The sequence below is a fragment of the Condylostylus longicornis genome, unplaced genomic scaffold (genome assembly GCF_029603195.1).
Source record: "Condylostylus longicornis isolate FDR11 unplaced genomic scaffold, ASM2960319v2 ptg000137l, whole genome shotgun sequence".
Taxonomy (NCBI): Eukaryota; Metazoa; Arthropoda; class Insecta; order Diptera; family Dolichopodidae; genus Condylostylus; species Condylostylus longicornis.
Window position 1 is genome coordinate 703,405 of NW_026578105.1, and position 576,716 is coordinate 1,280,120.

Genomic DNA, 576,716 nt, shown 5'->3' on the forward strand with positions numbered 1-576,716 from the left:
AAAAAAACAAAAGAAACAATATTGCGTTTGTTACTCTGCGCGGATTGATGTGAAAAAAAGAAAAAAATATTAAAAAATAACAAAAAAAAAAAAGAAGAAAACTATTCAAACATAAAATGTAAATATGAGCACATCATTTCTTATACTCATATCTGTTTATATATTTAGATCTATGAATAAGTGTGTACTTTATGAATGTAAACCTGTGAAAACAGCTTGAGGTATGGAAACAAAATTTCGAAATCATTATTTTTTTTTTTTTTCAAGAAAATCAGTCCAAATTAAAGAAAAAAAAATTTAAAGCTTTGAATAGGCTATTAAAAAAAAAAAATTTCCTATTTAAAATTTCATTTACCTCGCGATCAACAAGCTAGGCTAGATATAGGAACGACCTATCGAAATTCCAATTTTTTTTTCCTTTAATTTTTTTTTTTTATCTTACTTTTTTTTTCATTTTGTACAATTGGAATAAAACTATTTTGATTTTGTTTTTTTTTTTCATATTCTCATTCTTTTATCTTGTATAACGATATAAATCAAAATTGAAAAAATTAACAAAATAGAAAAATAAAAGAAAATCTAAAGTACACCAATTCCAATGTACAATAACAAAAAAAGAACAAAAAAAAAAATAACCAAGCCGTGCGCATATTTATTCGAGTATTGTTGAGCCAATTAAACAAAAATAATGAATGATTTTCGTTCACATTAAAAATTTAACTCAAGTATAATTTTTTTTTTTTTTTTTTGAAAAAAAAAGGAATCCATCCACCATAAATCAGAGCGATCACGATCAATTTTAGAATTGATATTTCTTACGGCGAAATTTTTTGATTTTTTTTTTTTTTTACATTTATTGTTATTTTTAATATATGGGATATTTTGCTAGTTTAGAAAACAAAAAACAAGATATTGGGTATATTGTGATATAGATAAGAGTTTGAGAACATTATTGTTTTATTATATTTTTTATTAATTTTATTAAAATCATACATTAATATATATAACAATAAAGGTATGTGTATATAAATTTTATTTATTTATATTCTACGACTATAATATAAAAATTCTTGTGAATTCTTTTAAAATTAAAAACTTCTTATAAAATTCCAATTATATTCATATATAACATACTTTTGCACTTTTCAAATTAAAATTTATATTTTCTAAATAAATTTTTTTCTTTGTACCATATGCGATTTAAGAAATAAATTTTTGTTGTTGATTTTAAAACATTTTTCAAATAATTTTTCTTGGTACATACACACTCACTTACGCTGTTATATGTAATTTACTTGTTATACACTTAAAATAATTTAAAATAAAAAATAAAGTTGGATCAAACCAATGGTTTGTATTGTAGCACTTTTCCCTTCAACAAGTGAAAATTCTGCTTTTAAATACAGTCTATGTATACCTATCACACTATTAAAATTATTTTCATTCATATACAAAACTATTCCAAGGATTGCATATATTTAGGATGATGCATATATGCAGTCTTTGAAATAAAGCAAAAATTAATATAAAAAGGGGTTAACATAATGCTCGATTTTAAGGGTTAATTGTGTGATTTAAGAAAAATAATTATATTTTTTAATGTCATGGAATTTACCGTTAGCTTTTTGCGTTTATAGAAATTTGAAAAAACGTACGATTTCGGAAATATAAGGTGTCAAAAATTCAAATTTTACAAATTTCAAGGGGCGATAACTTGAGAGGGGGTGGAGATGGAAAAAAATTTTCTTCTAACGAAATGAACTATTTGTTAATGTCTAAAAGTCTCTAAAATTTCAAGCTTCTACAGGCTGGGATCTAGAAGAAAAACGACATCAAAAATTTGGAAAAAAAGGACTTTAGATAACGGTAAATTTGAGCAGCCATTTTGTTTTTCTAAAGTTTAACTGCAGTATACCGCGCTAGGGAAAGCAAGCCGCTGCCTTTCTGCGTTTGCAAAATTTCAAAAATGCTTATGGTTTCATTGCAACAAATAGTTAAAAAAGGCCATTTTTAAGGTTTTGGGGGGGTATAACTTCTAGAGGGGGGGAGATAGGTAAAAATTTTGTTCTACGGAAGTAAGTTTCTAGTAAAGATCTATGTACATATAAAATTACAGCTTTCTATCTTCAAGGGTGTAAAAGTTTTGTAAACAAAAAAAGTGTCCACGGACGGACGGACGGACGGACGGACGGACGGACGGACGGACGGACGGACGGACGGACGGACGGACGGACAGAGTGAAACTAATAAGCACTTTTTTCAAAAAATTTTTTGGAAAAGTGCTAAAAATCAAGTATTTATTAGCTTTGTTTAATATATTGCCTTACTTATATGCATTGCATACTTATAGGCGAATAACAAGAAAAAATTTTAATTTTACAAAATGTAATAAAAGCTTATTAATCCCCCCCAGAAATATTATGATATTATAGTCGTAAAATTAAAATTTCGTATGTAATGTATAAACTGGGAGTGAAAAATATTAGTTGTTTGTATGTGTATATTATATGGGAAAATTCATATATTTATGCGTTGCTGTTTGTTCGAAAAAACTACACTGAAAATTTTTAAAATGTCAAATGAAAATTTCTTATATTTTGTACATATATTTCTTTCGAAATCTTAATATACGCTTTATATACCTTTTTATTTGTCTATATGGCATAAAAAATTACTTTGAAACTTAAATAATGTAATTAATTTTGCCAAATAAATTGTTTTTAAAGTTTTTGTTTTTAAAAAAACTAAAATAAAAAATCTTAAATTCAAAAATGAGTACAAAATGAAATAATCTCTAGAATACTCGTTGTATTTTCACTTGGTTTCTATAAAATTTTTAATTCTTTCTCCTGAAAGATTTTAACACTAGCTTCGATATTACCTTTATATGATTTTAAGAATAACTTCAAAACTTGCGAAGATCTTCTCATATGACGTAAGTCAGTAAGAAAAATTGCAGCACCTCATTTAATTTTTTGTTTCCCCCCTTGTTTTTTGAATTTTTAGATAATTTTTTAATTTCATTCTTTGTGGTTTTTAATTTTATTATTTTTTTCTTTTCTTTTCTACTTCAGTTCACGTTTTATTACTGTTTTTAAATTTTTTTCTTATATTTACTGTATTTTTTTTATACATTTAATTTGGATTTAATGGTTTATCGTAGTCGTAAGTTAAAAACGATGAGTGTCGGTCAATTGAATGCGGTAACAGCGTGCTTTCTTCACTTAATGACATGAAATTTTCAATTTAATTCTTTATTTTATGTTTTTTCTTTGATTTTATTGTTTCGGTTCTTTAATGTGTGAGAAATTAGTAGCATTTAGTGGTTTTTTTTTTATATATTTTTTTTTTCTCTTTTGTTTTTTTGTTTTACCTTTTTTTAAAAATTAGTTTTTGAGTGGATTTTTTTTTTGCTTTTTTAGTTTATTGCATTCGGAAGTGATCATCACGTACATAACAAACTATTGTTAAAATGAAAATGCGTCTTAGGTCAGAAACAGGCTTTGTGCACGAGAAAATCAAAAGAAATTCAACATTTACTTTTCAAAATCTAATCATCACTCTTTGTAATTTCATTTCGTGATAAGTATGCATGTATGTAGGAGAGTGCACCCCCACATTTAAAACTTATATACTTTATTATTGTCTATATATATATAAATTGTATACACATACAAACAATTGAAATTTTTGAAAAAAAAGTAATTTTACATTAACAAATTTTTACAAAATGAAAGTAAAAAGGCGGAATGAATAAAAAATAATCAAGGTTTAAGATAATAAAATGTAAGTTGTTGTAAAAACAGCATTACCTAAATTAAAAGCTATTTGTAAGAATGAAAATGCAGAATTCAATTAAAAAACTTAATTATATCATATTATTTAAAATTAAAAGCTATTTTATAATACATGTAACCACTGTTCTTATATATAGTAAGTGTTTTAGAGTAGAAGACTTCAAATTCGATTATTTTTACAATAAAAAGAGTAAGAGATTTGAGTCCATTAACATTACGGCCATCAATTACAATACATATTAAGAATTAAAAGAGAAAAAGAGAAAGAAGATGGAAGATCATTGACCTCTTTTTTTTCCTCTATTTAATTTAACTTATTTCCATTTACCCTCATTTTAAATTTAACTATTATATTTTTATGTAACTATCTATACGATGTAGTCATTCACAGGAATAAGTACATACGCTTTGAATTAAGAGTTAGGAAAAACTATTTCTAGGTATATAAGCAGTATAGGAAAAATTATATCTTAATATAAGATCTCATAAGATATGGAAAAAATAAAACCAATAATATAAGATAAAATTTTATATTTATAGTTTCTGTTTTCCTTTGTTTTTCTCTTGATTGCCAAGGAAATCTTTTGAACTGTATATAAGAAAATCCATCTATGGATAAGTACAATATTAATTTAAAAATATATTTGTATAGATATTTGAACATATGAATATAGATATATGTTTAATACATTAATGAATGCTTCTTGTACAATAATTTATTTCATACACAATAATGGCAAAAATGTTATATACAATCATTGTCCTGGTTTTGTTAGTACATCTCAAATGAAATTAGAAAAAAATATGCTTATTATTAGTTTCACTCCATTTGTACGTGCGTAAGTTTATTTGCAAAACTTCTAAAATCTACATCCTTTAGCAGTAAACTGAAATTTTATATACCAATGGATCTTGTTGAGGAAATTATTTCTATAGAAGGAAATTTTTTTCTTATATCATTCTGCTTAGGTGTTATACTCTCTCAAAACATATAAAAAACCACAACAATTAAATAGTAAATTTTATATAATTTTTTTTATCAATTAATTAAAATTCTTGTCAGAAAATAATTTAAAATGACACAATTAACTATGTATAAAATTTCATTAACTGTTATAGGTTTTCTTTTATCCTAAATATATGCAATAATCATCACATAAGAATTGTATGATATTAAGGGAACAATGTACTCATTGAAACATTTTTTTTTCATATAAAAGTATAGTATTCTCAATTGGAAATGTGCTTATTTTCGTTTTTTTCTTAAGCTATCAATTGCATTTAAGTCCAATTGTCATAGATTATTAGATTGAATTTATGTATATATATATATATGTATATATATATATGTATGTTACAAAAATTAATTGTACTACGTTAATGTCAAAGAAAATACTATAGTAAATCTTTTTTCGAGAACTATTATGTTAGAATTAAATTGAATGGACTTGAACTTATTTTTGCACTGGTAAGTAATTTGTCATGACTAATTGACACAATTAGTTAGATATTTGTTTTATTTCAATATGGAGGAGAAAATTTATTGTACCAGGAATTATAATTTGTTTTAATTTTTTTTTTATTTTACATTTAAAATTAATTTTATTTACTATAAGTTGGAACAGACTTAGAATAAGTATGTAAACAAATAAAAGTAGCTAGAATTTCTCTTATTATATTTAATTATAGTTCTTGTGCTCTTTTTAATTGTTAATAAAATAATCGTAGATTCTCAAACTCTAACAAGAAACCGAACTATTATTAAATTTAATTGTGAAAGAAAGTTAAAAAAAATTTAAAAAATCAGATGAAAGAGGAAAAAGAGATTAATGGTAACCCTATAATATTTTAAATATGCAAGTATAGTGTTGTTGAATTGTAAGATTTTTAATCCATTTGTTGGTATTTTTATTTTTGTAGCACATAAAATTGTAAACAACAATATATTTCTATAGCTCATAATTGATTTACGTGCTTGATAAAGTAAGGAGAGTTGAAATTATTTTGAGAAAAAATTACTTGAAATACTGCAATTTAGTACATATTTTTGATATTACATAAAATATGAAAATTATTCTGTAAAATATTTTAATTTTTGGTTGTTTTAAAGTTAAAATAAGCATTTAAGCAGCAAACAAAAGAAACAAATTGAAATTCTTCATACAGCTGGAAGAACAAATAACCGTCATAGCCAAACGAATGAGTCAAGGTAGAAAATTTAAAAAATATTTCTCATCGAATTGTATTCGTAGCAGTGATTTATTACAGCTTTTTATTCGTTAACGATTTTTAGGTAAATAGCACTCCTACATATACATATGTATAAGTAATATTTGAAAAATATTATAAGGTTGTACTGTTCACATTTATTTTAATATTAAACGTTTTTTATCCCTTAAACATTCAAAATTTCAATTTGAGATTATTCAGCTGCAATTACACATCAATGAACACTAATAATAACTGCAAATAACCTATTTTTTCGGATTTTTTGTTCCTAATGTGTTTTTTTTTTTGTTGTGCGACTTATTAGGACTTATTTTTCAATTTTTCTCAATTTGTTTTTATATTCTTAACCTAAAAAGTACAAATTCTTCATCATTTTTTTCCAGTGATTTATTTCAAAGTTCTCATCATTTGTTTTTCTTATATTAGCAATTTCTATATTATCATTTCCTTCTCTAACCAATTTTTTTTCTATTGAAACTGTCATTTAGGAAAACTTTGAAGAAATAAGATAAAATGCTGATGATATTAACAAAAAAAAAAAATGCCATATAAGAGTAACGACTTCATTCTTTTTTAAGAATTTACATTTTTGATTCCCAAATTAAAATTAAACAAAAAAAAAAGAAGACTTAAAAATTAATTTCCGAGATATTATTTTGGACTTCTTGAGAATATTTTGGCATTATTGATCTCTAATATCTTCATCAGGTATCCGTAACCTAAATAGTTTTTCCTTTATTTTTTTTGGTTTCTATATATTTCAAAAAAAATAGTACTTCTTACACTTCTAAAGATAGAAATCTGCAAAAAAAAAAAAAAAAATTGTAACCTAAATTTTTTTTTGTGTGAATTTTATAAGAATTGTGCCATAAGAATCACAAAATTCGTGTCGTGTATTAAGCCAATTTACAATTGTGCAAAATATATGAAATTATAGAATAAAATCAAGGTCAAATATTGATCTAAAAAGGAAGATAATCCTATTATTAAAAATAGGAATATAGAAAAATAGAACAGGCAAAAATACTTTCAACATAACAAAACATATTTTTTTTTTTGTTGTTGTTTTGCGAATAAAATTTTAAGAGCCAATTTATGGAATGTAAAAAACAAAAATTTTAAATAAGCTAGAAAATCTACTAAAAATATTAAAGGAGAAGAAAACAAACAAATTAAAAAAAAATTCATAAACGTGAAGTAAATTTGAAGGTTTTTTCATATTAATTTTGAAATCAAAAATAATTTGAAAATAATTGGAATACACAATTTAAAGCATTAAATTCCGTTACGGGACGTAATTTTAGCCAAACACTATTATTTGGAAAAAATAATTGTAAATTTTATTACCGTGTATTTTTTAATTGTCAATTTGATTATTTAATTCTCTCATTTTTAATAATCAAATGAGAGAATTAGACAATCAAATAACAGCCTTTTTTAAATTTGTTATCAATATTTACTTTTTCCACACCATAAATTGGCTGATGCAGATGGGCCCTAATCTCGTTTGTCACTGGGCTGCTGTGTGTGGACTAACTGTCAACCCCCTGTTAGCTGGCTGTGGATTAGCAGAGCTAGTTATATTCAGCTGAAGATATAAGATGCCAAGCATAACTCCACCGAAAGTCAACAGAATTTGCCTAATTTTTACCAGGGTTAAGTTCCTGGGCATGATTCTTGATTCAAAGCTGAATTGGAAGTCTTATATTATGAAAAGAATAAAGAATCCAACTATTGCGCTTTACTCGTGCAAGAAAATCATCGGAAGAAGATGAGGCATGAAACCAAACATGCTTTATTAGCTATATACCGCGGTGATACGACTGGTCCTGATGTATGGTGTTCTAGGGCGGTGGTTAGGCTCTCCGTACACCTTCGACGTTTGCACATCAAATGATAAGCGAAATCTAAAGAATGGCGTTGGTATGTATTGCGGGGTGTTGCGCTTCTACCCAACTTAGGCTTTTGAGATTCTCTTGCATTTGCTGCCATTAGATATATTGGGCCGGCAGATGGCGGGCGATTGGAATCCGCATTACAGTATTTGTGTGATTTTGTTTCTCGCTTGCTTTCATTCGTGAAGAATTTTGCGATTTCGAACCTGCCGAGACAAATAGAATTGATAGAAAGGTAAATGGGAAGTTTACTCTGAGCAATTGAATGTCGTGCTCTCTTTGTCTTTTGCCGAATCATTGCAATGCCTTTCATTTGCAATTCGATAGTGTAATATGTATATCAATGGACAGTGTTAGCATTTTCACAGATAGCTGGGCCTCAATAATTTACCTCCAGAATATCCTCGATTGTGGGGCGTCTCTTAACGAAATGGCGGGCAGTTCGAATTAAGTACCGGACACAGTAAGGTGGTTGAGCTTGCAAGACATGAAAAAACTCTTGGAGTTCTACCTTGAATCGAGAACCTGGACACGACTCAAGGCACTCAAAACAAGCTGCTCCGCAACGCAGCAATGGAGTGTATCAACATCAGGTAGGCGAATGGAACAACGTGTAAAGGCATAAGTAAGTTGTGGTCAAGAGACGAGACGGAAGATACCGACAATATCTGAAAATATGCTATTGACGGCATAAGAGCAATAACGACAGTCGGTAACAGTCGCCGCCATAATTAATACATATGACTATATGCATGCCGCACAGCCCACTGTGACAATAGTCTTAATTATTCGTTAACTGATTAATTATGGATCTTTTAATTGAACTCCGAGATCATGCGCGATTTAAAGCCCCCTACATTATTTTCTTTAAACGTGTGCGAAATTCTTAGCATTGACTGTAAGTTTGAAAAATAATATTAAAGGGAAGACCGAAAAATACGAAAAATTGACCTAATATTTAGACACTTCAAAACTAGAGAGTTTTGGAACATACCATGCAGCTGGTTAGGTAGATATGAGAAATATGAAAATATTATGTTTATGATTTACATATAACTTCATATGTATACATATATTTAAAACTAAATTTTACATTAAATTCGTGTTCCTTTCGTGTTTTTTGATGCTCCTCCATATTGATGTCAAAGTCATGCAATTTTGATGACATCTTTTAATCAAAATTTACTTATTGTGAAATAATTTTTTTATTTGCATAAAATTCTCATTTTATTTTGTCTAATGAAAAAAAAAATCTAGATTTAAAAAAAAATTTACCTTAGAAATTACTTATTTAAAAAATAAAATAAGGAAAACAAAAAAAAAAGAAAGAAAGAAAAAATAATGTATAAATAACAGCAACAAATTATAAATTTAACTGTTATTTTTATTTGTATCTGTATACTTAAATACGTATTTACATTCATTTCTTTATTCTTATCCTACAGGAATATTTTGCATTTGAGTAACGAATGTAATTTGTTATTCACCGACAAACATCTCTTGAAAAATTAATAAAATGAAACAAAAAATAATCCCATTTTTTTTGTCTTATTGTTTATTTTCATGTTTTGCGAGGGTTTAAGTCTCTTTTTTTTCCAAATTTTTCTATTTATTTTGTTTTTAATTCATTCAGATATAGAATAAAATTTTATATAATATCGACCCGAAAGGCAATTTCAGTAAATGAACATTAGGAATGTATGTGTATGCATGTTTGTGTGTCATACATAGTACGTAAATTCGTACACAAAACTCATGCCATGCAAATAAAGTACAACAAACGAAGATCATCTAAGCCATTTTTGTTTTTTTTTTGTAATGTTACCTTTGACTTTTCAAATCACACATTAAATAAAAAAAAAAAATCACATATTGTAAATACATATGTGTGCATGTGTGTTGTGTGTAATGTATCTGTCAAAACCTATTACACATTATCATTTCATGTATTTCAAACTCACTGACTTCAAAAATTAAAAAAAAAAAGAGGAAAAAACATACAAAAACTCTAGGGAAATATCGAAAACAAAACAAAAAAAAAATAACCAAAAAAAATTAAATAACTTTGAGAAAGAAGTTAGCAACGGTTCTTCTTAATTATATGTACAATTGATATGCGAAGTTCATAAAGACAGTTCTGGAGGGCTGCACTTTAAGTTTTCATTTTTGATCTCCTTGGTTTTTTGTTTTCTTTTTTGAATTCATAGTTAAGTTTAAGGTTTCATGCATGCATGATGAAAACAAAAATAAAAAGTAGAAAAATAATGCGCGCTACTCCCTACAATTACCTTAGGGAATTTGCTTGTTTTTTGTGATTCTAAATATCACAGTTGTGTTGTGTTTTCTTCCTTTTTTTTTCTATTTTGCTTTTGTGGTTTCATTAAAATTTTGCCGTCCTATATGCAATCTATAATAGTCATAAAAGAATAAAAACACAGAGCAAACAAAAGAAAACTGTAAAACAAAATGCAGTCATGTGGCAGCTTTTATTATGGCATGAAATTTTAAAGTTTGGAATATCTTAAAATCTATAATATATAAGTAACAATATGAGCAAAATAGTAGAATTGTTGCGGAATTTAAAACATTTTTTTTATTATTTTCTTCAATTGCTTGTAAAAATTCTTTTTTTTTTTTTAACTGAAATTCTTTTTTTAGTTTCTTTTTTTTTTTTTAAGATTAAAAAAAAAATCTCCAGATTCAACTCTTAACCTAAAAAATACAAAAGACAAATAGAAAATTTTAAGAGTGGAAAAAAATTAAAAGAATTTGTCGTAAGTAGAGAATTTTCTTCTAATGTTCTGCACAAGCTTATGGTGCATAGTATCTTTTTCGTATGCTTTCGCATGTGCAAAGGTACATTTTAATAGAACATATGAAAAAATATATAAGAACAATAATATTATTGTTGACTTAAATTTTTGCATTGTTATATAAGTGTCTTTTTCATGACATTAAAACATGAAAAAATCAGTTAGAATTTTGATGACAATAATTTAAATTTGTATACATATGTGAATTATTTAGCATACATATGTAATTTTTATATTATCATTAAGGAGGGCTGCCGTTTACAATATTGATTATATACATTAAAAATACATTTTTTTTCTATCTTCAATTTGGGAGGATTATGGACTTTCTATACTTGTCTTTCCAGAATTAAACTTTAGTTTCACAAATAATTTTTTCCGAATATTAAATATTAAAGGTAATTAATATTTATTGCTTTTTTTTGTTGGTATTTAATATCGAATATTACGGATATATGTATATAGATAATTATAATTTTAATATTATAACATTTTATTTTATGTATATTGTATATTAAGAACAGGATTTTGTATATTAAATCTCGGCCATTCAGCTAGAGGACCGATGCCGCTATAAATAAGTCCATCTGATGAAAAAATTTTTCTTATCCCCGCAAATTTCACGTAAATTTCTTGGAGTATTTGCCGTATAGGTATATCGATACAAAAATCTATACTTCAATGTATACAATATCCAATGGCGATTTCAAACCGAAAACGCTCTTCGCGTTACATACTTCAATTGTGTTTGTGCCATTTTATTTAATTCTATATATATAAAAAAATTGTGCTAAATTACTTCTGTATCTCCTGATTCGGTTATAAATTTTTCTGCGTCCAAAATATTTTTTGTCAAATTCAATTCACTCTCGTTTTTTAGAATTAATCATCGTCAATATCTGCTATTAGTCTGCTTAAAGGATTGAAAACTGTTTGCCAATTTATTTCTTTTGATTATTGAATGTAAATTTATTCCTATAAACACTTTGTCTTCATTCGAATTCGTGAGCATTTTGAGATCACGGCTGCAAACTCTAATTCATAATCATCAATTCACCTTCTATTCTTTATATCACGTGGTTTAAGCCTTAAATCTTGTAAATTTACATAGCTACTCCTTTTAACTAGTCATTTGGAAGACTAATTAACTTCATTTTCATTTAGATCCTAACTATCTTAAACAATAATGTGATACAAAAATTTTTCAAAATTTCATATTTATAAACAAACTCTACCTATAGGTACAATTCATTGTTTTCGTTACTCCCTCGATAACATATAAAAAAGTTTATTTGAAAACAAAAAAATAAAAACATTTCTTTCGCATTTTCAGTTAAATTATCGATTTTTGTTTTGGTTTTTTTTTTAAGTTTCTTTTCTTATATAATTATATTCCCTCTTTTTTCTAAAGAACTCGATAGTATCGTCCGGTAACATCGTCATCAATATCATCATTATCACTAACCTTAATAACCAACATCATCATCATCACGACGAATACCCATCATATTTATTATTATCAATAGTTGCCGTTTGAATTTTTATAAACCAAGTATAAAATATGCATGCAAAAACCATAATATATGTATATAAATAAACAAAAACAAAAAAAGATTGAGTCGAGACTCGAGATTCTATAAAAATAGAATTTAATAACAAGAATGTTATAAAAGGATGATCACACAAATAAAAATAAGAAAATATTTGCAATGCAGATGTTTTATATTAAACTGAATTCGAAGATAGTACGAGTATGTTAATCAAAAAAGAGAGAAATAAATATGTGCATTTTTAAATAATAGCAAAGTTACAAAATCATTCATATGTATAAAATCGACCTTAAAAGACCTTTAAAGTTCATAAACATGTATGGTTGCTGACACATGTCGATCTTAATGATTTAAATCTAAATTCAAGTTGTGTATTTATTCGTTTGTTATTTTCGTATTTGAATTATTGTTGAACCTTTTAAATTTATAGAAGAGATTTAACTTTTAAGAATTTTAATATAAACTTAATCTGTAGAAAAGTAATATTCACTACATTATATAACTAATTTTTCTCTCTATATATACCCAAAGCATTTGATAGCGAGGCATACTATATGCGATGAAATTTAGAAATCTTCGGAAGAATCGAAAACAGTTTCAAGGGACTGGAGCTCAAGGAACACAGCTAACAAATTTTAGATATAAAAATTAAAATTCCTCTAGCTTAAAGAAACAATAAATGAAATAAAAGAAATCAATTTTAACTCAATTTCAATGCATTAATTTTCATTAGCAATTACATTACATATGATTTGATTTACGCATTATAATAGGTCTTTAAATACTATAAATTTATTAATCTCTTCAATATTTATGAACAATTTTTCATATTTCTCAATTCACATTTTCTTTAGTCATCTTATACTTTGCTCTACAAAATGTAATTCTATTTCAATTTATAAATGGAAAATTAACCACATTCATACACCCCCATCTTTTTTCTTTATTTTTTTCATCAGATGCTCTTCACTGCTTTTACATGTATGACTTCAAATATATAGAAACATAATTAACACTCATCGATGATGTCTAAGTCTCTCCTCAAGAATCAGGAAAGAAAACTTTTAATTTTTTGCTTTTTAGATTAATTGGTAGTTTTCTGATAAATAGTTTTTAATTTATTTTATTTTAACTACATAATAAGTAAAAATAAGCACAAAAAAAAACACCAACAAATCAAGAACAAGGTAAAAAACAATATTGTTTTTTATTATGATAACAATTTTTTTTATAAACTTTGTTAGTAATTTTGTTCATCGGTTCAGCCTTTAAAGCAAATATTATTGTAATTAGTTTATAATAAAGAATATGGAATAGAGTCTTTAACTATACATATCTTGAAATTCAATCACCTTTCATTTAAGGAGAAAAAAAAACTTTCATCATCATGATAAAACTTAGTTTTCTATTAAAGCACAAATATGTCTAAAATTGTGTATTGTAGTTGTACGTGAGTTGAAGAATTATAAAAAAAAGTAGTAATCGTTGTTAGAGAGGGAGGACCTCGCACTACCATTCACACGAAGCCTTGTCCAGCAAAATTGTGATCACTAGACCAGCGGCAACACTCAAATTAAAGTTCGATAGTACTTCATGTTATAAAAACTCCCTCAGGCCATCGTAAAAAAAAAGCTCTCAGGATGCGCTTCGTTTTCAACATCAGAGATGAACAGTCACAAAGAACATGTTACGTCTTCCGTATCCGCAACATCCAGACATACCCGACAAATATCCGTTGTAGTCATCTTCCCCAAGAGGCAGTGCTTTTTCTACCGCATCTCAACAATGTTTTCTTCCTTGTCATCGTTCTGGCCACCTCGCACAAGCGGGTTACCCCACACAAGATCTCGTCCCTCCTTTTGTGTTTCCTTATTTATTATTTTAATGAATTCCCTCAACGGCAGACGCATCGATGTATCAACTAGGACTCTTTTTGGTGAACAAAGCAAGGAACAGAAAAGAAATTTGTTCTTCGAAAAACTTTATTTTAATATTCTTTTTCTTCTTTTCCAAATATAATTAATTGAACATCAATCAATTAAACAAAGAAATTGAATAACCTCAAATATTTTTACTATTCTTTTTTTTCACTTAATTTATTGCGTGTAATTTTGCGTTTGCGTAATTTTTCAACGATAATGCCATTTGGCTCCTATACAAGAATTATATTAATATTTATATTTTGTTCCATTATTCCTAATTTTAGACAAAATGTCGTAGATTCCAAAATATCAAAATCAGTTTTTATAAAATTTATCGGCTAACACCTATCAATTCGAACATTCCCAATTTTTTCCACGAGCCTGTATTTAATATATGATACTATTACTTACTATAATGAACAATTATGATACTATTACTGTCTTAAATTTTAATTAACCGAAAGAAATAAGAGTTTGAATGAGAGAACTTTCAAATAATCGAAGTCGAAAAGTCAAAAGTTTTGTCTTTAAATTAAATTGAACGCGATCAATAAAACTTGCGATATAGACTTGTGAGTTAAGTTTCTGGGTTTTATGATCTACCACCACTTGAAAAAAAAAATATAAAATATTAATAGGATGAAAAACTTATTTATCAATTTCATAATTTAATTTTAAAGATTAAATCTTATAATAATGATGATCGTTATGATTATCTATAGATATAAACTTTTTCTACTAATATATGTAGTACCTTTAATCTCTAATTAAAATAACTATTGTGTTTATAAATCCTGAAGAGAAGTTCATGGTCACGGAATATAATTCAACTGAATCACTTTATAGAAATTTCTAAACAAATATAAAAATGTCAGGTTTCTTCTATTTTTTGAAATATATCTTAATAAGAAATCGAATGCAGCAATTTATAACTAAAATTCATAACTAAAATTAAATAATTTATTTAATTTTATTATTTAGATTTATATTGAGACAATTCTGAACGGTCACGTTATTCAATGCAGTGGATACAGCATAGAAGGGGCGAAAACGCACCACTCTGCGAATGCAGTTTTAAAACAAAGATAGCTGATTGTATTTTTATCACCATTAAATATATCATCACCTGTTTAGGATACATATGTAATTTTGATTATTGCGTTAATTATTTCTGATATTAGCTTTATACTAATAGACCCTAATAAAATAGTGATTATATTTTTTAGAAATTAAGCTATGCCTGCTATCTAATATTTTAATGACCTGTACTAAGGCCACCTACTATACGTATTTTTTTAAAGAATTGTTGATTATTTTTTTAATTTAAAATCTTAAAAGTTACTTTTTCTTAATAATACCCATACACACTGCATATGTACAGCACATACACACAAATAATTGACTATTATTATAAAATATCTTTTTCATGAAAAATACGACTTCTTAACTTTATTCGAAATTGAAAATTAAATAAAAATTTTTCTAATAAAATCCTGAAAATCTCAAGCAAAAAAAATTAATTTACAAAATTTACAATAAAAACAAATCAAAAACAGCAGTGTGTAATAGAGAAAAAGTTAAAATCAAAACTTTTAAACCCTTCTTTTATAACACCTCTTAATATAGAAGAGGCGATGATAATATTTTAGCTGCTATACAATTACCACCCATATTTTATCTTAAATATACATTGAAAATTTTGAAGTGCAAAAAGGCAACTCACTTGTTTTCCTCTTTTAAATATTATAGACACCTTGTTATCTTGGAGAGGAAATATGTATACTGTACGTAAAATGTATGTATAATATGAACATCAATGAGGCAAAAGGGGTACTATTAGAATTTATCCATTTACTTTACATTAAATGACATAATGAATGCGCTATACAAAAATAAAAAAAATCGAAAGAAGGAAAGTAACATCCTTCGAAAAGCAGTTATGTAATATGAAAGTTGTTTAAAGCTATGATTTTCTTTTAATTTAATATTTTTTTTATACTTTCTTATATTTCTATATAATAATATCATAGCCATTTAACATTTTCGCGGAAGAATATTAAAGTTATTTAATAACAAATAAATGGATAGAGAAAACGACGTGGATTGTTGGAACTAAGTTGTGATGTGAAATATAACTATAATAAAGACAAGTATCTCAATACACTTTAATATAAAATAAAAAATGTTCAGTTCCATAATACAAGAGTATACAAATGTGTGCATAACACAGATTATATACCTACTCATTGATACTCAGGATATAAAATGAAATAGAAATGATTTTGTATGAAAGTGAGAAAAAAAAAAACAAAACCTGGAAAAAAAATTGTCTACCTTACTACTCTAAGGTTTATATTACATTCTAATAAAATTACAAAAATTTAACGACGATATGAAACTATATCGTCAAATATAAACTTTAAAATATAAATATCATACACTCGCAAATGCAGAGGATGAATTCGTTATTGTCGGCTTAATGTTAATATGTAAGTGAGGTGCTGGCCGGGCACTGTTACTAGAAAAGGATGCCCAACAATTACAGAATCAAGACTACGGACGTCTAATGGGGATGTCAGGATATTTTGGTGATGGGGATGTAGAACATGCTCTCTGTTCCTGTCCATCCCTGATGTGGAAGAGGAGATCCTTCTTAGGGATTTGTTTCAACGACAATTTGAGGAAACTATCAGTAGCAATAGTTTGCGGATTTTTATTTTTCCCTGGAATGGTTGATCGACATAGGAGTTATAAAATGTTTAATTAGTTGGCCTTCCTATTGGCCTAGCGTATAGTATCGCATGAGTGATAACGCAAAACATAGACTATGGCATACTGTTATGAAATTGAAGTCTTATTTTATATTCACCATTTTTTAATTAAAAAAAATATTAATAATTACAATAAAAATAAAAATCATATTTTCCTTGTTGTTGCCGTTTTCGTCGTTGTCGGCACGCATTCTAATGGTCAAGTCAAGTGTTTATTTAGAAATTTATTTAGGAACATTTAAAAGTGAAAAACAGAAAACATACAAACTTACAATGGGTGATTTTTTAACTACATATTTAGTTTCTAAATTTAAAATAAAAAAAAAAAACCGTTTTTATAGTCTCATATACATATGTGCATTTCCATTACAACTATGTTTAATCTGGTTGAAATGACCCGGCCTTCCTTAATAAGTTTGTACTCATTTCCTTTTTTTTATTCCTTTTAATGGCATACATTGCTCATTGAGCCAAATATGACAAGTGTACTCATTAGCAAACTCATTTAATCAGTAATAAAATTCGCCGTCAAAAACAATTTTCGAAATTTCATCAATCTCTTCTATCGATTTTGAAGTCGATTCTTCAAAAATTTTACAGTTTTCCGATTTCAATTCCTTCACGAAATTTACACCATTAGCTCCTAATATAGTGTAATATCATCCACGTAGTACAGTTACATAGCTCAAATTGAAGTGAATAGCAAATGGTGATGGACGGGTAAATGGTAATCTTCTTAAACACTGATAGTTATGACATCGATAATTTCCTCTGAAAACAATCCACGCATGTCCGTCCTCAATCTACTACAACTTGAAACTGATGTTAACGTGAACTGAAATCTTGTAATTTGATTGAACTGAAACATGAACTAAAATCCAGGCTTGAAAAGTTTATTTAATTTTTCGATTATTTTCACAATATTTTTGTGATGAAGAATTAAGAATTTGCATTTTATGTACGTAAAAATTAAAGACATAAAAAAACCAAACAGTAAAAAAAATCACCCATTATGGAATAAAATAACAGATCTAACATAATTTTAGCCTTCAAATTTTGTATGTATAGTGTCTATATTTTTTTCTATATTTATCAGAATATTATGATTTTATTTATAAGAATGTTATTTTTGTTTTATGTTTTTTTTACTGTTGTTTAAGATTATAATGTTTGTTGTAGGCGGCATTATGCGGTATCAAATGTACACATTAAGGTTGTTAAAAGAATATACTATATAAACTTCTTATGAATTCCTATATATTACAAACATTTGTACAAAAATTATTATTATACATGTATGAATGTGAATGTTTATATACGAGTATGTTTTGCGTACATGTAATTTTTAAAGGATATTTTTTCTACATTAAGCACACTATTACATAAAGACATACAAATGTGCAGAACAAAAAAAATAAAGAAATGTATTTTGTGAAAATTTACAATCAAATAAGCAACCATTTAAAAAATAAATAACCTCACTCTTTTAATATTGCATATATCTATATACATACATATATGTATATGCATTTATATATACAATATAAAGATTCTAAATGAGAAGAAAAGTCGACTTCTTCAATAAGATAATGATCATTTATCTTCCCACGATTTTTTAATGTAAATTTTCATTTTCTAAAACGAACGAGTAATTTTAAAAAGTAATAAGAATTTTTAGCTTAGCAAATAATAAAAATAAAAAACACGAAGGGACAAACAGAATTGCACACGAAAATTTTTTAAAAATTTGTAAAAATCTTAAATTTATATACAAGAAAATAGTTTATATTTGTTTGTAAGTACCTTTATAAAAGGCATAAGTACACCAAGTTTGTTACAACAAGCCAAAACAAAAATATAGAAAACGCAAACAAATCAACATGATGATAATAAATGATGATATATTTCCGCATTTTGCGTTATTATTTTCTATCATATTTTTAGTAATATTGAAGTTACAAGTACTTGTATAGTTGAGAATTTTATATTTAATTGAAAAAAAAAATAAAATAAAATAACGAAAAAAAGAGCATTATTAGAAAAAAAAAAAAAGAAAAATTAATTCGAAAAATGTTCCCCCTTTTTCTTCAAAAAAAATTAATTTTCAACGAAAAAGAAGAAAAAATTAAAAATTTGAGTGCTTTGAACTTTTGAACAAATATAGGAAGTCAAACCACAACTTTAAATTGGATAAAATTATATTTAATGTAATTTTTCAGAACATCTGTTACTATAGAGCATAGTGCAGCATAATTCAAGCTTGTGACTACATGATTCTTAAATCAGGAAGATTGGCACTTCAGCAGAAAGATTCACAATAAACATCTTCCAAAAATTCAGAATTGACGTTTTCTCATTTTATAGCACATGGTTTCTAGAAAAGTGCCTTCCTTTCTTTGTATTTTACAATTGTATTTTACAACACGCTTATGTTACGTTCTTTTATGATTACTTTCATTTTTACTGCTCATTTCTAGATGTTCTTGCACCTTCAGTTTTCCCTATTTTTTCAAATCAATCACATTTATTTTTACTCATTTTGATCACTATTTAGCTTTTTGAATAGTTCCACTTTGTTTTAAACACCTATTTAAAGTCACCCACTATAAAACTCTTTTAATATTCTTCTTATTTTCAAATTGAGCTAAAAATTAAAATTAAAAGAAATTACAAATGTAAAATGTTAAGAAAAAATAAGAAAAAAAAATGTACATAAAATAATTTCTTAAACGCATTAATCAAAAGATACGAATTTGAAAGAAAAAAAAATCATTTTTAATATTAATTAACCAGTTCATTCCGGATGACTCCGGAAAGAATTCAATAATTCTATATTTGAACTTTCTCACGGTAGATTAATACCTTTAAGTTTTTACCACCTTACAGATTTTTAATGTCGTATTAAGTAAGTAAAGGAACATAGAATCTGTTCATTTCATTTACTTCCGCTTTACTATGTTGTGAATTTTTATCATAAATATTAAACACATTATTACACAATATAATGAAAGAGCTAAAAATTTTTAAATTCTTTAATAGTAATACGCAATCTTAGATTTATTTAAATATGAAAGTTTTTCCCGGTTCACAATATTTTAAATACGGATATCCTCTTTATAAAACAGATGCAATATTGCGCATTTTGCTAACCAACAGCAATCATATTATGTGTATAGGCGTTTTAAATAATTATGTATTTACAAACTAAAGAAAACTTTATGATTGGTCTTACCGTTTAAAATGAAAAATTTCTTACTCGTATGCCTATCTACTGTATAGGTAAAGGCTGTTAAGTTCAAATTAATTATTTTTGTTATTTTTTCCCAACATATTTTCTTATAAATATTGCATTTGGCTTTTCGCTACAAGAGATTTTCGTCAACTAAACATGAATAATGTGTGAAATCAATCTAAACATGATTTCAAGAATTGTGAAAAATATGATTTTATAATTCCTACATTAACCAATTTAATACTAACATTAATTTTTTAATTCAATATATATGTACTGGCTTTTTCTTACTAAAATAAACATTGTATCTCTTTATTTTTAAATAATTTGAAGCATTTTTACTATGTACTTTCAATTATTCTTCAAATAACAAAATGCAACGAAAACAAAATTTAAAAAAAAAAATACGAATATGTAAAAAAATTCTTTTTTTCCACCTCTTCTCAGAAGGAGAAAAATATTTTGAATAATTTTGCAACCCTTTAAACTTCATTATAAATTTCCTTTAATTCAACTTATTTCATATCGATTTGAAATTTTAATGAAATTCTTCAACAAAATTCCTTCATTTCAACAAATTCAGTTCAGTTCAGTTGTTTATCAAAACATATACATACATATATGTAATTCAAACATGAATTTCTTCCCGTATATATAATGTTTTTAGTTTGGAGCTTCTTTAGACCTATTCTATATTGTCTATTATATCAAAAACTTTATATTCTTTCTTTCCTTTTTATTCCAGAATGTAAAAAACCGAATATATAAAATTGAATCTTGATTAGTTTGCCCCATTACAAAATATATATATAAATATATATATATATATATATAATATATATATATATATATATATATATATATATTTATATATATTTATATATATATATATATATATGTATATATATATATATATTTGCGTGTAAATATAGATATACGACACATAGATAGAACAGGATATATCAAGTTGGTATGCATAAGTCTTGCTTATTTTGAAAAGTACAATTCAAATAGCTACATTTAAAAATCTACTTAATATAAAGGAACATGACGCCTATACGTACATATGTACTGCATATTATGGATCTTATTGTTAAATAACATACCCATTACATAGTAAAAATGTAACAAATATCCTCGCTGTTAATAAAATACTTTTTTTTTTATAAAAATATGCGAATTCTTTGTCTACTTATATAATATTATTATTTAAAAATTATAGCACCATTGCTCATTCCAAAAATTCTGTTGCAAAAATTCATCTCATCCTTTTCACTTCCATCCACTATAAATTCTCTCGGTTCAGTTGTTGTTCTCTCTACTCTCATTTTTTTTATTTCGTTTTTCCTTTTTTATTTAATAATTTTTCTTTAAACTTTGTTCGTAATTAAATTAGTACTTTTATTTCTTCTTTCAACTTCTTCACCGTCATAACAGTTGCTTGCAAAATACAAATTCTTTTTTCTTTCACATCACATTGAATTTAAAATTCGAGCTTTGTTTGTCTTGTTTCTACTTAAATAATTATCTTTATTGTTATCAATAATATTATCAGTGTTATTATCATTGACAGCGTCATTATTATCACTTTTTAATTTAAAATTCGACCATCTTAATCAACAGTAGCGTTTTTATCACTATATTATAATGATTATCAATTTGATTATATGTATTAAAAATAAATTATAAAAATATTTTTACAAACAAAATTAAAACTTAAATTATAAATATTTCCAAACAACAATTAAATATTAAGAAATTAAAAAGTAAAAAACATATTAAAGTAATAAAAAATAAATATAAAAAGAAAACTCATACTTAAAAATATTTTTATTAAAGAACTAGACATAAGTTAGGACAAAGTTACTAAGATATTACAATTAAATGCATTGCGGAAAGTGTTATCGTGTGCTACTGCATTTAAAACTTCTAAAAAAATTTATTTACATTTTTAGAGTTTTGTCTAAGAAACATTGAATTGATGTGAATAGAATAAAATATAAGTTAAATCTAACGTCCAATGTGGTTTTTGTCGATTGCCATAAAATAGAACAGAAGAAATTATTTTAATTTTTAACATTGAGTAATTGGTGAAATTTTTCGGAGTAATTGGTAGTAGATTACAAAGTGAAACTATTATTTTGTATGAATCTCTTTCCTAAAATAAAAAAAAAAATATATTAATTGTATTTAGGACTTTATATCTTCTTACCCTTATTAGGTTTACCTTTATGTCTTTTTCAAAAGACCTAAATATAAACCTAAAACTTTTGTTAATTCTAGATTTATTTTAAATTTATTATATAAAATCATATATATTTGATCAATTCTACTAGGATACCAAAAACATTTTTACTTTATTCTTTTTAAATTAAGAATTTTTTTAATTTTTAGGCCATCAATGTTTAGAACGTTTTTTCTTCTATTTTTTTTTTCAAATTTTGTTTATTGTATAACCGATGATACTCTGCTTATATTTTTAGTAGTTTACGTTTTCACTGTATTCTTATTATTGGTTTCCCTTTAACTCAGAGTTCTTTTTCTCAATATTTTCCATGGGTCTCTAACATTAGAGTTGTCGTTCTGAAATTAATTCTTAATTCTTTTCTTCGTCTTTCTTTTTACAATTTTTTTTTTTGGTGTTTTGTTTTTTATTCATATTTTAAAGGTGGTGGGGGAATTTCCTTTTAAGCTAAACTCAAGAATTCTTCTTAAGCATTTTTGTTCGTGAACTTGACTTTTAAGCATTTCGAAAAGAAAAAAAATATTCTTGCAATTTAAAAAAAAAATTAAGACATAACAGAACAATATAAATAAAATTAAAAAAATAAGAACAAGAAAATAAAAAAGAGAATAAGAATCAAAAATAAGAAAATCAAATAAAAATAAAAAGTTTTTCTTTTTAAATTTTCATTTTAAGTTCTCAGTTGTAAGGAATCTTTTGTGATAAACAGAACCTTTTCACGAATCAACAAAAAAAAAGAAACAAAAAAAAATTGAAATATAAAATATTCATATAATATAAAAAATTGAAATTTTAAAACTTTTAAAAACATTATTCTTAGTTCAGTTTCAGTAACAGCTAAGAGAAGACGATTAAAGTGATTAGATTCGAACTATTTTGTACCACATAAAAAAGTTGAAAATAAAAAGAAGCTGATTTTAGTTTTTCGTTAAGAAAATAAAATAAAAGAAGAAATTTTATATTTTATATTTTTGAAAATCGAATACAAAAGTGAACGAGAACCCAGTGAAGTGAAATTGTTTCTAAAAAGTGAAGTGAATTAAAGAAAAAAAAAAAAATTTTTTTTCTTTATTTTTAAATTCGAGTTTTGCTTTTGTTTAAAATTATTTTGTATTTGTTAGAAAAAATTATAAAATAAATATAAAATGGCAAAAATCGTACTATTTTGCTTATTGAGCATTGTGGCGTGCATATCAGGTTTGTAACATTTAATTAATTTTATATATGCAAATATTTTTTATTAAATAATTTGAAATTTAGTTTAACTTTAATAAAGAAAGACTTAAAATCGTATTTATTAATTTACAAACTGATAACCTAAAGCATAGGATTTTCGAATTTTTTTTTCAAAATCAAATGTCTTGCTATTCTTACGGCCTGATCTACTATCTCGCTATTTTACTCGGAAGTGAGTAACTATCTTATATTTGTATAATGTAATTTTCGAATGACAAGAATTATTCGATATTGCGTATCTCCTTTTTTCTATAATGCATACAAAATTTATTCACATTTTTTTTTAAAGTGAGACGTTTAGTGATAATTTGAGAAAAAATACAAAAATCAGTCAGTACAATTTTAAAAAACAGAACTTATTTCTTGCAATATCCAATTTTTTTTTGAATTAATGATTTATAAGTAAGCATTATCAAATATAAATCCCACCTTACAAAGAACTATAAAAATTTTTACATATATGTGAGTTAATTTATACAAAGAAACGTAGATGATAGCTAGAGGTGATGCTTACTTGAACAAAAGATATAAGCGAAAAACTTTAAAATAAAAAATATTCAATTTAAAATAATAAAGATTATTCTGAACTTATACTATATTCAAAACTTATTTGAGATTCTTTCAAAAAAAATTAAATTTAAAGTATATATTTCAAAAATCTTACAAATAATTTGGCTTCGACACCTTATTATGTAAATAGAGTAGGTTGGAATTATTAAAGTGACAAAGCAGAATTTATAAAAACTATGCTATTCAATATTCTTTTTAATAAATAAATTTTGAAATTGTTTAAAATTACAAAAAAATATTTAATATAGAATTAAAACTACATATATTTTTTAAAAATTTAAATTTTTTAAAAATCTAAATGAATTGTTGAATTTTAAAGAATTAAAATCATTTCTTAATTTTTTTTTTAAATATCCTACTTCTGACCAAATTCACTTTATGAGTAATAAATGCTAAATTGTGTGGCAATAAAATCTTGTTGGAATTTTCAAGTCGCGGATAATTTAAAATTTTTTTTTTTAATTTTACAAATATGTAATATTCATTCGTCGTTTTAGTTTAACTCACTAAAGTAATAATAAAATTTCACTGATGAAATTTTTGCACTTTGTAATTTATTCTTTCTTTTAAAATATAAAAATTTTTATTGACATCAAGAAAAGTATAAAAAATTCTTAATAATTATCCTAGACATTTAAAAGATGAAAAAAAAACCCATTAAGATGAGTAGATAAGATTGAAGAAAAAATGAAAATTTACAACTTTACTTATTAAAGAACGCTTTGCTTTTGAAAGGGGAAAAAAAGGAACTTATTACAAAAGAAATATTTTATAAACAAACAAAGATGAGAAAAATCACAACATAAATATTTATATAATTATGCAAATATTTAATATATATTTTGTATATATTAATGTTTCTTTGTAAACGAATTAAATGATCAATTTATATTCAATGTTATTTTAAAAATATGCATAAAAACAAAGAGTATTGAGAAGAGATTTGATTTTGTTCTTAAAGCATTTTATAAATAATGCGAAACTTTTTTTTTCATTATTTTAATTGCATGCCAATTGCTTGCTTTAAGAATTTGCTTTTTGTACTTTTACATTTTGTATTTTTTACCTTCTCTTTATTTAACCATCACAATACAATATTATCACTTTTTTTCATTAAATCACCTTTTTCTGCTATTTAAGTTGATTGACCGTAGACGTGAAATTTATTGTTTACCATAATTATTGTGATGTCCCAAGTATAACATTTACAATAAAATAACAAGGAAGTTTTAAAATAAAAAAAAAAAAATAACGATTATGATGGGAACTATAGAAAATCTAGTGTTAATAATTAAATTGCATATATATATATATATATATATATATATATATATATATATATATATATATATTCTTATAAAATTAAATTTTAAACAAAAAATTATTTTACATTAACCCTTAAGTATTGTATATTTAAATTCTTTACAATACATGTGCGAGTATTATATGCTTATCATTATAAATTCAGTGCGGGTTTTAAATGATATGCGCTCGTTATTATATGTATATTTACGTTAAATATATATTAATATACATACAAATACACAATGTATTTCTTTATAAGCTCTTTTAATATACTTCACATATTATATTATTCTTTCTTTATTATTTTCTCACCTGATGTGAATGTTCAAAATAATAAATACATAGTTATAATTTATTAAGGTTAAAAAGAATACAAAAAAAGGAACCACAGCTAAGATTATTTTTACTGTTTTTGTAATATTATTACACCATTAGTTTTCTAAATTTTATATTTGGGTACAAATAATGTGTGTTTTTTTTTTCAATTCCACTTCTAAAAGAAGACCTAACTTGTAAAATTTCAAATTTAAAAAAAGAATACTAAGTATGTAAAACAAGAAAAGATATTTTCACTAATAACAACTGTATAGAAAATGAACCGTAATTAAAACATTATATTTTTATATTTAAGATGCATCTAAAATTAATTTAACAAAACTCTTTTATTACCTCAATAATAATTCATTCTTATCAGCTGTTTTAACTACCGGTATTTTTGACTCCTGTATGCATGAATTTTAATATGTATGGGTAAAGGTTCAGAAAACTGAAAAATTAAACAAAGTATAAAACACCTGACTGCCTAAGATATATTCAAAAGAAATGTATAAGCATGTGCACAGATGGATGTATGTACATACATACATGTCTAAAAATATGTTAGAATTAAGAAATTTAAAAAATCGTTAATATTTATCATATATGAAAATTAAGAAATTATTGATATAAGGATTCCGGTTAATAAAATGTAAAACTAAAAAAAAAAATAGTAAGTGTATTGTATTTAAATGTAAATATATAATACAGAATTTAATTACATACCATATGGATGAATATATGCACCAAGTCAGGACTGGTTTTCAAATATTGTAGAAACTGGAACAGTATATATGTATTTACCACAAAATAAAACAGCCATATTATGCATGACAAAATAATTCCAAACCTAAAATGCAAAAACAGATTAATCTTGAAATTGTCGAGTTTTACCAGGTGAAATTACCTCTTAACATGTCGAAGGACCATTTTCGAAGATTTCCACAGATATTTTTAAGTAAAAGCTCGCAGGATTAAATTCGAAAATATTTTTAAAAAACTTTTATAGAGCACATCATAATCCTTCTCCGGTTTTTCATGTTAGAGAATATGTAATAATTGGTAACTTATTAAACCCAATTATTTACCGTTTGAACTGTTTAAATAAGGAAGAGAACTTTAGGATTTTTCTAATCCCTACTTTTCAGAGAATTTTTTTCTAATTACAATTATATTCAGCACAAATTTTTCCTTGCCTGCGCTCACCAATTAAATCTTGAAATTAATTATTTTTTATGCCATATACATAATATGTATAAACGATTTTGTGCAATTTTATCGGTTTTCGTTACCTTCTAGCTGGCTCTCGTCACTACCACCTTAATTTTTGTCATAATTACTGCTTTAATGATTCTCACCGCCAATTATCTTAAAAAAATTTTTGATTTAAGTTATTTGTTAGACCGTACTGCACCGTATCGGCTAAATTAAAATCCATATATGCATGTAAATACATATATAACTATCATATCACTGTACTTAATATATAACAAACTGGTTTAAATACTAATATCATTTTCTGTTGATTACAATAGAACAAAAAAAATTCTTTTATATCTCTGAAAAGAATCTACTCGTTCAAACAAGCAGCTACTTTTTTAACTGTAAAAACAAAAGAAAATTTTTATTATTAATATGATTATATACATAAATAAAAGATTTTTAAAGCCACATTGAAATACATATGTACAGGAATGTTAAGATGAATAAGTTAAAATTAGTAGTTTCTAGTAAATGAGGTATAAAATCTTGAAACAAATTTTGAATTGCTTAAATTCTTAAATATAAACCTGGCGAGCATTTGTTCTAGAGATATTTTTTTAATTTTCGAGATTTGAATAAATTTCACTAACCATCTAAACACAAAATTGAAATGAAGTCGGCTACGTATTCACCGGGAAAAAAAATTAGTATATCTACAACATTGCAGGTTTTATTCTTATTGAATTCTAAACTCTTTTTCTCAACTATTCGTAAAGAGAACTAAAGTACTTAATTTAAAAGTTACACTAATTTAAATTTTTGTATTTATTGCGAGTATATAACATAGCAAGAGAATGTCTTTATACCAAATTGTTCATATAAGTTTAAATATGTAACACAACAATGTATGACTACACAATTTCAATTGTGTTCTTAAAAAAATTAAGTTCATTAACATTTTCATTCACACAAAACTCTTATTTTATATGAAATGGTTTTTTTTATCGAATTTAAAATTATAAAATAAGAACCGAAAAATTGAAATCTAATATGAGGTAATTCAGATAAAAATTATGTATGATGGTAGAATGCTGCTAAATTTTTCTCAAATTAGTTTTTTTCATCCCAAAAATTTAATTGCAATGAAAATAACCACCTGCCTGCCACCTTCATTTATCTTTTTAAAAAAAAGTATTTTTTGATTAAAATCATTTGTATGCTAATTTTTACAGCATATAAGAATTTTTTACTTTCCTGAGAAATGTAATGAACTACAGTTTCAAGAATTTAATTTGAAATTTATATTTGTTTTTTACTTTGTTATCGAAGCACTCGGCATAATAGCACTTAATTTACATAAAAATTTAATTTAAATTATATAAAAGCAAATAAATATTTTTTGAAATTAATGACTCTGTGGATATCATATCAAATTGAATCAAGTTCGTTTTAAATTGAAATTTATGGTTTAAAGTTTTCTTCTTTAACTCAAAAAGTAAATTACTGCATTTTTCTTCTTTCCTTATAAAAATAAATTTCTTTGTTCACATATACATACATATTTTTAGTTTAGAATTTTGACAAAATTATTTTAAATATACGAAAGCTCATTGTCTTAAGCTCATTTTGATAAAAGTTATACATTTTTAACAAAGTTATATTATAAAATTTTACTTACATTTATGTACATATACATATATTTTAAGCATATTTATAAATATTCTAGCCCATTAGATCAGATTTTGTATTATACATACAGTCAGCAAAGTCACAGTTAAAGTCATAGTGAAAATTAAAATCGGATTCAAAGACAGAATAAAAGTCAGAATCACAGACAAAATCAAAATTTTTTTCCATTACTCTACTAAAGGTTGGCAAATGAAAAAAAAATTAAAATTGTAGTTGATTCGAGTTGGAGTCATAAACTTTAAAGCAAGTTTTTGCAAATTGCATCAAATAAACACCAGTAAATTCTATTTTAACAATTATGCTATAACAAAATACTTATTTTCTTTTGCTTAAAAAAAATAAAATCGTAAAATGATTTCTTCCTCTTCATTAATCCTTTGCAATTAACATTTAATTCTTAAAAGTTTTTTATTGATTTGAATCTAGATAGAGTAGACAAATTTTCACACTATTTTATAAACGATAAAAAAAACACTAGATAAGGAAAATTTTTAACAATATTTTTTTTTACACTTCCATACTAAAATTTCAAAATATAAGTTTTATTGCATTTCATTCGATTTTTTTTTTTATAATTTTTACATTATAAATAGAATTTAAAAAGAAATAAATGTAAAATATTATTTTTATTTGTAAAATATATTTCGGTTTTTTAATTTTAATGAATAATTATCAATGTTTATGAATATAACTTTAAAACGATTTAAGACACGCAAGGGCGTAAATTAATAAAATATCACCTTAAATTAAAAAAAGCCGATGCCGCAATATTATAACCACGTTTTATGAAACTATTCATTATTTAATCGAAGGAAACTCCATCCTTTCTTCAATCAATCTATTTATCATTATTATTTCAAATAATCTTTTCCATATTATATGATATGTATGTAGAATTGACTACATAATCAATATATGATTACCATTATCATTATGATCTTTGTATATCGAGGCAACACCTTCTTAATTTTCCTTCTATGATTTTCCATTTTTAAATTATTTTTATTTAATTTACGATGTAAATGTAGTATAGACAAATTGATATCTATAATTTTTCATTGGAAAGCAGAAAATTCTAAAAAAAAAAAGCAATGTTAAATAAAGGGATACACATAGTTTACATATAATAATAACTTTCTATAGGGAGAAAAACTCATTAAATTTAATTACACTGTCATTAATTTTATACAAAGACTATAAGTACTTACATACACTATAGAAATAGAAATTTATGCAAAAAATCTATAAATTTTATTAAATGATGTGAGTTCATTTGCAAAACTTTGTTGTTGTGTATTAGCAAAGGAAAATATATGATTGCGTGGAAAAAATGATGAAGCTTAATTGATCAATTCCACACGTACATAGAATAAAATTTAATTAAAATAACTGTAAATAATTTTAATTGGGTTCTCTAGATAATATTTTTTCTATATGTACATTGGTAGGTACATAATATTAGTTATTATTTTAATAAAAAATACACACGATTTTTCATACATAAAAGGAAATGTAAACTTTATCTTGACATACAAATTAGGTGCCTACATGCCTACATCCATAGTTTTCCTATAGAAATACTTATGTTTTATAAATAAATTTAAACATTTCACTTCTATTTTATATTATTAAATCCTTAAACATATAATTAAAATGATTCTATATTAATTGCATACTGATCAAATGAACATCTGCGTTATAAAAAAATTGGCCAAAAATTCAAATAAGAATTGAATAAAAAGTAAAATAGAAATTTTTCTACAATAAAAATGAAATTTCGTGATTTTTCCTAAGAAATAACACCTCCAAATTATTGAAACGAACCCTAGATTATGAGAAATTTCAAGATTTGTTCTTTAAACTACTTAAAAACGTTAGTTTCTATATCAAATACAAATAGTTTTTTCAATTACAGCAAATAATTCAGAAATAAAATATGTACCTGAATATGTATATCACTATTTTTATCACAGCAAAATCATGTAAAAATACCAATTCCGTATAGCACAAAGTTTATCTTCATTCAAAAACGGTAATATCATTGAAAACCGAATTGACTGCAATATCGTATTTAGGCTCAATTCATTTACTGATCTCTCTTTACAAATTAGTGCTGATTGCTTTGCCAAAATTAAGATGAATTTTTAATGCAAGTATTTATGTAAGTATATACATACATATGTATGTAAATTTAGTTGGACAAGAGTTTAGTCCTTTGTAATATAAAAAATATCAATGTTATATTATTAAAATGTGTAAATAAATTGATTCTGACACAAAATTTCTTTATCATTAATATTTTAAATAAAATTAAAATTAAAACTAATTCTAATAACAATAATTGTACAACTGACTTTTTTTCAAACATCTAACAAAGCGGTTAAATATATTTTCATTCTTTTGACATTTTTAAATAACAAATGTCATGTTGATTTTTAAAAACGTCAAAAATAAGAACAACAATTACTCTATGGTATTCACAATGCATAATTTTTTTTTAAATGTTAATTTTGCGTGAACTTACAATAGTATTCATGAAGAATTCTTACAATTTTTAAAATTTGTATATGAATTTGGATTCTATAGGATTCTTTTATGTTTAGCACATTATTCAATTAAAAAATTTTAAATTTAGAATTTATTTAGAAAGAAACTACTCCTTTAGGTATATGTATCTATACTATGTAGGAAAATAAAGAAACGAAGCAGCAGTCAAAACGATTAAATGGATTAAGGAACCTGAATGACAGCTTTCATTTTTTATCATTAACAGATCTGCGTAAATCCAACTCCCTTGGATTCCTTGTTTTTTTTTAATCTTTCTCTTCAGATTAACGTATACAAAACATTTTACCTTAAATTTATGTTCTCTAATTAGCTATAATACACATGAAAGCACATGACATTTGCAAAAGAACTTTAAAGATTTTCTTTTTTTGTTTTTAGTTTTTGTTACTTTTTTTCCACGTAAAGGTTTTAATTATCTTCAAACAAATTAAATGATATTTATATGTATGTATGTTTGTAATATAAAAATATTACCATTATTTTTATTTTATTTTTTTATCAAAGATCTTCGTCTATAAAATTTTCTAACTATTTTTACGTAAATGCATGTACATAAATAAATACGTACTCACATTTCGTTTGCATAAGAAAAGAACTAAAGTTTTTTTTAACTTTAATATAACAGAGAATTAAAAGTACAATAACATAAAAAGAAAAAAAAAAGGCGCAATCATGAGAAAACCTGAATCTTCACTAATTGCTCTTCGAGCGCTTAAGATCCAATTCATTTAAGTTAAAAATGAAAAAACAACAACTATTTTTTTTCCTTATTTTTTTATACTCATTTTTTAAACTATACACATAGTACATATCCAGCTTAATCTTGCAATTTGTATTATAACTCCTCTTTTCTGAATCTTAATATAAAGGCGCAACGCATACCTATACTTATATACTTACGCGAATGTATACTTAAGCACCATATAATAGCATTTGCATCCATGTATACATTGGTATAAACATATGTACATATATATGATTACAGACATTTTGAATTTAAAGATATTTAAGAGACGTGTAAGATCAAGATCAGGCAAAGATGAAATTTTTTTTAATCGCGATCAATGCCTCAAAACAAATCCATATAGATATATGTATGTGCTTATATAAAATAAGTGAAACTTTATAGAGAAAAAAATAAAAACCTAAAAAAAAACGACATGAAAAATAAATCGTATAATAAAAGTATTTTGCATAAATTTTATACTAAATTTAAAAGCAAAAAAAAAAAAATAAGAAAAAAGAAACTCGCGCTCCAGGATAGAAGATGAATTGAACTTTAGAAAATTGAGTAAGGAAAAATGTTTCAGATGCATTAGAATTTGAACTTCTATATCAAAAGTCGCAGTATTAAAAGAATTCTTGTATACGAATACTGTTGTTAAACACGGTCATTAAAATAAAAATGAAATTGCTTGAACCAATTTCTCTAATAATATGGTAATTGCTTTACAAAAAAATATTATGTCTTAAAACATTAGCATGTGACATTCAATTTTTACCGCTAACCGTATAGTAACTTATGTACATATAAGTTTTTTATCTTCCAATTATTTTAATTTTTTATATTTTTTTAATATCAACTACTTTTATAACTATTAATAATTATACTATAATAATGAGGCAAAAAAAATATGAGGTTATATAAATTATAATTAATAGAAATAATATCATACCAAACTTGTTAAAATTTAAATATTAGATCTAATTGAAAATATATTGTAATTTAAAACTGCATACTTAGTAATTATGATAGATGATTTACTAGGTAATCACTCCGAAATAAGAACAAACTAATTTCTAATTGAAAAATAAATTAGAAAAATTATTTGAATAATTGTAATTCTGAATAGGTGACTTTCACATAATATCAAACTCTAGGATTAAATCTACGATAAGTTAAACAGATGTTTACATATAAGATTTGAATAATCTGATGTAACTACGACTTGGCGTCAAAATTTAACAAATTTGCTATAAAATTTATAACTAAAATAAAAAATCAGCTGATCGCTGTTTAAAGCTCAAATAAAAGTTTAATTATTGCCATATTATTTTTAAAAAATCTGACTCAGACTCTGACAGTCAATCCGATGACATTAGAATAATTTCTAGTATTTTCCGTCACAAAATGTGTTTACACTTTACATACGTATACAACTTTCATCAAACTTAGATTGCATCTTAATTTACGTATATGTAAACATTATCATGTACTATAAAGGTAGTACCACAGAGTCTCTGATAGTGGGCTGTGAGCATTATACTCATTCAATAAAATAAAATACTTTTTTTAATAACTATTTTCAACATATTCGATTTATTCTACCAGAGGGGAAGCAAAACTGGAAAATATGTATATAAGGGGATTCAACCGTAATTTGTGGTGAATTTTATGGTATAAAAATATATTCTTATATACTCTTAATTAGGGTGCGTTCAACTGATTCAACTAATGACTAATACAAAAATTTAAAATATAAATTTGTATAAATACAAAAAAAATCAGTTTTATAATAATTTGAGTTAAAAGTGACAAAAGTATGTATACATACATATGTATGTAGTTATAGTAAGTAAATTCAGCAACTTATGACACATGTCAAATTGAATTATAACTTGAATAGATTTCCATAAACAAAAATATTAAAAAGAAAAAAAATTTTTAAGCATATTTTATTTAAATTGAATTTTAATGAATTTCTTTCCGAGAGTTTCAAATTTTTTTTTATATATTATGTACACTAAATTAAGTATCAAATTACCTACTTGTTAAAATACTATTTTTTCTTTCTTGTTTTTTTTTTTTTATTTGAACTTAAAGTGTTCAACAACGAAATTCCTCTTTCAGAGTTACCAACATAATAATTTTAAATGCAATCCAAAAAATGTAAAATATTTTCATTTCTATTTATAGAATTGAATTTTTTTTTATTTGATTAATTTTTGTTTTTAGTTTTATTTTGCTTTTTGCAAGTAATTGCGTCGTTTTGGTTTTTCTCTTTTCTTTCTTCTATTTTTAAAATCGTTAAAGTTCAGTGGCAGTAAAATATATTTTGTTGGTAGTTATGTGTGTAGATAGGGGTATGGGTGCATAAATTGTATACATACATACATTCAATATTCTTTTTCTATCTTTCTACTACTAGTCAACTAAAACTAAACATTATTGAATTTTATTTTTGATTTTATTATTGTTATTCGTTTTTCTTTTCTTTTGCACATAAATGAATACATGCACAATACTTAAACGAATTTTTATATAGGTAGGTACATATAGAATTAAACGATAAATTGCGCGCGCGTTTACTCAATTTGGACGGAGTTATAGTTAAAATAAAACTCAAAAAAAAAAAAACGAAAATGGTTAAAGAATACCATCACCTCAGTTATATTTTAAGTTATACATATAGAATGGAACAAAAAAAAAGAAATTCAAAAGTATATTTTTTTTTGGCTCTAAATAAAATCAATTATGGGTTTATTGGTAGCCCATCAGAAGCTAAATAAAGTAAGTCTGTTTAAAGAAGAGTTCATTGAAGATATTTTGTATAAAATATTTAATGTATATACAAGTACATTATATACATATACATTATGTACTTACTTACAAAATCAAGAAGACAAGTCGAGAATTTTTTTGTTTTTTTTTTGTTTTTTTTTTTTTTATTCTGTTCCTGTTCAAAATATATGGGAATCGAAAAGTTAAATATAGAATTTTTGTTTTTTGTTTTTTTTTTTTTCTTGATTACTCTCTATGTTATTGTTATGTTTATTTTTTATTTAGTTAGTTATTTATTTGTATTATTATAACAGTCATCATTACAATTTTGTTTTTCCTGCCTTTCGTAAATTTTTTTTTATTATTTTGCTACTTTTATATATTTAAAAAAAACAATTTGAATTCGATTAGATTTATTCTGCAAATGAGTTGAATTTGTAATTTTTTTTAGTATAATAATCATGAAGGAGCATAAAAATCAAGTCATACTTATATTTTATTAAATTTATAAACGAACAAAAAAAAAAAAAATTGTAAACCGGAAAAAGACTTGTTTTCATTTCCTTTATACCCATATTTTATTAATATTCATTTGAAAAAAAATTACCAGAAGAAAATTTTGCATACATATTTGTAATAATGATTATAGAAAAATTCATACTATATGACAGAAAGAGTGGGATTTGTTAACAATGAAATGAAGAATATGTATATGAAAAATTTTAATGGAATGCATATTCATTTATTATATATAATTGCAATAACATAGATCTTTAAGTAATAGTAACAATTAACTATTTATTAATAAATCAAATACTGTGAATGAATCTAATATTGTGAATGATTATTAATTACTTATATATTTCTCATATTAGAATTTCCAGAATACATTCTTAACATACACACTTGAATGAATAAATATTTCATTTGGGAAAAGTGAGGCAATATTTTTTTCAATTAAAATAAAAATCTATTTTTTCTTTTAATGTATATTAATTAATGTATATTATTTAAATAACCATTGAGTAATAATTATAGAATTATTAATGCACATTTTATAATTTTAAAAATTATTGATATTAATTTCTCTCATTAACATTGCAACGTTGCAACATTGCAAGCCTTAAATTTTAAATATTTCTTTTAAAAAACATGACTGACTTTCAATATTAGCACTTTAATTATCTTTATTAATGTGATATTTAAGAATTTAATGTTACATTTTATTTTGTATTCATACATAGGTACATATAGAATTACATAATTGATTTAAAAATGTATATAATGTTTATATTTATGGCATATCTATTATTTGGTTTATGAAAAAAAAAAAAAATTAAAAAAATTTATAATAAATTCTTACATAATGAAACAAAGTATATGCCCACACCTAATTTTGTTTTACCCTACACACTTTTATTCTATGTACGATTTTGAAAGTTTTTTCAATTCTTTTTGCACCTATACCCGTTACATTATACATTCTTGTGAAGGATATCAACATTTTTTTAATATTTACGGCAAAGTTTATATTTAAATTTTTAGGAAAATAACATGCTATCTTTATATTTTCGCATTAATAATAACATTCAACACTATTTCTTACCATCAATTCAACGAAATTCAACAACATTTTCTCAAATTCAGCCGAATCACTCTTGAGTTTGCAGACAAATGCACTCTGGAGTTTAATTTTAGTCAAACATAGCATAAACGCGTTTTCCTCAAGTATTTGTATATGTATAAAATGTTATTTTTAAATTTTCATAATTTTTACCTAGTTTGTATTATATTAAAAATATAATGTTATAAATTCTTGCATTTTGTAAATATGTACATTATAAATTGCTTCTTGGTAAGGAATGCGTAAATTATGTAAAAAAATTTTGTAAAAACAAAACAAGAAACGTTGCATGAAATTTTTTAATTTTATTATTATTTCACATGCAAAATTTGGATTTGTTCTGTCACGGGAAGCAGATGATATTAAATATATATATATGTATACGTGTACGTAATTAAAGATTACGTATATATTTTTCCTTTAAATTACTAATAAATTCGTTGTACCGAAATTTATTTATTACAAAAAGGAACACTAATTTATATTTTATTAATCAATTTATAAGTGTACCATATTTAATGTCACTACTGTCAAAGAATTATAGTAAAATTGCTTTCACCGGGATTTTTGAAACAAAAATCTAAAAAACGAAGTTTCTCGTTTTAATCTTTTGTCAAACTCATCTGTTATACATTGTAAAAAATAGTATCTGTTATACCAATTTTTTTTTCATTTTTATATTTTACAATGAGCCTAACCTATTTGACTCTATATATCTCAATGTTGAATGTAACAGAAAAATTTATAAATCAAATTCCTTATTTACTTTAATGACCCTTAAAGTTATTTAAAAAAAAAACGTGCTTGCAAATTTTTAGTAAAACAAAGGAGAAGAGAAAAAAATCAATTGAAATAATAAAAGCTCACGGTTCTATTGACACCAATTCTCGCCAAAATAATGATTCTCATTTTTCTCATAGATGGTCAAAATTATCTAACGTATGTAGATATACATATAAGTGGAACAGTTTAATTTTTTTCTTCTTATTCTTAAATTTTCTCAGAGCACGAATCCTTATTATTGCTAACAGAATCAATGAATCGTTAAATAGAAATTTATGTTAAATTCGTGTTACTCATTTAATGAAAACAAAAAGGAAATTTATGCTCTTAAGTTTTGTTCTCTTCTTAATTCACACAATTTATATTTTTTATTAGACATTTCCTCACTTATAATGTAATCTTAAATAATTTCTAAAACATGACAGATCTTAAGTTTAATGGTCTTTTCGTTACAAGAAAAATTTTTTTTTTTTTGCGTTTTTATTTTTAATTTTAAAATTCCAAATGCTATTCAAAAGTATACATGTATTATGTACCGTATTTATTTATAATTTTTTCTCTCGTTTTGTTTATACCGTGGTTTCTCTCCTTTAAATAAAGGGCAAATTTAAGCTGTCATTTATATTTTTCGAAAAATAAGAATTTCACGCAAACTTCATAAAAATCTCAAAATTTATTTTTTTATTTATTTTGCACACTCAATATAATTTCTTAAATTTCGTGCTTAAAAATCAAACACTTATGTGTTCGTTTGTTTCTACATACATTTTTATGTATTCTAAATTAGTTAATGAATGCTTTTTTTTGCTAAACATTGCAATCGTGCAAATGAAAAAATTAACAGAGAAAAAGTAGTTATTTTTTAAGCCTATTTTAGATATGTTAAGACGCTGAGAGTAATTAAAATGTCAAATTTGATAACAATTTTTGTATATAATATTGTAAGAATCCTTTTTTTATAAGATATTCCATTAGAATAAAAACAAAATAGTGAGTGCTCTTCAAAAAATTTACTTATTTTTTTACTTTAGTTTTTTTTTTTTTGGAAAATTACAATAATGTAACACGATGCTCTGTAAAATAATATGTCACGGAAATGAAATTAAGAACATGATTTATATAAATATATAAAAATAAAAATGTATAACAGTTAAATTTTTTTTTTACTTAATTTTTAATTTTAATCAGCAATTTACATACGCCTCTGTAGTAGTTTTTCAATTTCATGTGGTCAATTAAAGAGTAAATAAATTTTTCTCTCAAATTTTCCTTTATTTCATGTCATAATAAAGTTCTACCATTTGTTTTTCATATACAAATATGTTAGTGTTAGTTTTCTGGACATATTAATTGTTGGTATAACAATTTAAATGTTGGTATTAATATAAAAGATCGTCTTAACTATTAATAACTTTAGTTCGGAAGATTGTTTCTCCATTATCATTACATTAGTAGAGTAAAATATAAAATTAATACTCTCAATCAATTAAAGGAAGATTAAATTTAAAATTAAATTCAAATTAATTTTGATATTTGATAGAATATAATAGTTTCAGAATTAATTAATATTATATAATGTATTATTATCAAAGTGGAAACTGTATAAATCAAAACACATATATAATTATATATATAAATTAATATTTTATTAAATTAAAATATTTATTAAGGCGTAAAATTTGTAATTACTGCGTAATGCCGGAAAAAAAATTCTTCATTTAAAATTGAATGCTGCGGCAAATTAAATAAAAATAAAAATAATAAAATAATAGTGTTAATAATAATAGGGGAAAAAAATTGAAATTATATTAAATTATAGAAGATGTTCTGATAAAAAATTTGTATCATGAGAGAGAAAAAAACAAAACAGAAGAGAAAAAATATTCTAACTTTACATCTATAATTTTTCATAGAAAAGATAATTTTCTATTCTTCGAAATTTAGGTTGTGGAAAATAATGTGAAAATTATTAAATTTTATATGTACATGTGTATATGTATACATTTATGTATGTAATATATACTGTACATATAAAGCCTGACTACAATTAAATTTTTATTGAGTTCTTTAATTATAATTTTTTGTTATTCATTTTAATTTTTATATTTTTTTCTTTCTATCTTTCTTTTCTATATCATATTATATATATCTATATGAATATATATAAATGTAATATATTTTTATTCTAAAATTCTATTGACCCACAATTTTGGAAATCTCATCGTTTGTTGTATATTGCAATCATTGTACTTCATCATATTTATAATTCTATATAATTAATTTTTTCTTATTATGATTTTCTGTTTATTATTTCCTATTGATAATACAATGTTTACGTAGAATTTTAAATTCCAAGAATTAATATTATATATATGTATATACATAATATAGTTCTATTCCTTCTATTTGTTCTACTTTTTTAGGATAAAAATTATAAATACATACATATATATTTATAGCTATAAGATATTTATGACCTATTCCCATAAGCATAAGCACAAAATTTATGATTTGATTCAATCTCTTATTATTTTGTTGTTTATTTCAAATTTTCATTTCTTATATTTTCTACCCTGTTAACCCACAAAAATAACTATAAAAACAATCGATATATACACGTATAATAGTTTATTTTTTTGAATTGATTTTTCTATTCAAAAATTTTGATTTATTTTAATCGCACCAATATTCTATCAATTTCTATTATTATCAATTTATGACCTTAAAAATGGAAATATATATAGACATACATTATAACATTATATTTATAAAAATACAAGTTTTATTATATACAAAATATATATACGAATATTTGTATATATCTTAATATATAGGATCAGTTGAAGAAGATTTTAAAAATATATTCGTATATATATAGTTTGTGCATGAAACATGAGTAGGGTCATGATCTTTTGGTTTATTTGCAAAATAATTATATAATAAAAGAAAATATTCAATAAAGGCTATATATATGGGATATAGGTACATAGATATTCAATGTATTACGAATACAAAATATTATATAGAAAGAAAATTTATTTCTACCACAGTCTGTGTGGTTACTTTTATATAACACAAAAATTTTGTATCACTTTTACTTGATCTCAAATATTAAAAGTATGAAAGTTAACGAACAGTAGCTGAAATACATTTATCATAAAATACATACAATGTTTCTCTTCTTTACATAAAAAAGAATTATTGTTTTCTTTTTCTTCTTATTTTTCAAATTGTATACTTTATAATATTTGAGGTGTATTAGAAGTTTGTTGCTCATATTATAAAATTGAGAAATTAATAAAGGTATATTACTAATGCTACATAAACTACATAAACACAAAAAGCGTGAAGCGGTTGTCAAAATTTATATTGGAATATTTTATACGAAACCTAACCAAAATTTGACGAGGTGGCTACATGCTTAAATTCGGATTTTAATTTGATATTGTGCGCTGATTGAAGTAAAAATTTGTTGCATGTCACTTTAATTTATTTACAGCATTTTCAGCTTTTATTATACAACTTGTATATAAAGAGAATTATAAACTTTTACGAGAATTTTTAATTGAAAACTATTTCACTTCAAAGAGAGTTTTCATAATCAATGACTCTTATATTTTAGTCTCTTAAATTAAAATAAGAGCATTGTTTTTTTTTAATTTGAAAAATTCTGTGGAACCTTCAATTAATTAGAATGAGTCTTTAAACCTTCAAAAGATTTAAATATTATAATAAATGTTTTAGTAAAACATAAAAGTATCCTATTATTGACAAAATTATTTTGAAATTTGTATTTTATAAAAAAAAAAATAAGGTTTATTACTTTTCTCTTAAACTATATGTAAAGCCGCAATTTATTGGTTTACAATTTTTTATTTTCTTAAACAATTGCTATTATTATGAGCAGAGTGAGACTAGAATTCAAAAAACAAAATAAAAAAATAAAATAACAGTAGATTTGTTTTTTTTCATTACCATTAAAAGGGCATTGACAGAATAAATTATTAATGTTTTTAAGTTGCCCTTTTGAATTCCGAATATGGTGTTAATTTTGTGATTAGAATTTCTTTTTGTTTTTCTTGTAATTCAATTTCTTTACCATTGAATTGAAGTTCCAATAAAGTCTATAAGACAAAAGAACAAAAAAAAAAAAACAAAAATTTAGCACAAATTTTACAACAATTGATTTATTTTATGCATTCAAATGGAAAAATAATAAAAATTTTGAATATATAGAAAATTTCTCTAAACGATTGTTACAAGTTTTGCAATAATTTTGTTTTTTTTTTTTTTGATATTTTTTCTATATTTTTCTTTTAAACAATAATATTAAAAATTTTCTTATTTGTCTGTTTTGTTAAAGATTTTTTATTTTGAATAATTTTTGTCCTATATATTTGAATAGTTTGTCCTCATTTTAAATTTTTATATAAGAAATAAAATAATATCGGCACAAATTGGTGATGATAATGATAAGCTAATCTCTAATCATTTTGTATTTTCTTTATAATGTTCGTTTAATACAGTAACAATGGAATTTTGTTTAGAATTTAAAGACGGAGAGCTTATCATTAAAATATTTGTTTTAAAATATTTGATTCAGGTTTAGTAATTTATTATAACACTCATAACCCATATTTAATAATTTATAAATTTGAATACAGATATAAGATTACATTAAACAATATTTCAATTCAGAAAACTATTCTAAAAGCAAAAATATTCTAAAATAATTTTGACTCTAAAAACCTATTAAAAATAAATTAGCAAGAAGAGGATTAATGTTAAGAGAATGCTGTTTAAAATTAACATTATATTTCTGTTAAATGTGTATGTAAAAGTCATTAAATGCTGTTTTGAAAAAAAAAAAATTATTAAGAAGGTTTTTCAATACAAAACTTGAATTAATTCTATGTATAGTAGTAAAATTTGGATTGTAATATTTATTTCTGCTTGTGTTTCCAAAATAAACTCTCTAAACTCTTTCAATTAAACTCTCTCTCTGAAAACGTTTGAACTGAAATCGATTAAATTTTATGGAAATAATTTTAATAACAATGTCAGTGCCATTTATTTCAGTGAACATATTTTTTTTTAAATTTTTCGTAAATCTATGTAAACTATTCATGAAATTTCTTTTAAATCTAAAAAAATTATTGTTTGCTAAATATTTCATTTTCATTTCTCATTTCTATAACATAGATAAGCATAAATATAATCAAATATTTTCAAAAAAAAATATCAACTTCAAAATAATTTTAACTAAAAGTAAATTTAAATTTGGAATTGAATTTGAAAACTCAAAAAACCTTAACAAATATTTATAAAACAAATAAAATAATATATATATATATATATATATATATATATATATATGATATATATATAAAACAGGCAAAAATTAATATTAAAAAAAAACCAAAAAAAAGGAAACAGCACCTACAAAATCATCTAAATTAAATATGAATAAAAGATACCTTCTTCAAAAATTTATAGAAAAACCGACAATATAATGTCAACATAAATATCTTTTATATTGTATACCAGTCATATATGTATATACTATTTTAATATGCTTCATCCTTTATCCCGCCGGATGATAACTTTTGAAATCACAAAGAATTTTAAGTTGTATAAAAAGAAAAAAATCAAAAGTGAATTTTTTTTTTCTTTTTCTTCATTTTTAATAACAAGTCATCGTTCCAACTCCAATGTTTTCAAATTCAATTTCAGTTTCTTTTTCACAATAATATTAATAAGTATAAATTCGTCTCATCTCCTCTTGTTTCTTCTACATTACTATCTCTTTCTTTTCCCTGTTTCTAATTCTGCCTACATTTCTCTCTGAATTAAAATGTATAATTGTATTTCATACAATCATACATATATTGTATGGGAGATGTATTATACAATGAATCCGTGCATATTTTAATATATATATATATATATTTTTTATTTTCTTCCTAAACTTTTTTGTCATATAAATAAATCGCATGAACATGAGATGAATTACAAAAAAAAAAAAAATATTTTTAACTTTTTTTTGACATACAAATATGTACATATACACATATCTATATAGATTGGTGTACTTCTTGATTTCATTCTTCTCATTATTCCTAATAATATAGTTTTGTAGTTGTAGTCACGTAACACTTTTATTGCATACAACTTTTACAAAGAGAACCCTTAAAAAAAAAAATGAGCATCTCATGCTCATATCCATAAAAAATAATAAGAGTTACCTTTGCGTTTTTCAAACTAATATAGCAAAAAAAAATTTTTTTTTCTTTAATGATAGATTTGTGTCTTAAATGAACTGAAGAGTTGTAATAATAACACTTTTAATGAAACTTGACAGTTTTTCCGCTCTATACTCCTATATAGAATAAACCGATTGTATGTAATTTAGAAACGAATACAAAAAGAAAGACATTAATACTTTAGTTATTTTGTTTTCCTTCAAAAGACTTGTATTTTTGCATGAAGAAGATTTAAAAAAAATATGTGCCTACATAAACATGTAAATATGTACATGTATTTATGTTATATATCAGTGATTCTCAAAATAGGAGATCGCGACCACGAGTATGATCGGAGACAGTATATAAAAATGGTTGCGTTACAATGAAAAATTAAAAGATTAAGAGTAGGTAAATTGATTAAGGAGCATGAATAACTTTAAATCCGATAAGACTTAAAATCTATATATAAAATGTAAATATATATAATTAGTATATTGTATGTATTGCAATAAAATCAATTTGAACTAAATATTTTAGTTTTAAATCTTAATTAATGTATCTAGTACTTGAATAACTTTTTGTTTTTAATAGTTTATATATATATGAATATATATATATGTATATATATATATATATATATATTATATTATATATATATATATATATTATATATATATTAATATATATATATATATATATATATTATTATGATATATTAATATAATTATTAATATAATAATATACATACGAGTATATGTATATATATTTATTTATATATATGTATATATATATATATAATATATAAACTATATATATATACATATATATATATATATATATATATATATATATATATATATAATATATATATATATATATATTATTATGATATATTAATATAATTATTAATATAATAATATACATACGAGTATATGTATATATATTTATTTATATATATGTATATATATATATATATATATATATATATATATATATATATATATATATATATATATATAAAACACTTTTAATAGTACTAAATAATAACGTAAAAATTTGAAAGCGGACATTTCACAAGATCATTGCCCTTAACTTTTAATGGTCGCCTTGTCAATGATTTTAAGAAACACTGCTATATATAATGCTCTCTTATAATTTATAATACAAGTTCAAATTGAAATTCATCTTTGAGTGGAAATTATTTTTTGAATTATTATGCACACTTTTCTGATTTTTCATAAAAACTTGAACAATGAGAATGAATATAGGAATGCACAAATTTATTACATATGTATACATACATACATTTATATTATAGATATGCAAATGTAAAGGAAACAAAATTTGCGAAGGTTCACATGTTACTTTAATTAAAATACCATATTGAAAATCTTATCTTATCACTATTAAATTGTTGCACCAAAGTTGTATAGACATATATATATATATATATATATATATATTTATGTGCATAGCATATTTATAGTATTATAGAAATTTTTAAATATCTTAAAAATTAAAAAATATTGGTCAGTGGTATTTGTCTGTTCATCATGGGACAATTTAGGTTACCAATAAAATTTAAAAAAAATTTTCATTAATAAAATTTTATAACAAATTTAATGTTAAAATTACTTACCATACAATGCATTCCAAATTGATTTTACAAATAAATATACAAACATGTATATTCATATATAACATTCTGATAAATCGTTGAAATTTTATGTTGAAATTTTATATAACATTTAAAATGTTCTTATATATTTTAAAATTCAATTGTTCGAAATTTCAAATTAATCACATGATTTAACTGTATACATTGATTTTAAACTGAATATTTTATTTTACATAGGCATGTAAATGTGGTTACTTAAATATAAATGTTGTGTGTTAAAAATCAAAGAGACGTGCAATAATTCTCAAATATGGTGAATTGAATATTAATTATTTATATTCCCTTCTCTGATGTTCGAATCTATTGTATGAATGCATAAAAACAAGTATAAGGTTGGAAATTAAATATTTTTGTTAAAATAATCAATAATTTTGTTTCGTTTATGAAAAATAATAGAAAAAATTATAAAGTAAAAATTTTTAATTATAAATGATTATGTAGAGTTCTCCACTTGAATCTTTTGTAAAGTAATACGTATATGAAATATTTAGATTTAATTTCTGAAAACAATTTTGAAATAATTTGACAAAACATATAGATTGGTAAACACTAAGTAATTAGAAAAAAAAATTCAATAAATCAATGATTTTAAGTTTTGCAAGAGTTTTTAAACAATTTTATTAATCAAAAATGTTTTTACTTTATAGCCATTAATTTACTCTAGTTCAATCTAGGTTTCTATCTTTAACCCCATACTTGTCAGTCAGATTTGAATTGAAACTTATTGAGCAATAATTTCAATTTATATTTTAAAAATTTGTTTGAATTTTTATTATTCATATCTTGGCTTATTAGCCAATTAAATTAAAAATAATTATAAATGATTTTTTTTTTTAATTTTTACAGCGCAACGTATAACAACAATACAGTTAGATGGTGTTCAATATTTTATCAGTCGAATGAATCCATATTCACCGGAATTAAATTATTTCTTAGCATATCAATATTGTCGATCATTGGGATTACAATTGGCATCATTTGAAACAAAAGAAAAAGTTGAATCAATGACACAATATTTACAAAATGCTGGCTATAGTAAATATGATTTTTGGACATCTGGTAATCGTTTAGGTACCGGTATGTTCTTATGGATGAGCACTGGTTTACCATTTAATGCAACATTCGATTATTTTGAAAATTCATCTGATGCAATACAAGCTGGTCTTTTAGATCCAATTGATCATAATAGTAATACAGCACCACAAAGAACAGCAAGAGATAGGTCAGTTAGGTATAATTTTATTTTTTTTTGTTTTATTATATTTTTTTTTAATTAATTATATATAATATATTTAAAATTATTTAATATATTTAATTTATTAAATTACAATATATTTTTTGTTTTTGTTTTTTTTACATATACATTTTAAAAATTTACAGTAGCAGCGGTATGGAAAAAGGTTGTGTTATACTTAAAGCACCAAGTTTAAAATGGATGCCAGAAGATTGTTCAATTGTTAAAGATTTCATTTGTGAACAAACTAGATGTTATTATTATAACTATGGCAGTATTCCAGTATCATCAGCGCAGGGGTAAAACATTAAAGAACAATAAAAACACATGAAACAAAATAATAAGAAATTTATATAAAAATAAAAATAAAAATCCTACTTTAATAATTAAAATTATAATAACAAAAGAAAATTAATAAGAAAACTGTTAAATACGATTTCAAAAGCAATACAAATTAAATTCAAAATAATAATTTAAAAAAAAAAAAATAACAAGACATTAATTATAAATAATTAAATAAAAAAAAAAAAATAATTATTAAGTCACACACACACATTAAATTTTTTTACGATTAAAAATTAAATCTCGAAAAGAAAATTCTAAACACGTATCCTATATGTAGCCAAAATAAGACTTAAAGAATAAAAAAGAAATTTAGGTGAGCAAACCCCAAATTCAACAAAACAAAAAAAAATTATCCACCATTTTTTTTTTCTTAGCAAATAAATTGTATATTAAATTTTATTTTTATTTCAAAAAAAAAAATTAACATTAAATTATTTTAATTTTTTTTTTTTTTATTTTATGGGACTGATTATTGTAAACTAACATTAATTATTTAATGATAATGAGATTTCAATTAAGTGTAGCTGGTATTTTAAGCATCTGACATTGAAAAAAAACTTAAAAAATTCACAAAATATTTACATTAAATTGTTCTATCAAGAATTACTCGAATATTTAATTATGAATTATTGATTTTTTAGGCCTCGAAAGTGATTAATCTTGAATTTAATAATTACAACAAAAATTTCTTCAATGACATTTAAATGTGTCAATAATTTACGAAAAACAATTTTTTTTCGTATACTAATGTTAGAGAAACTTAAATAAATAATGGCATTTTATCAAAATTTTATTATATTAAATAGTTTTTCAAAAAAAGATCCAACAATTGTTAATTGTTAAGAAAAATTAATATAATAATGTTGTATTAAGTCAATACATAAACACGAGTCTATGGTAATTAAAATATTTGAACAAAAAATTTAATAAAATATTGCCACATTAATTATAGAATTTCTATATGAAAATATTTATTTATATTAACATTAATTCCAATTAATTATTTCACTCCTTTTAAATATTCCACTTAATTAATGTTAATTCTTATTAACATTAATTATTTATTTGTATTAATATTAAATTTAAAATTAATTCCATATCTAATTTTATTCGTAACCTTAAATTGAAATTTACTTTCAAATAAAGAATGTCAAACAATAAAAACGATTAAAGAAAATATATTCATCTGGCAATACTAAATTTATTTAAATGTCATTTTAATTTCAACTCATTGTTATTATTTTACAATCCATATTTATTATTTCAATATAACAGTTTTAATAGTTTTTTTTCTAAAAATTAAACAATTAATTAAATATTTCAACATGATTTAAGTCAGATCGATTACTAATAACTTAAGAGCTACTAAAATTTTTCTAGCTGAAATATTTTACTCACATTATGTTAATCTTTAAAATAAACATATACATACAAACATACATAAATCTCTTTTTTTTATATCTCTTTGGTGAATTGAAATAATTTTTGTTCTCCTTATTATTTACTGTCACTATGTGTCGTGCTAACTCCTAGACCTCAAATTACATACATATAATTATACGCATGCCAATGGGAATAATAATAATTATTTTAGAATATTAATTAAATATTTTGATTTAAATGAATACAAAAAAAAAAAAAAACAAAAAGAAAAATTTTAAAATATCTTGCAACACCATTTATTTTATAAAATTTTCATGTAATTGGTGGTTTGGGGTTAGCTTTTTTCTAATATTCTTTTTTATTATATTTGTTTAATCTATGTTGGTTTTTTTTTTTAGTTTTACTTATTGCTTGAATATTTTACATATATATATATACATGCATACATATGTATATAATTTATATAAAACAAGTTTAAGTTAATAAAAATTAAAATGTATTGATGAAATTATCATTAATCTTGTCATTTTAATGTCAAGTTGAAAAATCGTTAATGTCATATAAATTTTACACTGTATACATACATAAATATTAGTTTGCAACAGAAGAAGCATCTAATTAAATATTTTCTTATCTTTTTTTTTTCAATTTTATTACATGCCATTATTTAGACGTCCAATTACATCAACAACAACTAGTAACCCATCAATGTTTACATTTACAACAACAACCCCGTTACCACAATTAATGACATCTACTTATGCAAATTTAGCAAAAGCCCAATATAGAATGCAACAACAATCTTTAAATGAACCATCAAAAGTTGATATTTCTGAACCATCATTGGCAAGCCTTAAAATGGATCATGAACATGATTTAGACATTAATGATGATAGTGATGATATTGATGATGTTGATACAAGTGATGTTGGAAGTCATATTTATGATGAATCAAAACATAATAAACAATCATCATCAACATCAGTTATTCATCATCATGGTGTACCAGAAACAAGAGAATTACCAGTACATAATGATGTTGATGAACATAATAATGAAGAATCTGAACATGATATAATGCATATTCCAGATAATGAAGAAGAAACAGAAGAAGAAGAAATGGAAGAAGGTGGTGGTGGTGAAGAAGATGATGCACGTCATTTACATAATAATCCAGCTGAAAATGAAAATATAAATGATGAAAAACAACAACATTTAGATACAGTTCAAACTTCACATTCTGATGATAAACAACAACAGCAACAACAACAACAACAACAACAAGTATCAAGTACAGATTCAGAATTACCATCAGTTGAACAACGTTTAAAACAAATTTCACAAGAAATTGAAAAATTAGGTAGCAGTGAAGTTAATAATGATAGCGATTTAGGACGTCAAAGTTTTCTATCACTTTCTGATTTATTGAGAACATTACGTCCAAATGATAAAAAAATACCACAAATCGATTCAGATTATTCGAATACAATGAGAGTTTTAGGTGAAAGTTCATCGTTAGTTCGAAAACAAAATTCAAAAAAATAAATGAGAAAAATTTTTGAAAAGTTTTTTTTTTTTTTTAATTATTAGTTTTTAAAAAATATAAAAAAGAAAAAAGAAAAACGTTCGAATATACGAACGTATGCGATGATCGTAATAAAAATATTATACGATTTTTTGTAGATGCTACAAAATTTATTTACACAAATTACAAAATAATATAAGATTTTTTTTATAATAATGAACACATTTTAAATAAAACTCACAAAAGGTTTAACGTAACAGTTTGCATAATTCTTAATTACACATTCATTACAAAATTTTAATACAAAACAAAGAAAGAAAATTATTAAATTCACTCATCTTCAAAATACACTCATTCAATTCATTTACACTTCAAAAAACAAAATGGAAAGAGAATTTAGTTCATTAGTGGGAATGATTTAAAAAAAAATATACATAAATAGTTTACTAAATTAATTAAATGAGTCAATTGAATGCATAAATTTCTCGAATTGATTAAAATATTTAATTATACATTTTTTGTACTCGAAATATTTTGAGTAATTATTTTTAATATAAATTACTCTTTTTGAATCGAAAATGTTTTTTTCTTTTCAATATGCAAGTACTTTAATATTTTAAACAATTCAATTCATTTTAAAATTATAATTCATTCATTTGATTCATTTGATGAACACAAATTTTTATTAATATTCATTATGAATTCACTTAAAAATACTCTCTCAATATTGTATCGAATTCATAATGAATACAAAATAAATTAATCACTTCTCTTTTGAACTTTTTTTCTCTTTTTTTTTTTTTTGTTGTTGTTCATTTCATTCACATTTCATAAAATAAATAAAAAATAATAAAACGAATGAACTTTTATCTACCCACCAAAATATTTTTATGCAATTCACTCATATTTATACTTTTTAAATATAGAACAAGAAAAAAAAAAACTCAAAGAAAGGTGATTGGGTTATTTTATGGGCTTTTAAAATTTATACACACAAACAAACAAAAATTTTGGAAATTTTTGTTATTTTTCAATTTTTGAAAAATTTTATTGAAAATTTTTCCAATATGATTTTTATTTTTATATGAAAATTAAAGAGTATTGAAAATAATTAAATTTCTTTTCTATTTTTAAAAAATAAATTAATAAATAACAAAAAATACACATACATAACTATATATATATATATATATACAAATGTAGTAAGTTTTATAAAATAAATTGTTTGTAATTTTAAATAAATAATAATAAAAATTTATAAATTTAGTATATTTACCTCTGAACAAGGTAATTATAATTACCTATACATATAAAATATATAATATTAAAAATTAATTAATTTTGTAATTGAGAAATTTTATATTTAAAAATTAAAATGAAAGAAAAAAAAAATTAATTTTTATAAGGATATTTTTTCACTTTAAAAATATTTAAAAAAAAAAAACAAAAAACCAGGCAACATTTGTCGTATATAAGGATCTACAATAATATAATTTAGAAACAAGAACAAAATAAAATAAAAATTTAATTGTAATAAAATTGAGAAAAACAAAAAAAAAATAAAAAGTAAATTTGATTTAAAAATTTTATATTTCTTTTATTTAGCAATTTCAAATAGCAATAAGGTGACCATATTTAATTTACTATAGTTGAAAATTGCCCCTCCTTCAATATAACAGTGAGTTATGTAATTAATTCATCAGTTTTGGTAATCTCAAAATCCGAAAGAAATTAATTTCGAATTTTTGATTCTAGATTGATAACTGTTAAATCTCAACAGGATTTTAAGAAATCCTTACGTTTAGAACATCTTAAGCTTTCAAGCAAAAATACATATATACGCAAGACCGATTATAATATAAACACCTACTAAATACTCTAAATAAATTTCGAGTATTTAAATACAAATTTTTAAAATTTATTGAGAAAACTTTCAGAGACATCTGTACGTCAAATTTAATAATCTAATAATTTATTATTAAACATTTCACATAAACAAAATACAAATTTTTAAAATTTATTGAGAAAACTTTCAGAGACATCTATACGTCAAATTTAATAATCTAATAATTTATTATTAAACATTTCGCAAATATTAGAAAACAGATGTCACTAAATAAGTTAAATTTAATTTAAAATTTTAAACTCAAATATCTTACAACTATCTTTTTTTTTTTCTTTATATCCGCCGAAATATATGCAATTATTTTCATACTTTATCTAGACTTTATATAAATTTTTTATGATTTACGGTCAGTTCCTATAAAAATGCTTGTATTAAAATTTAATAGGAAGAATGATATTTTTGTGTGAAGTGACCAAATCTCTCCTGTATTATGTAAATGAATACAAATGGAATGACTACGAATGAAATTTTTAGTTATGAATTTTTAATAAAAATGATAACCTAATAAAAAAAAAAAACAAACATAATTTTAGGCGAAACACAAATTAATTTTCTTTTTTCTTTCTAAATTTTTTATTCATATTTTTTTTTTTTTTTATACTAAAACAACTTGTCTATGATCAGTTCTATAATTTATTGGGCTCATATCTTGTATATATTCAATTGCAGCTAAATAATCTGTCCAATTAGACATAATTTCAGCTTCTTCAAGTGGATTTGAATTACTATTCCATATATATTGATCACCACCAGTAAACAAAAATTTCGTAAACATAACTTTATAATTTTTATCTAATCTTATTGGATGATAAGTTTCTCCATAACATTCAGAGCAACGAACTTTTACATTAAGAAGTCGTCTTCCAACTGGTAAACTCATATTATATGTTACACGAATACCAGAAAATTGTAAATAACCACCATCTTCTTCAGCATCATAAAATGAAGCAGAATGTTGAAGTGCATTGACAAGTGTTTGTCCGGTAATCGTTGCAATTACAAGTGTATTATTAAATGGTATTGCAGTTAAAATATCAAGTTTAGAAACATTACCCCTTGGAATGGAAGCTTTAATTCCTAAAAATTCAAAAAAAAAAATGTAATTATTTTGAAAATAAGATACATTAGCAAAAAAAAGCGAATATTGAAATTAAAATTAACCTCCTGCTTGTATTATAGAAATGAAAACATCTGAACGTCGATATTTTTCCTTCAATTCTTTTTCACGTACATATAACATTGCTTCACAAATTAAATCTCCAAAATTACATTCATTTCTACGACATGCTGCTTTAGTTCCATTTAAATTATTCATAGTTTGTCCAATACTTTCAGTAAGAACAAGTAAACCTGGTCTATATTCTTCTAATAAATCTAAAACATCATTATCTTGTGGTACAGAATAATCTAACAATATTGGATTTCCATTCCATTCAATTAAATTTCCATTTTTATCAAACTATTAAAAAACAAAAATTATTAAACCTACATCGACATCATATATTACCAAAAAGAAAAAAAAAAAAATTTACAGTAACTTCAAGATGTCCTAAATATTTTGTGTATGCATAAGCTTGTACAACTGGAACTCTTTTTCCGGTTCCATGTTGTTTAACAACAATCGGATATGTATCAAATGGACGATCTGAATCTGGTTGATTTCCTTTATATAAAAATGTATGTGTATGTGCCCCAACAACAATATCTACTTCGGGGCAATGCTTTGCTATTTGTTTATCCACTTGAATACCAGAATGTCCTAAAGCTATTATAATATTTACACCTTCATTTCTCAAATTTTCAGCTTCTTTACTAAAAAAAAAGAAGAAAAATAATTTATCTTATATTTTTAATAATTTATTTTTATTTTTTTAAATTTGTATATATACTTAATTGCATCAATTTCCGGTAATATTTTAACTTTACCAACAGATGCCTGAAACATTGTCTCTGGTGTAACATAACCAATTATACCAATTCGATGTGATGCCAATTCAAGTATAATTGAATTATGTAAATTTTTAATATTTTGCATTTTTGGTTCATTCGATAAATCTAAATTGCTAACAACAACTGGAGTATTCAGTGATTTTATATATTTTGCAAGATTTTTTACACCCAAATCAAATTCATGATTACCAAGTGTCTACATAAAAAGAATACTATTAAAAATTTAATTCTACATATTTCATATTTATTAAAATTTATACTTACAACAGCATCTGGTTCCAAAAGATTTAAAAATTTACTTGAGATTTCATGTTTGTATATGGCAAACCATGGTGTTCCCGTAAAAGTATCACCAGCATTTAAATATAAAATTGGTTTTCCATGAGGATTTTTTGCTTTTTCACGATATTCTCGTATCCTATATAGTTTGTATAACAAAATAAAATTATAAATATTAAAAATTCTACTAAATTTTATTAAATAATTTATTAAATATATACGATAAGATTATTCATATCATATACGACATATATTTTGTCATATATACGACAAAATTATTATGTTTCGGAAATAAAAATATCCCCGGATTTAATATTAATGATTGAGTATTAATCAGTAAGTAAACAAATCTTTAATACTTATTTCAATTTAAAATACTATATTATCAAGAGTGTAAGTTCGAGGTCATAATAAGGTAATAAAAATAATACACTGTGTCTATACCTACATATACGTTATACATATTTATAACAAAAATTTTATAATTTATACTTTTACTTTCAAACACAATTTAGAATTTATTAAATAAAAACTATTCGAAATATAAGGGAAGACATTGATCTTTCTAAAATCCTATGCTTAATAATAATATCTAAACATTTATTAAATCTACCCCGAATGTACGAGTATGAACCAGATGAAAATAAAATTCAATAGTTACACAATTGAATCACTTCTTTAACATGACAACAAATTTAAACGTTCTCAGGTCATTATTTCTTTATTCTTTCTTAATGAGATAAATTGAAATTAATTTTAAGACTTAACAGGGTGGTACAATTGTAAATGCTACAAAATTAATTAAATTTTGATTTTGAAAAAAATTTTTGCCTATTTATGGAAGATTTTAAGGGGGAAACCCTTTAAAATTTTTAAGAATTTTTTTTTTTTAGATTCCACCAACCCTTCATTTTACGATAAAGCATAATCAAATGATGCATTTTTATTTTTCTTGAAATATAACGGTAAATTATCGAAACTCAGAAGGATATTAAAAAATTACTCATATCTTTAAAAGAAAATTTATCTTCATCTTTTCTCAACCGCATGCGTCAATGAAAGTATTTCCAAATTAATGAAATTTTAATTTTTGGCAACTCGTTTTTCTGAAAGCTTATTTAAATAACGGTATATAGGGCTTATCTAATTTAAAGGTAAGACTAAGGCTAAGTAACGGTCAATTTTTCTGTTATCAAATTAACCGTAAATAAATATTTTTTTTTCTAATTTTATTCTTATCCTTGTAAGGTATGCTGTTATAATGGTATACTAGCATGGCATTAAAAATCAATTTTTTGACTTGTGAATTTTCTAATTTTCAAACTAGTTAATTGACCCTTAAATTTTTTAATTAATTTATATATTAAATACAAAATCTCCTTACATCTTCTTCTCTATTCAATCTTTTATTCTAGAGAATTAAATACCTTAGATCTTGCTAAATTTTTTTCTGGCTAAATTTCTTTTATTTAGTTTTTTTATATTTTTTTTTTTTTGAGAAAGGTCGCTAAAATTATTATAAAAATTAATAATTTTAGACTGTCATATTATAATAAACATATGTTTGTGTATATATATTTATGTATATTGTATACGAATTTATTCTTATTATGATTAAATTTATATAGAATAAAAATAAAATAAAAAAAAATAAAAAAATTACTCAGCTGGACTCTTTGCACATACAAGTACATCATTATAATTGTAAAGATGAAACATTATATTTATTTTATATACGAGTATGTACAGTGTTTGCTAACATATAAGCTTAGTTATATATTTTATGAAATATTTATATTTTGAAAATTATTGATAAAATTTTAATATTTTCATTATATTGTATAAATATTTCAAGATCCTAACAAAATATATATGTATATATATATATATATATATTCTGTATAGAAGGCTGCATTACTATGTAGATTAAAATATATATACTTATATATAATAACAATATTTTTTTTTATATAGAAACTGACCTCAAGATTTTATAGACTGAGATAAAATTACGCATATACCTACTTATACAATAAAATATTATTGAATTATTTAAATAATATAGAGAAAGATTTTTTATTTTAGAAAAATATTTTCTAATAAAAATATGATATACAAAATAATAAATGTGATTTTATAAAAAAAAAAAACAAAATTTGTATTTTGGTCTTATCGGACCTTATGCTGTATATTGAATAGAGTAAGACATTATCCTATTATTAATATCCTAAATTACATATGATTTTCTATATAGGACAGCAATTAATGAAACTTATTAAGGTATGTAATTAGCTTTTATTTTAATTTTAATGATTATTGTGGCATTTTTAAATTTTATAGCGTACGCAACAACGAAATGTTAAAATGACCAGAATGATGAATAATAATGAAGGTGTATAACGGTTTGTTCCAACAATATCAACCCAAAATGATACTGAATTATTAAAACAACGTGTAGTTGTTTAATTAATAAGTATCGTGCCCATTTAAAAACAAATAGTATACGAGAAATGCGATTTTAAGAAAAAAGAGGCCGTCCCAAATTAAGATGAATAGACGGTATATAAAAAGACGCAGAAATTATCGATGTACGAAACTGGAAAATCTTATCGAAGGATAGATCGGCATGCAAGAAAAAGTTGCTGTAGGCGAAAACCCAAATAGGGTTGTTGATATGATGATCATTCCTATTGCACTAGTAATATTAACTCAATGGAAATTTCTTTATACAACTGCAGAACAGATGAATAACATAATCAAAGAAATGAGTTAAAAGGCAGAAAAAATTAAAAAAATTTTTCTCCTCGAACTGGACTCGAATCAGTGACCTACCGCTTTCTATAGACAGACGATCTAATATTTTCGTAATTCGCTCACAATATTGTATAGATAACCATGAACACCAGCTTCTTATGTTATTGAGTTTACTGAGTAGGTGATTGAGTTTACTGGGTAGCCTACCGTAGTTTTTATATTAAATATTTAAAGTTATTGATATTTATTATTTTATTTTGCTGATCATTTTAATATTGGATATTATTGAAATATGGCAATTAGTTAATATTAATTTGTTTTATTTTTATATGTAATGTTTAAATATATGTAGCTATATAATATTGAATATAATTTTTTTATATTGAACCGGAGGGACTAGATCAGACTGACCGGATCATCTACCAAAATGAATTTCTTAAATACAAATTAAAAATTCTTCCGTTATATACACACATTATGTACAAATACTCCGAATATTATATTTCAACATACACATATACATACATACATACATCTTTTTTTTTTTTAATTTCAAAAATGTAAATTCAATTTAATTATTAATTAATTTTAACACATACTTAATATTAAGTAATTAAAATTTAATTATTAAATTTATCTTACACATGAACTTGTCTAGCAAAACCACCAAAACATTGATTTGATTCTTTAAGATCTGGTGTACATGATTTTGTCATATTATAAATTTCTTCAAATCTTGCATGCATATCATTATTATGTAATAAAATAAATGAGAATTCATCATCATCATTATTTTTATGATTGTTGTTCTGTTGTTGATCTTCTGATATTAGAGTTTCATCCAATGGTGCTGATAATACTTGATTTTTATTAAAAATTGTAATTAAAACTATTAATAATATTGTAAATTTTATATTTGTAAACATTTCAAAATGATTAATTGAATTTTCTTTTTTAATTTTTAATATTGAAATTTTAATAATAAATTTTATTTCATTCACATTTGAATTATTTTAAATTTTTTTTTTTTTTTGGAATGTTCAATGTAAAAATAATGACAATATAAAAATAAAAAACTGAATAATTTTTTTTTGCTGTTTATTAAACCGATTACGAAAATAAAAAACAAAAAAAAAAAATTTTTTTTGTTATATAAAACCGCAATATTGACCGTATTTTTTAAACGACTTTCATCACTATCAAACTTATACTGAAACTGAATAAAATTCAACATATTGTATGATAAGCAAACAAAAAAAAAAAACAAATTTTAAATGTCACAATTCTCCACAATTGCAAAAAAAAATTCCCAACAGTGGCAGGCAAAAAGTAACGAAAATTAATTGCGAGAGTTTTTTATTGCGTGAAAGTTTTGAATTTTTTTCTCTTTTTTTTTTTCGTTGTTTTCTACTTTCCTCAAATATTGGTTTTTTTTGTTTGTTTTCCTTTCTTTCGATTTGAAGCCAGAATTGTAGTATCTGGCATTATATGAGTTTATGGAGAATTTAATTTTTAATAATTAAAACATTAAAAATATAAAATTTTTGCGAGATAAAATTATCTCTCAAAAATTGTATGTACAATAACACAAACGATCAGAAATGTCACTTTGTATACATGACTAATTCGTATTTGTATAAATAAATACGAACTTAAATTATGGAATTTTGAAGGGTTTTTTTTTTAAATTCTTCTTTCCATTAATTTTCGGCACAGATCAACTTACTTTTTTAGAACAAGCGTCACTCAAAAATAAGTTATTGTTTTATGTATTTTTATCTCAACTTATTTCAAAAGTATCAATAAGCGAAATGATGAAAAATTTTTTGAAATATATGACATGTTTACTTTACGTCACAAAAGAACTACAATATTTTTTCCGACTTTATTTTAATAATTAAATTTTTTTACTATTTTCGCGCTGCTTATAAATTTTACTACTTTTTTTTTTGTTCTTAAGGTAACCCTGTTTACGATTGATTTATATTAAAAGAGTAACTTTGATAACACATTCTTTATTTTAACAACTTTTTAAGATAATAATAAATAATAATTGTTTTACTTTGTATTTACGCTCATCAGCACTTGATATATGTATGTACGTATTAATTATTAATTAGCTCAATGTTTGTACGATTATAATGAAGAGAATTGTATTAATTTTAAGAGAATCAAGAATATTTAGAAAATTTATGTAAAATAATTTCTTAACTAATGGAGTTTGAATCCAAGTTACTAACTTTAAGAGTTGTTAAGCATTTCTACATATATACCTATATGTATATTTAACGTAATTATTTAAAATGGAACATATTTAAGTGATTAAGTAATAAAAATGTTTTTAAAAATTAATTATATAGTGCTTAAATTAAAGATTTCAAATACTTTTTCATTTTATTCTCTTAAGCATACAGGGGTGTTTCACATAAGGTGCCAAATAGTTTCAGTGATAATTCTTTAATCAATTTCCAGTAGAAAATTGTATATACTCGTGTATATACAGCTCGTGTATTTATACTCGTTTTCGAGCTATAGTCTGTTAAAAAAAAAGATACCAAATTCTTTCTGCATATCAATAAATGCTTATAACTTCGGAACCATGCGACATAGAATAACCATCAGGAGCTTGTTTTACATTCGATTGGTTCCTCTTCAATTTTGCTCTCTTATAATTAATTTGATATGAGCAATAGCTTTCGGGATAAAGATTATTATAGTCAAAATTTTTTTTTTAAAAACTCGAAATTTTTCGAAAATTGTTTACCCATATAACATATTTTCCTCTATTTCTGACAGTTTTACCAGTAAATGTTTTAAATGTGTTTTAAAAACATTCGAAAAATGCATATAGCTCACACACATTTCATACAAATTTCTTGTTATACAATCTAAACTAAAAAAATATTAAGTGTATGTTATATTTGTATAATAATAATAATTAACGGAAGTACATATGTATATACTATATTATTACATATGTATTACATTAAGTACATATGTATGTACTATATTCAAAAATATACTTAACTTTTACATCATTCATCAAAATGGTATTCAATGCGGTAAGTATAAGAATGAGCTTGTGAGTAATGTCAAATTTAAAGCGAAATAGTATCATACGTTCACCCAAAAAATTGAAATATGTGGGTACAATAATAATCCTTACATATATACATATATAAGTTTGGTATTTAAAATTAAAAACCATAAGAGCACACAAAAATTTTCATTGTTTTATAAAAAAAAAATAATTTAAAGCTTTTTTTTGCTAGCATTTGACCAAAAAACTAATCATATTGTTAAAATTATTCTCATTGTCGATTATTATTATCAAATCATTAATATAGGTTCTAGTTAAAAAATTGAAATTATTATTTTTATCAAAATTATTTTCGTTTTTGTTTTCATTACTAATTTAATTATACACATCAATTTTTTTTTTTGTGTAATTTAAATCAACAAATTAGTAAACTAAGTGATGTCTAACTAAAAAATTTTAGTAATTTTGCAATTTTTTAATTCAGAACAATTTTTAATAATTTAATTAACATTTTAGCAAAATTAATTAAGCGTTTCAATGAATTTTAAAAATTGTATTTTTTTTTTATTTTTCATTTATGTCCTAGGTTTTTATAATTATATTTAAAATTGTTTGGTAACTATAATCGTAAAAAGATCTGTACCATTTTATTAAGAAGAGTTAAGATATCAAATATATGCTTGTTATGAATTTTTTCGAATGGGAATTAAATGATTTTCTATTTTCTCCAAGAAATTCCATGAATTAATATCACATTAGTTAATTATCACAATTTTTATTCTCAGTCACAAGATAACCATAGAATGTTTCATATTTAAAAAAAAAATTTCATAAATACATATAGTATATACACAAGAATAATTAAATAATATTCATAAAAAAAAAACATTTTCATAATTTAAGATCATTTTGTTCTAATATTATCAAGAAGGCTCAGAAATGTTAAAAAAAATGTCTGATGTGGTCAGTACACAATCGATTACATATACCATTATATCAGTATAGATAGGAATCTGATTATATCATTATACGGTTCGGAATCCAAAAAATCGATTTAATACCAAAGTGATAAATTATCTAAAGTAAGTTTAAATTTAAATTTTCATTAAAATATGGTTCAGTCAAAACTGAGAAACACATAGTGCACAGACAGAAATTTTTCTAATAATTTTTCATTCTTGTTTCTTTAGCATATTGAAATACATATATTTCTCTTGAAAATTCAATATATAAAATTTGATGCCATCTGAAGACCTCTCTTTTTATTTTTAAGGTGCACCGCCGATACAAAAAATGTATAAACAACTACTAAATAGCAAGAATTAAAATTATGTACATATGTCGTTCAAATTATGCTCAAGTAGGTTAAATTGATGTAATAATGTGAATGTTAAATGAATTCATTAGTGAGAATAAAAAAAAATGATAAACAGAGCTAAAAAAGTATTTAACGAAACAACTAAATAACTATATAGAAAAATTAAAATTAACCATGCAAAAAATATTAAAAAGCTTAAGAAATCATGTTGTCATCTTTTTAAATTATAAAATTTTCATATTGTATGAATGATGTTTTTATACTTACTTGCAAAATATTTTGCAAAAATTTGTGACACAATTATTGTGCATCAAATAAAAAGAAAAATCCAATTTTTTTCAATGTTTTATTATGAATTATAATTATATACTTTTAGTGATTCCTTTTTAATCTTTAAATTGGAATCAAAGAATATTTATTTTGAACTCACTAAACAACATTTTTAAAAACATTGATAAACATTTAACAATTAATTAAAATATTAAAATATGAAAGCATCAAATATTATTTTAGTTTTCCTAAAACCAAATGTCTTCTCATGAAATCTTCCATGATAGGAATTTGTTTATTTCTAAAATTATGCATAATAAATATTAAAATTTAATTAAAATACAAATTATTTTATTTACCCTGTTGCCCTCCGAACAGAATCAATTGTTCTTTGCATAATTTGTTGCACTGAATATGAATCCCCATATTCTCTTATATAATGACAAAATGTATCAGTAAAAATACTACCGTGAGCTACACCCATTTCGGAAGTTGCATAACAGATCAATAAACGTTTTGGTATTACATTTCTATCAAATGGTGTTGACGCAGAAATACGTTCTGCATAAAATCCCGATTTACATGTATCGACAATAAATAGCTTTGGTATTTCACTTAAATACCTGTTACCTATAAATGGTAACATAACATGATCATACATACTTATATCTTTACCATCGGAAGTAACTATTGAACCACCTCGACCTCCATGACTACTAATGGCAAGAACGAAATACGAATATTTTCGAAAATCCCTTTTATTCACTTTAAAAATCAATTCATATGAAAAAAAATATATTTAAGAACTCATAACATAATTCATATATAATAACCATTATACTTACACTCATGTAGAATTTCGAATAGTTGATTCCTACTCAAATCTCTGTAATAATCTCTAACGCTAGCATTAAAACGATGAAAAGTACTTTGTAGAGTATGAATTTCATTTACCGATTCCGGTAAATTATTACAACCACCCGCAAAAGTGGAAAAATTGAATATAATTAACTTTCCTCGTCCCATTTAAAAATCTTCCGCGATGAAGTTTACTTTTAAAAATTTAATTTTACACTATTTTAATTCTGTATATTAGTTGTAAATATATAAGTATTTTAAATATATTAGTTTTTTAATAGATTTTAAAAATATCTGTGGAAAATATATTTACAGATAAGATAATCATAATATACTTTCTACAGTATTACCGTAATCATACATAGAACAATATGTCAGCGTACCAAAATTAATATGACTAAACACAAAGAATATTTATTGAATTAAGGAAAATAATAAGAAATTCCTTGTTTCTTTTCAAGCAATAATAATACAACATTTGTGTGCAGAAATTTGGTCTCATGTTAGTATTGGACAAATATTGATATTGCTTTACTTCTTAGCAATAACTGGTCTAACAAACTTTATGTTGTCTTATGTTACTGTTTTGTTAAAAAAACGATAATGCTACTTGTCAACCCGACCATCAAAATTGCTCTACTGCAATTGTATTAATACATATAATTCAGTTTATAAATTTTAATTGTTGCATCATTGCAACTCAAGCGTTTGCAATTGTTTTATTAATATTGTTCCCTTTTTTTCCTTTCAATTTTTTTATAATAAAGTTATTTACATTAAATTGAATTTGTTACTTTTATTATTTAATATTAATAACCTTGTACCGCCTATACAGGATTATAAGATTAAAAAATAATTTTTTATTAAAACACAATTAAACAAAATTAAATTGTTTTCTTAATGTTGTTCACCTGTTTATCTTGCATGGGGGGAGTAGATCGATATTTTTTTTAGATTATGTACGTATGTGCGTATAATAAAAATTACTAACATTGAAAGTTGTAATATACAATCATTTCTATTAATAGCAAAACAAAAAGATATTTTTGAGTGTTAATTCCATGAAAAAACTGTTCCATTTAGACATTTGTTTTATTACACAAAAGTTTAAAATCTATTATTTGGAATTTTGGAGTTTTCTTAAGAAATAAAGTAGCAAAAAAATAATTTATTGCTTAAAAAATCCACTTAAAAATAGCGTTATAAAACTCAATTTTAGCACATTTCCTGAGACATTGGAAGCGTCATTACTTTTATTTTGTATGTCAGTCTGTTCCGTTGTTTAAAAAACTTTTATATCCTCAAAATACAAAAATTAACTTTTATACATACTTTTTTTTTTCAAAAAAATTTTTTTTTTGCAAAAAAAATTTTTTTTTGTATTTCACTTTCTTTCAAGTTGCTTATTAATTCTATTAAATTAAATAAAGAACTAAAAGCAAATGTCAGGTTTTCGAATTAATCGTTTAAATTAACTGCTATATCAAATCGATTTTTCGGCAATTTTTGGAACAATTTTCTCTTTATAACAAATCGGATTCGTCTTAAATTCTTACGTTTTTATACGTATACATAAGTTTTTCTTTTTCTAGAGCGAAGTTTTTTATAACTCGAGCAAATATACTCTCCAAAATTTACAAAGTGTTAATTTTCGAACCCTATTTCTTCGACCCTGTGATCTGTATTTGACTATATTTGTATATTTGTACAAATTATTATTCTAAAACTTCTCTAGTTCATTAATTTATGCAAAATTACTTAATGGCAATAAGAGAATTTTTTCAATAGATCGTTTTTATTGCTTAAAACGGATTCTTTATATAGATAAAAATAACGTGGTTGAAATCTATAAAATAAAAAAATTTATGTTTATAAATCATGAATTTAAACCAAATAATTAAAAAAATAATATTTATTATAAACAAAAATTGTATTATACAAATAAATTAAAATATGTACATATAATTTTTGAATTTAATTAAAAAATAGCAAGTAGTAGATTTAAAGTGTTCATTTTAAGGAAGTTTTATCTTTTTATAAATTTGAAATCTATTATTCATACGAATCTTTAGATATTTTTTCATAACCTTCCCAATATAACATCGTGATACATAGTAGTACACAAATTAGGGATTTGAGAATCGCTGCAAATTATAAATAAAATATTATAGGAATTGAACTTATTAAAAACTTAATAATTTTGTTTGAAAAGATACATACCTGGTCAATTTCATTACTTTTTTTTTCGTTTCGGTCATAATATGTTGTAAAGACTTGCTATGACCCTCATGGTATAAATAATAGCAAAAAACTTCAGAAAAAATCGACTTATATATTTTCCCACCTTCATGAGTTGCATAAAATCGCATTGTATTCGTAAAATTAATATTATTTTCACTCGAACTAGTTCCAGAAATAGCAAATGAATTACCAAAACTTCCACGGTTCATGTTAATTATAAATAATTTCGGTTTATTTCTCAAAGTAACATTTTTTTGTAATTTTAATACTATACTAGTATTTAAATTGACGTATTTTCCATCACTAGTTTCAATATTATCGCCGCGATCACCTTTACTTGAAATTGTAACTACTACATATGAATAGTTTGAAAAATCTCTATTTTGATCTAAAACACCAAATACAATATAAAAATTATAAATTATTATTGTACACATTTATAATTATTTCAAAAGACACTTACATTCTTTCATTTTATTCTTTAGTTCATCCCTTGTAAGATCAAGGTATACTGATGAAACACTGGCACCAAATTTTTGAAAAGTATCATGATATCTTTTAACATCATCATTAAAATGGCTACCAAATTTTGGCATAGCAAAAATAATAACTTTTCCTCGACCCATTTTATTAGTAAAACAAAAAATATTTGCAGTTTAAAAAGTTTATTGATATTTTCAAAATGGGCAAAACTTTTGTACTAAAAATAGTTTATTTGCTTTGTCTAGTTTTATAATAGTATTTTTACAATAATCGGTATTTTCGTAATTGTGTGATAAGATTAAAACTTATATACCATAGATTTGCAGGAAAGAAATGATATTTTGAGAAACGAAAGCTTTATCGTGAGACTCCCAATAAACATGTATATCAGAAGAAGGTAGATACATACATAGATATCCAATCCAATCCAAATTAATCTATATAATATTAATATTGCATTAATAAAAGGGAAATTTTATTAAATGGACGTGGAAATGTGACATAAGGGAAAACTATGTTCGAATATAGTATAATGAAACAAATAAAATAAAAAAAAAAACAGTATGATTTTTAATATAATTTTTTTATTTTTAATTTATTTATTTTGTTATCCTTTTACTTTTGTGAATTATATAATAATCTTTTATTTAATTTAAATTATTATTACACTAATATTATGACAAAATTAACATGTTCTTATTTATAATTTGCTTTATTTGATTTAAGAAAATACGAAGGTTCTACAAATTTTATTACAATTTATATTTATTTAATATTATTAGTATATTTTTTTTTTCTTTTTTCATTATCATACTTTATAATAATTATATTCATTTACTAAATTAGTATATTTAATACGAGTAGTCAATGTAAAACAAAATAGCTTTACGAAAAACGCTGGCTAGAAGAAAATCAAAAAGAAGGATAACTAAGTTAATTTAATTACTTTTCTATCTACATACTAATAATAAAATGTTTTGAAAAACGGTTATTAAATTTTATAATTCAACTTTTTTTTTTAAACTAATAAAAATTATTAGTTATAAGTTTTAGAAATTGATATTTTTTTCCATAAATAAGAACCAACAACAGCCAAGTAATAATTTTATATATTTCATGTAACTATTTAAAATTAATTAATTAAAACAGCATTATTGAAATTCGAAAAATGGTATTCCACAAAAAATATGCAAGGTTTTTAAAATAAAAGTTAGGTATTTAAAAATAATTTAAAATTCAATTTCATAAAATGTACTTACTCTTTACCATAATATATTGTACATGTAGCCATTATTATAAAAACAAAATTAACATTTACATTTTAAGATTTTAGAGCTAATTTACAGTCAAAATTACATTAAAATTTGAAATGTAGTGTAAAAACATTAATTTACATTAAAAAAAGTCAAATTATTTTTTATAGTTTTTCATTTTTAAATATTTTTTTTTCTTCGTCAAATAAAAGTTAGCATGAAAAAATACATTCGGATTTGTGTTTTGAAAATTTTATGTGTACACCTTTTAAAATCAACTCTAATATAAAATCGTAATTTCATTTATCGTTTACAATTCAATTTTTAAGATTGATATATCACTTAGATTGCTGGAAATTGAAAAAAAAAAATGGGCACAAAATTTTATTTCAATTTTAAAATAATTTTGCGTGTTTACAACCCATAGTAAAGCAAGAACAAAACCATTTTTCATCAACACAATAAGGATGAAGCTTTTATTCAATTTTCAAAATCTGAAGAACCTTTTATAATAAAATAATTTTTTAAAATTTATATATGAATTTATGGCATTCTTATCTGTTTTAAAAAAGAGCACGCTTATGCGTTTTGTAAAAATTAAAATAATCTATTACTTTAATCAATTTCAAACTTCAATTTAAGGGCTAATATGTTTTGGTTTATACTTAAGTCTAAATTATCCATAAAAGGTTGAAAACTGTAATATGTGAAAAATCTATTGACTTGAATCTTTTGAATAAATAAAATCAAAGTTTTTATGAAATACAATACGATTTTATAAGAGAATTTTCAATAATTGTCTATGTACTTATGTTTTCCATTTAAGATTTTAATTTCCATTTTAACTTCTCCTGAATTCAAACTCTATATCTTTTTATAAGGTTGTTGGTACGGCGCATGTAATATAAATTATAATTTTTGAATAAAAACGAAAATTTTTCGGAAAAAAAAAGTGAAAATATGTTAATATAATTATTAAATAATAACGTATTTTCACTTCAATAACAAACTGATTAGTAACTTTAACAAGATTTCAATAGAAAATGAATTGAATAATATGTAGTCATAAATAGGTTTAATAACTCAAATAAAAAACTATTAACAAAATTATTGAAATACCGAAAAAAAATTCATACGTAATTTTAAAAAAAAATATTCAGCAGTTAAAAAAATAATTTCTTTACTATTAAGTTCATTTTGAACACATCATATTTTAATTTCTTCCTTCGTTTAAATATAAATATTAATTATTGTTTAAAAAAATGTATTTTGTTATCCTAAAATTTCATTTTTTCATAATAAATTTAATTTTAATTTTTTTTATTAATTTAATCGAATATCTTAAGGGATAATAATAAAAATGATATTATCATATAACAAAAACATTAAATATTATTAAACAAAACTTTGTTTTTACAAAAAAATTTCAAATATTTTAGTTAATTTTTTTTTCTTCTTTATTTCAATACGTTTACGTACTTATTCCTTTCGCATATAATTATTTTCCCGATAAATTTAATTCATGCTTTTTAAATTTATTTTTGCCATAAGTTTAACGCCTTTAAATAAATAAATCAAATATTTTTCTAATTTTGTAAATTACACAGATTAAGAGTAAAGAAAACTAGGTATTAAAAGTGAGGGAAATCAAACTTGCAGTTTTTTTTATAAAATATTAAAATTTAATTAGACCAAGTATCAGTAAGGCTCTTTCAAGAGCTTAATGACTAAAACTCTTCTTTGTGAAAAATTACCTATAATAAAAATTTTTCAGTATTAAAAATTGATGATTTTTTGTATGTAACATCATTACATGACCTGAATATTTTTATATTTTTAAGAACTAATTAACTAAAAAATTTGTTTAAAATTAAAAATGATTTGTGGAATCAATGCAATCATACTTAAAAATATTAATTTAACTTTTTATCTTCATACGTAAACGTTTGTAATGAATTAAAAAATATTTTGCTTTTATTTTTTTGTGATTTTCTTTATTACAATCTCTTATTATATGATGTATAATTACCTTAATTATAATTAATAATTATAACATAATTTATTATTTCTTTACATAATAATAAAAAAAAAAAAATAAACAAAAACTTGGATAGTAAATTTTGCTTATACTCTAAAAACTTTTTCCGTACTATTGTGTCGGGCTCAAACTAAAATGTTTGAACATAATCAGTTCTCTCAAATTTTGTGATTTTTTTTTATTTTCTTCTAATTTTCTAATTTATTTTAATTTAAATTTTTGTGTTTTTAGTTCAAATTTTATTATTTCTTTTCTATACCTATTTAACAGGTTTCTTTATTTAATTATTTTTTTTAATAATTATTAAATTAACGTTATTTTCATGAAGCGTACATTCTATTAATATCATGTTGATATCTTTCTTGAATATCTTTCCGTTTCAATTTAAATGCAGCTGTAACTAATCCCATATCTGGTGACCATACTTCTTTACATAATGTAATAGCAGCCGGGATTTCAAATTTATGTAGTTTGCCTAAAAGTAATAATTGAAATTTGTAAAAACAATAATCTTAAAATTTTTTATTTAATATAGCTATGTACGTATTCATAAAAATATTTAACGCTATCATGCAATATGAAATCACTTAACCGTATTTAGGTCTTTAAAATTGAGCTAATTTTAATAAAAAATTTAACAAGTAAAATTACAAAAGCAACTTCATGATTTTATAATTAAAGAAATCTGAACTAATAAATTCTGAATTAGTAAATTTTTTTGCTTCAGTAATAAAGCTTAAATAATTTACATACATTTTTTAGCATGTTCGGCAATCTCTTTGATAACTGCTTTCTCCATAATAGGTAATGAACATAAATCTTCAAATTTAGTAAATGTTATACCATTTCTTGTGGCAATTTCCTCTAAATGTTTTTGATTTGGTACAACTAAAGCGACACAAAATTGTTTTGTTGAATCACCATACACACAAATATTTTCAACCACTGGGCATGTTTTTAACTCAGCTTCAACTTTACCAAGTGAAATATATTCACCTGCTTGTAATTTAACTAAATCCTTTTTACGATCTTTAAAAATAGTTAAATTTAGGTTAAGTTAAAAAGAATAACATTTTTATGTATTTTCAAATTTTTACCAATGATTTTAAGTACTCCGTCAGGGTGAATTTCTCCAATATCTCCCGTTCTAAACCATTGTCTTCCATCTTCTTGGAAGAAATCATCTTTGGTTTTTTCTGGAAGCTTGTAATAACCTTGCGAAACACAATCCCCACCAATAACAACTTCACCCTATCAAAAAATATCAATTAGTTTTAATAATAATTAAAATTCAAGCAACTGAAAATACCTGTGGATATGGTTTATTTGTAACCCTGTAATTTCCTTCTTCCCAATTCACAAGTCTGATATCAGCAATAGTCAATGGTGCCCCTACTCTTCCAAATCCTAAATCTTGTTCTATATTTATAAAAAGCAAGGGGTGCATTATTTTCAGGAAAATTTTTGTTTAAAAAGAAATATTTACCCTCAGTTACAGTGGCAGCTGAAGTAGTTTCCGTTAATCCATAACCTTGAACAACATCAACGCATAAACAAATTTTAATTTGCTCATGTGTATCTGGAGATAATGGAGCACCGCCAGACATAAGCACACGAACACGTCCCCCCATCAATTTTGCTACCTTTTTAAATACTAGTCTAAAATTTGTTAAAATATTTTTTCTAATTAATTAAACAAAAGAGAAAAGCTTTAATTATCAAAATACCTATCAATTACTGGTGTTGTATAGCCTCGTGATAACCATTTTGCTTTATATTGATATAAAAATTGGAATAAAGCTTTACTAAATGGCGATTGCGCATTTACTTTATCATTAATTCCTTTTGAAATTCTGTCCAAAATTAACTAAACAAATAAAAGTTTTAAAATTAAATTGTTAATTTTTTTAACTTAGACAATAACTTACTGGTACTGTTGTCATACAAGTTGGCTTCAAGAGAGTAGCATCACCTTTGCATCCTTTCATAATTTTACTGCTGGTATCAATTAAAGTCAATGGAGTTGAGTAGCCAATAGCAACACCAGTTAGTAAACAAACACTTTCAGCAAGTAATTCAAACACATGTGCAAGTGGCAAGAATCTATAATAATAAAATAATAATAATAACAACAAAATCAAAATCGCAAAATTTTGCAACTTACCCAATCAGAAGATCGTCTGGTTCAATACGAACATTATCGCAAAATCCTTTCACAGTAGTAATACAATTTTTATGTGACAACAAAACCCCTTTTGGCGTACCAGTTGAACCAGATGTGTACATAATGATTGCAACGTCCTCAGATTTTGGAGACACACCCTCTACAATTTATTAATATTTATATGCATAAAATTTGTAAGTTAAATGAGCAAGAATTATTTACCGATTTTGCTTTCCGCTCCATTTTTAACAACATCAGAAAATGAAACAATTTTTACTCCTTCCTTAAATCCTGTTGTATCAGTTTTCTTCAATTGATCTTCCATATAAATAATTGTATTAACTTTTGTTACTTTATCCAATAAATGTTTAAATTTTGGTAACAAGTCATGTGTTGTAATAACACAATCTACTTCAGTTTCATTTATACAATGTGCAACACCATCATCACCTAATGTTGCATAAACAGTAACTATTGGAAGATTTTGTTTAAAACAACCATGTGCAGCAATCATCCATTCAGCGCGTGTTTCAGCAAATATAACAACATTTTTTCCAGGTTTTTGTCCAAGTTCACGTAATCCACGACCAAAATTTGTTGCCATTTTACCAGTTTCCATAAATGTTTTCCATTTATATTCACCCATTTTATATTTTTTGAATACACGTCCATTAGGTTGAAGTTCATCTTCTTCACTTAAAATTTGTCTAGTGCCCAAACATCGTTTATTTGAATGTAATTTTACACAATAATTAAACATTTTTTCAAGTGTATCAATGTTTGCCTGCAACATTTGAACATGAACAGAACGCGGTGGATCCGTTGAACGATATGTAATTTGAGTATCGTCTTGACTGGAAGCTTTTGCCTATTATGAAATTGAACAAATAACATTAATTTTTTATTTTTTTTTTTTGGTAAAACATTAATTAAAAATAAAAATTATGCACACCAAGAAAACCTGTGTTAGATAGGGGAAATTAAAGCATAATCTAATTCCTTTTATTATATTTAAACACTAATAGAAACTGTGGAGTTTATTGTGGTAAATTAAAAAATAATAATAAAGACGATTAAAGGTGCTTCTACACAGTCCAAAAAAAAAGAATTTATATCCCTGTTCATATAGAAAAAAGGACCTTTGGAAATTATATCAAGCCCTGTCAGTAAATCAAGAACACACATATAAGAACAAAGAAAGCTATACATATAAAACTTTACATTAGTAGTATTCAAGAATGAATTCCGCAACAAAAATTCCTGTACATTTGAGGTTAGTTTACAGTCATTAATAAAATTAAGTGACTTAAGAACAAAAATTCCTGTACATTTGAGGTTAGTTTACAGTCATTAATAAAATTAAGTGACTTTCCCTTATATTACAAAAAAAAATTAATATTAAAGATCAATTTTTTCTTTGAATAGCTTCGAATTTTGAGAATTCAATAGCTTCGAGTTTTAAGAGTTAATTTTAATACATTTTACCAATTATTCATTTAAAATATATTATTTAGTCTTAAAAAAATTAATATTTAGTTTTAAGTAGTTTTCGTATAATTTTAAAAAATCCAATTCGAAATAAATAAATTTTCTTAATTGAAATTTGAAAATTCTTAGGCCAATATTTTAGTAATTCAGATTGTCATTATCATGTAATTAATAAAAATAATAGTTTTAAAACGATTTAAATTATTCGAAATAAAAATTTTTCCCGAACTTATTTAAAAAAAATTTCTTAAACACAACATTGTATCAACTTATTTAAGAAGCTTTGATTGAAAAAGAAAACCAAACTAAAAATTAAAGAAAAAATAAACAAATTTAAACTGAAAAATTAAAATAGATTTTAAAAAATTATATTGAGTATGCAATTTGAAAAGGTACGAATAATCACCATGTCCATTTAATTTGTAATAATAAAAAATAATAATAACTAATATAAAAAAAAAAAAAAAATATAATCCAAAGCCCATAATGAAATTAAAATTAAATTATTTGCAAAATTTTATTTGTTTTTGCATTTGTGATCATATTTGGCTACATTTATTTCAACATTGTATTAAAATTTAAGTAAATATTAGTTTTTTACTAAATTAACCTAAAGGAATTAATTAATTTCTTAATTCTATGATTAAAAGATTACTTTTATATAAAAATTACATTTTAGAAAAACTTATTTTCCAAATACGGAAATATTTCCAATAACTTTTTTTTCCAAAGCCTATAAAACTATTAAAAATTTTGGACAATAAATTATGGGAACTTTTCAGTTTTAACAAAAATTAATATCATTGCTTCGAATTAAAAATTGAGGTAAAATACAAAGAAAAGAAAAAAGCTAATTGACATTATTTTCTAACTCTTAAAAGAAAAATACGCGGATTCACTTTGGAATTTTTCGATAATGTCAGACACGCACTGACATTTCGAAATTAAATTCTTAAAAGTCTTTTCACATATACTTACAAATCTTCAGATTTGTAACACATTCGCGTAATCTTTCAATATTCAAAATTTTTCTTTTATGCTGTTCTTCTAAATTATAATATTTTTGCAATAGTTATAAAAAAAACTTAAAATTTTTAACTATGGAACTTTAAGTACAACTGTTATTTTCGAACATACTGTTACTGGAGATTTTGCAATTTGGATTTATCAAAGATTCTTTATATTAAGACCAATGTTACAACTGAATTATGAAAAATCCACTTTCTTACAAAAATTAGCAAAACTTTTTTATAAAAATCATTTTTTATGTGATAGCAAAAATAGCATCTATGAACGTCAATAAATTATTCTAAATTTTCGAAAATAAAAAATTTAATTGCGATAATGTTAAAAAGAGAGGATAATCTATATACATACATATATAGCTGTCTTCAAGAAAATTTACATTTTCTGTTCATATTTTATAGTTGAAACTTTTATTCGATTCATTTTATTCGATTCTTTTATATTAAATTCGATCATTAATTAGTTTTTAAATTTAATCATAAAATGATTAATAAAATAAGGAGTTCTACCAAAATAATATTTTATATCCCGTAAAATTTATAGTATATACTTAAATTTTAATACTAAATCCCACAATAACCAAAATAAAATACAAGAAATAAGATTTTAAAAACAATTTCCAAAAATTAATAAAATTATCCATATACACATTACTTATGTACAATTATAAATTTGAACGTGTTATAAAAATATAAGTACAAAGAAATTTCTGTGTTCATTTTTGCATTTGGTTTTTCTAGAAAATTGCGTTTTTAAAGAAAAAAAAAAAATATTGTATTTTAACCTCTGGATCATTTGGATCATATTTGTATTTTTCTGCTGATTTATCTTTCACAGGTGCAGCCTGAATAAAAATAAAAAAAAAATATAAAAAATAATGTACAAAATCTAAAAATATTCAATTGATTTGATAAAACTTGTGTTTAATCTGATTCAATATTAATTAATTTTAAATTTTAATTAATAATTATTATTTAGACATTAATTTACGATTATCAGATTAAGAATCTATTCAAGGTATTGAAATAGAGTTATGAAAATAAATTCAAATTCTAGTAGATGATAGATGGCAGTCTGAAACGAGTAGGGAATACATTATCAGATGTGTGCCCGACTTAACTTTTGATTTAATTTTATAAATTGTCTTTAAAATTTACAATTTAGTCTCTTGATTTATTCAGATTTAAAACATCTGCGTCATATTATTACACCAGAATATTATAATCCTATTTAATATTAAACATTACCAGAATTAACTCAATACTCAAAATAAATTCTCAAACATTTTGAAAAAATTTCCTTTTTTTTTTTTGCGCTATTAGACTATAAAACCTACAATAGGTCGATACATAATGTTTAAGAACTATTATATTATAATTAAGCAAATTAGGAAAAAACAACAAAAAAAAAATTATTAAGGAAATTAAAAAAATATCAAATATATAAAAAAAACAATTCTTAAATAACAATTTAAAGCAAACAAAATAAAAACCTCTACATCATCTGCCTTATATTTATTTTCATCTGGTTTATCACGAAGACGTAAACCCTGTCATAAATGTAAAAAAAATACAAATAAACAAAACTGTATACAATTTTTTTTTTTTGTAAGAAAAACATATTAAAAAAAAATTTAACAATAATAATTGTTATTAGGGCACTCATACCTATTTAATATACGCTTTATAAAATGAAAAAAGCCATTGTTAAAATATCACTCAAAAAAATAGTAACTTTGAACTTTCAAATCTCAAGAAAATTATTCGGAACTTATAATAGGCAAATTTCGGAAAAATTATTTGGAAATTTAAGCAATCATACAAAAAAAAATAAAACAAATTTCCCCCAATTTTAGGGAAATTTTGAATTTTTTTTTGGTTTTCTGTTAATAATATTAAATTTTCAATGAAATTCTAAAATAAAAAAACAATTTGCATTCAAAATTAATAAATGTTACGGTTATAAAGCAAATAAGTGTAATAAATTTCCTATAATCACTAAGTTCTATAAATTCAATCCTTCCAGCATTAAAATCTATAATTTTTCTTTATATAAATGTGTAATAAATATTATATTTAGTACACCTAGTTAATTATAAACGCAAAAAAAAAATAAAAACGTGGTGGATTATAAAATTTTAAATGATACCGCGCCTTATCTTAAACTTAAAATTTCCTATGTCTTTTTTAATTCTATAAAGTTTTTTTTTATTAATACTAAAATCTTTTATCTTAAATTCAAAAATTAATTAAAAGCAAAAAAAAAATAATATAAGTACTTAGTAACTGTATTTATGTATACACATACCAGCAGGGGTACTAATAATAAAACTAAAAAAAAAACAAAATAGTTTGTTACTAGTTAAAATTCTCAATGAAAGGTATCAACCTTTGCCTATTAATTGAATTGGGTCTATAAATAATTTTTGATTAAAGTATTAAAGTATAATATTGTAAAGTAAATGATTAAAATTTGCAAAATATTAAATAAATAAATTTTGAAAATATTTCTAATAACACTTGTTAAATTATTAATTTTCACATTAATTATAAAATAAAAATTCTTCTTTTAAATCAAAAATGCAATTTCTTATATAAGTATATTAAGAATTTATAATTTCGATTACATAAAACTTTTTGTAATCCGCTTTAGCATTTAATTGATTTTTAAAATTTTTATCATGCTCGCAGTACAATTTTACAAGTACCTATTGAAATTATCATGATTCTCGTTATTAAAATGACATAGATGTACATATAATTACATAAGTCATAAAATTTAATTAAAAAACTACATTGACTATTCATATTTTAGAGAACTACTTAAAATTTCTAACTAAAGAACTGAAAAAATTTAAATTGAAAATACTTAATATCGTTGTAAAATTGAATACAATCTAAAAAGAAATAGGTAAATCTAGTTTAAAAATAAAATTTCTGATATTTGAGTTTAATCATATGGTATTACCGTCTCGAGGACCTTAAAGATAATTATATTTATAAAGAAGGAGAAAAAAAAACAAAAAATAAGTAAGCGTGCTAAAACAAATATTAGTTCACGAGTTAAGAAAATGAAAAATTAAATAAATATTTTTAAGTAAATATTTATATAAGTAAGTATAAAATTAATATCTAGTTCGTTTCTTATAGGATTAGTGACAAAAAAGAACAAAAAATATTATGAATAAGCATGATTAAAATAAATTTAATTTTTTCGAATAAATTTTAGAAGACACAACATTAAAATTAAATATTTATCGGATATTTATCGGATAGTCAAAATTTAATTTAAATAAAAAAAAAATTTTTAATAAATTCTTTTTTTCAAGTTTCTAGTGCAACTAAAAAAGAATTTTAACAAAATATTTTTGTCTTCTCTAATTTTACAATTATTTTAGTTACATATTGTTCTCAACATAAAACTTCCTTAAATTATACACTTATATTAGGAAGTTAAATTAAAATAAATAATAATAAAAAGGAAAATCAAGTAACTTAACAGGAATAGAATACAATTAATATACCTTAATTCTTCTTGATGCTTGTCTCCGTTTCCATGGTCTTTGTAATACCAAATATACAGGTAATGTTATTATATCGCATACAAATGCGAATACCTTAATTGCTCCGATTGCAGTTTGCACCCAAAAACTCTCCATCCTAAAATATAAAATAATAATAATAAAACTATTAAATTCAATTTTTTTTTTTTTTTTTTTGGAAAATAAAAAAAAATAATTAATAACAATTTTTTAACATTAAAATTGCAATAAAGAAATATAAAATTATTGTGTGAAATTATTAATTAAAATGCAACAATAATAATAATTATTGAGTATAAAAATTTTAAATTTAAAGTGAAATATAAAATATGTATTTAAAATATTTGAATTTATGAATAAGCAAAATAATTTTGAATAAAAGTGCTGATAAATTTAAAAAAAAAAAGCAAAACAAAGCAAAATCAAATAAAAATGTTATGATTCATTAAACAAAAAAAAAAAAAAATATTAAAATAAAATGCATTAAAATTATTAGATTTAATATGAAAGCTGAACCACAATTCAAAAAAAAAAAATATTGTAAGTAATAAATTATGATCATAAAAAATTGTTAAATAGTGTTTTACATAAGCCAACCATAGACAAAGAAACAAGCAATTTTACACTCTTTTTAAACTAATAATTACTTTATTTTTTATTTACTTATAATTTTTAATTATGCGGAAATAACGTGATTTAATTGTTTTAGTTAAATTAAATAAATAAAATTCCAAATATTTTCAATAATTTTTGAGTATTTGCATACAAAAATTAAAAGTTAAAACTTAAAAATTATTAATTGATTTGTACTATAATCAGAATTTTTACTTCTTCTTTATGAAAGAGTCAAATCAATACTGTGTACTTTAATTATTATTTCAATTAAATTTTAATAACATTTTGATGAAAATTATCAATAAAGTTTTATAATATAGATTATAATTATTGATTAAAATTTAAAAAGTGGATTTTAATCAGTATTTAAGAAAAGAAAACAAAAAAAAAATAGTAATATAATAATAATAAAGATTATCATTTGCAAAAGGTGCATACTTGTAAATTTTATGATTAAAATTTTCAATGTTACCATATTATACGAAACGAATTGCAAAAATCATAATATTTCAAATATTAAAATAATTAGGTATTGCCACATATATGATTTTAATTTTTGATGGAATTAATGTGCAGATAAAAATATAAGTATACTTATATATATATGGAGTAAATATGCGTTTACACAATAAAATTAGAAAGAGCTAGTCAAAATAAGAAATTTGAGAATATTGTAAATATGTTGTGATAGTTATCAATATTTCATATATGTATACTCGTATTATGTACTTATACGTCCATGAATATGAAGCTGATTTAAGATTTTTTTCAAATCACATACTTAAGTCAATATATTATTTATGTAAGTAATTGCTTCGATTACAAAAAAAAAATTAAAAATAGAACTATTTGAGCTTTTAAACTAAGAGTAAGTTAAAACATTTTAATACAAATACTCGTAATTTCATATAAGTATTTTGAAGAAATCAAAAGATTATTGAAGGTTGGTTTAACGGTAAATTAAAAAAAAATAAATAATTTGGTAAAATAATAGAGGAAAAGAGATAAATATATTGAAAGAGAAATAACTAAATATTATATAATATCGAAGATGAAGAAAAATTAATTCGAAGACCTTGAAATTTAAAGATTGGCTGCATAATTACCATTCCAAAATATTTTGGAAAATATAATGGAAATCATTCAACAAATTTTTTTTTTCTTTTTTTTTTGCTAAATGGTTAATATACCAATATTTCGTACAGGGTAAACTTTTAAGTAATTAATCATGTTTATATTTTGTTTATATTGATATATAACAATAAATACTAATTATTTATTTTTAAATAAATACTTAAATGAAAAAGTGAATGAAAAAATAATAATTAAGGAATAAAATTCATACTATTTTAAATGAAATTACGAGTACACATAAAATTTTACAAATATTTATTTTTATATATAAGTATATTTTATGTTCAGTAGTTACATAAATAAGTATTACTGAAGTACATTCTTATTTAAGCAAAAACATTGGATAAATATCTGGAAAAAAAATTGGAATAAAGATGACATCATCCCAATTATCGATAACTTAAAAGTTTATAATTTAAAATTTTGTTAAAAGTGCAAAAGAATTGATAATTCAATTTATAATTGAATAATTTCATTAGCAATACCTGTTGAATTCGCGAAATTAAAAGAATATCATTAAAAATTATTGTTGTAATAAATTAATTTTTCTAAAATTCTTAATTTTACAAAGCAATGTAAAATAAATTTAAAATGTGATTATAATTGCAAAAAGGTGTTTAAAATGGTAGAAAAATTAATATTGAAAATGTTATCTATATAAAAATTTTAAAATTCTGGTTTAAATAAGCTATATAAGAAGAAAAATTCTTTGTTATACATAACATTCTTATACATAACAATCACGTTACGTATCTTAAAAATATTGTACATTTTATATGACGTTTTAGCATTTAAAGTACTAGCTAAAGACTTTGAAAGCATTTGCTATATTACTTTGTTCAAGAAGACTTCAAAAATTTGTTAAATAAAATTCTAACTCTAACAGATTTAAATCGCAATCGAAAAAGCCCAAATTTAATAATTTCCATGTCCTGCTCATAATTAAAAATTTTATATATACAAATACATACGTATACATATTTTATTTAACAAGTTTTAACTATGAAATACAATAAAATTATTAGTTTTTGTTTTTTCTAAATAAAAAACATAATTACCATGTCTATAACACTGTCTCACACTTTTATTGCGACCATAATCAATTTAATCAAATGATACAAACTTTTCAATACTTATATACTTAATATGTATAATAATATTATGTACATTATATATGCACTTGTATTTAAAATACATATCTAATCTATATATAAAATTGATAATTGAGATTTCGAACAGGGCACAATCCAAACTCCAAAGTCACTAAACTTTAATACGGTCTCAATGAATTTGAATTAAAAAAAAAAGGCTGTTATCTATCAAGCTTTACATGTGTACGCAATTTTCGTTTTTTATGTAACATTTAAAGAGAATAAAGTTTAGTTTTTAAGACTAAGCAATACTTAAGTATATTTGCGATAAAGTGAATAAATGAAAGCAAAAAATTCATTTTTACCGGCAAAAAAAAAAAAAAAATTCATACTTTAATTGAATGCCACTGTTTAGTAACAATAAGGAAATCAAAAACAAGAAAACAAATTGAATATTGAAACTAAAAAGTTTTTTCTATATTAGAAAAAACTTTGACCCGTATGGTCTGACAAGCGACTAAACTTTTTTCATATTTTCTTTTTGAGTACTAAAACTTATTATCGTTGCAAAAAAAAAATTTTTTTTTTCATATAATACATGTTGTATAACACTTCTATAATATATGAGTACAAGTAGATATGTATGTATATATGGTGTTTAGGGTTATTTTACTAGGCGTTTGGTTTTGAAATGAAAAACTCAGAAAAATTAGAAATTTACATGCTATTTTTATCTAAATCATCAAATCTACCATTGGAATTTGATTTTTGAATAAAATTTCATATACATATATATTATATGAATGCTACGAGTATATTATGTACGTTGTAGATAATCAATTCGAATGAACCAAATTTTATGTCACTAACTACTTCACCTACATTTTTTTTTTTTTTGGAATATCGTAAAATATTATATTTGAAAATAATTAAATATTTCATTATTACTACAGTCGAAATTAGACGGTTCAATTAACAAATGTAAAATGTAAAATTATTTGCTACCCGAACGTATTTCCAATTATTGTTTATTCAATTTTTTGATATTTGGATGCATTTTTTGAGTGACATTTTCTCTATGACAATTCACTTCCCAAATATAAATATATGAAGAAAAAAAAAAACGGTATCGAAACAAAATAATCACCCGTTATATTATAAATGAAAGAAAATTTCAATTGCCTGAATTAAAAATTAGAAAAGCTTATAATATAATTCTCATGTAAACAATAATAATAATAATAATAATGACAATAGAACGAATCATATTATTATATAAGAATTAAATGACAATTATTGTAACAAAACGATGACAACTAAAAACGTAAGTAAATTTTCAAGTACCTAATCTAGTTCTTTTGTATTTTTTTTTAAATGATATCAAAACAAAGTCGATTTTTTAAACAAAGTCGGATTCATAAGTGCATACACGTACGTAAACATAGAATATACACGTGATAATACAATAAAAACAATGTAAGTTATATTTTTATTATATATATATATTGTGAATGGACTTTGAACTATAAATTGTTTTAATAATTTTGAAAACCGACACAATCTATTTGACAGTAAAAAGGTTGTGATTTAATATATATACATATATATATTTAAAGTAGATATTGAATATAAAATTATAAGGAAATGTAATTTAATCTCATATCTTGTGTATAAAAGAAATCATTAAATTCTAAATAAATAAAGTGAATAATTTTTGTTTTTAAATAAATAATTATGTGTAATATGCTTATATATAAAAACCGATGACATAAAGAAAATTTTAAAGGGTTGCAAGAGTACAAAAATAAAGTTTTTTTTTTCGAACTATTAAAAAGGAATTGAAACAAAGAAAATTGCATTAGCATTTGAATTTAGCATTTGAATGAACTATTTTTGTGATAATTAATTGAAATGTGATTAAAACTTAATGTTTATTAGCCTTAACTGCAAATATTTGAGAGAAATATTTATGATTGTTGTTATTTATATAAGTATGTAATTTAAAATATAGAACAATTTTAGAAGACATAATTATACCCCAAAATTATTTTCATGTAATGGGAAACCTATCAAAATCATAATTATAAAAAATATTCAATTATTATTCAAATATTAAAATTATTCTATATAAAATATTTTCAAAATACGTTTAGTCAGTGAAAAATATTTAAAGTTTAATGTATTCATTCAACAGAATTTCAAAGCGGAAATAAAATTTTGTAATTACGGCAATGATCAAAGATTTCGTGACATGACTATTGTGAAAATTGTGATATTATCAAAAAAAATTAACTTGTGAATTCTTGTACTTTTCAAATATAATACTTATCTTAAATAAGAAAAAAAAAGTAATTATGTATAAAAAGTACTCTGAATATACCATATACACAAATAAATATAAGTATGCAAAACCAAAGGTGTATTAATTAACAATATTAAACGTTAAACATAAAAAACAAAATTAAAAAACCAATCAAAATATGTAAACAATTTGATTATAATTAAAATTGATGATAATTTCATTAATACGTGCTATACAAATGTAATTAAAATCTGAGAACGTAAAATAATTGTATACAGGGTGTGTCGTATCTAAGTACACTGTTATATACTAGTGTACGGACCCTTATGGGTAAACAAAATTTTTATATGGAGACAATATTCACAGCTTAACTGGTTCCGATTTACAGATACTTAAATTCACTCTTGACCGTTTAGTAATGATATATAGCATTTATTAATGGTATATTAAATATAATTTGGAAACCACAGAACAAGGACTTTAATTATAATCTGTTCACATCACATGACCTTAAAATTCGAGCAATTTTGAATTTTTAATTTCGTATTTTTAAAAAATGTTAATTTTTTAGGTGACGTAACATTTCCACTCTTTCTACTATATATTTAATTTATGGTAGTATCAAATAACTGTTTCAGTTCTCAAATAAAGATTTATGTAGAAATGTTGAATCAATAATATTTATAAATTAAATTAAATTGAAATAAAAAAATATTGAATGATTCTCATTTGCAATTTTGAAAATAATACCAGATGCCAAAGAAAGTTCGAACCTAGATCCAATTGATAAAGTAAGCTCAATAATATGCATATCTCAATATTAAGTAAGACAATATAATCAATTAATCAATATTAGCATGAATTAATTTAAAATAAGGGTCAATACGATATTTACATTGAGTATACATTATATTTAGGGAATTTATATAAATAGTCCAAAAAGATAGCGCTACCTATGTAAGTACGCCTTTTTAAAGGAATTATTGTCACTTACATTTATTCTAGTTGATGTCTTTTGATAAGAGATATGATTTTCTTGAATTTGAATTAAAAAAATTTAACTCGAAATTTTTTTTGAGAGTATTTTAGAGGAAAACACCCTAAATTGTCATTTGTCACAAATTTTATTAATCTTTATCATCTTTCAATATATATAAAAAATAATCGAAACACAAAATAATTATTAAGCAAAACAAAAAATATTAAATGAAGTGCGTGATTATATGTAGTTTTTTTTTAATAATAAATTTTTTAAACACTCACAAAAGTATTAAAAACTCGAACATATTTAATTTTTTCACACATAAAAATTATTTTATCAATTATTATTAGATACACAATAATATACTAAAGAATTTAAATGTGAAGAAATAATTAAGCGATTATAAATTTGTTAAGGTAATTTTTTTTAATTTATAAAATACACTTTAAATTCTATTTAATTAATAAAATACAAATATTAAATGTCGTGTAAAATCATGCAAATTTAATATTTAAGAACTCATTATTATTACGATCATAACAATTATCGCCATGCAAATTTTAATTTTAAAAAAGGTATAACAAACTAATTATTGTCTTCAACATGCAAATTAAATACTTTTTTTTTTAAATATTAATTAAATTTCATATTGTTTTTTTTTTTTTTAGATTAATCAAATTTTAATTTAAAAAATAATTTTGATTTTGTTATTTCGATAATATGCTTATGTTTTTTTCTATTTTTTAATTTATATGACTTTGGTTTTTTTTTTTTTGATTTTTACTTACTGGGCATCATCTTCGATAAACATTTTGATGATTTGTTATTTATTACAGAACAACAACAACAACGTCTTGGAAAACCCAACAGTTAAAATAAAAACGAACAAAACTTGTATACAAAGTAGTAGTAAATAAGGTAATGAATAAATTGGTAAGTAGTAGTAGGTTAATTTAAAATAGAAATATTATTCTTTCTCTTTTTTTTTTTTATGTAACAATGTTAATTTATTTCTCCAATTAATGTATATAGAGAATTAAAATTTTTTTTCAATCACCAAACACAGTTTTTTTTTTCTTAATTATTTTTTTAATTTTTTTCTTATCTTTTTTTGTCAAATTTGTTTTTATTTTTTGTTTTAGTTTTTCAGTTAAAAATATATAAAAAAAAAATCTCCAAACTCTCCAATTATTTTTTCTCCAAAACTCTCCAATTTAAATTTCTTTATTTTTATAAATTTTGTAATATTTTTAATGTAAGAATGAATAATTAGCTTTTATATACCGAATTGGTATTTTCAATAAAATTATGCCCCAACAAAAAATAAAATACAAAAAGCTTAAATACACATTTGTATGTATAAATATGTATTTCTATATTAATGCGAAATATCTATGTATGTATATGTTTTATGTATATGATGAAAAAATATCCTTAGAAGACGTATATAAATTTTACACCTTTCTCCTTTCAATAATTTATTTAAAAAATATTATTTTATGTATGATTCAAAAAAAAAAAAAAAATATTACAAAAATAATTACAAATTTTTATTTGAAAATATGAAAATTTAATTTTTTTTTTTTTTTTCAGAAAATTAATATGAAAATAAATATTAAAATGATGATTTAAACACGCACTATTACAATAAGGAACGATGAATTAAACTTCTAATATTTTAAGAAGAAAAAAAAAAATAAGATTTAATTATTCTTGTTAATTAATTATGGTTTTTGAATATCTTCAATATACTTTGGATGATCCTGAAATGAGAAAAAAGAAAATAAAAAAAATTAAATAATTTTAATAAAATAATTTGTTTAGTTTTTTTAATTATAAATACATAAATGGTTATTAAATATCAAAATTAATTTTAAAGAACGAAAATTTAAATTATAATTGCAATCAGCCCAAATTATTCAATTCTAAGACTACGCCGAAATATAGAATCAAAACCCGTGTCAGTGGAAATTGCAGTTGCTCTTCGACGCACGTACATATATGCGAAATGTACTTTGCCTTACATGTTGGTTAAATTAAGAAATTTAGTAAAAACTAAAACTAAAATCTATGACAATTTCAAAAACAACACAGAGAAATGAGTTTTTTTCTAGATAACTAAATTACACGTATATGAAAAGAGAGATGAATCTAACATGCATACATATATTGAGCTAACAATTTAAGAATTATTGAATTTTAATTGGATATTTTCTTCCTTTATTAATTAATTGCAAGAAAATTAAAAAAAAGCATTAATTCTGTTAATTTTATCATTAACAAAATAATCAAAATTTTAATTTTCTGAATATTAAAAAATACAAATTAGAACAGTAATACAAAAAATATAAAAATTTTAATGAACAAAATTTAATAAAAAAATATTTCTTCTTCCATACCGGTAAAAAAATATTCATTCATCAGTTTTACATACACATATTTATACACATTCATAATAAGAATTGGAAAAATACATAATCAGAAAAACTTAACATAATAAGAATTTTTAAATTGGAATATTAAGAAAATTATTCCTCTCACATACTTAGTATTTGAAATAAGATATTCAACTTAATTACTGAGAATGTTTAAAAAAAAGGAAATTTTAAGGTTCATTACACCCCTACTTTACATTTTTTACTTAATATAAATTTTAAACTAAATCATATGAAAATTAGAACACACTAAATTGATTTTAATGGATGGTATATTGTACAATCTAATTTCAGTATATATATACAAAAATAGATACTGTTTCTCCCCTTACATAATTATACATAGTTCAGTAGATTTTGTTAAAATATATTTCCTCTATAGTTCCTCATTTTTTTTTTTGCTATTTTCAACATTCATAAAAATAACTTAAATATATTTAAGAAAAAAAAATGACAATAGAAATACAAAATTCTAAAAATAATTCTTATTCTTTCACCTTTTTTCAAAAAAAAAAAAAAAAAAAAACAATACTTAAAAATATATTTTTTAATATTCATTTAGTCAAATATATAAATAAAAAATCCCACGTTTTAGAATATGGAGGGCATAAATTTTCAGACTTTGCTCTTTCTCTCTCTCATTAAAAACATCAAAAACAAGAAAACCTTCGTTTGCTACCAAAGTAAAAAGTTCATTATAGAAAAATTTTGTTATTTTCTCTTTCAAATTTACGATATCATCATTATTTAAAATTTATATATTTTGATAATTATCCGTTTATATGTATATATGCATGTTCATAAATATGTAGGATATTTTCAAAAAAAAAAAAAAATTTATTATTTTTAAGATTTGGTTCTTTCATTTGTTTTCAATGGTTTCTTTAATAATATTAACCTTGAAAAATTTTTTAAAAATAATTTTTTCCTATACAAATATTTTTATATAAAATTTGCCTCTTTTTCTGCGTCACAAATTATTTTTTTTTTTTGTATGTATGTATTTTTTAATATAATATTTAATAAAAAATGAAAAAATAAAATCAATAATATTTAATAAAAACATTTAATTCAATTTACGATAAGATAATATGTTGGATCAATTCACAATACATACGATATAATAATACATAGGTAATTAGTTCAATTCAAATTTTTATACAATTCTAAATTAAACAAAACAAAAAGTGTATAACAATTAAAATTAGATTCATTAACTCTTGTGAATTGACGCAATATTTTGTACTAATTTACGATCAATAACACACCAGAATTGTCTAGAAATTTTCTTTGTTTGACAGATCAAATAAGCAAAGACAAAAAAAAAATATGGTTAAAAAAAAAAAAACAAATAAAAATGTGCAATAAAGAATGAAAATGAATTTTTTGAAATTATAATTAGGAATTTTTAATAGGACATTTTTTTTTTTAAAAGATCATTAAACTTCAATTAAACTTGAGGCAAAAATAAAAATGATATTTCAAATATAGGAACAAAGAAATGTTTGATCAAACTTGATTGAAACTAAATCAAAATTTCTTTGTTGTAAAATTGTAAACTTAAATGAAAATTACTTACATAATAAAATTTAGCAATCTATTAAAAAAAAATATTTTTTTTGGGATCAACACAAAAATTTTTTTCACCAAGATGTTCTCAAACAATTTCGATTCAATTTTTTTTACCTTCTACTCAATGATGAATGAAAAGTTTTTTTTTAAAGATTTTAATTTGAAGGGAAATTTTTGAACTTTAAAAAAAGTCAATAACAAAATCTCAATTAATTTAATAGTGACATTAAGTACATTATGTATATATACATATTGGTATATATATAGTATGTATGTATATTGTTTAAAAATAATCGTTCATGGAATCGTCATTGGACAAGAACATTAAGAATTTAAACCGAAAAAAAATAAATAAATAAATAAATAAACAAAATTATTGCTTTTATAGAACGCAAATATCATCTGCTGATGACGGCAACATATTTGAAAATTTTATTTTTCTCTTGGAAAATTTCACAATTGGAATTTAAGTGAAAATTTATTTTTTTTTTTTTTAATTTATGAACCTAAAATCTTTTCTTTTGTTTATTGTGACGTAATGTTAGAGTATTGTATAATAATTTAAATCTTACCACAAATTAAACATGACAATTGAATGTAACTTTGACCATGGACTTGATTTTGATTTTAAATTTTTGATAAAATAAATTTATGTATGTATGTATGTAGTTATTAAATTATTATTAAGATTTAATAATGAATTTGAATTGCTTTCTAATTAGAAATTTTTATATTAACTAATTAAATTTTTATAATATATTGAGGGAAATGTAAATTTAGCGAATGATTGATGGAAAATAATTTAAAACTTATGTTAACAGTGTAAAATATTATAAAGAATTATTGTTATATAATTGTTATTATAATGAAATAATATATCTAAGAATGTAAAGTAGGATCTTCGAAGAAGTTTTGAAAAGCTAATGCACAAGAAAAGGACAAGAGCACAAAAGGAAAAGACATAACAAAAAAATAGGGACTAAAAAGTGATTTATTTGCGTTCTGCCTAGATAAATTTTGAAATGTATTTTAATTAAAAAATTGAATAGGTATGTGAAATTTTATACTAAATTTACGCAATGTAGTCGGTAAAAATTAAAATTCTATATTCTTGCCCCTTAAAATTTTATATGTTCGCTTTTCGCTCTTATTTGCATTCCCATTTTTCAAAACACAAGGATAGCAGCACTTTCTTATAGAATAATTACTGAAAATGCTACAATACTAAAATTTTTTTTGTAAAATTTGAGTGCTACTAATATATAAATATATATATAAATATTGACTTATCTTAAATGAAATTTTCGCATTATAATATTTTGAATTACGTCAAAATGTGTTGAAATAACACACATTTTATCGTAAACTTAAAAATAAAACGCAAAATTTTTGTAAATTTTACTTTCATCTTTACGTTTTTATCTTTACTATCACATATATATATATATATATATATATATACGTATACATATATAAATTTCTACATTTAAAATGATTTCCCTTATTTTTCATTGAATCATTTCATTTACAATTAAAAATCTTACGTTTTTATACAAAAGCATCACGAAATTTCAAAAATAAATAATTTTTGGCAAAGAAATAAACTCAATATCAACCTAAATTTACAATTTTTTTTTTTTTGCTTTTAAAACAAAATTATAAGAATGTGTGTTGATGTATAGAAATAATATAGCATTTAAATACACCATACACTAGAAAAAAAATTTAAAATGTGTAAGACAAAAAAAAGAGTATAAAAATTGGACAAAATGTAACAATAAAAAACGGAAATTTCTATTTTTAAAAATCAAAATCTTTGAAAAGTATGAAAACAAAGATCTCATTTTAAAAATTTTTTTTTCTCTTCAATTTTTTTTTTCTTATACGATTAATCTGTGATACCGTATAGCATTATTTGTAGTGGATAAACCACATACTTATATATACCGCCTATAATACATGACAATCAAAGAAAAATACAACAAATTTTATATAACTTGTATAAAACTATGTGCAATTTCAACATTAATTTATAAATAACTATTTAATGCATTACATTTTTAAATATACATAGGAAATTGAGTGTGAAATAGCAGTGGCATTTTTGACTACTTTTTAATATTTTATAATTTTCATTTTATACAAGATTTATAATTAAATCCAAGTTTTAAATTTAGAGCACGGAAATAAAATATGCATTAAATCTTGATCTTGATAAAGTAAAATTACTACTTATAATAAAATTGATTGCATGATGGTATATCGGTATAAATATAATTATTATATTATGTTTGAAAATCAAAATTCATTAATGTCAATGTAATATATTTATTCGTCAATTCTTCATTTTTTTAAAAAAATATGAATATAAAGTATGAAATATTTTTTGACTAATTGCCAGGAATGTTGTATTTTTTTTCTCTTAACATTATATTAGAACATTAATCATTTTTGGTAAATTATTGATGACATGCCATTTGAAATAAGCACCATTTAAGTATATTAATTTGATTATTAAAATTACTCTGTCATTATTATAAAGTAAAATAAATTTTATTTACTAAGTAATGACAAAATTACATTAATATGAAATCTTATAATCACCTCTTTCAAATATAATTTTTACCGTAAATCATTTTACATTTCAAATTTGTGCAAAAAAAAAAATTTTCGTTATACGATATTTAGGCCATACTAGTTATAATAGTTTGAAAACGACTACACTCAAAAAATACAACAATTAAATTAAAAGATCACAATAACTTTAAATAGCATTAGACAACGTGTATTTATAAAAGCTAATTATAAAAGAACGAAATAAAATAAAAAAAAAATTAGCAAATTTGAATGTGTAATGTTTTACATGTGAAATAAAAGCGTAACTATATACTGCAATATAATGTACGAGTATGTTTGTATATTTTGCTAAATTCGAAAAATTATTTTTAGATTTCATTGCATATGTATGGGGAAATCAGAAAATCGCGTGATTTAATTAAAAATTCAATGCAAAAAAAGAGAGTACATGAAAAAAACAAAAAATATTTTAATGGTTTGTAAATCAAAATAAAATTTTTTTTAAATTTATTCATTAATAAAAAAGAATATTTTTTATCCTTCTTTTGTAAACAATATTATTTTCCTTCAAATTTTGCAAAAGAAAATTTACGATATCATTGCAAAATTGTTACACTGTTTCTTAAAACGGAAGTGTAACGTCTATATTTAAACTAAGTGAGGTAAACAAATGCCATATTTTGTTTAAAAAAAATATTTTTAAGAAAAAATCGAGAAAATATACTATTCATCCATACAATCTTCAATTTTTTCTTGACTTCAAAATTCCAGTAATACGGTATTAATATACAATTCAACTTACATTCATCAAATTATATTTTAACACAGTGTTACTAAACTTTTACACTTTATAAAAATTATAAATTATATAAATTTATTTCCATCAATATGAGATGATCGACAGCATCATCAATAAATACCAACACAAATACACCATGTGTAGAAAAATAAGTAGAATCCCATATGTATACAAAAATATATTATGCGAATTAAGAATTCCGAATTCAAAAAATATCAAAACAAATAAATAAGTATATAGGTATAAATGAGTTCAAAAATCTAATAAAATAAACACACCATTTAATCGATTTGTATTGTTGTTTAAATATTTGAATTCGCAAAATACCCCAAATACATTCACAAATTTTGAAGCTTAAACATAACTATTCAAAGAAAAGAGTAATATATTGGCTATAAGTGAGAATTTGTAATTCGCATATTTTCATATTAATAATCAATGGCAAAACACAAATGATAAAAAAAAAACTTGTTTTAAATTCGAAGTTAATAGCACGTCCGATTAAACAAAAGGGACACAAGCACACAAAAATATTAAATATAAAATAAACAAAATTTGAATTTTCATAATACCATCGTTTAGTTTTAGGTAAATAAATAATTACGTTTTAAAATTCCGCGCTTAAAATCATTTAATTTTAAAGCTTTTCTTTTATAAACGTGATTTTTTTTTTCAATAAAAATACAATTTTGTTTTTACAAAAAAATTTCAATTATTCCAGTTCAAACAAAAATAAACTAATTTTTAAAAACATTCACACACTTATTCAATTTTTATTTTTTTTCATGTTATAACGACCCAACTGCATACAATTAGGGGAGGGTATTGTTTTCGCATCGAGTATTGCTAGTTTATTTTTGCATTCTTTTGCGTACACGTATTTCATATATTTGGCTAAGCTGATTTGCAAAAAAAATTAATGTTCAAAATTAATTAATGAATGTGACCAATTAAAAAATCCTTACCTACAGGAACTGTTTTATATTTATTTACAACTATGTTTCAGAAAATAACAGATTTTCTTGAATTTTTTTTGACATTATTATTGATCGATTATTAATTAAGTGAACTTCCGAAGTAATTAACTCTGCTACCGTTTGTAAAGTTTTACATTTTTTATCATATTATATAAAGTAATTTTTGCTAACATTCAAAATTTCAAATAACAATAAATTTATTGAAGTTGGCTAATATTCAGAGAACACACAATTTTATCGAATATGTGCTGAACTTACATAGAGCTTTGTTTTGCCATATTATAATTAGATACATTGTATGTGATAATTAAAAGCTTTTTGGCAATTAATCTAAGACTTATATACAAAATCTGTTATATCAAAGTAAAATAAATTTAGTGTTATAAATAGTACATTCAACTAGCTATTATAATATGAAAATATTTTTTTTTTTTAGTTTTTGTAAATGGGTTATATGAATAAAAAAAGTGTTGAAGGTTTCTATTATAACTTTTGAACTTTATAATTTTCTCTATTCAATTTTTAATTTAACGAAATTAAAATTTGAATTAAGATTTACGTAAGTATTATAAGATATACGTAACTATTCTACAATAATAGTGTACTCAAATTTTTTATTTGGATTTGAATTTGAAAATTAATGACGAATAATTTCAATGAAATGGAATTTTTTTAACAGATAACTTTTGAATGATTCAAAATATAAATTTTATTTGAGATTGTTTAATTCAATTTACTTATACGAAATTTTACTATATCGTAAAAACCAATGAATCAAAATGCAATTATGTACATCGTTTAAGAACGAAAATAAAAATAAAAATCAATTAAAATACGCTTCCTATATATTTTCCCTTTACAAATATTATATAACACAATATCGTTTTGGCCGGTCAATTTACTTTTTTTTTTTTATTATATTGTTATCATTATTGTTATATTATGTTGTGCTATACAAACACATAAATATAAAAAACATGGTCAAGGTTACTTTTTACAAAAAAAATCGCAACTTTTTTTCATTGCATCGCTGTTAAACACTTTAAAAAAAAAATTATGATATATAAAAATAATGAATATTGTGATAATGATGATTTGTGATTGATTTAAGTGTCCTCTGTGTTAAGTAACTTTATATTATGTATATTTCTATCATTTATATACATACTTCTATGATTAGTATTAATATAATAATATATAACATGGATTTTATTCATAATAAACTTAATTGAATAAATATATACGAATATTTGTACATATAAATTGAAATTATGTTATAATAGTAATTGTCTACAAGTTTACTTGTACTAAACACAAATAGTTAGGTACGTATGTATAACAATTTAATTCTTAATTTAATTTTCATGAGAAGAATATTATACATATTTATAACATTTATATGTATGTATGTATGTGCACATAAAATACTTTGCATAACAATAAATAGAAAACAAGGATAAATATAGATTTAATTCGCTCAACTCTAAGATACTCCCATGTATTTTAAAATTTGGAAATTATTAAAATATTTTTCGAACACTAAGTACAGTCACTAAAATAAATTCAGAAATTTTATGGACCAATCCTTATTCCATAAAACTAATCATTGTCATCAATATTAGGCATTTTCTCGAGAAATACTGGCCGAATATCTAATATTGATTGCATTAATTTCAGAACTATGTTAATATGTGGTACTATAATTATAATAATTGTTATACCATAAAAGTATTATTAAGTAAAATTAAAAATTATGATATCGTAAAAATACTATATCGTAAAAAAAAAAATGTCGTAAAATTTGAATCTCTTAAAAACAATGCAAGTACAGTACTTATTGGAAATTTAATAATTATAAATGTGTAAATAAATACGTAATAAATAGTTAGATATATTAAGCGGAATTTTTAAGTGTAGTAAATTAAATCAAAATAATTTTCATGAGAATTTAATCAAGCTACAAGAATTGTTTCTTCCACCTTAAAGCAAACTAGAATCTAAATCAGAATGCCATGATTATATTTCAGAAATTTTATATTTTAAACATTACAAACAAAGTTGACAAGTTCTGAAGTTTATACATTCTGAAAATAATTTACACATAGTTATAGCTAGTATAGATATGTATGTGTGTAGCAACATATAAAAGAAAATAATTTTATTATACGAGTACACTAACACATAAAATACACAATTTTTTTGTTGCACTTTTTATTTTCTATTATTGGGGTTATTTCTATAATATTATACTTTTGAATTCCATAATTGAGATTGATGATTGCCTTGAATTGAACTTGAAATATATGGAAAAAAAAAAAATGGAAAAAAATCATTAAAAATGAACATACTACATAAAATGTAGTAAATATGTATGTACATAAAAATTTCTAAGCTACATATTTACAAAAAAAAAAATTCAAAAGAGAAGACTGAAATTCAAATGGAATTTTTATTATTGAAATATTATTCATTTATTTATTAAACACAAATGCAAATTTTAATAAAAAAAAAACATTTTACTCAATTTTAACGGTTTAATTACTAAGATCAACGTTTAAATTACTCAACACTACCGTATATACTTTGGACGTGTGTTTTTTCAATGAATTTTATTTATAGTTTTAATTTTATAATTATACTAAATGTGATCATTCGTAGTAATCACACAATCGGTATTAAAATGATTAATAAACAATTTAAAAATAAAAGTTATGAAACATAAAAATTATTTAAACATATTTATGTATACATAATTATTGAATGTTTTAAATATTAAATTTAAATGTAGAATTTATTTTGCACGCGAAATTACTCAAACACTTTAATACGATTTTACTGATGTACTCTGTATGAAAATTTATTGCAATTTCGGAAATTATATGCAATACACACATACATACATGTACATCAATTTAGATACCAAAGATTTTTCATTTACTTGAAACCCTTAAAAAATGAATTTTACAGACTTGCAAAAAATTATCATCATGCCATAAGCTTTGTATAAGTAATAATTTAGCAACAATAAATTTGTAATCATGATATAATTTTATTATTCAACAATATTATAATTTATCAATTATATCAATTAAATTTTTCTAAAAATATACAAATGATGTGACATGCATTTAAATAACAAATTTAACTGAACACTTACCAAACGGTAAGCTTTTTAATTATTTGCAAGCAAAAAAAAACGAACACATTTACTGACACATAAATTAAATTAGGTGTTTTGTTGTTGACCCATTTACTTGTATTACATAAGAGAGGGTAAGGTGGTGAAGTAATCAAACATTTGCATAAGTTTAGATTTTAATAACAAGTTTACTTTTTGCAATTTATTTATTTATAAATTTATTTAAATCTAAACTTAAGGAATCTTAAAGATTACAAATAGTTATTATACACAGGACTCTACTAGTTTCAATATAAATTAAATAATATTAAATTATAATTTTAGTTTTAATTAAGCACATTCAATGAGTTTCTATTGCTTGCACTATATACAAAAATCAATAAAATTTCGATTTACAAATTGCAAGAAAGAAATCATAATTATTACGATCTGAATTTTTTTAATTTTCAAATTATAAATATGGAAATTTATGTATATATGTATGTGTATATATGTATGTACTTTCACATATCCTAAATTCTTTACATTATAAGTAATAAGGTGATTTCCTAATTAAGTATTTATTAAGAATTAAATATTAAAATATTAAATTTTTAATCACGACATTAAGATGATTTTTCTCTTAGTTTCGATGAAATCACGATAAATTTTATTAAATTTTCTGATAAAAATGATAAATTACACGAACAATAATTTACTATTACAGTAATTTGTTTTTATCTACATACGTATGTATAACAACATGTACTAAAAATTTCTTATAACACGATTATTCATTAATAATATAATGATCGTATATCTATAAAAAAACTTTTTTAATTGCAAATATTTTAATATTTCAGTTTATAATCAATCACTTACTTTCATAGGATACATAGAAATATTTTCTTTTAATATCAAAAATGTAAGAACCCTTACAGGTGTTTATCTACTAAACACTTTTCTTTATGTTATAAATTACAAAATATATTTGAAATACTTGAATGAAATCATACATATTAGGTAAAAAATAATTTTCAAATGAAATTCTTAACAACTTTTTTCAAAATAATTTGTATTTTACTTAATTTTTTAATTTCACTTTGTTAATTTTAAAATTCATATTTATTTTTTTATTCTTAAAATATGTATAATTTCCTTTTAAAACAATTTATTATTAATTTTTTTCATTCAAACTTTAATCATTAATTTTCAATAAAATATTTTGTTTATAAACAGGAGAAATAATTAATAAACTTCTTCTTCCGACAACACTGTAAATATTAATAATAAATAAAATTTTGTAAACAATAATAATATCTAATATTCTGATGTTTATATGAATGCAGAGGACTTGAATCATCAGAGCAGAATTTCCCATTATAAAAACACATACACACATACATAATAATATTCTTGAACACATGTTTTTAGATCATATAATATGACGTATATAAATAATTATGACGAAATAGTTAGACAATCATTATAAGTAAACAGTATAAAATTAAATCATTCAAAATCTTTTGGATTATTCACCAATTCATTTGAAACTATTCAAAATAACCCTCCCCCCAACCACCTCATTTATTTAATTTAATAATAATAATTTTTGTTATACGCAATATTTTCAACAATAATATGTTTGTATGTAATAATATGTGACATTCACTAAAAAAGCTTTACTTAATGATTTTGTTCAGCAAGTTTGTTTTAAGTTCAAATCTTACCACTTTTAATGGATTCTAAAATCATTTCAATCAAAAAACAAATTAGTTTTTACCACGTCAACATTATTATTGTAGAATGGAACCACCAATTTCTTAATATGTGAAAGCAAAATAAATACAATGTATACAAAACAAAAGCACAAAATGAAAAATGTTAAATGATTCAGCATAAGAGGATACCACCAATAAAAGTGACATCATAAAATTGTGGCCTGATCTAAAAACAAGCACAAGAGAAATCAAAAAAAAAAAAAGAACAAAATTACAAAACTTTAATTAAATAAATATGAAAAAATATATAGAAGGGAGAGGAAGATAGAAAGAGAGAGAGAGAGAGACAGAACAAAAAAAAAATATCAAAAATGTAAGAATTTTTTCAATATGCACTACAAATAAGGCACAAACAACATTACACATTCTTACTACTAAACGTGTTAAAATTATTCATTTCTAGATAGTTTTCATCAATTTGTAATATATGAATGTAATGATATAAATATGTATGTAAATGTTTGAAATATTTTACAACAGAATATATTATAATTATAATTAATATAACATATGTTCATTTGTGTAGAACATGTAGAGTGATCATGCATACAAAATTATTTATCAAAAATTTTTTTTTCAAAATTTGCGTTATGTTGTTTTTAATAACAAAAATGTACAAAAAAAATTAATTATGTATTATGGAATGTATTTACCCCCTTTAAAAAAAAACTACAAAAGCCATAAAAACAATTCATCATAAAAAGCAAGTGTTATTTCATCAATTAAGTTGAAATTTCAACAAAATAGGAAATTAGACATGTTTTTTTTTTTTAAATTCCAAAGCTATAACTAATATTTGAAAAGTAATGCCATAATTTTTGATGAACTATACTAACATCGCAGAGGTGAAGAGTCGTGACAATATCATTAAAATAAATTTTAAATTTTATTATAAAACCAATTACATATTTTAATTTTGCAAATATTTTAAAATGCTTCTCCAACCCCTATTTAGGGAATTCCCATTTTAATATTCAATCATCAATTACATATACATACATATTTTTAGTTATCACCATCAATCATTTTTATTTTAAATATGACTTTAATTAAAAAATCGTACGATAATTTTTCCACATAGAAAACCTTAAAAAAAAAAAAATTTAGTTTTGACATTAATAATAACACAGCATAGTAAAAAAATATTCAAAATATACAGTAGTGGCAAAAAATAATGAAGCAAATAAATAATTTATGGAACGGCATTATAGCTACTGTTCATTTAAAACAAACGATATAAGTGAAGCACAGTTATAAAAGTATTTCTGTTCTCATTTACCAATCTAGTTTTGCATCATATTGCATAAAACGCAAATACGCAAATAATTTTGGTCACTTTATGACTTTAATTAAAAAATTATTCGATAATTTTCCAGAATTTGGAATTGATATTTTAATATATCGTTTCCAAATTCCTTAAAACAAGAACTTGAGATTTTGTTTAACGGTAATTTGAAATTTTTGTTAAAAAAATCATTTTCACCAATTAGTTTCATACATGTTGTGTTCAATAAAAATGTTTGATTCAATTTATCATTACAACTGTAATGAACAAAAAACTGTGCTTATTTAATTAATTAAAAATTTGTAACATTTTTATTATTTAATACAGTGGCGGTATTTTTCTACCATCACTGTATTTTAAAATGCATTTAAATTTTTTAATTTTTACTAACTTGTAAAAGTTTTTTTTAACTCCATTTTTTTCTATCTCTCTCTATAAAACCATAAAATCAATTTTTAATTAGCAATTTCAAAATGAACACATTCAAACAAATGTACAATGGGTAATATACAGTTAAACATGATCAAATATATTTACAATATATATGAATGTATGTATATATATTTATTATACCAATTTAAGTTCAAATTTTAAAAAAATGTATTAAAAAATTATAACAGTAGGTTAGGTACAATTATATACTCGTATCATTACGTACACCTGCACTTGAATGATATTAATAAGTAAATAACAAAAATATATATGTATATGTATACATATAAAACTATTCATTTCAATGTTATATCTTTTCACATATCATGCAAAATCAAACTTGAACTTTTGGTATACATGCAAATATGTATATAATATCTATGTATACATTTACTGATAATAATAGAAAACTGCATATGCAGAGCGCAAAATATTATTAGATTTTGATATTAGAAAAATATAATTTTTCAAAATTTTTAATTAAATATTTAAAAAAAAAAAACTATAATTGAACATTTTTATATTATTAAACCACAGAATAAACAAATATTTATTTACAATTTAAGAAAAGACGTAGGAATACTAAAAAAAATACAATTTAAAAATAAATGAAAATTAAAAAAAAACATCAGAAGAATCGTTAAAAATAAAAAGAAAAACAAAGAGAATGCATTTTCAAAACTAGGTCAAAAACAATTTAATTGTATGATTGCGGATTGGGTATTTTTTTTCTTCTTATTTCTTCTTACTATTGATTGGACTTTAATTTAAAACCTAAGTGAAATTTTATACATAGCGAATTTTATTCTGTTTCTTATTTTTTATCTTTTCTCTTTTTTTTTTTTTTGTTATTGAATAAAACTAGTGCATGCATAAAAATTTAAATTTTCAATGATAACAAATTTTCATAATATGTTCGCGATATTTCAATGCAATTTAGTTTAAAAGAATCAATATAATTAAGTTATTTCAACTCTTTTATATCTGTTTTTGGTGTCTAGGGTCATATTGTAATAGATATAATTTATTATGTATGTACATATATGATTTTTGTAATTCTAGTTAATTATGAAAATTATCACTTTAATTTAAATATAGCAATAGATTGTATAATTAAAATCATCAATTTATTTTTTCTATTTTTGTATTCAACAATAAAAAATATAGAGAATTATTATTTACTGCAATAGTAAATCGATTATAGGAACAATAAATTTCATGTAATAAGACTTAAGATGAAAAAATTTATGTTTTAGCAAAGAAAACTATATATCGTTTGTTTGTTGCAACAGTGACATAAATCAAAAAGTATTAGTTTTAGTTTTTTGGAAATACACAAACATACAAGTATTTAAAGAAGAAAAAACTTCAATTCTCTAGCTTGAAAATTCTCGATTGCCAATGTGATAACAAACGAGCGATATTTATTCACATTCTCAATTTCAAAATTAACAATTTGATTTAAAATAACAATCATTTTATTTTCCTCTGTTCTAATAATATTCAAATTTTTAGGCTATTTTCCTCTGTGTATAGGCGCAGATAATTATCGAACAAAGCTTTTAAAAAGAATTCCAAATATAGTTATTAAATGCAACTTAAAATTATATGTCAATCTTATTTAGACTACAATAAAAAAAAATTATAACAGTAAAAATTAAAATAAGTATTGTTAAGCTAAAAATAGAAATTTTTTTAATAAATTTCGTGAATTATACCTATCTGGCAATATTTTTTTCATTAAATATAGGAAACCTATAGAGGACACAATATCAAAAGGTATTCAAAATAAATAGTAAAATATAAAATATATTGAAGTGTTAGAGCAATGACCCAAATTATAACACAATTTTATCATATATACTGACACATAAAATGTATTTATAAATTAATTTTAGAACAAAAAATTTAAATTTACTATTTAAATTTTAGCATAAAAATCGGCAAGATTGAATATTAAATAATTGATCAAATTAACATAACACGTAATACAAATGTATGTTGATTTGATTTTAGAATCTTAAATGTATACAGAAATAAATATATCTTAGTTTAGAGCATTAACAATGAATAAAATTTTTGTTCAGAACCAAGTGTCAAATCTCAACGGTTCACTAATTTTTTTTGTTTATAAATTCCCTTGCTATGCGACATTACCGGGTTAAAGAAAACTAAAAACAAGATTAAATAATATTTTTTTCTTCAAACCTTTTACTAGACCTTTCAGAAACTGGTTGTTTGAAGCTTCTTTTTTTTTTTTTCGGAAGTTTATAGAAAAAAACGGAAACCGTTTAGATTCAACACTGATTCAATGATTGCTGAATAACTCTGTATTTGTTAAAAAACGAACAAATAGGTACACATTATTAAGCGAAATGTTGAAAGTTTTGTTAAAATAAAAATATTGTTAAAAACAGAATTAATGATGCAAAATTTTTTTTTTTTATTTTATAAAACGCAAATGAAACTGGTTAAGAAGTTTGCGGTCATTTCATATTCAAAGAAAGAAAATTAACTTTTTCTTTATCGTAATTTTTGTATTCGTATATGAAAGTATATACATACATACATATAATATGTACTCGTATGTACATATGTATATAAGGCAAACAACTAAAGAAGAAATAAAATATTTTAACCATATTTAAAGTCAAAATGCATGACATTAAACCAAAATCTAGCAAAATGTGAGAATACCTAGGTTATTTTTTTCTAGATTTTTGTTATATTTTTCTGCTATAATAAAATAGTATTTTTACAAAAAAAAAACTCTTGTATTGTACATAAAATGCATAACTTTTCTCCGTAATATAAAGTGAAAAGTTTAAAAGAAAATCTCAAATATAAGAAAATCATAAAAACAATTTTATGGTTAAAAAAAAGAAACAAGAAATAAATTTGCAATGTCTCTGTCGGTTTTCTTTCTCTTTTTTCCTCATTCGAGGTGCAATTTTTTCTTTTTTTTATATTTTCTCTTTGTTTTTTTCTAATACCGTTGCTTTTTCTATTTCTCTTTTTGAAAATCGCATGATCTTTATGTAAACGTGTACCTACTACATAAACGCATACAAATGTAATAAATAAATATGTAATTATGTACAAATATTAATAGTAAAAAGTAAAAACAAAAATATAAAAAAATCGGTAATGGTATAATATTACTACGAATCTATGAATGAGAATAGTAAAGAAAAAAAAACAAAATGAAAATAAAAAAAAAAATTTACAAAAATGACATAAATAGAAAACAAATGATAGAAAAAGACAGAAATATACCTATTTTAAAGAAAGAGTAATTGACTTTCTATTGATTTGTATATTTAGAAAATAATAGGTAATGGTAAGTAAAGTAATTTCAGTTAGGTAGGACATTGACCTGAATGTAAAAACAAAACAAAAAAAAAAAGCAATAAAAGTTGATTTGTTGTTTGTGTTGTCAGTTTTTAATAGTGTTAATTTTGTGTTAAACAATAATATTTGCAAAAAATTCATAATGCCAAGAAAAATAACTTTAGTTTATTTTTATTTTGGTTATCATATCCGACTCATTTAGCTAACACGTACACAGAATGTACTATTTTACATAAATTCTTATGTAAATTTTTAAATTAATTTGTAACAAATTGTTTACATTGTTTAATATGTAAATTATTTAAAAATGTAAACAATATTTATTTTATGTATAATCGTATGATCATAATTGCAAATTACAAATTTGAACAGTAGTTATTAGTTAGTTATGCAAAATAGGTAAATTTAATATTATAATGAAGGCGTAATTAGAATTAAATAATTATGATACATTCTTTAATGTTGTATTAATTATATATAAAACATACATAATAATAATGTGAAATAAGTACCTATAGTGTATGAACATGTATGTTCATGATTACAACTATAAAGAATGTAAAGTACCTTCAATGCCATATTGCAAAAAAATCGCTTTTTAATTTAATTCAGCTAACATTTATTAAGCTTTAAATTGTGTTAAAATATAAAAGCCCAATGATTAAATTTTTAAATATTTGTATATACTTGTAAATGTATGTGTATAGGTATACACATGTGTACTGATATTGGTACTTAAGAAAGCGGGGTTCAGTAAACTTTTTATTTTTAATAAAAATTCTAATTTCCGGTTTTATTAATTTTTGCACTGGCGTCTGTTTTATTCTACATACATACATACCTATATATACTTACATTTAAATGTATGATTGTACAATAAACGCTATTATTATTATATACTCCATGTGTTTTTTATTTTCTTAATCAGACTTTCACTTAAAAGATCAAGGTTATTCAGTTCAATATTTCATTAAGTAAAATTTTTCGAAGTGTGTTTCTTCCTTTTTTTTGTAACATTTCAAAGTATTAAAATTATTAATTTTCATTAATTAAATTTAAAAACTTTATAACAAATTTTGCATACTTTTTAAAAGAAATGCGAAATTTATGTAGCAGCATGTAAAGCTAACTAGTTTACAATATTTTTTCGGTGAGTCTTGATTACTTTTTCAATAACATACTGTCCTTGAACTTGTGTGGAAGTTTGAGTTATCATGATTCGACTAATAAATACATTCAACCACTTTTAATCAATTAAGCTACCATAGTTATATAAAGGATTTTAACACATTATTTAAAACGTCTTGTTTTATACAATCGAAATAGTCACGCAATTAATATGTGTATGTACATATTACAAATATTTAATTTGTACAATTTACACCATTAAAATATTCATTCGAATTAATGTTAAATTTCTTCAATATTATTATACTTTCCATATTACAGTACAAATTTAAAAGAACGGCTGGCTTAATATCGAAAAATGCTGAATTGTAATATTCTAAAATTGTGTAATTTGTAAAGAAAAAAAAAATTGTTTACAAAAATATTTTAATACAAAGTACAATAAAAATGAAACGTAAAAAAAAATTTTAAGTAATGACCTTGATTTTTTTTTTTCTTTTCATTATTAAATAGAGAAAAAAAATTAAACCAAGAATTAGGTACACATTCCGGACTAAGTAGTAAGAAGAGTAAAAAAGAAAAATGAAACATAAAAACATACTTGACAATTTTTTGTCAACACATCATAAAATTAACACAATTATAATGATTACATAATGAAAAAAAGAGAAAGAAAATTATATTATGATAAATATTAAAAAAAAAAACTTCCCCAAATATTTTATATTAAAATTATGTTCTAAATTTAATAAAATTGATTTTAATATTAAAATTTTGACAAAGGTAAAAGGTTTTCACTATGATCGGAAGAAATGAGAATGAGTGTTCATTTATCAGAATTTATCAGTAATTTTACCAATCAAATGAAAATTATTTTTAAATAATTTTTCAATTTTTAATAATTCTTACCTATTTTTCATTTACAAAAAGGTAACAAATTAAAAAATATGTAGATGTAAAATTTCAATATAAATTTCCTCTTCATCAAGGAAAACCCTACATACTACGTGAAAAATAATTTATATATTTAATGATTTATAATGTTATACGAGTATATGTAGCTTTCTACACATATTTACTATCTACACATTTCACTTATTGTATAAAAATCTTTTCAAAACAAATCAAAGAATTCGGTCATTGAAATTTAATGTTTAATTTAAAAGACTTAAAAATATCATGAAAATACAAAAAAAAAAGTTATTTTAATTAATAAAAACAATTAATTTTTTTTATATTTTATGACATTCTTTACTTGTTACTTTGACTTAAATATTATCTAGTATACGCGTTCAAACATATACTTGTCCTTAAATATGTTAATGTCTTTGACACATAAATATGAATGTTTGTATATATGTATATGTATATACATATATGCAAAATAAATTATTATATTTAACTATTCATTTAACAGTACTTATTCATATTCTATTAAAATGTATAAAAATAAATTATTTAATTATAGGATTTTCTTTTTATTATGTACGAACAATTAAAATAATTCTTAGTCGTTTTTGAGATTATACTTATTAATTATATTGGGTATGTTTGCATGTATATTCAACAATAATAAATGTGTGATTTATTTAACGCTATTTTTTGTATGCATTTTATAAATGATTGCAATAAAATTTCAAAAAAAAAAAAATTTATGAGGGTAATACCATTGCGTCTGTTAACAAAAAAAAAAAATTAAATACTAAATTTTACTAAAACTTTCTTCTCTTTCAATTATTGGGAGAATCCCTTATAAAAAAAATTTTATTTCTAAATTTTTTTAATTTTCACACCAATACTATTTCTACATCACTATGAACATACATATGTATAAGTATACGATATTATAAATTATGCTGGTTAAAATCTCAAGATAGTTTATGTCATCATCATCATCATATAAGATTAAATTTAAAAGTCACATAAGTATTTCCTCAATGAAAAAATAAAATAAAAAAATATTCAACTAACTATATATATATTTATTTATTTTATTCTTGTAATCACTGTATTTTAAGTGATTTAGAATTTGAACTTTGAGAAAATACAAAAAAAAAAATTATTTCTATTAGAAAGGAGAATATTATAATGAACCCACTTAAATTAAGATACATATATATATATATATATATATATATATATGTAATTATATATATATATAAGATATATATATATATATGTAATTTAAATTCTACTTTGTATCGTATATGAACAATTGAAAAAAAAAATAACAATAATAATGTGTGATTGTACACAATTTAAAAATGACATTTAATTCTTTAAATGAAAACATCCTGTCACGCAAAATTTAATTAAAAAATTATAAAAATTCAATGTATATACATAAGTATGTATGTATGATTTTTTTCCTTTTGTTGTGAATTTTTATGTTACGTATATTTATGTATATACCAGTGGGATCGTGTAAAATCACATTGGTTATGGCAGCCGTCGGCAAATTTTTGTGGGATACGGGTTAATATGTACTATGTGAGTATATAAGAAACTCATGTAACATTGATAATAACCAGATTCTACTTCGCACATGTATACCTATATCATTCTATATTAAAATATACAATATTTAAATAAAAATTTTAATTAAAATTTATAAGTATTAGAATATTTTTTGCAAGTACACACTAGTGATATAATCGCATATACACAACTGGACATTAATCAGGGGATTAATATAACACTTTCAATAATATTCACGAAAATTATTAACGTATATAGCTACGTACAAGAAGATAAAGTTAATTTCCAAATAAAATTTCCTAAAATTGAATTTATACTTAAATGATTGAATTTAGTTTCATAGCTAATAAATTATAATTTTTTAAATTTATTTTTATTTCGTTTCGGTTTACATAATTTTGGCAAATTCATTAAAATTAAATAAATTTTTTAAATTTTTCCATTGAATTATAGGAGTATCTTAAATTCTACTTTTTATACTTATGCAAATTTTAAATATTTAAAAAGAAAATTCCAAATTTCCAAGTTGTCAATATTACAAGTCAAGTCATAATTTTTTTATGATTAGTTTCTCAATTAATTTCTAGCACAAATCATAATTTAAGCTTGATTTATTTTTGAAATGTGAAAAATATGAGAATTTAGCTTAAAAAAAAGCTTAATATGTATATATATACATTTATGCAACCAAACTAATATAATTTTATAGTAATTGCCGTAAACTTATAAAAAAAATTAAAATTTTTACTACCTTAAGTTTTAAAAATAATTCATTAACTATTTTCAAATGCATACTTAAAAGAATATGATATAAAAATAATGAATTATTATTTAATAACAATTTATTGTTTAAAATTTCAATTTAAATTTAATATTTCATTTTTTTTTTTAATTTCAAATAATTTTATAGTGAAAAATTAATAAGCATAACATGAAAGCGTCACCGTTTTATATAACATGAACATTGAACAAAAAAGTTAATAAATTAAAATATTAATTTTGTTGGTGACAAGCATTTCTAAATGAAAACTCAAATCGATTTAAATTTATATTAACTTTTAGTTTTTTTTTTTTTCAGTGTAACTAGTACTAACTACACAAAACTGAATATAAATGGTGTACATGTAACTTAAATGATTTGCAATAAAGTCGCCAATTTATTTCAGTACCTATGTATATATTTTTTTTTAAATTTTTATAATTATTTATTTGTAGTCTGCATAAAATTAGAATACGTTAGGCAACTATCTAAATAGAACTGCAATATATGTATAAACTTGTACACATATGTAGGTCTTTTTAAATTTATTTTGAAAAACTAAAAAATTATTTAATTTTTGGTAGATATTTTAAGTTTTATAGAATGTAGAAAATGTTTACATTTGCATTAGTATTTCTCATACGTTATTCACATCAAAATTAATTTATTCTTAAAATATTTAGAACATAACAGCAACTACTGTATAACATATAACTACAGTAACTGTTATATAACAGTAATTATATAAAAATTACATTTAATTTAATATACTAATATAAAAGTATTAAAAATCTGTACGCAATATGAATATCAAAAATTCATTTAAATTTGAATATTTTTGCAATAATCTATAGAAAGGGCACAACGAATTGTGCCCTTTTCATAACACGCATATACAAAACAAACACATACATTTGTATTATGTAGATATGTAGGTATTTAAAAATTTTGACAAGCCTCTTTTTTTATCGCAACTTCCCGTTTTACCTTAAACTTTTTTTTTTACATTTCTCTTCTTTAAACTCTTTTTCAAATTTCTGTATTGTTTTGTTTCTCTTTTTATTAAATTTATAAAAAAATATTTAGATTTTTCTGATTTTTTTTTGTATGTATGCACATTTCAAGTATAAAACTATTATCATTTTACAGTTATTATACAATAACTGTACATACATACATATATACATAAATATAAGCAATTTAATTCCTTCCTCTTTCATCTGACGTCTTTTTTCTTCTTTACACAATCATGGCAAATCATCAACAAAAAAAAATATTTTAAAACTTGTGTAGCACTAGTGAGTGCTCATATAAAATAAAAATCATTCGACAAAATCAAAGTCCACGTTTTCTGTTATTTTTTTTTTGTATTTTATTTTTTATTATTTTTTTTTTTTTTGTTATATTCTTGTTTAGCGTGTTTTGTTTTTTTTTTTTATATATTTTGCTTCTTTTTATTAAAATTTTCTCTTGTCATGTGCTAGCAAAAAATATTTATGAAAATATAATAATTGCTTGCTTATGAAAACATACGTTCACACATCACTTTGTTGTGTTATCATATCACACAAGTTTTCAAATGTAATAAACAGAATGTTTATATTTGTATTACAGTGTGCAGCCCTATAGCAGATTTCAAACACGTGGGATGATGGTTTTTTATACCCTGCACTTCGTGAAGGGTATATTAACTTTGGTATGGAGTTTGTAACTACTTGAAGGAGTCATCTGGGGTATGGACATATATATATATTCTTGCTCAGCGTAAAATTCTGCGTTGATTTAGACATGTCCGTCCGTCCGTCCGTCCGTCCGTCCGTCCGTCCGTCCGTCCGATCGCACGATAACTCAAAAACGAATAATGCAATCGACACCAAACTTTCACAAGTTGCTTCTTTTGTGCCAAGGACGAACCCTATTGTTATTTGACCAATTCGGACAACGGGTTCGGGTAGCTGCCATACAACTCAAAGAGTTTATTTTAATTATTTAAAAAACTAATAAAGGTACAAATATAAAATTTTGTATACATGTGTCCAATTATATTCTACATATGCTCTAAAAATTTTAATGAGATAGCTGCACCGGTTCGGGTGGCTGCCATACAACTCCAAAAGCAAATTTTTTATATTCGGCAAAATAATAAAGTCAGATTCATGAAACTTGGCAGTCGTGTGTCCAATTATAGGTCAAATATATTTCTGAAGTTTTGATGGAATTGCTTGACAGGTTCGGGTACCTGCCATACAACTCCAGAAGCTAATTTTAAATATTCGGCAAAATAATAAAATCAGATTCATGAAACTTGGCAGTCGTGTGTCCAATTATAGGTCAAATATATTTCTGAAGTTTTGATGGAATTGCTTGACAGGTTCGAGTAGCTCCCATACAAGTCTAAAAGCTTATTTTAAATATTTGGAAGAATAATAAAGTCAGATTAATGAAACTTGGCAGTTGTGTGTCCAATTATAGGTCAAAGATATTTCTGAAGTTTTGGTGGAATTGTTTGACAGGTTCGAGTGGCTCCCATACAAGTCCAAAAGCTTATTTTAAATATTTGGAAAAGTAATAAAGACAGATTCATGAAACTTGGCAGTTGTGTGTCCAATTATAGGTCAAAAATATTTCTGAAGTTTTGGTGGAATTGCTTGACAGGTTCGAGTGGCTCCCATACAAATCCAAAAGCTTATTTTAAATATTTGGAAAAGTAATAAAGACAGATTCATGAAACTTGGCAGTTGTGTGTCCAATTATAGGTCAAAGATATTTCTGAAGTTTTGGTGGAATTGCTTGACAGGTTCGAGTGGCTCCCATACAAGTCCAAAAGCTTATTTTAAATATTTGGAAAAGTAATAAAGTTAGATTCATGAAACTTGGCAGTTGTGTGTCCAATTATAGATCAGATATATTAGCGAAGTTTTAGTGGAATTGCTTGGCAGGTTCGGGTACCTGCCGTACAACTCCAAAAGCTAATTTTAAATATTTGGAAAAATAATAAAGTCAGATTCACGAAACTTGGTAGTTGTGTGTTCAGTTATAGATCAGACATATCCGTGAAGTTTCTATAGAATAGTTTCACAGGTTTGAGTAATTGCTATACAACAATGAAAGGTGCAGGGTATAATTCAATCGGTTCATACCGACTGAAACGTTTTTACTTGTTTTTCATTATGTTTGGTAAAGCTACTGCCGATTTTCTGTTATCGCTGTAAATTCGTTTGTAAATTTCAATATGTGTACATATGTATGGGTGTACGATAGTATATTTTAAAAATTTTTTAAAAAAGTGGGTAGGCAGGTACGTACTTACAGTAAATATAAAAAAAATTTTGAATGGAATGAAGAATTTTTCATATTTTGAATGAGAAAAGTTTGTTTTACTAAAAATTATGTGTAATATTTATAATAAATAAAAATAAAGGAAATTTTTAATAAAATTAAAATATGAATGTATTTGAGAATTTACTTTTAATTTTAAAATTAGAAAATATTGTCTACGTATTTATTTTTTTTTTTTTTTGAGTTTTATTTTGGTTAAACAAATATTTCTGTTTTCATTTTTTTATGCGAATTTTTAAATAAAATTTTCTAATACTTATACCTATAAAAAAATAAATTTTTACTAGTTAATGAGTGGGAGGGTTTGTTGTCATTTTATACTTAAGTATATTTCATACAATATTATGTAATATATACAATAATATGTATAGGATGTATGTACCTATGTATGTATGTATTCTTTTCCAATGTACTAAGGTATATTTCTAAACAAATTGCAGAAAACAATAACCATTTCAATTATCTCTTGAATTAATTTCGTTCTATATAATCGAAAATTCTTTGTTAATATTGATACAGTGGACAACTAAAATAACCTAAAAAGGTTGTTTGGATTAAAATAGTGTTATGGCATCCAAACATCAGTCATTTTATTAACACGTTTGAATAAAATATAGAAAATCATTTTATATGTACATATTATAATGAAATTAAGTTATAAAAATTTTTACATAAAATTCATGACATATGGTTGACTAATTTTTGATAACATTTTAAGTATAATTTTAAATTATTCATTTCGGTCTTAAATTAACGAAACGCCGGCAAAATTTTAAGTTTTAACAAAGCTATAATCAACATACTTATAAATATCGAACATACTTAATATAAACCTTTTGTAAATAAAAACATTACGTGAGTAATTACACAGGTGAACCTTAAATAACAAGTGTATTTATTCCATTATTTATAATAATTTTAAATATACATGCATATGTACTTACAAAAGTATTGTTTTACCTACACTACATCAATAGTAGGATACGGATATTGTAAAAACTTATCTGCATGTAAATATGTTAAATAAGAACACACGGCTAATAAATCAATTATAAATTTGTTTTTATTTTATCTTACCAAAAAGGCGATAAAGCATTAAGTTTAATCATTTCACGTAAATGACATATTTATTACTTATTCTAATATCAAAAAATTATAAGTAACAAAAACTCATACAAAGATAAAACTGTTATATAACACGAACAAATAAATCATTAATTGATAATTAATTTTAGTAATAAAATTATAATTATGTAATTATTCAATCATAATAAAGTTCTATAAATTTCGGTCTTTATGTTGTTTATCTTAATAAATTTTGTAATATAAGAGATAAAAAATATTCAAGTTTAGTTGCGATTTAAATATTTCAATACAGTGCTTGTTTGAATTAAATTCTCACAATAGGTACTATTTGTTCGTTATTTGAGATTGTCAACTTTAAACAAAAATTTTCTAATATATATTTTATGTTTTAGTTAAATTAAAATTTTATTTATGAAATTATGTTGTGAAATTCGATCTACCCTTCGATATATAAGAGAGTTATACTCATATGCCAGTGTATAACGCAAAGTTTCAAATCACACTTGCGACTTGACATGATTAGCAACATCGTTCATAGCAATTACTAGCTTTCTCTTAGTAATCTTTTTATCCTTACAAGAAATGAAACAAACACGTCATTGTTTGTTTGCTTTGTCTTATTCTCAAATTGCCAAATATACTGAATATCGAAATACAATCCAAATTCTCGGAATATAATCGAAACATCCGCTATATATTAGTATATTATATTTAGATGATATTTTTTCAACAAGTACTTAAAATATAATCTTATAATATTTCTATTATACATACATTTATTATAAATTCAAACATAAAATCAATTAATGATTGACTAAGAATATTTTGATTACTCAAGAGAAAAATGTTATTAGATAACCATTCTTTATATAACTTCGATTTCTTCTTGATTTCTATTATATATAAATATTGTATGTATCCGTACATATATGTACAATTTATATTCTCAATAATATACACATGTATTATTTGTTACGGTAAAAGTATATATTTGAATAATGAAAAAAGTTTAAAATTTTAGTTTTAAAAATATACTCTTATCTTTAAATCTGATAGTTTTCGAAAAAGTAATGTAAAAATCATTTAATGAGCAAGCAAATGTAAGCTACATTTGCTGCGACGACTGGTAAAATAATGATCGGATTTTAGCAATAACTAAACTTCTTGCAAATTTCAATAATGTTGCTAAATTAAATGCATTTATCAAGTTAGTATGCTTAAATTTACATTAGACAGAATAAATATAAAAGAGATAAGTGCAAATACATTTTAATATACTAAATGTTATACAAAAAAATTATTACAATAAAATATAACAGTAACATTAATACCGTAACATATGCATAAAAACTTCTCATTTTTTTGGTTTGTTTTTCTTTTCGAATAAAATTGAATTTAAATAAAATTTAATTGAAAGACACTTTACATACGACGTTTAGATATAAGTTAATGATATGCGTTAAGAGTGATTCGAAACGAAATAAAAATTTTGTTTGCACTTTTTAAAAGTGTAAAAATTTTTGTAAATTTTGCTCTCAATATTTTGATATTATTTATCTTTACATTTTTTATTCTTATACTTTATTCTACACTTTATATATACAGTACAGCAATACGTAGATATACATTTTACATTTTAATATAAAGAAGACGTAAATATATCACCTGATAGACAAGTCAATTATGTATGTATGTACATATTTAAGTACATTCGTATATTAAAAGAGAAATGTACATAATTTTTGAAGGTCTTGCCTCGTTATTGTTCTCCCCTTTTTGTATCCAATATGATAAATAAATTATGTGTAAAATTTATACATACATACATAGTACACAACACATCCCTACAATATAGTGTTATATACGTATGTATGTACATGTATGAATTAGTTGATGTTATAATAATTTTTTATTTTTTAAATATTTTTGCGCATGCTTTTTCATTATAATCATATCTATTTCAATTTCAATACACAAAAAAAAAAAAAAAAAAGAAAAAAAAATTTAAATTATAAAAAAGTAGACTCAAATTTTATACAATGATATCTTGTATAACAAAAAAAAAAAAAACAAATATAATTGGATAGCCAGTTAATTCATTTTTTTATTATTATTATTTATTTTTATTTTAAAGCAGCTGACGTTCTTTAATTGTGTTCCACAGTATATTATTCAAAAAGATATTTTATGTGTTTTTAGAAAATGTGAAAATATGAAAATTTAAAATAAAAAAAAAATTTTGTTGTTTTTTTTTTCTTCTAAAATACAAAGTAATCAACGAACGGTGCAAAGTACAAAGTTTATTATTTGCGACAATTTAGTAAAGAAAATTAGTATACATGCATAAATATATCAATAACATAATAACATACTTTATTATATGAACACAAAATAGTCAATTTTATAAAATATGAAAAAAAAATTTAATAAACGTAAATATCTAAAAAAAAACATGTTGCATTGCTACTTCTGTTTTTTAAGTACATATGTACATACACTTCTAAAATATAAAAATAAAGTAATGTCATCTATATATATTTCTATATATATATACTAAGTAGGATATACACATATAAGTGAATATAAGTATGTGTGAATCGTAAATTGTATTTAAATAGAAAATTGACTGTTCTTAGTTTTAGATATTATGTCGCACATATAAAAATTATACAATTAAGTAGGTTAAAAATATACAATTATAGATTTTATACATAGGTATACTTTTATTTTATGCATTATAAATTATATTTTGCATAAAATATATTGCATTCTTCTATAGGGTTAAATAAATCAGAATGATATAATATTTTAGTTTATTTAATATTTTTTTAATAAAAATTTATTTATAAGTACCTACTTGTTATTATACTGAAAATAATATTACAGATAAATATTAATATTACAGTAGAATTAATACGAAAGATAGCCGAAACTTAATAAATTTTATTCTTAATGCAAAGATTTCGTTATTATATAAAGTTTTCATAAAAAAAGCCGAAATTCTACTACCTAAGAAGTTGTTATCAAGTGCAGTTGTTCAATTGATTGTCCATTATATTGAAATTTCATTGTATTTTTAATAAATTGCATTCTTATCGGAATGTTATATGCATCTTATTCAGAATTAAAAATTAATGTATTTTCTTTACTAATAAATTTTGCAAATCATACTTTTATTTCAATTATTAAATCTTCTAAGTTTCATCATACCCATTTTCTATTTTAAAATGGAAAAATTTTACAAAAATCATTTTAATTTCTTCTAATTTCCTTTAATTTTTTAATAACCTAAATCTTTGTTATTACAATGAATTTGAAAACAATTTAATTGGAACACTCTATACTTACTGCTATCATTATACTTAATAATTTTAATTGAAAATTTGAACACGCGGTGGAATGACGTAGAAACCTACATTTTATTTTAATTACATTTCATTTGACACAATTTTTTTTTTTTAAAGTTATCTCCGAATTTAACCTAAAAATCTTAAACGCATATAAGTATATAAAAATTAATAAAAAAAAAAATACAAAATTATAATACTAAATAAAAAAAAAATTAATAATAATATAAAAATGTAATTATTGTAGTATCATGGATCCTTTTATTTAATCAGTAGTATTTATGTATGACAACATTGTGTGTACATACACATGATCTTTGTACACATATACACATAATTAATTTACTTAAAATCAATATGAAAAGCCACAGAATAGAAAAAAAAAAAAGATGAATGACCTGATCTAATTCTAAAGTTGCTAACATTGTTTTGCGGTTTTCTTTTTCAATATTGATAGTTGGTTATTTTTTTTAATAAAAAAAATTTTATATTAATATTTTTAATATTTCTCACCTTTGTATAACATATATATATTATATACAAAACATGCACTTATCACACTCTTATACTCGTATTATTCTTAATTGTTTTATACGTTTTCTGCTCATATAAGTATGTAAGTATATAATTATTTATATATTTCGCAAAAGTATCGTATGACATTAAAATAAACAGACAATATAAAAATTAAAGGTATATAATTATAAGTATTAAACAAATATACTTTGATACTATTTAAATATATGTAAATAATTATAACAGATAATAAAATAACGACCGACCAAAAGAGTATATTGTTTCACAAACATATTTATAATGAAAGAATAAGTAAAAGAAATAAAGATTGTATGCGATTTTATGTAGTTAAAAATTATATTTATAAGAAGATATATTATGTATTATTAAACTTATTTATAAATGTTGTTGGCAGGTTTATGAATAGTCTAATTTTTCTTTTATATTTGCCACAATCATTTAACTATAATCAATATTTTTACGAGTACATATTGAAATTTTTGCAAAAAATAAATTTTAATTAAAAGAAAGAAGATTTTTAATCAATTTAATTTTAAAAATATGTACATAACTGTTATATTTACACCCGTTATGTTATAATTACTATGTTAAATCAACTGTTTTAATAAAAAAAATTTTTAAAAAATTGTTTTTGGATTCTGAAAATTTTGTAACCCTCTAATTTTTAATAAAATTTTTTTAAAACAAAATCTTGACCTTTAAATTTAAAATCGATGCTGTTAATTTTATTACAATTAGAGAATAACAATTTTAATTTTACTTTATTATTCATATAATAATTAAAAATCAATAAATGGGAATTAAAAGACTTGGGTCGTTTTAATCGATCTCTTAAGTCTCCGGTTCCAGTATCTATTCCTTTGTTATTAACAAATTATATACTCGTAATTATTTCAGTGATAATTTTTTTCTATTCTGAAAAAAAAAAACAAACTTCGAACGCAAACTACATATAAAATCTTTTATATCTTGAAAACCACGTTAGCTATTCCAAATAAATCCAAATTAGTATAAGTATATAATGTATCATACATGCATATATGTATGTGCTCATTAATAAAAATGCACTCTGGTGCATAATATAAAAACCGGTAGTGAACTCTATCGAATGTCTTTTTTAATTAAACAGAAATGAAATAAAAAAAAAAAAATAAGACAAAACAATAAAAATAATCACAAATAAGTACAAGAATCTAAAATTAATAATAAATCCGTCTGAATTCCTTTTTCCATATACATCAACTCTCTGACCATTCTTTTTTTTTTGTCTTTAAATTCTTTGATTTTTTTTGTCTCTTTTTTATTGTTTGACATAACTAAGTATGCTTTTCCAATACAATATAAATATATGTACATACTTCATAATATAATCTTAGATTTTATATACTTATGTACATATTTTCTTTTTTATTTCTGATAATAAAAATGTATCTATTCAAGACCGACATATAAAGTACATATATGTGCATTCCTATAGGATAGCAATAGATACTTACATAAATTATACAATATTAAGTATATATATCTTACCAACTTACAATTTTACACGCTCGAAATAATCGTATGACATTGAGGGGAAAAATATTTTCCATTTAAAAATATTTTTTTTTTTTTACAAAATAAGAATAATAAAGTGAAAAGTCAAATGAATATATTTCAATTATGAATTGGTATTAGTGAGTGAGCTGGTACACTCTTATACACGTAATATTGTTATAATATAATAGTTATTGCATAGTGATAGTATTATAATATAACATAACCAAAGAAAATAATTTCTCCATTGTATACTACTTACAAAATGTATAAATGTTAAGTATTTAAATATAATTTTATTTAGGTAGGAAGAAAACTTTTCTATAAAAAAGTCTTTTATTTTAATAAGTTACCATAGATAATATAACAATAAGTATATTGTGTAGGTATTAATCTGTTTACTAGACTTTAAAGCATAAATATCTTATGTATTTATAAAATATGATATACATACTAAAATACATATATTTAATATAAAAACTTATATGTTGTAGTGATGTCACACCACGTGGCTGCACGTGCGCATAAAATGGTTTCCCAAATTCCCTCATACCAAAAACATAAAAAAAAATATTGAAATTAATTTTTGTTTTGTGCAATATTATATATGTATGTATATATAATTTTATCTACATAATAAGTATGTATTTTTTTTTGCATTTCCTATTTAATATTCCCCTTATATGCATGTACCTATTCATTTATGTATATTATTATCTATTTTTTCTATATATCGAAAAATTTTCTCCAGAATATCAGACCATACGAAAATCAAAACAAACAGAAGATAACATAAAACTGAAAAAAAAGCAAAATTAAAAAAAAAAAACAACCATAGGGTACTTTATTGTAAAATATAACATTCACACGTTTGTAAATTGGAATTTTTGATTTCCTATAATAATATATGTAAGTATAGATTAGGTAGGATCATAGACTAGGCTTTAGGTATCAACTTTTATTTAAAATAAATTGATAAGAAAAATTTAATAGGTAAAATAATTAATTTAAATTAACGATTTAATGAATTACCTAGATGACACGAAGGATCTAGTTACTAGAACTTTTTATATAATTATTCATACATATATAAGTATATGTATTTGGCGTAATTTATTTTGCTAAACATTAAAATTAAAAGAAATGGAAAATTTTCACAAAGAAACGAAAGTAATTAAGTATTACGCACCCACACAGTTTTTTATTGAAATAACATAAAACCAATATACATACCTATATTCATATATGTATATACATTTACACAAATTTAATTCTTATAAGTAAGAATTTTTAATTCAGAAGTTTTTAGAGCAACAACAAACATGTTGTATGTAGCAAAAAACAATTATTTTATTACTTAAATTTGCTTATTATTAAATTTATTAGAATCATTAAATATTTTATATTTACGTTCTAACAATAGACAAATAATCATTTTACGCTTTTAAGAAATGGATGCTGTAATGAGATCTCTTATAAGATTCTTTGAATTGATTCTGATTGGAAACAATTATGTTATTTACTTAAAAATTTTTAGCGTTACATTTTAAAATGTTATGAGTAGGTACACCTGCCTGCCTATGAAACAATTATTCTTTTTTCTAGCATAAATGTAAAATGTTTTAAAATAACATCCAATTAAAAAAATTTTTTAATTTTAGGCATAAAAGAAAAGAATATTATGCGATTATGTGTACAGGATACATACTACAGTTAAAATTATGGAGAATATAGTCTTAAGATCCTTATATTAAATATACATATATTCATATATTACCTTATTAAACACTTATTTCGATTACCAGATGCAAACGATTATCGTAATTATTGATTGTGTGCACAATATTTATAAACCGCGATTACATGTTATATTAATAATGTTGCCTTAAAATTTTTTAGTATATTTTAGTAAATTTTTTAGTATATTGACGTTTAAAATACATACATTACTTGTTAAATAAAATATTTACCTTAATTTCTTCTTCTTTAAATTAAGACAAATTTATAAGACTGAAATATTAAAAAGGATATCAATATTGCGGATAAGTAGAAAATAAAATTTTCATAAGATTACTATTTTCATTAATAAAATATAATTAAATGATTATTGGTGGACATTTACCCTACCTAATGGTATTTATTTTAATTATTTTGATATTTTTTAAACTTAAAGTATTTCAGGGCAGTACATAGGTAGGTACTTATTGTATGTAGTCAACACGATTTTATTTTCATGTCAAAATTTATGGCATAATATTGTTGTTAAAAATTATTTGAATGGGCTTAAGGGGTATAATCAGCTCAATTTGGGTAAATATTTAATTATTAATAAAATTATGTTTATTCATAAATAGGCACACAATAATGATTATTAATATAAATTCTGATATATATATATATACATATATAAATATGATTTAGGTAGGTAGGTAAATAGGTACCTACATATATGCAGTACATTCAATTAGGAATTTTTTTTTAAATATGCAAACAAAAATTTTATATGCCTATTTACAAGATACATTGTACATAAGTTCATATGTAAAAAATTTTAGTTATATAAATATGTAAAATTAACCTCAATCAAATAAATAAAATCATATATGTGATATATGTAGGTACATACATACACATTGAAATATTTTACAATTTTATATACAACAAATAAATTGATATTATGTTAAAGATTTTTTTGAATATGCAAGATTCTCTTAAGTATTACATTAAAAGTATACCTAGAGATTATATTTTGCTATGATTGATAAATGATGAGATGAGGAATTTATGACACACATAAATAATGTGTGAATTATTTTTCCAAAAAAAACTTAAAAAAAAAAATAAAAACAAAAAAGTAGAAAATTTTTTACGTACCTTATTTTTTTTTTTTTGCCTTTTTTTTTTTATTTTTTTTTTATTCAATTTGAATTACATGTGTGTGAATGTATATATATATATGTATATTATTTAATATTTTCCATTAAATGTAGATATTTTTTATTTTAATCAGCACTTAATTATTTTGTTTTATAAATTGTAAAACATAATTATTATAAAAAAAGACACATACATATACATATGTAAATATTAGGAAGGTTGGTATTTAAAAAATTTTTTTAGCAAAACTTATTTTCTTTTAATAAACAAAAATATAAAAAAAAAATCAAAACACGCAATTATTGAAGTTTCGTATTAGAAAAAAAATTTTCACCTTTTCTTTTTCTTGTTTAATAATTTTTGTATTTACGTAGATTACGTATGTGTGTAAGTATGTATGTAATCTTATGAGTTGTTATACTAGCAAAGCACAACAGTTTAAATTTTTCTTTTTTGTATTTTTTTATTTTTGTTGCCTTCAAATTTTTCACAATTTATTGATTTTGGTTGGAAAATTTTTTTTTGTTTTCTCTTTATTTAAAAAAAAAATTTCTCCAGAAAATTCTATATTAAAATTTTATTATTTTGCAATAAGATCTTCTTAAATATTGATTTTAAATATAGATATTAAATTTACACTTTAGTAAAAAAAAAAATTTTTTTTTTTTTTATTCAATAAAATTGCGATTTGCGAAGCGCGAACTTTTCTATATGAAATTTCAATAGGAAATGATACAATACGGTGAAAATATTTTTAAAACATTTAATTCAACGTTTTCGAAAGTGTTTTTTTTTTTTATTTTAATAAATTTTACTTATGTGTTAGTTAGGCACTTTTTCTTTTTTTTTTTTTGTTTTTATAATGTGAGATTTGTGTAAATAAAATAAGTTAAAAAGAGAAAAATATAGTTTATTGCCGGTATAACTATCTTTGTTTTATGCGTTAGATAAAATGTCAAAAAAGTGGCGTGATAACTGTCAAATATAAAAGAATCGTCCTTCTCTCTTCAGAAACGTAAAAAAAAAAATCATTATATTAATTAGTGTGGTCACTATGTTTAGAATGTAGTTAATGAACATTATAGGCCATTTCATGATTAAAAATTTCTTGTATACATATGTGTATGTATACATACATATATACTTATAAAGATTTAACTTTTTCTAAAAAAATTCAGTTTATTGATTTAAATTAAATGATTTTAGTACTATTAGATTATATATTACTTAACAAATTTGATCGAAATCTATTCTTAAAAATTACCAGTTCACCACTCATTTCTTTTAACGCTAAGATTTAAATGACCAGACTATCTCATTCATATGATGTGCTACATTTTTTTTATTACCTTCATTCGACTATTTTCTAACTTATCAACATATGTACATACTTATGTATTTCGTCAATATTAATAGTACCTTTCCAAATTTCCTTAGAGAAAAACCATAAATTAAACGATTAAACAATGTGGAGATACTTGCATATGTAGGTAATTCATATTTTATAATGATTTATAACCTTAACCATAGCCAAGGTACATGTTAGAACCTACTGGATGAGTTTTTACACGGCTAAGTTTAAAAGAAACAATAAAACATTATTATTTAAGTGTGGGCTACATTTTATATTTATTTTCCAACTAAAAATAATTTCGTATTTTGAAATTTTCAATAAATCAAAAACATTTCTTCACAACTATTTTTAATATTTTATTTATTTTCTCATTATAATAAAACCATTTATGAGATAAAGAAAATAATAACCTTTAAAGTTCAGAAAATCTATACTCGTCTTTAACAATTCAATTTTAAAAAATTAAAACTTAAGATATAAACAGATTAATTTTTCTTTTAAATAACAAATTTTTAAAAGAATTTTTCTAAAATTAAATTTTAAAAATTATATGTTAAATTAAATTAATTTTATTCCTTTAATTTTTGTTTTTGTATTACATTTTTTTTTAAATACATTAATGTAAGTATGAATAATACAGTTAAGATGTATGTTAATTGATAAACTCAGTTCTTAAGAAATTAAATACGAACAACTTTTATTTTTAATTCTAAAAACCCAAATTACGTAAAATAATGTAATTTCACCAATTCTATGTTATTTCGTCAGGTGTTTCCTCTTTAATTTGGTCCATTAGAATATTTTCCAAATCTGGTAAAATTTCTTCAGGCTCCTTCCGTATGGATGTTATTAAATCAGATTGAAGTGTTGAACTAGTTGTATTTGTTAATTGTATTTGTTTTTCTAAAGTTCTTGGAATTTTTGGTGGTGGCCCCATATTTACTGGAGGTGCTTGAGACGTGGTCGCAATTCGTTTTGTAGATTTATGTTTAGGTGTTTGTTCAATTTTTTGATCAGTCAAACTGTTATTTGATTCAGAATTAGGTTGCTTTTGTAAGAGAATTTTTTTGAATGAAAAACATTTATCTGTATCTGGTTCAGAATTTGTTAATTTCTGTTGGTTTGAAGAAATGGTGGTTGCTATAAGTGGTGACTCAGTTGAAGTTGATACTAGATTGAATGTAGGCGCTAAGGTTTTTTGTTGTATAGGTAAAGGTTTCAAAAATGTATCTTGTGCAGGAGTAACATTAAAAAAATAATTTTGTAAAAATATTAAAACCTGAAGCGCGTTTTCACTGCTCAGCCTCATTTTATTCACGTTATTTAAACGTTGAATTCTTCTACGAAATTCTTCAGGTTCACTTACATTTATCTGACTCTCGTTTTTTACCTGATTTTCTAGTAAATCAGATATTTTGAGAAGAATGCTATCAACATCACGATTATTATTTACATTTATTAAACTGGTTCTGCTTTTTGTAACCATTGACGTACCTAGTGCTGGAGTTTCTACAATATTTGGAGTGATTTTTGATAATTCTTTCGTTTTTAACTGTGTTGTTAAGGTCGAGGGTGGAGTAGGTGTGATAATCTTTCTTAAATTTTTACGATCATATTCATCTCTTGTCATAAAAACTGTTTCAACCACGATATGGGCTGGGAGCCATCTTACTTGACCATTTTTTTGGAGTGATGATTTAGTTGTAGGTTGTATTACCTTTTTTATTTGATTGGTATTATTTAAAGAATCTTGTGAAATGGAAACAGCTTTTGAAGGTTTTAGTTGATTCAACGGAACAATCGTGGAAACCTGCAAAAAATATTTTAAATTGAAATTAGTGGATAAAATTTTTACGCATAAGTTAGCTGGAAACATTTACTTACAAAAGTCGAATCCGCCTTCGCACTAGACGAAGGCAAAATCTTTTTAAGAGAATTTTCTTGTTGCAATTCGATTTCATTTTCAATTAAAATATTTTCAGTTGTAGAGATCCAACTATCTTCTAAAAGGTCTGTGCTAACACTGCTTTGAGATGATGGTTCAGTAATCTTTTTGTTTTCTCTTTTAGAATTTTTTGATGTAGAATTCTTTAAATTTATATCATTAGCTTTTGAAACAACATTCACATCATCTATTTTTTTTTGTTCTACGGTTTCAATACTTTGAACGGTTTGATTTAAGCTTTTAGTGATTGATGTTTTCCTTGCAACTTTTTCTGTATTATTCGGGATATCTACGATATTCTGATTATCATGTGAAGGCGTAGGTGTTCTACTTTTACTTTTTAAATTACGAAATTTTTCTAGGGCTTCAAGCGTCTCATTTTTGTCGCTAAAACTTGATAGCGTCCGAGAATTACTTGAAGCTCGAGAAGAATTTGTTTCTTCATCTTCGGAATTATTTATGCTTCGGGGCATAGATCTCGCACGAGTCATTCTTTTCGAATTATTTTCTCTTTTTGTGTTGCGTTTGCTTACTCTATCATTAAGAGGCAGCGTTGTAACAAGTCGTTTTTTTGGCTTTTCATTATTTAATATTTGATTTTCTTTTGATTTGCTTTTGTCATCAACTTCTTTTGTCATAGATTGCGAATTACTGTCAAAGCTATTTTCAGATTCAGTTAAATTATCTTTACTTTTTGATTTTTGTATTTCTTTTAAACTTGTTCCAAGCGTATAAACCTGTTCAAGGAACGACTTTACTTTGTCGACAATTTCATTCCCAGAAATTTTTTGAGCTGAATCCTTTTGCTCATATGCACTCTTTTTTAATTCAGCAGCTTCAGTTGGTTCAGTTACTTTTTCCTTTTCAGAGCTTTGCAATTGCTTTAATTTTTGTATTTTTGTTTTAGATAATCTTTTTACTTTTACCTTCAACAGCTTTACAATACCAAATTTTTTCAACAAATTTTTATTCTAAAATATTAAAATTATGTTAAGAAATGTATTGTTAAAAAGAGAATATTTTTCACTTACATTTAATTGTTTTTCTCTATCCCTTTTTCTTAAATTTTCCCGAACAACCTTTTCATATTCTTTCCTGGTTATTTGAATTAGGTTAGATTGCCGGCGACGAATTATTCTTGCACTTCTGATTATAGGTTTTATTTCTTTTGCAGTTTTTGCGTTGTTTTGAACAGATTTTGTCGTGGATATTGATCTACTTCCTTCCCGCCGTTTTTCTGATTTTGGTATCAACATAGATTCATTCAAGGCAGATGCCAACATTTTAACATCATATTCTTTACTTGTTCGTGTTCGTTTACGTGTTAATGTTTGAGAATTATCTGAATTTGACGGAGCTTTCGGTTGCACAAATATAGGATCTGATGTTTTTTTTTCAGTTTCGTAATTGGGTTTTTTCTTATTTACAGTGTAATCTTGAACTGATGGTTTCTTAAAAATATTGCTACTGGATTCTTTAGTAGTTTTGATATTTTCATCGCTTGGACTTTGAAGCGGCTCAGTGTCCTTCAAAGTTTTATTTTCAGGCACACTTTTATCCGTTGCAATACTAATGCTATTGGCAATATTTTGATGAGATTTAACTTCCGCATTTTCATTTTCTGTATTTTTTTTCTCCCCAGTTTTTCGAGATTTCTTTTTTTTTGAAAAGAATGCTGATTTTCTCATTTTGGATCTCTTTTTCTTCGGTTTCGTTGATTCAATAATTGATATTTCCGTTATATTTTTAACTACTTCTTCATTATTTGGTGTATTGATTTTATTTTTTACTTCATTTTCGAGAATTTCATCGAACTTTTCATGTATACTTTTTTTAAATTGATCTGTTTCTTCTGTCGTAGTGACATCAGGGTCTGCAAAAACTTCTTTGTGGTTGTCAGGTTTATTGCTGCTATCTAATTGTTCAAGCTGTTTAACATTACTTAGTTCTTCTTCTTCATTTTTTTGGTCCTCATTAATTTCCGGAAGAAAGCTCTTGTTAGATTCATTGTCATTAGTATAGATTTTAAGATTCTTATCTTCTTCATTAACATCTTGAGGAACGCAACTTTTACCCAAATCACTATTTTGCGAACTTTTTCTCTTTTCTAATCTTATTAGTTTGTCTGAAGTGTCAGTTGAAGATGTTTTTATGCGGTTTGATTCTTTTACGTCATGTGAACTGGGTGGAACAATTTCTTTTTCTTTAGAACTTTCTTTCTCGCTTTGTGTGTTTATAACAATTTTGTCATCTGGCCTCTGAGAACCCATACCGATGGTTTCAAAAGATTTCCTATTAATCTTTGACAATCTCTTTAAATTATTAGACTCATTATTGCTTGTTTTTTGATTTTCTAATTCTTTTTGATTTTGTAACACCTTTTTATCAACGCCGATATCCGACATAATATTTTCAGGCGAATCTTTCTTATTCGTTGTTCCTTTCAAGTTTTTATCTTGTTCATTTATAGTTTCATTGTTATAAAGTTTAATATTACTTGTACTTTCTGAAACTTCATGGGACTTTTTTTCTTTTTCTAAAGTTTTTGATTTATTAAGCTCTTCGTCTGATGATATTTGTCGCGTTTTTTTGATAGAGCAGTCATTTGTTGATCTGCTATGTAGCGTCGTTTTCAAACCCTTATCTTCTTCAATAATTAGTTTATTAATGATATTTTGAGTGAAATGGCTATTTTCCGAGTTTCTCCTAGTTTTGCTTTCTGTTTCATATTTGCTTCCTAATTTTTTATCGGTTAACTCAATACTTGGAATAAGTTTTTCATCTACAGATTTAGCTCTTCTGCTCGTTCCTTTTTCAGTGCTATTTATTTTTGAATTTTTATCTTGGTTATTAAGAGGCGATATAAAAGGAGTTATATCGCCACAAGAATCAACATTTTTATCTTTTGATGTAACGTTTAGAACTTCCTTTTGATTATTTGCAGATTTTCGGTCATCTTGTTCAGTAAGACAAGGTTTTACTTCTCGGCTATTCCTAGTATTATGCAAATTTTTATCTTCTTCTGCGATTTTTGGGATACCAATATTTTCACTGGAAACGGTATTTTCTGGACAGTATTTATCCTTAATAGTTTTTTCTAATCCTATTGAATCATCACGGTTTTCTTCATTGGATAATGCAATTTTATTATCTAACTCTTTTTTATTAACAGCAATTTCTTCTTTCTTTTTACTGAGTTTATGTTTTTCGACACTTTCATCTTTTACTTTCAAATTTTTTTTATGACTTGAACTATCAAATTCATTATCGAGCATTTTCTCGCAGTGTAAAGTTTCTGAGGCACCTGCTTTGTGTACGCTATCATTTAATTTTGTTTCTTCACTCTTAGTGGTTTTTAAAATATCGCCTTTTTTATTAACAACTCCGCAAATATCCTTTTCAGGACAACCAGATGTTCTTTTACTTCTAATTTTAATTCTTAAACTTCTTGATTCGTTAAGCTCATCGTCAAGAGTTTTATCAAATTCTACTTCCTTTTCGTTTTCACTAACCACGTTTTCATTTCCATGTGTGCTCCTGTTTTTTGCATTTATAGAATCTTTGTCTTTTTCATTCTTTGTTTGAAAACTACTAATTTTAGTACGACCACTTTTTCCAGATGTTGTTTTCATAACATCTCGTAAATTTTCTGCCTTTTGGTTTTTATCAATTGTTTTTATATCTTCTATATTATGTTTATCAAGATTATTTTTTGTCTTATCATCACTTTGTTCTGATTTATTTTTATTTATTTCAGTGCTAATTTTAATATCTTTTTCTTGTTGTTTTTGATTTTCACTCGCTGTTGCTGATTTCTGTAGTTTTTTCAATTCACTGCTAGATTTTCTCTTATGTTCTAATGCTCCGAAGGTTTTATCGACTGATCCACCGTTTATCAATTTTCCGCATATTTTTTCGGGACTCTCAATATTTCCAAAATTTTCATTTTTTATGTTATCAATTTCGGAAACAGATTCCTTGATTGAACTAATATTTTCGCCAGTTTTCTTATGTTCATCCGATTTTTCTAATTTTTCTAAGTTAGAAACATCAACAGAAAGTTTTTTTATTTGATTAACATTTGCTTCATTATTAGTAACATTTGTATCTGCAGAATTTTGTTTAGTTAATTGTTGACTTTTTTCTGTATTCTTGTTATTCTTCGAATTTTTATCTTCGTTAAGAATTACTTGCGAAGAATTGTTTTTGCTAGAAATCGTTTCTTCAGTATTTTTTATATTTGAATGTTCTCTTTCCGAATGCTCTTTTCTATTTGCTTTTTTCTCTCCTGTTGATATGTTTTCTAATTCTGATGACTTTATTTTGAAGTCTGAAGTTTTTTTGCCTGAAGCAATCTTTTGATTGCCCTTATTGGTTTCTATACTGCTGATGTTATTTTGTAAGTTTTCATGTTGTTTCCCTTCACTTTGAATATCTTGTACTTTTTTCTCAACACTTTTTCGGCCCCTAATTAATTTTTCGGAAATACCGTATAAATTCCCTTTCACGTCGCATACTTCAATTGCTTGATTTTCATTAATATCGGCGCATTTACTTTTTCTAGTGCTTTTAGAGTCAGTATTCTTCTTATTTGATGAACGTGAAGTTTGTGCAAAATAAGACAATTTATTTTGAAAATATAATTCAATATCAGTTTTGGCAGCTTCTGAATCCTTCTTTTTGTTGTCATATTTTGGTTTACTATCTAATTTAATATTTCGATTTATCTTTCTACGTTTTGAATTTGCCTCTAATGGTGGCGACCCTATTGTGGAATTGTCGCTCTCGAAAATCTTATCACTATTACCGGATTCAGAATTCGAGCTAAATAAAATTCGCTTTCGTCCAAAACGAGTTTCTTTTATGTTTACTGATGATGGAATACTCATAATATGCTCTACTTCCTTATCAGTTTGCACATCAATTTTTTTTTCGCGCCCTTCGAGTTTTACTACGTTTTCATCAGTTTTCTTTGACATAACTTGTGGATCTTTGTCTTTAGAAAGATTTTCTTGTTTTGTCGCGTCGATTTTCTTATTTGATCTTGTTCTTATCAAAGTTTTTGTATGATTTTTTGTATTGTCATCTGAATTATCACTTAGAACTGATTTTTCCTTTTTCTTGTCCTCATTATTTAGTACAGATTGATTAATTACATCAGTTTTTTCGCAAGATTTCGACTTATCGACTTCAGAAATATTACTCTCATTATAAAATATACTCTCTAGCTCGTCCAAAAATCCACTTCTAGAATTCTTCCTTTTTTCACAATTCTCGTTTGTACTTACTCTCTTGCCTTTTTCAATACTAGTTCGTTCTTTCGAGTGCTTTCGACTTCTTGAAGTCGTATGCTCAACGTTAATTTTTTCTTTGAACTCTAAACTATTAAGTTTAGCATCAGAATCGGTATTTTCAGTAGAATTTTTTTTAATGAAAAAAATTTTATCGCTTTTACATAAAACTACTTTTGCAGGCTTTATAATGCCTTTCCAATTGGTTTTTGTAGAATCATTTTTAGAAAGCTCTTCCAAACTTTTATTATTTTTTGGTGATTTTTTGTGTGATGTAATACTTTTTAAATCTTCTGTATTATCAACACTTTCAATATTTCCTTTTTCTGTTTCAGATTGAAGATCATTTTTTATATTTAAATCTTTAACAATTTCTTTAGGCTTTAAATCGGCTTTTTTTATTTTTGAAACTTCTTTTGTAGAAAGAGAAATTTCTGTTTGTTTTGTTAATTCACTTTGCGCAAATACTTTAACAGCTCTATCTTCTTCTTTTTTTTCAGGAGAGCATGAAAGTGTATCAATACCGTCATCACTTTTTTTTATATTTTCTACAGATTTTTTACGGGGTGTTTTTGGCATTTCCATTGGCTTATCTTTATCTGAATGTATACTTTCCATTACACTATCAATCTCTGCAAGAATATTGTCGATTTCATCAACTTCATCAAGATTATTTTTTTGATCGTCATTAATCGGATTCTCATCATTTTTATCATTGAATAGAAGTAATGATTGTGTCGGTGAGTTGAGTTTCTCATTGTTAGGTTTACTGTTTTGATCAGAGTCACATTCTGCAATGTCGGAGCTCTTTGAATATTTCTCTTCAGGTGATGTTTCAATATTGATTTCAATATTATTGTTTTCTCCATCATTTTTTTCATTTTTTGTATTGATATCATGTTCACTAGCGATGCTTGATTCAATATTAGTCACGGGTTTCACAGAAATTATCAAATCTGAGTTTTGGCAAGTTTCATTTTTCTTTACATTTTCATCCACAAATGGTATTACTTCACTTTCAATTATCGCTTCCGTCGATATTGCATTATCAGGGAACTGTTTACTTTTATCGGAAGCGCAATCGTTAGTTAAAACCTCTTTATTGGAGTCGGTGTTGTTATTAAATGCATTTTCTATAATTTTTTCATTAACAACTACTTCTCTTTTTTCATTATCATCCAAATCAAAATTACCTTCTGATTGATTTGGTTTTTCAAAGTCTAAATGAACGGGTGACTTTGCTGACGAGCTTTTAACTATATCATCTTTAACAGTTTTGTTATTTTTTTCTTCCTTTGGTAAACTATTTTCAGAAAGTTGATCTAAAATGAGGGAAAAGAATGAATGAGAATAAGAGCAATACATTTAATTGATTGATGCTTACTTTTTTGAATTCCGGCTAAATCACAGTTATCATTTATTTTATTTTTTTCTTCTTTTTTATTATCCGATTCAGTTTTGGTCACATTTTGTTTAATTTTTTCTAAATTCGTTTTCTGTTTAGGAGTATTGGCAGATTTTTCTGCACTGCTTGATTTTTCATCGTGATTAGAAATAGAAGATTTTGTCGATTTAATTTCGTCCGATTTCACGACGGAATTTTCATTGACATCTTCTTCCAAGTGTTCCAGAGTTTGGGCTTTCAAAATGTCATTTTTCTTTTTTGAGGTCAGACATTTTTCATTTTTGTTACTGGACGATGTGCATGCATCAACTTCATAACTACTCTCAACCTTTTCACCTTTTTGCTTTTTTTTCAGCGCAGTCGATTCTGAAATAACAAAAAGTAAAAATTTTATCAAATAATACAAAGTTCAAATAGCTTTAATTTACTTTTTTCTAATTTGTCATCCAAATGGGAATATTTCTTCGCTTTATTTTCCTCGTCATGTTTTTCTTGGTAACTGGGAGCCTTACTTCGTTCTTGACTTTTTTGACTCGTGGATGCTTTTGCATTAGTTGTTTCGTTTATATGCAGATAGTGCATACCTTCATTAATAATATTGGGCTGAATATCAAGCTTAATTGTTTGCGAAACCGTAGGACTTGAATCACATTTATCTTTATATGGTGATTCTTGTTCTTCATTATTAGATTCATCCTCGATGTACTCATTTAATGTTTCGACTAAACCATCAAAACTATCTTTATCACTATCATCAACTTCATTTGATTCATTAGTTTTTACTATTTCTTCCCCGGCAACTTGACTGTCATCTATTTCATCTTCAACTGCCAAAAGTTCTTTCTCTAGAGATTCATTAGATCTCGTTAAAGGTGACATTGATTTATTGGCGTATCGAGAAAATTTTTTTACATTTAAATTCGGCTTAAACATTGGACCATTACCTTCCTTGAAACTATATGATGGATTATTTTTGTTAGTGAAAAACGATTTTGATACTTGTCTGGCGGTTATTTTCGGTATCGATTTGTATGTTTCGGTTTTTTTTATTGGAAAAAGTTCAGGATTTTCTTTTTTGTATTTAATTATTTTTTCATTGAAATTGCCAAATATATTTACAGATCCCCGCAAGGTGGGCAATTTTAAATTTCCAACAAAATTACTATTTGATTTTTTAATTGCCACAATCTTATTCAAAGATGAATCAATAGATTTATTCAAATTTAATTTTGTATATGAACCAAATAAATTTCTTGAAACGCTTTGTTTCGAATATTTTGTAGTTTTTGTAGCTTGAATTAAATTAGGCTTACGTGTAGCATGAATTGATGTAGTTTTTGGAGCAGTACTGAATGGAAAACTTCTGTCTCTTATTGCTGACGTATCTATTGTTTTACAACTTATTACTTTTGCTACAATATCCGATCGCTTTGAATTAATGGAATTGTGTGTATAATTGTATTTAGAAGACCCTTTATTAGATTCTTTATGAGCGAAGCCGTCTACTATTTCTATTTAAGGAAAATTAAAAATATTTTTCAGAAATCTTCAAATTTATTAAAGTAAATATCACATAAAAACAAAATATAATCCTTACAGGAATACCTTTTTGAGCGTTATATGTTGTCATTTCATTAACTTTCTTCACATTAAGATTTCTTTGGAAATCATTCCGATATCTGCTTACTAATGGATCTTCTTCTATAAATTCATCAAAACTAGTATTTACCGGGAGCAAGTCAAATCTATCGTCTTCATTAACTGGTAAAAATTCTTCGATTTCCGTGTTATTCAAAATTTCTAAAAAGAACAGAAGTTTTAAACTTTGCATCTTTTCAGAAGGTGTATGTAAGTACACATAAGGTACATTAAAATTATAAGGGAAATACTTTTTTAAGGAACATGATTTACATAAGTTTTTAATTCTGATATGCACTCTAGTTTTTAAAATTAGAAAAATTAAATGCGTCCAAAAACATTCGAGTATTCCTACCAAAATATTTCGCAATATATTTTAAATAACTTTAAATCAATGCAAACACACTAAAAGGATAAATCCACAATTTTTCATTGCTTTATTCTAAACTTACGAGGAATTGCATTTGGATATTCTTCAACGTATTCTTCCAAATACTCAACTTCTTCCATAATAGCTTAATAATATTATTTGCTTGAATTAAACAATCAATTCCGCAACTTCCATATTACATATTGATTTTCAACTTTTTTTTACAAAACTTCTGATAAATTTTAATGCGATTATTACTTGAAAGTTAAAAAAAAAATGGTCGAAATTTACTTCAATATCTTTTCCTTTTTTAAATTACGCAAATAAACCAATTCAACTATTTTTAATCTAAATAATTATTCTAGTTTATTAAAATTATTTTTTCATTTATTTAAAACAATTAAATGTCAATATTACTTATAGAATTAAATTGAAAAAATAATAATAATTTTCTTTTGCTATAAAAATATTCACCACTTCGCTAAAACAATATGAAACCGTGGGGGGAAAAATCGTTTGTCAGGGGTGTAATAGTTAATATAATAATTAATCAATTTACCCAAATGTTTCTACGTCAAAAATTATTTTTAGGCATGTATCTGCGCTTGCGGCGTTTAGCAATACGTTCTTTCAGCCAAGAAAGTAAAGCCACTGAACAGTTTGCAACACTTAATTTTTGCTTTAAAATATGACATTTGATATGAATCAAGGCTGTACGTTTTACGTTTTTTATTTTCAAATTTTTAAAAAGATAAACAGAATGGAGAATAATGGTAAGTAATAAAAAGTTCTTATGTTTAATAATAATAAAAATTATAATTTAAATAAACTGTATTTGTAAAATGTTAACTATATTTTTAATCTTATAATTTACATAAATATATATGACATACAAATGTCAAAGTGAAACCGCTGCATAATGAAGCATACTTTTGTTTCACTTCAAAATTTTTAAATCGTTCAGCGTTGAGCAGAAAATTGGTTGAAGCACTATAATAATTTTAAAACGCTTAGGATGACTGAACGTACTCCACATTAACACCTAAGAATTAAGGCTTTATATATCAAAATAAATCTTTTATAAATCTACTCTTTTGTTGTCACAAGTGAATAGTAAATTACTAATCGGTGGTTATTCTATACACAGATCAAACTTCATATTATAGGAAAACCAAGCGTAATAATTATAAAGCTTAATAATAATTTTTTTACAATTGATACTATCCAATTAATTTATACAATTAATTTCGCTTTTGCAAAACTTGAGTTGATCTTAATATAATTTTTGAATTTAATGATAAAGTTATTAAAAATCAACTTGATATATTAGTTTAAAATAAATTTATTACAAATTTAAATTATTGCAATTATTAAATATTGAATTTATTGCAATTCGGGACACTAAAATCTTGTGCTGTAAAACCAAAACTCTCTGTGATATAATATACTGCTACAGGAGACACATTTATCGTTTACTTTGTGAAGCTTTACTTTTTAATTGGGCTTTTTTTGCCAGCTTTAGCAGCAGCTTCCGCTTCTTCTAATTTAGCTGTCTCCTCCATTTCAATAGCACGAATTTTTCTTCTACCCAAAGGGGTCTTGGACCACCAGGACTCAAATGCTTCCTCTTCTTCTCGATAAACTGGTTCTTTGGTACTGTATTAATAGGTTACAATGTTAAAATCAAATTTATAAGCAGTTTTTCAAATTGTTGATACACACACATGCATCCATATATGTATATGTATGCATGCAAACGTGTGGATGAGTGAATTTAAATGTGTACCTTAATGCATTTATTAGCTCAACATGAGTAAGAGGTTGCGATCTTAACTGAAGTTTTCTTTTACATGTCATTACCTCGTCAAGGCAGGCAGCAATAGCACCAATTGTCTAAAATTGTTTTTTTTGTATTGTTTAATAAATTGGAAAAAAAAATTGTAGAAGATAAGATCGTACAAAACCATCGGATATTTTTCCCATTACACTATAATCAAAGCTACCAAGGCCGGGAGTCACATATTCCCTGTAAATAAAAAGTGATTCGGTTTAGTGTTTGTTTAATTAAGAGTTTATGGGTTCGGGTGTTTGAAAAAAGCAGACTTTAATTAAATTTTGCATTAATTCAACAACTGTTTCAAACAACTGTTCAAATCCAAAAAAATTTTAATATCAAGAAGAAATATTCTTCATTTTAAAAATTTTTTTGGAGAGTTCAGATTCCAAAAAATTGTTGATTCATTTTGTAAAAATTGTTGATTCTTTTTAATTAACTACTTTGTAAGCTCTTTCCAAGCAAATGAAAGTGCTCCATAATCTGGTCTTGGTAAGTATATAAAACGATTATATGTTTGCTGGAGTAATTTTTGATCAGCTTCCCATGGTAAATTAGATGTGCCTATAAATATAACTCGATCTTCGACATTTATATTTCTTATTATTTTTGGAAGATCTTTTTTTAAACGTTTTGGATCCGTGCGATCGGTTTTTGGAACTTTCTTCATAAAGGGGCGTTCCGCATCACCCATAAATATAACTGAAGGTTGCAGTAATCGAGAAACTTTTGATATTAGATGAAGTAACATTATAAGACCTGATTTTCCAGGATATTTTCCAACAATATTTGCCGGTGTTATATCGAAAAGTACAGCTCCAACTTCTGTACAGATCGCATGAAGAAGAGCCTTCTTTCCGACTCCTTTAGATCCAGTCAGTAATATGGAACGAATCGTTGGACAATAATTACGTATAGTATCTGAACCCAGTGGCAATATACAGTATTCAATCAGTAATTGCCTTATATCACCAGGTGTAGGATTTGTACCACTACGTTCTGCATATGCTTTATCACCCAAATAACTACTCAATGGAGTTTCAGGATATTTTTTTATTATCCCATTTGTTACCAACTCCTCGAAAAGAGATTCGGTGGTACGGTCTGGTGTAAGATCTTTTTCTTTTTTCTTTTTACTTTTTTTACCAGATCTCCTTGCTTTTTTTGTACTTTTTTTTGCTTTTTTACCACGGGCTGCACGGTCTCTATCTAAAGCAGCCTGTAGTTGCTCAAGTTCTTGACGCATTAAATCATCAACTATTTTTCTTAATTCTCTCTCAACTTCATTATATTTTTCTGTATATATCATGTCATCATAATGCGTTTGCTTTGTGTTTTCGCTTTCATCTTTATTTTTCCAAACTTCTACAAACCTGGAAAGAATACATTTAATATTGATTATTGCATTAAAGGCTCTATAAGAGAAATTCAAATGAAAAGTACTCTTCCGCCCCGGTTTTAAGATCTGGCAAAAACACGGACGGTGTTGGATGAAAGCCCTCTTCCAAATTATCTTCAGCAATATTCAAATCGCCACTGCGAGCGGGACTCTTAGATTTGTCTTTAGTTTTTCTTGATTCTTTTGATGAAGATTTTGCTGAAGATCTACTCATCTCACTTTCAGTCCCTTTATTCAGAGGGTTTAAATAACAGAATTAAATTCTAATTAAGAAAGTTGAATTTTTTGGCATTATCATATTGAATATATTACCCTGTCTACTACTAAAAATATGTCTAGATCCTCCACTATCTTCTGAAGGAAAATCTGGAAATTTTCCTGTTTTCTCGTAACTATCTTTAATCCAAGCTCTAATATCATCAGCCATATCTTCCATTAAAACAGCACCCTGCTTATTTTTAATTTCTTCTTTTACATTTTTTAAAGCCACTTCAAATTTTTCTCTATATTCTTCTTGGGTTTTATACCGTTCCGCAATTATCTAAAATTTTAAAAATTATACATACATATGTATATGTATACGTATTGTAACCATATTAAAATATTGGAACATAAAAAAAAATTTCCTACGTCGTTCATTTTTTCGATAGCTTCAGACTTTTTCTTACTTGCTGGTGGTATCATTCCAATCAAAATCATTTCTTCCATTTTGCGTCGTCTCGTTTTTTTGCGAGCTGCATAGCCTCTCCAAGCTTTTTGAATTTTCATAGCTGCTATCAACCCCGATTCAGCTTGATTTCTTAGTTCGGACTTACCCTTTTCTTTTAAAATTCGAATTTCTTTCATAAAATGAGCTCTAATAGTAAAAATTTCTTATTTAAATATCATATTGTAAACACGTTTAATTAAGAGAATTTGAAGGCTAATCTAGTTTGCATTGTTACCTGAGCCGACCTTGCCGAGCTCTTTCGTGAACCTGAATAATTTTAATTGCTTGTAGTTCATTTAAACGTTCTTTAGCTGAGCTATCATCAAGCCAGCCAAGCTTATTTAAAATTTCATTCATGGTTTTCTTACGTTCTTGAATTTCTTTTTCCCTTTCCCTTTTAAAGTATCTTGGAACTCTTAACTCTACGTCCATTGGAGTTAATTTAAGTTTCTCCATTACTTTGTCGTTGTAACTAAATTCCATCATGTCAAGATTAACAAGATCATGCTTTATTTCTATAATTCTTCCTAAGCAAGCATCTAAAAGTTTCCGTATAAGTAAACGTTTCTGTGGTTGAACCATTTTATCATAAGCCTCTTCCAAATTGTTGGTGATCCTAATATACCTTATAGAGTTTAAATAAAAACATAATAATTTAAGTATAGAAGTATAATAATTTAAGTAATAGTTACTATATTATAGCTAATATAGTAACTATATTAGCATATAGTTTAATTTTACCGAACATATAATTCAAAAGTTGTTGTTTGAGCCTGTGACTTATCAGCAAATGGATCAACAGTTTGATTTTCGGAATCAAATGAAGCTAATATCTCTAAATCTTTTTGTGATTCATGCCAAATATTATTGTAGAATTGATTAGACATGATTGAATGTTTACTTATTCAAAATTAATTTATAAAGTAGCGAATCACTATAAGGATAATTGAAGATTGATATTGAAATTTTTATAGCTACAAAATTTTTCTTGCCTTACTTAGTTCCTTGTATGGTTTCTATGCTACACTGTATTTTTTACCTAATAATATAGTTTTCCATAGTAACATAGCAAAACGAGAAAAATTACGTATAGTTTTCTTTGGGTTATTAACGGTTCTGTGTATGAAGCGCTATTTTCTTTATAAAATGGCGTGAATAATAAATAATTTAAAACAGTAGGGATTTAAATAAATTTTTACAAAATTTCAATGAAGAACTTTTTACAAAATTACAAATGAAGAACTTGACCGACTTGTTAGTATCAGGAGATCAGAGGTTCGGTGCAGTGAGCATGAAATTCCCTAATATTTCTTGCAAGTGTTAATTATATTTTGTTTATTTTATAAAAAAAAAAATTACTGAACACATTTTTGTATTCATAGTCATAAAAATTTACAGGAAATTCTCATATTTTGATAATGCGAAATTTGTGTGTGTAAATTGAAAAAGTTCAAATCTTATCTAATTTTATTATGTTGTAACTGAGAAGCTTTTGATAGCCTTGTAAACACTAAATTAGAAATAAAAATACTATAAGTATACTTTATCAATTTTTAAATATCTATTAATAAAAGAAGAAAAGCAACAAAACTTAAGATAAGTGCATATAATAATATTGTTAAAAAAGCTCTATGAATAATGTTGTAGGTTATCGTCGAAACGCGCCCCCAAAGAAATGTTAAATGTAAAAAATGCTATGAGATAAACAACAAAATACATAAGTAAATATGTGTATATTCACAAACACATAATCATCTTTATTCACAATTTATTTTATTCTAACATTTTTTGTGCTCAGTTTAGAATATTTTCGAATACACTTTCAAAATTTAATTGTCCGTTTTGAACATTAAAATTTATTATTGTTTAAGATTACATTTGTAATCTTAATACGTATGTGAATATTTTCTACTTCTCTATTTTAAATAAATTTAAACTTTTCTGTAAAAGAATATTATGAATTTTTATGAGCATTATTTTCTAATTGAGAAAACTTTTTCAGAAAATTTGAAATATGTAATATCAAATTAAATTTAATCAAATAAATAATTCAATATTATTGATTAAAAAGAGGGGGTTGGGGTGATTACCATCTGCAACGAATGAATTTCATAAAAGTACTGTAATCCTGAATAAAAAGCATTGCAGATTAATTTGCGTTTATGTAAAAGACAAGATTTTTTTCACATAATTACTTTCAGACATATTAAATGTAGATTTAATTGCAACAATACTTGTAAAACAATATACATACAAATGTACAATGTTAATTATTGACGAATAAAGTGAATTGCAGATTAATTTTACATTTGTATAGATTGGTAAACATCTAAAATTTACATTGAAAAGAGATTTGTTTCACGATAATAATATGTGTATAAAAGAGAGAACTAACATCTAATATGCAAAGATTTAAAACAACAATTTTTATTTATCGTATTTTAGTATCACCGTAACATATGCATTTTGATTGATAAAATTATCAAATCTAATATGTATACATCACAAACAGATTATTTTTATTTTAAATATAATGAATTATTTGGTTATTTATAATTATAACATATTTAGAATTTCTAAATTAAGTTTATGAGAAAACCTGTATTGGTTACTTTACATGTTATCTATTACTATATACTTACTTTGCAAGTTTATGTAACATATACATGTACACATATACAATATCTATTTGGAAATTATGTTATGGTTATTGAACTAAATTACAAATTATTGTACTATTTATTTATTTGTTCTTTTTTTTTTAAATAACTTTTAAAAAGAGTAACTTGTTTTTTATTTATAGATTTAATTTTTTATTTATGAATATTACATGTATTAGCATAAACAAAATATTTTGTAATTTTAATTCATATAATTATGCGACCTTCTGTACAGATTGTAATTTCTAAAGTACATAATATTAATAGTAATTTTCTTTAATAAATTATAAATTAAGTATCATTTGAAAAATATTAATTTATGCATAATAATACTGCAATTTAATACGAAATCAAAAATTCAGTTTGCAGAATTAATATAAAAATATTGCAGAATTAATATAAAATATACATATACACATGTTTATGATTTTATTGTCTTAAGACACAGAATCGTCATCGAAATTGTATTAAAGTAGTAATTTTAAAATTACTACATACTTAATTCACTTAATAAGTAACACTTCCTAAATTGTTCAGTAAAAATGTATAATTCGAATTAAGAGTTTTTTAATCTGGCTCAATTCATATTTTATTTTTAATATAGCTTAAGCAATTACGAAACAAATTTTAATTCAATTTTGAACTTATAGTATTCAACTGCAATAACTTTGCAAATGTTATCAATGATTTCAAAATTGTAGTAATAATGTATTCAGCAATTCAGCAATTATAACTCATAAACTGATTTATATCTAGATTTCGTATTAATACAATTTTGAAGTTGTAGTATTTAGTTTAAAAAAAAAATGATACCCTAAGATTGTACCGTTCAATTGAATAGCAACAAGTTTTTAAAAAATACACTGTTCTCTCGAATGTTTTTCGATTTGCTTCTTTTGTTGTAAAGTTCATAATGATGATAAGAATCGTATACAAAATTTATGGGTTTACGATTGCAAGCTTTAATATAGCAAAATGAATGAAGTTAAATAAAAGAAGAATAAAAAATAAACAAAAACATTTAATTCTTCTTACGTGTAATATTTTTGCTTCATTTTGTTTGTCTCTTTTTTTTTTTTCTAAAAAATTCAACTCGATACACGTTCTTTTATTTTTGTTATTGGGGTTTTTTTTCATACATACTTATTTTTTGTTTTTCTTAATTGTTTAGTATTAAATTAATAATCGTTCATATTAGATGGTTTTAATTGTGCTGCGGTAACTAAAAAAGCTTAATAAAAAAGAAAAAAGAAGATAAATATAAAAAATAGCGTTTATTTTATTTATTCACGTGTTTTGTTTTTTTAAAATCTCTTTTAAAATACAATATACCTTATTTCTAAGAGAAAGTTTTTGAATAAAATTTTTAATGAGATTCTGTATTGTGTTTTTTTTTTAAAGTAAATAAATAACTTAAATAAAATGCAAATTTGATAAAATTTGAAACTATAATTTGTTTTGATTTTTTTATTCGGCAATTTTTTTTTCCTCAACTGGTTATTATACCTGAAATAAAAAAGTGTTAAATAAAAGAAATAAAATAAATAGAAATATTCAAATTATTATTGAAATTCGCGGAATTTTATCTTAAAGAGTGGGAATTAAAAATTTTAGGTGAGTGAATCGAAATAAGATGAAATTAAAACGTTTTAACGAATAATTTATGAATTTCAATAAAAAATTACAATTTCTAACTTGAAAAAAATGAATTCAAATAAAAATTAGAAATTGCTGATAATCTAAACTTGCTAATGAATTCCAAAATAATGCAGGTATACTAGTTTTAGGATGATAACAATAAGCGTGTTTAATAGTAAAAAATTAATGTTATATACGAGCTTAAACACAAATCTAACGCGACTTTTATTAATTGAAAATATTAATGTATATGTATATGCCTGAATTAGTTAAGTTGATGTTAAATTTACATTTGGACATATTAAGAAACAATGATACTAAGTAAAACGATCAATTAGTTGAACTCAATGTAAAATTATTTAAAATTCCTATAAGTAATTAGTAATTACCTATGTAAGTAATTAGTAATTATTTAAAATATAATTAATTACCTATAGGTATTAAAGTATTAGAAAATTTCAATTACTTTAATTATTGTGAATAATACTCATATATGAACCAGTTACGTTAACCATCCGTTTAAACCGTTATATATATACAAAATGTATATATAGGTATAATATACATACTTTTATCCATACTGATATACTTAAATATTTTTAAGTATTATTGAAATGATGTGCAAAAATCAAATTATAATTTTATCAAAATACATAATATATTTACATGCGATAAGCATTTACAGGTGTAGGAGTATAAAGTAATAAAATACGTGACAAAGTAATAAAGTGATTAAATTTTAATATAAATGTACATACATACATATTATACATTTAGTAATCTTTATATGGGTTTTTTCCCTAAATATTTTGGCAAAAAAATTATATGAAAAATTTTCATAAATATTATGCAATATGTATGGATATGTATGTATAGTTGTATAGCAAATTGCGATTTATTATCAATTCACTCAAAATATTCAATTTTATCATACCAATGTATATTGTAATTTAGATAACATATGTATGAAAAGTATCCATAAAAAATTTACAGAAGATTAACCAAAAAAATTTTATTATTGCAAAATTAAAGAAATTTATTTACCTCTTGTATATATACATACCTCTCGTACATATGTGTGTACATAGTATTCAATTGTAAAATTTTATTTCAAATATTTTTATATGCAATTTTTATTTACATATTTTCTTATACTTAGTGCAAATATTTACATATACATATTTTATATATTTATGTATTCCTTATAATCTCATTATCCGTCTTAGGTGAAGGTTAAAACAAATTTCCTTTTAATTATTACCATATTATATGAATTTTTTTTTATAAAATAATAAAATAAAAAAATAAGCTACCTACCCACTGATATTTTCAAGTGCACCTACATACATACACATGTATAATTAAAATTAAAAATTTTCTTAAAAAAATAATTTTTTTACTTATTTTATTATTTAATTTAATGTGTTATACATTATACTTATGTACATACATAAGTAGATATAACTTGTGACAATATCGTTTAACGTTAATAAATTATAATTATATATTATTGAGAACCGTAAACGTTATTCTTTGCATCTGCTCTATAATTGTTTCAATGTGCCTTGTGTGATATCATTTATGTACTTACGTATGTAGGTACATATGTATATTGTGAATTTAATTTTGGTCAAACAGGTGTCATATAATTTTTTTTTCTTCATTATTATTGTTATTGTTGAGTTTGTTGTTTTGGATGACATTATTTTAAATCGAATGTTTTTGGTTATTTTTGATTTTATACATACATATATCTACTGTCAATTTAAATATATACATACATTTATATACTTGTCTGACAGCAAATATTATATTTTCTATTTTCAAAGAAAAATTTTATGTTAAAAATAGTCAGAGTAACTGAAATAGAATTTGCAATAAATAATATAAAATCAAAAATACAAAATAGTTATAAAAAGAAAAAAAAAATTCATTGAAGGAAAATTTTATTGTTCGGACAATTTGGCAACAATTAAAAACACGTGATTACTTTAATATTGACATTTTACAAAAAAAAATTTATGATTAGAGGTTTTCCTTTAAAGTTTTTTTTACTGATAAATGTGTGTGTATGTATTTGTACGAGTATGTTTATTTTCTTGATTTGAAAGAAATATGTTACATCAATTAACTTTATAAGGGATCATTGTACTTTTACTTTTTAAAGAAAGCTTCGATAAAATACAGAATATTTTTTTCAATATAATATTTTTCTTATTTTACGTTTATGCTAAAGTAATTTGCATTACATTTAAAAATGCAATTTAGTCATTTATACTGCCCTCTATGAATTAACGTATATTTTGACAAGTGTATTATAATACGTTTTACGTTACTTTTTTAATATATGTATAAGCATACCTATAAATAATAATATAATATGTATCCGTTTAAGCTTACTCTAAAACGGATACATATTATATTCAACCTTATATACAAAAATTCAAGGTCGGAATAAATGATAGAGAAAAGATTGCGGAAATTGAAGCGCGTATAATATATAAATACAAGCGGTAATGTGAATTTTATATTTCTTGACTTTTCAAAATTTATTTTTTTTGTAGTCAAAGTGAATTCTACTGAGTTCGGCCAACTATTTTCTCGTCAAAATTATTTTTACGTTATGTATATGTACATTTTTAAATAAATGTTAGGTACACTTAATAAATAATATTGTTTGTTTATACATATGTACATATGTACGTATGTAAATCGTTTGTGTTTGAATCCTTTTTGTTTTCAATAATATGAGTTAGTAATATAAAAATTTAATTTTACTGCAACTCATAGTGTGAATGATTTGTTGAACGTTTTTGTCGAATTGAAATATAAAGTAAATAAAATCGTAATAACTAATATATATTGAAGATTAAAATAGAATTTATTACAATAAACATTTTATAATTTAATATTTACTTATGAGGATTATTGTGTTTTTGTAACCTTGAATTTCTATCGCAAATATAGATCATGATAACTTCAAGTATTTTATTACTTTACATGCAATTTACAATGCAATTTACTTAATATTATGAGTATATTTAAGCTTATATAATCTTACAGTTTTCAATAAAAATGTAATAAAAATTAGAGAATTGTGTATTTGTTTTTTTTTTCATAATTGTTACTTATATTAAAAAAATTCTTATTAAAATTATAATTTATTTGTTTTTAATAAAACTGGGCTTGTAATGAAGACTTGCATTTCTAAAAACAAATAAAATTAAATAATTAAACCTTTTAAATTATTCAAATATTCCATTTAATTATACTTTGCAATGTTTGCCTTATATAATATATGTATGTAAGTATACTTATTTAAATATCATAATTAGGGCCTAATACTTAAAAGTTTTTTGTTTTAATTTTTATTTAATTGCATATTTAAAAGAAAGTAATAAAATGACACAACATTCTCTAATTTGATTATTAACTTTTAGAAATTATAAACTTAACTTTGACAGACAAGTAGATCTATTGAGTTAAATAAAATAAAAACTATAATTAAATATTTTCAATTGTTATGTAAAATTTTACTACATTTAATATACTCGTATGTATGAGTACATATTGTAATCTTCATTTTGAATTTCATGTTTGCTTATATTTAAAACTTAATATACATACCTTAATTCTTATAATTAATCTTGAAATTTCCTTAAAAGAAATTTCCCGATTCATTTACTAGTTTATAAAAATAAGGATTATTTACTTTATTTTCAAAAAACTTTTAGATATGTTTAAACAAATTAGTTTATTTTTTTATAACGATCTCACCATTTATTTATGGATAAATGAACTTACGTATATTATCATATAATAATATAAAATTTACATAATAAATTTTGAAACACAACACAAGAAAAAATAAAATAAAATTTATTTTAAAAGCTTCGAAAATTTTTTATTTTTATTTCATTCATTACCATTTTGAATTTCAATTGTGCAATGATGACGATTTGCCGCTTTTTATCATTTTATACCCTTGCTCTTGAAAATATTTTATAAAAAGCGTCTACCGTTTGCAATATTTTATTTTAGTTTTTTTTTTTTCTTCTTTTTTCGGCATTTTTTTTAAAATAAATTAATTATAAATTTATCTAGAAAATTTCTTGTTGTATTTACTTGAACTTTGACTACTTTAAAATTTTTTTTTTGTTAAGCGCGCTTTTGAAATAAAAAAAAAAACATATTTTCCGAAAACGTCAAAGCCTTTCCCTTCTTTATGTATAAAGTTATGAGCCCTGCAAATTTTCTTTTATAATTTGGAAAATATTTTGGAATTGTAACAAAATGTAGATAACAAAAACATTCAGAATAAATACAATTTTTTATTTTAATTTTTCCAAATTTCAAAATATGTTCCAAGATTAATTTAAATATCCTTAAAATGGCAATTTGATATATTATTTTATTTGAACATTTATTTATACACAATGGTTATGTAAATATCATTCATTGCTTATAAATAAAATTATACCTAGTATAAGTATTATGATTTGATTACCTTCCATATTGTTGTTATTTAAGTTGTTTTTAAAGATAAAAAAGGAGTGAAGCAAAGTTACAACTGTAATTTTTCTGTAAAAGTTTGTTTTAACCGAATATTTCAACAATTTAGTTGAAAAATAAGGGAGTGTGTGTATGCAAGTCGATTTTAATTAGCACAAGTGTGGACAACTGCTCCACAAACAAACTATTGTATAACAATCTGTCGTAATAAATGTCGTAACACATAATTCAAATTTCATTTCTGGTAATTTTTTTTCGGAGTATGTATTTTGAAAAAAAAAAATATATGTATGTATATGTATATATATATTATAATTTTTTAATTAATACCTCATACAAAAGCTATTTGACCTTCCAAACTATTTTAAAATAAAATTAGTATTATTTGTATGTAAAGGATTTTATATAGTTGTACATACATATATTTATATATATATATAAATTATAATATCATATGAATTTATACATATATACATACATATACTTTAGACGTTACGTAGGAAAAAAGAAAATAACGTAAAATAAATCAAATTTTTTAAATATTTTGTAAAATTTCCAATATTTTATTTGCCAAAAAAAAAAAATAATAATATGTACATATGTATGTGGAAATTAATAATTTAAATATTTTTATTTAGTAAAAATTAGTAGAAAAATTTAAAATTAGTATTAATTTGACATTTTTTTAACCTCTCCGTTTTTTTATAGCGAATATGGCTATGAAATTATAATTAATAAGAAGTGGCGTATTGTTTGTACATACATTTATATGCATATTGATTGCTGTCAAGTCTTTAGTTCAATAGGTTAAAAGGCGCTAATTAATAAATTGATGTTATTATCGTAAAATCCATGCAAGTATTTTTAGTTTCAGAAATATATTTTACTGAAATGCAAGTTAAGTGTAGTCATAATTTATATTTCAATTTTACTAACATCTGCATAAATATTTAAGTAATTGACTAATCAAAAAATTCAATATCTAAAGTTTAGCATTTACTTAATAATTTAGCTATAATACGAGATTGATAACATTCGGGTATACCTATTTACAAGCATATTTTACCAATTTTTGAAAACTTTTATAGGTATATTTTTATATTTGCAAACATCCGTAATCATTTACATATGCACATAAGGAAAAAACGAATAAACATGCATAATGAAAATACTAAAGCTTTATTAATGTTTAGTATTTGTTTTAAAAAAAGAGGGAATTCTTAAAATTCTATTACAATGCTTACTTATCTCTCCTTATAAATGATCGTAAGTTATTAATAATTATATATTCAAATCAACTCCTACATAAAAAAGATGTGTCAAAAGTATATTGGAATCATTTTATCGACCAACATCATAATTTGTTCTTTATGCAGAAAAAACTTGATAAATTGCACATGAGGCAAACTGTTTTCTCTTTCCGTGTCTTGCAATTATAAAAAATAAGAAGAAAAATACATACTCGTACTAATAAAAATATTTTTTGAATGCGGCAAGCTCTATTAAATTTTTGTCTTGGTCGTCTTAACCTAGCAGATATCAATACGTTAATATTGCGCATTGTGATAAGTATGTAAAATATTTCGGTTGCTTTTGATAATAAAATTTTTTAAAAATAAAAATATTATTAATTAAAATTTATTTGACATTAATTTTTTTAAGTTAATTTTAATATAAAAAATTTTTCATCATTTTGTACTAAACGTACATAACATATCTAGTACTTTTTACTGACCGATATTCCACTGATGTTTTTGACTGGAGATTTGACATTTTAACATTTTTTTTTAACTTTGTTGAATTTGAAATGTTTTCGTGGTGAATAACAAAATCCAAATCCAAAGTGTTTATATTTTTTTGATAATAAATAAAACTGAGTGTAAATAATTTTTTTTTTAAATTCTTATCAATACTTAGAGTAGTAGAATGATTGATTAAATCAATTGGTCAAGATTTGATCATAGTCAGTATTTTCTGTTTAATTGACCGCTTATGTTATTGTACTTTGCAACGTGCTATAAGTTTTTATACTGGAGAATTGTTATATCACCAACATAAAAAAAACAAAAAGAGAAGAAAAAAATACATATTTAAAGTTGCTTATTTTGCGATAAAACCGAATAATTAAATTTTCGATAAATTCAAGAAAGCAATTCGAGAAAAATAAATCCTGTTTAGAAAATTTGATTTGTTTAAAAAAAAATAAGGAAATAAAATGTCTGAAGCACCAGTAACACCTCGCAAAAGACTACCGTCTCAAAGTATGATACAAGCGTGGGAACTATTAGAATCATCAGAAAAGGTTCAAAGTATAAATTTTTATAAGTTAACAATAAAAAAAGTTCAAATTCTAATTATAATTTTATCTTCGAAATACCTGTCATGTTTTATATCAATGTTATCAGAAGTTCAGAATATTTCGTTTCTTAGATAACAATTTTATTGATAAACTATTGAAAGCTTTAACTTTTTCTTATAATGTTATATTTTCTTTTTTATATTAATTTTCAGGCTATTTCCATGTCTGCCGGTAACCAAACGGATTTAATTGGTGTAATAAATGCAGGAACTAACCATGTATCATTTTCGGTAAGTTGAAAATATAATATGTAATGTTACATAACATAAAGTTTTAAATAATTAAATAAAAATCAATTTTAAAAATTTTGTTAAGGTTTATACAACGCCAGATTTTAAAGAATTGATCTCTGACAAAGTAGAACTAAAAGTTCTAATACCACAAGATGGTTGGTTTGAAATTAATCCAATTGATATTATTGAAGCTATTCATACTTGTACGGAGAAGGTTTGTAAAAGACTTACTGATTTAGACCGTCATGTAAGCGAAATAGTTACAATAGGTATAACAAATCAACGAGAAACAACAATAGTTTGGGATAAAATAACTGGTCAACCATTACACAATGCAATTTCTTGGAATGACATCAGAACTAATGTTACGGTAGATAGAATTTTAGCTAGAATTCCAGAACAAGATAAAAATCATTTCAAAAATATTTGTGGTAGGTAATAAAATGAATTTTATATTGAACATGATAATCAAAAGCTAAAATTATTATTCTAGGTTTGCCTATAGTTCCTTATTTCTCGGCTCTTAAAATTCGATGGCTAAAAGATAATATTCCAGCAGTTAAAAAAGCTTGCCGGGAGGGAAGGTGTTTAGCAGGCACTGTAGATTCTTGGATTGTTTGGGTAAGTATAATTTTTATTTTTCATTAAAAAACGCAATACTTATCTTCCTAAAGTATCGTAGTTAATATTTTTTCTTCATATTGCCCATATTTAGAACTTAACTGGTGGGGTAAATGGCGGACTTCATGTAACTGATGTTACAAATGCGTCTAGAACGTTATTAATGAATATTGAGACTCTGCATTGGGATCCAGTAAAATATTTATTATTCTTAAAATTCATTTTTATTACAGCATACTTTCGCTGGTTTTAGATTTTAACAAAAACATTTTCAATTCATACCAAAATGTTGCCAGAAATAAGAAGTTCTTCAGAAATATATGGTCAAGTTAAAGATAATAGCGCTATTCATGGAATTAATATAAGTGGAGTAAGAAAATTTAATTAAAATATTGAATTATAAGTGGAAGTAAAAAATTATCTTTTACTAGATTTTAGGTAACCAACAAGCAAATTTATTAGGCCAAATGTGCTTTAAACCAGGACAAGCTAAGTCAACTTATAGGTCAGGGTGTTTTCTTTTGTGCAATACTGGGGAAAAGGTAAAAGCAATTTGTATTTTCTTTTTTTTTACGAATTTTATAACTTTTGCTTTTAGCTTATTTTTTCAGAGCATGGTCTTTTAACAACTATTGCATATAAATTGGGAAAAGAAAGTCCTTGTACTTATGCTTTGGAAGGTGCTGTTGCAGTTGCTGGGGCTGCATTAAAATGGTTGCAAAATAATTTAGAAATTTTAGGAAATGTTGAGGATGCTGAAAAATGTGCTAATTTAGTTAATTCTACAGCAGATGTTTATTTTGTGCCAGCTTTTACTGGTTTATATAGTCCTTATTGGAGAAAAGATGCAAGGGGGTAATTTTTATTTTGATTGGAAGATGAAAAAATTTGCTCAAATATAATTTTTGTAGAACAATATGTGGCTTAACTCATCAAACAACTAAAAATCACATTATCAGAGCTGCCTTAGAATCTATTTGTTTTCAAAACCGTGACATCATTGAATGTATTACAAAAGACTGTGGTATTGTTTTAAACAAATTGTACGCTGATGGGCCACTAAGTGAAAATGCATTACTAATGCAACTGCAAGCAGACATTTTGGGTATTCCAGTTTGTAAGTATATTATTCTTTTAAGATTAGGAGTGAATTTAAAACTGATGAATGTTCTTAAATTGTATAGGTCGGTCGCAGTTAGGTGATACTACAACATTTGGTGCAGCAATGTGTGCGGCACAAGCTGATGGTATTAATGCTGTGAAACTAGATTTAGGAAAAAGGTAAATGATCATTTAAATAAACTTAGATTTAAATAAACTTTAAATAAAATGAATAAATTTATTTTAGGCACTATGAAAATAACTATTATGACACATTTTTACCAACAACAACTGATGACGAGCGTGACCATCGTTATACAAAATGGAAGAAAGCTATTCATCGTAGTTTAGGTTGGGTGAAACAAAAATCTAGAAGAGCTATGACTGAAGAAAGATATAAATTATTAGCTTCAATACCAGCTGGTATTTTCATTATAACATCGTTTATGATGTTAGTGCATGCCAAATCTAGATAAATTATCAATTTTCAAGACAAACGTAGAATATTTACAAAACAAGTAGATTTTGGTAATTTAAGTAATTATTTAGAATATTAAATTTATTCAATATTCTTGTCAAAAATGCTATGTACATATATAAGATTTCAAGTACGATTACATAAATTTTACAAAATTTTTAGAGCAGAGATGATAAAATTATATCATGACATTTAATCAGTTTACAACGTATTCAGTTTTCGATCTAGTGCTTTATAAGTTTTAAATTTTTTTTAATTTATATAAAAAAAGCACAAAATCCTTTTTAATATTAGAAATTAAAGAAATACATAGTTAAATTAAATAAATATTAGTTACTTAAAGGAACATTATGTTGAGAATTTTATATTTTGCAAAGACTTAAAAATTTGTTTTTTTTTTTATATGTTATTGAAAATCAAAAGACAAAATTGAAATTTACTAGTTCAAATACTTACATACATAATTTATATTCATTCCTTCGATAATGAAAATAAATTTCTCTCTAGAATTTTTCAAAACTTAAGGCCTTTTGTTGACAATTTAGCATTTCATGTATGTACTTAAGAATGTTATTTTTTGATTAATTGTAAAGTCATATTGTAAAAAAATTTGTAATTGGTTGTTTTTTTTATATACAATTTAATGAATTTAAGTTTTAATATACATAATATATTTTAGTTTATTTTTTCACAAAGTTTTTTATTGAGTTTGATTCCATATATTATTGCAAATATACAGAAGTGTTTTTCATAATTTACTGACTATAGGAAATAGCTGAAATTATAGAAAGGTACAGATGAAAAGAACCATAAAAAAATATGTTTCAAATTAAGGCAGAAATTCATCAATTTTTGCAAGTACTTTAATACATATACATATATATTTGCAATTTTATTCCTAGCCTAGAGCCGAATCATAAAGAACAAAGTGTATAAGAACTTGTAACTGATATGTTTGGGTCTATATTTCCACAAAAATATTTTTTCACATTCGAAACTGTGTCTAATCAAAACACGCAACAACGATATAATAACAGTTAAAGAAATAACGATAAAGATGTAAAGAATTTTCTTAATTTCATGGTACCTCTTGAAATAACTTGTGACAAGAGGTAATCTATTATCATCTCATTTTGTGGAAGTATTCAACTAAATTTAGAGTGAAGTCAGCTTTAATTTCAAAATTTACAATTTATTTAATGGTAATAGTATGATAAGGTAAGGTGAATCACTTAAGTTATTAATCGGTAAGAAATGTAAATTGAAATATTATTTTTTAATAATACAATTTTGAATTGTATATGCAACGAAAATTACTGTTTTATGGTTTATTACTTTTTTTTTATTTAATTTATATTTTTTATAATATGTATATATATATAAACATTTTTCTAACATGTATGTAAATATTTATTCTGTTTTATATTAATTTATAGCTAACAATTATTTTATAAATTTATTGAATAATTTTCTATGTTTTTATTCTACCAAAGTTTTTTGTATTCTAAAATTTTTACTACTATTTTTTTATTTTCTTATTTAATATGTTTATTTACAATGATATTTTTTATAAAACGTGTTTTTTTGGTAAGTAAAACTATTATGTATTTATTTGTAGTTTTATTATGTTTTTATTTTAAGTTGGTATAACTTAAATACTTTGTACTTAAAAATAAAATACCTACATTATGTATGTTAAATACCAATTCAACTCTTATATTAAAATTTTTTGGTTTATTTTAAAATATACATATTTATAAAAATAAGGTAAAAAAGAAGTTTCGATAAAAACAAGGTACTAGCACAATATAAAATATTTTTAATTTTAAAATATTTTTTAAATTTAAATATTATAACAATGTACTTTATATCATCAAATGTGTTGTATAAAAATTTTTTAGATATAGACTTTTTTAATAAATTATTAATAGCTTAAAGTTTAAAGACTTTAATGTCTGGTAGATAAAGGTCTTTAAATGATTGAAGGTCTAGAATGAATTTTTTAAACTGTTAAAGTTTAAACAGTCATACCTGCTTTGCTAGAAAATATTTCTTTATCGCGCACTTTTTAGAAAAGAAACTGTGTATAATGGAAATAACATTTTTTAAATTTAATGCAGTTGCACTTTTGACGATATCTAATAAATAATTATAATTTCAAAGGTTACATTCATATATAAAATGTAATAAATTTTATATTAATTTTAAAAAAATTTGTAATTACTTTAGAACTTACTTATTTGATTACAACAAATTGTTAATTTTTATATTTTTAAAATATCATAAAGGTAATTTTTAAATGTAATTATATATATAATGTATGTAAATATGTAAATTGTGTATTAATATTTTATCTACGCATGTTATTATGTATTATCATTATGTATTATGTATATAAATGCAATATTTTATTTTATAATCATTTCTAGTTAAATCTAAAATTTTTAATAATGAGTATTTTTTATTTCCCATTTTAACTGCTTATCGTACTAATTGAATCTAAATTAATTGATATATCACCTAATGAATCACCCCAATTCACTGTTAAATTATTTATTTGTTCGTTCATGCTATCCTCGATAATATTCGATATTTTGGGATTTTGCAATTTTGAATTTGGTGTACATAATAATGGTATCGTATCAGTTCCTTGAACATGTTGTTGTGATTCCTCATTTGTATCATTAACAGGAAATTTTTCTTTTTGATTTTGATCTTGAATAATTGGACAAATATATGGTGATCTTATCAAAAGATACCAATTCTAAAAATAAATTAAATAAAAAAAAAAATTATAATTATATTTTACTGCATATATATATATAGTATGATAGTGTAAAATATTATATTATTTTATACATACCATAATATTACATGATATTATAAAAATAATTGGCATAATATACGTTTGACGATTTTCCATTGCAATTGTACCAAAAAACCAGCATAATGCGAATGCTGGTTGAAAAAATAACCAGAATTTAATTGATCTTTTAAAATCTGTAAAATCTTGGGTGTCAGCTGAACTTTGTAATGATAAATCAACAATTGATAAAACACCTAAATCAAATTTTGAATCATAGAAGTCATTTTTTTTGCAAGGTTCAGTTGCCTAATTAAAAAAAAAAAGAAGTTAAATAAATTATATTTGTAATAAATTGAAAACAAAATTATTTATGCATATTGTATTAGTAATAATTAAATAAGTATTAGTAATAATTGAATTTACTCTGAATAAGTATTAATAATAATTAAATTTACCCTTTCTTCTATTTCACAACATTTATCTGTTTCAATAACAGTTGCAGCATTATTTATTTCATGACATTTTGCAGCATTCTAAAAATATTTTTAATATTAATAATTTGTAGAATCTTAAATGTATACGCTTAATGTTTATATGTAAGATTGCATTAATTTTAATTTACCTCAAGAATATTTTCAATACTTTCAGCTATTACTTCACGTTGTTTTGTTGCGATTTCTCTTAAACATAGGGTTCCAAGTACAGTTGATGTTAATATAATACCTGATATTGGTATCATAAAGTTGACAATCATTCCACGATGTACTGACATCCAACAGAATTCAACAGTCTCATAACTTGAACTTGATATTGCACAAGAAAACTGTATATAAAATATGATAAATATAATTTTTTTTTATTATATTGTAAGCATATATGTAGGTATTTTTGTTAAAATATTATTTTTGTATAATATGCAAGTTGTATTTAATTAAAATTAGAATAAAACTCCTGTTTTTAGGATTAAGAATTTGATGTAGAACAAGAAAGTTTCTTAAATTTTTCCTAAAACTTTTTGTTTAATTTAGAATATTTAAAATATAAAATTTTTTAAAGAAGTTTACCAAGGAAGTTCATTTAAAAGTAAAAAAAAATCTACATACGCCTAAAAGTTATTCTATGTGTAAAAATCCTAATGCTTATTTTTGTAACAGAAAGAAAATTTTAACATTAATAAATGTAGAACATAAAATTATTTTTATTGTTTTATCACTTTAAAAAACCTATGACCGTATGGTAACTTCTTTTTATTATAAGGATACTAAAAATAAAATATTTTTATAATGAATTGAAATTTTTAATATATTTTTCCATAAAAATAGAAAAATACAATGATATATGCATTTAAAATAAAATTATATTTTTTTTTTTTTTTTTTTTCTTTTATTTTCCACAATTATTTGTTTCAATTTACCTTTACTGAACTAAAAATAATTAACTTAAAGAATTTTTTAAATCTATATTTTACTTATATTATACATATCCATATTATACTTATAATATCAAACTAGACTATTTAACAAATTATCTACCTCAAAATGCTCAAAATTTAAAAGCCATTTTTTTACATTTTTAACAAAATGGTTTAAATTCCTAATAGCACGTATATGTTCAGGAAGTTTATTAAACAAGCGAACAGAAGTTATGTCAAAAAAGTTTCGATAATTTGTAGTTCTAAAAACTGGAACATTAACTAGAAATCTCTGATTAATACGTAAACCATAACGATTTGAAGCTCTACTGTTTAAATAACCCCCTCTTAAGTAAAAAACCTTTAAAACCCTGTAATAGTAAAGTTGTCTAACTGGAAGAATTTTTAGATTTTTAAATAAATCCATACTGTGAAATAAACGATGCCTGTTGCAAATTTTTCTAATAACATATTTTTGCAAAATCAATAGTGGATATATTTTATTTTTATAAGTACCACCCCAACAACTTATTCCATATTGTAACTTAGAATGAAAAATGCCATAATAAAGCATCAGTAGAATTTTTTGCGAACACATTTTACTCAAACGATAAAAATTACGCAAAGTAGACCGCAAATAAGATTTTAGAGCGTTTGTGTGCACAGACCAATTCAACATACTATCAATAAATACACCTAAATATTTGAATTGATTGACTACTTCTACTGAGAAACACTCGGAGTTACAATAGGCAGAATGTGTATTTCCATCATTATGATCAGTACAGCTATTCATAAAAACATTTTTGCAACTAGATGAATGAAAAACAAGATTGATATCAACAAGTTCCTTCTGTGTAAGATTAAAAAACATCAATTTAGTTTTATCACTTACAATAAGCCTATGTCGAAAGAACCAATATCTTAATAAACTAAGATCCTTGTTGATTGCACAAGTTAAATTAAGTGGACTATTGACAGAATAAGAAATAGCAAGATCGTCAGCAAAAGCTGTTAAATTACCCTCAAATTCCAAATCAAACAGTGAATTTATATATATAAGAAATAGTATAGGCCCCATAACTGATCCTTGTGGAACTCCCAACCTAATATACTGAATACTACTTAGTTTGCTACCAATTTTGACTCTTTGTGTTCTACATTCCAAGTAAGACTTAAACCAATCAAACATAAAACCACGAAAACCTAGCGCAAATAATTTATTTAAAAGAATTTCATGATTCACCATGTCAAAAGCCTTAGTAACATCAACAAACAGACCCGCACAATTTCGCTTGTTATCTAGGCCTTCATTTATAAACGAGCAAAAATTTAATAACGCATCTTCAGTTGATACACCTTTTTTAAAGCCAAACTGTTTCGAACTAAAAAAGTTCAATTCATTTAAGTATTTTAAAGTTCTAACTTTTATGGCTTTTTCAAAAATTTTAGAAATTGTAGGAAGTAAGGAAATAGGCCTGTAATTATTTGTGACAGATTTATCGCCTTTTTTAAAGAGTGGAATTACAACCGCAGATTTTAACTGGTCAGGAAAAACGCCCGAAAGAACACTAAAATTGAAAATATAAGCTAGAACATCTATAATATTAAAAGCAATTTCCTTTAACAATTTATTGGAAATATTATCAATCCCTACAGAGTTTGAATTACTTAGAGACCGGATAATTTGGAGAAGCTCAAGAGCCGAAAAGCTATCAAAAACGAAGCTGTTACGCATACTATTTACTTCCATTGTACTGTAATCATTATTAGAACCCAGACCAGAAGACAATTTTACAGCAACTGAAGAAAAATGATTATTGAACTCATTAGCAATTAGAAACTCATCTGTTAACAATAGTCCATTATTCATCAATTCCAATTTCTTATTATTACTCGAGTTCTTGTTGAGCAAGTTATTAACTAGCCTCCACTCGTTCTTTATGTCACCATTACATCTGATAAATTCATTATGATAAAATCTATCTCGGCATTCCGCAATATCTTTCTTAATTACCTTACACAGCTTATTATAGCGCTTTTTCAATTTCACATTAGAATGGTGCTTATATAACTTAACTCTTAATTTGTTTTTCAATTTTACTTTTCTCAACAAGACATCATTCATCCAAGGTTTTAACTTTTTATTTTTCACACTTGGTCTAACGCTAAATGTACATTGGGAAATATAGCTGCTTAAAATTTCAATGAATTTATTGTATGCCGAACTAGCATTTGATTCATTGTAAACAGCATCCCAAAATTCAAACAGAAGCATGTTATTTAGTCTATTATAATCTATTTTTGTAATGGAAGCAGTAATAGGAGTGTTATTTGCTTTATCAACCTTTAAAGACTTAACAAGTAGTCCAGTCATGCAGTGATCTGTAATTTCAAAATTAAACACACCCTTTTCACACGACTCCAAAGGAATAACACCAAAACGAGCATGAATATGATCTAAACAAGACCCAGAACTAATTCTAGTAGGTTCATTAACAAAAGAAAACAGTCCGTTATCGGCTAAAATTGAAAGATAATAATCAACATTTTCTGTATTGCTTAAAGAGTCTAAATTGAAGTCACCAACAATTATCAAATTAGAAGAATTTATATTTAAAAGCAAATTATTGAATTCATTAAGAAATACATTAACTGAAGAACTGTGTAGCCTGTATACACACATAAAAGAAAGAGAGATATCATTAATTTTACAATCAATTTTTAAAATATCAGCAGATTCAAGACTATAATTTGTAATATTTGAATACGAATAAGTATTTTTTACGAATACACCCACCCCACCATTGATATTTTTGATCATTGATTGAATATTTGAATGATTGAACATTACGCTTTTATAAGCTCATAAATATTTAATAAAAATAAAAAAATTATTCATTGAATCTTACATAATATTTTTGTATTCCTCTTACGAAACCAATATTAAAATTATTGTATGCGTATTTATATTTTTCGCATTCATTTACATTTTAAACATAAAATGATGTGCATAATTTAATAGAAATATTTTATGAATCATGAATATAATTATAAAAATATTTTAATAAGTTCATTCACATATCCTGTTAAATTTTGCAATATTTTAAATTTTTTTCCTTACTTTCATAATATTGAAATTTGAATTATGAAAAATTTAATAAATATTTAAATTTTAATAGATGTATCCACATTTTATTAAAAAAGGATTATTTAAGAATATATTTTACAAATCTGTAGATTGAAATTTAAAAGTAACGACCTATATTTTATTAAAATTATTAAATAAGACTAATTTATTTTCTACTTAAAACTAAGTTAAAAAATTACAACTTTTTTCTATAATATGAGGCTCAAAAATTCTCATGTTTAATTGGAAAATAGTATTTTTTTTTTTGAGTTGCTACAGTTTTATAGTAGAAATGGATTAATACAAATATTTGTAGTTTAATTAAAAAATTCATAATATTTTTATTATATGTTATAATTTTAAAACTTACCAATACGTATATAGCTGGTGCACCATATGCCATAAAATAATTATATTTTAAATTAATACCACAATCATTAACTATATAATCATATATAATATATATATATATTAGACCCCATATTGTTGTACTTAAATGAAAATAATGTAATAAAATTGCAATAACACCACAACGAAATTCACTACGTGTTGCTTGTACACCTAATACAAATATTAAATTTGCAATTAATAGCGTAAATACAAAATTGAAAAATATTGAAAATAATGCATTCTGACGTCTCAAACGTCTATTACGTAATATCATTAATATTAAACATAAGATTTGTGCAGCTAATGCCAATACTGATCCACCAATAACAATTGAACTACCAATACCATTACGAATTGATTTTTGTGATCCATAATATATATACATAATATTATCGATAAGATCATGTCCTTTAAAATCATTATCACGAATACTATAATCCACTATATTATTATTATTATAATTATTATTATTATTGTTGCTGTTTGATGATAACGATGATGATGATGACGATGATATTGGTATTTCATCAATAATATTTTCACCTCCTGATGGTGATATATTTTCAAAACTTGATGATGTTGATCTATGTGGAATATGATTTCTGAAAATATAATAAGTAATAAATTTAAAATGTTTTAGAAATATATAAGATTTAAAGGAAAAACTGCTTATACGTTGAAATAATCTGTTACGAATCAAGTAAATTTATTCAAAGTTTGCATTTAATTTTAAATTGAAATTTTAATTTTCGAAAAATTTTCAAATAATAAACAATTTACTACATGAATATTATATGATAAAAAATAATATTATTTAAAATAAGAAATTTGATAAAATTGTTTTCTTAAAATTAAAATTTACTTTGAAAATTTCTTAGAAGAATATAATTAAAATCGTCATAAAGTCAAGGATAATAATATTTTGTTACATGATAAAACCTTGTAAGTGATTTAACCTTCATTTTCTCTAATATATGTATATATGTATATTTTATAAATTCTAATTAATTGGATTTTTATGATATTTGATTTTTTGATATATTAAGATATAATCATCATATTGCAGAAATATTGTAAAATAATATGTACATACATATACTGTAATTTTATCTTCGTTAAAAAAAAATATATATAATATATATACACAAATATGTATACCTATAAATATGTTATTATCTATGATAATATGTTGAATTCCTGTACATAAAGAATGAAATAACCCTAGTATGTATTTAACATTTGTATATAAAACAACCCTAGTATGTATTTAAAATTCTGTGATAATATGAATTACTACTATTTGAGTATATTTGAGTATCAATTGCTGAATACAATATTTATTTAAGTAAAAAACATACAATATAAATATATTAATACAATGTTAGTAAAATTTTAATATCACAGTAAATTAAATTTATAGAAATATGAAAATGATTATTTGAATTTAATTTTAATATATTTATGACATCTAATTTAAATTAATGGGGCTATCATCAAAATATGCAAGTTTCAGAATTACAACAACTTGAATTATTTAATAAATTGAATTTTCAATATAGCGAATTTAAGTCTATACGTTTATTACAATGTATATTTTTTAAGACAATTTTTTTCATTTGTTTATAACTAAAAAATTCAGGTTATTAAGTGGTATTTGTTGAATTGTATAATAATAAAGTTATACAACAATATGGACATTAGGGATTCAGTACAATAGATTGTAAATTTGTACAACCGGGATAAGAATGCATTGCGATCGCGTATAAGCATTTATCTATTGTGCTTCCTTCTGAAAGCGGGACATCATACTCTCCCAAGAGGTGGACTGATGCCTTCTCATATTCTCCTCATCATTCAAGTACACTAGGAATATTATTTTAATTCAAGAATATCTAAAATGACATTATAAAAGGTGAAGCATTATATATAAAAGAAATATATTTATATTATATATTTTAGTTAAATACGAAATATTTAATTTAATATTTTATTGCTATTTATAATAAATTTACGAAATTTAATTTTTCTTATGTAAAAAAGTTCTTTTATAAGCCTCACAAAGAGTTTCTTTATAAGCTTCATAAAAAAATTGTTGTTATATAGCACGTTTACCGAGTATAAGTGCCTATATTTCACCTTTAAGTACTATAAAAATTAAATTCATTTTTGTGGCTGTCGCTACAATATTTTATTACGAAATAAAAGCATAAAAGCATTTTATAAAATTTTGTGAGAAAAAAAAATTTTTTGTTTTTATATACAAAAGGGTTTCAATTAAATTAAATTTTCACTTGAATTATAAAAAATAATTTTTTTTTTTTTTGTTTGAAAGTGGTTAATTTATGACACTTTTGTGAATTTAATAATTCTAAGAAAATGTAATTTTTTTTTTTTTTGTGTTTTAAATATAATTTTCTTGGCAAACTATCAAAAAGGTAAAAATATAACTTTTTAGTTCAAAATTTATTTCCACAAATCCGATTAAAGGAATTTGTAAAAAAAAAAAAAGTGAAGAATTAAAAAAAAAAGGTGGTATATGTGTCACATTAAAAATAAATGAATTGTCATATATGTACATATATATATATATATGCCTAACGTAACAATATAATACAAGAAGGATATGTAACCATTATGTTTCCAAGATATTTGCAAAATGATATGACATTTAAAGTAAAATAATAATAGAGAATTTTTGTATCAATGTGTTAGAGAAAGATATTTATTGATACCGTTAATGGAAACTTTATTGAATTTTTAATTGAATTCAGCCCAGATTTTTATATGATTTGAAGTATACTGCAACATGTATTCTGAAAGACATCTGAAATGCAATATATAGAACTTCGATTAATATAGAATTTAGTTTTGTTTGTTTGATTGACGATTTCAATATAAGAAGTATGAATGTATGAATGTGTGCACATAAATGCTACTGTAATTAAATTAATGATGTCTATAAATTTTTTTAAAAATTACTAAATTACTATTAAATTAATTCAAGGTATATGTTTTTTTTTATTATTAGATGAATTACTTCATCACTTATTTAAAAGCATCACCTATCATGCAAACTAACATTGCACGAAAGAGCAAGACAATAATTATTTAGACGCAGTCAGAGCGTCAAGCAATATTAAATTTCCATCATTTATGATAAGGATGAAAAAAAAAAATTGTTGCAAAGTTAATATGGATCAGAATTTATTAGTATCGGAATAATTTAAAATAAAATTTAATGGTAATTGAACATTTCTGCCTTTAGAATGTTATGTTGATAAAACCATTAAAAGAAAATCCTCCAGGAGCTTAAAGTTTAGATTAAGTTTTTAAAAAATTTGTAATATTCTACTTTAAAATTTCTTTTAATGGTAAATTAAAAATATAGAGTATGTATTAGCTAAATTTTTCCAGAATATAAATTTGTTTATAGAAAATTTGGAATTGGCATTTTTGAACTAAGTATCAAATCGAATTTAAGCAGTTTTTTTTTGCCATCGATTTAATTTTAGGAATATTAATAATATAAAGAGTGACAATGGAATCTAAAATTTTAATTTCAACATGACAAGAGTTCGAAATTGCAGTCATATACAGTTGACTTATAAGTTGAATTGTGTATTAGTAGAATATCAATGTAATTTTGAAGTCAGTGGTTAGTAAAATATTGTTATGGTATCTTAGTATGAAATGGTAATTCTTAATTTTTATTTAAATGCAAATATTTTTTGAACATTTTATAACATTTTATAACACTAACCATATATTATAATACTATATATTTTCGTGTGTATATCAGTTAATTAAAAAATTCATTCTCGCCTTTTTTTTAAAGAACCAATCTTTTAACTTATTTTTAACTTTTAACACATTATTTTGTATAACATTTTATACTTTTTTTTTCTCATAAAATTAATATGCTTCACTTTTCGAAAGATTTAAATGTAATTTGACCTTTTAACACAATATTATTATGTGTTATACATATACATATACGAAATGTATATATGGAAGAGTGTCAATTCTTGACATTAATTGGCTTCCTTTCGTATATTATATTTTCTAAATTGTTTAGAGTATAACATGAATTCTTCACTTTTAATTGGTTTCCTTTCGTTTTTCACAAGAAAATTCATGTATAATAATAATAATAATAATAATAATTTTTTTGGTATACCCGATGATAAGAAAATGAACATGAACATATTATGTACATACATATGTGAAATGATAAGAATAATTAAATAAATGTGATAGTCCCTAATATAAATATAGAATATAATATGTAGTATAAAAATGAAATTCTATTCCTATTAAACGGGAAGAGAAAGAACAAGAGGAAAAAGCAAAAATAATAAATGAATCCTATTTCTTTTGTACCTTTTTATTCACTTAGTTTCATTTTTTCTATACATATATACAAATATAATATGTACCTGTGCAATATATGTATACGTACATATATATGCATACTTATTAATGTAAGCATTTAATATGTACGTAATACGCAAGAGGTTCATTTTTATGATACTTTAGTGGGCCGATAAAATTCTATTTTTCCTCTTTATATCCTTTTTTTTTCATTTTTAATTTTTCTGTTTTTTTTTTTTTCTCGTTTTTCTTCGGTACTTATGCTCTTTGAGAATTTTAATTGGAACTCACAATTCCATTAATGCCAAAACCAGATTTTCTGGGCACATTGTATAATATTAAAGTGGATACTCCAACTCATAAATCCACTTCAACATTTTTATAATAAATATATAAATATAAAAATATGTCTGTATGTATAAAGTACAGGTATGTGTGGCAAAATCTCTTACATATGTGTACATTATTATGCTTATAATTCTATATATACATACATATATAAAAATGATAATATCTTATATTTGTGTACATACGAGTATAAATGCTAGAAATATACATAATAATAATAATATAAAAATATAATATATAGTATTTCGAGGTAACAAGGCCTACCAAAGAAAAGCTGTTTAACAAAAAATGGTAGTACTGCAGATGTGAATAATGAACTTTATATGTTTTAATATTTATATAGGAATTATTCGTTGGATGACCTGACTAATGACCTGACCAATGGTGCAGTGCACTGGTCTTTTAACTGAATTTAACTGAAACAGTGCAATTATTGCACTGGTCCTTTAAGTGAAAGGAGTCGAATTAAAAGCCCAGTCTGGTCACTAATGTGTATTGTATATAAAAATAAAAAAAAAAATTAATATTAACTAATGACCTTATTTCAATAATAAAATTTCATGTACCAAGTTTTGATCATTTGAAATTCTTATTGTTGAGTTAGAAATTCTTATTGTTTTTGATTAACAATTAATTATATGGACTCATTATATATCATATAAAATACCATATAATGTAGCGTTTGTATATCCGTCAGCACATTCGCTCTTTAATCGATCTCTTCAAGTGATAAATCGAAAATTCTATGAAAACTATTTACAAATTTGGCAATTCGTGTAGTTGCAACACTGTGTTCCTCAATTTGAAATCCAAATTTTAAATTCAAAATTTTACTATGTACTCTTTTTTAAATATTGACAAAAATTAAAAAAACAAATTCATAAAACAATTTTGGTGCAATTTTGAATACAAATTTTTTTTTATAAAATAGGTTTAATTAACAAATAGGACTCATTACACTAAAGTACTATAATATTCACACATAATATTATGTAGAACATAAAGGTGCTTTTACACATTTCTTTTTTTCTGCTTTTCTAAAGAGTTATTCTAGATTACTAGATTTTTATGGTTTAAAAATTAAAATTCCTTAATATACACAATATATCATGCAACATACATATATGTATGCATATATTTATACTACGTATATATATGTACTTATACGATGTGTATATTCATGTACAACCGCTCTTACTAATATTGAAATATGTATTTATCTTTTTTAGAAAAAGATTTAAAGGAAGGAATATCCTTAGTATATAATTTAAAAAAAAATATAATATTTTATTGATAGAAATTATAAATATATAAAATCATGATATATTATGTATATACGATATATGAATAAATGTATATTATATTTTGTGTTATGAGAAAATTTGTTAAGTCGAAAAATCGTGTTTTGAGTAAATATAGTTTAAAATTTTGTTTGAATTCTTTAAAAGAATTGAAATTTCATTCTTATATTTCGTTCCGTAACAATGGAACTAAGCAAATTAATATTAATCAAATTTGATAGAATGATAAAACTTATTGAGAGAATTTTGATTTTTTACATAAACTCAAGACACAAACTTTACTTGTAACCACAGATATGTACAAATAATATTTATTAATATATGAAGTTATTTTAAAAATTTTTTGAATTTTTCAACATAATATTATGGTATATAATATAAAGTTGGGTCAAACCAATGGTTTGTATTGCAGCACTTTTCCCTTCAACAAGTGAAAATTCTGCTTTTAAAAACAGTCTATGTATATCCACCACACTATTAAAATTATTTTCATTCATATACAAAACTATTTCTAGGATTGCATATATTTAGGATGATGCATACATGCAGTCTTTGAAATAAAGCAAAAATTAATATAAAGTGGGGTTAACATAATGCTCGATTTTAAGGGTTAATTGTGTGAGTTAAGAAAAATAATTATATTTTTTAATGTCATGGAATTTACCTTTAGCTTCTTGTGTTTATAGAAATTTGAAAATGCTTGCGGTTTCGGAAATATAAGGTGTCAAAAACTCAAATTTTACAAATTTCAAGAGGCCATAACTTGAGAGGGGGTGGAGATGGAAAAAAATTTTATTCTAACGAAATGAACTACTTGTTAATGTCTAAAAGCCCCTAAAATTTCAAGCTTCTACAGGCTGGGGTCTAGAAGAAAAGCGACATCAAAAATTTGGAAAAAAAGGACTTTAGATAACGGTAAATTTGAACGGCCATTTTGTTTTTCTAAAATTTAACTATAGTATACCGCGGTAGTGGAAGCAAGCCACTGCCTTTCTGCGTTTGAAAAATTTCAAAAATGCTTATGGTTTCATTGCAACAAATAGTTAAAATAGGCCATTTTTAGTGCTTTGGGGGGGTATAACTTCTAGAGGGGGGGAGATAGGTAAAAATTTTGTTCTACGAAAATAAGTTTCTAGTAAAGATCTATGTACGTATTAAATTTCAGCTTTCTATCTTTAAGAATGTAGAAGTTTTGTAAACAGACACACGGACAGACGGACGGACGGACGGACGGACGGACGGACGGACGGACGGACGGACGGACGGACGGACGGACGGACGGACGGACGGACGGACGGACGGACGGACGGTCGGACGGACGGACGGACGGACAGAGTGAAACTAATAAGCACTTTTTTTCAAAATTTTTTTGGAAAAGTGCTAATAATTGTATATAAGTATGTGTATAATTAATAATGTATTTAATTTTACAAGCCGATTTAAAAATTATATACCTCATTATTTTGTACACATATTTTATAAAGATACAGATAATGTACTCGTATGCTGCTCATAATATGTAAACTTTTTTTAATTTTGGGGAACTAATTTAGGAAATTTAGTATAAAATTCTTCTATAACTATGTGTATGCGTATAAGAGTTCATATATCAGCACTTTACTTTTCATAATAATAAAATCTAAAATATTAAAGAGAAAATTTTATAAGTAATAAAAAATACCTTAAAAAATTTTATAAGTAAAATTTTTTTAGGTTAAAATAAGAATGAGGGAATAAAAATTTTTTTAAATATAAAATAAAAATATTTCTAACATCTATATTATTACAGTATGATTATATTTGTGAAAATGAAACCTTATATATAGTAATACATTTTAGACTAAGATTAGAATTTTTTTTTAATGAAGTGATGATCGTAAATTTTAATAAATTTTTATATTTATTAAAGGTGGAAAATGCGACAAAAATTTTTTTTTTTTGTAAGTTGAAATTCTAGTAAATTTATGTAAAGTTATGGTCATCATACATATGTGACTTATATATGTGAACTATGTATGATTATTTTGTGTATGGGCTTATGTAATTTATACATTATAAATTACGTACTATTTCTTTTCCTAAAGTTTAATTTATGAATTTTCCAAGAATTTTCTTATGATATTACAAATGATACTCATTTGAATATTATTTTAGTTAATATGTATGTGTTCCCCTTCTTGGAAACTTTAAAGTCGAATTGTCAAACGATTATTTGAGGCAACATTGCAAAAATTCAAAGAAAATTTTTCAGAGTCTCATGGAAATGTTTTTTAAATTTTCAATAAAAAAATGCTATTGAATAATTTTGGCCTAATTCGGATTAGTTTCTATACTAACACGTTTTTCGTTCTCTTTTTTTTTGTAAACCCCTGCTTGGTTTAAAAGTATAATTGAATAATAAGTGTACATTCTCAATTTAGTTTAATTGCCTAATGTATTTAATTTCCTGGTGCTACTTCGAGCTAATTCGACCTAATATTTCTTTTTTATAAACCTAGTATAAACGTAATATATTCGTAATTTTAGTACTATCAAATGTATAATGTAGCCAAGCGTAAAGTCGATAAACACGTATATATATTTAGTTTTATATTAAGTTTAGTAAGAGATGTAAAAACTTCTAAATTCCAACTCGAATAAACAATAATAGCAACATTTCTAAAGTTTTTTATTCTGGATTTGTGTTTATTAATCATATTCAAATATATTTTTGGATATACTTTTACTATTATAAAATGTTCATAGAAATTAAGAGTATAGGTTGGGAAATTTTAAGAGAAAATGGAAATTTTAAATGGGTATAACAACAAAAAAAAAATTTCTTTTATAATTAATTTGTAACATATTTTCCATTCTTTACAAAATTTTTAATTAAAACAAAAAAAAAGTTCAACTTTTAAAATTTTCTTTTTAAAAATTTAATTTTGTATAAATTTTGTATATTGTCGCATGTGTGTGTAAAAAACTTAGAACAGAGTTTATAAATACATAAGTAAACAATGTAAAAACAATAAGTTTTCTATTTATTTTTCTTATTTTTGTTTTTTGTCGATAATTAGTGAAAATTGCAATTTATATTTACCAAGAATGTTAATTATAGACTTTAGAAATCTTTTTTCCCCAAAAAAAACAAAACTTTGTCAGTCTATTGCTGTTCTAATTTACAAGAGAAATATTTCTCGTATAATTTTTGTATTTAAAACCTTTTAATTAAATTAATGAAAAATTTTAAAAAGTATAAAAAAAAACAATAAATATTTTATTGTTGAGAATGGTAAAAATAAAAATATTTTATAACAAAATTATTAAACTATATAAACTTTCAATTAATTATCATAATTAATTAAAATTTTGTGTAAATTAACAAAAATTTATGCGAATTCATTATATAAAATTAATTTGTTGTAAAAAGAGAGGCGGGGGAGGATGATAATTAATTAACATTTTTGAGAATACTTATATTTTCATTCGTATGCTAGTATCCGTGGGTATAATTTCTCGTGCGGGTAATTTATTACAACGGAAATTCCGAAATTTTGTTAACCCGATAAATGAACCTGATTGGGAAATTTCATATTCAAATATTATATAAGTTAATTATGCCTTTTCTTATTACTTTATTATATCCCTTCTATATTACAGGAATTTAATTCAATGTGAATTGAATACATTAGCTAAAGAGAAGCTACTATGAATGATTGTCAGTCATATTTTTAATAATGAAACTTGTTCCATCAATACTGATTAAAAATTATTCTTTTGATTTTATAAAATTTTTAATTTGACAATAATATTTCAGATGTCAGAAATTAGAAAATTTTTGATTATAATGGAAACAATTGTAATTAACATCAATTTTCAAATGAATATACATAACATAGGTAGAAAAATTACTCTCATATTCATTTATAATAAATTTCATTTTTCAAGGTATTAAATTTCGTATTAAAATTTCATTGTTCCATATTATATAGAATCAGCCACAATGAATATGGTTCTACTGGTGCTATACATTTATTTCATTAAACAGAACGCAAATTAAGAAAGATAAAAATCCAATTTGCGTATATTTTGAAATCAAAGGATTAATTTTACATTTTCATTTAAAAACATACGCGAGTTAACAATTTAATTAAAATTATTTTTTAAACAGATTTTACCTTTTATTGCTTAAATAAAAAAAAAAGGAAAAAATTCAAATGTCTTAATGAATTATGTGGGTTGGCTATATGAATTTGTTCTATGAGAGCTTTCTAAATTCCTTAATTCAAAGCACATATACGTACATACAGATATAGTTAAAGAGTTATCAAAAATCTTTTGTATTTGAAAAACATTTCTTCCTAATGTATGTTTGACTCTTTTTGTTGTTGTTGTTTTCATTATATTAAATTAAAATTTTAAAATCTAATTTTTTTGAAAGTATGAAAATTTAAAAATAGTTTTCCTTTTCAATGTTATGATTTGTTTAGACTAAAATATTAAATACAGAATTTGCCTGTAGCATATTTAAAAAAAAAGTTCTTCCAGAATAAAGATTGAACTACATTACTCTAATTTATTTAATTAAATATTAAAGAAAACTTCGGTAAGTTATAACAGAATAGAAGTCTGACATTTTACAAAATTTGAATTTATTGCTATCACCTTCTCAGGAATAAAATATTTGTAGATAATTGAAAAATGAGACTCCTTCAAGCTGCCACGTGTAAGAGAGAAAAGTTTTCAAAAATGATAGAAAAACTGGTTTGAGATATGTATATAATTAGAAGAGCGCAACATCGAGACGTATAGAAAAATTTTAGCACCTATATTTTAAGATTTTAACATTTCTCCTTTTGAACTTTACAGATATAGGAAGACAATATAAAATTGATGAGCACATATTTTTTTTTGAAATTTCATTCGAAAATAGTAACAAGTAGTTAAAAATTGTTATATCACCTGTAGATTCACTATAATCATTAACATTTTTAAATAAATAAATGAAATAATTTAATTGAATCTACTTTCTTGTTTACATTAAACAAATAATTTAGAGTAAATAGGTATGCTTATTTGAAAAGCAAATGATTATCCATTTTAAATTTAATATATAGTTTAATTACAGTAAACAATTATAAATATCATTACACGTATATTATACATTTTCCTACATTACTCGATAGTGGTTTGGATTTTATTATACATACATGTGTATTTGTTTTTCTTATATAATAATTGTAGTCTTCTTATCAATAGAAATTTTTCCATTATTTTTGTAATTTATATCGAACTCTTATCATATAAAATTTATTTTTTCATTATATTGGCGATTAAATCAATATTATTTACAGCTACATATTATGTAAGAGAGTTGTTTTCAAATTCATGTTATCGATTTGACGCCTAACAAAGTTTGCAATGCTCTTCAAGTGTGCGATACTAGTTCTATTATTCACGAGTATGTTTTATTTGCTTATGTTAAAAAATCTATGTCATTATATTATTATTTACTATATTTTGAAAGGTCGCTGCAAAAGATTATAAACCATATTTTCCAGAACAAGTGTTATTTATCACGCCTACATAATGTCGATATTAGCAAAATATAATATCACTAAGAAATTATTGGACGAGAAGGTAGGAATGAAAATAAAAAATTGCTTATTCTACTATATTTTAGAACTTGTTTTATACATACTTAAATTGAAATCTATTTTAGTTTTAAAGATCACAGAATTTTTATGGTAATTTTTTGACGTCAATTTTTGTAATCACTCATACTTTATCACTTATTTCTATGTACATATACTATTGAATTATTGGTACATTAAGAAAATATACTGTTAAAGGGCAACATTACAGATATGCATATACATATTATGTATATTATTTTTATTCCCCTTAGTTAACAAAAATCATTCGTCCTTTCTAATTTTCTTGAAAAGGAGATCAATATGTCAATGAAAAATGAATGATTTTTGTTTTTTTTTTTCGGTATATTTTATATGTATATTAAAAATTATGAAAGTAAATCAATATTCCCCTAAAAACCCCTACTATGTATGCGGACTTATGTTTTTTATGTTGATTTTCATAAAATATAACTTAAGATTCTAATATACATATGTATATACATATGTATATGTAAGTATATATGGATATGCTAAAATTGATTGAATACCACTCAAATTTTATTTTACATCATCCCTTCAAAAGTTCTTGTGTTTAAAACGAAAAAAAAAATTACATATATGGGTAAAGTTTCCCAATTCTTTTATTTTACAATTTTTTTTGGAAAATTGAACCTTTTTAATTTAGTGTACATATATAGGTATGTAATATTAAAATAGTATAAAAGCATGTGTAAATTTTCGATTTCATTCACTTTATATACCTATACCAAAATTAGTATGAAGTGTGTCAATATTATAGAAATTATGCGAAAAAGGATGCAACGTAATTTAGCATTAGACAAAAAAATATTTAATGCGTACAGGGGTTACATATTCGTTTTATCAAGCGTTATGTTAGATTTCGCATAGTTATAAAATAATTCGCTGAGGAATGAAATAATCTGAAGCTCTAGTCACTGCTTAACAAGATAAGAATGAAGTACTTTACAACATCGAAGTATTAAAACAATAAGATGAAGACTTTCCTTACATTTCCGTTACATGCTGGTGGTAGCAATGTAGAGAGAGCTAAAAACTTTGAAAACGAAAACAAACATTTTTAATGAGTTTAAAACGCTTTTTAAATTGGTAAAATATGAAAAATATGCAATAAAATCCAATTTATTTGAAAAGCTATGGACTTAATTATTATTTTGTGTATAGAATCCCTATCCAATAACCTTATTTATGTGCGTTTTGCCAAATTAAATTCCACGCTTTTTACATTATGTTTTATGGATTTTGATATACAAAATGGATATATATATATATATACATGAAATAAAATACTTACATATTTAATACTTTAATTTTTCGATTGACTTCTTCTGGATCCGGATATATATCAGGTGGTGGTGTTGGTGGTTGTGTTGTTAATATTATTGTTGTTTTTTGTGTTATATTTTCTAATAATGATGATGTCTTTTCTATTTGTGATGATAATGATATTGATGATACCGATGATGTTGATAATGATGATGGTATTGATGAAGATACTATTGATGTTGGTACTTCCTCTATTTTTGTGGTTATTGTATTTACTGATGGTATTAACGTTGTTATTGTAATTGATTGTGATGATGCTGTTATTTTACCCACATCATATACTGATTGAAATGTTGATGTTGGTATATCATCATCTAATTCATAATATTCAATCAATTCTGGTGGATTATTTGATATGTTAAGTAAATTTTTTAATAATGTGCTATCCAAATCGATTAATGATTGTTGCTGCTGCTGTTGTTGTTGTTGATTATTAAATATTGTATACGTTGATGATGCCGATGATATTGATGATAACGATGGAACTGATGGCAATGATGTTGGTAATGATGAAGATAATGATGACGACGACGATAACGATACTGATGAAGATGATGACGGACTTGTTGTGTAATTCTCCGGAAAAACTGTTAGCGATAAAAGAAACAAAAAAAGAAAACAATATAGTCTATTTGTTTTTATCATTAAATCGAAAATAAAATTTAATAACGAAAAATATTTTTAATATTAAATTTGGCGAAAAGTAGAAAATTGCATAAGAAATGGAGCAAACATCTAAATATTAGTTTACCTTTTCAATAATTTCAGTAAATTGGGGTTTGTCCATGATCAAATCGACTTTTGAACTATTTATATTTGGAGTATTCCTAATCCTAAATGTGTATGTAGTTTGCAAATGGAAGACTTGTTTTTTTTGTATTAATGAACTCTTTGGTATAAAAATTCTGTTAAGTTTATATTGAAGACAACGCTTAACCTACAAATTTAAATTTTGAAGATTTGACGTTTACTTTTTATAATAATGTGAAGCCATCTACCGAATGAAATGTGCATATCCTAATTCTCTGGAATACTTATTTGTATGATACTATTTATAATACGAAAAATTAAATTTACGACAAAGTCTGGTGTCAAATCACAATTTAACAGTTTGCTTCGAATCAATCAGTTCTTGAATCACCTGATCGTTTTTCAAAATTTTTGCTAAAAATGAATTTCCTCCAAATTACATTTAAAAAATCTGACAGTAAATATGATGAGAAAATGTTAAATTCTAATATTTGTCACCAGGCTACGTTGATGTCAGAATTTTGAAAACTTTTACCACAAAAATTCGATTTCTTAATAAAAATAAGTGTTTGAAATAAAGTTAATAAGCACATTAATTACTACTTCTTTCGTTTCAAAATATTCTTGCTTTTAATAAAACAATTCAATTAATTTTCTTTTTAAATATTATAATATTGATTATTGATTATTTCCAAAAAATTGTGTATTTTCCACTTAATTTAACAATATAATTTACATAATTTAATGCGGTGTAGTGGTTTTATTTTTGTAAATATTTTACGCTTCAAATTGAAGATATTAAAATAATAAACAAAATTAAGAAATGAAATTGGTGGCAATTTAATTAAGATAAAAACTTTTGACAAAATTTCAGTTAATTTAATATTCAATAATTTTTAATACTTGTATAATACATAATTTGTGGAATACAATAGAATAACAAAGTTCAATTTATTAATTTCAAAAAACAAAATTATCTAAGTGGTTTCATGTCTTTAAATAATTTGAAATAAAAATATTACTGCAGAAGAACTATTTATTAGTTTATTACAATTTTATGAAAGATTTGCATTTAAAGTAAAACCAGAGTGAACAAAAGAAAAGTTTCAAAGCAGTTAAGAATTCATAGACAGTTTGTAAGAAATAGTTTAGGTGGAAGCCAAAAGTGATTATTACATGGCTTTTATCTGATACATTTGTTAGTGGTCACTTTAATTAAAGACATACATAAGTGAGCCTTAATTGATGTGTAGAAATTCGCATTATGTACCTATACGATTTTAATTTTGATTACAATTTTCAAATATGCAAATTAATAAAATTTCTCTAAAACATGCTAAGATCAAAATATTGAAATTTCCTTATATTTCTTTTTCCAAGAAAAACTTTCTTTTTGTATTTTGCGCCTTATTACAACTCTTTAATAAAAAATCGTATTAAAAATGTTGTTAGAGATCGCTGTATTCTTTATATAACACTTATTTTTTATATTTTTTACAACCACTTATAAGAAAAGTATATGTACATATTAATATTTACTCTTATATTATTATCTATGGTTTTTTATACGTATATGAATTGTGAAGTACATACTTATATACAAAAAGGTTATTAAAATTCATTAAGATTTTGGGTATAAAATTTTTCCTCTCTATACGTTTTTATATGTATTATTATACCGTTTGATTGCTTTATAACGATACTTAAAATCTTTTTGAATCTCTTTTTAATTTATATGATTGACATAATTTTTTATAATACAAGTAGGTTATTCATTCATATGTGTATGTATGTATATACTGATTATCTAGTAACAGGTGTTATCCTCAGAATAGATAATATATTAAAAAAATATATGTATACGTATATGAGAAATCATGAAAAACTTCCAAAAAATTTTTACTTCAAAAAGTATTTTCTATGTTTATCTATTTTTTTACATACGTATACATATATTCATATATTCAATATTATGTAACACATTAGAGGTTGTTCACACACTATACGTAATAAAAATTTTATACATCTCCTTTCCCCAATTTGTATCAAATTTTTCATAAAATATGAAATTTATTTCCATACCTAAAATACAGATAGTGACAAATTGATCTTCTCTCCCCTAGAGTAAACTCATCCTACACTTTTATAAGTTTCATGTAATGTATGAACAAACCGTTATATGAATGTAAATTATTGTATATTTATTTTGTATAAAATATTTAACATATTGTAGAATCATTAATATGATAATCAGTAATAAAATCCTTGTGTGCACTTACTCTGTATATATTAACCCAAAAGATAAGAGTACCAATTTTATAATAGATACTGCGTATAAAAGGTATATAATATGTGGATGTAATCATAATTTTTCATTAGTGCACGCATATACAGTTATTCTTATAAATATTTGTGCAGATTAACAGTTTTCATGAAAAAAAAAAATCTATTATTGCATTAAAAAATTTTGAAAGTCTGCCTTTAGCTTTTATATCTTATTTCTAATATAAGATTCCTATTTTATATTCTAATATAAGATTGTTATCTATTATCTACTTCTCCAGTTATTCCTACTTTTCCTACAGTTTTATGATAAATATTTACCGTTATTTTGTTTTAGGTCCGTTAGTTTGTTTTTCTCGCTTTCACAAACCGCTGGCTTTCATATTTTTTCGAGTGCAACACAGGAGAGCGGAAGAGGAATCGAGAGAATTAACGAGTCAACATGTATTAAGAATGTGGAATTACTGTTGTATAATGTTAGAGGATAAGAATAAATTGAATGCAGTAATGAAATACAAAGGAAAATGCTTAAATAAATATGATAAAATTTACGATATTCATGATACAGAAGAAGCCCAAATAGAAAACAAAAGAAAAATATAAGAGGAAGGCGCATTTTGGTGAAATAGAGAGTATGAGCTAACTTCAAAAAATGACACTAGAAGTCCCAAGGTTGAATTCAATATGTGATGATTATTTGAGGTGCCAGAAACGAGGAGTTTACTGAAGTGATGAATTGGCGGATCCACCTCAATTCCCATGAAGAACTCCAATAAAAGAAAGTACATATATGACTACTTCCTAAAATTAAACACGGTAAAGAGAGAAATTCATTCTCTATTTGTCCGTGAAAGTAATACTCGCCTAAATTGAGTTTGGCATAGCATTTATTTGATTTTAACATTTTCATTGTGTTTGGTAGCTTTCAGTTTGAAGTTTGATTTTGCACTGTATATTATGTACATGGTCGCGTAATGATGTTGTCAGCTAAAAATGGCAAAAAAAAAAAACTGAATATTTTTAATGTCATTCATGGATCAGTTAGAAAAATTTTAAATATTTTATAAAGTGTGATGAATGTACTTTATATTTGTATGCTTACACTCTTGTTAATTTTAAAAGTATACTAATTACTTAGTATACTTAGAAAATACTTGGGAATAGATAAAATTTTTGGTATTTAAAACAAAAGATATTTCATGGTGTCATAGGCACATAAAATTATGTCAATAACATAAGAACCGGATAGAAGTTTATTTTTTATTAAAAAGTACTATAGCTAGTAGCTATAGTACCATTTATTTTAAATTATATTTTATGAGTACCATAAATAACTGATTATAAATTTATTGCATATTTTTAGTATAAACTCATGAATAAATTTATGTAATTAGTTGTAATTTAATTTTTTAAGTTAAAATAATTTTATAAGAAAGTTATTTTCATTCACTATTTATAGCATTTAAGAAGATAATCTTGCACTTTAGCTTTGATAACAAATGAGTATGTAGCGGACAAAATATATGTTCGAAATAAAAACAAGTTTTCAATTAATACAATAAAAGTTATACGAGATTTGTGAGTTTTTTTCGACAAATATTTTAGGTTTTATTGTATAATTGAACCTAGATTAATAACACGGAAATATTTGGCAATAAAAGTTTTAGCGTTCTTTTAAATTTTTTCAACAATATCGCAATATCGGATTACTTGACCAGAAATAGATTTGATATACTAATTCGTATAAATATAATTCGAATATGAGCCAATAACAGAATTTTCTTCAAAAAAATCTTCTTTTCATCGGCTAATTTTGAATGTTTTTTTATATATCTTCAAGCATCCGTTTATAATATGATGGTTATAGCTCAGAGCGAAAAAATTAAATCAGTAGGAAATTTCGCTAGCAAAATTGTACAAATAAAATTTTATTATATAGTATATATGTATGTAAATTAAATTATATTTAAAAATATATGTATATACCAACATTTATTTAATTATAATTAACTTGAAAGATATTTTTGGATTTTAAAGATAACAAATACCTTTGAACTTATTGTTTGAAATATTTTGTAGAAAAAGGTTTCTTAAGAATGCTACGGTTTTAAATAGTTATACAAAAGCTGTAGATTGCCTGTATATATATAAAGTATTTTTTTTTTTTACTTTAAAAATTTAAATTAATTTAAATATTATTTTTCTTTAAAATATTTTTCATAAAAAGAATTTTCAATCAAAACATTTAACATTTAAGAAAACTATTTTTTATTATAAAATTTATTTTATATTTCTATAATAAAATTTTTCAATTTTTACAATTAAGTTGTACTTCTTGAATCCTTTGAACAAAATTTAAAAGTTTGATTTTTTGATTAATTTACCTCAAAATTAGATATTTGACTACAATCATACAATTTTTTTATTAAATTATTTCTGCATAATTTCCTCTTATACTTACGTATTAAATCAACCTTTAAAAAAATTTTCATTTTTAAATACCTTAAATCTTAAAATTTTGCTATTTTTTTTTTTTCAAGAATATTTATGAAAGAATATTTTAAAAAGGACAAATTTCATAAAAGGAAAATTTTTGAATTTTTTAAATTTTCAATTGCAATTCAAATTTTTTGCTTTTTTTTTGGAAATCTTAACAAAAATCAGAAAAAAAATGGTGAAACAAGAAAATTTCGGAATTCAAAACAAAAAAAAAAAATGGAAAAATAAAATAAATCACAATTTTATAAAATATCATATTAACTTGATTAAGAAGAGGCAAAATGAAGAAAAATGAAGAAAGAATCATAAAAGAAATTATTTTACCAGAAAAAAAAAGGATAATATTCCGAATTCTTGTAAGGTTGACCGCACAAAATAAGGATTGATATTAAATTATGAGATTGTTTTTTTTTTCTTTTCTCATTATTTCTCTTTTTAAAGAAAAAAATTTCAATTTAATCAAGAGTTGGTTGAAATTTTCAAGATGCAAATTACATTAGAGTTCTTATAAATTACAAAAATTTTTTTTTTTAAATTTAAAAATTTTAATTTCATTTTAGAATTGAGAAAAAATTTGAACAAACATTTCATTTTAAGGAATTGGTTGATAATTTCTCACATACGAAAAATGTAAATTCGGCCCTTTGATGAATGTTCAGTTCACGGAATCTAAAATATCAAAAAAGCTGATAAATGCGTTTTATCAAAATTGGTTTAACTGAAATTGAGACACATACGAGTGAACACATATATGTACATTTCACTAAAAATAGTTTATTTACGTATCTCCGCGATGAAGAAATGCGCCTCCATTAAGAATTTTGGTGTTAACATAAAACCTTCATTATTGGACAGAATGCAATCGAAATAAAATTTAGCAAATATTTGTGCTTATATAGAAAAAAATTCGGAATGAATAAGCTTTTCCAATTTAATTGGTGAATTATCATTGAGGTCTTCAAAATTTTTGTAATTTTTCATATTATCTCACTTACTCTTTAGTGTGTTTTAATGTGTAGTAAATGGAAAATTTCAATTTTTATATTAATTTTTAAAAACTAACTTAATTCCACGCTTAAAAATATTTTTCTATTATTGTCCTAATGAGTTCTTGAGACAGTAAATTAACATTTCTTTAAAAAATAAATTCATGGTAGCAGTAACTAACCAACTTCTATTTCTTATTAGGAAGAAAATAGAAAAAAAAAATTATCCTTAGTTTTCTTTTGTTTTTTTTTTCTTTTAGTATTCTCGTTTATTCATTAAAAACTCTTAAGAAATTGAATTGAATCCTTCATGTATAGTATAATTTGAGTGTACTTTCAATTTATTATATAGGATTTTTGTTTTTGTTCATTTTTCTAAACAAATACTTTGTAAGAAAAAGTAATAAGAAAATAACAACAATATGAACAAGAATTAAGAAGAAGAAAAAAAAAAACGGAATCCATTTTTGTTTTTTTTTATAACAAAATTAAGGATTTTTGTATTTTTTTCTTGCATTACTCCTTATGATATTGCTGTTATCCTTTTTGTGAACGTATAATTCTTTTTTTTTTTGTATTTAAGTTGTTATGGTATTATAATGTATAGTTTTGAAGTGGTATATGATTATTATATGAGAATAAGAAAGAGAATAGAATAAGAAAAAGCGAAAAAGAGAAAAAAGAAAGAAAAATGGAATGTTAGGTTTCATTTTGCATAATTATAGGATACTTTTCATAAGCAATTCAATTTAAATTACTAAAAAAAAAAAAATGTATAGTGTTTTATAACATAAACCGTAAAATTAAAAATAGCTTAAAGGGACTAAATGAATTTTAAATTAAATTTTTTTTTTTACTAATTTTTTGAAAGTACATTAATTTTCATGACTTTGTTTTAATTCAATAATTATGTATATTTAAAGATGTATGAATTTGATTAAAACTTTTAAAGTTTATTAAAATAAATTTTGCAAATAGATTAATTATGTCAATGTTATAACAATTGTTCATTTATTTGTCAAAACTTTCTTGAGATTATTGATTATGGTTGTTGGTTATAATTTGAAAATTAATATTATTTTTCTCTTTTAATAATTAGAAAACAGATTTGCAGATTTTTTAGAAAATCGATTAACATGGTGTTATCATCGGGATTTTTGAAGCGAGATTATGTACATGTAAACATTATCCAATTCATGTTATGTTCGATATATGTATATCAAACATATATATAGAATGTGTTTTATAATTGAAATTTTTATTGTTGTGTAGTTTGTATAGAATTTCTTTTAATAAAAGCATTGTACTATAAATGCTCAATCGATTTGAATTATTGGTTTGGTATTAATTTTAAAATTTATACTTAAAATTCAAAAATTTATTATAATTATAAAATGTATTCATATTACAAGCATCTCATTCATATTATGCTTAAAATATAATATATTAACAAATTATATTCATACCGCTAGAGGCTACAATAAATTCCAATGATTAATTATTTGTATATTTATGTATGTATATATGAAATATAATAAATATAATTGAAATATTATATTAGTCATTCAAGTGTAATAAAATTTCAATTTACATTTAATTTCAATAAAAACATAAAATAAAATTTATTTTGATGAAAATATTTTATTAAAATTATTTAATACTTATTAAAGTTTTAATGATCAAAAAAGTTTAATTTTTTTTTTCTTTTCGTTTCATTTTTATTCGAAAATATTAGAAAATTAGAAAAGTTTTATTTTTTTTTTTTATGTTTTCAAGTTAAAATGATTTTCAATAAAATTAATAAAATATTTATTTATCAATAATACATATACACATTCTCTCATACACACAAAAATATTTATATACAAACAAAATTTTATGTTAATAAAAACAATATTCTGTTATAATAGCAATGTTTTATCGTAAAACTGATTTAATTTATATTTTGTTGGAAATTCTTTTTTATTTATTATGTGTTATTTTAAGAGAACGTTCTAGAGATAATACGAGTATAAAAATGAAATGGAATGAATTAAACACATATGTTTGTATATGTTTGCATATAAAATTCATAGCAAACGTGACTCAGAGAAAATTTTTAGTATAATTACGAATATAGAAAATTTTCGATGAATAATAAAAAAATTCACCAAATATTTGTTGTTGTATTTAATAACATTATAAATTTTAATGTAATTTTAAAAAAAATAATTTTCTCATTGTATATTGTAGATTGTAAGGAAGGGGTAAAAATGCACCGCGACCAACGTAAAAAGATCTATTGTGCTTCCTAACTAGATGTGAGATAAGCCCGTACAACATCCCCTTGAAAATCACCCTCCTGATGAATTCGGGCAACTTGAAAGATCCGGCAGGTTATGCAGTTTCTTTTCAGAGTTAGTACGGATTTCTTCAGTATTTCACTTCCCCAGCAGGTGAAGGCCCTGCAATCTCCCAGAAGTTGCACCGGACCCTCCTCGTATTCTAAACTTGCAATATTCCGTTAAGATAAGAATTCTTATCTGATTCTAGACCAACCCTATGATTTTATAAAAGCTCCCCTGATTGTAATCTCCCAGAAGTTCTACAGCCTGTTGAACCCTAGGAAGGTCTCTCCAACAACCCAAATGCCATCTTATTTCTCCACGAAATTTTCTTATTAAATACACTAATATTTTAATGGCAAGTATATTACGTCTTATTTTTTTAAATTGTAAAAAATATGCTTAGTATCTGACTTAAATATTTAAATCATTTATATTTCAAATATGAGAAAATATAATAGTCAAATTAAATCAATTTTAAGTGCTCAACAAAATTACACCAATTCAAACCAAGACTCTCTTAATTTCTTTTTATCACTATATCGTTTGTGATTGCTTTGTGTACCAGTTTCACAACTTAATCGAAATAATCTTTAAATTTTTTTGTTTTTGTTTTTTATTTAAAAATAAAAAATTTTATTTTTATGCAATTTTTAAAAATTAGGATAATAGATAAAAATAATTTCTTCTTTAATCTAGTGTGCTTTTATGTTTTAAAAAGAAAAACGAAAAAAAAAAAATTAAATTATCTTCTGGGCGAAAAAAATAAAAAATTAATTTAGTTTTAAATTGCATATAATCGGGTGATTAAAAGAAAAATGAGATAAGTTTAATTAAGATTGAAATTTTTTTTTTTTTTTGTTTTGTTTTCAAAATAGAATTTTCATTAAAAATTAAGCAATAATAATTATATAAAACAAAGACCAATATTGTTGAGGATTACAATTTGAGTAAAAAATGCAAGTATTATTGGAGAACATTTCCATTTGGAAGAATAAAATTAATATGAATATTTTAGATAATTCTAGATAAGGACGAAACAGTCGAATCCATATCAAAAAAATTTTATAAATTTATTCAAAAATTTTTATATTTTAAGTTGAATTTGTAGTTCCAAAATTTAAATTAATATATGCATGCCTTGTATTGCTATTATGAATAATTTTGTATTTTCTTTAAGAAATAAAAGTGACACAATATGCTTAATTTCCAAAAATTTCATTTTGAGCCCTATAAGCTTTCCTATTTTCTTTTATTGTAGATAATTGTAAAGTTACATATACGTATAATAAATTTAAAATCATATAATATTGAATAAGTTTTTAATAATATACTATATATTGTTGAAAATTTTGTAATTCCAATGTTGTAATGGTTATATTACTTCCGGTGGTAAATCCACTAAAATTATTCTGTAGTATGTACAATGTGGTTAAATATCATGCAGATTATAGCTATGTATGTATTATATTACATTAAAAATTTCATGGAATTTTTTTTTAAATTTTCTTTTAGCATAGTATTACAATATACTTACATACATATATGGTTATGGTTTTCAAAATATTTTTATTTTGGTTAATAAACTAATGAGTTGAATGATTACAAAAAAAAAATGAAAAATAAAAGTTTTCTATATATCGGGTATGTTAAAATTTAATTTAATTTTAATAATTTTAAAGAGTTTTATAATATCAAAAAAAAAAAATACAGACGATTCTCTATAAATACATTCGTATTGTAAGTTAAGAAGTTAGTGGTTAAAATTTAATGTATTTTTGAACATACTGGAAAATAAACTCATGAATGCTCAAAATTGAGTGTAATTTTTAATTTTTAATTTAGTTTGAATTTTCAAAAAAAATCTAGACAAAGATTGCTTTAAATTTTCATTCATAAATAAAAAACAAAAATACTAGAATAACTGCAATAAACAGCAGAAAAATAGAATCTAATTTTTATTCAATCAAATGGGTTTATTCTTTCTAAATCTTTCCTAAATGCATGTATTGATGAAATAACAATTTTATATTAATAATATGACCTACTCTATTAAAAACATTACATATATAATAAAAATAATGCAATAACAAAAAAAAAAAATTATAGAGGAAATATTTAAAAATATATTTGGCTTTTTTTTTTGCTATAAGATAAGTAGCTATTTTCATCTCAAATATTTATTTTCATAAATTATTAAAAATTGCATATTTTTAGGGTATTTTTTTTTTTTTTAAAGCTATTTACAAAATATAAAAAAGAAATGAAAAATTAATAAAAGAACAATTTTTAAGCCTATATTTAAATAGAAATTTTGTTTTTTCTAAATTTCTTTTTTTGCTTAATAATAAATATATATAGATATATATATATATATATACATATATGTACATATATGACTGAACGCATTCTATTTTAGTGGAAAAAATGAAAACTATTATATTTTTTTCTCAGGATAACTTAAATAATATGAAAGGAACTGTATTTTGTATATATATATATTATAAATTGAGGTTATGCATACAAATGAATCAAACGTTGTTTTTTTTTTTATTTTTGAATATATATTTGCTATATAGATAGGCTAATATTATAAAGAGGGGCTGTCGATTTTGTTTTTTCATAATAAATTATATAACAAATATTCGCATATATTATATATTTTGTATTCATTATGTGTATATACATTTACCATATACATTATAATATTTTATATGTTATATATTTGTAATACTATATATGGATTGCAATATTATTGAAATTTTATTTCCCTATATTAATAAATCTAAAATTTTGTTTTTGAAAGAGAAACGAGGCTAATAGAATATTTTCTTTTTATAGAATTTTATATATGAATGTATATGAGTATGTGCATATATTTTATATAATAACAAAATAATATTTAAAAAATAGAAAAAATGAAAGTGGAACGTATGCATATGTATGTCTTTATTATTTTTTGAAATAAAATACCAAATAATATTATATTATACGAGTATATAAAATATATGTATACAAACAAAAAACTGATTTCTATGTTACGTATATATATTTATGCTAAATTTATATACTTATATATAGTGTATATATATATATATATATATTTGTGTGATATACTATTTAGTTTCAATGAAATATGGATAATATAAACATTAATTAAATTTATTTTGCCTATTTAAGATGTACGTGATCTCAAATATTAAAAAAAAAATTTTTTTTTTCTTTTTGTTTGATTGCAGAAGAGAATAAAACTTTTATTTATATGAATTGTATAGATTACAAAATAAATAAAAAAAAAAATGTCATATATCAGAAAAGAATTTAGTTTAATTTCATTCTAGATATTTTATATAATATTAAATTGATATTGATGACATCAAATGAATATGGGTATATACAGAGGGATTCAGTAGCGTGGTCTCTTATCTCGCGGGAAAAATAGTTTAACAATTTAATGAAAAACATCTTTGCTTGGGGGGTGGGGGGGAGGAATATTTTTAAATCGTAATTTTAATAATGATGGAAGTTACAGCCCTTTAAGTCCATTCATCTGATCCTGAAACCAAAAATTTTCAACTGGGATTTTGAGGAACAAATATTTATTTACGGTCTCCGCCCCTCCACCTACCCCGCCGGGAACTATTTTTCTATAAAATTATTCCACCTTTCTGCTCCAGAGAGATTATATCACGTTACAGGTTCACCCTAAAGCGTAGTATGCCCTACAATGACATATAATATATAATGTCATTGTGTTTATAATATTTTTGTTTCTTATTTTAAAATTTTATTTTATATTGTTATCAAAATAAAAACAAAAAAAAATTTAATAGATTTTCAACAATAACAATTAAATTTTTTTTTAATATTAAAATTTTTGATAGATGGAGGCGTTAATTTAAATCAATAAATTTAAATTAACGCCTCCATCTAAAATTAATTTAAATAAATTGATTCAAAATCAATAAATTTTTTATTCTTAAATAAGAAATGGTAATAAATACTCAGTGTAATATATATAACACAAAATATAAGTAAACAGTATAGGTATAACTATACTTTTGATATATATCACAATATTGCAATGATACAATATAATATAAATAGACAAATAATCGTACGAATAGGCAACTGAATCTAGTTAGCAAGTTATTTAAATTTTCTATATTCTTAAAATATTGATGTCCCTATAAATATGCAATATTTCTCCAAAAATTTATATTTATGTTTATTTTTAGCTACATATAAGCTAGCTAATTCTCCTTTTCTATAAAAAGAAAAAATTCAGCCGCACTACTTTTTGAATTTATATAAAATTTTTATATAATGAATTCTTGGAAAAGTAAAACTTTAATGTTTAAACATTCAGTTATAAATGGGAATAAAATGAAATTTTAAAAAGTTTTAAAAAATAAAGCGGATTATAAAATACAGTGTTTAAAGTACATGAAATTTTAAAAAATTTATTTTTAAATTTTGAATGTTAATTTACTTTTATTTTATAACATATTTTTAGTAATGCATTTTATTACTGTACGAAGTTTTCAATAGTAAAAAGTATGGATATAATATTGAAAAATAATCCTTCCGGCCTTCCCCAAAGTTTGTATAAAATTTTTTTAAATAGATAGTTGGCGTTGTCGGTGCAGTAGCGGTCCCTCGTAAATCATTTAGCACAAATGTGCCATTTTGTTAATACTACCCCGATTGAGCGTACGATTATAAGTGGTGTGCCTAAATCACCTGGTTCTCTTGAGGAACCTATTTAAATCCCCGATTCAATATCTCGACCAGTCCTGTCACAGTTGGTCTGCCTAACGTGACTAATCTAGCGCCACCCGGAAACTTGAAGAAATAATGATAAATAGTCTCGCTCTTGCCCATTCCCCGGTAGATGTCGTTCCTCGGTGTCACATCTGCCTGCCAAGGGCAATCCTAGCTTATCCGTATGATCTCTTAACTGCCAGTGTCGTGCGTACAGTCAGACAGGTAATGTCTCCCCGATTGCATCCAATTTCCTAAAGTCGTATTTTGGCATTTTTTTTATCCTCCCGCATGTGTACAGGGCTACCGTCCTCAGTGGGCGCACAATAGATAATGTTTATATAAATTTATTTTTACTATGTTCATAGGAACAAAAATCCGTTCCACTATATCCGTGGCTTTGTTTTTCCCAGTAAAAGGAATGGAAGCATCATAAATAAGGTTGAAACATTCATATTGTATCAGAAGTTGAAAAATTTCTAAATTTTCTCATAGAATTTAGTGCTCATTTTAGACTTCAAAGTTAACAATTATTGTTAATTCAATTACTTAAAATTATCAAATTAATTCAATAAAAAATGAAATTTAATAATGAAACTTACCTCCAGATTCGGATCGATCAATAAAATTAACACATATAGTGCATGAGTATAAAAAATAAATAATATTTTTCTGTGACATTTTGAAAAACACTTCCCGCTATTCTACCTTTTTTTACAATTGCATTAAATTATTTCTCTCAATCACTTTCTCTCCTTTTCTTTTTGTACGTTTCTCATATAATTTGACTTCCTTGAGTGAAGTGTTACCGTAGTAATATAATTTAAATTTTGTTTTTATTTCACCATTTTGTTATTTTGCTATTTTCTATTAACATTTTTTATTTTCTATTATTTAGAATTTTTTATTTTTTAATAAAATTTTATTAAATTTTTATTTTTATCATAATGTTTCTTCTTCTAATTTTCAATAAGAAGGAAAAATTTTTTTTTTATCTAATATATTCTTTAATTTTAACACGTATTCATATGACTTTTATAATTTACATTTTTATATTAAACAAATTTCCTAAATTATTCTAATTTTATTTTTCATTTTTTTTTTTTGTCTTTAAAGGTAAGTAGATAGATGCATGTATTTCAATTTTTCCACTAAAAAATTTTGTACATTTATAATGTAATGTTTTTTTCTTATCTTTTTTTTTATTTTGATGATTTTGATGTTTTTTTTTCAGTATTTTATTTTTCTGTTCTTTATAGCCCAATTGTGAGATGTTATTTATGATCTAAATTCGAATATAAAACTTAAAACGTGAAAATATTTAATAAAATGTGAAATTGTATTATACGGTATAAAGCTACTTTTATTATTTTTATGGTATATGTACTTATAATTGTATGTTTTCAATAAGGGTTGCCATCTATTGATAATAGTAAGAATTAAGGAGATAAAATAAAATTAAAGTAATATTTATGATAATTTTTTGATTGATTGGAATTCATTGTATAAATTAATAACCATGTTTTTTAAGGCAATCGTACTCATCTCTCTGTCAAGTCAACAACAAGTAACTAGTGTTATACAACGAATTATTTGTCATTTTTTCAGTTAATAAAAGATCTTTCTAATTTGTATGAATATTTTAAAATATTTCATAATAATTTAATAATAATATTTATGTTTTCTGAAAAAGAATTGTGATTAAATTAAAATTTATAAATAATTTTTTTAATTTAAATTCAATGAATACTTAGTATAACAATTTTAATGAAAATAAGGTGAAAATTGTATAAATTCCGAAATGGCTACAATCAAAATTTGTAACTGAAAATTAATCGTATTATTTTTCCTAAAATTTGTTCTACAAACTTCCCGATATATATATATATTTAAGATGAAAATATTTTCAGAATGAAGAGTTAAAGCTACACCACATGCGTAATCAGCAACATTTAATAGAATTGCACTCGCTACCGAAACTATTCCAGCGAGTTCTCTTCAGCTCATTAAGTGTTCTAGTGTAGAAGTTTGTTCAGTTGGTATATACGTAAGCTAGGCCCATCCACCGAAATTTTAATTCAGTTTATCATGTCAAAAATATATATATATATCCGTAGCACTTTTCTTGTAATTTCTATAAAGATAAAGATGTTTTCAGGATGCAAACTATGATAAAAACCATTTATGTTGCCATCAAAAACCTTCTAAACGAGCGTTTTCCTGTACGTCGCTAGGTTATCTGTGAGCACATTTATTAGAAGTTAAAAAATTTTGACGGTAAAAAAAGAAAAACAACATCAACAAGATTGAGGTGAAAGGATTCGGTTATTAACAACAATATTCTTTTATAGGCGTATGAAGCTAATCAAAAGAAATGGTAATCTTTTTGTAACATGTACACGCATTAGGAACTTATAAACTTTAAGAAAAATATAACAAATTTGTCTCTTTTTGCAAAAATTCTGAATAAAGAAAAATGAAAACGAAAATGTCGAAAAAAGAACAAAATTATTTTTTTCTATTTTTCACCTTGAGTTATCGTTTTTATTTTGTCAAATTCTGAAATTGATGCCTAAATTTTCTTAAGAAAAAAAAAATGTATATCAAAAAGGCAACCAAAAATTTATAATTTTTGTTTCATTTATATTTGTTTTTTTTTTTTTTTTTTTTTATAAAAGAAATGTGCTTCTTTTATTCTGTAGGCAACCGTCCTTTTGTTTTTTTTTTTTTTAATACGAGCAGTGAACGTGAAAGGATTTTCTTACTAGAGTTGATATATTATGAATTCTTCACGAACTTCGTAGACTTTATGTTTTTTTTTCGTTTTTGTTAATTTTGTTTCTTTTCTGTTATATTATATATAACAGTGCTTGTATGTATGTACATATGCTATCGAAAATTAAAGTTGGTGCGGAAAATTTTGAAAAGAATTTTTCAGATTCTTCTCAAATATTTTGTTTTGTTACATGCGAGCATACCCTAACGGCTGATTGTGCCTTTACAAGAACAAAAAAAAAATAATAATAATAAACCCAAAAGAAGAAAAATAATAAAAACAAAACGAAAATAAATGAGAATTTTTGTGATATTTTGCTTCTTTTTTTTTTTTGTTATACTTTTTGTTACATTTTTATCGTTGTCTCTTACTGTTGCTAATTATATTTACGCATTCATGTGACATATATTTGTATCTTGTGTATATATTGAGTTTATACGTGCTTCACATTTAATTTGTAATGTAAATTTCAAACAAATACGTATATATATATATATATATATATATGTATACTTGTGCTACTATACATATTTTATATTTTTTACTATATTTTAGTTTAAAATCCACAAAATTTCATATACGTATACGTATACAGTTATATAGTAAATGTATATTTGAAAATGAAAGAAAAGAGAAATTATAATATTATAACAGTGATACTTATTATGACGAGAACAAGGATCGTTATATTTGAAAGAAATGGGGAAATAAAAGTGGTAAAAAACAAAAACCTAAAATTTTCAAAAAAAAAAAAATAAGAAAATAAAATAAAAAATAAATTAACTTAAAGCAAAAGAAAATGTTGAAGGTCTTTTAAAAAACTTATTTTGAAATCTTGATATACAAAAGTTCTAAGTTCATTTGACACTAAGTAAAATCGGAAACTCAGTGTTATTCTGCTACTGTAGTTACTGTATTCAGTCTATCACATAATTATATTGTATTATACAATTACGAGTGTATAAATTTAATACTTCAATATGATGGCAATATTAACCGAGCGCTCAATGCCTTGCCTAGAGTACCTTCCTGAGACTCACATTTTTCATGAACCTCCAAAGGTGTCCCTTCTCTTATGAATCAACGCTCAAGACTAATTGAGAAGGTACATCGGAATTATCTTTCCCTTCCCCAAAGAACCTGCAAAATCCTCAGTCTCTAATCCCTTAACCCTTGTTTTGGATGTGACGTATCGGAACTTGTTTTAGGTGCGGTTCTGCAACAATATAGTGGAAATATCTGGTAACCTCTTTAATTTTTCTCTAAAAAACTATGCGAAATATTCTGGCTGTTTATACAGTTATTTAACAGATTTTTCACTAAATCGATTTTCCTTACGAATTTACGTTTTTCACGGAGCATAAACCCTTGATTCATAGTCTAATTTCCAAAATTTAATACGACGAAGCAGTGAATCTTGTTTAAATCTTAGATAAAATTCTTAAAATAATCTTAAATTCGAATTAATAATGCAATGAATAAGAAATAGATAAAACTAAGTTAAAATATTTTTAGAGATTACAACTCTTAACTCCTTAAATGCCGTAAAGTAAGAAACAACAAAAAACTAAAAGTGTAAGGAAGAACAAGAAAACAAAATTTAATTATTTAACACAAGAAAATGATAAAAAAAAAGAGAAAAGATAAGAAAAAATAACAGATAAAATTTAGTTGAAGAAACAAAAGCTTTAGAATATCAAGGATATTTCTCTTTCTCCCCTGTATTTTTTTGCTTTCAAATTTTTTAACATCCAAATTGTAAAAATATCATTGTCAAATGGAAATTTTTTGTGACGGTGATAGTGACGATAGCACGCTCCTGGTAATGATACCTATATTATGGTGGTATGTGATGCGATAAGGTAAAATAGAATGCAATATTATTTTGTTTTTGTTGGTGTTTTTTTTTGTTTTTTAATATTTTATTTTTCTGTTTGTTTTGCTGTTTTAGAGATCTGTAAAATTAAGATTCGTTGTAATTTGTGAGCTCATCTTTTGTCGTTTTCGTTCATTATTTGTTTTGATTATTACTTTTTTTTTTAATGTATATTTTTGCTGTTGTTTTTTTTTTTTTGTGTTTGGCACTTTATTTTTTTACAGTTAGTTGTGTTTTCTTTTGTTATCCTTGATATTTTTATGGTTTTATGAACGTTTATTTTTTTTTTTTTTGGATTCTTCTTTCTTATGGTTTAGTTTCTTGTTCTTTGTTTTTCTTTTTATTCTTTTTTACTCATTCATGAATGGGGTATGTTTATTGTATATCTTATGTTTTCGGCACATCACAATCTTTTATATTTCTATATTTTCTTGTTTAATATTTTCTAGTGCTTGTTTTCCCTTATTTGTTGTTATTGTTTTTTTTTGTATATTTTGCTCCTTTTAGTACATATTATTATTTATATTTTTATATATAATATACATAAACATAATGAATATGTAGTGACAATAATGGAATATATTTGTGTATATTATATATGTATATATAAACATAATAAAATTTTTGGAAAAGAAAAAAGGGAAAAATAAAAAAACAGTTTGGAAAATGTGTTATTTTTTTTTTTTATGTAACTTGTATAAAATAACAATGAACTAGAAAATCAACCAGGGGCGTTACTTAACTGACACACTACTCTGCTAACTGAATGATATTTTTTTTTTCAAAAAGTTTTATCATTTAAAATAAAAAAAGGATGTACCTTAAAAAAGATTTAATTTTTGGTTAAACAATTTTTAAATTGAAAGATTTATTTATAGTAATATTGTGTAATGATTTTGCTTATAAGGCATGCATTGAGAAATAAATAAAGGCTGTAAGCCTGATATAAATGCTGGCAAATATAGATAATAAAATTTTGTGTCAGACAGATTTTTTTTAATTTTATAAATGTGGGGGTTCAAATGGATATTATAGATGAAGGGACTTGTTTTTTTAAATTATTAAATTCCAGTTAGATGAAAGTTTACACTGTTGAACTAAAGCAATTCAACATTAAAAGATAATTAGAATACAATTTACAATATTTTAATACTCGTCTTATATCCTACATTTTACTTTAAATTTACGAAATACATAGTAATATTCACAATAATAATTATTATAATAATTTGCATTCTACATAGTATATAAAAATTGGAGAACCTTTAATATTGAAACACTAAGTTTGACAAAAATAAATACTAACAGTTAATCTGTTTCAATTCTAATTTGCTCTTTGAATAATTTATTTAATATTGCAATTTCAATTGTCTCTTATACATATTTCGCTCATTTACAATGAAGAGAGTCACCATAATATTATTTAAATTTATGTTATTTAGTAAAACATTTTCGAAAGCTTGAAACAAAACGTGTTTGCATATTATGCAGAGTGTGAAGTAAAACAAGCAACTCTTATCGTATGACAAAATAAGACAAAAATATTTCGGAAGAATGTGCGAGTACAAACTCATTTGGAACCTGTAGTGTAATGCTTTTACTGTAAAAAAAAAAAATGCTCAATTTTTACTGTAAACTCAATTTTGAGTTGAGGGCTTTTATTTTTACTGTTATATTTTTTAATGTATATATATATACAAAATTATTGCACTAGGTTATAATTTCTTTTTATATTATTTTTACAATAATGGCATAACACATAAAAATATTTATGTTTCTGCAATTGTCATATCATATATATATATATATATATATATATATATATATTAAAAATTCTATAACATATTTACAGTTCTACATTCTTGTTATATTGTAAGAGAAGAAGGGGTGAGGGACGATGAATGTGGGTGTAATATAAATATTTTTAAGTTTATGATTTTTAAGGAAAAAAAAAATAACAATAAAAAAAATATAAAATTATATAATAATAATTTGTAATGTGCAATATTAATGATAAATTGTAGATGTCGCTCTAATTCTTTAATTCATATTTTTTTTTTGTTAAATATACTTATAAGTATATATTAATGTGTTTGTATATATTGCTTTTTTCATATTGTTTATATTACTGCATAAAAAATTTTTTTTCCTTTTCTTTGAACATTATTATTGTTATAATAATGATTGTTATGTTATACATAGTATATATAACAAATTATTGTTATTATTATATAAAAATAAAGCAATTGTTAATGCTAGTAATGCCACTTATGTTGTTATTTATTATTTTGAAAAAAATTCTTGAAATGAAGTTTTTATTGTTTTTTTTTTTTTACTTGTTCATATAATAAAATATAGGAATAAGAAAATTATATACATACATATAGTCGATTTAAGAAGAGATACTTAAAAATAATGAAATGAGAATTTTGTGGTTCTTCAGTGTTTTTTATTTGTTAGTTATATACGAGTATATCATAATCTATATATATAGAGAATTAAATTGTTATAATTTTAAAAATTTAATTTTCAAAAAACAAAAAGGATGAATGGCATTTGAATAGATATTATTCTTGTATATATATTTGTATAACAAAATTTATTGTTTTAATATTCCAACATTAAAATAATAATAAATATTATTTTTAAAAGAATTTCAATTAAATTCTCTCTGTCTCCTCTCCCAAATATTGTATAAATGTTATATTGCTCTATATTTTTATTATTATTATTTTCATTTTGTTAATGACGTTTGTGATGTGTTTATTTATAATAGACTTAAGTGGAAATACATACATATACATACATATAATATTTTTTTAAAAGTATGTATATAGTTATGCAAATCTCTGTATTTAGGTAAAGTATTTTTACTGTAAATATTTATGTATAGGTATTAAAGAATTTTTGATGTTCTAAATACCTGATAATGATTTCTTTTGTTTTTTGATTTTTGAAATGAAATTTTATTTTATAATAATAACAATTAAAATAGAATGTTATTTATATGTTCTCTATTTCATTGTACAATTATAATAATATTATGTCAGTTGATTATATGTCAAATATGTATGTATATTTATTTGTTATATACAGGACTGTACATACTCGTATATGCATATACAGGAGTAAGATCATATACAAAGTAAAATGTATATGAAACGAATTGTGTATATTTGAATTTAATGTTAAAAAATATTATTAAAGAATTTTGTGATAGTGTTATGACGGTAAACATATGATATTGATATAGTGATAATGATATCATATAGTGATATGATAGTATTATAATATTAATAGCAAAAGTGTATGCTAAAGAATTCATAGAATTGTGTGTTAAATAAAACAAGCAAAAAACAGAACAGAAATAAAGTACTTAAACTATATTATATAAGAAGAAAATAAGGAAATATGAAAATAGTTTCCTTCTCTGTTTCAGAAGAGTTTATACAATATAGGCATATTTAGTTTTAGGCAATTTCCATACATACATGTGTGTACTCATAAAATATGTAATGTGAAATGGGATTTTTTTGATTCTTTGTTTTTCTATTTATTTATTTATTTTTGTTTTCACTAAAAAATATATACAAAAGTTTGTTTTGCTATTTTTATTATTATCATTTTGTTGTTTTTGTGCCATTTCCTTTTTCTTATATGTTTGAAATCCCTCTGTTTATTATTACTTGTGAGAAGAAGGAAAAAAAAAAAATTTTAGTATAATAATAAAAAACAGGAGAAAAAAAAAACGAATAAAGTAACAATTCGTTTTATTTTGTTTGTTTTTTTTTTTTCTTTCTGTTTTTTTTTTTCAATTTTCATTCACAATATTCTCCTATATTTTACAATAAATTTCAACTCACTTAATAATAAAATGTACACATATATATATACATATATAATATTTTCATTGTTGTTACTCTATTGAATATTTTGAAATAGAATTGCGCCTAAATATATGTATTTTTATTTTTTATATAAAATTTTAAAATAAAAATTTATAGCTATGTTATTACTATGATTTTATAATATTATTACTTTTGTGTACATACATATATACAAAACAATTTTGAACATATCCATAAATATTTTTATATGTACATACGTATATTTTTATATAATATATAAATAGCGGGTACATATACATATGATTTTGATATTCAATTGAAATTTTACTTTGGTAAATTGAGTTTTATGTGAATTTTTTTTTTAAAAGTGTATACCTTATATATTCGAATATTGTATAACATATCATATATACATGTACATAATATACATATTTATGGAATTGATTTAAAAAAAAAATACATTTTTTTCATATTTTTTGGGATTTTTTCTAATCGTTTCATATATTGTTAAAGGGACATACATATTTTGTTTTCATATAAATTTGTATGTATATTGTATTTTATATTATATAATAATAGAGACATCTATTGAGAAAATGATGATGTGTAAAATATTTATGATTTTAATAATATATTCTGGAAAAAAGGCAACAATATATTTGAAAAAAAAAAAAAAAATTAAAATATACAATAATAATAGAGTATAATTTATAAAATATTTATTGAAAAATTTTCAAAGAATATTATTTTCATATTTAGCCCTAGCTATAGCTATATATATGTAGATATATATTATTTTTTTTTCGGTTATTTACATTTAATATTTAATTCCATTAATCTATTTAATGTTTATATAATACAAATAATAATATAATAGATTATACAATTATACGGGAAATCTGTTTTGAAGCTGAATTAGTATTTTGTGCCTGGATGTTTTCAATAAATGTGAAATTTCATATAGAAAATATTATTTATTATTTAAATTTGTTATTAACAATAAATAATTATTCATGTATTTTTTGTTGTAATTTTTCGTTACACATGAATAATTGGAGATTGAAAAATGTAAATTAATTTATTGATTATAGCGAAAAAATGTGTGGGTTTAAGTGTGGGTATGAATTTTGTGTTGGTGTTTCTGTTTTTTTTTGAATAACACAAACAGCACGTAAATTTATTTAAAAATACTAAAGTTACTAATATTCATATTACATAAGAATTGTTATATAATACTATTTTTTTTATCCTACTTCGGTCATGAAGAGCATAAGGCTGGTACATGATTATTGTAAATAACCACGAACCAGTTTCTGACATCATTGAGTTTACTAGGTAGGTGACGAACCTACTAGGGTAGGTTAAGACCATAATACTATGGTCTTATATAATTTACTATTATTCAAATATTTCATATAGAATAAAATATTTTATTTGAATATTTTAAATTTTAATTATTTTTTTCGAAAATAATCGAAATAGCTTTTATTTTTTCAAGTACCAAAAGAATAAAAATGTAATGATTTAATTATGACAATAATTTTCACAAAATTTTCAATTCCAATGAAAAATTATCAATTGAAAAGCAATGCAACAAAAGAAAAAAAAAGATTTCATTAGAAAATTATTCAGTATAATTGAAACATGTATAATTATAGTAAAATACCTATTTCGTATTTAATAATACAAACAATATTGAGAATAAATTATTTTCAATTTAAAATTGAAAATTAACTAGAATAAAGTATAAAAATAAAGTAAGAAAAATAAAGTCAATTTATTTTAAAAAAAATCACTGAATACATTAAAAACTTTATTGTGTTTACAATTTAATTTCATAGAAATTTTATAAAAATTAAAATTTTTAAGAAATATCAGGGTGACTGGTTGAAATATGGCTTCAATATTCAATAATAAAATTTAATTCAATAAAATAAAGGAAAACAAAAAAAAAAAAAAATGGTTGATTACATATATCTATAGAACAGCTTTTTTTGTTTATAAAATCATTCACAAAATACAAATAAATTAGTGAAAAGGCTCAGTATATGGAATAAATTGAATTGAAGCCTATATAGAATTGGCAAATACACAATTTCATATGGTATTTAAAAACTAATATTTAATTTATGGAAATTTTTTTTTTTGTGTGTTTTTATTCTTTTTCTTTACGGTAGACAATAATTTCTAAATCGAGCATAAATTTAGTTTTTATCGCTCCCAGATTTCAAACGAAAATTTCTAAATTTTTCCTCATATAAGCTTTTTCCTTTTTTCACAAAAAATTTTTTTTTTATCCGGTTGAATTAGCACGCATATTTTCTTGTAACTTTTTTTGTTTTTGTTTTATTATTAGATTTTCCGGATAATATTTTTCATATATCTTCTGTTTTTCGTTTTCTTTTCATGTTCTTTTCTTGTTCTTGTTTCACGTTATTAAAATGATCCTTGAATAAATTAGGTTGATTATTTTTTTTTGGGTATGGTTTATGTCCTATAATAATAATATATAATACCATTTTACATACATTTTTCTTAATATATATTTAACATGCTATATAACATATATTATATAAAATATATGTATAAATTATAGTATATAAGATGTTCCGTTCTGCGGTTGACCATTTGACCTTGAATAATGTGAAAGAATTATTGAAAAATTATAAATAACACTATATATTATATGGAAATTGGCTATAATGTGTAAATAAAATCAATTATAAGGTGATTAATTAAGTGAATTTTTCTATATGATTATAAAAATTTTGTTAGTTTTCAAAATATTCTTTGCGTATTTCAAATATTAAAAATAGAAAGTTAAAATGTGTTGCCGATAAATGTGAAAGTCACTGAGTCAATAAAGCTTAGATTTTATATTGTGTACTCTATGGTACATAAATGATTCAGAAAAAATTAAATAGAGTTCTAAACTTAATAAAGAGTTATTGAGCATAAGGTGTACGAAATATCTTAAAAAAAATTTTTATAGAACATTTATTAAGAGGCTATGTAGTGCTTCTTTTGCGAACATTATAACAGAGGTTCTTGGTATAATAATATATAGAAACATGTTTTGTATCCGCTTCAGCATTTAATTTTTTACTTTAAATTTTTTTTTGAATTATATAGATTCTATTTGAGTATAGTTGAAAATGTTAATTAAATTAAATTAAGATTAATTTCAGCACACTTTTTGAATTAATTTTATTAAAATTGCAATTAATTTTAATTTAATTTTTCTATTAATCTTCTACTTTATAAACCTTTTTCATTTTAATAATTTAAAAATATTGAAATTTTTGAATAATGAAATTAATTTTCATATTATATACATAAAATCACTCTATAGTTATGTTGCTAACAATTTAGTATCCAAATTTTGCAATTGTAAATTACAACGATTTTCTATATGTAAAATAAATAATAGATTCCTTCCAAAAAAACCAAAAAAATTTTAACAAAATGAAAGATTAAAACTCTATTTAATCTTTTTAATCTTTTTAAGAAAATTTAAGAAAATGAAAGAAGACAAATTAATTAGTTTGAATTAATTCGCTTAATTACCTGAAGTGGTACCCGAACGTTTTTTGAACAAAATAAAAATTGCCAAATTCTCATAAAAGTAGTTTTTGGTTAATAATCATTTAAAAATAAAAGATTTTAAGGATTAGATAAGTGATGAACCTTAAACTGTAGAATTTAAATATAAAATAAATTTATTGCATACTTTTAGGGAACGTTAAAATTTTTTTAGTATAGTCGATTTTGAAAAATTGAAATTATACACATAGCAGTATTATATATTTTAAGTATAAATTACTTAAAATATATAAAGTATATTGTATATATATATATATATGTATTTATATACGTATATTGTTAATTTACTTGAATTTCAATTCCAAAAAATAAATTTAAAAAATTTCCTTAAATTTTAGAAATAAAATAATTTTTGTATGAAATTTTCAGCAACTTTATATTAATTTCGGTATACAATTTAAATGTATTTAGAAAAAAATTTTATACAGGACACCTTAAGATTATAGAATTAACAAAAAAAAAGCAAGAAAAGAAAAACAACAATAATAATAATAAAACATAATAAGAAAAATTTAAAGCAAAGAAACAAAAAGAAAAGACAAAAATTGCGTAGGTGATTGTTGTTTTTGGGATAAATTAAGATGACTTTTCTTTTCAGTAACATATTTCTAGACACACATATGTATATACATACATAATATATTTTATACATAAAATTACTTCAAATAATAGGTAGGAGTTTATAACGAGTATATTACATAGAGAAGTCATATAGCTATACATAAATTTATATATTATATACATATAATAATAAAAAATAATAGCAAAATAAATAAGAATTTAATTTAAAATATTTTTAAAAACAAAATTAAAAAAATAATAATAAAAAAAGAAACAAATATTATTACAAATTTATAAAAGAAATGAGAATAATTTTTAATTAAACAATTTCAGAATGAAAAAAAAGTAAAAACAAAATAAAATAAAAAATATCCCTTTTAACAATATTACGTGTTACCGGCCGCTATAAACAAATACTGAATCTGAACGTTAAAATTATTAAAGAATGCAAAAAAAATAAAGGATGAACAAAAGACAAAATTCACTTCTATTATCTTTATGTTTGCATGTAAACAATAATAGTATAAATAAGAATAAAAAAATTATGTCCCATTTTAATTGTGTAGCATCTAAGATTTCTAAATTATGAGCTACTTTTCTTAAAATTTAAATGATAAAAAATTTACAAGAATTTTAAAGCTGCTATATAGAAAGCAAAATTGAATAAATTATTTTTAAAATATAACCAGGAATTCAAAAGCATATTTCCTTCATTTCACTTTATATTATGGGTAAGCTATTTTTCAATATTTAAAAAACAAAGAAAAAAAACAAGAAAAAGGATAATTTATTCAAATTGAAAATTTCCTTATCTTGTTTCGATTTTTTGTTACTGTTATCATTTTTTATATATTGTTATTATTATTCAAAAATTTTATTAAAGAAAAATAAGAAAAAAAAAAAATTATAATTAATTTATTATTTAAATTTATAATTTTAATATTTAAAAAAAAATATTATAAAAATTTATTGAATAGAAAAGAAAAAAACATTTCTGAATTTAGCTAGTAATTAAAAATCATTTGGCTAGTAATTGAATGAAAAAAATATTGCCTACATTTAGGAGCACTGTTTATTTACTTGTATTCTTATTATTTTATTTATGTATTTTGAAGAGCAATACCCACTAATATAGTGCAAATAATTAATATTGTAATCTTATTAAAAGATCCTTAACCTTTTGACTTGTTATTGCCAATTTAGAAAAAAATTTTCACAAAAATTCTTTAATAATTTTATGATAAATTGCTCACGTAAAAAAAAATTTTTAAATTTTTATGTTTTGTGAAAATTTGTTTTTTTTTTTGGGTTTTTTAAATTAATTTTGAATGATTAATTATTTATTTGGACATTATTTATATTTACTTTTATTATTTGGTTTTGCTTTTTATTGTATACAATGTTTTATTTTTGTTTTTGTATTTCTTTTTTTTTTTTTGATTTTGTCCAGGACAACTAGCTATTTTAGATTGTAGAGGTGTTTATAATATTATTTTGTTTGTTGAATGTTTATTTTGTTTTTTCTTATCTTATTATTTTTTTGATTAATTTTCGTATTATCTTTAAATTTTCAATTTTTATTCTATTATTTTAAATTAAAATTTAAATTCTTTATTTTTTCGTTTTTTTGTTTCTTTTTGTAATTTGTAAGAATTTTACGCTTTATTTTATTAACCAAATTTTGTTTTATTTTTTTTTTTGTGATACTGAAATTATTTATTCTGTTTTTTTTTTATTTTTCTTCGAAAATGCTACTGTAACTACGCCCGATTTTTCTTATTTTTCCTTCTTTTTTTTTTGTGTTTATTTATTCACTTTTTTTTTGTTCTTTTTTTTCGCTTCTTTTTATTATTATTTGAGTTTAATTTTCAAATAAAATTTTATTTATTAAATTTTTTCATATAAAAGAATATGATTTTCCCGAGGGTTCAACTTTTGAACAATTTCACCGACTAACGACAACTAGAACAACTCTGATAATAAATATAAGAATAACAAAATTTATATTTTTGTTTGTTTTTTTTTTTTTTTGTTTTGTATATTTCTTTTGTTTTTGAATATTCTTGAATATAAAATATTTCGTAGGGGGCGCAACAAAAATAATAATAACAAAATTAAAAATTTTCCCTTTTTGTAATAGAAAATTTACCATATTGTATGTATTGTATTTATATGTAGTAGAGAGAGAAAAAAAAGGAGAATTTCCCTTTGGAAATTTTCTTCCATTATATTACTCGTATATGATTTTTGAAATATATAGGTATATATGTTTGTTTTGCACATTATAATATCTATAAATACATGTGAATATACATGAATGTAGTGTATACAAGACGTATACATATAAATATAGTTATTTATTAAAAATAATAGGATATCTTTTATTATTCTATATAAATGCAAAGATTTATGATATAAAAATAACCATTCTTTCTTGAATGTATAATGTATGTATATAAGAGAGAGAAGTCATGTGCCATGTGCACTAGAGAATACAAAAAATATAATAATACACCTTAATGTTCAAAACAATAACAAAATAAACAAACAAAAATAAAAAAAAAAAAATAAATAAATATAAAAATAATTGAGTGTAGAAAGCCGCCTAATAATATGCTATATAGTAAATATATTGCTAGTGAATTCATTTTAATATACAAATGCATATAGGTATATACATATAAGTGTCATTATATTTTATTGTAGGCACAAACATTACACGTACACACGCATAGTTATTATAGGACAATATATATTAGTGTGTATAGACTCTTTGAACTCTTTATATATATGTTAAAATAAACTTGATAGTAATAAAACCAAATTAACTTTGTTTTTGATTTTTATTTTATTTTTGTTCTTTTGATTTTTTCACAGGAAATCTGAGGTGGAAAACAAAAAATTTATTCTATTTGTCATTTTGTTTTATGTATTTTTTTTTATTTTTTTATGAGTTTTTATTTTTTTGTGTGGAAAAGGAATATTACAAATTAAGAGAATAGAACAGAAATTGAAAAATTGAGTTAAATTAAAATACTGGCATATAACAATTTGTAAATTGTGTGTATATAGAAAGTGTTGTATGAAATTCACTTCGAAATAATGTTTTTTTTTTTTGTAAGAAATATGCACCTTTTTTTATATTGTAGTTAGTAATTACTAAAGTACAATTCATTATTTAACGCAAATATATGAGATAGTCTTTATGGCTGTTTCATAAAGATAGTTGATATAGAAATGAATTAAAAGAAAATTTCCAATTAAAATGGTAGCCTAATATGCTTTATAAAGTGAAAAAATTAATAAATCCATTTAAATTACTTTTTAATTTTTATTCATAAGAAATCATGGTGGGTTTTTTGTGAATTAAAATTTGACAATTATTTTAATAATTAATTGAAATAATTAATTGAAATAATTAATTGAAATAATTAATTGAAATAATTGCTTGGGTCTATTTATTTGCAGCAACAGGTTGAATGTAATTTGGACAAAAAAATGAATCAGAATTGTTAAAAAAATAATTTTTAATCTATTATCTATGAATATTGTATGGTAAGGTGACGAACGGTTGTTTGAAGTTTTTTCTCTATATATTTTGATAGAGAATAGAAGAAGAGATAAAAACTTTTACATCTCTGCCATATTGAGATGGGCTTAACCAGTTTGACAAGTATATTGTGATTTATATTTGCATATTTTCAGGCACAATCACATTGTAATGTCTGTATATTTTGTTAACTTTTTTAAATATTTTTTTTCAAGTATTCAATAATAAAAATAATTAATCAAATTACATATTTTATCTATACTGGCGTATTAATTTTTACAAATTAGTTTTCTTTGGCAACAAGTATAATAATACCATTATAATTTTAACATTAAGTAATAATTGATATTATAAACTTAATAAATGAATTTAGAAGTCAATATATATAATTAGAGCTACTATGTAGAAACAACAACTCAATAAAGAATCTCAAAAAAAAAAAATTATAAAAAATATCAAACGAGATGAGATACCGACATACTGATAAATTTACTTTGTGTCTCTCTGTGACGCGTTGTTATTTTTCAATAGAGAATATCATTTTGCTACGCAGGATATTTTTTTATTTTCATATCATCATTTGTATATAACTTACTATATTGTAGATGTACATATGAACAAGAGTTTTTTTATTATATTTGTATATAAAAAAAATAGCAAAAAATAAAATGTATTTTATTGTTTTTGCTTCAAATAAAATTTTAATCGTGCCCCAATTGCCACCATATCTATTTTTGAAAAAGGGAAATTTAATTATGCGTTATATATTGACTAGATATTTCGTCTCCTGTTTTATACATATGTAAGATATATGTATGTCTGGATGTATACATGTGAGAATATTTTCTTTATTTCTCTTTTTTTGTTACCTTACCTTTATTTTACGTTTTTTACCGTTTTTATTATTTAAAGGTATTGGAGTTTTTCTCAAAGAATTATATTCTTAAATAGAGAGAGAAAGAGAAAAAAATCAATAATTAAGGAAATTTTCTTTGTATTATACTTTGAAATAGAGAAAATCAAATAGAGAGTAACTAAATAATGTATAGATAATTTTCATAAAAACAAAGTGAAATAAAATCTGAAAAGATTTTTTTAATAATGACTAAGTTCAGATTCAGAGTTCTAAAAATCGGTCCATAACCATAAATATGAATTCTTATAAATCGTATGTATATAGTTAGGTATGTATGTATATACATACACATGTATATTATATATTTGTGGTAAATAATATTAAATTTAAAAAATATTTGTTATCTTTCTTTAAGTCTTCATTATTAACAATTTCTAAATGTTTATCAGTTGCTATATTATTCATTTACTTATTTATTTAGTTTAGATAACAAATTGACAAAAAGCAGCTAGAAATAAAATCCCCTTGGCAATTCATTAATATTTTTTTTTAATAACAATGTTACCCTTTTAATTATTAATTCTGAGCAAATAATTGCAAACGCAAAGTTAATCCTAAAGTACATACATAATTAATAATACGAGTACATGTGTAATTTGAAAATAAGCAAAATTATAATTTTGTTAGCTATGCTTAATTTTTCTGTTATTAAAAATTTTATATTTTATTGTCTAAATTTCAAATTTATTTATTGAAAAATTTTATAAAAAATATTTGAATAATGAAATTGTGAGTTTAAAGATTTTTTAAAATTAAAAGTGGATTTGAAATGAAAGTGTGGTCTTAAATATTTCAAGCACTTGATTTTCTTAAAATAAATTAAATGTTTTAAAAAAATAAGTAGATAGATTATATTGTATGTAAATACATATGTAATTTTTGAAAAATTTTATAATTTTGTATGGCAAATAATTTTAGAAAATTTTCTCAATTTTTAAATGATAAAGGATATAATATAAAATAGTATAATATGTATGTATGTACATAATGCATGCTATTCATTCTGTTAACGATTTATAATTTTTGAATTTCTTAATAATTATACCTAAGATTTATTTTTATTTTATTTAAATTTTCATTTAAGAAGTAGCTATTAATATTTCTGTCATATAAACATAATATATATGTACATTCATACATAAAAAAATATTTCTCAATATTGAAAATTTCAATCAAATTTCAAATAAAATTCAAATAAACTTTCATTTAGAAAAAATGATTTTGGTGTAAAAAATTTTATCCTTTACAAAATATTACCATTTGCTTTTACATCGAATTTCGCTTGCATTGTAAGTTAAGAGATTTCTAACAAATTTTATATGATGGAATAAAGATGGTGGATTCTACATACATATACATATATGATGCGACGACCCACACCCTTACTATTTTAAACTCTTATATAAAGTAATCAAAATAAAAAGAAAAAATTGTTTCAGGATTTTGTGAGATTTAAGAAAATCAGGTAATTATTAATCAAATAATGAAACAATTATACAAAGCATATTTGTTTAAATCGATATGAGAACAATTTTATTTCATGAAGTGTCTCAATAAATATTGAAATAACTGGTTAACAGCACTTAAAAATTTTTACCTTATTTGAGAAAAAATTTGATTGAAACTAAAAGATTCCTATTACTGAATGTAACGTAAAATTTCCAATTCCAAAAGGTTTAATAAACTTTTTTGGACTGCGCCTAATTTTTGTTAAAACACTGATGAAATAAAAATATTTTTTCGCAAGTAGCACCAATGAATTCTTTATATTTCAAAAGCTGCAATCCTGAAATAAAATTTTGAATCAAAAATAAGTTCAGTATAAAGTAAAATACTTTTATTCAATATGTATTAATCAGATACTTAAATTTTTATTACAAAAATAATTCAAATTTCTAAAGAAAATCTAAAAAACAAAATTAAATTTCTATCAACTACATACATACATACAAATACTTGATCGATGTTTGACTAATATTTTTTTGATAATATTGGATTCATCGATCCAATATAGTTATGCCATTTTTGCAATTGATATAACTTTGAAGGCAGTAAAATTATATGAACCGCTATACGATATTATTTTACAATAACATCATAATCGAGCTCATAATATACAAATTTTCAATAGTAGGGTTTTAAAATATACATATCTTATGTACGTACATTTATAAGGAAAATTCTATGTCGCATACAATACAATATTCATACAACAAAAGTTGATTAAAATATCGTTGCCAATATACATATAATGGTACAAATTTCAAATGTGCTTTTTAGGTATATTTCTCCTCAATAATAAATATATATTCATATCCACAAACTGAACTGCGTTAGATAAAATAAACGTTTGTCTATGAAAAAGAAAATGAAAGAGCAGTTACCACATCATAAATTGAAGATTTTCTGTTGAGTCCACCCAACAAAACAATTACAACTAAAAAAAAAATGTTATAATATTAATGAAGAATACTTAATATCAGATACATTGAATATAATCCAAATTTTTATAGAAATTAATAATTTATCTTCATCTAATACTTAGTATTCTCTGTAATAACAAAATAATTATTTTAAATCCTTGAAAAATACAATTTTATAGCAATTGGGTGGAAATTTTTAATATTTATTAAAGGAATATTTACTTGATTACATAATAAGTATAAAATCCAATCCATATTCATTACTAATAATCAAAATTGAAATCGGAAAAAAGTAAAAATTTTTGATACTGTGATTCATTTAAAAAAAAAAATTTATTCAAAATAAATTTAAGCTTTGCCATTCTTAATACACATTTTAATTTTAATGCTGGTTTGTACTAGTTTAGCTTAGTTTCGACTTTTTTCTTGCTATTGCATCTTCTACAGCTCTTAGTTGTTTTAATAGTTCTTCTCTTCTAGTGATTTTTTTTGTAGAATTTGCCATTGAAGATGAATTCGAATTTGAATTATCACGGTCCATAGCAGCAGATAAACTTGATGCACCCAAATTTGAAGTTTTCTTTAATTCGATGGATATTGGTGAACGTTTTTTGGACATTTCACTTTTTTTTGTTAGTTTTTTCTCTGCCACAATTTTTTCCGAAACTCTACCTGAAGATTTTTTAATTGGGGTTTTTCCACGCGATGAGCTTGAAGAACTTGATGAATAAGAGGAATCACTTTCCGAACCACTTGAATCAGATGAACTTGATGATCGGCGGCGTTTTAAAGATGGGCTAGGTGTTCTTATTTTAGTTTTAATATGCCTTCCTGGAGATTTGTAAGAATTATGTTTACTACTATCATAACGTCGACGACGAGTATTAACAGATAATGATCTACTTGTATCAGAAGAAGAAGCAGATCTTGAGCTACTGGAACTAGAGTAGGACGAATTGCTGCTATAACTTCTTTCACGACGAAGTGATGATCTTTTATCTCTATCACGTCCACCAAGTGTCTTAGATCGCATCCATGGATCACTCCATTCATTTCCCCGTCCCGATGGTTCTATTCTTTCAACTATAACTTCTCTTGTTGGTCGTACACGCCGTTCATCTTTATACTGTGGCATTCTATGTTGTGGCAATTCTCTATATCTACTTGAACGGCCATATGAGTCTACTTCTTCAAAAGTATTTGCACCCGGTATACGTAAAGGAATTCTATGCGGTGGGCTGTAAACTCCTGCATCATATCCATATACAGCCGGGGATGTACGGGATGTGTAAAGCGAATTGGGTTCTGGGGAAGCTCTGTCCCTCATATAAAAATTTTCCTTTTCTAATTCATCCGATGATACAGTAAGATTCATTTTTTTATCTTCGAAATCCATGTACTGTTCTTTACGCTTGTCTGCCTTCCTCATCATTTCTTTTGCTGTACGTAGACCTCGTTCCCAAGCACTTTCAACTGCAGGTATATTTTCAATGCTTGGATTAGCTCCCGGGGGTGCTGATCCCATCATTCTATGTTCTGTATGAAGGTTACTAAAGTTTGGATGATGCATATGTGGCGGTCTGTGTAAAAGTGTTGATCGTTCTTGATACTCAATGTAAGGTGGATAGTTATTGGAGTGAACTGAGTTTGAAGCGATTGGAACTGGGCGTATCATATCAAACATTGTATAGTTACCTTTATCAGTTACACCTGGGTGTAAAAATCTACAACTCATACCCCAAGTACAAGCTCCCCTGGTGTAAAACCGACATACCGGTTTCGGTTCGCTTTCTTCTGGTCTTTTTTCGTCTTCATCGCTTACTTCACCTTCTTCTAATTCTTCACCATCCTCTTTTTCTTTCCGTAAGTTTATTTTGGCATTATTTTGATCAGTTTTGGCATCGACCTCATTATTATCTTTGCTAATTTCTTGACACTCACCCTCTTCAGCTTCAAAATCTAAAGCATCTTCGTCATGTTTCTTTGCCAAATCGTCAATATTTTCTGCAGTTTTGTTTTTCATCTTAAAATCATCAATTTTACATATATTCTCGCTTGATTCTAAACAAACTTCCGAATTCTTTATTACATTTTTCTTTGCATCCAACTTTTGTCTTAAATCAACCATATTCGTTTCTTTGCGATTAGATTCTTTACAGATTGTTTCCTTCTCTTTATTATATGCCTCTTGCTCTACAGAGCTATTATTAGAAATCTCGCAATTCTGTAAATTTATCTGAATAGGCATGTCAGATTCTTCCTTCTTATCATTTTCTGTTTCACTAACATTGCTTAATTCTTCATGGTTTATGTTAATCGACCCATCTTCTTTTTCTTCATAACTTTTTTCAAAATCACCGCATTCTTTCATTTCTGATTCAATTTCGCGTGATTCGTGACTTAAGTTACTGGAACATCGCGAATTATCGGGTGACGCCGAATACTCCCTTACACCAGAAACATCCCCATCCCCACTCAGTACATTTGAAGCAGCACTGTTAACGCTTTGAGAGCGCTGGTGATCAAATTTGGGTTCTTCATCCATTTGATCATCACCATTTTCACTTGATGATAAAGGTGTTGAAGAACGCGATCTTTGCGAATTGGAACGGGTATCGTCATGTTCTGTGTTTGGAGTAGAATTTGGTGAATTTTTCGCCGATTCTGATTGTTGTTTTGCATCATTATTTGAATCAAATACAAATCTATTTGGTGTTCCCGAAGAGTTCCGGTAATCTTCACAGTCATTTGATGAATCTGATGCAGAACCAGATATGCCAGGCGTCGATTCTTCCGATTCCATTATTTACGTAATAAAACCGAATATATAATTTTAAAACATACCCAGATAATTAATTTATGAAAATAATTACTTTTTGATGAAAGACTTTCCCCGAAAATTTTAATAGATATTTATATTTTCCGAATTATAAACAAGAAGTAAGTAAATGGCGAATGGCGAATGTCAGTAATTTGTTAAATGTCAACCCCATCGTCAGCGTTGAACGTCAAATTTGAATGTCAATGCCGACAATTATTAATTCGATTTCTCTAAAAGAGCTGCCATAAGGAGATAAACTTTAGAAGTCTAAAATATCTGGTCATAAAGGAATACAAACATTTCTGGAAAATAAACATTGCTTACCAAACTCCGTCTGTAGGACTAAGTGAATAAATTTGATTTAAATTTTCAGGTAGAATAACATTTTATCAAAAATGGAAAGAAAATTATAATAACTCCGAGAACAATTATTTATATTCTTTTTACTAATAATATTATTTATATTCCTGTTATTATAAATTTGTTATTAATATTCCGAGAACAAAACTGATAAAATGAATGTAGCAGAAATGTAATTAGTAAATTTAAATATTAATTGGAGATATGTATGTAAACGAAAATAAATTTTTTTAATGGTAGGTTTTTAAACTTTTTTATTGTTTTCTATTCTTTAGACATTATTAGAAAAAAACTCGTTCATGTTTCGCGAATGAAAACAAGAGCTAAACCTTCTGTAAGCGTAATTGTCATTTTTTTCACCACTTACATAAAAAATAAATTCACCATACAAATATAAACAATAACAACCAATTTTTTGACGTTACAAACGAGTGAATACGTGTTGTCGAATTAACAGATTAATAAGCTGGAATAGAGTAAGAAGTGTTATAAAGTTATAGAGAAATTTTTGTTTCAGAATTAAAATGCAAACACAAGACGAAAGAAAAAATGCTTTGCAAAAAAAATTGGGCAAGCTATTGGAAACTCGTTTGGACACAGACAAAGTCAAATTTTCATTCTTTTCCATTTACATATTTTAAAGAACCTTAATTTTAGGAGACTTTAGAAGCTTTAAAAGATCTTTCAACTTATTTGCCGGAAGATATGGTTATTACGGATTTAAATTTACGCTATGAAATTGAAAAACATGGAATCGAAATAAACAAAAAATTTTTGGAAGCTTTCCGGGCTGTAAAAGACGCTATTGAAGAAGTTTGTGATGAGATTGATGATATAGCAGATTCTGTCAGCAATATGAAAGCAAATCTTCAAAGTTCTCAAGTATTAACAAAGGATCTAATATTACAAACAAATGATTTACAAAATGAAGGAAGAAAAGTTCAATTACAACAACAGGTTGCAAAAAAATTTATAGCACATTTTCAACTTAGTGTAGAGGAGCATAAAATTTTGTATGGTGCAAATCGGGATGATGCCATCACAATGAAATTTTTTGACGTTCTAGATCGTGTGCAAGTAATACACAATGATTGCCGAGTCTTAATACAAAATAATTTTCAAACATTGGCTCTGGACATAATGGAAGAGATGACATTGCATCAAGAAGCAGCTTTGGAAAGATTATATAGATGGACACAAAATCACTGCAGAAACATAGATAACAATGAAATAGGGAATTTAGTTATTATAGCCATGAGTAGACTCCAAGATAGGCCAGTTTTGTTTAAGTATGTCAATTTAAAAATTAATAGTATTTCTCAAATTTTATTGCCTTAATATTATTTATATTTCATATTGCAGATATGTAATTGATGAATATTCAACAGCTAGACGGTCAGTATTAGTTCGAATGTTTATTGATGCTTTAACAATTGGTGGGCATGGTGGACATTCTAAGCCAATAGAAAGTCTAGCACACGATCCTAAGAGATATATTGGAGATATGTTTGCTTGGCTTCATCAAGCTATCCCAACTGAGAAAGAAAATTTAATGTTGTTAGTCAAAAAGTGCGAGCAGAATGGTAAAAAAATAATAAAATATTTTGCATAACGTTTTTCTGGCTTTATACATTTATTTTAGATTTAACTGACCAAATCCAAATTGCTCTTTCACATATTGTTGACGGTATATGTCATCCATTAAAGGTCCGAGTTGAAACAATTTTGAATTCAGAAAGAGATACCATTATTTTATACGCACTTTCTAATTTATTACGATTTTATCAAAACATAATAAATCAGGTGAGAAGCATAATTTTTATCTTTATAAATTGAAAGAACAAATTTATTAGCAGCAAAATTTTTAGGTTGTTAGGGGTGGAAATTTAGAACAATGTTTGATAGATTTACAAAAATACAGTGAGCAAGTGTATTTGAATTCATTAGCAACACAGGTTAAAACTATATTACAAGGATCTTCTCCTCAGGGAAGAGGTTTGGATCCACCTCAGCGTGATTTAGTTCCACCACAAAGTGTTGGAAAACTTTTGAATATATTGAAAGAGATTTTATCAGTGGCAAGTATGGTTGAAGGACGTCAAAGTGATATTGTAAAAATTGTTTCATGTGTTATTGATCCATTATTACAATCTGTGCAAGAATCAGCATCTCATTTACCAACTGTTGATATGGCTGTTTATTTATTAAATTGCTTGTATCATATGCAAAGTGCTTTAGCTGTTTATGAGTATATGGATGAAAGGGTAGAGCGTTTACAAGCTCAATCTGATGCACAAATCGATACATTAACTTCAGAACAAGCTTCTTCTTTGGTAGCAAACTTAAATTTAGGTCCAATTTATACGATTTTACAAAATAATAATTCCAAAATTGAAGTTAATTTATTAAAAATATTTATGGATAAGTTTTTAGCATTTCTAGAAATGCCTGAAATTCTTCTTTTACCTCAAATTAGTTTACTTTTAAGCTCTAATCATAGACAACTTGTACAGAAGAGGTCTTTTAATGTAATCATTGCAATTTATAAGCAAATGTATGAGAGAATACAAGAATCAGCATACCATACAGATGTTGCATCAGTGAAGTTAAAAACGCCAGAAGAAATTTCTAAAATTTTATTAGGATCATAAAATGAAATAAACATTTTGCAATATTAAATAACAAAAGTTAAATACAATATAATTTTTGACGGCATTCACACCAGTTTATTGAACTACTATCGCATACATAAAAATAGTATTTTTAAACTTTAAGAATATTCTATATGTAAAAATATACGAAAACAATTTCTTAAATTATTGTAAAAAAAACAAAAGGCAAATCAACAAAAAAAATGCTGCTTTAAGCAAATATTATTCATTAATAATATGTTTCATTGTTGAAAATTTAATTTTCATCTGGAAAATTAGACACTGGTAAATCCATGTCGAAGCATTTACAAGAGCAACCTGTTACCGGGCATTCTGTATTCTTTTGAAACCACTCCATTAAGTGTTCGGTATGACCACCATGCCTGCAAGTTTGACACCATGAAAACCACTTTGAAAAAGGTTTTGATTGCCAACCTAAGCTCTCGTGTTCAGGAGAATTTTGCGATGAAATTGCTGTTGTAGTACCCATGTGTAACAAGCATAATGAACATCTTGGTAATGGTTTGCGACAACTTGGACATGATGATAATTTATTGACATGTGAAGAAACATTTCGTAATCTAGCATCATCAGTTAAAACTGATGAAACAGATTTTCCGCAAAAACTGCATAGTAAAAAAACTGATCGGGATGTTTTTCCAGGTGATTGGTTTTTATTCATTTTAATTTCCAATTCAGCACGCTTTTCCCATAACCCCCATATGTCTAAAAGTTCCAAATAACTAGATATCCAAAAATGAATTCTATAATCAGTAATTTCATCTACGTGGAAATATTCTATAGCAAGTAACGACACTGTTTGTACATCTTCCGATCTATCAACGTACGCTTGCATTAAATTTATTGTTTCAGGGCATTCTCCGCCAGTTAAAAGTAAACCATTTAGATCACCATCATGAATACATTTTTGGATGGAACTTTTGATAAATTCAATTAACTTATTATCATTTAAATATTTACATGCAAAAGCAACACGATCTGCTAATGATATTCCCTTTTCATTTAAAATAACATCAAAGTTTTCATTTTCTATTGTAAGAAAAGCAAATATTGTTCTTAAATGTGGATCACGAATTTGAGAACTCGCAGCCGCTTGTTGTTGTCGCCATGTATTGTTGGAAAGATCCGAATCAAAACTAGATAATGCTATTGCAGCCATTCTTAACATACTTGGATCACCCGTTGCTAGATCTGTGGCTTTTAACAATATATCACAGGCATAAGATATTTTCAAAAAAAAAACTGCTATCATTGCAGCTTTTGTGTGCTCTTTTTTTGCACAAAGTTCGGGAAGGAATTTGTTTAGTAATGTAGCATCACTATCAAAATCCCAGCCGCACAAATATTGTGCCTGAGTTCTAGCTTCATTACGGTATGTAGTGAGAATGTTGGTTGATTTCTTTATAAGTTCAGGCCATGAAAGTGTTAATGTTTCGCTGCGATTCGTAAAAAGGCTTTCACCTATTTGATTGGAATCGATACCTGAAGAAAAAATTCTTATTTTTAATAAATAAAATATTTTACTATTCACCTACCTAAAATATTTTTAAGACCGGTCGGATTATCTTCTATTGTTATTTTTTCTAAAGTACGCCAAACTGCTTTTAGTGTTGGGTTATTAGTTGTTTCTCCATTTTTACCTCGATCTGGTAGAAGTCCATAACGTTTTATAGCTCGATTTCTCATGATTTTTGATATATCATCTACTGAACTCTTGTCGTTATTTAAATCTTTAACTTCGAATTTTAAATTCGTGTTATTTCTCGGATATGAATCCCACAAATTATTTCGGGGATCAATTGACATTGCTGTTCGATGTGGTATACTAAAATCTTCGATTGTACTATCTTCAAGAAGAATTAAAGCGTGATCTATATAGCCTGGCATCCAAGAAAACCCAACTAAAGTTTTCGCTTTGCTATATTGCGCACTGTAGACACCGCTTGTATTATTTCTTAAATTCCCGGGTAAAAAGTTTTTTCTTGTATAATATAATTCATTTCCATTTTCGATATCAACTGGATATATATCAAAAACTTGTAAATAAGGTGCTCCTCTTGACATAGCAGATAAAACATTTGATCTTGTAGAGCACCAAGAAATTTGTGATATGTTTTTTATTGAGGTTTGTATTTGAGTTAAATTTTTATCCAAATTTCTTAAGTCCCATATACCAATTAAAGAGTCAACATAACTAGCCAAATAATCACCACTTTGGGATAAAGTTAGACCATTTACAAATCTAGTATTAATGGTTGATGACGCATTTTGAAAACTTGATGAGCGTAAATCATAAATTCTAATAGTTTTTTGACTTATACCAGCAATAAGTGCTCGATTTGTTTTATCCCAGCACATACTATGTGCAGTATCAGAGAGTCCAATACCATTTAAACCATTATTTACATCTTTTGTTGATTGAGGTCGATTTATATCGAATATTGTAATACAGTAATCTGAGCGGTTTTTGTCGTGTCCAATTGCAAGGATATTTTTATCAGCTTCATTCCATGCTAAACATAAACATGTTCTTTGTTGTCTTGGTATAAATTCTTCTGCAGTATTACCTACTTTATCAATTTCAAAATCACAAATTCCTACTTTACCGCTAGAAAGACCAACAGCAATTAAGGGCTTGTCAAAGTACGATGGCTTTATGCAGCGAATATATTGATACCGATCCTCACGTGTTAATAGACTTGCTGATACAGTTGTTATATTATCATAACGAGTTTGCGATGATCGATTTTGTAAATTTAAGTTTTTTAACTGATCTGTTGTTTGTATAATTGTAGGTGATGATGGGGTTGCTGAACTTTTAAATTCATACAGATTTATTTCAGAGCCCCATGAAATGAATTTGTTCGATATATTTGGAAAACAACAAATGCCATGAACAGTCCCGTTCATGGTGAAAACGGGATAAACACTTACAGAGTAAAAAGAAAAAAAACAGCTTTGCAATTATGAAAACAACTGATTTTCCTACAATGTTTTTATCACGATGATGATAATATTTCAAACATTGGAAAAAAAAAACAAAAATGCAATCAAAATATAAAAAATGTCAAAAATACAAAATAAAGTGGACATGTTTCGAAATTAAAAATGTTTAATATAACTTGCAGCGCTATCTATGGGCAAGTATTTAATTTTTGACGGGAATAACTTAAATACTGATAACAGTGATGTTCACATTTTATTTGATAAATAAGAATTTGACTAACTGTTAGCTAAAATCCTATGTATTGTTCCTAATTTTATTCTTTTTAAACTAAGTGAGAAACTTATATCATTTCCGAATTATTCTAAAGAAGAAAAAAATTCGTGTATTTTTTTAATGTTAACTAATATCAATTGATAAATCTAAATTTATCAATTTATCTTAATAAAATGTTTAAAGTAAAAGACACTAAATTTTAATATTTCGATTGCATAAAACTAGGCAACAAAATAAATGATTGTATTCAATGGTCAGACTTTATAATAATAATTACGGTAACAGCTAAAACTTTTTGAAAATGTTCAGATTTAGAAGGAAATAAATAATAATTTCTTAAATATTTTCTTAAAATATTTTATTAATATTTAATTAATAATAAATAAATTCCACAAGTAGAACTGAGGTTTCAATACCTATCTTCTCAATTAAATACATTACGCTATTAATAATCCTTATACCTTACTACACATTACCTTATTTGAGTGCCTGTATGTATGTATGAGTATGGAACATAAACTAAAACTTAATTACTATTCAGAATACTATTTAACATAAATAGTATTCCGAGTACATGTATGTATGTATACAAATATAATTTTTCGATATTTAGTCTCTCTATTAAAATTATAATGAGGAGCAATAAATGCATTTAGAAATACCTACATAATATAGATTTTATTAGAAAAATACTAAAAACATAATACTTAGAAAATTATATTAATATACTTACCCTTATATACATACTTTCATACTCCATTCAATACTACGAACGTAGTATTTTTTTTTTTGAACATTGACTATTATGTATATTTGCGAAATTTTTACATACTCACTATTATGCGGTTTATTTGAACTGTGCGGGAGGTAATTTGGTTTCTCTCTTTTACGATATGTGTAAAAATTTTAGAACTCGCAAATAATTGAAAAAATAAAAAACCGGTGTGTTTTATTTATGTATAATATTAAAAATTTATATATACATATAAATAGCATATATAATGTACATAACAGAAAGTAAATAGATACATATCCCTAATATGTAGGTATTTATATATGTATACGTATTTAGATTGGAAAATATAAAAAAGCTTTAACTTTCTAAGTTTTTCATTTTTCTCCTCTTTTTCATATATGTAAATGTAAATGTATTCATTTTAAAGTATAAATAATGTAAATATGTATATTTTGCATATAAATTATTTGTTTAGAGCATATACATATGTACTTAAATATATATATATGTATATACAAATTTTGTAATTATATTTATACAGTGATGGTGTAGTAAATTCGGTTTAATCCGAACAAAATCAAACTGCCGTTAGGTCTGACATAAAGGATTCTTAAAATCGGAAGTGAATGTTTAATTGCATATTTAAATGTTAGTTTATCTTAATATTTGCAGTTTTGGCAGTAAAAAATTTGATTCTCGAGATAAGTTCTATAAACATTTCGAAAAGCCTGACGTTCAGTTTTCGTAAATTTCTAAATTATGTGCAAATAAATAACGTGGAAAATAATGTGGAAATTAGCCAAAACCCGATATTAGGAAATTTGTAAAAACCCGATAGGATAAATATTAGCTCTTGCAACTTCGTAAAATTGATTAGTTAGGTTTATCTGGTTATGGTTTCAACAACTTTTGAAATTTTCATTTTTTAAATTAGCTTATGGTATTCTTGTAGAGTAAAGATTAACTCTTTAGCATTTAATTTTTATCACTAACTGCGAAATTAGCTAAAAAATGGATTATCGGGTTTTGACAAATTTTCGAAATAATTTTATAATTATTATAATATTGTTTAATACTAGTGATGATACCGGGGAAGAGTAAAATAAAATTTAAAAATTCTGTACATTTGTATATTCAATACCAAATAAAACTTTGCAGTTCGTTCTCTTAAAAAAGCACAATTTTTCGAAAATATCATTTTTTATTTTTATTTTCCATGCTTATTATTTGCGAACCGTTTCGAATACCATATATAGTTTAACCCCTGTAAATGGATCTGTTCTTTATTATTATTTTTTTTTTTTGTTATGCTAAATATTTCTATTGATATTGTTTTCGAACCGCGTTTTGAATGCTCTTAATGGTTGTTTTTGCTATTTAATTATTTTTTTTTGTGTATTTATATTGGGATTTTTGCTTACTTTGTTCTTTTTTTTCCTTCTTTGCTTATGTTGTTGTTTTTATTTTTTATCACAAAAAATTTTGTGTTTTTTTTTTTTTTTGTTTTTAATTTCGAAAACAAAATAAAAAACTTTTTTTTTCATTAATTTTTCAGTTCAATATCACGGTTTGTCTTGTAAGGGACACATCCAGATTCAAATAGAGAGAAAATAAATAAAAATTAATATTATAATAATCGTATATTTTTTAAATAATAATAAATGTATGTATGTATTGTATTGTATTTTACGGAAATTCGTACGATAATGTTACGGTAATACACACGGATACGGAATATATATAATATAAAGGAAAACATAAGAAAATAAGAAGTAAGAAGAGAATTAGAGAAAATATGAGAACATAAAATGAGTGAAATAATTTAATAAACAAAGTGGATTGGTGTTTATACTCGTAGTAATATTATAGTTTTTTTTTCAGCAATATATTTAATGAAGGTGAAAGAAAGCAATACGAAATTACGGGAAAAAATTTAAATATAATATTTTTTTTAGTTTGCATATTTTTAATTGCTTAAAAAGAAATTAGTTTTTACTACTTAAAAAAGCAAAAAGGAAGAAAAAAGAGAAAAACAAACAGTCGATTTTTTTTTGTGTGTATTTGTGAATTGTAAATTTTTCTTATTTTTCTTTTATAATTCAAAAAAAAAAAAAGATTAAAACAAATAAAAAATAATAAGTACTCAATTCCTTGTTTATAATTTTTTCTTTTCTACTGTCATGTAAAATTTTTGAGTGATTTTCATATTTTCACTTGAAAAATCTTAGTTACTATAAAAAAAAAAGAAATTTTGAGTACTACTTATTATTTTTTTCTGTTTTATTCTGTTATATTATTTTAAATTACAAATTATTCATATACATACATATGCATCTATATGATATATGTACATATGTACTCGCATATATAGGCATACTTACATATTGAATTTGTTTGTAAATTTTTAATGAGTGCTTTTTTCTATTGCTAATTTTATCTTATAAATTTCAAAATGTTATGGTCATAAATTCTTTATTTTGAAAAACTTTTGTTTATTATTGATGCTTTAAATTAAATATAGTATTTTTCTATTATATGTATGTATGTATGTATATGTTAGTTGTAATATGCATTCAATTGAATTTAATTTTGGAGTTTTGTTTTTTTGTTAATATTATTGTTATAAAATTACATTAAATATTTTATGTGCAAACACGATTTCTATATTAGGAATTAGTTAATTTCAAAAAAAAAAAAATTGATTATTTTATTTAATTTTATAGTTTTGCTATTTTTTTTTTTCTATAAATCTTAAAATTATAACAGTTTTATAAGTAATAAAGTAGAGAGCTAAAGAAAAATTGTAATATTATAAGTTAATAAATTAAATTAAATAATAAGTAAATATATAATAATAAAAATCAACAACTAAAATTAATTTATTTGCTTCCAAATATATAAATATATATATATAAATTAAATAAATAAACTAAATTATATCAAATTAAATTAAATGTTAAATAGATTGAATGGAATTGAATTAATTGAAAATATGAAAACGGGACTGAAAATAAATAAAAGCAAATAGCAAAAAAAAAAGCATGAAATAAACGAATATTATTAATAAAAAATTGAAAAAAAAAAAATAAACAACAAAAAATAATAAAATTTTTGTGTAGTTTTTTTTTTAAGGCGCCTTTTTCACCATACTTATTTTGTATTAAGTTTGTTTGTTTATATACAGTACAATATGTACCAATGAAGTGAACAACAAAAAATAAATAAAAAAAAAAAGGAGAAAAATTAAAAAATAATAAAAAAATTCGAAGCAAAGTTTAAAATTTTAATAAAATTTTATAAATTAACTTGGAAAAAAATACAAGAAAAAAAAACTAGTGCAATAACAAAAGCAGAAAACTTGTATGTACATTTTTAATATAAAGTATAAAGTAAGTACTCGTATATAAGCCACTTGTTTTTTTTTGTACATAAGTAGATTTATAGTATATAAATATAATTTAACTATATACCGTAAATAATTAATTCATATTATCGTACATTTGTGAGGTTAATGTTACAATTAGATAACTCGCAATTATTGGTTTAGAGATATTGTTATACAAAATTTAACAATAACAAATAATTTATCATGAAGATGTGCAGTTTTGGTATTATAATTTTCAGATATTTACGAACACTTTTAAGCTTAGATATTGATCGCAGATTAAAGAGCTTTCAATTTTATGACGTCTAGGTTAATTATCTAAAAATATAAAATTTTCGAGTTATCTAATTATAGCATTAACCACACGATATATATTATTACATACATTTTTATCTATATTTATACATAATATGTGAATTTATGTATTATTGTGAAATAATATAAAAAATTTTTTTTCGGAATATTATTATGAGAGTTGGGTAATATTGAGTTTTGAGAGTATTATGAGAGTTATAAACACAACACTGTAAAACAATAACTGCAAATATAACATATTATATTTCATTATATACTATGTTTATGAATGGATCTAATGTCTGTATACCGAATTAAAATTTATTCTTAACTCATATATTTTAAAATGGTTTGGAGATACGCACCATTTTCAACAAAACAAAAAAAAATTGTTTTTTTTTTAAAAAACTTTATTTATCATTTGAAAATTATCTTACTGTTCTAAAGTAATTTTTTCGTTTGGTTGGTGGTTGTATTTATAACTTTTTGAGACATACATCGTATACATGAGATACATTCGTATACGCATGTATACGACGTATACGTAAGGTTCAGATTTTGAAATCCAATTGGCTTCTCTTACATTAAATAAAAATTATTTTGTTAATTAAAATTTTCTTTAAAAAATTTAATACTCTTTAAAGCCAATGTATGAGTTTTTCTCCATTCAATTAATGCACTAAGTTCTACTATGCATTTTTAATACCAAACAAAAATTCATAATAATTAAGTAATATACTAGGTAATGGTCGAATATATTACATTTTATTTTTTATGATATGTGTGACATTGTAGCGTGTGCTTAAAGTACTCTAAAAACAAAAAAAATTTTTTTTAAATATTAAGTATTTTTTTTGATTTAAAAATTTTTAAGCGTATATATATATATATACAAGTATATGTATATTATAGAAACAGGTTTAATAAACTAATTCGATAAAAAAAATTATATTTAATTAACGAAATTTAATTGTATTGAAAGCTTATAAATTTGAAAAAAAATTTTCAAGATTTTTAATAAAAAAAAAGGTGAATATTTTTAAAATTATTTATTGTATTGAAAGTTAATTGATTTATTGGTTTATAAATATATATATGTATAATATAGATATATATACATACTTAGTTTGTTAATTTCAATTACTATTCTTAACTAATAAATGAAAAAAAAAATGTTTATATAAAATTTCTTTTAATAGGCATTTTTATTTATTTTTGTTGGTTTTTAGCAGTTTTCCAAAAAAAAATTTTGAAAAATGTGTTTATTAGTTTCACTCTGTCAGCCCGTCCGTCCGTGGACATGTTTACAAAATTTCTACACTCTTAAAGATAGGAAAGTCGAAATTTCATATATACATGGATCCCTACTAGAGACTTATTTTCGTAGAAGAAAATTTTTACCAATCTCTCCCCTCTTGCCTCTAAAAGTTATAACCCCTCAAAGACCTAAAAATTAAAATTTTTTATGTAATTATTGTAGCCAAACAAAAAATATTTTTTAAATTTCTGTAAACGTAGAAAAATACTGGCTGGTTTCTTCTACCACAGCATACTATATTTGAACTTTAAAAATACAAAATGGTCTTTAAAATTTACCGTTATATAAAATCCTTTTTTTTTTCAAACTTAACGGTAAATGTAATGTCAAAAAAAAATATAAATAGTTTTCTTTACTCACGCAATTAACCCTTAAATTCGGTTATTATGTTAACGCCTCTTTAATTTTTTTTTTGTTACATTGCTCATCCTAAATATATGCAATTTTTGATTTTTTTTCTTATATGAATGATATGTTTGTTTTTAATAGCGGTAGTCTCACTTGTTGAAGGGAAAAGTGCTATTTTTTCAAACCATTGGTTGCAAATTGTATTCTGCAATAAGTATACGGAGAAAATATAAGAAAATAATAATAAGCAGAAAAATACTACAATATATTTTTAAAGAATGAATTTTCAAATTTATTATACAAAATTTGATTGATTAAATTTAGTAATTTTTTCATTTATATAAATTTTACTTAAATCAGTTTAAAGATATTTAAATTTTATTTAAATATTTTTGTTTTAACGGGATATTATATTAAGGTATATATAAAAAATAAACTAAAAAATTAATGCAATTTAAATATAATTTGGTTTATTGACCAAACCAGAAATACTGATGATTATTAAAATATAAATATGAACACTCTTCGATCTAAAATATATGAACACTCTTATAATAATAATCTAATATAAGCAATTAAGTAATGTACATGTAAAGACTTCAGTATTTGTTTATACAAGCAACTGTACAAGTTTCTGTATATGAATACATTCATCTACTGTTTAATACATATACAGTTTAATTTAACAGCATACATATACTGTTTAATTGAAATTATAGAAAACACTTTTTCTGCTTTTATAAAACAATAAAATTGCAATTATAATTTAATTTTTTTTTTTTTTAAATAATGTGAGAATACACAAACGTATGGATGAAAAATTTTATATAAGGAAAAGAAATGAAATATTAGATAAAAAGCTTTGAATGCTATATAATTATATTGGTACAAATACAAACTATAATAATTTAACATATATATATATATGAAGATTATGAATAATAAATAAGCATATCTTGCAAAATTTACTATACACATAATATATAATAATTTTTAAATACAAAATATGTATACATATTTTATTTTTCGTATTATTCACACAAGTATATCATGTAGATTATGTGAATATATATATATAGGTATTATATAAACAAATGTATATAATATATTTGAATTTTCAATTATGTATGTAAATCCATATACAAGGCTTCTATAATTTTAATTGATAATTTACGGTAGTCTGCTAGTGATTGATTGCATGAAAATTATATATGACGTACTTAAGTATTCGTATATGTACATACATGTATTTTCGAATGAGATAAACACAAGTATATTATTAGAATAATGTACTTATATATTCGTATATGTATCTAAAATTAACATAATATTAAATAATAATACCATTTCTTATTTTATTTCTAAAAACGTTTTTATACTTGCTTAGGGGTAGAAATTTTAAAAAGAAGATTATTATTTCTTAACATGTCGCACTCGTATTAAATTTTTATTTTTCAGCAAGATATTTAAGAAATTCATTCAATATTCCGAGAAAATACGGGAATTTTCAAAAGTTTGAGAAAGAACAATAAAATTATTTTACTTGAAAAAGTTTCCAAAACACATTCTAAAATATATGGAGAAATAACCCATTTTGTTCATGTAAATTAATTAATGTGTATGAATTGTTAATTGTAAACTTAATGGGCTAGGTATATATGTATAATGAATTGGTAAAATTTCTCACATCCAAATATATTATTAAGGCTCTTCTGTATAACAAAAATAGTTTAAATTGCATGATTCTCATTATTGTGGGTGCCATACAATTTTCAATAAACGAATTCAACGGCAATATAATCATTATTTTCTGTAAAAATCTTTGAGGTTGTATGAATTAGAGCGTCAGATATGTTTAAAATAATTCTAAGCATATAAAAAATAAAATCCTGTAAGAATTGTGTGGCAATTATCATGCAACTCTCAAATCATTCATTCGTAGGAGTATCATGTATAGAGTTGAAAAATTCTCTTAAGGAATGAGTTAAAATATTTGAAGTTTTCGTTTTCCAAAATGAGTTTAAGACATATGCGTTTAATTGTTGTTAATTAAATTTCTAACATGATTTTAACATGTATGTACATTTTTTTATTTTGGACTACATACATAATTATATATTTATTTTTTTCATAAATTATTGATTAATAAAATTAAGAATGATTTTCTAATAGAGTTTTCAGTGTATAAAAGTTATGCAGCTCTTGTTATATGAAATGAACATTGAATACAAAAATTTTATTTTATAACTTGTTTTTTTTTCTTGTATTATTATTATAAAAAATGTTTTTAATCCATATTTTGTAATAAAAAATATTTGTTAAACACAATTTACACAAATTTTTCAATAAATCCAAGTATAAAAGAATCGAAGAACACGTATTCAGCTTTATTAGTTTGATAAAAATATGTGATTGTAAGAATTTTATATAGTAATATAACAGTTTTCCTAATACGTATGTATAATAATATAAAGATTACTTGTAATGTGAAACTATAAAACTGACATGTAATTTGAGGGATTTAAAATTTGTTATAAAATTAAGTTGTGTTTTATTTCAGAAAAAATTTAATTTTACTTTTAATATACATTTATTAAGAATACGGGTTTCCAATAGGATTATTTCAATTTGTTTTCAATCTTACAGGTCTCGAGTATTCTAACAATCGATTTTTTAATTACTTGACAATTAATCACCTATTTAGTTTTGTTTGTCTGATTGCATGGCATGCCGCTTCCGCCCTGACTTTTTCTGTGACCATGGCATTTAGGTAATCATCGAATTCCAGAAAAAGAAAGGATCTTACCATACCGTGTATCACACATTTGTGGATCTATAAATTATTTGTAATTCAATATGAGACGACTTTTTTTTCACTTATTATTTATTAATATTTACAGAGAAGAAACCCCACATAAATTCTCAAAATTTCTCTATTATCAACCTGTTATTTTCAGAAAATAATTTAATAATGTATAAATGTTATTGAGGACTTTACCATTACGGACACGAATTTCTCGATTATATCAGGGCCGCGTTTACATCTACAAATGATTTATTACTTCTAGTTCGCACTTAATAGCTTGAAATTGGAATGCTCCTATTGAAAAACCCTGTGTGTGTATATTGAATATGTGAGTTGCAAATTCGTTAGAAATATATGTTTAAAAGTTTGTTCATTTATAATTATTATGAATACTTAGTTTGGTTTTATGTACAGACAAATACGACATACATATAGGCACATGCATTTATATGGTGAATTAATAATTCAATATGTTGATTGTGGTTTTGTATAATTTTTAATTTTTGTTTTTGGTATAATAATAATAATTATAAAATATTAAAATTTTTGTTAATATCGAAAAACAATACTACAAATTTTAAAATTGAAATTTTTGTGGTTTGGTTTTTAATTTTTGTTATTTGCATTAGTTTTGTTGTTGCTATAAAATATCGATCATATTTGAATTTTCATATTGAAATAAATTATTAAGTTCAAGTAAAAATTTTAATTGAATTATTTTATTTTGCATGCTATTCATTATGTTAGCAGGCACATATATGTTACTTATATAATACATGCATCTTTATGTAAATATAAAAAATTTGGAAAATTTTAAATATTCGTGTAGTTAAAAAATATAAAATAATTTAAAATTTAAAATGTTAAACGAAATATAATTAATTATAATTTTATTATATACAACAAGGTGTTCACTTCAATTAATTAAAAATTAATATGAATAACTTTATTATGTTAATAGAATTTGAAATTTCTATGAGAGTTTCTACAAGAATTTGGAATTTTTCGTTTAGAAACTTTTAATGTATTATATTGTATGAGAGTTTGTCTACCTTAATAAAAGTTTATTCAGCAATACGTTTTTTGTACCTCAGGTAGTAAAATTGGCGCTGATGGGATTTATGGTTTGGCATTAAGTCGTACTTAATTTATGATAAAAAAAATTTGCAAATGACAAATGTAGTAACGAGTAAATAATACAGAAATCAATTAAAAAGCCATCTGTTAATGAAGCTATCGATTATATGTTATAAGTTATTCCATGTACAAATCCGGGTTTTTAATTGAATTTTGATATTCTATAATTTTATAAGTGTTTGAAGTTGTCTTTTCCAATAATATCCAAAATATTTTGAAAATTAAAAAATAAAAATTTGTATTTTTTCATGTAACCTATTCATATTATGAAAATAATTTTATTATGCAGGTTTTTCGCCATCATTTAATTTTTCCTCATACTGCGGCATTATACATATTTCATGTCCTATCGCAATTTCATTGTCTATTTCAATTATTGTTCTGTTTTCTTTAATTCATTTGTACATAATATTATTATTTGTATTCTTAATTTGATTTCCTTTTTTTTTTAATATTAAAATTCCAAAGTTATTGGACTTGTTTTTAAAAAGGGGCATATTTATAAGGGCATATTTGATGTGTCCCCTATATATTTTATAAATTATTAAATATTATTTTTAATTAAATACAAAATTGTGAATTCAAGGGTTAATAAAAAAATTTTCTTCTACTTTTAATTTAATGGAATAAACCAGTCATATTAAATTTATATATGTGTATCGTATGTACATATATATTTACATGAATAAATTATTTTATTAAATTATGAATTTGAAATAAAAAAAATTTGAATTATTTTTAGAAAATTTAAGAAGATAGAAGAAAAACATATTTAACAATTTTTTTTAAAAGGGAAGAAAAAATCATTGCAAAGAAAATCAAAATCAAAACAGAGAAAATATTGAGAAAATATTGTAACAGGAGTAAAGTAATTGTAAATAATAAAGAGAAAAAATGAGCTTTAATTTTTCGAGATGGCGCACAAAATTTCTTTGTTTTCAGCACCAGGTTATAAGATGAACTTTTACTATTCTATTTTGTTCACTTTTTAATTCTTTTATACTTACAGAGTATAAAGTTCCCCTTATTATTTTGTTTGCTTTTCCCGATTTTTATCATTATTTCCGTTATTTTCTTTTTTTTTATTTTCGTTTGATTTTGTGTTTTTTTTTTGCTTTCATATTAATTCTACTCTGTTTACATACAAAATATTACAAAAATGTTATTTTTCTTATTTTTTTTTTTCTTACTTTTTATGTATTATTTTTGTTTTTATATAATATTTTTAAATTACAAGACTTGAAGTTTTTTTTATAATATGGTATGCAAAAGAAAAAAGAATAAAGAAAAATCAGGAATAGAAATAATTAAAATGGCGATACGGAATTTGAGGTGAAAGGTGTTCAAATATCTGAATACCCATATAAAATTTTGTATTATATGTGGGTACATATATATATATATATATATTGTATATTTTCTATATATTATTTTTTATTTTACCCACAATGAATTTATATTTTTATATACATATAATTTAAGTGTCAGTGTTTGGCGGTAGTAATAAAAATAATAATTATGTGTGCAGTATGTACATACATATATACATTTTTTCGTCATAACGTACCTTCTTATAAACGTAAATATATAAATATACTATATTAATATTACAATAGGTGTATATGAAATAGAATACAGATAAATATTATATACTGGAATATTATTGTCGAAAAAATTCTTAAAATTAGATGATAATTATAATAGGAAAATAAAGGAAAATGAATTTTTTTTTATTGTATAAGCAATTTTTATAATTTTTAATATACAAAAATGACTTTTAAAAATTGGTGTACTTTAATAAAAATCATTGCATACTATAAATAAATAATCTATAAATTAAATATTACAGGATGTCACGGATTTTTATATAGAATATTAAATATAAATTTTATTCAATTTATTACCGGTAATGAAATATAGAACCATAGACAATAAAGTCGACCCAAACAGTAGGTTGTAGAATAGTATATTTTTCGTAAAGCAGTGAAATATATTTTGTTTTCAAACCACTCACCTCCCATTTACATTATTCTTCTAATATCACATTAATATTCTCTCTTTGCATAATTTTAGGGTGCAGACAAAAATCAAATCTAATATTAACTTTCGATTGGTAAGATCAGTTAAGTAATTACATTATAGTTATTTCTGACAACAGCACATATACATTAACTTCATTGCTTTCACAGAAATTTGACGAAGCTCTTAGTTTGAAAAGAAATTAGCTCACGAAATGCGATTTTGAAAGGCAATAGCTTTGGAGAGATAAGAAATATCAGCAATATTTTCTTCATTGAAATAATTACTATTTATTATTGTCAATAATTCACATATTTATATACACTTGTTTGATATATTTATGTATATTATACTCTCCTGTATATTTTACGATAACTATAATATGTATATATGTATATATATCTAATTAAATAATATTATTTGCTATTAAATTAAACAAATATAGCTTAAAAATTTTTTAAAGTATATTTAAATTTGTAACATGTAATTCTTTTATAAAATTATACATGTTGTATATATATATATATAGCTGTTATCTATATTTTATAGAAACCATAAGATCTGTTTTATTTTTTAACAATACTAATTATTAATAATTAAATTATTTTGTTTTACGTATAATAATGTTAACAACACCTGATCATCACTTTATAATATATGGGTGTTTTATATTTCCCGATCGATATTTTGTGGTAGAACAAAAATTTTTTATAGTATTGAATTTTTTATTAAATATATAATTCTCGAATTTAACAATATTATTTTTTTGTAATTTGGTTATTAAAATTGAAGAAGGTCTAAGTAAAATTTTGTAATTTCGTAATTTTATTTCAAATTCTGTTCAGCTTAATTCTGTTCATCCATTATTATTTATTTACTTCAATTATTTCCGAATAAAAGCTGTAAATAAAATTAAAAAAAAATTTTTGTCGAAAAATTTAACTTAAACCGGATTTTTTTTTTTATCAAATTACACGATTTAAATTTATATGCTATGTGTGGTCAAAATAAATTATAGAAATCTGTAGTTTAATTAATCTGTTGCTATCTGTCCACGGGTTATAATAAAAGAGAGTAGAAATTTTTACTCAAAAATTTTGAATTTAATTTATTCGAAACCAGATTTGTTGGTTTCATGTGAGTAACAATTCACGTTAAGCCTATAATTTTTTTAAAAAAATATAAAATTTTTTCATAGTTTAGCTATTCCTTTATAATATTAAATCTGCAAAAAAATATTAAATTAGAAAAATCGGGAAAAATTACATAATATTGTCAATATCTCTATTTTGCTTTTCTACTATTGATACTAATTAGTATTTACATTCTGTTATACTTTTAAGAAAAAAGAAAAAAATACGTTCCACAATATGTTTGTAATGTACATTTGTATGTACATATACAACAGAACATTCTCAAAATAACTTAAAAAAAAAAAACAAACAAATAACAGCAAAATAAAAGAAACACACAATTGTACTGGCAAATTCAGTTATAAAGAAAAAAGTAAATATTTGATTTTTTATTTTTAATTTTTTTTTCTATTCTGCTTTCCAATAAAAAAGATGAAAAAAAAAATTTTTATAAAACAGGCTTTTTAGGTTTTTTTTTTCTTAATTTTTTTTTTTTTAATTCTATTTTTATATTTTCATACCTGTTGTAGATTATGCAAGCTATACGATGCAGGTGGTATTTTTGTTGATGGCAATATTTCATTAAAAGCACAAAAAGTAATGACGTAAAATATTGAGAAAAAAAATTAGAAGCAAAAAAAATAGCTACTACTTAACTGCAAATTAAAAGTTTTAAATTTTAAAGGTCAATATTAATGGCGTAATAGAAAAATATTGAAATTTCATGATCAATAGAAAAAAAAAAACAAATATTCTAAGATCACCTCGAATTAAATTTTTATACTATATTTAATTTAGAGAATATTTTTAATTTATTTTTCCGTTTGTAATATATTTGTAATTAGGTTATTGTATTAATAGTTTGTTAACTAACATTTCGGTTGATATTGCAGTAGATGATATATCTGCAGACGACATATGTGTAATATCTTGCAATCAAGAAAATGCGCAGTCCAAATTGAACCATCTGCAGCTAGCATCCCAAAATATTGACCTAGAAATTAATACCAACAAAACCAAAGCAATGTAACATGCACCTTGTATATGACAATCCAATCAAGCTAGACAGCCAAGCCATTGAATGCACAACTAACTTCTGTTATTTAAAGATTTGCGGCAATTAACAAATGAAGAGCCTATAGTGAAACAAATCACCCGAAGAAAATGGAAGTGAATTCGTCATACATTAAGAAAAGAAGAATGCATAACAAGAACAGCGCTGACTTGTTTTACTTAGGCAAAGTATAGTTAATCATAGAAATAATAAAATGGCGGTTATTTAAAACCACACCTTATTTTTCCGAAAGTGAAAAAATTCTCCTACTTAACCGTCTAATTTGACTATAATATTAACACTTTTTTTAATTTATTTTTTTTTGCTCATCCTAAATGTATGCAATAATTTGATATACATACGAGTATTTAGGTATATTTATAAAATTAATTTCAATAATCTATAGTAGATTTTAGATTTTAAAAAACAGTATTTTCACTTGTTTAAGAGAAAACTGCTGCTTTGCAAACCATTGCTTTATCCCACCTTTATTTAATACTAAAGCTGTTAATTATTTAATTATAGCTTCACGATAATATTAAAGCGCTGTCCATTTAATAATAGTTTATGAAAAATATTAGTTTATATATTTTTTTTTCTTTTTGATTAAAATATTTTTGCTAAATAACAAGTTTCATTGAAATTTGTAAAGTAGTTTGATAAAAAAAAATAACAAGTTTGCATGCGATTAATAATAAGAAAATATGATTATAGTTAAAATTTTAATTAATAAGCCTACAAAATACTATAAGAATTTTCAAATCAAATTATTGCAATAATTCCAAATTACTTTAATAATAAATTCAAATAAAATTCATCTAGAAATCAAAGTTTAAGGTTTAGTTAAAAAAAAAATTTTTTTTTCTTATTAAAAGAAATTTTCTAAATCAAAGGCTTAAAAAATATTCGCTATACTTGCATTATTTCCTTATTTTTTTCTCTTTATTGTATTTGAAAAATTTTTATATAGATTCCGACTCATGCATATTATACAAACTATTTCAAAAATGGATTAAATTGTAATTTTATAAAGTTACACATGTAACATGCATACGTTCTAAACCGCAATATTGTATTTTATATTTCACACCTATATAACGTATATTTAGAATTTCGATAAAGAATTTAATTGAAAAGGCTTCATTATAGTTGAATATTTTTATATAATAAAGAAGAATTCCGACTAATTTAATAATTGAAATATGTAATATGTGCTATGTATTATTGATTAATTGAAATATTACTTTTCGATTGGTTAAATGGTCATGAGGCACTAGCTTATGTATCATTATTGGATTTATCGATATTTTGGATACTAAAAGTCCCAATTTGGCATAATTTCAGTAGTATACCAAATTTTTTGACTTTTATTCTTCCTTTCTTTCATTTAGAATTAATTTTTTTTTTGTATCAATTTAAGACATTAAATTTTTCTACTTCTCATTTCTTGGACCTTAACTATAATTAATATGTATATACCAACCTATTTGTAAAAATATATACAAAACCTGTAATTGTTATTGCGTATAATGACGCGTAACTAAACTTCAACTGATTTTTAAATTATTACTGAAAAAAAAAATATATATTTTTTTTTATTTCTGTCATAAAATTACAATAAATGTATATTGACGGTAATATAAGATGTTTAAAAATGTTAAATATAATGACGATTTTATGATTATTTACAAAAATTTAAATTTATTTTGGTGGAAAAATGGGTTTGTTCTGTTTATGAACTTAAGTTAACAATAAACATAATAAAGATAAAAAATTTTTGATAAAGATAAAAATAATTATATCAATATATATTAAACAATAAATTATATAATTATTATATAAAAAATAAATTGGGGAAATAAAATATTCTTTCATGTTTAAATAAATTTATTGTCTCAATTTGATTGATTCTGTTTTTGATGGGGGTTTTGGTTTTATAGAATATATATATATATATTTTTTTTGTGAGTTACATTATAAATTTATTATTCTGGTAATAATATCGAAATTGTGTGGGATCTGATATTTAATTTATTATTTCTAAATATATTATTCTCTTATAATTTTTATATTATTGCGGTGGATTATAATTCAAATAATAACATTGTTCATTTTGCAATATGTTTCAATATAAATTTGTAATATACTCTTAATAGTTTTAGAATAAATATGAGCACTTCTTAATGTTAAGTAATATTTTTGTTATATTTCGTGTCTTATATAAACAGTCTTAGGTACATAGTATTCTGATTAAACAATTTCGGTGGGAACAACAACTAGTATTAGAAATAAATAGTATTTTAAGAATAATAATGATAAAATAAAAAATTTTATCATTATTGTTCTTAGAAATAATAAATTTTTTTTCATTCTAATAACTTAAACAAAAAATATTTTTTTTTTAAATTAATATTCATTGCATATTTATAGGGACTAACATTGAATATTTTTAGGCGCAAATAATTATTTAAATCTACTTTCATTAATTTTACTTATTTTAATTAATTAAACCATAATTTGTATACTTTGTATAATTATTATTATCTTATCTTTTAATAACTTATATTATAGTTTATTGTCAATATTTATTAAACATATTATAATCCACCATAATATTATAAAATACCACATTGTAAACTTTATATGTGAAATCAAATAAATAATATAAATTTAGCAAAATATATATAGAAAAAAAAAATTTTATGTTTATATTATATTCTTTAGAGATTAACTTATAATTTAATAAATTATTTTGTATTATATTGTAAAATATTAATTATATTTATTTTGTTTATACAATTTTGAGGGAGATCAGATATCAGATATAATTACAATTAAATAAACGAAATAGTCCTGTTGAAATAAACTTATTAACATATTATATTTTTTATATACAATATTGTCATAATTTTTGTAATTTCCCATCATACATTGTATTTAAAAATGGAATAGGTTTCATTTTAGTTTATTATTTTTTTGCCCTATTCAAAATTTTTATTATTTCTTTTTATCAATTTCCTAAAAATATAAATTTTAATTTTTGATTTATTTGACTATATTATTATAGTATGTATGGATTTAATTTTAAAATTTAATCTTAATTTTGATTTGTCTCTTAAAATTTTCTCTTTTTTCATGTAAGCACACCATTAATTAAATTCAATAAGATAATTCTTGAATACAATTCTCTTAAATAACAATATTGTGTGTATATTTATTTTAATATATCATGAAATTTGTGTTTATAAAAAATATTTTATTAAATAATTATATAAAAAAATATACTTAATATATCAACGATAATATTATATAAGTATGTATTTAAAAATTAATATTACTTATATAAAAATGCATACATAGAAATATTTCTCTGTTATTCTATTTTATTTCTCTCTTTATTTCAATAGTATATAACAAACATAAAATATTTTCTCTTAAAATTGTTAAACTTGGCTAAATTAATTTGTGTGTGTGTGTATGTTATATCAAAACATATATACACGGTATTTTTTTGCTATGCTTTCCCCTATACTAAAAATGTCATATATTTTGTTTTTGCTCTTCTAAATCTTAAGGGACTCTATATCATCAGTATTATTATTTTTTAAAGGGTTTGTATATAAAAATATAGGTACATTATTTTGAATACACACAATTTTATTATGTATATATGTATATATATAAATATTATGTATAATTGTATATATTTTATATTTATTTATACGCACATGTGTTTTGTACATATATAAATAACAATAACGAACAAATTTTTACACATTCGCATATAAGATTCGTTCTCTTTTTCATTTTATTTTTTTGTTATAATTTTTTTTTTTTTTTGTTGTTTCTTTTACTGTCAATATTATTCTTCTCTCCTAATCATTGTACTGTGTATAATAAATTATATGGTGGCCTACATATTTTACGATAGGAATAAGCAAAAAAAAATAAAAAAAAAGAAAATTTAACAAAAAAATAAATAAAAGCAAAATATGAAAAAATTAAAAAAAAAAAAACAAACGGCAACACATTCAACAGTAGAGCTATAGAAATTGAAAATTTTTATAACGGAATTTTTGTCACTTCGTTTTGTTGGTTCAACAGTAACGGTCGTTGTCGGTTAAATAACAAAAAAAAAAATTGAAAAAAAAATAAGTATATAAAAATATATTTAATTATATTATAATATTATTAAATATATTAATATATTTTACGTTTCGGAATTATTTTAGAAAAAAAAAAATAATAATAAAAACAGAAAAAGAAAACGGAAAAATTTATAGTGTATAATAGTTAAAATATATAACGGTAATAAAATACGTGAATAACATCAAACTTATTTTATGAGAAAATTTAATAGTATAACGGTATATATTTAATAATATTTTTTTTTTATTAAAATATTTTAATAATTTTAAAATTTGTGCATTTATTTATAAAAAAAAAATATATATATAATTTATGTGAATAATTTTAGAATATCCTTAATTAACTTCTTGGATCTTGGAATACCACGAATATTCATTTTTAAATATTTTTTAATTCTGATTCGCTTAACTGTTAATATTGCCAGAAGGTTATCCATAATCTTGCAAAATACAATTAACTGTTGTTTTTTTTTCTTTGGGGTTTTTTTCTTGTTTTTTATTATAGAAAATGCAACAATTATTATATAGAATTTCTTTAAGGCAATCCTATATTTATCCTTGTTTAATTTTTCTGATTTTTCTCATATGTTGAAAACTTTTTTCAAAAACATTCTTTTATACAATATTTTTAAAATTTTTTATATTTTGAAAATTTATTTATAATTAAAATTAAATAATAAATATATAGATATAATTAAATTAATGGCAGGTATATAAGGTATAAAAAAATTATTTTAATTTTTATGTACCCATTTACATGTATAATTTTATATACGCGATTCAAAATTAGAAAAAAAAAATTATAAATAAAATGTAAGTTCGCGTAGTACTCATATAACATTATTTATATATATTTATTTAATGTACAATATATGTAATGTATAAAAATATAAAAATTCATATTTGTTTTATTAAAAAAATATTATACTGTTATAATGTTCTAATAGAGCTACTGTAATGTGTATTATAAGTTATAATATTATGTACAAGCCTTGTATCATATTAATTTGGCTAAATGAATATTTTCTTTTAATAAAAAAAAAAAATTAAAATAAAAACACTTAAATACATAAAATTTGTAAGTGATTAGATTTTATGAAAATTGGATTTTATTAAATTAGAATTAAAGTTGAAATTTAATTTTGATTTTATTCCAATAGAGGATGTTCCGCCATTTCAACTGACTGGAATTTGTTTTTAAGACTTACAAGTTAAAAATATCTTAAAGAATCCGAATAAAATTTATACAAATATCAAATTATGCATAAAACAAATTTTATGGAATATTAAATGTGAATTTTAAAGTTTTAAATTGAAAAACAATAACCAAAAAGAGAGTGAAACGGGAACTCTGTTTGAATTAATTATTGTCGAATTTAAATTATAATTTAATTTTTTTATTAAAAATTATATTTCAATTAAGTTTTATTTTTGGGTTTTCGTATTTCTTTAAAATAAAAATATTTAATTTTCTTGTTTTTTTGAATAAAAATATTTTCCTGAAGGCCAAATAATTATAGCACAGGACTTGTATATATATAACAATTTATTATTTATATATGTATATGAATATACAAATATTTTTGTATATTACAAATGTACATATATATGTTTATATGTATTTTACTCCCCAATCTATATTATATTATTATCAGTTGTATTTTTATTTTTTTTTATATTTTTATTGTTATCCTTGTTAGTTATGTTACGAGCATTATTTTATAATACTTTTTTATCGTACATACGTATATATGTTTACATATATATAAAATGTATATAGTAAAAATATATTATATTATATATATATATATATCATATTATATATTATATATAAGTATGCATATAGTAAAAATTTAACGGCAACTTGTTGTTTGTTATAATGGATTCAGGATATCGATATGTACTTCGTATATATATACATACATATATATAAAAACAAAAAGGATAATGGTTATATTTTTGTGTTATTTATTTTTTTAATTTTTTTTTTTTTAAATTATTTTGTTATATTTTGTTTTTTGTTTTTTTTATTCATGTATTGTTATTTTATGAATATTATTTTTGTTGTTAAAAAATACAATTTTCTTTTGTTATAATGTGAATTTTTTTCTATTTTTTTAATTTTTATTTTAAATTTTTTTTTTGTTTATTATTCCGGTTATTTTTTGAAGATAGTTTTATTTTTTTAACTGTCATAATATTTGAATTGAAAAAAAAAAAATTTTTTTTTCTGTTGTTGTTAATTGTTGTCAAATACATTTTTATTTTGGATTGATAAAATATATAAGAGTGTAATAGTGAAATATAATTTTATGAGAATAAATATAATTATATAAAAAATTATTGAGAAAATATATGGTATGGTGTATTGTAACAATGAAGGGGAAACGAGTATAATCTAAAATATTTCAATAAGAAATAATGTTAATTATGATTTTTTTTTTTTAAATTTATTTTAAATTTGTAAATTATTTAATTATTTTCTCATTATATGTATATGACATATACTCAAATTTATATTTTTACTACCCGAATGTAGTATAAACATAATTAAAATGGAATTGAGAATTAATTGAGTATTGATTTGCGTTAAGAAATGCATAAAATTTAAAAAATATAAATTATACATAGTTAATTGTTATACATTATTGTTCTGTACTACTCGTATTTTGTTAAATTTAAATTTTAATTGCATGTTATTGGAAGTTTTGTGTATATCACGTCCGTTTTTTTCATATTTTTCAATATTTTAATTTATATTTTAATTTTAGTAAATGTAGATTTTTAATATTATTTTAAGTATTTAAAATATTAAGTACGATTTGGTTAAAATAATTCATTTATATTTACTTAATTATAAATTTTCTTATTTTTAATAATTTATTATAACTCTTTAATTTTGAAAATTTCATATACTCCTGTGCTAGTACTTAATTATCAAATAGGTTATTTTGGTGGCTCTATTATGCCACTCAAAATTGTTTAATTAAAGAAAAGCGAAGTCAATAATTTAAGCATAATTAAATGAAATTGATTTGTAAAAAAGAAAAATTATAAATTTATAAAGCAAAATAAATCAAACAAATAAAGTGTTAAAGATTTTTGAAAAACGCCCCAATTAGGTTCTTATAATCAAAAACAGACTAAGTTGAAATTTAATCGTTGTTAATTTTCTTTTTTATATTAGTAAACATTTTTTTCAAAAATTAAATTTTAACTTCTTATTTAAATTTTTATGTTGAGTTTAAAAATTTTATTAAAAAATTACATGAAATTGTTGTTTTTTATAATTTCATTTTTGTTATTTCAGCAACCAACATATTTTGCTTTAAGATTCTGTTAAATCTTGAAAGCTACAATTGTTTTTATTATTTAATATTAACTTTGTATTTGACTTATTAAAAACATATTTTTTTTTGTTCATTAAGGAACTATATAGTACGGTTTCTACATAGTGTTGGGCATATTGTAATTTGAGTACAAAATAATTACAATATTTATTAAATTTACCAAAAATTATAATTAAATTATGACTGAATTAAAAGTATAAATTAATTCAAGTCATATAACACCTGCAAGGATATTATATTTTAGAGAAATTTAATTTCTATATTTGACTATTCTTATAATTATTAACCAGTCTATTTCTATTCCAAAATATTGCATTTCACTTAAATTTAATAAATTCTGACATAAAATGATTTCTAAAGACCAATGTCTTGGATTGTCTCCTGTTGTTTTTTGGCATAAACAAAATCAACAACGAATTTTTCCTACTTATATTTTTAACCAATTCTATATTGAATATATTATATGAATAAATGACTTTGTAAAATTCATAATAATTGCATGAAACCCATATAAAATTTCAGTAAATAAAATTATTAAATATAGTTTAAACAGTTTTTCCGTTTAAATTTCTATACTAGGACAAACTTTTATTTTTAATATTTTAAAAGAATTAAAGGTAGATATACAATATTTTCCATTATCTTCAAAAAATTTATTTATTTTTAACATTATAGAAATTTATTGAAAAACCAATAATTGGAAGAAGATAAAAGACAGTAAAAATAAACAAAAGAAAAAAAATTTCAAAATTAAATCAAATATAGAAAAAAATTAAAAAACAAAAAAAAAAAAACTTTAAAAATACCTTAAAAAATATTGATTGAAAATTTTATAATAAAAAACAAACAAAAAAAAAAAAGAATTTATAAACAAAGTAACTGGAAAAAGAAAAAGAGAGAATAAAACAAATATTCAATTCTTGCAAAATTAAGTGTCCTGGAAAATTCTATTAATATTTCTTTTAATAGAGAAATAATAACAAAAACAAAAGTGTTAAACAAAGACAAGAAGAAAAAAAAAATTATTGAAAAAGTAAAAAAACAAAGTGACAAAATTATTCCTGAAATTTTAAAACTAAAATTTATTTTAATAATTCCACCTTAGAATTTCGTATTTAAAATTAAATATTTCAAAAAACAAAGAGTTGTTAACCATTAAGTTATTTAACCTTTATTTCCAAGGTAAGTTCAATTGCAAAGTTGTTTGTTCTTGAAACGCAGACGATTTCATTAAATGGGTTGTAATTCGGCGATTGCAATTGCATTAGTTTGTCTACTATATAATAATGCCCTTTTAAATATTAAAAATACTTAATACCATAATTCAGGCGCTCAGCGAATTAATGGTCTATCTAACATTTTTGCAAAAATGAGTTATTATATTCAATAGAGCTGTAATGGCTTAAAAAATTGTTCTATATTTTCAAAATACTTAATTTGTTCCTTTTTTCATTACATTTTTACATAAGTTTGTTATTGTCTTTTAAAAATTTTCTTATAAATTAAATATTTAACATTTTTGCAAGAGGAGCTACTAATATGCTGAGCGCCGCAATTCTAAATATACATTAAATTTTTTTCCACAATGTTAGATTAATTTTTACTTGCAAATTATTGCAGAAATAAATTAGTTGGCACAAATAGGAAGTAATCGCCTACAAAATCTTATTTTACATAGATTTAATCTTTTTATATGCAGCAAATAAAATTTTTTTTGGTACTTTTCAAAAAAATCAGCCGTTTTTTCATTTTAAAAATTCTCTTATACAAATATAAGGTTTTATGATGTGAAAATTAAGATAAAGCATACATTCATTTACACTCCGATTATGAGTATGCGTACTAAGTTAAAACTTTTTTTTATTAAATTTTTAAAAATCTAATTTCTTTTAAATTAAAATTTAACTCTTTTAATATTTTCCATAAATACGGAATTCAAGAGCAGAAAAATTTGATTAAAACTTTTATTTATACACACTTTCTAAAGGAAATGAAAAACGTGACACAAATTTTGACAGAATATGACAGATAAATTATTTAAAATAAAAAAGATAGAAAAAAAAATTTTTTTCTACACTAATTTTAAATTTTTATCTTCAATTTAAACTTGTTAAAAACGAAAAAAACTTTTTAATTTTTTAAAAGGAAACCATGAAATAAAAAGAAAAGGATGAAATTTTTTTTTTTTAACTTTTTAAGTATGATTTGATCTCTATCACCTTTTTTTTTGTCTTTAAATTGTTTAAGAAGATGACAAGTTTTAAACGAACCTTTATTATTTTTTTCTTCTAAAATTTTTTTAGAAGAACTTTAGCTTATGTTTTTTGTAGTAGTAGTATTGGTACAAGTCACAAGTTAATAAAGTATATGACAGTTTATTGTGCAACGAATTCAAAAACAGTGGAACTGATGTGGTCAGCATGTATTGATTTCAAATTGTAAGGGCGCTAGTAAGCTTTTAGTTACCATATCTAGAAAAATGTAAAATTGGCATTTAGTAGAGTTTCATTTTATGCCATCCGAATTTTCAAAAAATAGTTTATTCACGCTTAAATACTCTGGTGAAGTGCGTTCCCACTAAAAAACTCTAATGACAATTTTAAATTATTTTTTTTGTAAAATTCTTAAATTATTGTTAACTTTATTGTTATTATATAAATGCGAAAATTAAAAGGGTTCGTTGAATTTTCTAAGGTTTCAACATATTATATTTTTTAAGTACATAGAACAAAATGTAAAATAATTTAGAACCTAAACGACTTTTATATAGGCTGGTGTACTTTAGTGTTAATAAACATCGTTTGAAATAGTACTAGAATGAAATGCCAATATCCCCCTAGTTTTCCGGTTTATTTCTACAGATGTAGAAATCTTCGAAAACTGAAAAATAGTTAATTTTAGAAAATTATAATTAGGAAAGAAAGCACAGATGAATATGAGATTTCTTCCAAAATTATTGTTTTTTAATTTAACAAAGAAAAGTTTAACTATGTAATAACACACATTTAAATATTTATGAATGAAAATTAAAAATTGAATTATAACTAATAATGAAAAACTAATTAATTAGACCAAGAGATTAGATTTGTGAAATTTACTAAATTTAAGTATACTAAAGAGAAAGTATACAAAGTCATTCACTATATTATTGATACGAAAGAGAAGTGTATTCTATGAGTATAACAGTATTTTAATTTTAAGTTTCTTTACACACATTCATACATTGTATGTAAATTTTTTATAACATATTCGTAAATAAAATTTCTATTTTGTATACACATTTATCTCAAACGCAACATATTAATATGACGTATATACAGATGACATGAAAACTCAGAAAAAATTTACTGTCATAAAAATGAAAAACAGAAAAAAAAAAAGGAAAGTAACGAAAAAACATAAAAAATTTCTTTTCTATTTTTAATTTTTTATAAATTTAAAAAAAAAAACTTGTTTTTTTTTTCTTGTAGGTCCTTTTTTTTTTTTTTGAGGATTCAATTTCCCAACAAAAATGAGAAAAAAAAAGTGTAGAATGAAATTTTTTTTCTATTTAACAGAGCAATAAAATTTTCTTTTATATTCTTTTTAGTTTTTTTTTACTCTATAGTTTCCATTTAATGTTTCTCTTCTTCCCATATTTTTTTTTTGTATGTGTCTTCATTTGTTTTATGGCTGGAAAAAATTATCGATTGAAATTTTCTATTCAATTTTTATTTTTGTTAAAAGTTTGTAGTTCAAACATTTTAAGTAAAAATTGTGTGTTGAGAAAAAAAATTTTTCAAAGGCTTTAATGTTCCTTAAAATATAAAGAAAAGACTAAGAAAATAAAAAATGATTACTCTCTTTTTTTTTTGTATTCTCGATTAGAAACGTAAAATTTAATCATTGGACCAAAAGTGTTTATAGTTTTTGGTTTTTTTTTTTCAGGGGGTCTAAAAGTTAATTGAGTTCAAATATTTTTCACAAAAATATATCAAAGGATTGATTCCATTTATTGCTGTCTGCCCATAAATGCATTTATAGTTGAACTTATTAATCGTAAAATTCAAATAGTAAATAATGTGAAAGAAATTTTGTCATTAAGTTTGAATATTTGAATTTTTTTGACATTTTTGAATCTTACACTATTAATTTTTACAGTAACAATATCAAATATTATAACAGATTAAAGTAATCAATATAAAAAATCAATTGATTACTTTCTCACTTTTGAAATTTAAAAATTCAATAATAAGTTAAGTTATTTTCTTAGAAATCCAAAATATTTTTTTATTAAAAAATTTTCCAAAAATAATACAACAGATTCCACCACTTTTATATAAGAAAGAATATACGAAACTTATAATGTTATATAATTAATAAAATTTTGTGATAGCTGAAATTGTAAACAAGCTTGTTACTACAATTTAACAAATAGTTATGCCAAGTAAATAACGTAAGTTCTTGATAAATAAGAAAATGTAATAAATTTTTGAATTGTATAACAGTTATTATAAATTGTATAAAAGTTATTATGAATTGTATAACAGTTTATATAAATTGTATAACAGTTAATCAAATATTTAATTGGTATTTTTTAGTCTATTCATAATTTTAATATAAAATTGGTATTATTATAGAACCCCAAAAAGTAGGCAATAAAATTTTTACTAATCAAGAAAGTATAAATATTTGATTATTTAACTTTTATACTATCCTCGTTTTAATTTTCTATTGAAATTTTGACGAGAGAGAAAAATAAATCCAAAAATTTTGTTTTTTCCATTCAAAATTATAAAATGTATGTATACATATATATATATATATATATATATATATATATATATAAAGGTTAAGAATAGAGGAGGTATGCCTTGAATTTTAATCCTTCCTTTTTTTTGTAAAGGATTTTCCCAATTTTTTTTAAAAGCTATGGTGTTTTTTAATAAAGAAGTTTTGTTTTGTGTATAAATAGTTGTATGAAGAAAAAGGGATAAAAAAAAACAAAAAGGCAAAAAAAAAACGAATTAAAATGGGGAATAAAATTTAATGTTGAAAATTTTTTTTTTTGAAATTTTGTTTTTGTCTAAGTCAATTTTCTTGTTAAAAGTTAGTTTCCCCCCCCCCCCCATTTTTTTGTTATTTCATTTTTTTTAAAAATCTCAATATTCTTATGAAATAACTTGTTAAAAATAGAAATTAAAAATATTTTTGAAAATTATTTTTTGTGTTTGTATGAGCACGTTTTGTATACAAAAAAAAAAAATCTGATGTGGTCAGCACATAACCGACCGCATTGTGTATTGTCTAGTTAAATGAAAGTGTTACAGAATATAAAAATGTCTGTTAAATACTTCTTTCCAATTTTTAGGACATTAGTAAGCTTATAGTTAACATACTTAGAAAAATGTAAATTTGGCTCTTAGTAGAGTTTCGCTTTGTGCTACCCGAATTCCCTGAAATGCTCGCCAGTTAGTTTCGGTAACAACCAGAACTCAAATATCAAATTTCAAGAAATTCCATCAATTTGTTCTGTAGATATGGTGAAAAATGTAAAATCGGCCCGCAAATCAGTTCTCGAGCCCTGATCTTTCCAAAAAAGTTATATGTTCATTGTTTTAATACGGGGAATTCATATATTAAATTTCAATGAAATCGGTTGATTATTTCTCTTTATATACACAAAAGTGTATGTTTGGCCCGTAGTAAACATCTAGTTGCCGATGCCTGATCTTTCCAAAAAATTTACATGTTCATTGTTTTAATATGAGGAATTCAAATATTAAATTTCAATGAAATCGGTTGATTATTTCTCTTTATATACACAAAAGTGTATGTTTGGCCCGTAGTAAACGTCTAGTTGCCGATGCCTGATCTTTCCAAAAAATTTACATGTTCATTGTTTTAATACGGGGAATTTATATATTAAATTTCAATGAAATCGGTTGATTATTTCTCTTTATATACACAAAAATGTATATTTGGCCCGTAGTAATCGTCTAGTTGCCGATGCCTGATTTCTTCCAAAACATACGAATTTTTGCGAGTGGTCGAGCTGAGCTTATATATAAAATTTCAAGTAAATCGGTTGAATACTTTCTTCAAAATGTTCAAAAATGTAAAACAGGCCCGCTAAAAAGTGCAGTTCCCGAGGCCTGATATATACCAAAAGTTGATCGATCCGTGCCATGGTGGAAACAAACTTACATATAAAATTTCATCAAAATCGGTTCAGCCGAACTTGAGATACACGCGTGCACACACAGACCGACAGACGGACAGACCGACAGACCGACAGACCGACAGACCGACAGACCGACAGACCGACAGACCGACAGGTTGCTAAAAATAGTTTATTTACACTTCCCTACTATGGAGAAGTACGTTCCCACCGAAAACTCGATATGCAAAATTTGTTGCCATCACATAACCTACCTATTGTTTACACAATACGGTCGGTAAAAATAAGGATATTCAACAGGTTTTTGTTTTTTTTTTGTAGGCTTTTTAGATTTTTTACTTTTGTTGCTATCTTTAATTAACAAAATGTGTTTTAAAATATTTATTCAAAAGAAAAGAGATTTAATATAAGGGTCTTTGAACAATATGAAAATTTCCTGTGTTACTATAGGGAAAGATATTTATTAAGGATTTATTGTATTATACTTAAAATTTTTCGAATGTTTTCTTAAGTATTTTAATGTTTATTTAATTTTATTTAATTTTAATTGTTAAGGATTTGTTAATAATAATGTTATTTTTAATATTTATTGGTATTGTATAAGAATTTTGAGTTAGTATACGATGGCCAGATTTTGTATATAATTATCAATAAAATTCAAAATAGGAAATTTATATGACGAAAATATTTAACAAATAAGGGGGAAAATTTTGTTGAGGAAACATGTAATTTAGACTGATATTTTTTCGAAAAATGGTATTTAAATTAAATTGTATTGGTTATAGTTAATTTTAAATTTTAAAAATTTTATTAGTATTTAATTCTAATTAGTTAATCATTTATAATTAATATTTTGCATATTTTGATCGTAAATTGCAAATCATAAAATTTTTTAGCTCAAACCTTAGAAAAATAGATGAAAATTTTTAAAAATAATTAAGGCAATTCTGAATTTCTGAATTTCATATTTACTAATAATTTGGAAAATTGTGGCAATATTTTAAACGAAATTTTTTTCATTAAATATATTTATTTTGGAAAACTACGATATTTTGAAACCTTGTCAATTTTTCATAAAATCTTGTTAATTAAAACTAATAATAAATTTTTGAACTCTAGAGTTAGGTACTTCATAATAATTTATAGTTTATATAAACCCGTTTATTATAAACTAAACACAAAATTTTTTTTTATTAAATTCGTAAATTTCTAGGAATACATGTTGTTTATTTTCTAATTTTATTAATTTTATTACAATTTCTTGAAAAACTGTCATAAGTTTTAATATGAATGACAATGAAATATTTTTGATATTTAATAAAATTTACAATACAATAAAATTTTCCCATTTTAAATTAATCTTTTATTTGAGTTTGAGTAATTTTGTGGTTTTAATTTTTGAAAAGTAAAAGTTTTCTAAATGGTACGTTTAATAAAATAAATTTTTTAATAATATTTGTTGGAATTTTATTTATAAATGTGTGTAAATTAAATTTCGATATTATTTTAATTGAATTTATAAGAATATTAAATAGCAAGAATAAGTTATATATGAAAAATACTTATACAAATTTATGTATGTGTTTGTAATTCAATATTTATTATAAATTATATTAAAATTCCTTTTTTTTTATTGTACTTCTAGTCTTCTTATCATTCTTAATTAAAATATAATTAGAATTGAAAATGAGCCTTGGTTGTGTTACAAAATTTATCGATCATTTTTTTTTTACTTTTTTTATTTTTGTTATATAGTGTTTCAATATGGGAGGTATTGTTTTATTATCAAGATTTCAAAAGTTTAAATACTATATATTTATTTAGGCTTCTATAAAATACTAATTTCTTTTTGGAAATTTTCTTAATTACGATTTTTCCATTTAGCACATTTCGAACAAAACGCTTGAGTTTTAAATGAAATAAAAATGATAATATAAAATTAGGTTTAAGTCAACAGAATTTATTACGAGTATACGAAATATTTAAAAATTTTAATTTTCAAAATATTTTGTTGTTTATTAAATAATATTTCCATTTTTTTTACAAAAAATTTATCTAGATTTTATTAGAATATGTGATTTCAAAAATTTTCTATATAATTTATTATTAAAATTAATGATTTTTCAAGGTTTCTCTCTTGAACTTATAATTAATTGAACTACCTTAAACAATAAAAATTGAAAAAAAGTACAAAGTTTCTGTTTTTTATTTATATCAAATTTGCTCTTTGTTCATGTATCAGTGGCCACAAACATAAACCGCCTAACTTGAATTCAGACAAAAAAAAAGTTATACATACCAGCAATTTCTCCATTTTGCGTTTTATATGCTTACAGATTTTGGTTGTAGAACTACAGCTGCAGCCGGAGGTATTATCAAATACACACATCGTCTAACTTAAAATGGTAACTAGGTACACTTGCAAAAATCGCCTAAATCAAGTTAAGATCCGAAAACATCTTATTTATGTTTTTTGAAGAACCACTTATTTCAAAATAGGTTCTTATTGAAAAATCAAAATTAGTGACAATTTTTTTAATATGTACATATATGAATTTTTATAGTGGGTTATGTTGTTATTTCCTGTAATATTTTTAAAAATTTACCGTATATTTTTGATATATCGTAAAAAATTTAGAGTATATGCAATAGCACATTTACTAAAATTTTCAATTCATTGCTATGTTATAGAGTTGAAAATTTATTTTTTATATAGAAAAAATAAATTTATTTTGATACAATGAAAATCTATACTAAAATAGTATTCAAATAATATAGGCAGCTTTGTGCAAGTAAAATTTGTAAGATATTTTTTTTTGCTTTTCAAATTTATTTACATACACACAACATTATATAAATCCTGTAAGTGGCTTCATTTAATGATTATTTATACTGATAAGATGTCAAAATGAATAAAAATAAATTTTTAATAAAGAAATAGAATGTTAAAAAACAAGAAAGATAAATCTATTTGTTTACGCAATAAACGCAAATTCTGTTTTAATATTTTTATTCATATACACATGTATATTTTTGTAATAATGTTCGTATGTGTTACATATACTTAACATATTTTATAAATATATGAAAATTTTCATTCATAAAATATTGATTTTTCTTTTTCTTGTATATAGAATATACAAGTTGTCTAGATTTTAAGAGTATACTGAAAATAATTCTAAAATATGAAAAAAAATAAGAAAATGGTGAAGTTTTTGTATTTTTGATCGAGGGCAAGAGAATTTACAAAATTTTTTGTTTTAAATCGATTCCAATGTGTCTCTTGTTGTTTTATCACATATTTTGTTCGAATATAATTTTCAGAAATTATTCCTATTTTCTTGGGTTTGAAATCCACTAGTGAAATGTATTCATATAGTGTAATTTCTAATGAAAGAAAAATTACTCATTTAATTTTCAATTTTTCAAAATTTTATTGAAAATTATTATTAAATTTTGGAATATTATTCTACAAAATAATTTTGTATACTTAAAATACTTAACTAATTCTGTCTAAATATATTTATATAGACTTTAAATAAATTTTCATTTTGTGGTAGAAAATTCTATACAGCATTATTATAAAAGTTCTTATTTATCTTGAATACAAGGAAAAATTAAAAGGTTTCAAAAAATAAATTGAATATAAAAATATTTTTATATAAAAATAAAAGAAAAATAAAAGAGAAAATTTTTTTTTTTTAATTCAATTGAAATTTTCTAATTAATTTCATTCGATTAAGTGTAAATTTGAAGCATCATGGGAATTTTATGAAAAACAAAACAAATGAACAAAAATTTTTCTTTTCTTTTATTTTTAGTTTTATAAATATTTTAGTGATTTTTTTGAAAGAGTTTAAAATATAAGAAAAAAATATTATCATATTGGGAGGAGTTTAAACAGAATTTTCTTAATTAAATTTCTCAGTAAAATTTTTATTGTTATTTTATTATTTATAAAAAATTTAAGAATTTTTTTTAAATTATTAAAAAAATTTTAAATTTTAAAATTTTATTGAAATTTTTTTAAATTTTAATGAAAATTTTTAAATTTTATTAAAAATTTTTTTTTGATAAAGCGTTTTTCTTTTAGACGCGTCATATTTTTTTTGTCACTTTGCACATTTTTTTGGTATTCTATTAGACACGAAATGTGATGTAACAGAAGAAGCGAAACTCAAAATTTTTTGATGTTAAAATATTAGAAAATTATTTTTATAGTAAACTGGCGACAGAAAATGGTATAAAAAAATAAATAGTCAATTAGAGAAAGGAAGATGTTTTAGATTTTTTTTTTTGATTTTTGGGTAAAAACAGAGGCAGTAGGGACGAAAAAAATTAATATATAAAAATGAAATTTCCATCTACTAGAATTTTAAATGAGAGCCAAATATCTTGCTTATATCGAGTCTCCAAAACTTTCAAATCTCCAAAATTTTCAAATAATTTTTAAACGTTTCAATAATGCTCGAATATGCTCGCCTTTATTCAGAAATATAAAAAATAAATTATTTTCTCAAGCATAATATTGTAAGCTTATAAAAATGATCCGGCTGGTAATTTTTAATAAACAGAATTTTTTATAAACTAATATAAAATATTGTTATCTTATTTTTAACTAAAGAGCTATATAATTTAATTTACATCTTCTTTACATACACATATTATATATAAAATGCAAATAAAATCGAATCATTACAATTCACACGTTTTCTATAAATAAGTAATAAGAAAAAAGAAAACTATAAATTAATTACATTACACGTTCATTCTAATTGTCTAAACTAACTAAAGCGAATATACTAAATTCTTTATATATGTCTGTATATACATTTCCGTATATATGTATTTATAAATGAATATAGATTTATTAGTTATATTGTTCAATGTATTTTGAGATAAAAATGTTAGAAAATAGAAAAAAGAAAATAGATGTTTTTAACAAGTTATTCATAGTATTTTTTAACACTTTTATTATACTATATTTTATTTCAATTTATATATATATATACATATATATATACATGTAAATCATCTGTTTGATATGTTTAATACTCTTATATGTTTATATATCATGTTATATTGTTATAAATTTTCTTTATATTGAAAATTGATTTAAGCATTTATAACAATAATAATGTTATTATATTATATAATAGATTTATATAAATAAAACAAATGTAAGAATTAAGTAACTATATATGTATAATAAGATTTAAGTAAATTTTAGAGTACATTTAATTTTAAAAGAAAATGTTATACAATTGTTATCAATTTGTATACTAAATTTTGAAAATTTTATTTGAAAATTGCGCCCATTCTATTGTTCTAATTTGTCTGTTTTCAAATATTTTATTTTGCTAGAATAACATTTTTTTGGCCTTATTTTAAAAATTTAAGTCTAATTCAATTTTAAATTTCGTTTTAATTTGTATACGTGTAAAATTTTAAAATTCATCCTAAAAATATGCAAAGTTCTACATATTGTGCTAATTTAATAAAGGAAAATGGGCTCAATTAACTACATTTTCCAAAGTTATATTTTACCTTGGTTCAACTTGCGATAATAAAATATATATACAAACATATATCCGAATACTTAGAATTCAAAAAACAATTGGTTTTTGAAAAACAATTAAGTCTTATTTTACTCTTGTAAAAAATTCAACATTTTTCTGTTATGGAAAATAAAATTTTAAGTAGATTATTATTAATATTTTCCTTTTTGCCCCTGTATTCAAAAAATTGCTTTGTATATTTCCTCTCTCTTTTTTACTCATAAAAATATTTTGTTTTGTTGATGTTATTTCGATGATACAGCGTATAGGCAATCTTTATGAAAAATAATACAATTCATGCGTTAACAATTTCTTCCGGTTTATGAAAAAGAAAAAAAAAATGTAAGATTATTAAAAAAAAAAATAAAATAAAAAATCTTTGAATTTCATTTTAATTACTAAATAACGATATTAGGAATGAGAAAAAAAAACTTATTTCAGCAAAAATTTTTTGTTTGGGTGTTTGATGAAAATTTGAATTTTCTAAGATATTCTCTTTGTACATATACTTATGTACGTAAAGTGTGGTATATTTTATACAATTTCATTCAAAACTTGTTTACGTTAATGAAATTTTTATCGATACTTTGTAATTAAACTTAAATGAACGCAAAATATTAATTAAAGAAAAAGAAAAACATAATAAGAGAAAAAAAAATAAGAATTATTTTAAGCTTTTCATTAGACAGGCATAATAGAAGTTCACATAAATTTTCATTAATATTTTTCTTTAAAAGAAAAATCAAAATAAAAAATTAATGTTGTATTTCAAGTTTTCAAATAAAAAATACTTTTTATTGGAATTTCTATTATAAATAACATATAATATACATACATATATAGATATAATTGAAGTGGTATACCTTGATTTGAGAATTTAATTAAGAAATTTTAAAAAATTATTTTGGTGTTTCCGAAGCTTATTTTTAATAAATTGAGTGAATAAGATGAGAGTCCAATTGAAATTTAGTTTTATAGATTTGAATATTATGCTTTGTAATTTTGATTTATGCTTTGGGAAATCGATGTTATTTATGTAAATTTAAGAGTAATAGTAGAAAGGATTCGAAATTGTTTTTTTTTTTATTTTTCAAATTTTTTAACATTAGAGTGTTTGTATACCTTATTAATCTGTAATATCTTGAGAATATGAGAATAAAATATTTACTTTTGCCTATATTTTTACCTATGTGCTCTATTGGAGACTCTACTGGAAATAATATAAAGGGTTGAACATAATTAAAAACTAAACGGAACGATTCCGTATAGAATATCCGATTGGCACGGCAAAAAAATTAGATTTATAGAGAATCTCTTTAGAATGGGTTTCGGATTTTGCTGTTTTACTATTTTTTTTTGTATATTCAAAAAATTTAATGCAGTCAAATTTGAAATATTTAAAATATTTCATATTTAAATAGTTTAATAAAGATTCTTTTAGAAAATATTAAAAACCATAGACCATCAAAAAGTTAAAAGAATTTTTGTAAATTGTTGATTTTTGATAAAATTGTCCTTAACCTTTTTTTTTTTTTTCCAAAACAGTTTTTTATTTTTCATATAGGTTTTTTTCAAGTTTTAAATAAAACTATGCATGTATATGGGAAAATGAAAGGAAGAGTTTAGAATTTGCTTTCGGATTAACTTTTGGATTTCTAGAATTTTTTATTTTTTGTGTGTTTTATATAAAAAGTTTACATATTTATAAATATTTTTCCTTTAAATTTTATGAAATTTGTTTATATATTTACAAGTTTTTCTAAGAATTAGATATTTTACATTATTTTAGACCCAAAATCTAAAAAGTTTATTTTCAAATAAAGTTGATTATTTACGTTTTTTTTTTACAGAGTAGTATGCTGTACAAACCCAACTTTTTTTTGTAAATATTTCAAGAGTATAGGTTAAATAATTGCTTTTATTAAACTAAGAAGATTAAATTATTAAAATTTTATGCTATGTTAAACATAACCATACACATACATACTATAATAAATAAAAATTTTATTAAATAATTTTTAATTTAATTGAAATGAAAAATAATATTGAGCATGCAAGATGAAAAAGTTCTTAATTAACAATTTAAAGAATCTCAATTTCATGATGTATGAATGTAAATAGTCGAGGCATACCAACAAAAAAATAATTGAGTTAAAATCTAAATTTAGACGATAGGTTTTAATCTGATACTTTTTAATGTTATTGCTTTCGTAACATTGTACACAAACCTGGTTTTAATGATTCTCTTCTTGCAATGAACGATATTTAATATTAAAACTGCAATATAGAATTTTTTTTTAATAAATGTATTGTTTTGAAAAATGGGTCTAAAAGTGACTGTGTAATCGACACCAAGAAATGTTGCATTCCAAGGAATTTATGGCCCTCTCCTCTTTTAAGGGAGCAGGAAAGAGATCTGATCTCATTGAGTCGACCAGGCTTAAGGCTGGTGTTTGGGGTTCTCACTGAATATTATCGCACCATGGCTTATCTGAAAAGAATTGGTAAAATGAGGAGTAAGCTTTGTCGTCTGTGTTTGAACACGGTAGAGCATCTGCTATGAGAGTTAAGTGCTTTGAGTGAGACTTTATCACCCCTTCCAAGGCTCCAAGGACGTATTTCTGAGATTTTTCAGGAGTCTAGGAATAGTGGTCATGTAACTGGATCGCGAATTACAAAGTGTCATATATGGGCCGAGTTGAGAAGGGTCATAAGGGTCCCCCCTTTGAAAAAAAATTGTTTTGTAAATCTTTTAATTTTAAAACTAAAACAAAGTTTTGAATTTAAAATCATATTAAATTTTCATATTAAATTAGATAACTAACTCAAAAACATTTTATGCAATTTTTCGCAATATTTTTGTATAATTCTTGCCTGGATTTATTTAAGAATCTTATACGATTTTTTTTTTTCTTTTAACTAAATTATATGATTTACGTCCTGGTTGGAAAGTCTTGACATAAAAATGAAATTAAAGGATAATATGCATTTATTAATAATAATCTTAAACAAATATGTATACATACATAGACACATACAGCAGTATATATTTGATTTCATATCAGTTGACCCAGAAATATGAAGAAAATTTTGTAAAGAAACTAAATGGGGAAAAAAAAAAAATTGTTGAAGAAAGTAAAATTTTATGTAAGAATTTTACGCTTAACCAACCGAGAATTTATGTAGTAGTAAATTTTCATGGCCTTGAAAAAAAAAAGAATTCTTCTTCATCCCATAAAATATTCGTTTTCTCTTAAAGTATATATTTATGACTACTATATGTGTATTCATATATTCAAAAGGAACTGTAAAAAATAAGATATAGCTAGAAATATGGCTAGAAATTTTATAAAATAAAGTAAACTTTCTAAAAATGCCTTTTGTCTAAATCACATAGTATCTATATATACATGCGGGTTTACAGATTACAGAAGTTGTGGTATGAATTGTGGAAAAAAATTATTTTGCAAACAAAATATACATGGTATATATGTACATATGTTGAGTTTTATGAATAAAGTTAAGAGTTGAATAAAGAGAGTATATACCACAGTGTCCGTTTATTTATAAAAAAATAATATCAATAAATGTAGATAAAACCGAAAAAAAGGCTTTCATCTAATAATATTTGAATAATATGTAAATATATGTATATACATATTTACATACCATAAATATATAGAAAATTATATAGAATAAATAATTTATCGTTTGGCCTACGTATATTATACAATATATAATTTAAATGTATATAAGAAACTATTCACGTCTCGACTCCGTTTTGCTACTTTCTATATTATTTTATTCAATATTTTCATTGTGTACATAGAATAAATATTTAAGTATAAACTGTTTACTCAACCATATATATCATATATAACATGATTCAATAAAATATTTATACATATGTAGAGGGTGATTTCGAAAATATTTTCATCTTTGTTTAGCTTGAATTAAAGTTGAAGTAATTCGAAAAAGTTCTGTAGAAACAATATTGAAATTTTGAAAAATTTGGTGCATATATTCTTTCAAAATTCTACATATAGTGTTTACCATTTTGAAAATATTTTAGATAAAAAACTAGATATATAATTTGTAGAAGAAATAACTTTCTTTTCTTTAATTTACGAGATCTTGGGTATTTTTAAATTGCTATTCAATCGATATTAAAAATTCTGTATACTTAATTTTTAAATCACTCTCTATCATATTATATACGATGTGTTTCATATAGTAAATAAAACATCATATATTACTAAATATTGTATCCTTTTCAAGAGGATATTATAAAATTAATATATGTATACATACATATTTACTTATAAAAATGTAATTATGATAAAATTCATTAATTGATCGATAATTCGTATAAAGATATAATAGAATTTGTGTCATACATGCATACATTAGTAAGTATGTATATAATATGAGTTGAGTCTTCAACAAAAAAAAAAAAAAAAAATTTAATTTAACACTTAAATGAATATTTAATTAGCAACATAGGCATACGATTTATAAATTAATGTGTAAGTTCGTATGAATAAAAATAAATTATATTCTATAGAGATTATATACTGCAATATTACACTTACATATGTATAATATAAAATACGAAATATTGTCAAAATGAATGAAAAGGCTAATTATAGTTTACAAAGATGAAAATGAAAGCAAAAACTTTTGATATTCTTAATTTATTTTTACAATCATTGTCAATTAATCGATTCAATTATCAAAACACAAATCAAATTTATTAAGAGGATTTGAAGGATTTTGAATATTAAAAATGAAAATTTGGGGGGCAGTTTCGTATTTCGTATTATGGAATTTTTAACATCGACTCTCCTGCAGCAAATTCCTATAATAATGAGTTGAGAAAACTATATGTAAATGAATTAAACAGCTAGAAATAGGCGATTTATAATTTTCTTATCCATTTAGAAAAAATTATGCTTTAAGAAAAACTTAAATAATATCGCTCAGATTACAATAAATCAAATAAATATTTTAGTATGTTAATTTATAATTTTAGACAGACAGACACATATATGATTTTTATGATAAATTTTAAATTAATTGTCGTAGCAGAAAAAGTAAAAAACATGCTAAAATTAGTATTGTATTTGTTTGTTTGTTTGTTTTTTTTTTCTATTTTGACTTGTAATTCATTATTATTCGGCTTAAGTTATTAATTTACAAGGATAAAATAATATTAAATAAAAAAGTTATTTACGCTATTAATCAGTTAATTAAATTCTAATCCTGTTAAATACGATGGGCATTAAAATTAATAGTATTAAAGTTGAATAACTAATTTTTATTTTGTATTTTCAAATCAAATATTTATTGGTTTTATTGATAATATTTTATTATATTTAATTCTATTTCAATATTATGAGATAATTTTGTTAAAATTGGATTTTATTTTTCAAAGAAAATGATAATTTTATCTTGGAAAATTATTTTAAGTTCTTAACATATTATTTAATTTAATTGAAGAAAAGTAAACTTACAGTTTATACTCCGAAGACAGGTTATTGTTGTTTTTTTAAAGTATGCGTTATATGAGAACTCAATTTGAGTAACATAAATTGGAATGATATCCTATATTTAAAGATTTAAACACTATTTTATTATAAAAGTTATTAGAATTTTTGATATATGTATTAGTATGCTATTAGATACTATATAAGCTAGAACATATAACATATTCCAGTAGTTGTGGTTTGTTTTTGGTTGCTACATTTCAATTTGGTTGCTATAAACATTTGTCTTTTGGATTATGGATTTTTGAAATGAATCCCTTTTTAAACATTTTCCAAATATTCATACTTTTTGTTTACCGTGTTTCAATTGCCAAGTATAACACCGACAACAAGAAATACAAAAGCGTAATAAAAATTAATATATTTTGATCCTCTTAAAAGCTATTCAGCATATACTTGTTATAAAAATGGGAAAAAAAATGGCAAAAAGACAACATTTCTCGTTTTGCTCTTTTTTTTTTTTTCAAAAAAACAAAGCTAATAAAAATGTAAAACAGAAAAAAAAAACGGAAAAAATTATTTCAAAGTGAAAGTTGTCTTTTTACTTTTCTTTTTTCTAACATAATCTAAAGAATTAAAAAAAATGGTTTTGCTCATGATTTTTTAAGTAGCACATAGAGTAGTTACAAAATATAACTAAAACATTTTTTTTTATCTTTCATTTACAGCGTCATACTTACCATTTCAACTTTTTCTACTTAAAATCCAGCAACGTTAAATGAAAAACATCTAGAAGACAAAACAAAAGGAACCCAAAAACAGAAAAAAAAAATTTTTTTTTTTAAATCTTCTTTTTGTACCTACTACATTCCTACATATTCTGTTTTTGTCGCCCCTAAACGATAGGCAAAGTTAAGTAACAAACAAAAAACAAAATATCAACCTTAAACATCCAACTTTAGAAATTTATAACAAAAAAAAGATTAAAAAACCAAATCGTAATACCAATATCGGAATCATAATTAAATTCTACGTCGAAGAGTGCGGAGAAAAACTGACAATTGAAAAGTAAGAGAATATTAAAGTGAAGGACAGGAAAGAAATAATTACAATATTTTATATACAAAAAAAAAAAAAGACAAAAAAGAAAGAAAACCTGTGCGAAAAATTATTGAATTACAGTTGTAAAGTCCACTTTTGTGTGAGTCATTCGTGTATAATAATAAAGATAAAAATACAACAATAGGAAAATAAATAAATAAAAGAAAAAGTAAAAGAACAAACAAAGAGACCAAGAAACCAAGAAAAGAAAAAATAAAAAAAAATGGCTGATGAAAAAAAAGAAAATAAAGAGAATGCGGCGCCTGCTGCCGCCGCCGAAGAAGATGGCTTAGGTGCTGATGAAAAAGCTGAAAATAAAATGAAAAATCGTTTAAGAAAAGGTGCTCTCAAAAAGAAGAATGTGTTCAATGTTAAAGGTCATCTTTTTATACCAAGATTTTTCAAACAACCAACATTTTGTTCACATTGCAAGGATTTCATATGGTAAGTAATTTTTTTTTTTTTTTGGTTTTCCTTTTTGTTGTTCTGGTATTTTTATTCTATATTTTATATTATGTATAAATTTTTATGTGTATTTTATTTTTAAATATTGTTGCCAAAGTTATGCAACGATTTAAAAATGAAATGTACGTAAAGTGCTATTTTTTTGATACATGAAGAGATTATGAGTTTTGTAATAATGAAAATTTAAGATTTTAAACAGAATTTTTAGAAGAATTAAATTGAATGTAATGAGTTTTGGCAACTTTAAGTAAAACGTGGTCAAACTACGAAAGTAGATAGACGAGACCATTGTAAGATACTTTTTGGTCAGATAAATCCGTTGTGATACCGCTGGATTTCTATATTATCATCCTTTCATGAATCAGTTCACGCTTTTTATAGACCGGTTTAGATTCCTGGCATTTGAATTCGCCAGATATGTAACTGACAAAACAAATCCAATTCAAAGAACCTCTACATTTTGCATGTCAATTAAAAATGATTATTTATCGACTGTGAGCACTAACTATCCCGTCCTATTCTTCAGTATCTCAGATATTGAAATTAATCTAAAATTTTGAAACTAAAACAAGCATTTGGAATGTATTCATACCAATGCCAGACTTAAATTTTATGAATTGTAATAGTTTTAGTAATGTTTTTTGAATACTTGATATTACAAATTTATTAAAATAATATTATCGGGCAGTGTGTACTTAATTTTTATATTGTATATATTTTAATAGTAAGAATTTACGTACTACCTGCTACTTTGTGTTGGGATGGGAAACATAATTAAAATACTATAGTTCAGAATTAAACTAGTACAATTATTATAGCATTCTATAAATATGCTATTACTAAAGCACGTGCACATTACCTGATACGTTATATCCTTATTTCGAAATTAAATAGATTTCATTTTAATAAAAAAAAAATATAATTAATTTTCTATTATAGTGATAGATATTTTAAGTGACCTTAAAAGTAAATTTTGGTCTAGACATTTAATGAGTTATTGTCGATATTTGTTGATCCAATAAAATAAAGTCATATAAAATCTAATAAAATATTTAAATTAATTTTTGTATATGATTGCTCTTTAATTTTACATAATTTCATATGATTTTAGAAAATCATAATGATTATTTCAATTGTAATCGTTACCCTTACTATTAATAACTTTAATATCTCTCACTCATGTAAATGGAAAAGATTTCAAAGTGACAGATTTTTAGATGAGCCCTTAAAGGCTTAAAAGATGTCAAGTTAGGTACAAATTTTCGACCCATTATTGTAAGGCCTGTTGATATGCGAACTGGCACCGGGTAGCTTATTCATTCCCCAATTCAGATATTTACCTAACATCGAGGTGAATATCTTTTTTTGAGGCGTTATAGATATATTTTATCATTGAACCTCGTGAAAATCGAAACGTTATTGGAAGGTGGTTTTAAAAACTCTAATTACTGAAATATATATATATATTTGTTGTATAGAAATTTATTTTAAGCCGGAACAGCATAAATTTCTTTTTTAGGATGCTTATTTTAATTTTAACTGCTTTTAATATCTATAAAAAAAAAATTTATCCCTGCAGTGAAGGTTCTTTAGATAAAATTGATATCATCGCGATATCATCGTAATTTTATTTTTTTTTTCATTTTAAAAGTTTTACAACCTTATTCTATATACGCTTTCGTATAAATTTTATATTTTTTTTAGTTTTATTTATTTTTTCTTTTTTTATTTTTAATATATTCTGATGGATGATTTTGAATTATTTATTTGTAATAAAAATAAAAAACAACAAAAGAGAAACACAAAATAGAAATGAAAAATGAAATATTCACTGCTTTTACAATAACGTGATTGCATAGATATCCTGTGAATAATGTGAATACAAGAAGAATTTTAATAAAAGGATGAAAGATAATGTTTCCTTTTAAATTAAAGTTCTTGTTATCCCTAATTTTAATTTTAGATGAAATTCTAAGAAATTGAAAAGATGAACTTCAAATTGAGATTTACTTAAGAAAATTTTATTGGGAATGGTTAGATGGTGGAGTAAAAAAAATGATTGTATACCGTGATTGTATTCGTTATTGTGTCCGTAACGATAGAAAGTAAATACTCCAATATTGGTTATTAGATATTATATACTATTCTTCTTATTTAACAATATAAACTGTAAACAGACGAACTAATTTAGAAAACAATCATATTATAAATTAGATTTATTGGAAATTACTTAAGAAAACTAAGAAATAAAAATTTTTATTTTTACATTTGAATGTAAATTTTATGATGATTGAATTTTTTTTTTTTCTGGAGAAAAATATACATAATACATATATTTTCTAATGTAGTTTAAGGAGCAAAAAATTCAAGTAAGACAGATAAATAAATTGAATAATTCCTTGTTTTTCTTTTATCTATAAGTATGTCCAATTGGTAATGCAATTTCTTGGGTAAATATGGATCCTGTTTATTTTAATCGTAGAGAGAAACTAATATATTCAATTTTTAAGTTTTTGTTTTGTTATTTTGTTGTTGTATATTGTTAAAGGAGTCCTGGTACCTACGGAAAATATTAAAATTAATAATACGATTGCAGAATTAATTTTTCGTCGATAATTTATGCTCTACTATTGCTAAACAATTGAGCGTAATTAAACATGATCCTTCCTATTATTTATTTAAATAGTTTTTTTGCTTTTTAAGCTTTAAACTATAAAATAAATTTTTATATTTTATAAATTGCCAGTTTCGGTTTAGCTTAATGATTTATAATATTGAGTATTTTTTGTTTTACTTCGTTTTTGGATTCATTTAAGCACAAATTAATTAAAATTAATTGTTGCTAAAGAAACTTTATCTGACCATTGGTGCAGTGGTTATGGCACCGGCCCTTTAAACGAAGGGTCTCGGGTTCAAACCCCGGTCAGGTCACTATGAAAATTATATTCAATATTATATAACTTAATATGCAAATACTAATAAAATATTATACAAGTAATTTTCAAATGTTCATAATATTCGATACTAAAGACTAAGAAAAATAAACAGTAAATATTAATAAACTGAAATATTTAATATAAATAAAAACTACGGTAGACTAGTCACCTACCTAGCTAACTCTCTATGACTATAGAAGCTAAAGCATCATAGATATCATGCACTAGCCCTATACTCCTCCTAGGAGTGAAGAAAAAAAAAAAAAAAAAGAAACATTAAGATATTGTATATTAGTTCTCGAACTAAGTATATTACGATTAAGGAAATATAAAATTTAAGCATACTATCATTCGAATGCCACGAATTTCACGATATCAGGTTATTTTCAAATATAATTGATTAAATATCTAATTGAGCCAGTAGTAGACTTCTTTTTGCAGGCTGTTCTACTTTCATTTCATGCTTACCTAATAAACTTTTAATTATGTTTTAAATTTTATTAATATTAAATATTTAGTGATAAATTAAATTTAATTTTGTGTTAAATATTTCAATGATCTATACATATTTATGCACATATCCACATATTTTATAATCGTTGATGGATTATGTGTAACATACAATACGAGTAACATACAATCATGCATAAATTCGAAAAGTTATAAAATTTATAATAAATACTAAAACGATTTCGAGGAGAGAAATTTTTTTGTTAATATTTTATTGGTAATATACGTAATATGACACGAAAAGTTAAGAAAGAAAAAGAGTGAATAAGAGTATGAAGAAAAGTCTAAATAAAATTCGAATAATTTTCAGATGTAATAAATTGAATAAATATCGAAAATTAATGATCTGTAACTGTCAATGTTAGACATATTTTATAGCTAAATCATTTCTCTTAATCTCACATATAAAATGTGTATGTGCGTCTGCATATTAATCTAGTATAAAATTTTCTAATGTGTTTATGTGTATTGTATGTACATACATATGTATATACATGAAAAGTAAATTGTATAATAATTTTCTTTTACAATCATTTATTATTTTTCGGAAAAAAATTTGTTTGATGAAAAATATTCCTTTTGTTTTAATTTTTCTAAGAAATTTATGATTGAAAACGTTAACGACATAATTCTTTTTTTGTTCTTACCAATAAATTTAGATTTAATCCCAACTTTTAAGCTACTTTTCTTTAATAAATTTTAATTTTTTTTTAAATTTTACTATATTTAGTTAGTTAGAGAGGAGAGGTGACACCCCCATCGCTGCCGCCCAAAACCAGGCCAGTAGAAGGCATATTGGCATCCCTCCACAACACCCCTCCTTGTTACATCCATTGAAGTTCTTTGAAAAAGTTTAGCAGATTACCCGCAAGCAACTCCTTCAGCTCCTCCGATCCGTCGTATTCCGGGAAAATATTTGATAAGGAAACAACTAGCCTCCTAGTCATCTTTTCCAATAAGCAATATCCTGTCAAAATGCCAAGTGCAATGCTAAGATCTGCCTTGTCTTAATGTAATATCCTCACAGAATACTCTTGTACCAATATTCCTGGATATCTTAGAACTTTCCCATCGCAGAATCTCTGGTTGAAGTCGCAGTGCCTTGGGTACTTCATCTCATGCCAACCTTTACACCCTTTCGAACTTTTTGAGCTCCCGGATTAGCACACCGTAGGCCACCACACCAATATCCCATACGTGAGAATCGGTAATCCCACATCATTCAAACACGACAGCCGGAAAACCATCCCATCCCCATTAGCTGTCCTACGTTCGGTTCTGTGTTGGGAAGATGCACGTCAACCAGCACTCTGAGCCTCTTTTGGCCAAACGTGGTCCAAGCCGCATCAGGTCCATCGGCTCCTTATCAAAATCTTCTTTATTCTGGCCATATCGTTTATACCCCCTTGCGATTCGCAATAAGTCTTTCATGATTTGCTCTGTGCTTTCCTAATAGCACATTTAAGAGCCCTTAATATATCGTCGTAAGCATTCTACTTGGATGAACTGCTGCTCCTTTTTGCGGCATTTTGCAGCTGTCTCGCGTTTATCTACATTCAGCAATTTCACTAGACCACCACGAAAGTCTTTAACATTTTTTCAGACCGCTAACGGGACAATTTGCGTCAAAAGCGCCACACATAGCTACTCTTACGTACTTAATCATATAGTCATCGACACTACTCAGTATCAAGCGATTTAAAGTGATCAATACGAGAGGGAAGACTCCTCTGAGGCACACCAGTTAGAAATAGTTAGGGTCTATAATCTATCGTATTTTTTAATACGAAAGTATAATCCCAACCTCTAGCCAAATATGAATTTTAGTAACACTTAGATAATATAAAAGAGACACATATCATTCGTTCATATCGGTACTGCGCAACACGGTATGATGCACCGTTTGGTGCTAATGGCTTAATTTTTCCGGCGGCGGCGGCAGGTACTCGCTGTCATACATTTCTTCGTAGGAGGATACCAAAAGAGGCCGATAATTTTTCTTTCTTTCTTACCTCACAGCAGTCGTATCATCGTCACTGAAATCATTTAAAAAAAATAATTTTACATCTTTTTTTGCCAAAATGCGCTACCTTATTTTACTTACGGCAAGTTTGCATTAAAAATTAATCATTTTTGTAAAAGCGATCAATTTTCCAAGATTGTTGTGTAGACAACAAACTTCCTGTAGCATTAGACAACATATTAAATATTATTTTATTTTAATGAAATACAGTCGAAACTTTGATACAGAAATGAATTTATGAACAGATCGATGCACAAACAGTCTTCGAGCTATATATATATATCAACTGCAGTTAAATAATATTAGAGTAGTTTCAAATATTACTGGAACTAAATAGTTTATTCAAAATTATTAGCATTTTCTTAAATTAAGGAGTCTAGCTGGTAATTTTCCCTGATTTATAGAAATTGGAATTTTCAATTAAAAAAAAAATTTTGTTCGCATTTTTATAAAATTTTAAATTATTTATATTTTTGTTTTTCATTTTAAATATTTCAATTGTTATAAAAACAAATTGTAATTGTAATTTACGTATATAGAGTGGTAAAGGCTTCACATATTATATTTTCTTTCTATTAAAATATTTTTGGGGGATAATTGGAGTCGTGCTGTGAAATTCAATTTGAATATATTTAATTTTACAAATTGCATGATTTTTGGCGCATGGGTATAATTGAATCTTTATAGTGTATATGTATATATATGTATGTATATTGTGCTTTGATTTCTAAATACATAACGATATTATTAATTCAATAGTGTTTATTAATAATTTTAAGTTTTTTGTTACCTTGTTGGATAATAAAAACGTGATTATTTTCATGAAAATTGTAATTTTTTTTTTTTTTTTTTATTTATTTTTATTTTTCGGTTGCAAAATTATTATGCGATATAATTTTATTATATTTCTTATACTCTTTATTTGTTTTTTTTTTTTTTTTTTTTTGGTTTTTCATAAAAAAAATGAGAAGAAAAATGTGTTGAATAGGTGTAAAAATCGTATTTGATTACTTTAACTTGATGCTGAATGCTGTTAAAAACAAAAAGTCATTCACTTGTTGGTATTTATGTATAGGTATAGGGTGTGTATGTATGACACTAAATTATAAATATATATAACACAAATTTTACGAAAAAATTAGATGTGTGAGTAATTTAAAGATTTCGAATATTATTATTGTATGCATATAAAGTTGTATGGAAGTTGGGGTAGTGAAAACATTTCTCGATCATAAATTATGGTGTATAGGGGTTAATAAAAATAATAAAAATTTGTACGTGGATAACAATTTTTTATGTTTAAAAAAGAAGAAAATAAAAAAGAAAAGTTTGTGTTTGTATTGTTCGTTGCTTGTGTGCTATTATTATGAAAATTTTAGTGTTATATTTTTATATGCATAAAATTTTGTTATATTACAATATGAAATTTTCCGTGATATCTATATTATGTATTATGTAGAGGGGAATGAAAAATGAGGTGTAGATATTATATTTTATAATATTATAGTAGATTTTTACATATAAATTTTTTACGATTGTATGTATATAAATTTACATATATGTTGAATACTTATGAATATGAATTTACTTTTATAAAAAAAAAAAAAATATTACTTTTGTATTAAAATAAGGTGATAATGACCTTGTGAAACATTTGATTTTGAATAATATATAAAGTTGGAAAAGGTATATAAATTTTAAATTTGTAAATATACAATTTAAAATTTACAAGTAAGAATATTTTTCAAAAAAAAAAAAAAAACTTCAAGTAATAATTAATATAGCTATACGAAATTTTCGTAAAATATTCAATGTATTTTAAGAAATGTATTTTATAAACTACGTAAATAATTTTGTGGCAAAATTTCGTAAATGCAGTCACATGTAATAGGGTGAACGAAGTTTACGCATGCTACCGCGTCCTCGCAAGTTAATAAAATTTTGAAACCATTGAATTTCATTATTTGTCCGCCTACACATACTGATTCGACTACCTCCAATATTTAGTTCTTGTCATTTAAAATGTGTTGTTGTCTTCTTCTTATTCTTATAACTATATTAACATTCTATATTAGCTATATTCTCGGTGTATAGGGATAAATTATGGTATATATACCAAATCACTCAAAAGGCTCTATATATACCAAATCACCCCAAAATAGCTGAATTGGATAGCTGAATAGCTGAATCAAAAATTTGGCATGTTATTGATATTATTTCTTTGCAAATAATTCGCAAATAGATTATAGAATCTAATTGAAGCATAGTATATAAAACAGTTTAAGTATAGCTTCTTAATTGATAATCGATTTTCGTTTTTTTATTTTGTTTATTATTTAAACTTATTTTAAATAGGTTATCATGCTCAAGTATGGGTCCAAGATGGTTTTATCACAATTAAAACTAAATTTAACAGAACAGTTACAATTTTACTCAGTATAATAAGTAATCCAATAATTGACCTCTGACATAACATAATGTTATATTTTTAGTGAAAAATTTTCTTATAAATATGGTTTCGTGTTGTTTCTTTATATTTCCGTTTATTTTAATAATTCTTACAAAATACATGCTGTAAATTGTTTTTAAATATATTAAGTATTTCAGTTTTCAGTCAATAAATGTAAGTCTTCTTTTAATAAAAAATGTGCAAATCTCTAACTTTCTTAAAAACTAAATAAAAAAGAGGAAGTAACCCGATGAATATCTAAATGAAAATCAGTTGATTAATGATATAAATTTTAGATATAACCGTTAAAAATCTAGACTAAGTACCTTTATCGTCTTACTAAAAAGAAAATTTATTTTTTATACGTATATTAAGATTTAAGTAGAATTGCGGGTATATGCTTTTTGACTTGTGGTTTTTTATTTTTATTCAAGAACTAAATAACAGTTTTTAGACCGTTTTTGTTATTGTTATCAAAATAATCTTTTTGCAAAAAAAAATCCATTAAAGAAGAAAAAAAAAATAAAAGAAATTATATTTTTAATTTGACGTAATTTGAAATTCCCTTTTTAAATACAAAAATAAGTTATAATGCTGTCGATAACTTAAAGTATATAATATAAAAGAATAATATAGGCAGGATTAAGTTAGCTGCCTAGTTATTAGTTAACTCAATGATTTATGAAACGGAAGAATTTTGGCTTCAAAAATTCAAATAGAAGGCCATCTTCCGTATTTGGAATAGGTTAGGTTAGGTTGCCGTGGCTCCCCGAAGAGCACACATGGGGCAACTAGACCTGTTGTGGTCCCGCTGGATCTCTTCCCTCCCACTCCTCATCTGAACCAGCCCGAACCCTTTAAAAATAAGGAACATTTGGATTTTTCGCATTTGGAATAAGGAACAAAAAAATGTGTGCAAATTAATCTTATAATTTAAGATAGAATCGTTAATGGATATGAAACTGATAGCAACTTAATCAATTCTTTGGAACAAAACTTAATTATTTTCACATCAAATTTTTTTTTAACCTACAAGAATATAAAAAATTATGTGAGCTTTATATTCAGTTACCGTTAGCAATTTCATAAGGTAACATTATTATAAGTAAGGTAACATTATGAAATTTTATTAAATTGCTAACTGTAATGAACAGACAAAAAATTAATAATCAACAGTTTTATTGAAGAAAAAGACTCTTTTATTATTATTGAAATTAAAATTAAATTCTATTTTGTTCTTTCTTTTTTCACAAAAAAAATTTCAATTAAAAATGAAAAAAAAAACTGACCGAAATAAAAAAATAAGGACATAAATTAATGACTTGTAATTTATATGAAACTCAAAAATGGACTTAAGTATAGTAAAGGATAATTACTTACAATTTCCATTTCTTTTTCTCATTTTCCTCTACTATAAAATTGTTCTTTGTGTGTATATGCGACGTACAATTAAAAGCAAATTTTATACTTTTTAACACTTATGCAAATTAAATTTTTTTTTGACCCATAAAATATTGAATTTTCCATTCATAATACCAAAAGCTGTTCTGGTAAATTGTGAGGAATTATGAATTATCATTAAATATAAATAAATCAAGTTGTTATCTACTTGTCTAGTGGATAACTAAAAATAAATTTTTTTTTTTTTTTAAATGTTTTAATTTGCTTAGTGCTTACAATTAATAGCGCCCTTATTGGGAAATGTAGCAAAAACCGGAGCCGGTTATACTTGAATTACATGTGATTTGATTAATTTTTTCTAATTAAAGGTCCCCTATGATTATTGCTAATTGAAATTTTGATTATTTTTGCTTCGATAAGAATTTTTCAAGTTATACAAATTTATTTGTGCATTTGTTTGCATTAAATGTAGCTGTAAAACTTGTAGTGTTTCCAACTTTTAGATTTAGACAATTACATAAGAAAAGAATAACGTAATGGTAGATCGAATTTCAATTTGAGTTACCTACTAATTCTCAGATTTGCACTTAAATAAATTGAGTCGTATGCAGAATTTTAATAAATATCCGGCAGTCGATTTAATCAACTAAAAATGTGGTACATTTTTTTTTTCGTGCTTAACTTATAAATTGTTATTTATTTTAATATTGTTTTTTTTTTTTATTTTCCTACAATTGTAACTATACGATAAAAGACAAAGTCCTTCATAATTTCCTTTTGCTGCTTTTCCATTCTTATTTTGTTAACTTTTTATTTGTAGCATAAAAATAATTTTTTATTGCATTGTCCTTTTTAATTTTATTATTCTTATGCAGTAATACCTACAAAATTATAAAGTTAGTACATAAAATATTTTTTTCCTTTTTAAGTATTTTAGTAAATAAAGTGGTGGTAAAAGAAATTTAAAAAAAAATGTATATTTATATTTTGTTGTTCTACCACTTTAATTTCAATATAAAAGTAAAATAAAATGTTGCGTCACATATTGCATAAATAATATTCTCATATTTATACACACATATACATACGTACATACAATATTTTCTATACGCATTTATTTTTCCAAATAAAATATTCGAATATACTGAAATAACTGAATTATTCTTGAGAAAAATAAAAAAAAAATTAAACCGGTTATAATTTTACTATAATAACTGAAAAATTACCGAAGATTACCGAAGATTGACGATTCATCTTTATTTGGTTTTTCGTTTCTATTTTCACCTTCTTTCTTTTAAGTTTTTTCTTCTTCATGTATAATTTTTGTTGACTTTAATAGAGTATAAAAGGTAACAGATGTTAAGTTTTGTTTTGTGTAGGGTCATAGAATAAAAAATAAGAACACGATAACCTTTTCCTTATTTTTGTTCCTTTTTTATATTATTATAAAAGCGTTAGAGAACATTGTTAAATATGCATATTGTATAGTTTTAGAAAATGAAAGAAAAAGGTAAATAACATTAAGGAAGAATAAAATATAGACATTACATACACACATACATATATGAAATAGTATAAAAGTGTGGATTTTTTTTTTAAGTTTACAGAACTGTATGGACTTGAAGTAAAGTGACTGAGAGGATTGTTTCTTATTAAGAAATAATATATATGAATTTTTTTATTTTTGCCCCATTTTTTTTTTTGTTTCTAAGAAAATTTCATTTTTCTTCGAGCACGCATACTCTAATTAATATTCCCATATCTTTTATGGTGATAATTATATGAATAAGGATTTTCTAAACAGGCTTAGTATAATAACTTACGGGTTAATGTACTACTTAACTAAATTTCAAAAGGGTAGGAAAATTATCAGATTTTAAATTTTTGAATTTAAAAAAAAAATATTTGTAAATGGTATGTTGAGGACTAAGAAAATTCGAAAATATTTGCTGATATGAAAAATTAAGTTTCTTAATTTTGTTTAGATTTATTTGTAGTTGCAAATAAATCGACATTATTTTAAAATAAAGTGTTAATTGAATTTTTAACTAATTATTATAATTAAAACGTTGTTCTCATATAATAATCAATAATGGTTTCTAAAAGTATAGATTCACATATATAAATATACAATAAAATTATTTATTTTTTTGTTATTGTATACCTAAGTAATTTCGATGTCTGCCATTTATGTTTTTGAATACACACTCAAAGGTATTCATACATGTAAGTTTTATGTAAATTTCTCATAGGTTAACAAAATTTATGTTGCGTATAAAAGTAAATATTTCAGTATATATTTATTTTTATCTTAACTGTACAATTTATTTATACATATTTCTGTTCTGTCATCTATATGCATACATGTATGTATAAGTTTTACATTGTAATGTCATTATAAAACTGGTATAACATACTCAATCTATATAAATAAAAAATGTGTAAAAAATATTATGGGGTACATGATTTTATAATAGGGTTGGTTTCAAGCATATTTATTTTCTGGTTTAAGAATTTTTATTTTACACCTGTATTTTGAATATATAAAAATATATAAGTATGTATGTATGTACTAATGTGCATAAGCGAATAAAATATTTTTTTTTTTTTTGAGAATTTTCAAATGCTAAATTTAGTAAAATGTTTTATTTATAAATTATTAAAATAAAAACAGACAGAATCAAAGCACTTGAGAAATTTTTTTTTTGTGAATTTCAATGAAAATTTGTTGGTGTCTTAGGTTTTTAAAAGTAACATGTTCTTTTGTTGTTTGTTTAATCGTCATACTGCATTAGAAATCGATATTCTTGTTTATATGATGAATACGGGCTTAATTGTTCAAAAAGATGCTTGATAATGATTAGCTTTTAACAGGTTTAATATGACGAACAGTTGCAATCTTAAAATTTCCGGCATTTTAAAGGTGAATATTTGACCAATTCAGCTAAGAGATAGATGAGAGCTAAAAAATTCGAAAAAAACCTAGCTTATTTTCTTTTGGCTATGTTATATTTTTTGTAATGTTTGCAAATTTTTCTTGTTGTTTATAGTTTGATTAAGGAGCTCGTACAATATGCAATACTAATTCAATAAGAGTTGAATTTTGGTCTGTACTTTAAAATATTTTGTACGTGAAATTTTAAAATTAACTTAAAAAATATTTCATGAAAAATTTCAATAATTTTTTTTTTAATAAAATACATTCAAAAATGTTAATAAAACGCGATGAGATTTGAAAATAATGGTAAAATTCACAAAAATTTCTCATTCCATTTTTGATTTAACTTTTTTATTTTTGTGTTATTACACTTAAATTATGAGAATTTTAAAAACACGCCATTTTGATTTAGATTTTAATTTCCTTTTATTTGAAAATTTAATGTTATTCCGAGTAAGTAAGTTTATTACTTTGGTTTTGTTTTTTATTTTTATTATTTTTTTTTTATATTTTGATTATAATAGCGTTTAATAATGTATAATAGCCTGCAGGTTCTTTTTTGTTGTATGGTTTTAAATTTTTTTTCTAATTTTTTATTTATTATATTCCTTTAATAAAGTTATTGCTTGTTTGGTGGTTTTGTTTAAATTTTAAAAATTAATATTCTCATAAGCTAAAAGTAAGTTAATGCGGTTTTACAAAAAGATTTTATTGTTAAATTTTTTTTAATTAAAATTGTTATTTTGTAAGGTAAAAGAGTTAAATAGATCTATGATTAATATTGTGGTGGATGTCAGGGTGAAACAGTACAGAAGGAAATGAGGGAGCAGCTATGACTATATTTACAGTGTTTTCCAGACTTGTTTCACGGTGGAAAAAAACGATGTTTATTATGTGTTCCTTGGATTGTAAATTCAAATGAGTTCATTAGAGACAAAGAACGCAAGCCATATTTGCTTAATTTTATAGATTCATAATACGGATACTCAATGGTAGATAAAATTATCTCTCCCGTGATTGACATTTTTTGGACTAAATTGGAAAATCGTATTGAACTACATTCCTAATGTATGAAAAAAATCGGAATAGCACATGAAAACAATCGGAACAAATTTATCAACTGAATTTCTTCTCCGAATTTTTTGTTAGTGTTTTGGCTGTTTTACTTTTGTAGATCGCAAAGTCAATTAACCCGTGCGCTGTAAGTTTTTTTATTGCCATTGATTTATGGCAACTTTTAAGAGTTTTGTTGTTTTGATATTTTACTTGTACCTTTTTACTTTTTTATACCCGTACGAACGTATGATCGAAGGGTATATATTAAATTTCCCTTACCGTTTGTAACACTAAGAAATAACGGACTGAGATATAGAGTCCAGTGTATGTTTTTGATCAACGTCGAATTCTGAGTCGACTTAGCTTTGTCTGTCCGTCCCAGCGATAACTTAAAAACTAATTGAGTTAAGTTCACCAAATGTTCACAAATGATTTATTGTAGTAAGTGCCAGAACCATATTTAAATTGGACATGATCCAGGTACTGGTTCCGGTAACTGCCAAACAACTTCAAAATTTATTTGTTTATATCTAAGAAACTATGAAAGTTGTGCTAATTTCACACAAGCAAATATATTAGTAGGGCCGATGTCGTTGATAAAAGTCGTTGAAATTTTTTGGCTCTTTCTGGTAGCTGCCATAAAACATCAATACCAGTTTGGCCATTCTTTATTCAAAAATATTGAAAACAGAGTACTGAAATTTTGCATATGGTAATATGGCTAGTTAAAATGATAGTTTGTTCCATAGTCAAGTATATGAATTTGCACATTTATTCGCATATAGGATAACAAATTCGTACGGGTATCACAGAGTTGACAAAGTCAACTCTATTTCTTCTCGTTTTTAACTGGAAATAAATGCTTGATGTCTATTGTTAATTTTGGCGAGAACAACTCTTAAGTAAAAACCGATGCGCAAATAACTTGGTTTATCTCTTTCTTTATGTAGGTTGTTTAACCTCTTGTCTGTCTAACATCAGTTTAATAAATTTTATTCAACTTGCAAAAATTGCTTTTAAAGCAAGAATTTTGCGTCCCCCTTAGTCTAAAAAAAAATATTTCCTTTTTCTTAAAACAATTTTCACATTCCCTATTTTCAATTTTTTTATTTCTTTTTTCTATTTTGTTGTTTGGTGGTTGGAAAATCTTTAGTTGGTTGGTTGGTTGATTCCTTAACAGTCATTTACCTTCTATATTTCTTAATTTTTTTCTTTCTTTTATTAAATTTCTTTTTCTTTCTATTTTTTTTTTCTTCTTTTTGACGTCCTTTTAAAAGTTCAAAGTGAAGGAAAAAGTGACTGAGACGTTCAATTATTTCTTTTTAGCATGATTTTCTTTGTATACGTTCATCAAAGAGAAGAAGAAAAGTGGGGATAAGTAAAGGTAAATGAAAAGAAGAAAAGACTAAGTGTAAGAAAAGAAAATAGAGAGGTTATAATTGAAAGAGTATGATAAAGGGACAGAAAATATTAAAAAATGAAATTATGGAAAGATAAGAGAAGAAATAAAATTCATGTAGGTTGTATCGGTGTAAGAAGGTTTCGAATTACATAAGCTACTGAAGAGTCTGTCAGAAATCGGTAATTTTTTTTTCTCAAAGGAACAAGGGAATGTCCTATTGATAAAACGATAGATTTTCGTTTCTGCGTTTGGTGTATAGACAAAAAGTGAGAGCAAAAGGAAAAGATAAGATATATGTTTTTAAAACCAGTACATTTTAAATTCATAATGAAATACCGTGTATCTTTAGTGGAAGATTTTTACTCTTTAGCTCTTATTTATTTTTCCGTGCTCGTCTACTCCCTGATTTTTTGTCGAATCTGTTTAATTTAAGAAGCCAAACATTAGACAAACATCTACGTACCATACATTCATAATACGGCAAACTTCTTCAATATTTGGCAGAATTATACTCACAGCACACATTTGTCTTCATTAATAGAATCTAAAATCCATCTTCTAACACCAACTGGTTATTACAATAGCTATTAGGGACCGTTATAATTATGTCCTTAAAGAAGTATGTAATTCGTAGAAAAATGGACGAACGAAAGTTAAAGCGAAATTTTATCTATTAAAGGAAAAGAAGATTTTAAAGAAAACGTAGACAAAAAGTGGCAATCATTTTACATTTTTTTCTATTATTATTAACCTTTATATGTAAATTGGAATTGAAATGCTCTAAAATGTAAAAGTAGAAGAAAGAATACATGAAAAAATTTACAAATCTAATTTAAGTTTTTTTCTTCTTCAAGTGTTATCTCTTGATGATTCACTTTATAACACGTGTGCCATAAAGGTTTGAAATAAAGTCCAAAGAAATAAAGCTGTATCAATAAATTTTACGGTATCTGTTTAAAATTTGTAAACATTTATTCGACAAAATTAAGTTTTTTCAAGAAAATTCTTCCAGTTGTGAAAATCATAACAACCTCAAGAGACCATGGACTTTCTTAGGTTCTTATGGACGGAATCAAGTTGCATATTGGCGGTAGGCTCGTGCCTTCTGTATCTTGTATATGAAATAAATGAGTTAATATGAGTTTTCGGTTTTACTTCATACTTGTAAGCGTTGAAATAAAGAAACTCGTTTACAGACAAAATTGAACGATTAAATGAAGATTGAAATCGGTTGAATAAAAATTTCAAGTAAGAAAATTGGTAAATAAACGTGTTTAAGATATATAGCATTATTGTTCGAAAATGAGCTTTCTGATTCGCTCTCTGAGTAGCGTGACGTTTTTTTGTGAATTGAAATAAATTGTAAGTAAATTCACTTGAGCCTTTAAAATTCTGTACTTGATCTGAGACGATATTGCGTAACAAAATTAATCCTAAACTCGTTGCGTAACATGAAGTCCAGGAATGAAATTGAAAAATTTCATCTCGAAACTAAGCATAAGGAAAGATTAGAGGAGAGAGTCTCTTAGGTACCCAATGGGATTATACACCATTTAGTGATATATAGAGGATTTCGTTGGGTTCATGAAATTCCTAAGTGGAAATTGTCGGTTTAAGGGAAACCTTCGAACTTTGAGCCTAGAAAGCGTAGCACCTGTAGATTCTGTGGGGAAGACCTCGATGCTCCTTCCTCTGGAGTTTCGAGTTGTGGCTCACAGAAAAAGCGAGTTTCTAGGTGGCTGTTTGGTCGTGAGACACAATAGATCTAATTTTTTATTATTCGTCGTAGAAAGTAATTGGCCGCTCCTCTTGAAATATATGAATTAAAATATTTAAATTGAAAATTGTATTTAGATTAAATCAAATTTTACAAAAAAAAAACTTCCAGTTTGAAATTTTTATTTAATAAGATTGTGTGTTCAGTGTTACAGATTTTGTCATAAAGGTATATTGAGAAATAAACAAGCTCACTACTTTAGTGTGTTCCATACTTTTACTAAACCAGCATTGTAATTTTCGATGACAAAATTTAATTATTTCATATTAAGGGAAAAATATACTCGTAATAGCAACGGAATCTCTTTGGAACTATTGAAATTATTATTTGTCTTTGATATGAGACCGTCAATATAATTAAAAACTTTCTGTCCACAGCTTTAATTAAATAAAGTTGTAAAAATTTTCGTTTATTGTTTGTTTTTACAAAAAAATTTCCTTTATTTTTTTTTTTTGTTTTGTATAACAAAAAAGAGAAATACAAAATGCCTAGAGCTTTGAACTATAATAATAAAATGATGATTATTTTTGTAAAACAGGACAAATGGATGTACTTTAATTTATATTTGATGGGCGGGTGTACAGGGAGAATATTTTATAAGGCAAAAGAAACTTTAATTTTTTTTTACAATGAAAAAAAAAACCACTAATAAGTGGTTTTCCATGTTATTGCATACTTTTAGGTAGTTAATTAATTTTTTATTATATTTTGAACAATTTCAGGAACTTTTTTGTTGTTTCTTTTTTTATTTTTGTGGAATTTCTTTTGTTATAATTGTAAAGTGTAGAAAAAAAAATGTAGTTGGAAAATTATTTTACAAAACATTTAAAAAGTGTTCTTTTGGAATTTTATTCAATAATTTATGTTCGGTTCTTAAATAAATGAAATATTCAATTGAAATGCTCTAAAATTTTATGTTCAAATTTTATATTTCATTGCTGTACGCAGCTATGTGTTCAAAAAAAAGGTCAAGTATTGATGCTTTATAAATTTGATTGATTCAGAATTGGAACGTTTAAATAAATTGAAAATTTTAAGTATTGAAAGTATGAAGAAATTTTATATATAATTTACAGTTGTAGATGGAATAATATTGTAAGCAAAAATCAATATTTTGAAATATGTTTGAAACTGAAAATATTTTTGAGTTTTGTATTGAAAATTTTTTTGAAAATTAAAACTGTGGGATTGAATAACCCAAGGAGAGAAGTACGTTATACAGGGCAAATTTTTCAATTTGCAAAATTGTAATATTGTATTTTTGCGTTAATTTTATATGCGCTTTATGCAACCCCATATTCAAATGGATATTGTGGCTAAAGAATTAGTAAAAAAAACTTTGTTTGTTTCATTTTCCCGTACTCAGCATAAAAAAAGGGGAGAAAACTCTACTAATGGCATATTTCAAAGCATGGTTCAAGTATCTGTCTGTGGATTAGATAGATTTACTTTCATTTCGCACAAGGTTTCAACTAAATAGACTAGATACTATTGTAACAAAAGAAACGTATTGGACACAACTAACTCATTATATACAGAACTCACACATTTTAAGTTATATTAAATTTTAAGAAAAATAATTTTTTTTAAAAAAATTTAATTGTAGGAGAATTAAATCGTGTCTTCCGCAACAATCTTTTGTTTTTTTTATATTTCAATAAAAAATTTTGGAAAATTTCATTTAAAATTTAAATTTTTAAATCTCCTATTCCAGTTTAAATGAAAAATTTGAAAAGCTATTCCTTTTTATATAATGCCAGAATATCATTAATAAGAAAAATAAATTATAAGGATAATTTTTTAATTAAGAAATTATTGTTTTTTTTTTTTTATTCAATTTTTAAATTGAAAAGAAATTAAAATATTTTATAATGAGACAAAAGCAGAATTAAATTAATTTTTTTTTTTGATTCATGGCTCCTTCCTGTCTTATTTTTTAATATTATTCTTGAATAATTTTTGAATAATTTCCAAAGAAAATCTTTACATTCAGGGACTGACTTAATAAAAAAGTTTGTTTCTCGTTTTCAACCATTTTTATTTTACACCCGTTTCAAAATTCTCTTTATTTCTTAAAAATCTAATCTTTTTTTTTTTTGGAATTAAAAAATATTTTTAACATAAAGTAGATTGACATAAAATGAATGTTAACTTATTTGTAAGAAAAATTATGACAATATACGAGTAACTGTTTGTACTCATTGTCTTTCATTTGTTCCAATGGTTATGCACAAAACATAATAATAACGTCATATAATGAGCATAATAAAAAAGTTCACATAGACATATACATATTTGAAATAGAATAAAGTGAAAGGATGTGTGCATATAAATTCCAAAAAATGAAAAAAAAAAATTAACAGAAATCAGAGAAATCAGAAAAAAATAATTTATTTATGAGAAATACTCGTAATACTGAAAAATGTAAAAGAATGAAAGAAAAAGAAAACAAAAAAAAAAAAGTATTAAACGAAAAGCAAGGATAATAAAAAAAAATATCTGTACATTCTCAGAAGGATAATAAAATCGAATTTCGTTGAGAAAAGTAAATGAAATTGTTTTCGGTTGTTGTTGTTGTTGTTCGTACATCAGTATTATCTTAAAATATATGAGATTTTCTTTTGTTTTATTTGTATGTGTTTCTTATTTAAAAATAATGTTACATAGCCATTTTTTTTTTTCATATGTTTTATGGTTATATTAGAGTTACCAACGCTATACAGAAATATTTTATAACTTTTGTATAATAAATGAATATAATTTAAGAGAAAATTTGTTGAAAAATTTTATTAGATGTGGTACAAATACAAAGTATTGTATTTGTAAGGCATGAATGAAATCGAGAAATTATATTTTAATCTGAAGAATCAAATTTTCTTCGAGTACAATTATTTCGTTAAACTTTTCTTATATGTACTTAAAATTTTGTAAAATATTTGTACATATAGCAAAGATAGCAACAATATAGGATTAAAATACGGAATAAAAAAAGTATTTAACAAAAAATAATTCGATATTCGGCAAAATTCTAGATTTACAGGAATAAGTATTAGAAAAACAGATGAGAACAGAACATTTTTTTTTTAAATACAAATAAACAAATTTGAGTCAAATTAATGACCATTGAAACATCACACATTACTCTTAAATATGTTTATGAAAATTTAATAACTTTCACTTTCATTGTATTTTACTGTTGCATATCTCTGGGGGTTAAAAACTACTAGTGTTAATAAAACATGTAAAAACTACAAAATTATGTTCTTCAAAACAAACAAAACCTCAAGTTTTTCTAACATTTCAAATAAAATCATCAAAATTTTTAAGTAAATAATTAAAGTAGGTAATCCTTATAAATCCTTCTTTTATTTTCCTTTACATTTTTATTGTATATTACAGTAATAAGTAAATTTTCTTTATTTTTTTTTTTATAATAATAATAATAATGATAACTAAGCTTATTGTTTTTGTTACTTTTACTCTTTTGTTAAGAAATTTATTTTGAATGTGTTACACCATTGTTATTTACTTTAATCAATTCTCTCAGACTTAAAATACATATATTCTTTTTGTATAATTTGTGTATTGTGTGTACAAAATATGATTCGTTTAGCAAAATATATACCTTAATGATTTTCGTATAAAAATTAATAATTTTTCAAGTATAAAAATGTGAACATATTATTATTATATTGTGTTGTTCAAATATTGATAAGAGCTATAAAAATATAAAATTAGCTTGAGGCAATTTTAATACAGAAAAACAATATTGTAAGGGGGGAAATAAAAAAAAAATATTAATTAAAAAATTTATATGTAAGCTATATTATTTCGAAAAAAATAAAATGTCTACCGGAATAGTAATGAAGAAAATTTTACGATTATACGATATTTTGTTATTAAAATTTATAATTAAAAATCTCATATTAAATGAAAGAATAATACTGTAATAGTATTGTTTATATAAAAACTTAATAGGAAATATGTCTAAGGTTTTTTAGTTGTAATGCGTGGCTAGAACATTATTATTAAAAGTTAGATTTGTTTCAAACAAATAATGGAATATCTCTGATGCAAAAGATATTTGAAAATATTTTAAGAAAATTATATAGCAAATATAATTGTCGGCAAAAAATTCATGTTCTGTATGTTATCGATTGTTGTACCGCTCTAAGATATTGCTGAATTTGAATTAAATATTCCTATCATGTAATTAATATTTGACTTAAAAAAAACTTGTTGTACTAAAGAATGCAGCGAGAAAATAAAATTTATTTTATCATTGGTATTTCTACTTTATAATATGTGTTTATCTTAGCATATATTGTTAAAATTATATATAGAACTTTTGCATGGATAAAAATTATATCCTTGGATTTCTTTTTTTTTTCTATTTTCTTTTTTCTTTTTCTATTTAACATTCTCAAAATAAATACCATTTAACATGCTCTCATATAAATAACATGAAACGATTAATATCCATGACGGCAGATGCTGTTCATCTTTTTCTGCAAGGATATAAATTATATATAATTTATCAGATAAGAAGGATATTAATATTATGTTTATATTATTTACTTACTTTTTCTATTTGTTTGTTTTTTTGTTTTTCTTATTTCTCTCATTTTTTGTTTTTTTTTTTTTGGTGCCTTTTATTGCTTACTTTTATGATAATAATCGCATATGTTTATACTGAGTGTTAAATAGAAATTTCCTTTTAATATATCAAAGGTTATACATTTTATAAATTTTGTTTCATTTTTCTATGAATCCTTTTATGTAATAGTAATGGTAATTATAATAAAACAAGAAAGACCGAAGGATTTCAGTATATTTCGATTACAATTTGAATTAATAATTATAATTTAAAGTATTATATTTATTTTCTAAAAAATTATTTTAAAATTTTTTAGTAATTGATAGGATAAGAATTGGTAAAATTATGCATTTGGCTCATTTCTTAAAATTAGTTTTTAAAATAGGTTTCTAATTTAAGTTTTTTTTTGATTCCTACTTTTATAATTAGCATTTTTTTGCTCTTTTATGATATTTACTGCAGACAGGGAGCTTTAAATGCAACTAAAATTTATATCTGTTATACAAAAAAAATTATAATAATTCAAAATTTTTAAGTGGCTTTTGATATCGTAATAAATATTAAAATAACAACATAATAAAAGCTTCAACAGCTTCTTCAATAAATTTTTGTATAATTATATGGCAATATGTTTATGTATATTTTTTATTAACTGAAGATGACCCAGAATTATTGGTATACTAAAATAATTTATTACACGCAACAAAACAAAAAATTTAATGGAACTGTTTTTAATAATAATAAAACTATAATAGTAGCCATGTCTCTTAAGCTGTATTATTTTAAGAATTATTGACCTTTACATAGCTATAAAAAAGTTTGAGATTAAAAAAAAAAATTCTGAGAAATTAAAATTTTTTTTTATATTACTGCTATCACTATTGAAACTTCTTGGTATTACCCTCATTTATTATTATTTTTGAATATTTAAGGACTAATTATGAAGGCTATTATTAACCTTGAAGAAAGAAATGCCTTTTCTTTGATATACATTAATATAAAATTTTTCTATTTAGAATAAAAAAAATTTCCATTTTTAATGGAGAAAATAAATAATCATAATTTATTCTAGCCCTATATTTTTTATTTAGAAATCCGAAATTTCTTTTCTTCGGCCTTTTTGCAATATTTTCTTTAAAATGAATGTTAATTTTTTTTTTTTGAATTTTCAATTACTATATAAGCTTCTGTTTTATACATAGTCGTTTCATATATGAAAAGGAATTTGGGATTCTCTATAATCAAGTGTATGTATAAAATATTAAATGTATATGAGTTCAAAAAACTAAAAGAACAAACAATTTCCTTTTAGTTATTAACATTTACATAATTTATGTGCATATAAATATGAAAAAAAAAAATGTTTTTTTTTTTTGTATAAATTTGTTATACTTAAGGTTAGGATAATTTTCCAAGGTATTTCTTACTTTGTTTTTATTCTTTATTGAAAATATAATAGTGTAATGTAAAACAAATAATAAAGATTCACAAATGTATGCGCATTCTAAAGTGTGTAACTATTTACTTTAATTTATTTATATACATAATACTTATCTATAATACTGTCTATTTGTATACTATACAATATATGAGTAATATGTCTAATAATGGATTTAAAAATGTATTTTAGATAAGCTTATTCTAAATATTTTTTTTATATAATTTTATGTTCACTATGTTTATTGTTTTATATTTGGAAAACGGAAAGAGAAACAACAAAAAATTTACATATTTTCAGAGTTATAACAAAAATTATTTATACGTAAGTAAATGTATAATACCATAGAAAAATAGGTAAATGGATTACTTATTTCTCTATGATAATACTCAGTTATAATAAATAAAATGTGTGCTGATCAGCACATAATCAACTGCACCTTGTATTGTCTAATTTAGTGAAGTTGTTTCGTTGTGAAAATGTCTTTTGAAAACTTCTTTTAAAAATTCGTCAGTTGATTTTGGGCAGCTAACGACACTCAAATAACTGCTGACACCTGATTTAAGAAAAAAAATGAGGTGGTTTGTTTAATGTGAAGACGAAAACTAAATGTAAAATTTTAAGTTAATCTGTTCAATATTTTTTTCGAAAATTATTTAAAATAGGGTTTTAGAAAAAATCGATCCAGTTCCCGAGGCCTCTCATGTTCAAAGAGTTGATCAATCCGTTATATAGTCACAGTAAATTCAGATATAAATTTTTATTAAAATCGGTTTAAATTAAAGTGAGATATACACGTATGTAGACATCACAACGGAAAAATGGCAAAAATCTTGCTAAAAAATCGATTATTTACGCTTCCTTCGATTATTTGCGTTTCCATCGAAAATTTGACACTCGAAATTTTGTGTCATCATATAACCTCCATTATTGTATGCAAAGTGAAAATCTTTGAAAACTATGTATGTCTATTTTAAATTTTTTCTCTATTTCATATTTTGTGTAGGAATTTTGAAGGTTAGAATCAATGTCTTAAAAATCAATATTCTTTTACTAATGTTTAACATCCCTGTTGGAAGAAAATTTCTCTTTCAATAACAAAATTCGATTTAAAGGCAAGTAAAAATTTTTAAAATACAAAAACAAACAAGAATGATAACAATACTGTGAAATGAAATTTTTAATATAGACAAAGGAATTATGTATCTCTTGGTAAAGATTATTTAAATAATCACACGTGTGCTTTCAAATTTGTTCGTTGAATAAGGAGAAAAAATAAGAAAATAATGTTTTTCGCAGAATAATTTTTAAAATAAAAAAAAAAATCCATTGGTGAAACTTGAATTATGTTGGAATAAAGGGCAAAGGCGCGCGAATCTTCTTTCCAAGTTGGATGTTAAATCTAATTTCTTAAAGGTTTGAGACTTTCGGTGTTCTATGAATACGCTTCAGAAACTGCTACCTGAAAATGCTGCACAAGTGATTAGGGCAAACATTTTGGAATTAACCTATCCAAATTGCTTTTTCACTATTTCAACGGATAACGGTAAAATTTTTGCAACTGTTACTATAGTCACTAATTTGTTTACTGGTTACTGCATATCAAAATTACCACAGGCACAAGTTACAACCACGTAAGGTCCATTTGTTCAGATTCTGCCATGAGGAAGAATTTGTTTTTATCTCTAAATTTGACTTAGAATTTTTTTTTTTTTATTTTTGTGCACATTTAACTTTTAAAACGGTTCCAAATAAAACAAATTGGATTTACTCCCAAATATATGCAAAATTTTAATGAGATAACGAAAAATATAATTTTAAAATGAAAAAGGAATCTTCCTTAATCTCTTAACACAAAATTGCCTTCAAATTTTATTTAATATTTTTATACAATTATAATCGAAACACAAAATTCCTAATCAACCATAATTGCCTCTCTGTTTTTCAAGTATAGAAATCAACGTCAAGTTTACATCTTTCTCTCTTTTTCTTAAAACTCATTTTATTTTGTATTTTATAAATATTTGTTTTAAAATTACTTTCTATTAAAATCATACGAAATATAATTATAAAATCATTATATACTCGTATAATTTCATTTAAATTTTTGATTTTCTAATTACCTATGCATAATAAAAATATGTCTGTGTATGTTTGTGTATATATATGGTAAAAATTATTACAGTAATTAGAAATCCCTTCAAGTTATAACTGTAAAAATACAAAAAAAAAAACAAAAAAATTAAATAAGAAAAATAAAAACAAAAAAAACAAAACAGTATAATAACAAATTAAAAATTTACAACTTCTCGTAACCCAAAAGTATTCTGATTGTTTTTGTTTTTTTTTTTTGAAATTTTGTTAACCTTGTACGAGTATAATCCAAACATAAAAAGAGCATTATAATAAAATTATGGAAAACATTGTAATTTAACTTGAAAATTTTTGTTTTATTTTCCTAGAATTATAAATAACCCAGCCAGCTAAAATAAACCAATCCCAAACGCAATAACCTCCTTCATCAAGGAATTTTACGTTATTTGCTGTTCTTTGTAAAAAAAAAGAAGTGAAATGAAAAAACTTGCTGTCTATACCTTATCACTGATTCTCAATTTTTCATGTTGTTTTTTTCTGTGCTTTTACCGACCGTATTACATATGATAAGGAAGGTATTGTGATCACGCTAAATATTTAGCAGGACACTAAGTCAGTCTACGAGTATGTGCGTCAATATCTCAAATTCGGTGAAATTGGTTTGGAATAAATTTATTAATGTCAAATGGCTAAAAATTTCCGCCAATTGGACCTACTGCAAACGGATTTCACCTTTCAATTCCTTTCTAAAAATTTATAATAAATAGTGTCAAATTATATTTTTATTACGAAACTAATTTTGTTCACATGAAAAACGATGACACAACGTCTGCAACCTGTACGAGGCCGGAAATCAAATAAATTTTAATTAGTATAAATACTGTTACATTTTAAGAAAAGTTTAGTTGAAATTTCGGTGTTAATATTAGTAACATTATTTAAACTGTTTAACTGAAAGGTAAAATTTACCTTTCAATAAAAATCTGTAATATTGTGTGAAATAAATTTATTATTCTGCATAGAAGTTAAAAACAGTTTAACAACTTATAAGGTCTTTCTAACAACAGATCTAACAAGCAGGAATTTTGGGAAAAAGCAGGGAGAGAAATCCACAGATCTGGGTCCCATTGCACTAATCACCAACAATTTTGTCTCTACTTTCTATTGATCGAAGGAATGATTAACATAATTTTCAGAGAATCCTATTCTAGAAGTAGAACTTTTGCTAAGAATAAAACTTACAATTTTTAGGTGTAATATTAAGTTTAATTATAATGTAATATTAAATAAGGTGAGGACGTAAGCATATCAAGCGTCCTCGGACGTTGCCCATCGATATTTCAGACTGAGACATTGCCATAGAGTTGTGTGCTCTGGAATGTATCAGGAGGAACATGAGAAGGAGCAGGATTTTTATTATGTCGGACAGTAGGACTGTTCTTGGGGCCCTCTTTCCTAATGTAGTGGGAACCAGGCTTGATGTGGGTGCCGGGACACTACGAAATGGACGAGAACGAGAGAGCTGATGGTCTTGCAAGGGATGGAATGGCGGCTCCCTTCATTGGGCCGGAGCCATGCTTTGGGGTGCCCAAGACAACGGTCTTGCGTGCCCTCAGTGAATAGAATGAGCGGGCCAGAGTTGAACACTGGAATAGCAGCCTGGGCCTATCGCACTCTAGGAAATTTGTGCGTCCCCTGGGACAGGGGGACAAGATCTGACCATGCTCAGTCGTCCAAATTTGAGGACATTAGCGGGGGCTCTCACTGGACACTGCCTCTCGAGGGTCCACCTGAAAAGGGTGGGCAGGGTGGCGGATGAGGTCTGCCGTTTATGCCTGGAGGAGGACGAAACCATGGAGCACTTACTGTGTGAGTGCGAGGCGGTTGCTCACCTGCGACTGAGATGCTTCGGGGGGAGTTTTTGTGACCTCGGGGAGGATCTCGCAACTTGATGTAGCTGCCATACTGCGGTTTGTCAGTAGCTTATTAATAGAGCTAATGTAGGGGGGATGGGAATCACAAAAGATTTTATGGGTCGACGTGAGGGGGGCCTAAGGGCCTCGGTCCCCGTGGAGAGAACAAAAAATAAATAAATAAGCGAATAATAGATTTTGTCACGATGTTGTGTAACTATTCCTTTTCCCTAAAAACGATTTGAAAATATTATTTTGGCAAATACAAAATGCGGTCGGTTATGTGTTGATCACATTCAATTTCATTTAGAATATTTTATTTAATAAATATATTGAAAGTTGTACGCTTTGTAAAAGTTCTTAATATAAATTATGTGGGTAGCAATGAGAAGATAAGTATGAGTTAAGTGTTAAGCATTAAAAAAAAATCCAATGTAGGTGCAATTTATAATGTCCGTTGAACTTAAACCTTTCTTTTTTTTTTATTATTTTTTGGTAAGTACCTATATGAGAATGTATGAGGTGTGATGTTGTAATGTGAAACGAAAAAAGGATCTAAAATTTATTTTATTTTACACAATTTTTCTTTTTGACTGATTTTGTTTTGGGGAAAACAATAAGTCGCTTATATATTTATTTATTTCACATTTTCAATATTAATTATCGCAGTCCGTTGTCAAAAGTTTAATTCTCAAAATGCTGTTCCAAATTCTACTTGTTTTATACATAAATCTATACACGCAGTTGGTCACTACATAAACACTAAAAATTTTATTTAATATAATGTTAATAACATAACTTTTAAAAGGTAAATCCGATATAACATTTTATTAGAATTTTATTTATTTGACCAGAAAATTTATTTTTTATACAAAAAAAAAAGCTAAATACAAAAATTTTTAATAAAGGTGTGGATTTTACTCAATATCACGTGGAGCTTTAATATGTAAAGTATGTGTATAATTTGTGAAGATGAAATTTATTATTGCATTGTTTACAAAAATAAAATTTTCAATTTTTACTTTATAAAAAATTCAAGAGAATGACGTAGTTTTGTGTACACGTTTTTGCTCATATTATTTGCAAAAACAAAAAGCAAAATAGTGGAACTTTATTCAGATTTTAGGAAACAAAATATTTTAGGGGCCACACATTTATTTCAGTTATTTGTTTCAATTACTTTAGAAATATATAAAAGGCTTGTATTAAAGCAAGTCTAAAGTAATGAAAAAGGAAATATACAATGAGTTTGAAAATATGGACTGGTTTCATTTTATTTTAAAAGTGTAAAAGTATTAAAAATAATCCTATTGTGCTCAATATATTTTATAATACTACTGTAATTCATTAATTTGAAATTTTGCTATCACAATCCCGTGATAACCAGGCTGTCGTTGAGCGTATGATTACACATGGCCTATCTAAGTCACCCGGTTCTCTTGTGGAATCTATCTAAATCTCCAAATCTATTTAAGTACCACACTTGGTCTGCTTATTTTTTCTGCCCATAGCCGGACAGTCGCAGAAATATTCTACGTTCCACTGTTATATTAAAAAATAGTTTGCTAAACCTGAACTATAAAGAAAATAAGATTTTTATCGTGTTGGGGGGAACTTGGAAATAAAAAAAAGTAAAAAAAGAAAAAACCATAAGTGCTGTAGCTATCGTTATTTTTAAGCTTATTTCAACATAATATTTAATATTTTTTTTTTATTTTCCTTTTCATTTTTTTTTATTGCTCATAGAATTGCTAGTTTCCTATTATATAAAATAATATTGGAATGCCGCCATTTTATACAGTTTATTCTCTTTTGTACTGTTATTTTTGTATAATTTTGTTACGGTTAATTTAATTTTTTCTTTTCTGTTTTTTACATTTTCTATGTAACTACTCTATAGAGAGATTTCAACTTACCTGTTTACAATTATCTTATATATATACGATGTATAACAGTGGTATACTTATTATCCTTCTTTCTGTTTATTTTTTTACTTTTTGTCCCACATTTAAAATTATAATAAAGTTAGATTTTCATTACCATTAAAATATAACAATAGAATAATATGCTTACTGTTCATTTTATTTTCTATTTGCTTTTTTTTTCGTTTTTGCTTTTGAAAGAATGTGATCGAAAATGGTTTGCTGGTATTTAACCTAAAAAAAAAAACAATATGTACTCGTATGTAGAATTTAATTTTTTAAATGTCTCTTGAAATTTTGAAATATTTTTGTATAAAGAAAATAATGTAAAAAACAAAAATTAAATAAAATTGTGGTGGTCAGCAAAATTTTGTTTTAATTTAAAAAGTTAATTTTACAGAAGTTTTATTGTAAATATTTAAGTTGTGGTTGTTTGAAGGTACCAAATAACTGTAGGTTACTATTAAATAAAATTTTATTTTGTTTAACGATTCCGTTTGTGAAATTTTGCTATGAAATAATGAAAAATAAGGCTATACTCAGCAGATTTAATCGCGCCTGTAGTCATTTTTGAAAAATGGGAAAGTTGAAGTGGAATAGGAAAAAGTGATTGTGCCAGTTTCAACTAGAAAAGGGCAGGAGTGCCAATTTTTTTTTATTAAAAACAGTACTGAGTGAGTGGGAGCTTTTATACCTAAAATTGTTTGTTTGTTTATCAACCTGTATGTTCCAATATATTAGAAACCGGGTAGTACAACAACACCTTATAGTTAGTTGGAAAATTTTTTGTATTTTTTTTCAATATGTATAGTTAAAAATGTTTTTAATGTGTGTTTACAATCATGTGTCCCATTATATACGTATGTACATGTATAATAATCTATTATTATTAAATGACATAAAGAAAAGTAGCCATAAATAACGTTACCATTCTTATACAAATACCTACTTAATTAAATTTGTTTGACACACTCATACATTCATACAATAATGTATTGGATATACAATAATATTTTCATATATGTATATAATATGTATGTATATATTTTATAAATATAATATTTATGACATAAGTACATTTTGTATAATTATAATTATGACAAAATAAAATTAGTGTATAACGTTTGTATGATGGAATGTTAACTAAATCAATATTGAGGAATAGAACTTATTCATTATAAGATTGGAATAGAAGTTTATGTTTTTTTGTATTTGCTTCGAACTACATAATATTTTATTAATAAAGGATGACATAATTTATTTTTTTATTTACATGTACTAGTCTGTACATTCACAATTCACATACATGTTCGTGTTATTATGTATTTATATTTAGTAAAAAAAATTTTTTAATAAAATGATTTAAGAAAATAAGATAAAGAAAAAAAATGTATTTTATTAAAATTATTTACTTATTTTATTATTGAAAATTTTTAATTTAAATAATATATAATTTTTGTTTAATTAATTTTATTTCCGGTAACTAGATGTAAATTGTAATTATTATAATTAAATATAATACTTAATCTGGTAATATTAAAAAATACAAAATTAATATCAAAAATTATAAAATATTTAAGCTGATACGAGTAATAAAGTAAGCTATCAAAAAATTCACCATAACAATAGTTCAAGATCGGACACTTCCAAAATTATATTTTTCGGAAAAAATTTATATATCAAAAATTTAAGACTGGTCAGTCGAATAATAAAAATTCAATGGTGGACGAATTTAAAACTTAATTTTGTGAGACCATGACGCAACCCTGTAATTCTAATGGACTATATTATCCAATAAGAGAGGAAAACAAAAATAATACTTCTTTTTCATTTCGTCTTCCATCTTTTTATTACCCTACTGGGAAAGCAAAAATTATGTCAATAAAATTTATGCTTTCCTAAAAAATTTGTTATTAGTTCAATAAAACTAAAGTATACCGCAATATTTACAGACTATATAATAAGTGTACTCTAAAAATATAATAAATTTAATGCATTTTGATTTCTAATATTTTAAGTGTTATCACCATTTTAATAACAAACTCCCAATATGTTATTCATTTTGTATATATGTTATACGTCTTTTGTATTTTTGAATTATACCAAATTTTAGTTAAATAACAATATAAACAACATGTCAAATATGTGTTGAAAATGTTGGAATATTTACCTTGTTAAGTTTAAAATCTTTATGAAAAGTATAAAATCATTTCCATGTCGGAATACATGTGTTTATGTGTGTACGTTCATATTTCGACTAGTAAATAAATTTATCCATATATAGATATTTTTGTGTTCTGAATTGTTTGCCTATATGTTTCATAATATGAGCTACTTGTTGAACAACAATTTGTGGAATTTAAAATCAAATTTTTCTTCCTGAATTTTAATTGGTATTTAAATTAATATATGGAAATTAGTTTTTGAAAATTCTCATGTTAATTAATGAAAAAATTTTTTCACAATAACGAGAATCAACTCATGGTTAAGGGTAATCTAATTATATTTTTGGTAGTGCATTTATACTTTGTATAATATATATGAAATATGTGTGTTTAGTAAGCAATTTTAAATGGATGCTAGTGTTAAATTGGATTTTATTCAACTATATTATATGGGATATTTGTATATAAAATGTTTACATTAAAAGAATTTTGTTTGTTATTTGGAACTTCCTATTTGAGTATTTTATAAGTTTTTTGTGTGTTTTTGTGTATTTTTGTGTATTTTTTCAAGTTCAATATTTTAAAAAAAGACTTTCTAACGGGATTAATGCATATGAAATTAATCCACACACTGTTCGTTGGAAATAAATTTAAAACACAAAGAGTAGTGGTGGGTGGAGAAGTTTTAAGTGATTTTGGTAACAAATGAGGTCCTGGGAGTTTAGAACGGCAAGCGGTTTAAGAAGATAATTAGGTTGGCTACGAATCAGTTGAGAATTCCACCGGAGTCTTGTCGAATAATTCGAATAACAGACTCAGGCGAAACTTCAGTGAGCTGAACCTAGAAAGCGAAGGTAGTTTCAGACTCTGTGAGCAATAGAATGAAAACTCGTTAAACTTTGTGGAAGGGTTGCTATGCGCTAGTTCGTGCGAGAAGAGAAATACTAGGGTGCTTCATTTGTACATCGGTGGAGTTGCAGTTTTCAGAGAATTGCAAGGTACTTGAGTTAGTCAGGAAATCGTATCTCAAGCAAGTAATGTAGGGGCGTGCCACGCATTTAGTGGAATCCACAATATATCTTTATGCGCGGCCGTATCTCGTTTGAATAAATCTACATCTAAAATGTGGAATTGCACGACCGTCGGGAATGCTTCTGACGTTGAAGGTGACCTGATACAAATCTAGGTCCAAATCAATTAAATTAAAATTAATTAACGAATTTGAATGTTTCAAATAAGTTTTAAGTACATCATGTAGTGTTTTGGGTGTTTTGTATTTGTAACAATTCAAATTAAATTTTTTACTAAATCATTACAATTGTTTGAATTACATGAATCTAAGTACATAATTTATTAAATATTTTACCCACATTTATGTTTATGTAATTTTGATAAATTTTATATAGTATATAAGTACATGTATAAGCTCCTCATATCACATTTGTAGCGAAAATGTGTTTTACATTCATTGCACTCATTCTTTTCCCGCTTAAATTAGAGCTTCTGTTACTTTCTTGCTATTATTAAATTTTCATTATATTATATTTGGAGCTTACCTGTTATTCACACTTAGTTATTCGGAATTGAAAAAATCTAATCATATTTGATTTCGTTTTTATTATTTTTATGTTCATTTAGCTTTGACTTTATATGTATATGGAAACGTGAAAACCTTTTAAAGGATTTTTGTGATTTTCTTTATAATATTTTGATTGTTTTCAAATAAAGAAGAAGGTAAAATACTTTACATTACGGTTATTAATTTGGATTAACTTTGTATTAACTATTTTATTATTCTTGCAAATAATTGTTATGTATATGTTCTTTACGTTTTTGGGGACATTTAATGTTCCCAATTACTCTCAACTACATTCTTCTGCGTAAAGGAATAATTGAGACAAGTGGTTGTAAATTTATTTCAGTAGATAAATTTGACATTTATTTTTGATTTAAAAAAAATTAATGTCAAAATCTTGATGTTTTTTTAGCAGCACTTTCGTGCAGATAATCCGGTCCACTTACGATGAATATATTTTTATAACTGGAACGTTAATAATATGTTTATGGTAATTTTAATCACCAAACATGTGTGTGCCGAGTGCCCATAAATTATTAGGCATAAAATACATACGCACCAAACAGACTTATTATTTTTTGTAAAAAGTTGAATATATTTTCGTTTCAAAATTTTTAGATACACAATAAATACGTTAAATTAAAGAAGGAACTAGTATTGGTAATAGTGGCCATCAGTATCCACTCCATAACACATTACATTTTACTGAAAGCACTCGAGCTTTTTAACGACGTCCAACCGGCCTGCCTCCCAAACATCCGACACTAAATCTAAATTTGTATATTGAATGAGTTTTTAACTTTTGATTCAAATTTAAGAGAATTTCATTTATAAATACGTGAAGTAAAAAATTATAGAAGAAAGGTTTTTGATATTACCAAATCACTCTAATGTAATCCTTTACTTAAGATGAAGAATAATATAAAAGAAAGAATAACTTAGCTTCATAATTATTATTGTTAATAATTGCTTTAAAAGAAAAACAAAACAAGAAGAAAAACAAATTTAAATAATAGCTTTAGAAAGAAAACTTACTTTCTTTTTTTTTTCCCAGTAAAACTTTCTAAAAACAACAACTGTGAAAGTGCTTTAAAGTTAAGATTCTTATTACAATTATATAAAAGTCACCTGGTTGTTTAATTACTTTTGGAAAAAAAAAAAACTTTATTCAAGTTTTATATATGTATGTATATGCACTTATTCTACTTTTATTATATAAGGTACTAATACAAGGACTACATATATAAAAGAAATGAAACAAATGTTGAGAAAATTTTTGTAGAAAAATTTTCTAATTACATTTAAGAAATGTATTTGAAGTTTCTATTTTTTTTTTATAAAAGTTTCATTTTAAAGTGTGTTTTTGCTCAAAATTATTGTTCTTTTCATGCACTTTTAAATAATTTTCTTAGTATACAAAGCATTTTGTTTTCTTTGAAATTCATTTACAGTTATAAAATCAAGATGGATGAATGACTGAAACCATATACTACGAGTATAGGAGTTAATTAAATATACCTTCTTTGATAACAAAATTACATATTAGTTTTTCTATATATACCATGACCTAATAAGAAGCTATTAAAATTATAGTTTTGTTCATTAAATTTCCAATTTTTTTAGTTACTGAATAATTTCATTTTATTAAATTTTCTCATTTTAAATATTATCTTTTATTTCATAGTTAAATGTCGACAATGTTAGTCAATTTCTTAAATTATTAAATTTGATATCGATCATCGGCCAATAAAACTTTATTAATTGGCCAGTAAACCTATGAATTGAATTTTAACTGTAATTTTTGGACTGTTACTGTTAATTTACTGTATGCCTTCACAGTTTGAAAAAAAAAACTGTTACTCTAACTGTAAATATAAATTTTTTTTTCCTATTCTACATTCTTTCATTCTTTCATTCAAATTGATTCTGCCACAGATTGTGTTTTTTAGCAGAACAAAAATATCGGACTATGTTTATAGCTCTAAATTATGTAGATCAATGTTTCTCTATGGAGGCCGTATAGTCCTTCCAGTGGGACAAAGAGCGTTTTAAAGCAGGGTAAAAAGGAAATTTAAAACTGGGGGCCGGCGAATTTTTTTAGTTAATATTTGTATATTAAAACTTATATCATAGGCGCAAAAGAAAACACAGTCAAGTATTTCCATCTAATCAAACTGCTGTATGTTATCAATTCGTTTCAAAGCTCTCAAAAATTTTACTTTTTAATATGGAGTCAGATATTATAAGAAAATTGGCTTATTTACATCAGAAAAAATCTCATTAAATAAAACTTCTCAACAAGATTATTGATTTTTTTGAGGGGTCATGAGTAAAGAATGGTTGAGAGTCACTGTTATAGATTGTAGAAGGAAAAGTTTGTTTCTTTCACTTATTTATAATCTCACTATAAGTATAATTTGATTAGAAAAAAAAAAATTAAAAAAAATTAAAATATTTTTTTTTATATTTACCAAACAAAAAACAAACAAAATTTTTTAATAATAAAAAATTTTTAATTTTTTCTTTCCAGGTGAGCGAAATTAAAATTTTCATTTTTTCATTTTTATTAGAAAACGATTTTTAAATATCGAAATTAAGCAAATTGAAAAAAAAAAACAAGGTAATTGTTTTTTAATTAAAAAAGTTTTCATAATTTTTTTCCAAATTATTGAAATTTCTAAAAAGTGTTTTAGAGAACACAATAATTATTAAAATCCAAACAGGATAATCGAAATTGAGAGAGACAAGATTTTTAGTACTAAATTAATTGAGCAAAATCAGTTTTCTTATGGGGAAAATTTCACGTCTAGTGTAAATTGTTTTCATTATAAAGATTTTTCAAGTTTCCATTAAAATAGTTTCTAAATTTCGGTATTAAAAGTAGTACCGTTACTTACAGTTATTATTATTGTACCTAAATTAGTAAAAACTAGAAGAAATTATGAAATATAATAATCAATAAAAATTCCTTTCATCCCTTTTTTTCTATCAAAAATTTTCTTCATTTTATAATTCATTTTTGTCATAAATTTGACTTCAATTTTTTTAAAATTTAATATGAAAATATAGATATGTGTACCCTTTAGTTGACAGTGAATGCCACATATGTACATTAAATATCCGAAGAATTCGAAAAGTTCTGTTAATGAGTTTCTCCGAATATAATTAAATATACGAATGAGACCATAAAATTTAAGAGAGAACGAAATTTTATATCGAGGCAATAATCGGGAGTAATTTAATAGAAAATTATATATGAGTATAAGGGATCATTATTTTCTTCAGAAATAAATCACAATGTTTCTTAACTAGAAAATTTCATATTTTCTCATAAGGTTTTTAATATTCAAATAGATTAAGCTACAAACCATTTGTTTTATCTTTGCTCTTATTTCCCTGTATATGGTTGTTGTTTTAAACCAACCTAAATAAATTACTTATACGAGTACCACACTATATATGAATATAAAGAATTTATAAAATCATTTTGTGCACCTTGTATGTTACAAAACAAAAAATACATTTTTAATCTTTGTTTTTTTTGTTTTGCGCTCCAAGTACTCGTATAATAATAAAATGTTAAAAGGAAAATTCTATGTTTTTGTTGTATGTATTTTACAAAAAAAAAAAATTTTTTTTTTTTGAAAACTTTTTGATGAATCTACTTATTTTTGGAAAATATATTGTAAAATTTTCCGAAAACAAATGGAAAAAAAATTACAAGGTAATAATTAAATTAAGGTTTTTATGTAAGTACATTTTCTTAAGATTTTTCATGTATAGATAAGTGGATTTAAAAATATGTCAGCGTTTAATTATTATAAATTCGAAATGAGAAATTAATTTCGAAATTAAAAATATTTTGAATAAGAAGAATTTGGGAGGAGTTTTGAATTTTTAATGAATGGCTTAAGGAGCAATTTATTATAATTTAATATTAATCAAAAAATTTTTTCATATATATTTCACATAATCTTTCTCAATTGTCGAGGGGGACACTGGGAAAAGGCGTCAATAATTTTGGCTTGTGATTTATAGAGGTCGATTTTGTAGCCACTGGCCTTTGTTCGAACACATTGATTTTTTTTTTTGTTATCGTAGTTGTCTTAAAATGAGAATAAAAAAATTTAAATATTTAAAATGTCAAATAATTTTGTGTGTGTAGGAAAACTCTGTTATTAATAAAACAAACGATTGAGTTCACAATAGAAGCTTCAAAAATGCATTCAATCGTAAAGAGTAAGAATGGCTACTCGTGCCTTCTAGTGTTGAGTAGCAAAATTATAAAAAAATTTTAAATAAGCATATTTTTGTTAGAAATTTTTTCTTTTTTTTGGTTTTTCGGTAAATTGAACTAAACATGAGATCTGCTTTTTTTTTTTTTTTGAATATTTTCTTTTTTATATTATTAAAATTTTATGTTTTTATAATAAAGTTATACAAAGTTGAAAAAAAAAAAATAAAATAAACATTCTTTTCTATCTGATTTTCAGTTAGCTGGGAAAGTAGAATTATAAAATATTGTACTTTTTTTTTATACAAGGATGTGGAACCTTGTTAAGAGTTGATATAAAATTTTTGATGCAAATATTATTATCCTTTCAGTTTTCAGATTTTTTTTTCGCCTCAACTCAATGTACAAAAAATCATGTTTGGTTTTTTTTTTACTTTTCTAACTACTCTTATAGTATATATAGAATTTCATAGTTTTTCTTTATGTGCGTGCAAATGTACGAAAGTTTTAGGTAAAAGTTAGGTAAGAGTTTGACAACCTTATTTGCATCTTGTAAGAGAAAAAAATATTATGAATATTATTTAAGTTTTTTTTTTTAATATTATGTAATTTACATAAATTATTTATTTATGTATATATTTTCTCTAATATGCACAGAAAAGAAATTATTACGAAAATTCGAAAATGTCATAAAAATGATAAAGATCAGTTTTATTTTGTATACTGACAAAATCTTTATGAAAAGAATGATATTTAATTAAATTAAAATTTTTATATAATCTTGAAATGTCCAGGGAGTGGAATATGTAAAGTTCAAATTAGGTTTGTGGAATTTATTAAAATCCCGTAAATTTCCTAAATAGTGAAAATAGAAGTTTAGACATGTAATCATCGAATAACTCAATTCTGAAATTCAATTGCAATCCAATTGTAACTTGAAATTAATTTGCGGTATATAGAATTTAATATTTGTGTTTAAACTGTAATTTCTTTAAAATAGAGATTTTTTGTTTGACATACCTAGTTTAGACTTTTATTGCTTTTTCTTCAAGTTATATTGAAATTTTGATATAATTATATTTTGCTTTTATTCTTATTATGTAACGTTGTCATGAGCTTCGCCAACGCCAAAATGTTAAAATTTATAGAATAATAAATTTTTTAAAATTATGTGGTTTGATTTGGTTAATTGTGTCTATACACAATTTCTAAATATTTACTTAGTATTAAAATTTACAAAAAAAAAAAGAAATATTGGTTGTGGTTTAAAAATAAACAGGTTTTTATTGATACAGGATAAAAAATTTAAAAGGAAAATAAATTTTAATAATGTTGGCCAAATAGAGCCATAAGAATTTCTTGGAATAACAAGGAGATATCATTTATTTTTCGGTATTTTTAGGGTCTCTTCATGTATGGTTTCTAAAATAAAATAATATTTTGTTACAATTCGAAAATGTTATCTTATAAAGGTCATAACTCTATACCATGATATTTTATAAGTTTATAAAAATATTTTTTAAATAGAAATTTCTTTCTCATTTTTATTTTGCTCTTTTTACTCTATCTACTGCCATATTTAGGTTAAATTTATTTTATTACTTATATAAAATATGTTATATTTTGTTTTCTTTCTTTCTGAATAAACAATATTAAAAAAAAAACAAGTGTGTTTTCATGGAAGACATTTGTATAGAAATCGCAGACCCTAATAAATAATTTCTTATTTATTTTTTTCTTTTGCAAATAATATAATTGTTTTCATATTTATTAAATGAACTATTCATTTACCCTTATGTATTATATTAGATTTTACATTTCTATTTATTACGTATTTTGAGCCTATTTGTCGCCAAAAACCTATATATGTATATATAAATTAATAGACAAGTTATAATATACCACGTACGTTTCTATAATAAAAATCAATAAATTTTTTTAAGAATTGGAAAAAATTGAAAATTAATCAAGGACAAAAATATTTTTTTGTCCTTGGCATATTAACAATTACCGGTAGGTGTTCTCATTAAAGTAATTGAAAATAATGAATATTAAAGATTGTATAGGCATAGAGGGTACTTTTGAGATAAAAAATAATAATGGAGGAGAGAAAATTTACCACAATCAGTTGGAACCTGTAGCCATAAAGGTGATTACTGTTAAAGTTAATCGTTCGTCTTTATTTGTTCGAATATTTTGGTTGAAAAAATCACAGCGGGTATAAAAGAAAAAAAAAAAATTGGTGTTAACAACAATTTTTGTCATTTTTATTAATTTATTAAATAAAATGTCAGTCATTCAGTTCATATTGTTCTTACACGATTTCGAATTATTAATACTGACAACCAAATCATACAATCCATAAAATCAAATATGTATAAAATAAATATGTGATATTTGAAAAAATTTTATTTTCGATAGGAAAAATCAAATGAAGCTCTTTATATCACTTATAAGGAGACATCATAATAAAATTGCGTCTTATGTTGACTGAGTGGAACTCAAGCCCAATTACATATTTTTCTTAAAATGAGAATACTATTATGAAATGTTAATAAAATGGGAATAAGAGAGTTTTTATATTGTATAAAGCACATCGGTGGTATATATATATAAATCTATTTACAGCTGCATATTCTTATTCACAGGTTGCCATGTCTTCCTGACCCCTAAAATGTTGTAATAGTTTGCAAAGAAAATATAAAATATTACTGTAAATTTTTGTGAATTTCAGAAAATAAATTAAAAATATTGAAAATTTTAATACAACAAACACATCCAAATATTTTACAACTGAAAATCAATAAAAATAAGGTTCAATTCATAGTGTAGTTCAAGTCGTAGGAAATTTTAACCGTAAAATATAAAATATACTAACATAATTCTACTTAATTAAAGTTTTGCAATATTTTTATACATAAAAATATAAAAAATCTAATTTTAGCTTATTAAAGACGACCATTTTTGTAGTGAGTTTATTTTTATTTTATTAAATGAATACAACCATTCAATTTATAGATGTTTGTTATACTTATATATAGTGAGATTTTATTTATTATCCAAAAGAAAAATCACATAATTTACTATTTTACAATAGACTTATACATTTTATATTATGCCAAAAGTTATATTAGTTTATAACTTTAATAAAATAAACAATTTATAACAATGGTGTGTGAAAATAATTCAATGATGATGTTTGTAAAATTCATTGTATGGCGTATGTGACGCTTTACTTTATCATCAACAATATTTCAATAATCAACAATTTTTATAATTTTTTACATTTTGTATACAACTTATACAAGTATATTTAAGAATTTGATATTCATTTGCAATAGGCAATTTCTTTGAATTCATGTTATGCTAAATGGAACTATAAACTGTAAAAGGAGCAATATATTTTAATTTTTAAAATTTTTTAATTATGGAAGTATAATCTATTATACAATTCTATTCCTGAATATACAATTTTGTTTTTTTGCAATTAAGCAATATTTACATTACAGATAATAATGTTAACTTTAATGTAATAATTTAAAAATTTTTATGTGTAGCTAGTTCGAAATGGCTAATTATTAAAAATGTGTTCAATATTTAATTCTTCACATGTACATAATATCTCATAATATAGAAATCTAATAAAATAATTTTGATTCGCTTCTTATTATGGAGACAATTTTCTCTTTTTAATTTATTGTGTAGGAAATTTTTTTTTTTGTACGTTTCAATTAACACAGTAAATTCAATTCTGTTTGCTTTGTTAAAATTTCTCTTATCATTATTGTAAATAATAAACTTGTGAAAAGAAAAAATATAGAAAAAAAAAACTTGTGACTATTGTGATTTAAGAGCGTTAATTTAATTTAAAAGTTGAAAATGATTTTAAAAAAAAATATTCACTTCACATTAAAAAATGATGGAAAAAAATATTTTACAGCAAAATTGTTATGAACTTTTGAACAGAAAAGAATAATTCCGGACTATTTATGCCATTTCGATTTAATTTTAAAAAGAAGCAGGGGTTTTAAATTTTTTTTTTGTCTTTTATACAAATTATAAAGGTCATACATACAATATACATTAATTTATTTTTAACATTTTGTAAAAAAAATTTAAAAGTACTTATTAGTTTTAAATTTTTCGCCAGTTTATCTGTTTGTCTCTCCATAAAGTGACAAATTTGACTCTTATACCGTAAAAGAGTATTGCTAAAAGTAAGAGTCATATACGGTAAATGTCAACGGTAATCTAAGGCGAAATTTACCGTTAAAATCACTTAACTAATTTTGGAATTCTATCATTATGTCAACATTTTTTATTTAATTTCTATTTTACCCCCAAAAGTATGCAATTTTTTTTATTGCATAAAATTTTTTTGCTGAAGGGAAAAGTGTTACTTTTCGAAGCATTGACCCGAATTAATGTCAAAATTCGTAACATAATATATAATTTATAAATTCAAAATCGTTTTGTAAAAGTTAAAACCTCGATAAGACTTGTTTTCAACAAAAATTTTTGATATTTTTGACAATATTTCGAGAATATTATAATTTGAATTTGAAAACTTTAAAGATCGCTTTATTTAAACTACAAAAATAACTTTATTATAATTTGTTATCTTAACCTTATTTATAATTTCTGATTGCTATTTTAAAAAGTCCCATGTGTGACCATAAAATCTTATTTACCGCAAAAAGATTTCATTTTTTAAAATGGTAAACGTTTTTCTAGTTATGTAACACCAAATTGAAAGTTGTGACCGAAAAAATTCTATATATCATTTTCTTCTTCCTCATTCTTTATAATATGTAGATATTTTTTTCGATAATGTTCAAATATTTATTATCAAAGCTGCCTTTCATTTCATAATTTGGACATTTTTATCTAAAGTAAAACGAAAGGATATAAAAGGAAATTGCAATAAAAAACAACAAGAGCAGAAATAATTAAAGAAAAAGAAGAGAAAATTGATTTTTTTTTCCCTTTTATGTATGTATTGTACATGAAAATGAAAAATAAGGATGAAAATAACAACTAAATTAACCTTATTTTTTTGTAAAGGTCTTCATTACAATTTATATAAAAGTAAAAAATATTGTATAAATACTTATAGGAAGAAAGTAAATTTTACAGTGGAATTAAAAATTCCAAAAAAATAAAATAAAAAGGTAGACAGGATGTATGTTTTAAGATGAAGAATAATATTTAAAATTAGTATTTTATAGGGATATCCTTAACTTTATAGATCTATGTAAAGTAATAATTTAAAGGTTTTCCTTAAAATTTATTTTATTTATTTGTATTATAGTGATAAAATTTCAAATTAAAATTCAAAAGCGAATCATCATGGTTTCTGTAACATTATTTTAGTAAAATATTAAAAAAACGAGAGAAAAGTAGTTTGGTCTCTTGAATAATTGAATTTTCTATTATAATGAATTTTTTACACTTAGATATTGGATTTGAATTACATTTTATTATTTTAAAAAAATATTTAACGAAAATATTATACCTATAAGTATGCTTTATAAACTACCGCGAAAAACGTAAAATTTGGTCACAATAAAATTTACCATCTACTGAAATCTACTGGAAAATAATTATGTACATACTTACATAACCGAATGGCGGACATTAAAAAAAAAATATCAAAAATTTCTTCTCTTCTAACATTATTTTTTATTTTCTGTTTTCCTCAATCTAAATTTATTTTCTTTTTATTTGATATTTTCTTCCTTTCGAACTTTGAGGCTGGGATACTTTATATAATAATAATAAGTAATAAATACCTACATAGCGTCCTGTTTAATCTTAATGTATACTTGTGTACTTTCTAGAATTTGTTACACATCACACATATAGAAATTTTCATTTCTATGGAAAATTATTTTATATAATAGGATTTTTAAATAATTTTTTTTTTACTATTCAAGTGTTATGATATTTATTGGAAATTAATGAAGTAAATTAAGTTAAATTAAATTAATAGATCTATAAAATTTTTGGGAATTATTACATAACTTGTTTAAAAATATTAATTTTAAAAAGGCTTCGAAAAATTGTTGTTAATATTAAAATTTCTGAGATCATTATTATATAAAAATCTGGTGAGACTTTAATTTAAAAACTTTTCATTAAAAGATCATAATAAAAAAAAACTGTTATACATATTCAAGATTATAATACACGTTTACCAGTTGTCATATGAATAGTTGAAAAATTTAAATTTTACCTATATCACTTTTTAAAGAAATATTAAGGTTATTTTATTAATACTAAACTTAATCTAAAACTTATTTTGGAAAAACTATATTCAATTGACTCAGCTTTCAGTTTAAATGATATAATTAAATTAAATAACTGAATTATGATTGTTTATTTGAAGGACAAAAATTTTTCCTTTTAATATCAAAATTATTTTATGGGAAAAAAAAATATCCTTTTATTTTCTCTCACTTGCTCTTACTGTGATATTCAATTTAAATTAAATTACGGTTTACGAAATTTAAAAATAATTTTATGTGTTATACATGAAGGAATTGAAAAAAAAAATAAAAAATAGAAGAATAAATAAGAATAATAAAGGTAACGACATTACTTTGGAGATTAAATAACAAAAGTGCATAGCAAGAAATTTAAAAAAAAAGAGAGAGAAAAAAAAAACCGATACAAAAATAGAAAAGGATTCAAGAGACAGAAATTACGAATCAATTTTTTTTTTCTAAAATATTTACAGAAAACAAAAACATCTTTTTTAAATGTTTAATGAGGTTGGCGACGTTACAGTTAAGTGGCTAACAATTTAAAAGAATTTCTGCCAAAAATTCACTTAACTGATATTCACTTTATGTATAGTGGCAATGAAAATGTCCTTTTTTATAAAATAGATAAAATGTAATTATATTGGTTTTTAATTTTTATTATAACAGACTGTTTGAACAATTTCATCTCGAAATGCTTCGAAATGACTAATTTAAAAGAAATTTGAAGTTGCGACTCAATCTAGTGTAGAACTCCACTTTAATTTTTAAAGCGCATTGTGTTAACCCAAAGATTTTATATACCTACTATTGTAATTTAGTCAAAATACAATACTATTCAGAGAAAAATGGCTGATTTCAATTGCTTCGAGATTACGAGCGGTGTTTAATACTTTTACATTATGTTATTGTGAATATTGTAAATTAAAAAAATCGCTTTCGGAAGTGGCATATTAATAAGTACTTTATTTTACTTAGCGCAAATCTCTAAAATTAGGATGGAGTTATGGCCCGTCGAGCCACGTCCTATATATTCCGAGAGCCTCAGTTTTGTAGCCCTGGCCGCCGCAAGGCCAACAGCATGCAAATGCTAGAGAACAAGTCTTCTCAAGCGCTGCCGTCGGCGGGGTCCTCAGGGCACGAGTTTGGGTCCCCGCTTGCCGCCTCTTGTACCACCATACAAAACATTACTATTGGCCGTACCACAGCCTTGTACAGCCAAACCACCAGTTGTGGACTCAAGCCCCAGGTTCGCCCAAATAAGGACTTGCAGGCAAAGAAGGCCTTGATAGCCTTGGTTTCCACGTACTTGACGTGCGGGATCCACGTTAGATGCTATATCTCTATAATAATGTTGTTCAAGATAGCCGCAGTTCTCTAAAATTATGTCGTTCATTAACACAAGAATTTATGACAAATTTATTGAAAATTCAAATTGAAATTAATTTAAAAACAAAAAAATTGTTGTATACAAGCATACTTTGAATTTATTTTTAAGGTCAATTTCATCGTACTTATTGAATAAATTTTATATAAATCTATACAAATTTTATATTATATTCATATTATTTGTATATGACAAAATACTATAAAGTAATTGCCTATATTGGTTTTAATTAAATATATTTATTATAATTATTGTCTATATTATTATTAAATAACACCTGTGATTCAATTACAAAGTAATCCTATAATTTATGATTAATGATTGCTTTTTTTTGTGAAAGAATTTTTCTTAAATTGAGCAACTTTGGTTGAAAAAGTATAATAAAAATTTAATTTTATTGGTTTATTTTATTTTTTAAATGATTTTTTTATTTAAATTATTTCTTTGTTTAAAATTGAAGGCTCAGATGTAAAAAAAAATTTGCAAAAGTAGAGGATTTTTGCTGTAAAATAAATAGGAAAGTGTGTTTATGTACATATGTAGACTTTTTTATATAATTATGTATTCCATTAAAATTGAATGACCATGTTGAAAACTATTTGTGAGAATTATGAAAATAAGACAAGAAGGTTTTCAAAAATTAATTAAATTAACATTAAATAACTATTAAATGAAAATCTTAAAGTAGCTCCTTAAATAAATAAATAAATTTTAATCAAATTTTCTTAATTGAAGTAAAGTAGGTGTAATCGTGTACGAAAGAGGTGAGGAAGAGTTAGCTTGAGATAACGATTGCATTCTTAACACCAAAAGAAACTCAAAGAAGAAAAAAACCAAAAGTTCTGCAGACATGTAACCGCCACTAGAAATGAATAGTACTAAAGCAGGCAAATCTCCACTAAAGAAAAATTTTGTAAAACATAAACCTCCACCAGTAATAGCGAGTAAAATTATTAAATATTCGCCGTTAACGTTATTTCCTAAAAGAGGAAATTGGAATGGCATAATAAATTGACGAAACCAATCAAAGTAATAGTTAGAAAACTGCGTCCATAATGTGAGCCACAGGTTATTAAGTGTTAACTTATGCAAAGAAGATTCAAATGCACGAATGCAATAAACAAAATTAAAAAAAAAAAAAAAGAAACAAACGTAAAATCTATAAAAATGTTACCCTTTTTCATGATTATAGTGAAGACATAAATCAAATATATAAAATAGAATATCTTGAGCACATAACAGTAAAAATTGAGCCTCTTAGAAGTGATGGGTCCATTCCTCGCATATACACAAAGATTTTGCCAAAAAGGGGCTAAAGATTTTAAATGTGTTGATAGTCATATGATGGCGTAAGAAGAAAGATTTTTTTTTTGACCAGTTGCGCAAACTGCAGTAAGATACACCCTGCTAATTACCGAGGCTGTTTAGAAGCTGTAGAATTACAAGAAGAGAGAATGAAAAAGAATCGGCTCGAATCGGCCCTCTCGACTTATAGGAGAGAGAGACAAATGAGATTTTTCGATTTAGCGTCAAGTGCTGAGACAGCACATCTGTGCCTTCAAAAAACACAAAAACACGATAAAAAACACTTAATGGTCAATTTGACTAGTTTTAGGACTTTGTGAATTTATTTGAATTTTAGGTTCGGTTAAAGTCCCTGACAGGTCTGACGATAGTTAAAGTACGCTTATATTTTCCTTTCGATAATTTTTCAACACCTGCATTCAAAAAAAAAAATGTTCTGAATTAAAACCTAAAATTCGAATAATTTTAACTTGCATATGGATAGAAGAACTTTTAAAACCAATTTTAATTTTTCACTTTTATCCTCATTTGTTCCTTATATATAATAATTTAAATTAAATACAATAATTTATTAGGACTATTAATCATTTTGCTTGTATATGAAATTTAAATTTTCCTATTTGATTCTTATATAATTCTGTATAATGAAACCCCAAAACAATAATAAGTAATTCCTTTAATAAACGAAATTAAATAGAAAATACAACATAAACCAAAAAAAAAAAAAACAAATAGATTCATTTAGAATGAATCCTTTCATTTTTTTTTGTTTATTTTCTTCATATCTAAAATCGGAATATTATCCTTTGTGTGTATATTCATAGTAATCAACATGTTTTGAATTATAATCATGACGTAAATAAATCTGAAAATAAAATAAAATAAAAATTCAAGTTAAAATGTTGAATGAAATGAAGAAGAATAATATAAAATTATTTTACTATAGATTTACTATATATTTGGAAAAACATTCAAATTATATTTTAGGATAAGAGAAACAAAAAAAAATTATATTATTGAAAATGAAAATAGATTTAGTCCGAGGAATCTTTGAATCCTTTATTTGATTATCTTATTGTTTTTTCTTATGTTTTTTCTTTCTATTTGCTTTTTGTTTTCTTCTGTGCAATATTATTGTATTACATTATTAATCTTACTAATTTATCTCTAAATCGAAAATATATATACATAGATATATTTGTACGTTTATGAATAATAGGAACAAAATTATGTCATAATTCGAATAGCAAAAATTTCTAAACGGAAGGTTTTTTCAGACAAAACAACAACGTAATACATAAGTGGGCTGCAGTATTTGAATTACATGAAAGGACTGAAATTTCAAATTGCTGATAATTGCAGAGCAACTGCAGTTACAAATAATTTACATGCAAACAATGAAGGGTATTGTTGTAACCATGAACATACAAGAAACTTGAAATCAAAATAAAGAATTATGCTATTATTAAAGCAGTGACTGAATAAAATTAAATTAATTTTGTTTGAACTCTCTCTCTGTTTTAGCATATTTAATATACATATATGTGAACATGTATAGACAGGGACGGCTCTATTTTGTTCGGCGCCCTACGCGGTTTTCAAAAAGTGCCCCCTTTAGCTTTCAAAGTAATGAGCAACATATACAGAGAACATTGCACATAATAATTTCGCTCCCTGTTTTTCGGTGCTCATGATTACTTTGCATATATGGTAGATCCAACGCTGTGTATAGATTGTATATTATTGTACATTATTATATATCATATAGGAGATATGATATATTAGAAATGAATTATTTTAATACATGGTTGATTGTATAAAAATAAATTAATCCCTTTAGGCAGAATCAGAAAACAATTTTATCAAAATATACGAGTATTTATAATACATACGTACACATGTATGTGCACACAATTATGTGTGTTTATATAAAAAAAATAAATTTTGAATAGATTATTTTTAAAGATGTAACTGTACACTACAGTAAATCTAATACACATACTTGAAATAAGAGATCTATAAAGAAAATCTAATGAGAAGATTGCGTTTTCCTGACAAAATTTTACTTGTAGGTATACATAATATGTATTATATAGAAAATTAGAAATACAAATCTAATTTATACAAATGTCCTCTATATAATAAGAGCAATTGCGACTTAATACTTTCAGAACGATTACAAAATATAATAAAGAAAAATAATATTGACTTTAGAGAATGAGAATGGAAGAGAGTAGGACTAAAAAAAAAAACATTTTTTTCTTTTCCTGCCTAAAATAGTATTTCTATATAGCATATAAATATGAAAGGAGTAATAAGGATAACAATAAAAGGATTTTCTCTTATTATTTTTCAATTCAATAAAAATGTAATCTTATTAAATTAAGGGTTTTGTAGTAGGATGTATATGTAGTTGTAAATATTCTATTATTTATTAGGTTGTGTTTATATTAAATAAAAATATTTCTGTTAAATAAATTAACTAATTGCAACATGACAGACTTAGAATGTTTAAAAAAAACCAAAACAAATCTCATTTTACTTTCAGTTTATTAAGGGTGGCCCACTACTTTTTTTAATCTACAATTTAAGTTATGAAAATCTTATTGCGTGTATTATGAATTAAAATTCTTACAAAATGGTTGATAAATTGCACATTCAGTTAAAATACAGTATGGATACAATCAACAAGAGTCAACTACATTTCATTTCGTGAGAAAAGAAAAATCTCTTAAAATTCTGTTTCTAACAAATTTAAATTTGAAAATTTCAATAACAAAAAATTTTTTAATTTATTTTCAAAGCTGAGTGAATTAAAAAAAAAATCACCTAATTTTTTCTTTTTCAAATACACGAGTTTATTAAAGATTTTATAGTTATTTTATGATTTTATTCAAAACTTTAATCAAAAACTCTGTAAATATGATTCATGTAGCAAAAAATTCAAAAATACATGAATTTAGTTCATTAACAACAACTTAACTATTCTCAATGTAAATTCATGCAGCGTAGATATCAAATATTTATTCTTCATATGAAGTACTAAAAAATTAATAATGTAATTGATTAAATTGCAAAAGAATTATTGGAACATAAAATTAAATTCATTCCTTTATTTGATTTAATTTATTTTATGTATATACAGATTTATGAAAACCTTACGTAAAATAGAAAAGGTACTGAATGATGATGGCAAATATTGTAAAATTGACGATTGTAAATAATTGCAAGTATTTTAAAATTTATTAATTTTAATTTTATAATATTATTTCTACTTTTCTCAAAATTTTGCGTTTAGATTTGAATTCAACGATTCTGGTAGAAATCATCTACTCTAGTCATATTTAATTTGGGAATTGTTATTTTAAAAAACCTCTATTAAAAATGTTAAACTCTTATATTAAAAAAAAATCATTATTCTAAGCGAAAAAAAATCTTTTTATAACAAAATGTGATGCATTGAATATTCAAAAAAATTTTCATAAAAACTGAACTCTTTGAAATATATAGATATTTGAGAGAATATCTGCTCGTGAGAGATAACAAAAATTTTTGCAATTTTCTCGCGAATTTCTTTGTATATTATTATATTGTGCACGTTGTATGAATTGTTTCGAATACATGTATAGCTTTATATATAAAGTCAAAGTATATATAGAAATAAAAAAAAAAAGTAATAATAAAAAGCCAAATGAGTTTATATTATTGCCAATAATAACATGTACATGTGATCCGAAAACATCTGGGTTTTTCTCTTTTGTGTTTTTGCTTTCTTTTGTTATTATTTTATTAAAACTTTTTCTCTTAAGGCAAAATTTATTTTGTTTATTTTCTAGTATGACTTTAGGGAAAAATTTTAAGACAAATATTTTCATTTTCATAATATAGATATTTTTAAATAGCATAGCAATATAAGCTTGGTATAGCAATAAATACAAGCTTGGCATACCAATATGTAAAGTTTACATACATTACTAAATATATATATGAATATATATATTTATATAATAATAATATATAAATGTATGTGGGTATGAACGCAGAGTACATGTGTTTCGATTGCATTTCAGAATAAGTTGATAAGGCAGAAAATAAGAAAAGAGGAAAAAAAAAGGTTAGTTATTATAGCTGATCTAGTACAAGGTATTCTCTTGCATATATAGAAAAAAAAATCGATTTTCTTAATAAGGACATGACTAGAATTTTTTAATTATTTTTTATTTTTCATTTTTTTTTTTTGAGTTTGTATAAGCAATATAACAGTTTTAATATTTCTATATGTTAGTTTCTAAATAGTTTTCTTCTGTCCTGTGTCTTTTGTTTAGTTTTTCTATTTAGTTTTAGTATTCTATTTTATATTTAGTAAAAAGCACGAGATTTTTTTTCGTATTTTTTATTTCTATTTTAGATTTTTACCAAATTTTTTTTTAATATAAATATAAATATTTTTGTGATTAGAATTATTATTGTAGGTGTTATTTGAAGGTATAAATATTTAGTAAAAAATTATATATATAAATTTAAGGCTTACATATTTGTAAAATACAACACTTTATTATTTATAAATATATAAAACTTATATAATGTAACTTGTTGCTAATATCAATAATAGAGGCTTGACTTGAGGCGATTGCTATGTCGTTTATATTGTGTTTGTAAAATTGAATCTTTCGCTTAGGGCTTTTATACTTACAACTAGAAAAATATAAAACAATTTAAATTCGTGTAATTGACTAGAAGTATGAAACTACCAGTTCAAATTACAATAAATATTGGAATAAATTTTTCATTAAAAGTCTGAACTGCAACATTGTCATTGAATATTAATACAAGTAATTAAATATTTGGAAATTTCTGACGTTTTATTTTTCTTTCAATATTTCAGCTCATTAATCAACATTTCGCAGTTATATTATAAATTGAATACTTTTAAGCGCACTCTCAGTAAATAATTCATTTAGAGGGTAAACATAAAGAAAATTTCTCATTTGTGTTTTTTTTACGACAAAATTATTACGATAAAATAATTTAGTCCTCACTAGAAAAAAATAACATTTTTTTTTTTAATTTATTCAACCTGTTGATAAAAAATTCCAAAAACTGAATATAACAAATATAAATTATTGGATGTTCTAGCGTGATATAAGGAAATTCAAAAATTGTAAGGAAATAATAACAAAAGATAAAGAAAAAATAATTTTAAATCCTATGTAAGGTTGCATGCAACAATCAACAGGAATTTAATATTATATCATAACATAGGATCTTATATTAAAACCCATGTACATACATATAAAAACATAAGATGTGTGTTTATAGTATTCTTAACATTAATAAAATATTTATATAGCAAAAAAAAAAAATTATTCTTTTTACGTATTAAGTAGACTTCTTTTCATGGTAGATTAAAGGTGTCTTTAATTTTATTTGTCTTTTAAAACCATGCAAAAAACAAAAAAAAAACAGATATAACAAATTAGATAATAAATAACAAGAGGCACTCAAAATATTATTATTAAAAGAAAAAGAAAATCTTGTCGGCCTTTTAATTGAAAATGAAAATATTCGTGACAACATGACATAAAAGTTAGAAAATTGGTATAGAATATTTATCATATTAAATCTACATACACAATATTATTTATGTTATCTATGTATATACATAAATAAGTAAAGAGATTTAACATAAAAGAGAATTATACGAGTGTATATAGCGTGCCGTTTAATAAATATTCGAAAATTTCCTTAAAATCACAACATAAAACTTAATAGAATAGCAATGAAATGAGCATATAAAAATTCTTCAACAAACTTAACATAATATTTTATGATATATTTACTTGATATAGTACAGGGTGATTTGAGGGGATTTTCTCTGGATGTTTCATGTTTTTTTTTTAGGATATTAATTTTTCCCCTTGATAATCATCTGAAAGTATATGAAAAGTAATTAAATTCATGTGAAATAAATTTTTTATCTCTTCCAAATTTTAGACCAATAAGACTCATAGCTTAGTACAGTAAAATACAGTAAAACGTTAATAATGAAATCTGTGGCTAGTTTTTTTTCGAAAATTAGCGCTATTATTTGAAATTTATGTTTGACTTGTTGATTTTCAAGACTAGTTCTTTGATCCAGATTTAAGAATTATTCCTTTTTATCGTTAATTTAAGATTTATATTAAAATTATTCTTCAAAGTCAAAAATTTATTTTCCAAAGTTAAATATTTAGTCCTTAGAAATTTGCTTATCTAAAGACGCCTTGTATATTATAATACTCTTGATGTAATAATATGTTCTATCCTATATTCTTTGATCATGTCTACATTTTGGCGAGAAATACCATTTTATGGTCATAAATTATTTTTATTCACACAATAAAATGCCATAAGAAATTTATTTTCATTGGTAAATTTATATAATTTTGTTGAAGTTGGAATTTCCTTTCCCATTTTTAGTTTTTCTTTGCTATTATAATATAGGAAAGGATTTAATTGTTTATCCTCTTAAATTGCATTTTATATGTAAAAAAAAAAAACAAATGATAAATAACTTTTCTTTTAAATGAAATTTTATTTTCGAGGGAAAAATTTTAGATTTATATTTTCTGTATAATTTTCATAGAACATAACTATATACATAATAATTAAATTATGAGTATTTTAAGAAAAAATGAGAAATAAATAGAAAAATCAAAAAATAAAAATGATTTATTTTCAAAGTCAAGAAGGGTAAGCTTGTAAATTATAGGAAATTAAATTGAAAATAATTAAGAAATTCTATAACTTTTTCTATAAATCATATGAACAAGTTAATTTTGAATTAGGTTGAGGATGTGCAGAATATTATATATGATTGATTCAAGAGATAGATTTGAACTCTCGTATTACTGAAATTCCAGGGTATGAATAGTCAACAATTAAATTCTATATTTAGAGATATTTTGTTTGGAGTTTTTTAAAAATAACCAGGTTTTATTGTGGCTTTTGAAGGCAACATCTGATAATTTATTAAAAAAAAATTAGGATCACAAATGATTTCTAATCGAAAAAAAAGTTGAAAATTTTAATACAAATGCTTCAATTACGATAATCGTATACGTTATAGTATTTTTAATATTAAAACTGTCTATTCCTCAAAACAAACGCAGATTATAAACGTGTATTTATGATTTCCTCTCATTTTTTCTGTAATCCTTACACAAAGATGTTTTTTTGATTTACTAAATAGAGAATAAACTGGTGTTTAGAAAATTTAAAAGAATTGAAAAATATTAAATAAAGGACTTAATCAAAATTTTATTTCCAAATTCAAGAGAAATTCGAGAAATCAATTGGAAGATAAAATGAAATGCGTGAGTATGTATTAGAAAACAAAAACAAAACAAAAAGGATTGAATTTTATTCATCCTTTTTCTTTTTTTTGAAAAAGAAAACTTAATTTTCTATTATTATTTTTTTTACATTATGTAAGAATGAATGTTACAAAATGATTTTATTTCAATGTTACATACATTCTTTTTCTTTCTCTTTTTAAAGCCTCTGTAGCATTCAAACCTATTGTTACAATAAAATATCCTTTTTAACTTCGAAAAGTATATGTGTACTCTTGCTGCTATTTTATTTTCTTTTCTGTATACAAACATACATGTTATTCTTTTGTTGTTTTATTCCAATTGAAATTTTTGTTTATTTTTCCTGGAGGACCTCAATCTGTAAAAATATTTGTTTGAATTTCTGATTTTTCTCTTCATTGTGTATAACAAGTCCGATATTTTGTTTTTGATTATTTTTTTTTTTAATTTTCTTTTTTGAATGTCCTAAAGCAAATTATGTATATTTTTCTTTGGAGTTTGAGCAATACTTATTAAACTAAGAAAAATAGTGCTGCACTAGCATTTCGAACTTTTGCAAATTGCAAGTAGATTTTCGTAGAGGAACCACAGAATAATGCATTTTTGGTTTAAGAAATTGCCGGTTTAACAAATTGCCGTACTTTTTTTACTTTTGACATATTGTAAATCAAAGCGTACTAATAAAATCTGTACGAGATTTTAAGCTCTTTTGAGGTGGTGGTTTAATAAATAAAAATAAATTAAAATACTTGAAACTTTATTTGGAGGATACCTTATTAGCAACTTTGGAGAATTGTGTATAAGTAGGTTTAAAATAAGCTACTTGGGAGAATTGTATATATATGAGTTTCTTTCATCTAAATTATGTTAATTTCTGTTCTTTTATACTTTGTTATTTGGGAAGGGGGAATGAATTGAGTATGTTATTATTTCAATTTGTCAATAAAGGTTGAGATATGAAAACACAGTACATTTTGGGTTAAAGGTTGTAAATATTTTATTGCCGACGGCATTGCACATAATAGTGGAGGTTATGTAATGGAACCAAATTTCGGATGCCGAGTGGGTAGTGGGAAATTACTTTTATATAGTATAGGGAAGCTCAAATAAACTATTTTTGGTTCGTCAGTCTGTCGATATGTGGGTCTGTTGATCTTTCAGTCAGTAGATCTGTCGGTCTGTTGGTAAAATTCCATTTGAATCTCATTTGCGCTCTTAGTTGAAAATTAAGTTTATACTTAACTCTTAATATAGTCAAGTATATTTTACGCAAAAAGGAATTTCAAAAACTTTTTTTGACATAATCATTTTGCAAATTTTTTTTTCTTTTTGAGCGAAATTTAAATACGAATTTTCAGTTTAAATAGTTAAAAAAATTTTATCTTTTGTAGCAGATTTTATTGAATATTTTCTGCGAAAATGCATTTAATCATAATAACATTGAATTTCATATAATCCAGAAATTTTATATCATATGTCATAGGGAATTAAAAGACAAAAGGATATCACCATAACGAAAAGCAAATTATTTCATCAGTTTTCATTCACGTTGTTCAAATTTTCAATAATTGATATAACCAAAAGGATTTCAAAGGAATCGAGGAAAGAGAGAATAAAAAGAGAAATTAAATATTGAAATGAAAAATAAATACAAAAAAAATTGTTTTTTTTTTTTTTTTTTCAATTCCGAATGAAAATAGGAGCATATTTAAAAAAAAAATTAAAATTTCATTTATATGATAGTGTCGTTGTGTTTTTCGAATGAGCAGAATTGTTGCAAAATAAATTTATGAGCACGAATCGAGCTACTAAAAAATTTGATTTTTTATGCTTGCACAACCATTTCTAATCTGTGGTAAGTATAGATAATATAACAAGTAAAAACGTTTCAGTCGGTATAAACCGATTGAATTATACCCTACACCTTTCGTTATTGTGTAGCAATTACTCGAACCTGTGAAGTCATTCTATAGAACCTTCACGGATATGTCTGACCTATAATTGGACATCCGACTGCCAAGTTTCATGAATCTGACTTTATTATTTCTCCAAATATTTAAAATTAGCTTCTGGAGTTGTATGGCAGGTACCCGAACCTGCCAAGCAATTCCTCTAAAACTTCAGAAGTATATTTGACCTATAATTGGACACATGACTGCCAAGTTTCATGAATCTGACTTTATTATTTTGCCGAATATAAAAAATTTGCTGTTGGAGTTGTATGGCAGCCACCCGAACCGGTGCAGCTATCCCATTATAATTTCTAGAGCATGTGTAGAATATAATTGGACACATGTATACAAAATTCTATATTTATAGCTTTATTAGTTTTTGAAATATTTAAAATTAACTCTTTGAGTTGAGTCGGACAACGAACCCGTTGTCCGAATTAGTCCAATAACAATAGGGCTTGTCCTTGGCACAAAAGAAAAAACTTGTGAAAGTTTGGTGTAGATTGCATTATTCGTTTTTGAGTTATCGTGTGATCGGACGGACGGACGGACGGACGGACAGACGGACATGTCTAAATCAACGCAGAATTTTACGCTGAGCAAGAATATATATATATGTCCATACCGCAGATGACTCCTTCAAGTAGTTACAAACTCCATACCAAAGTTAATATACCCTTCACGAAGTGCAGGGTATAAAAATGGATGAAAAAGCATTTACCTGAATAAAAATTAAATTTTAATTAAATGAATCCATTCTTTTTTTGTTTTCCATCTAACTCTGAGGTAGATTAGTCGTTTTACGTTCATAAATGTTTGTTGCATCTTAAGCGAACATCCTTTATATTCCGCCAAATCAAGTGTGTAAGACTTTTATTTCAAGTAATAACATTTTCGTGATGGTATAGGCTTCCAGTCCGTAATGTCAATGGTTTTGTTGTAATGTATGGCTTTGGTTTCTTGTAATGTAATTAAATTATAAATTTAAAGAATTTGAATTTTTTCTCATGATGTTCAAAAATTAATGTAATTTTAGGGGAAATAATTTTATATAAATAGTTGCTGTCAGTGCGGTTACTATCATTTTCTCTCTCTATTGAATACTCTCCCTTGCATTGAATACATTAATAATGTGTGCACCAATAGCTTCCTCTTTACTAATAGTACATTACTTTTATATTCATATGTGCTTTATTAACACAAACAAGCTTAATTTTAATTTAATAGTTCAGGGGTATTTTATAACTTCTAACTTCCCACTGAATTAAATACAGTTGATTAAATGGAAATTTTACTAGTATTGTAATTGGATTAAACCATTTTATTAGGTTAATTATATATTTGATGTTATATACCATAAAGATAAATACATAAAGTGTGGATTATTTTTGTGCAAAACACAAAAAAAAAAATCAAAAATTATTATTAAATCAACCATTTTTTTCTAACAGCATTAAATGTAAAATTTAAATGTATTTAAAAACAAGAAAAAAAAATATTGAAAATATCGATCGAAATTTTTATATCACGCGTTCTTGACCATGATTACATACATTTGTGGGCTTCAATATTTACAGTAATTTGACACTCTAACAATAATAATTGTTATCAACCACTTTCAATGACGTTTCGCAAAATTCCTTTGTGTTACCTATATATTTATTTATAATGTTAAATCGTTACGGTAAAAATGAAAAATCAAAACATTTGAATTAAATTAAAATTAAAATTAATAAGCTTATTTTAAAATATAAAAATTGCAATTTGGTAATAATTCAGGTTTTCGAGTTCTTATCGCAGTGACGTCTTCCCTGAAGTTATACTCGTACTGTTTACGGCCGTTGATGCCTTTGAAACTTATTGTGTGCTAATGTTACTATAGGGTACTGTAATACTTATATTTTGAGTTGTTATTTTTCTCCAAGTTTGGATGTCTGCAAAGGGTTTGAAGTTCGAGTCATTGTTGAGTCAGATTTACTCTATTTTTGATTTGCATTCATCATATCATTACTTAGTTGGATAATTTTCTTATTTTGGGCGATTTTAATATTTCTACTGTCGCTTGGTCGCCGTCGGATTCTGATAAATTTTTTGACAGCCTCTGGCTCTGCTCATGTTTATATGAGACTCTTTTTCTTGGCGTTCATTATTGAAATTTGCAGCAAATCAGTGGCATTAGGGAATGTATGGTTTTTTTTTCTGATTCTTTTGATTGTGGGGTGATATGCCTGATGGGGAGTCGAATTTTAACATGCGTAGGATTGATTTCGACTTGCTGAATCAACTGATTACAGAATATAAGTAAAAATTAAGAAAAAATATTAAAATAAATCTAAAATACTTGAATTTAAGTGCTACATTTGCCGTAACATTTACATATTTAAAAAAATACAATTCCAATATCTTTTGTACACCTTTTGCTATATAGCTATTTTTTCATATAATCCAATATTGTTTATTAAGCTTTTTTCACTTTCAAAATATTGATTGAAACTTATATTTTATAACCTTGCACATACATATAAGGGTTACGGTATGACGGAGGGTGTATTTTAACAGAATTTCAAACACTTATAGTTTATTTTTAAAAAATAAAATGAATTTAAAAGGTTTCTACCTTTTTTTTTAAATTATATTTGATTTTTCAACCTCGTGAGTTTTTGATTCAAGAGGTTAATTAAAAAAAAAAAGAATATTATTACTTTGTAATTCAAAACTTTTTTAAGGTTAAATTTTTTTTTTAATTTTGGAATTTTATTGGGAAGTTTTAATTGTTTTTGGATGATTTATAATTGTTTTAATAAATCAAAGTTATTACCAATATAAAAATCAGTGGAGGGTAAATAATTCTCCAAAATAATTTCTGCTCAACACTTTTATATTTACTGATGCATTATTTCAAGAAGAAGAAGTCAATATTGAATTTATTTTCCGCTTATTATTACAATATTTTTTAAACATTTATTTTTAATTTTATTTTTTGTGTTTGATAATTCTTTTGTCAACCGACGTCTTTACTCTGTGCCTCATATAATTTGCTAACAGTGATATACTTACGAAGAATTCCAAAGCACTTCGAGTTCTTTCCGATTATATACATATATGATAACATTTGCTCTTTATAGAACTTTTTCGAAATCCTATACTCCACAATGACTAATATAATATTAGAAATCCTATAGCAAAATGACTAATTATAATATTATTGTTTGAAGGCTTGGAATAACTATAGTTGGGACAATAAAGACACCGAAATTTGAAATTTTTTCTATCAATTTCAACTATATCTGAAGCATTTTTCTTCAGTTTGAAAAGTAGCTGAAAAGCCTATATTTATTTCTTTAACCATATCATAATCAGAGGAAGCAGAAGAAGAGGGGAAGAGGGGATTCAGAGAATTGGCGAAGAGGGGGCTAACACACCTCTTCTAGGGCCGCAGCCCTTCTGCGGCATCGGACTTAATACTATTCGTTGGGAACTAAGAAAGGAATCGGAGTGGAGGCGATTGAAGCTCTGGAGATATCTTCCGTTGCTGCAGTAGGCAAATGATCTCTGGGAATTTATGACTAAAAGCATTTTAAGAAAATTTTTGGAATGGAAAAGCACCACATGAGAATCCTAACCGGGCTCTTGTCGGGTCACTGTAGACTTAGGGGCCACCTCGGCAGACTGTGCCTGGAAAGAGAGGATTCTTGCAAGATCTGTGAGGAAGATAAGGAGACTTCGGTACACATTCTGGGGGAATGTGTTCCTCTCGCTCGAACGAGAAGGGAAATACTGGGGCACTTTGCCCTAACAAAGGCCTCCGCATCTCACAAGTTGCTCGAGTACATCAGCGCGGTAAGTCTCGAGCGGATGCTGTAGAGCCACGCCTGGCACCGAGGGGGGGGGGGGCACAATAGATCCTTTATGTGTTAACCCGTGTTTACAATCTACAAGCTATTAACCATATCATAAAACTATTGTTAAATATAGTGCATAATTTTTATAATTGACTTTTAAAAATAAGCCTGATGGATTAATTTTTCTTTTTGTACTCATTCACCTACATCCATCTCATATTCTTATGCTTTTCAGAAAATATTGTCCTATAATGTTCGGAGTAGATATTCTATACAACGTTACAATAGTTTTAAATGATTTTCCAAATATTTAATAATCTTCTATATGTTAATAAATTTCTTTTCTATTCATCGCGTATATAATACGAGAGTAAACATTATATAATTGTTCATTTAAATTTCTCTTCCTCTTAATACTACAAGCATATTAGAAAAAATTAAAAAATTATCTGTAAGTATTTAAATTTAACAATGTCATATTATTTGCTGAGAAAAATAGGAAACTATTTGAAAATGTTCTATAAATTCGATAGGAATAAATATATATGTATATTGCTTTAATGAGAATGCATTTTATTCAGATACATGACGTGAACGTTAACATTGTATTTATGGATTAAGGAATATTGGTTTACAAATAAATTTATTTTGCAATTTCCTCTTTAAATAATAATGTTTAGATTATTTTGAAATTGAAATTTTCTAATCCTTTACATATGTTATAATATGCATATGTACATGTATGTAGCCTGAATTCAAGAATTTTTCAATCTATTTTCAAATTTTCATTTTATTTTGAAATTTAATTTCGTTTTTTTTTCATTTAATGGTAATGTAACGAAAAGGCAAAACTGTTGCATTTCGAATGTTAGTTTTGTTGATCTATGATGAGAGCATGTTATGATCAATTGGAAAAGTTTTTAATATCAAAATATATATGGTACATTTTCATGGTTATTTCGTTCTTTATCAAATAATAAAAGTTTATTTCTGTAATGAAAGTTTTTTTTTTTCTTTTCCATTTCATAAACTTGAAATGAGAATTTTTTTCTTATAATGTGTATGTGTGTTTGTTTACTTTTTACATTTTTTCACATTATTTACTCTTAGTTTAAATGTTTGTGCATTTGTCTATTGTATGCACCGATTTCATTTTCACTCGTTGTTACTCTTGTTATTTTAACTGATGTGTAAATTTTTGTTATAATTTTTCTTTTTTCATTTACACAATTTTATTTATATGTAATAATGTATAGATATGTGTATTGTATATATATGTGGTGTATTCATATACTGAATTCTCCCACTCCAAACTTTATTTTTTTATAATTTTTTTTCTAAAACTAAAATAAAGTTTTTTTTTGTATATTAACCCATCGTTGATTGAATATTGGAAAAAGTTTTCATTCTTCAAATTTTTCCTTGAAATTTTTATAATATTTCAGAATTTTTGAAAATTTGGTATAACTATGGGAGATTTTGACAAGAATTTTCTGCTTAATTAGAAAATACTAAGAATAATTTAGTTTCTGATATAAAATGTGATTTAAAAAATCGCTCGGCATTGTCTTAGTAGAGAAGACTTTGAATTTCAACTAAATACTTAATTAGATCGAATATAATTTCCAAATTTGGGCGAATCACGATTAATTTCGATTTTGCAGATGCACTAGTTTTCCTTTTGAGTAATAAATATTTTTTTTTTGTAAAACCATTGGTTGATAAAGTAGTAAAATTACCATCATCTTATGTATGTACCTATGTATAAAAAATAAGCGAAAAATAAAATGTTTCTAAAATAGAATTAAATTTTTTTTTCTATTTTCTATTCAACAGTCGAGTTACTTTTCTGAACAATAATTTATATTTCCTTTATTTAAACTACTACGAGTAGTATAACAGAATGTGTGTACAACAATTTCATTTGTATGGACATTCATTGTGCTCACAAAAACATACAACATTTTTACAGTTATTTGTTCCAATATATCTTCCATTCTATATACTCTTTAAGTTTTTTTATGTAATAAATTTGTAAGTAGATATTTATGTATGTACATTTTGTTGTATTGTATCTTCATGTACATAATTGTGTGTTATTTTCCTTAGTTGCATGATTGTATTTTTTTCTTTTTTTTTTGATAATATCCTGAAGGGAAAACATATTATATGTGTCATGTATGTATATTATATTATTGAAAAATCTATATATACTAAATAATTATACATATTATGTATATGGGTATTTTAAGTATATATATATGTATATGTACATACGATATATAGCTAAGAAAAAGTAAAGAAAAAACAAGTTAGCATTTTTTATAGTGAACAGTAAGAATTTTTTATAGTGGTTAATAAGGACGGTAAACTGTAGGATAAAAATTTTTAAAAATGAGAAAATATGGTGTTGACCATGTCAACTCTGTAATACCCGTACCAATAATATATATATGTATATATACATATCTAATTTTAATAGGGTTCTGGCGTTTACTATATTAAATTATTTGTGTTTACTATAATAAATTATCGTTGGGACGGATGTACGGGAGGACAGAGCTAATTCGACTCAGAAGCATATACTGGAGTCTATATCTCAGACCATTATTTCTTAGCGTTATAAACGGTAAGTCAAATTTAGTTTAAACAGTACGTGTAAATTAAAAACAGCGAGCTTTTGTTATGAATTTAAAATTAATTTCATTATACTTTATAAGAATTTTTATATACGGATATCCGGCTAAAAATGTAACAAAAAAAAAAATGGACAATATGCACTTTTTTCACAACAAATTTAGAAACGTATGCACTTTTTATAGTACGTAAATGGTTGGTCATTCATTGTAAAAATGAAAAGAAAATAAAATTGGTTAAAAGCTATTTTCCATCCATTCATTCTTAAATGTACATAAAAGTAATCTTATATTATTACTTAATGCATGTGTACTTGGATTATCACACAAAAATTAAAATTTGGGTGAATGAAAAGGATTTTTCTTTTTAAATAAAAACGCTTTTAAATTGACAATTTATTTTCTTAAACGAGATTTTAAAAAAATTAAAAAATCTTTATTTTTTTGTTTGAACTTGTAGTTTTGTAAGTTTTTCTTTTCCAACATTATTGGAGGGTCGAATTAAATAAGTTCGTTGAAAATGGTACGGTATTCTGTTAAAATTTAGTTAATAATGAAATAGAATAGAAGAATATTAAATAATATAAAATTTTTCTCAAATTTTGATAATTTAGGAGTCTTAAACTATATTAAGAAGCTTAAAATTTACTGTATTTGTTTTAAAATTCTAATCATGAGCTTTGGGTGAGATTCTCATGATATAGAAGTTCTATAGTGAATGTTCAAAAAATCGGAGCGAATTCTAATATCTTTAATATTTTTCCAATCAGTTAAGAGTTTTTGCAAATTATTTTTTCGACAAAAGCTTAATTGAAATTAACTGAACTAGCCGTAATAGGAGGATCAATAATTTTGCTTAAATTTTTTACTATTAATGGCAAACCTGGGATAATTTTTCAATTGCACAAAATAATTGTGCAGTTTTGTACTAATTTTAATAGGTGAATGAGAAGTTAAAACATTTACTGTATATGCATGTTGGGATATCTTCATTAAAATCTTTGTGTTGGAAATTTGATAATGACGTAATACTGGAATAAGTTAAAAAGTTAAATTTAACGCCCATGTAAATGGAGATAAATATGGATTATAAAAGAGCCTATAAAAGGTGAAGAATTAATGTTACGAGTTTCAGTTTTTTCGGAGAAAAAGCAAAATGCTAAAATAGTTAGCATAGAGTGATTTCCATTATTTTTTTCGGAAATTTATCTGCTGACACAACACCCTTTAAAATACGTGTAATTCTGCTTCATAGAACGTTTTTGTTTTAATAAAAAAAATTGGTTGACTTAATTCGTTTCGCCCATTAAACAAACAATAAACGCCTCCAAATAATAAACAATGAAATTTTTTTTTTTTTTTCGAACAAAAATAATGAAAGAATAAATTAAAAATATTGTGGTTATTTTCTCACATATTTGAGGTAATAGGCATTTAAGAATTTTCAACGATACCATTTTTATCTTATATCTAACAATAATTATTATAGTGGGAAGGGTCAGGCAAAATATTCCTTTTAATATCCTTTTTTATTTGTGTTTGTTTATGTTTGCGTCGTTTGTCTTATATATTATCATATTTAGAATCTAATTTCAATAAATTATTGAAAAATATGTGTAAGTCTAGGTTTAAAATAACAAAATATTTTTTTTTATTGAAATTTTATTTTTCTGTTTTGTAAAACGATGTGCTTTGTGTTTCATTTATTTAATATTAGGAATTGAAATTATAAGAAAAAAAAAAATACATTCTAGCACGTATATTATAATAGCGAGTAATTTATATTCGGAACGTGACTTTAATATTATCTTTTGCAATGGTATTCACTGAGTTCCACTGATATTCCAAAATAAACTTTTTAAAATTTATTTTACATATTTTTCGAAATTTTTTTTTTTTTTTCAAAATATTTTTATGGTGATTTCATGTAAAAAGTCCGGAAATATCAACAATTGGATATACTTATATATCAAATACAAAATATTATGAGGCTGAGTTTTTTTTTTCTCTTTGAAATTTAATTTAAAAAAATAGAATATTTTAAAACGACCTTTTATAATGAAATGAATAAAAATTTAACAAAAAAAAAATTAAAATAAAACAAAATGTGTGAAAAAGGAAAAAAATAGAGAAACGAAAGCAAACTTTTAAGCAAAGAAGCACGTTTTAGTAATTTAACAAAGCGATTTTGATAGCATTTTCTAAAAGGTCTTTTCATTATACAATGGATACTCTAATTTTAATATCTAACTCTCATATTAAAATTATAGTGAAAAAATAAAAAAAAATAATTGAGGATAATAAAAAGAAAATTATATTCATAGGCATTTTTGTAAGGATAAAAACAATTGACATTAATTGACCCCTAATTAAAAAGAAGAAAGAAAATTAAAATAATTAAGAGAAAAGCAAAAAAATTTAACATTTCTATAGTAAAGAGAAAAGTAGAGAGAATTTGTAAAGAAAATTTTTAAATTTCATTAAACTTTCGGAAATATAAAGGGATTGAAATGCAATGATTTAGTTTTTTTGAAACTTGTTATCGGTATTAGAAACAGTATTAGTGACAGTTAGCAGTTGACAGGTGATAGTTGACAGATGGAAGTTGACAGGTGACAGATGACAAGTGATAGTTGACATGTGGCAGATAACATTTGACAGGTCATAATTGACAGATGGCAGTTAAAAAGATGACAATTGACAGTTTGACAGGTGTTAGGTGAAAGTTGACAGGTGACGGATGACAAATGACGGGTTAAAGCGACAATGACAATTGGGACATGAATCGGCGGGACCTATTATGTTTAGACGTTTATTACTTTATGTCTATTTATCATACAAGAACAAGCAATAATTTCATCTGGAACTCATTAATAATTTCAAAATTGGTGTATGCAGATAAATTTTTTATCACCTTTATTTAAAAAAAAAATTTTTTTTATTTTTCAATCATTTTTAAGAAATTATTCTAAAAATAGTTTTAATTTTAATTTGACTTTTTAACTCGGTCGGAAAGAAACTATTCTTCTGGACCATTAAACATTATAAGCTCTTTGATGTTGATTTCAAAGTATTGTAATTGGAAATATTTTAAATTTAATTTTCTGTTATTTATTTTTATCAATAAAATATTGTCAACAATTTTCAATTTAAAAATTAAAATTTCTTTTGAAAGTACACAAGCTTTAAAAATAAAATAAGAATTGCTGAAATTTTAAAGTTTTTTTTTTTTAAATTCTAAAAATATTGTGAAAATTCAAAAGATTTAATTGAAATGAATGAAAGGCTTCTTAGGCCTATATAATAATAATTCTTGGTGGTATCAAAAGTATATACAGTGGAGCAATAAATACAACAAATACTTAACATTAACTCGATTATGTCCGCAATACAGATATTCCGTAGTGATGAGGGTTTTTCAACTGTTAAAAGTTTGCAACTTTTTTTTGTGTTAATTTTGTAGAACTTAACTTAAGTACAAACTTAATTTTGTAGACTGCAGGAGTAATAAAGAAATAATCAAAATTATTTTTACTATCAATTATAACAAGCTCTATTATTATAATGAGTTCTGTACAATAAACAAAATAATTTGAAACCCATATTATAAAAGATCCTTAAATAAGTTAAGATGCACTTGAAACTAATATTCCTTATGAATTTTTAGTAATAAATAAAGTTAATATTGTTATATTAAATACATAAATATTTTGTTGAAGATAAGTGCCATAACTGTGCATTTATAATAAAACTCTAAGAAAGAAGGACACTTTTTCTGTATTGAAAAAATTTGTCCTTTTTTTTTTACTTTTCTTGTTACTAATTCTTTATTTGAGTACCTTGGGAATAAAGGGAATCGGTTTTCTTTTTTCTAAAAATATGGGAGTGGTTTTTCTTTAATATTTTCTTTTCTCTTCATTTTTTTTGTACTTTTACCTTTGAAATTTTGTTTGAAGCCTAAGAAAAAGAAAAAATCGAATTTGTTTTTTTTTCTTTCTATTTCTGAAAAGGGGGAGTTGAAAGGAAATAACAGAAAAATCTTTCCTTTTCCTTTTCAAAATTTGAAGGATGTCTTATTATGGATGAAAGTTTATTTAGGTAATTTTGATTTTTTTATTTCTTCTGATTGTTAAACAATTATTATATTCATTCCTTTGGTTGGACGAATCATTGAGAAGTATTTTATTCATGAATTGTTACATTAAATTTTAAAGATTTACAAAAAAAAAATGTTATTATACGTATATGTATATATATGTATATAAGTAAATATATATAAAAAGTTTTTAAAAATAACAATTTTTTCAATTCTTTCAATTTTAGGTGAGTTTACATTTAAGTGTTACTGAAAGATTTAACGTTTCATCATTGCTATAGATGTGAGTGATGGTAAAAATTTTAAAGTTACATAGAATTACGTAGAGCTACTGGATTTTTAAATTAATATTTTTGATTGATATTTTGTAATTTTGATGAAAATTGATTTATTAATAATTTTTTAAATAATTTCAATATATTTGGATCTATTTTTTTTTAACATGTAAATATTTGAATGAGTCCAAACATGTTATTTGACTACAATGAACCCCATATGGGAGAATAGTTGGAGAAATGTTTTGAGAAAAAATTGCAACGTATTATCACACTAAAATGAGCATGGTATTCATTTCGATTTTGTGCTATAAAAGCTATAGCTAGTAGAGGAGTAAGAATAAATAAGATCTAAGAAAAAAAATGTCCCATCTTTAACGTCTAACATGTTACAGTTGTATTTTTAAAAGCTGTCAAATTTTAAAATTTTGCGAAATGTAAATATAGTTTTAAATACAAATTAGTTATTTTGTTAAAAATTTTGAAATTTTGAACATTTTTCAATCAAAAATATTGTAAATTATCCTTTTGTTTATTATATTTAATTTTAAAGGGAATATTCTTCCACTAATATAATCAACTCCTTGGGTTTTTCGAAATTGCAAAATTACATTTGCCTTCAATCATATTAGTTAAATTGACAAAATTTAATATTCTTAGTGTGTTTAATACTCAAATTTATTATTATCATGTGTATTTACTTAAATAACTTGTCATTATATAAAAAAAAAAAGAAAAAATGAAAGAAACAAAAACAAAATATTAAAACTAATTACAAAATTCTCTGTTTATGAAGATTCATCAAGGATTCGTTTATTTTTTTTTTGCAAAATTATTTCTAATAAAAAATTCATAAATTTAGAAAGAACTTAACAAAAAATTTCGTTTAAGGTGGAAAATAACAAAAACAAAAATAAAACACAAAAAAGAAATGTTAAAAGCTTTGTTATTTGCGCTTTTGTATGTAAATAACTGTAAATTGTAAATTTCAGCGGTTTTAATGATTGGTATAATTAAAGACACCCACAAAAAAAAAAAAATTTCACATCTGAAAATGAAGTAAAAAAATGATTTTGTTTTTTACTCGTTCTTATAAAAATTTCAACATGAATGTATACAAAAATGTGTAAGTGTTAGAATATATCCTTTTTTTTTTGATGTTGTAGTAATAAACACACGTGAGATATTACAAAAAATGTGGATTAAAATTTCAAGCTAAATTTAACCACAAAAATTTTACAAACTTTATGAAATGTGTGACAAAAAGTAATAAAAATGAATGACATTTAAATGAAAAAAATTACATAAGGAATTTTAAAAGTTCAACAGAAAGAGAAAAAAAAAATCAATTGTTGACATGAAAAAAAAATTTTTTTGTTTTTGTGTGTGTTTTTGTGTGTGGGCTCTTTAAATACTCAAAGTATGAGTGTTATGAAATTTCGTATTATTTTGCAAACTCAAAGACGAAATTTTTTCAAAAATTTTAGGATTTATGTTGCGTTTCATAATCATTGTTATGATCGCCTTTTGAATAATCGGGTAAAATTTTCAAAAAAAGAAAAAACAATTTGAAAAAAGTATTATATACCATCTGTTACGAAACTTTTACAATAATCAAGATAACTCGTTGAAATTTTTTCTTGTTGAATAGTGAGGAAATAATCATATTTGTGAGGAAATTATTCCTTTGACATAAAACTTTCGTTGATAATAATTTATAAATTCAACAATAGCAGAAAAGAGTGGATTCGATTTTTTTTTGCGCAATATTTGAAGGTTTTTTTTTTTTTAAATATTCTTGTAGTATATGAAAATTTACTTTTTCTTTAAAAATCTAATTTTAATTAGCATATTTTCTAAATCAATTATCCTTAGTTTTGATTCTTCATAAACGCCGACTCGGAAAATTCTTAAATTTTTGTAGTTTACAAATAATAATATGTAATATTATAGAACAATATTTTTCGGCTTATTGAGCTTCAAATTTTGAAAAATGAAAGCGTTTTATCAACCGTTCCATATTCTTTAATTTATTGTAAAAAAAAATTTCGTTAAACAATTTTGTGCTTTCTTGAAATAAATTTGTTGATGATATAGCAATATTTTGTCGAAAATCGAATAATTTCCCCCAGCATTAAAACCGGCTTTGCGGAATACTCTTTTTAAGAATCAAATAATTTTATAATTGTTGGAAATTGAACGGTTTATTGATCATCAATAATTAATAAATTTGATCATTGAGAAACTAATGAACAGCTTTCGACGATCAAATTTTGCCAAAAAATTAAATTATTTTTTTTTGGTTGTGAATTTTTTTCGAAAAGAATTTATATACTCCTTAAAGTCCACTATTCTTATATTTGTATTTATTAAATCACAATAATTATAAAATTCAAATCAAATACCATAAGAAAAGCTATAAAAAATATTTATTTTTTCATTTTTATATTTTTATTGTGCGATACTAAAATAAATTTATTTCCATAATATAATATTTTCCAAGAATAATATCTTTATATAATTTCTGACCGATTATACTCTTGGGATACTTCTACCCTTGTTCAATGTTCAATATTAGATTCATGAAATATTTAGTAATTTTTTTTTTAAAGGAAAGGTGATTATTTTTAATACATATTATTCTCAAGAGATTTTTTTTATAATACTTTGAAAGAAAAATTTATTTGATTAGAAATTTTGAATCTAAATTAATTACCTTTATTTTAAGTAGTCATTTCTGCCTAAATATAAATTTTATTGATGATTGTTTTTTTATCCAGTTCGTAAATTTGTAATTAATTAATTAATTATTTGAATCTGTAAAATATTTGAAATGATATGGTGAAATTTTGTTTTTGTATATATCTACATATATGACTTAGATTTCAAGAAAGCTTTTGACACAATTAAGTGCGCTACGATATGGAAAACACTTAAGGACAGGAGAACCACCGACAAAATAATCCGCGTAATCTAAGCGCTGTATGAAGAAGCCGAGCTCGCAGTACTATATATAGAGGAAAAAATTAGCGAACCTTTCACAACCCAGTCAGGAGCCCAACTGTCACTGATGCTCTTCATCTATCGTACTAGACATTGTCCTACAAGTCGTTTGCTCACAGAGAGGAGGTATAATCTAGAATCTCCCTCAACACCTTGAAGATCTAGATTATGCGGATGACATCTGCTTTCTCTTCCACAAGATCAGTGATATGCAGAGTAAATTAAAACACCTTGAAAAACTTACTAGCTATGTGGGTTTAGATATAAACATGGACTAAACCAAAGCGATAAAGATAAATACCACTAGCACAATCGGGCAAGGCAGCCATCACCGATATGGAAAGGCAGCCAGATATCCAGAACAACTAAGCTCAGATTATTCCGGGCCTATATTGGCATAGATTTGCAGATTTGTACAACGGGAGCAACAGTGCACCGCGACCCCGTATAAGGATCTATTATGCGCCCAGGAGCTCCTTGGTTTGCTGCAGCCCCGGAAGACTTCTCCAGTGCTCCGACCGCCTTCTTTCTGATTCCTTCCTTAATTCCCAACAAATAGTATGTGGTCCGATTCCGCAGAAGGGCTCCAGCCCAAGAAGAGGTGTGTTTGCCTCCTTCCTTGCAAGTGCATCGGCGGCCTCATTTCCTGCCACGCCCACATGGCCCGGAACCCAACACAGTGTGACCCGGTTGCATGTGCCTAACTCATTGAGCTTTTCAAGACAGCCCCATACTGCCGCGGAGGATACTGAAAACGAGTTCAGCTCTCCGATCGCAGCCCGCCTATCAGACATAATCATTATCTCCTGTCCCGGATGCCCTCTTTCCAGATTGAACCGCACGCACATTTCAATGGCGTGCAACTCAGCCCGAAACACACTCGGAAAAGTTCCCATAGGTTCGGAGAATTTAGTTCTAGGCCCTAATACCCTTGCACCCGCCCCAATACTGGTCTTTGACCCATCTGCGTACCATCTAATAACGTGTGTTCAAACTGGGCGACCTGAAAAGTCACGCTTCCAGTTCCTTCTGTTACTCAACAACGAGGTAAATTTTTTCTCGAAGATGTACCTCCTTATATAAAAGAACTTTAAAAATCAAATAAACATCATTCAAAAATGCATTGAACCATTAGCAGTAGTTTTGATAATTTCTTTATTAAATTCATAGTTTCTAAGTGAACACATCAAAATATTTATTATTCTACCTACACACAAATATATTTTGATTCATTTCAATTTATACATGCATTTATACATGTACATATATAATATAATTTCAATTGGATTTGTCATTAAAATATTATAAAATTTGTTCAAAAATTTATTAAATTATGTGCACTTATTGTTATCTTAGGGAATTGTTATCCATTATACACTGAATTCCTTCATATATTGTCAATTATTAAAACATTATAACGTTTGAAATTCCAGTCAGGCAACAAGAATAAAAGATGAACAAAATAATTTTCGAAAAAATAAAACATAAGAAATAATTTTCCAATATTTTTGATATCCATACGAGTAATATTATAAAATAATTGTTATGTTCTTTTAACAGTAATCTTAAAAATATTTATTTCATTTCTTTAGAATTCGGAAATTATACAAACTGCCAGATACTCGTAATATAAAATTTGAACATCTACTCATTTTTATCATTAATTTATGACGCAAGAATATTTTATATAATTTCTAACATTTTTGATTCAACAGAATCACGTATTTGCTTTAAATTTAATATACAGTTTTGTATATGAAGTAGATACACGAGTACATGTATAAAATTTTATTGTGAACCTAAAGTCATACTGTACGAACTCGTTTTTAAAATCTCTTTCAATTTTTAATTTAATAATTTGATGCAAAAGAATAATTTAACACAAATCATACATTTAATCCCTTGTTGTTTTGCACTGTGCTTGAAACACTATAAAAACACTTACCTTACAATAATTTTTAAAACGCATACATCTAGGTATTAAATAACTTTTATGCCGTAAAAATGGGGACATTGTATATTAAGTAAAAACTTTTGTTTTAACTTATACTGTCATCGTACACAATGAATGGAACTAAATAATACATGTATGTCCTCTATAAGTTCCAGCACACAAATACGACAAAGAAAAAATTTATTTATTTTTTTTTTGTTTAAATTTATACATTGACTCCTTTTAATGTTTTGTAATTTTTTTTTATAATAAATGGAAGAGTAGCAGCTAAAGTAGCAATATGATATAATAATAATGAATAAAATACAATACTGTTATCGTATACAAGTATGGAAAATGGAATATTTATGTATGCGTATAATATTATACAAGTGAAATAGTACAGAGTATGTTCTGTAGCAAAGGGATTTGTTCTAAAAAATTAAGGAATGTAAGTCTTCTCCTATTTTAAAAATTTAATTTTATTGCTGTATGAACTGATATCAGTAATAACTTGAAAAGAACTGTCAGAATTTAACGCAATTGAAGAAGGCAGAAAACCAATTAGAATTATAAAACTGTGAATAATTTAACAGGTAATTCGAACTGTAGTATCGCAAACCCTATATTTGGTATTAATCAACTGTAACCTCAAAAATTTTTGAATCCAACTTTTGAGCCTATCTCTCAAATTCAAACGAGATTTTCATGATCGTGCTTTCACTCACCTTCCTATTTAAAATCAATCATAATTTTACAATCTTGTATCTTTGAATAACACGCTTTTTAACAAAATTTTTTCTTACTCAGTCTGCCAAATGCTTTTGAGCCACTCTGCAGTGTGTACTCTAAAAAATTATTTATAAAAATAAGTGTATAACGTTTATGTTAACATACTCTTTGATTGTGTTAACATACTCATATTTAGATTGTGCTGGCAAATATAGTGCTAATATTAACTATCAAAATACGGGTAATGCTTATAGTTGTAAAATTTTTATGAAACTAAGATTGTCAAGGAAAAAAAGAATGATGGCAGTTAGTGAATTTTTATAGAATGGTCTTAATATTTGAAATGATGTTTGATTATTTTATTTTTGATTGTCATACTAACATACACAATCTATTCGAAAAATTTGTAAATCAAAAGTATTTACACGTTAATTTTGATTTTATTGAAATCAAATAACATTTTTATCCGCAGTTTCATATCTGTGTTACCTTTATACATTGATGTTTCGTGTTAGATTCGGGCAAACATTCAGAATTGTGTTAATTAAATTAATGTTAATTATATGAATTCTCGAACACTACCTTATAGCTATATTTTTATTTCCAATTATATGTTTTGAATTTTGAATAGTACTCGAACAGAAACCACAGGACAATCATACTGAATACTCGTATTGTATAGGTACATCTAAATATAAGAAATATAAAAGCGTTTTAAAATGTTACAATTTAATGAAAGGACACTAATAGCTTTTCATATGTACAATAAATTATTTTATATGTATATTTGTGTATAAGTAGTATATAATATGTACGATGTATACTTTTGTATGTGCCTACACATTTAGTGGTTTTTAATGTTTTATTTTAGAGTAAAACATTTTTACTCTTTCATTCATTCATTTATAAAAGAACATTATGACAATGACTAAGAATAATGAATTGAATGACTTATTTATGTTTTTGGTTAGAGTTGTAGTCATTTACAATTTTGCTGTTTTTTGTTATTCAATTATTAATTTGATATCATTTTTACTTTAACATTGAATAAAACTCTACTTTGCAGTTTTTTCATTTTAATTCTACAATATTGAACACAAATAATAGAAGATTAATATAGGTGTAGCCTCATATCTTTAATGTATCAATTCTTTTAATAAAATTCTAAATTCTTGAATTCTTGAATATTCTTGAATAGTTAAAATTTAAATTACTGTTTACAAGTTTAATAACAGACTGGTTTGTGGAAGTAAAAGTGTGAATACAGCTACTATATATAGTTTAAAGTTATTTGATGTAGAAAAGTGAAAAAGATGAATAATTCAAGAGAATAATAATAAGAAATATTTAAAATTTTTTAACAGAGATGAAATAAAATTATTCTCTTTTATGTGATTAATTACAGTTTTTGTTTACTATACAAAAGGGTAAAAATAAAATTTTCAATTTCATTTGAAAAGAAAATTTCTATTTTAAAAAATCTCTTAACTTTTTTACTCTTTATGGGTAACTATAAAAATTTATTATGTATTTACGAATATAATAAAGAATAGCTTAATCATATTCCGAATAAGGAAGAATAATGGTGTTGTTTTTATTATTCAAACGTAAAATATAAAATGAGGTCAACAGGTTTATATGCATGTGCATGTGTTTTATTTGTAGTTTATTTAAAGAAATAACTAACTATAATAAAGAATATGGAATGCATTAAAACCTAAAAAGTGTTAAATATATAAAATGCTTTATGCATAGTACAAATTTTTTATAAAACTTTTTTTTGAAGAATATTTTCTTAGAAATTAAATAGCTAACTAAATAAATCTTGCATAGCAATTATTATGTTTTTTCTCTTTAAATTTTGATAAATTTTTTTCTCAGATTTATATGTTCCTTTGAGAATTTGTCTTAAATTTGTTATTTTTTTGGTTCTCTATCTTTAGATTATGGATTCTATTTCTTTTATTCTCCATGCTACATGAAATTTTAAGTTTACGAACATTTTCAAAATAATAAAAAAAAAATGTAAATTTTCAATAAAAAGTGGATTTTTATCTAATTTTAACCTACTAGATTTAGAAATTTCAAAATATAAATAATTTATTTCAAATTTTTAATGTAAAATGGTTGGAAACTCGGTTAAAACAAAAAAAAAAAACTTAATATGTAAGCGAAAAATCAAATAAATTACTTGAATTGGAAAAAATTGCATATAATTAGGCGAATTTTTTAATTAATTATTTTTAACAAAATTGTAATTTGCGTTTTGAAATTGATACATATAAGCTGGGCTATAAATGAGTGATTATAACACTATGTGATTTTTTTTACAACACTTTTATTAATAATAAATAATTTTATTTAAATTCAATTATTAGATTTAATTATAATTTTTATATTACAAATTTATTTGAATTTCATTATTTTATTAGAATTACTATACAGAGTGGCACTTCACATTACACTCATGCACTATAATTAATGAGAAATAGGAAAACGAAACAGTTTTGCTTTTATAAGTAAAAAATTAGCATGGTATTTGTACGAGGACTGCTATACGAGACCTTGCGCTTACGATATTATTTTAGTTGTAATAATAACTGCTATATAGCTATACAATTTAAATTTATTATAATTTTTTAAATTATAATCAATTCTAATGTCATATTTATATCAAAATTTATTTATTAATTTTATTTAAAAAAATTCCGATCCTATTATTAACAATACAACCATAATGACTAAATAATTATTATTTTTAAAGTCATTGGTCTTTCATATAAAAGTTAGTAAGTCTCTTATGTAAAATATCTTGATCTCTTTCAATTCTTTCTTCATTTTCGTGAGAATTTAAATTTCTTTGAGAATTATTTTGTGACATAGTCTTATGTTTGAATTCTTACTTATAATCTCCGAATGTTATAAAAATAAAATTTAATATATTTAATTTTAAACTGAAATTTTTTTAGAAATATATTCCAAAAAATATTGGGGGAAAATTTTCAAGTAGTTATTAAGTTAAAATAATAATAAACTGTCGTCAACATATTTTTTTAGAACGTAGTATTTATCAAATATTTCCTGAAATTTAAATTCTAAGTAAAATATTTAAAATAAAAAATTTTTAAAACTTTTATAAAATCCATTGAAATTTTTCTTATGCTGAAAATTTTAATTTCCATACATAATTATTTTTTTTCAATGTAATCTTATGATGAGTACCAAATTTGTTTAATGAAAATTAAAGATATTGTGTCTCACAACAAATCTACACGTTTACACAACATTTAGAAATTTAGTTGTAATAAGGTAGGTATACGAAATATAAGACCTTTTTCTAATCAGTGCGTTTCAAGTGCATGGAATGCGAAGCGATTAGTCAATTTTTTTCACCTCAACCAGTCTGTATAGAATAGTCTTTAATTTTTTCTTATATAGCATGAAAATATTGTAGTACCATGCTCCGCTATAAAACTTGTTATAAGGCGTATCTTTTTCCCATCTGTGGGTACACCTAAACTTAAAGAAAGAATTTTATAAAATGGAGTCTTGTATATTATTTTATAATAATAGGTTCATTACATTTTTATAATTCATAAATATGGTAATTCTTGAAGCTAAAATGTCGAGGGTAGTAATTTCCCTTTTTGTAATATTTAATAGAAATTTTGACCTTTGATAAAAATAAAATATTGGAAATTTTTCGTATTATTTTCGATTTTTAAATGATAAACTTTTAAAAATACAATTATGTTTATTTTTTGAAAATTTTTCTAAACTTAGTTTATAAAGTTCTTAAAGCTGCCTACTTTTATTCAATTTACATAAACATTCTTTATAAGAGATTTTATAGTAAGAAAGCAATAAGTTGAACTGCTTTTGTTTAGGTGTTATTGAAAAATATTTTTTTTTTTTATTTTTCGAAAACTTTGTAAATTCTTTGAACCGTTCATTATATTCAAAAATATTACGAATGAATATGTTTTTTCTTCTTTGTGTTTTGTGCTTTTTTTCTTATTATCTTATTAATAAGGTATTATCATTGGGCACGCGAACTATACGGTTATATGCCATTGTATTCAAAAATGGTCATTCCAAGGAAAATTTCAATATAAAAGAAATGCGAATATCGTAGAAAATTTTTTTTTTCTTTTCATTTGTAATTTTTGTTTCACTTTTTATAACATTTGTGTGTTTGTGTATACCTTTCCAGTTATAATGGAAATAAAATTTTTTTTCGAAAATCCAATTTTCTGACCTTTATATTTTTTTAAATGTAAAAATTGGATTTAAGAAGCCATTGAAATTTTGTCCTTTATATTTAAATAAAAAATTTCTTTTTTTAAGAAGTACATTGCATATTTCATATAATTCTACTTACGTACATGTGTTTGTAATAAAAGTGATGATTTTTCATTCAAATGTCACGTAAATTTTTTTTTTATTTTATTATTTGATACGGTTTTTAATTTTTATTTTTCAAGAATTTAAAAAAAAAAAAAACTTTTTTTAATTAAATTTGCGGTAAAATTTTTATTATATTTTTTGTATACTTAGTTTTACAATTCAATATTACTTACACAACAGTTTAATACTTTTGTAGGTGAAAATTTTGAAATTGGACAAATTACAGCATCAAATTCAATAGTAATAAAGACTTAGTTTTATTCCTTTTATAATAGGTTAATTAAAAATTAATTATTTTAAATTTAATTTCTATAAAAATTGTATATTTAGTATAATATGTTTAATTAATGCGAATCAAAAGGGATTTTATTTGTATTCGTATTACGTTTTACTAAAATAAATGTTCAAATAAAGGATTAACATTTCATATAACATTCAATATTTTAATATAGGCAAGTAAAGTCATCAAATAGAATATTAATACTGTAATAAACTGTTAATATTCCGTATTACATCAATTTTAATTAACGTTAAATTACTTACTGATGTGAATATAAAATTGATTTATAATTGGCTTATTTATAGTGTAATATTAGAAGAATTATAAAAGAGACTCTGGCATAATTTGAATTAAATTCAAAATTAATTAAAAATGATTTATATTAAATTAACATTTGAAATTAAAAATTTTAATGCTATTTATTGAATAACTTACATAATATCTATGACGTACGAGTATCTATATGGTATTTAATTTTCCATTGACTATTTTCTATCATTTTTTAATTATAAATAATGTAGATTTGTACAACGGGGGTAAGAGTACACCGCGACCACATTATAAGGATCTATTGTAAGCCACTCTTCTAGTGCGTGGCATTCCCTACAACATAACCTCGAGACCCATGCTCCTGATGAGCTCAAACAACTTGTGAGGTTCGGAAGCCCGCAATTTATAAATAATGTAGAAACTGATGTTGATTAAATAAATTCATTGTTGTCCAAATTATTAAAATAAGGGAACAAATCCGTCTGAATGTGAGGATGAAAACTGATTTGTAAATGTCAAAACCAGTATTTATTATAATGACAGATGAGTGTAACATTGTTAGGCCAATAAATCAAAGGAATTACCAAAGTTGATTAACAAAAAATATTGAAAATAATTTGATTAGTAATAACATTGAAGATGAAAATGTAAAATAGAAATATAAATTATACAGTTACCGTTTCATTACTGCCAGCAATCTTGTACCACTTTTTTATTGTGTTTGTATTAAAAGCATCTGTAGTATTTTTATTAAAACTCAATTAAAAATTTGGCAAAATATTTACTCTAAATCATTAAAATCTATGTGTATGTATGGACTCTTGTGAGTTGAACTGCAATCGAGTTTGATATTATATTCATATACATAAATATAATATAATTTCAACAAATCTGTGCTTTTATCAAAATATATTCATATATGTACGAGTATATATATATATGTACAATGCATACTTATAAATTTTAAATTGTGCATTTATTTTAACCTCTTCCATTATTTACAATTCACTTTACTTTACTAACGAACCATTCTTTTAAATATTTACTTTATATACTTTTAATATATTTTGCATATATAGTAATATTTACTTTCATACATACATACATAATATCGCAAAATACGACAAAATTTAAAAACCGGAACTACTTTTCTTGTCAAGTATTCATTTTAAATAATAAAAAACAAAAAAAAAAAAGAGGAATGAAAAAAACAAAAAAAAAAAACCTTTTTAAAAAGTGAGAAAAAATAAAATTTTTTTTTTATGTTTTTCACTTTTGACATTGACACTATATTTTTGTTTTTTTTTTCTTTTCACAATTTTTGACATTTTTTTTATTTCAAAAATGGGAACGAAGGTGGTCTTTTTGAAATAAATGACAGAGAAGAAAGCGTCAAAATGTAAAAATTTTGTGAGAAAAAGTTTTTCAATTCTTTTGATAGCGTATAGCTCTACAATTACATACATATACGTATATACAATTATTATTTTATTTTTACTTTTGAATTTCTAGGCTCCCTTATTATTATAGTTTGTTAAGTATTATGTACTATAAAAGTGTTGAAAAAACTGTATTATTTAAAATGTTTTCTCAATGAGAATTGTAAGAAAATAAGGTTGGGTCAAACCAGCGATTTGTAATGTAGCACTTTTCTCTTCAATAAGTGAAAATACTTCTTTTAAAAACAATTTAGCTATGTACTCAATTAGTAAAGCTGCTTTCCTTCACAGGGGAATATATTTAAAAAATTGCATACATTTAGGATGAACATTATATTCTTTGAAATTTAAGCTCGAATTTAAGAGTTAGTTGCGAGAGTTAAGAAAAATAATTTGATTTTTTACCGTTAGCTTTCTGTATTTATAGAAATTTGAAAAAGCTTGCAGTTTCGGAAATATAAGGTGCCAAAAATTCGAATTTTAGAAATTTCGTGAGGCGATAACTTGAGAGGGAGTGGAGGTGGAAAAAAATTTTGTTCTAATGAAATGAACTAATTATTAGTATTTAAAAGATACTAGTTATCAAAAATGTTGCAACGAACGGATTCTAGATAACGTTAAATTTTAACAGCCATTTTGTATTTGTAAAGTTCAAATCTAGTATGCCGCGGTGAATAGTATAATTTTAAAAATATTTTTAAAAAAAATATTTTAGGTTTTGCTAGAATCATTACTTAAATAATGCCATTTTTAGGGGGTTATAACTTTTATTGGGGGCAGATAGGTAAAAATTTTCTTCTACGGAAATAAGTTTCTAGTAAAGATCTATGTACGTATGAAATTCTAGTTTTCTATCTTCAAGGGTGCAGAAGTTTTGTTAACGGAAGGACGAACAGAGTGAAACTAATAAGCACTTTTTTTCATTTTTTTTTTGGAAAAGTGCTAAAAAATGAATATTTCAATATATATATGTATATATATAGCAATTTAAGATTTCAATTTTAATATTTTAAAATTTTCAATAGTTTTAAGTACATATGTGAATACTATATTATAATGTATTAGTGCTTGTACATGAATAATATTTTTAAGATTTTAAAGGCCTTACACTTAAAAATATTGCAAAATCATTTGAATTTTTTCTCACATTTACGATTTCCAAAAATTTTAAATTTTCTTTTTTTATATCTTAAATCTAATGTATTATAAATTTATTTGCATAATTATAGGGGATATAAAATAAATTACAATATTTTTTATAGATAACCAAAAGTGCCAAAAATTTATGTTTACTTAATAAATTTGTTAAATAAACATAAGATTAAGATTATGGGAAATTTTTAAATTGTAGGGGCTTTTATTATTTAAGAAAACAATGAAAAATTATATAATTTCCAAGAACATTGTTAGAAGGTTAGAATAGCTTATTACCAAAACGGTTCTTGTATTATTTATTATGTATTTGGTGTTACAATTATGTATGACCTTCATTATTAAAATTATGAAGTGGAGGGTATACACTATCTTAATAAATAATTTATAAAGTAAAATTAATGTAAAGAATGGCTTTTGGAATATAAAAAAAAATTTTCAATTTTCATTATAGAAAAAAAATTTACGATAACATTTGATTTCATTTTACTGAAAATTCTGATTAAGATTCTTTAACAAATCAATAATGGTTAACGTGATTTATTTGTGAATTTTTAACGGTAACAAATAGGTATTCTTAATGCATAACGTACAATATAAAATTTAATTGAAAATTTTGAAACAAAATATTACTCTTGTAGATATGAGTAGTTTATGAAACTTAACATATTTAACTACTATCAAATGACACACTCAATATCGTAAAAAAATTCTTTTGGGATTCGATGCAGGCTTGAATATAATGCCTTATCTATTCACAAAACTATATTAAAATTGAAATTTTCTATTTTTATTTCATAATAGTGTTCATATATGTTTCCTTAAACTATATTATTGTTATATAGACCTAACATTAATTTCCTATTGTTTCATGATGCAAAATATAATTAGAAACAGTTTTGTTTTATCCTTGTTTCCTATATTTCATTACATTTATACATATATTCATGACATTATTGAAATTTAAGGAAATGTTAAAAAGAAATATCGTTAATTTCTCTCTCTCTCTCTCTCTCTCTCTATATATATATATATATATATATATATATATATATATATATATATAGCAAATATATTAAGGATATTAGCAACAGAATGACACAGCAATTGTAATTAAAAAAGAAATTGTATAAAATCATTAGAAAATTACAAAAAAAAAAAAACAAGAACACACGACAGAACAGATTATTAATTTCCCGTTACATAAACATAAAGTCATATAAAATTAAATGAGATTGTTCAAAATTGTCAGGATCTATCCGTAATATATTGTTATTGAAAATATTAATATTCTTATAAAAATTATATATATATATACGACTATAAATATTTAATTGAAAAATTATTTGTGAAAAATCGGAAAAATCAATTCTTCCTACATAAGGGAATTGAAATCTTAAATAATCTAAAAAAAAAAACTCAACAGCATTGCAGAAAAAAAAATTATTTTCAGAAATGAAAACTTACAATAGCCTGCAGGACATTTTGTATTTTTGCTACATCTTTATACTTATAGCATTTGCCCTTATGAGTTTCGGAAAAATAAAAATAGAAATTTTAATAAAATATAAATGTATATTAATGACATTAATTTCACAAAAGTTTTAAATTAGCCCCAAAATATTACATGTACTATTCAACTATTTATATGAGCCGATTGCTATTAAAATGAAATTCTTGTTTTAAAGTATTGATACTTTATAGAGTTTAATATATAGAATTAATTGGCAGTACAATATTTCAGTTCTTGAGTACTTTTTTATAACTCAATTTCTGCTGACAAGAATTACCGATTTACAGGAGCATAACAATCAGCAAAGTAACAATTCAGTAATTTTTAAATGGTAACTTCAATATTATTTAATTACTCGTAATTTTAGTATTTAAAATAAATTTAAAGAAAAACTTTAATCACTTTATTGAACTCTTTCGCTGGAGGCTAGACCAAACAAACTGTAAATATTTTAAATATTAATTTAAAAGAAATAGAAAATACGATCAGACATAGTATTGCTCACATCAAATCTATTTTATGTTGCTTAAATTAAATGACTATTTAATTGATTCTTGTATTTTTGTTATTCTTTAATATTAAATATCTAAACAAAATTAAAAATTTAAGTGTAAAAATATTAAATTCAATTTAATATATAAAATAAAGTTAATTAAAAACAAAATTAAAGAAAAGAGAAAATATAAAAGATGAAAAATATCCTCAAGGATATTTTAATAATTAAAATTTTTGTTTTAATTTTAAAAATTCTTTAAATTGTTTGTTTGTAGATATATATGCATATATATATATATATATATTATTAAAATTTAATTACGAAAATGTTAGTTTACTAGAAAAATACTTTTTAACACCCTTTCCTTAAAAAGTTTTATTTTTGTTTTAGTTTTGTTTTGTGGTTCTTTTCTTTTTAAAATCAAATCACTTCACGTGTTTACCTTTTTAGGTGAGCTAGATTCATAAATATTTTCAAAAGTAAGGAATTTTTTTGTTTTTTAAATAATTTTACAAGAAAAATATTTAATATTTATAAAATAAATTTTAATTAAGATTCTTGAGTACAAGACTGTTCAGAAATCAATGTTTTTCTTTTTAACATACAAAATTAAAATTTTATTAAAATACTTAATTATAGTGTCTGATTAATTTTAATAATTTTTTTAGAAATTCTTGAATTTTTTATTTGTGTTATGAAATCTTGAGCATTGTAAATGGTATAAAAACGTGCTATTATAAGTAGAAATTGAAAAATTAAGTAGATCCATCTCATATATCGCAATCATCATTTGACCTATAAAGTTGTACAAATCTAAGTAGGTTCGAAATCCACAATTTTATATTGGTAATTAATTAAGATTTAATAATATTTTATGGTAGTCTGATCTTAAATCTTTATCAATATTTTAGATTTCGAATTGGAAATCGAGTTGTTTTTTTAATTATACAATTAAAATTCATAATACCATTAAAAAACGTATAGCATTCGTTTCAAGCCAAATCTTGAAATTGAATAATTTTTTTCTAATGATTTTGATTAATTCAACACATTGTAGCAAAATAATCTTCTTATAACCTACACGATACTATTTTTCAATTTTTCTGGCTCCGTTTATGGTTTTAATGGAATAATTTAATATGCTTTATGATTTTGACATCAGGCATTATAAATATTTTAAATTAACTTTGACAATAAAATTAAAATATTGACAACAAAAAAATTTTTGTTTTTTTTTTGTTTTGAATTTCAATGAAAAATTTAATTTTACTAAAATCATCATGGTTACAATATTTTTTTGGGCTAACTGCATGTATCTGTGAAACTAATTATTCTGATTCAAAGTATAATGGATATTTTGTTGAAATAATACACAAAACTATTGTTACATAGTCAGATTTATATTAAAAAAATACAGCGATAAATATACATTCGTACATAATACGTCATATTTATATATGAAAGTTGTGTTCGGATCTGGATGTGGCAGATGAAAATTTAAATAATTTGCATGTATAGAAAAATTTATTCCAGAAAAATATGTGGGATCATATTAATTTAAGTAAATATTGTTATTATTTTGTTAAAACCTTTATAATTACATAAAATTACATTTCACAGTTTTTAGGTACATTATATAGTGACACTATGTTATAACGTTGTATAATAATTTCGAAATCATTTTAATGCAATCTTTATTGTGAATAATATCGTATTATATATGTTAGCATATTCTTGATATAAAGTTATTTTTGTATACTTATATTTTGTATATAATATTTAGTAGAATATCTACTATTAGTAGAGTAGTTATAATCCATGTAAATTAATAGAATATACCGTGAAAAGTAATATTCTTGAGAATTATTATTCTATCGATAATACTCATGTCAACCAACTCGCATATACCATACATAACTGAAATGTTGTAGAATGAAAGATCTGAAAAAATCGTTTTATATTACAAGGTATTCTTGTACTTTTCAATGAAAATATTTGAGCAGCATAGAATTCAGCAGAAAATTAAGTTTCTTCTATTTAGCATTTTATTCAATTTCTTTTTTTTTGAATTCTTAGTATGTACATGAACTTTGATGTTATTTCAAAAAAAAAATCAAATGAAATAAATATAAAGGAAAAAAATATTTAAAAAAAAAATTTTTAGAAAAAAAACATGCTATTCTATGTCAATTAAAATCAGAATTGTAATGAAATTTTTCAAAATAAAATAAAAAATTTTAACCCAGTACCATGCAGTGTTTCTTTGATCAATAGAACACAATATAATGTCTTTCATATGAAAAATCTTACTGAGTAATTTAAAAATATATGGGAGCAAAAATTTTTAGAAATTTAAATACGAATAATTTAATTTTCAGAAAATTCCGATTTAAAGAGAACAATAAATACATTTTGTTAAAGTGATATGTTGCATTCTGATGGATTGAACGAAAAGGTGTTCAATCTCTAATCTTCGTTCTTTTGTTCATAAATTATAAATTTAACAATTAATTTAAAATTTATTAAAAATTTTAGCAAAATTTCCAAAAGAAAACTAATTGAAAATTGATCTTTCATCTTTTCTTCGAACCAATTGTTATACTGTCTCGAATGATGACAGGACAGTGGCAAAATTTTTAAATTAATATTTCCACTTATAGCAATAGTATGGATTTATTTTAATTAAATTGACTTATTTTAAGAATATTAGTCCAATTTTTGGGGAGTCACTTACATTAACATAGCAATTTGCAGCTTCATTTAGGTTGTATACTTATGTATATATATCAATATTATTTCTTCAGGAAATATTTTTCTTAACAAAATCTGTTCTGTGTTACCGCTCAATGGGTTAAACAATCATAATAATATATTTCAAATGATTATTACATTAATATTGCAAAATAATACGGTAATAATTTTATAAACTAAAATTTTTATTCAATGCATTCAATTTTATATTTGTACATGTGTAGCATGCAAACTAATATACAAATTCTAAGGATTATCATTAAAATTAAAATTAAAATTTAATTTAATTAAAAAATATTTTACTTAACATGAAATACGAGTACATACATATATACTCACGTATCTAAGTATACATAATCCGTAATTTTAATTTTTTTTTTTATATTTTATTTATTTTAAATTATATTTATGTAATAAATGTGTACATACATATATATATTTACTTAAAATTGTAATTTGATGTGCAATCGTAAATTAAAATTTCAACCGAGAAATTAGATATAACCTTGAAAATTAATACTATCACACCAGCGAGAGAAACCTTTATTATATAAATTGAATATTATACCTAAGATCTTTTATAAATTCTTTGTATATGTGTTTTGCATCATGTGTACTAGCATTAATAGCATTAATGTATTATATACATTATATACTTTACTGTCATGGTATTATTTTGTACACACTTTTCAATTCTTTCCTTTTTGGTGGGTAACAATATAGTATATAATAAATACAAGATACATACTATGTATATACAATATATTATTATTGTTAGAACAATATAGTTGCTCTGTTATACCATTATATTTACTTTCAAAAGACTATTATAGTTAAAAAATAATAATGGAAAAAAAATAAATAAATAAATAGAAAAGTTTTTATTTTTACAATATTTACCCTAAAAAAATTTTTTTTTAGAAATTAAGGAAAAAAAAAACAAAAATAAAACAATTGAACTACATTTTTTGATTGAGGGTTAGGAAACATAGAAAATGAAGATAATTAAAAAAATTAACATGCAGGCATACATACAAACATACATACATGTACGTGTAAAGCATCCATTTAAACATTTTATATGTTTTTAAAAAAAACTTTTTATTCTGACAGCTTTAATAAAAAAAAAAATAAAAATAACTAAAATATTGAAAAAGTTTCTATACTTTTATTTTTATATAAAATAAAATTTGAAAATAAATTGAACATTTTAATTATAGGAGTGTCGCTTTCACAATATTTTCAACCATTTCCAATTTGTCAACAAGGAAAACGAAATTAGCATGAATTTTTTTTTTTTTGAGTTTCTATCGAATTGAAAATTTCTCCCATATAAAATTAGAAGCTAATAAATACAAAATCAAAATCAAAAAAATTTCCTAAATGAAATTGAATGAGAAAGACCTTGAAATTTTAAAAATTTTCATATTGTTCATAAAAATATGAGAGATGGTAATGATTTAGGATAGACCCCGAAAATTAATTCTTGTGTAAATATTATTCAAAGATGTATTAAAACTTATTACAAGACGTGTTGGAACATAATTAGGAATAAAAATTTAAATATGTACTTGTTTTTCCATACAGCAAACTTTATTGTATTTAATTTCAAATATTTAAAATGGAGAAAAAATGAACGAATAAAATATCTGAAAAATTGTGAATTTTTCACATTTTTTTATTGTGAATATGTATGTAGTACTTTTATGTAGCAATTTAATACTATATATAGTAATTTTGGTGTCAAATCACTTTTAAATAAATTTTTCATTTTTAAATTATGCAATCTTAAAAAATTTACAGCGCAAATCGTATGTATCTTGCTTTATCATCTCACTTTATATTCACTTTGAAATCAGAATTTTCAGTATTTTCTAATTGATATTTCATTTTTCAATAAAAATACTCATTCCAATAAGAATACTCATTTTTAGCACTTTGCCAAAAAAACTCGTCTCTCGTTAAAATTTACCGTTATATAAAATTCTTTTTTTCCAAATTTTTGATGTTGTTTCTCTTCTAGACCCCAGGTTGTGGGAGCCTGAAATTTTGGTAGCTTTTAGGCACTAGCAAATAGTTTATTTCGTTAGAAGAAAATTTTTTCCATCTAAAGTGCTACAATACAAACCCATTGGTTTGACCCAATTTTATTTCAATTTCAATTCAAAATGAATTTATGCATTTTTTCTCAAATCATCGACTGAAGGTCTCGCTTTCAAAAACAATGTGAAAAATTTTTGTATAGATTTTCGAAAAAAAAAGAGATATACAATACAAAATATTTCTACCCCCTCGAAAATTATACAAATATATGAGAGTTACTCATTTTTTCTCACTTGCTAAATAAAATAGCGAGATATAGACGATCAGACCTTTAATATTAACCAATTTTAAGTTACTTTAAAATAAAAGTTATGATCTTCAAATAATTTTATTGTTCGAAAGTAATTTTTTGAGAAAAACTTATACTAAGATTTTGGGAATTTTTGTTAATTTACAAAATGAAATTTGAATTAAAGCACAAATTCACAAAAAAAAATTTTAAACTTGAAGTTTTAGAGTTGTTCGATACTAGTAACTTTGTCTTTTTAAATCATTTAAAAATTGATTATAGTTCGAAGTGAGTAGCTCACAAGATTATAATTTTTATTGTTATTAAACCGCAGCGCGTGTCACAAAAATGCCATGTTGAAATTTTAAAGAACTCGAAAAATTCATTACAAAATGTGCAATAATTTATAATGAATATAGTCAAGCGTATGCAGTTATTAGATTTTATGCTTTCTTCACCCAATTTTTTTCCAATTTTACAACCATATTACTTAAAACATTGGATAAAATTCAAAATAGAATGTAAATTTTTTAAAATTATAAATTTTAAAATAAAATAGAATTACAAAAAAATAACGTTAATAATGCGCTTAAATATTCTTTTTTTTTTCTTTTTACGTTCTTAAAATAAAAAGTAAAAAAATTTTATGGCTTCGCACTTGGTGTTTAAAGTTAAATGTTCTAAAATCACCATTTAATTCTGGGTTACATGTTTCGGTTATGTAGAAATAAAAATATTATTTTTAAAACTCTTGTAATTGATTCAATTAAACTTTCTTCATCTTTTCGGTATAAAGTTGAATAATTACATTTAAAAAAAATTTTTTTATTTTTCAATTGTGTCTTTGTATACATGCAATGACGACTTTTCTTTTTGTTCTTATTACGCAAATCTTTTGTAATTTTCAAATAAGATCAAAATGTCGTCAGTTATAAGAACATTTCCCCATATTCTGGCTTTGTCCATGAGTATGAGTTTTGTGTATAACATAAATAATTGAAAAAATTAATGTGTAATTACAGTAAGGTTACCTTTAATATTAATAAGATTTAAATATTTCATTTTTAGTTTTAGCTAAAATTCTCATAGTTATCCAATATTTGGTAATAAATTTCATTATACAAGAGAACAGAAAGAAAACATGGAAATTTTTGTTAAGTTCAATTTACTACTAGAATAAAAATTTAGTAGCAAAAATTATTTTAAAATCTAGTTTACCATTTTTACTCTATATTGAAATTTTGTCTCTGAAAGAAATTTTATTATTATGAAGCTCTATATAATTGTCATGACCGCTATATAGTGTTAAAAATTTTCAATAAAATAAATTTTTATATTGATTCTAGGTAACAAAATCATCGCACTAATTTCTTAAATTGGGAATGTTAATCTCTAATACATAAAAAACTGGTCTAATAAATGGATTGTTAAAAAAGAACTTTTATAACCTTATAGGGCATAAAAATTTGCAAAATATGCAAACAAAGAAAATAATATTTTAGTGATTTTAGAGAAAATTTTTTTATATGTTTTAATTTGGAATTGTTGTCAGCTGGGGTTTCTTTTTGTATGTTTCAGAGACAAATTTTAATTAATCTAAATAAGACAAATAAGACTCATCCTCAGTTTTATTGTACTTCAATATAAAGCAAGTCTTTTTTCAGAAGAAAGACATTTTCTATTCTCAGTATCTTATAATTTCTCTATTACACATTCCTTTTCAGTTTAAATTTATTTAAAAATTCATCAGCTACTCCTTTGATTTTAAAGAATTATTGTTAAACGTCAACACTTCTGACTTATTGCGATTGATTAATGTAATTTCAAAGTGTTTAGGTAATTTAATTCTTCGTGTGTACATTGCCTTTCATTAGACATTTTTTGGTGAATTTTAAAATGAAATATTTAATTTTTGGCTTTTACGCTTTATCAGAAAAACCGGAAAAACCAAAAGAGAAAAGAAAAAAAAAATTTATTTTTCTTAAAATGAAATTTTATATAAAAATTTTTTCTTCTTAACAAGAATCCTTATTTCTGCACGTTCTCATCATATTTTTGTTAATTTTTCGCAAAATGAAGGTTTGATTGTTGTAATTGGTTTCTATATAGCGAAGGTTAACATTTTACTGATTGTATTTTAACTTTTATTTTTCTTATTGTGTGTGGTTTTAACATTTTATTTTTATTTTTGTTCTTTATTAAATTATACTCGTAGGATTGTAAAAATATCAAGTGGGTATCTCTGTTCTTGTAATTTCTTTTTAAAAATGAAATCAAGGATTCTTTTAAAAAAACAAAACAACAAAAACAAAAAAATCATTTTATTTTGATTATTTTACATTTTAACAAAACTTCTTTGCATTTAAAGGAAAATTTTCGTATTAAAAGAAAAAAAAAAAAGTAAAAAATAAGAAAAAAGAACAAAAACATCTTCAAATTGAAAATTGAGCTTCTTTGTATTTATTTAAAAATCAAAAGAAAAGCCTTAGAAAATGCTTCAAAAAGATTTTTAGCAATTGATGGTATCTAGATATATATATGTATAAGTAATTGTACTTTAAATAATGAGATAATTTATATATAAATTCTTCATCAGCTTAAGTAAATTTTTGTGTGCGTTTGTGTACTTTTGCGTGATAGTGTGTGTGCGTTTGTAGGCGTAAAATATTGAATAAATGGATTGATTTTAAAATATAGGAAAAAAAAAGAACATTATTCGATAAAAACTTATTTAGAGAACTACGTAAAGTAATTTTAATTTACATTTTATTAAAGTTGGGTTTTTAATGTAGCACTTTTCCCGTCAACCAGTGAAAATCCCAACAAGTGCTTTTAAAAACAATTTTTGTACTTACTACATTATTAAATTTACTTTCATTCATATACGGCTATATATCGAGGATTGCATAAATTTAGGATGAGCGATTTATGCAAATTTTTAAAAGGCATTAATATAATTCTCGATTTTATGGGTTAATTACGTGAGCTAAGAAAAGTAATTGTATTTTTTAATGGCATGGCATTTATCGTTAGCTTTTTGCATTTACAAAAATTTGAAAAAGCTTTCAATTTCGAATATATAAGGTGCCAAATATTCAAATTTTACAAATTTCAAAAGGTTATAATTTGAGAAGAGGTGGAGGTGGAAAAAAAAATTCTTCTACGGGAGTAAGTTTCTAGTAAAAATCTATGTACATATAAAATTTCAGCTTTTTTATCTTCAAGAGTGTAAAAGTTTTGTAAACAGACACATGGACAGACGGACTGATAGAGTGAAACTAATAAGCATTTGTTTTCAAAAAATTTTTGAAAAAATGCTGAAAAAAAAGATTTCTCGGTATTTCTAGATAAATATTTCAAGGGCTTATAATAATATCTTGAAGAAGTTAAAATATTTTATACAAATTTTATAATATTCTTAAAATATTTTTGTCTTTAATCAAGTTTTTCCTTAAATTATTTACATATTTTAAATATTATAAGAAGTATATAATAAGTATATAAGAATACAGTATATAAGAATACTACATTATTTATATTATTAAAGCAAAATTTACTTTCGGTAAAATATAAATTTACATAAAGGAAGTAATTTAAGCAATAAGGGAAGATTTTTTTATACAAATTTATTGGAAAGAATTTCCAGATTTTGTGCTTGAAATTATTGTCAAATAGATCTATAGAAAATTACCTATCGTAAATTTTTGAAATTTAATAATATTTTTAATAGCAAACAATACAAATGCAGTAATATACTTATAATATAAGGTAAATTTTGAAAATTTTAAGAATTTTTACTTTTAAAATTAAAAAATTCTCAATAAACCAGATATTTTACTTCTAATTATTTCCTGTAAATATTTAAGAATTAGTAAATATTGGATTAAATAATTATGTGCTTAAATTTATTTATATAATCTTCTAAAGATAAGCAATAGCTTTCTTTTCGCAAAATAGTACACGCATCTCACACAGTTGTACTTTTAATCTTAAAATCAAAGTGTTATTTGTGATAAGATGACACTCACTCACTTTCATATCACTTGGCGAGTAATAACACGAGTTATACGATCGTATATTATATAGAGTTCCCATGCACTGTGATTAATGATAAGGAAAATTGCAATGTAACAAAGTTTTAAAATTTCAAATTGGTCAATTGGAATTTAAGTTTTAAGTGCAATATAGAATTTTTGAGCTTTTAATAGTACGAGTACTAATAAAAAAAAAATCAGTTGATTTTCTTCAAAATTTCCAAATCTTTTCCATCAAAATTTTGTATTCAATTAAAATTCTTACATTGTTGTAAAATTTGTTCTTTTCAAATAAAATTTATCTTCTTTCTTTCGATTTCTACCTTGAAATCAATCTCACAAAAATTTGCAAGAAAAATAAAAAAATTTTTTATTTTTCTTCTATGAAATTTTTGCTTCCATCTTTTTTTTTTCGTAATTTTCGAAATTATTTTCGTCGATTTTCATCATAATACACTCAATTGGTTACATATTTTCAAGTGTCATAATGTTTATTGAACAAAAAAAAAATAGGTATATAGGAGCTTGTACATATATATATATATATATATATATGTATTTTATGAAATCTATGATAACATGATAATAAAGCAACTGGAATTTTGAAAATATTCTGCTTTTCTTTTTGTTTCTCCATTAAATATGGGGTTTATTACATTTTTCATAAACATTTGTTATTTTCTTATATGTATGTATGTGTAATTCCATTCGTTACGCACCTATGTTAAATGTATGAACCTGTAAGAATTAAGCAAAAAAAAAAAAATTCAATAATACAAATATCCTTGACGCCATTTCAACGATCGAGTCTTAGCAATTCAGCAAAATGTAAAAGAAATAAGAAAAAATTATAAAAACAAAACAAAAAAAAAAGACAAAACTTGAAAAACTCGTGTAAATTTTTTTCATATTTTCTTTTTCAAACTTTTCTGCATATATACACACATACACATATACGAGTATAACAATATTTGCAACGTTTTCTTTTGTTTTGGTTGTCCTTTTTTTTGAAAAGGGATTCAATCTTAAGTATATACATATACAAGATAAATAAAATACCACATATACGACTTTAGTATTGAAATTATTATTCAAGAAAAGCTTCAATATTGTATGTATGTTAAATTGTTTCTTAGAATTCAGGTACAAATCACTTATTTATCCCTTAATAAGCATTTTATTTGTTTTATTATGTGGCCGCAATATTATTAGGATATAGCGAGGATTTAAATGATTCAGGCGAAAAAAAAAAAAAGAGGAAAAAAAATTCGAATGAATAAATCTGATCACTTTTTAATCTAATAAAAAGAAAAATATTTTATTGTTTATAGGCAATATTTTCGCAAAAAAAAAATTACATACCTTGCGGATATTATTAATAAATTTTAAATTTGAAAATGAAAGGCATGCATTTTCGTAATACCCATACATGTGTGAAAAAGAAAATCTTTTATAAAATAAAAAAAAATTTATGTAAATTTTTATTAAATTAAAATATTTAATATTGTTACCATATTGTCCTTTACATTTAAGCATTTTTTAATTGCCTATGAACAGCAGCCTTGAATATATAATTATAACACCGATATTTTGATAGCATTTATGAATTCGAACAACTTTGACAACCGAAGTGAGCACATAGTCTCTCAGCCCTTTGCTTCTCATGCAGGCGAGGGCTCCGCATTCTTCCAGAAGGTGTATCGAGGATAACTCGTCCTGCCCGCAAAATCTGGAAACAACTTCACTTTCTAAACCCAGCCTCCTAAGACGATCCCTTAGTAAAGGACTCTCCAGCGCTCCGAACGCCACCTCTCCATTTCCTTTCTTATTTTTAAAGTATATAACTCAAAAAGCTGCCATCATGAAAGTTTTCGTTTTCCTAATCAAATGTTACATGATTCGTTAAAAGATTTGATAAATAATTTCATGTAAATATGAATGTGATGCGAGCAGGAAATATGGAAACTTTTAAAAGACCATATATCTAAAAATTTAAAATAATTTGGTTTCATTTCAAATAGTTGAAAGTTCCTTTTGTGTTCTTAGAGCATCTATTGTTACAAATAGCTTATTCGCACTGTCTTATTCTTTCATATACTATAAAATTATAAAAGTAAGACTATTTACCCCAAAGATTTTTATGTTATAATTCTTATATAATTGAATTAAAAATTTAAAGAGAAATAAAAAAATAAATTGATTTTGATTTTAAAAAATTTCAACCTAATAATATAACAATATAACATGTATTTATTATTATAAATGAGGGCGATAATTGTAAATATTTAATATTGTAAAAATTATTTATTTCAACCCAATTACTTTAAATCATTGATTATATTCAGAATATATTCTAATACAACAGAAACATATTATTATACTCGCACAAGGAATGTGAGAATTTTTATTGTTATACGTTTTAAATTTCCCTATACGAGAACGTTATTAAAATCTATAATATATTCAAACCTTATTTTTACTATGTATATGAAAAGGATGTGTTATCACAGATTCGGGTTTGCATATATCCTATATTTTATGTATATTGTAATAAATCAAAATTATTGAAGTAATTTGTCATATTTAATTTTAATAGGAGTATGAGAAGAATATAAGAGTTTTCTTCATTTTTCTTTTAATTTTTTGATTATTTTATTTGTTTCCTATATATTTTTCGAAAATATAGCTATAAATATTATCTTTTTGAATTCAACATACTATATTAATATTTTATCACATTTTCGATGTTCAATTTTTATTCTTTATATTTTTTTTTACAAGAAAATGAATAAATAGCTATTTTAAGTTCAAAATTTAATTTTTAAATTAAAATAAATAATACTTGCTAGCTATTAATAATTTTAATATACTATTAGAAATTCATTTCTAAAATTTTTTTAATTTAAAAAAAAATTGCATATCTCACGGCGAAGCACTCTATTGTATAATATAAAAAAAATATTGTAGAATTTAATTTTCTCTCACAACTTTGGGTAATAACTTCACTAGTGGGGAATTGAGTAAAATTTGCTATGATATGATAAATTAAAAAACGATTACTGTCATGATTACTGTCATGGCAATTATTTTCAAATATTAAGTTATTCCCAATACACAATACAAATTTATAATATCTGTAATAATTGAGAGTTTTATTCAATAATGTTGTAAGCATTTTCAAATTACTAATAAATTTGAATGAAAGGGAGCTTGTGGAGAAAATTTCAATTGAAATTTTAAAGTAGTTTTTTGTTAGAAAGCATTTTTTGGTGACAATAAATTCTGATTTAAAAATATGAAATATAAAAAATGTGAAAATTTTTACAAAAATTTTTTGCCAAAAATAAGCAAAAAAAGAAAAATTTAATAAATTCGTCTTTCAAATTTGTGTTTTCAATTTCAAATATTTGGATAGAACCATAATATAAAATATACACATTTGGAAAACTCTTTTTACTGTTCACATCTTGTACTTACACCTTGATGTACATATTATTATAATAATAAAATATTACGCATATAAAACAAAAAAAAAAAAATGAGGTTAAAATCCCCATGAGATTTCACTTTTATTATAATAATATTATGTATGTACGCTAAAAAAAAAAAATTTTCCACATAATATAATATAAACAAACATACTCATGTATAATATACTATAGTAGAGTAAATAATAGTAATAGCTTATGTCTGATGAAATGATTCTATCCAAGGATTATGTTAACAGTCAGCCTACATATATCATTATCATCATTTTGCATATACATATATGTACATATACGAGTATTTGTTTTATATGAAAAGGATTTACTTAATTTTTTGTTTTTTTTTTTTTTTTGTTCATTTTTGCTTATATATTAAAAATCTTTTTTTGTATATTACACAATACAAATTATATATAGGGTGATAAGGTAAAAAAATTATAATATTATAAAACAGTGTTGAAGAATCAAAGATATAGAAACAGGTTTAAAAATTGGAAAGTTAATAATTTTTTCCGGTTTCCGAAAGAAAACTCTGTCTTTCGCATATTTCAAATGTTGAGTTGTACGGATACCTTAAAGAGAAACGAAAAATTCTGAAAATAGCAAAAATAGAGACAAAAAACGATCGAAAATTATTTTAATTCACATTATTTGAGAAGCAGTTTTTATGTTAACTTTGGTCTATTCAAAAATTTTATCTACTATTAACAGTCGATGCATATTTAATAGTACATTTGCAATAAAAAAACACCTTGTTTTTACCTATGAATATAAAAAATATTTTCTAAGAATAAAAGTAAAAGCAAAAAGAGAAAGAAAGAGATGAATAAATTGAAGTAAAACAGAAGATAAAAGATAACAAGGCTACACATTTATCAAAACGCTTTAAGAAATTTTTCTCTTACATTTCTCTATATAAAAATGTGTAATAGAAAAAAATAGAAAAAACGAAAACAAAATCTCAAATAATTCTGGTAGAAAATATGATGATGATAAGGATAAAAAATTTTTATAATTATGTTTCATATACTTCTGAAATTTACACTTTTGAAGATTGAATTTAAAAAAAAAAAAAAAAAACAGAGAAGATTTAAAAAATTTCATTTGTTTAAATTACAAAATAAAAAAGCAGCAACCAGAAGGGTTTCTGGTTAAAGAAAAAATTTTAATAGCTACCAGTGCAGAAAATTTACTTTGTGTCAAAGTCTTTTGATCAACAGCATTATTTTGAGATTTTTTTGTTATAGAATTAAAATATTTTTTGCTCAAGTAAAGCACAAAATACGCCTATATGCTATAAATTGTTTATGGAAAATGAGTAGAGAAGATCTTTGCCCTACGGTGCAACCCTATGACTAAGCTCCAAAACTTGCCAATGAAACTCCTATACGTCCACAAGGCTGTCGTTGCTCTTTCGATTACCCTAACTATTCATAGAGTTCCAAGAGAGGCGAACCTGGGATTACACATTACGTTCACCAAATATGTTTAAGTTCCCTGCTCCAACGTTTTGTGAACGTTGCAAATAAGGTGCTCTTGCTGGAATTTATATATTAGTTCCATGCTTTTGCGCCACTCCTCCACAACACTTAAATTTTATTGTAAAAGGTCAGAAATCGTGTTTCAAAATTTTCTCGGTCAAAATAAAGGCCAAATTATCAGCGTACGCGCACAATCTACACTTCAGAGGCCCTAAGGCTAACGATCAAGTCATCCACCGTAATAGACCACAGAAAGAACATACATCGAAAGGACCACAGAATCTCGCCCTGAATGCATGCTTTTGTAACGGAGATATAGAGCGCGTCATCAGCTATGTTGGAATTATCCTATTCTGTAGCATGCCGCTAATCCATTCACTCGTTTGAATACATTTTAAAAATTAAATAAATAATTTAAAAATATTGTTTTTTAAAAACTCATACACTAATTAAATGTAAAAAAAACTTTAAAAACTTTCTTTAAAATCATGTGTTTTTTTAGTATAAATTTGTATACTCGTATAATTAAATAATAGAGTAGAATTTTTCAAGAATTTTTGTTCTCTTTATGACTACCAACACCTTATGCTTGATTTTTAATTAAAAAAATTATGTAAAAATTTAAATTGTGAACATAATATAAAAGTTTTTTAAGTAAATATTTTTATTCTTAAATATTGGATATAGTTATAGTTAGGTATATTGGGAATTGTTAAAATAATAATGAAAAAGGATTGTGAAAATTTGTTTGCTTCCCCTAAAAGTATGCAATTTTTTTTTTTAAATTAAATTTTCTATGTACATATGTTTGTTTGCAATTTCAATATCATTGTGCTTGTAATATTATTTAAGAAAATGTGGTTTTAAATAAATTCTCGGTTTTTTTTTCTTTTTGTATTTTTGGGTAATTTTCTGCACAAATATATTTTGTATATTTTACAAATTCTTTGTTTCATATTTAATATTAATGCAATTTTTTTAGTAATTTTAGGTTTTATTGTGTGTACAAACAGAAATAAGCATATTGTAGGTTTAATATTAATTAATATTATTTTGGTTTTAATGAAAGTTGTATTTGATAGTTGCAACTGTGATGAAAACGACTCAAAAATCATAGAAAATTCTTATGATGAAACTTGACTTCATAATATTTCAAATGTGAAATTATTTGGGATGAACAAAATTTGTGTCTAAACTTTGGTAATTTAGTTTAATTAATAATTGGGTATACGTTGGTTAATACTGTATTTAATTTAGAAATTGAATAATATTAATTTAATTCTTAATTTTAAAAATCATTAAAATTAAATTATTTAAAACTAACAAGTATTCAGTGATATTATTTTCCGTAAAGTTAAGAAAAAAACCGTAAAAAATATAATCATAAATAATTTTTGTTAAAATATAATTTCTTAATTATAAATTTAAATAATTTGATCTATTAACTCTTAAATAATCATTAAATTATTTGATTATAAATCTTTTTAAATTGATAATTTCTATGCAAAAATTTTCTATCCACATAATATCCAAACAAAAGGCACAATTATTATATATAACAGAATCTATAATATTATAGGCTGTTCTCTATTGTTACTGTATTCAAAATCATATTATTAAATACATGTTGCATATAATATGTATAGGAAATCTTAAAGATAAAAGAATATTAAGTTTCCTTAAAAGAAAAATTGAAAAGGATAGTTTATTATATTTTAATTACCTAATAATTAGAATATAATTAGTAAAGAGAAATGACAAAATTACTCTTTAAATACTTAATTTTATCCTATATAACAAAGCATTCTCAATGGAATAAAATTTTACACACGTGTTTGTAAATTTTATTTTTTCATACAAGGAAAATTTTCTTTTATTTTTTTTTTTTTTTGGAAAATCATTTAAATTTTGTGTAATTGTAAAAGGCAACTGATCCTTTTTGTGTTAATATGTGTCTTAAAGAATTTATCTGAAAAATGGAAGAAAAAACTAAAAGGAAATAATAATAATTAAAAATCAACTATTATTAAGCTCACACTGTTATATCAAAAAGAAGGCAAAAGAGAAAATATACTTTGTAAAAAAAAGGACATTTTTCAAAATAATATTATTGATGCTATGGAACAGAAATTGAAGTGTTGATTTTTTTTCCGAGCTATATGACTTCTTTAAAATAATTCCATTTTGAGAAAGAATTGGATAGAATTTCGAATATTTTATATTATGTGAAAATGTAGGGATATTTTTCAATGCTTTAAAAATTTTTTTGTACAGACTGAAGATTAGACGGTGGGTGTAAATATTGGAAGATAAATAATATAAAAAATTTACTGAAAACGAATAAGGTTTGTTAATATTTTCTTCCGGGATCAATAATAAAAGAAATTCTTTTCATACATTATTATTAATACTTTTCGGTCATACAAAATTATTGATTTTATTAAGAATATGTCTAGAACTTAAAAATACTTTTATATTAACAATACCCATATTTCCAGCACATTTCTTATTAAATGCAGCAGGTTATTTAAAAAAAATATTTTCTTATTTCCTTATTTCATTATTATCAAAGGGTTTAAGAAATTTTAATAAATTCTCTATAGATTGCCTATTTATTGATAATATTAAAAGTTTGTCTAGTCAATTCTTTTCTATTTATTAATAAAATTATGAAAGGATTGTCTAAGAATATGTCATTTTAGTTTTTAAAATTATCTTTTCTAAAATAATAAAGACAAACTATTATAGAATCAAAAAAATTTTGTTTTTATTATAAAACGTAAGTGGCATTAAGGAGGCCAATTGTTGTTAAAATTTAATTCACACGTTCATAATTTTTTTTATTGTAATTTTAATGCTCTCAAAACAATATGAATTTCTTTTCATCTCTTGAATAATAGAAAAGACAAAAATTCTCTTCAATGAATATTTTAAAGTGAGAAAAGAAATTCTTCTTAATTATCTTAAATTTTTATTTTAGTTTTACTATTTTTTTAAACAGTCTGCATAACAAAATTCGGATAAAAAATTTCTGAATAGTTTAAAAATCAAAAAATTTATTTCAAAATTTAAAATTAATTTAGAAAATTGAAACAAAGAACAGGTCACAATTTCCGTTTTAAATGAACAATTTTTGTTGAATTCATTTTCTGGATGAGATGTACTGATTAAGTTGTGATGCTACCCTTGGAACCCGATAAGTGAAGTATATATTTTGGCCCTTATGAAATTATCGAATTAATGAAATAACTTAATATTATTAAAATATTAAATTTGAGAACATTATTGGTTTTAGATCTTCATTCATTCTATATAATTTTCTATTAAAATTTAATTTTTTAGTTTTTAAAAGTATGAGCACATTTTTATTACAAGACTCACATTAGACAACAAAACTCTTAACAATATGATTTTTATAGTAGTGCTCAAACAATTTTCAACCATAAATGTTTGGTAACTTATGGAACAAACCACTTTCATTCTTAATTTAGAAAAATAGTTTATCTTTTAAGTTTCTCTAATAATAATAATCATACGTAAAGAATATAGGAAATTTCTTTTGTTATATTTCTACAGACATATATGTATAATTGTATGTATATAACAGAGTAACAGATAAAGTTTTTGTTTTAAATAAATAAAATACAAAATTAGATGAAAAAGAAGAGAAGAGAAACTTAACTAATTTAGTTAATTGATTTAAATGCTTACAATATTTTCTCAATTTTCGAGCGATTGTTATACCCCTGGGTCCTGTGTATGCCACCACCACCACCATTATGTGTCCCATTATATTTTAAATTTCAAGTATATTGTTTATATACATATACATATACATATATATATATATAGTGATATTATTAAACCATTTTATAAAAATTAGTGTCTTGGTCTGAAGGTTACAAATTTTTTTTTTTTTTTTTTATAAAAACAAAATTCATTTTTGTGTCCTGGTTTTTGGCAGTATGACGAACTTTTTATTATGATATCCTGATACAAAATTATCTGAAAAAATTGAATAGCGCATGTCATTATAAAAAAACAAAAAAGTTTTTTTTTCTTACTTATTTTTGTTTGATTATTTGTTTTTCATTTTTTTTTTTTTTTGTTTCTGACAATTTATTTTTATTGTTATAAAATATTATTACTATGTATGTGTATAGAATGAGCATATGCGCTTTTATTTAAAAACTTTATTAATAATATGATTAGCACTTAAAAGTAAAATGAAAAGAAACTATATGAGTTAATTTTGTTATTGGGATTCTCGCGATAAACTAGATTTGATTCATTTTTGAATAAGTGTTATCATATATTTTGAGCCAAATTATTATTACTGTATTTAATTTTAGTTTTTTTAATTAATGTGAAGCGAATTGCTTTTCGTGTGAGCCTAATTAAATTCCGAAAACTCCCATCACATTCTTTTGCAATCTCAGAACGGCCGTCTTCTTGACAAGGAGATGCAGTGGGGTTAGTTTCAAAATCACTTCCATTGCGCCACGATTCAACATGTCTTCATAGCTCCCGTAATACAGATTCAAGCAAGTCTTTGCAAACGTTCTGGATTCCTTATTGCTGTTTCAAGTGTAATTTTTCTGCTACAAACCGCAACCCCAGGAGCCACGTTTTACCTGAGATGGTGCTGTACATCATGAGCGCTCAGGTGGTCTTTGCACTTGTCACTTCCTCGGTGTCTTCGCTAAAGAAGCTTGCTGTTGAGTATCACACCTAAGTATTTCATCTCAGTTTTCCGTATACATGTGCTGTATAACTGTATTGTACGCAGATGCCTGTATCGTGTTGCTCTGCCACGTAAAAATACATTCCGCCGTAATATAACGTAGCAGCAGCCGGTGTCTCCGACATGCCCTCGTAAGAGAATCTGAAGCTAGTTCGAATCTATTTATTATGGGTCGTCAATTTTTCCTTATACCGTACCATAGCTTTATTGAAAAGCCTTCAAATCTCGTCCCTCAGGTTTTTTAACTTTAGGTTTGATTCAAATTCCTCTATCATGGACTCCCCAAGCTCTTATGGTCCCAAAAATACAGAGTCAAAATCACAAATAAAATTTCAATTCAATACTATTAATTTTATTATCGTTCCATATCAAAGGATGGATATTTTTCTAAAAATTTATACATGTACAAACATAATATATAAAATTAATTTCAAATGCTATAGAAATAGTTTTCCAATCAATTTAAATTCATACCATAATAGTCAAGTGTTTTACTCTTAAACTATTAATAAAATTGTTTTCAGATAAAACAGCTATAGATTGGTGGCCTGGAATTGTTTTCAAAGAAGAGAACATTTAATATTCTTAGAAACATGAATTATTATGCCTTGCCTTGTGTTTATTGTATATAATGAATAAATTATATTGAAAGTCGATTAGAAATTATAATTTTTTTCTAGTTTTATAATTCTTTTATAACCACACTGTCGGATCAAAGGTATATTAAAATATTTTCTTAATGTTTTATTGGACGGCATTCAAAAAAAATATTTTCATTTTCATTTAAGAAATTAATATTATTGGAAAAAAAATAGAAAAATTATTACTGAGATCAAAATTAATTCAAAAAAAATTTACAAATGAAATTTCATAGAAATTGGGACTATATTTAATTTATAAGCGATAAAGATTTATTGAGCGAAAAAAACGAATGTTGTTTTTAATTAATCTAATGCAAGAATTTTGCGAGAGATTAATCAACATTCCCGATATCAATATTTTAGTGCTTTTCTATATAAAATTTTAATTTTATTTCTAAATTCTATAGAAAACTATTTAATTAATTATTATTGGTTAAAGTTATGCGAATAAGGCAGCTGAAAATGCTCTCTATATTAATTGATATTCAAACTAGAAAACTATAGCCGCTGGTCTATCTTAAACTTTAAATTTATAAATAGTGATTTCAATGTTGAATTCCCCCTAAAATCAAGTTAAAAAAAAATAATGGAGGCATTTAATGAGTTAACAATAATTGTGGCCTAATGTGAAAATATTTTTAGAAGCGTTTATATTTTAAAAGCTCTGCGGAAATAAAAATAACAGATAAACTTATTTTTTCCGAATTATACTCGTAATTCCAACTGAATTTCTAAAATATTATATAATGCATATTAAATTTTTTAAAGGATCAACAGCTGCTCTTTAATTCTACATTAATTTTATCTCTAAGCAAAAAATAGAGAAATATAAAAAAATTTAAGACCCATTAAAGAATTTTAAGAACGTAGCTATATTAAAAGTTTTTTTATGTCAAATGATTTTTTGTGAATTAAAAATATAAAAATATTAAAAGAAGTTTTTGAAAACTTCTTTAATAACTTTTTTTTAAAAAATTAATTTTCCTCTTAAACAAGTTTATAACTATTGATTTTTCTTTTTGTTTTGCCTTTTTTCAGGTGAGTGTCTCAATATCAATCATTGAAATTGTATTTTTTTTTTAAATATAACAAAACATGAAAGCAGAATAACTTTTTAAAATAAATTTAAGGTAAGAAAAACTTTGTTTGAAATTAAAGAATCAAAATTTTACCAGTATTTATTAGGAAACCAATACTAAAAATAAAGTTGGGTCAAAACAATAGTTTGTAATGTAGCACATTTCCCTTCAACAATAGTGAAAATACTGTTTTCAAAACAATCTTTGTACCTAGACCTACAGCATTATTAAAATATTTTCTATTCATATATGAAACTATTTCAAGGATTGCATACATTTAGGATGAAAAATTTATGAAGTCTTTGAGAAAAAGAAAAAAAATTAAGGAAGTGTTAATATAATGCTCGATTACAGGGGTTAATTGCATGATTTAAGAAAAACAATTACATTTTTTAGGGGGATTCACCGTTAGCTTACGACACTCATAGTAATTTGAAAAAGCTTGCAGTTTCGGGAATATACGGTGCCAAAAATTGAATTTTACAAATTTTTGAGAGGCGATAACTTGAGTGGGGAGGAGGTGGAAAAAAATGTTCTTCTAACGAATTGAACTATTTATTACAGCCAAAAAGCTGTTAAAATTTCAGACTTTTGCAATCAGAAGTCTAAAAGGAAAACGACATCAAAAATTTGGGAAAAACTGATTTTAGGTAATTGTAAATTTGAACGACCATTTTATTTTTTTAAAGTTTAACTATAGTATGCCGCGATAGCAGAAGCAAGTCATTACCTTTCCATGTTTGCAAAATTTGAAAAATGGTTATGATTTCACTGCAACAAATAATTAAAAAATGGCATTTTTAGGGTTTTGAGTGGGATATAGGTAAAAATTTTCTTCTACGGAAATAAGTTCCTAGTAAAGATCTATGTACATATAAAATTGTAGCACTTATCTTCAAGGGTGTGGAAGTTTTGTAAACATGTCTACGAACGGAAAGAATGAAACTAATAAGCACTTCTTCTCAAATTTTTTTTTGAAAAATACTAATAAAATGATGCAGAATTTATGTGCTTCCTTATATAAAGTGTAAGAGAGTAGATAAACATAAATTCGATAAATTACAATAACGTTAGATTGACTAATTTTTTTGCTTTGTCTAACCCGGTAGCCTAAAGTAAAACCATGCCATCTCTTTGTTTTCATAAATTTCACTATTTTAATTGAGACTTAAATTATTACCAAGCAGCTAACTTGGTATTAAAATTAACTTGGTATTAAAATTTGTATCACGCCAAAAAATATTGTGTTTTTTTTCCTTCGTCAATTATGCCTTTGCAACATAAATAACCTAACCTAATTAAAAACAAAATCTTACTCAATAATTTTTTTTTATAATTAGACTTGTGGTTTTATGTGAAATTACGCCGCCCTCTAAACACCCTCTATATAAATAAAATTATTTGAAATAAATTTTGTAAAAAAAAAATAAAATTAAATTATATTTAAAATATTCTTTTAAAGGGCATAATTATACTTAACATAAAAATAAACAAAATCCAATGTCAACGCGGTCTTTTTTCGAAACCCAATAAAAGGATAATAATCAAAGTAAAGCAAATAGACTTAGATAAATCTTATGTATATATGTATATTATGTAGACAAAATAAACGTACACAAGAATGTAGATTTATAATGATGACATATATTCTTTTAATATCCTCATTTTTCAGTTCATTTTTCCATTAATTTGAAAAGGATAAAAATTCTTAAAAAGGATTGAGTTGAAAGAAAAACGACAGTAAAATGTACTTTAATTCTTTCCTCTCAAAAAAAAAAAAAAAATAGATTTTATCTGTAATTTTTTACGCCCTCATCCTTGGAATTACCAAAAACATTTGTATTGTATTGACAAAAAGTATGAAAGAACAGGAAAATAGCAAAAAAAAAATAAAGGAAAATATGAAAATAAAATAGAAAAAGCCCTCATTATGCCATAACCATGATGGAACAAAACAACTTTGCGTTTCCCAATTATTTTTCTTTTATAAATTTTCTGTAAAGAGGAAACGATACAATATTTGAGAAATGATGTGTTACAGAAACTTTTAAAGAGTTCAAGATTTTTAGGTAATTCTCCTAGATTTTAGTTTATTCATATTATTCTTCATAATGCTATGGTTCTTGAAAAATTGGAAATCGTAATTTTTTTGGTACTATTTGATCCATCGGCAGGTATACTTTTTCAATATTACAATACTATATGAAGTACTATGGCAATTTAGAAGCACGTGTTGACTTTATACTTTAATAAACCTTTAACTTTTCAAATTAATATTGTTGTAATGAATTTCGCCGTGACACTGGGAAAATTTACATTAATAACCAAGGTGGTGCTATACGTTTTTCAACTTACATTGTTTACATTATACGTAAATATTGCATAATAATTAAAAATTTTTTCATTTAAAAGGAACTTAGAGAATCCAAATAACAATACTAATTATTTTTGTAAGGAATTCCCTATATGATTACAAAATAAATATTAACAGAAAAATAACAATAAAAAATGAAAGAGTTTCTACATATTTTGTTGAAACGCAATATGTTTTGAATATTTATTTAAAGAGAAAATGTAAAGAAAAAGAAAATAATTTTTTTTTTTTGCTTTTTAAAATTTCTTGTTCCCTTAAAGAAATTCCCTATAGAATTTAAAATATACTTCCTTTTTTTAAATGAAATTTTTCTTTCAATTCAATCAATGGGAAAGAAATGATGTCCATACAGAACAAATACATCTAAAAGTGATATTTTTTAATGAACTCGACAGCCTCAACTTTAAAAATTTTAATTTGAATATACTGCAAGTATCTATTTGTATATCGTTGATGTTAAATTTTTGAACAAGAGTTTAGCCACCTTTTACATTTGCGAGGTGTTATCGAAGACAACCTAAATGTCCAGAAATGCACTTATGTTCTAGTGCTGTGTTTAGGATGCTCGTCACCTGGTACAGAGCAGTCTTGCAACACCGTGGCTCTGATGTGGTGGTTATAATTAGTTTTTTCGTTGTTTTCAGTAAGAAAGACGTGAGACTAATTGGCGTGAATAACTAGGGTACCATATCTCTTTTCCTCACCTCGTGGGTATAAACCACACTAGCCACTCGCCAGAACTGAGGAACTTATTATTTTTATATAATGAATATTTTTATTAAGAAGGGCGGGATCTCCTGCAAACCGTGGTGCAGATGTCTCGTTGAAATCCCATTCACTTCAAATTTTTTTTACTATTTTTTTTACTATTTTGGTAATATTAAAACACGTGCCGAGTTAATACTTTAATAAGCCTAAAACTAAAATTTACAAGTGTTCAATTCATTCCTTTGAGCTTAATTGATTACAAGCACAATTTAATTGAATTTTAGATTTTTATTTAATTTAGTGCTTCGTCCTGCTAATTTTAATGAGCTAACATTTGGTCATGCTCATTTAAAATGAAAATTTGTTTTCTTCTTCATTTCTGTTCAGATTTAGTTTTAATTAGGATTTGTGGCGAACTAACGAGTGCGCAATTAATTTTTTATGAAAATGAAAATTTCATTAAATTTAGAGATTGTTCTCTCTCACTCTCTTTTTTCCGAAAAAGTTGATTAAATAACTTTAAAATTTGTGCGGAATAAAAATGCGTTGAAATTTTTTTAAAATTTTTTCGTACTCAAATATAACAAAGTTTCATTGCAATTGAATGTTCTATTATTATGAGTACGTTTACAATTTTCAATAACATTATAAATCTTTCCCATCATACCAGGATTGGATGCGATTCTCTTAACTTCCCTTTTTGCAATTTTTTTTTTTCGAAAGATGTATTGTGATTTACTGCAAATGTAAATAAATATTTTATTATTTTTATTATTGTTATTTTTTTTTTTGACAGAAATTATTGTGTTGTACACATATGTACAAACAGATATGTAATGAAATCACACACTTGTACTTTATAAGAGACATGTATATGTAACGGAAAATTTTTTTCAACATTCTCATTTTATTGTTAACATCAAATTTAAAAATATGGTGGAAACTGTAAATGTCATGAATTTTTTATTTTATTTTCAATTCAAATTATTTGTTCTTTCTTGTATTAATTTTTTTTTTTTGCCAACTTTTAAATTTATGATTATGTTTTTTTTGCATTTTATTTTCTTCTTTTTTGTGTTTTGTTAATGGTTCAATAATTTTCATTTAAAATTCCATGATTTCAAATGAAATATTATTCCATATGGTACCAAAGAGAGAGAAAAATAACAAAAATATAAAGAATATTCGAAATTAGGCAGATTTTAACATTTTATTTAACGTTAGGTACGCATAAGTTGGTGCAAGTCGACTTGGAATAAGGCACAAATAAAAAAGTAGGTAATGAAAAAAATTAAATATAAATTTGTGTGCGCTGTCTGATGAATTTATTTTCTGATGAAATTGAAATGGAACATTTTATTTAAATAGCCTTAATAAATTGTTAATTTTAAAGCAATAAAATTTCTTTAAATGTTCTTTTTTGTTTTCTAATTTTCACATAGTTTTTATGTATCCAAAATTTCATTAAATTCAAACATTGCTATGAAATATTAATCGAAATTTGATAGATGGAAATTTCATTATATGAAATTGCAAAACATCAAATATTATTATTTTAGAAGAAATTGATGATTACAGTAAGGAGGAAGCACTGTGAATTATGGTCTAAATATTCAAAAGTTTATTTGGAAAACAAAAATGCTTTCTTAGAAGCTGGACATTATCTGGATCACGCACATTATTTTCTATAATTGATTCTAACTTACTAATAAATTAATTTTAAATATAATTGTCTAAATTAAATATAATTAAGTTGTCAAAAATCGGTACTGAATTTTGATAACAATAAAATATACATATATATGTATATATATATATTAAATGAAATATCATTTGCTATTGTAAGAAATCATTTCGAATTTTAAAAATTTTGTATTATTTAATAAATATAAAGAACAAATTTTGATTTCTGAAATGAAATTTAAAAAAAAGAATCACAAAAATAAATTGTCTAAATATTTGAAATTTGCAATTTAAAATTGACAATATTGAAAGCGACATCTGATTGTCATACTGTCAATATTTTCAAAATATTGTGAATACCTATATAGTTATAAGTTTTTTAAGATTAAGGAAAAAAATTTGGGAAAAAAAAATTATCAAAGTAAAGCAATAATATTGTTATTGACAGTAAAAGTGGAAACGTGTTGAATTTATTTTATAGAAAATTAATGTTTTGATTTTTTTGGGATATTTTCTCTTTGCAAAATTGTTTAAATATTTCATTTGAAATAAAAGTTAAAGTAAATATTGTTGTAAAATAAAAAAAAAAAAACAAAAAAGTTTTAAATAAAATTAAAATGAAATTATTTTGAGAGTAGCTACTTCTGTATTTGACTTAAAACTAACACATTGAAAAAGTAATATTTAAGAAGTAGGCTGAGTTAATATTCCTAGTTTTAGACTGATTCCAACAAAATAAAAAAAAATGATTTATTAATTTTACTCGGTCAGTTTTTCTATTGATTTGTTTGCACAACTCTTCGCTCTTTTAAATGGAAAATTGAAATTTTTTATGGAAATACGAAAAAATTATTTATCTGGGAAAAAATTTACCTGCCTCCCTTTCCCTCAAAGTCATAAGAATACTATTTTTTGACAATTTATTGTATCGAAACCAGAAACTTATTTTCAATTACACAAAATCAGAATTAATAGTGATCTGTTACTGTAACAGAGCATCGTGAAACACTAAACACATACCTTCCCCCCTTCTTTCATGTTATTGTCTGAACAAGGTAGTAAAATTTCAATTTTCAGTTTCTTATTTTTCAAAAATTTCAAGTTCTTTCTAAATTTCTGTAAAAAGAAAAGCTGACGGTAGCTAAATATTTTAAAAATATGACTATTTGTCTTAACTTACATAATTAACCGTCGAATTTGACCATTAAGTCAACGCTTATACTTTTTTAATTTTTTTTTTCTCCAAAAGGTATGCAATTTTTTCATATATTAATTTGATATATTACCGAAATAGCAATGTATTTTAATCTTAAATCACCTAATTAACTGTCAAAGTCGACCATTAAGCCCACGCTTTATCAGTCCTTAATTTATTTTCTCCAAAAAGTATGCAATTTTTTCATATATTAATTTGATATATTAATGAAATATGTAATTTAAATAGATTGTTTTTAAAAAAAAATTGTCTTCACTTATTCAAAACGAAACTGTTACTTAATAAACCATTGACTTGATCCAAATATTCATGTATGGCAAATAAAATACATTTGTATTTTATTTGCCATATTGTGCAACCATAAAGCATCGAGAAGATTTACTTCCTAGAAAAATAGAATTAATTTTATTATTAAACCAAAAAAAAAAAATTTAACTTGTATTTAATAAAGTATATATAGAAAACCCACTACCTTAATATTTTAATAATTAATTATTATTAATATAATTTCAATAAAAATATGAAAGCTTTAATTGCTCAACATTCTCGCATATAATCCAAAAATGATTAATGATAATATAATACATATATACATACATATATGATTTTATTGTAAAATCGAGAAAATGTTTTAATAAAAAAAAAAAAAAACTATCAACATAACATTGGCTTGGAAAATAAAATAAAAATAAATAAAAAAAAAAAAAATTATTCTTCTCATTGTCATCCTCATCTGGAGATCAGTCGCCATCAAGGATATTTTATGAAACAACAAGTGAAAATTATTGAATATACCTACAAGAATTCTCAAAGTTCAAACTTTTAGAGTACACAATTATAACAAATATAAAAGTATAATACAAAAAAAAGAAAACAAGCAAGCAAAAAAAAAAATTCTTATTAAACAAGGAAATTATTTTAATAGCGGTAAAGAATACCTCCATAAAAAATGTCAATTTTTTCCTATTTCTTTTCTTCAGCTTTTGCTCTTCCTTTAATGTCCTTTTGTTTTTTGTCTTTATTTTCTCAAAAGCAGGCTACTAACAAGTATTTAAATGCCGATTTAATGGTTATGTCAAAATGACATTCGATTTTCTTTTTCTTATCTTTATTTTTTATTTTTTTTTGTTTTTTTGGTTTTTTTTTTTAATGTACTTTATTTTTGCTAGTGGGTTTTTATGTATTTTCTGTCAATAAAAAAAAAAAATTTTTTACATGTTTTTTTTTTTCCCTAAAAGTTTATTGATTTATGACGCTGTTATGAATTCAAAGACAAAGTACATCAACTGCTTTTGATTCTTATACAATACTATATTGAACAGCAATAACAAACAAAACAATGATAACGTAAGAGTATTGTTGATAAAAATAATATCGCAAAAACAACAAGTTCCATGATAATACAAATTAATACGCGTGTAAGTATTGTACATATAAATAACATAATATGTGAACTATATGTATATACATACAGGCAAATGTATAAACAACATAGTTTATGACATGAAATGATTTAGTGATTTCAGATGAAAAATACGACAAGAATATAAGCAAAAAAACAAAAAAAAAAAGAAAGGAAAAATTATGATCAAATATTGAAAATTTACGTTTGCACATGGAAGAGTTTATATTGTTGAAATTTTTTCGCTGTTATTGTTAACACACACATAATGTGAATATATAATATTATAATATATGTATTTGGTGTTATGAACACCGAGAGAAAATAATGAATTTATTTCTCTCAAAATAGAACAATTAAATATTAAAATGAATGATAGTATGAGAAAATAATTCTTTATTAATTACTTACTTGTTACTATTGAATGAGAGATATTAAGTATCACATCAGTAGAATTTACATTCTTAACTCATTTCAATTTAATATTCTTAACTCATTCTTAAAAACTCTTTTGGTTTAATTTGTTTTTTTCCGATTCTATAAGAATGAAAACGCAAATAAAGTATAAAATGAGAATTGTAAAATTTTATATTTAAAAAAATTGTAAACACTGACCTGCAATATAAATAACTTAATTTTTGATAACAAAGGAATAGTTTCAAATAATTTTTGAAATTTGCAATTTATTCGTTACAATGTCTTCATATAGAATACATTACTATGTCTTTACCTTTAGAAATCGTTACTATGTCTTCGTATAGAATATGATTGTCTACAAATGCACGATCATAATTAATTCCACTAGATATTTCTAATGGTCCATGAAAAATCTCTGTATTATTTTGCTAAAAACGACGACAACATCATTTTGAACTCTAGAAAATTTTTCTCTTTAGAGAACACCGTGTATATAGATGTAGTCAGTAAATCGTAATGTCAATGTTAAAGTTCAAATGAATGTATTTTTTTTTTTCAAGTGTAGGTTAAAAAATATGTAGGAATATAAATACGAATATATCCTTTTTAATATTACATTATTTTGTTTCTTTTTTATTTATGCTTTTGGGAAAATATGCAATTTTAATATTTTACAATTTTGTTTTCTTTAAATATAATTTTCATTCTCTTCCTATACATTCATATATATACATTGTAGAAAAATATAATAAGATTTAATATCAAAATGCCAGAAGCAAAATAAAATGAATAACGATGTTTTCTCTTAATAAAATCTAACATTTACAGATCGAAAATTCTTGTATATTATTATGTGTATTAAAGAGAAATAAAAAAGAAAAAACAATAATAAAATAATTGTTTGCATAATTGTATATTGTTTGATCGGGTTCCCGTTTTAAAAATTTTATTAATGGGTTCAAATTTTTAATGCCAAATTCAAGTCGTTTTTATGCTTATGAGTTAAATAAATATTTTCATATTGTGGCGACTAATATCGCTAAACTAAAAAACAGGAAATCGCCAGGTCTCGATGAGATTTACAATGAGATGATAAAATATGGAGGATCGAATCTTTGCAGCGAAGTTACAAACCTATTCAACAAAATTCTGGAAAATCGTCAAGTGCCACAAGAATGGAAAGAGAGCCTAACGATTCCAATTTTCAAAAAGGGAAGTAGACAAGTACCAGAGAATTATAGGGGAATAACTTTATTGAGTAGCATATCCAAATTATTCACTAAGATCCTTGCAACCGAAGTATCCTCCACTGGTATAAGCGAGGAACAACAAGGCTTTAGATCAAATAGATCCACAACAGACGCTATTTTCATATTGAGACAAATATCAGAAAAAGCAATCGAATACAACTCGCCTGCCTTCATGTGCTTTGTCGATTTAACAAAAGCCTTTGACAGAGTCGAATTGCATGATGTGATCACCCTTTTAAGGAGAAGAGATGTCCACAACAACATAGTGGATGTAATAGAAGAATTAAATAAGAACAACAAAACTTCTATTAAAGTCAATGGCGTCGTTTCATCTCCGGTAACAATAACGAAAGGTATCAGACAGGGTGACAGTCTAAGTCCAATATTGTTCAACATCGTGATGGACGAAATAATTAAGACTGTCAAAAATGAGGGTAGTGGCTACAGAATAGGCGACGATGAAATAAAAATTATATGTTTCGCCGATGACGCAGTGCTTGTTGCTAATGACGAAAACAACTTACAGCGAATGCTTTATGCATTCGAAAAGATAGCAGGAAAATTTAATATGAAAATCTCTGTCGAAAAAACAAAATCAATGACCTTCTCAAAAACTCCACTTCGATGCAAGCTTGCCGTCTATAATAAAAGTGTTGAACAAGTAATGGAGTTCAATTACTTGGGCTCGATAATAACGTCATCCCGTGACCTCAACAAAGAAGTGACAACGCAAGCCAGAAAAGCCGCCTCTATATCCGGGTATCTAAGAGATGTGATATGGAGAAATAGAACAATGAGCATCAACAGCAAGGTCCGCATTTATAAAACATGTGTCAGACCGATATTAACGTATGCGATAGAAACAAGGGCTGATACAAAAAAAACAAGTAGTATAATGAATACAACAGAGATGCATACGCTCAGATCAATAGCAGGATATACCATGTTTGACCATAAAACCAACGAAGAAGTGCGACAAAAATGCGAAATTCAAGGAGTAGAAAAATGGGGACGCAGAAGAAGAAAAGAGTGGAACCAACATGTACGCAGAATGCTCCCAGAAAGCATAGCTTATAAGGTACTCAGTGGCCGACCAAACTCAATGAGGCAACCTGGTAGACCGCCTAAGCGTTGGTACGAATGTTGGACATCTGGATCAACCGACAATCAATAGAAAAAAAAAAAAAATATGTATATATGTGTATATATGTATATATGTTTTTTATTAAATAATTATTATATATAATATATAAGAGGCTAAGTGGTAAAAACAGAACAATGTTCTATAATAAAGAGGAAGAAGAAGATAATTTTAACAATAATATCTTATAAAATGTCCACATAAATATTTATTTCTTAAGTAATCTTTAATATTTTTTTAAAAAAAAATGCAATTAAAGTGTGATGTCAACTCATAATTGAGTATTTTTTTTAAGAGAATTTAATACCGAAATTTTAAAGAGATTTCAAATAATTGTTAATTTTCTATGTAAGAGAACATTTATTTAGAGTAAAAATATTTCTCTCGTTTACAACTCTAAAGTAATTTAAAACCTAAAAGTTTTAATAATAATCTATAAAATGTGTTGGTATTATTTAATTCATTGGGATTACATAAAATACCATCCTCAAGTGCGTATGAGAAAAATAAAATGTTTTTTTTTTTTTTCCTTAAAAGAATGTAGGTGAAATTTTTTAATTATTTTTCTCTTTTTAAAAATTTTAGAATTTAATGTAGATAGATTTTGTATCAAGTATACAAATAATTAAAGCATGGGAGTACAATTACTAAATCCAAACATGGGAGCATAATTACTAAATTCGAACAGTTACTACGCTAAATTATTTAAATATCACTAAATAATTCCTTCACATTTATAAGTTAATAGACCGCGGAATGCTATCTTAAGAGATTATGTTAATTTCATAAATTTTTGATTCAATTAAAAATATTCGAGATTCTCTCTGTAATTAACGTGTATAATACACTATGATTTTTCATTTCATTCCAAATAATATTTCTCATTAATCCTCAGGAATCTTTAAAACTGAAAAAGGAACATTACTTTAACATTTATTTTTAGTTCTCTGACACACTTACAAAAAGCTGTACAATAATGCATTAAAAATACTCTATATTTAAAAAATTATTATGTAAAATGATTTTGAAAACTTTATTAGTCAATAATGAAATTAAATTTCTTAGTAAATTCTTAGTAAATACAAAATATTTATATGCAACTATAAATTTTTAATGCACATATAAAATTGAGAAGATAATAAGATTTTAAATATAAAATACTCATTTGTATAAATATCGTAAATATGGAAAAGAAAAATAAATCGTAATATAAGAATTTTTTTTAGGTCACTTATTATCCAGAGAAAAATTTTCATATACCTATGACCAACACATTCAGAAATAACTGGAATAATGTTTAAAAGGAAAAAAGAGAAAAAGGAATTGTAGACTATGAAAAATAAATCAATCGAATTTTTAATTAAATTTTATACAACTATATCGAAATCAAAATAAAATTTTAAATAAAATTAAAAACTATATATGTATATGTATATATGTAGGATTAAAAAATATTATGATTGAGGACTAATTTAATATGGAAATCAAAATAAATCTCATTTAATTCACAGAAAAAAAAAATTTTTCCTAATAATTCAAAAAAATATTTGGAATTGAAAATTGCTTCAAAAAGCAATTATACGATGCAATTTAATAGTGTGGTCCAATATCAGTACATTGCAGAAAAAATTGAGTCTCTGAAACATAATATTATAATTGAATACGCATCATTTAATGAGGAACAAGCTTTATGACCATTTAAAATCATTAATTCAAGATTTTTTCACTTAATTATTTTCTACTATATTCAATTATTATTGAAATTATACGGAAATGCAATTTCTACTCACACAAATTCCCCAATAATTAAAGAAATTTCTAACTCAGTTAAAAAATTAATTTTACCTATATTTTGTAATAAAAGCTCATAGCTGCTCATGTAAAGATCATAACAAAAATTTCTCTATCTCACAATAAACCAAAATCTCTCGCATTAATTTATTTTGTATAAGGACACAAAAAAAAAAAAAAAATTATATTTGAAACATTTTTAATGCTCTTTTGCATAACATTCCATGAATATAAAATAACTAGACAAAAAAAAAATAAAGGTCTTGGATTTAAAAATAATAACGTACACAGTTATGCAAAACACAAAAAAAAAACAAAAACAAGTGGAAAAAATTTCCCAAAAAAAAAAAAAAAGGATATACGATAAAGAAAGTATTTTGACTTCATTTCATTTCACTTAGAATTTTAATATTTTAGTATTGTGAGCTTAAGTTCTCATAGCTGCTCATATTGTCTTTCTTCACTATAAAATTAGTAATTTTTTTTTGTTTGTTTTGTTTTATTTCTCTTAGAAAAACCTTGAATTTTTGTGTATAATAAAGTGTTTTGATGACGAGGAGATGATGCAAAATATTTTTTATAAAGGGTAAAATATTTTAAGAATCAAATGTAAATTTATTTTAAGGTTACAATACAACCAAAATGGAATTTAAAGTAGAAAAATGTCCTTTAAATGACAAAGCATTTTCTTATAATTTTTGTTTTTTTTTTTGGAAATAATTTGACATAGAAATCTTGAATATGTACGACAACAAAAAAATCTTACAAAAATGTCATTTTTGTTAAAGATTATAAATATAATTTATGAAATATTGTAAATTTATTCGAATATTTATATGTGCAATTATTAATTTCTATAAGTAGGTGTATAAATACTTTAAGTGAAGGTTAATATTTACACGTAATTTTATTTTTGGTTCGATAAGTACGTACAAGTAATGAGAATTCTTATTGAGAATAATTGACAATTATAAATTCAATGAAAATAAGGTTTTTCCATAGGTAAAAATTTTCATTTTACATAAAGTCTTCGAAAATTTATTCATTTGGTTACCTTTATTGTAATTCTGAGACTTCAAACAAGAGTTCTACCCAAGTTTTTAAGTGATTCCCAATTTATAAACAAATGTGTATAAACAAATTTGTATAAACATTTTTTTTATGACGTAACCAAGGAATTTAGAATTGATTTAAAAACAAAAAAAAAATTAATTTTTTTTTTTTATTCTTCATAGAAAATTTTTATTTTCTACGTTAATATTCAAATGGCGCCATTTTGAATAAAATTAATGTCCTATTCATGTAAGTAATGTGGTGTACCACCTACAGTTGTCTCAAAAAATTTTTGGTCGCATGTTTCCTTTTGTTGCTTTTTCTTTTTGTAGTTGTTGTAGTTTACAAAACAGTAAAAAACGTGTTTATAATTTTTCATCTCACGCAAGGTACAGTAACCGAACAACACAAACATGTACACAAAATATTTGGAAAATTTTTTTTTTTTTTTGTTAATTTTTTTATTCAAATAAATTTCTGGCTTTAATTTGTTATCTAAGAGGCTCATGGTGGAAAATTAAGAAATTCATTTTAATTTTTATATGGATGTTTTGAAATTTTTTGTTTATAATGATCTAAGAGAGAAAACATCAGTTTCTTGTATATATTTTTTTGAAAGGCTAATCATCTAGTATTAATTTGGGATATTTTAAGTAATTCTTTATAATTTATAAGAGATTTTAATGAACGCATGTGACAAATGATTTTGAAGAGCCTCTTATTTTCATGATTTTCTTAATGATGCAAAATTATTTTAAGTATATTTGAAATACACAAGATATTTTTTTTTTGTATCATAATAAACACTCATTTTAATCAATTTCGAATTATTAATTAAATTGTATTGAATGTGACTACATTTTATGCTTTCGATAAAATTTTAAAAAGTGAAAAATTTAAAAAATATTTTTAAATTCTTAAAATGTCAATATAGAATATTTTAATAGAAGAAAACAAAAAAAAACACTAAATTAAAGAGTAATTTTTCACTCTTCGGCTCTCTAACCTCTATATGATTTTTTCTTTAACAATGAGTGACAAGAAATTTGTGAAAATCAATACTTGTGGGTGTTTAATTGAAATTTATTGGAATTAATATGTCAATTGTCATTTATTATATGTATGTATATAAGCTTTAATATGTAAAATCTTAAATATTATGTTTTGTAGCACAAAAAAAATTATAAAAGTTCAGTACATGTTGCATAAATAATTTTTGAGTAACATTAAGAGATTCCAAATACATACTCGTATTTGTCAAATATTTGAAACTTTTGGTGAATTTTATTAGATTGCTTTTTTGTTTTTTTGATAATTTCCCGAAAATTTCATTGGTACAAAAAAAAAAATTCTTGTCACATACATAAGCTATACGTAAATGGAAAAAAAAATCTAAAAAGAAAACAAATAGAAAAGTAAAAAAAAATGTTCGTAGGTTTTTAATGAGCTTTTTGAGTGATTTTCCTTTAAAACTTTATTGGACTTTAACATATTTTGACATTCGAATAAAATTCGGACCATTTTTATTTTATTTCTTTTATCTTTTATTTTTATGTATGTATGTATATTTTACTTTTTGTTAAGATTTAACTAGTCATGAAGTTTTTATATTGAATTTATAAAACATCAATTACAATATTATTTGTTTATTTTTTTTAGCACTTTTCCAAAAATTTTTTGAAAAAAAGTGCTTATTAGTTTCACTCTGTCCGTCCGTCCGTCCGTCCGTCTGTCCGTGTGTCTGTTTACAAAACTTCTACATTCTTAAAGATAGAAAGCTGAAATTTAATACGTACATAGATCTTCACTAGAAACTTATTTCCGTAGAACAAAATTTTTACCTATCTCCCCCCCTCTAGAAGTTATACCCCCCCAAAGCACTAAAAATGGCCTATTTTAACTATTTGTTGCAATGAAACCATAAGCATTTTTGAAATTTTGCAAACGCAGAAAGGCAGTAGCTTGCTTCACCTACCGCGGTATACTATAGTTAAACTTTAGAAAAAGAAAATGGCCGTTAAAATTTACCGTTATCTAAAGTCCTTTTTTTCCAAATATTTAATGTCGTTTTTCTTCTAGACCCCAGCCTGCAGAAGCTTGAAATTTTAGGGGCTTTTAGACATTAACAATTAGTTCATTTTGTTAGAAGAAAGTTTTTTTCCATCTCCACCCCCTCTCAAGTTATGGCCTCTTGAAATTTGTAAAATTTGCATTTTTGACACCTTATATTTCTGAAACCACAAGTTTTTTCAAATTTCTATAAACGCAAAAAGTTAACGGTAAATTCCATGACATTAAAAAATATAATTATTTTTCTTAACTCACACAATTAACCCTTAAAATCGAGCATTATGTTAACCCCTGTTTATATTAAATTTTGCTTTATTTCAAAGACTGCATAAATGGTTCATCCTAAATATATGCAATCTTAGAAATAGTTTCGTTTATAAATGAAAATAATTTTAATAGTGTGGTGGATATACATAGACTGTTTTTAAAAGCAGTATTTTCACTTGTTGAAGGGAAAAGTGCTACAATACAAACCATTGGTTTGACCCAACTTTATTTTTTTCGATAACTAAAAATAAAATTCACTTTTATTTGATTTCCAAAAAGTTGATATGATTTTTTTTCTTTTTACTAACTTTGAAAATGACAGTATTAATATTGAATTGAAAACAGTGTATTAGATAATATTAAAATAGGAGTAGAAATACAAAACACATTTTCAATACACTGAAAAAAATAAAACACATTGAATTTAAATTTTTGTAAGAGGCAACAAGAACAAATTTTGAGCAAGAAATATTTGATTTAAATTCATAAATTCTCGTTGCATAACTAAAATTTGAGACTATAAGATTCTGATAGCGTATTTCGCTATTTTACTTCCCCAAGTGAGAAGAAAATGAGTAACTACTCGTATCACATATTATTGTAAAATATAATTTTCGAATGAGAAGAATAATTCCATATTGCGTATCTCGGTATTTTCTAAAATTTATTCAAAATTTATTTACTTTAATCTTGAAGTTGAGACATTTCAGAGTCGATATATTCAGAAAGAATACAAAAATACAATTATTGAAAAAATGTAATATCAATTAGAAAAATGGAGAATTGAATTCTGATTTGAAAGTGATTAAAAAGAGAGATGAAAAAGAGTGAAAAAAATGATAAGGCTGTTAAATTATTTTTAAGAGATTTTAATAGAGATCTGAGTTAAAAATTTTTACTGTGTATGAGAAAAGAGAACAAAAAAAATATGCAATTTTTATTATTGTTTCTCGGTCTTGGGGAACAATAAAAAAGAACAATATTGAAAATTTTACTTAATTTTTTGTATCGCGTTAAAAAATGGACTGCATTGCATACAATATAAAGGAAGATTATGTGACCAAATATCATATATTGAGATTTAGACGGAAATTTAGAATTTAGATTTTAAGAGAAATGTTTTTACATATTTACTCATATATAGAAAAATAATCAATAGTTAACATAAAAGATTAACAGTTAACAAATATCTGACATTAAAATGATATCAAGTGTCGTACAGATTTATTATGGAAAATTGTTGATATTTAGTTTTTAAGAACAATTCTGACCAAAAAATGAAAATACTTTAATTTTATTTGTATATAGCAATTATTGTTATCCCTTATAATAAGTATTATTTTCCAATATAATTTTTATAATTCCTTATAGTCTTTAGTAAAACAATAGAAAAATAAAATGTAAACAATTTAAAAATAAATTTTTTTTTTCTGCTTTTCCTTAAGAAATGGTACACGTGGAAATTAATATAATTTTTAAGGTCTTTTCATTTATTCATATTGTCCATATTTAGAAATTCGGTCATCATATAAATTTTTTGTATATATATATTATATAAACATTATACAAAGGACATATATAGTATTTTTGATAAACAATCTTAAATATTGATAAAAATGTAAAAAAGCAAACAAGTAAAAACAAAAGAAAAAATAAAATTATTATTGACATAAGCGAATATAAATGAGATTTTGTGTGTCCTTCTGAATTTCTATTATATATATATATATACATATATATATTGTTATTTTCCACGAAAAATGAAAAGGACATTTTATTTTGTTATTTTTGCTCATTGTTTTTTGCACATTTTTCTTGCCGAATTTGGTATCCTTAAAGTCTTGATAAACTGAGAAAAAAAAAATTAAGATGTTACTCGTATTTAAACAAAAACAAGAAAAACAAGAAAAAATAAAATAACAAGCTTCTTAAGACAAAAAATAATAAAAAAAAAAAAAAACAAAATTAGAGAGAAAAAAATTTTTTTATATTTTTGTCCAATTTTTTCTTATTTTCACATTTTGTTTGTTTTTTTCTTGTTTTATTTTTATTTTAGGAACAGCAAAAAAAATGTATGCATTGTTTTATTAATCGAGTTAGAAGTAAAGGTTCAAGTTGACATTTTTAAGGGTTCCTTGACAATAACTATAATAATTTTTTCATTTTTGTTTCCCATCCCTACCATACAACTCCTTTTTTTCCTTTTTCTTCACATTTTTATCCTTTTTATTTGAAAAAACAAAAAAAAAAATTTTTTTTTATAGTATAGTGATGTTTTAATGAAGGTGCTAATTGCAGACTGCTGTAGCCTTCTTAATATTAAATGGAAAAAGTCGCAGAGTAAAATTTTATGTTTTTACAGAAAATTATATTTTAAGAAAAAAAAAAAATTATTTAATTGGATCCTTTTGTTTTTACTTTGATTTTTTATATTTTTGTTTTTTTTTCCTAATAATATTTTTGTGTTGAAAAACGTCTTTTCTCTTTCCACTTCGAAGAAATAGCAAAAAAGGAAAACAAAGATTTATTTTTTTAATTTATTAATTTAAGATTTCAAATGAAGATGACATGAAATTATTTGGGATGGCTATGGGTTAGTCATGTTGGGTTTTTTTTGTTGTTGTTTTTTAACAAAATAATTTATAGAATTTTCAAGGTTAAAAAAATAATATTTAAACGGGCTTGAAGGTTAATTTTAACCGATATTTTACGAAAAATTAAAAAAATAAATAAAAGTACGAAAAAAAGGCTTCTTTTCACAATATTTTTTAAAATTACTAGGAATTAGAAATAAGGATTTAAAAATATTACCTACATTTTTGTTAAAATTTTTTAGGTAAAAAAAAATATTTTGTTATTTAAAAAAATTTTTGCCGTAAATATTGAAAATTTTTGAAATAACAATAATTTTAAAGTAATTGATTTTGTAATACGTAATACACATGCATGGGTACGGGGTAGTCTAGGCTCAATACAGTTCCCAAAGCATAGTGATAAAATTACTTTACACAAACAAAAAACATCTAGTGACATTTTAATTTTTGGACACTTGTTTTCGAATTATAGATACCTCAAATTTTGAATTGGCAAGTTGTTCGTCTAAACTCATTCTATCATCTAGCTTTGGGAACCCTGTATACGGTAAATTGCGCATATAAATATTATACAAATATATGAAGGATATACGAGTGTGATCTTTTGCAAAATTTTTATTTTCAAATCTGCCTTTTTTTTATTCAATTCAAAATTTAAACTTTAATTTTTCAATTTTTTTATTTGAAATTTTTCAAATACAAATTTATTGTGAAAATATTTTTTTATTCGATTTTAAAATTATTTTAATAAACACATACGGTTCGTGTTTGTAAAACTTATAACAAAAATGCATATTATGCTTGAAGATATTAGTAAATAAAATCAATTACAAATCAAATATTAAGTGTATTTTCCAAAAATTATAAAACTTCTTTTAAATATTTTGCAGTTTTTTCAAAATCACTTTGAAAATTTTCAAAATTTTTATTTGATAAAAAAATTTTTTATATTGCTTTAGGATATTACTAGAGATTTTTTACAAAAGTCACATAGATATTTTATTTTACACAAATTTATATTATATATTATAACACAACACACATGCTATATGGGATTGCCGAAATCTCTTAAACATTGTTATACATACCTATATCATAATATATTTACATTATCTTTATTTACTTTATTGAATATGTGCATTAAAATATTATATATAAATTTTATGTTGCTGTGTGTGACTTTGGTGTCTCGTACCAAAGTGCACTACTATATACCATTGTATCGGCCCTCATGAATAGACAAAACTTTTCTATAGAGATTATGCTTACAGCTAAACAGGTTCGAAGTAACAGCGGCTGTGCTAAAATCGAAAAAAGCTCCCATATTACGGCACAATATTCATAAAAAAGCCCTTATTCTGAGGTTTCCAAATCATATTTAATAATGTGTCTGTGTTACATAGGCACGGAGTTATACTTAAAATTTCAAAAAGGAAAAAAAATCAGTCGAAATTGACTTTAACTCCATGTTGCTGCCAATTTAAGCCAAGCCTGTTGAACTCCATACAAATCATGTGAGCATGGTCTCCATACAAAAGTTTTGTCTACCCATGAGGGCCTATGCAATGGTATATAGCAGAGTACTTTGATACGAGACACCTTATAGGAACTATTATTATATTTCAAAAATTTCAAAACTACTTCAAAAGATAAAAGTTTTACGAAAAGAAAATAAGTCATAGAAAATAGAAAACCTAAATATTTACATATCTATGCTTTATAGGCTTTACTTTAAAGTTTGAATAGTTTTAAAAGATTTTTTTTTAATTCCGAGATCCTTTGTGACAATAAATTATTAATTATTAACTATAAAATAAAAATATACTTTGATAATAATTTAATAAAAATGTTTAATATAATTACTTATAATATTTTTTTTCTAATATTAACTAGCATAACAGGAATTCACACAATATTCATTTTGTTCCACACAATATGAAGTTTTAAAAGAGAGAAATGTTTTTCGAATTAAAAAGAGAATAATTTTATTCTGAGAACACTATCATGCAATAATCTTTCTTGTTCTCATTCTACTTTCGTAAAATTATTGTAAATAAAAATATTGTTCGAGTAGTGAAATATTTTTAACTTTTCTCAGTCACAAACACCAGTTCCTGTACTAAAGAAGAAAAGACTCTACATTTTTGTCAACATATAAGCCTATTTGAATTATACTTTAATTTTTATGTTAAGGTGTTTTAAAGTGTAGCCGCTATACCAAAAAAACAAAACCACTAGTAATGTTTTTAACGCTCAATTTATCCTTATTTTTTCAATACTTTTATTTTTATTATTTTATTTTCTATATTTCTACTTACTTATAAAAAACATTTACACCGTCCTGGAGCTATTACCGTTGTATAACCAAATGTTTTCATATTTATGTGTTAAATTTGATTTTCCACATGAATTACATAATAATTTCAATTTTTCTATTACTATGCAAAATGGTGTTTAGATTTTGTCACGTAGAATCTAATCAAATAAAATTACTTTTATTCTTTTAGATTCTACTTCATTTATATCTACATTGCTTGAAATTTATTTTTCTAAAATTCAAATATAATTCAATTCAATGCGTATATAAGATGGGATAAATTTTTGGTGACATATGAAATTTATTTTCAATTGTTTTTTGTAAGATATTTTGCTGAATTCTAAACATTAAATGTTAAAATAAAATTCTTGATTACTTTCTATTTAAATTTGAAAAATGTTGTTATTATTTTTCGAACAATATTATTTGCCAAAATTTAAATAATTTAGTAAATGAGTTTGGCTAGTGTTTGGAAGTGAGTTTCTCATAGGACTGAAATTTATTGTAATTTATTTACCTATTGTTTAATATAGTGTTATTAACTGTGCAAACACTTTAATAATTTTTATACTAGGAACAAATACACAAGTATTGAATCGGAATAGTAGCTATCTGAGCCTTACAATCAAAGGGAATGAAAATTTAATTCAGTTTTAGAAGTTTTTATTCATTTAGTGCATTCCTGTACGTCTGAATATTTACAAAGCCAGAATACATACCTAAATTGTTGATATTAATATTAACCTAACTTCAATTCAATATTTTACTATTGAACAATATTAAAATTCATTGTTGTGATCGAAACCATTCCTCATATTATGCTATAAATATTATACTAACATAACAGTTATAATTTAGTCTACTACCATTATCGTTTGTTCTGTTGTCATTAATTTTTTTATTATAAAATAATGTTATAATTAATTTAATTAAAAACTTTGTACTATGCTTGTCTATTATAAAAAAAAAATAATTAATATTTTCTTAATTAAATTTTAATTTATTTTTTTTTTCATAAAATTTAATTTAATGCTTAAAATATACATGGCTTTAATATTAATTTAAAAAAAATAAATAAAAAATAAATTTAATTAATGTACATAAAAAATGTTAAATTTTTTTAAATAAAATTTAATCAGCAAAAAATCGATAATTTATCTCTAATTTTATTTGTGTAATTATTATTCATTAAATTGATTATCATACAAAAATTGGCCTTGACAGTGCATTAATAATTTGTCACATAATTAAAACTGAATACATAAATTTATAAATATCATTGATTCACGGCTTGAGCTTTATATGTAAAATTTAGATCACAAACTTACTTTAAACCAAAGGTGGATTAAGACTAAAATAATACCTGGGCAATATTGCAGATTATTGAAGAGAGATATAAATTATAGGCAAAGGAATTCCTCCACTCCTCCCACCGCAGCCAACCATAGCTTGTTGTAGCCTTCCAATATCCAACTTAAACTATCCTGTTTCCAAGTAAATACCGGGAGATATTTCTCAAGGAGTTGGACGTGAATTTCCCCAACACTGAGAAACCCCGGGCAAACTATCTGCACCTCTTGACCTCAGAATATATTTCGGCCGCCTCCTCGTCACCCTGCCCAAATCTACACAAAACGGGAATCTGATTTGCCTATTTTGTGGAAAATAGTTTGTAAACTATTTGTTACAGTTGGAAAACTTTGGTCTAAACTTGTCGACTTTATCACTAATTATAATTTCAGGATAAATACGTCACACTAACTTTTTGAACAATATCACATTTTCGTGTTGAATGAAAATAGAAATTAAGTATAAAAATTAATAAATTAAAAATCTAATTATCGGGCCTCTAAAGTTAAGGGTCCTAAAAAGCTGCCTAGATTTGGTAGGCCTTAGTCCGACCCTGCTTTAAGTGATTCGTACAATTATTTTTGAATTTTTAATATATTTTTAAAATATTATTAAATTAAAAACTGTGAAATGCTTGTATTAATTTTTAATCCCATTTCAAACAAAGAGAATTATTTATTTTACGTGTGTTCATTTTTATATTTTCTTGCAATGGCTCATTATTTTCCCAAAAATTGATTAGATCCGTATGCTACTGATTTCCTACGATTTTATATTTAGATTTGAACTCTGCAAATGATGAACCAATCTTGTTATTACTGTTGAACAAAATCAAAATAATTTTTTTTTTGATTCAAAAAACATTATTGAAAGAATATTTTCAATTTTTATTTTAAATTCTTGATAAAACAATATAATAAAAAAAAAACCTCAGCAGGGGTTCCGTTTTGTGGAAATTTATTAAAATGACAAAAAATAATGGCAATAAAATTCAAATTTAAATTTATTATTCAATTTTATTTAATTTGTTTTTTTGTTTTTTTTTTTTTTGCCATTTTCGAATAACAATAAACATAATTACATTTTTCATTCATTTAACTTTGAATTGCTTTTGTTTTATAAAATTTCCAATTTAAAATTATTTTTCGTAATTATGTCAATTTAAAATAATCATTATAATTAAAAGTAAATCACAAATGACATTATTTAAGGTGAAGATTTCAATAGGATTTCGAATATTTTCGGTTTCTTTTTTAAATAAAGAAAATTTTTTTTAAATAATATTCTACAAAACCACAAAAACCAAAGGAAACTAAAAATATAATGTGAAAAATTAATATACATACATGTATTATATTCGACAATTAAATATGCAATTTATAGAATAAATAATTATGAATTTACCAAAATTACGAATAATTAAGAAACAAAATTTATTAAATAGAAATTCATTTTTACCACTTAAATTAAGTTAATTAGGTAATAAACTGCTTTAATATAATCAAGTAAACCATTCAGATTCACAGCGACATCTCGCACAAGCAAAATTATCTCTCTACCGGATTATGAAGACAGCGTACACAGACAAGTTTAATATTGAGTGAAAAATCAATTAAAGAAGAACTCGGTATATTGTTATATAACAACCCAATGCTGTGATAAAGGTTAGAAAATTTTTGAAAAGAAATAATTCAAAAATTCAAAAATATTTTGTTGGAATTTCGGGGATCATTATCTTATTGTATATTACCAATTTTCTTATTGTAATTTGATTACAAAAGATCAATATAATTATTATTTATAATAAGAAACACACGATTTTCAATTATAACTTAAAATTTCAAGCCTCGAATCCAAATAGCCGTATAGACAAATAGACAAACAGACAAATCAAATCCGTTTATAAATAGACTATTAAAGTAAATATGCTAAACATAGTATAGATTAAGTACAGTAAAATAAAAAAGAAATTTTTTCTTTTGTTAGAAAATTTTTATCCTTAATTTTTATTATAACACAATAATTTTAAATCTTAAATGTAAATGAACAATATTAAGAGAATAATCATATATGTATATTGGTGTGTATTATTTGGTAGGACGTAGATATAGAATAAATGAGGTAAAAAGAATAACTTATTAATATATCTATTATGTTTTATACAAGTGTTCTTTAATTGGATAAGCACAATTATGAAAATTTTTGATATCAGTCACGTTTTTAATATAAAATTTAAAAAAAAAATTTTCAATACAAGACCATAAGTGCATTTTGTGGTTAATATAAAATATAGGTAGATACTACTGTTATATAATTATATTTAGGTGAAATATAAAAAAATATTTCAAATCTTTTAGTAAAAAATTTATCCTGATTCGAATGACGAAATTTTCCGATTTATTTTTTATAATTTAACATATTAATTATTTTTGCTCTGCAAATTGTGAAAAAATCTTATACAATTTTTTCAACAATACAAATTTTCTGATATCAAATTTGGCAATTTACATAATTAAAATCTGAAACTAAAATCAAAAAAATCAGAAATAATGAAAAATGCCTTCAATTTTAAACTTGTGGACAAAACTATACATATATTGATTAAAACCAAGTAATCTTTAAAAAATTGCATATATTTAGGGGCAAGAAGAAATTTTTGTTCTTTATCTTAAGAAATGTAAATCTATAACAGTCGGAATGAGAACAGACCATTATTGAGGTTAATTGGTTTTACTAAGGGAATAAACAAAATGGATACATACTTGGTAAGATTTATTTTTAGAAAAGTCAGACCGAATAATTTGCAAAATTATAATTAAATTCATACAAAAATTCTACCCCTCACACGTTAATATTTAGTCAGACTATAATATAAATAGTTGGATATATTGGTATATGTGTTTATAATTATAATATGTTGCGGTTAGTTTTTCATTACTTCAAAATTTTTTTTATAAAAGTATGTATGTCCTTCTATCAGACTATTATAACTAGCTCCAAAAAAATTGTGAGCTCCAAAAAACTGTGAGCTCCAAGAAAAATTGGTCATAATTTTAAAAAATTCAAAAATTCACAAACATTTTTGTATTTTTTTTTTGTGGTATGATAAAATTTAAGTTACAATTTCCGTAATAAAATTAATGATAGGAACGAGATACTTACATATAATATAAAAGTATGTATATAAAATAATTACAATAAAAAAAATCTAACCCCCTTTGCCGCACAGATTATACAAAATTTTGTAACTTTAAAGGATTTATAATCGATTCAATTTGTTTTTTTTCTTTAGTTATTTTGGCAGATTTTTCTACAGAATATTAACAATGATGTTAAGTAGTAAATTTATCCATATAAATATATTCTATTATCCTTGATCCTTGAAACTTACATTTTATGTAAATATTTCACATATTTTTCATTTTTACTGTTATTTATTGATTTTTTGTTTTTATTTTTGCCAAATTTTTTTTGGTAATCCTTTCTAAACCAAAACATAAATTTACAGAAGACTTAAAATTTTCTTGTAGTTTTTAATAATATGAATATGGTATAATGGTAAGCTCTTATTATATTTTTTAACCTTTCAGAATATTCAAAGCATATTTAAACAAACTAATTACTTTCATTATCTCCGACATTATTTTTTAAAGACTCAATTTAAAATGTTTAATAAATTGAGTGTATATATGGGTGTTATTTTTAGTCGAGTGTAGTTGAACAGAGTCATATAGAAAATATTTAAAAGGTTTTTATTTATATCTTAACGAGAATATATTTATATTAACACTGAAGGTTCAATTTGAATTTGCTCGGTATTTGATTTATGCTCGATAAAATTTCAATAAGCTAAGAAACAATATTTAGAAATCATCAAGTATATTTTAGACATTTGCCCTATATAAAACTCCTATAATGTAATGGAATAATTCATTTATGCAAAATTTTGAAAATTTTAGATCCCGGTCTTTTTGGACTTTGCAAGCAATGTTCTACTGTACGATTAATTTAAAATTTTTTAATAAAAAATACCAAATCCATCGTATAAAGAAGCAGTTTTTTGTTTGTGTAACCGGAAGGATTTTCATATTATGTTATATTTGCCTGTTTCCAAAAAAAAATTTCAGATGACCCGATAAATGAAAATGACAGAAAATTTCCTCTTTTTTTTTTCTTAACCCCTAAAAATATACAATTTATCCTTTTACAAGCTTTTATTCTAAAAGGATAAATTTTGTAAAAATTCGAAAAGGAAATTTTACATTATATTTTTCATTTAGTATGTAGTAAACAAAAAATAGATGATCGGCTTTTATTGTTATATCAAAATTTAAATATATTTCTATAATTATATCCCATGTATGACAATATTTTAATCTGATAATCTTATTTTGTATTATGCGAGTTTTTATACATAATAATTTCGAGTAAAAAATATATGTAATGGAAAAATGGTCTAATTAATAAAAATAAGGATATTTTATTAATGTTATTAATGATAAATGAACATCTAGTACGTATGAAATGAACATAATAATGGAAAGTAAATTTTTTTTTTTAGAAGTGCGTAAAACAGATTAAATGTACTCATTTTAGAATATTAATTGTAATTATATGTGATATTATGCATTTCTAATGTTATTTATTAATTTTAATATTGTATAATTTGAAATTTATTACTAGTATAATTGAAAAATTATTTTTATATATACAAATTATATTGAACTTATCTACCGAGCACACTCTCTGCTATTTAAAGGCTCTACTATTGGGCTCAAAATATAATATTCATAGAATGAATATATCGAATATTTTTTTCGCAACGAATTCGCCCGTAAAATTTAAATTAATTAAAATTTATCTAATTCTTTTATTTTTAATATAAAACAATATTTATTTGATATTGTATTTTTCATTGACTTTGTATAAATACAAAGCATTCTGATTATATGTTTCATAGCATCATCCAAATCCGCGTTACCATTTTATAAAATCCGCGTTGTGGTACCATTTTACTCTGAAAAATCTGATGTTAACGAAAGTTTATATATATTAATCTAAGCAGACTTATATTACCATATTTTACTAAGACCTCTACCATAATTAGGAGCACTGGTATAATGATTGCGACTCCATATATATCTATTCTTTATTATGAAATTGTTCATTATTGTAACGTTATACAATAGATTTTTTTGCAGTAGAGTACTTACAACACAAACATTTTCTTGAAGCTTCAGTTTCTCAGGATTTTAAATTTCCTGTTGTAAAAGTAAAATTTTTAATTTTCAAAAATATTTTCCTTTAATCCAAAACCAAAAAAACCTTTGCATAAAAGATTTCGTTTTTGTTTCAAATTTAGGGTCTTACATAACTTACTTTTGTTTTTCTTAACCCCTGAAAGACCCTACTACTTTTGTTGTACTAACCCTTAAAAACTTATAGCAATGTAAGAATTTTTAAAGAAAAAAGTAGAAAAAAGTGTGGTATTGTAAAAAAAAAAAAAAAAAAAATTATCATAATGTGTAAATTTTTAAATTTTTTGTTTTTACTATGGTTAAGGGCGATTGATTGATTATCCTTTTAAGCAGTGACTAACCATTTCGAACAATAAAAAAAATGTAATTCTCTTTTATTATTTTTCATCCCATTCTTTTTTCCCTTTATTAATATTTTATTTTGCTTCTCTTTGCCGAAAAAAAAACGAATTGTCACATGACGTTCATTTCTCCGATAAAAAAATAACAAAAATAACAAAAAAAAAATAACAAAAAAAAATTTTTAACAAATTGACGAAAACTGAAAAATGAGTACAACAAAAACACAAAAAAAATGTGTTATAAGAAAACAAAAGGATTTGATATCAAGGATATGATACTCTCATTAATAAAATTACACTTCATCCTTTCAAATATTTCACATTAACTCTATTTAGCATAAAAAAACCAAAAACAAAACAGAAAAAAACAAAATGTCCTTGATTGAAGCCAAAATATCATTTTTTAAAAAATTATTCTGATTTTTCTCTTTTTCTCTCCTTTTCATATTTTCATCTTTAAAATTTCTAAAATCGATATTGAAAAATGAAAGAATAAGCGAGGGTTAGGAGGGAACGTACAATAAGTACACATAATAGCCTTGAACACAAAATCAAATCATTTCTTTGACAATATTTTGTTAACGAGAACGAAGTGATTTTATTTTTTTTTTTCATATTTTCTTCTTTCTTTTTTCCTGAAGGTTACGATTACGAATTTTCTTCTTAAAAGAAATTTTTTCGATATTAAGATTAAAAATTGAAAAATAAATTTTTTATTTCTATTTTTGTTTTTTTGTTTTTTATTTTTCCTCATTTTTGTAACTAGATATTTTTTTTTTTTTTATTTTAAAAATGAATACTAATAATTCAGATTCTGTGGTTATAATTGTAGGTGTTTAGTTTGATATTTTGGTTTTTTCTTAGAAAATGAAAAATACAAAAAAAAAAAAAACAAAAATGAAACCAGTTAAAATGGTGGTAAGTAAGCCTTTAAAAGAAGATATCAAATTTTGAATGAATTAATCAATTTTAAGCTAGAGCTTCTTATTTTAAATTCCTTTATAAAATAATATGGAAAGCATTATTTGTTTCGTAAACGTATTATGTTAAAAAAGCTAAAACAAGTGTAAACTAAATTGATTTAAAATTTTAAATAGAAGTCATAGTCAGAATGCCCAGATATGTTGGAAGTGAAGTGTAGCTTAATGGAAATTTCTTCATACAACTACCGAACGGATGGATGACGTAATCAAAGGAACGGGTTAAAGGCAGAAAAATTAAAAAAATTTTCTTCTCGAACTGGACTCGAACCAGTGATCTACCGCTAACTAGGCGGACGCAAGAAATTGCTGCCTAAATGTTCTTCATATTGCTTTATACTGTAATCTACATGATTACTAAGTATTATTAACATTAATTAAGATGCCACATGCGTAACTCTCATATTTGAAACACACAATCACAAGAACATATATATAAATAGATATTGTGTCTATTACACATTACTTATTAATTAAACAACTACACGTTGTATTGGTAAATTCAACGCAAAAAAGTAATTAATATACATATTTAAAAAATTTTACATCCTTTGTCGTTCCATATAGGGTACGCAGAATGTAAAAGCGTGTAAAGCATGCAAAGCGTACATTATGCCTTTATCTTTATAATTTTTAATACTTTATATAAAAATTTTTGTCAAAGGTAAAAGAATTGAGAAGGCTGAAGCCATTGAGTTCCTGTTGTTCATCGTCTGCACTAAATATGGAGTTCCAATTACTGATGCGAGTGGTTATGTAAAAATAAAAATATTTATAAATTTCTATATAAAATTTGTACTTAAATTTTTAAACGTCAAGACTCCGTATTTAGTTCTAAAAACGCTACTAGGTTCCGCACTGACTTACACATTATCGCCAACTCCGACTCCGACCTCGACTCCGACTCCGAAACCGACCCTGGCTCCGAAACCGACTTTGGCTCCGAATCAGACTCGTATTCCGACTACAACTCCGACTCCGACTATGACTGCAACTGCAACTCTGAGTTTAATTCCGACTTTAACTTCGACGCTGACACCAATACCAATTCCGGCTAGGACTGCGACTTAGACTACAGCTTTCACTCGTCCTCTGAATTCGACTTCTTTTAAATAAATTGTAATAAATTTTCGAATTTCCTCTTACGTTCGAGTAAAGGTAATGGCAAGTAACTAATACAGCTTTAATAAGCATCACACAACTGCATATACTCGTCTGGCAGTGTATTTCAAAATTTTCATATTCATCTATAGATTTTAACAAGTTTCTCATCTCAAATACAGGCCACATTACTTATACAAAAATTAATATTGTCTAATAGTTCATTGAAATTTTACGTTCATTTATTTGCGTCCTTCATAAATAAAGTTTAATATTTTGTAGTATCCGAATCGTCTCTGAATTTTAATAAAAGAAAAAATATACTTAAAACTTTTCTAAACAAAAAAAAAAACAATTTACTCTTTCTCTCTCTTGTTCCAAGGTACTCGTATTAGTCGTACGACTTGATTAGGGAGATTGTACTTAATTTCTTGTCGCCTCAAAATTTAATGCCGGCATAAAGAATTAAACGTCACAATTTTTAATTTACAAAGACAACAAAATTACATGTATCCTTTTTTGTTTTTGTTTTGATTTTCATTAAACTGTTATACATCTAAAATATCGTCTTTACGTAGAGCCCTGAAAAACAGAATAATAAATAATAAAAAAGAAAAAAACAAAATAGCGTAATTAAAATTAATTACCAACATCTTTTTTAATATTTTTATTTTGTGATTAGCATCAAAATTTATACAGGGATAAAAAGTAACTTACCTGTTAAAGGATAAATACCTCTTATACATAGAAAATTAAGATTTTAGAGTTGAAGAAGAAAAAAAAATATCCTTTTTGAATTTTCGTTTAATTTTCCTTTCCAATTTTATTTTTATTTCTCCACTTTAAAATAAACCTGTTGTATTCTTTATGTTTAAACGATTGATTTAATTTAAGATAAAATAAAAATGAAATGCAAAAAAGAAAGGGATAGAATAAGAGTAGGGAAAATGAGGATGAAAACAAAAAAAAAAACAATTTTTTTTTCTTATCTCTGGCAACATTAATCTTAAGTTGAATAACTTTTTTTTTTCCTCGCCCTTCTTTACACCTTACCAAAATATCAGTTAGTTTTTACAACATAAGTATTGGTAATGGTGTGGTATAGAAGTATTTGAAAAAAAAAACAAGATAATGAATAGTTGGGATGGTCAAAATGAAAACTGTTTTTGAAAAGTTTTATCAAAATAGAAACAAGAAAAATAGAAAAAAAAAAAAGAGTTATAATGACTCTAGATATGAGAAAATAAAAATTTTAACCAATTTTAGGGTTCTTTCGAATATTATTATAGAGTAGACTATTGCAGCATTATCCTTTTTGCTCAAGGATACGATTATATCTCTATTTTTTTTTGTTTACTATAAAATTTTTTCTGTATTTTGTAAATTAGTTTTGTCTTAAAATATAATCAGGGAGAGAAGATTTAAAGAGTTAAACATTGCTAGAAAATTTAAGGTGATATGGGAAATATGGCGAATCAACATTTTCCCTATAATATAATGATGCTTCAAATGTATTAATTCTATTAAAAAATTATATAAATTTCAAATGAATCGTAACAATATTAATTTTGTAAGGACGAAATTTAATTTTAACTCAAATTTCGTGATAATTTGTCAACATTTTTTGGAGATTTTTTTTTATGTTAAAAGCTACGTAAACTAAACTTTACGTTCTCTTCGCTCCTGAGAGTAGAATAGGGTTGGTGCATGATATTGTAGATAACCATGAACCAAGTAGGTGACCAATCTATTGTATAATGAACCCACTATGTTGGAATTATTTCAGATTTTGGGTATTGTAATTCATTCGTTTGTAGTTTGTATTTTGCATTCCAAACAAAAAATTAAGAGGGTTCCAAGAAAACAAGAAACACTTTACACATGTGCTCAGGTAGTGCTCCTGAACTTCCCATATAGTCCTATAAACAAACTCATTTAACATTGTAAAAAATTTTTCAGAAACTTTGTACTCAACTTTATACTAAACTTTATATTCAACTTATATGGGATTAAAAAGGATACTATTATAGTTTTATGATAATCTAAAGGATATTATTTATGTTTGTTGGAATAAACTATTTTTCTTAGTACGAGTGAATATTTTTAATATTTTCCATATTTTCGTTAGCTTCGATAAAAAAAAGGGTTCTTTCTTTTTTTTTTATTATGCACATTTTTTTTTTATTAAATAAAAAAAATTATACAACCAGAATATTTAATCTGCTCATTGTCTATAGGAATTTAGAAACTTTGTATTATATTTTTCTTTTTGACCATTTACTCGTACAACAATAAAAAAGGAAAATATTAAAATTTTTTTTTTTCTAGAAAAGGCCATTCAAAAATGGAATATAAAAATGAATGAGTTTGAGTTCGAATAGAAAAAACAATATTTTCGTATAGTCCAATTGAATCCAACTGAATCTTTTCATTTATTTATTTTTTTGATTTTCGGTTTTTTTCATAAACGCCACAAATTTTAGACACTTTTATAAAAATAATTTTATTTTTTTTATTGTCTACTATCCTTTTTGTAAAGTGCAAATAGCATGGTCCTTTAATTTTATAAAAATTAGAAAATCTGCTTATGCACCGATGATCACTTGATCTGAAATTGAAGAAGATTTTTTGGATTTTTAACAAAACAAAAAAATTGTGCTTTTCAAATAGATTCAATTTTAATAGCGCAGCTGTATTTTTAAATTATTAAAGTTTTTGTTTTTTTTTTTTGTAAAATTAAAGAGATTCGGATTCCTAACGTATTATGTTTGATCTATACTAAATATTAATATAAATACAGCTCAAATTTGCCAAATTTGATTAATTAGAGCTGAACCGTTCTTCAAAATTGCCCAAAAAATAATAAAAAATATTTGAACTATTTTGAACTTTTAATATTCGATTAAAATGCATACAGAATCTGACACCGTCTTCGGGGTTATTTTTTGTTAAAGCTCATTTTTGATTCCGATCCCGATCTCGACCGTAAGCCAAAATCCGACTTCGATTTCGACTCTGCCCCTGATTCCGGCTCCCACTTCGACTATAACTCTGAATTCGACTGTGACTTCGACCCCGACCACGACTCCGCCTCCGACTCTGGCTCGAATTCGGACTCGTATTTCGATTACAACTCCGACTCCGACTGCAATTCCAACTCCGAATTTAATTCCGACTTCAACTCCGACAGTCACACCAATTTCGATTCCAGCTTGACTGCGACTTAGACTACATCCTTCACTCGTACTTTGAATCCAACTTTTTGTAAATAAATTATAATAAACTTTCGAATTTCCTCTTATTTTCTAAAGTGTTTCTTCTCTTTAAAGAGAAAAAGAGAAATATTGACGTCTGATACAAATCTAAATATATTTGTTAGTCTATCTGATTAATCGTACATTCTAACTGACATATCCGTTAGTATATTGGTCATAAAATAAAAATTTTATATTTTAAATTTTACTTAATTTTATTTTTAATTTTATAGAGTCAAAATATAAATAAAATACACTGTCACAAACATTTGACATTTTTATTACAAACAAAAAGAAAAACAAAAAGTTATTAATCATTTTAAATCAAAAAAAAAAAAATTTAATGAATTATTTTTTTCCTTTTATACTTACAGGGGCTTTGGAAAACAAGGATTTCAATGTCAAGGTAATAAAAATTTATTTAATATTCATGATTCTTTTTATATATTATAATATGTACTTAATAAATACACAAACACTTTACATACATAATTAAAATACAGAATTTATTATTAATCATAAAAAAATATGATTATTTCTTTTATAATGTTAAGTTATTTTCCTTAAGAATAAACAATAATTTTGCTCCGGAGTTTGTTATATTATAAAATAAAAATTATTTTTATATATTGAACATTTAATGGTAGCTGCAATTGTACACGGGCCACATATCAATTTTAAATTATGGATTTTTTTTTTATTTATTTTTTTTTAATAGCATTTTGCACCCATAAAAATTTTAACGATTTTAATTAAATTGTTGCAAAATGAATGTTTTAAAAACGTAACAGAAAAAAAGAAAACTCATATGTTTTATTTGAGCATTTAGTCACGTTTACGGCAGCTTATACAATTTCAATAAATTTTTTAAGTATATAATATATTTGACAAAAATTTTTAAATATGAATTTTAATTGTCTTGAATATTCATTTCGGATATTTTTAATATTTTTTTAAAGGTGAATAGTTTAGTGGTGAATAACAGAGAATTGAGTTAGCAATTTAAATATGCTTGTATTATTAACAGTTAAGGTGAATGAATAAAAACTTATATAGGCCGTACCATCAGTACACCTGAATGGATACGTTTTTTACATTGATACTACTATATGTCAGTCAATTTCGCATCTTCAATGGAGAGTTTTGATTTTCATAAACTATTAAAACATAATTATTATTTTAAAGTCTAATAATTATTGTACCAGTTTTAAAACAAAAATAATGTGAAAATTGGAACAAATTTAAAAAAAATTCTGAAGTTTCTGGTATTCTCTTCATACGTTTCATAATATTTATTGTTTTATTAAAAAGTTAGACTGAGCCTTTAATATCTTATATTTTATTCTTAGAATAAACTTACATATGCTAAAGTTAAAATTTTAATTTTTAAATAATTTATTAATGAACTTCAAGTTTATTTAGCATAACACACCAAATGTCGTAAGCAATCTGAATTTTGTATATGGCAAATATAGTAATTTTTAATTCCATAATTAATTTTACGATGATTTTCGTTAAAAACAATCCCAATTTCTCAAAAATTTACAGAATAAGATTTTCTGTAAGTATTTATGTAAAAATCAAGGTACTCGTATTTGGAATTTTAAAAAAGCAATTAAATACTAAAGCTCTTTTTCAAAGAAGTTTTGTAATAAAATTTTTAATTAAAAATAATTTCTTGAATGTTTTTGTTTGAAAATAACACGTTACATATAAAATTCTTTTGTTATTTGAAAGTGTTAGTAGATTTATTTTTTAATTATGAAAAATGAGTAATTATTGAATCGTTTTGTTTATAATGCTTGTGAGAGAAACTGAAATTCTTCTCTTACATAATGTAATTTAAATACAAATAAAACTAGTTTTGATCGAAAACTTGCGAGTTGATATTAACGTAATTAATTCTCTCATTTTTCAAAGAGAATATAAAATTATGAACGCCTAAGTATATGCAATGTCAAAGTTTAGTATTAAAAAAAGTTTTTTTAACTAATATTTTATTATTTTTGCTCATATTTCTAAAATATATTTTCAAAAATCATTTAATTTAATAATTAATTTCACATGAAGTGTTGTAAATAAATGTGATAAATCGATTTAATAATTTTATTAGAAATTTCTTAACAAAATCTATAAATATCGATTGGAGATTAATAAAATCATAACTAAGTACAGGTTATTCTGGTAATTTTCAGTTATATTAGAAAATACTTATTTGAAACGCCGGATTAAATACCTTACCATTCATTCTCTTCTTTTCCCCATGAAACTTATTTAATCCAGTGTGTAAAAAATCATTTCACTTCAAAATTTTAATTCATTCGAATTTTATCAACTCATGAGAAAACAATTTTAAAATTCTGAAAATTCTAAAGATTTTTCTTTTTTGGTATTTCTTTGTTATTTTATTGTTATCAAAAATTTATTATATCCTTGACTTATAAATTAATGGTTCAATGAATGTTACCAAAAAAAAAAAAGGAAACTTCTTAATATCCTGTTCTATTATCACAAAATCAAAAGAAAATGTGAGAGAAAAAGAGAAGTAAGAAAAATTTACAAACTGTACCTAGAAGGTATACAAGGTAAACTTTTTCAGAAGAATTATTCTTCAATTAAAATTTAATTTTTGAACAATATATTTAAGGGTATACGTACCACATCCCATATATTTCATCTTTTTATAATACATGTACGTAAATATACACATATAAAAATCATAAATACGGTATTATACTATTATTTTTGGATTTAAGTTAGGCACCTTTCAAAACATAAATATGTTATGTATGGGTATGAAAAATCAAAATAAAATTTTATTTAAGTTTCTTATATCTTTCTTAAAGTTAAAATTATTTTGACGGGAATTATTTATAATCAAAATTGAAGTCTTTTTATATTTTATTTTTTTTTTTTATATATGAAAAATATATGAAAGAAAATGTTTTACATTAAGGATTTTGAATTAAACAAGAATAGATGTAGTTGACCGTGTCAATTCTGAGATATTTATACGAGTAAATGATTTTAAATATCGGGGTTAATTGAAATACGGATTCATATAAACTTGTTGCTTTTTGTGTCTAATGCCATTTTATAAATTTAAGGTAATTATCATACAAAACCCATACAGTCTAAAAGAGTTTTAACGAAAATGATTACTAGATCACCAAATTCGTTTGTTTAAAATTTCAACTTTGTAGTTCTATAATAGTTTCTGAGCTATAAGCAAACAGCTTATGAATTTGTATGACATCTACCATAAACAGTTGAGAAATTTAAACGGATTTTATAAAATATAACAACCCTAACAAAATTATTTGCTTGTAAAAATTTTCAAAACTATGCGCTCAATAATTTTTGAAGTTGTATGGTAGCTACCCGAACCAGTACCTCTATATCATCCAATTTCAATAGAGTTCTGGAATTTGCTAAAACAAGTCATTTGTAAAAATTTGGAAAGATTAGCTCAATTAGTCTTTGAGCTATCGTTGTGGCGAACAAACGGACAGACAGAAGGACAGACATGATCAAATCCACTCATAATTGAGTCTATATCTTAAACAATTATTTCGTAGCCTTACAAACGATAAGGCAAATTCGGTATACTTTTCGGACATGCATTAGTACGTTTATAAAAAAAAAAAATGAAACTAAAAATATCATAACAATTCACTTAAGGATTTGCTAGTTTTTGATTTTGATAAATGATCTGAATAATATTTAAAGTAAAATATTTGTAATATTAATCAATAAAATATTTATATAATATTAAAATGTAAAATTGTAAGAATTTTCAAATTCTATGGAGCTCGCATGAAAATAACTTTACAAAAGATAAAATTCCATAAATACACTTAGGATTTTCCAACATAATAAAATTAACTTTGAAGTCAAAATACAGCTTAATCCTAAATTAACACCATTTTATTTGAAAAGTTAAGAAAAATTTCTTTTATCTTTTTTTTTATTTTTCAAAGATCAAAAAAAAATTCTTAATATTCTTTAAAGCATCTGTTTATATAAAAAGAGCGACTGGATACTACCTTTAATGTAAAATATAATTTTAGAACAGGAAAAAAAAAAAACCTTTTCTAAACTCTTGATTTCAATTCTAAAGCATTAATTTTTTGTATTAAATTTTGCTAGAAAATTGCTTGATACAACTGCTTTATACAATAATAGCAAAAAAAACCAAATCCAAAGACAGAAAATTCGGAATATGGTTTTTGCTGCAACTAAATTTTGAAGCATTGGCCTCTTTACTCTTTAGATGGAATTGCTCTATGAAAATGTTCTCATTGTTTACGTTTCTCTTTAAAATAACTATGTATATACAAAATTACAGACTCATTCTTGATCTACATATATGGGAATATTTTCCTATTATATGTGTCCTTCTGTTTTTTGTTTGATTAATTTATATACATATGTACATGTAAATTATTAAAATTAATTCAAATAATATAAAAGCTTTAAACATATTTTATGAATTCATGTAATTTGAATTTTGTAAAAAAATTTTAATAAAAAAACATAAAAAATATTGCATTTATTAAACTTGTTATTTGTATGGTAACAATCAAACAAACATTTGAGCAAAATTTTATACAAATTTATATTCAAAAAAATTTTAAATAATTGTAATCATATGCAAAAAAAAAATATATTTAAATATAAGCATATGGTGCCTACTGATATGCAATAAATAATACATGAAATATTTGATAATATTTTTTAATAAGAAGTAGCTATAGCTAGTAATTTATACACACGTGTATGTGCCCATAAATTTTTCGAATAATTTTCACAGTTTTTTTTTTTTATTTAATATTTATTGTCATATAAGTAATTCGAATTTTTTTATTGTTGTAAACTTTTAGAAAAATTTCGAATACAATATTCGTTCAATTGTAAATATGGTTGATTTCAATCCATCAACCATAGATTTGTGTACGAATTATTGTAAAATGCTTGTAGGGACCAAATAATTATTCAAAAGAGTCTGTAGCAAATTCTGTTGACAATTCGTACTCCTTTTCATATGAGTTCTTTAATGCTTCAAAAGTCATTACTTTTCTAAAAATATTTTTCTCATTTTTGAATCATAACTTTTCCGAATTGCACATCCGTCAATGAAATTGAAAAAATCATGTATTTTTATGCCTGATTTCGGTCCAAATATTTCTCAAATTGAAAATTCTATATTATAAATGAAATTCTCATAGTTAGTTTTCAACCATTGGAGATTAAAAAAAAATTTATAAATATGAAAATTCTAACATACATAATTTTTGGCAACAATTACCGCGAATATGGACCCATTGAGCAAGTAATATTGTATTGAATATTTTTGATTAATTGCAATTTAAATTCTTTGTGTCACATATTATGCTATAGTTAGCACAACATGAAATTTTTCAATACCTTAACTGAATATACTATATTACATTTCACATCCACACGTGACTAAGTTAACAATAATTGATTGAAATTCGGCATTTGTTTCGTTTCAGTTCTTTATATATATGTAGTTTTTTATATAGAGAAATGAAACATACATGGAATACAACTCGAATTTTTATTCCTCAATATTCAATTAAAATTCTTTTTCGATTATTTAACACTGTTCGTGTTCCTTTTCAAAATCAGATTAATTTTCAATATCACGATCCTACATACACACATATTAATATAAAGTTAGTGTAAATTCTATAATTTTTTAACTTGTATATGAACACATCGGTGTACATACATTCCTACATCAAATATAACACTTGTACAAAAGATTGAAAAATTAGATAGGGTAAAAAAGAAACAACGAAAAAATGGTGATTTTTTTTTTATTCCTTTTTATCTTCAATCACAAAATATACGGTGACAGTTTATTTGTTATTATCGTATTGATTTTATGTCCTATATAACGGTAATTTTCTACAGTGGAACTTAAAAATAAAATAATAACAAAACAAATCAATTTATTAGTTTTGCTCACTTTCATATATCCTTTTTAGATCATACAATGTCGCCAATTTTTTTGTGCTTCGATTGCAAATAATAGGAAAGTTTTTAATATTAAAATGAAAAATTTTCTTTATCAACTAAAATATGAGAGATTTTCAAATTGTTTGTGCCGAATTTTAATGAGTACCTCCTTGATTAAATTTAAAATTACGATTACAAAAGCTGACAACACTGTTGAATTTTAAAAAGAGAGAGAAATCTGCTTTTTTCCCACTCCTGTACGTTTGTGTTAGCAAATCGAAACGTATAAACAATATTTGCTAACCGGCCGATAGACTCTGAGCTTAAGATAAGAAAGTAGAAGTTGGTGTTATAACCATTTGGTAATTGAAGCTAAGGTCCTATTATTTAAATAATTTAAATTCTTTCAGACAAATGACCTCAATATATTTTGAATTGATTCATCTACGAAAGCTATTAATAATTCAGTTATTTAACATTTAAGTTGTTTATTTTGTAAGAAAAATATGTTTAAATACACACTTATTATACTCATACACACACATACATACAAATGTCTGCTAATATTATTATTAAAATTGATTTTTATTTAATACTATATTTCCATTTTGTTTTGTTATGATGATTTCAGAATGTCAGTTTGTGGTACATAAACGTTGTCACGAATATGTCACATTCAAATGTCCTGGAAAGGACACCGGAGTTGATTCGGTGAGTATATTGAAATTTAAAGAAGAAAACCAAAAGAAAAAAAATAATAATAATATAGAAAATTTTTGCTTGTAATCTACTTTGTTTTTTTCATTTTACGTACATTCTGTACAAATATAAAAATATTTTTTCTTTTCGATTTTATTTATTTGTTTTTCAATCTGAAAATTCTATTTTGTTTAGAATTTTCTATTTATGTTTATGTACAAATTATTTTTTTTTTTGTTTTTCAATAAATTTTTGTTTTCAATTCAATATTTTTTTCTTATTTCTTTTCGAATCTTCAATATTATAGTTCTAGTATGAATACAGTGTCGAATATAATTATTTTTTGTAATTTTAAGACGAAAGGAAAATATTCAATTATTCTTGAATTGCCTACAAAAAGTGAGAGAAGAACTCCAAAACATAAAAGATCTTATTAGAGAGCTCAGAAAATTACAGAGATAATTAAATTTGAAGAGTGACTGAGACAATATTTCTATTTTCGAATATCTCAATATTCTAATATTCCAAATACCATAAATATCTAAATATCACTTGGTCGGGCTTTTGGGCAATTTAAGAAAGAGCCGACACATAATAAATCTTTTAAGACACAATATATTTTTTATGAAATATTGTGTATGGATTTGACTGGCTTAAAGGAATTCCTCTTTAAATTTAACTATACATTTGAATTCTTATTCAATATATATATAATATTTAATTCGGCACTGTATATATTCATACATATTACATTGTATGTTATTATTACATTGAAAACAATTTAGATAAAATATTGACTTCAATATTATTTTATTCATTTTTGTTTTTTTGCCTCTTTAAATAGTTTAATTTTATTTATTATTGCTATAATATTATAACAGTATGTTAGAATAACATATTATATTATTTAGATATTATATATGTATAATTTTAAAGAAAAGTTTACCCACTAACATACTCTACATAATTATAATATTATTTTGTAAAAATAAGAATAATCTATTGCTACATTTCACTTTTAAAGTATTGCTATACAAAATTTATATTTATAATACCTATATGATATATTGAAATTTGAACAATAATTATTTATTAATGTAAACAATATGTGATACAATATAATGCAAATATACAATTGTATTATATTGTTAAAAATAACATAAATACATACACATTATACACACACATGCTTTGATAAAATATACAAAATTTTTATATAGGATTCTACATGGTACGGGAATTAGAATGAATGCCATTCGAATAATACCAAAAATACCTAACCATTAGTAAAGTATTAAAGTTGGAATTTAAAATTATATTTATTGAGAGGATATATGTATGTATATTGGAGAAATTTTTTCTTATTGCTTTATTACTCGTATCATTTAATTTTATATTATGGCGTTAAATTAGGGAAGATGATAAGATAAATCTTCTTGAATTGTTATTATTTCTATATTCAAATCACATTCAATAGGATTGAAGAAGAGAATGAAAGTAAAAAAGAAAGAGTAATGTGCAATACAACAGTAACTATGCAATACAACAGTAACTAACAGTAGCTATTAAGAAAATAATTTTTGTAAATAATTTCAGTTATTGTCAACGCGTTTTTACAATGTAAGTACAATATAATTGTGCTACTACCACGCAGTGTAAACATTAACAAAATTTTTTATCTATTCGCAATAAAATTCGTTTTGTGAAGGCATGAATTGATTAAGAAACAATTCGCCTTTGTAAAATAAATTTTAACACTGTAACTAAATAGCGCCTAATACATAATTTACTGCTTAACATTGCTATCAACTGTGACAGTTTAATTATTTAAAGAGATTATACTTTTATATCCTTTTTCTCTCAGTTCAAAAATTTGAAAGATGAATACGATTAATGAAAATCTTTTTATGTAGGCATTTTATAAATTTTTGCAAGACAAATTTTTTTTTATCATTTCAATTCTTTTTCGCTTATATTAAAACTGAGTATATTAAAATAAAGGCCCTTTTGTATATCAAGCCTTATAACAGAGCAGTAAAAATTCCATTTAATATAATTTTAATTTATTTTCACATACATACATATATGTACGCATTTGTTATGTAATTTCTAAAAAAATTTTTCATGTATGTTGATTTTTTTTTTTGTTATTGAGTAGAGAATGAAATTTTTGTCTGAAAATTTCTTATCTAAAAGAAAAATATTTATGTGTAGTATACCAGAAGTGAATAATATTCTAGAAGACTAAATCCTTTGTTAAGTATATTTTGTATTAAAATCATTATTTTTAAGAACAGAAATAGATAAACGCTTAAAGGAAGAAAAAAACGAAAGAAATAATAAAAAAAAAAGACAGGGAGCAAAACAAAAATGATATAAAATGAAAGAATAATAAGAGAGGGCATGTAAAATTTATTTGTAATTTGAAAGGAATTTACAGGAAATGAATCTGTAATTTTTCAAAAGGAAAAAGAAAATAATTTTTTTTTGTTTTTTGTTTTGTTCATCAAAGAAATTGTAAAACATGACAATAAAAAAAGCAAATGAAAAAAAATACCAAAAAAGAAAAGTTGTTTACTCTCATACCAAGATAAACGTACAATATGTAATGTTTCTGAAAATGAATCCTTAAGTGTAAAATTTTGTTTCGGTTCATTTTTGTTTCCAAATTTTTGTCCTTTTTTTGGTTTTTTGCTGGAAAAAATTTAATTTTCACTTTAAGAGAAAGTGAAAGATTTTCTGAAAAGAAATATACTTTTAGGATCCTTGAATAAAATTAATTTTTAAAAAATTTTCGAATATTTTTATATTTAAACAGAATGAATAGGGTCAAAATCTAAGATTTATTATTTATACGTAATTAATTAATTCGCCTATGACATAAGCTGAAGTATAGAAACGTAACTAGATTTAATAAATATTAAAACTAAATTCATAAATATTTTCAAAATTCTTCTAATAAATTGTGGTTTTCATAAAAGTTTAGAAAATCATCAACAATGTTCTTAACAGATTTATCAATATGGTGTTATTATACCTAACGCAATAAATTGAAATTCTTCTATTATTGTAATAAGAAAATTGAAAAATAAGGATAAAACTTTTTCCATATTAATATTAATTTTGCACTACATTACCCTCGTATTGAAAATTTTTTAAAATTTTTTTTTTTGAAAAATTATTATTTTTATAATATTTTGTCTATAAAATTAACTTTGAAATTTATCATATGTAATAATATATATATATATGTATGTAGGTAGGTACACCTATAGCAAAAGTTCGATTTATTTTCTAAGAATTTTTATTAAATGAGTTTTTCAAAAATAAATTTCATGATTCATTTAATGATATAAAACATAATATTTGTTATTGTTTCACAAAATATAAATGAAATAAAAGAAAGAAAATAAATCCATTTTGAAAGTCAAGTGACAAGAATAAATTTTGCAATTTATAAATGAAATTACTCAATTAAAATTATTTGTTTTTTTCATATTGAACTTGGGTGAATAATATTTAGAATGAGATAAAGATTCTTTACAAATATTTTATCAATAATTTTTGAAAATTCTCTTAAAGAATTTTAATCAGTTCAGAAATCAGGCCTGCTATACCACATAGATTTTAAAAATAAATTATAAAGCTCTTCCTGGATAATGTAACCTCACCATATTTGAATATAGGCACCACAATATCTTCTCCCGTACTAAATTTTTTACATGCAAAATAATATAAATCTCATTTTGTCTCCTATGGGTCCTTTTTACAACGTCGAATAAGCTAAAATTTCATTATCCTGTTAAAAAATAAAAAAAAAAAATTACCCTATAATATTATTAAATAAATTATAATTATTTCATTATTAATATTATTATGCTATATGTAATAAACATCCGCCATTCACTTTAAATTTTCCATTTGTACAACTATTTAAATGTATGCAAAATTATACCAAATTATGGCTAAAAGATATCAAAATATAGAAAGAATTTTTGATTAATTAAATTCCAACAAAACAAAAAAAAAAGAAAAATTTCACCACAATTCATTAATTATTTTAATTAATTTTTGATGAAAAAAATAAAAAATAGGATTGCGAAAAAGCAAAACATTCATGGATTTTGACTACCTATACTGGACCACATTTTTGTGATCATTGTGGTGCTATGTTATACGGTGTATCGAATCAAGGCTATAAATGTCAAGGTAAAAATATTATAAAATTTACAAATGATTATAAATTATAAAATGTAGAGCTAACTATGTATACAATAGATTCAAGTATATGCCACGCTATAATTTATTCGTGCTAAAAAGTTTTGCACATCAACGTGTAGTTGTAAATTTAGAATATTTTTTTTTTGTTTTTTAGATATAAAAATATTTTAAGAATTTTTATTGATCAAATTAAAATTACTTTAAAAGTTTTTTTATAACTTTATATTTGATCCTGAATTTAATAAAAAGGAAAGAAGAGTATAGTTACACCGAAGAAATTATTTTTTTTCAATATTATTTTTCCTTATTAATCTTAAATTCTCTATGGTACAGAGTAATACAGTTGATTTACAGCTAATTTTGGGGACAAGTAAGTACAAAAATAAATTAAATGCAAATGAAAATATCGAACAAATTCGAAAATGAAATTTATTTTAAAATTTTTGTGGCAATTAAGGATTAACAAGTCTATTCAATGAGTCTATATCTTGCCTATCCTATTGCGATTCCGGAATAGTTTTGTTTCTGAAATCAAGTTTATTTTAAATTTGAGACTTTGAATGTGTAATAAATGCAGCCATGTATGTTTAAAAGTATGTTAGACTCAAATTTGTGAAATGTACAAGGAACCATTTTCCAAATATAAAACTGGCGTAGCAAATGCAAAAGCAAATTAGGTGATCGGCCATTTTGTAAAAATATTTTTACAACGTCACCATTATATAAAAATAAAAAAATATATGTATAAATATGTACTCGTATAAGTAAATGCATTTAACATTATCTACATATATGCTTATTTTCAATTTTCTAGTATAGCTTGAAGCTGCAATTAAATTTGCGAAATTATACAGTATATAGAATAAAATCGTATAAATCATATAATGAAATAAATTTAACACCTGAATTATCGGTTAGGAGTTTTTCAATTTAACGGTCCCATCTTCTATTCAGATGGGTCCAAAACAAATGAAAAGGTGAATTGGTGTGTGTACGGTGTTGACGTAAACATCACAAGGGATTTCGGGTACTATCCATTAATATTTCAGACTGAAATATATGCTTTTAAATTGTATGCTCTGGAGTATATTAGTACGCACCTCAGAAGGAGTAGGATCTTTATGAGTAGTCAGAGCTTTATGAGTACTAGCATCCAAATTGCTAAGCAAATTACTTATGGAGCACGTATTACGTGATAGCGAGGCAATAGTTCGTTCGAGACTGGGATACTGCGAATCTGGATGTCTGCAATATGGCAGTTTGTGTAAACGGTTTAAATCGTTTCCATTTTGATTTTAAGAAACAAAACTTTGAAAATCAATTTGTTTTCGTGTCGAGCTTACTTAAATAGAAAGAATAATAATATAACTGTAATAATCAATATTGCAATTAAATTGTATTTACCTACAAAAATACAATTTTTTCCGGGAGTCAATAGGTTAAAAAAAAAAATTTTTTTTTTTTATCCTTATTTAACGCCCCGTTAAATTTTACCATCACCTTTATGAAATATTTTTCATTAAGGGAACATGAGATTTATATTTTAATAATTTTCTATTTATTTTTCATTTTATTTTATTCAATTATCTACACATATATACATATTATGTATACATACATTAAAATAATACTACATATGTATACCAAACACAAATCAAATATTTTATTTGCATAAATACCTATCCACCTTTTATACATTATTTATTTCGATTACATAATATAAAAAAAGAGCATCAAGCACCTAGTATATAGAATATTATAGGTACACCTAACATCAATAAATTTAATGGATTACCCTTTAGGCTTTATATTATCATATTTTGTTATTCCTCAAAAATATACACAATATACGCATATATAGGGAGATATCCTCGTATACATAAAGGAGCTTCCCTCTTTTTATTTATATTTATTAAAGAGGGATCGATACTCTTATTTTATGTTATGTTTAAAAGTTCGAAAATTCAAGGATTATATTACAAAATAAAATAAATTGTTTTTGTGTTACAAGGTACCTTTATTACCTTTATATCAGCTACTATTTATACTGTATACCACTATATATATTATGTAAATGCTTTATTATATCAAGGTATCATTTAAATTTAGAGAATATAGAGGGAAGGAAAAAAATTCGTTACGAAAATTTTTTGTGTTATTTTCTTAGAAATTTTAAATAAAAGAATAAGCAAAAAAAAAAAAAAAACCAAAACTGAAAAATATCCTACTCTAGTATCCTGATTGATTTGATGAATATTTAGATAGACTTTTTTAAGACTTTTAAGAAATGATGAAAAAAAAAATTATATTTTTATTTTTCTTAAAAGTCGATATTGTTATTATCAATGAATTGTTGTTGTTACTCTTCTTCTTCTTCATTCGTGTTTTGTCTTCGGTGTATATATATGTCGCCATTGTAATAGATACGTTTTATATAAGAGACATGAATTTTTCAAAACAGGATGAAAAATTATGTTATATTTTAATTTTTATGTTGCCAGCAATTCACATTCATAAGCTTCTTATGAGAAACTAAGATAATAATATAATTTTTGTTTTGTAAATAAATTGAGCCCTCGGCTAGAGGAGTTTTGTTTATTTTAAATTGACAAAAGTGTGAAAATTATTAGGGAGAAAATTCTAATTGATTGCTTTTTTTAGGCTGGCTACTCAGTGAGTTCCTAATGATCACAAAAATCATTTAGAATCGCTCTATCTCTTCTAGTTTAGCCAGAAAACGCGTTTAAAGTTTTGCAAAAGATTTTTTTAAATATCTCCAAAAATATTTTTGCCACAGCCTATTGTCATATATTAGCAGAATCTGTGGATTCCCAGTGATCACAAAAAACACTTAAAATCGCTCTATCTCTTCTAGTTTAGCCAGAAAACGCGTTTAAAGTTTCGAAAACTATTTTTTTTAAATATCTCCAAAAATATTTTTGCTACACCCTATTATCATAATATTTGCAGAATCTGTGATTTCCCACTGATCACAAAAAACACTTAGAATCGCTCTACCTCTTCTAGTTTAGCCAGGAAATGCATTTAAAGTTTTTAATTGGATTTTTTCAAATATCTCCAGAATAATTTTGGCTACGGTTTAACATCATATATTGGCGGAATCTGTGAGTTCCTAGTGATCGCGAAAAACCATTAGAATCGCTCTATCTCTTCTAGTTTAGCCAGGAAACGCGTTTATAGTTTTGCAAAGATTTTTTTTAATATCTCCAAAAATATTTTTGCTACAGCTTAATATCATATGTAATGTATGATATTATAATGGTACGTCAATTTTAAATTTTTTATTCTGGAATTATATCAGCGAATCTTCAAGATTTTGGCCAAATTTCTAAGAAGTCGTCTGTAATTTATTCTGATTTGTATCCGTCTGTAAATTAATTGAGACAAATACCTCTCTACTACAAAAACTGTGCTTCTGTTTCGAGATCTGACTGCTGAATACTTCTTTTAGCAGTTGCTGTACAATTAACACTATAGATATTATAGACTACTATAAATATTTTGACTAAAAATAATGTCAGAAAATTATATAACAATATATTGCTGGTAATATATAAAGTATGTATACCTTAAAGGATATAAGAAGATATTGATGTCAAAATAGATGTATTTTTTCATTTAATTTAAAGAAGATTGTTTAGAAATTTTTTCATACTCAATTTAATACACCTGAAAAAATATATATATATTAGTATGCGTGTAGATGTTTTTATTACAAATATACACCTATAAAAGGTAAAATAATTCAATTGAAAAAATTTTTTTTTTTTTTCTGTTTTCAGTTGTTTGAATTATTAAAATTTTTTTTTGTGGAAATTTTTCATATAATACTTTGAATTTATTTATGTGAATTAATTTTTCAGACAAATGCAGTGTCTATCCCGATAATGTAATAAAAAATTTATGAATTAATTATGATTCAAACAATAATTCAAATTCATAATTTACTGAAAATTTCAATTTTGCAATGAGTTTAATTGAAAGGAGAAAATTCTCAAACATATTTGCAATTGATTTATTAATCTTCATTTTGTATCTCACATCAAGAGGAATATCAAAGTAGAATTAGCTCATTTGAGCTTTTTTTGGTGGATATTCATTAAGTTTTCATAATATTACGAAAATTTTAAAATCTCAATCAAATTCAAAATTTCGTAAATAAAGTATAATTTAATTTCTCGTATATTCACTGACGTTTTAAACAATACGATATTAATAATACGAAAAAAAATTCTTCTATTTTCAAAATTACTGACAAACACAATCTTATCCATCCGATGGGTACAGAAAGCGAGGTGCAAGAATAATTTATTTAATTTGGTATTATATAAAATATAAACGAATGAATAATATAAAATTAAGGAAAGAAACCCCTACAAATTAACTGAATATTTTAAAGTTTTTCATATTTCAATAATTTTAATGTCAGAAAATCACACAAATTTGAGTAATTAATCACATAAATCTTATAATAACGCACGCTAAGTTAACAAATCGTATACACAAAAATGATGGCATATTTTCGATTTTTGCCCGAAAATTATGAAAACTTAAATTTATTTTCCAAGATGAAATATTGGAAAATTTCTCTTCAATCTTCAAAATATAATATAATGCCAAAAGAAATTGTTAAAATTAAATATTTAATACCTAAACGAAATTTTAAAGGCTTAAAAACCGAGAATAAGTTATTTTTAATTTAAAAACAAAAAAACTTTACAATAATCCTTAAGAATTTCGATATTGTCACGTAAAAATTCAAAAAACTTTGTTATTATTCCTTAAAATACAACATCCTTAAGATTAATATACAGAGATGCAAAAGCAAAAAACTTTTGAAACAGAGACAAAATTTGAGAAGAACAATGAACAAACAACCAAAAAAAAAAAAAGTATTGTTGAAATTTTTTTTATTAATAACAACTTGTCTTTTGTATATTAAATTTAATTTGCATAATAATTTTATTTACCGCCATTTTTGCTCTTCTTAGTCATTACATAATTTCATAATCACTTGTTTTTTTCTTGAGTCGATAGAGATGAGACGAAGAAAGAATTTTTTTTTTCAATAATAAAATTATAAAACGTTTATGCCTACACAATAAAGCAAACGTATAATCAAATATGTACGTATATTTGTGTATATGAATACACCACCCTCCGATTTTTCGGTAGATATAGCCCACTTTATTACAAAAACGTATATATAGAGCTAAGAACTTCATTAAAACTTAATAAACTTTTTATAAGAACACAAAACAAAAAAAAAAGAACAAAAATAAAAATTATAGCAGATTTTTTTTCTCTAAAAATAAAATAAAAAAAAAAACTTTTAATTAAATTTATTTATGTAGTGCTAAACGAACATCCAAAAACAATCACATATACTCGTATATATATATGAATTTTCTATAAACATAAATACCTATACGTGCTAAGACTCGATCCGTTCTACTTCTCTCGTTTTCTTTGTCTTTTCATCTTTTTATGTTTCATTCGCATTATTTTATCATCATTATTACTATATTATCATATCATTATTATTATATGGTCTTCCTTTATCGTATGTTCATTATTATAGACTAATTTATCATAAGACAAAAAAAAAAAAAATAGCCCTATATAGCATTAAATTTTTATTGTTTAAAATAAGATTTTTTAAGTTATTTTAATTCCGATATAAGGAAAGATGGAACTTAACAGAATCTTATACATATTTGCTGTTGGAGTTGATATTGTAAATAATAAGATACATATACGTTCCATGTGGGAAAGTCATATTGTGACATAAATATTTTATTGTTTTCCTTTGTTTTGAAGGCCTGCTCCAAATGATATTTTGATTTGAATCCCTCTTCCAGGAATGACTAAAATGCCGTTTTTCAACTATCGCACATTTTCACTTCGCATCATTTGGTTAATCTCGATTTCTGATTAACCCGTTATACATTATAATAATAATTATATGGTACATAATATAATAATATTATTTAAATATGATCGGTATGACTATTTTTTAGTAGTCTTTCCTACACCATATTCTATATACATCTAGCCCGATACAGGTCTTTTTACTATTCTTATTAATATTTCCTCTCTTTTTGCTCCGTTTTCGGTTTAATTTATCTTGAACGGTATATACTAAGTTATCCTCATACCAACAGTGGTACTAAAGTACTTGCGGTCTCTATTTTTTACAAAAAGTTTCTGCTTTTGAATATTTCTGTAAAAAATTAGTAATACGAATGATTAAATGATTTAACCTGAAATTTCACCAGATCTTATTGTTTGTTCGGCTGATTGTTGCTTCTTTGAATTCCAGTGCTGTAAATAAAGTAACATTGAAAAATTAATATGCTTCGTTGTATAAATATGTATATTATTATTTATGTCTGAATTTCTGGTTCTTATATAACTAAAGTTAATATAATTTTTTTTTTCCATACCTTTGCTGATTTTTCTCTTATTAAATTTATTAATTCTTTAAGAGCAGCGACAAGAAAAAAATTTTTTTTTTTTTATTTTCAAAAACAACTAAATTAAATTTATAATGTATATTAATATATAGACCAACTCCTGAATATTAGATATATATAGCATATATACAATAAGTAAATATATAATGGCATATTATGTAAACTCACTTAAATTTATACCGTAATTTGATATCACCTTTTGTCGTGGTAATATTCCTACTATTATAGATGTATTTCTATATATAAATTTTTTTTCTCTCTCTTATATTGCTCTTTTTAGCACTTTTCCAAAAAAATTTTTGAAAAAAGTGCTTATTAGTTTCACTCTGTCCGTCCGTCCGTCCGTCCGTCTGTCCGTGTGTCTGTTTACAAAACTTCTACACCTTTGAAGATAGAAAGCTGAAATTTAATACGTACATAGATCTTCACTAGAAACTTATTTCCGTAGAACAAAATTTTTACCTATCTCCCCCCCTCTAGAAGTTACACCCCCCCAAAACCCTAAAAGTGGCCTTTTTTAAATATTTGTTGCAATGAAACCATAAGCATTTTTGAAATTGTGCAAACGCAGAAAGGCAGTGGCTTGCTTCCCCTTGCGCGGTATACTATAGTTCAACTTAAGAAAAACAAAATGGCCGTTCAAATTTACCGTTATTTAAAGTCCGTTTTTTCCAAATTTTTGATGTCGTTTTTCTTCTAGACCCCAGACTGTAGAAGCTTGAAATTTTAGGAGCTTTTAGATATTAATAAATAGTTCATTTTGTTAGAAGAAAATTTTTTTCCATCTCCACCCCCTCTCAAGTTATCACCTCTTGAAATTCGTAAAATTTTAATTTTTGACACCTTATATTTCCGAAACCGCAAACTTTTCCAAATTTTTATAAACGCAAAAAGCTAACGGTAAATTCCATGAAATTAAAAATATAATTATTTTTCTTAACTCACACAATTAACCCTTAAAATCGAGCATTATGTTAACCCCTTTTTATATTAATTTTTGCTTTATTTCAAAGACTGCATATATGTGTCATCCTAAATATATGCAATCCTAGAAATAGTTTTGTATATAAATGAAAATAATTTTAATAGTGTGATAGGTATACATAGACTGTATTTAAAAGCAGAATTTTCACTTGTTGAAGGGAAAAGTGCTACAATACAAACCATTGGTTTGACCCAACTTTATTATATTTACTTTTAAATTGTTGAGTTTTTAATATCATAAAGAGAATAATGACAAGGCGGTTATTGAAGTTAAGATCAAGTTGTTGTCATCATGGTTTTTCTATATATCGTATGAAAAAAAAAAATATAATTTTTTTTTTCTAATAGGAAAAAATAATGGTGAAAATATTATTTAATTTCAGAATCGCTTTTAAAAGACATTTTGGCGTAGTTTTTCTTATAATTTTTATATTTTTTCTTTAATTTTTCTATTTGATACAAGTTGATAATATGGCAAATAATAAAATAATTTCAAGTTCTAGAAAATTGTCAATATTTAAACTCAAAAATGCCTTTGCAATTTTGTTGTGCCTGTCGACTAATAATATAAGTTAAATCTTTCACAATAAACGGAATAAATTTATTAATTAATAAATTAAATACACTCTTGATATAAAAATCGAGGACTAAGAGCAAAATGTTGGGGTTAATGCAAAAAAGTATAGAATGACAAAATAAACTAGGGTAAATTAACTTTCAATAGGGCAAACTAAATTTTTGCTAGTCTAATATTTTTAGATTTTAGAGTAACGGAAAGCATTTCAATTCATTAATTACGTTTCGTTTAACAAATAATGGGAAATCTAAAAATTGCTACTAAAGCTCGCAAGAAGTAACTCAACAAAATTCCTTAACAATATTATGAATAAATTGGGCCTCATCTTTTCTCATTTTTAAAGCCGTGCCTTTCTACTTTTATTGTTGTAAAGTATAAAATATTCGACAATAAAAATTCCATATGAAGAGCTTTATAAATATTCGAAGAGAGAAAAATTCCATATACATTTGAGAAAAATATGAATAATTTGCTCTTTGTAGTTGAAAACAAAATTTTTTTGCACCTGGCAATCTTGCAAATTAAGAAAAATTTTCTGTTTTTTTTTTTTTATTAAAATTCCACAATTTAAACTGAACTTGATAAGTGACATTCTTTCAAAAAAATTATAACGTTTATTGAGTTACTATAGGTAACGGAAGAAAAAAAATTTCTAATTCTTTTCTCTTTTTTTTAATATTTTTATTAAATTTGTTTTTATTTTTACCTTTCATGTGCCTCATTCATTCCTGACTAAATATATTTTTATTTAGTTCTAAAGTTTGTGTGACATTTTTCTAATATTAAGGTGTCAAAAAGTGTTGCGATATAAGGTGCACGTTATCTAATGTTGCGTGTATGTATATAGTATGTAAATAGTTAAACATATTTTTAATATTTTCACATATGCTTTTCGAAAATGGTGTCACAAAAATTATGAATATAATAATAAAATTATAAATGAATGTGGTTAGCTAATCATTATTTAAATTTTATTCGCAACACAATATAAAATCTGCCAACAATATCAAAAAAATTGTATTGTAAATAATAATACAGATTGCAAAGACACTTGCAAACTAAATTAGTTAAACTAAATTAGTTTACGCTAAAGAGGGTAATGGCTTGAAAGTTTGTTAAAAGCTTTTTGCTTAAATGTCAGTCTCTTAGTTAACAAGATAAAATACATTTTGTGGAACAGTTCCGTCCCCCGGCAATAAAATTAATAATAACAATTAGGTTGACTAACTATCACTATCATTAGTCTAGATTAATTAAAAACGATAAATTTAAAAAATTATTCTAGCTTATTAAATTAAAAACTTTTTTTAAAAAAATTCTCTTGCTTTCTCATAAAAATCATAGATTTCAACTAATTGTGCTCATGGTATCGATCATCCGCCTCAACTATTCTCAAATTTATTTTCCATATGCATCAAATTTTCAATTCAATTTTCAAGATTTTTTATTAAAAACTTGTTGAACTTGTACCCATTATGAATATTCCTATTACTAATTTTTTGAAGGTTTTTTTGAAAACAATTAAATTACCATTTCAAAAAAAAAAATTATTCTTACAATGTACTGTTGAACAAGTAGAGCTCTGTTAAGTTGACTCATTTGCCTCTTTTTTTTTGTTGTACAAAGTATAATAAATTAAAAGATGAAAGGAGAATTTATAAATTCATGCAAAGATTGCAAAAGATTAAAATGGTAATTAAAATAGAATAAATTACAGATTTTCAAGTGAAAATATTTGCATGCAATTATTATTAAATATATATGAAAAGTATATATACGAAAACTAAAATAAAAGAAATCAAAAGAGGTTATTTTAAGTGTATAGTTCTGAACTCCGATTATATTACTCTTGAAAAGGATAAACTTATAAGGAGATTAAATTTTCCTTTTGATCGAAAATATACCACACGTCACAAGAACAACTACAACATAATAAAATATTCTTCAAAGTTTTATTGTTGAAAATTACTATCAAGACGACGAGTACATTTATGTAAATACTTTAAGAAAACTTTATATTAGTCATTAAAATCTTATGTGTGTTATGAAAAATAGTTTGAATGTTTTATATGGAAAAAATTATTTAAATCAATAATGTAGTAAAAAATTTTTTTATAATTTAATATTAAAATAAAAATAATTGGATTTGAATATGTAAAATCTTGGATATCGTACTTGTATGATTGAATTATTACTTACGCAAGTTGCATGACAGCTATAATATTTGTATAATAGCATTATTTATTACCATATTACACAAGTGATTTTCAGCATTTTTGAAGTAGCTTGAAAAAAAGATATTTTCGTAAAAACAAACTTCTTTATATGGAATAATGCTTTTAAAATTATTGTTGTGTGCAATAATAAATTGGTACACAAGAAATTAAAAAATCTGATGTGATCAGTAAATAATCAGATATCGGCCGCAAACGTATTGTTTTATTTAGCATTAGAAAATGTTGCCTACGATATACTTCTTTCAAATTTTAAGGATGCTATTAAACTTTTAATTAACATATCTAGAAAAATGTGAATTTGGCTGTTAATAGAGTTTCACTTTATGCTATCCGAATTCTCAGAAAAGTTCGTCAGCATACCTTCTGGTAGCAAACTGAACTTAAATATTAAATTTTAAGAAATTCCGTCAGTTGCTTCTTTAGATATTGTAAAAAATATAAAATCGGTCCATAGTTCGGCTTCCGAGTCCTGATATTTCTAAAAAATTTTAAAAAGAATTCATTATTTTAATATTCCGAATTCATATAATAAATTTCAAGGAACTCAAATGTTTATTTTTTTATATGCACAAAAATATATATATATACTTCCATTTGCTAACACCTGATTTCTTCCAAAAGTTAGGTGACTTCTTGGAAAATGGTTCAGTTCCAAAACTTAACATATCGCACCAGTTAATTAGTCCATGCCATATCCGAAGTAAATTTGCATAATATATAAAATTTCATGAAAGTCGTTTCTCAATCGCGCTGAACAGCCGTACACGTGACTTGAGAAACTCTCACGTCCAAATAAATATGCAAACCGACAGGCCGACCATACGGAGAAGTATGTTTCCACCAAATATGCGAAATTTGGGTTGATCATATAGCTATATATGCTATTCCTTCATTGTATGCAAGACAGTCAATAAAAAGTAACTCTCTCTATTACCAAAATGCTTCAGTTACTATATTCCGATTGTTTTTAAGCTATATTTGAGGAAATTGCAAAATTGTATAATGAAATATGTAAATTTTCTTACGTTAACTTCAATATACTCGCCCACAAGTCAAGTTATTCACAATAATCATCTTAAATTATTTAAGAACTGATGACCATTAAAATAGGAATTAGTATATAAGTCATCCTTAAAATGATTATTTTGTTAATGCAAAATTACTTATAAATTTAAAAAAAAAAAATTTTTAATGTAAGTCTACTTATTCTCATAACATAATTTCACAGTTGAATAACTTTCAATGCAATTGATAACTAAGATTTTTTATAAAAGTTATAAGGAAACTTTGAAAACTTTTTCCTATAGAAAACTATTTTTCATAATTATTTTTTTTTTCTATTTTCCAAGAGAAAAAACTTTTAAATAGAATCATTATTATGTTTTTTTTTTTATTTTCCAAATAAACTTATTTTATTATAGGTAGTTAGATGACAAAAATAGTAAAACTTTACAAATTTTTTTTTTTATTTCGTTTCTCTACAAAAAAAAAATAAAACTTTTTTCTTTTATTTTGACAAATTTCAATTACGTCAATCTTTTTTTTTTTCGGAATTTTAATGATACGAATATTTTGTCTTTGGAAATTTTTAATTGTATGAGCAATTTCAGTCCTAATTACTAAATACATGAAATATTTTTCATTTAATAGTGTGGATATGGTTGGTTGATTAACGTACTCGGTGCAGCAAAACCACCGCACTCCAATTAGAACACATTTATGCTGTTATGCTACCACTACTCCGTGATCGTCAGATAATCATTAAGAGTACGATTATAAGTGACCCAGTTCTCTAGAGAAATTTAGACAACATTTGCTCTACCCAACGTGATCAGTTTGCTGACGCCCAGAACCGGATATTCGCAGATCTAGCGAAAATGTACATAATATATTAACTAATTTTTGTGGTCTCATTCAATTTTACTTCAAATATTCTAATTAAATTTTTTTTTTTATAAAAATTAATATAATAATATGAAAGAATTCTGAATGATAACAAATATTTTTCATATTTAAAATTATTTTGAAATGTATTTGGAATTAAATGCAATTTTTTTTTCACTGAAAATAAAATATGAAATATAAAAATTGCATAATTTTAGGGGTAAATTAAGTTTTTTGAGTAAATATTATCAGAATTACAATTTCTTATAACTTTGAAATTCAATTCTTGAAATTCCAATAATTTTAAAAATTTTTAATATTAAAATTATCACATTTTTTTTAATATATATAACATTAATTTCAATAGTTATAAAAATATAGCTGTTCGTATAACAAATTCTTTAGAACATTTTGAACAAAATATTTCGTAAGTATATTCGCATAACATTTTAAGTAATTGAAAAGTAAAATTATATTGGCGAAGTTAAAATTGAAATTGATTACACTATATTTTTTGAAAAATACCCAGTTACTGCCTTACAAATCATTGCCCTTAAAGTGATTTAACGAAATTAAGAAAAATGTATGGTGCGAAATACCTTGTGCGCTAGATATTGTACATATATATAATCATAATTTTTACGATATTTCTTAATATTTTAATATAACATTAAACCTTTACTTCAATGTTAACCTACATTACTCTTTATTACTCTTAACTTATGTAACATATTATAAAAATTAATTTAAATGGTTATAGTTTAAATAATTTTCTAAATAAATTTCAAAATGAAAATAATTAATTATACAATTAATTTTTTAATATATAACCTTCATTCATTCTTAATTTTAACTGTTATATACATATACATACATATATAATACATTCAGATAAAATTCAGTATTATCTTTAAGAAATTTCTACTCATAGAAAGGTAAAAAATTTTGTGTTTAATGAATTTGTATATTAAGGTAAATTTCATATAATTAAATTAAATTTTTATATAATAATAAAAAAATCTCTTTATTATATTCATTTTTATAAGAATGAAATTTCCTGATGAATTAATGAAAAAATGGCAAAAATATTAATATCTATATTATAATTATATTATACTCAAATATATTTATATAGCTGTGTATGAGTATATGTAAAATATATATCCTTTTTGTGATAACAAAGCACTTTTAAACAAAATCAAGCAGTAAAAAATTACAACAAAAATGAGTGAAGAAAATTTTTACATTATTGATAAGATTTTAGAGCAAAAATTTTAAATGAATCTTAAATGAAAAATTTTATAATCTTAAAATTCAAAAAATTAATTACCTTGATTCTAGTTCATATAAAATGTTCTGGATTTAGTTTCATCTTCACAATATTAGAAGTATACACGTGTTGGTAAAGCACATTTAATTTATAAACTATTTTATAAAGTGATTATTATTCGATGCATACAATTCAATATTGGAAATGACAATCTAATATTGTGGTATAATTAAAATAATATTGAAAAATCAAGAAAACACTAAGAAGATGAAATGGTATTTACTTACCATTGATTGAAATTTTTGTATTTAAACCCGCGATATTTAAGCCCTGTCATAAATCTAAATTACATTACTCCACACAATCAAAATTCAACTATATAATTGCAGTGATATGGAACCTGCCCTAAAAATAAGTCATTTTATTTATTAAATTCTTTTCACTGTCTTATATTTACAATAATTAAAATAAAAATATTTTTTTTAGTTAAAAAACTAAAAAATTTCTATAAGACTTTAAATGACTCATCCTTCTGAATTATTTATTTGCTTCGGGTAAACATTATACCATTTTATTATAACTACATCATCTTAAAAACAACACTATATTTTATACATAAAATATTAACATAAATAATTACATAAAATATAATATACTTGTTCTGTTTTGATAAATTAAGCTGTTAACATTAACGTTATTTAAAAGGTGCGCTATTGTAATTAATTTTATGATATATATAGTAAGGATGTTATTCATTATAAAAAAAAAAAAACAAAAAGAATATTTTTGATAGCACTTTAAACATTTTGATTGTGTATACTTTAGAATTTTAGTAACAATTAGAGGATTTAATTCATTAGAAAATTTTGTGTATATTCACACAAAAATATTTCAAAAGAAAAAAAATAATCTTTTGTTACTTAAATGTTTTACATATAATTAAAAGGACTTTTTTGTAAATTATTCTTGAACACCATATAAGTCTTTGTTTTTATTTTGGAAATATTCACAAATTATTTAATGTAAAAATTGCAACATTTTATAAAAAGAAAAAATTATTATTGTATAAAATGTTACTGGTAATTAACTGAAACAATTGAACAACACTAATGGAAGATTATTGTACTTGACAGTATATAAGTGTCATGATAATAAATTCATCATTTTTAATTTTGTGACATAAAATGTTGTTTAATTAAAAGAAAATGTTAAAAGTGAAAAAAATTCTTTTTTTTTTTTTATTAATTTAATTGAATGATACTTAAAGTCTTTGATAAAATGTTGAAAATTAAAATAATATTTTATTTAGATTAAGAATTAATTAAATAATTATAAATGAAAATTTTTTTAGGAAATCTGAAATGAACTTTGTTCCAAGTCATTTATAAAACAAAATATTTGAATTAACTTTGGTTGTTGTCGAAAACATCATTTCGAACGAGTTACCTTTCGAAAAATTTGTATAGTCTCTTTCATAAATTACTTTTCATGTTAATTTGAGAATCCATACTAAATAAGAATTCCTAATCTTAATAAATTTCTTTGTTAAAATAATGAAGAATTTTCTGCCTTACTCTATCAATGGTTAATTAGTTTATCTTTTGCCCGCAAAAATTTATTTAAATAGTTGTTTTTTACAGTTTGTATAGCAATACTGTGGAAACGTTTTTTTTAAAGATTTTTACAAAATAATATTTTCTATATACAACGTTTTTGAAAAATTTCAATGTTTAAAACCTAAATTCCATTTATTATTTTCTATTTCTTCATTACTTAATATTTTATTTCATTATTTTTTGTTACATTATAAAAAAAAAAAAACTTTTTAGCAAAGTTTGATTCTTTAATAGTTTTTTTGATTAGGTAGCGACGAAACCACACAGCTTTCAAGTTCACACATATTATACACCGACATTTTGTGATCAATGCGGTTCTCTATTACCAGGAATAACTAGACAAGGATTAAAATGCAGAGGTATAAAATAAAAATGCTGTTTTTGTTTGATTTTTTTTTTTTTTTTTTTGATGGAAAAATTCAATTATGCATGTTTTTTATATGTTTTTAATTATTTAATAAATGTAATTAATATTTTAGTTATTTTTCATTCACGAAATTTTATTTAAAATATTTTCTAAGCACATATGAATTTTGTTACTAATTAAAATACACAAAAAAAAAAATTAATATTTCTGCATGTTTTTTAAAATATAATAATTAAAACCACCACATTTTTCTTGAATAATTAATTCTAATAATAAGTCAACTCAAATATTCTACATGTTAATGGCAAAAGTTCAAAGAAGAACCATAACTGTACTATACGTTACTTTCATATTGGACATACAATAGGACATAGGTACTAAATAAGTGTTCTTCATTTATAAGTAAATACTAAAACAACAATAAATAAAATTAAAAATTCTCATTATTTAAAAATAAAATTACAACTGTATTTAAAAGAAACAGAAAGAGTATACCTACCAGATATAAACGCAACAATACTCAGCTACAACTCTCATTTGAAAATTTTCTCCAAAATTTATATGATAACATCAAAGTCTGTTCAGAGTAACAGAATTAGCTTTTACAATTGAATATATTAAAGTTACATTACGATATCACATATCTTATATTTTTAACTCATATTTCAGGAATTTTTTAAAATATTGCCAGAAGGTTCTTTCCTTCTAACTTCAATTACAAAGAAATTCTTATTAAAATCAACATTTTTTCTTTTTTTAATTTTTTATAATTTTTGCGATAAGAATAAAGTTACTATTTAAGAACATTGAATTAAATCAAAGAGCATTATCCTGTGATTTATTCTTGTGTAAAATTTTAACAAAATTTAATGTTTTGCATTTTTTTTTTTTTACAAATATTAAATTTGGAATATTCAGAATATTTAAAAAAAATTCTTGTGAAATTTTCGTCACCCCTAAAATAGCAATCGAAATCCAACAGTTTTACGATAAGCATATTTGACGAAAAAAAAAAAAAAAATTTAATGGACGAGGGAAAAAAAATATTTTCTCAAAAACTTGAACCTCTATATCTCTCTGAAATTTGGATCTTCCTATATTATGCTCTTCCATTTCTCACACTTTGTATTTAATATACTTGGTATTTATTTGATAAAGGAAAATTTTATCCTTTTTCAGATTTATTCTGAAATTTAAGGAAATTCAAAAATGCTAAAAAAAAAATTTTTTTTTTTTCACTTAATTTTATTTGATTTTCTATTTTCATATTGTTGCCTATATCGTTTTTTTGATGTTCAATGAATAAAATTCAATTTCGATCTTCATAGATGAAATAATGGAGAAAGGAAATTCTTTATTTGACTATATAAAGGTTAAAATAATTCCTTTGAAAGAAGGTATTCTTGCATGAACGATAATTTGATAAGGAATATTAAGAATTTTCACTTCTATTCCACATTATTATAATGGTACAAGATAGAAAACGTCAATTTTTACATATTAAATATAAGGATTTTTTTGTTTTTTGTGTATTTAATATGAAAATTATTTTGATATTTACTTAATTTTGTTTTAAAATAGCTTGTCTTAAATTTTATTACCGTAATTATTTCTTTTCTAGAGCGTAAAAGATAGAAAGAGGTCAGAATGTTGTTAAAAATATTTTTTTAGCGATTTGCATATCATTAGGCGAATGAATTATCCATGAGTCATGACATAGTTGAAAAATATTAAGCAAAATTAAAATTAACTCTTATTCGTTGTTCCAATTTGTTTATTCGAAATTTCGTGCTCGAAAGTTTTTCAATGTTTATGATCTCTGAGTATCTGCACTTATTTTCATTAGATTTTGCTTAAAAAATTAATTAAATAATTAAAAATCACAATATTTTAAAGGTATTGTATATACCAATAAAAAATTTTTAAATAAACAAATATTCTATAAAATTCAATTTAATTTCACATCATTTAGATTTTATTCATAATGTTAACTGGACTAAATTTAATTTTACTAATTATTCTTAAATTGTATGCGGTCCAATTTCAAATGGTATATTTTTTTCTAATATTCTTTCCAATATTTTCACCATTCAAAAACAAATTATAATCAAGGACATTTTTATAAAATAATTTTTTTGTTTGACACGTCATCAAATTTAACAATATTGTGCGAAAAATTAATGTGTTTTAGTTTTTGTTTTGTTCTTCTGATATTATACAAAAACCTTGAATATGAAATCCCAAAGTATAATATCATTATGAGAATTCATTTAAAATAAAGGATCCTTCAATATAATTTTGTTGTTATTTTTGTACTTTTTTTTGTGTACATATAAGTATTTGTTGTATGATGTTTTATAAGCATAAAATTAAGATAGATTCCATAAGCATTAAATTTCATTTAATACGGTAACTTTAAAAGATTATTTAATTTCAACTCCATAATAATTGTGAAGATCAATTTGCAGCTCAGTTAGTAGAGTATCCGTCTGAGGAAAAAGCAGTATATCACTGATTCAAGTCCAGTTCGAGGAGAAAAATTTTTTAATTTTGTTTTGCTTTGAATCGATCCTTTGATTATACGCAATCCATCTGAGAATTCTTATTCTGAGAATAAATTATTAATAAAATACTTATTCTACTTATAAGAAATACTTATTCTGAGAATAAATTATTAATAAAAATAAAGAACTACACATTGTATTACTTGTAATATAATAAATATAATTTAAAAATTGCATAATTTTAAGAATTTTGACAAGTAATTTTTCTTTATAATTTAAAAATTTATATAAATTCTTCATGTAAATTCTTTAAAAATATTTTTTAACATACAAAAGCCAACAAAGTGTTAATAAATGATTATATTCTTAAACATAAATATATATGTATATATATATATATATATATATGTACGTGTATGTACACTTATGAATACATCTTTAACAATTTAAATTATATAAATTTTATTTACAGTATTTGAAGTGGAAAATTAGTTTTTATTATACCGCAAAACTTAAATTTTCTCATAAGTTGTATTTGAATATTACATACATACATTTACGTGAAAGTGTACATACGCGAAACAAAATTACGCTGTAGGGATAAATTAATATTGTATTAATACATTATATATATACATACATACATAGTATATGTATTCGAATTTACTTTTTATACTAAATTATAATATGATATTTTTTCTTTTAATTTTATTCAAAATTAACATAATGTCGATTCTCTTGTGTATTCAGACATTTTGGCAACAAATTGTACTCGTACATATATATATATAGACATTAGAAGCAGTAAAATATTTTAGTTCACAAAATATTAAATTAAATTCATATAATATTTGGCTATTACAGTTCATATTTAATATTCATATAATGAAGAAGAATTCGTATTAATAAACTGTTATGCTGGATCTAAGCTATTAGAAAATTTTTACAAAGTTTTCAAATTCCGGCATTAAGATATTTTTAATAATTTAATGAAATTTCTTAATTATAATAACAATTCGAACATTAGATTGTCAAATTATTTTTTATAGTTACCAATTTTAATTCGGATTGATAACAGTAATTGTTATGATAGTTTAACAATAAAAATTTATTTTCATTTGTATCTGTCAGGCAATATTCTGATAACAAATATTAAACAATAAAAAAGTTTGTATTTTGTATTAAATTAAACCGTATAACAAACAAACTATCTGTTATACATAATATAACAAAATAATCTGATCCTTCGCCAATTTGTTTTACTCAAATAAATCCTTTAATTTATTAATTCTAAGACGTTGGGTAAATTTAGTAAAAAATATCATGAGTAAAAAATTTCTAACACTTTAAATTTTGAATATTTCTCCCAAATAAAAAAAAAAAATGCTAATTTAAGCTCTCACAATTCTCATTCTCTTCTAATATTCACTCAAACATTTATTAGTATTATAAAGTTAGCAGAACAAATTGTATTGCAAATTTTTAAAAGTTACAAAAATTCTCTTTACATTGTAGAATTTTTAATTAAAATCCAATTATGTTATTTCAGAATATTACTCTTATTTTATTTAATTTAATACTTATATATGTATACTATTTTTAGAATTCTCTAAAAAAATTTTAATTAATTTGAATCTTCAAAGTTATCGTACACATTCCCATTTGTCATATACATAACAACACTCAAAAAGTTTTTTAATAGGTACAATGACACTTAAATAAATTTTTCGAAATTTTATTTCTCATATTTCTCTTTTTTGTTTTTTTCTCTTTAAAAACGCTACAGAATACCGTTACAGAGAAGGTATTCTGTTTTGCTTCAGTTTTGGTTGTCATTTACATAAACCTTTTGTTTTTTTTTTTCTAAAGTTTTATAAAAATATTTAAGCTTAATTAATTCTAATTTATAATAATAATATGTCAGACATTAAATGATACGTAAATAAAATGAAGAGAGAGAGAGAGAGAGAGAGAGAAAAAAAAACAAGAAATTTTAAATTTCTCTAAAGGAATTTTTTTTTTTTTTTCGAATAATAATAAAATATTAGCAACGATATAAATCATATTAAATGTGATGTCATCTACACCTTCAATGTACCCAAGAATTGTGTGTAAAATTATTTTCATAAAGCACACATAATATACGATGTAAAAAAAAGTCTTGTTGATCTAAAATTAGCTTAAATAAATAAAAAATTTTCCAAATTTTATTATAAAAATTGTTGTAAATAATTTTTGTTTTTCGGTTTTTTGTTATTAATATAAAATTTGTCTAGACTATAAAATTTCATTGACATGACAGAAAATTGAATCCTAAAAAATTGGAAAAAATCCTTTAATTTATGAATAACAGTATATTTTTTTTTTATCATGAAAATTGTGCTAAAATTCGTGAAAGCTTTGAAATACAATTGTTACTTTTTTTTTGTTTTTTTTTTTGTGTAAAATATTCATACATGGAAGAAATGATGTTGAAGCAATAGCTTTGTTTTAACAAAATTACCAAAATAGAAATTGAAAAATTTTTTCAAAATTATGATCCTTTAAAATATCCTTTTGGAATATTTTTAAATATTGTGGACTATTTTGTAATTGTGATTTCTTTCTGTAGGCTGTAGGTATGCAAATAATTTATCAACTATATTGTTTTTATAATTTCATTACCACTCCGATAACATAATTTTTAATTCTGACACCATTTTATATTACAAATATAAGAACAAGGTCTTATTGTGCGGGTCATCAAAAAACATTCGAAATATTAAAAAATAAATCAAATAATGAAAATTCTTGTATAAAATAGTTTATTTTTTTAATTATTAAAAAATTTTATAAAAATTAAATTCTTGATATAAGATTTTACATTAGAATTTTATTAATTTTTTATGAATTATTAAAAAACTTTCGAAATGTGCACTTTTTCAAAGTAAAATTCTTATTTTTTTTTATTTAATAGAGCCAAACTAAATGAAATTATTTTTGAAAACTTTTTAATTAAAAATTTCATTATTTTTAAAATTTCATCATTGCAATTCGGAATGCTCGTCCGGGATTCGGAAGAAAATAGAAAAAAAAATAGAATTTTATTTTTCTAATTTTCAATTCTTTATTCAACTAACTATTTAGCGAGCAATTGTATAACACAATGAATAGCCTTTTAAATTGAAAGTAGTTTAATAGCCCTTAAAACGGTATTGTAATTCAAGAAAACTTAATTAGAAAGCTATATGTAATTTAGTATCCCCACTAGAGTTATACTTGTATAATGTTTAGAGCAAATTTATTAACATTATTTCCTATATACAATTTATATATGTTTTATATATATTTTAGATCACACAATAGAATAAGTATATATAAAAAAAATCATAAAAATTAAGAAAAATTTACGATATTAAGAAATCTAACGATATACTCAATGTATATTTTTCGAATTCCTGTTTAATATGAGAATTATTTCCAATTGCTTGACTTTACTTCATAAATAAACAAAATTTTTTGCATAAAATAATATGGATACAATAAACACCCACACTTTTTCGCCTTCATAATTTGATTATATTTCTATGACTTTTGAACTATGGCTCTTGTAATTTTAATTTTAAAAGTAATCTTAAATGAAATCATTCCAGCATGTTAACCACTATTTTCTGTAATAATAGAAATAGATTAGTAAGTTTCCTTGAATAATCAACTTTATTAAGATTCTACTGTATTTGAAAATATTTAAATTATGTGAGTTTTAATTCCAAAAAAACCAAAATTATTTATTATGAGTAAAAACGCTACGAAATTTTCACATTTATTATTTACTCCATTTTTTTATAAAAAGCCATTATTTCTGGTATTTTCATCTAATACAGAATTTGGTATTATAAAATTTTTTTAATATTTTTCCAAAACAATAATAGAACCATCAATTTTTCTACATAAGAATATCCTGAACAAAGTTGCACTCAAAAAAACCACATTGTTACAAATTCATATAACATATTATGATATAACAATATTAAGCTTTCAAGTTGTTAGAGGTGTTCTTAAAATTGCAATTGTTGCCATTTTAATTTAGAAAACAAAACAAAGGTAAATAATAAATGAAAATTCATTTTGAATTCAAATAACATTTTTTAAGGTATGTGAATAAAATATAATATGATTATTTACTTTTATAGTATACACAACAATGTTATAATATGTAGGGAAAACAAAAACAGCAAAAAAAAAGAAAAATGAAAGAAACGTAGGATCAGGACAACAAAATTACAAAAATTTTTATTTGATTTTATTTTGTTGTTTCGTGTGGGAGAGCATTTAATTTTGTTTCTCTAAATTTGTTCTACTCTTTCAAGTAGAACAAAATGTTTTAAAAAGAATTTTCATTAAAATTTTTTACTCTTTATTTTTTTTTTATTAGAATTTACTTGTTTGCTCTCTGAAATAGAGCAAAACTGTTCCGGCGAAATTTGTAAATGCAAAAAAATTTTTGCCTTAATTCAATTGATTTTTACAAAATTTTCATATGAATAGTTGCAAAGTGTCTAGTAAGTGGTAAAAATTTCAAGTTTTCAAATCTATTGAAATTTACAAATTATTTAAGGAAAAAAAAATTTCTAAAAACTCAAAATTGTGACCCAAATTACAAAATCTAAAAATATTTTTGCGACATTGAAATTTTTGGCTGCAAAATAATAATAATTTAATCCTTTTTACCGACCGTATTGTGTATACAATAGGTAGGTTATGTGATGGCAACAAATTTTGCACATCGAGTTTTCGGTGGGAATGCACTTCTCCATAGTAGGGAAGTGTAAATAAACTATTTTTAGCAACCTGTCGGTCTGTCGGTCTGTCGGTCTGTCGGTCTGTGTGTGCACGCGTGTATCTCAAGTTCTACTGAACCGATTTTTATGAAATTTTATATGTAAGTTTATTTCCACCATGGCACGGATTGGTCAACTTTTGGGATATATCAGGCATCGGGAACTGCACTTTTTAGCGGGCCTGTTTTACATTTTTGACCATTTTGAAGAAACTATTCAACCGATTTGCTTGAAATTTGATATATAAGCTTCAGCAGCAGTGCGTCAGCAACTAGACGTTTACTACGGGACAAATATACATTTTTGCGTATATAAAGAGAAATAATCAACCGATTTCATTGAAATTTAATATTTGAATTCCTCGTATTAAAATAATGAACATACAAATTTTTGGAAAGATCTGGGCTCGAAAACTGATCTGCGGGCCGATTTTACATTTTTCACCATATCTACGGAACTAATTGATAGAATTTCTTGAAATTTGATATTTGTATTCTGCTTGTTACCGAAACTAACTGACGAGCATTTCAGGGAATTCGGGTGGCACAAAGTGAAACTCTATTAAGAGCTAAATTTACATTTTTCTAGGTATGTTAACTATAAGCTTACTAATGTCCTAAAAATTGGAAAGAGGTAATTAACAGGCATTTTTATAATATTCTGTAACACTTTCACTCAACTAGACAATACACAATGCGGTCGGTTATGTGCTGACCACATCAGATTTTTTTTCTTTTTCTTATATTTTCGTTTAGAAGTTTAGAATATAAAGCACAAAAATATTTTCCTTTTCTAATTTTAAACAAAAATCTTAAATTTTAAATAAAAATTTTTTCAAATATTTCAGAGTTCTCAATGAATTTTTAATTTTAATTGAATTATTTTTAAAAGAAGCTGATGAAAAATTTATAAAGTGCATTCTATTTTTGGTCTTGTTTGAAGTACAATATATTTTTTGTTCCGTCTAGAATGAATTGAATTTCTATATGCATATGGAATGTAAATTTTAAGTACTCGTAATAGAAAATTTAAATTTCATAAAATGAGTATTGGAAACAAACTAAAAATTTTTCTTCAATAAATCGATGCAAATTTTGTAAATTTACGATCTACGATTACTTTTACTAGAGGCAAGGAAAACAATATTTAAAAAAAATTGTTTGTAAATTCTTTAAATTAATTTAATATTCTTTTAACTTTTGTAGTTGCAGAAAATTTATATCTTTAAATACACTAACTTATATTTTTCTAATAAAGAAAAATTTTTTTATTAAATTATCTGCATATTTATGTACATACATATGTAGTTATAAATGTAAAAATTTTAAAAATGCATATTATCCTTTAAATAAATTAGATTTTCATAAATTTAATAAATTTTTAAAATATTTTATATATACACATAAATACACGCAAATACACATATACACAGCCTCCACAATAATATTGTATATAAATAAATAACCTACTGTGAATAAATTTCAATGTCTTTATGTACACATTTTTATTAAATTCAACCTACATACCTGATCCGTAATATTCAAAATGTCACGAGAGAAAAAAAAATTGTTTTCTTAGAAACTTAAATAACTTGTTCATGAGTTCAAAATAAATTCATTATTATATTTTATTATTATATTCAATATGTTTCATTATTACGGTAAAGTTATGTCTCAACTATATATAGAGTGAGATGGAAAGGCAAATTCAGATTAATATTTTCTCAAGATATATATGATTCGAATTAGAAAAAATTTGCATAATATTATGAAAACACGTATTTACTGTTAGAGCACTTATTGTCCCGAAATATATCAAACGAAGAACTAATATTACTTCAAGTCAAACGATGCTTGAAGGTTCATCAAGGTCAAGGATGCTCATGAAGGTTCTCTTTTATCACGATATTGTGTTATTTCAATTAATTGTAGAATTTTTTTCTGCGTTTTACAGCCTATAATACAAGCTGTTAATATTTTCTTTTTCTCTGTTACTATCTCTCTGCGTATTTCATTATCACATTTAATTTATTTCGTTGCATTATCATGCGCCTCTCTTAGTGCCTGCTTGAACTAACAGTAAATTTTTGTATATCATATTCCAAAGATTTGACCTTAAAACATAGATCCTTTCCAATTCTTTGGCTATTGTTTTCTTACTTTTTGTGTGCCTTTAACTTATTTGCTTATTCTCTATTACTGCTGATTCTCTATAGCTGTCGATGAGATCCTAAAATTATGTAATTTCATGTCTGTTGTTGTACAGTTATATTTTACATATTTTGATTTTCCAATATCTTAGTTATGCTCTTCTTCCACTTTACTATAAATTCATTTATTCTTTAAATGCGGGTTGCCCTATCTTATTTTTCTATAAGTGATTGTAAATTTTCTATTCGAAACCTCATTAAGTTAATATGGAATTTAAAGTGTACTTTATATATGCATCGAAGACAGCATATTATGCATATCATAAGGTTTTTGCTTCGTTTTTTTTTAAATTTCGTTTTCTTCAAGGACTTTTATTTTATTTTTATAATCTAATGTCTTCTAACAAAATTTTTTTATACATATATATATATATATATATTATATTATTTCTCTTATACAAATATGGATTTAGAATTTTTAATATTCATCCTGGCATAAACTTTTGACAAATAACAAAAGGAAACCGTATAACTATATATAACAAGAAAAATTGTATTTATTTCTTGACCTCATGCCAAGGATAAAAGTGCATTTTCTCGTTTTCTTATTTTATCTATTCATTTACTCTTTTTGCTTTCATTCTCTACAGAATTTTTTTTTTTATTATTTATAGTCTTTTATTTTTTTTTTTTGGTATTGTGCCAAAACATGAAATTTTCAACCATGAAATTTTAAACTAAAAATATCCTTTTTGTGTAAACACGTACATATTTATTCCAATACATACATAAGTATATGTATATTCCATATAATATGTACGAAAATATTTTGTTGAAAAAGTAATAAAAACCTATTCAACAAGTTCCTTTATTTTTTTTCATTTTACACGTAATAGGTGCAATATTCTATAGTGACATACAGACAAAAAGGACGAATGTATGCACAAAAAGGAAAAATTAATTTTTAAAGATTTTCTTTTCTCGATTATTTCATGAAGGTTTTATGAATTTTCGCAAAAGAATAGAATAATTTTTTGTTATTTGTTTCAGTTATGCACACTAAAAAAAAATTGAATAATGTTGAAAACGCCTGAATGTATGCAATTTTTTGTATTCTCATAGAATATGTTTTGATGAAAAGAAAATTCTTTTTTTTTTATTTCATTTTTTGAAAAACTGAGCAAATATGTTTGAATAAAATTATTTTAAGATTTACACGAAAATTCAAAAAATATAAGAGAATTATAGTTGAATATTTTGATGAAAAAACTTTATGATTTTACATCATGCATATAAGAGCACTCAAAGAAGTGAAATTCTACATATTTTTTATAATTTGGCAACTTGATTTTAATATTTTTGAAGTTTTATTCTTCATGTTAACAATTATAGTCTCATTGATTGTTATAAAGAGATTTCTTCATTAAAGTTGATTAATCGACTTAAAATAAGAGTTCCTTGTAACATTTAATCACGCTCTAAGGAGCAATTAATAGCGCAATTTCAATTTACAGCATTAACAGTTAAATTTCTACGATGTTTGTGACATTAAAGGGAGCTTTATATAAATGATTTATTGGTAAAGAAGAAAAATTGAAATGAAAATGCAAACGAAATTTTAAAATCAATCTCATATATTCAAAACAATGAAAATCTCCTAATTTCGTAATTTATATATAAAATGGAATTTTTTTTTGTTATTACGATAATTTTTTAAAATTTTGCACGACCTTGGCAAAAAATTGAAAATTTTTTAAAATTTTGCACGACCCCCTACCTTGGCAAAAATTGAAAATTTTTTAAAATTTTGCACGACCCCCTACCTTGGCAAAAAATTAAAAATTTTTTAAAATTTTGCACGACCCCCTACCTTGGCAGAAAATTGAAAATTTTTTAAAATTTTGCACGACCCCCTACCTTGGCAAAAAATTAAAAATTTTTTAAAATTTTGCACGACCCCCTACCTTGGCAAAAAATTGAAAATTTTTTAAAATTTTGCACGACCTTGGCAAAAAATTAAAAATTTTTTAAATTTTGCACGACCCCCTACCTTGGCAAAAATTGAAAATTTTTTAAAATTTTGCACGACCCCCTACCTTGGCAAAAAATTGAAAATTTTTTAAAATTTTGCACGACCCCCTACCTTGGCAGAAAATTGAAAATTTTTTAAAATTTTGCACGACCCCCTACCTTGGCAAAAAATTGAAAATTTTTAAAAATTTTGCACGACCCCCTACCTTGGCAAAAAATTAAAAATTTTTTAAAATTTTACACGACCCCCTACCTTGGCAAAAAATTGAAAAATTTTTAAAATTTTGCACGACCCCCTACCTTGGCAAAAAATTAAAAATTTTTTAAAATTTTGCACGACCCCCTACCTTGGCAAAAAATTGAAAATTTTTTAAAATTTTGCACGACCTTGGCAAAAAATTAAAAATTTTTTAAATTTTGCACGACCTTGGCAAAAATTGAAAATTTTTTAAAATTTTGCACGACCCCCTACCTTGGCAAAAAATTGAAAATTTTTTAAAATTTTGCACGACCCCCTACCTTGGCAGAAAATTGAAAATTTTTTAAAATTTTGCACGACCCCCTACCTTGGCAAAAAATTGAAAATTTTTAAAAATTTTGCACGACCCCCTACCTTGGCAAAAAATTAAAAATTTTTTAAAATTTTACACGACCCCCTACCTTGGCAAAAAATTGAAAATTTTTTAAAATTTTGCACGACCCCCTACCTTGGCAAAAAATTAAAAATTTTTTAAAATTTTGCACGACCCCCTACCTTGGCAAAAAATTGAAAATTTTTTAAAATTTTGCACGACCTTGGCAAAAAATTGAAAATGTTTTAAAATTTTGCACGACCTCCTACCTTGGCAAAAAATTGAAAATTTTTTAACATTTTGCACGACCTTGGCAAAAAATTGAAAATTTTTTAAAATTTTACACGACCCCCTACCTGGCAAAAAATTGAAAATTTTTTAAAATTTTGCACGACCCCCTACCTTGGCAAAAATTGAAAATTTTTTAAAATTTTGCACGACCCCCTACCTCGGCAGAAAATTGAAAATTTTTTAAAATTTTGCACGACCTTGGCAAAAAATTGAAAATGTTTTAAAATTTTGCACGACCCCCTACCTTGGCAAAAAATTAAAAATTTTTTAAAATTTTGCACGACCCCCTACCTTGGCAAAAAATTGAAAATTTTTGAAAATTTTACACGACCTTGGCAAAAAATTGAAAATTTTTTAAAATTTTGCACGACCCCCTACCTTGGCAAAAAATTAAAAATTTTTTAAAATTTTGCACGACCCCCTACCTTGGCAAAAAATTAAAATTTTTTAAAAATTTTGCACGACCTCCTAACTGGCAAGAAAATTGAAAATTTTTTTTATAATTTTGCACGACCCCCTACATGGGAAAAAAATTGAAATTTTTTAAAATTTTGCACGACCCCCTATCTTGGCAAAAAATTAAAAATTTTTTAAAATTTTGCACGACCTTGGCAAAAAATTGAAAATATTTGAAAATTTTACACGACCCCCTACCTTGGCAAAAAATTGAAAATTTTTTAAAATTTTGCACGACCCGCTACCTTGGCAAAAAATTGAAAATTTTTTAAAATTTTGCACGACCTTGGCAAAAAATTGAAAATGTTTTAAAATTTTGCACGACCTCCTACCTTGGCAAAAAATTGAAAATTTTTTAAAATTTTGCACGACCTCCTACCTTGGCAAAAATTGAAAATTTTTTAAAATTTTGCACGACCCCCTACCTTGGCAAAAAATTAAAAATTTTTTAAAATTTTGCACGACCCCCTACCTTGTCAAAAAATTTAAAATTTTTTAAAATTTTGCACGACCTTGGCAAAAAATTGAAAATTTTTAAAAATTTTGCACGACCCCCTACCTTGGCAAAAAATTAAAAATTTTTTAAAATTTTGCACGACCACCTACCTTGGCAAAAAATTGAAAATTTTTGAAAATTTTACACGACCCCCTACCTTGGCAAAAAATTGAAAATTTTTTAAAATTTTGCACGACCCCCTACCTTGGCAAAAAATTAAAAATTTTTTAAAATTTTGCACGACCCCCTACCTTGGCAAAAAATTGAAAATTTTTAAAAATTTTGCACGACCTCCTAACTGGCAAGAAAATTGAAAATTTTTTTTATAATTTTGCACGACCCCCTACATGGGAAAAAAATTGAAATTTTTTAAAATTTTGCACGACCCCCTACCTTGGCAAAAAATTAAAAATTTTTTAAAATTTTGCACGACCCCCTACATGGGAAAAAAATTGAAATTTTTTAAAATTTTGCACGACCTCCTAACTGGCAAAAAAATTAAAATTTTTTTTATAATTTTGCACGACCCCCTACCTTGGCAAAAAATTAAAAATTTTTTAAAATTTTGCACGACCCCCTACCTTGGCAAAAAATTGAAAATTTTTTAAAATTTTACACGACCCCCTACCTTGGCAAAAAATTGAAAATTTTTAAATATTTTGCACGACCCCCTACCTTGGCAAAAAATTGAAAATATTTGAAAATTTTTCACGACCCCCTACCTTGGCAAATAATTGAAAATTTGTGAAAATTTTGCACGACCCCCTACCTTGACAAAAAATTGAAAATTTTACCTTGGCAAAAAATTGAAAATGTTTTAAAATTTTGCACTAAACCCTACCTTGGCAAAAAATTGAAAATTTGTGAAAATTTTGCACGACCCCCTACCTTGGTAAAAAATTAAAAATTTCTTAAAATTTTGCACGACCCCCTACCTTGTCAAAAAATTGAAAATTTTTTCAAATTTTGAACGACCTCCTAACTGGCAAAAAAATTAAAATTTTTTTTATAATTTTGCACGACCCCCTACCTTGGCAAAAAATTAAAAATTTTTTAAAATTTTGCACGACCCCCTACCTTGGCAAAAAATTGAAAATTTTTTAAAATTTTACACGACCCCCTACCTTGGCAAAAAATTGAAAATTTTTAAATATTTTGCACGACCCCCTACCTTGGCAAAAAATTGAAAATTTTTTAAAATTTTGCACGACCCCCTACCTTGGCAAAAAATTGAAAATTTTTTAAAATTTTGCACGACACTCTACCTTGGCAAAAAATTGAAAATTTTTTAAAATTTTGCACGACCTTGGCAAAAAATTGAAAATTTTTTAAAATTTTGCACGACCCCCTTCCTTTGCAATAAATTGAAAATTTTTGAAAATTTTGCACGACCCCCTACCTTCTCAAAAAATTGAAAATTTTTTAAAATTTTGCACGACCCCCTTCCTTGGCAAAAAATTGAAAATTTTTTTAAATTTTGCGCGACCCCCTACCTTGGCAAAAAATTGAAAATTTCTTAAAATTTATAATTTTATAACGATATTTATAATTTTTTGGCAAATTCTACCAGAAAATTGAAGTTCACAATAATGTATTTTATAATCTACATAAAATCATTCATTTGCGAATTGAAATAATGTTATCTTACAACTGTTATACTTGTATAACAAAATCAACTTGTAACTATTTTACATATTTTGATTTTTGTAAAATATCAAAACGTAAAAAATTTGAAATAATATATTATGGTATATGTATAGGGAATCGTGAAAAATCCCAATAATATAAGAATTTTGGAAAAAAAAAATTCCAAAATTTTTCTGTATTATTTACCTATTTTTACTGTTATATTTTCTTTTATCCATTATTGTGTTTTTTTTTTCTCTTTGTATTTTTGATTCTTTTGTGTTTTCATCCATAAATTATTCATGAAAACCATTTTTTCTCTGTATCTTCTTATTTTGATGGAAGCAACCATATTTTTTTTTTTGTGTAAAATATTTTTAAGGATTGTAAAATAGGCATAACGTTATTATCACAGTGGTTTAAAGATAAAATATAAAAAATGTTTGTTATTTTGCTTCATTTTTTTTTTTTTTTGGTGTGTTGGAGGAAAAACAAACATAATATTATTAAATTCGTTATAAATTTTCTTTTACTTTATCGCTACATTGAATTTTATGATAATATACAATAATAATATTTTATTTCTATTTCGAAATTCACGCATATACATATATAAATTTTTAAAATATTTAAAATAAAAAAAATTATGGTTAGAAAAGTTTTTTTTACAATATTTTTTGGTTATTAGTTTGTATAGTATTAGATTCCTTCGAGTCTATATAAAATTGTCTTAACAATTTAATATCGTGCAAAAATCTTACAACTAACTAAAAAAATTTTACATAAACTTGACAAGTATGTCATATGTTTTAGCAATTCTAGTATAGCTTGTCAAGATCGAAGCATTTAATATGCAAGAAAATTCTCAATATGGTACAGCAACAATAGAATAATTGAAAATGCAGAAAATTTTTAAACTGAAACAAGATTTCAAGTTGTCGCAACTGCAATAAAGAACACCTATTACTCTTTTCTAAAATACATAATGACAGTGCAGATATTTTGTGTCCCAAATTCAATGTCTCACATTTATAATACGATGAAGAATATTATGGCAAAAACTTGAAAAATTTTGGAATATTCAGAAGATATTCAACATTTTCAACATATTGTCATTTAAGTGGCTTTAATTTTGCCGAGTAGTATTTAAAAAATTACAAAAATTTTTACCATCATAATTTATAATTTTCATTTTTTTTGCAACAAAATTTCAAAATTTTTATAAATTCCTTAAAAATATTAAAAGGTAAATTTATTCTAAAAAGCAAAAAAACCAAAAAAAAAAAATTTATTATGAAAGGGAGATGTAAAAATCCTTGTATTTTATTTTCATTGTACAATGGTAATATTTTTTTTGCTGGAGTAATGATTCTTTTGGATCTTTGTTTTAAGACTATTTAATAACTCAAACTGAAATCAAGTATTTTATTTTCAATTTTACATATTAACATAAATTTACATACATAAATGACAACATTAAATTTCATAGATTAGATTATTTACAGTTATTATAATAATAATATATTGGACACATTTTAAATATGATTTTTTGGTTACAATTTGCAAGATTTGAAATATTTACAGTGTAGCATATTTTTTGACTTATCTTCTTATAGTCATTCCTTAGACAAAATTAAATAACAAACAAAATTGGTGAATTTTATAACTATTGAGCACAAAGAAACTACAATAATTCCACGTTTTGTGACCTTTCATTTTCCTACATTTCATATTGCATACATTTCACATTCCGACGTAAAAAATTTCATATTGCGACGAATAAAAAAAATTTACGATTTCCTTTCACAATACATACCCTGTATGCTGTGTAACACTGTAAACACGTTAAAGGCAATATTATAAAAAATAATATCCCGTATAAAATATATGCAGCCTTTAGCATCGCAATCTACACATCCAACAACATCATATGATACAGAATCCTCAATAACGCTAGATTCTGATTCTTCGTAGACATTGAAAATTCTAGATTTTAACAGTATTGAATGTTTCTTTTTCGAATTTTAATGAATATTTTGTTTTTGGAATTCGTACGTTTTTTTAATTTTAATGAATTTGTTTTTTTAATGTCAAAAATTTAATTGAATTGTTTACGTTTTTTTTAATTTCTATGAATTTTTTTAGTCAAATTCGAGAAAGCAGTACTGAAGTAATTTTTATTAGAATATACGAGAATATTATCAGGAGTAAATTCTATAGAAACTATATAATTTGATCCGTATTTCACTATTATAATTAATATAGTTAGCTGTTAAAACTTTAATAATGTATAAAGATCAAGATGTTCAACAAACTTAACTTCCAAAAATAGTACGGAACCTTATACTAAATTCATTATATTCGAAACTCTATTTTGGTGATATTTTGCAATACGTACTCTCTATCAGGAAACACATCTGGTTCCATTAACTCTAAAAGACACGAGCTTAATTTTTTTTTAATTTTCTACTTAAAAAAAACAAGTTCTGAGTAGATTCTTTTAATTGTACTATTTTTCTTAAAATGCATTATTTGAGGAATATTATAAAATTTGTCTAATATTAAAGTTTATTACGAATATTCTGAAATTTTCATATATGAGTTTTGTAGTAAATTACAAAACTATTAAAATATTTCAAATTAATCTTCATTTTCTGCAATTAATTTTATCTCCTTTTCCTAAATATTTTCAAGATTTTCTTTCAGAAATTTTAAATATTTATACAATTAAAAAGTTTAAGATGACTTTTTAATTAAGTAAATTAAGATGAAGGTAAGTAATATGTTACATGCATGTTAATCTATGTACATAGCTAGTTTTAAAATAAATATAATGTAGTTAATGTTATGTAATTAATATCCTTTTCACTTATTTATACATTATTGTTAATTTATTATAATATCTATTATGTGTATTTAATTAAAATTAAATATGTACTATAAAAGTAAATAAATTATTATTTATATAAATAGAAATTGCTTTCAATTTATTATCCTTAAACGTTAACAATAATATTAATAATTAATAATAATGAAAATTGAAATTAACTATAAATATACGACTATACATACGTAGTTTATAATAAATAAATATTACAATTATGTATTAACAAAAATTTATATTTGTATTATAGTTCGTAATCGAACATGTTGTATTCAAAATGTTTGCAGTGCAAACATAAACAATACCATACCATACTATATCGAACAACAATGAAACATTACAATGATTAAAGAGTCACATTAAATATATTTTATTCAAAAAACTTAAGCGTTTCTAAAATATTCAGCCCTATCATGAATTCCAGTTACATAATCCTACGAATTACGAACGTAGGAAAACGTAGCTACAACGTAGACTTTTGAATGATCACATACTCGTATGAATCAGCAATGGCAGCACCATTTTTCCGAAGTGTCCAAATCATTATTTTATTTCAATTGTCAAATGTTTATTTATATTTTTGTGTTGCTATGCTGTTTGAGTTAACAACTTTCAAATAAAAGAGTATTTTTTAAAATATCATTTTGGATGAAAGTTTTGCAATTTTTATAGTTTATGAATTTTTTAAATATTTTTTTTAGCAAAATATATGAATTGATTTCTCTTCATGGTATAGCTGTATTAGAGTAACTCAGATTCAAATAAAAAACTCTAAACTTTTGAAAATTTAATACGACCCATTTTCTCTTTAAATTGCCAGTTACCTGTGATTATTTCTTTCGTAGGTTTTTGAGAGTAATTTTTACTACGAATGTAATTTATGATTTATCATAAATTACCAAGATTCGGACCTGGATTTTAGTTATTCGTAATTTTCCGAATTTCAGAGTTACAAACGAAATTCATGATGGGGTTCATTATTCAAATATTGCTATTATTTTTAAAAATATTCGATTTGCTCATTTATTTAAATTGATTTCAAAAATAGCCCAACATCGACTGTTAAGGTTTCTTCGAATATTTTTTCAAGAGAATGCATTTTAGCTATAAAATAACCAAATATAATTTTGACAATAATGCTAAATTTCATGAAAATTAGCTTAATAATCAAAAATTAGAAAAATTTAACATTAAGCACGAATTGGAATCATGGTATTTTCGCATCGTATATAAATTACATTTCAAAGTTTAAAATTAATGTGCATTATGCTTTATTTAGATTTAAATGAGATTTTTTTATTAATTGTTGAAAAAATTCAAAAATTTTCATAAAATTAAAATTATATTTTAATTTTATTATAATATTATTTTTTTGTTCTCCTTTTTAAAAATAGCATGTGATATGAACGTTCATGCAAAATGTAAGGAAAGTGTACCAAATTTATGCGGTTCTGATCATACTGAAAGACGTGGTCGTATAAGTGTTGAACTTTCTGTAACTAAAAGTATTTTAACAGTTGTTGGTAAGTATATAAAAATATTTATGTATTATTAAATATTTAAGATCATTTTATCGTAGTCAAATTAAATAAATTTTTTTTTTAAATTTACGTTTGAAAAAACCAATTACGTATAACTTTTAATTTTTATGAAAAACAACACAATGTGCAAGGTGTACTGATATACAACGAAACTTTCAAAAGTATGATATTAACAAACTTTTAGTGAAAAGTGTGTGAAAACAGTATTTGCCCTTACTAGTTTAGATATAGAAAGAATTCTTCAGTGATCGCTATTATTCTTTGTTTAAATCTTATTCCTTATAGTTTCTTAAGATTGTACAAAATTTTTTATGGGAAAACTCAATAGCTGCTTTATTAATAAAAATACATCCTTTCTTTTTTAATAAAAGAATACTGAAATATTAAATTTTAATTTAGTTTTTTAGTTCAAAATTAATTCAAAACTTTTTAATTTCAAAATCCTTTTGTTTATTCCTATTTTTTTATCCATAAACCCTTTATCATTCCAAATAATAACAACGATAAAATTGCCAAATACAAAAATTATGCTATTTTAAGAATTTTTCGTTTTAGAAAAAAAAATCTAAATTTAATTAGAAAAATATAATTTCTCAAAAAATCATAAAAATTTTATATTTAAACGGAAAATTATTTGTTAAATTTAAAAATTAATTGCTGTGCTGCTAAGAAATTTTTCTTTATAGCAAAACGTAAAACTTAAGGATTAGATAACTTAAAAATGGAAGTAGAAAAAAAATTGTATGCTACCAATAACCACAAAAAATTGTAAGAAATTAAGGTATTGAATAAATAGTGGTACACCATTTTTATTTACTAAATTCGGACAGTGTTTTTAGCCCAAATGAGCAAACGTGGCCGATTCCTCTTGTTTAAAATTATTTTGGCTCCACGGTTCATTTCTTTTCGTAATTAGTCATATTTGCCACTTTTTCTAAATCTTGAAGAAAAACTTTAATTTTTCATCGTTTTCAAAGCTATTTTATCCTGCACAAACGTATGTTGGAGGGATAGATTCAAGTGTACGTTTTTGATCAGCGTTGAATTCTAAGTCGATTTAACTTTGTCTGTCCGTCCCAAATTTTCACAAATGATTTATTATACAATGTCAATGTGTAGTTAATGTCAGAACCCTATTTAGAATTGGTTTTAAACTATTTTTCTCGTTCTCTTTATAAAATTTGATTACGAAAATTTAACAAGACCTTAAAATTAGGTTATAGATTATCTATAATTCTATTGGTATTGGGAATTTAATGTTACAATTTACTTATTAGATTGTATTTTTAGTTAAAAAATACTGAAACCATTGCATATTATGAAATTTGGACCCTCATTTTAAAATTTAGCATTTCTTTTTCGAAAAATTAGCCTCTTAATTTTTTCATGAATTTCAGCCCTGAATTAGATTTTTCATTTCCAAGTAACTTATTGGAAAATTTTGAAAATGTTCAAAGATTTCCAATAATATGGCCCGAAATAATCAAGAGTTTGAAGCTTCTGATTCTAATTCATGCGAAGAAGTGAATATTCTTCACGAAAATTTTGTCATTTAATTTAGAAAACTAAAATATTTTTAATTCAAACCAAATTGAAACTGGAAAAATAAAAGCAAGAAAATTAATATAAAATTAAAAATAAGAAAGAAAATTATTTTAAGATTAAATAAACATTTTATGAAATTATAAAGAAATTTTAAATATGAAATATCTAAATCATTAAAAGTAAGTTAGATTTGTAAAAACAGTAAAGCAACATTTAGAATTTTAATTTTAGATTTTAGAATAGCTCAATTTTTTATAAGTAGTTCAAATTTTACAATTATTGTACATAATATTTTTGCAACGAAAACGAAACAAATTCTAAGAAATCATTAAAATCCAGTAAATTTTCTTTTAAACTCATAAACAACTTCACATTTACTTAAAAATCTGTTATATTGTTCTATACCACACATAATATGTATGTACTTTCTGATTATACTCTAAAACCCGCAGAAATTCAAATAGAAGCTTTTTTTTTTTATTTAGAAGCAAAAAGAAAAATTCTTAGATAACAATAAAGATTACAATTCCCAAAAAAGAAAAATAAAAATTTCAAACTAACATTAAAAAAATTTTAAAATTTATTTTCAGTTCTTCTCCTTTTCTTTATTTCAATATTCGAGCATGTTTTCCATGAACGCATTTATTTGGTTTTTAAAAAAATATTCGTACTTCAATTCTAGTATTCTGAAAAATAAGAAGGTCATAACTGAAACACAATAACTGAATTTTTATTGTATAACTTCATTCAAAATACAAAAACAAAAACAAAATGCCAAAGACTTGATGCAATTCTTAATTCGGCTCCACAATATGAAGTGAGAACAAAAATATTTCCAAATACACCCGAAAAAAAAGGACAAAAAAAACCATAAGAACAAAAAATTTTTCAATATTCAAACCAAAAGAATTTTTTATGAAACAAAAAGCATCAAGGTATTCATTTTATCCAGAAAATATAAAAAATTCCTTTACATAGAAATATTCATCCTTACCAAAATCTTACTATATTGCACATACAAAGTTTTCTTAAAGGATAGCCATATGAAAAATTTCATTTTTACATTCTTGGTTTTTTTCTTGTTTGTTGAAATAAAATTGAAAATAAACACTGTTATAAAAGTGTGTATTCAATATTCTCAAATGAAATCCTAGGATAATAGTTCTCTTGAGTGCAATTTATCCTGTGAATCCTGAATATATAAATACAATAATAAAAAGCAAGTACAAAGTCCATTGCAATGAGACAACAAAAAAATAAAGTTGGGTCAAACCAATGGTTTGTATTGTAGCACTTTTCCCTTCAACAAGTGAAAATTCTGCTTTTAAAAACACTCTATGTATACCTATCACACTATTAAAATTATTTTCATTTATAAACGAAACTATTTCTAGGATTGCATATATTTAGGATGAACCATTTATGCAGTCTTTGAAATAAAGCAAAATTTAATATAAACAGGGGTTAACATAATGCTCGATTTTAAGGGTTAATTGTGTGAGTTAAGAAAAATAATTATATTTTTTAATGTCATGGAATTTACCGTTCGTTAACTTTTTGCGTTTATAGAAATTTGAAAAAACTTGCGGTTTCAGGAATATAAGGTGTCAAAAATGCAAATTTTACAAATTTCAAGAGGCCATAACTTGAGAGGGGGTGGAGATGGAAAAAAATTTTCTTCTAACGAAATGAACTACTTGTTAATGTCTAAAAGCCCCTAAAATTTCAAGCTTCTACAGGCTGGGGTCTAGAAGAAAAACGACATCAAAAATTTGAAAAAAAAGGACTTTAGATAACGGTAAATTTGAACGGCCATTTTGTTTTTCTAAAATTTAACTTTAGTATACCGCGATAGGGGAAGCAAGCCAGTGCCTTTCTGCGTTTGCAAAATTTCAAAAATTGTTATGGTTTCATTGCAACAAATAGTTAAAATAGGCCATTTTTAGTGCTTTGGGGGGGTATAACTTCTAGAGGGGGGGGGATAGGTAAATATTTTGTTGTACGAAAATAAGTTTCTAGTAAAGATCTATGTACGTATTAAATTTCAGCTTTCTATCTTTAAGAATGTAGAAGTTTTGTAAACAGACACACGGACAGACGGACGGACGGACGGACGGACAGAGTGAAACTAATAAGAACTTTTTTTCAAAAAATTTTTGGAAAAGTGCTAAAAAACAAATATAAAAAACTTTTTGCTATAAAAAATTATTTTGGTTGTCTCTATGGTTTTACTTTTTAGACACCATCTTCATTTTTCAAAAACCAAAAAAAAATTATTAAAGTTTATCTCATAAAACCGAAACCACCTTCCAAAACCTAAAGAGCAATCAATTTCAAATTTTATTTTCATTTACTAAATATTAAATTGTCATTAGTTCGGAATATATGTAGTACAAATAATTAAAATAAATATTATAAGATAATGAAAATATTTATTTGGTTCAGGATCAAGGGATACTTGATTTTCACAATGGTTCAATTCCATAATTCCGAAAATATTTTTATTCGAAAATTTTTTTCAGTGTTTTTATACTATAAATATTAATACAAATTGTATCATGCACACATACATCGATTTTTATAAAAAAAAAAAATCAATTGATTTCATATTGTTATGAAAGTTCACTAACTATTCAATACATTCGGCTACATTGTTTCAAATTTCCATTGTATTAAGAAGTTTATATGCGAACAAATATGTTTTCATATTCTAAGAAAAATAAATACAAATGAGAACCATAAATTCTTAATTTATAAATTTCAATTTCAATTCTTGAGAAAATACCTAAAAGAGTTGTTAAAATTTACAAAATGAAATTTAATACTTAGTTCACTGTTATGTTATCGAATTCTTATAATTGGTCCCAATTAATTGAAAACTCTTCAAACGAATTGTATCACCCCATGAGCTCAAACATTTTGTGTTTAGAAATGGCAATTATGCTAACTAGGCATTGTTTAATAAATCGATTATGAAAGTGCAATTAGTGACTTAAAAATGTTATCTGTGAAATGTTGTTGAAAGCCCCCTGTATGTCCAAGAACAAACATAGTGCTACCTATTTATGTTTAATTGTATTTTCTAAGATGCTAATAAAGCGAGAGAGACCGGACCCTGTCGACCTCCTTGCCCGATACGCATGCTGATAATCATTTAACCACCTTCTCTTCACAACTCTAGTTCGGACATGATTGTCTGCTATCTTCTTCATTGTCTTTAGCTAAAATGATTTGAAGTTAATAGGTCGCCATAGCCACCGGCCGGGGCTCTAGTATGTACCCGAGAACCAAGCTACTCTTGAATATTCTCAACTCCAGTTCCCTACAGGAGTACTGGTGAAATCTTCATCCAGTCCCAGCTCCTTATATGGTTAAGCCGGGCCTAGAAATTTGGTTAAATTGCACATTTTGTGGGGAGTATGGAGACATCTAAGTACACATGCTGGTAATGCTCTCGCTCGTAGGAGAAATAAAATACTAGAGGATTTCGCTTTCACGGCTCTTGAGTTCCGGTCTTCCGGGTCTCACATGGTGCTCGAGTTCATCAGGAAAGTGGGTTTCGATCAGTTCTCAATATACGTGGTTGCAGTGCACTGTTACTCTATTTATACTAATCTACAAGTCTGCCATCTACAAAACAATCTATGCGGTTGTGTAAATAACTTAATTGTAATAATTTCAAAACTTTATTGTAATAATATTTTACTTCTTAATTACTAGATTCTTATTACTTCTTTTCAATTAATTTAAAAAAATTTGAAAAATGTAGATTTTATTATTTTAATATGGTATATTCCTCTCATTTAATAAAGGATTTTAATTTCTTTGAAATTTCACTCATTTTTCATAATTGAAAAAAAAAACAATTTTTAATTATTTTTAATATGAAATCAAATATTTTGCATAATGATAATTTCAATTTGAAATTAAATTACGATATTTTACGATTCAAAATTAAATTCCATTTTATTTAAGTAGTACAATAATTTATTCTACAATAGCTGTTTACTAATTTTCAAATATCTTTCCTTTTTGTCAAATTTTTCTCTATCGAAATAATTTTTTTATTGAAAATATGAGTTAATTCAATCCACATTTATATTTTACCAATGGTTTTTCTCCATTATTTTTCTATTTGTATTTTTTAATGCATAGAGTATTCCTAGAAATCATTTATTTAAAAATTATTCTATACACTTGTAAAAAGAAGAAATTATTTATGTTAATGTCTTTGGTGTAGAACCATAAGATCCAATTGTAATTATTAGGAAAAAGATTTAAAACTTCTTTTGAAAATTAATTCAAGTAAAAAAAGATTTTCAAAATACGATATTAAATATTTTCTTTTTAGATTGCTATATAAAGTTTTAGTCACAAGTCAATGAATTGTTCAAGATAAGCTACTTGATAATTATAAAAAAAATTTGCTAAAATTTGAAAATATAATTTGAAGTACAATTTCGAATCTATATAATTTCGAATAGAATTTCCAATGTAATTTTGAAACACCGGGAGAGACACTATAATTAAACAGATCAAAAACAAAATATTAAGCTATTTACCCACAACTTATCACAATTTCTTAACACTTCTTTAACACAATACTTACTAAATTACGTCAAAACACTTAAACAATATCTTTAAACCCAATAAAATTTTTGTTTACACATATAATAAAAAATATTTTAATATACTATATAACAGATTTAATCAAGATAAGATAATAATATCCTTATTATTTCTCTTGTTATACATATACATAGAATCAAAAACAAAAACCCGAAACTAATTCTAATTCTCGAAGCACAATAGACCTAATTGACTTTTAATAGTCTGACAAAGCGAAGACAAAGCAAAAACATCATCAGAATTAAACATAAAAAAAATAACACACATAATATTCAAATACAAAAGAAAAATAACAAAAAAAAAAAAATAAATAAAACCTGTTACAAACTAAGAACCACACCAATCCCCACCCGCCCTCAAGATTTTAAAGGAAATGAAGAAAATTATAAATTAGCAAGTAACTTTCGTCAAGACTTTAATCATTAAAATATATGCAAACAAAAAAAACAATAACCAAAAAAAAAAAACTTCCCTTAAGAAATCCAAAACGACGAAAGTATGAGCATATTTCCGAAAAAAAAAGAGAGTAGAAAAGAAATTTGAAAAAAAAAAATTAAAATTAAAAGAGAAAGGGAAAAAGGGACGAATACAACATTTTGTATTTAAATTAATATTCTCTTTTGTCTAAATAAAGAAAACACTTAAGAAAGAAGAAAGTGAAAAAAAAATGAAACAAGAAGAAAAAACAAATTTGAAATGAATATTAAAAGCTATTGTAGAAAAAAAGGAACAATTTGCATCATTTTAGGCGCACAAAAGTACGATTTAAAGCTTTTTACATTAAAAACATTTTACAGTTTTTTTTCCACTTCTTTCCACTCGCCACGGTTATCTGTACAAATTTTTAAAGTGAATATTAAAAATTGTACAGAGCATAATACCGATTTAATTATGTTAGACCAGAAATTGTCAACTAAAATAATTTACGCGTGAGAGAAAATAATTGATTTGTAACACATTTCACGCTCAATAACGCTCTTAAACTGAAATCAATGTAAAAATTTTTGTTTCTATCTCTGAAATAAAAATTTAAGGCATAACATTTTTAAGTTTAAATTTTTACCATAAGTTGTAGTAACGTCTCTCCTCAACTTATCACCATCAAAACTAAAAAGCTCGAAACTCGAAAAATTTTAATTTTTGGCTTATTATATTGCTGAAACTGCAAAAATTTTAAAAAATTTCAATAAATTCAGAAAACAGAGGGTAAAATGCCATAACAACAAAAAATATAATTATTTTTCTTAACTTACACAATTGTTAACCCTTAAATTTGGGCAATAATGTTCACGCTCCCCTTAAATTTTTTTGTTTCTTCATCCTAAATGTATGCAATTTTTGAAATATTTTGTTATGTGAATTAAAATAATTCTAATAACGTGGCAGATTGTTTTAAAGATCATTATGTATTCTTCTTAGAAAATTCTGCGAATGATGCTTAAAATGATTTTTTCACACTTATTCAACTTTTCGCAAATTTCTGCAACAAAAGTTCAGAAGACAATCAAACACTGCTATAAAAACAACATCAAATATAAATCTTCATTTATTTGAAAGTCCAAATTCTATTTGAATACGGTTTCTCATTCAAAAAAAAAGCGGAACTATCAACTAAGAGTAATAATTCACTTATATTGTACCATGCGGTCAGTAAAAATAAATTAAAATTTAAATAAGTAGGTTAGTTAGTCTAGAATTTTTTTTATTTTTCTCCTTTTATCGATTTTTATATAGACACACTACAAAAATATCATTTGTAAAATATTCCAGAAAAACATTTTTAAAAACAATTGTCGTGACCTGAATAAATTTCAAAGTTAAATAGAAAATAATTTTTATTTATAAATAAATTATTTTTCCTTTCTGAATTATTTCAGAATTACTAATATAAGTGCTATAAGAACCGAATTATTTATGTTCAGTTAATATAAAAATGCAGTGTCCGTACATTAGTGTTAATTATAAAGAAACATTTAATAACGCTTAATTTGTTATTAAATTTGTTATTAAAATATTATTGAACTTGAGGACATTTTTAAGTTTTCATCCGTTATAAACAGAAATTAGAAAATGTCTTTGTTACATGGCGGTATTCCAGTTATGACCAACTCAAATATTGGGCCAATTTATACGGGTATCATTCATCAATATCGAATAAACTTAGGGGGTAGAATATTTTTTAAATAATTTTTCCAGTTCTTTGTAAGAAAAACTTTTCAATTCCATTACTTCATTGCGATTATTCAATTCATTTCATTGAAATTATAGAATCACGCTATTGAACTTTATCAAAATTGAAATTATTGAATAGGTAATGGTGAAAGTTCAAAATACCTAGAAGCGATACGAAGAAATTATTTCAAAGTTTTTCTTTTTTATGAAAATTTATTGAGCTTCAATTACTTAAGATAAATTAAAACTACTTAAATAAATATATTTTATAAAAAAGTTAAATAAAATTGGTATAATTGAAACAATTTCCACTTATTCCTATTTTACATACGTACATATATATTATATATTTCTTTCCTTTTCCCCCGTTTATCTTCTCAAACAAATTAGAGACTCACTAATTAAATATTTAAAAGTAATTGAAAAGTATTAGTAGTTTATATTTCTTTGGAAAAGAAAAACTTTCCCTTCTCAATGACGCTCTATCTGTCTCTCTCTGCCGTTCTCTTTTTCTCTCTATCTCTGTTATTAAAGTTTTCTTTCTTTGTGAGTAAAAAATGTCATCAATTTTTTTCTTTTATTAGCGATTCCTATTTAAAACTTTTTAATATTTATTTTTCTTTTTATTTTAAATTATAGTAAAGGAAGGCGCCAATTTAATTCCAATGGATCCAAATGGTTTGAGTGATCCCTATGTTAAAATAAAATTGATTCCAGATGAACAGGATAAAACAAAACAGAAGACAAAAACAATTAAAGGAACATTAAATCCAGTTTATAATGAAACATTTACATTGTAAGCAAAATTTATATAATATTCTAGTTAATAATAGTAAAATATAATAAGGATGTTGAATGGAAGAATACATATATATATACAAATAAATGTATAGATATGGTAGATACTATTTTGTATACTTCAACTATATTATGTAGTACTTTAAAATTGAGTGGCTAATTTGTTTGTAAGAATAACCACCTTAATATAATTTACTTTTAAAATTGTAAGATTAATAGTAATATTTAAATAAATTTATAGGTACCAAGTATTCCACTTAATTTAAAAAAAATTTATCGAAGACAAACTATTTAGTAGATTCTTGAAATTGTAGAAAAATTAACTGGCGAATAAGAGTAAAATCAATAAACTTCAACTAGAATGTCGAATAAAAAAGAGTATAAGATGAACGAGGAGTTACTGATTGAGAGCAATTTTAAACAGAAATTATTTTAGAAAAGGTTTTGTAATACTGTAAATGACAAAATAGATTGATAAAAAACTAGTGTTTTCGAGGGCTAGAACTAAATCTAATATATAATCGAAGACAAAAATTACTTGTCAACCAAAGATGAGTAATTTTAAACTATGGTCTACGAAACTACGAAGGAAATAAGCGGCTTTCAAAAATACATTTATAAATACAGGTTCATTCATGAATGTTTGCGTAAATTCATATAATATTTATTTAGTAAACCTTAAATTCTGGGATACTCGGTATTCTCCATCTACTTATGCTTTTTTTTTAATGAATATAAAATTAAATAAAAAAATATAGTATTGCAAATTATGCAAATTTTCATCATTATTTTAATTTGTTTTTCCCTTTCTTTTTTTTGTTTTTACATATAAAGCAACTTGAAGCCAGAAGATAAAGATAAACGAGTTCTTGTAGAAGTATGGGATTGGGATAGAACTTCACGTAATGATTTTATGGGTTCATTATCATTTGGAGTTTCTGAAATAATCAAGGTAAGATTATTTATTTATTATCATTTTGTAGAAAAAAAAAATTAATGAGAAGTAATAAAAAAAGGTTCTGGTTAAATAAAAATTTGTAAACTAGTTATTTTTATATTGAGCAACGCTGACGAAATAGAAGAGTTATTATAGTAAATTTTATTAATTAATAAAATATTCAATTAAAGCATGAATAAATGTTGACATCGGAAAATTTTGCATATTTAAAATAATTGACTACCGCAGAATTTTTGTACAATTTTTGCAAGTTGCTATTATTTTGATCATTGATAATATTAAGAACTCTAGCAAGACATATGGTTGAAAAGATACTACAATTTAAAATCCGAACTCGTTAATGCACTCAATTCCCTTTTACCAACCTGGTTTGCAAACAAACTACTTAGCAATCGAATTCACACGAGGAAAAAACAATCGAAAATTCAAATTCAAGTAATTAATATAAGAAACCTTGTACTGTGGGTCTTGTCATGTAAACGAATGTAAACTTGTATGAGTAAACGAAAAATTTTCAAAAAAAATTTCATTTTGACCACGCCTGCTCTTCAACCCTGCTGATCTATAAAAATATCCAACTGATATAACCAAATTATGGTCGCGTTTTTTAATGTCTTCAAGTTTCTTATATTGTTTATTTTTTTCACTGAAATAAAAATCCACCTAGAACTTATAATTTCCTACAATAAATAACATACGATGGAAAAAACATTTTAATTAAAATCTGAACTTGAAGCATTTTTCAAAATGAATAGACTCTGAAATAGGAGTTTTTTGTGCATTTTGTTCTAGAATATGAAAAATAACTTTGAGGCAACACAAATATGGAAAAAAAATACTAATTTTTTTTTTTTTAAAGAAAAAAAGGAAATCATAATTCATGCTGTTGATGTTATACGAACATTATTGATAGAACTTGCATAATTTTTAAAAGTAGAATAAGAAAGTAGCAAATTTTTTTTTTCCTGGAAGAGATTTAAAAAAGAATGACGTAGGAAATGTGAAAAGAAATTTTGAGAAAATCTAAAATTAGAAATTATGAAAACAAGAGGAAAAGGAAAAAAAAATTTCCTCTTCGAAATTAATTACGGATGTTAAAACAAAACAAAGATTTGAAACAAATAATTGGTTACTATTTAATTAAAAAGAAAAGAAGAAGCATTCGACAATTTATAAATTCTAAACTAGATCCATATTTGGAACCAATCCCACAGGTTTAAAAGTGCCGATATAAATTCTTTTTATAACAGGTTGACAAATTGTTTGCAAAATTTCCTGCATTATATTCTCGTATACATTTGTACAGCCCAAAAAAAATTAACCATTATTCCAACATTGTTCTTACTTTACGTTGCCTTTAGTTCATTTTTAAGTGATCCACAAGACTTCCACCGACCCGAGGTTTTTACTTGTCTCAATTTTCCGTTATGAAAAACAAAACCCTACCCCGGAAATAGCTACTATTGCACAATACAAATTTCTAGTTTCCTTTTGTGGAATGAAGTAGAATAATAAGGTAGTTCATTACATAGGACACTTCTCTAATTCTCAAGTATTAAAAATTATTGATTTTTTAAATTTTTAATTAAGAGTTTTTCTTTTACATTTTTTTGCTTTTGTGAATAGGAACCAGTTGAGGGATGGTTTAAATTATTAACAGAAGAGGAAGGTCAATATTACAATGTTCCATGTACTGATGAGAATACAGATTTGGCTAAATTAAGAAGCCAAATGAAGGTAAGTAAATATTCATTAAATAGAATTATGAATATTAAATGTAACGATTTATGTGATATTTTTATTCATACCCTTAAATTATAGAAATCATCTCAACGTAAACCAGCACCAAAACAAGCAAGAGATACTCCTCATAATATGAGCAAATTGGATATGATTCGTCAATCTGATTTCACATTTATTAAAGTACTGGGTAAAGGATCCTTTGGAAAAGTAAGTTATTTTTTTTTTAACGGAATGAGAAATATTGTTGGGTTCATATATTTATTTTCATAATATTAGTTTGGCTTGACCTCGTAGAAATGTAATAAATTGAATCGATTTGATTAATATTTAGTAAAGGGTTCATAATTTTTTAAAATAAAAAAATATAATTTTAACTCGTTACTGAGTAATACAAGAATTTGGGGAGTAATAATTTTCCGGTTACCGAATGGGATCGCATTTCATCGAGTGGAACAATGATAGGTCACAAATCTGTACGTGTGTGGTTTATGGCTGTAAAGGCTGCTCCGCACTCAAGTGTGGAGAGACACAATAGATCCTTACGCATGGTCAAAGTACGCTGTTGCCTCGGTTGTACAACATATATGTAGATATGCAACATATATGTAATTATTGACATATGATCCATAAAGAATTGACATTCAAACTGCATTCAAAGTCTAGAAAATGTTTTGAATCAATCACATTGATTGAATCAATGAATTGATTAAAATCTCTTCATTTAACTTCGTTTAAGTTTTTTTGTTCCACTTATATTAATGATGCAAGTGCATTGCTAACTGAAATCTAAAAAAAAAATTGTAAAAAATCTTCAGAGTAATTTTTTTTTTCCAATTTTATTATTCATTCTCACATAATTGAATCAATCATAGTCATCCACAGTTTACTCGATATTTTTGATTAAAATTACATCAATTTATTATATTTTTTTTATACAAAAAGATCTTCGGTTTTATTAATAAAAACCAAACTGCATACCCAATGTTATTCATCATTTTTTTCCGAACACTTTACAACGTCAATGGCGTCTTCATTCTCAATATCATAATTTTTATATCCTTTTCATTATTATCATCTTTATTGTTTTCTCACACTGTTATTTTCTTTATTATTTAAGTAGAATAAAAAATAAAATTAAATTAATAATATTGTTTTTGAATAGGTTATGCTTGCTGAACGTAAAGGTACTGATGAGCTGTATGCAATAAAAATTCTTAAAAAGGACGTTATAATACAAGATGATGACGTTGAATGTACAATGATTGAAAAGAGAGTTTTAGCATTATCAGATAAACCACCATTTTTGGTCCAATTACATTCGTGCTTCCAAACTATGGTAATTTATTTTTCTTGTATATACAAAAGTTCTTATTATTTGCATCGTAAAATTATGAACTTAAATTTATATATCAATAGTACATTAAGTAAAATCAGATCTTAATTTTGGAATTTATAAAAATAATCCAATTATAAAATATTTGCAAAATGTAAAATTTTAGGATTTATGCGTAATAGAACGGATTTAATGTCAAACTCTAGAAGTATTACTAATTGAATTAAGAATATTCAATGTTTCCCAATCTTTTGAAATGCAATTAATTCTTTTTCAACGGCATCCCTTCACTAATAAACCATGAATGGGTGCCGTGATGCAAACTGTACTAGATTCTTCCAAGAAAAAAATCAGCTGTATAACCTTATCAAATTCAGGTGCTGCCTCATGTAAATTTTGTGAGGACAGTGACGAAACCGGCATACGCATTCTTTGCGACTGTTCAGCACTGGCTGTTCGAATTTTTTGGACTAGATTTCCTATAAGAATTTAGGAATCACTGTCTAATTCAATTTTGTACTTTAAGTACTTATACTATATCGGCGGGAACATAGGGGAATTATAAAAAATTTTAAAATAAATTAACAACTTATTATACTTGGGTAAATTGTATTATATTTATCGTAATATTTCAGAAATAACAACAAAAATACATTTTGGAAACAAAGTTTTTTTTTTAATAAAAAATGCGTGATTCTTCAATATTTTCGTTCTATTGATAAGTAGAAGGAAAGTCTTTTATTTTTTAAAAAAAAATCTAATTCAACAATTTTATTTATTTTTTTCGTAAGTAAGAGAACACAATTGATAATAATAGATAATTGAAACAAAATTACAAAGAAATTGTAATTTCATCTTTTCTTTGTATAAAATTTCTTATTAAATATTGTGCTCATAATATAAATGCCCCTATAAACTTGTATAAATTGATTATCATCATATATAATATAAGAATGATTTTGCATAAATAAATTTCAATTCTTCTAAATATCGTTTAAATGAAATTTTGTATTTTTTTTTCATAGTTGCAATGTATGAAGCTTCGATATATTAATCTCTACTCACATACTCATTAATATTAAATCAGTTTATCAATCGAACACTTTAAAAGTATATCAAAAATTATGCAATTATTATATTTTATTATAAATTTAATATATTTTAATTAATATTTTTAATTTTTTTAAATTAATAACTTTAATACTATAAATTACCCTCTCAACTTAACTATAGAAATGACTATGCTATTATGTGAATTTGTTTCCCTATTACTCTTACGGCGAACTCTTAATCACACCCTCCTACCAAATCTTTAAGAAAATGGGGGTGTAATATTTGAACTCAAATATAACGCCCCCACTTTCAAATCTTTTAAAAGAATTAATTACGTTCATAATATTATTTTGTTCGATTATAATCGAGAAACCTATTTCTTTTAAAAAAATATATATACATATATTTACATTTAATATACACAATTACAATAATTATTTTAATTTTTTAAATTTATTTTTGAAATCAAATATTAGGATCGACTTTTCTTTGTTATGGAATATGTTAATGGTGGTGATTTAATGTTCCAAATTCAACAATGTGGTAGATTTAAAGAACCAATTGCATGGTAAGTTCATAATTTAATTATTATTTTTTCATTTTCAATTTTCTTATAGTGAGTAAAAACATTATATAGAGCTTTCCGGTTCTAATCTTTTCAATTTCAATATTTAAAATGCGTGAGTTACACGCGGACTTGTAAACAATTACAAGTTTCTCCCACGTTAAGAATTCAATATTTTTTGTGACAAATGTATAATGAAAGTCTAATACGTTTGTTTGGAAAAAATTCTAATGGAATTGGGTGTTTTTTATAGAGATGTTGTCAAACTTTGATTTAAAATAAAAAAAAAATCACACCTGAAATCTTCTTAAGCACCCTGCAAGCAACCTTAAAATTCACCTTGAAAAGTTAAATATTGTAGTATATTGCATTTAGAATTTTAAAACTGAAATTATCTAATTTCTGTAAAGAGTTGAACAAGTTGCTTTTAGTTCTTGGCTATGCAAAATATTTTTTTTTTGCACTTTTCCACTTTGAATTCCTGGGCATACAGCCATCACATTAATTATTTTAGAATTTCTATTTGAAATTTCATAAAATAAATTTTTCTACAAGAATAATTCAAAAAATTCTTCATAAGCAACAAGAATAAGCCAAATAAATTGAAATATGAAAAAAACTATATAATCCTTTGAAAATCATTTTAAGAAGATTTATTTCCACTGTACGAGTATAACTATGGAATTTATAAATTACTAAACATTTTAAGCTTTCAACAAAAAAAGTGGCAACAACAAAAGTAAAACTTTGTCCTGTTGCACATTCCAGAGTACGAGTATTTAAGTACTCATAATTCACCATTAAATTTTTTTTTTTCAATTTTAATTAAATTCCAACTTATTATTTCTGCTTGAACTGGTCATTTATTTAATGTGAATCCATTTGATATAATTTGAATAAACAAGAAAAACTTTTACTCGGTTAGAAACTATTTTATAATTTCAATTTTTTTTTTTTAATTTTACTAATGTTTAGAATTAAGTACGCAAACATTTTTTTATGAGCTTTTTATTAAAATTATTTTAAAATTTTGTTAAAATGCTCCCAGTTCTCATCATTATATACTTATTAATTTTATTTATTTTATTTTATATATGAGTTTAAAATTTTAATTAAATTTCCAACTTTATTTGAGTGGGAAATTTTCAAAAAAAAAAAAATTTATTTCCTTTTTTTTCTATTCAACAGTTTCTATGCAGCTGAAATTGCTGTTGGATTATTCTTTTTGCATAATCGTGGTGTTATTTATCGTGATTTAAAATTGGATAATGTTCTATTAGATCGTGATGGACATGTTAAAATTGCTGATTTCGGTATGTGCAAAGAAGGTATCAAAAATGATAATACAACAAAAACATTTTGTGGTACACCCGATTATATAGCGCCTGAGGTAAAATTTATTTAATTAAGAAAAATTCAATAACAAAAATTAATCGATTATTTTTGATTATTAATTATATTTATTAAATTAATCGATTGAATTTTTTTCTTGTTTTCCATTAAAATTTTCAATAATCAATTAAATTTTCAATATTAATTTATAATATTTTTAATTTTCATATACTGTTTGGTTTTTAATTATAAAATTTGAAAATAATTTCACAGATAATACTTTATCAACCATATAATAAATCGGTTGATTGGTGGGCATATGGTGTTCTATTATATGAGATGTTAGTTGGGCAACCACCATTTGATGGAGAAGATGAAGAAGAATTATTTGCAGCAATCACCGATCATAATGTTTCCTATCCAAAAAGTTTGAGTAAAGAAGCAAAAGAAGTATGCAAAGGAGTAAGTATTAAATTGTTTTTTGTTTACTACATTTTAAATTTAAATGTAGCTGAATAAATTTGTAATGCGAGCAAGCCATATACTATATGGTATTACCAACACAAATGCTTATTTTTTTTGTGCAACACAAATTTTTGTATTTTAAAACAGATTCAATATTCGGCGCCATTTAATGAACTGATTTTTTTAAAATATAAAAAGGTTTTGTTGTGACAAATATAATGACAGACAGATATCGTCATTCATTGCGGAACATCCTAAAGAGAGTAATCTGAAAATTTGTATTATATTTACAATGGCATAAGAGTAACGCACTCTCGAGAGTCACACTCTATGCGTAGTTGTAGTTGACTACTTTTGTAAATCATATTTTCGATTATTAGGGATATTGTTAGAAAAACTTGAATAAAACAAGTAAAAACACTATATTTTTATTAAATTGTACACATTTAAAGTTAAAGCGCAATTAAAAGAAAATCAAACATACGGTCACAATTTGTGTAACGATTATAACAATTTCAAACGTAAAACGGTTACAGTACCAAAAATATAACAAAAAAATTATTCTAACTGTTATATAAAAACAAAAAAATTACTAACTGTTATACACATATATATATTTTCTTTTTTTCAGTTCTTAACTAAACAACCACCGAAACGTTTAGGTTGCGGTGATAATGGAGAGGATGATGTTAGAGGACATGCATTCTTTAGGCGTATAGATTGGGAAAAAATTGAAAATCGTGATGTTCAACCACCATTTAAACCGAAAATTGTAATAAAAATTTTAATTTTTATTTTAATATCTTCTATATTAATTCTGTTATACATATGTTTGTATATTAGATTTCTATTTATAATATATTTATATATTTTGTTATAACTTGTTTAACAACATTCTTCTCATTCTTTTTTTTTTCTCATTTTTTTTTCTAAAATAGAAACATCGTAAGGACGTTTCAAATTTCGATAAACAATTTACATCAGAGAAAACTGATTTAACACCAACCGATAAATTATTTATGATGAATTTGGATCAAAATGAATTCATTGGATTCTCATATCTAAATCCAGAATTTATAACAATGATTTAAAGAGTCACTTTTATTTTTTCTTATAATTATTATCATTATTAATTAATTAATATTATTGAATTTATGAAATCTTATAATTATTATTAAATTTAAAAATTAATTACATAAAAATATTATGTATAATAAATGCTCGTAATACACTTAAAAGAAAAAATTAATTTAATCTGAAAAATAAAAATTTATATTTTCAGTTTGTAATTTTTTAATTTTGTCTCTAAATATTTATGAAATGAAAATTTTTCGAATCCTAATTAAAATCAGAAATCTAAATTATTTTAAATATACATATAAGTTAATCCAAAAATAAAAAAAAAACAAAGCAAAAAAAATATGAAATATGAACAATTAACATGTTGGGGAAAACATAAATCGCTAACAAAATTTATGAGTATAACAAAAACCAAAAAAAAAAAAAAAAAAAAATTTTAAATTGAACTATTACAATATTTTATAATTGTAATAGTTCAATAATAATACAAGAAAAATAGAAAACAAAAAATCCGAATCTAAAAAGAAAACAAAAAACAAAAATAACTTTGGATTACAGTTAATAAATTTTCATTGAATTTTATTGATTCACCCATACTTTAATCTGGTCGAAATTTCGTAAAAATTTAAGATCAATTCCCGAATTTCTTTGTCCATTCTACATTCTTCTATAGATTTTCTATATATATATTTCTTTAAATTTATCGAAAATATGAAGCAATTAATTACTAATCGAACAAATACTAGTCTAATACTAGTTTAATAATAAATGTTCGAATTTTTTCAATATTCGAATATCTCATTAATGAATTTCCTTAATTTCAGAATTTTTCTAATATTTAAATATTTCTAATTTTCGAATATTAATCATATATATATATATAATAACAGTTTTTCGAATTTTTCTTATATTCGAAAATTTCCCTTAAAAATATTTCGAAATAATTTCGAAATTTTAATTTATATTTGATAATATAAATCAAATAAAAATTCTTAATTATTATTCAAAATATGCATTATATAATTTCCTGTTAGAAATTAATTTTCTATAAAAAAAAAAGTATATTTTCGAAATTTTAAAAAATTATATCAAAAAAAATATATCAAAAATTTTAATTGATAAGAACTGAATTTTAATTGTAATTAAAATAAAAATTTTATGCATTTTAATCATATTATTATTAAATCCCTATAAGTATGCAATAAAATTCACAAAATAATTATCTATGAAAAATTAAATCAAAAAATAATGCAAAATTAAGCTAATAGCATCATTAAATCACAAAAAATTTAAATTATAATTAAAATGTCTTTATTATAAAATCATTTCATTATAATATGATGGTTTCCAAAAGCAAAAAAAAAAAAAAAAAACAAATAAATACTAAAATTCATTTGAAATAAATTAACTGTGTGCATAACAGAATCTATAAAACTAAAGACTTACTAAACAAAACTTAAAGTAGTAATATTCTAAAAAAAAACAAAAAAAAACAAAAAACCAAAAACATAAAATAGAATTTACAATTTGCCAAAATAAAAGCATTTTTTCTTTCTTCTTCTAAAAAAGACAAAAAAACAAGGATAATGCAACCTAACAATCAATATATCTACTATATTTTACGCAAAAAAAAACAAAATAAACGAAAATTAACAAAATTTAAATATTGATCATAATAATTTGAATTCTTCCAATATGCTTGAATATCCGGGCTCCAATTCTTTTAAAATCATAATTAATGCACTTAAATTCTCTTCAAACATGTAAAATGATTTTTAATTCACAATATTGTCCTCCCCCCCCCAAATATACACGATATTATAATATCAAAATAATTAAAATTTTATTTAAAATTATTTTATTTAATTCTCATTTTACAAAATTTTTGCGCCTATTGAATTTATTATAATACATATTATATTTAATATAAATCTAATTTGAAAATTATTCTGAATTATATATAAATGTGTAAATTATAATAATATTGTTAAATATAGATGTGAAATATTTAAATAAATTTTTTATTAAAAATATAAATAAATAATAAAATTAAAAATTTCTTGTTCATTTAAATTTCCAATATATTATATAATAATTACATTATCATTATATATAATATTATTATATATAATATTATTATTATATAAATATAATTTATCTGTGATTTCAAACAAGAAAAAAAAAAAACACTAAAACAAAAATGTTAACATTTTACTTATATATTGAAAAAATTAAAATATCCTTTTTCTCATTTTCATTTTTTATTCTTCAATTTAATTATTTCCAATTATTATATATAATATCTTAATACGAGATATAGAAATATTTATTAATAATTATAAAATATACAATATTAGTATTATTAGTATAAAAAGCTCGGGTAAATTATATTAAAAATAATTTGTAAAATTCAAAATAGCAAAAAAATATTTGAATTGGAAATTAATATACAAAGAAGAAAAATAATTTACTGCGAACAAAATAATATCCCAGTTTAAATATTGTTTTTTTTTTTTTTGTATTATTTTTCTGCATAATATTTATATATTATGTATATAATCGGTCTTAATTTCTGCTTTTTTTCTACTAAAAGCCGGAATCTGTTTTCACTTTTTACTTTTGATTTGTGATTTTCATGTTTTTTTCCTCAAGCAATTATCTTCTAACTCCGATTATTAGAATATTTAGTATAATTTTCATGAAAGCAACTTTGATATTAATAACTCAAATAATTATTATTTTATATAAAATATAGCATTTAATAAAAATTGTGATATAAGTCATGTAAATTTCAAAAAAAATTAAAGGCAGCTGATCTTTATATTATTTTAAAAAAAATCTATATTTTTGACAATATAGCAATTCGATGGCAATCTTATAATTAATAATATTAATAATATTATTCAAATTCAGTTCGAGGAGAAAAATTTTTAAAATTTTCTTTAAAATTTTGATTTGTTTCTTTAATTACACCATCCAGCCATTTATTCTGGATGCATTTATAAGATGAAACTTTCTTAATACTAATTTTCAGCAATAAATCAAATAATATTTTATTTGCAATTATACACTATTTTATATAATAATAATATTTTCAATAAATATTTCAATAAAATTGAATTTTATAATAAATTAACATGTATAATTAATTAAATACAAATAGGTATAAAAAAAAATTGATTTTTTTTTTATCACATCGAATTTTGTGTTTCAATAAAATATATACATATTATATACTCTTTGGTATATTATAATTTTATATTTTTCATATTCTCATATATTATAAAAAAAAAAGCATTTTTAAACTGGGATTTTACACATTAAATAAAATATAATATATATATATATATTATAATATTTATATATATTATAATATATATAAATAATATATATATATATATATATATATATATATATATATATATATATATATATATATATTATAGTATATATATATATATATATATATATATATATATATATATTGCAATTGTATTTAAATATAAAAAATTTAAATATTTACCTACATTTTATCTTAAAATTAAATATGAGAAAAAAAAACAAAAACATTATACATGCACGCTATATATACACGCTATAAAGAAAACGAATTGAATTTGAAAACCGCTTGATTTGAAACAATACTCGCCCCGGTATTGATAAAATCAAACCGAAAAATTATTTAATAAAAAATATTTTCCGCATCAATATAGATTTAAGAATAAAAAGAAAAAAAATAATATATGTATTTGAAATTTTATTATTATAGTACTAAAATTTTAGCTTAGCTTATAACAACACAAATGAATTCATAACAAAATTTAATATTATAATCATGACGATCTAAGTACTAAATTTAATAGCTATTTAAAATAAGCATAATTTTCGTGAAAATTATTATTACCTATGAGTTTTAAAATGATATCAAAAATCATTTAATAAAATAAAGTTCTAACAAATCAAATAATTGAAAATTTATTACTAATGTACATATACATAGTAAATATGAATTTGGAGATTTCACTTTTATAACATCAAAAAAAAAATTGATTCGAGGTTATAAAACTTAACATAGATCGCAATTTAGATTGCAAATCAATACATTTATAAATACATTGATATATTTACAAAAAATAACATTCAAAGAAGAACATTTATTTTTTATTAAATTTTAAGTATTATATATATTATTAAAATTATTGTATAACAATTATAGTATAAAGAAAAATATTAAAGAAAAAAAAAACAACCAAAAAATAAAAAACAGAGTCTCGATGTACCACTATAGAATATTAAAAATATATATATATATATATATATATAATTACTATATACCATATAATAACTAATTTATAAATACATATATATACATATATATGTATATATATATATATATATATATATATATATATATATATATATATATATAATATATATATATATATATATATATATATATATATATATATATTATATATATGAAAAACATATATATAATATAAACATATATAGTAAATGATGAAAAACAAAAAAAAAATTATATTTAAACAAAAAAATAAAAATCCTTTAAATATTATACCTACTATATATATTATTATATTAAATTATAAAAAAAATTTAATTATATATATATATATATATTCATAAATAGAAAATTCAATATTTTATTTATTAAATATTCAATATTATTATTATTATTATATTCATGTAAATAATAATTTATTATTATAATTATTAAACAAGAAACATAAATTAAGAAACAAACCAAAAAATAAAAAATATTATATAGAAATTGCAAAAAAAAAAAAATAAATTAAATTAAATAAAAAACTAATATAAAAACATCATTCCAAACAAAAATTTTCAGTGATACTTGTATAAAAGAAATTGTTTGAGAAAAAATATAACATCAACACTTAAACCGATACAAAAAAAATAAAACAAAAATTGCAAGAAAATTAATTTTAAATTTAAATTAAAAAAAAAATAAATAAATTTAATATATTATGACAATCTTCAAAATACTATGATAAATATCTTAGATATATTACAACTATTGTAAGGGATATATATATATATATATATATATATATGTAGATAACAACTATTATATTACATTTAAATAAATAAAATTTAATAAAGAAATATTATATTTCTGAGAAAAAATAGAAAACTAATCATAAATTTAATTAATTAATTAACAAAAAGAATAAAAAAAGAAACATAGATAGAAAATTAAATATTATTTAATAAAAAAAGTATAAAATTAACTTAAATACTAACATATTTATTATATTTAGAAAGAACACAATAGAAAGAATTCAAATTCAAATTTATAAATTATAAAATATATAATTATTTATATATAAGTAAATAAAATATTAATTTTATTATATATTTTATTATTTAACTTGAAATAATTATGAATTTTTTTTTCTTTTAATGTCAACATTCTATATATGATTTTTATTTAAATAGCTTACAATACATAGAAAAGATAATTTTTAAATTATGTTTTGCCATAATTAAAATAAATAAGAAAAAGGGAAAAACAAACATTCCAAAAAAATAATAAATTTATTATGTAAAAATTGATATTGACCTTGTATTAGTAAAAATTAAAACTATTAAAAAAAATATTAAATAAAAAAAAAGGGTAAATAAGGATAAACAGGAAAATCATATTATAAAAAAAAATATTATATATATATATATATATATATATATATATATACATATATATATGCATACATATATATATATATATGTATATATATATATATATATATATATATATTTTACAAATCTATATCAAAAATAATTATGTTAAAATACAACATTTTATAATAATAATTACATGTATATAAATAAAATGTATATTTTTATGACAGAGATTCATTAAATTATAACATAAATATATAAAAATATATATGATATATGTATACAAGAATTCCAAATAATTTCATTGATTAATAATAATTAATAATATTTGGAATTTTTCGTAAAAGTATATATATATATATATTATTTATTATTTAATAGTTATTTTATTTTGAAAGAGAAAACAATTACCGCTATTAATTAATATACTTATTAACAAATGAATAATTAGTAAATAATAAAATTATTATATATATATATATATTTCTTATAACAATATATGTGTTTAATGAACAAATTTAAGAATCTCATTTAAAATCAATTTCAAAATATATACTTATATCTATAATTGAAAAAAAATATGTAATATTATAAATATATTTAAGATAAATTTGAAAAAATAAAATTACTTTTGATTAAATTAAAAATTAATAATGATTAGATTTAATTGACGTAAATCATACTAATTAATAAAATAATATTTAAAATAAAAAAAAAGATTTAGTCTAATTTTAAAATTTATATATTAATCGCGTATACTAATAGTAAAAGAATTTATAAAATTTTAAGTGTATTTAAATTTTAAGAACAGAAATGACAAAAAAAAAAACACAATATTTCAAAAAATAAAAATTCTGCGACATAAACCACCAGAAACAAAAGAAAAAAATTTTTAGAAAAAATATAATGATAACTTAAAACAGGGTGATTTAAAAACCAAAAATCAAATAAAATAATTTATATAGAAACTTTACTATGCAAAAACCTATATATATATACATAATACTATACTTAAAAAAATCTTACTATAATCCAGACTGAAAATCATATTATATAAATTAGATTATTGTACATAATATCAATGTATATTTACAATATACATTATATACAAAAATATTATGTATATAAGAATTTTATAATATGTGTATAAAATTCAATTCTTATAATATACTCATATAATATTATATTATATATAAATCTATAAATACACAATATGTAAATAAAAATATATAAAGATAAAAGCATTTAAATATACTCGTAGATCAACAAGATAACATAAAAAAATTTTTAGTACCTAGCCTAAATTCTTAATAAATTTTATCATTACTATTAATTATAATAAAGACGATGGTATTCTGAAAAAAACAAAACCACCTATACTATAACAAATATTATATATATATATATACATAATATACAATTCAATAATTTTATAAATAATTTTTTTCTTTAAACTTTTTATTTTAACATTTGAAAATTATAAAAATATAATTAAAAAATCAAAAAGAAAAAAAAAACTTTTTTCTTAACATTTTGAAATTGTACAACATTTTATATTTTCCATTTTTTAAACTATTATACATAGATGAAAAATATTATAGCATAACTTCAGGCGAACATTAATAAAATTCTATTAGAAAATAAATTAGATAACACTTGAATAATACAACAATACAAGAACAAAAATAAAGGGAGCGCGTTAAAAACAGTCAAAGAGAAAATTTCAAATTAATTTCAATATTTGTTAAAAATAAAAATGAGAGAATAAAATATTTAAAAATCTATTGAGCAAATATAGAAATATTAATTTATATAAATTTTTTTTTTTCATATAAAATCACAATAAACTAAAAATTTATTTGTTATTTTATAAGTGCAGAGGTCTATTTATTATTATTATTATTATTATTATTATTATTATTGCAAATAATTACTATATTAAATAAAATTTTAAATTATTCAGGTTATGTCAAAAAAAGAAAATTCAATTTATTAGATTATTTTTATTAAATATTTATATATATGTATGTAGTTGATATATGACGTATATATTTAATTTACTATATTATGCAATTATCATAAATAAATCATTATTATTTTTTCTTATACATGTATAGAATTTCGAATTTCGAATCAGGATTATTAAAAAAACAAACAACCACCATCTTTAAATTTCTATATATATATAGAATAACTTTTTATATATATATATATATACTTTACAATTGTATTATTGATATATATACATATATATATCATATAACATACATTCAATATATATTTTTATATATATATGCATATATATGTATATATATTGATATATATTGATATATATATATATATACATATGTATATATATATATGTATATATATATATATCTGTATATATATAAATTATTGATATATATATATCAATATATATATATATATATATATATATATATATATATATATCAATAATATGTATTGTATGTATACAATTTTAAAGTATATAATTATATATACATATATATATATATATATATATATATATATATATATATAATATATATATATATATATATATATATAAATTATTGATATATATAAATATATATCGATATATATATATATTGATATATATTGATATAAATATACTTCAAATTGTGAGTCAACCATTATAACATTAAATTTTTAAAATTAAAATTATAATGAAAAGAAAGAATTTACTATTGCCATTTTATTTCACATAAAATAAATCACCCTGTAATTTTTGCAAAAAAAAAAAAAAAAACAAGAATAATTTATAATAAAAGGAAAGAAAAATACAAAATTATTAGACTTTTGTTTTTTGATTCAATGAAATAAAAAAGAATAAATGTTGCCTTCATTTTAATCCTATATTATATATATATATACATATATATATATATATATATGTATATATACAAAAACAAAACATTTAAACAACATAATATTATCAAGATTATGAACACATATACATACATACATACATAGATAAAATGTTATCTAAAAAATATAAATACTGTTATAAATTAAACAACATAAATACTTTACACTACATAATTGTTATTATACATTATACACCTGTTTTCAATTTCTTCAAATTTATTTTAATATATAAAAATTAATAATATATGATTATTATTATTAAAAAAAAATTATTAATATAATATTAAAATATTAAATTAAGTTAAGAAAATAAATGAAAAATAAATTAAAATCCCAATGTTACGAATTCAAAAAAAAAAAATTAAAAAACAAGCAAAAAAAACTTATGATTAGAAAAATAATTTAATTAAAGAATAATATATTAATATAATAAAAAAAATATTATTATATAATAATTATATTTAATAATAAAATTTTAAATAGATATAAATAATCAAGTTTATTTCTCCCAAAAAAAAAAAAAAATTCATAATTAGAGTATGAAAAACAAAGTAGAAAAATTTAAATTATAATTTTATACATTTTAACATACATTAGTACACTTATACATGCTTTTACATACATATAATATATAATAGTTTATAAACGTATAGAAATCACAGTAAAGATTACTAAGATATTTAATATTAATAGTTATATAAAAATAATATAATTTAAATTTTAATAAATATTTAATTATTTAATTATATACAAAATATAAATTACAATTTACTTTACAAAAAAAAATGATATTTAAAATCAGACATTTAAAAAACTTAACGTTTTAAGTCTGACATTTGAAATTTGACGTCTTGAAAATGTTCTTCTCGAATTTATTCGAAAATTACGCCATCTTACAATGTATAGATTAAAAAATATATTTAATAGAAAAATTTTGCGTATATTCGAAATTTTAATTTCAATTAATTTTGTGTATAACAATTTTTGAAATGAAAATTAAATTCTATAAATAAACAACGGACATAAAAATTAAATTCATTTTAAATACATAACATATATGTATGTAGCTGGAATTCTTATTATATCTATGTATAATTTATATTAAAGCGAAAAATATCAAACATTTTACATTCGGATTTTAAATCTAGAATGAATAACAACAGAAGAGCAATATTATTTAAATATTCATTAATTAAAATTTTAAGATATTGATGAAATCATTGATAAAATAATATCGAATAAATTAATTATATTACAATATATATAAATAATTTATTCCAAAAAAATAGCAATCTAATATCATAATAACGGCTATTGATTTTTTTTTTTTAGCAAAATCTCAGAATAATTTCAGTAAGAGCTTATATTTTAATTATAATTCAGAAATCTGATAACTTTTATATTAATTTTTAATTATTCGGTTATTAAATGTTGGGAAAATAGAGAACATATACACTATTATATAAAAGGATTATCAATTCTAATTAAATTTAATTTATTTTATTTACAAATAATTATTCTACATTTTTGTTATAAAATATGACACATGTGAGGAAAATGATTATTAAAAAATATTCTCTATTAATATTACAAAAGTCGTCTTGTGTTTTTTTTTTTTTTTGTTTTCGACAATATTGAAATAATCAATTGATAATCGAATTTTTAATCAATATTGAATAATCGAATTGAATTTAAAGTGTTTGTTCTATACTCTTGGACTTGTTTCAGATCGTATAAAAGAATCGGAAATATAAAATTTTTAAAATTGGAACCTGGAATAAAATATTAAAATTCTTAATTTATAATAAATTTTTATTTTCAATTTTTTCATTCATCTCTTTTTTTTTTCGTTATAATGGAAGAAATTAAATAAAATATCAAAAATAATTTAAAAAAATAAAAAAATCAAATTTAAATGTATAAAAAGAAGAAAAATTTTTAATAAATAATTTTGCGTAAAAACTTTTAGAGAAATATGAAAAATAATAATATTTAATTAAAAATAAAAATTAAAATATTAATAAAATTTAATTATATAAAAATTATATAAAAAAAAAAAGTATAAAAAGTCGTACCTACTTTAGTACTCAAAAATTCAAATATGAAGTATTTTATTCAAAAAAAAAAAAAAAATCAAACCTACATTTGTAATACATGGAAAATAAAAACTAATTTTGAAAAAGAAACAGAATATTCTTAAAAAATTATAAGAGAAAAAATGAGAATAAAAAATTTTTAATATTTATATATATATATATGTATGTACTCTATAAAATACGTGTTTATAATACAATTACATAATTACAATATTTATATATAATTAAAATTTTCATATTTTTATTTCAGTATATAAAAACAAAAAAAACCAAAATCCAAAATTTGTAATCTATTTTTAAAATAATTAATAAATGTTTTTTGAATATTTATAAAAATAAATTATATATTTATCTATATACTCGTATATAATATATATATATATATATATATACATATATTAAATTAAATGTCAACATATAATTAATTTTCTAATTAAAAAATACCAAGAAAAACAGAATTTTATGAAAATATTCGAATAAGAAAAAATATTTTAAAAATAAATTTAAAAATTTAAAAAATATTTAAAATCATAAAGAAACCAAAAAAATAATTGAAAACTATATAAGAGAGCAAAAAATATACTACTATATATATACTAAAATATATAAATAAAATTTAAAATATATATATATATACATATATATCAGAGCAAAAAAAATTAACACTATTTATTTAAAAATTATATAAGAAAAATAAGAAAAAAAAATATGAAAATATTTAAGAATTAAGAAAAAAAATTTAAAATTTATTAAAGAAAATAAAAAAAAAAAAATACATAAAATGGATAAATAAAAACTATTATTATATCTTCTTTAAAAATTCTTTTATTATGTTTTTTTTTTTCGAAATTTCCGTTTTTATAAGAAATTCAACCGTTTACTGTAAGTGTCTTTAGCTACCCATGCTTGTAGTAAAATTTCTCTTGCTGTCAAATTCAAATATTCAATTACATTTATACAGCATAATTGTTATACATTAAGAAAAGAAGAATACATAACAAGAATAGCTCGGGCAAATCCTCTAGCGGGGTCCAAACCAAGAAGTAGTCCCAGAAAAACATGAAGAAGAACAGTACTGCAAGAACTAAATAGATACGAAATCTCGTAGAATGAACTAGAAGAACTAGCGATGAACAGAGAAGAATGGAGATTTCAAGTTAAAGCCCCAAGGTCCCAGCATAATTTTTATTTAAAACAAATTTTGACAGATATGTCAAAAAATGTCAAAATCACAGGAGATTATTTATTTTTTTTTTGTTTTTTTAGACATTTTACACATTTTACACATTTAAGAAAAAAATTAAAGTCGGAGAGTATAATACTATTTAAATTTGGTAAGGGGAAATATTCTGAAATTTTGTTTTAGCTTTCAAAAGTCATATTAAAGATGCCGTGTCATAGTAGAATAATATTAATTTTTTTAGAGAGAAATTTTTTAACGAGAAGGGGGGGGGGGGCGGAGGGGGTACCCATTGTAGCTGTAAATATCGGTGAGCTGCTTAAATAAACTGAACTTTTAACATTAATCCCAATGGAAATTTCTTCATACAACTTCAGAACAGATGGATGACGTAATCAAAGGAACAGGCTTTTCATATTATTTCATTATCATACATTTATACTCTTTAATTCTATGAAAATATTTAATAAAATAAAAAAAAAAAATATTGTAATAAATTAAAAATTTTATTTATTTAAATTTTATTTTTTTCACATTGCATATTTTTTTTTTTCATTTAATAAATTACATAAAATATATAATAAACAATATTAAATTTAATTTAAAATTATTGGAATAGTCTAGTTAAAACTGCAAATAAAAATACTATTAAACCAGTTGATCCTCCTTTTAGTAAAGAATTTCCTATTTTTAAATAAAAAAAATTTTTTTTTATATAAAAGTTTTAGAATAAATTATGAATAATTAAACATGACAATTCGAATTTATTGCTTATTAAATAGACAATTATGTATTTTGAAAATTTATGAGGCATATACTAAATGTTCAATAATTTATTTTACTGAGGCAATTTTTGAATATTACAAAATGTTTGTTTATTATAAAAATTACTATGATATTTTACATTTATGTCCATATACCAGAGTGTACCTTATTATAATGAGAATGAAAATTTTACTTCATCTATTTAAATTTGCTTTTGAAATTTATTTAAATATATATATATTTTTTTAATTTAATGTGTTATTATACGTGAATATTGAATGTAAGCAAAAACCAAAAGAAAATTACTGAAACAAAGGAAATTATATTTAAATATTAATGTTTGTACGTATATAGGTATGTATTTATATATAAGTGTATTTACATGTGTACATATAAAAATTAATAGTCTAATATATATATAATTTTATATAATTTATAATATATTATTATGTATAAAAAGTTTTATTGTAATTTTTTACACAAAATTATCATAATAATCAAATGATGATTCAACAGATGATGATATAGACGATGATGATTCTGATTTTAATAATGATGCAAAATAATCAACATAATGTAAAATAATTTTATTTATTTTACCGCTATTATGTGGTTTTAATTTATCACCATATTTCGTTAATAAATCAATAATAACACCATTTGACCAACCAAAACCAACTTGAACATCATATTCACCACCGCCGCCATGACCACCGAATTTATTAGCATCATACTAAAAAAAATTTTAAACAAATAATTATAAAAATCTTTATAAATTAAAAAAAAAAAAAAAAAGTACTTACTTTTTCATACATATGCTTATTATCAAGGTAAGCAGCATAATTTGATTGTACCCATCTTGTTGCCCATTTTTCAGCTAATGCTTTTGATTCAGTTGTATTTAAATTATCTAATCCAATAATTAATAAATGTTGCATTGGTGGCCAAACATTTGGTAAATCCCATTGTTCTCCTGTATTTCTTATCGTATTTGGTACACCACCAGGATATTTATCAACACCAGTTTCATTTAAATATTTTAAAATTTTTTTAGAAATATTTTCTTTATCCGATACATTAAATGATTTAACCCAAAGTGGTGATAAATTTGTTGGAACAAAATAATTTCTTTGTTTTTTATTAATTAAATCATAATCTAACCATGATCCAATTGTATCATTCCATAAAATTGCATCAATTGATTTTGCAATTTCATCAGCTATTTTAGCAAATTCTTCTGATTTCAAAGAATTTTTAGCTAATGCATAAAAATTTGAAATAATTTTTGCATTTTGATATAAATATGCATTTAAATCTACAGCAATTATATAACGTGCTTTTGTATTCGTTAAATTTCCATCATTTGTTCCATTCTCTGTTATAAACCAACGTCCACTAAAATCCATACCAGATTCAGCAGCTGCTTTAATATTTGCATATAATTCATTTTTTTCTTCTTCACTTTGTAAATTTTTTGCTAATTCATAATCTTCTCTATATGATTCAGGACGTGGTCCTAATGATTTTGCAAAATAAGAACATAATTTATGACCATTAATATCATGACAATAATTATCCCAAAAATAATTAAATTCCTTTTCTAATAAATTAACATTTCTTATAGCGAAATCAGTATTATTTGTTATATCAACATATGATTTAATCATTGGTGCTAATAATGGTGGTTGGGATCTATTTAAATAATAAATACGTCCGCCATTTGGTATAAAACCAAAACGATAAATTATTGAAAGAAAATTATCTAAAATACCTTCGACGGTTGTATACATTTCACATATTAATAAACCTTTAATAACCCAATATGAATCCCAATAGTAAAATTCTAAAAATCTACCGCCAGGCACAATTACTGGATTTTTAACTGGTATTATAGAATACAAATATGGATTATTTTCAACTTCGGGTTTCATTTTACGACCCAGAATTTTCCAAATATCATTCAATTCTTTTCCCCATTGTCTTAAAGCATCATTCTTAACTGATTCTAAAAATTTTGGATTTTCCTTCCAATCAGTTGGTATCCACACTTCTAACTCAAAACCTTTTTCGTTGAAATTTTGCTAAAAAAAAAATAAAAATTAAAATATTTTTTTTTAATAAATAATTTTATTAAAATTATAGCTTACATTAACGAATTCTCTAACTTCCTCTGTATTTGGATTTGAACGATTTTCCATAAAACTATCAAAATTTGCTAGAACTTTTTCAGGCGGAAACTTAAGACTCATATCAACAAAAGTTTTTGAATCCTTGAAAATTTTTGCTAGTGATACGGTATGTAAAAGCTTCCCATGACAAAAAATTTCACTAAAACATAACGGAAGATAAAAAAATAAAAAGCTTTTTAATATACAATTTAAAAAAAATATGAAAATTAAAAATTAAAGGCAGAATCATAATAGATTATCTTTTGTAGTATAGATGACGCTATAATCGCTAAAATGAAATATTTTCTCTACAATTGATATTTATGAGACAATTCTGAATTGTCTCATTAATATAAATTAAATATAAATTAATGAGACAATTCAGAAAGGACAAGTGCGAAATGCTAGTACGATAAGGTCAGAAACGGTCTCAGTATATATTTCAAAATTCTTAATAAATATTGTTGTATAATGTTTTCGGCAAAAACAAATATGTACACTCTAGCCCGTATGGTTAATTTTGAAGTGCAATAGATGTAACCCCATTTGGAATATGGTACGAAAATGCTGAGTTAAGTGCCGGTATAAGGTATAGGATATTCGGTCGGCTAAGGTTGACTAAAAAATTTTTTCTGTTTTATAGAACAGTTCGTGTTAACTTTGACCGTTATAATACTTTAAGTATTGAATACTTTCAGTATTCCTAAAAGCAACGGTATATGCTATGGGGTACATATGGCATCATTTTGATATTTACTTATATCTCACTATACACCTGTACTCATTTAACTCTTCCACTTACTTAAAGAAGTGAATAAGTCAGCAACTTAAAAAAAAATAAAATTTGTTTCATTAGCATTTGTATAAATTTTTTTTTTTTTTGTGTGTATACACCAACCCTACTTTAGAACAAGTGTTAAGTTTACTTTCGATAATTAAAATCAAATTATTCATTATAGATTATTGAAGTTTGTTTACATTTCAATCCTATGTTGTCTGTAAACATTTTCTGCTTATTAATATTGTAAATATGTTGTTATCACCTGTCAGTTATTATTATAACTAATTTAATATATAAAAAACTACTTTTCAATAGAAAAACTCATTTCTGATAAGCGATTCTATTGTAAATTTTTTGTTTTTGCAATGTCTTATTATTTAAAATGATTTCAATTTATTAATTTTTTATGTATTCAGAGAGAAAATTGTAATTCCGAAATATACATATGCGTAATATATAACAATAGGTACTTAATGGTTAAGAAAATTATTTATATAAAAGTTCTGATAAGACAAAATAGATAATAAGATAAATTAATAATTATAATGAGCAAAACTTATGATCATATTCACAATAAAGACTTTTAAGTTTTGTATATGTAAAGATGTTTGTAATTTAAAATTAACTTAAAATTTTTTAATCAATGAATAGCTACTCAATTTACAAAATAATTTCAGGTCACTATATTAATTTAAAAAATAATAAATTCAAGTGTTCACATATTTGTTTTAAAAAACCATTGTTTCATTTATTTGTCGTCACTTTAATTAAATAATAAACAATTAAAAATTAAAAAAAAAAAAAATTAATTGTAAACAATTAAGATTTGAGTTCAATCAGTTAAATCAATTTAATTTTCAATATATTATGTAAGAAAAATCATATATGCCTTAACAAGTAGTTTTTTAACAAAAAATGAAAACATGACAATTCCGCATTTTGATAACATCTTCCTTGCCGCCCCGCATGTGAACAAAATTCTCCACTTACGGTCGCCGTACGGTAAATAATATCTATATATATATTCATTTTTACTGTGTGAATTGTAACAAAAGCCAGTTCCGTCACAGAAATACCCATGGCTCAGCCTGAGCTTATACGCCGTTCATTTCCCGAGTTTCAACAGAATTTCATTCATGACCACAAGCCACAGCAGCGGAGAGTACACACCCATAAGACGTCTTTCTATTGATGTATCTGTCATTCCACTGCCAGCCGGTCCCGAAAAAAAGATTCTAGACTACATCATCGACATTATTCAGCGAACCACCGACATCTCCACACCAAACTAAACAAGCTCCCTTTCTCATTTAGGAAGGACATCAGAGCATTACTGCATATTGAATGGAGTACTTCGCTCAGACTTAATCCACAAAACATGCCTTATCAACAAAACATCCTTCATAGCTTTCAATACAAAAGGGGTCAGACTAATCAGTCTAAGATCTTTTTGGTTTTTATAATATAATTTGATAAGGAGTATCAAATTTGGGATGAAGATCACCTTTACAAGTCCGTCTTTCATTGATTCGTTTAATCTTCATGCCATCACAGGGAAAAGAATGTTAAGAATAAAAAAAAATTTAAGAATTTTCCCATAGTTTTCTAGATATTTAATTGATTTCAATAAAATCGTGTAACATGTATAATTATTTATACAATTTGAGTTATTTTTTAATTAAATTAAAATATTTTGTATAAATTAAATTAAAATTCAATTTAATATATTTTATTGGAATTATTAAAACTGAACAAAATTATTGTTTTAATTCATACATGACTATTGTTAAGTAACTATTAATTACAACGGGTTAAATATTTTCTTGTTAATGAAATCTAATATCGAAACTAAATCGTGTTACATTAAAGTAAAATAAATTTTCATATTTTAATTATAATAAATACTTAAATATCCTAAAAATTCTTTAATTTACAATAGGAAATAAAATTCACCATAGAGCAAATATTTCATAATATACTTAATATATTAGTTAAAATTATAAAAAAATTTAGTTAAATTTTAACTAAAAATAAATATAAAGCAATATTGTTAAAATATTACAATTTTTTTAGCCTTAATATTACTTCCTATACTATATGAAAAAGAATTTATTAATTTAAAATTTTTTTTACTGTTTGTATAATAATGCAGATGTTTTTTATGAGATGATATTCGTGAATATTATTGTCAAAACAAAAACTGTTATACAAATATTTACAAACCAATTGGATTATAAAATGTAGTAGTTTTTACTGAGAATTTGAGTTAATTACTTGACTTTGATACATAGCAAAATTTCTACATCAATAACGCATCTGCATTCATGCAATATCATAAATAAATTATGTATGTATAGACTCAAGGTTTATTATTTTGGTATAACGCAAGCAATAATTTACAACATATGAAAAAAAAATTTTTATTTCTATTTTTAACACTCAAGGTTTCAAAATATTTACAATTTATTACAATTTTATTACTCTAATTTAATTTAATAATACCAAATATAATAAAAACATCCATAAAACTTTTAAATTTTACCCGTTCTTTTCAACATATTTTTTTGGGAGAAAACTATTTGATTGGGACTTATGCACCCCCTTATCTCTGCATTTAAAAATGATATTCATAAATGATGACAAATTTGGAATTGTAGAACGTACTTGGTTTAAAATTTGTAAAATTTTAAAATTAATTCTAAAACACTGCAATTTTTAAAGTCATATTTTCTTTGACAATAAGCAACTAAATTGTATGGAAAAATTTGAAAACAAAACTCATATTAAGTTAACATCTTGCATTATTAATTCTAAAATTTTTTTAAAAATTTTTAAGATTTGAAAATAAAAAATGGCACAATATAATTATAATAAATCTTGTAAATAAATTAAATTTGTTTATTTTTTAAAATTAAAAACGTGTTGTTATTAGAGTTTTTTATATTCAACAGAATTCTTTATTGCAGTTTGTTTAATAGTAATGACAATAAAACCATAAAGATAAATTATTAAATTATTATATATGATATACATTATATATATATATAATTTTTGTAATTTAACACTTTTGAACATTACTGTTAAATTGTATTTTGAAAATATTTTTTTAATTTACTATTGTTTATTTTAATAGTTTAATTGTTTTTGTAAGGTATATTCATGAATAATCGTTGATAATTATTATGAATTAATGTATGTATTACCACAAATCGATTTTCCTATGTAATAATAAAATTGTAATAATTATATTAACTTATAAAATTAAATTTAATCAGGAAATTAGAAAAAATTTTATGAATATCTTGAAAATTAGGATACAAAAATTAATTTAACGCAAAATTATAACAAAATGTCAATTTAAACTATATTATATGACACGAATTGTATATTTGTGTAATTATTAAAATTAAAATAAAAGTAAATTATAATTTTTAATGTGAATTTGGCCCTTAATAGAATTTCGTTTTATGCTATACGAATTCCCTGAAAAGTTCACCGATAGGCCAACAAACCGACAGACCAACAGACCGACAGACAAACAGACCGACAAACCAACAGACCAACAGACCGACAAACCGACAGACCGATAGACTAACATACCGACAAGCCGACAGACTAATAGACCGATCGACCGACAGATCGACAAACCGACAGACCAGCAGACCGGCAGATTTAATATTGTTTCATGTAAATAATAAATTTACATTATGTGCTCCTTTAAGCTTCAATATTTTAATATTTTTTTTTTTTGTAATTTTTTACTTGCTTTCATTTTATTTGGTAATTTCAATAGTAAAATTAATACTGACTATAATAAAGAATTTCTAAAAAGAATTATTCAAAATTTATGTAACGAAATTTACTTAATATTTTTTTTATAATAAGATTCTACAATATTTTGACACTTAAAATTAAATAAAATTTAAATTAATTTTAAAAAGTAATAAAAATAATAAGCAAGTATTGGTATTTGCATATTAATTGTGCTGTAATTAAAATATTGATTTGGAAAATAATAATATGGAGACGATAAACTATTATTGCAAAAAGAACATTCTTACAGTCACATGACAATTTTGCAGAAATATTTTCATTTTAATTAAATTAAATATTGACATATCTATTCGTATGTCAATTCTAGACAACACAATCACTTTTTAAAACTTTAAAAAAATTGAATGTTCCCACAAAATCTTTGTACCACAAAACTATTTTACTTCCGAATATAAAAATCGATATTAATCAACTCAACCATTCCTTTACCTAAGCTGATTGTAAAAGTTCATTAAACTGAAACACTGACAGCAAATACATAATAACATGACGTACACTTAACAGATACACCACTAGCATTTTATTGTCAAAAAAATTTTTTTCAAGTTTATACATTGACCTTATTCTTATGTGCTATCATAAAAAAACAACGAAAAAGAAATAAAACTATAAAATCATTGAAAAGTATGGATGAGTAGACAGACTATAGTGCACCGCTGTGCTAACAAATTTAAATTAAAATGATTTTTTATGTGGGTGTGTGCATTTATTGCATATAATAATATGTTTATATTATTTAAATTTCAAATTTCATACATAAGTATTTATATTTTATTTCACCCTTTTTATTGGACTAAAACAAAATAACTATCAAAACATTGTATAACATACGAAAAATTTTAGTCCCCTTTAAATAATTTTTTGTGTAAATTTTTCAATGTCAATTTCTATTCTTGATAAAATCAAGTCATATATGTATGCATGAAAGTATATAGATGTTAAAAACAAAAAACAAAAATCAAGAATGGAAATTTTCCATTCAAATATTTTATTTTATATAAAAAGTATTGAATTCATGTTCAAAAATTTTCAATTATAACATTTTCAATCACCTTTTTATGCCATTTTCAAATTAAAACTCTCATTTTTTAATTAGATATGTTTATTTTTTCAATACTCATATTTTATTTAATTTTAATAAATTTGCTTTTACTCATTTTCTCTCAATATACATACATATTATCATGTAACAAAAATTTTGGGATTTCTGCTAAATTGATTATATTTCTAAGCCCAATAACTGATTTCTAATTACTGTTACCACTTGCTATGACTACATTTTTTTTATATTTTTGCAAACAACCATAGATGCATTATACGAATAAATTACCTGATAATTATACATAGTACGAATCGGCGACAATATGATTTGATTGATCAGCAAAACACTAACATATAGAAGAATCCCCTTAATTATATAATTAAACAATTAAGAGTACTAAATTTGTAATGCAAATTTAAAAATTTCAAAAACCGTAAGAAACACAACATTTACAATTTTAGCAAAAAAAAAAAAAGTTTTTTTCCTTTTTTTAATATTATTATTCAGATGGAATATTTTTATAGATTTTTTCCAGAAAATATTAAAAAATTTTAATTAAAACTTATATGATGGGTTTTTTTCTACGTCTTTCTACATTCACTCATATGAGAACATTACACAGATGTGCATTTAATAAATTTTATTAAAGTTAATTAATTATTCACAATATCTGCAAATTTTATTTACTTTAAACTATTCCTTTTTCATATTATTTTTAAAACATGAATTTAATAATAAATTATAATTAAAATAATACAATTTTAAATATTAATATTATACACGTTTTGTTATCTCTTAGATTGCATTCAAAATTTTTCCTCGAAATTGTTCAATTTTTAAACCAATATAATAATTATTTTGCATAATTTATTCAATATTTATCTATAATATTATTAACATAAATTAACATTAATTAAAAATTAAATTATATGTATTATTATATTATAAGTATAATAATTATATAATCAAGAGAAAACTGTAATTAAACTAAGCTTACAATTTTGCTTCAAACTATAAGCTTAAAAAATCAGAAGGAATAAATCCATTTCATTTTATCATTTGTATATCATAATGTTAATTAAACTATTTTAAGAGCTATAACAGTATACTATAATTTGTATTTATGTTTAATTAAATTTAATGCAACATATTGTTATATTAATACCTGTTATTGTCCAAATGAAATTTTAATATTAAAAAAAAAATTTTTGTAATTTTTATCAAAGCTAAACTTCTTGTATTTATAAATATATATGTTAAATGTGATAACTTCATACTTAATTATTAATAATTTATTTTAAATTATTTTTATATTGTGCTGATATTTTATATTTATATCGTGAGCAACGTGTAATGCGACAAAGAAATTTGTGACCAAAGCTAGATTTGTGTCGACTAAGGGATCTAATCTCTCTCAGACGAAAGGATATCAGATGCTGTGGTAGGGTTTCTGACAGGCCATTGTCTGATTGGCGAATATGCAAGGAGAATGGGCAGCTTCGTAAATGATTTTTGTAAGAGCTGCTGTCACGAAGGGGAAGGGGTCGGTGACTGACCCACCTTCTTTGTCCATATCCGACCCTGGCAAACTCCAGGCAGAAATTTCTTGGGTATTATTTCTTTGGGCGCTCTACAGACTTAGCGAATGTAAGTGTTAGGAATTTGAGGTAATTTTTGAGAAGTTCGGGCTGGTTCGAATGAGGGGCGGAAAAGGAGAGACAACCTAACTTAACCACTTGAAAGAGAAATATATAGTAATTATAACACATACTAAACTACGCACTCTATATGTACTAGAACTACAATATTTCAAATGTAAATAAATTAAGAAAATATTTTAATAATTTTTAATACATAATTTCAATATTCCTTTTTTATAATTTTCTCTATTAAAATTATTTTCAATTTATTATTTTGAAACTCACCTATCACATGAATAACGATTATCCGAAATTGTTGAATTAACATTTAAAACACTATTTAAATATTTTAAATTATCTTCATTATTTTTAATTTGATCACTGGAATTATCAATCTCGGTATTATTAAAATTTTTTTCAATTGCATAATTATAAGTTTTTCCGAAATAAAAACTTATTAAAATAATTATACCAATTTGTAAATTTTTCATTTTTTATAAATTTTTTTATTATTTCTAATTTAGTTCTCATATAAACTAAATTTTAATATTTTTAATTCGTAAGAAAAAAAAAACATCAACTCTTTTTTTTTATAAAAATACTAAACAGAATTATTATGAACTCGCTTTATATATAATTTATAACACTATTATAATATTATCAACTGTTATAACAATAAGAAGAAGAAAAGAAGAAAAAAAAAAATGTTGATAAGATTTTTAAATTTATCCAAAGTTTATTTGATTTTTTTGTTTTTTTATTAAGGAATCACACAATAAAGTCAACCACCGCCGCTTCTAATTAAACTTATGCAGTGCTGAATTGCAACTGAATCAAAAAAAAAGTTTCCGCATTTGTTTTATTCGTCAACAATATCAAATGAAATTATTATCAGCTTTAATTCTATATAAAAGTTATTTATAGGTTGTCTCTATAATATTCAATAAAATTTTCTAACTTCGACTTCGTTTATAACATTTGCTCGAGTATTATAATGATCTGATCTTTATTCTATAAAAATTATTATTTTGTTAGCTGGATTGAACCGTTGTAATATACATACATACACATTTACATTAAAGTATACACGTTTTTTTATATTTCGTGTTTGTAAAATTTATCAAAAGCATAATAGCAAATTAGAATATTGGCAGATATTTGTACTCAGTAAATTAAAATTTAATTAAATTGTTGTTCATAAAAAATTCTTTTTTAACTTTTATAAAGTAAGTGCATTTCTCAAAAAACTTTAATATGAATGAATTCGAAATATTATTTACAACAAAAATTATGAGCATTTAGATAAAGGAGTGTTCTCTTGAATTGCTAACAAATGGTTTGCATACTATTAAAATTGTTAAAAGTATATACCTATTCGATTATTATACACGAATACTTGAAGCTAAATAACATTAACAATAAAGACCAATAATAGACCTTTTGTATATCGTGATATCGTAGTGAAAACTCTGCTATATTTATCTTCATAAACAAATGGTGTTAATTTAGTTGTTCATAATCATTATTAAATTATCAGCAATATCGTAAAATTTTTATTTTCATCACCACGTTACTATTCTTTGCAGTATTGTGTTTATAAAAATTTATGATATTCTCAGGTAAATACTTCAAAATAAGCAAAAAGTCCAAGTAACGGATTCAAGTCGGGAATAAATAACCAAGAATCCATCTTGATATATTCGTTAATCCATTTACATCTATTTTTTTACTGATTCAAATTCGAGCTCCATTTACTTTTATAAGACAAAAACTCCAATAAACATTTATTTTTAATTTTATAGTTACTAATATTTGTCCCATTTCAATAGTTAATTTTTGAGAAGTTCAAGACCGGGAAAAGCTTTTCTTTTTTGTATACATACTTAGATAGTTTGGTTTTAGCTCATTAAAATTATTTTTTATTATTTTTGTTTTTAGTTAAACCAAATGAATATTGTTACAATTCTATTTAAAGTACTTAATCTACTGTCATTTCCTACATTCTGCTCAGAGAAAATAATTGAAAATTTGCAAAAACAAAACACTCACATACACATTTATATTTAATACAACAAGCTTTTATGAATGGATTGAGGGGTGTGTACAACTACGTTAGAATTTTTTCACTTTGGTTATTGTTTTTGGGTTTTTTTTTTTTGTTCTCTACTATGTAGTTTTGTTTTGAACACAATATTTATAATAATAAAAATTAAGAATCATTGTTTCCGTAATTTCTATGTCTACTTATTATAATTACAAATTAGTAAAATAATTTTATCATTATACACAAAGAAAAAAAAAATTCGTTAAATATTCTTATCTAACATCGTTAAATAGTGCTAAAATTATTATAAGAATAATATTTAAATAGTGTGTTAGATGTCGTAATAAATGTATATTGCAGAAATTGTAATTGTTAAATTATTAAAAACATACAGTCAGGCCCATATATAAGGAACTTGTACCAAAAGGAAATTTGTCATTTTCACATATACATATATAATAGGAGTTTTTTTGGAGTTTGTTAAAATTTTGTTAAAACCTTTCGATGAAAAATTTCAAAATCGCCTATAAACTACAAAGCATTTGTGCTCGATAAAAATAAATTATAATAATAATTCAAGAAAAATAAATCAAAGAGATTGAAATAAAAGTAACAAACCTTACACTCTTTTAAAATGGCATACTCAGCACCGGATCTACCATATATTCAAAGAAAATTTAATTCCAGGCCTTAATACTATCATCAATCTTCCACTTAGCATAATCAAATTACAAGAAAATGTTTTATTATGTGCGACATGCAATATTGTGGAAAATTATGCTGGAAGGGTGAGCAAAAGGGAGCGTGTGACTGCACTATTTGGAAGTCACGTAGAGCGCCGAATAAGTTAGAACCGAATTTTGGTATATTATATAAATTTTTTCTTTAATTTTATTACAATAAACTGGCTTATATTTAAGATTTCACTTGTTACAGTAAGCACTATTCAGGAAGCACTTGTTACATTTGCATTTCTAGTAACAACAGCACCATAAGTATAAAAAGTTGATTAATCACATGTGTATTTCAAATTCAAGCAAATATCGTATTTTAAAATTTATAATAAATACTTTAATAAAATAAAATACAAAATATCTTATAATTTAAGCAGAAAAGAAAAATCAAAATACAAAATCACATTTCCCCATTTAAAAAATTACCATATTTCTTTTTTAATTATACCGTATTATTGGAATAAATTGCAACTATATTAACATTATTATAGTAATACATAAAGTATAGGGATGTCAGTCAATTTAATCACGAAACTTTAATACTATACTATACAGAACTAATTAAAGCTCAGCTGATTCTGATGTTTGTACAATTAAAAAAATTTTATAAAAGAAAAATGAAAAAAAGTATGCTATATACGAGTATATACATACTAACAATTTTTTTTGTTGTTTTTTTTATTGCAATTATAATATAATTCAACAGCAATTATAGTAAATGAGTATTTGAACAGGTGTAGAAAGCAAAATTTTAATTAATAAGTATGTTAACATAAGGTATCTTATGTATATATGTATATATTAATTTTCATGATGAATATAATTATGTGTAGTTTAATGTAAAGCATTATAAAAAAAAACAAATTATTCTTAATTCGATTTAATATACATTTTAAGATCAATTATAATGATGAAAAAAAATTTTTGTTAGACAAGTAATAAATTACTACATAGATACTTTTAAATTATTCTAATAAATTAATACAAAAAAAAAATGTCAATATTCTGTTATATTATTCACCTTGAATTGAATTATTTTTGTTATATTAGATAAGATTCTTATATGATTTTTAATTTAAAATTTAAAAATTTTACAATTTGTTTTATAATTTTTAATAAATTTTTACAAAACATCAACTACTTAAATTTTAATTAAGTGCATGTCTAATATTAATATTAATAAAGAATAATTAATTTTTAATTCTATAATTACTATATGTGAATATTTAGAGATTTATAAATCCAATAGAAATGAAAATTTTATCGTAAATATTTTTAAATATTCTGCGGAGAAAGCTAAGTTTCTTTATCTTAAAATGTCATAAAACTACGCAACATAAAATTTAAATTACACAAAAAAAAATATGCAAATAAACTGTTATAATATTTATTACAATTTTATAAATTTTATTTCATTTATTTAAAGCTTTTAGAAAAACCTAGCGAAAATCCCATATAAATTATAATAAAAAGTGGATAAAAAATTTCCCAAAAAAATTCAAGTAATAAATTTAATTACAAGATTTCCAAAGATTTTACCTATTTACAATTCTTAATTTTAATTTTTTAATATTTTTTAATTTGCAAATAAAATTTTTACAATAACTATAAATCTTGAATTACAAATAATATAAAACTTGTAGCAAAACTAGCAATATAAAACTTGTAGCAAATTTTGCATTAACTTGTAGCAAGACTATCAAAATATAATTGTGAATCAAATGGCAAAACTAGTTACATTAAGTTGCATAACCTCTGATGGTACTAGTCATAATAGGCACAGAGTTCTTCGAGTTGGAAAATTACTTTTATGCATGTACATAGTTTGTTTTCAAACGCATTTAGGTCCTTTAATATTACGAACATCGGCTTGTGTTATAGTCATTTTGATCATTCCCGTGTAATCTACATATATGTATGTAACTGTGCTAAAATAATTGTTGTAATTATGTATTTGGATTATTATAAATTGTAAGATATACATATAAAATTTTAAATTATAATAATTGATCTTATCAATCTGAAGGTTATTGTTTTAATTTTACATTTTATCCTGCAACTTCCAAATATTTTTAAGACATTTCAACATACAAAAATCTTGTTTTAATTTTTGATTAAGTGATTATAGGCTAAAACTTAAAGACAAAGTATTTAAAAGCAGTAAAAGCAAAATAATTAAAATAAATATCATTCTTTTTTTTTATTTTTATTTTTATGACATTCATATAATAATATAAAACTTTAATATTTTATAATAAAAAAAAAACAATAAATAATTAACATTTTCCTCTCATTGAACCATATTTCTCCATAACACTATTACAATTCACAAAACTTTCGCAAATATTCTCTAATCAAAATGTGATATTAAAACAAAAGGTGATAATTCTTTCAATGTTTTCGCCACCGGAACACATACTTCATCCCTGAAAATTAGTTTTATTTAGAGCAAAATTCTTTTAAGTAGTTATAATGCAAAATAATTTACAATAATTAAGTAATTGTATAATGGGAATAAGAGCACCACATAGGTTCAAACATTGTACAAACCAACTATATATATTTAGTTTACGATGATAGTAACGCTAGGAGTGCTACTATAAGAAATTTTCTCAAGCTTTACTTCACGCAAGTAAATATAAGTACATTAACAATATTGTATTAAATTTTAAAATAATATTGTAAAATATTGTACAAGAATTATTATTAAATTGTAAATAAAATTAATATAATAGAAGGTCTAGAGACATTACATACCAACATTAAATTTACAAACCATTGTTATCAACACAAAAAAAAAATAAGGACACCTACAATAATTTATTACGCACATAGGTTAATATAAATAAAATTCATGATGAAATAAAATTTTAATATTTAAATTTTTTTTTTATTTAAAATAAAATTTTTAAGAATTATTTACATATTACGTTTACTACAGAACAAATAAAATTTTTCAATTATTATTGTAATTATATCATACTTATATTCTAAAATAGAAGAAAAGAATAAATAAAAAATCAAATAAAATTTGATTTGGTGTTGATCTTGTTGTTTTTTGCAATTCTTTTAAGTTAATTTAAATAAATTTTTAATATAACGATTCTAATATTTCGAGAATTAATTTTTTTTTTTTTTTTGAATAAACTTAACAAATAAAACGCAAGCATAAAATGTTCTTTTTGGTTTATAAATAATTAACATAGAGAATTCTTATGATATTTTAATATTATTTTGTTTTTTCTGCATTTTTTGATTTAATATTATAAAATAATATATAAAATTTTTTAAAGCTTAAATGTTTTTCCTACAACTTAATAGATTAAATCGTTCTACTTAAATTTAATAATACAGTAAAGCATTCCGAATATTCTTAATTTAAAATTTATTATCATATTATTTTTATTTTAACCATAATGCAGATTACGTTGGTATAAGCTTTATTTAATAATTAAGTACACATTTCTATTCTGTGAAAAAAATAAATCTATAAAATATCGATTTACTTATGATAGTGCTTAATAGAATTCCCTAAAATTTTTCATCAACTCTTTTATTAAATATTTCTAGATTGATCGTCTCACATTATACATTTAAATTGAATTAATTCTAGTAACCAATCGCGTAAATAATATTTTCGCATTGAAATATAATGTAGTTTTTAAATTTCTACGAATTTGATTGTTTGTGAAAATTCACTTTGAAAATATCTTTTATTAATTTAATTTGTTTGTGAATTTCTTTAATTACTATGATTACAAAAAATTTTTTTAGACAATTAATTTTACTTATAAATGATAAGAAAAGTTTCAGTTAAGAAAATTTCATGTAAAAAATATGTTAATAAATTAATGAAAATGTATTTAGCAACAAGCAAATTCATACAATAACAATATTCATATTCGATATTCTTAATTTTACTTAAAATTAAAAATATTTTTTTTAAAAATTTCAATTAATTAAATCAATAGCATGCTAATTACACATTAAAATTTGTCTAAATTAGCTTATTTAAATTTTAGGACAATATTTTTGGTAGCCTCTAAATGCTTTTTTTTAAATACATAATAATATTCTTAAAACATTTATCAATTAAAAAAAAAATCACACCAAAAGCAAACATTTGGTTTAAATTTAAAACCACCAAAGTGTCATTTGGATCCTTTTGATGACAGAAAGTTAAAGGGCTAAACAGAACATAAGACACAGTACAAAATATTTTACAAATTAAAATATGTATTTTCTGCCTGCAAATACTTCCGAAATGATTACCAAATCCTAAAATAAAAAAAAAAATATATTAAAGATAAAATTTCGGCTGCCATTTAATGATACAACTTACCTTACCAAATATATTTACGTATACTAGGTAATACTAATGTTGCAACCAGCATACTACCAATTAATTTACTTGTTGAACTGAAAATATTTCCATTACTTTTATCTGAAAATAAAATGAAAAAAAAACATTATAAATTAGAAAAGATTTAATTATGACAATCTTATTACACTAAATATGATGGTAATTTTTAGAAATTTTAGAGCGGGCTTATAAATTATTGATATATATAATTATTAAGGTTTGTGATATACTACAGCTATATATTATTGTTGAATTTTATGTTAAGTATTTGTATTTACCTAGAAATTGAAAAAGAAAAATAAATAAACCCCTAGGAGTGAAAAAAGGGCTAGTGTATGATACCATATAGATAAACATGCTCCAGTTTCGTGCGTCATTGGGCTTTAATTAAATAATGTACATTATCAGATACATGAAAGTCTTACACAATTCATTAATTAATAAAATTTTATTCTAAGCACAATATTGTATTTTCTGTAATAATTACTGTATTTAGTATAATTAATTCTCAATTATATGATTATCAATTAAAATAACAATTTATCGCAATGTATTAATGTAAATCTATTATTGGAATGGAATTTGAATTTCAAAATTTGAAATATTGTTTTAAATCTTTAATAAATATTTTATTGAAATTTATTGTTAATTCTTTTTGAAAAAAACGAAAAACTTGTTGTTAATATAAACTTGAATAAATCTAGTTTTACAGGGTATAACAGGTAATTTATAATATAAATTCAAAAATTATATAAAATTGTTATTGGTACTTAATTTATGAACTTACTATATTTATTTATTTATTTTTACAATCGATTAGCATTCGTTCCATATTATGATGTTCCAAACTGATGTACAATGATTATAAGAATTTTATTGTTAAACAATAATTCACGTTTGACAGATATTAAACATAAAGTACATAATAACAATGCATTTAAATTATTGTGAATTTGATGATTTGTTCCTTCTTAATTATTATTATCCTTATAATTATTATTTGATTTATTAGTTGATTGTGCGACATTATAAATAATTTAATTTTAAAACAATTTTTACTAAATATATACATATTTGAATATTATTTATAATACAAAACATAAAATTGTTATATATTTAATAATTCTATATACTACAGCGAGGTGGGTTTTATTTATTCGTAACAAATATGTGCGTTTTTTATTTGTTTCATGTTTTGTCTTTATTATAATGTTTTTTATTATTTTTAAATTTTTAAACACAGCACTGAGATGACTTATTATTTTATTGTCACTAAATATTATTTGTGAGCTTTTCAGTTTAATGAAGAGTTACCATTCACTGCTGGCTTTAATAAATGGCCATAACGAGTTAATAATTCGATAATAACACCATTTGACCAACCAAAACCAACTTGAACATCATATTCACCACCTCCGCCATAACCGCCGAAAATTTCCGCATTATACTAAAAAGAAAAAAAAAATAGGCTATTAAATTAAACTCCACTAAATCTAGCAAATTAAAAAAGACAGTAAATTTACAATGAATATCATAACACAAAAACTTTAGAAAACAATAAACTAAATAAAGAGAAATTGTTATACAATCAAGAAAATTTTAACTTTTCGTACCTTCTCATACATATGCTGTGATGATTTATATGCCTCGAAATTCGATTGTACCCATCTTTTAGTCCATTTCTCGGCTAATCTTTTTGCTTCTGGTGTTCCTAAATTATCTAAACCTATGATTAATATATATTGCATTGGTGGCCATACATTTGGGAAATCCCATTGTTCTCCAGTATTTAATAATGTATTTGGAACACCGCCAGGATATTTATCTATACCAACATTTTCTATATATTTTAAAACACGTTCAGATATATGTTCAGACTTAGTGATATCATAACATTTCATCCAAAGTGGTGATAAATTTGTTGGCACAAAATAATTTCTTCTTTTGTTATTTATTAAATCGTAATCAAGCCATGCTCCAACATCTTCATGCCATAATACAGCTTCAATAGCCTAAAATTAAAAAATTATAGTTGATTAATTTTATAAATAATTGAAATATTTGAAAATTTAAAATAGAAAAAACAAATTCGAGATTTACTTTTAAAATATCTTGAGCTTTTGCTTCATATTCAGCGCATTTTTTTACATCCCCAGCTTTTGAATAAAATTCTGCAATAATTTTCGCATTCCAAAACATGATTGCATTTAATTCAACTGGTATAATAGATCTTGTTTTTAAATCTTTTAGCATTCCTTCATTTGTACCATTTGATGTTATAAACCAGCGGCTTGAAAAATCCATACCAGATTCTGCCGCTGCTTTTAATTCACTATATAATTCTTGTTTTTCATCTTCTGTTTCTAAATAATGACCAGTTTCAATATCTTCACTATATGATTCAGGTCTAGGACCACTCGATTTATCACCATACGCAACTAAACAATGTCCATCAATAACGTGTGAATGATTATTCATCCAAAATTCAAATTCATATTCTAAAGTTTTAACTGAGTCTATAGCAAATTTATCATCGCCAGTATAATCTACATATGATTTCACCATAGCTGCTAATAAAGGTGGTTGTGATCTTTTTGAATAATAAATACGACCACCATTTGGTACAAATCCATAACGTTGAACAATTGATAAGAAATTTTTTAACATTCCTTTGGTTGTATCAAACATTTCAGAATAAAGCAATCCACGAATAATCCAATATGAATCCCAATAATAAAATTCTCTAAAACGACCACCTGGTATTATAACTGGATGATCAACATGAATTATTGAATAAAGTTCAGGATTTTTAGCAACATCAGGAATCATTTTACGTCCTAAAATTTTCCATAAACCATTTAAATCACTACCCCATTGACGAAGATCCGGATCACGAACTGAATCCAAAAAACGTGGTCTCTCAGTCCAATCAACGGGATCCCAATTTTCAAATTCGGCGCCAGGCTCAGCGAAATTGTTCTATTTTTATAAAAAATAAAAAATTATTATTTTTCAAACTGATTCTTCTCAATATTTATAGTTTGCTTTATTTTTAATAATATTAACGAAAATTTACCTTAACAAACTCCTGCAAAACATCAGTTGATGGCTTATCAGCATGTTTTTGCATAAGTTCTTCAAATTTCTGTAAAGTTTGTTTTGGTTCATATTTCATTTTCATGTCAACGAATGTCTTTGAATCGGGATACATTTTTGCCATTTGAATGGTATCCAGTAGTTTGCCATAACAGTAAACTTTGCTGTAAAATAAAAATAAAAAAAAATTTAAATAATATTAGTCCAATTTGTGTGAAAAATGAATGTAAGAAAAAAATCTTGTTTTAAGATGTCGTTAGAACCAGAAATGAAGTGTTCACAATAAGGGAGGTTAGTTAAAATCATAAATTTTATGATTTTAATATATGCATGAACCATACATATTATACATACATAAAAAGCTACCACTTAATAATTTGTCATCCGGTTTAATATATTTTACAATTTCAAATACTTTATGCTATTACCTACATAATAGTTCTTATCATGACAGTAATTATCATTTATTTTTTTTCAAACACATAGAGCTATTTTAATTTTGCAAACCTTGTTCTTGAAATTTTTAAATAAAAATTTCAACATTTAAAATAAAAAATAATGAAAAACGTACTGCAGAGCTCAATGTTCGTCTACGTACACAATGCATAAAGGTCACTATAATATTTTATTATTTATAGTTAATATTTTAGCGGTCTTACGGCTCTGTATAAATTTTATAAGTGATGGTCCGAAAAAAATTAATGGTTTGAACTAATGTTGTTCATAGTCGATCTTGTGTCAACATGCTAACATTAATTTTCTTAGCTTAACTAAGTTCAATTTTATAACCCAAAATTTGGCTATATTTAAGTCGAACGTTAAAAAATTAAAGCAACAGCAATTCATAAAAAGAAAATTTATTTTGTAAATTTTAATTTTTTTTTTGTCCAGGCAGCAAAAATTCAATTATAAAATTTAAAGCTGCATATCATTTTAAAATTCTCAGCTGGCAATAACTTTTTACCTATATTTTAATTAAAATAAAGAGTAAAGAGATTACCGACGCCTTGTGGTTTGTATTAAGTAGTTATTTTTTAGTACTAGGTAGATTATTCGATAATAATTGCTTTTATTTTATTGTATTTCATATTCTTATTCATAATGTAATAAAGTTCCGTATGCTTATAGTGTTAACATTTTTTATGAATAATAACCATAATTATACTATGGGTTCAGTCAACCAAAGAACAATTGAAAATTAATGAATGTCACTATAGTACATACTATGTAGATACATGCAAATTATAAATTTTTATTAATAAATTATTTTTAATTCCTGAACTTTTAATAATGATTTGAATTTATCGCTGTTGTAAATTTTAAAAGCTTTCGTAAAATTACCAATAAATATTTAAGTAACTACAATAGAAAATTCGGAACAGTTCTGAACCTACATAATGGATATTCTTGTACCAATGTCAAAAGGAGTTTACATATTTTGGAACAAATTTTATAAAACAAATAAACACAGAAAGAAGTCGTAACTTGGCAACTATAAACCATCACTATCGACTTATCTAAATGAAACACATCTATTTTTCGCACCGACATAACTTATGAGTTCAGGGCAAACACAATTTCTTTTTTTTTTCTTAACATTATTATAAAAAAAACAAATAAAACACTAAAAAGAAAAGATTTTGTATTATCAACATAATGAATTTAAGAATTATAGGAAACTGAATACAAATAAAACTAAAATGTCAAGATAAGAATATACGAATGTTCAGAATTAATCTTAAATATAAGAAGTTTTGTTATTTATAATGAAGTTGACAACCAATATACTTTTGTCAAAAACAATTTCTAACGTATATTATGATTTTTAGATGGAGTGGAGGTGCTAGGAACCATGGAACCGAAAGAAAAATGTGGATGCTCTGACGATACATGAACAAAGATTAAGCGAAATAGAGAATTAATAATTGAAATCCAAATAAGCTCCACGCTCGGATTAAGAGCACAATACAATATCATTGCTAGAGAAGTTGAAAAGTCTGCCAGGAAAGACAAACGCAAATACTAAAACAACATTGCCTCTACAGCCGAAGCAGCAACCTAACAAAATAACATAGACGCCATCTACTATAAAATAAAAATGCTCACCAAGAACAACATCAAAAATAACCGGCCAATCAAAGACAAAAATGGTAACCTCTTAAATTCCGCACCTGAACAACAACAACGATAGAGAAAACACTTTGAAGAAGTTGCCTCCTCCGCAATAATAGGTTCACAGCAAATGGGTGCGGTCGAATCTACGCAAAGTCAACATCCCCGAATAAGCAAGGCAGGGATAAGAAACGTTGCACGACCCAAGAACACATAGCAAAAAACAATAAAGAAAGAAATCATCACGGCCGACATGATATGGGCAGAAATAAAACGAATGGCTCCTAACATAGTTCTTTGGAGAAGCTTTGTGAAAATTCTATACTCCCAAAAGTATAAAGCAGGGAATAGAAAATAATAATTTCAACTCAGTTCGAAAGTTATTTTGAAAATACAAAATAATTACCGACCGTATTGTGTAAACAATAGGTAGGTTATGTGATGGCAACAAATTTTGCATATCGAGTTTTCGGTGGGAACGTACTTCTCCATAGTAGGGAAGTGTAAATAAACTATTTTTAGCAACCTGTCGGTTCTGTCCTATCTCAAGTTCGGCTGAACCGATTTTGATGAAATTTTATATGTAAGTTTGTTTCCATCATGGCACGGATCGATCAACTTTTGGTATATATCAGGCCTCGGGAACTGCACTTTTTAGCGGGCCTGTTTTACATTTTTGAACATTTTGAAGAAAGTATTCAACCGATTTACTTGAAATTTTATATATAAGCTCAGCTCGACCGTCCGCAAAAATTCGTATGTTTTGGAAGAAATCAGGCATCGGCAACAAGACGTTTACTACGGGCCAAATATACATTTTTGTGTATATAAGGAGAAATAATCAACTGATTTCATTGAAATTTAATATATGAATTCCCCGTATTAAAACAATGAACATGTAAATTTTTTGGAAAGATCAGGGCTCGAGAACTGATTTGCGGGCCGATTTTACAATTTTCACCATATCCACAGAACAAATTGATGGAATTTCTTGAAATTTGATATTTGAGTTCTGGTTGTTACCGAAACTAACTGGCGAGCATTTCAGGGAATTCGGGTAGCACAAAGCGAAACTCTACTAAGAGCCAAATTTACATTTTTCTAAGTATGTTAACTATAAGCTTACTAATGTCCTAAAAATTGGAAAGAAGTATTTAACAGACATTTTTATAATATTCTGTAACACTTTCATTTAACTAGACAATACACAATGCGGTCGGTTATGTGCTGACCACATCAGATTTTTTTTTATTAAAATATGATGCTTCTTCATCAATTTTTTATTTCATAGTAAAAATTTATATTAGGATCACTTACAACTTATACGATAGCATAACTTTCAAATTGTTTTTTTTTTTTTTTAGAATATTAAAACTTACCTAAAACATGTTGGAACTAATTCTAATGATTCTTCGGTACGATTACATAAACTTATTCGATTTTTTAATACTGATGCTGATGAATTTAATCGTACACTAGTATATAGATTTAACATAAATAACAGTCTTACACGTAAATTATTTCTAAACATTTTGTTTTAATTTTTAAAAATTTTTTTATTAATTAAAATTATTATAGAATATTTTGAATTTTTCTAAAATTATAAATTAATAATAAGAAATAATGATTATTAAATTTCGTTGAAAAAAATTTTTTTTTAATAATTGTTATAATTTAATTAATTTTTATTAAATTAAATTACAAGTTTTGTATAGTTATAAATGTTTATATTGTGAAGGAATGACTATATATATAAGGTATGATTAAAGACAAAATTAACTTTTACTAGAGTATAACACTTAACTCGATATTTCACAAATCATCTCAACTTCATGAGGATAAGCAATTTTGGTTGTTTTTGTCAATAATTATCACTTGAATTGCTTCATAACACAAAGATTTATGTAAAATTTATATAAACTATATAAATTGTTTCAGAAATAATAAATTTTGATTAATTGAAATAATTTTTGATTGTAACCTAAAATTTTTTATTCTAACAATTGAGTAAGATTCAACTAAATAATATTCTGATTGAAATCAATAAAATCTAATACGATACACAAAATTCGGAATAATATAAGAGCAAAATAACAAAAAAAAATTTCCATTGCACTATGTTAAATAATGTATTCTATTCAAATTCATATTTAAAACAATGAATTTAAATAAAATTCTTTTAAGAAACTTTCACATTATTCAAAATTATTTTAACAATCACATAATACGTATATAATGTATACACATATCCATATTTAAATTAAAATAAAATTTGCTCAATTCTAAGAGCTACAAAATTGAATCGAAATAATTACTGTGAAAGTTTAATAGAAAACATTTTATTCAATACATTATATTTTTAAATCAAAAGGCTTTCTTTCAAAAATTTTTGAATTGTAAATACGATGAAAGTTTATTATACTCGTATGAATAGAATAGAATTCGTTTAAAAAAAAAGACAAAAAGCTTCTCTCCGAATTCGGAACGGAATTCTAACATAATAATAATAATTGTAATTAAATGTTTATATATATTACATAAGTATACTCTCTTTACATTCATGTTATATTTATAAAACAATGATAATAATTGTATAATTTAATTATATTATTTAATCATCAATCATTTTGTATAAAAATTTAACAAAATCATGAAAAATATAGTGTTAACAGTATAATTTGATTGTAATTCTAAATTGAATTACAAAATTTAAATTTCATTAATTATAATTGAAAATTAAAAAAGATTTTAACAAGTAAATCAAACTAAGTATAATTATTTTAATTATTTTATAATTTAAATATGATGATTTGGAAAAGATGAAAATAAACGAAAACCAAGTTGTTTTAATTTTAGTAACTTATGGTTATATGTGAATTATGCTATGTTAGTAAAATTATGTTTAAAATTTTCAAAATAAATTTCATGAAATGTCAATTTCTCTCTTTTTAGTCATGTGAAGTATAGAATAAAAAATCTTTTATAAGAACATTATGAGAGTTTTCCGATTTATCTCAAAAATCCGAGATCAAATCGAAAATTCCACTCAAAACTGTTATACTGTGGGTAATATGGGTGATATACCGTACGAGTAAATGATCAGATAAATTAAAGGAGAACAAAGATCATTCATTCTTCTAAATCACAGTTTATAATATTAATGAATGAATATTAAGCATTGCCAAAAATTATGTAATGACATCTGTTGAGAAAATGTTTAAACTCTTAAAGAATGAATGAAAAAAAAAAATCAAAGCACACGAAAAATAAAACCTATACACATTTTTTACTTACTAGTTTGACGGTTCATTTGTTTGTCTTTAATTATATAAAAATAAATATAAAAATAATATTAAAATTAAATATTAAAAAATTAAATATTATAAAATAAAGTGTTATATTTGAAACATACATATAAAATTGTGATACAATATCTAATTAAAATGTATAAAAGTTAAAGATTTTTGTAGAAAATTACATTTTTTTTAAATTAACAACAAGATTTTTTTTAAATAATAATTTGATTTTTTGAAAAATAATGTTAAATTTAAATTTCACTTAATTAAAATAAAATATAAAAATAATTTTTAAAATTTTGCAAAATCAAAATTCTACAAACAACAAGTCTAATACAGATATAACACAAATTTATTTGACCTATTAAAAGTATTATACGTCAACTATATTAAAATTGATTAATCCTTTATTATTCGTATATAATATTCCTACGTAAATCATATTATTTCGTCGTAAACGTACGTCTATAATTTTATATTATAAAAATTCCGTAGACCTTTGAATTTAACCTTCTACTCAATAATCAACACTACTTTTTTTTTGGTAAAGAAAATGTTAAAAAAAAAAATTGTTTACCAACCACCAAAATACAAACTTCAGTATTGATAACGCACTAATTGTAAAATTTTAGAACGCTAAAATTTTCTCATCCATAAAAAAAACATTAAAAAATTAATCATTGACTTTGTAATTTTTTGCACACTTGCTTTTCTTTCTTTATGGTTTTTTATTTTTCCAGCGATAATAAAGAAAAATTTTTTTTTTACCAGATTAATATGCCACCTATAGTCAATTAATTTTATTATAGTTCGCATTTTAAATTATTTTTTTTTAATTAATGCACAATTCATTGTATGTGTAAAATTTTATACACTCGTGTTTCAGAATTTTGCGAACACGAGCAGAATAAAAGAATAACAACCCAACTCTTAATAAATAACATTAGTTTATGAGAGACAAAAAAAAATATTATTATTGTTAAAGAAATTTTGTTGTTGTTCTTAGAATTCCTCCTCCGCTTTGTCATACAGTTTCGAAATTTTTAAAATTTTACGCGAAATTTCGCCTCCATAAAATTAATTAATAAGTAGTAAACAATGTTGATTTCAAATTTTTAATATTTAACGTAAATGAATCCTTTAATTAGCTTAATAACCAATTAATAATATCGTTTAACATTATAATTTATTTAAAAATAAATTTCCGCAGAAATAGTGTAATTTATTACAATATTTTCAATTAAGTCACACTTTTTATTCAACAATATAATTTAAGTATTATACGTATGTACTGAATATTATGTATGTTATTATTATAGTATACGCTTTTATTTATTATCTCATAAATAACGATTTAAAAAAATTTATATGACGCAGATCTTAATGTGATTCACATGCCGCGCGAATATTGTCTTCTTAAAAATATGAAAAAAAAAGAGCTGCGTTTTAAATATTTAATTTAACTTCAATCACGTGCACTACTATTATTTAATTTAAAATTTTCTATTATATATTTAATATAATATATATACTTTATAATATACTAACATACATACATTAAAATTATTTTATAATACAAATTCATTGTTTCCTTTTAACAACAATATTTTCTTAACTTTTACAATACAATATATAATTTAAATAATTTTAAATGTTTTGTATGCACGTATATTATGTAGTTAAAGTAAATTGTAATAATTTTTATAAATAAGTATATAAATATCTATTATGTATATTATTGTTTATGAATTCATTTTAACATTTTGATTCGTGTTATATATAAAAGTTTTTATAAATTTACTGTGAATTTAGACTGTCAGAGCAATATTTAATTAAATTGCACTTTATAGTAAACATTTCTTTTTGTTGCCAATATTGACATTCACCAATTTTATAGCAAGAGTTCAAATATATTTCTAAACATCATTATATACATAAAATTTAGATATATTAAGATAAATACAGTAAAATGAGCTAAAATGTGTCGTATGTAATTCATATGAGGCAAATATAAATTCAGAGTAAATCTAGGTAAAAATCATATTTGGACAAAAACAATTTGTTTCTACCTTCTTTACGTCTAGAAGAAGCATAGGGCTAGTGCATGACATCATAAATAGTCATGTCTCATTTTCTTTGCGTCATAGAATTTTAACTAAATAGAGGTTACTAGCCTGCCGTAGTTCTTTTTTTTTCATTTTATTAGATATTTAGGGTTATTGATATTTATTGTTTATTTTTTGAAAGAAATTACGAGAGAATAATTACTGTGAAATCTATCACTATCTCAAATTCTTTACGTGAATTTGACAATTTGGAATTACTGTATTTTTTTTTTTTAAAAAAATTTCTCATGCCACTGTCAGAATGTTTTAATTCTTAATATAATAAAAGATATTTTTATTCCAAAAAAAAATGTTAGTTTATAAATTTTAAAAATAGAAAATTTAAGAAAATAAAAAGCAAAAATTTTCAACTAAAAATGTATATTTGTTTATATGAATTATGGTAGTATGTATAAACATGCATAATGCATTGTATATAAGGCCATAGAATGTACATTCCTATTCTGAACACTGTTTAAAACAGTACATATATAGATTATTGCATAAGGTTACTTTAAAATTAGGAATCTTGTCTCATAAATTTTACAAAAATAATTTAAATACAGAATTTAATTTTTAAAATTTTCATTCAATTAATGAAAATTTTAATTTCATAAAGATTTAATCCATGCGATGATTTGATTCAAGCTATATATTACTACATTTCCCAATAATTATACATATTTTATAAAAACTAATTCCCTAATATGCAAATATATAATATTTATGTCTTATATTGCAAAAAAATCTTTAATCTAATTACTACTATATCAAGATTTAAAACTATTGCAATTTATTATTTATTCGTATATTGATTATTTACTATGGTAATTAATAATTATTAACAAAAATTTATAATAAATCATTTATTAAATTCAAAAATTTCCTATAGACAATAGGATTTGATTTTCTCAATTTTTTATTGAACGACAATTATTAAAATTTTTGATAAAGAATTTACATTTCATCTGTTATCAAATTTATGAAAGTATGGAAAAATATTTTTGATTATCAAGTTTTAGATAGAAAGAGGAAATCATTTGGAATTACCCAAAACAAAATTAAAATTTTTATACCTTGTTTTCATAATTTATTGAGTTAATCATACAGACATACATATACTCATATAACAAATCTTAAAATTTTAAAATTATAACCCAAAAATCTTATACTTATTATCAATTTTATATTTTGAATTTTAAAAAAATTTCAAGAAATTTTATAATTTTAATTTTATTAGATGTTTGTTTTAAAGAATTTCAAAACACTTGTATAAATAAGTATGTAATTATATAATTAAATATTTCATAATAATCAAAATTATTTCGTCGAAATAATTTCTAATTATAATTTGATAATGTGAAAATTGAAATTAATATGAAATATTTATTTTTATTATTTTCTATTTATAAATATAGCTATATATATAAAGTAGTAAATGAAACAATCACAAACTCTGTGTAGTAAATTTTGAGACTTTTATTAATAAAGTCGCTAATTCAATTTTGTTTCAATTATTTTTGCTAATAAAATCAAATTAATTTTAGTTTTATAACTCAATTTCACTCGTACAGCAACTTTATATTACAAATGTTTAATAGCTATACACGTACATGTATAAAATTTAGTATTTTTGATTTTATTTTCAATATTTTTATGTTTTATTAATAAAATTTAATTCAATTAAATTGAATTTAATACTTATTACTATACATAGTATGCATGTTTGTAACAACAATATTATAATGATATTTTTCCGTCTTCGTAATAATATCAGTGACGTAAGAGTATGTACAGATTTTTCAAGTATTTTTAATTTAACAATACGAGTATTATTGTTTATATTATTATATATGCATACGTACGTATATATATTTCTAATTTTTATCAGAAATTCAATTTAATTGCTCATTATTAAAATAAAAATATTATTTGTTTTCATTTTCTCTATATAATAAATAAAAATTGCATAATATTATTTTAATTATTTCAATAAAAAATGAAAATATATTTACAATAATAATTGGTATGTTTGTATTTTTTATTAATTTTTCATTTTATTATTATTATCACCGCGAAAATTAAGAGATTATTCACTTTATTTTTCTCTCATTGCAGAATTTGTTATAACAGTTTAACAAGAAATTATGTTATACACATATTATATGTTTTCATTTGTTTATTAATCAATTATAAAGTTATAATTTCTTAATATATATATAAAGCACTATAACTGCCAGGGCTATCGGCTTAATGTTCTGATAATTAAAACAGATTCTTATAAGCGGCTGATTTTTGATTAAGTAAAATTGGAGCATCGGCTTTTTATTCCACAATATCAAATGAATGTTATTATTTAATTTAAAAAATATTTTTTCTGAAAAATAATTAGTTTGTTTGAGCTGGTTAGCCAATAATTGTTTTCTATAGAAGTACATACATTCATACATTAATACATACATACATGCATAAACTTGAATAAAATTTCACCCCGAATTCTTAAAAAAGTGTGTTCTAACTAATCCCGTAATATATCGTGAACATTTTTTATTATTTATTATAAACACAAACTGTTTGTATGAATTGATTTGCTCTTATAACAACAATCGAAAATTGGAAATCAACATCATTCTTATGATCAATTTTTAACAAAATTACCAGAGATGAAAGCATATATAGGCAATTTAACACATATACATAGCTCATATATTTTATACCCTTATAAACATATTCACGTAAGTAAGCGTAAAATTTTATTATTAAATGCATGCGTAATTATGGTTTTTATTCAACCGAAAAATATTTTTTCGAATTATTTTATTATATTTTGAAATTTTAGATATAACAATTACAGATATACGTTTTTATACTAATTTCACCTTGACTTTGTATAATTTGCAAATATTATACTTGACTTTGTATACAATACAAGTATAATGTACTCGTAAATTAACATATTTTAACAAAATTAATTAAAATCATGTGGTTTTTAAATTTTTTTTCCTTTTATTTTTTTATTATAATATATTCAAGATTATTTCTTTATAATTAGTACAAGAAAATCTTCAAAAATCATCAATATTGTTGTCTGAACAAATTATTTTTATTTAATCATCTTTAAAAATTTTAAACGCTTATTCTAAATTATAATTTGAGTATAGAGAATATTGCAAATACCGTATAACAAATTTAACCCGTATGTAGTGTAGAATTAGTTTTGATTTTATGAAAAAAAAATTTAGGCTTCTCGTATATGTATGTACGATAAGCGTAGGATCGTATGTAACAATATACCTTTGGATATTTGTTATAGAATAAACGGTATTAAAGTGAATGTTTTAATGTCTGTAGATGTTTTGCATATGTTATAAAATCAAGATACTTAATTTGTTATCATTACTGAAGAAATACCTGCACACCTTACTTATTTTTGCACTATATATACTTGCAAAGTATATATATATATATATAAATGTTATCGTTTATAATAGTTTTAATTTTAATTAATACTTTCTTTTTAATATAATACTCAAACAATTAAGAAACGAAACCTGCCCAATAAACTTCATTTGAAATGCTTCCTTAAACATATGCTTTCAATAGAATTATAAATAATTTTAAAAATTATTCTAAAAAGCAAACGTGTACCCATATAAAACCTATAAAGTCTTTATTTTAAAATTATCTAATCAAAACAACAGTTGAACGCCAATTCAATTGTCGTAATAGATTATACGACACTCATATTTCAATCCCGCCACAGAATTTTAATAGAACTATTAACAGAATAACATAAAAATTCCACTATACATAATAAAATATTAAATTTTTTTTTAAATTTATGCTTTGAATAATAAATATTTTTTATTTTCTTAACAAAATTAATTTTATTTCCTAAGGAATTCTCATTATGACGTATAACTTAATCGATAAATGTATATAGATAAATATATAATATTTATCTATATTTTCATTAATTATTCTGATATCATTTCCGAAAACAAATAAAATGATTTTGCATTCATCTGTTTCCATAATATTGTCAATTACTTCCTAATGCGTGTGAGAGTTCTAAGTATAGTATGTGGCATAAATTAAAAACGATATTAAAATAACAAATTAAATATCATCAGAAATAATAATTAAATTATAATTTTAATCACACTCCTGGTAATATTTAAAAATATAATTAATATAGAAAGTGAGTGTTGTTAATTATTAATTTATTGGTGAGTAATAATTTAATTATACTAAAATATATTGTGAGATTTTTTTGTAAAATATGTACGTATATAATATATTGTAACACATACATATATTGATAAGTCAAAATAAATGAAAAGTTGAATCAACAATAAAATTTGTTATTATTTATTCTAAAAATTCCGTTTCTTTCGATTGTACTATAAGTAAATAATTATTGTATATATATATTTATATATATATATATACTTTTATATATATATATATATATATATATATATATATATATATATAGATATATATAAATATATATATATTTATTTATATATATATAAATAATATAAAGATATATATATTTATATATATATATCTATATATATAAATATATATATCTTTCATAGATATATATATATATATATATATATATATATATTTATATATTTATATATATATATAAATATATATATATATATATATTTATATATACATATATATATATTTATATATTTATATATATATATATGTATATATATATATATATATATATATATATATATATAGCATAGATAAAGCAAAATTTTAATTATAAATTCATAGAATGCATTTTAAACAAAAGAATCAGGAAGCTTCCCATTTAAGATTTAAGTTTTATGTACTCGTATTATAGTTTATGTGCAATGTATGCATGCATATAACATTCTATATTGTACTTCCCATATTATACACAAATTTTAAATTAGATATTATGAATAGTTAAATTAAATAAAAAAGAAATTAATTAAGACACTTTCTTCATGAAAGCTTATCTATTTTAAATTAAATTAAAAGCTTTTATAATTAAATCGAATATATCACAATTAATTTAAAACTATTTTTTAATAGCTCATTATTTTTTTGAATGAAAGATTATTGTTTGTACTGTAAAAATATTAATTTTAACATGAACTCAAAAAATATATTCGTAATTAATTAATGTTGATTTATTTATAATTAAATCGAAATATCACAAATCTAATACTATGAAATGTAAATGAATATAAAAGGAATCTAAAAGTGTAAATTCTTAAGGAAGACAAATTTTTTGACATGTATGTATAATTTAATAAACAAAAACATCACTTCCTATAAGTAGTTTACAAACATTTTTCAAACCATTAAAAAATTTATATTCCAGTGAGTGTAGTGTGAATAAATTCAAAATTAATATCCAAGGTATTAAAATCAAAATATTCATTTTAATTTTAATAGTAAATATTTTCTTAAGCAACCACAAATTGATTTTATATAAAAGCAAAAGTAACAACAGAAATACAATATAAAAGTTAACATTTAATACCATAAGAAGTTAAGGTGACAAATTATAAAATTGGAATTGCATTTGTCTATTATTTCTAAAAATAATATCAATTTTTACCACCAAGCGTTGTGCTCCTATGTAATTTGAATAATTTAAGTCTTTAATTGAAACTTATTGAAAATTGCCAATAACAATAATAATATATTAACACAATTACATATTTGACGACATAGTTCAATTGGCGCGACATATTGTACTAATACTGAAATATTGAAAATTTGTAAATCTATCGATACACGTTGTGTTAGGACCCTATCATTTTATACTCTACTATCATAGTAATAAGGTATTTCTGAAATTTTTTGAAATGATCCTGAAGTAAATGTGCTTAATTCACAATCTTAAAGCTTTTCAAAAATTAAAAATATTGTCTTATGCTATTATCAGTGTTCGTATACGTAATATAAGGTAGATATATTTTAATTATAAAGGTTTAAGTTTATTAAAGTTTATTTAACCTTTCAATGATTTTTTTTTTCAATATATTATGTATAAACATATTTAAAATTATGTTTAGAGCTTTTAATAAAAAGAAAAATATTCTTAAAACACTTGTCATATCAAAATTTTGAATGAAAGTTTTATAGGTATATCGTATATGTATATGATATGTATACAAAATAGAAAATAAAAATGAGTGATTAATCTTGACCTTGTAAAATATTATATGTATTAAGTTAATTACAGTATTTTTCTAAAGTATAGTACCAAAATTAATAAAAAAAACTTTATTTATAAATTAATTGTTATATGACCGCATATATGCATGTAGCATTTCAAAATGTAATTTATTATTGTTTTTCAAAAAAAATTTTATGTACAAGTTGTACAACAGCATATACCATTGGTTTGGGGAGTTAAAAATGGGTAAAACTTTTGTTCCGGACAAGGTGCCAAATCTCAAAAGTTTCAAAAAATTTCGTACGAAATTATGGGATTAAAGAAAACTGAAAAAAAAACAGAGAAAGGCAAAAATTTTTTTGTTTCTAAAGTTCGAATGCCAAATTCCGGAAATACATAAATTATAAAATCAAGTAACAAGATGATCTTAAAGTGTTTACTAGGACTTTCAGAACTGTTTGTTATAAGTCTCAATCTTTTCCGGAACGGAAATATATTATAATAAAAAAAAAAACTTTAACAAGTAAAAATTTCACGAAAATTCTTTAAAAAAAATCTCTGTAGCTCGGACACCCTTGCGATTTGGTATTTAGTCCAAAACAAAAGTTCTACCTACTTTTAATCATTTAACCGATGTTTAGACAGAGTATATGTTGTCGTATATTTTTTGAATCACCCTGTATATGTATACAGGTACGTAAATGTTAAACTACAACTCTATTTTTATCTATAAATCTATAACTTATACATTATTTTTAATTATACACATTGCATTAGTTTTTAAATGTGAAAGAGTGTATTTAAATCTACAATTATTTTATAAAAGAACAAAATTACATAATTACTGTGATTATAATCATAATTATTATAATTATTGCATAATTTAATGCAAAATTTTCAATAACAATAATTCATACCTACATATATATTTTAAGTGATTGTTTATTAATTTTTAAAATTGATTTCTAAATGAACTTTAAGTTACTTATATAAAATGTATTTTAATTTAGGAATTAATTGATCTGATAATTGTTATTTGCACTTAATATATTAGAATATAATAATAATCATAAGTACTTATTCTAAATTATGAAAAGCATTAATTAAAAAAGCATTAAAAAGGAAAATTTTATTAAGATCATGTATATTTGAGTTCCTTAACCCTTTCCACTCTAATGTCGAGTATCAGTCGATATTGATTTTGTTCCTGCTTCACTGCCGAGTGACACTCGACATAGTTTAATACTTCTTTTTGCGGACAATTTTAAAAAAAGTAGGATTTTTTTAATTAAAATTTTTGATTAAGAAAAAATCAATTTTATTTATAAAATATAAAAAAACCCCCAAGAAACACAATTTTATGGCATGGAGCTGGTGGAATAAAAAGAAAAAAAAGGTTTGGACAGGAAAGTGTTAAGGCTTATAAGGAATACTCTAAATTTTATTATAATGTCTTTATAACATTCAAATTATATAAGTAATTTTAAACAGTTTCCCAAAACTAAATTCAGGGAACTTATCTCTCTTTATTTTATATATCTATATTAAGTCAATTTGTCGTTAAAGTACTCGTACCTATATATTGTAAGTAGTTAATCTACAATATAGAACACAATTTGTGAAAATTTAAAAAAAATATGTAGTCAATATATTTATTTTATTATTTTTAAAATATTATTTTTTAAGAATTTATATTAATATAAGATTGTATTCATAAAACAAACATAGATCAATTTTCTTAATAATATATCAACTCCGTATAGGGAGGAAATTGTGCTCATAACGATTTTTTATTTAACAGGCTCATAGGACAAACACATTTTTCTTATATAATAAAAACTTTTTTGGCTTAGCTTTGAAAATTTAAATATTATCGTATTATTATTTAGTAGCTTATCGTATTGACAAAATACGCTGCATATATATGCTTTTATCCTGCCCGATTATAAAAAAAAAATATACATGTGCAATTTTAAAATGAGTTCTAAAATTATTTAAAATTAATTTAAGAAATAAACTACATAGAATTTAAGATTAAAAATTATTTATATTTGCATGTATAATTGCATATTTTCTATAATTATTTTAAAAATATTAAAAATTAATGGACAGCCTGCAATAAATAAGAAATATTTTTATATATAACTTCATTTACGTTTATTTACTATATATACAAAACTTGTAATTTATTTGAAATATTTTTGTTTTTCTTAAACAATGTTTGTAAAATTCAAGTTGCATGTTTTTAAAATTTTTTTTCTTTCAATTTTTTATTATTTACCCACAAAACAATAATTACAATAGAATTATTATAAAATAATTAAAATGTAAAAGAGTTCTTTTTTAATAACAATAGTTATTATTATTTTTTTTTATTATTATTAAAAAATTTTAACTTGTACTTTTGTTTTTTACTACTTTATCATTAGTAATTCTAGATTTTTATTCTTTATAATTTTTTTTTGTATATTTTTTATGTATCACACAATTACAAGCGTTATCGGCACTTGTACATTATTAATTATATAAAATTATTTTTTTTTCTTTTATCGTTTTTGTATGAGATTTTATTATTGTTATTTCAATTACAATTTCAAATGACACACTCTATAAATCAAAGAATTTTTTAACACAAAAAAAAAAAAAAATTCTTTTTTAAAAATTAATTAATTTATTCAAAATTTCATAATTAAATTCTTTAAAATTCTTTAAAATATGTTTTTTATATTATTTCATTTGTTTCTATAAACTATAATTTTTTTTTTTCGCAAAAAATATTCTAAAAACAAAAAAAAATTTTGTGAAAAAGAATTATGCCGCGAAAAAAAAAAAATAAATACCGTGAATTTATAATTTTTTTTTTTTTTGTTTCTTTTTTCTATATTTGAATAATAATTTCCGTTATAATTTTTATATAATAATATTATGCTTATTTAAATATAAAATAAATAAGCAGCAATACACCGAGTAGTGAGTTTTATTGTGTTGAACGTACTAAGTATTTTGTCGAACTGAATTCATTTATTAAAAATTTATAAGCTTTATACTATATATATATATATATATATATATACAAAGAGAAGGAAAATAAGAAAAAATGAGAAAAAAAATAACAGAAAAAAAAAAATCACTCATAATCGCAAATCAAAATTTTGCTACAATTCAAATCGCTTTATTCATGAGTGCTATTTCAATTGCGATTTGCATTGCGGGCGCTGCTCGCTCTCATATAAAATTTAAATAATAAATTATTTTTATTTCTCTTTTTTTTTTTATTATTATATGTATAGTTTAATTAAGTTGTGATTTGTGTTTTTTGCAAGAGATTTTTTTTAATACAAAAGAGTTAGATTAAGCTTTATTTATTTTTGTCTTTTGGCTTTGTTGTTACTTTATATCACATGGAAAAGAAAATAAAACGCGTCAACGCTGTGCATAATTTTTATAAATATGTTGCGTTATAAAGAAAATTTTGCGTTTTTAGTTTTATATATTAATTTTGTTTTTTTTTTTGTCATAGATTAAATTGAGGAAATATGTATAAGTAATTGTTATGGAATAAAAACAGAAGTTTTTAACCTAACCTAACTTAAATAAATTTTAACAATATAAAGATATTTAAAGATATTGAGAAAAGTCTTTATTTGTTAAATTCTAAATTCTATATTAAGATTTTTATATGAAAATTTAAGAATGATGAAAGGCAAATTCAAGTATGCGCATTAAATTTCTCTTTCACATTTCAAGACTTCTCATAAGCCTATACAATATTAATCAAAGACGATCAATTAATTTTCAAATGTATAAGATTCTGTCAAGTGAAACCCGTCAGTTACATTATTATACGATACATGTGTATATGTATATGTTGCGATAAATTGCAGCATTATGATGCTATGGTATAACGTCAAACTTTACTCTACTATTTTTAAATAGCACGATCAAATATTACAGACGTCATAGTTTTGTAATAAATTTATGCTTTTACAGAGTTTGGTTCTTAAATCTCAATCAATATAAAATTTAGTCCGGATATGTATATATGTACATACAAACAATATACATATGTATGAAAGTTATATAAGATTTAAAAAAATCGTGATTTATTATTAAATACGTAATAATTTTATTTATAATTTTTTTATATAACTATTTATACATATATAAGTGTTATATGTATAATTAATTTACACAAATATCTTTTATTGAAATCTTATAGTTTCTGTATAATGGCGTTTATTGTAATTATTTAAAATAGTATACTTCTAATCTTATGTATATGTGTAACTGTACATATGTACAATATGTACATAATTTGTATAATAAATGAAATAATTAATGAATAGAAACACCTGTTAAATAAATTCTTATAAAGCATATTTTATATTCTAATTAACAACTAAGACTTCAACTAAGACAAAAATAATTAGAATGTTTAAAGAAAACTTTTAAGTTGATATTTAAATTAGATTAAACTTTGATTTTTTTAAAGTAAGTTACTTTTAAGAAATGCTTTAAATTTGCATTTCAAATTGTATTAATTCAATTAATCCAACCAATTTAAATGTGGTTATTAAATAAATTTCAACGTCTCTAAATGATTGTCAATTAATTTTCATTTAAAGAACGTTCTCTTTTTAGAATTTCATATAAATAGAATCCAAGCTTTTTTCTAGTTTTTTAATTACTATAAAGTTAATGATCTTATGCGATATTCTAAACTATATATATATAACTTATTTAAAGTAAGTCCCTGACATCCAAATTGCAATAAACGCGATTGCTACACATTTCAGTTATTATCGTTTATAAGCCGAATTTTATATGACAAAACGGTATTTTTGTAATTTGGATGTCATGGTCTTTTTCAAAATGAACTCTTTTATTTATCTTATTAATAAAAAACAACAAAAAAAAAATAATTTAAGTTTTAAAAACATTTTTTTTAGCAGATTTAAAAATAAGAAATTCTTGTGTTTAAATCATTAAAATTATATGCAATACGAGTATCAATGCGGATAGCCTTCAAATTTTAATATTACAGAAATTCTTATTTTCTATTTTTAAACCTTGAATATGAAAGTGATTTTATGCAGATATAGTTATAATTTTTTTATAATTAAAATGTAATCATTCTGAAATTTTAACCTATTTCAATTAAATTGATTTAGAGTGATTGTAGAACCGGTTATTTAATTTTAGTTTGATTATTCTTAATGAAAATACAAGAATATTCATAAATAATAAAAGTTTTTCATATTTTTTAATTGATTTTCATAAAAATTTTGTGTTTGTTATTATAGAAAAAAATATTAAGATTTTTAATGTTTTAAAAATATTTAACTTAAACCCAGTTATATTATAACATTTATAAATTGTTATATAGTTTAATCTGTTCTTCTTAAGTGAATATACTTAATTGGGTTTCTATTAGACTCTGGTTTTAGAATTACTTTGCTACAATAATATGCAAACTATAACCTCAAATGATCTATTTTAATCATTTTACTTTTATTTAATTACGTTATTTAAAAGTAGTTATTCTAAAAACTTAACCATTTCATACGTAATACGTGTAACTATATTTAGCACAATTTTAATTATTACTTTTATTTCTAATCATTGAGTATTAATTCAATTTTATTAATGTATACATATAATTATTATATAAATAATTTAAAAAAATAAAATCTCAACACATATATGCAATATAATTGTTAAGAAAAACGTGATTCTCAATAATCTTACTAGCAAATACATATATGTATATGAAATTAGCAATAACTTTATAAGATCTTGAGACACAAATTTCAAAATAAACCATATTATATGTATGTATAATTAAAAAGAAAAATGTATAATTAAAGTTTGGGTTTTCCCCATAATAATAAAACTGAAAAAAAAAAAATCTGATGTGGTCAGCACATAACCGACCGTAAGGTGTATTGTCTAGTTTATTGAAGATGTTGCGAAAGATTATGAAAATGTCTTTATTTAGCACGCTAGTAAACCTTTGGTTAAAATACTCCAAAAAATATGAATCTGGCTCTAAGTAGGGTTTCAATTTATAGCATCCAAATTCCCTGAAAAGCTTGTCAGTAACTTGCGAAAGCAAACTGAACTCAAATATTAAATTTCAACAAATTCTTTCAATTAGTTGTTTAGATACGCCGAACAATATAAATCGGCTCCTATTTCGGTTTCTTTCTATTGAACTTCTCGTACTGTCGACCGAGGTTTATATTAAAAGTTTCAATTTAATCTGTTGAATGATCAAAAATGTAAAACCGGCCCGTAAAACAGTTCAGTTCCCGGGCAGTCGAATTAGAAATACACGCGCACACACTTAAATCGACAGACCGATATTTTGCGAAATTTGTTGTGATCATATAATCTCCCTCATTGTATGAAATTTAGTCGGTAAATATTAGTATGCATTTAATTATCCTGCTTTTTATATTAATACAAAATTATTATATAGATATAGATATACATTTCTATGTATGCGTTCATTAGCATATGTATGTATAAATCCAAAATGTAAATATTTCTTAGTTAATATTTTGTTTTGTAATATTAAAATCCGTTTTTATTAAAATTGTCATCCTGGTGGCAATCTATAGTACGTACAAAGTTTCTCAATATAAATAGGTGGGCGTGGAAATACAAAAAAAAAAACTTGCCTTTTATTTAATTTTTTGACTTCCTTTTTTTGCCAACCGCATTACATACAATAAAGGAGGCTATGTGATGACAGAAAATTTCAGATGTCCGGTTTTTGGTTGGAACATCACTTTTCTATACTAGGGAAGCGTAAATAAACTATTTTCAGAGAGATATCGGCCTGTGTGTGCACACGTATATCACAAGTTCGGTTGAACCGCGATTTCGACAAATTGATCAACTTGTGGAATAGGTCCGGTTTCTTACCCTTTTCGCATGTAAAGAGAAATAATCAACCAAATTCCTTGAAATTTATATTAAAATTCGTGGTGTTAAAATAATGAGCTCGTAAATTTTTTCGAAAGTTAAGAGTTCGAAATTTAAACTAAATGGCGATTTTACTTTTTTTACCATATCTACGGAGCTAATTGATGGAATTTTTTTAATATTATTTAATATTTTAATTCTGGTGGTTATCGAACCTAACTGTGAACTTTTCACGGAATTTAGATGGCACAAAGTGAAACTTTACTAAAGGTAAGTATGTTTCGGTCGGGATATTCAAATGAGTTTTTTGATTTTTTGATGTGAAAAAATTATTGAGAATCACTGTTCTGATACATGATACACAATAAATTCAATATTATTCAATATGTAAGAGTGATCGTTTTGATAACGTGATCAAAATTCTCAGAATAAATATTTTATAACAGTAGTCGTTATTAAATATTCATTAATTATTCATATTCTCACACTTATTATTGTAGGTAAAATACAAGTTTTATCAAATTTGATTGGGAGATCAATTGTATTTTAACTAAGTAATATATGAATATTTTGTGTTAATTACCAGTTATACCGTAGTCTCTTTTTTAATAAAAATAATGGCTTTAACCTAACATAATCAATCAGGGATCCTGAATTAAATGAACCTTAAAAAAAGCCATGAATTTGAACTTTATCTATGTAAATATTTAAACTATCTATACATTTTGTTTACCACCTCCTTTAGAATTATAATTAATTTTTGCTTTCATGAACTATAAAATACTTAAAATAAATCATTTGTAAATTTTATATAGCCAGGTGTTTACATCAAAATAATCTTATCATACGTATGGATATTTCTTATTAAAAGAAAATAAAATTAAAATAACCTCAAAATTTTATCCATGAAAAATTTTTTTAATCTTTTGCAAACTTTATGATGTAATCAACAATTATTGAACTGTAACTCGGTAAACAGCGACATCGTTAATTTTTTTCAAAAAACACACAAAAAAATAAAAACAAAATCTTCAATAATTCCAATTTCAAATTGTCATTACGCAAAATCTGAAATTTCCAACTACGTCACAATGTTTGCGTATATGCAGAGAAAAAAAAATTTTAATATAAAAATTAAAAAATCTTACAAAAAAGCTTTAAAAAATTTTCATTTTTGTCTTGTACGAAAAATTAAATATTTTGCATCTCTTTTGAACTGCCAATTTTATGAAATTTCAAAATTGTTAATCGAAATTTGACATAATCATATTAAATGTTTGACGTTATAGAATTAAAATTTTGACGTCGCAATTTATAGTTTTGGTTTACGAAAAACAAAAAAATAGCAATAATAATAAATAACACCATATTAAATTTATGGTGGTCAATAAAAAAGTGTTATTTACATTGTTCAACTTTGTTTTTTTTTTTTCTGAGTTTAAACACTTTAGAATTTCATTACCTTCTTGTGGTTTTACTGATTAAACTTGACAAAAAACAATTAATTATCTAATGTTTATTACACAGAGAGATAATTGAATTGAATTTGAGCTTAAGTTAACTTTAAATTATTAATAATAAATTTTTATAAATTAACCTTAAATTTAATTTAAAAATCGGTCGTAATATGAAGGAAATTCGCGTCGTAAAGTAATAACTACAGCCAATTTATTTTGTTAAAACAGATGCTCATTTAAAATACACCACTCTGTGTTACATAATATGTATGTAAGTCGTTATGTAAAACTCGATCTATATACCACTATGAGCGACAGTTATTTTTTTTTTGAATTGTAATTCTATAAGAACGTATTTCGCGTGAAATCAGAACGCAATAAAATGAAGCCAAAAAACTGAGGCTTTTTGTTAGTCAACTTTATTTTTCCATCAAGATTTCGTCATTTTAAATGGGTTCTGGCAGGTCATTTTAAATGGGTTCTTAATGGACGTACGTCATAAAACTTAGTTTCTATAATATAGAATCTCATTAATAAATGGCGGTAGATTTTAATATTATTTGAAATTACTTTCGAATGAAAGGTGTTAAATTGTTTTGCATTCGAACTATTTACAACCGCAAATTGATTTTATGTTAATTTTGAAAAATATTAAAAAAAAAAACAAGAATTTTTTTTTTGTATCTATAAAATTCTTATAACGTTTTCATTTAATTAAAATTTTCGATAATAAAAAATGAAGATATTTTTTTAATTAATTAAATTTTTTATCGTAAAACTAAAACTTTTGACCTAAAAAATAATTGGAAGTTAATTACTAAAATTTTTTTTAGAATTAGATAAAAAAAAATTCTTTTTTTTTTTTTTAATTTTTAAAGTAATTTTTTTTTTTATAAAATTCAGACGAAAATTTTAACAATATCAATAGACCTATATTTGATATAGGTGCCACAAAACACTTCTCTATAGGCATTCTTCTCAAGTACTCAAGCGAAAAACGTGTATACTGTTAAAATTTTCAAGGAATTTTTGCAAATATTTTCCAAATGTTTCCATGAATAATAAAAAAAATGTTCAGACTCAAATTTTGGGTTATTGAAAATTTCAGAATAAATTCTACAAAACAATTGATTCAGCGCTTGTGTTATACACATGATAATTTCTGTCAGTGAATATACGCATGACATGACAATAAAATCATTTAAAAAATATCAAATAAAATTCAAGTATTTTCACTAATATTTTTCTGTTTTTTTTTTCTACCCATTTTTCAAGCTTACATTTACAATGTAAATTGAGATAAAGTTCAGTAAAAGATTAGGATTATCTTGAAACCGCAATAATTGTGATTATTTTACACATTAGGTGATTTAAAAACCCCAAAAAGCCAAAAACGTAACAAATCTGATCTGATGAAAAATTAAAAAACTAAACGATACCTGGATTTTTTTTCTTCTGTTTGTTTTTTCGTTTATTTACTTTCCACTTCATTTGTTACATTAAAGACAGAGAATAAAATTAAAAAAAAAAAATTTTAATAAAATAAGAAAAAAAATTTTTGTAAAACGACTGTGCCATCGTAAATGACACACCGCCGTTTTCATCCAATCAAAAAACAGAAAAAAAGCTTTTCGCTTTAACCTGTTACTGTAATTTAATTTTTTTTTTTACTTTTAATTAATTACTATGATTTTTTTTCTTTGTGAGTAACGTGTTTTAAAACGTTTCTTTTGTAAAATATACTTTTCATATAAATTAGAAAGAAATGAAACTTGTTTTCAATTAAAACAAAATATGAAAAATTTTTCAATTGTCCTACACAAATATATAAAACGAGTGATAAAGAAGAGCTTTAAATTTTTACATAGTGTTTAAAATTAATTAATAAAAATAATAAAATTAATTAATTCAATATAACTAAAAATAAAAATTCGAAAGCCATTAATAAAAATTTAGAAACTTTAGAAAAAAATTAACTAATTTGCAAAAAAAATTAAGTGAAACTTGAAGCACGTTTCACTTCTTAATATAAAAATATTTTTTGTCTTGAATTTCATCAATAAAATTAGTCGCAAATTTCATTTACTGACCAACGTAAATTAGTAAAAATTATGCTGTGGTCTATGAGAGCAGGAAGATCTTCTTTGAATATTATTAAAATTAATCGGTAAATATACCTAATCGTAAATCTAACATAAATTTTATTATTTAGCAATTAAAATTTCAGATGACGCTCAATATTTTTCTGCTTCAAATAAACTGAAATGCAAATACATAGCTTAAATCAGATCTTTTGTCAGTACAATAATAGTGGATTTATTAAAAAGTGGAATAAAAATCTGCATCTTTATTATATAAAATATCAAGTAAACAAAAAAAAAAACATGATGACTTTTGTTTTAAATGGTCTATTTGAGGATCTAATCTTGGAGGGTCAAATCATATATGATACCAGAGGTCAAAATATAATCTCAGACCGTTTTAATTAAAAATGTTGATATAATTGCTTAAAAAACTAATTTTGTAAGTAATGTCTGTGTAAGTACGTGAAATTTCCTTTCTTAATCGATCTTTCTTTGTAGGTTTTTCGTTTTAGAAAATAATGTTGAACCTATTAGAACCTATTATAATTTCTTATGTTTCGGTAAAAATTTGAGAAAGAATAACCCAAAATTTGCTCTCTCGTATAGAAAATAATAGAAATATTAATTTATATAATGAATTGTGTTAGGAAAACAAAAGAAAACAAATATTAAAAAAATCACCCTGTATTATTGATTTATAGAATTTTTGGTTGTTTTTCTTTTGTTTAATTCTTCAAATTCAACACGTGTTGCAATTTTAATTTTCTAATTTAATGTTTTTTTTTTTGTTGATATTTTTAATAATAATTATTCAAAATTCGATATAGCGTCATTATTTTTTATTTATAGTTGTTATTTATGAAAGTTTACAAACTATGGTTTTCTTGTTTTGAATTAATTATTCAGCCTTATTGTGAGGTACCGCAAAACGTATATAAGTACATTAATTTGAAATGAATTAATAAATTGAAAAGAACTTTTTACTTTTATGAATTAATTTTTAAAAATTTGTTAATTAATTTAATAAAAAAAGCATGTCATTAGCTTTAGATATTCAGAAAGAATATCTTTCCCCTCACCAATTTAAATTAATCACCTTCCTGCAGTTTTAGTGAAATTTTAAATCGCGACATATTATGGCTATCAGTTTTATTGTCCATATTTAGATAAAAACATATTATCTAAAACTGAATCCTTACTGTTCGCGACAATATGTGCTACGTATTGTAATAAATTAAAATGTGCAATGAATAGTAAACATAAATATATTTGAGTTTAATAGTCCACTGGTATATAACAAGAAAAATATTAATAAATTCATTTCCGAATATTATTGGTAATTAAAAAATTCTAAAAATTTATTGAAAACTCTTAAAATTTAGTTAATTGAAATTAATTTGCAAAGCTTAAAAATAGTACAGCCTAGCTATACTTTATAGCTACACAATATGTGATTCAAAAAAAAAAAATTCTCACAATTTATTAGAAAAATAAGTTCTACTGCATTACCATACTATTTTAAATTTTTTACATTACACACTATAAACACAATAAATTGCATACTTTCAGGATAAGCAAATGTAAAGAACTAAAAATCTTATGTTAAAATATTGCATAATGCGCTTTTCTATCATGTTACTTTTAAAATATTTCATAACATAAAAATAAAATATTTTCTAGCATGCAACAAAAATTTATCGCATAGGATAGGTGATTTTAGTGATAATGAAAAATAAATAAAGATATATGTATGTGTGTAACTACTAATTAATTAATAATTTAATATGAAATTTCCGGTTTTTGCTAAAAAGCTTTAATTTTTTATAAATATAAAACAAATAAAATGAAAATGGGTATGCGAGAATTCTACGGATTTGAACGCTTTTTCAAGACAATTTAATAAATATAATTTGTATAATGAAAAATTTTTAAAGGAATATTTTTCAAACACGTATCAATTTATTATTTAATTAATAAATTAAAATTCCTGTAAAATTGAGGCCAAAACTATATGATTTATAACACTTTATTTTTTCAGAATTTTTAAGGGACTTAATTGTACTACAATTATTCTTTATTGCTCTAGAAATAATTTGTTAATTTTTTGTATTATTAGCACAAATTTAGCTATAATATACATGGGATATTAAAACCGGAAGTGATGTAATCGGAAATGTAAAAACATTAACTGCAATAAAATAAATTGTTTATCTATACGTATGCATTACAAATATTTGTAGTTGAATATAATTAGAAATTACCTACATTGTATTTTATTTTTGTGTTTGATAGAATTATGGCTTTTAAATCTGAAAAAATTTTAATCGTTTTACAGAGCTTTAATTCTAGTTTGGCAGAAATTTTACATGTGCATTTTCTTTTGTACGTTAGTATTGAAAACATCTAAGTGTAACTTAAAATTTAATTGTTGTACTCGTATGAATTAAAAGTTTGTTTTAGATATTAAACTTTGATTAGCGCATTCAGATACTGCATATAGAACCTAGCAAGTTTTGTTTTCAATTTTAAAAGTCTTCAAGGGTGACCTTTGCCAAAAATTTAGCTTTTTTTATGGAAAAATGTAATCACGTTTTGATTTTAAAGTGCAATAATAAAAAATAAAAAAATATTTGCAAAATATATGTAAACAAAAGACAACAACAAAAATATAAGCAAATTTTAAATTATTGAAACAAAATTTATTCTTGGGTTTGTTTTGCCTTCAAAATATTGTCATTAGCATCTAAAATCTAATTTTAGAAAATAAAAAATTAAAAAAAAGTTTTAAACATTATTGTAAATACATTTTTCTTTCTGTCTCTTTCTCTCTCTCTCTCTCTGATGTAATAACATTTTACCATATGGTGGATTTTGAAAACTATCCAAAAAAATAGACAATTTTGTTTTCATACGTTGGAAGAGGAAAACATTTCACAAAATTAAAAAAAATTCTAAAATAAGCTACCCCCACAAGTTGAAGGCCATTCAGGTCAGTAACAAGAAAAAAAAAAAAAAAAAAAACAGTTTAATTTTCTTTTTCAGTAACAAAACGTAACATTTTAAGGAATTTTTTAAATTGTTTGTCTACTTAGACAGTAGTTAGACGAAATGTTTGTCATTTTACTTATTTATTAAATAAATAAATTGAAAACAAAACCGCTTGAGCAAAGAAACAAACCTTTTCTAATTTTATTATAACTATAGGAACTCTGATATTGGACTTCCTAAATAAATCAACAAAAAATTATTATTGAAATCCGAATATTTCAAAAATTAAAGGAAATTCATAAATTAAATCGGAACCTTTATAATTTTAGAAGAATTAGTTTTAGAAATTTAGCTTTATAATTATAGAAGGTTCCATGTTAAATAGCAAATTTTTATTACAAATAAATTTCTTAGAATTTTATAAGGCCAAAATATTTTACTTCGAACAAATTTGTTATATTTACATATAAAATTAACATACATTAAATAAGTATTTCATTTAAACATTATAACGGTATAGCATTCAATATAATCAGTCAATGAACTCAATTATTATTATTTATAAAACATTTTTTATTTTTATTTGCTAAAATCTTGTTATCTATATCATAGAATGAAATTATAAAATGTAGCCGTTGTCTATTTACGCAAACGCACAATTTATACGAATAAATGATTCTGTGGTTACAAACAATAACTTTGTAATTCTTCGAATTGTTTATTTCAACTTGAAATAATTTTTTTGCGAATATAGTTTAATTTTAATTTTATTTAAAATTTAATTAATTTATTTTGACTAGTCCCAAGGGTATGAACAAAATTGTAAAATGTTAAAATAATTTTTCGCAAATCTTGACGTGATTTCGAATTTAATTAATCTTCGTAGACAATGTCTACTTCCAGCCGCAAATTTTATTATTCAAAATAAATAAAGTTAACGTTGCTTATTGCAGAAAATAAAAGCAAAAAACTAATTCACCTCCATTTTTTTTCTTTTCTCTAAAATCTAAATTATCTTTACAAATCCATAATTAAATATTGAATAAAAAATGAATTATTGTTGATTTTCTGTTATACTGAAAACGTGTCTTCAATATCATAACATAATTATTATTAATTTATTAAATTACAAAATTTTTTAACGTTCATAAAATAGTTTTGATTTTTGCAATTTCATTGAGATTTTTTGTGCAAAATACAGTTTTAGTTACTTTTTTATTTGAGCTTTTTTTATATTTTTTTTTTTTTTCAAAACACAACCTTCGAATTTTTTAATAATTTTACGTGACGGTCCATTAATTCCACTACACTTAATTATTTTATAGCAAAAAAAAATTAATTTTTTTTTCAACAAAATCGCAAAAACAATCATTTTTTGTTTTTAATTTTTTTTTTATTAAATTTTACATGAAAAATAATTTTATAATATTTTCCTGATTTATTAAAATTCTTTATTTAAAAATTTTTTTGAATTTTTTCTTTCAAATATAAAAACTTTCACTTTCTTTTCTATTAAATTCTATTTTTATTTTTAATTATGGGAAAAATATACGTTTGTATGTAATGTATATGTATGTATGCTTGTAAGAGCAAGAATTTAAAAAAAAAAATTAAATTTTTACAAAATGCCAAATTATATTTAAAAATTATAAAATTGCAAATGAAAAAAAAAATAAACAATAACGAAGCGAAACAACAATGTCCTTTCCAAATTGTTTCGTAATACGTATACATGTACGCCAGCACGCAAAAACAAAAATATTATGTTCAGCGGCATATAAAATTAAAGCCAAAAAAAAAATCTGATGTGGTCACCACATAACCGAACGCTATTGTTATTGCTTAGTTTAATGAAAGTGTTGATCATGAAAATGCATTTTGAACACTTCTATTCAGTTTTAAGGCAGTTAGCAAGCTTTTAGTTAACATACCTAGAAAAGTGTAAATTTGGCTCTTTTCGCTTTGTGCCACCCAAATTCCCTAAAAAATTTACCAGTTAGTTTTGGTAACAACCAAAATTGAAATATCAAATTTCAAGAAATTACATCAATTTGTTTCGTATAAAAAATGTAAAATTGACCCCCTGTTCGGTTTCCGAGCCCTGATCTTTCCAAAAAAAAAAAAAGACTTACAGCTTCACTGTTTTATGCACACCATGAATTTAAACATGAAATTTCAAGGAAATTTGTTGATAGTTTCTTTTTATATACTCAAAAAAGTAAAATCGACCCCCAAAAAGGACCAGTTCCCGAGGTCTGATATATCCTAAAAGTTTATCAATCCGTGTCCTATTCAAAATAAACCCATATATAAAATTTCATCAAAACCGGTTCAGCTGAACTTGAAATACACACGTCCACACACAGGCCAACAGACCAACAAACCGACAGACCGACATTTCTCTAAAAATAGTTTATTGATGCTTCCCTACTACGGAGAAGTCCGTTTTCACTTTATTCGACATCCGAAATTTGATGCCATCATATAACCTGCCTTTCTGTATGCAATGCGGTCGGTAAAAACAAAAAAGGAAAACAAAATGTAAGAGAGAAAATTTTTGAATAAAAAATAAAATTTTTGCGAACTAAAATAAATTTTCTGTTTACGTAGTAAAAAATTGTTATTATTAAATTGTAGGCTCAAGTACCTATATGAATGCACTCACAAATATAATTTTGGATTTTGCTTTTGGCACAGAAAATACTTGAAAAACTGTAGAATAAAATTTTCAATTACTTAATGACCCGTACCCAAATACTTGGAGTGACAAAAGAAGTCAACTAAAAATTCACTAAATTTTGAAAATTTGAATTTTTCGACGGCTATTATGTAAACTATAACACCGTTTTTAAATACAAATCAGGGGTTTAGATCTTAACTTTTACTTCTGTCGAAAAAATAAAACTAGCATTAATCTTACAGCTTTTTATAAACTTTAACTTTGAGCTAATTTAAGTATTAAATTTTATTTTCAAATTAATTATAAATTATATTAATTATATAATATTAGGCTACTTTTTTAAATTAATTTCAATTTCCTACATATTTCTATAATTTCAAGTTTACTCATTTCAATGATAGTGCAATAACAAATTATATAAACAAATTCTAATTCTACTACTGATTAATAATTAAATAATTAAATAAGTAACATTATTACTGAATAATTTTTTAATACGTGCGATTTTAATCTTATCCAAAATTCAAATAAAATATTTAAATAAATTTCATACTCACAAAAACGTGAGTACAAAATGTAATTTTCAATTTAATTAAATTTTGTAATACTTAACAAGAATTAAGTAAAGAATATTATTTACAAATCAAAGGCCATAAAATTTTTGAAAAAAAAAAAAATAATTTTGAAATTTAATCGAATTTTATCAAAACTATTTTTATGATTTCTTTTTTAAAATCAAATTATTAACAATAATAAAGTAAAACTATTCTAATTCTATAGCCTATATAATTTACATAATGCAATAAAATATTAAATATTTTATTTACATTAATAATGTTGAGAACATATAGCGAAAAAAAAATAAAATAAAATTTCAAATCAAAAAAAAAATGTAGGCATTCTCACAGTTTAATTCAATTTAAAAATTATAAAAACGGATAATAATACTTTTAATATAATTTAATAATAAAAATAATAAAATAATCTACTTCAGTTTTAATTAAATTAAAGTGAAGAATCTATTGTTTTATATACGTATAACTTTTATGTACAAGTAAAGTATACAAGTAAAATAATATGAGAAAATTTGTAATATTATTCAACAGAATTTTTTTAATAAAATTTCGCTCATATTATTTCATTATTTTCGGCCTAAGAATTCAATTTTTAAATAAGTCAGAAAAAATAATTGTTATACTTTGTAAAATTTTAAGAGTTTTCAGCTAAGCCATTTAAAATTTTAAATAAAAACAAGATTTTATGAAAAATTATTATTAAAATTTTAATTTTAAAATTTTGAAGAACCTATTGACTGCGTATGTAACACATAGTATTTACTTATAACGCTTAGCATACAACGTTGCATTAAATATCGTTATAAGTTCGTTATTAATTACTATATTTTTACATACATAGTTACCATTCCTTATAGATCTTAATTCTAGTATAAAAACAATAATGTAGTACAATAATAATATTCAAATTTTTCTATTACTTTAAAATATTGCGCTAACTTATTCATTTTCAATTTGCGGTAAATTGATTTAAATATAATTAAAATTAAAAGTTAATTTTAACACCCCAAGTAATAGATTAATTTAAGTATGGAATAATTACAAATTATATACATCACATTAAAAATTTATGAACTCATATAAATAAACTTTATTAGAGCTCATTAATGTTAATTACTTAATATGAATTCAAAAACACGAATTCAAAAAATAAAATATCTTTAAAAATTAAAATCGTTATACTTATAGCCGGATTTATTAACTCATAAATTTTATTATAATATTTCTGGGTATAACAGGATTTTCTCTTCCATTTATTATTCATTTTTTATTTTATTTTTTTTTTTTATTTATTTTCGAAAAACATGTTTTATTCGGTAAAAAATGAAGAATAAACAAAATTTACGCAAGTAAGTTCTGTTTAAATTTAAAATAAGTATAAAAACTTATAAGCATCTTTCTTATTAAAAATATTAATTGGTAGATAGGTACGTAAGATTTTATTTATTTTTAAATATTCTACATAATACCGTAAATTTAACATACGCTTATACAAATATTATTTCGATAATTGTAATACAACTGAATTACTTTATATTCCAGCGTTAAAAAATATCCCAGCATTAAAATATCTACAAGAAATCAATTCAAATTCCAAAATGCGGCAACACTATATTTTGTACACAATCAAAATTTAATTTTTATTAAAGAAACAATAAATATACTACATACAATTAAATATTTTATATATGCGTTTATAATAGTTAAAAAAAACCGGTTTTAAATTGTCTTTTTCTAAGGATATAATTATAATTTAAATATAACACGATTTACAGGCACGTCTCGTTGTAGAATTTATTGATTAAAATTAATAATTTTCAATAAAATAATTGTTATACAACAAAAATATGTGCATATATGTGCAAATATTTGCAATGCATGTATATTTGCAAAAAAATTTAATCATATAATGCCTCCTTAAAATCAATGACTTGCAATTAAAAATTTGTTTTAATACTAAGACGCGAATATTACGAAACCGGAAGCGGTTAAATTGTACTTGTAGTCCATTAAAAATTAACTACAATATTTTATCAGAATCAAATTATCCTAATCTTATTACCACTACTTTACTTAACTTTAACCTATATTTTATTTTTTATTATTCTGATATTTTTTACACACTCTGTTATTTTTTTAAATTTGTATAACACTTTATTTGCACAAATAATAATTAATGTATGATTATAATACAAAATAAGAACAGTTTTTTTTCTTGTTGTTTTTGTTTTTTTTTTTTCTACAAAAATCTTTATTTTTACACAACATTTATTTTTTTTTGTTTTTTAAATAAACAAAAAGAAAAAAAAACATTTTGTCAAGTTTATTGTCATAAATTTATCTCTATAGATTATTTTGGTTTACTGGAGTCAATGTGAGAAACAGAAAGGATAGATTGGTAATTTAATTAACAAAAATTTTAAAATTTAATAAAAAATAAGTAATGAATATTAATTCTGCTGGTACTTAATTCTCTGTTAGATATTATGGGTGTGCTTACTCGATCTAACAAAACAAATGAGTACGTACTACCGTACTACCTATACCAAAAATATTGCATAATTTGCGAATTTTAATAAGATTATTACAATTTTTATACTTAAATTTCACAATTAATTCCAAATTGAATCATACTTTATATAATATTTGGCAAAATAAGTTAAATTAAAACAAAATTCTGGATTTTTAACCCCTTGGTATCAAACATTATTCTGCGTAAACTCAATTCTTTTGGAATAAATAGGTATGTATAAAAATTTACTAAACCAGGACTATTGAAAAAATTCATTGCTTAATGTTCTAATAAAAAATTAAAAATACTTGTTATAAATTCTGTGTTTTTGATAATTCAGTTCTAATTTAGTACTAAATGTGTAGTATGGTTGAAAATAATATACTGATCGTGCTGTCAAAAGTAGTACTATTTTTACAGTATGTTTTATAACTACAACTGCATGGTTAAGATTTTTAAAAAATACGCGCAACAACTCAATTTTAATTTTACTGCTGCGGAAACTATTTTGAAATTAAAAAAAAAACAATGTCGGATTTACAGGATTTATTAGAATAAAATTTCTTTTAAATTTTATTATTTTAATAAAAAATTTCAATTTATATTTCAGTATGACAACACTGACAATCTTAGAATTTTCACAACTAAAAAAATTTTTTTTCATTTTTAATTACTAAAATAGTAGTTTTTGCAGTTTCGTATTTCTGTTTTCTAAGTTATTTAAGTTCTAAGTTAGAAATGTGACAGCAAATTATACCTAAATTTTAAAAGTACTTTATATGAACATTTACTCGCTGCTCATACAATTTTCATAGTACTTCCATACAAACATTATTCTGTCAATAAAATATTGGAAAAAGTACTGCAGAATATTCTTTTTTTTTCATAAATCTTACACTGATATATATGTATAATATCTACAATAAAATAATATGCTTTAACTAATCATTCTGTTTCTCACTTTAATAACAATTTTTTAAATTTAATTTTACAAAATTTTAATGTTAATTTTAATAATTTTTTCAAGAGAATAAAGCGAAAAAACTTACCCAAAACTCATCTTGAAATTTGTTGTTGAGTTCAAAATGTGACGTTGATGAACTTTAATATGAAAATAAATTAAATTAATTAATTTTTATATATTGTGAATTTGTTAAATATTTTTTTTTAATATTTATAACAAATTAATTAACGCAAGTTTTTTTTATAAAGAAAAAATTTAAAAAAAAGTTTGGCTAAATAAATTCTAGATTTTAATTTTCAATCTTAAAGAGAACTTGTTCCTTTACAAATTTTTGTTATGTAAGTAAGTAGATGATTTTTGTTTTTTTAATACACCACTCAAATTATGTAAATCTTTAATAGTTTCACTTTAATGTAAGTTTTTTTTTTTGTAAAAAAAATACCTATTTTATTTTCATATCCAACTGTTTAGCTATTATTTGCGTAAATTCAACAGGTGATTTAGAAAATATTCAAGGTTAGAATATTTAATTTGCAAATTAATTTAAAAAAGAAAAGAGAATGTGAATAAAATTCAAATTCACAATAGAAAATTTATTAAAAATTAAAAATTACCAATAATTTTGTTAAAAAACAATTAAATTAAAAGTTTTTAATTTAATAAAAAAAATTGTTTTATATTCCTTATTTTTATATTATTTTTTATTTCTTTAATTTCAAATTTTTTATTTTTTATTTTAATTTCTTGATTTATTAAGAAAAACACCACGTATCAAGAGTACCGTATGAAAATCAACTGTCGTTCAAATTTCATCAGTTATGGTTTTTATATTAAAAAACTATCAAAACTTTTTTCATATACAAACAAAATTATTTTAAGTTTTTACGATATACATATCTGAATAATCTGTGCTTTTACGATATTGCAAATTTTGTTTTTTTTTATTTAAGTATTTTTATTGATTTACATGTGTGTTTTATACACAATGTTAATTTGTATTTTAGTTTGGTTGGTCATTTTAGTGCAAAAAATGAAAGGAAAGAAATTTCAGCAATTCTTAAGCTTTTGTGCTATAATGCATAAAAAAAACAAAGACTTAATTTTTTGGATTGATACGATTTGTATCGCTCGAATAATTATATTATAATGCATATGTATATTTGTATATCTATTACACTTTCTGTGATATTAAACTCCATACGTAACAGGAATAAATTGGTCAGAACTCTCAGTGCTTAGAATTAAAAAGTATTAAAACCAAAGAAGTGTCGAATATGTGGATTTGGAATACAATACAAACATGCGGAGCTGTTTTGTACTCGTATAACCAGAGAACTCGGGATTTGATAGGACGTTACCTCCTGGGTTAAAATGATAAGGAAATGGGGACTTCTTTGGATATGATTGTTAGCATATACAGCATAATATACTTTATATAATTGCTAGTATATTTTATGACGAAGAAGGGAAAATATTTAATATAATACTTTTCGGAGATACGAATTAGCACCTCCGAACGGCTAGAACTCATAGGGGATGTCAGATGTGTTTAGAAGCGTGTAATATTTTGCCGTGAGTTGCCGATTACAGATAGACTCTCTTATTGTCCTATTACACGTCTGTCGTGTTAGATATTGTCGTTCTATGTATTCGTATATAAAATAATTTTTATATTATAATAAAAAGGGCAAAAATTGTACATTACTTTTAAATAAATAAGCGCATGTAAGTACTGTTATATATTTATTTTTTTTAATTATATCGGAATTGACTCAAAATTAATTTTTAATTTTGATTTTCTGATTAATAGAAAGCAATTAATCAAAGTACAATTTATTTATCAATAATTAATTAATTTTTTTTTTTTTTTTAAGATAAAATGACTGTACGATGATTAGACTAAAAATTAAATAGATAAAATTAACTATAAATATCTTCCTTTTTTCGCAAAATAACAAATTCATGTTCATTAGAATTACAAATCAATATATGTACTTATATACGACTTATATCGTATATTACTATCACTAAAGTGATTAAGTGTTAGAAGAGTAGTATTGTTTGAGATCGCGTACATAAGCATAATTTCTATAAGATAACATTAAAACGTGTTTTGTATTACCTTGAAATTTAAATCATAAAATGTTAAATAATAAAATTTCAATTTCGCGTATACAAAATGTCTAAAAGTTGTTAAAAAAAAAACTTGTTAATTGCTTAATTAAATGATTACCTAAATTTTATAATTTATGCATGAATAAATAATAGAATAAAGTGTGATAAAACCTACACATATCTAAATTTTACTTATAAATGTATTATAAATTAAATTCAGGAATTAAATCCGCAATCACAGAATTTATAACCAAATTATTATCGCCCTAAATGACAGAATCGCTATTCTTATACTTACAATATTCTGAACATAATTCGAATATCATCAGAAATGTTTATAGCATATCTTATCTTTAAATCTGTAATTATTGCATATTGTACATTAGTCATACTGTACTTTAACCTAACAATATTATACACATAATATTGTTGTTGATTACTTTAAGAAATTCAAATATAAATCGCGAATGTATGGAATATACGATAAGATTACATTAGAATTTTAAGTAAGTAAGTATATGTATGAAAACAAACAGATAATTTAAGAATAAATAATGAAAGTGAGATTATCTTTGAAAGTAATCCCATTCAAAACGAATTTGTATTTATAGAATTAAAAAAGAAATACGGCCGAAATAAAATTAATCTTAATAGAAGAAGTAAGTAGCAATAAACATAAATGCAGAATGTAATTATGGAAGATAACATAAGCGATAGCAATTCTTGTAACTGACTAATTCTTATTAGATATGTCAGAAATTTGAAGTCAAATTAATCTTTATTCGATGTTCACCACCATATTATCAATTATGGAAAAAATTAGCCAAATACAAGGGAACCACATTCTGTTAAACTTTCTAAAAATATTTGTATAAGATGAGTTAAATTTTCAATTAGATTTAAGAATAATTATTATTTAATTAATTTATAGCTAGTTTTAATAAATTACATTTTAGTTAATCTGTATTTGTTTTGTTTCTATTTCTGACCATCTCCTTATTCACCCACTCATAAATCATTCCTTTAACATTTATACGGGGACAATGTGATGTTTACGCTATTAATGATTGTTCTAAATACTTGTCTGATATATGAACGGTATATTTTACCATTTACCGTACTTTATTGATTTATTGAAGCGATTAAAGCAAAAAAAAATATAGTATAGTGCAATTGCAGTCTACAAATATTATTTTCTAAGGCAGATTTTCTTGAAGCTCGAGAGGCGATTCTATAGAGGAGTCTATAAGAAATTTTCTATCCTTTATCATTTTCATATCTAAAATATTTACGATAAGCTAACTATTTGAATACGTTGTCTTTGTTACTATATTGTTTACTAGATTTATATTATAGTTTGTAAAATTTGTTATTTGCAATCTTATTTCATTATATACCTAATTAAATTTTATTATATTTAATAAAATATATTTATTCAATTTCAGTAATCACTATATTCAATATCAAAAAGTTAGAAATAAGATCTACAAATAAATAAAATTTATTAAAATAAAGACACTTTTTAAAGTGTCTTCAATTATTTTATATAAAAATGACGATCCCATAACTAAAAAATTGTAGGTTTAAATTATTAATATAGTTTTTATTGTTGACTTTTTACTTTCCTAAATGATTTAAATTTAATATTTCCTATTTAAAATTTAATTTTTATATTTATATTATACATACAATGTATATAGTTACCTATATTTTTTATATTATTTCAATGACACCACTTTCAATTTTATTTTTTCACATAACACACATTGTCGGCATTCACTTGCATATTGTAAAATATTCTACAATATAAAAAATATAGTAGAAAAATTGTGCAAAATTTCAATTATTTAAATTTTCTGAACTCTTGAACCCTTTTTCATAAAATAAATTTACTTATTATGTTTTGAATACTTTTAATGGGTCACAAAATAGAGGTTCAAGTGTACACACAGACACAATGTATACGTATACGAATATGTTACTTCATATTTTCGCTTTGAAATAAAGAATAAATCCATTTAAGTACCATAAATAATTCTGTAATGTATTTAATTTTTTTCTCTAACATTCTTGATATATTCTCTTCTTATTGAACTGATTCTATTGATAAATTTTTATTCGATTCCTTCAATATTACGGGCATAATTAAAATATCTTATTTAATATTAAAATAAAATTTATATTTTTGCTTGAAATATAAAAGAATTTTTTTTTGAAATATAATTTTATGATATATAAGATTTAAAAAAATTTTTTTGAATATAACGTAGGTACAGGTTCAAACTCTTTCATTGAATAATGAGAAATGAACTTTAATATAAATCACAAATTTGCAGATGAAAGAGTAGATGTAAGAGAAACGGAATAGGAAAGAATGCAGCTTCAATAATAAATATTAAAGCGTATAATGTTTATTATTGGGCTCAAGGAATTGAATTAAATCCTTTCAGATACAAATTATTGCTCTATTGTGTTAATTCAATTTGATCGACTCAATTTTATTTCTAAGAATGTTAACCAAGAACAATGATAGAGCAGAGAAATAATGTTCTAATCAATTCTTAGAATTACTGAAAGATTTTTATATTATTCCAATAAAAGTTTAAAAATTTACTCTCAAAATTATTGAGTTCTCAGATCATTTTTTTTGTTGAAGTTCAATTTTAAAGATTAAAATTTTTTATCGTATGATTATGTGACTTCTGTCACATATTCAATGAACACATTTTATTATGTCACTTTTTTGCCAAGATGATATTAGCTTTCTTTTAGTTAATTATCATATGGAAAAATTTTATAGCACTATAATGCAAATTTTCTTTATTTCACATAAACACCAAAGTGTTCTAATTTAATTTTTATGTTTTTGTGAAAATAGTAAACTTCATTACTATAATTAAATTATCCTAAAATACTAATTAAATTAATTTATGATTTAAAATTAAATCTAATATTTGCATTTCCGTAAAAAAAATATACTTATTTCTAATTGAAAAATCTATTTGCATCAGAAAATCAAAATTCGTTTTTTCATCATTATCAAATACTTGCATGCTAAAAATAAAAAATTCTATTTAGGCATATGGCGCTTCATAAATAAAAACTTCATAAGATTAAAAACTCTTATTAAAATATATGACAATTTTGCAATTGCCATACTTTACTTTAAAATAATATCAATGCACTAAACTAAACAATCCTACCGTTCCATAAAAGAAGAATCCATTAGACATCACATATGTACATATATATAAGAAATTGCTGGCAAATTTGACAGCCCAAGAGAATTTGATAAGTTGATAAATTTGCCGTAAAACCTCACAATTTTCGAAATCAAATTTTTATGGCACAAATTTTCGGACAACATTAAAATTTGAAAAATATTCTGAAGGTGTATTTAATTTGTAAATTGAAATTTCTCTTTAGTAATAATTTTTCGTCTGTATTTCGTATATCTCTACAAGAAGAATAAAAGGAAATTTATGAAAACTTTTTTAGCATCTCAATAACTCAACAAATTATCTATAATTGTAACAAAAAATTAATCGATAAAATTTAATGAGTAATTACGAGTAAATCAAAAATTAATTTCCTAAATAATAAATTTTTACGAACCACAACTTAATATATGTAAATTCATTTGAATCTAAATCTTAGTCAGACAAAAAACTTCAAATCTTATAAAAAATCAATAAATTAAGTGACATTAAATTTGAAAATACTAAAATTCAAAAGAAATTTTTAAGTACATACATACGTATTTCAATTCAAGTTTTCATTTAAGGTTTCATATTTCACAGTTCGGTAATAAAAAACTGGTTTATGTATAAGTAACTAGGTATAACCAGCAAATTTGGAAAATATTGAATATAGGTATGTAATGTAAAAAAGAGAAAAATTTTTTATACAGTACTTATGTACACATGTATATTTACAGGCATATACCTAGTACATGCAGTAACTTGTTCGGAAAATTGACTTTATTGAAAAAGTTATAGGTAATAAACTATTATAATCTAACATTTTCCTAATAATCTATTTATGTACATACATATAGTATGTACAAATTATTGAAAAAAATTCACTCTTTACAATCTGGTCACATCATCGTCTACAACTTATTCGAATACACAATTTTAATGTTTATTTAGAACTTTTTTGTAATAATTAACATTTTTTAACAAAAATTTCAGTTTTCTAACTCAAAATTTCATTAAACCATAAATCTGACATCCATCTTTGATAATACCGTTAATACCGTAACTGAGAAAAAAATATATTGCTAACTGATAGAACTTTTTCAATCAAATTTTCTCAATCCCAAACAAACCCTAGAATTTCGTGTTTTATCCTCTCCTCTCTCTCTTGAATATTCCTTCCTCTCTTCTAAAATTCATTATTAAAATAATAACTTTAAACATAAGTTATTCTAAAAAAATTATACTAAATAATCAAAAACGAAATAATTTTTAAATTATGTAAATATCAATTAGCAATTTTTGCCACTTAACATTTTAATTAATTTAAATATGTACATTTACATGTATATATGTGCATATATGTATGTATGTGTATATAAATATATAATATGAACGTACGAAAATAACATACCTAAAATATTTTTGTTTTTATTTTCATTCTATTTTAATCCAACGTGAATACAACGAACTCAAAAATATTATTAAAAGCTATTTACAATTTTATCGTAAAAAATGATACGGCAATGAAAATACGAAAACAAATACAAGAAAAAATTTATTGCTACAAAAGTAAATAAAAGCTTTTGAATTTTAATTTAACAATATTTAAACACAATAAAATGTTAAACGTGTTAAAAAAAAAAAAAAAAAAAAAAAATTAAACGTGTTAATATTGCACCGAATTCTTAAAAAACCAATCCTCCAAAAATTTAATACATATTATATTCCAAGTTTTTAGGGCTAGCAACAGACACAACAAATAAATTACAATAAATTGAAATATTCTTGTTTTTTATCTATACCGTATAACCACCTATAATAATTAATCATCGATATTTTTTTTGTATTAATTTTAAGATTTAATACATTTCCGCTCTTGTATTTATATTTACGATATTATACATCAATATAATGTGTGTGCATATGTCAGTGTATTAATAAACATATGGTAACATCACGTTTTCAAAACAAATAAGTAGAATAACATAAGCAACAAACAACCAAAGCAAAAAAAAAAAAAAAAACGAAATAGAAAAACTAAAGTAAAAGAAATAAACTTGTTTGACTTCTTTTCTAAAAATACATTCTGTATTTGTGTATTATGCATTGTCATTTTGACATACATAAATGTGTTAGTAAAGGGGCTCGCCTCTTACTAACACACATCCATAAATACTCATATCATTTTAGTAAAAATTTACTTTTCATTTAATTTCTATATTTTTTTTTTTCTTATCGTAAAATAATATTGTGTCAAATGAATTTATGTATGCATTACTAATGATTGCATTCACTAAATGCATTATTGCAATTATTGAAGCTTTTTATCATGGAGTTTGAAAAGCTTTCTTTATTTATTGTGCGTTATATTTTTGAAATTAACAAAATTGAATCGACAAGAAAAAAAAAATTACATTAAATTGCATAAGAGGTCATAAATGTCGGATAGAATATTAAATTTTTAAATAAATTCGCTTTATAGATTTTCAACTTATTATTTTACAGAGTTACATAATGGAAATATGTAGGTATGTTAATATGTATATAACTTTAATATTCTTGTTTTTGCATTAAGCAATGGAACATATACTTAGCTAAGTAGATCTATGTATATGCAAGTGAATGTACAACATATTATTTTCATTTTCTAACTTTCGTTTAGCTTAAATTGCATGCTTGCATATTTATGTAAACAGGTTTATGTATACATATTATATATGAATATACATATGTACATTGTTATGTGATATTATATATATTTGAGTACATTATTGCATTCATATATTAAATATTCATAAATATATGTATATGTATAATATTTTATGCTGGCAGTCACATGTTCACGCGATATATGTACATATACTTTTCGTATACCACATAGCCGATTGCCTGTCGTTCCGCTAGAAAAGAGATATTTTTTAAAAATATATCTGTATATTATCGACATATCTATAGTATGAGTTCTATAGTACAATTGTAGCCTATAGTATAACAGTTTAGTATAAATATATTTCCATAATTAAGTCCATATATTACTTATATGCATGTGCATACAAATGTACTTTGCATTCCTTATAATCTTAACGTGCAGATCATATTATGGATGATCACATGGTTGGTTTAATACAATGCGTTATCATATACCCAACTCGTTACAATATAAACTTACATAATCCATATTTGTTCAAATTATGTATAATAAATTATAATATGTTATAATCAATGTACATATATGCATATGTATGTATTGAATTTCTTAAAACCCGATTTTAACATAAAAAATTATTAAAAATAAAATGTACTTGTACTTAGTTAGTTCTTGCTATCGCATTTTTTTCAAAAGCCCCAAAAGAAAAATGCGGTTATAAAATTATGTTTATAAATACATACACTCATAATGTACATATGTATGTATGTACGTAATTAGGTATACTTAAGATTTAAAGAAGTTTTTTTGTTTTAACCAATTCAAGATTTTCTACAAGTTTCTTTTTTAAAATAACAAGACTCGTTTATTCATGGTAGTGGATTAAAATAAACCTGTTTTATGAATGATAATGAATTTCAGATTTATGTGAACATATGTATGTATGTACATATATATAGGTATTTATGTATGTATGTACATATAAGAATAAAACATAGAAAACTAATACGTAAATTAATATTCACTTTTAATTATACCAATAATTCATATTTTTTTTTAAGATTAAATTTAGTCTATTATTTTATTTACATATATTTTCATATATAAATATGTATGTTATTAAATACATACATATGTACAAATGTATTCTTATACATATTTACACATAAGCCTCAAAGAGCAAACAAGTTTCAAATACCCACCCGAAAAAAAATGATTTTAATATACGACAAAAGTTATTTAGTGTCGGTATTAATTTTATTATAAACTCATAAATCTACGTAAATACATTCATAAATACATTCGTTTACATTGTATGTACATATGTATATACATTTGTTTCATATTGTATGTACATATGTATGTACAAATAAAAATTTATTGTTCCAAATGAAACCATTTATGTATGTTATTTTAAATATTCCTTCATCGACAAGCAAGTTATACATACATATGTATATGTATAATGTATGTATATACATAGCAAATAACATTCAAATTTTTGAAAAAAAAAAATTTCAAATAAAATTTTAAGAAAAAGAATCTAATATGGATCTTATCTTTCTTCAAAAATATTTTTATCTAAAAGGCAATAAAAGAAGTTCAAAAATCCTATTACATTGGACCGTAAAATCTTTTATAACAATTTACATGTATAAATGTACATACATATGAACAATATGATTCTGTGAAAGCAAAAAATAGGATTTAGACTCCGAAAACTGTCAAAATATAAGCATATGTGTGTATGGATGTACATATACATACATACATGAGTGTACTACATGCGTATAATTATTTAATACGTCATGATATTGACAATGAAGATTATTTGAAAATAATTTGGAATTTAAATCGTAAACATTATTTACAAACATATTATTTACATATATACATATGTATTTAAACATGTATAGTATGTATTACAGAGTTCTCGTACTACGTGTTTTTGTTAAATATTTTTAATATATGTATGTAGGTTTATGCGTAAGGAAAATGGAGTTCTTTTATTTGCATATGTAAAATATTTTAAACCCACTGATAATGTTCGGTTGAATCTGATGTAATTTTTATCCCAAGTTACGTTTATCTTCTACATTTTATCTAAAAAAAAAATTTACGATAAAGCAAAAAGATGATAAAATTTGAAATTTTTAATTAAATGAATCATTTTCATGCTATATAATATACATACATATGTATATACACATACACAACATGCTTACTCTTGTATTCATATTTAAAATACACAATATACACGTGTAGTAGATTTCAATAAAAATAAATATGTAATAATAACCTAACCTAACAAAAAATCATAACAAGAAATTAATAGAAGAATCAAAAACAATAAAAAGGCTACCAGACAAATATACGATATTCAAAACTTATGTATACTTTATAGTGACGTCACCTAAGAAAAAAGTACAGTTCTGATAAAATTAATACAGTGATGTTTTGTTTAACGTTAAAGATACGTTCTTAAAAATAACGGCATTCATTGAAATAGTTATAAAAACTAAACTCTAAACATTTTCAACAACAGGGTCTACTAGGCAAAGAATTCTTAAAAGAAAAAGATTAACCAGGGTTGCCCTTTAAAATTTTTGTTCTAAAAAATCTCATTTTCTAAAATAAAATCAGATTTCTTAAAAATAATTTACAAAATAAACGTAAAATGTATAGTATACCTGTTCAGATATTTTATTGATATATATACATACATACATACATAGATGAAAACAAATTATTTTATTTTTGATTTTCATGGTTTTGCACAGATTTGTGGTTGTGGTTGTATAAATAAGAAAAAATACCGTATTTTTTCTAATGTGTTGTGTTGGAAAAAATAATTCACATTGCTATGACGACAAAACTTTTTTTCTCTTATTTTAAAAAGAGTATTATACTATTGTATTACAGAAATAGATCCGTTATATCAAACTTTAATAATTTGTTTTAGTAGTTTTGGAAAGTAAGCATGCTTGTAAGTATGTAATGTAAATGTAATACACCATCCGTTGCGTTTGCAAAGGGTTTACCAATAAAATACTCTAAACACATGCATGTGTATAACATTGTAAATGCATAGCTCCCGAAATAAAAAAACCTGCTTATACACATGTGCATACAAACATATATTATGAAGGAGTAGTTGAAAGGAAAAGTTATATAAATTTATCCGAGTAGATTCAAATGAGAAATAAACGCCGAATTTTTAAAAATTAAAGATTATTTTGTTTACTCCAATATAACAGGAGATATAATAATATGGCTTATAATGAGTATGTGATAAATTTGCATATGTATGTACATACATAGCATTGTTATACAACAATGACAAAACTGAAAATTTTTATGAGAAAATTGAGACACATTGAAATTTTCATATCGTAAAAGTTATTAAGAATTTTTTACTTGTTTTTATTAATGACTTTAAATTCTTACGCACATTATTTATACGTGTATGTATGTATCCCTGAGTACTCGTTTCCCTATACATATATGTAAGTATATACGGCAAGGTTGTTTTATTCACTCACACGTGTTTATTGAGTAAAGAGTTATGTACATATAGGTTTGTATGTACATATTCACATAATTTGCTAATTGTTTTATAAATTTTTGCATTGTACATTTTTTAAAATGATGATGTTCTCATTCATTTCATTTGTAGTAGGTACAATAAAACTATCACTTGTTTTAAGTTCAGAATGCACATATCTATATACAGATTTTATATGCATACAAGGCCTATACAACTTTTTACACCGCAAATTTTATTTCACAGATTTTAATTTAAAAGTTTGCATGTGATTTTTTACTTTTAAGTCACATGCAAAAAATTTCCCTGACATTTTTCTTTATTAAATTTCGATTTTATTAATTTCTAACAGTATGCATGTACTAATATCTGTATAATGCAATCATAAATCCATACGTATGTAAATACAGAAATGTGTATGTATTAAAATCTAGGTTATGTATTCACATGTCTGCAAATATACGAACTCAAATATACATACCTGCTATAAATATCAACAAGTAGTTTATTTAGTGCAAATTTATTTTGATAAATTTTTAAGACCTTGATCATCGATTTTCGCAATATTTAAATTGTAATAAACCCACTTATTATTAAGCTTGTATTTAAAGTAATACACAATATATATATATATTTGTTTATGTAAATGTAAGTATGTACATATTTATAACACAATTAAGCAAAAAACTTATAAGTTAACATCAACACCAAATTTAATTTTATTTGATTTTTATTTTTTAAATTTTTAATAAATGAATAACGTTTTACATTTTAACACCAGAAATTAACATTACAAACGAAAAAATTGTATCTTTAAACAAAAAAGGATTTTGAACTGCAGCAAAATGAGTTTACTGCATATCCCTTTTTGTTATTTTACGGTAGAATTTTGTTTTTTTCTTATATACTTTACGATAAAACTCTTTTGAATATATTGTATAATTTTTACGATAAAAAAAAATAACACTTGTTCAATGTTGTAATTAAACTTTTTTTCGTAGAAGATATTAATCATACTCTCGCCAGAGGAGAAATGAGACTAATCTAATTTTTAATTTTATGTTTATCATCAACAATTCAACATAACATTTCAGTATACATACATATTCCGTTTAGACATTATCATAGTTTATTACATTTAAATAATTTTCATATAGAAAGTTATGCTTATCTTATGCTTTATTGTTATAAAAGGAAAATTATTGAATTTTTCTCTATTTCTTGAAAATTAAAAAAACTTATGTTAACAGCATACTTGCTAAAATTTTAGAAAAAAATAAATGAAAAATTTGTAAAAACGAATAAGAACGACAGCTAGCAATTACATTAAAAAAAATAGAACGAGCTCTATTGACTATAATCTAAATTAAAATTTTCACCACAACTGCATTGTATAATACTATGTAATTGTGGTGAAAATTTACTTAAATTTTTATTTTGTTTTATCCTTTCTCTATTGGGGAAAAGCGAAAATTCCTTAAATTAAGTACTATAACTATTTTATATTGGCCAACAGATGGAATAGACGTGGAAATTCGAATAAAATATAAAAATTACAAAATCCATTTATATCGAAAATCGTATTATTTTTTCTTCTACATGGTTGACACGCACACTTGAAAATTATTTTTAACAAAAATTATTGAAACGAAAGAAAAATAATAACTCAAACAATAATGTCTTACGTAAACACATAAATGGTGCATTTCGTACTTACTTGCGAATTAAACAAGATAGTAGCATCAATTATGATTTACTATTTAATATTCTTACTAACAGGCCGATCGTGTAACTCGCCTTTTTACTCACTTTTAGATCAGAATTCTCTGTATTTTTTAATTGATGTTTCACTCCTCCAATACAGATTGCTCATTTTCTTAATTGGATTTTTGCAAATTATCAACTGAACTTCTTACTTTCAAAAACAAGGTGAATAAATTTTGTATGCACGTTATAAAAAAACGAGATACGCAATACCAAATAATTCTTCGCACTTGAAAATTACATTATACAAGTATAATCATACTTACTCACTTTCTTCTCACTTTCCGAGTAAAATAGCGAGATAGACAAACAAGCCCTATACATTGCTAATAGAAAATTGTATTAGTATAGAATTTTATACAAATTTATTGATTAAATATTTCGATGTTCTGTAATAAAAACGCTTTTAACTTTAAAAAAACCAAGACATTTAAAAACTCAAATTTAGTTCGTTCAATGTAGTAAAATAATACTGAAAAGTATGTTGGAAAGTTGAGATTCGTATTTTTAGAAATACAAATACTTCTGAACACTAAACATATTATGACAATGACATTTTATATTATTTGTAAACAAACTTATCAAAACACAATATTGTATTCTATTCCGCTATTCTGGTCAGAGAATACGAAGCAGAAGTTCCAGTTATGTTGATTTGGCAAAGTTCAAAATAAAAGATAAATCAGAAGTAAATTTCTACTAGAAAACGTGGTGCATCTATAAATTTCTGTAAGTACATACATACATACATATACTTTTAATTATGCCTTAAATTTTCAATAACATTATAATTTTTTATTTTGGCACTACACTTAGTAACGCTCGTATCAAATACGACATTAAAGCAGGCTGTTAAAATAAAAAAAAAATTAAAAGACAGCAATATACATGTTTTTTTTTAGTCTTAATTTTTGTAATTTAATTGTGTAGTATCTAGAGCTACCTAATTAAGATCAATAAAAAATATTTCATTACTGAATATTAAAAAGTAAAGCAATTATATTATTTCAATTATTAAATATGAATTACAACAAAAGTACATATTAATGATTCCCTTTATAATTCTAGGTTAATTTTCACTGGTTTTTATAAGCTTGATTGCCTGTTTGTAGCGAGATGAAGCAAGAAAATTGTTCTTCCACGAAGCCTTCTTCAATTAAACCAAAAAATGGTCGAGTACGAAGAAGACCCCGTCATAATAAAGCAATTCTTAAGAATGTAGATCAAAAAATATATAATTCTTTAATAGATATGGGATTTGACAATAACCAAGCTACTCAAATGTGTAAAAAACTGAGTGAGTCGCAAGCAAAGAAAAACTTTCAAAGAAAGGAAGAAAACACTAAAAATTTTTCGAACGCAGACCCGAAAATCAAAAGTCCATTACCAGAGGTAAAAATAGAAAAGATTCCAATTGAACAAACTGTATTTAGTAAGATAGACGGGCCTGTTATTGTTAACATTGCTGAAACAAATTATCCCGATGTGTTCCTTAGCTTGCAACAGAAATCAATAATTCAAAATGAAATAATGGAAACTTTATTAGAACAAGAAGATAAAGATGTTAAACCACAATTTAGAGGTTGTTCAAATAAACCTGGTTGGCTGTCTATAACTTGCGGGAATCAAGAAACAGCAATATGGTTGATTAATAAAATACCTGAAATAAGTAGAAACACAAAAATTAATCTTAAAGAATTAAAGGAGACTTTAAATCCTGAATTAGTGATTGTATATTTTCCACAAAGTTTAGGGGAATCTACCAGCAAAATCCTAAGACGTATTTCGGCACAAAATTTTGATCTTATGATATCTAGTTGGAAAATACTAAAAAGAAAAACTGTTAGTAATATGGTTCAACTTACTATTCTTGTAGATGCAGAATCTATTAAAAAACTTAAGGAAATCAATTACAGACTTAATTGGCGTTTTGGATATGTATATGTTCGTGTTCTAAATAAAATGAAAAAACACCTTCAAACAATTTTTGTCAGAACTACGGAGAAAGGAAATAGCTCATTCCTTAATCCTTTTAAAATTGAACCAGACAAATGTACACTGAACTTTAATGAAGATAATCATAATAAAAAAATTGAACAAAGTAAAGCTTGCGTTAACGAAGTAGAATGCCCAAAGGGTCCAATTGATTTTATATTTAAATGAAATTAAGTTCATTATTAAAACTTTGATTTATTAAAATGTTGAAAAAATTAATAAAGACTTGAAATTTTGAAATTTTTAAACGGATTTTGAAATATTACTTTAAAAATTCTTACAGTTTTTCTTATTCTTACATTAAAAATGATTGCGAATGAGGGATTTCGTAAAAAAATTTAGCATGCGTTATCAAATTTCAATTCACAATTTTTATTTTTAAGAATACAAAAATCTAAAAAAAAATTTTGGAATTTTTCTTTTGCAAATCTACTCTATTATTTTTAATAGTAAACGAGAACACTATCGCACAGCTGTTAACTATCAACATGACATTTCAACAATATAATATGTTTTTTAATAAATCACCTGGGTTTGGTTTTTAAAATTCTTTATCTCTTTCTTTCAATAATAAAACTCATACTTTCATTGAAATGAATCATCAATAGTTCTTTTTGCATACAAAATTTAAATGAGAAAAAGAGATAGCGTTATAATTTTGAAGAAATAAAAACAAAATCTGCAGAAATTTTTTGTTGACAGACAAATTTTTGTTTTTGCAAAGTGCGGTTCATATATCGGATGTTTTTATTTTAATTTTAAAGTAGTCCTGTGCAAAATTTTAATCTCCTCGGTATAAGGATTCTGGCATGTATATGTCATAAATTTTAAATTTTCACATATTCCTGACTTAAGAATTTGCTATTAGTGAAATTAGTGAAATGAAAATGTTGTTAAATTGAAAATTGAATACAAATTTTATAACCTTGAAATCTACGTTTTTTCTTTTGTTTTGTTAAATTATCGGTCCAGTACATTTCGGTCAATATTTAAAAAAAAAAATAATTACAAGAAATTGTATCATTTACACTTTGAAAGTGTATATAAAAATCATTATTTTTAAAGGTTCATTTCTATTGGTAAAGTAGAAATAACCAAAAAAAGGATTATTTTGTGTGTTTTGAACAACAAAAACAATAAAAAAGAAAATCTATGCCAGGCTTCCATTTAAATGAAATTGGCGAAATGGTTTTAGATGAGGTTGATGATGTTGGTGTGGTTGATGTTTATGATTTAGCATCGGATATTGGTAAAGAATGTGAAAAAATTATTGACCATTTTGGTCCTGAAGCAGTAACTGGTCTAATGCCACGGGTTATAAATGCATTAGAATTATTGGAAGCACTTGCAACTAAAAATGAAAAAGAAAATGCTACTATACAGGAACTTACTGATCGGATAACTCAATTAGAAAGTGAAAAATTGGAAAAGGCTGAATTTCGAAAGAGATTTGAAAAGGTAAGTTATATATCTTTTAATACTTAAATTAAATTACATTAAGTATTTTGCATTTTTTTTTTAGTTAAACATTTACAATAAACATATTAGAAGAAATATACTTGCTTACATACTTACATGTATCTACATTATGTATACTTAATATAGTTTCTTTATATATGAAAATTTAAATTGGAAAATATACATATACTACTACTACTACTTACCCTCTTATATCTACCCATTCACTAAGGAAATCTCGATTTAAATTTTACTTTTATTAAAATTAAAAATATCTTTTGAGCTTTAAATTTGCAAAAGTAATTGTCAAAAAAAAAAACTTTTTAATGTTGTAACTATTTAATTAAAATGAATCAACTGTTGAGAATCAGATGATGTCATTATTATTGAGAGTTAATTAATTTAAAAGCTTTAAAAACAAAATAATAGCTAGGTATAAATATTTTAAATTTGTACTAATGTAATTCATATCCATTGTTTTTCTAACTATCGTAATAACAAGCTTTTAATTATGAGTATAAAATAAGTAGATCTTGATAAGTTCTACAATTTTGTATTTTGAAACATACAAATTATGTAGAAGAATAATAACATTTTAAATTTGTATATTTAAATATGAATATTTATTATTACATATGTCATAATATTTTCTTTGTCAATATAATGTAATACATATATCTTTATTATACTTATGCATATAGAAATAGAAATATCTTCAAAACATAATATTAATGCTTGCTCATCCATACACAGAGTTTTTACTTATAATTATCTCAAGCGATTGAACACCGTTTATTTTATAAACTTTTTTAATAATAACATATGAAAATAATCATATACTTACTTATTCCCGTAATATAAAATTTTTCAAATAGTATTGTTATACTTACATATTTAATTCACAAATAGAGTGTGGCCTATGTATGAAATGAATGGCATACAATTGTTTTATATACTGTACTTATAATTAACAATTTTAATTTTAATATTATATAATAACAACAAATTTGTTAGTAAATTAATTCAATAATTCGCACAATTATTATGAAAAATTATAAGTAGTAAGCTTCCTATAAATTTATTCATATGTACATATATATTTGTAAATTAAAATAGCTCCTTAGAACGAAATTTCTAAATTTAAAACTCCTTTAAAAAAGAAATTGGATTTTCTTAAAAATTTAAGAACGACAAATACATACATACATAGGAATTGGTAGATAAAAGTACCATACTTTATTTTATTTCCTTTTCTGTTTAAATTCCTTTTGTATTTTAGAAAAAGGATATTTTATGATTTTTCATATATTTTTATATGATATGTTTTCTATGGCTCCAGTATAAGAAATATAATTCTTCTCTATCTATTCGGTATATAAATCACAATTTTTTTTTGTAATTTAGCATTATACTTACTCGTTAGTCTACAGACATGTTTTTTTAATTTGTTCGTATGCCATGATACAATTAAAAACTTTTATTCTTTGGTTAGATTAAATTTTTTCCCTCGCGACTTATCAAGTAGCCGGTTATTTAATAATAATAAAAAAGAAACTTACAAAATTTTTAAAGTCACAAATTAAAGCGTCAGGATAGGTAAAAAATTGCCCACGAAAAATAAAGTTTTATTTTAAAAAATTAAAAGTTTTGTTGTTTTTACAATTTACACCAATACCCACAAAACAATTCAACGAATAAAAACTTTTGTAACATTGTTGTCAGATTAATTTTCTTTCGCTGTTTTTTTAATAGTTTTTTCTTTCTCTCTTTATTAAAATTTACTCCTGCTGATCCTTAATGAAATAAAAAAGAATCTATTTTTGCAACAGCACGTTAAATATGGTTAAAATAAAAATAATTTGCTAAGGTCGTCATATTATAAAAATCTCTTGTTAAATTATGCATAAAAAATTCATTAATTTTTGCATGTAGTCAATTTTTTTTTTTTTTGCGAATGAAAATAAATTTTTCATTTTTAGCCTTAAAATCTTAATATTTAATGAGATTCATATCAAAGTTTGCTATAAGTTATAAAATAAGTTGCAATTTTTTTTTAATACATGACTGAGGACTGAGGATAAGATTAAAAGAAAATTTGTTCGACAAGTTATGTGAATTTTTCTCCCAGAGTAGCAAGGCGATTTTAAATGGTTCCAATGGTAAAATATCACATAAAGTTATTGGACAAAATTATTTTTCATAATATTAAAATAAAGTTTTGAGTAAATTTACGTCGTTATACACTACAGAAAATTTATTAGATTGGTTTCTAGAGAAATGACACAAAAAAAAAAAATTATATTTTTGAATTTCAGTGTTGACCATCAATTATTTTTGCAAAAATAAATTTTTAATCTTATTTACAAGTTTTATATTTGCTTAAGCATATTATTTTTCATTTATAAACTATAATTTTTATGAAATGAAAGCAAAGCATTTATTTTTGGCCGATTTTATTTCGAAAATGCTTATAAATGTGCAATTTTTAAAATTTTTAGTAAAATTCTAGTTCATCTCTTGTTTAATCTAAATAATTAAGGTCATATTGAAGAAATATACTTCTTGCAACTTAAGTAAGTAAGTACGCTAATTTATTTCTTAAATTATATCTTCTTTATACTTAACCTAATAATTTTTCTTGCTTCTCTTACAAAAGATTTTTGTATATTTTCTTTTTTTTTGTTAAAAACTTTTTTTAATTAACCAATTATTTATTATCTCCCCTTAAAAAACCAGAAAACTGTCAACAAACTGAATTATTTTTTATTTGTTTTTTTGTAAATTTAAGCGTTATATAATCAGCTTTAAAACAATACAAGTTTCAGACTACTTCCTTTTTTCATTTTTTTTTTGTTTGCAAGAAAGTTACATACCTACTTAAAACGGAAAATAAAAATATTGAAAGGAGATGGGTTCATAATCTTAATTAACGCTCTCTGTTACTAAATTTTTTTTACTTTTAATTATTTTTGTATGTGGGTATCTAGAATACCAGATTCATTATGTGCCGCTATGGAAGAGAAATTCGCCATACAATTTTGCATTTTACTACAAAAATTTTTTTATTTCTTTATTCATTCTTACATTTTGTTATCTATCTTGTATAATTTAAAGCTAATTAGGGACAATATAGCGAGAAAACAAAATATAAGATGAGAAGAAAAAGGTAGTAAAAATGGCGGAAGTATAAATAAGAGAAAGAAGGAGAAGAAAACAGAACGAAAACAAAGCAATTTTTTTGTTATAACAAAAATTTTTATCTTCTTATTCTGTTGATTTTTTTTTTCCTTTTATTTTGAATAATTTGATAACCAATTTTAAATTAGAAGAATAATAAAAAAAATTCCAATAATCCTGTAAAATTTGTTTATAATTTTTGACAATTATTATAACTTCTTTACAAAAAAAAAAGAAAAAACTTCAAGCTGAAGTGGAAAATATCAAAATTTAAAATGAGGAGTTCTTATTTAAAATCCAAAACCACATGTATTGCTCTTAAAAATTTCAATTTATATTTTAAACTCAAAGATTGCAGGGATCGTAAAACGATTAATATGAATTTATATCAATAAAATTTTCAGTTCATTACCAATAATTTTGAACGTATCGGAATATATATAACTATAATGATTTAAAAAATATGAGATTGTTATTGGTTTGCGCCCCAAAGATATGCAATTTTTTATATTTTTAAGAATTCAATAATAAAACTTACAATATTTATTCGATATTGTGATTGTGCATATCATGTACTTCAATAAAATTTAATTTATACTTAATTTCATTATCAATATATTTTTCATAACGTCACAAATTTAATGATGGCTAATTAAAACAAAATTCATAGATATTCAAATTTAAATTTTTTCCATTTCTACGGAACTTTTACCAAAAACAAAAAATTCTAAAAAAAAAACAAAAATTGGATAATTTCCAATTCAATGTGACAGAGAAATTTGTCAGTAACATAAAATAAGTTTTCATAATTTACATAATATTATGTCAGAAAAAAAAAAAGAAAAATAAAAATGGGAGACAACACAATAAAAATGTTTTGCATTTATTGCGACAAAATTGAATTGAATTTGCTCAATTTTGTTTATTTATTTTAACTTGGTAAATAAAATTATATATATATGCATACATATTTATATTAATATATATAATTGGTAAAATTTATACTCATGTACAATTATAAGATGTGCATGTATATGTGCCATTTATTTTAAACCAATAAAAAATTAAATGGAATGTAATCAAGTTGGTTTCGAATTTTAAAAATTTCATAAGTAAGAAAAATACATTCTTTCAAAGTGTTTTAACAAAAATTTGCGGGTTTAAGAACAAAATTTATTAATTTTTTTTAGTTAACTACAAGCCAATTACGATTTTAATGTTAAAAAAGCAGAACCAAATCATTTTAAAGTAAAAAAGAATGACAAAAAATCCCTTTCACTTCGAAATTATTGTTAAATTTTAACTTTTATTATACCTTTAGGTTAGGTTAGGTTGCACGACTACCCGAAGGGTACATTTACTCCACCAGGGCCCGTTGTGGTGCCGCAGGATCCTTTATACCTTTACTCACTTAATATTATATTAATATAATATTAAATAAGTTGATTGTCTTAATAATTTTAAAATTGTATATTGATCACTCTAAATAGTTCAGATGTAGAAAATTGTAGATTAAAATTAGAACGATTTTTATATTCTGGAGAAAGAAAATAAGTTGTTAATACTTGCTTTGTAATAAAATACGAGATTTTATTAAATTCACTTTTAAAGTACCTATATGCTCTAAAACTTTAAATTTAATTTTAAAAGTTTCATAATTTTTCTAAAACTTTTTTTCTATTATACTGATACATGTACGTATATATAAGTTTTCGATCTATTTGTGTTTATAATTATAAAATATATATACACGTTATATGTATATATGTGTGTGCATTATATGATAAATAATATTAAAATAGTTGTATGTATATATGCAATTAATAGTAAGAAAAAATATGTTATACTGTTATAATGTTATATTGTATAGGGTACATACCTATGCATCTGATATATTTTAAAAAATTTTACTTAATTAATTATTTCTTAAAAACCAAGAATTATATAATAAAAATAAATATTATTATGAGAAAATCTTAAAAGTGAATAAACTTTACTTCATACACAACTGAAGTACAGATATATATACACATTTTTACACTCACACTATTTGATTTATATATATAAGAGAGTAATATTTCTAATTATGTATTAAGGCGACATTTTGTCTTTTCCCACATATTATAAGTATGATAGAATGAAGAAAAATTTTTTATTTAAAAAATATAGAAAAATGTAAGTATATATAAGTCATGAATTCTTAAATAATTTTATTTAGAATGAAAATAAACAATTAAAAAGTCATGTAGGTACTCATCCAATAATAAGAAATACAAATGTTATAAACAGAATTTCTTTAAACTTTTTATATATTAAAATATATAATATTGTAGGGCTATAGGTATACAGAGTGTTTCACATAAGGTGACAAATAGTTTCAGTGATAATTCTTTGTTCAATTTTCAGCAAAAAATTGCATGGGCGGGGGAAGGGTGCAGATATATTTGTTTTCGAGCTATATCCTGTTAAAAAAAAATACCCGTTTTTTCCTGCAGATAAATAAATGCCTATTACTTCGAAACCATACAACATAGAGTTATCACTAGGAACTTGTTTTACAGGTGATTCATAGTTCTTTATTTTTAGTTTTAGATCTGAGCCATAATTTTCGGGATAAAGCACGTTAAAATCAGAATTTTTATTTTTTTCTTGAATTTTTTTTGAAAAAAAAAATACGAAATTTTCGGAAACCTTTATTATTATTTGTTTTTTTTTCTCGATACGTTACGATGAGCAGTAAAAGTTAATTCAATAACATGTTCCTCTATCTCTCATATATTATTATTATCTTTCAGATCTTAGCTCGAAAACGAATATATCTGCATCCTCCATGCCCATATACAATTTTTTGCGGGAAATTGATTCCTGAAATTATTTGCCTCCTTATGCGAAACATCCTGTATATAAAGTTCTTATAGCAAAATTTACTGTAGTTATAAGTGAAACTTGTTATATAGTATTTGAAATTATATATACATATATATATATATATGTACAATTGCAGTTATACATACCATAGTAGTTACATAGAAAGCCGAACTAATTTCTAAATACAGGTTAAATTTTTATTACTTAAAATATTTAAACCCCATAATTTTTGTCATAACTTTTGTTCATATTTATGATTATTATACACTTGCAACATCCAAGTATATACTTTTGAGCGTAACTAATTATAAATAGATTCTATGTTATGTTGTTAATTAATTTTATTCCGAATTTAAAATAATGCTCTGCGATTGCTCCGGTTTGTTGCGGACTAGAAGACGCATTTTGGGAGGATATCGGTCTGATGGATTGGAGAAATTCTCGGGAATGCCCATATCGTGGAGGGTTGCCGATCGGCCTTCTATTGACATAATGATTCTTAAATTGTTATATTTTGTATTTTGTTTAAAAAAAAAATTCTATCTATATAACAAAAATTAACCTTTTTAAATTCTTTTCCTTCTCCCTTTTTTTTAATAAAATTATTATGAGCATACTTGCAATTTATATTCAATTTTTATATTAACTTAATGTTAGAAAATTTTTTCGTCATTTTAAATTAATTTATAGCAAGGATATTTAAAATTTAATAACGTATTTCCATTTTATATTTGCTTTTAAATTTAATTCATCGTAAGTACTTTGTTTTTTTTTTTTTTATTAAAATAAGAAAATGAATATATATAGGATCCTACTTATTACTTCAATGTCAACCAAACCAAATTAGAAACGATATAGTAATAAAGTCATTATATAGGCACATATACACACATACAACTTCATACAAGAGAAAATAATTTTTAAGGATAAAATTACTATTTAAAATTAATTTTTAATTCCTAAGTAATTGAAATTGTGTTGGAATTATTAAAAAAATTTTTTTAGTTTATTTCGTTAAAATGAAATTTTTTAATTATAATTCTATTACGTAATTTTAATTTGAAATATTGAGAAACCTTGTATTTTAAGGTTGATGAGTAATGATACCCGGTTGGCTTAATGGGCTGAATAGCATATCTTATATACAATATACATGTAATTATACTAATTTTGCATTCCAATTTAAAAATTAGACAACTTACAAATTTATTCTTGTTATTAGAATTGGAAAATAATTGCATTTACGTATTCCTACATTCCTTCCTACATAAAAAAATTCCTTTTTTTGAAAGTTGTGTTAAATGCACTCATATAGAAATATGTGTGCATACCTTATTTTACATCTCTTATTTTTAAGGGATTATGTGTTTTGAACCAAACAAATATTAAATTGATGTACTATGAAAGCAAGAAAAATTAAAAAAAAAAAATCCATTCAAATTCTAAACGGATTGAAATTTTGTTCATTTTATTAATCGGATTTCGAAGTATTTATTTCTAACCAAAAATTTTCTATTTTCACATGTATACAAAAAAAAAAAATTTAACATTTTCTATTTTAGGTACAAAATTTATGAATAATGTAAGCAAATTTTCTCATAAAACGTTAATATTTTATTCGGGTTTTTGTTTTTACGATATAGGCAACAAGATATAGGAAAAAAAATAAAACTCTTAAAACTTAAAATAAACATGTATAACAGCAATTTTTATACAATTTTTATGATTCTGTTAATCTTTTCATATATAAGTATATACATTTTTACATAAGGTCTTATATAAAAATGTATTCACTAGATTCTATACGGGGGCTCATATTTCATAATTTAGATTCAACGTTCCAGATGTTTAGTTTTAATCAATTTATTTTCTTATGATTTTATATTCATTACTTGTTTTCTACCACTTATAACCGCAAAAAAAGCACAAAATCAAAATAATCTTAGCATACGCCAAAAAAAAAAACAAAACAAACAAGTCCTGGAAATTTTTATATACGTACAGAACCTATAAGAAGAACCAAAAAACAAAAAAAAAAAATGTACAATATTTTTTTCTTTTATTAATAGAAATTTCTTTTATTGTTTTCAATAAGCTAAAAGATTGTTGTAAATGTAAATATGCGGAAAACCAATTTAACGTAATTTAAAAAGTTTTTTTTTTGTTTCCCTTTAATACCTTTATTTAAGCACCTATACACACAATTATATGAGTATCTATAAATTTTTATATATATAAAAATTTTAAATATGTATGCAAAATTTATGATTTGATCGAAAAGTTTTTCTCGAAAATTTGATCGAAAAATAACAAAGTAATAAAATTAATGAAATGGAGTTGTTCACGATTATTGAATGTATATATATGCTTATATAGGAATTGATTGTTATAGAACTAGATTAAAATAAATATGATTTTTTTCTACTAAATTTGCCGGACATTATGTTTAAAATTTTCAATTATTTAAGATTTTGAGAAATTATGAATTTTATTATATATTCAGAATTTTAAATATAAAAACGATATTAGTTCAAAAGATATTATTAGTATTTTAATACAAATTTTTTAGTAAAACGGTAACACTTATTAATAGAGTACGAATGATGCTGAACAAATATAATTAGTACAAAAAAAAAAGTGCCCTTTTCACGAATTGTAATATTCGAATATATTTGTTTTTTGAATTCAATATACTAAATTTAAGAGTTGCCGTTTTCTATCATATTTCAAATATACCATTTTTAAATTATAAAATTTGCTGCTAAGAAATATACAAAAATTTTATTATAAAGGCTGACGATTCTTCGGAAAATTGCGAATATCGTTTAACGTAAAATTTTGAAAAAAAAAACAATATGGCTGCACATTCTTAAACACTTCACTTTCTCAAAAAAAAAAAGCCATAGAAAGAAAATAACAAAACAAGAACAAAATTTACGGTAATATAAATAAACAAGACAAAAAACAACACTAAAATTTTTACTTTAATTTTTTGTTTTCGCCTATTTCCTTGAAAAGTAAGTTGCAGTCAATTGTTATACGAAAAAAAAAATTACACCAACAAAAAAAAATTTTTTTCTTTATAAAAACATTTCTTTATAACTTACTCCTTCCGCCGGCTTCCTTTTTTCACTTTCTTTTACTTTATATAACAACGACTATTTTAGAGAAAATTTTTTTCTTTTTTTTTGTTGAATTTAAAAACTTAAGCACGTACCAATGAATTATAAGAGTGGAGGAAAGCATTAAATAAAAATAAATGAAATCTTGACATAGGTTAGGTTAGAATTAACAAAACTTCCTAGATTTTTTTTTCCAAAAAAAAAAAAAAAAGGAAAAATATTAAAATAAAATAAATAAAAAAAACCAAACAAAAAAAAATTGTTTTCGTAGAACTTTTACCTCCTCTTACAACAAGATTTATTGATAGTTGAAAAAGAAAAAGAAAAACGTTTTTCAAAGCTTTTTTTCTTTTGATTTTTTTTCTCTTTTTTTCGTTTGTGGAATAATTTTCGTTACGATTGCTTAAGTCTTTTATAAATTTGAAGTTTTGAAATAATTATAAATAATTTGATTGGCATTTTATTTTTACAGTTTATTAGCAAAAAGGTTTTTGCTTTTTTTTTATAAAAATTAGAATAAAGAGAGGAAGTCATGAACCGATAAATTATCAAAATTACGATAATTTTTACGATTAGTTAAGTTTTTTTTTTTTGAAATTTCCTTGTAAATTTTATTTTTTTATTAATTTTATTTTAAAAGATTTTCGATTAGGTCGGCAAACTAAGGAAAAATAAATTTTTAATAAATCGTAATTTGTATTGAAATTTGGCAATCACAAAGTAAAGAGACGAATTCTATATCTCATTAACGGTATTATTCGGTTCGGGCGGCACTATTAAATGCACTTTTAAAAGTCATATTTCAAATTGTGTAAGTGTTGCCGTTTAAAATCTAAAAATTAAACGAAAATTTCTCTCTTTTTTCATCCCACTTTTGTAATCATCTGATTAGGAGTGATAATTTTTGATCACTCACTAAAATTGCGTGTCGCTTCACTACTGTATATAAAGTCAGTGTAATGTACAATTATATACTTTCGATGTCCGAATCTTTTATGATTTTAAAAATATTTTTCTTATTATGTCACTTACTTTTTCCAGATCTGAAGCATTCAATTCAGATATTTCATTATTTATTTATTTTTTTACTTACAAACATTAATTAGAATATAAAAATCATAATCAATAAAACATTAGCTAATAATGTTAAAGAAGAATAATGTTATTACCTCCTTCGTTGACATTTTTATTATATGTGACTGTAAATTATCCATTGTGTTCTTTTAGATCTTCTGTAAATTTCTTTAAAACTAGTTCTGCAGGTATTCTAATTATTCTTAAATATACGAAATTGCAAATTTTTTACCAACAATGTCATTTTTAAGAAAAACCATTTTTAAAACACAGTTTTAAGCAAAAATTTAATAAAGTTATATGCGCTTATCCACGTAAATTTATTTAGTAAATAATTTCTTACAAATAATAATTGCTTTGAATTAAAAAATTTAATATTATGAGTAAGAACATAAAAAAATTTTTTAATTTTTTATTATTTTTATATTTACGCAACAAAGAAGAATAAATATTTTTAAAAGGCATTGTAAATTTACCATTCCAGTTGCCATACTAGAACATAATGTTTATTAAGACCTGATTATAATCGTAAGTGCAGTATTGAATTTTTTAGTTAATAAGGGGGCTTGTGTTCGCGCATTTATCTGTTCTATCGTACTAACAAAAATTTTTTAATATTACTATTAACTGTTACTGTTAACAAGGTGAATAGGAAGAAATTTTCAAAACAAACAATTTTTCTGCTATTCTCAAAGTTATTCGTACAGGTGTCGTAGAATTGACATGGACAACTCTACTTTGTTCCGCTTATTTTTCATTCTGTTTTTTTTTTTTTTTTAATTTACAAGGTCAATGCTAAATAAAAGAATTTTTTTATATATTTATTTTTTTTTTATTTTATATTTATTTTTTTTTCTGAAAAATAATGTTTTCTTTAAATTTTTAATGGATTCTTTGTGTCCGTGAAAAAAAATAATGTTTTAGCAGAAGAAAAATAATTCTATATATGTTTTTATAATTCTATATATTTGAATATATGTAGTAAAACACACATATTTACATTACTGTAGAACACTTACATTCCTTCGCACATACACCGTGGATAGTACAATAAAAATAAGAATTTTTTTCTCTTATTCTTCTTTTCGTTTTTTGATTAAAAATCGCTTATGAATGAACAGAATGATATTTTTATGATTTTTTATAATCGAAACACACACACATACACTTAAACACACGCAAAGTAATGAAGAATTTATTTCCTTTGTATTCTTATTCTCCTATTTTTTTCTCTTTTGAAATATAAAAGCTATAAATGAAAATTTTCTTATTATTTTTTTTTTTTTTTGTTTTTAATCTTCATGGATCAAATATAAATATTTTTGAAATCAGGACTTTTTTTTTATGACCAATCAATCGGGTTTTCTTTATTTTTTTTACTTTTTTATTATTTATTCTTTGCGTTTCTTTATTTTCATTTTATAGTTCCTCCTTAGTAATAAATATGTGTTTGTATTCTTTAATATTCTCAATATATATGTATACGTTCTTGTATCTATTTTGAATCTATTATACTTATGTATACGAAAATTTAATGTTCATGATGACGAAAGTCCCTTTATTTGATTGAAATTTATAGTACATATAATAAAATCTATATGTTGTGCCATCATTTCGGTAATTTCATGTCCATTGTAATTTTTATTATAGGTTACCTTCTTAATTATTTGTGCGCTCGGTCATAAGAAGTAGAAGTAGAAGATGAAGAAATTAAAATAGAAAATTTTGTTAACAAATTTTGAAATCTGAATTCTGTGTTTTTCCTTTTTTGCCCTCAATGTGTGGGTATAGTGAAATTTTAATAATGGTTATTGCTTTAATTAATTAAAATCTTTAAGGTTTCCATTATATTGCATTAATTTATGCAATATATAAATGATTTTTATATATAAAAGCTATCAAAGTGACTTCATTAAATAGTGAAATTTATTTATTAAACAAACAATATACATACACATATAATGTATATACTTGTGTCTTTTTATTGTCCTTGACTTGCATATTAAAAAGGATATACAACTATTTTTAATTCTACTATTATTTTGTATTCTTGTATATTGTAGAAATTTACTTTCTTTTCAAACGCAAAACTCTTAATCTCATATGCTTGTTTGTCTATGTGTTTACTAAACTTTCATATTAGAAAACGTAAATTTTGTAGATTAGTAAAAATCTAAGGAAAAAAATTATCATGAATAGTAAATTTTAGTAGAATTTTTTTTCACAACATTATTCTTTTAATATTACCCCTAAAAGTATGCAATATAATAATATTTACCCCTAAAAGTATGCAAAAATAATATCGTAAAATTGTTCGAAAACATATAAGTAAACGCACTTATAAAAACAAGTTTAAGAATCAAATTTTAAAAAGAAATTAAGTGTATTTTTAAGCAGATAAAGACACTAAATACAGATTGCTATTGTTATATTTGTTTTTTTGAATTTGGACTGTTAACTCCGAATTATATATATATATCTTTCGATTTTATATCCATACAATAAAGCATATACTCCAAATATACATATACGAGCACTTAATCTAAACTACCTTAAAATCTCATACCTAATACAATGCTATAATAGCATCATTTATAAAATTTTCCTAAATGTTTATCATGGTAGATTTTAGAACTATTTTAAAACAAATAACAATTTAAAAATAAACATGATTTTAATTAATAAAATCTTGTGTTGCAGAATAAAAACAAACATCGAAATCAAACTAAAAACTTCATTTTTAGTCATTTAAATCTATTCTGAATCATTTTAGGAGAATATTTTTTAATGATATTGTGATTTATGGTATTAAGATGGAATCAAAATGCAATTTATACAATTTTAATTAAGAAAGAATTTCGTTTTTTCCTTTACATTCTTCATATAAGAATAACAATAATAATGAAAATCAGTAAAAAAGTAGTAACAAAAAAAAACAAAATACAAAAGTTTTTTTTATAAATTGTGGTTTGGGTTCATCGGAAGCCTTAAAACTCATTCGAAAACAAAAAAAAAATTCTTTCTTCCTAAATGTGTACATGTATATGTATGTATATGAGCAAAGGAATGTATATATATTAAGTATTATTAAATTTTACGTTCATTTAAATGAAATCAGTGAATTGAGAGCATTTCAATAATCATAAATGACCTAATGTGTCTGCAGTGCAATCGAAAAGACAATTAAAATGAAAATGAAAAAAAAAATAAAATGCTTCTTTTTCATTGCTTTAATTTTTATGTTTATCCTTTTATCAAATGTTCAGACATAGAAGGGTGGTTGAAATTGGAATGCCTTTTTTTATATTTTTCATTTCGCTATTAACCCAATTTAGTTTTGCTTTGCTTTACTTCAAATGCTTACGATTTTTTTTTTTTACTGAGTGCATTTCCCTTTTTTGTGTCAAAGCTTGAATTTTGTATTTTTTTTTTCTGCTTATGTTTCATTTCTCCTTTTTTATATTTCTCATATTTTTTTTTCGATATTCTCTAGGATATTTTTGCTGTGCAACTGCAATTTATTTTACTATCTATGTTTATAAATATGATAAGATTTGTGTATATATGTGTGTGTATTTTTATTTATTACGACAGTAGAATATTTTTTGTATAATCCAGTTTATTTCTGGCTTATATCCGTTGAGATGTAAACAATTTTTGTTAATTAAAAAAGAAAATTGTTTCTCATTTTTTTTTTAATTGATTAATTTTTCCTTAGCGCCTTAATCAATTTTCTTTTTTTTTATGAAAGTAATAAAAAACAATATTTAATATATTCACATAGATATGCATATATATATATATATATATATATGTGTAGATTAGATAAATGAATAATTGTTTATTTTTAAAAGTTGATGTAAATTGGAATTTTTTTGCCATATTATTATTGGTTGTTTGAAAAATATAAGAGCAAAATTTGAATTATTTACATTACTACAATAGAAATTTTTTAATATTGCTGCTTCTGTAATAAAAGAATTACAGAAAATTTTTGTAGAAAATCATCTAATTTGGTTATGTTTAATTTTTCGATTTCTGTAAGAAATTTTTTAAGAGAAATCGAGAATAAATTTATTTTTCGGTTCACTGTTATGTCAATAAATTGTTAAAATTTACACTAAATATACAAATTCAACATATATACATATAAGTATACACGATGATATTTGGTTCTGAATAAAATCAAAATTTAAATTTTATTTACACGTCAAATATTGCCACGAAATCTAAATTTAATTTGTTGACATTAAAATGACGTTTGATAAAAACCGAATAAATCTCCAAACGTTATCGCAAACAGAAAAATTTGTTATAGATCATTTAGATTTTTCAAATCAATAAAATTTAATAAAACTTGCAAGACATTTAATTTTATCAAACAAAATTTGATATCAAACAAAATTTGATATCAAACAAAACTCACTATCATACTCATACAAATCAAATTCTAATTAAATTTTAATCAAACTAGAAGAATGTTTGTTTGATTATGTTATGCCATAATTTCATGAATTGAAATGAAATTTAAAATTTAAATTTAAATTATTTTTTTGAAAATGACAAGAAAATAAGAATATTTTTCAATTCTCTTTTTTTTTTTTTCTTTCCCGGGTACTTCTCATTTATTCACATGCATTCGTTAACACTAATTATTATTTAAATTATTTTTATATATATATATACTCTTTAAATGCGGTATTAAATACGAGTAGACATATCATATAACATTCATAACTACTCGTGTGAGTAGGTATATATATATACAATCATTTGTATATATATGCAAAGAGATAATGTTCAGTTATATTTTTCAATCAGTTATATTTTTAGCAAAATTATTTATTTAAGAACAAAATGTATGTACTCGTATATATATTCACTATAATATTATAATAATTAAATATGTTCATATATATATGTGCATTCTACACGTAATTTAAGTGGATACATATACTTATACACAATACTAAGTTATTCTTGTATACACTTTTAAATATTAATATGCAAAAGAAAATTTTATTTTGCAATTTCCAAATTAAAGCACATATGTGTATGTGTTATTATGTACATTTAAGTGTAATTTAAAAATAATATTAGAATTACATAAAATTTATGAATTTTTTTTTTTTGTACATTAAGTGTGTTGTTATAATTTTTTTTTTCCTCATATACAAATCGAGCATTATTTAGATTAAGCATAGAATGAAATTGAAAAAAATTTTAATATTAAATTTTAACAATTTAAAAAAATTTTTTTTGTTAATTTGTTTTCGGAGTTCTTGTGACTTATTTATCATGTTAAATACAATAAACATGTTAATGAATATTTTAATTAAAATGTGAAAAATTAATAATTTGAAATTTCTTTAAATAATTTTAATATTATAAAACTATTGTCTATGGTGATAAAAATTTTATTCTTGCAAATTACAAAATATTTTTTTAATTATTTTAAGTATATTATAGGACAACAAAATTATTTCAATTTTTCCATTTGATATCCTGTATGTGTGTGTGTTTTGCAAATTATATTAAATAAATAATTGATCAAATAATTTTAATATTTAATTTGTATTAAATATTTTTTGTCAATAAGTAAAAATTATGCACCATTCCTTGAAAAAAACATTATTTTAAAATTTTAATTTAACCTTGAATTTGAATATTATCTGATTTTTTATAAAATTTTCCATTTATTTTTGGAAAATTCGATTATATATGATGTGAATTTAAAAAAAAAAAAATAAAAATCAATTTTATTTTGACATTCATATAAATTTCAGGAGGCATAATAATTCACCTTTGATTTATAATGTTATTATACGATTTCTAAGTTAGTAAATGGAATTTAAAGTGAAATAAAAATCAAAATATATGATTTTGTCATAAGATTTTTCCAAGAATAATTTCTTATTTGTATTTTTTATTTTTCTTCTTATGAAAAACAAGAAACAAAATATGTTTACAAAATATTTTTTTTTTTGGGATTTTTTCATATTTTCCATTCTACAAGAAAATTTTACTTAACTCGTCTTTTTATTCATTTTAAGAGTAAAGTAAAATGTTTGTAGTATTTTTGTATTTTAATCTTCATATTTATTTTTAGATTTTCAATTTTTTTTTATAAATAAATCAAAATGATTTTTAAAATCAAATGGTTTATTTAAAGGTCAAGGATTCTGTTAAATAAAATTCAATGCAAATTTAAGAAAAAATTTTTTTTTGTAAAATTTAAAAAAATGGAAATAGAGAATTAGGGAATACTCGTATTAGAGTATTATTTAAAAAAAATTCACAAAAATATTTTATACTAGGATTTGTGGTTTGCTTATTGGTCATGAATCATTTCATTTTAAGCATCTTGAATTCGAAATATTGAAAATATTTGTTATAGATTGTTACGGAAAATTTATATTGCATTATTTATTTTGAAAATGTAATGCATGTTATTTAAAACACGTGTATTAATATAACATTTTTCAATTATAATATTTTTTTAAATTAAATTTTTCAATTGAAAAAACCATAGTTGCATATATATATATATATATATATATATATATATATATAGGTATATATATATAGGTTATAGATATATATATATATACCTATAAACCTTTTATATTTTTGTATTTTAAATTTAAAAATATTTGTAAATATAATTTTAGCTTTCCAAAAAAATATTGCCCTTATATAACTATTTTTCGAGTGTCATTAAATTTTTTTTGATATTTGAAAATTTAATTAAAAAATTGAATTTTTATTTTAATGCATATAGGATAGGTAATGCTTTTTAAATTTATTTTATATTGAGGAATGTTGAATATTAATTTATTGCATACTTTATGGGGCAATATTGAGTAGGACTGAATATTGAATAGGTAATTTAATAAATTTTTTTTGTATTAGAGTTAAGAATAAAAATATAAGTAAAATGTTAGGCACATTTTATTCCGAACTGTATAGCTCAATATAGAAATGAATAGTTAAAAGAAATGTATTAAGTGCATATTTATTCTGGTATAGATGATTTTTTATTTTAAAATATTCTATTAATATTGTTTGCATTGCATTTAAGGTTACTTAATACACAATGCCCTTCCGAAATAATCAGGAGTAATTTGTAATCAAAATTTAACGTTTATTTGATGCTTCAACGGCTTGAGCTAATTCTCTGAACAAATATCTTATTCAAACTGATGTAGATATTAGTGTTATATTGTTTTTATCAATTTATCTAATTAGATTGTTATATAAAGTACGAGATAGCCTTCTATTTGAAATTTAAAATGAATGCTTGAATGAATCAATTTGCTTTGAATTGCTTTAAACTTTCATTTAGAAAAAAAAATGTCAAATTATTAATATTTATATATTTGTTACTCATATGTTATTTAATTTCTTCCTGTATAATTCCTTATTATTGTTTCTAATTCCTTATTTCATATAAAAGAAATATACTATATTAAAAGAATTACAAAATGAATGTTATAATTGTTATACTTTAAAAGTGTCCAAAATTTATATTACATTTTTTAAATTTTTAATTATTTGTTCGAAATTGAGTATATTTTATGTTATGTGTATACTCTAGTAGCTATATATTTGAATATTATGTACTCTTGCCCCATAAGGTATGCAATTTTTTTTTTTTAAATGTAAAATTTTTCATTTTGTCACAGGGCTTAATTGCAACATAACTGTATGTTTAGCTCTAACTATTCATTGTATTTATTAAGAAACAATTATAATTTAAATTGATTAAATGAAAAATTCCAAATATTTTGCAAAATATTGTTAAAAATTTGCATAATAAAAATACAAACATTTTTTTATTTTCATAATTAAATTATTTGCAATGATAAAATAGCTGAATTGAAAAATTTTCATAAACATTTGGGGTAAAACTTGAATATTGAATTTTTTTTTGTTTTTTATTGTATTTTAAAGTCTAACATTCTCATTTATTCAAATGTTTTCAAAATTTATGAATTTTTATGAAAAAAATTTAAAAAAAATTTCAATTCAATCCTTTAAAGTTTTCATGAACTATAAGTATAAACTTTTTTCGATGTTTAAGCAACTTTATTTATTTTTTTTTCTTTAATTTTCGAAAAAATAAAATTTTGTTGTTTGTTTTCAAACAAACTAAACTTTTAGTTAAGGTTATTTTATTTTATTTTTTGTATTTTATTAAAGTTTATCCATTCAATTCAAATATGACTGTTCATTTTATGCTGAGTATATTATGAGAGTGGGCGTTATATAATTTCCATGTATTTTTTTTTCTTTAGTTGTAATTATATGAAAAAAAAAATTTTTTTTTTTCATAATTTTGAACAAAACTTTTACACAAAAAAAAATTTCCGTGTTTTATTTTATTTTTATATTCCTTTTTATTGTTCATTTCGCATACAATAAGAGAGGTTATGTCATGGTATCAAATTTCATATGGCGAAATTTTGGTGCTAGGGAAGCGTGATTAAATTATTTTTAAAGAGATGTCGATCGGTCTCTTTGTCTATGCAGATCAGTATCTCAAGTCTAACTAAATCGAATTTCACAAAAATTTATATTTGAGTTTTCATTGAGAATGAGAGAGTTTGATCAACTCTTAGGGTATGTCAGATCTCTAGAATTTGATCTTTACTACTGGCCGATTTTATGTTTTTGACTAAAACTAAGAAAACAATCTTCATATTTTTCTGAAATTTTATATATAAGCTTTGTTTCAGAGGTAGGAAAACCACCTAATTTTTGAGATTATTTAATTTTTTGAAATGAGATGGCGGAAATTTGGTGTTTACTACGGATCAAATATATATTTTTGCATAATGAAATTGTAAAATTTTTTGGGAATATCTGGGTTCGGAAACCAAACTAGGTGTCGAATATGCATTTTGTAACATACCTAAGGAAATAATTCACGGAATTTATTGAAATTTAAAATTTTTAATTCTGTTTGTTACCGGAAGTAAATTTTGTTCGAATAAGTAAAATTTGTCTTCCGTGAAGACAAATTTTTCACGGAATTCGGATAACATAAAGTAGAATTCTATACTAAGAGCCAAATCAATATTTTTCTAGGTATATTCAATAAAAGCTTATTAGGATCCTTTAAATTTGAAAAAAGTATCTAATGGGCATTTTTATAATCTTATGAAAAATTTACTTTCATCTGCACAATATACGTTATATTGCGGCCGATTATGTGCTGACCAAATCAAAATTTTTTTCTTTTGTTATACATATTTTGTTAAATTTTCATCTTATAAATGAAACATTTATTTAACTATATTTATATTAAATAATTTTTTAAATTATTCTGTTACTTTGTTTCTTTTATTTCCTCTCATAAAATAAAAATACAAGTTAATTATAATAAACGTGTTAATATCAACTATTAAATATCGATATACATATAACATAAATGTATATATGTATATTGTATATGGGAATATAGAACTGTATTAATATTTTTGTTTTTGTCAAGGACACGAATATCCAACAGGTTCTAAATTAAAATTTTTTATTATACTTATTATACTTATAATAATTTATAAAATACAATGTATAAATGTATAATTATTACTTTTCTCATAAATATACTTTCCCATTTAATATCGCTAAATTACAAATATACAAAAAAAAAATTATAATGGTTATAGTTAAATGAACATTTATAATAAATATACTGTAAAAAACAAAAATTGTTAATTTTCATGACAATTACACTAAAAGAAATATTTATTTTGTAATTTGAATAATTTTATGATATGTTAAACATTTCCTGTTAGAAATAGGAGCTCATTTAAATAAAATAAATTGAAAATAATTTCTTCTTGTTGTTACGAAATTACGAAAAGAGAAAGGGGATTGAAATTATTGTATTTTAGAATTTGGTGTATAAATATTTTGGAATCACAATATTTTATTAAAACGATCTTGTATTTAATAATCCTTTAGAACATAAATAAGAAAATTATTTTACTTTAAGTTTTAAACGTAGATTATTTCATAAAGATGATTTGGAAATGAGAGTGTACAACTGGATTTTCTTAATTTCCAATTTTAAATATTTCACTATTTTCAAGGAAATTAGGAGGCAGCAATACTAAAGAATCAAATTACATTTTTGTAAGCACATCAACTGCAAAAATACAAACTTTTCGTTAAGTAGAAATTCCAAGAAATTTTCAATTTATAGATTTGTAAATTTTTTAGCAATATTTGTGGAAAAATCTAGAAAACTTACAAAAATTCTAGAAATTTTCAATTATTTTTTCAAAAAATTTACCCAGAAAATATTTTTAATATTCTTGATCAGAAATTGTTTAAGATTAATTTTTTGTTACTTACTATCTCAAACATTTGTTTATTTTTAACAGTGTATAACAGTGTTTATCGTAAAATAAATTTTCACATATAATATAATTATATTACTTAGTTATTCGGTATTATATTACAGCATAATAAAAATGGGACAAAAAAACAATAAGAAAAATTTAAAATTAAATAAAATAAAGTAAAATTTTTTATTTTTGTTTTTGGAAAGACTCACCTCAAATTACACAAATTTTATATGACATTAAAAGTGTCTTGTTTGCCTATACCCAAAGTTATTTATAATGTATTTGTGGTGAAAAAAATTATAATTTTGTTAAATTAAATGACACGATACACAATTAATCTACTTAAAATTTTTATATTTTAATTTTTATTTTCATTTTTTCTTTTTCTTTAAAAGCAATAATACAGAAATAAAAAAAAAAATTTTTTTTTTTTTTAGTTTAAATAAATAAACGTGCAAGGTATACGTACAGTATAAAGTGATAATGTTCAAATACAATATGAGTATATTACGTGTCTATGTACATTTAAAATACTACACCCATTAAACATTACATATGTATATATATATAGAATACAAATATTGTGAAAAATGTAAGCGTAATATGAGTAGTTATTTTCAAAGGACTATAGTTTGTATTCATTTATAGTTAAATGATTGTTGAAATTTTTATATTTTGATGTACATTTTTAAAAACTAAAAAAAAAAAAAGTGGGAAATGGAAAAATAAAAGTAAATATGTATATGAAAACGGATATGAAAATTTACTGTATTAAATTATATCCTGACTTGTGTTGGTTTTTCTTTTCGCATTTTACTTTTTGCTCCACATTACATGTTTGATGAATTTGTCCTTCTTCAATGAAGCACATGTATGGTTTCTGTTTTTTTTTTTTTTGTTTTCAATATATATAAATATTATAAGGTTATACTTTTAATATTATGTTTATAATATTAATATTAAAAATAAAAATATAATAAAAAAAAAAAACGAAAATGACCCAGTGGAATTTTCCTAGAGATTTCGGAAATGTGGCAAAATATGTGTAGGCCTTTTCTGGAAGGAGCGTATATTGAAGCTTTTTTATTATACAGCAAACATTTGGTTCATCTGCAAAAATAAAAGAAAAAAATTTTGATATTCTCAAATCTAAATTAATTCTCAATTTCAATTTTGTTTCAACATCATTAAAATAAATCATATATGGAATAAAAAATTAAGAAATATTTTTTATTTTATATAAAAATTTTGTATATTGCAGGACAATGAAATGAGCTTTAGAAATAATAACGGGCAAATTTAGATTTTGTGTATGTGTTTTTTAAAAATTTTCAAAATTTGGATGAATATAACAAAGAATAAATTTATAATTTTCAAAAAATTAAAAAACACATTAAGATTTCTTATTGCTTCCTTGTCTGAACGCTATTTGAATTGAATTGAGCTATATTACTGTATAGTTGCCATATTACTAATCGAATTGGTTTCAGCTTAGGAATAAATTTTCCAAGTTCAGATTAAATATCTAAATTGAATTTAAAAATCATATTACAGCATTGTGAAACCCTAGATATAGCTAGTTCAAGAATAAAAATTTCAACAGAAAATTCGATTACATTTGACCCTAAAAGTATGCAATTTTTTTTTTTTAAATAAATTAAAGAATAATGATATTAAACGTAATTGTCAATTGCTCAATAAAATAATTTTCTAAACATATTTTTTCGGAGAAAACATTTTTATTTATTGTGGGTAGAAGGAACTAGTGAGTTTTAAACACATTCTAAGAATTTTTATTAAGATCAAACCACACAATACTACCATATATATAAGATATTTTAGTATGTTGTTTTTTAATTCAAGCAATTCATTCGGAGCGTGATTCAAAAAATACAATTTATTTAAAATAATTAAATATTTTTTTTACTATGTATGCATGTATCCTTTAGTTGCCTTTTAATAATGAATATTATACTTAAAATAACAATAATATGTGATATTTTCTGCTCGTTTGGCTTTTTTTCTCATATATAATACATATGCATATAGTCCCCCTCATGTATACAGGGTGAACCTGTGACGTAGTATAATCTCTCGGGAGTAGAAAGGTGGGACAATTTTATGAAAAAAATCGTTTTTGATAGGGGGTTAGAAGGCGCAAATGGATATTTAAACCCCAAAATTCTGACTATAATTCCTTCCATAATATTGTTAACCGATTTTAAAAAATTAACATGCAATAGAAAGCTGAAAACTGACTCTTTTTTTTAAAAAAAGAATCAGTGTGTCATTTGAGGCAATATTTAGAAAGTTATTGAGAAAATAATTTAAAAAGAGAAAAAAAAAATGTCACAATTTTCACAAACTGACCAATTATTAAAAATTTTACCCTATTCAATTTTTTTTAGAGGTTCACCCTGTACAAGTCGTTTATATAATATGGTTAAATATATAAATTATCCTCTACGTGGGTGTTGATTTAATTTCATTCTGTTATTTCTATTTTACTTAAATTAACTTTTTTTTTCTATATTTTTCATGACTTTCGGGTATTTTTTTTTTTGCTATATACTAAGCTCATCGTTACATTAAATGTTCGATTGATAAAAAAAAAAAAATTCTAAATGTTTCCTACCAAATATTTTCAATATACTTGATGTTTGAAAAAGAATTTCAATAGCTTTAATAAATACTTGGACATGAAACACATAATAAATAAAAAATAAGAATATTCTTCAGTAATATTTACTCATACATACATACATACATAAATTTGTTTTTCATTCAATATTACACATATAAAGACGTTATACTTGTTGGCATGTAATACTTGTGTGTCATTTATTTCTTCTTTTTTTTTTTGTTAATAAAAAAATATTGAAATAAATCAAATGTCTGTATACGTCAATAAGTCTATATATATGTATTAGATGCTGTTGACGTTTGTTTTAAGGTCGAAGAAAAAAAAAATAAACTGAAAAAGAAAAAAATAACAATAAGAAAAACAAAACTTGTTGAAGAAATTAATTGGGTTGATTTTCTACGAATGAAAGAAAAATAGAATAATTTTTTTTTTTATTTTCTCTTAAGGATATCAAGGACCATAGTATTGTATATATATACATAGATCATTTTTATATTTCATGTCAATCTCCAATTGCGTTATTAAGTGAAAAATTTACCATATATTGCCAAAATAAGCAAATAAATGTGAAAAATATGGTAATTTTTTAAAAAATAAAAACAAAAAAATGGTCTCTAGAAAATTTTGAGGTTTTGAATTTTTGTTTTGAAAGCTTAATAATTTAGATTTATTGACTCATAAGAGTAAAAAGACTAAATATTTTGTATAAACATAGAAAAAATAAACAAAAAGGAAGTGAAAAATTTTCCGATATATTTTAAAAATAAAAATCCTTTACTATTTTTTTTTTTCCTTTTGAATTTTTAAAAATATTTTCAAAATTTTTATTTAGGTCATTGTATGACGACTCTATGCGCATTTGGTATTCGATAAATTTTGTTTTTTGTATATAAGCATTTTATTTTTATCACAAACCGCACAAAATGTTGAGAATTTGTTTTTTGTTTTCTTTTCACGAAAGATATTCAAGCGTTTTATTTTTCTGGACACATTTACAAGTATGTTCCAAAAAAAAAAAAAAGTTGATAATTCGGGTCAAACCTCAGGTTTATAAAATATCACATTTTCTTTAAATAATCTGAATTTTTAAAAAATTAAGTACATATTTTATTGCATACACGTAGAAGACTAGCAGCAAATTAAATGAAATCTGCTAGGAAAAAACAAGATCAATTTTTTCATTATAAATTTTTTTTTATTATAAATTTTTTTGGCTTTCCATATTTTCGTAATTAAACACATGTACTACTTTAACTCTTAACGCATAATAAAACCAATTGCTTGGGGTCTCTTTAGTGATACCAGCAAATTTGTTAAAAGAAGTGCTAGAATTGAAAAAAAAAAACAAAAAAATAATTATAAGTTTTTGGCTCAATTAAAATTAATTGCCACAAAAAGTTTAGTCGAAATCATTAGCAGAATCTTTAGTTTTGCAACCCAAGTAGAATACAAAAGAGATTTGTGGGCAAACAAATCTTAAAAAATATTATATAACATTTAATAGAAATTTATATATAAGTACACAGTTGTAAAAGAATGCTATTTACGTAATCACATGAGTCAACATCCAATTGCTAGTGCCGCTTGCACTATTGTGTACAGTTCACTAATGTAATTTTTGTAGTTTTTAGCAATTGAGGCAGATAAATGAGAATGTGGGCATGTTTATGATCTTAACTTATTTTTTTTGTTTTCAATTAATAATTCAAGCTTAAGTAAAACTGTCTATTATTGCCACACCCATAAAATTTACAAAATAATACTCGTCCGTTAAACACCTCTGTGCGTTTAAAAAAGTTAAAATAATTGAAAGACTAATTTTACAATTGTCAACAAATTATCTTAACATAATTAGATAATAAAATTAAAGTAAAATCGAAAAAATATAAAATTATTTTGACTCCCTTTTTTTTCGTATTTTATTAAAAAATTCTTGTGAGTCACAAATACCAATTCATATTTTATAGCGCATAGACAAAGAATGGTTGTTCATTTAAATTTTTTTGAACAAATTAAAATTTAGTTATGTATGTATGTATGTATGGAAGAAAAAAATGTCGGTATTCCCCTATGAAGTGTGATGTTTAAATTTGAATAAAAAAAAAATTTTTTTTTTTATAAAGTTTGGCAAAATAATTTTTAACAAAAATTGGCAAAAAATTTTTATTATTCTTTAAACACCACATTTCTCTTTCAGAAACACAATAGAGACAATTATTAAATGAATTTATTTAAATAATTTTTTTTTTTGAATATTTGGGAGAAAAATTTTTTTTTTGAATAAGAAAAAATGACATTGTCAAATTATTAATTTTATAGTTTTTAAAATAAATGAAATCAAATGAATTTTTTAATTTTGAAATTTTTACTTAGTAAATTTTCCGTAGTACAATTTTACAAGTACAAAAGAGGGAGAATAGAATAAATTTCAAAATCAGTAAAAAAAAATTCTGTTGAATATAAAATATAAGAGAAGAATTTTATTGCTACAATCTCGAACAAATCTGAATAATTTAGTGAGTTTTACAACATCATTTTCATTACTATAACTATTATTTGAAATAAATGTAATTGAAATAATAATAATGAAACTTAAAATATCAAAATAATAATAACAAATGGAATACAGTAAAACTCCGTTAAATGTACAAGATGTGCTCGAAATTTTCATAGAATCGAAAGAAATACTGATTCAGCATTTAAAACTTTTCGAATCCCTTTAAAAAAAGTTAATTATTATAATTAAGTATACAACTCTGCTAACGACAAAGTTATATTTCATTGGAAATTCAGGAATCATTATATTAAATCATATGTGACTTATAAATGGGTAGTACCATTAACAAAGCATCAAATATATTTTAAATTTTTGATCAAAGGCTGTTTATAATAACAAATTAAGTTTTGATTAAAATTAATTAATGCGTTTCAAGAGGCGAAGATACAAAAAAAGCAATCAACTTTACTATGATATCAACAAGACTGTAGCACCTCTGTCTAAAAAGAATAGTGTTCAATATTGTAGGAAATTATTAATTTTTGCAATAAATAAAATTATATAAGAAAAGGATAGAATTAAACGAAATATTACTGTATCCCGTACGAATGTATATTCGAAGGGTATACTAAATTTACCTTACCATTTGTAACTCTAAGAAATAATGCTCTAAGATATAGACTCAAGTGAATGTTTTTGATAAACATCGAATTTTGAGTTGATTTAGTTTTGTCTGTCCGTCCGTCACGGTGATAACTCAAAAACTAATTGAGCTAACTTCATCAAATTCACACAAATGGTGTATTATAACAAGTGCCAGAACCCTATTTAAATTGGACATGATCGGTGTACTGGTTCGGGTAGCGGCCATACAACTTTAAAAGTTATTTGGCTGTATCTCAGAAACTATAAAAGTTATGGTATTGAAATTTCAAACAAGCAAATATATTAGTAGGGCCGATGTGTTTGTTAAAATTCGTTAAAATTGCTTGGATCTTACTTGTAGCTGTCATATAACTTCAATAGTAGTTTGGCACAAACAATATTTTGAAAAAACACAGTACTGAAATTTTGCATAAATTATTCTGATAATACGGCAACTTAAAATCATAGTCTTTTCCATAATCAATTATGGCGTATTTATTCGCACATAAGATAACAAATTCGTACGAGTATCACAGAGTTAACAAGATCAACTCTATTTTTTCTCATTTTTTAACTTTAATTAATCAATCCCTTTTTATGACACTTTCTTAAATGTACATTTAATTATTAAGATATACATAATTATTTCTTCACAAATATATGTTAATAAAAATTATATTGGTTAATCTTTTCATATTTATAAATAATAAAAATAAAATATCCATTTGTACACTGTCTTAAGTACATATATTATTTTTATGCCATAAAAACCATAAAAAAGAAAAATATAAACTGAAAATATAAAGGATTACAATGTTAATTACTTGTGTACTTTTATAAAATGCTTTCATTTTTTATATATTTTTCTATAAAAATGAATTATATATAAAATGTAACATTGTTATTTTTATTTTACAGGATTTATTTTAATAACTCATCAGTTATATCTCTTACCCTCATATAGATTTCATGTACAATAAAAAAACACTTATACTATATCAAACATGAGTAACAACAGAAAGAAAGATTTATCTTCTTCTTCTTCTGCTGATTCTTCTTCTTAAAGCTCTCTTAAAGTTCTTTATACAAAATAACATTCTGTACTTGTAGACCATTTAAAACTAGTATACAATAAAATTGCAAACTAAGTATTAGAATTGATGATTCTTGTTGAAATACAAAAAAAAAAAAACTAGAATGAAGAAAAAAAACAAAAACAATTTAAGTGGAGGAAAGCAATAAGTCATTCAGCACAATTTAAAGCCTCAAGGTATTCTCGTTTTTTTTTTTTTGTTTTTGTGATCCTTATGAAACTTGAAAAAGAAAACAATTATTTAAGGTATACGCATAATATAATAACAAGACTGCTATACATGCACAAACTTATATATTTGTGTATCCGTTATGTTTATAATAGAGTAAAGTCTGGCGAATGAATCAGCAATGATGAGTTCTTTTTTAGCACTTTTCCAAAAAATTTTTGAAAAAAAAGTGCTTATTAGTTTCACTCTGTCCGTCCGTCCGTCCGTCCGTCCGTCCGTCCGTCCGTCCGTCCGTGTGTCTGTTTACAAAACTTCTACACTCTTGAAGATAGAAAGCTGAAATTTTGTACGTACATAGATTTTTACTAGAAACTTATTTTCGTGGAACAAAATTTTTACCTATCTCCCCCCCTTTAGAAGTTATACCCCCCCAAAACCCTAAAAATGCCATTCTTTAACTATTTAGTGCAATGAAACCATAAGGATTTTTCAAATTTTGCAAACGCAGAAAGGCAGTGGCTTACTTCCCCTAGCGGGGTATACTAAAGGTTAACTTTAGAAAAACAAAATGGCCGCTCAAATTTACCGTTATCTAAAGTCCGTTTTTTCCAAATTTTTGATGTCGTTTATTTTCTAGACCCCAGCATGTAGAAGCTTGAAATTTTATGGGCTTTTAGACATTAACAAATAGTTCATTTCGTTAGAAGAAAATTTTTTTCCATCTCCTTCCCCTCTCAAGTTATGGCCTCTTGAAATTTGTAAAATTTGAATTTTTGACACCTTATATTTCCGAAACCGCAAGCTTTTTCAAATTTCTATAAACATAAAAAGCTAACGGTAAATTCCATGAAATTAAAAAATATAATTATTTTTCTTAACTCACATAATTAAACCTTAAAATCGAGCATTATGTTAACCCCTTTTTATATTAATTTTTGCTTTATTTCAAACACTGCATATATGCGTCATCCTAAATATATGCAATTCTAGAAATAGTTTTGTATATGAATGAAAATAATTTTAATAGTTTGATAGGTATACATAGACTGTATTTAAAAGCAGAATTTTCACTTGCTGAAGGGAAAAGTGCTACAATACAAACCATTGGTTTGACCCAACTTTATTTCTTATCAGAATAAAATGAACAAAAAAAGTTTTTAATTCACTATTAATACTAACTGTCATTTATCATTTTAACATTTTTTTTTTAACACTACGTTGTTTGCTCTTTTCTCTTGTTGTTTGTTTTTTTGATTGTTATTATTGATTTTCTCTCTGTATATCTCTCTATCTCTTTCACTCTGCTTTCATTAATATCAATTATCAATTTTGTATATGTACTCTATTTTCTTTTTGTACTTTCGAATTTATCGAATTTTCTCTATCGAGAAAATATTCCGTTACAATAGTCATTCTATAATTTGAGATTTAATTATCGTTCACCACTCACCAATCGCATATAGGAGTCATAAGGAGAATTGATGTACGTTCTGTACGTTCTGATTGTTTTTGGTTGATTGTTATTTTTCAACATCTTTATATATACATTATTCTAAAATAATGAGAATCCCGGCACGTGTAAAAGGATATTTTCTTTTACTTTTAACTTATTCGTTTAATCAAAAGAAAAAAAAACGTGTGTTTAAAGTTTTTTTTCTTCTGTTTTATGGGTTTTATACTCTAAAAGTGTGAAATTATTATTATATAAGCAGATGTAGGTATAATAAATGACAATTTTTATAGTTAATGAAAAAAATGTACATTTCTACAATTAAATAACAAAGTTATTATTCCAACAGAAGCATATAACATTCCTAACTCCATTAAATTAAATAAAAGAGTTACACACATTTAACATACGCCAATAGTAGATGGCTTTGCATAAATTTAAAATTCTATTATAAATTCAATTTTACTGTTAATAATTGCAGAATTTCTATACAAAACAGCTTTTAATTTACTATTTACTCTCAATTATTTGTATAGTAAGTTGGAATTTTATCTATTATACTCTTTAAGAACCATACTCATTAATAACTTACAATAATATTGAACTTAGACATAATGCAACAGATAACCTTCCTTTTATACTTTAAATTTTTATGGTTTTATTATAAAAAAAAAAGCAACAATTGTGAAAATATGAGCTCAAATTTAATTTTATTTAGATTTAAAAACTTTGTGAAACATAAAAATTTTGTTGGAAATAATAAAAATGTAAGTGTTATAAAAAATATGTAAATGTTCCATGAAAATTATATTATACTCGTATATATATTATAATATTCATTACAATTGCTCAATTATAATAAGATAACAAAGTGGTCTGGTTACTCTTATAATTTATAAAGATTCTGTTTAATATCTTTCAGAGAATGACAGCCATAATAATAATAATAGTAATAATAATGAGAACCATTTACCATATTATTATTTGCATTTATGAATATTTATAGAAAATTTAATGTTATGTAGAAAATTTACGATTACATGTTATAAAAGTGTGCACATTTTGAAATTTAAATTTGAGCATAATTTTAGTTGTACAAATAGTTAAGCATCTAAGTATGTTCAAATATTGTTTTCCCACCAAAATTATATTAAAAGCTTAATAGATAAAAAAGTTTTCCAAAAATTGAGAAGAAAATTCAGTAATATGGAATAACATTATGAGTTTGCAATGTTTGTAGTATGAAAATTATAAATTTTTTTCGGAAAACTAATACAAAAATATTACTTTTATGTTTTTTACTTTCTCTTACAATTGAAGTATACGTATAACAAATTTTTATTATTCAACCACTCACAGCTCATGAACAATTCAAAAATAATTACATTAAATTTAAATTTAATATTCTACTACATTAATTTTTTTTACAATCTTTTACCAAAAAAAAAAAAAATTCACATTTTCCTATTATGATTTGTTCAATATTGAAAAGAAAACACAATCATTTTTTTTTCCAAATCATTTACTGTGTATAGTGTGAGTTTTTTTTTCATTTCGAAATATTAGAATGATGCACAAAACTTAAAAATTTTAACATAATTTTTGATTTGGAATTTTCAAAGAATAAAGAAAGTGTGTATTAAAAATTGTTAATTAAGTTCTACACTTCAATGATGATTTTCAACATAAAATTATCTACTGTATATAGACCGATCTTCTTTATACGGAAAAATTGTGATTGAAATATATCACATATCTCTTATATTTTCAAAGAAAAATTCATTGATCATTGTGTAATAACAATATTCATATTGATTATAAAGCGATCTCTAGCTTTTGTTTTTCGAGGACATAATGTTAAATGATGCCACCACCATTTCGTAAACGTAATTAAGATTGCAAGGTACCTTTATTAATTTGACTCATCCAATATACGGCAATTTTGCTTATTAGCAATAATAACTTTATTCAAAAATGTATGTGCCTCATTGTTGGACATGATTTTACAATAAAATAATATTGAATTCAAGTATAAGTTCAGCGAATCGACAACTTCGATTTTCAACTAAAACTATAGATTAACTAGAAATCTTGTATTACTGATTTTTATGAAAAATTCTAAATATTTATTATTTCTTTTGTCTCAATCTAATACAAAGTACCGGGTAATGTTATATAAGTCACATTACAGTGAAAATTATCCTTGAATTTTTTTTTTTATAAAATTCTTACATATACCCATATTTATATACGTACATACATTTTTATTTATGTATAATGACATTGTTCAGACAAATTGGATTTTATCTCGATCACGACCAATTTTATATGTACATTGTATTTATTTTTATACATCCATATGTATTTAACATTGCGTAAAATTTATCGATGATAGTAACATTACAATTTATCACACATACAGAAAAAAAAATGATATAAAATAACAGAAGCTTTAAGAAAAAACAAAAATGAAAGTTGAATTTTTTTTTATCCCTATAACGAGTGATAATGATTACATGAAATGAATGAAATAAATCTTTTATGAAAAAAAGTGTTTTTTTAAGATATAAATGAGAAATTTTTGCGCCTTATAAAATTTAAAAAACAATACTTTAAGGTTTTCTACGTATTAAAAAAAAAAAAACAGTTTGCTTACAAAGAAAATAGGACGAAAACTTTTGCATTTAACTAGAAGTTGAGCAAGTTGATTTCAAAATCGGTGCACGTTCACCTCACTTAACTATATTTTCTCTTTAATTGTTATATTTCTCTTGATCTGAATATTTTTCTGCAGAAACTTACGAGTAGACATCTTCTAATTCATACACTGTAATACTTTTTTAAATTTTATTTTATGTGCACACTTTTTTTCTAATAAACTTTTTCTCTCGCTCTTTATTTTCTCTTGATTATTAAATGTGATCAATTATATGGTTACTCTCTATATTGGATCAATGCATAGCATATACTGCCTGTTTATATACCCCCATACTATTGATTTTAGCTTACTGTAATATTAATATTTCTAGGATCAGATAAATTTAAAAGAAATTTCCCTGTTTTGTTAGGGTTTATATAGGTTTTGAGAACACATCGTATGAAGATAGGCAATGTTAGTAGACTTGAAAACTTTAGTAATCTGATAGAATAATTTCTGACATGGTTTTTATTAATCAATTTGTTTCGACGAACATTATTTCGTTTTTGTTTTTTTGGGCAGAATAATTCGAATAACTTAAACCAAATATTAATCATATATGTATATACAAAATAATTGCTTGTTTTTCTAATAAAACATATGAATGTTACAAGTTGGTCCACGTTCCCCGAATATGAGTAATTATAATCGAATTCGGGAAGTTTTTATTCCATATATATAAATTTTCATAACCTTACATCTGTAAGGTACAAATACCTTCCAGCAATTACATTACAACAGTTAAAGAATTACATAACATTTGATAAATATTAACATTCAAATGAATTTGAAAAGGAAATTCTGTTATAAGAAAAGTATTTGTATATTTGTATTTAGTTTGTTATTATTATTTTTTATTAATATATAAAATGTGGGAAAATGTAGAAATAAAGTTAAAGGATATTGCAAAAAAAAAATACCATATTTTTTCCCTACCAAATAAAAAGAAAAGGAGCAATGTAATGATATCGTGTGCGTATGTATGTTTTTTATTTTATTTTTAATTCACCATTATATTAAAATTTCAAATGAAATTCAATTTAAAATAAAATTTTGATTAAAGATCATAAAAATAATGGGAATATAAATTTATTATATAAAATAGAAATATTTTAATAATCGGTTTTAATTTTTCTTTGTTTGTATTTTGGTTTTGAATTTTAATTGAATGGATTTTAGTATATGGTTTGCTTGTATATTAAAATTTAATATTTTTTTTTTTTTGTATAATAAAATTTTATAGTGAAAATATAATTTTAATTAAACTCATTAATTAGTTTCTGATAGTATTGTATATGAAGATGTGAAATTTTTTTGCATGCCTCTGCTCATCTGAAATCACCGAAATTTTTGTTAAATATTCATTTATCCCTAATCATATATTCCCGAATTCTTTCGTATTATATATATATTTTGATATTTTGTGATTTGCTGTCCAAACTCTTTGGATATGACAAATCTATTACGGCTTATCAAAGACAAAATTTTGAATTTAGAAATATAGATAAAAGAATGCACACAAGATGGCCCAGTTACAAAAAACGAAAAATCAATTATGAATTTCTACATATTTTATTATAATTTTCTTCTATATACCTATCTATTTTTTCATCGTTCTACATCATCAATAATTTTTGATGCAAACATAATATTAAAAACTTATTTATATAGAAATTAGTTCAATAACCTTTATCATAATGAAATGTATATCTACTATATAGATAAAAAATATTTTCGTTGATTCTATTTATAGTTCAAAAAATATTATTTTGCACGCGATTAAAAAATTATTTAGAAATTTTGTCCCGATTCTATGATAAATAATAATATCATGAGTGTATCATGAATTTAATTATGATTATACTTATAATTATGCCATGTTCATTCCTTAACTTTAATATTTTTATTAAAGAAATTTAAGAAAATTGAAACAGTTAAAAGAAAAATGGTTCATAACGGTACCGTTTCACATGAAAAATTGAGTTGATAACCGAAGTAGTATAATAACGCTTCAATATATCTACTGTAAATATTCTTCTCTATTCAGTTCAAATATTTTAGGTTTTAGATTGCAATGTTAGTTTATCTGAATCACTGTAAGAGACGGCGGAGTCTTAAAAACTAAAAACTATTGAAGAAGTCTTGAAAGCATAGTCATTATAAGTTTCCTTCCTCGCCGTGCAAACCGATTATATCAATTATAAACTACCAAAAATTATTACTTAATTGTTAGATCATAAAATGTCTCATACTATTTAAAAGAAAATATATACTTAATTAAAGTAAAATTTATTTTCAAATTGAATAAATTAATTGTTAAAACAAATCCGATTTATTAAAGGAAGCATTTTAAAAAAAAAAAATTTTTCTTCAATAATTTTTAATAAATAATTTTTTTTTATATATTCAATTTTATGTTCATTTTATTTCCTTTTCATATCACAGACTTTATCCTTATCAGAATTGCAATTAATTTTTTTTTATAAACAAAAAAAATTCTTCTTAAGGCGACAGTTTACCATTTAAAGGTCATCTTTATTAAACGAATTAATATGAAAATAAATTCTGTTTTATTTTTTAATAGAAATTTCAAGGAAATTATAAAAACCTTTTTCTAATTTTTAATTATACAAAGAAATTAATTAGCGTAATCGGAAAATTTTTTTTTTACCCTTTCATTAGAATTTTTCAATATAAAATTAATTATCATTTATGCTTACATATTCCTAAATAAATATATATGTATATATGTATATGTAAATGTAAATTTTTTGCCCAGCCAGATTTGTAAACAGTAAGATTAATAAAAGGTTAAAAATCTTTTTATTAGACTTAATTCTTCACTTAATGTGATGATAATATGAGATTTTAAGTTTTATACATTAACTATTTTTAAAAGAGATCATCTTATATTTAATTTTATTAAGGATAAATTTTTAATTGCAAATATTAATATATACATAATATGTACATATATACAAAATATATATAGAGCAGAAATAAAATGAAATTTTTCTATTTACCCCCCAGATTTTTCTTTATTTAATTTTATTTTATAGATTTCAATAAGGCTTCAAAAAAAAACGAGAAAAAAAATAGAGTTGACCTTGTCAACTCTGTGATACCCGTACGAATTTGTTATCCTATGTGCGAATAACTAATGTGCAAAAACTAACTATGGGGCAGACTATGACTTTAAGTTGCCGTATAACCATATTAATTTATGCAAAATTTCAGTACTATGTGTTATTCAAAATACTGGTTGTGCCAAACTACTATTGATGTTGTATGGCAGCTACCAGAAAGAGCCAAGAAATTTTAGCGAATTTTATCAAGCACATCGGCCCTACTAATATATTCACTTGTGTGCAATCTCAATATCACAGCTTTTATAGTTTTTGAGATATAGTCAAATAACTTTTGAAGTTGTATGGCAGATACCAGAAGGAGCCAAGTAATTTCAACTACTTTTATGTGACACATTGGCCCTATTAATATATTCGTTTGTATGAAATTTCAGTACCGTAGCTTTAATAGTTTCTGAGATATAGCCAAATAAATTTTGAAGTTGTATGGCAGCTACCCGAACCCGTACCCCGATCATGTCCAATTTAAATAGGGTTCTGGCACTTACTACAATAAATCATTTGTGAAAATTTGGTGAACTTAGCTCAATTAGTTTTTGAGTTATCGTTCGGACGGACGGACGGACGGACAGACAAAGCTAAATCAACTCAGAATTTGACGCTGATCAAAAACATACACTTGAGTCTATATCTAACACCGTTATTTCTTAGCGTTACAAACGGTAAGGCAAATTTAGTATACCCTTCGAACATACGTTCGTACGGGTATAAAAAGGAGATTTTTAAAGGAGTGTTAATTTTTTTTAAGATTTCCTTTTTTTTCTTATTTGTTTAGTATTAGAATATTTACCTAATACTCTAAAAACTATTTTTTGCGGAATAAATGAGTTTTACTCTCGAATTACCCTTAAATATTATAATTTTTAATATAAAATTTCAAAATTGAAAGCTATTCTATTGCCTTTAAAATTTTTTTTTTACAGAAAATTCATCAAGAATGTGAAAAGAATATGAGTATCCTGTTTGTGTAATAATATAAACTTCGTTTTGAATTGAGCACTGTAATGTACGCGTAAATTTGTCACCATTATAAAATTCTCAAATTCCATATTATTTCTAAGTAAGGCTCATTTCAAATCTGTTAAATCTATAAAAAAATTTCATTTTTAGCACTTTTCCAAAAAAATTTTGAAAAAAAAGTGCTTATTAGTTTCACTCTGTCCGTCCGTCCGTCCGTCCGTCCGTCCGTCCGTCCGTCCGTCCGTGTGTCTGTTTACAAAACTTCTACACCCTTGAAGATAGAAAGCTGAAATTTTGTACGTACATAGATTTTTACTAGAAACTTATTTTCGTGGAACAAAATTTTTACCTATCTCCCCCCCTTTAAAAGTTATACCCCCACAAAACCCTAAAAATGCCATTCTTTAACTATTTAGTGCAATGAAACCATAAGGATTTTTCAAATTTTGCAAACGCAGAAAGGCAGTGGCTTACTTCCCCTAGCGGGGTATACTAAAGGTTAACTTTAGAAAAACAAAATGGCCGCTCAAATTTACCGTTATCTAAAGTCCCTTTTTTCCAAATTTTTGATGTCGTTTTTCTTCTAGACCCCATAATCTAGAACTTTGAAATTTTAGGGGCTTTTAGACATTAACAAATAGTTCATTTTGTTAGAAGAAAATTTTTTTCCATCTCCACCCCCTCTCAAGTTATGGCCTCTTGAAATTTGTAAAATTTGAATTTTTGACACCTTATATTTCCGAAACCGCAAGCTTTTTCAAATTTCTATAAACATAAAAAGCTAACGGTAAATTCCATGAAATTAAAAAATATAATTATTTTTCTTAACTCACATAATTAAACCTTAAAATCGAGCATTATGTTAACCCCTTTTTATATTAATTTTTGCTTTATTTCAAACACTGCATATATGCGTCATCCTAAATATATGCAATTCTAGAAATAGTTTTGTATATGAATGAAAATAATTTTAATAGTTTGATAGGTATACATAGACTGTATTTAAAAGCAGAATTTTCACTTGCTGAAGGGAAAAGTGCTACAATACAAACCATTGGTTTGACCCAACTTTATTTCTGTTAATGCGTCTTCAAAACGCTCGATTTGAATAGATTTTTTTTTTTCAACTTCAAAACTAGAACTCATAGAAAACTTGTTATTTTCTGTTCACTTTTTTTCTCTCAATTTTAATTTAATTAATTAAGGTTAAACGATTTTTAATTATACATCACTAAATTTTCTTCCTTTAACTAAAAAATAAGTGTAATTACATAAAAGAGATTGAATTTCGCACTTCCCTTATATTATTTATTAATTATATAGTGTCTAGAGTCATTTATATAAATTTAACATTCAATTTATGTAATTTATTTATATTTTTTTTTTTTTTATTCTGACGCTAAATGTTTTTGTTCAGGATAACGAGAAAAGAAGAAAAAAAAAAAGAAAACTAAAAATTTAACAAATATTTATTATCGCTTTAATGCATTTTTTACTGTTATATTATTTTTTATGCATAAATAATAATGAATATTCATTTTACATTTTTTCAGTATATTTCCAATAAATGTTCATAGTATCTGTCCGGTCGTGTGTCTGTGTATAAAACTTTACATAGGATCCTTTTGATATAGGATCCTGACATTTAAAACATAAAAAGAATTTGTTGAGGATTCTCTAGAAGAAAATTTTTACCCGGTGATTTCTAACAATTTTGGCTCCTCAAAATCGTAAAAACCCAATTTTTGAAAATTTTAGTGTTAATCCACTAGAAAAATTCTACAAACGTAGAAAAATAAACGGTTTGTTTCTTTTATTAGGAAGCAGCATAAAAACAAAATTATTAATAAAATTCACTGTTATCTTATTTTCCTCCAAATGTTTCTTTTAGACATTAAACTGTAGGAATCTGTAATTTTTATAGATTAAAATAAATATTCTAATTTCACAAGTTTACAAAATTCGTCATTTTATTTCCCCCTAACTATATAAGAGATTCCGAATTTCTACAAAAAAACGATCGGAAAATGTCTGACCATTAAAAAAATATTTAGTTACTTTCAGATTTAGTTAATCTTAACTAAATCTTAATAGTCGCCGAATTCGTGAAAAATGTTAATACGTTTTTTAAATATTTGTTTTCAGCCTATAAATATGCAAATATTATGATATCCTTTGGTACAAGAATACAGCAATCCCTCCTATAACGTAATTTTTGGGACCGAAAAATTTTTACGTTAAGTGAAATCACATTATAGGAGGTCCAACTAAACTAATATGACTAATATGTATGTACATACATATGTATGTATGTACTTGATATTTGCCTAAACTAGTAAGTTGTCTGTTGGTAAAGAAATTTAAATGAAAAAAAAATACATTATTGCATATTAAATTATTTTAAAATTACGTAAAACGAGGTAAAAATTACATTAAGTGAAAATAGGTAGGAAAAATAAAATTTACATATATCGAAATTATAAAGTAAGAGGTTACGTTATAGGAGGGATTGCTGTAATTTGAATAAATTTAAAATGTTTTTAATTTTTTTTAAGTATTGTTTTCAAGGAAATTTGCTACTTTAAAACCATTGATTTGATCCAAATTTATTTGTATTTAAATTTCCAAACATAATTTTCATTCTAGCTATATATAAATATTTTTTTTTTGTGTTCATTCAACTTTTATTTAATTTAATAACTATTTATTTATGCATATACATGGATATGTAAATATATGCATAAATAAATTGTTACATAGTTATACGATAGTCTTTTTTTTTTGTTAACCATAATTATTTTCATCTATATTGTACACAGATGAGCACTTTCATAATTATATTTAAAATATTAATGACAATATTAAAATAACTATAATATAAATTGATTTTCTATCTCCTAGAGACTTTTAAGTAAATATTGTATCTATTTATCTATAAAACACATACTTAGATAATATGATGTAATATGTATAAGGTATTTTTTTTTACATAAATATCGATTAATTTCTTTAACCCTAATTCTAAATAATATTCTTAATTATATAAGAATCCGTTATATAGTTCAAATATAACAGGGTGATCGATACTCAATTAAATTTCTGAAACAGAGTAATAAAATGAACCCAGGCAAAGAAAATATAATAACCTTATAGATTTGAGTTTTTTAACTTTAAATTTTGATGTTTTTTAAAAAAAAAAAATTCTTTTTTTAGTTTGAGAATTGAAGCAATTAAGTAGGCTAGATGATTTCATACTTTGTGATGTTAGAAATGTAAAATCTTGGTATTTACAATCTCCCGATATTTGTAAAAATACAATCTCTTAGTATAGCTCTATATTTTACATGAAAAACATTAAAAGCTCTGTATTCCAAGTGGAAAACGAAAAAGAAAACTTTGTATTTTATATGTAAAACGTAAAAAACTCTGTATTTTACATGAAATGCGTAAAGAATTTCGTATTTTACATGAAAAACGTAAATAACTTATATTCGACATAAAAACGTAAATAACTTGGTATTTTACATGAAAAACATTAAAAACTCTGTATTTTCAGTGAAAAACAAAAAAAACACTTTGTATTTTATATGGGAAACATACGGAACTCTATATTTTACATAAAAACGTAAAAAATTTGGTATTTTATATGAAAAACGTAAAGAACTCTGTATTTTACATGAAAAACTAGAACAACTCAATATTTTACATAAAAAACGTATAGAACTCTGTATCTTACGTGAGCAGTATAAATAACTCTGAATTTTATCTTAAAAACGTCTTAAGATTTTGAGATTAGCCTGCGTTTTTTACTTTCTATCGGTATTTCGTCAAGATTCAGAAACTTTTACCTCACGATTTAAGAACAAAATCAAATATTTTAAAAAAATTTTCAATACCATTTCTTTTTTGGGAATAAAATCGGATCTCGTATACCCTATGTATACACGACGTGTAATATTTCCGTAGTACAAATACGTTATATATTACGAGGTAAAGTAATTAAAAAAAATTTAGATTATCTCAGTACCTTTACCTATATCAGTAAGTAATTATAAGCATTTATCGAAACATTATATCTGCTTTTTTCATTTTAGAGAACATATATATATACAAACATCCAATAAAATAATAAGTCCTTGTACGCCTATTTGAAATATTTTCATATACAATAACATTATGTTGTATGAAATGGCACAAGGGATTATTTTACTTGTATTGTATAATATGATTGAATATCAAATTCTAAAATATTTTTTCGATTTAAAATTATTCCTGTTATTTGAAATTATAACAATATAATAATAAAATACATATAACAATATGATTATTTCGATATATTATATATTTTTGAGAATTATTTTTGAATTTGTAACACCCACGTAAAATATTGATTTTAAATATTAATTCGAACAAATATATATATATATTCTATATTGAAATGCAAATTGCAAACTCGTAATATTTAAATAGAAATGAATTTTAAATTATATACATACATATGTACACTAATTATTTGTAACTAGAAATTGAGTAAATATTTATGAGGATTGAAATGAAAGTAAAATGGAATTTCATTATAATTAAATTTAGATTTAAAATAAGAAATGACCTCTAAAACCTTTAAAATTAGAAAAGCGGATTTAAAGAATTTTCATATTATTATGATTATGGTAGTATACGGAGTCGTTCCCTCTGCCTGTCTTATAATTTATTTTTCAGTCTACGTATTTGCTCAGATTTCTTTTGAAGTATATTTCATTTATTACTATGTGTATTTAAATTACTTTTCATTTAAAAATTAAAATTTGCTTTTTATATTTTTTTCCCATATAATGATGTAACAAATTCCAAAATGGGAAATTTCATGATATTCCAAAATCACTTTTTGCTTATTATGTGTTTTATATGAAAAATTTTATTTTTACTAATAAACTGACCATTTACGACTTTCACCAGAAAATTTACAAATTCACCATTAAATTTAAAATCATCAGTTTGTTAAAAATGCAATTGTATGGGCCCATTTTTTAAGAACTAAAGAATGTCTTCTGTGTAAATTTGTTTAGCATATAATTTAAAATCAACTTTAATAAAATTTCGAAGAAAATTCTTTTCTTTACATAATACTTTTATATTAGCATTCTTATATTTTTTATAATATGATAAAATACGTCATATTTGTTATTTTATAATCATCCAAGCGAATCATAAGCAAACTGTATATACCCCCATGAAGACGGTATGAAAATGTAATTTAATATCATCTATATATAAATTATAAAATATGTTGAACTATACGTAAAAGTAATTTATTTTATATTATATATTCGCGTATTTTAAACTAACTAGCATTAAACTATATAAATGCAATTTTTATTAAACATATATGGTAATGTTTTCACATAAGTGTATGGTTGTGTATAGTTATAAAAATAATATAAAAGCAATTATGTGTCTGTAACATTACCACCAAAATGACCATTAACAAAAATAAAAATATGAAAGTTTTTGCTTGAAATTATTTATTAATAATGGCTCTGTTCCCAGCAAAATGTGTAACTATAAAAAATTTTAGGCTAAAAATTTAGAATTTGAAAAAATAAAGTCAATATTTACCGGGATGGTAATTAATCTTAGTTAACACAATATGAAAAGATCACAAGAAATTGAACAAAACATTTCAAGATTGAAGATGCAATTATTTGCAAATGCAATTACAGTGGCCAAATAGAAGAATTTTACCATTTTCTAATTTTCTCTATCCGACCATTTTAGAAAAGCGTTTGATTGTACTTAATTTTAAAAAGTATTACACATAAATTTTTAAAGTACCCGACAAAATTCAGGTCCAATAAAAAGTTGGACAATTAAAAAATTAATAATTTAAATTTAATATCATTAATTTTAAGTATGTATCATCACAAAATATTAAATTTAATATCTAAAAGCAATTGTTACAAGTCATTATAGATTATAGTTGGGATATGGAAACTCTAACCATTATTCACGAGATTATTTATTTATTTATTTTTATTTTAAACGAGTATAAATTCACTTTATGCTTTTATAATTAACTATATAAAAAATATTTTATAAATTTACATTATGTTGGCATTTAATTAACTATATTGTACATGTGTTATTATTGTAAGTGTTATACTCGTATATACAATATTAGTGTAAATTACAATAAATTTCATATTCTATTTGTACATATTTGCTTAAACACGTTGTAATAGGTCATAAAAGTTATTCAATTAAATTTTGCAATTAATATACACACATTGTACATAAATATGTGGGTATAATAATGTAAAAAAAATGTAAAATGTTTTCGAATTGTTATACAAAATGGAAACAAAAGCAAATAAAAAAATGTTGTTTTATATTTCAAAATTTATTGAATATATTATTTTTATTGCAAAATTACATTTAAAAAATAAATTTTTTAAAGTTCGTGTATTATTATTCAATCGAGTATAATAAATTTATAAAATTATGAAATTCGCCTAACATATATGCAATTTTTGTTATTATATTCCACGAAGGAAATTATGAATTGATTTGTTATTTTTATTTATTCTAACTATTTAGCTATTTTATAATTAAAAATTCAATTATGTTTTGATTTAAATCAATTTAAATTAAATGTATATACATTTGATTCCGTTTTGATTACAATTTTTTTATTTTATTTTTAATGATTTTATAGAGTTTATTGCAATATTTACAAAATTTTCTATTTAAATTTCAAAGATGAAACTTATTTAAATAATGTTAATTGCATAATATTAAGGGAATGATTTTGCTACTAGTACATGTTTTGAACAACGAATTGGAATTTAGATTGTAGGTTGTGCATTTGTGGAAACGGTGTAACAATGAACCGCGTCCACGTATATAGACCTATTGTGCTCATCTCCTCCACCTTGAATGCTGGAAATCGCCGTACAACACTCATTCGAAATCCACCGTATTCGAACAATTTGTAAGACGCCAAAGATCACAACTGCATCGTTAAACTTGAATTTAAGTGCTACTTATGCAAATATTTAAGCACAGTGCGTTGAAAAATTAAATGTTCCTTTTTTAAAAATTTCTTTAATATTTGAATATTTTGTAATTAGTACAATAAAATATAAACGTTGAAGAGAATAATTTATTAGATAATTAAAACTAGTAATTCGATTCACTAACTTCAATTATAAAAATCCTTTAATATACATATTCTTATTTTTTCATAATATTGTGTTTGTAAAATCTTTGAATATTTTTCTTTCATCTATACTCTGAATAAAATTGTAGTGGAAAAATTTATCATTGTTTTTATTTAACTTTAATTTCAAAAGTTTTTTTATATATTTAACAAAATAAAAAATATAGAAATGGCGATTCAATATACTTTATTTCTCAACGAATAATAGTAGTGCTTTAGAGAGCGAGGAGACCCTTACTATATCATGAAAAAAATGTTAAATGCTTCCTTTGTTTGTACATTTCGTATTTTAATTTCTCTTCTCTTTGTTATTTTCTCTATTTTATTGTCGTTTTTCATAATATTTATTTATGCGTTATTACAATTGACATTTGTCATCTATATATATAAATATAAATATATATATATATATATATATATATATATATATATATATATATATATATATATATATATATATATATATATATATATATTTCATAAATAAATTTTATATAACTGTGAATTTTTTTATTGACTTTAAAAAAAAAAAATTATTGCTACTATACTGTGAATCTTTCTTATCAAGTGTGTATATAAAGTAAACAAAGTTATAAGTGTTATACTGTTTGGGAGCATAATTTTTTTATTATTTAAAAGAGAACTTCATAAATATATTCTCATTTAATTTAATTGATTATATGATAAAGTTTTTAAGAGTATATTTAAATCGGATTATTTTGCTTTTTTTTCTCTCTTTATGAGCTACTCGGTGAAATATTGAATTATTAAGATTATTAAATGAATAAAACTTATTTTTTACAACAATTTTAATTTATATAACATTACAAGATCTTTGATATTTTTAATACAAAAGCCAATTAAATATTTACCATTGAAAATCAAGCAGCAGTTTGTAATTAAGTTAATTAAATTTAAAAAAAAAAAATCAAAAAATAGGGTGAATTCATATATTAATCTCTTATATTTCAAATAGTTCAAATTAACCTCTTATTTCACTTACTGAAATAATAAATAGCGAATTAAAAACAAAAAACTCTTTTAATTCCAAGTAAAATCCATTTCGAAATTAAAGTATCGAAATAATATTTTTTTTCTGAAAATACAAATTACACCTGCAGAGAGAATTTTCATGCGAAAAGATTTCAATAGGATTTAAAAGCTTAAAAAATGTAAAGGGTCAAAAATATATATATATATATATAAAATGGAATTTTGTTAATGGTACGTTAACAGTATATAGTCGTGAAATATTTAATTCAAATCAAAAGAATTTGAGTTCATGATATTTAATTTAATTTTTAATTAGTACTCTAAAAATCTATGTCTATATTTAAGTGTATACTAAGCTAATAAAATATACTATATAATTATATGACATATATATACAGTGGGTTTCGCATAAGGCAGCAAAAAATCGTATAAGCGGGAGGGTTGCAAATATACTCGTTTTCGAGCTACAGCCTATTAAAAAGAAAAAGATGCAAGATTTTTACTGCATATAAGTAAGCGCTTATAGCTTCGGAACCATGTTACATAAAGTAACCATCCGGGGCTTCTTTTACAGATAATTGATTGCTTTTCATTTTCGGTCTTACAATGAAACAGATTTGAGTCATTACTTTCGAGATAATGTTTGTCGAATTCAAAATTATTTTATTTTAATTTTTTTTTAAAAACTCGATATTTCTAGAAAATTTTTTGCTATTATCCGGTATTAGTAAATTCCGTAGAAGAAAAAAGGATTAAACTAAATTCCACAAAATAAACAATTAATTGCAAATTAAATAACAGTTAATATAGAGAACGTTTGTATTTGATTATGAAAAGTAATAAATTAAAATTCAAAAGTTCACAAGGATTTTAAAAATTTTTTAATTCAAAGATTAAATGAATATGACGTATTTAATTATACGAGGATAAATTATTTTCCTTTATGTGGTTTTTATGATGCTTAGTAATTAAGTATAACAGAATGGTTTTTACAATATTTTTGATTATATTACTCCCACAGTTACATATTTTTCATAAAAAAAAACGAGAAGAGGTGTACATTAATAACATTGTTTAATGTTAACAGTGTTAACATTGTGGTACATCTACAAATGAATGATTTGCGTATACGTTGCATGAAAACTATTCAACTTCATATAATAAATATTTTTCATTAATTTTAAATAAATTCATTTCAAATTTAGCCCCTACTTGAGTATTTTCTGAGAAAAAACCTAAAAAAAATTATTGAAATTTTTACATTACATGTTTTTACCTCAACCTCCATATTAATTCTTAGAATTCAAAATAATATAAAATCTTAACAATATTTCAAAATTTTCAAGAACTCATTAATAATTTTAATTAAAAACTGAATACTTATTTTACATTTATTATAAATTTTCAGAATTAATTTCATTGAAATTATTTCTGAAAATCTTTAATCTATGATAATTAAATTTTAAAAAAACAAAGTTTCCAAAATATTTAATTAATTATGCAAATATTTAGAATTTTAGTTAATAGAAATGAAATCAAAGTTCATTTCCTCAATTTTCATGTATTGCTGTTCTTTTTTCACAACTCAGAATTTGCAAATATAATAAATAAAAACGTTTCC

At 23.5% G+C, this 576,716-nt stretch overlaps 18 protein-coding genes and 1 long non-coding RNA gene across 38 annotated transcripts; 8 read left to right on the plus strand and 11 right to left on the minus strand.

The window, feature by feature from the left end:
• The first annotated feature begins 23,053 nt into the window (after nt 1-23,053).
• Nucleotides 23,054-46,712, plus strand: LOC129615584 (uncharacterized). 4 transcript variants are annotated; one of them, XM_055530845.1, is made up of 3 exons: nt 23,054-23,651; nt 46,019-46,403; nt 46,556-46,712. In XM_055530845.1, exons 1-3 carry the CDS (start codon nt 23,600-23,602, stop codon nt 46,707-46,709), a joined length of 591 nt encoding a protein of 196 aa, XP_055386820.1. In that variant the 5' UTR covers nt 23,054-23,599; the 3' UTR covers nt 46,710-46,712. The 4 variants fall into 4 exon arrangements, with proteins under 4 accessions (XP_055386820.1, XP_055386819.1, XP_055386824.1 ...); XM_055530844.1 differs by having other exon boundaries at nt 23,055-23,651; nt 46,553-46,712; XM_055530849.1 differs by having other exon boundaries at nt 23,055-23,651; nt 46,019-46,394.
• A 209-nt stretch (nt 46,713-46,921) lies between these two features.
• Nucleotides 46,922-49,916, plus strand: LOC129615583 (RNA polymerase-associated protein LEO1-like). The gene is made up of 2 exons (XM_055530843.1): nt 46,922-47,064; nt 48,806-49,916. Exon 2 carries the CDS (start codon nt 48,843-48,845, stop codon nt 49,677-49,679), a length of 837 nt encoding a protein of 278 aa, XP_055386818.1. The 5' UTR covers nt 46,922-47,064; nt 48,806-48,842; the 3' UTR covers nt 49,680-49,916.
• Nucleotides 49,917-52,137: 2,221 nt separating this feature from the next.
• Nucleotides 52,138-57,507, minus strand: LOC129615607 (protein 5NUC-like). The gene is made up of 6 exons (XM_055530886.1): nt 57,191-57,507; nt 53,780-53,933; nt 53,455-53,711; nt 53,098-53,377; nt 52,727-53,024; nt 52,138-52,642 (listed from the first exon to the last, which is right to left on the minus strand). Exons 1-6 carry the CDS (start codon nt 57,472-57,474, stop codon nt 52,161-52,163), a joined length of 1,755 nt encoding a protein of 584 aa, XP_055386861.1. The 5' UTR covers nt 57,475-57,507; the 3' UTR covers nt 52,138-52,160.
• A 3,818-nt stretch (nt 57,508-61,325) lies between these two features.
• On the minus strand, nt 61,326-62,235 carry LOC129615616 (caspase-3-like). Its single transcript, XM_055530899.1, has 3 exons — nt 62,022-62,235; nt 61,536-61,941; nt 61,326-61,477 (listed from the first exon to the last, which is right to left on the minus strand). Exons 1-3 carry the CDS (start codon nt 62,200-62,202, stop codon nt 61,411-61,413), a joined length of 654 nt encoding a protein of 217 aa, XP_055386874.1. The 5' UTR covers nt 62,203-62,235; the 3' UTR covers nt 61,326-61,410.
• A 1,696-nt stretch (nt 62,236-63,931) lies between these two features.
• On the minus strand, nt 63,932-64,657 carry LOC129615615 (uncharacterized). Its single transcript, XR_008697469.1, has 2 exons — nt 64,255-64,657; nt 63,932-64,178 (listed from the first exon to the last, which is right to left on the minus strand). It is a non-coding gene; the product is annotated as an uncharacterized LOC129615615 (long non-coding RNA).
• A 3,240-nt stretch (nt 64,658-67,897) lies between these two features.
• LOC129615557 (long-chain-fatty-acid--CoA ligase 4) lies at nt 67,898-118,471 on the minus strand. 6 transcript variants are annotated; one of them, XM_055530809.1, is made up of 12 exons: nt 118,142-118,471; nt 76,251-76,386; nt 74,220-74,276; nt 70,436-71,081; nt 70,214-70,373; nt 69,978-70,152; nt 69,777-69,916; nt 69,536-69,708; nt 69,359-69,468; nt 69,147-69,300; nt 68,803-69,078; nt 67,898-68,524 (listed from the first exon to the last, which is right to left on the minus strand). In XM_055530809.1, the coding sequence occupies exons 2-12, from the start codon at nt 76,383-76,385 to the stop codon at nt 68,370-68,372; spliced, it is 2,181 nt and encodes a 726-aa protein (XP_055386784.1). In that variant the 5' UTR covers nt 76,386; nt 118,142-118,471; the 3' UTR covers nt 67,898-68,369. The 6 variants fall into 6 exon arrangements, with proteins under 6 accessions (XP_055386784.1, XP_055386783.1, XP_055386785.1 ...); XM_055530808.1 differs by lacking the exon at nt 118,142-118,471 and adding an exon at nt 84,033-84,160; XM_055530810.1 differs by lacking the exon at nt 118,142-118,471 and adding an exon at nt 84,145-84,150.
• Nucleotides 118,472-119,438: 967 nt separating this feature from the next.
• On the minus strand, nt 119,439-130,279 carry LOC129615561 (protein PF3D7_1417600-like). The gene is made up of 8 exons (XM_055530814.1): nt 129,893-130,279; nt 129,408-129,602; nt 128,231-129,313; nt 127,782-128,168; nt 127,591-127,719; nt 122,138-127,530; nt 121,046-122,077; nt 119,439-120,971 (listed from the first exon to the last, which is right to left on the minus strand). Exons 1-8 carry the CDS (start codon nt 129,948-129,950, stop codon nt 119,913-119,915), a joined length of 9,336 nt encoding a protein of 3,111 aa, XP_055386789.1. The 5' UTR covers nt 129,951-130,279; the 3' UTR covers nt 119,439-119,912.
• A 1,007-nt stretch (nt 130,280-131,286) lies between these two features.
• On the minus strand, nt 131,287-134,639 carry LOC129615608 (dynein regulatory complex protein 11). The gene is made up of 9 exons (XM_055530887.1): nt 134,494-134,639; nt 133,988-134,377; nt 133,674-133,899; nt 133,356-133,584; nt 133,088-133,271; nt 132,088-133,017; nt 131,770-131,836; nt 131,597-131,703; nt 131,287-131,466 (listed from the first exon to the last, which is right to left on the minus strand). Exons 1-9 carry the CDS (start codon nt 134,637-134,639, stop codon nt 131,298-131,300), a joined length of 2,448 nt encoding a protein of 815 aa, XP_055386862.1. The 3' UTR covers nt 131,287-131,297.
• Nucleotides 134,640-137,871: 3,232 nt separating this feature from the next.
• Nucleotides 137,872-147,919, plus strand: LOC129615586 (glycerol kinase). Of its 2 annotated transcripts, none has more exons than XM_055530853.1 (11): nt 137,872-138,026; nt 145,074-145,151; nt 145,237-145,585; nt 145,648-145,775; nt 145,870-145,968; nt 146,029-146,145; nt 146,207-146,317; nt 146,374-146,630; nt 146,687-146,892; nt 146,960-147,056; nt 147,124-147,919. In XM_055530853.1, exons 2-11 carry the CDS (start codon nt 145,083-145,085, stop codon nt 147,350-147,352), a joined length of 1,662 nt encoding a protein of 553 aa, XP_055386828.1. In that variant the 5' UTR covers nt 137,872-138,026; nt 145,074-145,082; the 3' UTR covers nt 147,353-147,919. The 2 variants fall into 2 exon arrangements, with proteins under 2 accessions (XP_055386828.1, XP_055386827.1); XM_055530852.1 differs by lacking the exon at nt 137,872-138,026 and adding an exon at nt 144,392-144,864.
• A 1,137-nt stretch (nt 147,920-149,056) lies between these two features.
• On the minus strand, nt 149,057-196,296 carry LOC129615585 (uncharacterized). 2 transcript variants are annotated; one of them, XM_055530850.1, is made up of 8 exons: nt 195,730-196,296; nt 182,303-182,985; nt 168,063-168,681; nt 155,072-155,693; nt 150,783-150,983; nt 150,616-150,693; nt 150,218-150,466; nt 149,057-150,118 (listed from the first exon to the last, which is right to left on the minus strand). In XM_055530850.1, the coding sequence occupies exons 2-8, from the start codon at nt 182,379-182,381 to the stop codon at nt 149,828-149,830; spliced, it is 2,139 nt and encodes a 712-aa protein (XP_055386825.1). In that variant the 5' UTR covers nt 182,382-182,985; nt 195,730-196,296; the 3' UTR covers nt 149,057-149,827. The 2 variants fall into 2 exon arrangements, with proteins under 2 accessions (XP_055386825.1, XP_055386826.1); XM_055530851.1 differs by having other exon boundaries at nt 182,303-183,003.
• A 4,356-nt stretch (nt 196,297-200,652) lies between these two features.
• Nucleotides 200,653-204,216, minus strand: LOC129615546 (zinc finger CCCH domain-containing protein 18). Its single transcript, XM_055530785.1, has one exon. It carries the CDS (start codon nt 204,054-204,056, stop codon nt 201,657-201,659), a length of 2,400 nt encoding a protein of 799 aa, XP_055386760.1. The 5' UTR covers nt 204,057-204,216; the 3' UTR covers nt 200,653-201,656.
• Nucleotides 204,217-204,881: 665 nt separating this feature from the next.
• LOC129615541 (conserved oligomeric Golgi complex subunit 6) lies at nt 204,882-207,085 on the plus strand. Its single transcript, XM_055530777.1, has 5 exons — nt 204,882-205,039; nt 205,092-205,723; nt 205,797-206,017; nt 206,077-206,237; nt 206,303-207,085. Exons 1-5 carry the CDS (start codon nt 204,959-204,961, stop codon nt 207,083-207,085), a joined length of 1,878 nt encoding a protein of 625 aa, XP_055386752.1. The 5' UTR covers nt 204,882-204,958.
• Nucleotides 207,086-207,341: 256 nt separating this feature from the next.
• Nucleotides 207,342-210,120, minus strand: LOC129615540 (GATOR complex protein MIOS). The gene is made up of 2 exons (XM_055530776.1): nt 208,642-210,120; nt 207,342-208,588 (listed from the first exon to the last, which is right to left on the minus strand). Exons 1-2 carry the CDS (start codon nt 210,014-210,016, stop codon nt 207,342-207,344), a joined length of 2,622 nt encoding a protein of 873 aa, XP_055386751.1. The 5' UTR covers nt 210,017-210,120.
• Nucleotides 210,121-214,294: 4,174 nt separating this feature from the next.
• Nucleotides 214,295-316,440, plus strand: LOC129615593 (protein kinase C, brain isozyme-like). 5 transcript variants are annotated; one of them, XM_055530865.1, is made up of 3 exons: nt 214,295-214,451; nt 249,987-250,803; nt 316,319-316,440. In XM_055530865.1, the coding sequence occupies exons 2-3, from the start codon at nt 250,583-250,585 to the stop codon at nt 316,320-316,322; spliced, it is 225 nt and encodes a 74-aa protein (XP_055386840.1). In that variant the 5' UTR covers nt 214,295-214,451; nt 249,987-250,582; the 3' UTR covers nt 316,323-316,440. The 5 variants fall into 5 exon arrangements, with proteins under 5 accessions (XP_055386840.1, XP_055386837.1, XP_055386842.1 ...); XM_055530862.1 differs by lacking the exon at nt 214,295-214,451 and adding an exon at nt 228,660-228,923; XM_055530867.1 differs by lacking the exon at nt 214,295-214,451 and adding an exon at nt 228,660-228,864.
• A 68,644-nt stretch (nt 316,441-385,084) lies between these two features.
• On the plus strand, nt 385,085-449,592 carry LOC129615628 (protein kinase C, brain isozyme-like). Of its 2 annotated transcripts, none has more exons than XM_055530941.1 (14): nt 385,085-385,111; nt 391,322-391,401; nt 395,484-395,598; nt 430,266-430,394; nt 439,398-439,554; nt 440,391-440,508; nt 442,141-442,251; nt 442,336-442,464; nt 443,420-443,593; nt 445,120-445,211; nt 446,397-446,598; nt 446,814-447,002; nt 447,637-447,777; nt 447,944-449,592. In XM_055530941.1, the coding sequence occupies exons 3-14, from the start codon at nt 395,559-395,561 to the stop codon at nt 448,094-448,096; spliced, it is 1,635 nt and encodes a 544-aa protein (XP_055386916.1). In that variant the 5' UTR covers nt 385,085-385,111; nt 391,322-391,401; nt 395,484-395,558; the 3' UTR covers nt 448,097-449,592. The 2 variants fall into 2 exon arrangements, with proteins under 2 accessions (XP_055386916.1, XP_055386917.1); XM_055530942.1 differs by lacking the exon at nt 395,484-395,598 and adding an exon at nt 410,923-411,034 and having other exon boundaries at nt 385,087-385,111.
• A 10,807-nt stretch (nt 449,593-460,399) lies between these two features.
• On the minus strand, nt 460,400-471,062 carry LOC129615554 (trehalase-like). The gene is made up of 5 exons (XM_055530797.1): nt 470,430-471,062; nt 462,827-463,007; nt 461,483-462,760; nt 461,280-461,412; nt 460,400-460,598 (listed from the first exon to the last, which is right to left on the minus strand). Exons 1-5 carry the CDS (start codon nt 470,633-470,635, stop codon nt 460,522-460,524), a joined length of 1,875 nt encoding a protein of 624 aa, XP_055386772.1. The 5' UTR covers nt 470,636-471,062; the 3' UTR covers nt 460,400-460,521.
• Nucleotides 471,063-475,104: 4,042 nt separating this feature from the next.
• Nucleotides 475,105-515,042, minus strand: LOC129615614 (trehalase). Of its 5 annotated transcripts, XM_055530896.1 has the most exons (9): nt 514,880-515,042; nt 514,351-514,402; nt 485,788-485,811; nt 480,362-480,545; nt 479,386-480,264; nt 478,899-479,297; nt 478,600-478,732; nt 477,270-477,366; nt 475,106-475,348 (listed from the first exon to the last, which is right to left on the minus strand). In XM_055530896.1, exons 2-9 carry the CDS (start codon nt 514,359-514,361, stop codon nt 475,273-475,275), a joined length of 1,803 nt encoding a protein of 600 aa, XP_055386871.1. In that variant the 5' UTR covers nt 514,362-514,402; nt 514,880-515,042; the 3' UTR covers nt 475,106-475,272. The 5 variants fall into 5 exon arrangements, 4 of the variants coding, with proteins under 4 accessions (XP_055386869.1, XP_055386871.1, XP_055386872.1 ...); XM_055530897.1 differs by lacking the exon at nt 485,788-485,811; XM_055530894.1 differs by lacking the exons at nt 485,788-485,811; nt 514,351-514,402; nt 514,880-515,042 and adding an exon at nt 483,873-484,083 and having other exon boundaries at nt 475,105-475,348.
• Nucleotides 515,043-528,142: 13,100 nt separating this feature from the next.
• LOC129615611 (uncharacterized) lies at nt 528,143-529,770 on the plus strand. The gene is made up of 2 exons (XM_055530891.1): nt 528,143-528,264; nt 528,604-529,770. The coding sequence occupies exon 2, from the start codon at nt 528,652-528,654 to the stop codon at nt 529,696-529,698; it is 1,047 nt and encodes a 348-aa protein (XP_055386866.1). The 5' UTR covers nt 528,143-528,264; nt 528,604-528,651; the 3' UTR covers nt 529,699-529,770.
• A 484-nt stretch (nt 529,771-530,254) lies between these two features.
• Nucleotides 530,255-531,182, plus strand: LOC129615612 (RILP-like protein homolog). The gene is made up of 2 exons (XM_055530892.1): nt 530,255-530,988; nt 531,053-531,182. Exons 1-2 carry the CDS (start codon nt 530,683-530,685, stop codon nt 531,128-531,130), a joined length of 384 nt encoding a protein of 127 aa, XP_055386867.1. The 5' UTR covers nt 530,255-530,682; the 3' UTR covers nt 531,131-531,182.
• Nucleotides 531,183-576,716: the final 45,534 nt, after the last annotated feature.

Coding starts and splice junctions, on each gene's coding strand:
- LOC129615584 (XM_055530844.1), top strand. CDS start 23,600: ATGGCAAAAATCGTACTATTTTGCTTATTGAGCATTGTGGCGTGCATA. Junction 23,652..46,018: donor CATTGTGGCGTGCATATCAG/GTTTGTAACATT, acceptor TAATTTTTACAG/CGCAACGTATAACAACAATA. Junction 46,404..46,552: donor GCAAGAGATAGGTCAGTTAG/GTATAATTTTAT, acceptor AAAAATTTACAG/TAGCAGCGGTATGGAAAAAG.
- LOC129615583 (XM_055530843.1), top strand. CDS start 48,843: ATGTTTACATTTACAACAACAACCCCGTTACCACAATTAATGACATCT.
- LOC129615607 (XM_055530886.1), bottom strand. CDS start 57,474: ATGTTTACAAATATAAAATTTACAATATTATTAATAGTTTTAATTACA. Junction 53,712..53,779: donor TTTTGGAACCAGATGCTGTT/GTAAGTATAAAT, acceptor CTTTTTATGTAG/ACACTTGGTAATCATGAATT. Junction 53,378..53,454: donor CCGGAAATTGATGCAATTAA/GTATATATACAA, acceptor CTTTTTTTTTAG/TAAAGAAGCTGAAAATTTGA.
- LOC129615616 (XM_055530899.1), bottom strand. CDS start 62,202: ATGGGACGAGGAAAGTTAATTATATTCAATTTTTCCACTTTTGCGGGT. Junction 61,942..62,021: donor ATTCGAAATTCTACATGAGT/GTAAGTATAATG, acceptor TGATTTTTAAAG/TGAATAAAAGGGATTTTCGA. Junction 61,478..61,535: donor TCTGTTCGGAGGGCAACAGG/GTAAATAAAATA, acceptor GCATAATTTTAG/AAATAAACAAATTCCTATCA.
- LOC129615557 (XM_055530806.1), bottom strand. CDS start 83,203: ATGTTTATCGAAGATGATGCCCA. Junction 70,374..70,435: donor TGGAGCGGAAAGCAAAATCG/GTAAATAATTCT, acceptor AATAAATTGTAG/AGGGTGTGTCTCCAAAATCT. Junction 69,917..69,977: donor CTTGTATGACAACAGTACCA/GTAAGTTATTGT, acceptor TTATTTGTTTAG/TTAATTTTGGACAGAATTTC.
- LOC129615561 (XM_055530814.1), bottom strand. CDS start 129,950: ATGGAAGAAGTTGAGTATTTGGAAGAATACGTTGAAGAATATCCAAAT. Junction 129,603..129,892: donor ATATCCAAATGCAATTCCTC/GTAAGTTTAGAA, acceptor TGTTCTTTTTAG/AAATTTTGAATAACACGGAA. Junction 127,720..127,781: donor TTTAGCCGGAATTCAAAAAA/GTAAGCATCAAT, acceptor CCCTCATTTTAG/ATCAACTTTCTGAAAATAGT.
- LOC129615608 (XM_055530887.1), bottom strand. CDS start 134,639: ATGTCTAATCAATTCTACAATAATATTTGGCATGAATCACAAAAAGAT. Junction 133,272..133,355: donor TATTTTTAGTAGTAGACAGG/GTAATATATTCA, acceptor CTCTGAATAAAG/GGACTGAAAGTGAGATGAGT. Junction 131,704..131,769: donor GAAAAATATCCGATGGTTTT/GTACGATCTTAT, acceptor AAACAATTTTAG/ACAATTGGTGCTATTGCTGC.
- LOC129615586 (XM_055530852.1), top strand. CDS start 144,778: ATGTCTGAAGCACCAGTAACACCTCGCAAAAGACTACCGTCTCAAAGT. Junction 145,969..146,028: donor AGACTCTGCATTGGGATCCA/GTAAAATATTTA, acceptor CGCTGGTTTTAG/ATTTTAACAAAAACATTTTC. Junction 147,057..147,123: donor AAACTAGATTTAGGAAAAAG/GTAAATGATCAT, acceptor AATTTATTTTAG/GCACTATGAAAATAACTATT.
- LOC129615585 (XM_055530850.1), bottom strand. CDS start 182,381: ATGTCACAGAAAAATATTATTTATTTTTTATACTCATGCACTATATGT. Junction 155,694..168,062: donor AAAATTAAAGTATTAAATAT/GTAAGTATTTTA, acceptor TTATATTTTCAG/AAATCATATTCCACATAGAT. Junction 150,467..150,615: donor GTTGTGAAATAGAAGAAAGG/GTAAATTTAATT, acceptor TTTTTTAATTAG/GCAACTGAACCTTGCAAAAA.
- LOC129615546 (XM_055530785.1), bottom strand. CDS start 204,056: ATGGAATCGGAAGAATCGACGCCTGGCATATCTGGTTCTGCATCAGAT.
- LOC129615541 (XM_055530777.1), top strand. CDS start 204,959: ATGCAAACACAAGACGAAAGAAAAAATGCTTTGCAAAAAAAATTGGGC. Junction 205,040..205,091: donor CTCGTTTGGACACAGACAAA/GTCAAATTTTCA, acceptor CCTTAATTTTAG/GAGACTTTAGAAGCTTTAAA. Junction 205,724..205,796: donor GATAGGCCAGTTTTGTTTAA/GTATGTCAATTT, acceptor TTCATATTGCAG/ATATGTAATTGATGAATATT.
- LOC129615540 (XM_055530776.1), bottom strand. CDS start 210,016: ATGAACGGGACTGTTCATGGCATTTGTTGTTTTCCAAATATATCGAAC. Junction 208,589..208,641: donor CGGTCTTAAAAATATTTTAG/GTAGGTGAATAG, acceptor TTTTTTCTTCAG/GTATCGATTCCAATCAAATA.
- LOC129615593 (XM_055530865.1), top strand. CDS start 250,583: ATGGCTGATGAAAAAAAAGAAAATAAAGAGAATGCGGCGCCTGCTGCC.
- LOC129615628 (XM_055530941.1), top strand. CDS start 395,559: ATGTTATACGGTGTATCGAATCAAGGCTATAAATGTCAAG. Junction 442,252..442,335: donor AATTAAGAAGCCAAATGAAG/GTAAGTAAATAT, acceptor CTTAAATTATAG/AAATCATCTCAACGTAAACC. Junction 445,212..446,396: donor TTTAAAGAACCAATTGCATG/GTAAGTTCATAA, acceptor TCTATTCAACAG/TTTCTATGCAGCTGAAATTG.
- LOC129615554 (XM_055530797.1), bottom strand. CDS start 470,635: ATGAAAAATTTACAAATTGGTATAATTATTTTAATAAGTTTTTATTTC. Junction 463,008..470,429: donor AATCGTTATTCATGTGATAG/GTGAGTTTCAAA, acceptor GTTATGTTTTAG/TGAAATTTTTTGTCATGGGA. Junction 462,761..462,826: donor AAGTTAGAGAATTCGTTAAT/GTAAGCTATAAT, acceptor TTTTTTTTTTAG/CAAAATTTCAACGAAAAAGG.
- LOC129615614 (XM_055530894.1), bottom strand. CDS start 484,024: ATGTTTAGAAATAATTTACGTGTAAGACTGTTATTTATGTTAAATCTA. Junction 480,546..483,872: donor TTAGTTCCAACATGTTTTAG/GTAAGTTTTAAT, acceptor TTTATTTTACAG/CAAAGTTTACTGTTATGGCA. Junction 477,367..478,599: donor ATTAAAGCCAGCAGTGAATG/GTAACTCTTCAT, acceptor TTTTATTTTCAG/ATAAAAGTAATGGAAATATT.
- LOC129615611 (XM_055530891.1), top strand. CDS start 528,652: ATGAAGCAAGAAAATTGTTCTTCCACGAAGCCTTCTTCAATTAAACCA.
- LOC129615612 (XM_055530892.1), top strand. CDS start 530,683: ATGCCAGGCTTCCATTTAAATGAAATTGGCGAAATGGTTTTAGATGAG. Junction 530,989..531,052: donor TTCGAAAGAGATTTGAAAAG/GTAAGTTATATA, acceptor TTTTTTTTTTAG/TTAAACATTTACAATAAACA.